The following is a 492,533-nucleotide window of genomic DNA, read 5'->3' as shown; positions in this document are numbered from 1 at the left end:
GGAGATGTGAGAGTCTTGGAATTGTTTCCTTGGGATGGATTTGTGCTTTGATCCTCAGATCTCAGCCTCCTGAGCAGTTAGGATTGCAGATGTGAGCTTTTAATAATTTGCTGTCATAAATATTATTGCTCTTGGCTAGGGAACTGGTTCAAATGACAAAGTGTTTGCCTAACAAGAGTAAGGTCCTATGTTCAAAAATAAGTCCTATGTGAAAACATGAAAACAAACAAATATCATTGTTATGATGATCGTTACTTCTAAATCTCAGTCCAAAATTCTTCAGAATTTTGATGCTGAAAATTTTCATGCCCAATTTGTTGTAAACACTAGAGGGCTCCAGAGAGTCCTTGGAAACAAAGGTCTATTTCTGTGCCCTGGTGAAGAATGAAAAGAACCTGCCAGGACTGGCAGAAATATTGAAAGCATTTGAGGGTTTCCCTCCACTGCGGAGAACGCTATGCCTGACCTCATAATAAAACAATGGTACATTCTCTTCCCAGGCTTGGTTCCATCTTGGGTTGGGAGCAGAGTACGACTTGTTACTCTGAAGACGAGTGTGCTCATGAATCTTTAGATCTGTGGCTAACCACTGGGGTGACCACGAAGACCACGCTCAGTTAATGAAGAAAGTCAATGTGAGGAGGCTCTGAAAGAAGGCCCTACCCCAGCCCCCGAGGAACCACAGTCCCTGAGTGTGTTGCCAGAGCCGCAGGCTGGACCTGATTGTAGAACTCGTTGTACAAGTTCTCAGCAGCTGCTTGAGAGACTGTAGTAGGTAATTGTCCTCAACCAAAGCTCAGGGTCACCAGCAAATGAGTGGGTGGCAAATATGTGAGTGGGGGAGGGAGAGGGGAGGGAGGAAGAAGAGGAGGAGGCAAAGATCTGTACCTCTGAGCCTGAAATCCTTCTCTGAGTTCCTTTCCAGAAGGTTCTGCCCAAGAGAAAGCCTGTCATAGTCCATGATTACATGTAGCCAACAGCAGCTGGGCTAGCACAGCTGAGGAGAGGGGGAAAGCCCTCAGCAAAAACCTGCAATATGAGATGCTGGCATGTCAACTCTGCGTCTCCATGGATGAAGAGGGCACCACCATCCCCACCCCACAGGAGCTAAGCATTTTGTCCCTTTCTCCTGGGGCACACTTAGGGAGATTTCAATCCATGATCGATGGGCCACATTGCTTTGACCTGTAGTGCACATCAAGGACAGATTGGATGTCAGGGCAAAACCATTCACCTCAAGACTAGAGTACAAATGAGAGGAGAAAGGGGCTGGAGTCTCTCTATTCCCTTTCAAGGTCGTGTCTCCGGTTACTAGAAAATCTCCCATGAGACCCTACCTCTTTAAATGTCCACCCCTTCCCAATACTGCTAGGCTGAGGACTAAACCTTTAACAGACAAAGCCTGAAAGGGACATTTAAGATTCAAGGCAAGTACAGTGGTACAGGTCTGACATCCCAGCTTTTCTAGAGGCTGGGCATGAGGTTTGAATTCAAGAGTTCAAGACTAGCCTCAGCAACATGGTAAGACCCTGCTTTAAAAAAGAAAGGAAGGAAAGAAGGGAGAAAGAAGGAAGGAAGGAAGGAAAAGAAAAAGACTGGCCTAGCCTTTGAACTATAAGACTATAGCAGGTCTATACATTCAAATGTTAAAAGCAACCAGTTTGGGGCTAGGGCATAGCTCAAGAGGAAGAACACTTCCGTGACCAACATGAAACCCTGAGTTCAATCCCTATTACCACCACACAAAAACAGAAAGAAAAGAAAAAGTAACCCAGATGAGAGTAAGACAAGACTTTCCCTTTATACCCACAGCTCTCAATCTTAATTGTGTGTGAAGTCATTAGGGTTTAATTTTTTAATTAATCCCAAATCCAAGGCAGTCACATCGGCATCTCTGGGGATGGGATCCAGACTTCAGTGTCTTTTGGAGCTTTCCAGGTGATCCCAGCATGTAGTTAAGGTCAAGAACCACTGGCTTTAATGGGCTAATGAAAAAAGGCTGAGAGTTTTAATGCATTGACAGCCATATAAATGTAGAGCTTAAAGTCTGCACTTAGGCATTTTACTTCGTTAAGTCTTGCTTTATACTACATGCTGGCCTCCATTTGCAAAGTCAGTTTCAGATCTACATATCACTTACAATTTCTGAGCTTAAATTTAATGAGAAAAGCCATTTCTTGTGTCATCTGTGTTCTGTTGAGTTATTTATTACTGGCTGGCAAAACCAAGGCTACCTTTTTTTTTTTTTCCACTGAGCAGGCAGAATGACCTGGAAGAATGGGAGGAAAGGTCAGAGTTCACTGAAGCAAATATTGAAAGATAGTAGATGGAGATTCAGGAGGATCAGACACAAACTTGGGTGGGAAATTTTGCATTGTAAGTGCAGAGGCTCATTGGGGCCAGAAGAGTCAGTAACTTACCTGAGTGGCTCTCACATTTGAGGATTCTCTTTGACATGACTTTGATTTGCATCGTAGGCAGGAAAGCCAAGAGTCATCGAATTCCAGAGCCACAAAATTCAACCTTCTATTGTTTGCATCCTCATCTTTCTTCAACCTCAGCCTCCTTCCTCTATGGATTTTAGGGACTAGTGTTAGGGACTCAAAAAAAAAAAAAAAAAGCAGGATTACATAGGACATTCACAACCTAGCTCCATCACCTACTGGCTGTGTGATGATCACAAGAATTTTAATTTCTCAGCATTTTGTCTTATGCCCATGAACTGAGCCAGCGATCTGAGTACAGGGACTACTGCTGTGTAAATGTGACCTTACTTGTGGATTAAGATGGCCCCACCATTTCCCCTCAGATGAAGGACTTTGCCTCTTTCTCCTGGGTCCATCTTTCTGGGAGTGGCCTCTCCTGGCAACCATATTTGCTTAGCTCATTTGTCCTAGTCAAGAGATAAGGTCAGAGAGGGGGTCAGGGAGACATCTGGAATGAGGAAAGAGGGGGGTCCTCCTCTGAGCACTCACTCACTTGCTTTCTTTTGTTCTTTTTCCTTTTGTCTGTTGGGTGAGGAGTTGATAGCCAAAGACATCTGGAACATTGCTTCTTTTTTTAGGCCATACTACAATGGACAAGACCCTGAATTCCCTATATAGGATCCACCAGGTCTGGTCCTCAAATTCATTTTCTTAAGAATGGATTGCATTCTCTCTCCCGGACCCCAAAGGAAGTCAAGGGGAAAGAGGACAAAGGGGTGGAGGAAGGACATTCTGAAAGTGATTCACAATAGACTCAACTCAGAGAGGAGAAGGGAGCTGCTCTCCTAGCACGAGCATGGGAAAGCCTAAGAATTTTCGATCGATCTTGCTCTCCCATGTCCTTGTGAAGATATTTGGTAAGTTAATTAAGAGGACAGCAGGTGCCTCATTTAATACCTTGTTACTTACTTTTTTACCTTAAAAAAATGTCAAACCTATAGTACTTGGTCCTGCAGGTATCATAAGCAGGAACGGAGAAAAAAAATATGATCATTTAGGTGTGTGCAGCAATAAAAGTATGAATTCCTACAAAGTAGGTGCTCGGTAAGGATTGTTCTTTCCTTCTGGCTCTTCAGTATTATTTCTTAAAACATGGCACTGAAAAACAAAGAAGGAAAGAAACTAGCTAAATGTTCAGCTGCAAAAGAGACCATTTCTCTTCTTTGCTTTCCAGAGTGTAGCTGGGTCCTGTACTGACACACCCGGGGCTAGCCTGTCCTTCCTACTCAGATGCTGGTTCCTCAGCCAACTGTGACCAAACAAATGACTCCTGTGCCAAGCAGGAAAGGCCACGTTTCCTTCTGAAGCACCTCCTGGGGAAGTAGCCTTGGGGCTTAGCAAGACCTTGGGGAAGGTACACCGTCTCCACTTTGGGGATCCAGAGAGCTGTGTACAGAAGCACAAATGGTGCATGGCAACTGGTGATGGTCCATCAAGGACCACAGAAGTGGAGGTAGAGGAGTGGGGGTAGCCAGCCTATCAAGCCCAGAGGTCTAGCCTTTGGAGAAACCAGACTTCTCTGATAATTTGGAACCAGCAGAACTGGTTTCCTGTGCTCCGAAGTAATGCAGATTTGCTGCTATATCTCAATTGACTTTGTACTTTGAAAATCTGATTTCTGTATTTTAACCAGTAAGTAGGAGTATGCTAAGCAATGAGAAAACAGGGCTGGGTAAAGGAAGGCAGAGCAGGCAAGGAGCAGGCAAAGAGCTCCAAGGGTGGAGAAAGTGGTGGGGTCAAAAAAAAAAATGAAGTTTACAGCCCAAAGAGTGAGGAAGAGGCGGGAAAGGACAGAGGGCAGTTGGATATATAGACTTGGTCTTGATGTGTTCTGCTGTTGCGTCAAGGAGAAAACGTTGGCTTGAGGAGAAAATGCTCCTTAGATTCTGTAATAAGACTTGTTTTTTTTTTCTGTTATAAAGTGGAAGTTTTTAGGGAAAATTTTAAATTGCTATTTTTAAAGGTTAACTCATTATTTAACCCATTTATATATTGGACCTCTTGCTGATCAAGTTTTTATCTATGTACTTATCTATAACAGCTGTGTATTTTTAAACCACCTGAAATAGTTTTTACTTCAAAACAAACAAATTTTTTTTATAAATCATAGGAGTCCATTCAATAAGTTTATGTCCCATTTATCCCTAAGTTACAAACATCGCCCCCCACCAAAAATCACAATTAAATGAAATGTCCCAGAAAATTCAAGTACTCCAATAAACAAACAATATTACAAACACTTTCAACTTATTGAAATGCTGATGAGGTCTGCAACTTTCAGAAACAAGATACACTCAGAGCTGGGTGAACACAGGTGGCTCACGCCTGTAATCCTAGCTACAGGAGGTTGAGATCTGAAACCAGCCTAGGCAGGAAAGTCTGTGAGACATTTATCTCCAATTAACCAGCAAAAAGCCAAGGTGTGGTTTAAAATGGTAGAGTGCCAACACTAGATGTAAAGTGCTAAAGCATAGTGCCAAAGCCTTGGATTCAAGCCCCAGTGCCAGCACAATAACAAAAACAAGCAAACAAATAAACAAAAACACCAAAAAATCCATTTAGATCTGAGTCTTGTCCTCTAGAGTAACAATTGCCTTAAAGATCTGGAACCAATTGCACCGAGACAAAGCACAGACATGTTTTGATTTGTTCTATGCCAAATTTTATCGGAAGGACCTGGGGATTAGCCATGCAGTCAATTCACCTCCACACCCATCCGCACCAACACATCCTTTATTTTTACCTGTGTTGCCCCTTATGTTAAACCCAAGTTGGCTCATTTTGATGATGAAACACTGGTCTTTTATACTTGACGTTGGTATAAAAGCAACATTGTTTATTTGCCAAATCCCCAAGAGGCTAAGAACTAATTAATCTATTAAGACTTTTCTTGGAAAACAATCAAAAATGTTCATATGGGAAACCTGGACAGATCTCATCAAGGTGTTTTGCAACTGAGCTGGCCAGATTGCCCCAAATGATCCAGATGGCTCTGCTTAGTGCATGCCACCATTCATGCAAGCTGGGGATAACACTCTAGAAATAACACTCTAGAAATACAGAGGGGGGTGGGCTTTGTTTGGGACCTCACACTGGATGATGGCCTGCAGTGTTTACCAGGTCAGTGCCAATTATTCTCTGCAGTGGGACAACCACACTAATGCCTCCAAGCAGTGACTACAGGCAGGTGCAGCTGAACTTGAATAGCATGCCCTTGTAATCTTCCCAATGGATCTGAAGACTAAGGCTCAGCTCTGCTGAAGCTTCCTTTCTTCCTAGCTTTCGTTCATTCTTTCCTCTTCTTTTCTTTTCTTTCTCTTTTTCTTTTTTTGGTGCCAATATTAGGACTTGAACGCAGGGCCTAGATTTTGTCCTTAGCTTTTTAGCTTAAGGCTGGTGTTCTACCATTTGAGCCATACCTCCACTTCTGACTTTTGTTAATTAGGGATAAGAGTCTCTTGGACTTTTATTCCTCTGGCTGGCTTTGAATCTTAATCCTCAGATCTCAGCCTCCTTGAATAGCTAGGATTGTAAGTGTAAGCCATTGGTTCCCACAAGCATGACCAGCTCATCAAGATGAATATGATGATTATTATACTGGAAAAAGATGGAAAAGGAGAAACCAATGTATGCTGTCTCCCTACAGATGAAAAGAATGCCATGAGCATTCTCCACAACACCAAGGGGTGGTGGCTTCATGGAAGAATGGGAATGTCTTCTGAAGGTCTTCATGACACCATGGTGTGGGTCTGTTTAGATCTCCAAGCACAAATGCTGAACTACCCAGAGATTTCCAAACTAGCTTTTGGCAGCTGTACTCACAGGATGGTCACCACGTGTAACATGCAGCCTGGGAGGAGAGCCAGCAGGAAGAGAGCAAGGCTTACTCCAGAGGTCTCTCCAGCAGAATTTCCTGTGGTGCTGATGAGGTAGTTAGATACTGTCCTGCAGTATCTAACATGGCAATGCCCGACACATGTGGCTACTGAACACTGCTGAGGAACCAAGAATGGAAAATTTTAAGTTAAATAATGGCAGCACACCAGTCACCCCAGAACTTGGGAGGCCGAGTCAGGAGGATTGGGAGTTGGAGGCCAACTTAGACAACACAAAGAGATGCTTTCTCCAAGAAAATAATAAATGAGTAAATGAACGAATAAAGGAAAGATAGAAAGGAAGGAAGATGAAAGAGAGAAAAGGAAGGAAAAACAAAGCAAGTAAGCGAGAGAGAAAGAGAGAGGGAACTAGGTCCTGATGCCTCACACTTGTATTCCTAGATACTTAGGAGGCTGAGATTTGAGGATCACGGCTCAAAGCCAGCCTAGACAGAAAAGTCTCTCAATTAGGCACCAAATAATCCAGAAATGGAGGTGTGGCTCAAGTGGTAGCGTTCTAGCCTTGAGGGGGAAAAAAAATCTCAAGGAAAGTCCCTGGCCCTGGGTTCAAGTCCCAGGACTAGCACCAAAAAAGGAAGAAGAGGAAGAAAGAAATAAAGAAGAGAGAGAGAGAGAGAGAGAGAAAGAGAGAGAGAGAGAGAGAAAGGGAGGGAGGGAGAGGGAGGGAGGGAGGGAAAAGAAAGAAGGAAAGAAAGAAAAAGAATAGAAAAAAGAGAAGGAGGGAGGAAGGGAGGGAGAGAGGAAGAGAGAAAGAGAAGGAGGGAGGAAAAGGAAAGAAGGAAAGAGAGAGAGAAAGAGAAAAAGAAGAAAGAGGGAGGGAGGGAAAGGAAAGATGGAAAGAGAAAGAAAGAAAAAGAGAGAAAAAAGAAGAGGGAGGGAGGGAGGGAAAGGAAAGAAGAAAAGAGAAAGAAAGAGAAAAGAGAAAGAAAAGAAGAAAGAGAAAGGGGGAGGGAGGGAGGAAGGGGAGGGAAAAGAAAGAAGAGAGGGAAAGGAAGGGAAAGGAGAAAGAAAGAAAAACAGATAGCTAGTGACTATTACATTAGACAGCACAGCATCTGGCTGTGATGCTGGGAAGGACAGGCCTCCTGGCCTCTTCCTAGGCTCTTTCTTTTGCATCCTGGCCATTGGGACTTCTCCTTGTGCATCTATCTGGCAGCCCCATTGCCCAGGCCTCTCCTCAGCTAACCCTGGCCAGACTTCAGCAAGAAGAGACACTCCACTCTCTGCTTTGAAAGTCTGTACGCATATGACTTTCTCTGAGCAGGATGAGCTTGCCAAGGATTGCTGAAACTCAGTGTGATATTCCAAACTGCTAATTTGTAAAAATAATTTGGGAAAGTGCTACTTAAAACACTAACGGGAGTGAAAGCAATATTGCTGAAATTTGTGGGAGGCCAAAGTCCAGGCCGCTCGAGGTTATGTTTGCTAATTGTCTCAGTGGTTGCTTATTAAATGGCTATGGGATATTTATTTCTCTTCATCAGAATACTTGGCCCAAGAAGGCAGTCTTATTTGCTGAGATTTTCTATTACCATTCAAGCTGAAGATTCAGACTGGACCCAGGCATGGTGGTTCAGTTCTGTAATCCCAGCACTCAGGGAAGTTGAGTCAGAAGGACTACGAATTCAAGTTCAGCCCGCGCTACCTAGGAAGACCTGTCTCAAAAAATCAAATTAGCTTGATTTCTTGTCAGCTGGAAATTTGGAATCATAAAATTTGCTTCCCCCCAAACAAATTGTCCGTACACGGGCCCCAGGAAAAGATTCAAAGGAGCACTATGGCACTGCTCTGCTCAGTTACCTCTAGTTGATTGGGTCAGGGCTGGGCTTTGATTCTGAACAACCATCTTTATAGACTGCCCAATGACCTAGCACATATACACCTGCACATCCCTCATCCCAACCGTGTTTTTTCTCTCCAGAGGAAAAACTATGTTTTTATTGTAGACTATTGTGTTCGAGCTACCCTGTAGGTTATGTTTTTAAAAATGTTTGTACTATAGTTTTTTGTTTTACCTAAAGAGTACTGTTTTCATAAATAAATTATATATACATAAATGTCTGAAAAGATGCACAGTTGACCTCTATACCCCCAGGTTTTGAATGTAAGGATTTAATAAATTGCAGATCAAAATATATTCTGAAAGGAGCTAGGGGTGGAGTTCAGTGGTGGAATGTATACTTAATAAGAAGGCTCTGGGATCCATCCCAGCAACAACAACAAAAGAAAAACAATTATTTTTTGTTGTTGTTGGGTTTTGTTTTTTTTTTTTTTGGTCGTGGAGCTTGAACTCAAGGCCTGGGCACTGACTCTGAGCTCAACACTTACATTCTACTACTTTGAGCCACAGCTCCACTTCTGGTTTTCTGGTTTTTAATTGGAGATAGGAGTCTCACAGACTTTCCTGCCTGGGCTGGCTTTGAACTGCAATCCTCAGATGTCAGCCTCCTGAGTAGCTCAATTCTTTTAAAAATTATTGTGTTGTTGAGCATGTAGACTTCATACATAGGTATGTTTTTACATCTACATAGATACAGATATAACAACTATTTTCATGGCATTTACATTGCATTAGTTATTGTCTGCAATCTAGAGATGATTTTATGGTCTACAGAGGATAAGTGTTAGTTATATGTGAATACTATACCATTAAATTTTTTAGATGTTTTTTTATATTCCATTATGAATATTATATTCATTCATAGTCTACCAATAATAATCATATTCTTTTATTATTAATATTGTGAATCCCTTATTAGGTACATGGTTTGCAAACATTTCTCCAGTTCTCTGGGTTGCTTATGTGGTAGCATCCTTTGATGTACAGAAATTTTTGTCATTAAAATTATAAAATAGTGAAGTCCATTTTCTTTGCCTGCTCTTTTGGTGTCGTATCTAAGAAATCATTACCAAACATAATGCCATGAACATTTCTTCTAAGAGTATGGTCTATTTTGAATTAATTTTTGCATACTGTGTAAGGTAGCAATCTAGCTTCATTCTTTCGTAGATGGATATCCAGTTTTCCCAGCACTGTTTGTCACAAAGACTGTCCTTTTTCACACTGAATGATCTTGGTACCCTGGTTGGACCAGAGTTTCTGTTATGGCTCTGATGGGCTTTAGGTGGCCAGACATTTTTGTAGGAGAGTATACCGCCAAAGCAGCCTATGTCTCTCTCCTAGACCCAGAAGGGTTGCTATAGGCCAGGCCTCAGGAGACCCTCCCTTAGGAGACAGCACCTCCCAAGTAGGAGATGCCTTAGGCAGCACCCAAGGGAAGCGGTGCTAGCCAGGCTGCTCCCTCTGGATGCCGGCCCAACCAGCTGACACAGCCTGGCTCCAGAACTTCCCTGACCGGTTTGCAGGCTTTCTGTTCCCTACCCGGAGCTGATTCCCTGGTAGCAGCTTGCTTGGGTTCTCTCTCTCTCTCTCTCCCTTCCTCCCTCCCCCTTCCTCCTCCTTCATTCCCTCTCTCTTATTTTCCTTCCCCTAGCTGCATTTCTTCTTCATTTCCCTCTCTCCATTGCTTCTTCTCTCTCTCTTTCTCTTCTCCCCCCCCCCCCCATGCTTCTTGCCAACCCCACTAAGACCACAGGCTCTTAGTATCTGACCTCACAACTCCCCTGCCCAGGCTTGGGCCCTTCCGGCCCCTTGGCCCCTTGCCAGGCCAGTCAGCCTCTGATCTAGAAGGTCTCTGGGTTTTTAGTGGATATAAAATTATCGATAATAACATGACCAGTTGTGCTAACAATAACAATTCACATTTATTGGGCACTTATTCCACATAGTTTACATGCTTCACATTGTTTACCACCCCCATCCCCACCCACCCACAGCTGACCCGTGAGGTCAACACTATTACTATCATGCCCTGGTAACAGACTAGAAACTAAGGTGTGAGGGCTCAAATTCTGTGCCCAAGGCCACACAGCCAGTGAGTGGCACAGTCAGATTCAAATGCTACCTGCTAATAATGCTTCTGGACCTGCCAGTCTGATATCTACTCTCAATTTTTTTTTTGGGGGGGGGGGTCTGTGTGTGATTGCAGTCATTAAACTAACAGCTCCATGTGCCAGTGACACGATGTGTATAGTATAGGCATGCCTTTGTGTGTGTGTCTGTGCATGTCTGTGTGTGTACATGTGTGCATATGTGTATATGTAGGTGGGGGGGTAGGGTATGTGGAATAGGGACTTATACCAGGGAGAAGTGACAAGAAATGACAAGTTCAAGAGGTGATAAGCATGGGTAGTCTATAAAGTTTCCAAGATAGTTTCCAGCCCAGAACTTTCTAGTGCCCACAAGACATTGGCAACCTCTATTGGGCTAGGGGGGAGGTAAGATAGCAGGGCAGAGGCAGGCAGCCAGCAACCGAGGCTACTTGTAATGGAAGTTCTCTAGAACTTCTCAACACCCCCACTACTCATCAAGCTAAGCTGGAGTCTCTGCCTGTGGTCTCCCAGCCCCTTTGGCTGGACTCACTGATACTGTTCTCCTAGCAGGTTCAAGCCTGCCCCATTCTGAAGGAATTCCCTCAACCAGAGCTGTGCTTGGGAGCCAATAAAGTGGTAAACAAGATGTGCCCCTGCCTTCAAGGGGCTGGGAAGGAAGGGGACTGGCATTAGACAAGAGGCAAACAGGACACTGGCCTCCTATTACCAGCACACTACAGGGTGACCTCTTCTTCCCTCCATTTTCTCCCCTTCCATCTCTACACTAGCTCAAGCCTCATCCTTTGTGATTGCTGAACACTGTCACCTCTTAGCATAGAGAGGCTACCAGTGTATAGCAGAGGGAATGCATGTGTTCATGGTGCTGTGTGGAGAAAGTCAGAAAGGCCCTTACAGAGAAGGCCCACCTGGGTTCTGCAAGGTGAATACGAGTTTAACACTGAGAAGATGCGAAGATGTATTCAAGGAGACAGAGTATTTGAAGAGCAATATTTTAGGGTGACTAAAGACTAGTAACTTGGGATGGGGCTGCAGCAGCATGGCCAGACTGAGAAGGCCTTTTCCCTGCAAGCAATGGACCGGCACCAAGACAGGCCCACCAAAAGGGAGAGAGAGAGTTCTGGCTTAAACTGTGGTCAGTCTCTCCAGAAAAGCCAGGCCAACTTAAAAAAAAAATCTCTATGTGGCATTTGTCCAGACAGACAATAGAGACAGCCCATGGTCCCCTGCCAGACTCCTGCAACGCTGTTGTCTTTCCTGGTGTCCTCTGTCACCAGTCCCACTGGATGATCATAAATAGAACAACCTGGCCTGTTTCCCTCCAGAGGGGTTGCTCTAGGTGCTAGATAGGAGAGAATTCAGGGGGTGGGGGCGGGGGCAACAGAAGCAGTAGTCCAGGGGCTCAAGTAATGGCTATGGAAAAGCTGGGGATGGGGGTACTGATGTTGGAGAATGAGGAAGAAGAGGAAGTAGACGTTTGTAGCGTCAACCTTTGCTCAAGAAAGGCTCAACCCAACTCCCCACATCAGGAACATCAGCTGCCCACCTCTCAGCTCTCTGGCAAGGAAGGAGAGCACGTTAATCTGATGGGTCCCATTCCAGCACAAGGGTGAGGCCACGTTTTCTTGTGAGTAGGGTCACTGAGCGTAAAAACAAAACCAAACACAAAACAGTGGCACACAAGAATGTGGTTATTGGGTCCTTACACCCACACCTGAGTACATTTGCCTTTGCCACTCCAGGTAGCTACTGTCCTGAGGAGGAGAACAAGGATCCCAGGAAAGGCAGGCACTGAGAGGAAAAGAAAGGGCACTGGGCAGGCCTCGACAAACACTGTGGTGGGTCCATTCCTTGGGAATCCCAAGGGTAGAGCAGGGAGTGGCCACGCAGGGGTGTGCTGAAGATGGTCCTTACTTAGTATCATCTAAAACCACTTGCCTTTATTTCTAATGGCTTTTTCAAAGGGAAGTGCCAAATTGGAGGCTGGGCGGGTTTCAGAGCAGGGATGGAAAAGAGGGTGGTGTCTTACAGGCCAGAAACTGGCCCTGGGGAGCAAAGAAGGCCCCCCCTCCCCACCTCCCAGTGAGTCACTGCAGGTGGAGCTGGGTGTGGCCAAGGGAAGAGCCAGGTTTCAGTCTGGAGAGGGAGGGGATGAGGGAGGGGGTGAGGGAGGGGATGAGGGAGGACCAGCCAAGGGGTTGTGGAATCCGAGGTTTTCCATCCCAGTCACACTGCTGCTTGGCAGCTGTGTGACCCCGGCCTGTCTCACGGCTGCCCTGAGCCCCTGTTTCCTCAGCAGACACTGGAGACCTGAGCACTTCACAGATAGATAGGGGTGTTGAAAAGAATGATTACATGTAGTCATGTCGTGGTCAGCAGTTAATGTGTCTGCACAGGATTACAGGGGAGCCCTCCTTTTCTTTTTTGAATGATTCCCTTGGGAATGAAAAAAAAAATCAGGGTGCCTTTGTTAAGCGTTTGTCTGTCCCCAGTCCCCGTCACTGTCTCTGGCCAATTTGTCCCTCCAGCTTCACAAAACGTCATCAGTTCTATTCTCCAAGCACCACCATCCCCTTGGCTCTCCCTTCTCCCCTGGCCTCTTCCTCCCCCCCCCCCCCAATAGGTATCAGCTGCATCAGTATTAAAATCAAAATTCTGTCTCCCAAACCTTTTTCATGAGCACTAAACCCCAGCTCTCCTTGCTCCTTTTTCTGGGATGTTGCAGCTTATGACGCTCTGTTTGGTGATGAACTGAGGTTGATAGTGCTCCCATTTTATGTATGAGAGGAGGGAGTGTCAGCAGAAGCCTTACATTCTTTCTTTCAGCGAGACTTTGGCTTTATGATACAAAACTCTTTTTTTTTTTTTTGGCTGCGGAGCTTGAACTCAGGGCCTGGGCACTGTCCCTGAGCTTTTTTTTTTTTTTGCTCTACCACTTTCAGCCACAGTACAACTTCTGGTTTTCTGGTGGTTAATCAGAGATGAGAGTCTCATGCATGGCCTTTCCTGCCCAGGCTGGCTTGGAACCACAATCCTTAGATCTCAGTCTCCTGAGTAGCTAGATTACAGATGTGAGCCACTGGTGCCTTTTAAATGATTGATAGGGATTTGCTCTCTTGTTTCTGTTTTCTCTTAAGCTCATATAGTCCTTTCAATGTTCCTCTACTGTAATCAAATGAAGGCTGAGTACAGCATCTCTAGCTAGTCTAATTCAGAGGTCACTTCATAGGTGAATTCTGTTTTCATGCTTCACTAACATGCATCTGACTCTACCTATTTCCTTATTTTTCTTCATCCCTACTCTTGTCTTGAACCAGGACTTTTAGTGTACAATGGAGACAGAGTGAGAGGATTGCTTTTGTGCCAGCGATTTCTATTCTTTGGCTATGTTACTTGGCTCAGTTGAGTCTGGGGACTCTCACTTTGGAAGGTTGCTTCCATGGTGAGCTCTGACTTGTGACAGAATTTCTGTGTTTTTTTTTTGTTTGTTTTTTTTGGGGGGTCTGGTGGTGGGGCCTGAACTCTGGGTCTGGGCACTGTCCCTTAGCTCTTCAGATCAAGGCTAGTGCTCTACCACTTGAGCCACAGCGCCACTTCCGGCTTTTTTCTTTTTGCTTATGTGGTGCTGAGGAATCGAACCCAGGGCCTCAGGCATGCAAGGCACGCACTCTACCACTGAGCTACCTTCCCAGCCCCTTGTGACAGAATTTCTAAGTCACCATCTATAACCACCAGCAGTCTACTTGCTGAAGACTTTCCTGGAAAGAACAGTCATCTTGGTTTTGACCAAGTTGGCAGCATTAGTATATAAGATCTAATGGCAAATAGGATCAGAGCTATCATATCTTGTAATTTGCCACATATAGGAAGATTAATGTCAGCTAGTGCTCTGGGACACAGCAAAGAGGTCTCTACATGAAGCTAAATCCACACATTGGGAATGGAAAAAGGACAAGGGAGATGAATTTAGCCATAGGTGATGGGATTCCATATTCTTGCATTGTCCAATATGGTAGCCACCAGATTCACATGACTATGGAAATTTAAATAACTTATAATTAAGTATTTAATTCCTTGAGCATACTAGCTACCTTTTAAGTGCATTAAAAAATGGTAGCTAGTAGTCAAATGGCTGCCATATTGGATAGAATAGGTATGGAATGCTTCCGCTATGGTAGAAAGTTCTACTGGATTTCATTTTGTTTCATTGGATTTCTATTGGAATAGAAAAGATGGAAAAGTGAGAGTACAGGACAGAAGTTCATTAGGGAAGCCCAGTCAGAGGGAAGTTAGCATGGGTAACCCAAGGCATAGTTACATTAGCTGAAGGAAGTACCAGCTTCATCTAGACCTCTAGGCCTTTGAGTCAGGGTGCAGTGGTTCTGTAAATTAACTCAAACTCTGTAACCAAAAAAAAACAAAACAAAAACAGAGATCAACCTGGCAGAAACCAGAGCTACCTGCTGTGTGGTCTTTAATTAATGATAGTGGAAAGGTTAAGCTGGCATTTATTAAACAATTTCAACAAGGCTTTGCACCACACCATAAGTTCTGAACACATGTTATGGAAAGAACAAAATAACAAGGGAATAAGTGGAAATACACACTGAAGTGTAATCTTGTTCTGGAGGTGGGAAATGGAGCCCAATGGAATGTGAGCACAACTGTTTTGTTTCAGAAACAAGCCAGCAGAGAAGGACAGGGATAAATGGCACATTTCTATAAAGGAGCTCCTTAGAGACAGGCCCAAGGTCTATTTAATTAACATGTAAAACTACTGGGAAGAAAGAGACTACATAGGCACTCTCCAAGATTTATTAATGGCACACAATGCTTGACTGGTGATGGGAAAGATAATGGAAAGTTCTCATGAGCAGAGAAAGTAGCAGCTGAGTATTGAGGAAGTGGGTCAAGATACTGCTCATGACTTAGGAGAGAGGACCTAGGAGTTAGGACTGACTGTTTCCTGAAGGGTCAACCGAGATGGTTCCAGACAGAAAGGGAGGAAAAATCCTGGTGAGTTCTGGAGTTCCAGAGTTCTGGAGGCTGCAAACCTAAGATCAAGGTGCCAGCAGGTTAAGTGGCAATGTCTGTCTCCTGGTTCATAGACAGCACTATCTCATTGTATTTTTACATGGCCAAAGGGGCAAGGAAATCTCTGGAGTCTCTTTTATAGACACTGATATCTTGGGCTGCAAACATAGCTCAAGTAGTCGAGTACCTGTGTAGTAAGCTTGAGGCCCCAATTTCAAACCCTAGTATGGACAAATACAACAACCAAACTAACCAAGGACTGATCTCACTCATGAGGGCAGAGCTCTTCTGACCTAATCACCTATTAAAGACTCTACCTCCTAATTCTTTTCTTTGTGCATACGTGTGCCAATCCTGGGGCTTGAACTAAGGATGTGGGCACTGACCCTGAGCTGCTTTTGCTCCATGTATGTGCTCTGTGACTTGAGTCACAGCTCCACTTCTGGCTTTTTGGTATTTTATTACTCAGCTGTCTGAGTAGTCTATCTCCTAATTCTTGAGGGCTAAGATTGCAATATACATTTTTGGAGGGACACAAACATTCAGATCACAACACTGGAGGTTCCAAATAATAGTTTAAGATCTCTTAAAAAGTGATATATTGGTAAACAGGGCATATGTGTAGCTCTAGTCAATTCACTTTTGAAAGAGCTGATTTTTATATAGACGTTAGTTAACACAGTTAGGGCTTTAAGGTTTGAAAGGCATTCTAATGAGAATGGGGTAACATCCGTTTAGTGATAGTGCCTGACACATGTGAGGAAAGGTAAAACTGAAGCAATCAGGAGTCCCTATGCCATTCATGCAACATGGTACTGCCCACAGGATGTAAAAGCATGAGCCACTGAGTGAGGGGAATCCAGGCTCCATTTCAGTTGTCATTTTCCTATATCTAAACAGTAATAAGAAAACCTACCCCCAGAGGCATGATGAAGATGAAATGAGATCCTGCATTCATTCAACAAACACTCCATAAACACTGACTCTTACCAGTGGCAAGCTGGTAAGGAGGAGATGGCCATGTATAATCTCAAACTTGAATGATGGTTACCAGGAGAGATGTGGCACCATGAAGATTTCAAAGGAGGTCGTGGAGATGGAAAGGCTTTGGAACTTGTAACACTCTAAACTACTATATACTGCTCTTGCAACCATTTCTTATTGCTGCTAAAATGAACTGTCACAAATTCAGTATTATAGCTTTAAAACAACATACGTGTTTCAAAAAGTATAGGAAATGCAACGAGGTTTTTATTCTTTGTTGGTGATTTTGTTTTCCTTTCTTTTTGTCTTGTTCTTTCTTTTATTTGTCTTTGGGAGGGCAAGGGAGGCATAGAAATGGAGGGACAATGAGTAAGTGCAGCAGTGGTACTCACTAGACACTATGTGGGAAATGAACTATATAACTTATGGGTGGGAATGGGAGGGAAAAACTGAAAGAGAGAGAAGGAAGGGGTGACATTGTTCAAAAAATGTACTTTTTACCTGACTTACATAACTGTAATGCCTCTGCATATCACTTTTATAATAAGTGTATTGTCTTACTATATATATGACGTATGTATAATAAATATAAATGTATTATCTTACAATTTTGAAAGTCCTAAGTCCTAAATAGATCTTATAAGATATAGTCAAAGCTGAATTCTCCTAGGATCTCTTAAGAAATATTTCATCCTATACCTTTTCCAGCTTCTAGAGGCTGCTTACACCCCGTGGCTGTTGGATCCATCACTCTGGCACTTGGTGCCTTTGTCACATCGTTTTTTCTGACCCTGACCTTCTTGCCTTCCTCTAATAAGGTTTCTGTGATCACATGGATTACTACCAGGTTAATATCACCTCAGCCTCATTCATACTACAAAGTCTCTCTAGATATATATGGTGATATAGTTACAGGTTCCATTATTATGTGGACATCATTGAGTGACTGTTGTTTAGTCTGCTGAAGTACCCTTGGGCTAGATGGCAGGAAATAGGCTATCCTTAAAAACCAGTAAGCAGTTGGGTTATCTTTGAATGCCAACTTGCTGGTGGCATCTGTTACATCTAGTAACAAGGGGTGGGGAATAGAGCATCTGAGGGTTGACTGCAGATGGCCCCTTGGTGTACATGGGAGATTCCATCATAACAGGGAACACCAGGCAAGAAAGGAGGGTATTGGTTGCTGTCATCAGCATCTCTGAATCCCTCTAAATTCCAACGGGAATAAATAGCACTATCCCAACTGCATTCCTCCTTTGCTCTGTCTCTTTTGCTGAAGCCATAGCCTTCCCCAGGCTCTCAGAAACCTTCATTCACTAGCTTGGCAATCGTGCCACATGCTTTAGAATCTACGCTGAAGCTGGATAAAGAAGTCTTTGTTAGGCACAGACTATGCAGTTAGTCTCTGAAGTTTTCTAAGCCTCAGTTTCCTCTTCTGTCCAGTGGAGACAAGAATGTCTACTGAACCAGGCTGTAAGAAGGCTTAAGCAAGAAGCATAAGATTAGAAGCTACACAGTAGTGTTATTCTTCCCAAGAGGCCTGACCTCCTCTCAGCTCCCTCTTCCACATTCCTCACTTCGCAACACCCGACAATCCACTTGTCTCTGAAGCAGACCTTGAACCTGTGGGAGCATTGCTTGTAAATTGTGCCTGCTGTCTCCCATATTCCGATTTGTTCTATCCCTATTCACTCCCAGATCCCTAGTTCTACCTTGCTTCAGGGCAAAGTACCCATCTCAGGGATGCCTAAGAAGCAGAACTCTCCCTCAATCCTGGACAAGAGAGAGGTTCCCCCGAGGTAAGCAGTCTCTTCAGTTCACTGGAAAACCACTTCCCTCCGCTCGTTATCCGGAGTACATCTGTTGGACGGGAAAGCTCAAGCCGCGTCCAGCGCTGAGCTCTTCCACCGATGAGATTTAATTAAGTGGCAGGGTCCTTCTGGGTCCTTGTACCTCGTCCACCTCTTTGCTCTTCCAAAAGCAGCCACTTGCACGTTCATCTCTGGCCTCCGGGAGCGAACCCTCCGAGAGGGGCGGGCGGTCAGCGCGGCTTTCCTAACGACGCGAGGGGGGCCCTGGACATCTCCAGGGCTGGGGGCGCCGGAAACACGTGTGTGCTCACCTACGTGTACACACGTGAGCACACCTACAGCAGCAGGGGGCTCTGGGGCCGGCAGGGGGCAGCACACACCCGATTTGCAGCTGCCCGGCGCAGCCCCGAGGGAGGAGGGCGTGCTGCAGTCCCGGCGGCGGCGGCGGGCTGGAGGTGCAGCCCTCCCAGGTGGGAGGCGGGGGCTGCGGGCGGGCGCAGGAGAAAGGCGCCTGGCGAGCGGGACGCTCGGCGTGGGGGGAGCCTCCACCGGCCGGGGCGCGGCACGGCGAGACGCGGCGGCGGCGGCGGCGGCGGCGAGCGAGTTGGGAGCGAGCGCGCCGGGAACACGCAGGCGCTCTGCTCCGGCTGGCCCTCGGCCGGCGCGCGGCGCGGGAGCAGCCCGCAGCCCCCGCCCCCTGCGCCCCCCCTCCCACTGCGCCCTCCTGCCCTCCCCCACCTCCCCATCCCCCGGCGGCAGCGGCCGTTCCGCTGCCCGGGCCAGACCGCCTACCCCCGCGCACGCGGCGGCGGCGGCGGCGGGACGGCCCCCGGGGCTGTCCGAGCGCGCCCTCCTGCCCGCGGCCAGTCGTAGTCGGCGCTGGCCGGGCCGACGCACCCCGCGGGCGGCCGGAGCGCGGCCTCGGCCTCGGCTTGGGCGGGAGCGAGCCCCGGGCCGCGGCCCGCGGGAGGTGACGCGGGCGGCGGCGGGCACTCACGGCGTCGCGGGGCGCTCCCGGGCGGCGCAGCGGCGGCGGCGGCGGCGCAGGGGGCGGAGGCAGGGGGCGCCCCCAGCCAGGATGCTGCGGTTCCTGCGCCGGACCTTTGGCCGCCGCTCCATGCAGCGCTACGCGCGGGGCGCGGCGGGGCGCGGGGCCGCCGGGCTGGGGGACGAGCGTGATGGGGGGCTCCGGGGGGGCCCGGCTGTCGCCGTCGCCTCCTCGGCCCTGCCCGCTGCGCCCGGGGGCAGCGTGTTCCCGGCCGGTGGCGGGCCCCTGCTCACCGGCGGCGCGGCCGTGCACATCTCCGCCGCCGGCGCGGCCAAGGCCACCCTCTACTGCCGCGTCTTCCTGCTCGACGGGACCGAAGTGAGCGTGGACCTGCCGGTGAGTGCCGGGGAGGGTCCGGGCCACTGACACCCGACGGCCCGCGGGGCAGCCCCCCCTACCCCCGCCCCCAGGGCTTCTCTCCGGGACGCTCCCCTAGCTCCTTTCCGGGGATCCCCTCCCCCCATCGCCGCCTGCCAGTCCTCCTTAGCCTGGCACCCTCGGGACCGCGGATTCGGGGCTCCTCCAGGGCCTGGTCTTTGGCCCCGCTTGCCCCCACCCCCCTGGCTTGGCACGTTGGGCCGCAGGCTGCGTCTTCTTCAGCGCCCACCTAGTCTCTGCGGCCTCGCCCCCTGCCCGGCGCGCAGCGTCCCCGCCCCTTGGCTCGGGGTGGCTGCCGTTCCCGCCAGGATTGCCCCCCACAGACAGGGGCCTTCCCGAGGCTGGGATTATCATTTCAAAGCCATGCGGGGCTGCCACGGGGCGTCCCGCACCCGCCCGCAGGCCTCTGAGAGAACGTGGAAAGAAGCTTCGCCTGCTACCCAGCAGGTGCCCCCGAGATAGTGGGAGGGGACTGTGGGGACGGGGGGGGGGGGTACAGTTTCTCCTCGCCGCGGATTCCCTCCTGGTGGTCCCCGTTCCTATTCTAGAGAGTCCCCCTTCCCGGACGTCGCTAGGAATGGAGCTACTTGAGACCTAACTCTGGTTAACTTTGCTCTGATCGAGACCTTGGGGTGCTTGGGAGTTGGCCTGGGGCTCCCGCGGGCCTGGCTCACTCGACTCCTCCCCACTCCCAGCAGCGTGCGTGGGGCCCCGGGCACCAGAGGACGGCAGTGCCCGGGCCTGTGTCCCCGACAGCCGCCCACAGGTGGTTGCACCCGGGCCGGTCTCTCCAGCAGAGAGCTAGGCCGGCGCTGCTATCCCCGGCAGGGCGTCCAGCCACCACCGTCTTTCTGGCCCAAGGGGCCAGTCCGATCCAATCAAGCCCACACTTCAGCCGGGCGCCTACTGTCACCCGGGCGCTGCGGCAGACGGCGCCTTCGGGACTCTCTGGGCAGGACTGAGGACACCGCAGTAACTGAGCTTTCCATGAGTTAACAGATCATCCCGAGGGGTGCACGGGAAGGAATAACATACCCCGACTTGCAAAGAAAGCATGGAGGCCTTTCCTGGGCGGCAGGAGTTCTTTGTGGAGTTCAGGAGAGAGCTGGGTATCAGATGAGAAAATGATAGCTGGCCTGGCCTGGGGCTGAATGCTGCCCTGTGTAGGTTTAATTTTGAGACCGTTTCGATTTATGGCGTTTTTTAAATTTATTTTTGTACTTTCCTGTGCGCCCCATGGATATAATTTCGTTATGCAAACACTCTTTTCAGGGCCTTTCTATTCATGGGAAAGGAGCCAACATCTTCATGCTTGGAGATGTGGTCTTTAAAATAGCATTAAACTGATAACTGCTTTTCCAGCACTGACACTATCAAGCTTCTCCTCCCCCGCGGACCCCCTCCCCCTTCCCCTTCCCCTCCCCCTCCCCACCAAGCTGGTAGAGGAGGCTGCTGAGAAGGAGAGAAGAGAAGAGGTGAGCAGGCTGTCTCCAGAGTGGGCAGCTTGGGTTTGGAGAGAATGTGGCGTAGTTTGTATCTGGGAAAGGAAAGCTATCCTTGGGAAGTTTGACAGTGCTCCTTGCCAGTGGTTTTGTTGTCTGTTCCCCAGGGGATAATTCGTTGATAAAATGTATTGCTACTGTCAGGTTTGTGAGACAGGCTTAAGTGATGTTTCGGAGATGAAAAATGCAAACGGAGTAAAAGTGCATGCGTGGTAAATAGACCCAAACAGGTAGGCAGAGAACAGACTGAGATGGGAATGCTGGTTTACTGCAGCTGGTAGAACCCTGGCAGGGAGCAACGCGGGTGGGGGGGAGGATTTGCATCCTCAAAAGCTACAGAGGAATGCATCCATCCTAGGTTTTCTTGTGATAGCAGATTTTTGGATGCCTTTAAGATGTGATTTAGTGAACCCCAGAGTTTTATTTATATACACAGGCATATGTCTGTGCACCTTGTCCAAAGGCAAATAGAAAGCAAATGCTGGCTTTTGTCATGTGAGCTCTCTGGGAGGATAGATGAAGAAAAATTACCAGTGAACACGGCTCATCGATTTAAAGATTTATTAGATATTAGAACTGCATTGCTCAGTCTCCTCCACTAATCTTGCCAGATCAGAGTGTTAGTTCCTGTAATTAATTCTCCCAGTTACGAGTGTGACCGCCAGGCAGCCTACCCTGGGGAATCTGTAGCGTTTGTGCAGTTCCTCTGACGCACTCTCCTGTGTCCCTTCTTACGCTGTCTTTTCAGGCATATAGTCTCACTTGTCTGTAGTTTTTGACCCCCCGCCCTCCCCCCTTCCTGGGGTCTGGCATTGCCTAGGTGCTTGTCACTCAGATAGGATTTACCTTTGACCTCCATACTCCTAAGCTTCTTTTACTGACCTGACCATGTCCATAGGCATCCATGGGCCTGGCCATGCTGACTGTGGCTCTTTTGTAATTTAAAATACAGAACAAAAAAACCCTCTGTGGCATTAGCCTCAAGAATACATTTACTCAACATACAAAAGTGGTAATGTGTTGTCATAAACCTTTTTATTAGCCTAGGTCAGGACACTTGGGTCCTGCAATTGCCTGGTACACAATAACTCCCTCAGTGTGACTGCTCTGTGGCACCTCCGTCCAGTTAGTCATCATTCATTGGGTGTCTTTAATGTGTCAGACTCCGCTGGGGACACCAGGCTGAGTGAGACATGGCCTGGAGGCTTCTAAGGAGACACAGGTGGATACATGGTTTTTTCTTCTTCTGAGAGGTGCTAAGTTGACTAGACCTGGTGCCAAGGATGGATGGTATGGGGTAAATAGGCCCTTCTGGAGTTTTTGACCCTTGAAATGATATCAATTCCAGTGTCCCTTGGCAAGCCATGGTCCAGTTATTATGTGTAACAAGGAAGAAGCCGTTGTTCTCCAGCAAGCCTGCGCTGACAGGCTTGGAGCCCTAGCACTCCCGGGTGTCCTTAACCTTTGCAGTGGGCAGTCACTGTTTCCTCAGTTTGATAAAGTGTGAATAAAAAGATCCTTCCTAAAGTGCACGTGTGGCATGCAGTTCAAAATGGGCTTGCTGTGGACTCAGCTCCCAGGTGTGTCCTTGGCTTACCTTGCAGAGAAGGGGGTGGGGGTGGGGAGTGCCACCCTGAGCCATTGCTCCTCAGAAAACTTGGTTCTGCCTTGGTGAGCCCCTTCTTCCTGTTAGCCCAGCCCAGCCATGCCCAGACTCAGGTGTGGTTCCTGTAGCCTCACCATGCCTAGCCCTCAGGGGTGGACCTGTGAGGGCAGGGCCTATGGAGAGAGCCAAGCACTTTCCTTCTATGAATGCGGCTGAAGACCCATTGGTGTGCTTTGGCAGCAGCACCCACTGTTGACTCGTATTAGCGCTCTGTTGACTAAATCCCTGGCATCGCTTGTGCTTGGGCGGCTGCAGCTCTGCCCCACCTCCATTGCCTGCGTGTGCATGCAACCCTCTAGTAGCAACTTGGGGGAAGCTGTTTGGATATGTGTCTTGCCGATTAGCATTTCTTGCCATGCCTTGCAGGGGACACCTGGTTGGCCAGCATAGCATCCGGTGTGATTGTTCTCACTGTGTCTGCCGCTCAGAATTCACTTACGATGCGGAGAGTCCCAACCTGCCTCTGCCACCTTGGGCAGCTTCAGCTCTCTGAGCATTGATTTCCCAGGCTTTCACACAGGAGGATTAAATGACAAAAAGGATATAAAAAGCCTTAAAAAATTAAAAAAGAAACAACAAACAAAAACAGCAAGCTGCAGGAGAGTTGTGAAGAGGTTTTAATTTTGTAAATGTGTGGTTCTTACTCTTTGGACTGTGGAAAGGGTTTGGGGAAAAAAATCTTCTAAGACTGAATATTATTAAAAGCAAAAAGTTGTGGCCAAGTGGGGTAGCCATTGCTTGGCTCTTCTTTAGTGGAAATTGAAAGTCAGATGCAGTAGGGATGCTTTAAAAAAAAAAATCTCACTTTGGATTAGAAAAGAATCTCCTGTTGGGGTTGTCAAATGAAGGGCAGGTTGATAGTAGCTACTCAGCCATTGTACGTATGGGACGCTGAGACCTGGGGCTTGGTGACTTCCTTTAGTCACTCTAGTGAAAGAGTTACAGTGGGTTACTTTAGTAACCCATTTAATAGCCTCGCAAAGGTCAGCTCTCCCTCGGAAGGGGAGGCATGTTCCTGTTGGAAGTAGGCTAGATCTTCCCAGTCAGTGGGAAACTATTGCAAAATGACGTTCTCACCTTAGTGTATATGGGCAGGGGCTTCCTGTGTTGTCCAGGCTAATCTACCTCGGTCACCCTAGTGCCATGACCACAGCTGTGTGCCACTGCATCCACACAGCTCATCTGTAACTTTTGCCCTTCCAATTAAGTTTTCCATGTTCATACCCTGCCCCCCCCCTCGTCCACCCAATTCCTGATCCAGTAGTTGAGGGATCTGGGCTTCTCCAAAATCCTCACTGAAGATGATTCTGGTACCAAGGGTTCCTTCACCCTGTACACTCTGGTTCTAGAACACTGAGGCCCAAACCAAGGGTGGCTGCACTGTCCGTTGAAAATTGCTGTTGAGTCTTTGAGCCCAGGATGGACTTGGTTTTGCCACAGTAGAGTAGAGGTTAGGTCAGAGATTCTGGTTGCCACAGGTACCTTGTTTATTCACAGCACCCCCCTGGGATCAGTATTGGCTAATGGTGGCCCCGTCCAGTCATGAATGTACTGTAGGGAGCCTTGGCTGTCCATAAGGATCATGAATTTGTATTACTTCTGCAAATAGCTTTCTGTGTTTTAAAGGGAAAGTTGGAGTGGATGATGAATGAACACCCTTCTCTCAAGGAGTATGCTAGAGCTCTAATTCTGGTTCATCCTTGCTGGACCACCAGTGTTAGTACAGGGAGAGGAGGTTAGTCTGCTTGGGGGGGGGGTGAGGTCTGTCCGGCCTGTCCAGGGCCAACATGACCCTACAGTGGTACAAGGCTCTGAACAAATATTAACCTGCTAAGCATTTCCACGTGCATAATCTCATTGAATTCTGTGCCTGCTTTTGAAATAGTAGAAGGCTATTGTGTATGGGGGTGGGGCCTTCTGTTAAATTCTTGCATGAAGATTTAGAAAATATTCACCCTAGTAACCACAGACAACCTTCACCAATACTTCTTTCTCCAGAGGTGGATTCCATCCATTCCCACTGCTGGGCCCTTTTGCCTGCTAGCTGTCAGCTCTCTGCTCTGCCAGACCCTGACTGTGCCTGTGGCCAGTGTCAGCTCCTGATGAATCTGTGTGCGCAGTCCATCCCCACCTTTATCTCACATTTAGGCTGGGTTCATGGCAGAAGGATTAGCATGTCCAGAGAGACAAGGGACATTAAAACAGCGTCTGAAATGCCATTAGTGGTTATAACTACTGGTAAAATTGTGTCCAGCTATACTTTCCTCCTGCTTTAGATACAAACATGTATTTCAAATGATGAATGTATGTGGGTTGCTCAAAGTCTCTCCTGGTTGAACAGGGACTGTAGATTGTTGATGTGTCTTTAGGGTGAGGCTGGTAACCCTCATCTTTGGCACGCCTGGGAGGTCCTGGTCATCTGAGCTGACTGCCTCTTCCTGCTCCTGCTGGGTGAGAAGCAGGCTCTGATCCCTTGAGACCTCTTCCTCAAGTCAGCTCCTCTTTCTGGGTGAACTGTGGGGTAGGTCGGAGGTGATTTGATGTCCAGATTGACTGGTGTTGTTTCAAAGGATGCATAAGAGGGCAGCTGTTAGATTTTGCCAGAAGGTATCTGGACAGCAGGTGCAAACATGGGGAGTGGGAGTCAGACAACCCACTCACTCCTTGGGCTCTGGGCTCCTGCGGAGGGGGGATTGTGGGTTCCAGCTGTGTCCTAGGGAGTTAGGGGTGTTGAGGAAGCAAATGAACGAGGAGGCTTTGAAGTGCAGTGAGCTATACTGGTCACTCTTACTGAGCATCTGCAGCAAGTCGGGCCTGGTACTGTGCTCAAGGCTTCCAGGATTATCTTGTTGAATGCTCACAAAGTCTGTGCTGGGCTTACTGTTGTCATCCCTGATTTGTAAAGGAGAGAGTCATGCTTAGACAGATCAAGAAACTCGCCAAAGCCTGTGGGGGCAGCTAGTGAAGTTGAATCCCGCTTCAGGCATCGTCTGGCTAGAGGAGATGTGTGGGCCAAGAAATAGATAACAGCTGGATGGGGACCCCTGAAGCTCAGAGCGATTTCAACCATTGCAGGGTCATCTGGGGTTTCCAGAGCCTGGATTTGCATCTTGATCAGACTGGTTGAATGCAGTTAACTCAAAAATGCGTTCTGGTTCAGTGGCTATAATTCTTCAACACCCAAGTTCTCAGAAATAGGCTGTTTTTGAAAAGTACTTAAGAGAACAACACTCAAATTATCATCAAGAAAAGCATTTTTTTCTGTATCCCTGCCAGATTCTATAGCAACTAGTGGTTTCACTTCGTTGCTTTCAGAATTGGAATACATGTTTTATAAGTATGGTGTATATCTGTGTGTGTGTGTGTGTGTGTGTGTGTGTACACTCTGGAGATCAAACCAAGGGCTTCATGCTAGGAAAGTGCTCTACCAATTGAACTTAACTCTGGTTCTACCCTTTTCTTTTTAAACTGCTCCCCCATCCCCAACACACACACTTTACAAACTTCCTCACACACTTCTCACCCATTTGGAACCATCTTTGCGCTTATTCTGGGAGACTTAAATCCAACTTGCCAACCTACTTTCTGTCTGTCTGTCTGTCTATCTCTCCTACGTCTCTGCCTGTGGCTTAGGAGTTGGAAGTGGGCAGTCATAGCATGTGGTCTTGCACCTACAACTGTTGGGCAACCCTTGACAGGCTTCCAGAATTCCTGTTGTTTCTTTTAACAGACAGTGCAGAGCAGGAGTTGTTGTCATCTCCTTGCAGGGGTCTCAGAGCCCGTGGCTGAAGTCCACACCTGATGAAGTGCAATAGAACAGATCCAGTCCAGGTGTCCTCGTTCATTTACAGTACTCCCCCACAGCCTAGGCTGAGCACACACAATTTCTCCTGTGTGGTCCTGGGATCTCCCTGCAGCCATCATAATTTTCTGCAGTGCTGTGGCTTTTCCCCATCTCTCCTGCACCATTTTGCCTTTCATTATTGGGCATTTAAGTTCTGTTTACCAAGTTCTTTTATTTATTTATTTATGTCAGTTTCTGCAGGTTCTTTTCTCCAAGGTCATACCTCCAAAAGTTGAATGCCCGGCTTTTCTTTCTTGCAGCTGAGAACTGGAGGGGTCCTCAGGTTTCTGTCCTACCATGGAATCATCTCGTTCCAGGATGGGGTTAGCTGTGAGAACAGCTGGTGGGCAGGTGCTGGAGCGTGGGCAGGTGCCTGGTGGGTGGGTCTCTCTTGGCTCCAGATGCAGATATGTTTCTTATCTGATCTGAATGTCATTCTTCATACCCTGACATTCAGTGACAATTAAGTGACATCAACTATATTTACTTTGTGCAAAACCCAACCTTTACCACCATCCATCTCCAGAACTTTCTCACCCTGTTCTCAAGCTGTCCCTATTAAACACTAACTCTGCATCTTCCCTCTCCTGGGTTCCTGTAACGTGCCATTCTACATTTTGTCCCCATGAAGTGACTTTTCTAGGTTCTCATGTAAGTACAATCCTAGAGTATGTGTTCTTTCTGTCTGGCTTCTATCATTTAGTATATTGTCCTCAAAGCTTATATGTATGCGTTATAATGTACCAGAACTTCATTCTTATTTGCATATATTTTTTATTATAAAAATACTGTACAGAAGGGTTACAGTTACATGAATAAGGTAATGAGTACATTTCCTATTGAGCATTGTTACCTCCTCCTTTGTTTTTCCCCTGCCATCCCTTTCCTCCACACCCCTCCAACTTCTTCCTTTATACCCCGCCCCCCACGTTGTAAAGTTCACTTTCAACATAGTCTTGTACATCTCATTGTTACAGTGGGTCAACCTGTATCCTTATTTCAGCATTTTGTTATTTTCTTTCTCCTCCCCAAATTAGAAAAGTGTATATACAAGATGCAGGGCACCAGAATCAAATATAGTGAAAACAGGGTTTATACCATGGAGGAAGAACCTACAAAAGAAACAAAAACATCTCATGGTACATTATAAGTACATTAAAAGTAATAGCAAGAAAGATAAAACCACTTGTGTCTCTATCTTGGGGTTCATTTTGCTTGACATCATCTTATATGGTCATATATATATATACAAAGCTTTTGAGCTTTTCTGCTTGTCCTAGACATATACTAGTTATTATAAATAAGAGACACCATGGGACCTATGTGTCTTTGGACCTGGCTTACTTCACTTAATATAATTTTTTTTCCAATTCTTTCCATTTCTTAATAAATGGAGCAGTGTCATTCTTTCTGATGGAGACATAGAATTCCATTGTATAAATATACCACATTTTCTTGATCCATTTATCTACTGAAGGGCATCTGGGTTGGTTCCATATCTTAGCTATGGTTAATAATGCTGCAATAAACATAGTTGTGCTGGTAGCTTTAGTATAGCCTTGTTTGTGATCATTTGGGTAAATGCCCAAAAGTGGGATTGCTGGGTCATAGGGGAGCTCTATGTGACTTCATTCTTCTTTAAGGCTTCATTCTTCTTTAAGTCCCATTGCCTGTGTATGTCATATTGTTTGTTCATTCATCTGAATTAGGGAGTGGATGAGGTCTAGACCTTGTTAATCGAGTCCTGTCCATTTCTTAGTGGAGATGTGGACATTCCTGGCCCCCACCTCCTTCTGTTATTCTTGGGATTCTGGCACCTCTCCCCAGGGACTTTGTTGGTACTGAGCATCCTCTGGGACTATCTGGTCTCAATTTGGAAGCATGTGATGGGCAAGTTTTCTTTTCCCCCTTACTTTTTTGTCCAAGTTTCTCAGTGTAACCAAGTTCTCTATACATAAAAAGTATATATATTAAAAAAGTATAATAATGCTAAGCCAGAAACCCATGGCTCATGCCTATAATGTCAGGGGACTGAGATCTGAAGGACTGAGGTTTGAGGTCAACTTAGGCCAAACCTGGCTCCAGTCATAGAGTGCCAGCTTAGCAAGCACAAATCCCTGAGTTCAAATCTCAGTATGATAAATAATATAAATATTGATGATGAAATATAAATACAAAAGGTTTTCCAACATGAATAGTTAAAAGAAGACAACGCAGTGAGCTTCCAAAGCCTCCAGATGGTTCTCCACAATTACCTTCCCTCTCCCTCCTGTCTGAAGCTCATCTTCATCCTTCATGGTTTTTCCTCAATGACATTGTTAATTTTGCACATTTTAAAGTATTTTTTTATTCAGCATTGTGATTGTGAGGTTCACCCTTGTTAATAAAGTAACTATAGTGTGCACTGCTCTGTAGGTAATCAGATGCAGTGAGGTCCTAGAATTCATCTGGTTGTTCCTGGACATTTGGGCTATTTCCCAGTTTGGGCCTATTTGGAAAAAAAAAAGTGTTGTTTTGAATTTTTTGCAGTTGATTGCTTGGTATACATGTGCAGACAAGGGTGTACCCAGGAGGAGGGGCGGGCAGGGCCTCTTACCATCATATAGCAAGATAGTTTTTCAGGGACCCTGCAGCATGGGAGAGACTCAGTCCATTCCACAACACTTGGTAGCATGCCACTTCTTTGCTTTATTTTAGCAGTCTAGCAGGAGTGGCACTTGCTGTCTTTGCCTCATTATTGGTAGGGTTGAGCATTTCACAGGCCTGCCGGTGTATTTCTGCCTGGAACGCTTGCTTCTGTGAACTTTGCCTTGATTGCACACACATACACACATACATACATATACACACGCATGTGCATGTGTGCGTATGTATGCATAGATATGTACCTCTCTTCCTCCTCCTGATGGCCTCAGTGGAGTAAATAAGAGACCACTTGAAGCCCTCAGGCTTCCTGGCCAGCATGTCCTCATTAAGTAGGCACTTACTTACACTATGAGGGTGAGCAGCTGCTGGTGGCTTTGTCTGAGAAATAGCGGATAGTCTATACTCTTCATTTTGTCCTGCCCACTTAAAAAAAAATATCTCCATTGAGAAAACTTTCAAACATACTTAGAAGTAGAAAGAGCTGTACAGTGAACCACAAGTACTCATTGTCGGTCTGCATTATTTACCAGGCTGTCGCTACTCATTCAGACCCTCACCTTTGGCCCCTCTCCAATTGTATTAAAATAAATTCCACACATGTAATTTCAAACATGTACTGCAAGTTTGTGTCTCTACAAAAGTAAAAGCTGGTGGCTCACCTCTGTAATTTTACTACTCAGAAGGTTGATATCTGAGGATCATGGTTCAAAGCCAGCCCAGGCAGGGAAGTCCATGAGACCCTTCTCTCCAACAAACTACTTAGAAGAAAGCTAGAAGTGGTACTGTGGCTCAAGTGGTAGAGCACTATCCTTAAGCACAGAGAACTCAGAGACAGAGGCCAGGCCCTGTGTTCAAGCCTCAGGACTGGCAAAATAAAATAATAAAAAAAAAAAGGTAAAAGCTGCATTTTATATATTTATTTTTAATTATATGCATATATTCTTTTTTTGATAATAACACTTGAATTCAGTCACATGCTTGTTAGGTAGGTGCTCTATTACTTGAGCCACATCTCTACCCCCTTTTTGTTTTAGTTCTTATTCCAGTAGAGTCTCATATTTTTGCTTGGGGCTAGCCTGGACCATGATCCTTCTATCTACACCTCCACATAGCTGGGACTACTGGTGTGTGGCACTGGTTATTGATTGAGATGGGCTCTTGGTAAAAACTTTTTGTCTCAGCTCATCTTAAACTGTCTTCCTGCTGATCTTTATTTACCTCATGAGCTCAGATTGTAGGCATGAGTCTTCATGCCAGGGCTAGGGTTGTATTTTTTTTTAATCCACAATACTATTAAAACATCTAAAAAAAATAATACAACCATTTTTTCTGGTACCAAATATTTAGTCAGTGTCCAGATTTTTCTCTCTGGTTTTCAGCAAGGTGGGTACCTAACATTGTGTTGATAGTCTAAGTAAAGCTCAATCTGCAGCCCTTCTTCAATCTTGGCTTCTTTGTTTATTGCAATTTACCTGTTGAAGAATTATAGCTATTTTGTCCTGTATAGTTTCCTGCTTTTTGTTGTCCTAAGGAAGGACACATAGATCATTTTTCCTTTCCATTTTTTTTAGGGGGGAGGTGTATAAGTTCCTTGTCCTCAGGCAGATTCCGTGGAGATAAACACACTTGGTCTGAAAAATGGCACTAAGTACTTTAAAGAAGCTCAGAAGAAGACGTAAACTGGAGGCAAAGAAAAGGGGAGATGACACCAGGATGAATAACCTGGAACATATAAGAGAGAAACTGTAGGCTCTGAGGGTCAGTTGAAGAACAGCCTTCTGGATAGGAAGAAAAGTACATAGAAAGGCACTGTGGCTTGAAATACCCCACTCAAGATTCCTGCTCCTTGCTCAGCACCTGCAAGTAAGCCTGACCAGTCTCTATCTTTTCCTACTGATATTACTTCTTTGAAGAGGTCCAAATTGGGAAGTTTTCAGTAGACTTGTTCCTTCTGTATCTACCTTCTGTTTCTTGAGCTCCTTGACACTAGTTTTGACCTTGGGTTTCTTCTTTGTCTAGCCTAGTTCTGTTTGGGTACTGTTTGTACTTGCAGGAGACCCCTAGTACAATGAGAGTGTTTCCATCTCTTCTGGTTGGAGACACCAATGAGACTTTAGGGAACACCAAGTAGGTGTTCCCTATAAAAGGAAACAGGTCAACTGTGGGACTGCAGGAATGACTGAGTGTGATCCCCGAGGAACCTCCATAAAGACCACCCTTTCCTGGCTGCGTTGGAATGCTCATCAGTTCCTGCGTACATGAGTGATAATGAGGTTGTAGTGAGTGCAGCTTTCTGGGCGTAGCCAGGCCTGGCTCCTAGGTTCCTCCCCCAGCACTTGGTGGGGGTTCTTCTGCCTGGGAACTGGATGTGGTATTCATCCTGGAATGCCTGATAAGCCACAAAGGCTCAGGAAGGTTAGTGATTAACACCTAGTGCACTCTCAACTGCTTGTCCACTGACTCCAGTCCTTTTATTGGTCCTGCTGGCTTGGGCCTGAGAGGAAGGCCCAACCACTTGCTCAGTCAGTTGCAATCTATGTACAGCGGCCTTAGCGCCACTTTGATGACAACAAGAGTGGTTGGGCAAAGTCCAGGGAGGGGCACTGACTAGCTGGGAACTGGTCCAGGCCGATACTGGAGCCACCCGTGGTAGATCCAGTGGGATGTTCAAGGGTGACGGCTGCAGAAGAAGATGCATATTGTGGTAGGGCACAGTGAATCCGTGGTGTTTGTTTAGGACACCTCTGTATTCTAGAGCTTATGGTTTGATTTTGCATTGCGTTGGCAGTGAAATGCTTTATGAAAGCCTGGGCCCTCTGGAGAAGGGAGAGACTACCATCTCTCCTTATTTACTTTAGAGCAAAATGAATGCATAGTCTCTTCATGAAAAAGACTGCTGGAGAAAATGGGAAAGATTCTGTGTTGTCTTTTAAAAGAAGAAGGATTGCCCGCTCTAGAGGTGCAGTCGCGTGTCACCTGGCTTTAACTCACCTTAGGGATTGAGCCCTTCACTTCCCAGAGAGCTCGTTGGTTCTGTTTACAGAGCAGACCTGCTTTAGTCCAGCAATTTCACATTGGTGGTATATGCAGACAAGAAAACCATAGAATATCCAGTTTACGAGGGATAGGAGATGCTAAAAACAAAAATGTGGGCCCTGAAAGGAGTCATTTAGGTGGGGCATGGACAATATTTTAATAAAGAAAAGAAAGGAGGGCGGGGAACAACCAAACATGGGTTGGAGGCATGACTCAGTTGGTAGCCAGTGAGCAAAAGCATCAGATACCAAGTTCAAGTCCTGACCTTGGACCTCCCCCCCCCCCCAAAAAAAAAATAAAAGAATAGGTGGGGCATAGAATTGGACTTGATAAGCACGGCATATCTACAGAGGACAATGAAGCCCTTGACCTTGGTAGCCCAGGTAAGCCTGGCACATGCTCATCCCTGACCTGATCTGCAGGACTCCAGTTCTTTGTTCAGACGTTGCAGTGCTCAGCCATGAATCTTGTCCCTTTTCGGTGGCTTCAGGCTTCTGATAGTCTTGGTCTTCAGGTTGACTCTGGGTCATTTGCCAGCTTTATTCAAAGCATCAGTGTTTTATTCCCTGGCTTTGCTGGAGCTGACTAAGGAGTTACAGTAGTCATTTTTCAAGGTTTATTGTGGTCTAGAGTATTCTAGGGGACTTTTCAAAGTCCAGCTTCTAAGGCACACCCCACACTACTATCCTCAGGGTTACTAGGTGTGGGAGGTTGGACCCAGTCACATCGAATGATTTCCAAATGATTCTTGGACACAACCATGTTTGAGAACAAGTGTTTGACGGAGTCACATCCCTCACAATCATCCTTTTATCTTTCTTGTACCTCGGAGGGAGAGTAGTGGATGTTCTGATATTATAGAGCACTCAGTGGTTTTATTCCCAGTGTCCTACAGCTAGTACCTGGCAGAGTTAGACTTGAAGCCACTTCTTAGGTTTCTCCACAGTTCATTCTTCTTTGGGACTGTCACTCAAGCATCTTCAGGCAGGTCCCTCATTCTCACCGGTACCTTGGCTTGTGTTGTTTTCTTCATTTTTGATTGATTCTTTTTATGCTTCAGGGCTGGTCTCATACACCACTATATTTATTCACTTTATTCCAAACCACCCATCCCACCCGATTCCAAATTCCCTGGGAACTCCAAGGGCACTTTGCCTCAGTGGATCCTGGTGCTTTTCTACTACTTCTAGGTTTCTTCCTCCTCTTCCTCCTCCTCCTCCTCCCTTTCCTCCTCCTCTTCCTTCTTGTCAGTTGTGGGATTTGAACTCTGGGCTTGGGCGCTGTCCCTGAGCACTTAAGCTCAAGGTAAGCGCTCTACCATTTGAGCCACAGTACCACTTCCGGTTTTCTGGTGATTTCATTGGAGATAAGTGTCTAATGGACTTTCCTGCCCAGGCTGGCTTTGAACCGTGATCTTCAGATCTCAGCCTCCTGAGTAACTAGGATTACAGATGTGAGCCACCAGCACCTGGCTCTTCTTTTCTTTTTTCTTTTCCTTTCCCCCTCTTTCCTTTTGTGCTGGTACTGGGGCTTGAATTCAGGGCCTTTTTTTACGCTACACTTTTTTTTTACGAGCCACACTTCTACTTCAGGCTTTTTGCTGGTGAGTTGGAGATGAGAGTCTCATGGGCTTTTCTGTCCAGCTGGTTTCAAACTGTGATGCTCAGATCTCAATTCCTGAGTAGCTAGGATTACAGGTGTGAGCCATCAGTGCCTGGCTCTAAGGTTATTTCAAATAATGTACAACGGTGTTGACTTTTCTTGGGAAATAATTTTTTATATATGTGGTCAAATATGATGTGAAGTTTACCATTAATAACATTTATTTGTATTCACATTGCTGCACACCCATTACCACTGTCTAGCTTCAGAGCATTTTTATCACCTGAAACAGGAACCTTGCTTCCATTAACCTTGCTTCCCCACCTCTTCCCTGCTCCTGGCACAGCTAATCTCTGTCCACCTTTCCACACAGTAGAATCATGTAGCACATGACATTTTCTAGGTGGCTCTTTTCGCTTCACATAATGCTTTCAAGGAGTGCTGACCACTTACATTGTTCAAAGCCCCTTGTGTGCCTGGGTTTGCTTCTCACAGCCCTGTAAGGCAGATAGCTCCTAGCAGCATCATTGTTATACAGATGAGTAGACTGAAGTCCAGAGAGGCTGAGCACCCACAGATCACACAGAGCACATAAATGTCTTGGCCCCTACACTGTCTGGCTATTACCTGTTATTCACCTGACCTTCACAGATGGGGCCAGCCTGGATACTACTAATGTGAAGGGCAAGGAGGAAAACTTCACGAGAGAATTGGTCTATAGCATAAGAACATTATATGCTCCATACAGCTTCAGGCCCAGAAATCACCCAGAGGTATCCCTTGGGGTACTGCAGGACAGAATTCCTATGAAGTTCTTGGCTGAATTGAATGGGTTCAGTTCTGTGGTAAGTTTCCCACCAATGTTAAACGCCCAGCATAGAGCTGTGCACCCAATGTCAGGAACCATTTGACCTTCCAGGATCCCCACATGCAGTCTGGGAGCTCACTCTGAGTTTACATAAAGCCTTTTCAAGGTAGCCTTTGCTGTGACGTATGGAAACAGATACAAAACAGGTAACTTGTCTTATCTGAAGTTTGTCTTGGAACTACCATTGTGTGGACCCAGGAAGCCTGACTTCAACCTTCATGTGCTTCATCATTTTTCTTTATTTTTTATTTTTTAATTATTGTCTAGGTATAGATGAGAGGATGGCAGTTTGAGGCTAACCAGGACAAAAGTGAATGAGACTCTAGTTCAAAAACAAGCCAGGTATGGCGTACAGACCTGTGGTCACAGGTCCGGAGGAGGTGGAGGTAGAATGATCATGGTCTGAAGCCAGCTCCAGGCAAGACTGCAAGAACCAACCTGAAAAATAAACTAAAAGCAAAAGAACCACAGGTGTGGCTCAAGTGGTAGCACATTTGCTTAGCAAGCTGAAGACTCAGTTATAGCTTTGGTGGTGGTGTCAAAAGAGTAGCCATAAATATTTAATTTTCTGTTTTTTGGAATATAACATAACTTTCCAGAGGCAATGAGGAGAAAGCATCCTGGCTACTAGACTAGGAAGAAAAAAAGAGAAAAAAATAATGGGGAAATACTGGTTTTATTTAAGAAAGAAACAAATGAACGAAAGAAAGAAAGAAAGGTTATCCTGTCGAGTTAGTTCTGGGTTTTTAAGTCTATAGGAAAAAGTATTTTTCCACAATTAAAAAATGAGATCATACTATGTAAACCTTTAAATAAGAAACTTGTGGTAAACATTTTCATAAGATACTGTTTCATATGTGTATGTACGTTGTATGTACACATGTATATATGTATGGGGGAGTTGAACTTGGGGTTCTGAGCTTACTAGATTAGCATCTGCTGCCTGAGCCACTCCACCAGTCTTGAGTTTTGCTGGTTATTTTGGAGATAGAATTTTGCAAACTTACACCTGGGCTAGCCTCAAACTCCAGTCCTCTATTTCTCAGCCTCTTTAATAGCTAGGGCTACAGGAATGAGCCACTAGTATCAGCTCATCTCTTACAGTTGAAGAAAAGCTTATGGAGACCTGATCCTTATTGAAAGAATTTTTAACAGCCAACGAGGTAGCCATACCATAGTTTATAAGGACCCCAAATGACCTTGGTAGAAAAAGTGCTTTGGGGGCCTTTATGACTTAAATAGGACAGAACTTGGCCCACTGGTTATAAAGACCTATTAGATCTTTCTGTCCTTTTTTTTTTTTTTTGCTGCCAATCCTGGGGCTTGAACTCAGGGCCTGGGTGCTGTGCTGTCCTTGAGCTTCTTTGGCTCAAGGCTACCACTTGAGTCACTGTCATTTCTGGCCTTTTCTGAATAGTTTTTTGGAGATAAGAGTCTCACAGACTTTCCTGCCCAGGCTGGCTTCAAACCATGATCCCCATATCTCAGCCTTCTGAGTAGGTAGGAGTACAGGCATGAACCACCAGCACCTGGCCTCCTATTGAATCTTCTTGTGTGTTCCAGTTCATCTCAATAGCCCTCTGAGGTCAGGTCAGCAGAGCGGCTACTGTTATTTCCATTTGGCTGAGGAGATCACTGCCATGAGTGAATTATGTTATCTGTCTCCCCCAAATTCACACATTGAAGTCCTAGAAATGTGACTGTATTTGGGGATAGGGTCCTTCAAAAGGTGACTAAGGCTAGGCACCGGTATGACTCAGCCTGTAGTCCTAGTTACTTGAGAGTCTGAGTTGGGAGGCTAGAGTTTGAGGCCAGCTGGAACAGAACAGATTGAGAAACCCGCTTTCAATCAATAGCTAAGCACCGTTGCTCGAGCCTGCTGTCCTAGCTATAATAAATAGGACGCCTAAAAATAGGTGGATGGTGGTCTTAGCATGCACTTTTGAGATAGGAATTGAGACCCCCTCTCCACTCCTCCCCCCCCCTTTTTTTTTGTCAGTCATGGGGCTTGAACTCAGGGCCTGGGTTCTGTCCCTGAGCTCTTTCTCTCAAGGCTAGTGCTCTACCACTTTGAGCCACAGTGCCACTTCTAGTTTTTGAGTGGTTAATTAGAGATAAGAGTCTCATGAGGACTTTTCTGCCCTGGCTGGCTTCAAACCATGATCCCTGGGTCTCAGCCTCCTGAATAGCTAGGATTACAAGTGTGAGCCACCAGCACCTGGCTTGAGACCCTATTTCTTTTTTAAGGGGCTAGAAGTATGGCTCAGTGGTAAAACACCTACCTAGCAATCACAATGCCCTGAGTTCAATCCCAGTACTGCCACAAACAAAAAAGGTGATTAAATTAAAATGAAGCCATGGAGGAAGTCTTTGATCTCATCTGAGTGGTCTCCTTCTAAGGAGAGCTTGTGACACACAAACACAAAGACTAACCATGTGAGCACACAGAGTAATGGCCATCTAGAAGACAGGGAGAGGCTGCAGAAGAAACCATTGCTGCTGCCCATACCTTGACTGTAGATTGCCAGCCTCCAGAATTGGAGGAAAATAATTTTCTGTCCTTTAAGACATTCAGCTTTGTGATATTTTATTATGGAAACCCTGGCCAATGAATGCAATAGCAAGGCCCAGATTCTGTTTGTGTTTTGACTCGTGTTCTTTGCTGCTTTCCTATGCTTCTTAGGTCACCATAGTTTGAGGCAGGGTGATGTAAACACTGTCCTTGCTGGACAAATGTTGCTGGCTGGGTTTGTTGACGTGGAGGAGGTGGAGTTTGGGGATGGCTTAGAGGAGGTGTTCTAGGCTGGCTTGGATCCCAAGCAGTGGAGAACTGGCAGTCCAGGTGGAAGAGCAAGTAAACAGACTCCTTGAGGAGGGCCCTTGGAGGATACTTCTGTTTGGGAAACAGAGTGGGAAGTTGGGATGCTGAGGTGATGGAAAGGAAGGCTAAGGCCATTCCTTGTGGTTTGGAGCAGTGGCTTGCAGAGTGCTTGAAGATGAGCAGTCAGGGGCGACTAGCTGTGGTAGCTCTCAGTCTGGTGCTTGTCCTGGACTGGTGCATGTGCAGCAGAGTTTGAAGATTCCAAATGCAGTGGATTTGGAGGCTGGATTTGGGAGTGGGATTGATGGTAAAGGATGGTTATGGCCCCCACGTTTTGTATTTAGCAGGTTGGTGAGATGGAGAACCCATGGGTGGAACAGCCTAAGGAGGAACCCTACCACTGTGTTCCCTGGGTCTGTGTGTAAAGGTAATAGATGTGACATACTTTTATATTTTCTCTCTTTCTAAGATAATCTCCCCTTCCACCACCCGGGTTTATTTCTGGTTAGTTTAGATGAGGCTGGAATGAGAGGCCAGCAGGTCAGACATATGGAGAGGGGTCTGTTCCTGGCAGGGACAGTGTAGGAAAGGCAAACAGAGCGTAGTTGTGGCTGACTTTGAATGCTCTCTCCCTGCCAGGCTGAGTGAACTCTGAGCTTGCCAAGTCTTTACAGGTAGGTGAGGGTGCTACTGTTGCTAGCTAGTGCAGGCCAGGGCAGTGGCTTGCTCTCTGCTCTGTGGTTGCCTTCCACCTGGGAGGAGTCACTATTTGCAAGAAGAGAGAATAACAAAGAGTCGGACGTTTAATGAGAGCCTGCTGTGTACACAGAACCAAGCCAGGTGCCAGGCAGATTCAAGGCTGAGTCAAAGATTCCTCTCTTCTCCCATGTCACTGCCAGCATGATGAGATGTGGCCTTGGTACATGCGGAACATTGGAAGTGTTACCTGCCTTTACCCAGTTGTCTTGCTCAAAGTGGGGAAAGAACTAGGGTATGACTCAAGAAAACAGATAACAGTGGTTCGCTTTGTTTCTCTGAGGATGCTAGAACCTGCTCTCCTCAGAGCTCTGCGGGGTAGTTGTTTCCGCAGTTGTTTAGGCACAGAAACTGGTGTCTTCCCCTGAGGAAGAAAGCAGAACATGAGCAGTTCATTTGCCGATTGTGTCCCTGAAGCCCAGGGATTATTTTTTATCTGAACTGCTTATCCCAAGGATTTACAGGTTATCACAGAGATGGATGGGAAGGATGATATAGACGTGTGCATATCAGATTGGCTCAAATGGAATTGTGTGTTTATTTGTTTATTAGACACACCGTCTTGCTATGTTGCCCCAGTTGGCCAGTCCTCTCGGGGCTTCAGAGATCTTCCTGCCTCAGTCTCCCCAGCCAGCATCCCATGTGCCACCATGCCATCGAACCGAATTTTGAAAGCTCATTTTTGTATTCATACTCTGTATGCTGAGTGAAATTAACCTCAATGGGAAAGGGTAGCCTCTGATTCCATTTATACACAGTTCTGGAGCGGCAGAACTAATCTGAGGAGGAAGCAAATCAGAATCGCTATTGCCTCTGGGTAGGAAGGGGCTGTGGGTTACACAGATGTTTCCATTTGTCAAGCTGGAACAGCTCAGATTTGTGCATTTCAATATCAGTACCCTTTCTACCCTCCTCTGAAAAGAAGTATAAAAAAATACGAATGGAGGGTTAGGGGAATGGAGAGAATAGAGAACAGACGATACAGAATGTTGATCATTGCCAAAGCTGAGTGACAGGTGTTGACTATTCTTTTTTGGTTTCATTTATTTGAGCAATAAGCAGGGCATTTAGTTCTGTTTGTTGATTCTTCCTTCCTGGTATCTACCTGCTGTCCCTGGGGTGAGTCAGGGTCTCAGACACTGGGCTTGGGCCCAGCCTAAGGTTTGCCTCTTGGTGTCCATGACCTTTGGCTTCCTCTTCCTGGCACCTGCCACCCCCATCCTATGCTGTCCCTTTCATCAGGGAGCAAACCCTCCTGCTGACTTTGACCTCCCCAGCCCCACCCACCACCTAGCCTCTTCTTATCTCTGACTCCTCCCTCCCTGTGTGGTTCCAGGTCTTCCTCTGTTGTGGTAGCAGAACGCACAAAAGGTGAATTCCCTGGCTCTCATTTCCCTTCCATTTAGAATTGTAAAGTGCCACCTGTGTGCCTTTGTTCATGGTTACTGGCTCTGCTGGGAGTGGAAGGGGCACCTTCCTGACGCTCACAAGATACCTGCTGTGTGACTCCACTGGTAGACTTTACAAACAGGGCAGAACAAGCCTGGCGCTCGGGAAGAAAGGGGACATGGAAACTGGGAAACAGCGGAAGGGGCTTTAGGAGCTGGGAAGTTTTGTTGGTGGTGGTTGCCAGGCTTTGGGGAACTCTTGAGTAGTTTATGGCTGGCCTGTGCATGTACGCTATGCTTCAATTTAATAATAATAATAATAAGAGGAAGAAGTAGTAGTAGTAGTAGTAGTTCTGGGGTATTGGGATCCTGTGTTAAGGCTTTCAAAATGAATTAGTTCTACATCACCTGAGGAAAATAAAGTTTAGCTTATGACCAATCCATGGCAGTAACTGCATTTGTTCACAACTGCATTGTGGTTCACAAATAAGTTCCTATTTGTGCATTCTATTTTAAAGGAACCTTTCCTTAATAGTTCCTAGTTAATGCTTATGCCCTGTGTGGCATTCATTAATTGCTTTGCCCAATGCACATAAATGCAAAAACACATTGGGAAGTGTCTTCCTTACTTGATGGGTAAGGAAAGGCTAACCAGCCACGATTCTAATCAGTAGCCACTTGCTACAGGAAAATGATCTAGATAGTGAAATTCTTAGAAACCAAAACCAAACTAAAGGGAAGGCTACATGCCTCACACCTTGCTTTTCTCCATCTGATGTGTGTGTGTGTGTGTGTGTGTGTGTGTGTGTGTGTGTGTGTTACATCTGCATGTTTAAACACTCTGGGGATGCTGAGCAAACTGTACCACTGAGCTGCAGCCCCAGCTCCTCTTTGCCTTCTTGCAGGGAGGCAGTGACTTTTTTTTTTAAGACTACTGACTCACCACTACCCCCCATAAACAAAAGGGAAAAAAATCAAAGGCAACCTATAAAGAGACAACTTTATTTGAGTACCCCTTCATCAGATGAATGGATAATGGTGCCTCAGTTGTAGTTTTATGACCCTAATAGCCCAGCTCAACCACAGACAGGATTAAATGGAGAAAAGTTTATGGGCTTTTCCACTCATTAACCTTTTTTGAGAATCTTGATGAACATGCAGAGCCAAGTAAATCACCCTCTGTGTCACAGCAGTTTGGGTGATTGTTGGAAGGCAAAAATCCTCTCTGTGTTCACTGGCCACCTTGATGCCAGCCATGGTGGGACTCAAGAAGCCCGGGGGTCTAGACTATATTGTGGCCTAGGGAACTTTCCAGGCTCCCCTTTAGTACTGGGAACACCTTGTAAGTGGCCAAGGGATGTTGTGGGAAATCCTAGGATGAGAAGTAAAGTCCTGGGAATACACCTCAAGTCTCCAGATGGCCAGCTGCAACCGTGCTCAAGGGATCCTTGTGCTCACACCCTCATTGTGCCCTCTTGTCACTCGGCAGCTGGTTTCGTCTCTGCTTTCAGTCCGGAACCTTGAAGGGGCTGAGTCAGGGTCCTAGCTAGCTGCAGGTGCACCTGCTCCCTTATACATGAAGGCTGTTTCTCCCTCTTGTTATTTCTCCCTCTTGGCCAGAGCTGCCCTAACAAAGTGCCACAGACTGGCGCTGTAAACAACAGCAGTCTGTTCTCAGTGCTGGAGGCCAGAGGGCTAAGATCAAGGTGCCAGCTGGGTTGGTTTCCTTTGAGGCCTCTTTCTCCTGGGCTTATGGATGGCCACCTTGCTGCCCTTTACCCTCCGTCTTCACATGCGTGGTCTGATCCTGGTCAGACTGGATTAAGGCTCATCCTAACAGCCTTACTTTGCTGTTATTACCTCTTTAAAAGACCTCCTTTGGAAGTGGTGCTGTGGCTCAAGTGGTAGAGTGCTAGCCTTGAACTGAAGAGCTGAGGGACAGTGCCCAGGCCCAGAGTTCAGGCCTCACGACTGAGAAAAAAAGAAAAAGAAAAGAAAAGACTAAAGACCTCCCTTGACACTCTTCGGGGAGGAACATGGAGGTGCAATGCTGCTGTACCTCTGATCATATAAAAATAATGTTTATTGGAATGAACTCCATGCAATGGAAATAAGAGTTTTCTTTTTCTTTTTTGTCTTGTTTGTTTGTTCTTCTGTCTTGGAAAGGGAGGGACATAGGGTGAACAAATGCAGCAGTGGTATTCAGTAGAAATTATATTGAAAATAAACTATACAACTTGTGGGTGGGGATGGGAGGGAAAAACAGAGAGCACAAAGGAAGGGGTAGCATTATCCAAAAAGAAATGTACCCATTATCTGATATACAAAATGGTAAACCCTCTGTACATCACTTTTATAATAACAATTAAAAAGAATAAAAGACCTCCTTCCAAATATGGTCGTATTTTGAGATATTGGGCCAATATTAGGGCTTCCACATAAGAATTTGGAGGGGTCAGGATGAAGCACCCTGTCCTGATACAATGCTGTCCTGATACCTAGTCTAATTAAAGCCCATCTCTCCCTTCTGCCAAGAGACAGCTACCTAGAATGAGGCCTTCTCCATCACTGGGTGTGTCATGGGAGCAAACCCTGAGTCACACCTTGTTAAACTCATCATCTCACTTGGTATAATCTTTAAAAATATTCCTGGGGCTGGGAAGGTGGCTCAGCGGTAGAGTGCTTGCCTTGCATGCATGAGGCCCTGGGTTCGATTCCTCAGCACCACATAAGCAAAAAGAAAAAAGCCGGAAGTGGCGCTGTGGCTCAAGTGGTAGAGTGCTAGCCTTGAGCTGAAGAGCTGAGGGACAGTGCCCAGGCCCAGAGTTCAGGCCCCACGACCGGGACCCAAAAAAAAAAAAAAAAAATATTCCTGACTGGGAGCTGGTGGCTCATGTCAGTAACCCTAACTACTCAGGAGACTGAGATCTGAAAATCATGGTTGGAAGCCAGCCCTGGGCAGGAAAAGTCTTTACAACTCTTATCTCCAATTAACAGCAAAAAGCTGAAGGTGAAGCTGTTGCTCAAGTGGTAGAATGCCAGCCTTGAGTGAAAAAGCTGAGGACAGAATGAAGGCCTTAAGTTCAAGCCCCAATACTAGCATAAAACAAAACTCTACTTGAGCTGAGTAATAAGCTAGGATTTAAACCCTGTCAGGAAACCCATGTCCTGCACCCACAGATCCCAGACTCTTCTCCCAGAGCGAAAGGGTTGTACAGGTTCCATGGGGACAGTCCCTACAGCACTGGAAGTATAGGTAGGCTTTGGTGCCAAGGCGGCCATTAACATACCTCACTTTTCAAATTTAGTCTCCATTCCTGAGCTGCAGCATGGGTGAAAGCAATCATCCACCCAAATTTAGTTCTTTCTGTTCACGTCTCTTGGCTGGGTTTCCTGGGAATTTGTTTCCTATTTATTGGTGTAGAGTTATTTGCTTTCAGAATTGCATGGGGGTGGGGTGGGGATGTGCAGTCTGGCAGCAGAAAGTCATTTGGCAATTTATTTCCAGGGCTGCCCTTCTTCCAGTAGCTTGTTTCAGACTCAACCTCTGGCACAAAGACATCCATCATTTTAATTGCATGTTACTGTTTAGTCAGGCACAAATTTGTTTCTTTCTCTTTTTCCTTTTTCCTGTGGTGGGAGATTATTTTGTGTCCCCACCCCCACTCCCTGCCTTGGTTCACCACAAGAAAAGGAAAAAAAAGAAGCCCAAAATACTTTTTTACCAACCAAGCACTTTTTATAGGCAAGGAGTTTTTAGCACAGAGGTGTCTCGCTTTTTTGGTGTTGCCTATTTGGTTCTTAACCTTTCAGGTGCAGAAAGGCAAAGCATGACTTTTCCTTTCCTGTTCAGGTAGCAACCACAGGCAATCAGCTTGAGATAGTCCTAGGAAAGAAAAATGCTTTGGTCTCAGGATCAGAAGGCTCACAGTCTATTCCTGGCTTTGCAGTGGCTACCTTGCACTGTGACCTGCCTTGTACCTTGTTTTTCCCATCTGTAAAATGAAGGACTTGACTCTGCAGATTTCCAGAATGTTCCTGTGTTTTTATCTAGTATCTTGGATAATAGTGGCCAGGCCTGGTGACTGTGGTTTATCCAAGGATGTCTACTGAGGAGTTTGCCCTGTTCCACATCATGATGTCTGATTGTTGAGGATTGTGATGCTTTAGTTCAAGGCCAGAGAAATCAATCCTATATTCCTTAAAAGATCTTTGAAGGATAAAGATGTTTCCATGAAATTAGATTAGATGTAACGTTAACTTTGGTGTGCCCCAAGCTAAAAGTTTAGCTTTTATTGTGTAATACTTTGATTCTTTCTGTTAGTGTTATTTGTGTCTATTGAATTAAATACTATGTACATGGTGCAGCCTGTAAGATGCACCAGGATTGGGGGTAGGGGGCAGTGGATGAAATATAACCTGACATCATAGAGGGGCTGGGTACTGCATTTCATCTTCACGATGTATAGGAAAATCAATTGCCATAGCTTGGAGTCATTTTTCACCAGTCTGTATCCTGAGGTGTGTTCACTCTCACTGTGGGCATAGGTGGGCTCCTCTTCCCAGCCAGAGTCCCTGCACTCCCAGGCAGGAGGCAGGCCACTGAGGGTCCCCCATTCTTTGCATGTTTTAAGGCTTTGTTTACATTTTTATTATGGGAAATTTCAAATAAAGTTGAGAGACTAGTATGATGATGAAACTCTCAAGGGTACAATGCCCATTTTTATTTTCTGGGATATTTTACTTTTGGGTTTTTTTTTTGGTACTTGGGGAAGAGAACTCAAAACCAGGGCCTTGTGCATGGTAGGCAAGTATTCTACAACTGAGCTACCTCCCTAGACCAATACTTTAGTATTTTTAAACAATCGTAGACAAGGAATTTAACTGGTTCACAGAGCTACACACACACACACACACACACACACACACGCACGCACGCACGCACGCACGCACGCACGCACGCACACACACACACACACACACACTATTATATGGAGCTACAATGTCATCCTGCTAAAAAAAAAAAATGCAGTGATTCCTTAAGGTCATCTATTCCTATGTCCGTGACTGGTTTTGAGTTCATTGCCAATATCTTTTACTAGTGTGTTTGAATTAGGAGCAACTGAAGAGTGCATATTGCATTTGACAATTATGTTTAATCTACTTCCCTCCCCTGATACATACACCAGGGATTGAACAATCCATGACCTCACATAGTTACATGTGTTGACAGGTATTCTACCAAAGGCCCATCCTCAGCCCCACAGATACTTTCATCAGTCTGGACAGCTTTCCTTCACCCCTTTTTCTGCAATTTACTGAGTTCTTATTTGTAGTTGGAGCATGGTGTGGGCAGCCTTTGTTTTGTGCCTTTCTCCAAAGAATAGCCTTCAAAAACAATTGTTAGTACACACACACACACACACACACACACACACACACACACACACACACACACACACACACACACACACAAGGAAATAGGCAGGCTCCACTGATGATGTATGGAAGGGAGGGCTAATGAGGGGACATATAAGAGGATGAATCCAGTCAATCGTTTGTTTGCGGTGTGAAAATAGACCAGTGAAATCTGTTGAAGGTATTTTGGGAAGCAAGGAGAGGGTTAAGACAAGAATAGACCTGATGTGATTATTATATTATATTCATGTGTAAAAAGTTTACAGTGGAACCCCCTTTTACAACTAATATATTCTAAAACAGTTGTTTATCTTTTTTTTAAATTCTCCTTTCTTATTTCTAAGCAGGTGATACCTAAATTAGCATTATAGTATGGAGACTTCCTAAGAAACATGTTTCAAAGTTTTGGAAGACTGTATGCATATTAAATCTTTATGTATACACATATGTGATGCACATTTGCAGTGTCTGTGTGTATGCAAGATTTCACATGAGTTATATGTTATTCTGTAATAAACTTACCTAGTGTTTAGTGGCTGGGGAACAGCCACCATTTATCTTGGTTCCAGGATTGTGTTGGTCAAGAATTTGGACAGGGCTCAGCTAGAAAATGAAGGTGACTCAGGGGTACTGGGCTATAGGGTCCAACATGTGTACACATGTGTCTGGCACTTTAGCAGGAATGGTTGCAAGGCTGGCCTAGCTGGACAGTTACTTAGAACATCTGTTTATAGTTTGGCAAACATGTCAACCTTGTGTATTTGTCATGCTGCCTGGTTCTTTCCCCATAGCTAGCATTCCAAGAAAACCATCACCATCCCTTGAATATCACAAAACATGTCCAATACCGTATTTGTTTTGGTTGAAACCATACCAAGTCCTTCCAGATTCAAGGGAAAAGGACAAAGGTAAAATAGGAGCCTACTCAGTAAGGTATGCTTGTGAATACCATGAAAAAAAAAAAGTTACATAAAAACCAACATAACACCTTAGTATTTGCCACCTGCTGGTTTTTAAGTCATCATGTACTTGCTCCTCTTTTGAGGTAAGGTGGAAGCCGCTGGTGTGGAAGCGTCTACTTTAAAGGCCACTCAGGGTATCACTTGTCTCACTCCCTGTGTTCCTGTTCACTAGGAGCTGAGAGGACTTATTTGGACAGGAACGTGGTGACAGGTCTCAGCACACCTGATAGTAAAGACAACTGGAGCTGACTCCAGTCCAGAACCTCAACAGTTCTAAGGGACTTCGGTATTAGGAATAGTGCTGGATACTTCATACATGTCGCTGTCAGTGGGGACAATATATAAAGTAAGGTACTGGATGGTTGTGTCACCAAAAATTTGACAGTCCTCACTTAGATCAGGAAGACACAGTATTTGAAGTATTGGCCGAAGCCAGTTTTTAGGGCAGCCAAAATCAAGTAGCCTTTTGTGGCCTTGACTTCCTTCAGCATCTTGAGGAATCCCTGAGACTGACTCATGAATAATGGGAATGAGCATATTTACACAGAGGTATAGGTAGACAGAGCTTGAGGGCACTAGCCGATGTAGGTTTTTCTGGTTGGTTGAAAGGTTCAAAGTGCACAGGATGTAGCTCAGTGGCAGAGCACAGGCCTAGATTCAGTGAATCCTTGGGTCCCATCCCAAGCATTGAAAACATAAAGAAGGAGGACACTAGGAAGAGAATTAATGAGGTAGAGTAGGAGGAAGAAGAAGAACAAATAGGAGGGGAAGGAGGTTATTTGTAGGGCTGTGGTCATGTGCTCCTTATAGCAGGCTGTGAGGAAGGTAGAAGAAATGAGAGCCTTGAATCTCTGCTGAGATCTGAATAGAGCTAGACCCAACAATAGTTTATCAGCCTAGATCAGAAGCTGGAGGACTAATCAATAGTTAATCAACAATGCAGCACAAAGTCTTAGTGTTTTCCATTGATCTATGCATTAGTTAAGTTAGTGTGACTGTGGGTATAGCAGTTACATCTCGATACCCATCTCACATTGAGGAGTCCTGGCCTGTGGAGGGCATTATTTGTCCATGGAACTTACCAGCACTGACTCCCATACCAAGATGTCAGTCACCTTTTAAAAATGGTCCTTACTTCCCTGTTGATCAAAATGAAGAGCAATTGTTTATGTTATTTCCTCTGATTTCTAGGAGGTTGTTAGCCAGGCAAGCCAGGAAATTAATAACACGTGCTCTGTTTTACCGGAATTGAATTTCCGGGAGCTACCCAGACTGTTGCTGTCTCCTCACTATAGCGTCTTGGCTTTGGTGTCAGTTTGTGAGCAAATAATCTACTTTGCACACGGCTTTGATTTCCCTGCCCTCCAGACAAAGCAGGAATTGCCTTCCCACCATGATCTCTGTTGGATGGAACCTGGGTCTTGTAAGCCAGCTGCAGACAAACCCAGGCATACAACAGGCTTGTGTATTTGTGCTTGTGTATTGGGCTCTACAAATATTTCTTGTTTGCAGGGTACAGTGTATGTGTAGCTAAAGAATGGAAGAGATGATCAGGGAAGCCAGTGGAAGTGGGGAAAAACTGTGTCCTAAAACTCAGGGTGCTTGGGGCCCCTTACTAGTTCTGTCACTTAGAAGCAGTAAGAACTTACAAAATTTCTTGTGGGCTCCGTCTCCCTTTGCCTTTGCAAGATGGGCATATAGAACCTTGTAACCATCAAAGCACTCTTCAACCTGCCGGTGGAGTTTATCAGCTTGGTGGCCGCAAGTCTAGCAGGCTGTGGACACTTCTGTCCAGTCTTTGCATTACTACACTCCAGTTTTGAGTCACCAAATTTTGCTGATGGCTGAGATGGTATTGGTCTCATGATAAAATGTCAAAGTGACTTATTTGGTAATTTGTTTGTATTTACTATATTCTGGAGTAAACTGTTTACATTTGTTCATGACGATTTAACCATATTGGTGACAGTCCTCTATTCGATATCATGACATTGCTATAACAAAATACCTGAAGCAATAAACTTAGAACAGGTTTGTTTTAGCTCCATAGCAAAATCATGGCCTGTTGGCTTGGGCATGTGGCAAGGATGGCATATCATTGTGGGATTGTCTAGCAGACTAGTTGCTTCATGAACCAGGAAAGAAACCACCAGGAGGTGGCCTGGGCCCCCCAAGAACATGCACCTAATGACCCAAAGACTTCCCACTGGGCCCCACCTCCTAAATGACCATATCACCTCCCCATAGTGCCATCCTGTGGACCAAATATTTAGTGCTTGGCTCTTCAAGTGTTACTCAATGAAACCATAAGCAGGGATTGACTCCTAGGCCACTTGAGAGAGGGAAGAGGCAATGTCTTGTTTCCTACTGAGGCTCCTAGAAACCTGGCAAGTTCTAGTAGGAGAGGGACAGAACTGGTAACTAAGCATGAAATTGGCGCTTCTTAGAAACAGCTGGAACAAACCTGAAGGCAGGTGCCTTCTGGGAACCCTGGTGTAGGAAGCCAACTTAGCTCACACGTGGAGTTCTGAGACAGGTTTAAACTTTAAGGAAGGAGTTGATCTTTAGGGATCTAGATGAGTCTACAAAGGTCCCCAAACCAGACTAACCTCAAGTTTTCTTTTAATGGGATTATTAGACCTCACGAACTTGATTTTTATTAAGTGTCTGACAAATGGCAAATAGTGTTATTTCTATGGGACGTCTGAAGTTTGGGGTGAAAGTGTTCATTCCTTTGCTGGTATAGCATCCACAGTTTATGGTGCACACTTATTTGCATTCTTGCTTTTTATTGGCAGTACTGGGGTTTGAATCCAGGGCCTCACATGTGCTAAGCAGGTACTCTACAACGCGAACCAGGCCTCTAGCTCTTTTGCTTTGGCTGTTTTTCAGATACAATCTTGCTTTTTGTCTCTACTGGCCTGAACCAAGATCTGCTTATTTATTTACACTTCCTGTGTAGTTGAGAAGACAAGCATGAGGCACCGAACCCAGCTTTTTACTAGTTGAGGTAGGGTCTCCAAAACTATTTTGTCCAGGCTGACACCAAACCTCAGTCCTCCTGATCTCAGCCTCTTAAGTATCTAGGATTACAGGTATGAATCACTGCACCTGACTTGCTTTTTAATTATTTCAAAAAATGAATATAATAATCTGCAAGTTTAACAGAGCAAATGAAAGTATTCCAGTTTTTCAGATGAAGAAACCTAGACTCTCAGGTACCAAGCTCATCATGGTCATGTTGCTAGAAAGTGGGAGAACTGGGTTTCTAGTTGAGCATTTCTGCCTGTGAGGGTCCTAGGGTACAGCCCCATGTGTAATTCATAACACAGCTGCCCTTCTTGAGGAACCTCAGAGGCCAAGGAAACACCACCAACAGCACCATACCCTACTCAGGACTATCTGTGACTGTCCCCAAGACAGACTCATAACAGGAGAGATCATAGGCCACTTTCAGGACGATGAAATTTTAGTGTATTGTCTGTCTGTCTCTCTGTCTCTCTGTCTCTGTCTCTCTTTCTCTTTCTCCTTCTCCTCTCCTTTCCTTAGTTTTAGGGTTTGAACTTCAGGCCTTTGCTTGCTAGCCAGGTTCTCTATTGCTTGGGCCATGCCTCCAACCCAGGAACATGAAATGTTCCTAACCTTAAGGTTAGAAACTATTGCCATTCAGGCTAGGGATGTACCTTGAGTTGCTCCAAGTACATGCTTATGGTGATTTGATGAACAACACTGCTAAAATTTCTTTGGTTATGTTCTTTTAAACTCTTGAGTAAGAATTCAGAACTTGTTAACATTTTTATGCGAAAAAGGCATGACCTTACCTAGCGTCTCTGAGATAGTTGTAAGGAATGAATGGGTGGCCTTGCATTTTCATTAGCCATTGGATAAGCCAACATGGGGTGTGGTTTCTATGACTCCAGCATTCTAGAGTGCATCTGGAGCAGACATGGGCGTCTAGAAGAGATAGATACTAGTATCAGAGTTCTGCACCCAGGTCTTGACCAGCTACAGAGAATTCACATCAGAATTGAAACAGAAAGATCAGATTTCTCAACCATGGATGGTTTGAAGACCTTTTTGGGAACTGATGATTCTTCATAATCTATACCAGTGTTTGTGTTTGTTTCAGCCTCCAGAAGTCAGGTGGCAGAGGAGCAAATAATGGACAGGGTAGGATGCTGTCAACAAGAAGTCGACTAATGAAGATTGTTACTTAGAATTGGCCCTGGAGATTGGCTTGCTGCAGGTATAGAATGGGATAGAATGGTCCAGGAGAAGGCATCCCTGGCAAAGGAAGGATACAAACCAAGCTGGAGAGATGGGCCCTGCTATGTAAGGTGGGGTGAACCACCATGTTTCACAGCTTGACTGAAGCCTAGGGTATACAAGGACTCAGAGGAAAGGTAAAACTCATAGGTTGGCAACAGTGATTGTGCAGAGTCCCAGGTACCAGGCTAAGGTTCCCTACCGGATACTGGAGCAGAGAAATGACTGAGATGAGTGCTGTGTTGTGTAAGGAATATCCTTTGGAAACACAGGGGAGATGGGTGATAGTTGGTGGACACCAGAGGTAGCAGTACCGCTTGGGGCTGTTCCTGTGGTACAGGCAGGCGATGCTGTGGTCTGAGCCATGCTGGAACTGGAAAGAGAGGCATTCCTGGAGGTAGGCTCAATAGGACAAGCCATCTGATGTGGTGGGCAGGTAGATGGGGGAGAGCTGTGTGTACCTGCAAAAGAGGCTCAGGCAGTCACATTCACTGCCCAGATGCTATGTTTTTCCAATTTAGATTGCAGCTAGAATGTGAAACACCCCAAGCACACACAGATTACTTCTCCCATTCAAATCTACTTGGGTTGCCTGCATTTTATGCTTTTGAGACTAAATGAGATTTGGAAGGGTAGGCTTCTATTTTCTTTGTTCTCCTAGGACTAGACTTGGATGTTAGTGTTATAGCCAGGCCAGGGTGTAATAGTATGATGGTGCCAGCAGCATCTTATCAAAGGTCATGTATTTACTTACTGGGGAAGGGACAGCTAGGATATCAGCTGTCCAGTAGTTTCCCTTACCAGGAACATGGCTGGGAACCAGTAAGCCAGCAAAACAGCCGCCCCTGACCGAGCAGCAGAAGAGGGCAGTGTCCGTGCCTTTGTAGTGGTTGCCTCCGCCCAATGTCCATTGGCCACTGTGGGCTCTTACTTCCCACGTGGTTCTAATGAGTATAGTATTTTCAGGCTATAGTCAGATCAGGAGTCGCTGCAGAGAAACATTTGGACCCAAAACCACAGGTTGCTGGTCCTTGGGGAAAGGGATGGCTTCAGATAAGAGGCAGAAAAAGTAGGAAACATGAGTGTGAGAATTCAGGGGTACAGCTTACTAGAGCCTGCCATGTTTATGGGAAATAAAAACACCATCATTGGATTCCATAAAGGCAACCCTGGCTGAGAGGGCCTTATATGCAGTTGAGGCTGTAACAGAAAGCAGGGGCAAATTCTGTTGATACCTGTGAATTTGAGTCTCAAACTGAGATGAATGATTTGGGTACCCCAGGAAGTACTCGCTCACTAAGAAGAATTTAGTATAGCAAGAGGAGAATTGCTACCTCCCTTCTAAACTTTCTAAATCCCCCCTCCCCGACCCCATATTTCCCAGTACCTGTAGTGGTGTTTGTTAACTGATAGTTGGCAAATATTTGTTAAATGAGTGAATGAATGAATCTATCACAGAGGAGGGGACTGAGATAATGCTAATGCCAGAAGGAATGGCTTTCCAGCCTTTGTCACATTAACTTATCTCCTACTGTAACCACTGAATAGCACTTCACATAATAATAACAAAATTGTGTTAGGTAAATGGCCTTGGAAGTTCAGTATTGTTCTCTAGGCGCTTGTTCATGGAATACTTAATGTGAAGATATTTTAATGAGCATGTTTTCATGTTTAGGCCTGCGGCGGGTGAAGTCTCATTAGTCACTTGTGGGTGCTTTACCATGGCCCATCTGGAGCATCACTTTGTCTTGGCCCCAGACCACATCACCTATCCTCCTGCTGTCCATTCATGCAACAGAGTGCCCACTGTGTGCCAAACAGGGGCTGTGCTTTGGGGAGAAAGGGACAGAGATGTAGGCATTCAGGTAAGCCTAGCTGACCCTGCCCTCAAGGAATACTCAATCCAGAGGAAGGCTCTGGGTCACTGATGTGGCAGTACAAGGTGATCCTGTCAAAGCACGGGGGATGGAATGTTGTCACATGCCTGGAAGAGGGAAGGTTTGGGTTAAGCTTCTAAGCATTGCTCCAGAAGTGAGATGTCTGGATCCAAAGTGAGGGTGAACTGAGTTATCTGAGTCTCTATAGGTTTGAGAGTGGGCACTGCAGGCTGGGAGGAAGGAGGGGTACAGGAGCAGCAGCCTTGATCCTCCCATCTTCATCCTGCTCAGTAACCTACTGAGGCCTCTGGGTTTTTGAGCTCTTACAATTTTAGCAGATTCCTTTGGGAGCTGGCAAGAGCCAATGGGAATGTGCTTTTCCAACAGAGGATATGAAACAGGGGGTCACTTGGGATGTGAGTGTGATGTGCTTAGAAATATATGGAAAACTACCAGCAGGAGTAGGAATGCTATTTCCTGTCTACCAGACCCTGTATCTCCCAAGTCCAGTGTGTGTGAGGGTCTGGCAATGCCAGAAGAACTCCTTTCCTCAGCCTTCATCGGGAGCTCTGCTGACTTTACGAGCCATGTTAGGAAGACAAGAAGGTGCCAGTTGGAATGGCTAGACATGCTTGTGCTGACCACTGCCTTTGTATAGAAGTAGAACTGTGATTTTAATTTAAAATTTTTATTTTATTTTATTTAGCATTGTATAAGTAATGAAATCATACCCAGATGGTAAGTCCTGAACTCAAATAGAGATGCAATGGGGAGCAGATTGGCTTTGGGGCCAGGTGAGTTTTGTGGCCCTGTTTATGCAGGGCACCGCACCAGCAGCTGGCCATGGGACAAGCCTGGGCTGGTGGTAAGGGATTTGGGGAAATTATGAATTGCTTAAGGTCACACAGTTGGTGGCTTATTTGGGTCCAGAGTACAGGTGTTTTGCTCTTCCCAGCCTGGTTCTTTCTGCTTTCCTGCTGCTAAAGCTTTATTTAACTAGTTCTGTCCCATCAGGGAAGCCATTAATAAAGCATTGGTGCCACAATAATAGGTGTTGCTTAGGGTGGAGAGGAAGAGGAAAGATATCCAGAAGATCCCTTGTTAGGGGCAAGAAGGAAGTGTGCCAGAATACTATTATTGCTGTTGTTTTAAAAAATGTATTTGTTGTTTGACAACTGCCAAAAAATCAGTGTTAAAGAAAAGTTGGACTGAGCACCAGTAGCTCACACCTTTATTCCTAGCTACTCAGGAGGCTGCTCCCTTTTTACTTTCCTTTGTTTTTCAGAAGATCTTTTGCTTTTGCCTATCCAGCCTGGAGTTGTGATCCTTCAATCTCTGTCTCTAGAGTAGCTGGGATCACAGACACAAACTATCACTCTTGGTCCTTTTTCAAATCTGATTTAATTTAATGATGCCCAGCCCCTTTCCTCACCTTTCCCCACACCTACTTCATCTCTACTCTTCCCTTTATTCTATTCGTTGAAGTAAGAAACTAGATTCTTCGCCCCAGGGAGTTTGTAGACTTTCTCTCTGAGAGGACATTGTGGAGCAAGTGTGACTTGGGTGCTGGGAGTTCTGCATCAGGGGACACACAAAAGCTAGCTGCCTCTCACATTTTCTGGGTTGTGAGTATTCTTTGGTTCTGAGCTTGGAGTAACAAAATGTTGACATTGCATCTGTCTTATCCAATGATTTGTTGGCATATTTCAGTATTCCTCACTTGTTCCAATTATTTGTTAGACTATTTCAATAAAGAAGAATGCCACCCATCCATGTGTGTGTATGCATGTGTGTATGTACGTGTGTGTGTGTGTGTGTGTGTGTGTGTGTATAGTGTGTGCATGTGAATGTGTGAGTGTATGCCAGTCCTAAGACTTAAACTCAGGGTCTGGGTACTATCCCTGAGCTTTTTTGCTCAAGGCTAGTTAGTGCTCTACCACTTAAGCCATAGCTCTATTTCTGGCTTTTTTGATAGTTTTTAATTAGAGATAAGAGTTTCATGTACTTTCCTGCGTAGGCTAGCTTGGAACAGTGATCCTCAGATCTCAGTCTTCTAAGTTGTAAGGATTATAGTCATGAGCCACTGGCTCATCTACTATTTTTAATAGCTTCGCTGAAAATCATATCATCATTTACTTCACCTGTCTGGAGTGTACTGAATTCAGTGGCTTTTAGTGCATTAGCAGAGTTGTACATCTGTCACCATAAGCAATTATAGGACATTTTATTGGCAAAAACCCCACTCTCACTGTAACCATCTTCCCCCAGCTCCCAGTTCAGAGCAGCCACTAATCTAATTTCTGTATGTTTGGGTTTTCCAACTCTGGGCATTTCTCACAGTGGAATCATACAATGTGTGGCAATTTGTAGCTGGCTTCTTTCACCAAAGCATAGCATTTTCCAGGTCCGTCTATGTGATATCTAAGTGCTTCATTTCTTTTTTTTTCTGGACAAATAATACTCTGTTAAGTGCATATATTGTGTGTGGTTTATTCTTCAGTTGACAGACATTCTGGTTGTCTCTGCTTTTTGGAGATCATGAATAATGGCTGTTAAGAAAATCCATACAGATGTTCTTTCATGAACTTAACATTTTTAAAATTTCTCTTGGATATATACCTAGGAGTGGTACTGTTTAATCACTTGAAAACTGCTGGGGTGCTTCCTCACATATTGTGGTTGCACACTTTTTTACTGCCATAAGCACTATATGAAGATTCCAGTTTCTCTAGCATGTGTCTATATATATATATATATATTTAGTCTTCCCTTTTTATCCCATCAGGTATAAAGTGGTCTCTGATTGTGGTTTTTATTTGTATTTCCCTAGTAACTAAAGATGTGGAGCATCTTTTCCTGTGTCTATTGGCCGTTTGCATATCTTTGGAGAACTACCTACCCATAACCTATGGCCGTTTGTGGGTGTGGGTGTAGGTGCCCATGTGCGTGTATGCGCATGCGTGTATGGGCACACACATGTGCGCACGCACATGCACATCAATTCTTGAATTCAAGACTTGGGCACTGTCCCTTGAGCCACACCTCCATTTCCCACTTTTTGGCAGTCACTTGGAAATAAAAGTTTCATAGACTTTCCTGTCCAGGCTGGCTTCCAACCACCATGCCTCCTAAGTAGCTAGGATTATAAATGTGAACCACTGATGCCTGATTCCCTATGGCCATTCTTAATTGGGTATTTGTTAAGTTTTGAAATACAGTTATTTCTATTCTAGATAATATTGCCAATCAGATATACTTGAACCTCTATATCCGCGTAGTCAAATGACTGTGGATCCAAACTATTAGAAATATTTGTATCTCCATTGAACATACACACACTTTTTTTGTCATTGCTCTCCAAACAGTATAACAACTATATACCTAGTATTTATATTGTATTATGTTGTATTAGGTGTTAAGTAACATAGGGATAATTTAAAGCATATGGGAGGATATGCCTGTGCAAATATGCTATTTATAGAAGGGACTTTTTTGTTGTTGTTGTTGGTCATGAGGCTTGAACTCTGGGCCCAGGCACTGTCCCTCAGCTCTTCAGCTCAAGGCTAGCACTTTACTGCTTGAGCCACAGCACCACTTCCAGTTTTCTGAGTGGTTTATTGGAGATAAGAGTCTCTAGGACCTTCCTGTCTGGGCTGGTTTTGAACTGTGATCCTCAGATCTCAACCTCCTGAGTAGCTAGGATTACAGGCATGAGCACCCGGCTAGAAGGGACTTTTGAGCATCCAAGTATTTGGATATTCTTGGATTGTCCTGTAAAAACAATCTCCCTCAGATATAGAGAGAACAACTGTATATGCTTGACAATAATTTTCTGCTAATCTAGGTTGTCTACACATTTTTGACACTTTTTATCCCATGAAGTGTGAAAGTTTTACCTCTGATGATTGTTTTTTGCTTGTACTTTGGTGCATATTGATAGGGTAAATTAGACTTTGCCAGAGAACCACGCAGACATCCAGGTACAGAGAACAAAGAAAGGTTTATTGCCGGGAAAGGGGCCGGCAAGACCCCTTCTCACAAGGGAGAAGTGAGACGAAGCACCAGCTATTGTCTGAGGTGACCTATAGAACCTAGGAGGTTTAGGAGGGGCTAGAAAGGGTTAAGAGGCAGAGACCCTGGTGTGGATGTGTGGGCCAGGGGCTTCATCATGGCAGACTAGGATTTATGGCTGCTGTCCAAATAGTAGATAAGGGCCCTGCAACTGCCCAGACCTGAAGGTCACTCTAAGGGACCTCTGTTGCCTTATATGGTGGTAGCTGCCCCAGAGGAGTGCCATCCCAAGGTAGAGGGGGCCAGAGATTGATTATTTACTGCCTTTACTAAGTGGGCCTAGTGTTGCCTAGGAAGGGAGCATGCTAAGCTGTGGAGAGGGGCAGGAGTATACCAAACTATGGGAAGGGAACTCATTTCACCAACACATGTCTTACAGGTCATGAAGCATTGTGCCTATGTTGAGCATATTTTCTTGTGTTTATTGGCTGTTTCTGTATCTTTGGAGAACTATGTATACATGTTCTATGATCGTTTTAAAATTTGGTATTTATTGTTGAATTAGAATAATCTGGTTTTAGTTGTTTGTTTGAGACAGCATCTCACTCTATAGCCCAGACTGGCCTTGAACTGACAATCCTGCTACCGCCTCCAGAGATCTGGGATTATAGGCATATACCATTATGCCTGGTAGGGCCTGTTTCGTTCTGAGAGTTTTATATTCTCAGAATGTGGGAGTTTTTAACTCTCACAGTTAGGCCTGTGATCCATTTTTAGTTAACCTCTGTATATGCTGCTGCTACATTTTTGGTTCCCCATGCTTCAATTAAAGGTCATGTCAGTGCTGGGTGCTTTCACATACCAGGTTTTATAATAAAGACTTGGTTCTCTAGTCAGTGAATGAAGTTATTGTTTATTTTCTTTGATACTAAGATTTTAGCATATTTGCAATGATATGCTTACTTTTTCTCTGAGTCTTATGCCTGTGTTCTGCTTGAGTGAGTACTAATAAGCCTTTTGTGTGTCAGAGACTTTAGTCTTCCTGGAGTGGCTCTCATTTGAGATCTTCTTAATCTTCCCAAGGAACAGGAGGAGGCCAGGAAGAGAAGCAGTAGGAGAAATACCTGTTCCAGGTCACACCTGCTAAAAGCGGCAGGTGCAGCCTCTGTGTCTGGACTCTTCTTTTGTGCTCACATCTCATTTAGTCAGAACCTTGCAGTGTACTTGGAATTTGGAGTTGACTTCCAGCTCTCTGAACTGTGATCTATAGTGGTCTTTTGTTTTCTACTTGCTCTGTGGGGCCACAGGCCAGAAAGAGCCAATTCATCAGGAGTAGCAGATTGCCTGAGGCCTCCTCACTGGGAGGTGGTGGGGATTCTGCTGTGCTGGAGCGGAGCCCTGCATACCTCTCCTCAGAATTGCCTGACGTAGGCTTTCTCCCAAAAAGCTTTTTTTTCTGGTAGGGAGAGGAGAGACTAGCAAGGCTTAACAGTGCTTATCTGGGTATTTAACATCATACTGTTACACCGCATTTGAATTTCTCTTATTAGGTGTTTGTGTTTCATCTAAATAAGGCCAGTTAATTTTTTTCAATTGTGCACATGTATGCAATTTATAGAGAGAAGTGGTGTTTTAAAAAAATGTTTTAGTTACTAATCCAGCCGTCATATTCTAAAATTGTCATCTCTCCATTTGTCTTGCAGAAACATGCCAAAGGCCAGGATTTGTTTGATCAGATCGTGTACCACTTGGACCTTGTGGAAACAGATTACTTTGGCCTCCAGTTCCTCGACTCGGCCCAGGTTGCGGTATGTTTTGCTTCGATTCATTTCAGGACAGATTGGCTTTTCATGTTAATTGCAGATCCACAGTTGCTGGAAATTGGTGGAGAAAAATAGGAATGAAACTGTGATATTGTTCTAGTAATGAGCATTGGCAGGTGGTGATGGTGCTCCAGTGAAATGCATCTGTGGTGCTTGTTGGATCTCCCCATCCTTGAAGTGGCCAAAAACCAGGGGAATTGGTGCGTAGTGTATAGCAGGAAACATTGCTAAGCATAGGGTTGCATTATGGGCACATTTCTAGAGTAGGTAGGAAGAGGAAGACATACCATTATAGAAATTCTCCATGGTGCTGCTTTTAGTTTTAATCAGCAGAAGAGACTGTGTTACCATCTTCTTGTGGAGTTTGACTGGGTAGGGAGCAAGTGATGTGAATGCAATTGAGTCCCAAGCAGGTGGCAGGGATGGGGAGCAATCAGAATAGGCCGCAGCATTGCATAAGAACCAGCTTGCAGGCTCTCATCAGCCTGGATGTCCCTTGTTTTCCAAGAGGCAAAGCTACTCCTGATGGAGATTCAGGGATGAGTGTCCCCCACAAAGATTAGAACTCCTGTTTTGAAAGCAAGAATGACTTCATAGTTTCCCTTCCCAACAAGATATCCCAAAGTGATTTATTCAACAGTCTTAAAGTTAGTTCATTGAACGCCTATTGTAATCTGTACCCTCTTCTGTGCCTTGTAGATAAAGAAGTGAATGTAGATGGTATGAGTACCATGACAGGTGGCAGTTAGAGTTGAGAATAATTAAAGGCCAGGCACTGGTGGCTGATGCCTATCATCCTAGTTACCCAGAAGGCTGAGATATGAGGATTGTGTAGTTCAAAGCTAGCCTGAGTGGACAAATCCTAAGACTCTTATCTCTACTTAACCTGTAAAAAGCTGGAACTGGAGATTAACTCAAGTGATAGAGCAACAGCCGTTAGTGAATGAGAGTGGTAGGTCCTGAATTCAAGCTCTTGTAGTAGCACCAAAAATAAAATAGTAATAATAGTTAAGCAGAGGAAGGTAAGAAAAGACAAAAGACAGAAAAGGATGCTTGGTTAGACAGTGTCTTGAAAGTTGGGGTCCTGGAGTTTGAGCTAGAGACTTGAGCTCTTTATGCCTGAAAGATGCTTACCAGATACTTCCTGGGGACTCCAAGTGACAGCTGTAAGATAAAGCTGCTCAAAATTGGTTTCTGGGAATTGAGTCTGCTGGAGAATGTCAGTGGGAGGATGGGCCCTGAGGTGACAGAACTTAATCTGGATGTAAATGCTCCTGGCTACAATGCCTCCTAAGGGAACCCTCCATAGGTGTATGCATCCTCTCAACACCAGCCACTTCCTCTGTACCCTCAGGACTTCCTCTCTGTGCTCAGCAGATTCCCTCTACCCCCTTGCCCCCCATAAACATAGTTATTGCATCCTTGATTGGCTGGTCCTGATTTCTTTTCTGTTTGTTAGTTGGAGATGCTCTGTAGCCTACTAGGCCCTGGGGAGGCACATCCCTGCTGCCTTCTTACCCAGTCCTGCTTCCTGGAAGTTGAGCTGCTTCTCCTGCTCTTCCTCTCAGCAACCTCAGGATTCAAGTGCCTAACCTTTCTGATTATTTATTCCAGACTCTTTCCTTTCAGCTTCATTTGAGCAAACCTCAAGCAGATTCCCTTTGGTCCTGTTACCCCTCACCATCCTAGAATCTGTCATTCCCTGTTACAGGACAACTTTCCTTGATTTCATTCTTCTGGCCCCTCTCTTGGCCTCGGTCCTTACAGGCCCCTCCCATCTTACCCCCTCTCCTACTGTCTTCCTTGCCTTCCTCCCCACCCACTCCAAGCCTCAGCCACCTAACATGTATCCCACCCAGCTTTTGGTTCTACTGCCCTGTTCTCTTGCTTCCTCTAAGATGCAGGCTCATGGATTTCCTCTGTGGCTTTTCCCAGGCTCTTGGAGAAAGGCACAGATCAGATCACAATTTCAGTCAACTGGAAACCCCCAAACTGCACCTTGAAGCCTTTTGGTCTCTAATTAATGCCTTGATACCAATGGTTTTCTTTCTGATTCATGACCAAGACCTCTAGGCTAGTCTTTACAAAGGCTGTCTAGTAGCTGGCTTCATCTACTGAAAAGGCTGAAGTCACTAACAAGAACACCTTGAGCTGTCTTGCTCTGTACTTCCAGGTTTCCCTTTCTTCTCCCTGTCTGTCCTGTCTCTGTCTTAAGAGAGAGGACTCTGCCTACTTCTATGTTTCCTTTCTACACCTGTACCCACCTGTTCTCCACCTCCTCCTCCCCATCCTCAATGTCTTATGGCTGTGTCTCTGATACTCTTCAGCCCTCTGCCTTCCCGAAACTCCCTCCATTCTGCCTTCTGTGTTCTGTCAACTCTGTGGTGGGTTTTGTGTTAGGATATCTACGACCCAGAGTCATCCCTGGACCCTATTCCTGACTCTGCCTCTTACCAATCTTATGAACCACCTTTTCCCTTTGCCCTCTGTTGCCTTGTGTATAAATTAGAGTTCTTAAGCCTGAACTCCAAGTCTTCTTCCAATTCTGGCCCATAACTGAGTTTGAAGAAGAAGGTGTGCCTGTACCCAAGTCTCCTACAGTTAGAAAGAATGTCTCCACCATTTCTGCCATTAGAACCAAGTGCCTGTTGTTTTGCTGGCATGTCCTCCTCCTCAGGTGACTCTCAGTCACTCAGCCTCCCTCATATTCATGGATATGAGTCCATTACAAAAATCTTGGTTGTGAGCCTCCTCTGATTTGGCCAGCAGGCCTTCCTACCTGCCAGTGCCCTGCCATGGTACAGCAGGAGGGATGTTCACAGCAGGACCCAGGCATCCTTCCCAGGGCAGACACCTGCACGTACTCAGACTCAGTGGGTCCTCAAGACTTTCCAGCACCTCCCTCTAGGGGGGTGAACTATTTTTCCTCCTTGTACAGACCTATGTGGGGGTCCTAGCCTGCCCTTAAGTTAGAAGATGTGCGGCAGTGGCAGCACACCCAGAACCCATCCTTCCTCCCAGTGTTTGATTTCTTAGCTGCATCTTACTGATGCTTGCTCTTATCTATGGCGTTGTGTGTGCTGATCCTCCCTTTGAAAGGCCCTTTTTACTCTGCTTATGTATCTGTCCATACTTCCAAGATAATCTCGCACCCTCTCTGCCCCCCACCCCAGCAATTACAAAGCATGCCCTGAGTTCCCAAAGCATTTTTTCTCTAGGCAGCCTTCAGACCCTATTTCCTTTTTTTGGCAGTTTGTTCACATGGCATCAAGTTCCTTGTTTGCCTATATAAAACAGAACTTGATCCTAGATCCTATACTACATCCTAAGACTTCAGACTTCTTCCTTTTCATAACTCTTGGGGGCAAGGCACACAACCTGGCACATTTTTATTTAGCCTCACAAGGAACCTTAGGAGATACAATTATCAGATCTTTCCATCTGTTAGATCTTGGCAAGTCTCTTAGTGAGTAGCATAGGTTAGACTCCTACTGAGGCAATTCCAGGTGTACGTGCTTGTCCTACTACACTAGGTCCTTGAGTTCAAGGTTCCTAAGTATAAAGTGGAGTAGTAACGTCTATTTTACCAGGAAATTGAAGAGAGTTAGTGGAATTGGAAAGGTTTTATAGTCTGGAACATGAATTGTGAGTCTTTGTCTTAATCAATTTTGTGGCAATAACCAAGTACCTTACTTTATATAGGTTTATATAGGTTTATATAGCTCATAGTTTTAGAAGATACAGGTCCAATATCCTGTGGCCCCAGTTGGTCAGCTTTTGAACTGCATGGTAACATGACGGAAAGAAAAGGAAAAAGTTGCATGCAGAAGGGGCCACACATGGGGATGGCCTAGCTTTAGAATAGCCTACTCACTTGAGATGGAACCCAATCTCTATGGACCTGACCATTCCCCCAAGACAGGCATGATGAGGGTGAAGCCTCCATAACCTAATTTCCTTCCACTAGACCACCTGTTAAAGTTTCTCAGCACCACCAACCTCGGTGTAAGCTTCCAGCTTACTCCCCTTGAGGGACAAACCATAGCCAGACAATAGTCTCCTCTCCTTAGCTGGGCAAACTGAGGGAAAAACAAAGTCATTAAGGTAAGCCCCCTGAGAAGGGGAGGAAAACTTTAGCAGATTTAAACTCGAGCCCTTTGGGAGTATCTGCTGAGGTGGCTGCTGATTTCATTGATTTGGGCAGTATCTGCAAAGTGATTGGGTATCAGAGGAAGGATTTGTAAGGAGATTGGGGTCAACTGGAAACCCAGAGTAGTTCACTTGGCCATTGGCTTATGGCTCCATAATTGAGGCTCCTCCAAAAATCCATCCCAGCTCTGATGTGAGAATCAGAGGACTGGCAGTGCCAGAGCTCTTGGCATGACTCTCTGTATGCCTAGCTTATAGCTCCAGCTCCCTGAAAATAGCCAGGCCTGGTTTCCATAGTGTCTTGCCCAGCCCTGAAGCAACTGTCAAAGCCTGTTGGCATCACCTATTTTTAGCAGTTGGAGCTGGGACCTCCTGTTTCCCTTTCCCGTATCCAAGAGAAAGGCCACCCTGGGACCCACTCTGCAGATTTCACTTTGGTAGAGCTCAGAGCACAGATTGGAAGCCTGATCTTAACACATTCAAGCTTCTGAGAGCAAAGGGCTTTGGCCTCTCAACTTTCCTACTGCCTAGTCCTGATAGCTGCTGTTTACTGAATTCTGCTGTAAGCCAGGCGTTAAGCTTAAGGGCTTTGTATAGCTCTTGTTAACGTTTGTCCTTGATCTATAAAGCTGGCTATAAAACAGATCCATTTTATAGGTGACTGAGCCTGAGGCTCAGAGACATTAGGAACCTCTTAAAGGTTAAAGTAAGGACAGAGCCTGGCTTTACAACTTGGTCTCATTCCAGAGCCCAGCTTTTTCTACTAGACTACACAGGTTCTGTTCCACACATGGTGTATGCATGCACACACACCTGCACACAGACATGGGAGGGAGAGAGGAGACACAGAGAGACAGAGAGAGAGAGAGAGAGAGAGAGAGAGAGAGAGAGAGAATATATTTGTCTACTTTGATACTCAATGCTGAGTTCTTTGGCTGCAGACCTGAGCTGGACACCATCTGAGCTGGGGGTGGGGGAATGACAGACAAGTAGTCGTATGGAGAACAGTGTGGTCAGTCTTCTCACAGGGTGTCCAGGCCCCTATGAGCCAGAGGAAGGAGTGTATGAGTATCTTGGATAAAATGAACAAGGCACAAGAGGAAGGGTGAATGCTGATGTGATCCACAGAGGGAGAGAAGCACTTGCCATGTGGAGGATGGGCAAGGACTGGGGAGGACAACAGTCCCACGACCAGGAGCCATCCCCTTCTCTCTGGGGCAGGTATTTTGAAGTGGGGATTTGGCCACCTTCCCAAGCTACTTCCCAGCCCCAGTAGGGAGCTTTTGTATGGAAGTATATTTTGCAGCAAAGAATCTAGAAGAGACAATTTTTGTCTTTTGTCTCAAGATTTGTCATGTGCTTTGCAGCATAGAATCTGACAGTATGAGACTCAGAATGCATAGTGAGGTTAACACCCAGATGTGGTGGCTAAAGGCAGGGCTCTGTGGATGCTGAAGAGCCTCTGTGCTCCTTGGGTTCATACTACTGATAACTTGGAAGGTCACATTTACTACCTGAGCAGTGCCTGGCTATTTCACATGTAGTTGTAAGAAGAAAAGGGATATAGGGGATGTAGTTCAGGTAGAGTGCTTATCTAGCATATGCAAGGCCCTGGGTTCAATCCTTGGTGCCGTGGGGTAAAATAACCTCTCAATACAGGTAGAGGGGGAGTAGAATGTAAATGCTAGATTTGGCATTTGTGTTTCAGCTGAAGAGAATCAGACAAAGCCTCTTCTGTTTATCCATCTGTTGAGTGGTTCTGTAGTTTCTCTGGATTTCAGTTGAACCTTCAGACAATGTATTAGGAGACTCAGGAATAGGGGCTGTGCTCATGGCCAGACACTGATGAGTAGCAGAACTGGGACTTGAACTCTGATCCTCTACTTCCTTCAGTAGTAGAACAGAGGGTTATCACTTGGGCTCAGGAAGTAGCCCAGGTCTCCCGCAGCACATCTTTGAATGCTGGCAGCAGGAGGCCAATGAATGTTTTCCTGCTCATGTGCTAAATGGAAAGTTAATAAAGGGGGTTCTGTAGTTGATTTAAACAAATCCACAAGGATACCTCAGATAGTTGCTATGAGGAGGAACCTTTCCAGCCAGTGGAGATGGTGTTTCAAACCTATTTAAGGTGTAGAAACCTTGACTGACAGATCCTGATACCCATGGAGTTTGAATACTGCTGACCCTCTTTTTTAAAAATTTATATTTAAGTGCTGGGAAGGTGGCTCAGTGGTAGAGCGCTTGCCTTGCATGCATGAGGCTCTGGGTTCGATTCCTCAGCACCACATAAGCAGAAAAAGCCAAAGTGGTGCTGTGGCTCAAGTGGTAGAGCACTAGCCTTGAGTTGAAGAGCTGAGGGACAGTGCTCAGGCCCAGAGTTCAGGTCCCATGACCAAACAAATATATATAATTTTAAGTAGCTATACAAAGTGGTTACCATTCAGTAACAGGCCAGTTTGTAAGTATAGTGCATCTTGATTGATATTACCCCTTCCATCATTCTCCCCCATCCCTCCAAACCCTTCCTGCCCCTCAGAATATTCCTTCCTTTCCTTTTCCCTTCATCTAGTGATTGTAATTATCTCTTCAGTTTCCTACCAGCTCTAATGGAAATGAAAATCTATAGGTATTAGAAACCCCATTATGAATTCCCTCACTCAGGCTTAATGGCAAGGGCTCCAGGTAGGTTCAGACAAATGATTTTAGACCCTTTTTAACCTCTAGCGTTTCCAGGGCATTGTGGTCCAGTGCTTCCATGTGAGTTTTAGACCATTAAATCCTATAGCCAGCCTATGAATGTCATTTTCAAAACTAACGTACTGTCAGGACAGATGGTTTTTTCCAGGGCCTTCTCATACATCTTGATCTATGGCAAGGGTTTTGCCAGGTGGACCTGGATAACAAATTCAGATCAGAAACTACCTTGCCTAACACCCACTAGAGTACGAGTGAAATATCTTGCCATTTGAACTCAGAAATGCATCTGTCTGGCTGCAGTGACTGGTTTAATGGTCTGTTGAGAGGACTACAGCCATTCACCTTAGCCTTTACTGACAGGCAGCCTGACTATATTTAGCTAGGGACACCGGTGAACATCCCTGACAGGTCCTGCTGCTGCTGAAGGCAGTGTTCAAAGCTGCTCAGGGAATACAACTTACTAAATGTCACATTGGGCTTTTAGTGCCTTCAGTACTCAAGTCACAGGGGGGGTCTTGTGGGATAAAATATGAGTTATCAGACCCCCAGTAAGCTCCTGCAGCTGTTGAGAAAGTCCAGGGCATTTTGAGGTGGTTGGATATATGATACAGTTTTATTGTCTTTCATGTTAGGATTGTGACTGGATTTCTTATGATCTTTGCTGTAGCCAATAGAAACAGATTTGAAAACCCCCAAGAGTCAAGGGACTTTCAAAATAATGAAGCTATTTCTCATTCCCTGCTCAGATTAGCAAGTCCAACTTTTCATAGGCCTTCATCCTGGCAAGTCCTGCTTCAGGCAGAAAAGATGGAGCCCAGCCTGGCAGGATGAGGAAGCTCCATTAGTCGTGTAGCCCCAGGGCAAATCAAGTCTGCTGCCCTGCCTGTAGGAGCATCTGGTCAGAGCATCTGGCAACATATGCCTGTGTGAACCCTAGCCACAGACATTTGACCATTTCACCTCTTGCTGTGGCCCATAAACCCTGAAGTTGCATGAAGTTTTATAGAACTCAGTAGTCCCATTTTCAGAGGGGTTATGGATGACTGGAGATTTTCAGGGCTTCTTCCTGGGTAGAAAAGGATGTTAAAGACCTCTATATTAAATAAGAAGCCAGTCACACCGGAAGCACTGATTCTTCCAGACTCTTTAATGGATTTTGATGCACAGCCAAGGTGGAAAACCTAGGCCAAGGAAGCTACACAAGTTGAATGTGGTTGGAGATGAGAATGTGACACAGTACAGAGTGAGGAAAGGTGGACTTAAACTCAAATCTCTTCAGAATAATGGTAAGGACTTGAGAAAAGAGATAAGCTTCTTTAAGCTCCTTAGACTACGAGGCTGGTTGCAGCGAGAACTTTCTATGCATGGGTGAATTTAAGGACAGACTTAGTCATAGCCTTTAGCATGATATTTGACATGGGAGTAAATATGCTAACACCCAATCTGTAAAGCTCTCCCAGGTCTAGGTTACAGGATTTGCAGCTTGGTTGAGGGCAATAGTGATTTTTAATTCTTAGGGTACAAACTCAGTCAAAGCCTACGTGACAGCAAATGATGAATAAATATGAAAGTGACAGCCCAACTCATTCACCCTCACAAATAATAACTTCCTTAAAATAAACATGTTATCAGAATAGCTGGGCTTAGTGATGTATAACCTGTAATCCCAGAACTTGGGAGGCTGACACCGGAGGATCTCAAGTTCAAGACCAGCTGGGGCTAAATAATGAGACCTTGTTTAAAACAAAAGAAAAATTTATACATAAAAGCAAAAACAAAAAGGAAATGGCCTTCTTTAGCTGATAGTAAACATAGCCTTACCATCCAGAAATAACCCTTACAAATCTTTCTGAACATATCTTGATAGAAAACAATAATTTTCCATTAATGGGATCCTGCCTGCTTTTTCTCCTCCTCTGATATTGGGCTATGGCTCTTTCTTGTCACATCAATAAGTATGGGCCTACATCTGTTTAAAATAGTATTTCATTATATGGATGAGCCATTTAAAAATCTCTTTGTTGATGGGCATTCAGGTCATCTTCAATCAAAGCTATTAACAATGAGGTAAAGCACCCTGCACATGTGCCTTTGAGATAGGCACCCTGCAGTGGCGATCTGCTGCTTTTATTACACTGGCCTAGCCTGGAGTGGAGATGACAAAAGCCCAGGGTCCCATCCTGCTGCCACAAGCTTATTGTATTATAATTCATCTGTTATTTGCTTTTGTTTCCTCATCTCCCCCCACTCTCCCACACAATCATCATGGGCTCTGTGGTTAGGTGTGGAGTACACTGTGCTCATTTGGCCCCACCCTTTCTCATTATTAGTGTGTGCAGAGTTTAGATTGCTTCTGAAAAATCCCTGGCAATCAGCAGAACAGCCTCTGGTTGGGAACAGCTGGTGAGAAACCCACTCAGGCTGTGGCATTCCAACTGTTTTTCTAACGGTGAAGTTCCAGCATGCATTGGGGTTTATTTATTGTGATGGGCAATGTCTCTATCTTGCCTCCTTTAAAAAAAATCATACTTAACATTTATTTATCTCCCAATCTAATAAAGGCCTGCTGAGGACCACATTGTGTGCCTGTCACAGGACACACAGTAAAGAAAAGACACAGACTCTGGCCACACAGGGGCTCATAGTACACCCAGTCCCTGACTTGTGATGGTCTCATTTTATGATGGTTTATAAATGATAGATGTTCAGTAGAAACTGTACTTTGAATTTTCAGTTTTGATCTTTTTGGGCTAGTGATACTCGATACAATCTAGAGATTCTTCAGCTCCTGGGCTATGGCAACTAGCCTTAGTTCCCACCTAGGTCACTACCCAATCACAAGGGTAAATAGCCAGCACTCTACCAAATGTGCTTATGGCTAAGCAAGGATGGGCAAGGTTAGGTGTGTTACATGTGTTTTCAACTTATGATAGATGAAAAAAAATTTTTCTCCTCCATCTCTCCCAGCTCCACCCACCCCCTCAATTTTTCTAGTTTCATTTTTACATATGTAAATTTATGATAGGTTTATCTGGACTTAGCCTTGTGGTAAGTCCAGGAACATCTGTATGATGTTCCTAAATGTTGCTTTCTGTAGAAGTCAGGCTGCCAAGCCTCCTCAGAACTTTGGCATTCTAAAGAAACTTTTATTTAAGGGAAATGATTTTATAATCTCCTTAGTTGAAATGCCTACATTGACCACAGCAAAATCATGTCGGGCAGATCCTTGCCTGCTTTCCATCCAAATGTGGGTCATTTTCTTGGCAGAAGAATAAAGGGACCATGAATTTGCTTTATAATTTCAGAGTTAGTGTGTCAGAATGACAAAAAACTGATGTAAGCTGAGAGAGTCTGGACATTCTAGCTTATACTTTTTGCTAGATTAATGGAGACTTGGAATTAATTGGGGACGGTCAGCTGTCATGTGAGGAGCTCAGGGGTTGGCAGTGGCTCTCTTGACTTGAAGGGACTTCACAGCCTTGGTAAGGGAGTTTAAGTGCTTTGGGGACCCCATCTCAGAAATGCGCTTATCTACATAGACGAGGATTTTTAATATGGGAACAAGCAGTTTGAAGATCCCCAGTGAAGAACTCATGACCTGATCCAGTCCCTGGATTTAGCAGGTAGAATTACCGAGGCTTGTGACAGAAGATAACCATAGGCTCTTACTATCCTGATACTCCTAAAGAAGCATTTTTCTTTCTTTCAGCACTGGCTGGATCATTCCAAACCCATAAAGAAGCAGATGAAAAGTAAGTAAAGAGAGTCTAGTCTACTCATTTATTTCTTTTATCTAAGTAAACTCCTTTGCCAAGGTTTTAGAGTTTTATGTTTTCACTAGAACTTGAAAGTATTTTTTAAAATAGACTCAACCTTAATTGGTTGATTTTTAATTTCTTAATGCTGGCCAAAAGTTAGAGTTTAAATTTTTACTGTTTTTATAAGATATTAAAAATCCAACTATGCTCTCATTTGAAATTCAACACATCTGGGCTGGGAAGGTGGCTCAGTGGTAGAGCGCTTGCCTTGCATGCATGAGGCCCCGGGTTCGATTCCTCAGCATCACATAAACAGAAGAAAAAAAACCGGAAGTGGCGCTGTGGCTCAAGTAGAAGAATGCTAGCCTTGAGCTGAAGAGCTGAAGGACAGCACCCAGGTCCAGAGTTCAGGCCCCACGACAGGACCGCCCCCCCCCAAAAAAAAAGAAGTTCAACACATCTGCCAATGAGATTTACATATACTCTTCACTTCCAAATAATTTACAAAGTAGACTCAGACAGTAAGAAAGGAATGGGGTTCTTCAATGGTATGGTCCTATTCACTCCTTTAAACAAGTGTGTAATCCCATTTTTCTAATGCTGTTTATGCTTGGGTTATAAATAATACATTCTCTTAGAAGTATATTAAGGCTAGATGCTGGTGGCTCATGCCTAATACATACATACATACACACATATTCATTTCTAACTACTCAGGAGGCTGAGATCTGAGGATCATAGTTCAAGTTCAACCCAGACAAGAAAGTTTGTGCAACTTTTATCTCCAACTAATAAGCAAAAAGCTGGGAATAGAGGTGTGATTCAAGTATGGTGGAGCACCAGCCTTATGAGAAAAAGCTAAGCAAGAGAGAGAGCCCCCTCAAAAAAAAAATACTAGCTCAATACCAGTACACACACGTACTCTCTCTGTCTCTGTCTCTCTCTGTCTCTCTCTTTCTCTTTCTTCCTCCTGCTCTCTCTCTCTCTCTCTCTCTCTCTCTCTGACATACATCACACACACACACACACACACACACACACACACAAGTATATTAAGGTATTGTAGCTTTAGGCAGCAAATCACTTTGCTATTTATGTACACTTTCCTTTAGCCCATCTCATACTTCGTAAAATGTAGGTATCAATTTAGAGTATCTTGGGATCAGAGGGGAAAGTATATGGTAAATGCCAGCTCTTAGTTAATCATCTGTCAGAATTAAGTTCCCAGGTAAGCCATCTTAGTCAACAACAACAACAACAAAAAGCCCATTTTCGTTTCTAAGCTAGCATGAAGAGAATGTACTAACTTTGCAAGTTATGTCTTGCAAATGGATCAGTGGCTATGCTATAGATTTAATGTGTTTTTCCTTTTGTCCATTCTGTGATCTTCAAACTGGGGGAAAAATTCTTCAACTTACCTTCTCTTTATGTTTAGTTGGACCTGCATATGCTTTGCACTTTCGAGTTAAATATTATTCTTCAGAACCGAACAACCTTCGAGAAGAGTTTACAAGGTAGGACATCATACACACACACACACACACACACACACAACACACACATACACACACACACACACACACACACAACACACACACACACACACACACACACACACACACACACACTGCCTCAAAGCACTTGGCTTACATAAGATATATGCGTTTTCTACATCATGGATTTTTGCTACGCTTTCTTACATGGTCTATGTTTCAGAGGAAGGGTAACTATCATTCTTTCTGTGTTTCTTATTCTCTTGTAAATCCAAACCTTTGCTTGGTTTTTCTTAGGAAATAGAATTTAGATTTATTTTCTTTTTCGGTTTCTGTTTTCTTGGAAGTTGGGTAAATTGGTTGGTTGTTCTGTGTTCTGTGTTCTATTTTTGTCTCAGTTGTAATAATGAAAAACAGAGATCTTGGTGCAGAATTGCTATCTTATTTTTATAAGAGGTGGTAGAACATCCCCCTAATTGTTGCAGTAGAAGGTATCCCCTTTATAGACAAACCACACTAGTTACAACAAAGTTATTAAAATACTGTTATTTTGCTTTCCAGCCCCACTGCAGTTCTTTTTTTTTTCTTTTTGCACCAATACTGGGGCTTGAACTTGGGGACTAGCACTCTATTACATCAGTCACAGCTCCACTTCTGTATTTGTTTGTTGCTTAATTGGAGATAAGAATCACAGACTTTTCTGCCCAGGCTGGCTTCAAACTGTGATCCTCAGATCTCAGCTTCCTTAGTAGGATTACAGATGTGAGCTGCAAGTGCTGAACCCCCCCCCCCCCCCACTGAATAATTTTATGCTGTTCTGTATTTTTTGTCTCTTGGATTTCAGAAATAGTGTACAAGAAAAAGAGAACTTTAAATAGCATTTCTTCTGTCCACATCAGCGTTGTGTGACATTTGATTTGTACACACAGGTCAGTGTCCTACGTTTCAGAAGTGGAGTTCAATTATTCCAGTGTTCCTCTTCAGGAACATGCTGCTCCTAGCTGTCACCAAAGCCAATGGTTTTTAAGATGGATTATGTGAATCAGAAACACCTGGGAAGCTTTTGAACAAGTCAAATTCCTGGGGGCTACTCTTGCATGTGGGATTAGTTCTAGGCATGGAGTAGAGTGTGGGCAGTTTGGTTCGTACAAAGCACTGTAAGTGGTGCCCACATCCTCCTGCTAATAAAACTTGAAGTGAAGGCATTTGTTTGTTTATTTATAAGTAAACCCTGCTTGTGCAATTTGCTGCCTTTTTCTGTTTGTTTTTTTAATAACTCCTATAGCCTATAACAATCCCTTTTCAGGATTTTCTTGTGTGTGTGTGTGTGTGCGTGTGTGTGTGTTGTGTGTACACAGGTACATTTATATTATTGGATACTTCTTTTACAAAAAGGAAAATAAAGAAAAGGAAAAAGGACAAGAGTCTACAGTTAGACTGTACCAGAAAGAAAAGCTTCAAGCTGTTGCTGGCAGACTCCAGTCAGCTATAAACTTTTTGATAGGATTCTGAAATCTGCCAGGGAGAATTGGCTGAGGGCAAATCTAGTGGTTCTACCTTGCGCATTTTCTTGGATACATTGCATGCTTCTGTGCTAAGATCTATGTATCTGATCTGTCTGGCTTGCTTCTCAAACACCAGAGGGGTCATAGAGGCTGTCATTGGACTACTAGGTGTTCCTTATTCCATCCTACAAGTATCTCGGGAACTCCCTAGGTATACTTACCTGCCTAGCAAGGCCCAAAAGGAGGTACTTCACTCATGTTCTCATTTGCTTTGGACTCCCTTTTGACAATGCAGAATTCTAGACTGTGTGCAGAGTGGTCCTTTTTTGGGAAGTTTGGGATTGGAGGTGGTTGGGAAAGGGGTTTAACCTCTGTTGACTTTTGTATATGTTTGTCAGGTACCTGTTTGTTTTACAACTCAGGCATGACATTCTTTCTGGAAAGTAAGTACGTTTTTGTTCTAACTCTTAACCCAACATAGATCATAGTTTACATCAAAACAATTCACTGTTTTAACTCTTTTACCCTTGTTCCCTTTTCAAAATTCAAAAAAAAAGTGCACCAGGCATTGTAAAGTGAGTCTTTATACTTGTATCACTGTCATTATCATTCTATTTTAAATGATTATTATATGGCTTGAAGCATTTCCAAGAGCATTTAATATCTTAAGTGATGTGTATTGGGGAATAATTCTCTTCCTGATCACATCACTGCCCCATTCATAATGGCTTTTGTTGTATTTGCAAGCAAGATGCATTATTAGTATGTATACACGTACAAGTATTTGGACAGTCCAAAAGTCTCATTCATCACCATCTATATTGGAGGAATGTAAAGGGGCTATGTTCTGACTCTGCTAGAAAGAGGTTTAGCTATCATCTCATTTCCTTTCCCTTCTGAAAAATGATTTCTTAGACTTCTGTCTACAAACAGTGATTATTGAGCACGAGAAGCAGTATCACCAAAGTGGTTGATTTCTTTGCATGCAACATTAATTTATTTTAAAGATAGAGATTTCAGCAGTCTTAGTAGCTTTTACGATTGCATCATTTTCCAGCATAGGTATTAAGTATTTTGTTATGTGAAGAAGAAAGGCTATATCAAGTCTAAGAAGTAATACCTGATGCTATTGTCAAGAATGCATTCTGATTTTGAATGTAATCTGAAGAAAACTTAAAATGTAATTTCCGAATTTGCAAACTCTCAATAGAATTATGTGCAACAATAATTTCAGTAGAATAATGCTCTCTAGAATGAGTGGATTGTACAGTGTATACATTTGCCCTATTCAGCCATGCAATACAGACCTTTGGTTGGTGTGTGTATTATGAGTGTGTGTATTTTTATCTTTCCATAATGTGCTCCTCATATGAAAGGCCTTGTAACTGTAGAAATTGTCTTCAGATTGGAAAAAATACTAATGGCAATATTTTGCATTTGTACAGCACTTTGCAGTTTATGTCCACTTCCTCATGATTTGCTATACTTCAAAGCAGAATGGCATAGTAGGCCCAGCACTGCCTGTTATCAGCTAGATGACCTTGGGCAAGACCCCTGAATACTCTCTACCTCATTTGTGAAGTGGGAGATTGGGGGACATTGGCCACACCCTCCTGAGGGGTCTACAGACTCCAGGCACTGACCAAATTGGATAATACACCCTAAAGGCTTTGGAACTCTGAAGTGCTATACCAGTGCATGTCATTATTATTTTTCTGCCTTTGGAACTTTAAGTATGAATGAGATCACTAGATTTGCAGTAGTACTCCCCTGTGCTATGCCTCAGTTACACTTACTACAATGCTGAGTGCATCCAGCTGTCCTGGTGGTGTTAGACCTTGTGTCTATGTGTTTATTTTTAACACGATGACCTTGTTTCAAGAAAGATTTTAGGCAGCTTGAAAAGATGCATGTACTGTCTCAAGATAAAATAAATTTTTTACAAGTTTTAAAACAAGGCAAAGGGATGCCTTTTCATTCTGTTTTGGAAATTTCTCTTCTTGCCAAATTCAGTTAAAAAAACAGCCACATGGTTGACAGAAAGTGTATTTATATTGAATCATTTTGCTATATAATGAAAACTGACTTTGGAAATTTATAGTGTAAGTCAGTTTGCATGCATCCTTTAATGTAGACCATTAAATGTGTAGATCAAAAATTTGAGCCACTAAAAACCAAGTCATTGTTTAGCTATCCCTATCTTTTGAAGAATGATTTTTATGGACACTTTGAAATCTCATGAGTATGTGGCCTCAGATTGAGAAGTACTTTCTTTTCTTCTTTTCTTTTTCAAGATTGAAGTGCCCCTATGAAACAGCTGTGGAACTAGCTGCTCTCTGTCTGCAAGGTACATTCTCATGCTCAGCAGTAATTTGTGTTTTAAAGACATTATTTTAATTTCAACAAGTGTGTATGTGCTGAGGTTCAAGCTCCATGCTCTTTTTTGGCACAGGATAGAAATAAATAGAATAATGGTTTCTATGCCCAGCAGCTTGTGATCGAGTGAAGGAAAGCAGATTCAGATGCAGTTCCTCCAGCAGTGAAGACAAAGGTGCCTTGGAAGAGGCAGGTCTGGGTTGGAGGGAGGAAGACAGGCTGCAGAGAAGAAACTAAATCAAGGAACCGAGGCACAAAACAAATATGCAGAGCAGGGATGGAGGGTAGCTCAATGGTAGAGAGAATTTTCCTAGTCTGCATAAGGTTCTGGGTTCAATACCCAATATCTCAAAACAACAGCAAATCCACACATAGTTCAGAGAAGTAGCAACAGTTGAGTGGCAAATGTCACAGAGTAAAGTTTGGGAAACTAGATAGGTGAATGGTTTCAGGCCCTATTGGAAGGTATGAACTTCTTGTAGTCCTCAACAGTGCCTTTGTTGGCTCTTGAGGAGGCAGAATGCATATTTGGAAAAGCCAAGCTGACAGTAAAGGGAAAAGAGGCTGGCACACGTGTAGCAAGTGTAGGAATTGGTGAAGGGTGCTGCTGTAATAGAGGTAATAGGAAACAGCAGGGCAAATGATCATGCACATGCCAAATCAGTGCAGGGAGCAGAACTTGAGTGTTGAGGTTTGGGTGTGAGAGACAAGTCAGAGATGACTCAGGCTGCTTGTGAGGGTGGATGATGACAAGGGAGAGAGATTAAGAGAGTTGGGCTCTGGTGCAGAATCACTGTGTGGTCCTCTGAGCTGAGAGGTGTCAAAATGGCAGCCACTTCTCTGGTGTGTATGAGAATGGTTCATCCCAAAGTCAGGCTACAAGCAGTGCTGTTGGGGTCACCAGGCTATGGGTGGGAACTGAGTAGCAAGAGGTTTGCCTGCAGGATCGTCCATGGTGCCTGTTCATCCATAGGAGACTCCAGTGGATCATCACTTAAAATGCACTAGGAGCATTGGCTGGAGTCTTCTGCATTAATTAAGAGAATTCTAATGTGTAGCTGCATATACAAGAGATTTCATTAGCATGCAGATAGACATATGTTGTAGATTCACTTAGCTTCTATTGGTTTATGAATTAGGATGTAATCATTTACAATTTGCACTGTAAATATCATAAGATTTAGCTTCTCACTTTTGTATTTCACCAACTTTTAAAATGATGAGCTGGGGTGTTTTTTGTTTTGTTTTTTTAGTGACAAAATTGGTACACACTAACATAGGAGGATCATGACATTAAAACGGGGCAAATCAAAGGAAAGGAGTGATCACTGTCCTGCAAGCAGTTTCTATTTATGAGTTTTCAATGGATTTTTTGAGAACTGTAGATCTGATCAGAGTTACATACAATTTTTTTTTTTTGTCGGTCATGGAGCTTGAACTCTGGGCCTGAGCGCTGTCCCTCAGCTCTTCAGCTCAAGGCTAGCACTCTACTACTTGAGCTACAGCGCCATTTCTGGTTTTCTCGTTTATTAGATATAACAGTTTCATGGACTTTCTTGCCCGGGCTGGCTTTGAACCGTGATCCTCATATCTCAGCCTCCTGAATAGCTAGGATTACAAGTGTGAACCACCAGTGCCAGGCTACATACAATTTTTTGTATACTTTTTTTTACCTTGGTGCTTTTAGTAAATGTACACTCATAAAGATGGCTTTGTATGTGTGTGCCTACATTCAGGCCTGAACTCGGGGTTTAAGGCACCATCCCTTAGCTTGTTTGCTCAAGTCTCTCTATCACTTGAGTCACAGCTCTACTTCTGACTTTTTTGTGGTTAATCAGAGATAAAAGTTTTATGGGCTTTTCCTGCCCAGGCTGGCTTCTAACCACAATCCTCAGATCTCAGCCTCCTGAGTAGCTAGAATTACTGGCATGAGCCACCAGCACCCAGCCTTAAATGGCTTTTTTTTGGGGGGGGGCGGGGTGGATGCTGGTACAGGGGCTTGAGCTTGAGGCCTGATGCTGTTCCTGAGTTTTTTTGCTCAAGGCTAGTGCTCTACCACTTGAGCCAAAGCTCCACTTTTGGTCTTTTGGTGGTTAACTGGATATAAGAGCCATGACTTTTTCTGCCTAAGCTGACTTTGAACTGTAATCCTCAGATCCCAGCCTCCTGAGTAGCTAGGATTACAGGTATGAGCCACCAGTGCCCGGCATCAAAGATGGCCTTAAACAATTACATGATGCTCCTATTTCTGGATACTTTATTCCTCATTGAGTATCCTTTATGCCCTGTTATCTACCACTTGGGCTTGCTGTATTGTAGATGATCAATAAATGCAATGGAGGAATGTGGCTGGAGATACACTAAGGGACCTTGGCCAAATACAGTGCTTAGTGCTTCCTACCCATATATGGCAGGCCATACTCATCTGTGGCAGACCTTGTGGTACACCTGCACCTGCAGAACTGAGGACAAGGCAGCAACCTTTCCTGTGACCAGGTACAGATTTTCTCAGTGTAGCTGCAGGCCTTCATCTACCCTGGAGCTCCAGAGATGCTGGAGTCCTTGCCACTATTACGCTTAGCAGCCCTCAGGAGATGTCAGGGTTTTCAATATAATAAAAGCACCCATGTCAGGCCTGGGGCCATTAGTCACTGGAAAGGTTTTCTCCTAAGGCCATTGGAACAATATTGCAAGCTTGTTATGCTGAATGATTAGAGGATGACACGCACACATCACTACACTCCTGCTCCCTGTGTGATGGAGGGCCATACCACACTCATAACATCCAGCTCTAGTTGAACTGTGTGTCTTGCCAAGATTAGAGCAGCTGAGAACAAGGTCAGCTTTCTGTTGGCCTTTCTTGGATAAATTAGTCATTTGAGTTAGAACTCTATCATTAGTGTAATTTAATATGTAATCAATATGTCAGGTACAAATAAAAAGACTTTGAAGACTTAAGCATAGATAGGAAGAAACCTTGTCACATTGTCCCTCCATGTTTCCTCCCACCCATCTCCTGGGTCAGTGCTCCAGCCTGCTCTCTGCCTCAGCCCAGCTGACCTGCTTGCTCTGGGCACTGAAAATCACTGGAGCAGCTCTGTGGTGTGAATAAAATAAAGAGTTGTGCTTTTTCCCCATGCATGAGCTTTGAAGATATGTCTTGCTGTGGATATCCTTGAGTTAATGGTGCTTCCTGAGTTATGATACAGTGGCCCAGCATGGAGGCTGTGCTCTTTGGGAAATACTTTTGTGGTACTTTGAAAATTCATTCAAGCAAAAGGGGGAAAGGAAAAAGGGAGGAGGAAGAATGAGAGTGAGTTGTCAAATGTCATGTGGTCTCATTTCATCCTCATACCAAGATAGGGAGCAGAAAGATCCAGAGTGGTTAAGGTACTTGCCTACAGTCACACAGATAGCATATAGTATAGGTGGGATTCAAGCTGGCCTGTATCTGAGCTGTTCACAACATCCCTCCACAGCCTCCCAGGAGCTGGAGGTTTGCTTCAGAGGGGGTGGGCTAGTCAAGTGTCGGGTCCTTCCCACAGATTCTTGGAAGGCAGAGTAGTGTCTCTGGATCACTGGGGCTTGTTTCAGTACAGTACAGGTGAAATTGATTCTGGCCCTTTACCCAATGTGAACACACCTGTCCTTCTTGCTTTGCTTGATGATGGCAGTAGTCTGGTTAATCCTGCTCATCCAGATATACCACTAAACACAAGAACCTGAGACCTCCCTTAGTCTCACTTAGTGGGTATAGGGGTTCATATTATGAACTCTCTAGCCTTTTCTAGTTCCAAAGTGACCCACTTGGTAGCCTCTTGTCTGGAGAAACCAGACCTAGTTTTTCTGGACATACACTTTTTTCCAGAGTGTCTTCATTTTTGCCTTTACTAGGCCAATGTAAGCCTTGACATAGACTCTAAGTGTGCAGCTGAGGGTCCACAGCCAAGTGGGGAGGTACTCACAGTGTCCCATCATTACACAAGCAGCTCACTGTCTCCCTGGGTTAGATTTTACTGTTTCAATCAAATGCATAGACAAGGACTTTTTCCCCCTTTGAGACAATGTCTCACTATGTAGCCTAGGCCTCCAGAGTGCTGGTGTTACATGCATGTATTTTCATGCCTATTACAAAGACATTTTATCTACTTTGGCAAGCTAACTGGAGCCCTTTTTTTTCCTGAACAATGGGCTGTGAGATTGGGACTCTCAGAAGACCTGTGCTGGCTGGGTTTACCTTAATGGAGCAATATAGTCAGCTGCCACTCTCTGCCAGTAGGTAGGCAGGCAGGCAGGCAGGCAGGCGTGGTCTGGTGTGGACTCGATGTGTGAAGCAAAGATTCTCCAAAAGATGCTTCCCAGGTTGTCCACATCAGCATTGCTGGAAGATTTTGTTAGAAATGCATAGTCTGGCCTTATTCCATATCTGAATCAGAAACTCTGTGTATAGAGTCCAGGTCGTGGTGGGAAGGAGGGGGTGTCCATGCTGCAGATCTTTACAAGGACTACACCTTGTAAACCAGTTGTTAGAGGAAATTGGAGAATTTGTTTTCATTCTGGGGTCTTCAGAAGTGGAGTGTGGAGAACAGATATTTTTCACTCATACCCTGCAGGGCTGGGGCCACCTGTGTCCTCAGGTAATCCATTCTGTCGGGTAACTTAGCAAGACTAGGCAGCACATTTCAGGCTTTGTCCTTATCACTGCTTTCCTTCTGCACAGCTGTGTCCCTCCCAGGCTCTTCCTGACATTCCGCAGTCTCTCCTGCAGCCTGCTCACCCCGCCTCTCTCCTCTCCTCTCCCTCCCTCCCTCCTCCCATCTTGCATGTACCAAATTCTTGGTCCAGCCTCCCCAGTACTGCAGACCCTGAAGCATTGCTGATCCAGACTTAATGAGGCCCGTACAGTGGGTGTTTCTGGGCAGATCCTCATTCCCTGCAATTGCCTTTTATTGCAAATCCCCACTTCTCAGGGGAATGTAATCAGGGCCTCCCTGGCTGGGAGGAGAAACAGCAGGGAGGAAGAACATGATGGTGTGCCACCTGACAGGAAGGACATTAGAATGGTGGTTGGGGATTCTGAGCAAATAGATGGCTACCGGTGAGAGTACAGTCTTCCTGAAAGGAGAGTGGTAGAGCACTCAAGGGGTACCTGTGTTTTATAATTATGCAAAATGCCTTTGGACTCAGTGGCAGCAATAACCATAAGTGTTCTGTGTCTCCTGTTTTTCTCCCTTTTATGAACTGCAGCAGAGCTTGGGGAGTGCGAGCTTCCAGAACACACACCAGAGCTTGTGTCTGAGTTTCGGTTCATTCCAAATCAGACAGAAGCGATGGAATTTGATATCTTCCAAAGATGGAAAGAGTGCAGGTACCTTGATGCAACTGTCTCACCTTCTGACGTATTTATTTTGTCCTATGTGTTTGTTGAGCTCCTGTCTACCATCGAATTATCAGCTGATGACTAAAATAGTTTCTCCAGTAGTAACTTGTCTTGTTTGCCTCTCTTCTGTTTACCCACACCTAACTTCACAGGACAGGTCACCGTCAAAATTCAGGGACAGCAGGGAATAATACATTAAATTGCTTTCAAGCTTTGTGTATAAGGAATATATGAAGCATCAGTAGCTTTCAGGGTTAGATTCTACTCTTACCCACAAGTCGTCTCTCTTATCTAAAATCTGAAAAAGGCTGAAATCATAAACTGCTGGTCCCAAACATTTTGGAAAAGGGGGACCCCCACTGTGTAGAAACACAGTTGAGGCCATATACTATATGGCATTATATTCCAGGAAATGTGGGCATCACACCAAAAAACAAACAAACAAAAACCCAGCCATGTTATTTATCTCTACGGGTACCTCCTGTGGCCACCATCCCGATGCAACACTTTTGCCCCAGGGTCGACACTGCCTCTCTCTTAGTTTCCTAGGGGGTCACCTTTTCTCTTTCCTTTCCCTAAATACCATCTACTCCTCACCCAGACCCAGAAATTGGTGTGGCCTTTGACTCTCCCTCAGTCTTTTTGAAGGACCAATGACTTTTTTTTTTTTTTAATGGAGTTCAGTTTAAAATGGAGACAGAACATGAGTTCTTACTGTCTAATATTGAAACAAGAAACAAGTGTGTGGAGACAGAGTTGTTCCAACAACTTCACAAACACACAGCTTCCTTCCTTCCCACAGGGCAAAGTCTGTTGGGTCTTTCCAGCCTTTTCCTTCGTATTTTTTTTTCAATTGTGAAAATACTGTACAGAGGGGTTACAATTACATGGGCAAGATTCCTTCATATTTTTGTATACTTGTCTATACATAAAAGCACCAGTTTATTTTCTTAAATGATTCTACTATAGACACTGTTATGGGATTGTCCCATTCAATTACCAGTGTGTTCCTGGAAATCTTTTCCTGGTACTTCTCTTTGTTGAAATTGCTGCATGACCTTCCCTAGTGTGTATGATCTGCCCCTCAAACTCCTGTGGTTGTATTCATCCCAGTTTACCTGTGTTTCCATTGGTCTTTCTAAGGGGAAAGAGCCCTGCCCAGGCGGAACTCTCCTATCTGAATAAAGCGAAGTGGCTGGAAATGTATGGGGTAGACATGCACGTTGTCAGGGTAAGAACTGTGTACATTTGAGTGATTTCCTTTTGCTGTTACTGAACAGTATGTAGTGGGCCAACAAAGTAACTTGTGGTGAGGAAATTGTTTTTGCATTCTGCTCTGTGACGACCTGTTGGAACCCTCTACCGATTGTCACTTCGTTTGTTTGTAGGGAAGAGATGGCTGTGAATATTCTCTTGGACTGACCCCGACAGGCATATTAATCTTTGAAGGAGCTAACAAAATAGGCTTATTCTTTTGGTAATTTAGTTTTGTCTAATATTAAAAATGTCTTTTCCTATTTTGTGGTGGAAATCTATGTGATGGATGATTACTGAGGGGTATTGGCGACACCCAGATTCATCTTAAAAATCTCACCATCCTTTTGTTTGTGGGTGTTTGGCAATTGCCCTTACACTTCTGGATAATCACATTTAAATGAATGAGTGATTCTTTTTTTTTCTTAGCCAATCTAAGCTTTAAAAAAAAATGTAGAAAGGAAACTGCTGTTTGATGTGTGGTTTTACTGCAGATTATGCTTTTTAAAGTGCTTTCTCTCTGACCAGGCCTAAGATTACCAAAATGGATTTTAAAAAGAGCAAACTAACACTCGTGGTGGTGGAGGACGATGATCAGGTAGGTCTTGCTACCATTTCTCTTCTTTTCTGTGAAGAACCCTACATCCATGTGACATATTTCCACTTTGCTTCCTTCCAGGGTCGTGAGCAGGAGCACACCTTTGTGTTCCGGTTGGACAGCGCCCGTACCTGCAAGCACCTGTGGAAGTGTGCGGTAGAGCACCATGCTTTCTTCCGCCTGCGCACACCTGGGAATGGCAAGTCCAACAGATCTGACTTCATCCGGCTGGGCTCCCGCTTCCGGTTTAGGTGGGTGGCTACTTGTTTTTTGAATGGAGGGATGGGTTTGAATCTCAAGATTTGAGTCTCCTCCTCACTCACACACATACACATACACCTCAACTTCTTTCTTTAGAGTCTGACTTAGAGGAGACACACAAGTTTTTATGGCCTTCATATCCTCTTTGACAAAATGCAACTAATACACATTAAGGATCTCTTATCTGAACTGCTTGGGACCCAAAGAAGTGTTAACAGATTTCAGAGTCCTTTGGATTTTGGAATACTTGATATTTGATACTGCAAATTTCTAATGATTGGGCTCCAAAAGTCTTGGATTGGGAAACAGACTTTGTAATTTTGAATTAAGGATGCTCAGCCTATAACAGCACAATTGTTACTAGCTGACATGTCTAGAGTTATGCTATCTAATACATGCATATTTATTGAGTTTTAAGATGTAGTCTCTCTTTGGCCACATTTCAAGTATTCAGTAGCCAGCCACAGGAGGCTAGTGGCTACCTATTAAGCAGGTAAGACATAGGGGATAGCATTAGAGTAGCACATACAACCAGTAAGTAATAGTACAGAGGTGGAGATTCAACCCCAGACTGTCTGACTCTTGTATTTCTTTTTCTGTTGTTGTATTATTGAGACAGGCTCTCACTACGTAGCCCAGATTGGCCTTAAACTCTCCATCTTCCTTTTTTCCTACTTCCCAAGTGCTGGTATGATAAGCATGTGCCACAATACCCAGCTTTGGTTCTTATGTATCTAACTACTACCTATATCTCCTTTTCTATCCCAATGTCAAGAAATTTGGTAATGATTAAGAATGACAGCAGGTGTGTATGTGTTCTGTCTATCTGTCCCAGGGTAGTCTCAGTAAATATTTCAACCTGAAAGTAACCCTAAAGAAATAATAAGCTTATTCTGATACAGTTTTGTTTGTGAATCTAAGATCCAGGTCTTTTAGGTACAGGCAAATTCCTTGGGTATTTGTTAAAACTCAGATGTGTGGCTTCATCCAGTGCCTTGGTCATCAATGTCTGTGAGTGTACACATGCATGTGTAAACTGTGGCAATATGCATTTTATATGCACATGTACAGGTCTGAGAATCTTGATTACAAGATACAGAACTTCACTTGGTTTCATAACCTCTACCCACACATGGCATGTCCCTGAACTCTTTTTAAAATGCCAAGAGACGGGCTCATTTCAGATTTCATCTACTGTGCAAGGAAATGGCTGTGCACTCTGCTTAAAGAATTATTTTGTTTGAATATATTTTTAAATGTACCAAGGACGGGGAAAAAGTACCAAGTCTTTTCTAAGGAAGAATTAAAATCACAGGGCTGGGGATGGAAATGTTAGTGCCACAGAGGTTTAAGAAGCTATTCATGGTCGGCTGATGTCCTTGCCAGCTAGAAAAGAGGAGAAGACAGTAAGGGTGATTGCAAAAGCAGGCTTTGCTTTCCAGGGGCAAAATGTCCTTGGTTTCGGCTTTGGCCTAGTCTCTGCTGCTCTTTAAGGAGAAGTGTAAAAGGAAGGGGGTGTAGAGATAAGATTGCCTCTTAGACGCAGGGGAAGGTAGAAAATGGCTCCTTTCCTTCTGATAAAGTAAGCATGCCTGGATTGGCACAGTGATGAATAGATCAGCAAAGAACAGTATCCCTACCCAGGTGTGGTGGCTCGTACTTGTAATCCCTAAGTTTGAAGCTCACCTGGGTAAAGTTAGCATAACTGTATCTCAAAAATCAAACAAGACCAAAAGAAAAATACAAATAGAATGGCTGAGGAAAGTGTTAGAATATTTGCCTACCATGTGCAAGGTCCTGGGTTTAATCCCCAGTACTGCAAAAATAAATAAGTAAAAAAGAGCAGTGTCCGACCTGTCGTCAAAGCTGGATGTCAGTCACAGTGGCTGAGTCCCAGTGTCCCAGCAAGCCTGGGTGAAGTAAATAATGTTTCTCTTGGCATAGCAAAGTAATCCAGGGTTTAGTTAAGGGGCCATTGGTAACAGCCTCAAAGATGGGTTAAGTGTCTCTACGCACTGTGCTCCATGAAAGGATATTTGTGTGCTAATCCATGTTCTAGTTAAGTGTTCCAAGTTCTTGGACCTGCTTGGATTTGTGCGGCTGAGTGGCTGGTACTTAAATTGCAGGTTTTACTCTTCAGTGGAAATCCTTATCCCTGTTTGGCAAAGATTTTATTTCCAAACAGAAACCTTAAACTTAATGTCCAAGCTAAGTGGAAATGTACACAGCCTTTGAAAATAAAAATTCACTTCCCAATAGGTATGATGTGCTGAGATTCTGATATTGGTAACATGCAATCAAATATTTCCTTCCCAGCGGGCGGACAGAATATCAAGCTACACATGGCGCCAGGCTGCGAAGGACCAGCACCTTTGAGAGGAAGCCTAGCAAACGTTACCCATCCCGGAGACATTCCACGTTCAAAGGTTGTGTGGTGCTCTTTCTGTTGATCAAGCAGCGTGTGAAGGAGCTTGCTGCAGTTCACTAATTTGTCATCCAGAGGCAATCTTGTGATGGGGCTTAGGCCTCTTCTCCTATCCCCCAGTTGTTAATCTTCCTCTTTTGGATGTTTTGTCTGCTTTCCCCCTCATCCATCACTCTTTTCCTATGCCTCTTTGCTTTTTGTGGACCTGGGGAACCTCAGCAATACTATAAATGAACACCTTCTTCTGTAACCCTTTCCACCATTTTGGTAGGGACATTCTCTCATGCTTATCTAGAATTCTGACCACATAAAGAGTAGATGCAGAGCCAGGCTCATGCCTATAATCCTACTCAGGAGGCTGAGCCTGCGCAGACAATTCCAAGCCAGTTAATGTGCATGAACATGAAGAGATTTGGCTCAGGTCTCCCCAGTCAGCCCAGACATACCCATCCTTGAATGTAGCCTTGTGGAGGACTGCTACCCTTCCCACTACTTGGATTCTCCTGAAATGTATCTGTCCCTCACTGCAGTGACTCATATCTAAGTGAGGCCTGGAACTAGGGCATGCTCAGTGAAGGAGCAAATCAAACTCAGCTCATTTCTGCGTAAACCCAGCCTTCACATCCCATCCCTTTGCTCTTTTTTCTCCACATTGAATGGCTCCTCCATTCAGCACATCCAGGTTAGCACTAAATTGTTGCCCTTTTATACCACTGCTCTGCACACAGTCCTCCTCAGCCCTCCTGTCCTTTCCTTGTGACCATTCTATATGTTTTTTCTTGCATAGCTCAGGACTTAATGGGTCTCTGTGGAACCTAGTTCCTCTATTTGTGCCTTCCTAGAGTCTTTAACCTTTGTCCCCTCATTCCCTTCCTTTATAAACTAGCAGCACAGTAGTGTGGCATCCAGAAAGTCTTAGTCATTCTCAACTGCTTTAGTGGAAGAAAAAATACCCAGAGCCCAGAAAACATGGCCCCACTTTCAAAAAAGGCTAGAGGATAGGAGCAAGTCCACAAAAGGGTGATGGACAATGAGCCATTACAGCTATTGTAGAGGGCACTGGCAGGGACAAGAGCCCTCTCTAGTCTGAGGACTATTAACCTCCCATAAGCAAGATCGTGCCTCTGTGTATGTAGTCCAGTAGATTGTAGACATCCAGAGATACAGTTATGTATAGGGAAGAATATTTCAAACATAAAAGGCATCCTGTCCCTACCAGGAGGAAGGAGCTGTCCCACAGGGGATGGGCAACCTATAGCCTGACTCCACCAGATGGCTTGAGTGTTTCTAGACTTCTGGTCAGAACCAGGAGTTATAGAAACTCCCTCTTGCTCCTTCCTGTTCTCTAGCCCCTTTTTCTCCTCCCTCATTGTATATTAAACTTTTTTTTCTACCTAGAGGTCTACCATCTTTTAATGAAGCTTTTAAAGATTTTTCCTACCTTACCCTTTTTAAACAAAATAAAGGCTGGAGATGTACTGTATAGACAACTTGCATTGCAGATCCAAGGCTGTGGACTCTATCCCCAGCACTACTGAAAAAAAGGAGAAGAAAATTAAATTTGAAAATGGAGGTAGATGAGCCTGGTGCTGTTGTTTCATGCCTATAATCCTAGCTACTCAGGAAATGGAGAGCTGAGGATCAAGGTTTAGAGACAGACAAATCTGAGGGACTCCTGTCTCTAATTAACCAGCAAAAGGCTGGAAGTGGAGCTGTGGCTCCAATGGTGGAGTGCCAGCCTTGAGCAGAAGAACTAAACAAGACTGAGTGGCCTTGAGTTCAAACCCCAGTACTGGCACCATCAATATCCCCCCCCCACACACACTCCCTACCCTACCCCTGCAAAAAAAAATAGAGGTAGATGAAGAAACACCATCTCTTCCTCTGCCCTCTTAAAAATGTCTGGCTCAAGTTCTTCAGCATAGACTGCTGGTATTTCATCCTTTATCACCTTAAACTATTTTTACTTCTCCTTACTTCTCATCTTCATCTCAAGACCATGAGATCCTGGAGAACAGTGGGTCTCTCTCTTGTGGTCACATCCCAGCATGTCTGCATTCCAGCCCGCCCTACCTGGGCAGAGCATTGGAGGGGTGAACAGAGTGAGGGATGAACAGAAGAAGGCATGGTTCACAGCCTTAGGAAATCAGCGGCCACAGTGCAGATCTGCCTGGGCTGAGGGGGAAGATTATTCCGTGATCAGAGAAGTCCCTTCTCAATCTGCATGGTGAAAATTATAAAATTTCCTAGGTAGCGACTTTCTGTTTTTTCCTTTACAGCAAGCAACCCAGTGATAGCTGCTCAGCTCTGGTAAGTACTTCCCCCACCCCCTAGACACTGGAGTATAGCTCTCCTCTCATTATTGTTTATTTGCTATGTTGATTTTTTTCCTTAATACAATTAAGTCAGAGTGACTCACCTGAGAAATTTGTTTTTCCTTTTTCTGCTGCCTGACTACACTATCCTCCTTTCAATACCTTTCAATAAGTACACAACAGAATGTTCCAAGGCAGCTTGTTTTGCTGGGAGACACAGTTGCTCTGGTTGAGTAGTATAGTGCTTTGTTGTAAGGCAAGGGAGGATGTTAGACGCTAGGCAGTGTGCAGCCCCCTGTACTACTGGCATGGCAGGCAGTGGTGCGAAGAGAGGCAGGCCCTTGAGCAAGGGCTCCTGAGCACTTGCTGGTTTTCCCATTCACCCATAGAGCCACTAGAATTCCTGCAGGAAAAGAACTTACCTCCAGACAGAAAAATCTCCTGCCCAGGACTCAGCAAATGTTCTCTAAAGGGTCAGAGAAGAAATATTTTGGGCTCTGGGCTGTGACGTCTCTTTTGTGACTATTCATTCAGCAGCTGTGGACAATATGTAAATGAAGGCGCATAGCTGTGTTCTAATAAAATCTTCATCACAAATACAAGGAGTCACATTTGGCCCATGGTTTTGCCTGCGCATTGATATCATCTGTGAGCTCTGAAACAGCCCCCGGTCCCCCTAACTCCCTGCTGGCCAAGCCAGGCCCTGGGTAAAGAGAATCACCTGTACTCAGGTGTGGGCCCAGGCACCCTTCTTCAGAGCTCCCTAGGTGAGTCTAGTTGTGAGCCACTCATCTGCCTGGTGTCTCCCCTCTCTCTCCCACTGAAACAGCTGTGCTTCCTAGTTGAGTTTGCGTGGCCGGGTGGATAACTGTCCTGTGAGTGGACTAGACTCCAATTGTTGGGCCCTTGGTCTGAACTCCAGGCCCAGCCCTCAAAGCTGCCAAGGAGGGTAGCCACTGAGATGGGCCCAGCTAGGCTGTGCTACTCACTCAGCCAGGACAGCTGGCCAACAGGGCACATGGTAGGGCGGGCTGCCATTGCTCTGGCTAATGACCAGAGCCCTGGCAGAGGCCTCAGAGCCCTCTCTGCTGGCATCAGTTTTTGCTAACCCACCCTGAAGCCTTAGGCCTTCCCATTTCTTGGCCTCCTTCTTTCTCATTTGCAAATGAGGAGGTTGGAATAGATGACTGTTTTCCCAACATTTTTTAAACCTCAGAGTTTCACACATATGCACACCTCTGACACACACACACACACACACACACACACACACACACACAGCCTGACAAAGCTCAACAGACAAAAGCCAAGCTACTCTGGAGGAAGGCAAAAGGGTCATGGGCTCCTCTGGTTCCTCCACCTCCTCCAGGCAGCTCTGAAGTACCTTCACAAACCCCAGGTGTGGGGAGCAGAATCAGCCCCTCCAGCCATACAGCTGCGAATTCAGCCTTTGCCTCTGGCTCTGAGCTGTGCCAGCAGTGCTACTGTGCCTCTCCTCTGGATTCAGCTCTCTGCATGCGGACTCTCCAACCTCCTAGCCCTCACCTGGTTGTTGTAGGACTGTGGCTATGCCCTGTGTCTAGGATCCTACAGCCTTTCTTCACCTGTCAGGTGTCTTGCTTTTAATTCTCAGGACTGTAAGCTACAACATTTCTTACCTTTGCTCTCTAAGATGATTGTTTTGGTTGTTTTTTCCTGATAAAATGACTTTTTCCTTTAGCATCTAGTGGAGATTATATATTGGGAATGAAAACAAACTTTAAAACAAAAAAAGCCCCAGTAAATATACCCTTTAGGAACAAATGAGCTAATAACTGCTGCTTGCAGCTGTTGAATTGCTCTTTGTAACCTGTGGGATCCCAGGGTGAGGAGAATTGCTGTGGGAGCCATGGATGAAATTGTGCCCTGGGCCACAGAGGTGCCACTAGAAAAACAGCACCTTACAGAACACTTAACCTACCTGCTGAAATTCAGCCTAGGCAGCCTGGCCTTGAGCCTAGCTCCACTTACTAGCTGCCTCTGAAAAATGGAAGGTAGAGCCAGTTAGACCCTAGGTCAGACTCATACAAGGATGGCTCCCTCTCATTGTTGCAGAAGCAATAAACCTTGATTCTAAGCAAACCACCCTAGCAACAGCACTGATAATTTGGCCAGTTTGTGGGTTTTTCTGGCAGATACTGAGTGTGCATTTTAAACATTGCATTTTATACCAACCACCTCTCTAATTTACTTATTTTTTTTTTGGCCAGAGTAGTTCTATTAAAGCTTCTATCAAAACAGCATCATACATTAGGAGCGCTGAAAATTCCTTTTGGCTCTCTGAGACCCTAGCATACTATAGTGGAAAGATGACAGATAGGCTTTGGGATTGTGCAGGTATTGAATTAGCCCTGTTTCTGCCATTGACTGGCAGGCAGCTTTTCTAGTTCCTTATTAGGCACTGGCCCTTGAACTCTAAAGTGAGGTGATAGGAAACCTTGCTGTCTTGAGATGAGAAATAAATAGTATCAGATGTGAAGCTCCCAGGACAGATGTCTGGGTGGAATGCCCAGGCACAGTGGTGATCAGGTGAACAGCAGCATTAAGAACAAAGGATCACAGGGGCTCCCACTGCAGACTCAGGGGTAGATGTCGAATAGTAGCCTGTCCATCACTGGAACTCCCTAGTGTGCTCATTGTGGAACTACCCACAATGCCATGCAGTGCCCACAATGGGAGTTGAAATAACTGTGTTTGCTCAATGGAAAGGAACCTTTCTGCCACCAAAATCTGGCATCACCTCTGCATTGTTCAGTAGTACCTGTGAGTGTAAATTTGTAGGTTTTTAAGTGAAAACTGCAAGTTGCTGTTGTAGTTTCTCTAGCTATATGTTCATATAGGTATCCAGTAGCCAAAAAAGAAATAGTGTATTCCTAATGGAATAAGTGGTACATAGGATTTGTTTATGATTGCTTCAAAAAATCCATAGCAATGCCACTTAACCTGTAAAATTGTAACTGTTCTTTTTCTGTTTTCTTTTTAGCGCTAAAACAAATCCTGAGGTTCACAATTATCAGGTGAGACACTGATTTTCTTTTTAAATTATCTTTAAGTAGTTGTACAAGGTCAGCATGAGTACAATGCATCTTGATCAACATCACTCTTCCAACATATATATTTATTTATATTTATTAAATATATTTTAAATATATTATTATTAAATATGTTTATATATTTGTTTGGTTCGTATGTTAGAGCTTGAACTCAGGGCCTGGGCACTGTCCCTTAGTTTTTTCTACTCAAGGCTGGTACTCTGGTACTCTACCACTTGAGACACAGCCCCACTTCTGGCTTTTTTGCTAGTTAATTGGGAATGAAAGTCTCATGGTCTTTTCTTGCCGGAGCTGACTTTGAATTGTGATCCTCAGATCTCAGCCTCCTGAGTAACTAGGGTTACAGGCATGCATCACTAGTCATACTAGTTTTAAATATTTTTTTAAAGCTTCTAAATTTTCACAATAAGCAGTCATTATGCTTAACATCAGATTTCCAAAAAACATCAATGCATGTTTTTTGGGACTTTTGCTTCCTCTGATTTCTGCTTCCTCTTAGTCATCCAAACTTCCTGTTTCTCCTAACCTTGTCAACTGGCAAGTGACATGTGTCTTAAGTTTCTAGGTGGTCAAACACAACCCCTTAGCAGTATTCAAGTGAGACAGCTTTTTGTCAAAGTGTGTTGCAGGCCTAGGGAACACAAGTCCCTTGAGATGTGCCTCTAGCTCTTTGGAAACCATATCCTTCATTCCCTTCCTTAGACTTTACAGTGCCCATTGGGAGCTAAAAGTACTGAGAAACCTTGCAAGAAAACTGTTTTTAATCCAGTGTTTCCCAAAAAAAGATAACCTTACTCCACTTTCCACAGTGAACTTACATAATACTGATGGGTCAGTGATGGCTGGGTTGCACTGCGTAGAGCACTGTTAGACTCCTTGTCTAGGGAAGGTATGATTCCATGGATGGTATGCTGCTCTTTCACAGGCTGGCCAGCCAGCCAGAGTCTACCTGCCTACCCACCTACACACTCACTAGTGCCAAAGCCTTGGGTAGCCCAGCCTCCGCAAGCCAGCACCTACCCCTCCGTCCATCCAGAGCCTTCTATGACCTGCCTCTGATTTTTCCACATTTATTTCCTACCAGTCTTCATCCTATACCCATTGTTCAGCTCACAGAACAATTGCATAATTCCTGCCTTCGAATTTCTTCTCACTGTTTCTTTGTTCATGCTCATATGTGTAGATCCTCTGACTACTAAAATACTCTCCAAAGACCAACTCAGAAGCTCCCCTTCCTCATGATTATCTCTGAAAGCCCTCAGCTTCAGTGGCTCTCAACTCTACTGAGCAATAAAAACACCCAGGTAGCATTAAAAAAAAAAAGCAGCTAGCACTTGGGTCTCATCCTAGAAGCTTCGACAGAAACTTGAAGGATAGGAACTGGGCATCAGTAGAGCTTTAGGGGATGGTTCTAACAAGCTAGGCAGGCAGGAGCTCTGCATGGATGATATGCACCTTGCTTTCCAAGGTGGTACTTTGTTTCTGCTATGTGGCTCAAACTTCCAACTTGGGGGTCATGTATTAGTCTTTTTTTTTCTATTGCTTGTAACAAGATATCTGATGCTGATTACTTTATAAAGGAAAAGCAGTGCATTTAGCTCATGGTTTCGGAGGTTCAAGAGCATGGCCTCTGCTCTCCTGAGGGTCATTCAGTGGATGGCATCACAATGGTAGGAACATGAGTGGAGGACAAGATCACATGATGAGCCAGGGCAAGAGAAGGGTTGGGCTTGCTCTTTTCTAACAAGTCACTCTTTACTCACAAGGGTCCTACAAGAAATAGCTTCATCATTTGCAGTGGCAGAGCCCTCAGAGACCTAATCTAGACTTTCTGCTAGATCCTGCCGCACTTCACACAGCCTCTCTCTGGGACCAGTCCTCCAGTCCTTGGAGAACAGATGATATTCAGACTGTCACAGGCCAAGTCTCTTGTCCTGGGCAGGTATAGGTGTTTCAAGGCTGCTGCTCTCCCGGGTGTCTGCTCTGCTGTCTGTCCGTGAATGTCACAAGTAACAAAGCTCTTTCTTAAGCGATGTCACTTTGAAGCCTTATTCTAATTGTTCCCTTTCCTGGTCTTTGCTTAATGTAGATACTAATTCTTTAGATGGCACAGGGTCTCAATGTGTATTATCCCTTTGAGGTTTCCAAAGAATTTGGTGGCGATTGGCTTACACACATGAAGTCATATTCCCAAGTGTGCAAAATCTGGAAATAACTACCAAGTTATAGGAACAAGTAAAAAAAAAAATCCATATCCCTTTCTCCTTTCCTTCATTGGCTTCTTGCAGCTTCTTATTCACAGACTGTTTAGGTTAAGGAATTTTTGAGTGTAACGGGAATGCAATAGGGAAAGGGGAAATTGTTGAAAAGTGATCAGTACTAGGAGGAAAGGAAAAAAACTGAGAGTAAATAAAGCAAAGCTGTGTCTGTCTTCTTCCGCCTCCTCCCTGGGTGTGTCTACCCCAGCCTTTTCTACTTGCAGTGAACATCCAGTGTTTGTTGAAATCGGATCTTCAGAAACTTTTTTAGCCATTGTTTTCCCCACATGGTTGGCAGCCTCTGGCCCTTTGCACCTGGTCAGTTCCAGCAGTCCTGTGTTGTTCTAGCAAAGTTTGGGGGGTAAATTGACCGGGAAGAGGACGTCCTGAGAAGTGGCCTGATGGCATCAGAATTCTGTGGAGGGCTTTCAGGAGGATGGTGTTACAGCATTTTAGCTTGTTCCCAGCAGAGCAAGGTCAGCCAACCGCAAAGGATGGATGGCTGTGTTCTCGATGAGGACACTATTGGCATTTGAAGAGGGACACTCCTTCATTGTGTAGGACTGTCCCCAGAATTGTAGGACATTTAGCTTCCCTTTTCTCTGTCACTGTGACAACCAAAAAGGCACACAAGCATTTTCAGTTGTCTCCAGACAGACATGACTGCCCCAGTTAAAACAACCACCTGGGTTGAAATAAAAATCCTCCTTGACAGCTCAGAATGTGAATAAATTGCTGGAAGAGACTGAGGAAGGTTCTGGAGTTTCCTTTTCTCAAGACTGTGATTGAGGTTCTCAGATCTCTCTGAGCTGATTGTATTTAAAGACAGAAAAGACTGGAGAATCCCATTGCAGGTTAGTCATCCTTGTTGACGTCTAAAGGTGTTGAATCTCATTTGGGGCTTGGCTGTGTAGCCAAATCATCTGGAGCCATTTGGCTTTAGACAGATCCTCTGAACTTGGTGGGTTTCTATGTCCCTTGAGAGAGCAAGATATGAGGAGGTTTTCTCAAGGAGACTCTGAAGTCATGGTCAGCACTCAGATTCTCCTGCTAAGATGTTTTTCTCCAGATTTATTTTCCCTGCAGCATGTCTTGGGGGCTGCAGCCTCAGCCTGCTGACAGCCCTCTTTGAAGGAGGAAAGAAAACCAACTGGAATACAGAATAGACTATGAGGGCATCTCAGGTCCATGAAAATTAGATGAACAGAACTGCTGAGAATTTTCTGACACAGAGAGAAAACTACTGCATATTAACCAAAGCAGCAGGAGAAAGAGAAAGAAAGGAAAAAATAATTATGAGATTAATGGTCCCGAGACTGTAGTGGCTTTAATGTCGAGAGGGCCTCATTTACCTCATAGCAAGTTCAGCCTTGAGAAGACTCTTGACTTTTCCAATGTCTAGGACTGCTGCCCTCTGCAGGCTACAAGTGGGTAAGCAGCCTGCTACCTAGCCAGGTCCATCTGGGCTTCACCCTTGCTCACTGGTCAGGAGCTGTTTTCTTATCTTGCAGTGAATAGGTCCCTTCCTTCTTCCCTCTCTCCCTCCCTTCTTTCTTCCCTCCCTCCCTTCCTACCTCTCTTCCTCCCTTCCCCAGCTTCCTACCACAGGATAAAAAGCACTCTGGGTGGTTTTTTGTTGGTTTTATATTGCATTTTGGAAAAATATTTGCATTGTTTATACCAGAGCAAAAGAAACAAGATTTACCCACAGCTCTGCTACTTTACTTAGCATCTCTGTCTAATCCTATGTGTGAACATAACTATTCTGCATAGCTGTCATCATCTCAGCAATGACAAAAAAATATTGTTCTTGAAGACAAAAATCCACTCGTCCTCTGGCATCTGTTTCTTGAGAGAGATGAGTATTGCCTTTCCTAGGCACACTGGATGACCCTTGCTTCCGGAGTCAGCCTCTCAGACGCTTCTCAGGGGGCCATCAATGGAAATAATGCTTTCAGAGACAGGGTTGGCTTCCAGCCCCACCAGTCATTGTCAGTAAGGAATATGATCACCTTGGGAAAGGTCCATGCCCAGCCCAGCTAGGGCTCAGTTACCAATTTTCTATTCATAGCCCCTTTGCCCCTGAGGTAGGTGCTACTGGAAGAGAAAGTAAATGAGACCATTGAAATCCGAAGGCCACTGAGTAACCAAGCTTGGTGTTTTATTTCTAGCCTCCGTACCATCCTAATGTCCACTCCAGCCAACCCCGGTGGCACCCTCACTCTCCAAATGTCAGGTAAGTGCTTTGAAAACTTCTCCTTTCTCAGGAAGTTCCCATTCCACTTGAGTATGCCTTGGAAGTCCGTTTCAAAGACAAGCCTAAGAGTAGCATGGCTGTGATCAAAATGAATCATTTGCAAAGCAAAGGAAGCCACAATCCAGTCTTGGTGAAATAAAAGTGAATTGGTTTTCTTAACATCATCCTAACCTCAAATATTTGGGGGTTGGCTTTATATCAGAGATGTCACTTGAATTTTCTGAGTAACATTTTTCTGTTCTGAAAATTTATTTACTTTGAACATGATTAAAGCTTGAGGCTTATTGTTATGGGGTTTTGTTTCTTAAAGGATCCCCCCCCCCCCTCCAGGGATGGGGCAGCATTTACTTTGGTTGGCAATAGGTCTTTCTTCCTAAATCTGGGGTCAGAAAACTGGTGGTCCCTTTCACAACCACTCAGAGTAGTTTCCCTCTGAGGTGTGACTAGCATTGTTGTCTGAAAACAGCTACAGATAATACATCTGTACAAGGACATGACCGTGTTCCAGTGAAACTTAGAAAAATGGTAATACCTGAAGCCAGGTGCCAGTAACTCAGAACTATAATCTTTAACTACTCAGGAAGCTGAGATTCAGAGGACAGTGGTTCAAGGCCAACCCAGGCAGAAAAGTCCATGAGATTCCCATTTACAAAATAATTAGAAAAAAAGCCAGTTTAGAGACTTGTCTCAAGTGGTAGAGTATGAGCTAAGCAAGTAAGGTGAATGAGAGCATGAGGTACAGGGGTTTGAATTCAAACCAAGTAAATAAAGGTGGGATTTGATGCCAGGCTTCTCATTGATTGTCATTGGCTGTCATGGCCCTCCCAGATGAGCTAGCACCAGCTATGCTGTGTTTATAGTTGGCTAGAAAGTTCCTTAAAGGCTAGCTTTGTGTGAGCAATCCTACCTTTACAGTTTGCATGTTTAGATCAGTCTTAACTGGTATTTATATGCAAAGCTATTTCAGAAACATAGCTGATGAACTCAGTGTGCATAAAGGTGAGGTTTCTACCCTCGTTCCCTGAGGAAGAACAGAGAACCAAGTGGTAGAAATAAGTAAGTCTACCAACAACAAATTAAGTGGTAGTTTATTTGGGACTTTGTAGTGTTATTTTGTTACTATAAACACTTGGATGTTTGTGTCACTCTTTAAAGCAAATCAGACTATTGGAGTGATCATTGTAAATCTTTCTGTATTTCAGTGGTGTTTCTTTTCCAGACATGAGAAACACAGGAGGTTTATAGGAATGTTATTTTATTAACACTTCTTTTGCCAAGCATCATACTTTAGTATTGCCTATTTTATCAGAGTAATTTCCTTCTGAGCATGACCTAGGCCCGCTTTTCACAGGGATTCATTCAACAGTCCCCTCAGTGCCCTACCAAGTAGTATTAATGGGTCCCCAGGGACCCATTGGAAAGGTCACTTCTCAACTCCACCCTATGCTGCATCAGAATCCCTGAGGCATCGTGCAAATTAGCAAGCTCTTCAGCGATACCCCATGAGAAGAGAGTTTATTGATGTAATACTTCTGACAAATGCTATGTAAGATCTGCTCGCTGTGCACACCAGCTTGGTAAAGGAACTTCTCCCCTTCACCCGGTTTTCCCAGACTGACTTGACCACACGATCCCCTTTCAGAATGACTCAGCCTTTCCTTGAGTTGGGATGTGATAGATGATCCTCATTGACATTGTTAAGCTATGAAAGTAGTGAGCCATTCATGTCCATGTGTAAGCCATCCCCGCTCATTGTTTCCCGACCCATTTCCTTTGTGTGTGTGTGTGTGTGTGTGTGTTGTCTTGCTCTCATTCTCACTTGTCTTCCATTTTCCCACTAATCATTCACTCTGCAAACACAACAGGCCACCTTTTCAGGATGACAGGTTGCACTGGAAATCATCGCCCAGTGGAGATGACAGCCATTTTGACTATGTCCACGACCAGAACCAGAAGAACTTGGGAGGGGTGCATGGTGTGACATATCGGGACAAACTCATGACTGCACTTTGAGAGACAGAAGCGTCTTCCTTCCAGTCATCACCATAGATTCACTGCATTCCTTGAGAAGTGTCTTGGCCACCTGGGGATATCCTAAAGGAGTGGTTCCGAGGGGTGTTTGCAGTGTCTGTGTAAATATTTGAAGATAACCATGATAGTCATGCTCTACTTGACTGCATTCTCAATAAAATGAAGGGAGTTAAAGGCTCAGGAATCATTTTAATATTCTGATCTTAAAATTGGAGTAAAAGTCTGTGCTTCTCATCTCACTGCATACCTGATATTATTTTGTTATTAAATAATGAGACCAAATAAAGCCAAAAAAGCTTGGGGAAATTGGTTGGCATCCGCTGTTGTGGTAGGGTTGAGATTGCTCACATCCATCCTCTACCACTGTATGACCTTGGGTGGGTCATGCTATGACCTTTGTTGGCCTCATTTCCCCACCTGAAAATAATGGGTTAGACTAAGATATCCCCAAGGTTCTTTCTGACTTAAGATTTTGTGATCTGTTGAAATTTAATCACTTATTTCAACTGAGGACTAACTTTCCAACTAAACTTCACATAAGGAAAACTGCGATAATCCCCTTCTGCAGCAGAAACTCAATAAAGTATATTAACTTATTCAATGTTATATGAAAACAGGGAGACCCGGAATTTTCTGTCTTAAAGCCATTCAGCCACTTTGAATTTCAGCCTTGATACTAATCATAAATCACATAAATCGCATCTGTTTTGATAGAATTTGCTGCTCAAGTATATGAATAATTTTTCATGTCTTAGTGATGGTGCTGCTCACTTGCATGATTTCAGAAAACATCATCATGAATACACGCTATTGGAGTGAATGGTTGGTTTTTTACTCGTGACTTCACTCCTTCAAAGGAGTGATGCACTTGGGGCTCAAATGAAAGCCTGTGAGGTATAGGGGTTGTGCCAAAGCACTATGTATCGTAGGATGGGCCATGACCTCGACTTTTTGTAGAACCAGAAAACAATGTGTTGTCTTTTAGAATGAAATGTGTACAAAAATATTTATTTCCCCCATTTCAAGTCATGAGGCAAGCTTTTTTTCCCTCTCAATAGATAGATCTGAGATACATTTTGACTAGCGTTTTTGTACAATTGGTTAATTATTGTGCAATATATATATATTGCAATTTGGCCCCTTTTTTTGCCCTTAAAAATGTATTGAAGCCAGGCATTGGTGGCTTACCTGTAGTCCTAGTTATTCAGGAGGCTGAGATTTGAGAAACACAGTTTGAAGCCAGGCCAGGCAGCAAAGTCTAAGATTTTATCTTCAGTTCACCACCAAAAAGCCAGAAGTACAGCTGTGGCTCAAGTGGTAGAGTGCTAGCTTTGAACACAAAAAAACACAGGGACAATGACTGGGCCCGGAGTTAAACCCTTCAGATCAGCACACATACCCCCAAAAATGTATTAACATCCTTTGAAGCATTTCCATGCTCAAATCTGATCTCTTTTGATTACCTCAAAAGTGTATTCAGGAGGAGGGAGTCAGCTGCATGTGTTGCATGGTGAAATCAGCCTCCCATCAACTCTTCCCGAGACATTTGTTTACAGGTGTGTTTCATTTTAGCAGATGTGTTTACCCTCAGTATGTGCTACATCCATACAAATGTGTTCTGAATCTTTTCATCTCTCTGATAACATTTTTACCAATGTGTTTCCAAGGAATAAAGATTATTCTTGCTTTTATTTGACTCCATCTTCATTTCATCAATTCTTTTACGCACAAATATCATCTTTGCACAATCTGTTAATGGGAAATTGGCATCTCTGAAGGTGAGCATTCAGTTAACAACAAGCAGCAGGAGCAGCCTAGAATGAGACCACTCTTGATGAGAGTGGCTCTTCTTGTAGACAGAGTGGCTGAGACACTTCTTCACCCGGGGAAGCAGGTGAAAGTTGTAGTACCCCATCACAAATGCTGAGAGGAATGAAGTGGTAGTAGGGGGCCTATTCCCCAATAACAGTTCTACGCTGAGGGTGGTGTTTGCCTCAGCTACTTTTCCCTACCTGGCTGAAGACATCCAAACTTCTGTGTGCAGTCTTCTGGAGTCTGTAGACCTTGCCCCATCCCCTCTAATAAATACTTTTCTGCTGAAAGTCACTTGAGTGGATTCAGTCATCTGTAAGCAAGAAGACTGCAATGTGTGCGCTTATGACTTAATGAGGTGTGTTCTTTGCACTCCTCAATCGTTCTTTCTCTTCGGCATTTGACAGCTTTCTTCTTACTAGCCTCCTCTCTTCTGTCATCCTGTCTTGGTGTCTTCCCAGGGTCTTTCCTCTGCTTACTGCTCTTCTTGCTGATCTACTTGGATCTTCTCATCCTGTCGTGACTTAGGTGCTCTTGATTTGGAAGCCATCATCTTTAATACATACTGTTCCTGTGAGATTTTAGACCGATGTGTCAAACTAGACATCTCATTTTCATGTTAAACTCCACATATTTAGACATCCTCTTTTACTAGGCTTCTAACCCTCAACTTTTTTTCTGTTTTTCTCATAGTAAAAACGTATATACCATCCCCAACTCCCTCTTGCCACCATCTCCAGGTGGTCCATGCTGCCTCCTTGTATTTAGCCTTCCTTTCGCTTTTTCCTAATACTGATCTTGCAGATGGCTCTTTCTTCTTGCTCAGAAGGCCCACACTGAACTCCTTGACTCCTGACAAATTTCCCTCACAGCCACTAGCATAATCTTTGTAATACCCCACTGACCACCACTCTGATGCTGGCCCTCAGCCAGGGCTCTTCATCACCTGTATGATGAAGTCCCAGGCCCTCTCCATGGGTCTCCCCCTGGCTTCATTTGTCCCATTCTTCAGCATTCCCACTCCCTAGTTCTCACTCTCCTGTGTAGAAGCCGAGAGTACTGAACTGCTGCAGTTCCCAGCATACGCCGCACCCTGCTGTTAACTCACATCTGTGCCTTTGCAAGTGCTACTCCTTCCACCTAGAGTTCTGCCACTCCTACCCTTTTCCCCCAACTCCTGTTCATCCGTCAGCCTCCGCTCAGACGTCATCTTCTCCAAGGACTCTCTTGACAGCCCCCACCTCTGCAAATTGGGTTAATTTCTATGTTCTGTGTTCCACTACCACCTCCCTCTTCCACCCCCAAATACAAGAACATTGTACTCACAGCTTTGTGTTTAAACAGCCTCTTTTGTTCATCTCCTCCTGGAGCCTGTATGCTCCTCAAGTATGAGCTTTGTGTCTGACTTGTCTTTGTTCCCAGTGCCTGACAGATAGAAGGTACTCAATGAATGTCTGGCCAGTGAATGGATTCGTTCTAAATGGAATGTCTAACCAAGCAACTGGCTGTGATATGTCATCTCCGGGGTGGTCTGAAGGCATCTGATCAACCTTCCCTAGCCTGGGCCCATTGCATTTTGTATAGGACATGGACCCACGTTATTTGTAACTATTACTCAGTGTCAGCTATGTTCTCATTTGAGGCATTGCAAGAACATTGAGCAGGGCAGGAGGCTGATGTTGGAAACCCTGGCAGGTTGCCGCTGGTGCACAGTGATATACAGGGGTTTATAACCAAGGGCTGTGCATCAGACTCTACATGTATAACTTCACTCGATCTATTGACTACTCACCAAGGTATGTGCTATTGTTTTGTCACAGGTAGGAGCTTAAACCCAGGTGCCAGCCAAGCACTGTGTACATGTCATATCATAACTCAGAACCTTGGCTCCATCGCCTAGATTATCAGCCTCTGAGCTCAGTGCCTTACCACCAATCATTCAACCATCACAATTCTCTTTGATCCATACCTCATCAACAACATCAGATGATAGTGCAGTTTACTACACTGAAGATTGAGTCACTAGGGAAGCTACCCCTCAACATCAGCTATCTAGTACCCCTATCTACTACCACCATTAGGAGAGGTCTGGTAACTGTCCATATTCACACACACACTCACACACACACACACATCAGTGGTCCAGTAACCCTCTCTGCACTTTACCATGATCCACAAGTCTAATAATCCAGCCACATAGTTTTGTTTTCAACAGAGTAGAGATAAGGTGTAGCTCTTAGTGAACCATACCTTATTTGAGATGTTCCACTTCTTTCTGTCCAAGAACTCAAAAGATAACTTCTTTTGGAAGTATCTTTAGCTGCCAGCAAAATCAAGCTCAGTATCCAACAACTAATGGAATTAATGTTTTACATTTTTGAAACTTATGCCCTTACCTGGTCTTCTATCACCCAGGACATCTGACATGTAACTGACAGTGTCATTGGATTGATGTAATTCATGTGGGCCAGAAATCTTGAAAGCCTGCCAGGTAATTATCTTGGCCTTCAAAACCTTCTGGCCTTGTTTCAGTGCTTGGTCAACCATTTCCATTGAAAATGGTCCTTCTTAACAGCAAAGATGGAATAAGGACAATATGAGAATTCTTTTTTTTTTCTTCCCTGTTAAAACCATCCACCATCTTTCCAGGTCAGTGACTCTAGCCTCCTGGGTCTTTCTCTGAACACAACTAATGACAGAGCCTTCAGTTGCCCTTGACTCTGTGGCTTTTAACTAGTCTTTTCAAATCCAAGCTCATCAAAGAACTCCCTGGGCAGCCATATCGATCCCTTCGGATCAATAGTTCTCAAACTAAGCTCTAAGTCAATCCTTTGACTGACCAAGTCTTCCAAATGTTCCAGGTAGGTGCCCTAAATTGGCATAGGATGCTTTACTTCTGCCATCTCCCACCAGGAGGCCTTGAGCAAATACAGAGGTGAGGCCTAAGGACAAAGATAGAGAAAAGGCAGACTGCTATTAAAGGAAAGTCCCCAAAGGGAAAACTGGCACATTTTGAGAAGCCCCAGGGGTATCTAAAAGGCAAACAAAGCTGAAGTTGGCATTTAGCTGAGCCTCTGCAAAAGAAATCAATAAGTCTACAAGTAGGCCCGTTTCCCCCAAAATTACCAAGCCAAACAATGGCTTAGACAGCTTGATTTAAAATGTCGATTGCTGGACTCTCTTGAAGTGCTTGGGGTGAGACCCGAGAACTCTTTTAACAATTACTCCAAGGGAACCCAAGATGGGCAAGGGCCTGACCTCCCGTTGGAAAAGCACAGCTGCTTGCCTTCCTTGTTTCTACAGCTCATTTTTAACTTTTACTGAAGGCATACCTATTTTTCAGTAGGTATAATGTTAAAAATCAAATGGGTGGATAGATGATGAATTGTCCCATCTGTCTGTACAAAGTAGGTTTGTCCTTCTTTGGTGAAGAGAAGAATCTTTTAGGGGGTTAATGGCCCCTTATATGGGGTTAATTTCAATACTGTCACCCTCCCCTCAGTCTATCAAATGTTCCTCACCCCTGAGAGAATTCCAGCTGGTGGACAAGGATATGGGTATGTGCACATACCTGTCTAAGGACCTGTGCCAAGACTAGAGCTCATTGTGGGGAAACAGGAGTTTGCAGAAACAAGGTGGCAGGTCACTGCCAATTAGTAAGCCAAGTGAAGGAAGGAAGGACTAATGGCCCTACATGCTGGTTGTATTCAGGGTAAGAACCTCAGGGTTCAGTGAGTAGATAAGATGTTTCAGCCTCAGCTTTGCTACTTACTAACCATTGTAGTCTTTGGCTGATTTTTCCTTGTTTCACTCATTTCCTCATCTCCAAAGAGAATGTCACTATATTTTATTGTTAGGAGAATGAAATGCCTTATTTCTGTAAAGTACTGTACAGTTTTTGATTGCTAGTTGGTAGCAGGTTTTAGTGGGCTTGGGGATGCAAGACTTTAGGAGTCCATCGGAACAAAACAGGCAAGGAGGGTCATCTAGTTTAAGGGCTGTCTGTGTCTCTCAGGCTGGTGAATAGAGAGGTGTAGGCTAAGTTTAACAGTAGAGATGAGTATCTATTTCCAAAGGATAGAAAGATCCGGTGCATGAGGAGGGCAGGGGTGCAGTACAGAAAGATACTTTCTGAAACTGATGGGCTAAGAGCAGAAACACCCTGCGGCTCTTTTGAGAGGGAACAAAAGGAGAACTAGAAATGATATTTCTGTCTGAGAATCCTCTGAAATAACTGTCTGGGCACAAAGTAGACAATGGTTTCCCACCTTTAAATGGCAAAGTTGACATCAGGTGAGGAATCCATTCTGCTGGTCCAGTGGGAACTCCAAGAGTTTGGAGGATTGAAACAGATCATCTGCTCAGCTCCTAATTTATCTAAGTTGGGAATTCATCTCACACAAAGCAGAGGAAACTTTGACTTGTTAAGAGACTGAGCAGAAAGTAATAAAGGAAACCATTGTACTAGGATGTAGTTGTGCTTTCTAAACAAAACAAAACAAAACACAAGAACAGGCAATACAGGCAGTGATAAAAATTCAAACAAATTATTTTTCTACCATTCCCTGCTTCTCAGAGGTAAACATTGTTAGCATTTTTTCTTGTCAGTCTCAAGCTAGTTTACATATAAACAAGCATATATATATATATATATATATATATATATATATATATATCCACTGATCAATATTGATAGACACAGTTGCACCAACTCCCTAATAGTACATTACATGCCATTCATGTGCATTCTGTTTGTGTGCGCTTGAAAGAATGAATTTAGAGAATAACATCTGAGCAGTAGCATCAGGGGTACAAAGGCATGTGTGTATCTACTTTGGATATTGCCTTACGGAATTTCTCTCCAAAGATATCCTGTGTGTCTACATCCTACATGCACACCAGCATGATACTGATGCTGTGATGAACCCACAGGAAGCCAGCTCATGCCCTTAGCCAACTTTTTCAAAACTTTCTTATTCTGATGGCAAAGCCAGATTTTCTGTTTTTGTTACACTTCTCAATGGCAAGGTTGCACACCTTTTCTCCTGCTTGAATGCCGTTTGTTACTTGTTTTCTGTGAACCATTGGGTCCTCTTTTCCTGAGTCACACCTGTTTATAAAGATTGGGTTGCCAAGATACCATTAATCATGTCATCTTAGTATCTATGATAATGAAGAAAGAGAAGGCTAAAGGAGTTGATTGTTACTGGACACTTTTTGAAAGCTGATTTATTCAAGTTCAGATAACAAACAGCATGATAATACCCTGGAGAACCCAAGAGAACCTAGGCAACATAAAAACATCCAAAGCAAAGGGACTGATTTCTGATACCTCTTCCTGTTTGAGAATGTATTGAGAGCTTTCTACTTGGTCAACTTAAATAACCAACTCAGACATCCTAAATTCTCTTGTGCATTTGATCAAGGAAGGTAAAATTTAGCTACCAGTACCTTTCTAATATATTTGGTTTAAAATCCTAAATGCATCCCAAGACCAGCCAGTGGTTTTATTAGAGGAATGGCTGCAGAATTTAACATACCAAAATGGTTGTAGTCTAGGCAATCCAATAAAGAGGGTGAGAATAATTAGAGGACCATCCCCGCAGGCTCATGTTATAAGAAACCCATAGAAACCTACCTAATCATTCCCCACTGAATGGTGAATGGTTTAAATGACCTCTTTCTTCAGCAAAGACCTCAGAAGCAAGAGGCGTTGCTAGGCTAACCACCCAACCAGCCTTATTCCCAGGCTAAATAAGGGGCATTGTACCTGTATTAAAGGCAATTAAGCCAATAAGTCCTGAAAAATCACCCGATGTATGTCTGGCCTCAGAGACAAAGGATGTTTATAACATGCTTCTGAAATGCCTACAAAAGTTGGGGAACTGAGAAGACGTTTGAAGAGATTTTTAAAGCACTAATGAATTCCAAAATAGATGAATCCTTACTTTTGACACTTCAGAAGCATGTACCTTGTCTTGAGCTCAGACTCCAGTTCACAAAGGTATCTTGTGTAATTAAAATGTCTAAAATCTACCCTCTACAGGGTAAGTTTTGAATTTTCACTCAGCTAACTTGGACTTGAACGTTTTCATTTCACTTCGTGAAGTGGGTGGTATTAGGAAGTGGAGGAAAAAAACCTCACTCCCCTCCTTCATGCCTGAGTCTCCCTCTGGTGCACAGGCTGGTAAACTGGCCATTTCGATGTTATTTTACCTTCTAGCAGCCAGTTTTTATGACAAGGATTATTTTGTCTTGCAGTCCCTTGAGGTTCCTGTATAATATAGTTTGGGGACATGCTTAAAGCAGCCATTAAGGACAGGCATGTGCATGACACTCTTTCTCTAGAAGAAAACAATATTCATTTAAAGCAAAGTGCAGGCACTGGAATGCAGATTTAAGAAGCACAGAAACCTGTTATAAACCAAGAGGAAAAGCATTGTGAGACTTAGCAGAAGTGAATGTTGCAAAGGAAAACAATATATTTGTATCTGTTTTTTTCAAGGCAAGAAAATATTGATTAAAACTCTTAGATAAGAGCCCTTGAGCAAAAATGAGCTGTAGACATAGTGATTCTCTAGACTCAAATCCTGAATTTATCAGAAATTGCCAACATCCTTGGTCTTACCATAATCATTCAGAGCCTTCCCTGCCTTTTATTGGCACATATGTGAATGCACATGTATGCACACACACACACATACACACACACACACACACACACACACACACACACACACACACACAGAGGCAATGAGAAAGCCATTGAAAAATGTAGCAAAGATCATACCAAGATAAAATTTTCTGGCAGAGAATTTTCAGGACTTGCTTAGCTATTTATTGCCATTCATTAAAATAAGGTAATAACAGTAACTCCAAAGGAAATTTGTAGATTCAACTCAAAGATGAAGGCACTTACTCTACTCTGACACATATACAGGAGAGCCAAGTGCCATTGAGCTTTTAACAGCTCTTCCTATGATGTGCAATAGTTTACATGCAGTTTGCAGGGATTAAATTTGTCACTAAGGACTAATGGGAATATATAACTGAAGTGAAGCTTTTACAGGTAGATCTTTGATAATTACCATGGGAAGTATAAATTTTAATGATTAAAACTAACTCATTGGCCAGGACTGGTGGCTCATCTCTGTAATCCTAGTTACTCAGGAAGCTGAGATCTGGAAAAAAAAAAAATCACAGTTTGAAGTCAGCTCTGACAGGAAGTCTGGGACACTCTTAGCTACAATTAACCATTTGAGTAAAAAAAATAACCACTTGAGTAAAAATATTAAGGGAACCTGGGCGCCGGTGGCTCACGCCTATAATCCTAGCTGCTCAGTAAGCTGAGATCTGAGGATCATGGTTCAAAGCCAGCCCAGGCAGGAAAATCCATGAGACTCTTATCTCCAATAAACCACTAGAAAACCAGAAGTGGCGCTGTGGCTCAAGAAGTAGAGCTCTCGCCTTGAGTTGAAGAGCTGAGGGACAGCATCCAAGCCTAGAGTTCAAGACCCACAACCGACCTAAAATATGTATATATAAAGGGATAGTGCCAAGGCCCAGGACAGGACACACACACACACACACACACACACAAGGTATCTAAACGAAATCAAAAAATGTAGCTGGGAGGGGTTTTCTGGAAATGGAACACAGGGTCTTGAGCGTGGTGAGCACAAAGAAAAAGATAATTTTGATCTTTTTAGAAGAAAAAGATGAGGCCGAGTCATCTTTCTCTGTAGTCATTTTTCTAAATGAAACTAAATTATTACAAGAACTCATTTCTAATTAACAGAATTAACATTTGTAATGTGTCACATTTCTAAGATGTTAATACAATTTTCTTCATTATGGGAAAAGTAGTTTTTCAAATATATATTCTACTTAGCTGCTAAAGAGCACTCTTGTTCTCCGTTCAGTAAGAACTTGTAACAATATGTTGGCCTGTTTAGTATCTACTAGAATAAAAGTGAGATCATGACAGATATTGTGGAAGCTAGAATGAGCAAATGTATTTCCTGTCATCTTTCAGTCAGATCAGAGATCGAGTTCGTGTAAAAAAAGGGAAAAAAAGCTTAATGTCTCAAAGTGCTGTGTCTTAGATCACAGCAAGTGAACTGTGTCTCCTGAGGCTACAGCCAAACAACAGCAAAGCCAAAGCTACGTACTAGACAGCACTCTTCTGTCATTATCAGACTTGTCCTGTCATCCAGATGACAAGCGATTGCCACTCATTTCTAAAGAAAGCTGGGTGTGTTGGCTATGCTTGAAATCCTAGCTACTTGGGAGTTGAATGATGGATGGATTGTGGTTCAAGGCCAGCTTGGGCAAAAAGTTAGCAAGACTCCCATCTCAACCAATAAAAGCTGCATGTGTTTTTCTGTGCCTGTCACTCCAACTACATGGTAAGCATAAGTAGAATCATGGTCCAGGTCAGCCTTGGGGAATAAATTTGGGATTCTATCCCAAAAAAATGCAAAAAAAAAAAAAAAAGACTAGTTAGAGTACCTGCCTAGCAAGTACAAGTCCCTGAATTTAAAACCCAGTACCACTGAGAAAGAGAAAGAATGAATAGGGCTCTACAGTGAAGTTGCCTAAGTTCAAACCTAGCTCTGCCATTTACTAGCCGTGTGACTTTGTGCTCTTGTATCCTTACCTATAAATAAGGATAGTAAGTCTTTTTTTTCATGGTTGTGGGAGATTACATAAATTAATGGCACAGGGCTGAGTACTCAAAATGTTAGTTTTTTTTCCCTCTCCATGAGTATTTAAAGAGCATGATTAATGCAGTAGTGTTTGGTCAGCCTGATGCCATCTGTTATAAGAACACAGTACTTGGGTGGGTTCTTTCATGGAGATTCCCAATTGGAGAACTACAGATCTGGACCAGGGGACTGAATATGGACTAGAGATAGTGTTTCCCAACTGTTTTTTAGGTCTTGGACACATATGGGAAGTGACATGTTTGTAGTGCGCACTGGGGTGAGTAGATGAGGCTGCTTGCAGCTGCAGACTTCCTAGGTCTAGCTACTTCCTCCAAGGATTGGGAGGTTAAAAGTTGGCTATATTTGCAGCCTGTCTGAGCCTGTCTCTCCTGGGATATTTGTCAGACTCTCTCTGGTGTTTTAGCTGCAATGGGGCATGTGGAATTGTCCTCACATGGGCTAAAAGTAAAGCAAGAGCCAGTTAGTTCCAACCAGGCTTCTCTGAAAAAGGTTTGGAGAGCTGGGTGCTGCTGGGTGGGTTGTACAGACCCTGATTATGTCTTTAAGACCCCCTTACCACAGAAATGAGTCACACCAGGAGTAGGTGAAAGAGGAGCTCCAAGTATAGGCAGCGTGGTCCATGTGCTGTGAGTAATCCAGGCAAGAAGCCAGGGACTTTGAATAAAAGACATTTACCAGGTTTACCCAGGGAAAGAAGATGTTACAAACCTTTAGGGACATGTTAGCCACCCATACATTGGCATTCTGTTAAAAAGCAGAGCATCTTTTGACTGCTTGGCCTACCTGCCTGCCGATTTAGTTATTTAGAAGGCAGAAGACATAGGGCAGGGATTAGTCAGTTCTGATCAGCAAGGAAGACTTAGGTTAAAATATGCATCCACTGACAACTGCCTTGGAAGACAGTCATATTCTCTCCCTGGTAGGAAATCAGATTTCAAAATGTCAAAGACTGGATCCACCTAAATGGGAGTAGTCATCACATAGACCAAAATATAACAAATAACCTGAAACACCAAGGTTTGCAGGGGCCTTTCAGAACAATTAAAAATTTAAGACAGAATTAGAAGAGAAGGAAGATGGAACACATGACCAAAAATAAAAACACAGCTTTTCTGAAAGGAACTTTCAAGTTTTATACATGCACACTTGGTTAGAGCAAAAAAGATGAGCAGTGCAATGTCAGCCATTGTTGAAGCTGGCACATGAGATCAACAGGGCAGAAAATGAGTCCAACCTCAACCTCTATTATTTTCCTTTTTCAATAAGGAATATACCAGAAGGAAAAGAGAACAGAGAAAGAAATTGAGTCCAAGGAGGGGGAGGGTTCAGGACATACCTGCTTGCTTTGTGATTAGTTCTTTAGGCTCAGAAAAATTCTCCCCACCCTCCCTGCCCAGTTCCAGGAAATTTTCACTTATCATTGCTGAGTTAGCACTGGGCACCCTTGAAAACCCACAGTCTTGGGGAAGTGCCAGAAGAGTAAAAAGGAAAATATCATATGGTTTCTTGGAAAATGAATTCCAAAAACTGGACTGGTAAGCTTGATGGTGACACTGGCTGAGGACAGAGTCTTCAAGAACCTAGTGAAAAAGGAGTGTAAACGAGGGAACAGCACATCCACTTAGGCTGGATTGAGCTCACCTTTAGAAAGTTGAAAGTATCTAACAAGGTAAATGGGGTTTGTCAGGAGCCACACTTAATATTGAAACACTTGACAGTTCTTAAATTTCAAAGCTAAAGATGACTGCATGCACATATTCAGAATTGTTCTAGAGGCATTATGAATTCAAGAAGTCAAGAAAACAAACTAGAAATAAATACTGGAAAGGAAGAACAAAACTCAATGATTGAGCTAGGGACGTAGCTCAGTGGCAGAGCACTTACCTAACACACTCAGGGTTCTGGGTTAAACCCAGTGCTGAAAAAAATTACATGATTATCTTAAAATTCAGGTGAATTCCTTCTACTAAGAGAGCTCAGCAAAGTAACTACAAACAGAAATATCCTAAATTCAAGGCAGTTTGTATATCTAATCATTAAAAATTAGGAGTACAATAGTGAATCTCATTTTGAAGTGTGACAAAACTATAAAGTACCTAGGAACTAGGTTAGTAAGATACCTTCCATGCCTTCATCAAAAAATTAAAAATGCTTACTGTATGACATTTTCTAAAAATCTGAATAAAGGGAGAGAAATATATTTTTATGAAAGAGATAGTCTTTCAAATCCATAATATTTAATGTTCCAAATCATAACTCCAGTGGGATTGTTTTGGTAGTAGACTCGAATTCTAAAGTATCCTGGAAGATGCAGTACATGATTACAGCCAACCGAAGGAGAAAATATGATGTGGGAAAGAGAATAGCATTTTGTGATCACACATTTCTCAAAACACAAAAATAATTAAGGTATGCAATTCTGGTTTAACAAAAGATAAGACAGATTATTATGAATGCAAAGCATCCAAAGCCAGAAATTAGTTGATACCATGCATCAGTAGTCATGAACACTGAATCAGGAAAACTGAAGGCATTTCTTACAGAGGGAACTTAACGTAAGGAATTGGTTATACCAAGGGTAAGAGAAACTAACAAGCTAAATTAGACAGTGAAGCAATCCAGAAATGAAAAACCAGAATCTTCTTATAACTTTCAGGCTAGAGGAACAAAAGGACAAAGGGAGATGACAATGAGATGCTGATGGCTCATATCTGTAGACCTAGATACTCAGGGAAAAAGTTCATGAGACTCCAAAACTTAACCAAACTCCAACTTAACCAAAATCTGGACATAGTGTTGTGTGTCTCTAATCTTTACAGAAGACTGTGATCAGGAAGATTATGAGTCTAGTACAACCCAGCCTCCCCCCCCCCCACACACACACACACAAAAAATATCCATGAGACTATCTCAGATAAAGAAGCTTGCCAAGGTGGCATTTTCTTGTCCTAGCTACCATGGGAAGCCTGAGATAGGAGGATCCTTGTACAGGTTGGACCCTCTTTCAAAATAAACAGTTCAGGAAAGGGCTGGAAGCCTGGCTCACCAGTAGAGCATCTGTCTAGCAAGAGCAAGGTTATAAGTTCAAACTCCAGTACCACCACCCCCCCAAAAAAAGGAGGAGGGGTGGATAGAGAGATTAGCAATGTTTTAGTACCCAGGAAGCTGGGGACACAGGAAACCAGTGAAGTGGGAGCAAGAGCCATAGAGAACTCATGGCTGTTTCTGGAAGCATCCTAGAGACGCAAGGAGATGGAGGAGAAATGTCCCTGTTCTCCTACTCAGGCGATCCCATTAGGCTAATCCTGTGCAGAAACTGGAAGGGCAGGAAGTCCAGTCAGACTTGTTGAGAGTGTGGTCAGTCAGGAGCAGCTGAGAAAGGGGCACTCTGCAATGTGTCCCGCACAGTGAAGTTGGCATTTCCAGTTTACGAAACAAGAATAAATTGTTCATTGGGGTCTGTTGAAACCACTGGAGCTTCATTTCAGGAAAAAAAAAAAAAGTTAGAACATTTTCTCACAATCGATGGATAAATCCCCAGTGAGCTCGAAGTTCCAAATATAAAAAAAAAAAAAAATGCTGATAGCAGGAAGCTTGGTCTTGTGTCCATAGTGAACTCTGCTATATCCTTCAACATCTAGGGTTAGCACTGCCTGAGCATGTCAACTTGTATCACTACACCCTGGAGCTGCTTCTTCTCCAACTCTTCAGGCTATACTGAGTGTCCCTCCCATGCTCACCTTAGGTAATGCAGCAGTGAACTCCTTAAGGGCAAAGTCAAGGTCAAGAACAGTGGTACTTACCCTCCTGACTAGCACTGAGGTGTTTATCCAGTGCCCTAAGATTTCATCCTGCTGTTAGTCTGGCCTGTATTAGTTAAGTGCCTGCTATGTGCTCAGCATATTTCTTAGCAGGGAACCAAATGCACGTGGAAGTCTCTGTTCCTACAGTGCTTCCTGCATGGCTGGGAAGCCAAGATGTGTGGTTGGGCATACAAGGATGTCACAGCCTGGAGGTTCTAAGGAGGACTTGGATTTTCCTGACAAATGCATTTTGCTGCCTTAAATAGAAGCAAGGACAGATGGAAAGATGTAGCAGATGGACAGCACTTAGGGTGGCGGGCAGGGAGGAGGGAGTCCTGGACTGTGTCCCAGGCTCAGCTAGTTTCTGACAGCATGACCTGTTCACCTCACTTCCGATAGTGGGACTATGTGCAAGATGAGAAGGGCAGACATTCTCAGCTCTGGCCACAGGTTGGCTTTAGAGATGGATGACAATATTATTGGTGCAGAGTAGGGCCTGCATGGATACTTCCCAAAATCTCCCCTAGGGTTTTAAAAATCAGCTCTATTTTGACCTATTTCCTGTGCCATACAATTCACCAAATTGCACAACTTGATGTTTTCTAGTATTTTCACAACCATGGCTACAGTCTGATTGTGGAACATTTTCATTCCTCCTCAAAGAGGCTTAGTACTAGTATTAGCAGTCAGTCAGTCACTCATTTCCTCACATCCTCTCCAGTCCTTCATAACCACTAATCAAGTCTGTCTCAAACATTTCACGTACAAGGAATCATATAACACGTGAACTCTGGTGTCTGGCTTCTTCCAGGGAATAGTCATGATCTCAGAGTTCGTGCAGGGTATCATAGCTACATAATTTTTCACAGTATGGATGTCCCACATTTTATGTATTTGTCAGTTGATGGACTTTTCGATTGGTTCTACCTTTGGCTGATCATGAATAATTCTGCTATGCGTATCCATGTACAGATTTTTATATGAATGTACTTCCACTTAGTTCTCTTGAGTAATACTTATTTCTAAGAGCAAAATTGTGTTAGGTCCTATGTGATTCTGCTTTTAAGTTTCAGAGAACCTTCAGGCTGTTTTCCAAACTGGCTAAGCCATTTTTTTCCATTCTTCCAGCAGAGTCCATGGGTTTGCCTAGTGATTTTGATATTCATCCATAGTTTAAAACTACTGAGTCAGAGGATATCTGAAGGGCTTGATTTCTAAATTTCTGCAACTTATTATCCAGGATTAGATCCTCAGGGCTGCTCTCCCAATCCCAGGTTGCTGGAAAGGTAGCTGGACTCTAGAGCACATGATTGGCTCCTCAGAGCACTCTGGTCACTTGGCCTGGTTTTTGAGAGACAGCCTGGGTTCTAGTTTGGCTCCCTCCTCCATCCTTGTCCAGCACTGATGGTTGATGCTGAAGGCTGCTGGACCAAGCCTACATCCCACGTTTATGGGGAGCCATGCATTTGACAGGCTGGGATCCTGGGTCAATGAGATTGGAGGCTCTGGCTTGGAATGTGTGTGGAATGAGGCACGAAGGAAGGAGCCCCCAACCATGGGTATTCTGGACAGCTCACCCACCTCTAATTCAGTCAGTGAAGGCTCTAGCACACAGGTCCGGTGGGAGCATGGCTTCTTCAGAGCTGAAGGCAGAAAGGGAGCTGGTCTTTCCCTGAGAAAAGGGAAAGGGAGACTTGGAGATCTGATTCAAGTCTCTCTTTGCATTCATTGCCTAACAGGGGACATTACTCATCCTCTCTGATCCTCAGTGTCACACAAGGCATCAGCAGCAGCCGGGCAAGAAAGTGGTGACAGCTAAACATTAAAGGGCCACCCACCACGCTGGGCACATGGCAGCCTCTTCATTCATGTCAGGTTCTTTCTTATTTGTTACTCATGAGAGAAAAGACTAAAGCCTGCACAGTCCTCCTTTAACACCCACTCTGAAACAAGTATTTGCGTCTTCTTTCCAGAATACCAGACACCTCCAGAGCATGAATCTCCAAAGACAGTGAGCACAGATCTGTCATGGTCTCCAATGTCCCTGAGGCCCGGGGGTGGAGCTGGAGGGGGATGCTGTGTGCACTCAGCTCTTCTGTGGTGGGCTGCGCCTTCTCTGAGGTCAGCAGGACGGATGCTGTTGACAGCGCAGCTCGTAAGAGTGGCAGTTCCTGGTATTCTGCAGGGAACTCTCTGTGAGGCCATGATCACAACCCCACAAAACTCCATGGTAGGACCTTCAGGATGTAGGAGCAAGTAAAGACTTCCAGATCATTCCATTGTCCACTTAGGAACCTTTACTCATTCAGAGACATTTAATCCAGCAGATTCCTGAGTCCAGCCCCAGGCATCTTCTCTGACCTTCATCGATTTCTCTTTTCACCCTCCCCCTTGGGGTAGTAGATGAAAATCACACACACATGGGATGGGGAGCCAGGGTGGGAGGGGGAGAGGGAGGGGGATGGGCAGTGTGAACTCAGGGCCTGGGCAATGTTTCTTTACTTTTTTTGCTTGAGGCTGGCAGTTCTTGAGCCAAATCTCCACTTTTGGCTTTTTAGTGGTTAAATGGAGATAAGTGTCTCGTGGACTTAACTGCCCAGGCTGGCTTCAAGCCAACATCCTCATATATTGAGTAGCTACGATCATAGGTATAAGCCACTAGCGCCCAACCCACACACATATATTTTCACTGTGTGCTATTCACTCTTTGCCTTTCCTTAAAATACAAAAAAACACACACTCTTAACTTACAAAGACAAGTATGTGATACATACCTCTGTACTCTCCCACGTCCATGGCAGGCATTACTAATCAAACAGCACTCTCTCCCTGAGCTGGGTGCCGTGCTCCATCTTGTGCTCCAGGCATGGAGTAAGGATCGATTAGTGCTGGCATCAGCTACGGTGTCTATTTGTTATCCTTCAGAAACTCCTACTTAAAGCTTCCAACTCCACTTGTCGTCCTAAATGGATGCCAGATCTTTGTTCCAAGATGTCTTTCTTTGGCTGTTCAGCCCATTTGAAGTTCAAGCATGTCAAAGAAGGCCTCATTCTCCACAGCCTTTCTCCTGTTAATGACATACCATTTGCCTGGTCCTCCAGTCCAAGAAACATAGTTTCCTGCTCCCTTCCTGTCTCCATGTTCTTTCCTTCTCCAATCCAGCCAGTCACCTACCTGTCACTCTCTTCTTTTCAGTGCCCCTCTGGTCTGTCTCTCCAGCCTAGGCAGTCCCACTGCCCATGCAGGTCTTTAGCAGGCATGAGACGGTGAGCCTTAAGCTCACAGCCTCTTCAGTCCTCCAAGCAGAGGACATCTTCCCTCTTCTGAGCTGCCCACCTTTGTACCTCTGTACAGCAAATAATGCTAACACAAGTCCCCAGTGACAGCTCCAAACCCACTAGTCCATTTTCCCTTGCTTCCCTCCCACATTTTCCCCTTTTATCCCTCCCTCTTCCTCCCATTCTTCCTCCTTTCTCTCTTCTACCTGTCTTCCCTCCCTCCCTCCTTCCCTCCCTCCTTCCCTCCCTCCCTCCCTCTCTCCCTCCCTCCCTCCCTGCCTTCCTGCCTTCCTTTCTTCCTTCCTTCCTTCCCAGTTAAAGAACACAAATCTCTTCATTACAAAATCAGATCACTTCGGTATTATAGCTGGCACTGTTGGGAGAAAGGATGATTCTCAGATCTGAAATACACCTGCCAATCACCTCGCTGATGGCATGCTGCAGAGGAGGGGACAGAGCAACTGTCCAAGGTCCTGCTGCAAGGGTCAGGGACAGGGCTCAACCTAGAGCCCAGCATTCACTTCCAACTCAGTGCACTTTCTGCTACTCCTGTGGGGAGGGAGGATACCCTGGTTATTTCAAGGTGGAGAGGTGAAGGTAGAGCAAGTCTCTGTCACAAGCCAACGTCATGCCTTCTTCCTTTTTTTTGAGGGGAGGGGTCCTAGGGTTTGAATTTTTTGGTTGAAGAAAACATTTTAACATACTATATCAATGTAATCACTTTTTATATAGACATTGTCATGAAATACAATTTCAAATTGTTTCTTATAAAGAAGGGATGAGTCAGGTGCTGGTGGCTCACACCTGCAATTCTAGCTACTTAGATAACTGAGAACTGGAGGAGTACAGTTTGAAACCTGCCCAGGCAGAAAAGTCCTTGAATTGCTTTCCCCAACTGATCAGTAAAAAGCAAGAGCCGGAAGAATGGTTCAAATGGTAGTGACAGCCATGAGCACAAGTTCCTGAGTTTAAGCCCCGATCATATGAGATGAAAGCAAAAGATAGTTTCAGCCCTCAAAAGTCGTGAAAAAGATCCTGCCACAACCTTTGTTCTGGTTTTCAAGTATTCAATCTGAGGGACACCTCTGAGTCTGTGACTGGACCACAACGCAGAATAAATCAGTCTTACTGCAGATGGAGGGTTCTTCCTCCCCAGGCTGGAGTCTCAGCCCAGCTAAAACCATTGCAACAGTCATGGAACTGTGCTAGGATATGCAGTAAGGAACTTCTAGTTTGTAGCCTAGTCTTACCAGAGAATATCTGAAAGATTACCACTTACTGTTGTTTCTATTTCTCCCTCCCATTTAGAGAATGCCTCCTTAAAAAAATAAATCTTTCTATTCCATTTCAAAGTTAAGATTTTTTAGGGTACAAGCTGTCAGGTTTCTGAGATAGATAGATAGATAGATAGATAGATAGATAGATAGATAGATAGATAGATAGATAGATAGATAGATAGATAGATAGAGATATAGATATATTTCTCCTTTATTGTTTTCCTTCAGATATCAAGTGGCAAAATCCATTTTAAGAGAGATTTATTTGTTGAATCTGTTTCTCTTGGTTTTTGATCCATACCTAGAAAGTGTCTTTGAACATCCATAGAGGACTTTTACTAAATCCTACTTTTCCTCAGCTGCAGTGTTGTAAGTCTATGATCCCAACACTTGTGAGATTGAGGCAGGAGGATCGCGGGTTCAAGACCAGCCTTGGTTACACAGTGAGACCCTGACTCAAATATCAATCTATCAGTTAATCATTGACAACAACAAAAACCTTCCTTTTCTAATGCCTGCTCTTGTCATCCCCACAGCTACCCGCTCCCCTCCCCTTTGCTCAGTCCCTCGGACCGGCTGCCCTTTGGCATTGAGGAGAACGGGGGTACACCATTCCCTCCAAAAGCTTCTGGAAGACATCACCACCAGCACCAGCATCATTCCAACTATGGCCTCTCACTGACCCTGGAGAACAAAGAGGGGCCATTAAGGTCCCCAAACTCCAGCAGCAAGTCCCTTACCAGTGAGTGGGGGCGAGGGGCAGGGGTTCAGAGCTGGGGGTTCAGGAGAGAAGAGTAGGGCTGGACCTGAGTTCCCAAAGCCCAGGGCAGGTCCTTGCCCATACCCACGCAGCAGGAGGGCTGGTAGTGTTATGCTAGTGGCCAGGTCTGGACAAATCAGACTAAAGTCTGAGCAACTTAGGGAAGGCAATCTAGAGAGAATGAGGGCTCCAGCTCAATCACAGGGTACAGATCTGTGCAAAAGAGGAAGGTCAGAGGGAGGTGGTGGCTGGCTTTCCACTAGCCTGATTTCAGGAAAAGCCATTCTGACACCCCTCTTCTGAGAGCAAGGTGGGGTCAGGTGGATCCACAGGGTCTACCTGTAATGCCAGCTCTAAAAGGGAAAATCACAGAAATAGAGCCAGCAGTGAGAAACACGGTTCGCAGCAGTAGAAAGTGAGTTAACCTCTGTTAGACTTCATAAAAACTGGGCTTGGGCTGTGATCAGTGGCTAATGCCTGTAATCCTAGCTACTCAGGAGGCAGAGGTTGGGAGGATTGCAGTTCTAGGCCCACCTGGGCAAAAAACCCCCGAGACTCCATCTCTATGAATAAGTGGGTACTGTTGTGTGCTGCTGTCATCCCAGCTACATGGGAAGGGCAAATGGGATTTATGCACTTCCCAGAACTCTGCACCCTCATGTCTGCCCACACTGCCCTTGTCTGAGGAAGATCCCAGGCTCATCCTTTTGCACCTGGGTAACTGCCACAGCCTCCTAATGCAGCTCTCCCACTGCCAAGTCAGCATTTAACAGAGAACATGACCAAAGACTCAAGACCTTGCCCTCCTCTTCCCCTATCATAGCATAAAGGCCTCATTTTTGAACATGGCCACAGGCAGACCTGCATAGCCTGGTCTCTCCCAGCATCCCCACCTCCTCTTCCCAGCACACTCCAGCTACACAGAACTACTCTCTCCTTTCTCCAAAGCCTGTGCCAGTATGAGCCCTATCCATCACATACCTGCTGTTCCCTCTTCTGGATCGCTTTTCTGTGCCCTAGTGAACTCTTACACATCCCTCAGGAGCCAGCATAAATGCTAACAGTAAAATATTCTCTGTCATCCATCCACTCTTGCCAGCTTTCGAGTGCTTTGTCTCTTGCTCCTATAGAAACTAATTAAACCCTTTATTACTTTTATTTCGAGTGCTCTATATGTTCTAGTCTCAGAATTGTGTCTCATTTGCCTCTTTATTTCAGCTCCCTAGGTCTCAATTGATAACAATACTTAGCACAAGTTTTACTAGGTAATGAATATTTAAATTCAATGAATAGTTAATAGAGGGGAAGGAACGATGACACACAAATTCAAAGTAGTACGAAAGGCAAAATGAATTGGTTTTATATATGCAATATAGTGTGTGTATGTGTGTGTGCAAGCGCATACACGCATGTGAACACATGTGCACCAGTCCTGAAGCTTGAACTTAAGGCCTGTGCACTGTCCCTGAACTTTTGCACTCAAGGCTAATGCCCTACCACTTGAGCCACAGCTCCACTTCCAGCTTTTTAGTAGTTAATTGGAAAAAGGGCACATTTATACATCTATCAGCCTGAACACTAATCTTTCCAGTTCATGTGGTGATTTTCCATTTTTAAAGCATCTGTGCATACATCAATCTTACTTAATACTCACAGCAGCCCTGCAAGATAAGACATTCTGTTTTCATTTTTCAGAGGCTCAGAGAGGTACAACAACTTACCCAGTCCCACCTAGCATCTCTGTAGAAGAGTAAGAGTGGGCTTCAGAAACTCCTCCCATTAGGCTGGGAGGAGAAAGAGGAGGAGGAGAAGGAGGAGGAGGAGGAGGAGGAGGAGGAGGAGGAGGAGGAGGAGCAAGAGGAGGAGGAGACGTGGCAGAAAGGGTGGGCATCTGGCTGTGGCAAGTGTTCCCAGCCCCCACTATGTCTACCTGTCATGTCACCCTGTCCTGATTCATTCTCCCTGGCTATTTTGCAGAACTGAGTCCAGGAGCACCTGCCCTGTTCAGCGAAGCTGCTGCCCATCTGAAGAAGCTGGAACTGGAGACAGTGAAGGCTGCTGGGCCGTGGCCTGCTCTGCATATCAACATCAATAAGGTGTGGCCAGGCCTCTGCCTGGAGTATAGACAGGGTGCTCATGTCCAACCTATGACTCCCGCTTCCTAGATTATGTGCCTGGGCTGGAAGGGATTTCTGCCCTGTCTTGTTTGAACATTCACTGCTCAGGTGCTATTAGAGCAAAAGCACTCACCTTCCTGTTGGGTTAATTGCAATGTTAAGCATTACCTACCCCAGCATTGGCTTGCTTTTTCTTAGTCTTTTGGTTTTCGACTTTTCTTCCACATGGCCCATGATAACTGATTTTAAAGCCTTTTACCCAGCGTTTGACACTGTCCTAAGCTGTTTTGCAAGGAAATATAGCATATTGTGGCACAGAGCGCTCCCAGGCTCAGTAGTGATGCGTGGTTGCCATGACTACTAGTGGGAAGCTAAGGGGAGCTGCTTGCACAGGGGAAGGCAAACCTCACAGGCCTGTGGGTTATATAGCAGGTCCTGGAGTTCAAACTAAAACTTCCCTCCTTTCTCCCTCACCCAAAGGAGTACATAAGGGGTTGAACTTACAGGTCAGTGGTAGAGCACCTGCTTGGGCCCTGGGTTGAATCCTCAGCATCACAACAAACAGTAAAAATCAGCAAGTAAGGTAGAGTGATATGATTATCCACCACACATGAGCAAAGCATATTACTTCATGCTGGTTCTGTCATTAATAATCATATCTTTACCCCAGAGCTCTCTTGTTGCCATGACACCACGATTGGGGACCATTGGCTTGGATGGCTTTTAAAAGGTGTTGTTTCCACCTGCTCCCCTGCTTCCCCTCCCAGCCTTAGGGACCAAGCATATTCAGATTCTCTAAGGTTTTGATATTCTCCTGCTCTTAATTTATTAATGAAAAGCCCTTTTCACTACCCAGTTCTAAAGTGGTACCCAAATTCATCACAGGAATTTAAATTGTAATGGATTTCAAGTGTGTAAAAATTCATCGCAGTGGTCATTTCTTTACCCCCAAATGACATTCTCAGATGGCCTCATTTTAAATATAATGCTAACACCCAATTCTCATTCATTTGTATGGGTTTTGTTGTTCTTGTTGTTGTTGGAATTTTAGATATTTTGAGACCAGGTCTTACTACCTATATAAGGCTGGATTGGATATATATTAATGCATGGTTCTATGTACTGAGAAATGGCCTCAAAAGGGTGATTCTCTGCTTCCAAGTACTGGGAGCACAGTGTACATCACCATCTCTGGCTCATACTTGCATGATTTGAAACCTGCTTTCCCACAATGAGTAATGAACTTTCTTTTGACAGTTCAAATTGAATATAAAAGATAAAAGATGGTCTGTTAAAAAACAGAAAGCACGATATTCTTGGGCCTTCTTTGGAGCTGAAATTGGGGTCTTGTAATCTCCCACAGAAATATGCTTCTTTTTTTGCTGGTCCTGGGGCTTGAACTCTGGCCTGGGCACTGTCCCTGAACTTCATTTTGCTCAAGGCAGGCATTACCACTTGAGCCACAGCGCCACTTTTGACTTTTTTGATTAGTTTATTGGAGACAAGAGCCTCATGGAGTTTCCTGCCTGGGCTGGCTTCAAACCACGATCCTCAGATCTCAGCCTCCTGAGTAGCTAGGATTACTGTATGAGCTACTGGTGCCCAGCTCAGAGATGCATTTTTAAAGGGAAAAAAAAAAAACACATCACACATCGAAATAAAAGTCCATTCTCAATATTCAAACAAACAAAAAAATGCACAAGGATACACGCATTTTTAAAATTTTAAATTGGCCGTTTCCTGAGTCTATGCAGAGCAGATTCCTTGCTCTTTCCAGATGAATAGCAACAGATCAGCTTGAACTTTATGTCCAAAAAAGCTGTTTAGAATTACTCAGATTCAAGGAGGAAATCAGTGCTGAGTTGCCATTCTTTTCTTATTTTAGCAGCATTTTTTTTTTTTTTTGGTCCAGTCGTGAGGCCTGAACTCTGGGCCTGGGCACTGTCCCTCAGCTCTTCAGCTCAAGGCTAGCACTCTACCACTTGAGCCACAACACCACTTCCAGCTTTTTTCTTTTTGCTTATGTGTTGGTGAGGAATCGAACCCAGGACCTCAGGCATGCAAGGCAAGCGCTCTACCACTGAGCCACCTTCCCAGCCCCAGCAGCATTTTTTTTTTTGAAGTAGGTTTTCAGTCATTACTGTCAGTATAACCACATTCCCTTAAGCAACTGTCAAAACCCTCAAAGGAACTTTATAACTAATTTAATTCCTGTATCCCAGCATGACTTTCCCCCAAATTAAGCTCTAATTAAAAATTAACTCTTCATATATCAATGAAAACATCCATCTCCATCTCAGTGTGAAACAAATATCTTAATATAACTGCATTTATTTACAAACACAAAACCAATTCTCCAAAGCCTACACTGTAAACCTCACCTTTCAGAATAAGTAAGTTATAAATAAGTTACCTATTTGCCTAAAGACCCCTAGGGTAATGAATTCAGTCAAATGAGCCAATTTTCCAAGTCCTGCTCCACTGTTTAGGGTCAGTGTTCTTCTCCTATGGTAACCATTTTTCTTTATTTCTTCCTTCCCTCCTTCCCTCTTTCCCTCTTTCCCTTCCTCCCTCCCTTCCTTCCTTCTTTTTTTCCTTCTTTTTTTTCAATTTTCTCCATCTCTCCATATCTTTCTACCCACTTTCTACCCACTCCTCACCCCTCTCCTCCTTTTCTCTCCCCTCCCCTCCTCTCTTCTCTCTTTCATCTTTGGGATTGAACTTAGTTAAGCAGGCACCACTTGATGTAACCTTCAGCCCTTTTTGCTTCATTATTTTAGGTATGATTTCACACTTTTTACTTGGTTAGCCTTGGACTGTAATTTTCCCTACTACACATCCTGCATAGCTGGGCTTACAAGAATATGCCACCACACCTGGCTCTGTAATTTTTTTGGGGGGGGTCTGGTCTTGAGGCCTGAACTCTGGGCCTGGGCGCTGTCCCTCAGCTCTTCAGTTCAAGGCTAGCGCTCTACCACTTGAGCCACAGCACCACTTCCGGCTTTTTTCTTTTTGCTTATGTGGTGCTGAGGAATCGAACCCAGGGCCTCTGGCATGCAAGGCATGCGCTCTACCACTGAGCCACCTTCCCAGCCCTGGCTCTGTAATTTTTTTAATCAAAGCATCTAGCCTGAAAGTGTCATTCATATTTTTTTTTCCTCATTTGAACATCCTAAAAAGTATATAATCAGTCAGGTGCCAGTGGCTCATACTTGTAAACATAGCTACTCAGGAAACTGAGATCTGAAGATCACAGTTTGAAGCTAACCCAAGTAGAAACGTCTGTGAGCCTATTCTCTCCAATTAACCACCAAAAAGCTGGAACTGGAGGTGTGGATCAAGTGGTAGAGTGCCAGCACTGAGAGAAAAAGCAAAGTTAGAGTGCAAGGCCTTCTGTGAAAGCCTCAGTGCTGGCACATATACAAAGAAATCTAATAAAGGGGAAAAACTGAAATAGACAGGTTAAGGGAAACTGGCATGGTAAAGCTAATGTTAAGTTAGGTTGAATGAGCTCTGGTTGAAGGCTCTGGCTTTAGAGTCAAGCAAAGTCACCATTCCTGGGTGAGCATCTCGTGACTTTACACTGCTCTGCTTCCTTTTTCTCATGTACAAAATGAGGTTAATACTCTTCTGATTTTTCTTCAGATCACATGAGACTTTTACCTTTTACTAAAACAGATATGATCATAGTACCTACCTCCAAACAAGATGGAAAATGAGACCACTCAGTGAGGTGTATCTGTGAATATATAATGAGAGTTGGGTGTCATGCCACACACCTTGTAATCCCAGACCCTGAAGGAGAGGGAAGAGACAAGAGGATCTCAAGTTTGAGGCCAGTTCAGAGAAAGTTAGCAAGATCCTTTCTCAAAATAAAAAATAGATGAAAGTGCTCAACTGTTAGCTTGCTTGTCTAGCAAGCACAGAACCCTGGGTTCAACCCCCAGTACTGAAATATATAGGATAAAATAATAATAATACCCTCTTAGTAATATTAGTTATTGGCATTACTTTTATCGTCATCGTCATCTATTTTTTGATGAGGCTAACAGGGAAAAAAACTGACGCTCAAATCCAGAGCTTCTACCCTGGCCTGCCTTAGTATTAAATGAAATGGTTGAACTGGGCTTGCTGGACCAGATGCTCTTCTCTGTGTTTGATGTCATCATTGGGAAACTGTGTTCTGTGTCTCCTTATCTTTATTAAATGATGCTCCATGCTTCCTCGATGGTTTTCATAAGATTCCCACAATGGGTACCAAGTTGCTCAGTAGGATTGCTGCTATCATGAATAATGTCAATTTCTGAACTTGAAGAACTTCAGTACGATTTCTTCTTGCTCTGGTTCCTTGTGGTTGACATGCCACATTTGGTTTTGATGGTACTGACATGACTACTTATGGCACTGAGGTTTGAATTCAGGGCTTTGTGCTTGTTAGGCAAATACTCTACCATTTGGGCAATATCTCCAGCCTATTTTGCATTGGTCATTTTCCAGATAGGGTCTTGCTTAATGTCTAGCCAGCCTGAGCTGTGATCCTCCTATTTAGGTTTCTGTGTGTTGCTGGGGTGACAGGTATGTGTCGCCATGCCCAACCATTGGTTGAGATGGAGTTTTCTTTTCTTTTTTGCTGAGGCTGGCCTTAAGCTATATCCACCAATTGCTACCTCTCAAGTAGCTAGGATTATAGGCTTGAGCCTCTGTGCCTAGCCTTAAATGACTTCTAGGATCATATGCTCATATGACTTTCGATCTCTTCTGAAAATAAATGCCTAACATAATTGTCTTCAGTAGGTATTGATTGGAAGCCTATTTGGCTTTAAACATTGTGTTGCACTGGGATACATAATAACCTCAATAGGTATGATGAGCAATAAGAAATTATTTCCCAGAAGTGGTGTGTGTACCATTAAAGATTATTTCAGGCTGCATGCATGGATGAGTACTTTTTATTTTAATAGTTATGTAAATATCACCATGTCTATTATAATAAATATAATAGTTATAAAGCCTCTGATTTCAAAGGTATTATTGCTTCGAACATGATCAGATATGACTATGTAGTCTTTGGGTAATCCTCTTTCACCGAGTCACATGAATTAGGTCCACATTTGACACATGGGGAGTTGACACCAATAGCAAAGGTAATCCAAATTCCAGAACTCCACGGCGTCCTACACTAATGTAACATAGGGACTGCAGGGGTGTCGTGTGCCTGAGGGGTGGATGAGTGCTTAGCGTGTAACCAGGAGCTGGGTTTACATCAAGATGAAAAAGGAAAGCTGGGCACTGGTGGCTCATGCCTGTAATCCTAGCTACTCAGGAGGCTGAGATCTGAAGATTGTGGTTTGAAGCCAACATGGACAAGAAAGTCTGTGGACTCATCTCCAATTAATTACTAGAAAGCTGGAAGTGGCACTGTGGCTCAAAGTGGTAGAGCACTAGCCTTGAGCAAAAAGAGCTCAGAGACAGCACCCAAGTCCTGAGTTCAAGCCACACGACTGACCCAAAAAAAAGACAGTATCAATACAAATACCTTGTTGAGTACCATATTTACCAGCAAGATTAATTATAAAAAATATCAACAAGTGCTTTTCACTTTTCCCTTGACCCTACAAATCACACCATTGTGTCTTTCTATGTCAGAAGTAGTAGCTATGGGAAATATAACACCTTACTGGGCGTAGGGAAGTTGAGTCCTGGTGCATGACTCTGAACCTTCATTCACACTCCTGACAGGTCCTCTCACTACCTCACAAGAGAATGGGAATCCTCTTTACAGTAAAAGGGCACAAACACAGTTGCTGGGGATGAGGGAGAGCATAAGCTGGCTGGAGGAGCCAGTCCCTTCCTGCTAGTGCCTCTCTTGGCAGAGCAGAATGAATAGGCTTGTTCTCTGGTCCAGTTCCTCAGGCAGAAGGAAGAAGAAATGATAATTGAATAACTGCCCTTACCTAGATATCTAGTTCTGTGTCATTTGAAGTGTAATTGTTGGGAATTTTTAATGTGCATCTTCTACCCCTTTTTATAAACTGTCCCTCCATATTTTTCTTTGTTTCAGGCTGAAGAGAAGAAAGTTTCTGAGAAGACTCTGCAGACCCCACTGCTGCCTTCCCCCGTGGCTGAGCATGTTAAGTGCAACATCCTGAAGGCACAGTTGGAGAATGCTTCCAGGGTGAATGCTCAGGTATGTGGCCATGCATTTCTTTGCTTTCATGTCACAGGATTTCCTTGATGGAACAGAGAGGACTGCTCCATGTTGTCAGCAATATGAATAATTCAGATTATTCTATGAGAAACAACAGAAAAACCTTACAAAAATAGAAAAAAAGCTGGACCACTGGTGGCTCACTCCTACAATCCTAGCTACAAATGAGACTCAGATCTGAGGGTCAATGTTCAAAGCCAACCTGGGTGGGAAAGTCCATGAGACTCTTATCTCCAACTAACAACCAAAAAGCCAGAAGTGGAGCTGTGGCTCAAGTGGTAGATCACTGGCCTTGAGTTCAAGCCCCAGGACTGGCTCAAAAACAAAAACCAGCTAGAAACAGGAAGCAGTAAGGTCTATAATAAAATCTTGAAAGTCAGATGGCCAGAGTTTGAGTTTACCTACCATTTCTCAAATGTGCCATCTTAAACTTGCTTGTCAATCTTCCTGAGCCTCTATTTCCCCTTATGTAAATTTAGAGATTACAGTATCTACCCTTAAGTGATTGTGAAGATTAAATGAGAGAACCCGTGTAGAGAGTAACTGGCACAGTACCTGTGCTCCATGTGGAGATATTGTCAATCACAAATGAAATGGTAGGAGTTCTGATGGTCTGCATGTAAGAATGGTTGTTACTGTGACTTGAACGTAGGGCCTCACACTCACAGCTCTACTGCTTGAGTTATGCTTCCAACCTGGCTTTTTACTAGTTAATTAGAGATTTAGAGTCCCTCAGCCTTTTCTGCTCAAGCCAACCTTGAGCCACAGTCCTCTGGGTCTCAGCCTCTTGAGTAGTTAAAGGTGAGCCCCTGAACCCTAGCACAGAAGCTCTTTGTATAGCATGGGCAGGCCGACTCTCGCCTCACACTCAGTTATATCAGAGGGACAATCACAAATCCTCCTTGTCCTGATTCTACCACTTTCATTGTTTTAAAATATGTCATTTTATATGCTCATACTAAAAATTAAAGTGACATACACATCACAGTTTACCAGGCTGCTATTACATATGTTAGAATGTTCTTATGTGTATCACTTGTGGTGGACCCTTGGCTTCTGCACCAGTGAAGAAGCACAGAGTATCAGAAATGCTGCCTTTTGGAAAAGGTGAGAGACACACACAAAGAAAAGAAAATGTCCTGGCCAAGCAATCAAACACAGAATGGCCTAAAGGCAGGAAAGAAAGGAAGAGAGAGAGAGAGAGAGAGAGAGAGAGAGAGAGAGAGAAGTGAAGGTCAGTGCTTTTAGAGCAGTATTATTGGGAGCACTGTCACCAGTCATTCTGAGAAATGCCACCCACCAGACTCCCTAAAATGGTCCAAATGCACACTAGTACCTTCAAGACTCAGAGAAGTCCTACATCAAAAGAAAATTCATTTTGCTTTCCTTCATACCTAATGGCTACAGAACACTTTGTGAAATAGCTTCCACTGTCATCTGCCAAACTTGTGTTCCTGGGAACACAAGAACCTGCTTTGGAGATCCCTGGGTTAGCATGCTTTGAAGGGCTGTGTGGAAAGGCATGGGTGCATAGTCAGACATACCACCCAGGGCATCATGTCAATTCCTGTGGGCATCAATGCAGGACAAGGATATAAGAAAAGGAAGCAGAAGCCCAACAGGCCAGCCGTGCTATGTGTCCTTGGAAGCATCACCCCACACGTACTCAGGCCAGAGGCCAACCTCTACAGGTTGTGATGAGTGGCAAGGACCATGGGCTGCTTTATCTTTCATCCATCAGCAGTGTGGGGCACTCTACTGGCCTGGCTGGCTAAGGAGGTATCTCTTCTTCCTCTTCCATTCTTTGGACCCACCAAAAGGAGGGAGACCAGGCTTCTATCCAAATCCAAAGAAGAAATTCCTCTTTGGCTTGCTATGCTGATGTGAAAGATAGATTCCAAATGCCTCTCTGTAGACTGTAAGTGCTATGTGAGTATTGAGCTCATTATGATTCATATCTCAACCCTGAGCCTTGGCTTTTCCCACACCATCCTTTCTCATTCAGAGAGCAGGCTCGATAAATGTATGAATACAAGAATTGAATGCATCTAAATGATTGCATCTTAATCCTCATAGTGAGGATGGATGACTCAAGAGAAGTGTTTTTTGTTCTCTTATATAAACACCAGAACAAGTTGGCTCCTTGATTAATTACCTTTTGGGTCCAGCTTTACTCATCTATAACCCTTTGAGTGTAGGAAATATGAAAAAAAGAAATTTAGAAAATACTCATTTTTGACTAACCTGACTATTTTCTTTAACAGATTGGAAAAGAGGAACCAACGTTTGTAAATATCAGTAAGAAATCCAGTCTTCAGGATACGAACGTGAGGTCTGTTACTTTTGGTTTGAATGGGCATGGGATACTCTGTGTTGTCAATAATATCCTGGGAACACTGTTCATAGGACAGCTGGTGGACAGAATCAGAGAAGAAAAGTTAAACTGAGAGCTACACACACACACACACCAAAAAAAACTTTAAAACTTCCTTTAAGCCATGTTCCCTATGAAGTCTTATAAAAAGCTTTGCCCTTAGAGTGGTGACAGGCCGCTTTAACACAGTGCGGGAGGCTTTACCTTCTTGTTTCTTTAAAGTCCCAGGCTATAGCTTCCATCTCATCAAAACTGGAAGAAACCCTCTTTCCCCAGAAGGCTCAGACTGAGGAAGCAGGACTCTCTTCAGTTGAGTAACAGCAGCTCCATTGCCCCCACGGTAGTCTACCACCACTTTCAGAGGCTCTGTGTTAGTTACTTTTGTCATCATTATAAAAAACTACCTGATGGAAACAACTTAGAGAAGTAAATATCCATATGGCTCATGAATTCAGATTTCAACCCATAGTCCTTGGATCAGAGCGTCAGGGCCTGAGAGAGAGCATGTGGAAGAATCTCTTCATCTCATGGTATACAGGAAGCAGAGAGCAAGGATAGCTCTAAAGACCAGCTGTCACCTTCAAAGACACACCCCTTCAAGACTTACCTCCTCCATCTTGGTCTCACTTCCTAAATTTGGTAGAATCTCCCAAAATGGCATTATAGCTGGGACCCAGCCAGTAACACATGAGCCTTTGAGGGGAAGCAGAGGAGAATAATCATGACCAAACTGTAACAGACTCTCTTTGATAGTTTCCTCAAATGGGTCCAGAGACCACTACACAAATCTCTCATTCAAAACATTTTTTTTTCTTTTTGTTTGGCAATACTGAGGATTAAACCCAGTGCTTTCTGTGTGCTAGACAAATGTTCTGCCACGAGTCACATCCCCAGCCTTAAAATTAGACTTTTAAGTTCTACTTGACTTTACAGATTGTGTGTGTTTGTGTGTATGTGTGTGTATGTGTAGTGGAGTGTACTGATTTCTGTGGGGACAGAAATCAGTATATTAAGTGATAGAGAATTCCCTAGGGAATTCTTAGACTTGATGACCAAAATAAAGGTTAACATTTTCTGTGTTCTCTTAAAATTCCAGATCTACATTGGTTATAAATTTGTCTTCCAGATCTATATTGGTTATAAATTTGTCTTCTTCCAGGGACACATACCCTCTCTCGGAATTTTCAGGGACTTAATTTGGGTCAGGGTGCTCATTGGTAGAACATTTGCCTAGCATGTCTAAGACCCTGGATTGTATCTCCAGCATGCAAACGAACATACAACATATTAAATCATCTCTCCCACCTTTCCTTGTTTTCTGATCTTAGTAAATGGTATCATTACCTTCTTACCAATCTTGAAATCAGAAAGTCCTTGATTCCTCCAGCCTCATCCCCTCACCTAACAAGTCTGTTCGTCAATTTGACTTTCGTGCTATCCCCCCATTCCCACCTTCCCTGAGTTAGTATTGTAACAGTTAGCCATGCTCTCATCATTCTCTGAAAACCTTTCTAATATGCCAAGTCTCACGATACTACTCCCCTGCCTTAATCCTTTAGAGATAGCCATTGCTTTCCTTTGGGTGCAAACTGCTCAGCCAGAGGCTCCTCATGACCTGGCCCTGCTTTCCATCTAGCTTCATCCCTTGCTTTCTACTGGGATCTACTTCTCAGCAGTCTGGTGCCCTGTGTTCAGCTAGGCTTCTACTCTGTCTCCCACCTTGGTAGCTTCCTCCATTAAGCTGAGTGAAGCTTTTTGCAGGTAAACAGCCATTGCACGTAGGCAAGATGATATGTCTCCTAGGAGACAGTCCTTCAAGGAACAATATTCAGTATTCTAAGGTCTCAGCCTGAGTAAAGCGTGAAGGTAGCAGAGGTTGATTCCCACTCCTTATTTGCTCTTCCTATATTCAACAATAATTTATTTGGTACTAATCACATACTTATCATATAATTGCATACTGAATAGAAGAGAAAATGGAGCCCCAGAGGTGTTAATTGACTTGTAAGGGCCTCAACTTATTCTGATTCCCTTTTGGAGCTAGAAGGTAATTACTAACTTTTAAAAGAATGCAATCAGTCATGATCACTACAAAAATATGTTAAAGTTTTTCCTTAAAATCATTATTCTGAGTAAGGCCCATCTACTCTCTGGCATAAATGACTGATGAAATGTAAGGATAAAGAACTTAATTTTTAACAAGCACATGTTAAATGTACATAAAATGGAAATGTTTCAGAGTAAATTCTAAAGATCTTTTGACTGTTTTTTGCATAAAATAGATTGGGTTATTTATTTTATATTTTTACAGGCTCTGAAGCTTGAATTTAGGCCCTTAAATTCTTACTTAGCTTTATTGTGCAAGGCTGGTATTCTACCATGTGAGCAACATCTCCACTTCTGACGTTTTACTAGTTAATTTGGAGATAATAATCTCTATCAAATTTGTCTGCCTGATCTGGCTTGCAACTGTGATCCTCAGATCTTAGCCTCTTGAGTATTTGTATTATAGGTGTGAGCCACTGGCTAGATTATTCTTCTTCCTTCTTTCCTTTCTTCTTTCCTTCCTTCCTTCCTTCCTTCCTTCCTTCCTTCCTTCCTTCCTTCCTTCCTTCCTTCCTTCTTTCCTTCCTTCCTTCCTTCCTTCCTTCCTTCCTTCCTTCCTTCCTTCCTTCCTTCCTTCCTTTTCTTTCTCCCTTTCTCCCTTCCTTTCTTTCCTTTCCTTCCCTTCTTCTCTTCTCTTCTCTTCTCTTTGTATGTATGCCAGTACTGGGGCTTGACCTCAAGGTCTGGGTGCTATCCTTTAGCTTTTTCTGCTCAAGGCTTGCACTCCACCACTTGGACCATAGCTTCATTTCTGGCTTTTTGGTGGTTACTTGGAGATGAGAATCTCAAGCTGGCTCAGCCCAAGCTGCCTGCAAACTATGATTCTCATCTCTCAGCCACCAGCACTATTGAGCCAGCAGCACTTATGCCAGTTCTTTATTTTTTTAAATAAGTATTCTATGCTAGATTTAGAATAGTATAGCTAGGGATTATTGGTTAGTAAAACTGAGTTGCCCATAAGTTCCTCTTCATGTATTTTACTGCCAAAACCTGGTTATGAACCAAACCCTTGTCTGAGAATGGTTGGGCTGGTGGTTGGGACCAGGCAGTTTTGTTTGGCAACTCAGTGATATTTCATTTCCAACTTGCTATATTTTCTTCCCTATGATTTTTTTTAGGGATTTTTGAGGGGAGATGTAAATAATTAGGAAGATGGAGGGAGCCGGGCACCACTGGCTCACGCTGTAATCCTAGCTACTCAGGAGGCTGCGATCTGAGGATCGCTGTTCGATGCTAGCCCGGGCAGGAAAGTCCATGAGACTCTTATTTCTAACTAACCACCCGAAAACTGGAAGTGGCACTGTGGCTCAAGTGATAGAACACTAGCCTTGAGCTGAAGAGCCAAGGGACAGCGCACAGGACCACAGTTCAAGTCCCACAACCGACAAAAAAAAAAAAAAAAGAAGATGGAAGGAAATAGATTTCTTGACTATCAATGTTATTAAGGTGTAAATTAGCTAAAGAAGTCTGCATGGTCAAAATAAGATCATAAACTTTTTCTGTTGATGTTGTTCTCATTCCCACCCTCCCTTCCTCCACCCCCCCCCACCCTTACCCCTCCCTCCCTGCCCTGGCATATCTCTAGAAGTCCTATCCCAATACGTGTGGAAACTGCCCAACCAGCTGTGGAAAAACCAGAAATCAAGCCTCCCCGCGTGAGGAAGTTAACGAGACAATATAGTTTGTGAGTTCTGTACTTCAAGTTTTCCCATTGTAACAGCTGTTATGATGCTAAGTGATTGGATGTAAATGCTTCTGAGCCCTTCAGTTAAGTTCTCAGAGGGCATCTCCCAAACCAGTTGAAGTCATAATGGGACCATACCTTTCTCTTTGAAAAAAAATTTTTCAAGCAGTGCGTGGAAGCATGGCTACTAGGAGAGGGATCACTGGAAGCCTTAGAGAAGCTACTTCTCACACATAATAAGTAAAGGGAAGCATGGTTGGTAACTAAGGTATCTGTGATACCCATGAAAGGAGCCACATCCTACCACCAGGGCCCATCCATTCTATTCACCTTAGCTTAACAGAAGTCTCCTAGCTATGGTGTTCACTAGACTGTTCCAGGCATTGTCAAGGGATAGCAAAATGACTTTGACAGTTCCCATCCAGGGAGTCACAATGTATTGGAGGTGAAATCATTATAACCCAAAGGAGATAGGAACGTGCTATAGTAAGGGGCGGTGGTGGTGTTAGTCCTGGTTAGCTCAGGCACTGTGCCTAAATGTGTAGTTGGTCAGAGAACTGCAGGGAGCTGTTAATAAACAATGGAAAGCATAGGGATTGTGGAGCTGGGAAGCCTCTTGTTAGAGCCTAGATGCGTTTACTGCTATACATGCTTGAAAAATTTACATTTTGGGCTGCTCTTTCTATTTCTGTAAAGTGGGTCAGCTACCCCTGAGGATTCTTGTGAAGGTTAACATATAGCAATGTGAATAAAGCCCCTAGCATGGGGCCTGGCCACAAGATGTACTCCCCTAGGACCTGCAAGCTTCTAAGAAAAGGTAGAGCATATAGAAATTCCCCAAGGAACAAAGTATAGGAAGGGGAGTGTAATAGCCAATGCAGTCCTCAAATAGCCACCTTAGATCTGCCATTTGTACCTTGCAAAGGAGAAAGAGTCATACAGTTACCAGCAGCTGGGGGCAGACACATCTCACCTTGTTAGCCTTATTAGAAACTTCTGTCGTATTGCAAGTCCGTTTCCTAGGAAAGTCAAAATGAATAGGGCTCAAGTAATTAACATTCTCTCTGGAGGACAAATTAAACCACAAAACTTCTTCCCCCAAGGACAAAGGCTGGCAGGATTTGCCTTTCCCTTTACATTTGGAAACTCAAAATGTTATTATCACCCATTTGGGATATGTAATTATGTCTGAAATAATAACCAACTGATCAGTGGTCTGGAAGGAAAGAAAATTTTACTTATTCACCAAACTGACTCTTTTAATGAAACCCTTTTCAAACAACTAACCTAAATATGTATTTCTTAACATGGCCCAAAATGTTCTGCTTTGAAAATCAAAGAATGACATTATTTCCTTATTCGTAAAATACAGCAAAATTAACGGATGGAATTTTCCCAGTGTTAATTTTTGTCCCAGGAATAGTTCTTGAATCATTGACACTGATTACTGTTCACTGTTTATCTCTTATACTTATAAATATTGATGAAGTTCATTAAAAACTTAGTCAAGAACATGGATGGAAAACTCAGCTTTCTGATTCTCTGGAACTGTTCATTGCATCATTATTTTAGAGATAGAGATGTGTGTATATGTCATTGTATTCCTAGTTCCTATGCCTGTGTTCTGTGTATTTAGATTTTAGTTGCTCTATGAAAAGCAGGTACATTGAAAAAGTTTATCAACCTAATTCTTTTAAGGATGTAAAGAAAGATGTTCATCATGTTCTTTCCTGGAAATCTGACAGGGAGGGGAAAAGCAGTAATGACTTTGTGTAGAGGAGGGAGGGGAAGCAAAAGAAAGCTACACAGTTTGAGGCAAGTAAAATATCTTTTTTATATTGATAGCTAGTGTATTTAGAAAATGGTGCGCAAGGGGGGCTGGGAAGGTGGCTCAGTGGTAGAGTGCTTGCCTTGCCTGCATGAGGCCCTGGGTTCAATTCCTCACACCACATAAGAAGAAAAAGCCAGAAGTGGCGCTGTGGCGCAAGTGGTAGAGCGCTAGTCTTGAGCTGAAGAGCTCAGGGTCAGTGCCCAGGCCCAGAGTTCAGGCCCCATGACTGACAAAAAGAAAGAAAGAAAGAGAGAGAGAGAGAGAGAGAGAGAGGAAGGAAGGAAGAAAGAAAGAAAGAAAGAAAGAAAGAAAGAAAGAAAGAAAGAAAGAAAGAAAGAAAGAAAGAAAGAAAGAAAGAAAGAAAGAAAGAAAGAAAGAAAGAAAGAAAGAAAGAAAGAAAGAAAGAAAGAAGGAAAGAAAGAAAGGAAGGAAGAAAATGGTGAGCAAGCCAGATATAGTGGTACCTGCCTATAGTCCTAGCCGCTTAAGAGGCTGAGGTAGGAAGATCACTTGAGTTTGAGGCCAGTCTGTGCAACATAATGAAATTTTATCTCCCAGAGAAAGAAATTGATGAACAGCTATATTATTTTCCAAAAAATATAACCTTATTGTGTATTTAAACACAGGATCTCAAAAAATTCAACAGGCAAGATCTAGAGGCATGGTTCAAGTGGTAGAATGTTTACAAACATTAGGTCCTGAGTTAAAACAATAATAATAAGCAACACAGAAAAGTTCAGCAAAGGGGGGATTGGGTGGGGGGGTGGGGGGGAGGTTGGGAAGGGATGTGAAGGGGAAACAAAGGAGGAGGCTGCAATGCTTGATAAGAAATGTACTCATTATCTTGCCCATGTAATTGTAATCCCTCTGTACAGTATGTTCACAAAAAATAAAAAAAAGAAAAGTTCAGCAAAAAAATAACCAATTCCTCAGAATTATATCATCAAAAACAACCAGGTGGCCCATGCGCTGGTGGCTCACGCCTGTAATCCTAGCTACTTAGGAGGCTGAGATCTGAGGATCACAGTTCAAAGCCAGCCTCAGCAGAAAAGTCTGTGAGACTCTTATCTCCAATTCACCACAGAAAAAGCCAGAAGTGGCACTGTGGTGCAAGTGGTAGAGTGATAGCCCTGAGCAAAAGAGCTCAGGGACAGTGTCCAGGCCCAAAGTCTGAGCCCCAGGACCAGCAAATGAACAAACAGTTGGGGCTGTGAGTATAGCTCAGTAGTAAAGTCTGGGAAGCATTCACAAGGCCTTGTGCAAGAACTCCACTGAACTCTTGGGTGGATCAGACAGACAAAGATTCATTCCCCAAGTGTTAATGTGTGACACAAAGTACCAGGGGTTTTACTGGGCACTGGTCACAAAGACATGGAACCCATACAACTAGCTTAAACTACTCAGTCTCTAGCACTGCCTTCCAGAGCTCAGACTTATGGGTATGACCCCAAAAGTCAGGCATATAAGATCAAATGTTTCACTGTAAGTCACAGTGATAGCATAAAATGCATGGCATGGTTAAGGTCTAAGGTGCCCATATATTCTCTTCCTTAGGCAAGATGCTCCAAAGGCCCAAATGTTATCTCCCACAATCTCAGTAATGCTTGTGGTTTCTTTCCAGTGTGCTGGCTTTGAGCACCCACCATCAGCTGAATGATTCCTTTATTATGCAGGCAACATCTAGTTGGCCTTGGGAGACTTGTCTGAATTTCTGGAAGCTTGGGAATATACTGTCCAAGCTAAGGATGAATAATGTCACCAGGCTAGCACTTGTTCAAGAATGACCAGGTCCAAAGAGGTTTCTGGCCATGGCACACTCACCCTGTGAGAGCTCAAACCTTTTGTCCTAAACCCAAACCCTGGAGACTAGCCCATAATGCCAGGCCACAATTCTCCCTCATGGTGACTTCCTAGCTAGTGTCATTTTCTTCCTGAATCATCTTCTTTCGGTAGAGAAGTTCTCAGAACAGAGCTCAGAAGCAAATTTGCCCAGCTCCTTTCTTGTAATCAGTTTGTTAGAGCAGTCAGTGGCTCAGGGCAGCCCCTGTATTTGCTGGCCTGAGGCAAGCCACTCAGAATACTGTCCCATGATTTGATGATCCCTCAAAACATTGGACAAAGAACTGTCATATAACTCAGCAACTTCACTCCTAAGTGAAATGCCAGCCCAAAGGAATTGAGAACAGGGAGTCAAACAGATGTTTGTACATCCATGTTTAGAGTAGCATTGTTGCAAGAGCCAAAAGGTAGAAACAACTGAGTTCTGGCTACACGATGGATAAGAATATGTAGCATATCTATACAGTAGAATATTTTTCACCATAAGAAGGAATCAAATTGTAATATAAACCACATATTGGACCTTGAAAACATCTTGGTGAGCAAAATAAGCCAGACCCCCAAAGGATATATATTGTATTATTCCATTTATATTACCAGAGGCTATGGGGAGGTGATCATGGGGTATCATTGTTCAATAGCTACACAGAGTTTGCATTGGTAGATGAAGAGGCTTGGGGAATAGTGGGTATGTTTGTACAACTTTGTGAATGTATTTAATACTACTGAATTGCTCACTTATAATGGTCAAAGTAGTTAAAATAGAAAAATACATATTTTGCTACAATTCAACACACACACACACACACACACACAGATTGAGATAGAGGCAAGTAATCAAAACTCCAGCCCAAATATGCTTTGTTAAAAGTCATTGTATTTGATCATGTAAGCTAGACATTTGGGGACATTTATTTGGGGAGCCTCAGCGCTTACCCATGGCCTGCTATCCCTCCCCAGCCTCCCTGAGCGCCCCACAGCCTGTGTATTATTGTAATGAGCAGAGCTTCATGTGCTTTTAGTAACCGCAGTGATGAAGACGACCTCCCTCCAGACCTGGCTGAGGCTGTAGGAGCCACGACCACAAATACCACAACTGCCACCACGCAAATCTCAGTGCCGCTGGCATCCCCCAAGGTCCAGAAAGTCACCTCACCTCAGAAGTCAGAAGGCAAGAACCCACTGTCCCCAGGGGCCAAGGTATGGGAAAGAGCCAATGCTGAGCATTCAGTGTCCTTGAATGGCTGTGGATGTGTACATTTAAGTTATATGTAGTCAATTGTGAGCACTCATTTAAAAATAAATGGATATTCTGGGTTTGGTGGCTCTAGCCTGTAACCTTAAACTACTTAGGAAGATTGGGGATCATGGTTTGAGGCCAGCCTAGGCATGAAAGTTTGCAAGATCCTTGTTGTAACATGATTGTGGGAAGTATAAAATAATAGAATTGTGGTCCAGGCTGGCCTGGGCAAAAAGAGAGATCCTATCTCAAAAATAAGCAAAGAGAGCAAAAAGGGCTAGAGGCATGATTCTTAGAGTCCTGCCTAGCAAAAAGAACACTCTGAGTTCAAATGATAGGCCCTCCCCTCCCCCCCCAAAGAAAACAAACAGAACATGTTTTCATATATTCAACTCTAAAATATAAGCCAATTATTTCTAAGAGACATGGTATGCTTAAAAAAAAAAAAAGTTCATTGTTCTGTCGGAGCAGTTTAAAGAATTCTTGAAGGCAATTTTCATTTAGAATGGTATCCTTCATAAACTATCCCTGCCTGTATAGTGGACAATTTGAAGAAATAGGAAATAGGAATGAGCCCATCACATACCTTAGATAGGATAAGCTATGCTGATGGTCTGAAAATAGGAAATTTTTATTCTATTTGTTCAGTTTGAAGTTTCAAGACAGACATTACCAGAGATGTGAAAGGCAGTGACAAAGGTCAAACACAAAACATTTCTGAGTGACTCTAGCTCTAGTCATTCTTTGGCAATCGGTCCAAATATGGTCAAGGCTATTGCCACCCATGTGGATGCTATCATGGTAGCTTTGGCCCATGCAACCACATGAAGAAAGATATGGGACAATAAGTCCAAAGCCAAGGCCTTTACTGTACTAGCCTTGCAGGCACCTCCATTCACACAATTGTGACAGCCCAAAAGGCACCGTTACTTTTATACCCCTGACTTCTCCAAGCCTTAGCTTTTTTTTCCTAAAAATGGTATCTGTTATCTTGCCCCGCTCAGTGGCTGAGATCCAACAAATGTTCCAATGATTAGGCAAACGAGGTGCCCGAGGTTTCTGCAGCTTCCATGCTCACAGTTCTTAGCAACATCAAAGAGCAATGGTGCAGACCACAGCCTAAGTGACCAAGGCCAAGTGTTTCCTAATCCCTTACCCAGGTACCTAGAACAGAACAATACGGCTGGATACCTTAGCTAGTCGCTAGCCCAGACCGAGGCCCTGCTGTTCTGTAGCTCATCTCCTGGCACCTTTAATTTAATTCTCCTGATCTTCAGCATGGTGTGGACATGGGCTCCTGTCATGTTTCCCACAGCTGGTTAAATCCAGGCTGAAGCAGGGCCAAACAGAAGGGAGTGGTAGTAGTGCACAACATCTTCTCAAAGGCGATAGGGCTCCCTCTCCTGGCCATCTCTCTCTTTAAGCCCTTGCTTGTGTAAAGTTGACAAGCTGCGATTTTATTCCTTCCTCCAAGGGCTTCCACCCATGCAGCTATGGTATAAAAGACACAATGTTCTCTAAACCCAAGAAGCACCAACTTCAGAGATGCCTCTCAACTACCATGAGCATCTTCCCAATGATTGTGTAAATCAGTTTTGTTTCTGGGATCAGCTGATCCACCTAACACAGTCTTTATTCTCTCTTCATTTTTTATGTATTTGTTTACTTGTTTATTTATCTATTTTTTGCTGGTATTAGGATTTGAACTCAGGACTTTGTGCTCAAAGGGTTTGCTTGCTCGTGGCTGATGCTTTACTACTTGAGTCATGCCTCCGGCCCAACATTTTACTGGTTAATTGGAGATGGAGTCTCGAAGATTTTTCTGCCCAGCCTGGTTTCAAACCACAATCTTCAGATCTCCAGTCTCTTGAGTAGCTAGGATTACAGGAGTGAGCCATTGGTGCCTGGCCTCTTCGTTTCATATATTCAAAAGACTCTTTGGAATGTTTCCCTAAAAGACCAGTCATAGAACACTCAAGGCACTTAAGAAAAGTTGTTTGCAGCATTGAAGAGGACAGTGTTGCCCCCCATCCCCAGGCCTCACTTCTACCCATGAAGATTTCTGAATGAACCTGGACATTTTGAACCTTACTGAGCAAAGGAAGTATGAAGGGAGAAACAGGATAGAGGAGAAATGGGAAGGCTCCATCTTCTCTGGTGATTTCCAGCCAGTCCAGAGCTATCACTAACCAGGGATCTTTCTGTCTGCTTTCTCAGAGCCCCTGTGACCGAGCAGGCGCCTTCACTTTGGAGCCTGGTGACCTTCTGATGGATTTCACAGAAGCGACACCTCTGGTAAAGTTCCTAATTTACTTAATTCCGAGAATCTGCAGGCCATAGAAATGGCTTAGTGGTGGGTCGATGGTGAGGCAGCCGCTGCTCCAGAGGGGGTGTCCTCTTGTCCCCAAGGCTCAGGGATCTGCTCTCATGGAGGGTGTGGCACTGTGGCTCTCCCCTACCTTTCAGTGCTAGTGAGGGAGGGCCGCTCCCCCGCCCTCCCCCCATCTGAGGTTAGATGCAGGGGTTCTGCCTGTGCCTGTCTGCCGCTCCTCCAATGTTGCAGGGCTCCTTCGTACTTGGGTGTCAGCTGCCTTGGCTGCCTGTGCTGTTCCGTGCATGACCACACATCTCTTGCTGTTGCTTCTAACAATCAGTGTGGTCTGAAACATTGTCTGGAGCCAGGTCCTGGCTTTCCTGGGCCTCATACCTTCTGACTGTTGTCCATTCTCACATGGGTCTGCCTGGGGGATAGTGGCCCTTGTGGGTTTTCTGCACGAGAGAAATCCTATTTGGAGGTCACATCACTGAATCAGGAGTCGTCAGACAGACAAGTCTGTCAGTCTCTGCTTTGCTTGTTAACGATCCTCATCACTGGAGTGTTACCACTCCATCTTCTGTAAAACACAGATGTCATTGGATGATGTTTAGAGGGGAAAGACAGAGAGACAGAGACAGAGACAGAGGAAAGATAGAGAGGCAGAGACAGAGAAAGAACAGAAAACACCACAAAATAGGCTGGATGTGTAGCTCAGTGGCAGAGCACTTCCCTAACATTCATGTACAAGGTTTTTGATTCTATCCCCATCAGTGAAGATCAAAAACAAAAACCAACCACCACCACATATGTAAGGTGTTCCTGTTATTAGACAATCCAGGTAAATTTGGATGTACCTTTAGCTGGTCTAAGCCTAATACCTGAGTATACTTGAACATGATCTACTTGGGGCTAGACATAAATCAACACTGAAGCTTTGAATCAAAATGTGAGCCACGTAAGAGAGTCCAGGAGAAAGATGACTCAGGTCTGGGCTGGGAAATATGCTTGTCATCAGGCTGACAGGCACCAGTGTCATTTGTAACTGTGCCACATCTGTACATCTGTGTCCTGGACTGGATGAGACAAGCGCTGCAGAAGGACTTCTTTACCCACTGCAGAGTTCCAGAAGTAGAGGGAAGCAAGAGTGGCCCTCTGCCTGACTTGTGCCTAGGAGTTCCTCAGTCACTGTGTCTAGCCATTTGGTGGCCATAATACCGTGGGACCATCTCATCCTCTCCCTCCCCTACAGATAAGGAAATCAAGACCAAGACAGGGCTGAAATATATCCTAGATCACACAAACAGTCTGCATCAAGGCTAGGACTAGAACCCAGACCCTGGACTACGGTCCCAGCAGTATTGCCAGTGGCAGGTAGCCTAAACCAGGCCATGTTTCTGTTTCCCCTTTAGCTAGTCTCTGTCCCATAAAGTTTCTCAGACCCTCTGGCCTTACCCTTACCCTCTACAGTCCAGGCTTGGGGAAAGCTCACTCTGGGATTATATCTAAGCCACCTGTCCAGGTTTGGTCCCCAGAATTTCTGAGTGGGAAATACGGGAAGCCCAGTGTGGTGGTTCAAGAACTCGGCTAAGATAAGGTATGGTTGCTTGACTGCCAGCTCTGTGTCTTCAGCCCCTGGCTGCATTCTGGGAATTCTTGGCTACATTCCCTTCAGAAGAAGAAGTAACATCTGTGATACTCATCACAGAAGCAATGTCCTGTCTTCTTTGGGAATACTTTTTCTGGACAGTCACCTTCCAAACTCACAACCTGTGTCTAACTACTTCCTGTAGACTCCCCCCCACCTCCATAATCCTCAGTCCAACCCTAGAAGGACAAGGGACTAGAGAAAGAAAAAAAAGGCCCAGATGCTCTTGCCTTCATTCTGGAATGTTCCTCCGAGGTGCCATGAAAACCCTTATAACTCTCTACCTTCATGGTCTAGTCTGTGGAATGGTTTTCAGAGGCACAGTCCAAAGCGCCAACAGTAATAAAAGGTTTCACCCTGACCTGGCATTTCTCAAACACACACACACACACACACACACACACACACACACACACACACACACACACACACACACACACACACACCAAAACAAACCCTACAGGAAGAATAAATACCCTCTGGTACTGTCTTCCTCATTTTCTCGTATCCTGCCCAGCTCTGTGGACTGTCTCAAAGAATCACTTACCAGTCTCACTGTCGCAGCATTCTCCCTTCCTTCTCTGCTCTGTTCTAACCTCTGATTCTTGTATTACATAAGTCAGTTTAGCACCTGAAGCCTTATAGTCTTGCAGCCAGTTTGAGACCTACCCAATGCTAGATCCTGCATCTCCAGTTCACAACACATGTGAATTTGTGCCTGGTCAAACAGGTAGGACCTGCAAACAGGAAGTGAGAATGCAAGTGAAGTCAAGACAGCATCTCTCCATGCAGAATTCTCTTGGGGTGTATATGAATTCACCCCAAGAGGAGGGCTGGTGTCCACTGAAAGGGGGATGGTGGCGAGAAAAGTACCCCGGGAATAAAGAGTCCTGTCCCCTCTCCCTATTTTCTGCCCAGCTGTCTCCTCCAGGTAACAGAGAGATCATCAACACTAATGTCTTCTGTGTTCTTGGCTCTTTCCCTTTGGGGCCCATTCCCTTCTGAGCTTGGTGATTTGTAAACCAGTCACCTGACTGCAAAGCAGAGCCTATAAGAACCCCTGGTCCCCTCCTCGCACATTGTGTGTTAGTGAAGAGTGTGGGGAGAGTGTTGACATAGGGCCAGGAGGACCCACCTTCTGGGCTATGTGTCACAGGTGGGTTTCCATCAGGCTCAACATCTTAGTGTCTGTTCCAAACTTCATTCTTCCAGGAAGGCTAAAACTGAATCTGAAATCCAATTGAGTGTTCTTTTTGTCTCTCTGAAGCTTCATCTGGGTTCCACAGGAAGGATAAGGTATGAGAGAGAGGTAAAGGAGGACTGGAATGTGACAGCAAATCTATTTAGTCTATTGTGTCATCATTTACTGAGTTATCTGGGACACTGTGTGGCAGCTCTTTGGGGTGCATAGAAATCATTGTCCTGCACCCTCATCCTCACCAGAATGAGCTGTTGTATCTCTGTTGGACACATGACACTCTTCAGGGCCAGGATGTGGACACCAGTATCCGAAAGTGTGGAGTCTTCTCTCATGGTGTCTTCCAACCAAGCAGTTCCTGTTTCTGAACCCAGATAACAACCTGCTGTACACCAGTCTGTCCTAAGGCCATTTTGTTCTGGGACCTGCTGTTTTACCTGCTCTAACTGAACTGAGGGCTGCTTTTCAGTCCTTGTTGGCAATCTCAGCCTATGGGTGAGGGGGAACAGGGGCACTTAGCTGCTTGGCCCAGGATTCACTGATATCTGCCCTTACTCTCTTTGCCTGACATGTCTCTCCAGTTCTCAAACTAGCCATCTCGTTGATGTATGTACACATCATCATTTATGTATGCTAAGAATGTATATTGCCCTCAGAGTCAGATTTTAAAGCTCAAAAGCCAATTATCTGTAGAAAAATGTGGCAACCTGAATGTGGAAAAGCCCAAGATAGAAAAGAAATACCGGGGGCGGGGGGGGGGGGGGGGAACAGAAGATGGTATTTTTAAACAGCATCTTCCTTCTTAAATTTCTTGTCTTATCTTCTCCTCATTTACTGAATTAAGCATGCGGATTTTTTAAATATTTATTATTTATTTATTTTGTCAGCTGTGGGGCCTGAACTCTGGGCCTGGGCACTGTCCCTCAGCTCTTCAGCTCAAGGCTAGCACTCTACCACTTGCCACAGAACCACTTCCGGCTTTTTCTGCTTGTATGGTGCTGAGGAATTGAACCCAGGGCCTCATTCATGTAAGGCAAGCACTCTACCACTGAGCCAAAAACATGTGGATTTATTAAGAGTCCAGGTATATTTTTCTGTTTAAATCCACTCAATGCTTACTTAGAAAGGTCAGAAACACTTGTGTGATTGTGAGCATTTACCAAACAACTGCAATGCTGGGCAAACCATAAATCATTCACTATAATCCACAGCACACAACCTCTAGTCAAAATGGTCGTGTTTCCCCATCATTTTTGTCAGCTTCTATTTCCTTTGGAGAACAAACATTGGGTGTCTGCTGGTATCAGCAGAAACAAAGGCCCAGTGGCAGAGGTGGGAAGCCTCTGATATAGTTGGTTCTGTCTAAAGCATCAGTGAACACATTCAGTAGTGGGAACTAGCCATCCATCCACTAGGACAGGTGGGAACTAGCCTTACACAGGCTTCTACACCATTCTAGGCAGATGGGATTTCTCCGGTGGACTAAAGAGAACATTGAAAGAGTTTGAAGGAGGCTGGCAAACCTTAACCACATGTGACTAATACAAATTCATTTAGCTCTAAAGAAAGGATTTAGAAACAAGCAATGAAAAGCTCTAGAAATGGGATTGAGCCTTTTTGCATCTCCCCAATGTGAATAATAAAATAAGGCTGTTGTGAAGGGCACTGTGAGAAAATGACTGTAAAAGCCCTTTGGAAATTATCCAGCATTGCACAATTGTCAGGAGGACAGAGTAAGATCCATTTGGAGAAGAAAAAGAGGCCAGCAATTTTCTTGATCACTTTTTCAATAAAACTTACCCAGCGGCTATATTTTATTCCTCACAACTGAATAATACTAAATATTTAAGAAAAAAATCTTGAATTAAATCAGAGATGCATGCATTGGTTCACTGAAGGAAATGATTCCTCCTTGAAACCTAAACTAACGCCATAGTACCCTGCTCTAATATCAGGCATTCTCTATTGGCCATCTTCATCCCTACCTGTAATAAGCTATTAGATCTCTGCTGGTTTTATCCTACTCTTCAGGGACAGAGAGGGAAAGCCAGTATCCCAGGGCTTAATGTCTTCCAGCTAAGCAACAAGGTGCTACACTGCCAGTGTAAGATACCAAGGCTTATGAGCATAGAGGATGGGTCAGGATTGTGACAAATGAAATCCTGAACTCTGTGTCTTCTGGGCATATAGTACTTTCTTGGTATCCCTTTCTGGGTATCCACTCCCTTGCACACCACCATGGCTGTCCTTCTTTAACAGAGAGAGGGCCCAGGCATGGAAGGCAGATGCTCTCAAGTGTGTGGCCAGTCTGCATATTGCTCCCATGGCTGATATTGCTAATTCATGGCACTCCTTCTAGCTTGGCCGGGGCAATGCTTTTGAACCCTGACAGTATGCTAGGGGACTGACTCCAGTCCTAGACAGCTAGAACAGGAGACAGTCTCTCCCTGCCAGCCATGGGAAGGGGGTTTGTTATGTCATTCTCCTCACATAGTGAAGAAGAGAGACGAGGGCCAGACAGAGGAGAGGTGAGGAGAGAGGAGGGTGGTGGGAGGGACCAGCTGCCAGCCAGCCAGAGGCTGGAAGAAGGCTTCTAGCCCAGCTAGCTGGAGTTGCCAGATCCGTCTTGCACTGTGCTATCTTTCTCTCCTCTCCCTTCCCTTATCTCCTCTCTCTCCGCCCCTGTCTCACCTCCTCCTCCTCCCCTTCTCTTCTCTCCTCTCCTCGTGAGCAGGCAGAGCCCGCCAGCAACCCCCACTGTGCCCACCCTCGCTGCTCTCCTCCACTCTCTCTCCCCATGAAGGAAGAGACCACTGGAGTTTGCATGTATCCTCCAATCAAAACGAGGCTGGTAGGTACCCTGGCAGGGAGGGGCCTGCCAGGACAGGTGAGGTGGAAGGAGCTCCAGGTGAGGCAGAGGCTGGATGGGCACACAGGAGCACCAGACCTCCAAAGAGCCTACTGTCAGGTACTCTCTCTCCAGGATGGATGAGAAGCTTGAGTTTCAACTGGCCCTGGTCAAACAGACTCATAGCTGTGATCCCAACCCCTTCAGCTATAGCTCTCATGAACCAAGAAGTTTGTTTGCTTAGAATTTTAATGAGGACAAATTTCCCAAAGAGAAATTCACATTCTGGTAGATAGATCCTTAAGTGTTATTTCTATTGATAATAAAAAAAAATCACTTTTTCTTTCCTCTGCTACTTATTAATAATAGAAGAATCACCCTTAATCCTAATCTAGCATTATACTTTCCATTTTTTTCATTTCCGTCTATTTATCCACTTCCATTCATAAGTTTGCATCATAAATTAAAGTAGCTATATCATTTTATGTTTTTCTCTTTTCACTCGGTGTCTTGTTTCTGTCTTGTTCTTGTTGCCACCTTCAACATGAAAACCTATACTCCATTCAGCGAATGGTCCAGCATTACTTAACCAGTCCCTCGCTGAGGGCATGGGCTTCATACTGTCACTGTTCAAGGGAACACATGTAGCTTTTCACATTGGAGATTTTATAGGCTCTGTGGGGTAATGTCGTGTGACTGGTTTTTGCCCAATGGAGTGATTAGGTTGACTGACAGAGCTATCTGAAAATAGTGAATGTGATCTGCCACAGGGTCAACGATAGAGTGGAATCTTGGGGATCTAGTTGTTTTATTTACAGCTGGTGTAAATGATTCTTTGTGGTTGCTAATTTTCCCATCTCTTAATAGTCCATAAGAAAGCACTTCCCTGTACCTCCTAATGTCCCAGGGTGGTGTACCTGCAAGTTGCTTTTTGTTATGACATTGTTTTTAGAACACTGTGTTTGTCCCATTAGGCAGGACTAGAAGCAAGTATTGCAAAGCTTCACCCTGAGAATCTTTTATGATTCGGAGCCCATTCTGGGAATCTTGAGATATTTAAAGAGAACAAAAAAGATGTGGAGGAATAGGAGCAAGGTTGGACTGGACATCTCCGTACACATTGCAACAATGTTGTCCCTACATTGGTTGAGACCTCCTCTACCCATTCAGAAAAACCACAGCCTAGATCTAGTCTGCTGTGCATCTGTTCATCCTTCCCTTACTCCCACCCATTAGAGTGGGGGAAAGTGCCACAGGCATGACCCCACGAGACATGAGGCTCCTGTCACTAAGCAGAGGTAGCCTGGGTGTTTTGGCTGTACCCCTGACTTCAGGTGATCCAGTCCACATCCACCATAGACAGTCTTTCCAGGCACTGCTGGTGCCAGAATCACCAAGTCCTTCCCTGACCTGCTGGTGTACCAGCTTGAAGGAAGAAACCCTCCCATTCCACAAGGCCTCCAGGAAGCCAAAGGCAAAATAACCAAAGTAAAAGAAATGGAAGCCTAGAGTCTTCGGGGCCATCACTACTTGACCAGACTGGGGCATCCAGCCTCCTTCAGACCAGCTCTACTCAGTAGTTGTCCCCAACACTGGGTACTTACTTTGAGCACCATGCCTTCTGTTTTCAGAGTCCTGAAAACAGGACTCTGGCATGCTTTCCTGGGTTCCCTTGAAGTTTCCCTCTATTGCCCAAATGCACAGGCAGTCCAGCAATGAGTCATTAGAGAGAGATAGACTACTTTCTGACTTAATTATCCTAGGCCCCTGGTACCTGCCTGCTGTGATATGGTGTCCTGCATGGACCTCCAAAGAACCTCCTGCCATACCCCACAACTGTGGAGACACCTTCAGCGGTCACCCTTGGCACCTCAGGCTTGCATCATTATCACTTTGAATCAGGCCTGGACCCGGCATGCCTGGTTGACCCAGACCAACCCCAGTGAAAGGAGCTCAAGGTGAAGCAAGCATGAGGTGCTGGACAAATGAGACAGCAGCCTCGCAGTTGAACACCAGACACAGATAGAACTGTGTCCCAACTCCTGAAGAATAGAGGTCCCACGAAGCTGCCCCTGTGTTCAATCGTAAGGGTACGCTGCCAGAGGTGATAAAACTTTATTTCTTAAGTGGATGCTAATCCTCTTGTCTTTCTCTTTTTTGAAGATAAAAACATTCCCAGCTGACCCACTGAGCCCGTTTCCTGATCCTTTTACTACGGGGCCACCGTTTACCGTAAGTAGACCCAGAAAGGAGACCTGCCTGCATTTTGAATGTTCCCACATGGTGTTTTAACAGTGAGCTGCTTTTGCTCTCTGATGAACTACATGAGCTTGAGAAGAGCTGGGATTCCGGGTCTGCCTATTCAATTTAGCTACTTTATTTTATTGATGTGCGATTCCTATGAAATTTACCATCTTAAACTGACAGCTTTTTATTAATTTATTATTATTTTTAAATTTTTCATTTTTGTGGATCATGAGCCTTGAACTCAGTGCTGGGCACTGTTACTGGGCTTCCTCACTCAAAGCTAATGCTCTACCAGTTTAAGCCACAGCGCCACTTCGGGTTTTCTGGTGGTTAATTGTACTCATCACCTTGCTCATGTAACTGGAACCCCTCTGTACAGTATTTTTACAATAAAAAAGTATATTAAAAAAAAGAGTCTCACGGACTTTCCTACCCGGGCTGGCTTTGAACTGTGATCCTCAAATCTTAGCCTCCTGAGTAGCTAGGATTACAGGCATGAACCACTGACACCTGGCTTAAACTGACAATTCAGTAGAATTTAGGACATTTACAATGTTGTGTAGTGACCACTTCTAATTCCAACACATCTTACCACCCCAGAGAAAACTCCACACTGGTTAAGCAGTCACTTTCCAATTTCCCATTGCCTTGGCTCTGACACCTCTAACCTATACTTAGTCTCTGTGGATTTACCATGTGTACACATTCCTATTCATGGAATCATACTGCATGGCATGTGCAGTGTTGGCTATTTTTACTTACTGTCATGTTTTGGAGGTTTATCTGTGTTGAATGTGTGGACACTTCATTTCTTCTTATGGTGGAATAATATCCCATTGTATGGATATAATGCAAGTTTTTCCACACATTTATTCGTAGGGATTTGTGGGGTGTTTTTTTCACCTTTTGGCTATCATAAATCATGTTGTTATGAACACGTATGCACAAGCACTTGTTTGAACATTTATCTTCAGTTTGAGTGGGTTGGATCTACCATCTTGATGATGGTATGAGAACTTCTGTAAGTCACTTGACCAATCTGAGCCCCCAACCTCCATTTACTTAAAATGGGGTAATAGTAGGAATATCCTCCTTGCATTCAATAAGGTAAGGATCACAAATAACTAGGAGCTGGAAAGTGCTTCCTAACCATAGACTGTCCCCCAATTGGCAGTGCTAATGGATGTCTATGGAGCCACAGAAGCAGGTGGTACAAAGAACTCTAGAACAGGTAGTCCTGGCAACGGCCTCCTGTTACCACCTCTCACCACTGCTGTCATTGCTGGGCGGTTTGTTTTAACTCTGCAAAACATTTTTAAATATTTAAATGTTGTAGTTTCCCATAGAATCTACAGATGGAGAACGATTCAGCAATCCTCATGCTTCTTTCCAGCTACTCAATTCATTCTTACTGAAATTTTCTACAGAAGTTCATTCTATAGTGAGCACAAGTAGGAGAGCAGGGTCCTTTCCTCCTCTCTTCCTCCCAGGAATCAAAATGTGTGATTCTACAACCTGTATGACCCCTGGGGCCCCCTCCCAGTGGTTTCTGTCTTATCTAGAGGCTCTGTGAGGTGGCCTAGGGTGAGCCCTAAAGCCCAATTTGTGACTCCAATCTCTACCTGAGGTGGCTTCTGCCACATGAGCAGGGAAGAGAGGGAGCAGTGGCTGATGGTTTTGGAAAATGAATGGAGGTGGGAAGATGTCCAGCAGTTCGGGCAGAGAGAAAAGCAGGTTCCTAGAACAATCCATTTCTAGAGCTTGTAGTTCCTGCCCTTTAATGAGAGGGCAGAGCCACAGAGCCGTGCCAGAGTTCCGTGCCATTGCCCAGGTCCTCATTCAGCCCCCTGCAGTTTTGCTGGACAAGACACCCCAGCTGGAAACTCCACTCCACTTCCCTCCATTGGCCATAGTGGGGCGCCATGGCATCCTGCCCAGCCTTGGCAGTGCTGTGAGATGCTCAGGGAAGCCCTTCTTGAATGCTGAGGGCCCAGATGGTACAGGAAGCCAATGTCAGACATCATGCTGAGACTTTTAAGAACTGGGCAAGAGTGGCTCCAAGGCAGCTGGAGCCGACAGAGGGAGAGGCCATCACACATTGAAAGGATTGTAGAGAAGGCCAAAAGACCAAAATTCACAGAGCAAGGGCCTAGAGTGTGAGGGGAGGAAGGGACATAGGCTGTGTGGGCCACATGGGGATTTTCATCCTTATCCCAAAAGCAATAGAAAGTCTTCAAAGAACTGGATCCCTGTGGTCACAGTAGGGGAAACATTTAAGTCCAGATATAGAGTGGGTTTAGAACAATAGTCTAGAAATCTGGAACAGTGGCTGAAGGGAAAGGAATGCACTGATTTGCCCCAGAGCAGTTTTGCTGGCTGGTAAGATTCAAGACTTGGATGAAGGAGAGAGTTACAGGTAGTTCAGATGAACGGTGAATCAACTCACAGAGAAAAGAGCATGAGTTAGCTTTCTTCTTTCTATGACAGTATACCTGAGAGAAACAACATGTAGGGGAAAAGGTTTATTTTTACTTAGAATTTCAGAAGTTTGAATCCACAGTTGGCTTGTTCCATTGTTTTTAAATCTGAGATAAGACAGAAACATGGTGGAAGGTGCAGGGTGAAGGAAAGCTACTCACTTCATGGTGAAGCAGAGAAGCAAGGGGAGGTCAGAGACCAGATACACACTCTTCAAAGACACGCCTCCAATGACCAGCTTCCTCCAACTAGGTCCCGCCTCCTAATAGCCCATTCACCTATAAACTCACCATGAATTAATCCATTGATGAACTTAACATCTTATCGTCCAATCATCTTTCAATAGTTCCACCAGCTGGGGACCAATCTTTCAACCGCTTCCTATCCAAACCATAACAGAAAGTAAACCTGGAAGAAGCCTGGCTTGAGAGAGACAATGAATTTGTCTTTTGCCGTGATAGTTTTGCCTTTAAAACATCCATCTGAAGTAAGGAATGGACAGTTGTATGCCCCACTCAGTAAACTTAGGAGAAGGGAGTAGACAAGAGGGCAAGGGGCATAAGTGGGGAGAGACTATGCTGAAAGTAGCATATTGGTAGCAGAAGCCAAATTTGTAAGTCTCAGCCTTCCAGTTTTCTCACCCCTACATATTATGTTCTCTTCTTCTCACTAAGGTCAAGACACTTGAATTTCCTGTGGGTATGGCTTCTCTACAGGCCTCCAGGCCTATCCTGGCTATAGTTATGGAGGGAGTTTAGCAGCTCTGGGGAACTCTGTACCGAGTCTGTCATTTGATCCAGCATGTGTCTTGAGCATGGCTTCAACCACTAGGTTTGGTTCTGAGTCTAGTTCTTACTTCATACTCAAGACTGTTACCTGGGCCTCTGCTGGTACTCAGTATGTTGGCCCCTACCAACCAAACAGCCTTCCTTCAGTCTTAGATTTTCAGGCTCCTGGCCTAACCCCATTCTGTTTAGCCCCAAATATTCTCTCACTCTAATCACAGCCAGGACCCCTGTCTGGCTCTGGCCAGATTCTGGTCCCATGCTCTTTTTTTCTAATTGTCTCTGTCCTTCTGTTTCATTCATTCATTTATCTCCTCATGGAACCAAATACCAAAAAGATAATTACTTAGGGTTGAGATTTAATAAGTAATTTTTACTGCTTCTTCAAGGTCATTCTTTAAAAAAAATATTTTTTTCAGGTCTTAGGGCTTGAACTCAGGGCCTGGGCACTGCCCCAGAGCTTCTTTTTTGCTCAAAGCTAGCACACTCTACCACTTAAGCCACATCACCACTTCTAGCTTTTTCTGTTTATGTGATACTGAGGAATCGAACCCAGTGATTCATGCATGTGAGGCAATCACTGTACCACTAAACCACATTCCCAGCCCTCCAGGTCATTCTTTTTTTTTTTTTTTTTTGTCGGTCGTGGGGCTTGAACTCTGGGCCTGGGCGCTGTCCCTCAGCTCTTCAGCTCAAGGCGAGCGCTCTACCACTTGAGCTACAGCGCCACTTCCGGTTTTCTGGTGGTTTATTGGAGATAGGAGTCTCACGGTCTCTCCTGCCCGGGCTGGCTTTGAACCGCGATCCTCAGATCTCAGCCTCCTGAGTAGCTAGGATTACAGGCGTGAGCCACCAGCGCCCGGCTCCTCCAGGTCATTCTTAAGTAAAGCTGGCTTCCCACCATTCAATTAGTGAAGAATGCAAGGACTGCCACAACCACTCATGTTTGTACTTAGGCCCCAGCACTTTTACCCAGCTCTGGCTTTCATCATCAATGCCAGTGTCCCAACAATGATATCAGAAGCCTGCCGCCGTACTCCATTTACTATTTACTAATGCAGAGAGGGGTGTTACCCCAGCTGCTTTATCAGCCAGGATAGGCTAACCCTTTTTGTGCTTTGAAACAACATCCTGAATTTCCTCCTCACAACACATACTACATCATGGTAGATCAAGGACTCTGTTCTTCTTGGAGCTCAAGGTAATGAATCAGTTGCCTAACAAGTAGTACAACAAAATCAACAAAAAGAAAAAGAAAAAAAAAAGAGAAAAAGGAAAGATGACAAATCACACACTGGTCCTTAATCTTTTAATGGCATGAAACTCAGTACCAACTCACTTTTTATTGGACAAAGCAAGGCACGTGGTCATGTCTAATTTCAATGGAGCAATGAAATGTACTGCTACCATGTGCCTGGAAAGTAGTAAGCCAGAGGAGTCTGCTGGCCAGCTCAAAAGACTGCTGCCATGAAAGACAAATGTGTAATTTTTTGTATGTATGGCTTACTGACATGAATTCACATAAAGAATCAAGTTACAAAAATCTACAGATGTCTTTTTCAAAAGGATACAAAAACAAAAACACCCCATGTAGGAAATATGAGGAAATTTACTAATGACAATAGTAAAGAATTTCTTCATGTATTTGCTTTTATATATTGTCTAACTTTTCTGGCCTTTAACTCATGATCCTTCTACCTCAGTCTCCCTAGTGCTGGAATAATATATCCATAAGCCACCATGCCTAGATACTACCCTCTAAGATTTCTATAAAAGAAGTAATAAGCATATTTTGCTTACAATGAAAATGACAGAAATTCCACTCTCCATGCTACTCTGTGTGCTCTAGAATGAAATTTTGGTGCATGCGAATCATCTGGAGAGAAGGAGAGGGTTTTATTACAATATGTGTTTGGGATTGATCCACACACTTCCCAATTCCAAAGTCTCGGATGAGACCTGAACATTAGACCTTTTACCAAGTTTCAAGATCATACAGATATTTCTTTGAGGCCATATTTTAGATCACCTAAGTATGAAACTATACTGGTGAAAACCAATTATGGAGTCAGAAATACTGTTCTTTATACTTTCTTAGCCTCTCTGAGCCCCATGTTTCTTTCTCATAACATCAGTTCTAAGATGTATGTTTGTTCATCTTTTTAACATCTCTGAAATCAGGATGTCTTCTACATTATACAACATGATCAAACCTGAATGCCACGTTTTCCTTTCTCTGTGGCACGTGTAAAATGATGCATCTTACAACTGATGGTGCCAAAGATGTGCTGAAATATGAGCTCTACTTTAAGAGGTTGTCAAGTTGTAATGTATGGGAAGTGCTTAGCATAGTGTCTGGCACATAGTAAAATCACTTAAAATGACAATTGATTTTAGCTATTATTAAAAAATAACGGGAACTGTACAGTCAGGCTTAGAGAGTAGCTGACAGTGTGAAAATGGAACTGAAATTGAGATTGATCTGCTCTTTTCTGTTTCTTTTCCAGGCAGACTTTAGAGACAGTAAATTACAATGCTGTCCTGGCCAGTCTTCCCCACTGATTCCAGCAGCGACCCTGAGGCCTTTGACAGAGACCGTGTCCACAGTGCAGACCATCTATACCACCCGGAAGCCTGTCTCCCTGGCAGCCAGGTAAGTTAGATTGGCAGAAGACAGCAGCTAACCCTGGAGCCTGGGATCCAGGCACAGACTTGAGGTTAAATGTATTGTGACATCTTCACCCTGCCATTCACTCTCTCATTCATTTATCCTGCAAGTATTTAATGAAATATATGGAAGGAGAAGGCTGTATTCTAGGTACTGGGGATGATAGTGAACAGAATAGATAAAGGCCTATGATTATGACGTTTATCATCTCATGTGCTAAACTGCATGGGAGAGATGGAGGCAGGACAACAAATAAATGTGGACATCTGTGTGCATATAATACTGACAAGTGCTAAAGAGGGAAATAAATGCAAGAAAGGCAAATAGAAAGGCTGGGATGGCCTCACTGAGGTGGAATGTAAGCAGAGACCTGAAGGTGGAACAGGATCTAGCTATCTAAGAAAGAGTACATTTAAAGCAGGGAACCGCCATTGTTAAGGTTCCAGAGGTGGATCTCGCCCGACATGATTAAGGAAGATTAAAGAGCCGTTGTGAGCCGAGCACTATGACATACCCTTGTAATTCCAGCTACTCAGGAGGTAGAGGAAGGAGGATTCTGAGATAAGCAGAAATTTTTAAATAAAAACAAAAGGTTTTGAGGTGTAAGTCAAGTGGCAGAGTGCTTGCCTAGTGTGTATGAGGCCCAGGATTCAAACCCCAGTACCACAAAGAAAGGTGGGTATGGGTGCAATGTGGCTAGGCCAGGTCCGGTTCTTCTGCTGCTTGATGAAACCATTGACTCAAGAGACTGCCGTTGACTCAATGGCAGTGGAATGGAGAAGTGGAATCTTGACTGGGTAAATCAGTCTCTTATTCTACAGAGATGAGAGGTTACAGATCTAGGAAAAGAATAGGAAGGGAGAGGGGGCTAATACAGAGGAGGAACATTGGTGTCCTTTCTAGTTATAGACTGAGGTCTTCCAGGAACTCAGGTTCTATCTCTTCTCGCTCCTTTTATTGTCTGGTATTTCCCATCATGGGAGCTAGTAGGCATCTCTGGCCTTAAGAGAAGAAGGGGTAGAGAAAAGGAAAGCAAATCTAGATCGTGTATTAAAGAAAACAGACACAATGTGATGCCAAGCCTTTTTATCCCATGCCAGTCACCCAGCCAGGTCTGTAGGCCCTAGTGAAGAGCCAGCATTTCCAAGCAAAAGTGTCCCTCAAGTCTCTGAAGAGTCACCTAGGCAACGATTATCATCATAGCCCACACAGCAGAGGTGTTATCTATACAACAGAGTCAGGGAGAAATTAGTAGTGGACTGCTCAGCTCTGTAACCTCCAAAATTACTGACGTTTAATTCCACTAGCAATATGTAAAATAAGAGGTTTATTTAGACTTTTCTTCCTAATAGCTAAGGAGGCTTGGGATGTCATAGGTTGGGGATTGTGTGTGTGTGTGTGTGTGTGTGTGTGTCACAGCAGAAATGTACTCTTACCCTGAGTGAAAGTATTCAACTTAGTCTGTGCCTTTATAGATATATATCTTAGGCCCTGTAAGGTGGCATATACCTGTAGTCCCAGTTACTTGGAAGTCTGAGATAGGAGGATCATTTGAGCCAAGAACAACTTTGAGACCAGCCTCTGTAAGATCACATCACAAAGAACAAAACGAAACATAGAGGGGAGAGGGGAGATCATTTCATTGATGAGGCAGATGAATGAAAATACATGTCTTCTTAGTGGTAGCTTGCTTGCATTGCATGCAGAAGCCCCTGGGATTCAGCCCTGGCACCACCAAACAAAACAAAACAAAACATCTTTATGTAATTGACTGAAGGCCAAGAAATGGGAAACAGCCCCTTACACAGCCATTTTTGGCTCAGTCAATATTTCTTTTTAAATTTTTATTCCTTTTACTTGAAAGAAGGTCTTGCTATGTAGCCTAGGCTGGCCTTGAATTCAGGATCCTTCTGCCTGAGGCTTCTAAGAACTGGGATTACAGGTGTCTACCACCACAGCCTGCTTGCTTGCTTGCTTCCTTCCTTCCTTCCTTCCTTCCTTCCTTCCTTTCACTGGGGATTGAACTCTAGACCTCTCTTGTGCTAGGTAAGTGCTCCACCATTGAGTTATATCCCTAGGCCAAATTTATTGCATTTTAGTCATTAAACAAAATGCATGGAAGACATTACCTCGGACATTAATCAATTAAGACTCTGTGACAAATGCATGTGGAGTGAATTGAAAGAATTATTTAAGGAAATCTAGACATCTCATTCACTGTAGAGACTTTTAACGAGTGGCTGCTCAATCTTGTGCTAGGATCTGGAATTTTAAAGATGAATGATATGAAATGAGTCCCCCGAGGGATCCCCAGGCTAGTGTGGAAACCACTAGTAGTCAGTAGCCACTGACTAGTAGTCAGTCCACAACTAGCCAAATAATTTCACACCACTATAAGCTAGTCAATGTCCTTAGGAGTCTGAAAATGCAAGTCAAGAACCAAGCTCCAGAAACAACCCTGGAGAAGGGAGTGACATTTAAGCTGTACGGGTGTCCACAAGTTTTGAGAGTTTGTCTCACTGTTTTGTTAATTGCTCTTTTTCAGTGCTGAGACACTCCGACAGGAACTGGAGAGAGAGAAAATGATGAAAAGACTGCTGATGACTGAACTGTGACACTCCTCTTGTCGCCTGGAAGATGGCACCGTGCCTTCTGTCCATTTCCTTTCTCGGGGCCCTGTGTGCTCACTGGAGCACAGCACACAGTGTGTGCTGTGTTCGCCCAGGTCTCCATGGCTAGCTAGCTAGCAGAAGCCCAGTGGGGGCAAAACTTTGTTGGAAAAGTTATTTTATGTCTCCTGAGCATTAGATGTTTGCTACTGCTCAATATAATGGAGACAGGATTTGGTAAGTCTAGGAGTAGCCAGAGGGGAAAGCAGAAATTCCTACTCAGAAGTATCTGGGAGCATCTGTCAATAACCACAGGGGTTAACAGATGGAATCTTTGGCTAACAATCTCAACCATGTGATTTTGTCTGATTGACACTTGCACCAAGCTTTGTTTGTTAAAAGGATCATTTGTACTGAGAGAATAATTCTTTACTGATGGCTTTTCTCATTTACACTGATAAATACCCAGATCTTATAAAGCCTTTTCTTTTCATTCAGACTTGAGTAGATGAACTAAAGAAAGGAAGTTTCATATTACCACAACAGGAAAGTCCTTCCACTTAATCTGAAAAAAGAATGTATGAACTTGTTAAAGAAATAGAATTTACCATTGGACCCCAAGTCAGAAATTCTAGCTTACTTTATTTAAAATTTTCTTACAAGATTAGGAGGATTTGATATCAAGAAGATTCCTTTGGATTTTCCAGAAAGGAAAATTGATCAATTCCTGTCCTATTGCTAGAAACCTGACCAGAAGAAACTTTACTCCTTTTTTTATATAGTTTCAAGAGATGTGTTTTTAAATTTTTATTATGCATTTGAACAACTTTGCAGGAATAAAGGAACCCCCAGCCACAAACTTAACTCTAAATTACTCCCCTAGCTTTCTCAGTGAATATGCACACTTTTTACATAGCTTTGATCAGTGCATACATTCTCTTTGTTCTTCCCTACCTAACACTTAGCTCCTTAACAGATCCTACTCTTACCAACTTAAATGTCTTTATACCCATGGAATATGACTAATCTCACTTTTCCTCATTACTAGATATTTGAGTTATATCCATTTTTTTCACTCTTATAAATAGTGCTGCTATGAATGTCTTTGTAAAAAAAAAAAAGATAATCTGCTCCTTCCTTTGGATTATTCTCTTTGGGAATATATTCAAAGAAGGATTATAAGGTCAAAGAGCATGAAATATTTTATAGCTCTTGTTTTATATTGCCAGAATGCTTTCTAGAAAGAACCAATCTTTGGGTTGGAAGGACCTTAAAGGTCATCTAGTTTAACCCCTTACCACCCTGAATGCTTGAATCCCCACTACAATTTATGATGCCACCAGCAATGTATAAGCATTTGTATTTACCAATAGCTCTGCCAGTGTTGGGTTTTGCCATTTTAATTTATTTTTTGCTAGTTTAATATATATGTATAGTTCTTGAGACTTTTTTTTTATTTCATTAATTGCTAGCAAGGCTCAGCACTTTTCCATGTGATGATTTACTAGTTGTATTTCCTTGTGTGTAAACCATCCATTCATTTCTTATGATGGCTTGTTAAGTGGAATTGATCTCATACATTTGTACCAGAACTGTATTTTTATGTTGTTTTATATAGTTTGCTCTCCTGTCCCTTTCCTTATAAATGAATGGTGCCAATAATTTGATACTAATGACTATAAAAAAAAAAGCAATGCTTCATTTACTAGCTTTGCTGTAAGTGAGGTGTATAGCAAATATTCAGATAACCAAGGAGTAACCCTTTAAGTGCTGACTCTTTAAAATTTTAATATTTTTTTGAGGGAAATCTTTCTAAGGTGTATTACACAATTGCCTGCCTTAGTAACTAGTATACTGGAGAGTATTTAACCTTTTCTTGGTGAACCATGGTCATCATTATAGACACGAGCCCTTTTTGTACCTTGGTATGGTTCAGTGATGTCACCAGGCACTATCAAGAAGTATGGGGCTTAGCTTGGCCTTTGATAGGCTATGATGCTCTTTCCACTCATGGCTTTTTACTGCTGTCGGCTCTATCAGTGGAACTATTTGAGGCAATTGTACTTTGGGGAGGTCTTTACCCCCCTTCCCTGGCACACTCCCAGCTGTACTTGTAAAATGGCGTCAGCTAGCCTTTCTTTCATGTTTCCAACACAAAATGTGTTCCTGTAGAACATGAGGCTGTCACCTCCTAGCAATCCATCAGCCTCTTCCCCTTCCACACTGCTTTGTGAGGTGTGTACTTCCCACCTCCTGCTCTATAGTGGAAACCTCCAAGAGACACTGAAGTCTCCTGGGGAGCCAGGAAACACATATTTTGTATTTCATCGTCATCAGGTTTGCTTTTGCTTCTGAGGAGGGATGCATGAACTTCTTGGCTGCTGTTTTCCCAGGAGCTCTGAGTCTCCTGCTTTGTCCTCACTTCCCCCTGGGTTCACAGGTGTTTCAGAAGTGTGATGTCACTGGAAGTCTGAGCACAAATAAGTTGGCTGTTACTGTATATGAAAACCCAGTACCTGTGGCAGCTCACCTCTGACCAGTAAAATCTCGAGGATTCCATTGTTGAAGCTATTTGTCCTGGTTATTTGCTTACTTCCAATGAATGATGGGTGCCTAGCATTGTTACCTGGGTAGGAAACTCTGTACTGGGTCAATACACAGCGACTAAAAGCAATTGTACAATTGCTTCACCAGTTTCATGTACTTGAAACCAAAACAACAGCACCATAATGTCACAACAACACACATTTTAGGTTCAGGAGAAAACCTCCTGAACTCAGATAATCATTCTGAAGCTGAGTCCAACTTGTGGCTACCGATTCCTGGTGGGGGTGATGGGTTACTGCAAGAGTCTGGGCGTCCTCTACCTCAGGGCTTACGGATTGTGAACTGCATAGAAGATACTCAGGCTTGAAATGTTTGAAAAGGAAGTCCTTGAGCATTCAGAAGATCCCACCAGGATGCATTGAGAATTTTATATTCCCCAAATAGTACAGGGATATTTTGATGTCATTGTTCTTTTCTTTCACCATCTCAAAGATCACAGCTTTTTAAAATAATCAAATAAAATTCACCATTTTGATCATCTTACTGAGTACAATTCAGTGTTTTTTCATGGACTCACAATGCTGTGCAAACACCACCACTGTCTAATTCCTCCCCCGCCGGCCTCCAGTTGTGGGCCACCACTAATCAACTTTCTGTCTGTGGATTTCTTTCTATGGATTTGTTTTTGTAGCCATTTCATGTTACCAGAATCATATAATATGTGGTCTTTTATGATTATCTTCTTTTGCTAAATGTGTTTCCAAGGTTCATCCATGCTATGACATGTATCAGGACTTCATTTCTTTTTTATGATTAAATAGTATACCATTATATGGATATACCATGCTTTGTCCCTTCATCAAGTGATAGCTCTTAGCTTCCTCCTATTTTTTGGTTATTATGAATAGTGTTATCATAATCATTTATGTGCAAGTTTTGTGGGAACATAGGTTTTTTTAGTTTTCTTAGATTGCCAGATTATATGACCACTCCTGTTTAATGAGCCACCAAGATCATAGCTTTTATTTCTTATAAAATCCAAGGTGAAAAATGACCTACATCAGGTAGTCAGAGGCAGGACACATCTGTTATTGGTCAGACACTGAGATGCAGCCTGATTTGGGTTAGTAAGAAAAAAAAAACATTTTTACCATTATGAAATGTTATTTGTATTGTTTTCTTTGTTATGCAGTTTTATTTTATTGTAAAGGTGATGTACAGAGAGGTTACAGTTGTATAAGTCAGATAAAGAGTACAATTCCTTTTGAACAGTGTTAACTTCCCTCACTCTCTCCTAGTTTTCCTTCCTGCCCCTACCCACAAGTTGTATGATTCATTTTCAATATAGTGTCCAGTGAGTATCACTACGGCATTTTTTCACCCTTTGTCCCACCATTTCTGTGTCCCCCTTACCCTCAGGCAGGTAAATGAACTAACAAGACAGAGGGAAAAGAAAACCGCAACAAAAGCAAAAAAAAAACAAACACTTATTTCCATTTCTTTTAAAAAGAGAAATGACTGTTGGCTTAGGCGTGTGATCCTAACTACTCAGGGAGGCTGAGATCTGAGGATCACAGTTCAAAACTAGCCTGGGCAGCAAAGTTCATAAGACTCTTATCTCCAATTAACCACTAGAAAACTAGAAATAGAGCTGTGGCTCAAAGTGATGGAGTGCTAGCCTTGAGTAAAAGAGCTCAGGGACAGTACCCAGGCCCTGAGTTCAAATTCCACAATCGACACAGAGACAGAGACAGAAAGAGAGGAAGAGAGGGAGAGAGATTCTGAGAAGACAAAGACAAAATAGAAGTACCTACTTTCTTTTAAAGTTTAAAATAAACTCTGGCTCATTTCTAAGTTCTTGTTAGGATAGCTGGCTCTTTTGTTTGACCAGTCATCTCAGAATGTACAGGAAAAACAATAGTTCCTTGCCATGGAAGAGATTCATATTGGTGGGGAACAGGGGATCTCTACAGACCTAGGATACAGCTAGATGAGGAATGTGTGTTGTACTCATGGCAGGTTTCCATGAATAGTGCCTTGATTCAGCTGTCAAGGATTACTTCTGCACTCTTAATTGGGCAATCTTCCATCAACTGTCCAATAGCAGAGCCCTGGCCTTTGAGCTTCTCAATGAACCTCCCTTTCCAACAGTGGTCCACCTCTCACCCAGCCAACTGGGCCATGAAAGGTTGAGGTTCACTGTTTCCTTTTGCATATTAATGTTTTATAATTCTATGCATTCATTTATGCTGTTGATTGCATTGGATTCTATTGCTCTTTACCTCAACTGTCTTAATCTTCATGGAGATTATTCATGGGTGATTACTGATCACCACTCAAGCCACACACTCAATCCTTTGGGCTTGTTATTTTAAGAGTAGAGTCCCACTTTTTGCCCAGGCAGGTCTGGACTCTGATCTTCCAATTATTTATTTATATACTATGATTTGAACTCAGGACCTCACACTTGCTAGGCAGGAATTCTATAGCTGAACTACTCCCCTAGCAATCCTGTTTGTTTCCCACATAGCTGGGATGACAGGATGGTGATGATGACAGCTGGGATGGAGCTTTAGCTTTTTAGTGCTTGAGATGGAGTCGGTTCAAACCTTTTGCCCTGGCTGGCCTTGAACTGGGATCTTCCTAATCTCTCAAGTAGCTAGGATTATAGGCATAATCAGCCACTCTCTCTGGCCATAGTTAAAAAAAAAAAAAGTAACAGGAAAATCAGATTCAAGTGTTGGCTCTACAGTATCAGCATAAAAAGAATTGTGTCCTCATCCCTTAACAGTTTATCTGTTCCCACTCCATCAGAAGAGAACCCTAGGGCCCAGTGTCCAGTTGTGCCTGGTGTCAAAAAATGGATGGCTGAGTAAATAAAGTGAATTGTAAGTGGCAACACTGAATTTGCAAGCGTGGAGAATTCAGCGTGGTCATCAACATGGGAAGGCCGGTCAAGGCCTGCACTTGCTTGTTGCTGGGGAAACAAAGTGAGGTAGTTGCCCGGTTTCAAGGGTAGAGATTACGATTAGGCAAAAGCGGCCTTTACTGATAACACACTCCAAGAGCAGAATCCTAATTTTCTCTTTAGCTCTGACCACCTCAATTTACCTATCTATAAAGCGGGAGATTGTGATGACAAGTCTCTTTTCTTTGTGGTGGTCCCAAGAATTAATAGGCTTAGTTAGTAGTGCTTTATTTCAACCAAAAAGTCCAAGTTCAAGGTGAAGGAGACAACAATTCTGGCCAGGTGTGTCCAGAGTAAATTCTGGAGGGGCCTTTCTGAAATTGGGTGTCGTACAAGCCAGACAGCAGTGGCTCACATCTGTAAACCCCAGCTAAGCTACGCAGGAGGCTGAGGATCTGAGGATCTCGGTTCAAAGTCAGGCTGGGAAAAGGAAGTTTGAGAGACTTTTATCTGTAATGAACCAAAGCTGGAAGAGGAGGTGTGGCTCGAGTGTAGAGCATCAGTCATGACCAGAAAACAACCACAACCACAAACTTCAGGGACAGCGCCCAGGCCCTGAGTTCAAGCCCCACTTGGCGGTGTTTGGAGTGGGTGCCTTTGATTCGCCGGCCCCTTGTAGGTAATGGGGACGAGAAGGGCCCAACCTGAGTAGAGAGAGAGAAGGGGCTGGGACGGAGGATCGGGACGCGGTGCGGGAAGCGGCTGGGAAGGAGGGAGGCTGAGAGGACCCGGGCTGGGGCCGGGCTGCAGGGAGGCTGCGCAGACCGCGGCGAGGCGGCGGCGGCGGCGGCGGCGGCGGCGGCGCTCCGCGGCTGCGCGGGCGCGTGCAGGCGGCGGCGGCGGCGGCTCGGTCCCGGCCCGCGCCCGCGCCCGCGGCGCCCCCCGCTGCGGCCCTGAGCGGCGGCCTGGCTGCGGGATCCGTGCGCAGCCCGCGATGGCGCAGCCGGCCCGGCGATGCCCGGGCGCCTGGGCACTGCTGCTGTCGCTGCTGTTGGCGGGCTCAGCCTCCTGCATCGCCAGCCCGGCGGATGACGGCGCGGGCCCGGGGGGTCGGGGTCCCCGGGGCCGGGTGCGGGGGGACTCGGGCGCCGACGAAGCGGTGCCGCGCCACGACTCCTCCTACGGCACCTTCGCGGGGGAGTTCTACGACCTGCGCTACCTGTCGGAGGAGGGTGAGGCTGCGGGATGGGAGATCCGGGGTGCGGAGGCCGGGGTGGGGTTGGTTAAGGGTGCACTGCCAGGGCCGGGCTGGGGAGCGCACTGCTCCCGTCCTCGCCGCGGGGAGGCGAGGGCTTGGAGCAGCTGTCGGTCCTTGCTGCCCGCTTCCCACGTGGGGGTGGGGGTAGGGGATAGGGGGTGGGGGGAAGGGGTAGGGAGGAGGTAGGGAGTGGGGGGTGAGGGGGGGGAGACTGACTCCGGGGGAAAGCCAGCGGCCACCCAGATCTCTGTGGACGAGGGGTGGTGTTGGAGCTAGGACTCCCACCCCCCCATTTCTCAGCGTTTGGCTTCCACCGTCCCTGCCAGGGTGGTGGGGTGGGGGGCACCATCTGTCCGGGATGGGGGGGGCGGTGCGTGAGCTCAGGGAAGCTTGCACCGAGAAGAAACCTCAACTTAGACCAGCGATGTTGCCCAGTTTCCTCGCCGTCTGGAGTGACCTAATTTGCAGTAACCGGCGTCCCATCCCGATGGTGCTGACAGCGCCGGCACCAGAGCTGGGTCACATCTCCCTTCCTCCATCACTTCTGTTCACCGTGCTTTTAGGGTTCCCTGGTGTGAGCCACCATTGTTGGGACCATCTGGGCCCAGCGACTGGAGGCTTGTCAGCCACCAGCTTCCCCGCCGAGCTGCTTCAATGAGCACAGAAGGCAAACGGATGATTCCGTGCAGGAAGATGGGAACGGGTCTCCTCTGTCTGAAACTTGGAGAAGTCGTGGGTTTCCTTCACTTCTGTTAAGCAGGATGAGCCAAGAATCTAACTGGACTTTGAAATGTGGTTCTCGGTTCATGGATGTATCTGTTAGAATTAGGTTTAGTCATATGCAACCGATGAATGTTAATAGTTCAGGAAGATAGGACTTTCTCATTTCTTAAAAAATACGTATCTAGCAGTAGACGATCTAGAATTGATGGCAGCTTCCTGGTCTTTCAGGGACTCTTGAGTTCCACTCTTCTGCTCCATTTTTAGCATGTAATTTCATGGTCCCAAATATCACTTGAATTCTAGCCAAAGTTCTTTCATTCAAGACCATGGAAATGAAGAAGTGGGAAGAAGATGGTCACTAGCTGCCTTCTAAAGAGATAATTCTGTTAGAAGTTCCATCTAACAGTTCTTACTTGGTCCTGTGGTCACACACACAAAGTGAAAAGGAGTTTACAAAGGATTGCCTTTTAGCCAAGACGTGATAGACTCAATTGAATATTGAAAGTATTAGAGTAAAGAAGGAATGAAGGAAGGATTGTGGGAAATTTATTTGGCGGATAGAAGTTTAACCCCAAACCCCAGTGAAATGGACACTCCATCATATAGGAGCTTATGAGGGGTTTTGTGTTGTTTTTCTTTGCATTTCATCAGGTTAGAGTCTGGTTGATCTGGGGTGGGTGAGACACTGTCCCACGGTGTCATTCAAGGACCTAGTTTCCTCCCATTTTTTCCACTATTTCCTAAGACTTGATTCTCATCTGTGTGGTGTAAGATGAAGATGGTTGGTTTGCATATTGCTGTTCAAGACTAGGGGAAGAAAATAAAAAGAAGCTCAGGGTAAGTATTAGCTTTTAGGCTGGTTGTGCAAAACACTGCTGTTCATCTTCCTTGGCATATGAACCAGCTGCAAAGGAATGTAGGAAATACTATCTTCTAGCCAGGCAACTCTGGGAGAAAGGAATAAATGGAGGGAGGAGGGCAGACTCCATCCACCCTAAAAAGTAATAAGTATTCAAACATCTATCTGTTTCTGAAAGTAGCTAATATATATTTATTCTGCACACATCCAGCCTCGTATGCCGGATGACTTGCATGTGGCATACAAGAGTATCTTCTCTGATTGGGCACGGGTACTTAAATGAAAAACAAGCCAGGTTCTATAGTCAGTCTGTGCATCCAGAGAGAATGAACTGCCAGTTGTATAGTTTTATGAACTCTGACATCAGGTGGAGAATAGCAACCAAGAACAACTTCATTTAATCATCTGGGCTGTATGAAAGCCTTTGGTGAGATGGAAGAGGAAGAACTTTAGGGGAGATGACCTCATTGTGGGCGTCAGGGCCTGCCATGTGTGTATGCAACCTGGTTTGTCTGCTTGCTTTTCCTACTTGTTCTGTACATACCCTGGCTTCCCCTTTCTAAATCCAACCTATAATCCTGTTGGTGTTGTGCCCAAACATCTATCATGGATACAGCAAGCATCAGCACCCTTGGCTGGAAGACTTCCTTTCACCACTGTCTCTCACCCTTCCCTTCCCTGCCCTCCACTCTACATTCTTCTCTCCTCTCTGACAGTTCCACTTCCTTTCTGATCCTGTTACCATCTGGTAGGTGCTGGTTGGGATGCCTGAGGTTGGGCAGCACCCGTGCTTGTCTACCCTATCCCTGAGCTTCTGTCATGAGTCCTGAATAAAGACTTTCCCAAGATCTCTTAAAGTCACCACTGTCAGTCTCTTAAAAAGGGATGAAAAAGAACTGGAGAGGAAGAAAATGAACTAGGTGTGAAAGGTGTTCAGAAGCCAAAAGAAAAGTTGTCAGCATCTGGGCACTGGTGGCTCACACCTGTATTCCTAGATACTCAAGAGACTGAGATCTGAGGATCACTGTTTGAAGCCAGCCCTGGCAGGAAAATCTGTGAGACTCTTATTAAACTACTCAGAAAAAGTTGGAAGTGGCACTGTGACTCAAGTGGTAGAACATTAGCCTTGAGCACAAAGAGGCTCAGGGACAGCGCCCAAGCTGTGAGTTCAAGCCCCTAAAGTCAGCAAAAGAATAGAAAAGAAAAGGAATGTGTCTGGAAACAGTACCCTATACTACAGTGAAGCCCAGTAGCATGAAGACTCAAAGTCGTGGATGGACTTGCAGGATGACAGGCAATGGTAGTCTTCCTAGGATGGATTCAATGGACACAAGGTGATTGGTGTTGGAGCAAGTGGGCAGGTGAAAAGGTGGAAATTGTACCTTTAAACTAGTCTATCAGTGAAGATGAGTGTGTCCCCTTCTAGTGATGGTCTCCTTGCTTACTCAAGGTAGATTTCCAGTAGCCAACAAACTTTACTTTCCCTTGACAAGCTGTCCTAGTAGTATGAAACAAGAAAAAGAGGATGTGCATAGTAGAGGTGGGGGTCGGAATTTCAAGCCTTCAAATTTTGGGGCTAAGCATTGGCTGGTTTGGTGTCTCTCAGCCCCACATGGTCATTATTAGAGCTGCTTTCACTAAGCTAGTCTTCAGGATTCTTGGGTTCTCCACTGTCTTAGCCTATATTACTCATCCCTGAAGTTCCAGCTCAAATGCCACTTCGTTCAGGAGGCCTTCTCTGGTTTTTCTCCTCCTCCTTTCATGGGTCTCCAGGAAAAGATATTCTTCCGTAGCACATTGCTTAACCCCATCATGCTTGCTTTGTTCTCTGTGGTCAAGGGTTTGGATCTCAAATGCTCTTAGTGCTCAAATGTTATACTCCTGTGGCTTTCTGTGAGGACCTCACATGATCAGACTATCAGACTATCTTAGATTCTCTGGGAAAAACAAACAGGTGAATAGGATGTTGGCTTAGGGTTGGGTCCCAAGCAAAACCTCCTGATCACTGCCCCTGTTGCTAAGATGGCCAGGTTTGAGGATCTTGAGTTTGAGTTCAGTTAGCCACATGGATGATGGTGACTAGCTTACCCTTGGGGACATAACTGTCCTGGAAGAAGAGCCATTTATGATTGTTTATCTTTAAAGCATAGTGATCTGATCTTTTGTAAAATATGGTTCTGTCAGTGAGTTTCTCACCATTGAGCTCAGACTAGATCAGAGTTTTTCCTATCTGGAGAAAAAGCAGGGTAAGAGGCAGAGAGGACAAAAACATAGGGAGAGGGTAAAGGTCCTTCTTCTGCCTGTGTCCTTCCTGTGTCTACCATGTGCTATGTGTGATACATCGTTCATTGTCCTCTAACTTGAGAAGTTCTTCAAGGCAATAAGGTGCATCTAAGGTTATCTCTATACCCTGCATGGCTCTAGTCTGCTAGTAATAGTCATTAGAGCTAATGTTTAATAAGTGCTTGCTCTAAAGTTCTAAGTCTTTATCCACATTAACTTTAATCCTGGACCTTGTGTTTTAGATACTGCTTTTATACTTACTTATAAAGTTAAGGGAACCGATTCACAGAAAATTTATCATAGCTAAAGTCACATAGCTAGAAAATAGCAGCCGGGCATCAGTGGCTCATGACTGTAATCCTAACTATTCAGGAGGCTGAGATCTGAGGATCACAGTTCAAAGCCAGCCTAGGCAGGAAAGTCCATGAGACTTTCAACCAGAAAACTGGAAGTGGCACAGTGGCTCATTCACCTTGAGCTGAAGAGCTCAGCGACAGCACCCAGGTCCAGAGTTCAAGCCCCATGACTGACCAAAAAAAGAAAATAGCAGCAGACTGTAGGGATTTGTTGGTTGACTCTAAGGAAAGTTTTTATTGAAATTTAATTGGACAGGAAATGGGGTTGGATAGGTGGAACTGGATTTTATTTTGTTGGGTTTTGTTTTTGGAGCGGGGAGAATAAACTGCGGAAGAGGGTTTTAGACTTAGTATAACAGGAAGTATAGAAACTACAGGTTCCTAAGCAGTGGAATCACAAGAAAGCCACATTCACATTGTGTGGGACTTCACACTTCAGTGTCCCTTGCCATTTTCCTTTTCTGGAACATCTGACAAGTAGAAACAGTGATTTGTGCTGAAGTAGTCATTTTCAGAGCTGAGAGTGAATGGTATGGCCAGGCAATTTGTGGCTAAAACTTCAAGGAATCAGGTACTAAATTAATACCTGAAGGCTGTGATCCAAGCAGTTAATTAGAAGCAATAAATAGCAAACCAGAGGCTATTAACCACTCGGTAGAGTATGGCAAACCAGGCTCTGGGGATTGCAGAAACGTATTAGATAATGGATATAAATTAGAGAAGGATATAAACCACAGAACCTCAAAAATCTATCAAGGGCTGGATGAGGAGCTCAGTGGAGCACTTGCCTAGCCCTGGGTTTGATCCCTAATATCACCCCCTCCCCACACACACACCACTTAATAAAATTCTTTAAAAACAATGCAGAAAGTATTAGGAATGTATTACAAATAGCTGAGAGGAGAAAAAATAGGGGTAAGTGGATTGTTCTAATTACATTCCCTAACAGAACATTATAGGGCTGGAAATGTGGCTTGAGTGATAAGAGCACTCATTTGGCAAGTATCAGACTCTGAATTCAAAACTTCAGGATTACCACAAAATAGTTGTAAGTTATTAAGTTTATAGAGTCCATATGAAATAAATCAAGAAAAGGAAACAGAAGACTTTTTTATAAAAATTTTTAAAAGCCAAACTAATATAATTCATTCAGATTTTCTTTTTTTTTTTTTTTTTTGGGTCCGGTCGTGGGGCCTGAACTCTGGGCCTGGGTGCTGTTTCTCAGCTCTTCAGCTGTAGACTAGCACTCTACCACTTGAGCCACAGCGCCACTTCCGGCTTTTTTTCTTTTTGCTTATGTGGTGCTGAGAAATCAAATCCAGGGCCTCAGGCATGCAAGGCAAGTGCTCTACCACTGAGCCACCTGCCCAGCCCCAGGATAAATCTTTAAGCAATGAAACAACAGGGTCGGATACCAATTGTAGAAAGATGGCTTATGGGGTAGGGGTGTAGTTTAGTGGTAGTGCACTTGCCTAGCATGTGTGATGCCCTGGGCCCCATCCTATCACGGAAAAAATAATAATAAAAGTATATGGTGGAAGTTGAGGAACCAGATGAGTGAATGATAGCCAAAAGGCAGGCTCAGGTGTGTAAGGTAGGAATAACTGGAAGTGATACTTGAATAAACATACTATGTGACAGAGGGGAGGGGAAAAGTCTGGGACTGAGGCTTCCAAATTGGGAGACTGAGGGGCTGGGAAGGTGGCTCAGTGGTAGAGTGCTTGCCTTGAATGCATGAGGCCCTCAGTTCCATTCTTCAGCACCACAGAAGCAGAAAAAGCCAGAAGTGGGGCTGAGGCTCAAGTGGTAGAGTGCTAGTCTACAGCTGAAGAGCTGAGAAACAGCACCCAGGCCCAGAGTTCAGGCTCCATGACCAACAACAACAACACAAAAAAGAAACCAAATTGGGAGACTGAGTGTAAGATAGCAGGCATACAAGGAGGAACATTGGGAGGATGGAGGAACCTGGCGTTGACACCTAGAATGATTGTGCTTGTGGAATGAATACTCAGGAAGACCCCACTGTAGGGATAGTTGGGCTTAAGCTGTTGGGCTGTTGGGCTTAAGCACTGACGTAAGAAAAGAGGAAGAGTGAAAATCAGGAAGTCAGAGAAAGAAGAGTTTATAGAAAGTAGTAGGAAGCAGATACTAAAATAATACAGGCATAGAAGAATTAATGAAGCAGAAATTGAATGAATCATCAGTGAAGTCTTCCAAAAGTGATTGTAAGTAGTAAGTTAGATAAGTTTGTTAGTTATGGTCCTGCAGAGAAATAAAGCCAAGAAGATATATAAATTGACAATGGATGGATGGATGGATGGATAATGGCATAGGATGGGATGGGATTTATCTTAAGTGTTGGCTCATATAACTGTGGAGGCTGGCAAAGTCCAAAATATGCAGAAAGGGCCAGTATCCTGGAGAGCCAGTGGTGTACCAAAGGTACAAACGTCAAAGGTAGCAACATCTACATTGCTCAGAGGAGGTCACTTATTGTGTTCTATAATTTACTAGATGAGGCCCATCCACATTAAAGGGGGGAAATCTGATTTCCTCACAGTAAATATTAATCCTCCCCCCCCAAAAAAAAACCATCCTTCATAGAAACATCCAGTATAATGTTTGACTACATATCTAGGGACTTGGTAAGACTGGTCAAGAAAAAAAAAGAAGGAAAGAAGACAAACAAAATTAGGAATAAAAATGGAAAATTTAGCAGAGATTTGAAAGCCAGATAAGTTTTAATGAAATGATGAAATGCAGTTCACCCAATTTAAAAATGGGAAAAGGCTTTAGAAAGTTATTTATTTCAAACAAGATATACAAGTAGTCAAGAAGCACATGGAAAGATGATCTTCACTGGGTCTTAAAATAAATCCAAATCACAATGAGGTTCTATTTCACTCCTAGTAGGATGGTCTTAATTTTACAAATAAATAAATAGGAAAATTGCAAGTGTGGGCACGATGTGAAAGAAGCCAGATACATAAGATCACATATTGTATGATTCTACTGATAGGAAATGTACAATTCATAAAAACAAAGTAAATTAGTGACTGTCAGAGGCTGAAAGAAAAAGGAGTCAGGAGTGACTTCTCACTTGTCTATGTTTCTTTCCTTAGAACCAAGAAATTTGGAGAATTATAGTAGTGATGGCTGCATGCACATGAATGAATAAATAACAAAATAAAGTATCTTTCAAGGCTTAAGTGAATTATAGGGAAACTGAGGTGACAATAACATCAAACAAAATCTAGCTGAAGACAAAGTAAAAGGGACAAATAATGTCATATACTGATAAAAGAAACAATAAATCAGGACCATATTCCTGTAACAATGTAGCTTCCAGGATAGGGGGTCTACTCTGTGGTAGAGCACTTGACCAGTATGCTGGAAACCCTGGTTTCTTCCCCAGCGATGCAAAATCATTGTACATTTATGTAGTTTCTAAAGCAATAACTGCTATAAATTTATAGAGAAATAGACTGACATTTCTAATTAGAAATACCACTACTGGCATTGAGACTTTAAATTTTTTTAACTAACAGGTATAGATGATTTGAATTATAAATGCAATAAGTTTAATCAAATGCACACATAGAATCCACAAATATAATACAAAAAAGTATATGCTATTTGAGCACACAAAAGATCCGTGATAACATGCTGTATACAGAATATAAGGAAGTCAGTAAATTAAAAAAATATACATCAGACGGATGTCTTCTAAGGGTGCTGGAGGTATAGATCAATGACAGTGTCTGCCAACATGTGCAGGTCCCTGGATAAAAAAGTATAGGGGAGGAAGAACCATCTATAATATAATATTAACCTGTGTGCTGAAGAGGAAATCATAAGGGAAAACCAAGATACATTTCCAATGATCATGAAAGCATTATATGTCAAAATGTTAGCCCTGATTCTGAAATGGAGCTGAATTAGGAAGAATTTTAGTTTTGAATCCGGTACACTTCAGGAAGTAAGATTGAAAACTAGCAAGCTAAGCATTCTACTCTAAATGGAATAAGGATGACACAATACAGATTTGAGGATAAGTAGTAAAATAGTGAAATGCACACATATATACATGAGCCCAAAAGCTCACTCTTTGAAAGTCTTACAAGATAGCAAAAACTTTTGGTACATTTACAGATAGATAGAGATAGATAAATAGAGAGAAAGAGACAGACAGACAACAATATGGACTAAGGGACTACTTAAGAGATGGAGGAGAAGGGAAAAGAGAAAGAGAGTGAATAATTTTGAAATACATATTGAAAGAGGATAAATATGGTTGGAGTAGATTATCTGTGATTGTAAAGCCTGTTGATATTGTTTGGAAGGGAGAAGAGAATGACAGAGAGGGTGAGATTGTTTGGGACATTTGTAAACGTGTGTGGAAATGGAACCATTAAATCCCTTTTGTGTAATTAATGTAAGCCAATAAGAGGCTAAAAAATGATTTGAGTCAAAGAAAGAATACAAACAAACACAGAGGGGGAAAAACACAAGTGGTGGCAAACTGGGGGAAAAAATATCAACATCTGAAAACAGCAGTTATTCAAAATCTGCACAGACTTCAATGATAAAATCCAAAAGCCGAGTAATGAAGGGAGTGAAGAAAATAGCCACATCACAGGAGAAATCCAAATGGTTAACACAGATTGGAAAGTGAGTTCAACCCAACAGTCCTTAGGGAAATCCAGATGAAAATCGTGAGAATGGCAGGCAACACAAAGACAGCCAAGGAAATGGAGAGACTGGGCTGGTCTTGCACCACTGACAGAACTGCAGGTGGTGCTGTCATCCTGAATACTGAATGCGTCACACCTGGTACAGTTAACGAAGTGATCCTGCAAGTCCTCTCCTGGGCTTCTTAAAAACAAAAGTCTCTAAGCCAGCACTGGTGGTGGCGTGATCACACCTGTAATCCTAGCTACTCAGGAGGCTGGGATCTGAGGATCACGGTTTGAAGCCAGACTAGGCAGAAAAGTCTGAGACTCTCATGTCCAATTAATCACAGAAAAAGCTGGAAATGGTTGAAGTGGTAGAACACTTGAGCAGAAGGAGCTCAGGGACAGTGCCCAGGCCCAGAATTCAAGCCCCAGACTGGCAGAAAAAAAAAAAAAAAAAAAAGCCAGAGCCTCTGGCGCATGCCTACATGAACACAGGTAATGACATTCATCTCTTCAACCTCTGTCCATGCCTGGAAGGAGACAAGAAAATGTGGTGATATGTACATTTCATCTCTTAGCACAAACTCAGATGACCCCTAAGGGATCACAAAGTTATTGCTATTATTTGGAAAAATTTTTAACCATTAATTTTGTATTTATAGTTAAGTAGTTATGAAAAGAAGATGCCATTTAACAAAGTAGTTTATGAATACAATGCATCTTGATCCTTTCAAGTCATCCCTCCTAACCTACCCCTTCCCTCACTCACTCTTCTTACTCGTACAATTAATTTATGCTAATCATTTTTTAATGTTACTGTTATTATAAAGCTGATGACAGAGGGATTGCAGTTACATAAATCAGGTAAAGAATACATTTTTTTTGGACAATGTCATCCCTTCCCTCATGCTCTCTGTTTTTCCCTCCCATCCCCACCCACAAGTTGTCTAGTGAGTACTACTGCTGCATTTGCTCACCTTTTGTCCCTCCATTTCTGTACCCCCAAATCAGCGAAATGAATAAAACAAGACAAAAAGAAAACAAAAACAGCAACGAGGAGAAAAACCTCTTTTCTCCATTTCCTGGAGTTTATTTCGATAAATTTTATTTTATATGATCAGAAGCATATAGGCATTATGCCTTTGTGTTTCTCTCCTGATACTTGGCAACATTTAAGGACTTAGAGTTACCCTCCCAGCAACCTGGTGGGGTAGAGGGGAATGGAGTTAATTCTCTATTTTTCAACTGCTTGCAAAACAAGGTAAGTTATTTCGTGGTACAGTGTATGCCAAGTGCCTAACACTGGGGAAAAAATATCGTGAATTTGACCCAGTTACTTAGCAGCAGTGAAAAGTTAGGGCTGTATGCATCATGTGCTCGAGCTCTAGGGCAGAAGAAATAGATTATCCCCAGCACAGGCATGTGCCAGAAAAGCAGAGCCTGGAGGCTTTCTAAAAACTATAGCAGGGCTGGGAAGGTGGCTCAGTGGTAGAGCGCTTGCCTTGCATGCTCAAGGCCCTGGGTTCGATTCCTCAGCACCACATAAGCAAAAAGAAAAAAGCCGGAAGTGGCGCTGTGGCTCAAGTGGTAGAGCGCTAACCTTGAGCTATAGAGCTGAGGGACAGAGCCCAGGCCCAGAGTTCAGGCCCCACGACCGGACCCAAAAAAAAAAACAAAACAAAAAAACTATAGCAAACGTAATGGAATAAAACCCTCTCATTGCAAAGAGCACCACAAATCACAAAGACACGACTTTAAATAATAAGGAAAAGTAACTTTTGAACAATTTATTTATATTACCTAATGTCTATGAATGATGATATCTCATCATTTGATAGTCATTTACCCTGTGTCCACTGCCTGACTCACTGGGCAAGATAACACAGGGTGAACTGAATCACATTGGTTCCTGTGTCTGTAGAGCCAACAGCCTAGATGAGCAAGATTTCCATTAGAATCAGATGCAACCTTATCCTTCAATGCAGCTTTATAGTAAGCAGTCTGCTAAGGAAGATACACAACTGTCAGAAACTGTGTGTTTAAAAGACGTAGTGTCATATGAAAACATTACATGCAGTGTCAAGCAAAAGGACTGTTCAGAAAAATGGAATGGAATAGATGCTGTTGTGTTAATATGTAGAAAAATTATCTCCTACCAAGTATGTAAGTGTATCAGTGCCAATGTCTTTTCTTTTAAAGCATGTATATTTTATTAAAATGTGACTTTCAAACTCCCAGGGAACAATGCTAAGCAGTGGTTATATAGAATTGTGTTCTGCTCAGGGTTTCATTTCCTAAAAATGAGAAGAAGATTTTAAAAAGCAACTCATTCCCAGATCCCACATAAAGATAGGTTTAGAGCTGGGAAGGTGGCTCAGTGGTAGAGTGCTTGCCTCGCATGCATGAAGCCCTGAGTTCAATTCCTCAGTACCACATAAGCAGAAAAAGCCAGAAGTGGCACTGTGACTCAAGTGGTAGCGCACTAACCCTGAGCTGAAGAGTTGAAGGACAGTGCCTAGGCCCAGAGTTCAGGCCCCATGACCAACAAAAAAATTAAAATAAAGATAGGTTCAAAGGTATATGCCCAGTGTCCTGTCCTCAGGAATACAATATTTGGGCTTAATCAAAGCCTTTTGTGGAGTCCCTAAACATAGGTATGTGGGGTAGAAAATTTATTTAAAATTTTAAAAATTTAAAAAAATCCCTTTGGAAAGTGGTCACTGGATTTTCTAACCATTATCTTTTCTCACTACCAGGTTACCCTTTCCCTACCGCCCCTCCTGTGGATCCATTTGCCAAGATCAAAGTGGAAGACTGTGGAAAAACCAAGGGCTGCTTTAGGTGAGTAGAAGTGTAAGGACACCTTTAAGGAAAAGAAAAAGTTTCCTTTACTTCTGAAGGCAGTACTTACATTGTATGCAGGACATTCTAACCCCAGACCTGTTTCCCTGTCAACTTCTGCAGGGTAATGGAGCTTTCTAATGGTCATGTTCAGTCATAAAAGCTTCAGCAGGCACTCAACACTGGACAGTCTCAGGTTCTACATTTCAGTTTGTACTGCCCTTGACCCAGATGTTTATTCCTTACCAACTAGATGTATGAAGAAATTCATGTGACAGAAAATAGATCTGTGCTTATTCAGCTGGGGCTGTGGGAAGACCTGCCAATGATAGACATGTCAAATACCCAATTCCTTGCAGATTCTATATGATACTAAGTACTCATTAAGCACTGATGATTATACTTTCTTAGCTCAGGAGTGCTCAGTCCATACATAATTATTTATAGTATTCCATAAGGACATAATGGGCTGGGTAGAAAACAGTATGATTGGAACTTCCCTTGAGCAAGGTTGTGATGGCCCTGAACTAAAGTTTCTGGTTTGCTGGTATTCAGAGCTCAATATTAAAGGAAAACCTTTAATATTGGTCCTTGAGCTTTCTTTGGACTAAAAGCATTTTGAAGGCTACTATTATTATGTTTTTCTTGGTGACAGTCCTAGGGCTTCAACTCAGGACCTGGGTACTATCTCTAAGCTTTTTCACACAAGGCTGGAATTCTACTATTTGAGCCACAGTTCTATTTTGGGCTTTTGTGGTTAATTGGAGATAAGAGTCTTACAGACTTTTCTGTCTGGACTGGCTTCAAACTACTCAGGAGGCTAAGATCTGAGGATCATAGCTCCAAGCCAGCCTAGGTAGCAAAGTCCATGAGACTCTTATCTCCAAATAACCATCTACAAGTGGGCCTGTGGCTCAAATGGTAGAGTGCTAGCCTTGAGCAGAAAAAACTAAGGGATAGTGCCTTGGCCCTCAGTTCAAAAAAAAGGATATACATATAAGTCCTTTGTAAGAAAATTGAAATTTGTGTTTCCATCTCAAAGATGCCCTTTAAAATACGGAATGTGTGCATGATCTGAATGTTCAGATGACCACATTATACTGCTACATGCCTGATTTTTAATTGAGTTAGCACCAGTTAGCCCACAGAACAAAGGTAAATTTTTACAAATAAGTGATGCACTTATGCTTAATGTGTACCAGATAAGCTATTCATATGACAGTTTTGCAGCAGCTCCATCTGATGAGCAGTTGAACTGCTAGATGCTGGTCAGCAGTAAGAAAAACGCTTGAATCAAAACACTTGCCTGGTACAATCAGCCATACCATATGTACAATAGCAGAAATTTACTTTCAGTAAGATTGCATCAGCCATTACATGAATGCCATGAATTTCAGAGTTCCTGGGTTTTGGTTTTGATTTATACTTAATTTATAAGTCTTCATTCTTTCAACTGAGAATTTGTAAGTAAAAAATCCTAGTGTATATTTAATTGACAAAAATGATTTAAATTATTAAACTGTAGAATCTTTTTCCTCCAAAGAGATCCAGAAATAATTTGATAATAGGTAAGATTTACAAAACTCTAATGCACAGAACATTGGTGGGGAGTTTAGAGACCCTGGTTCAAGTCCTGTTACTAACATTGATTTTCCTCTCTGGACCTTAGTTTATACATGAATAAAGTGAAGAATATCTCTTAAGGTCCCTCCTAGCCAAGTGAAGCTGTGTTTTTGAGATCCCAGGAAGCAAAGATCTAATTTACTTAACATCCTGTCTGAGATATGGTAGATGTTCTCCTTTTGTAGTTGGAGAAGAAGCAATCATCTCTTTGGATTTGTCCTCCAGATATGGCAAGCCAGGCTGTAATGCTGAGACCTGTGACTATTTCCTTAGTTACCGGATAATAGGAGCTGATGTGGAATTTGAACTAAGTGCAGACACAGATGGTTGGGTAGCAGTTGGGTTCTCTTCAGACAAGAAAATGGTAAGACACAAATTATGATAGAATTTGCTTTCTTTTTTAATTTATGTTGCTTACGATTTTAGGAACAAATAAGTTGATCAATGCAGTGCAACTATTATGCTAGCTACAGCTCTCTAATTGCAAATTAAAAATAAAATTCAAATGCCCTTAAGTATTGAGTTGACATATATCTTTTTTAATTTTGAAATAGTTTCTAAATCTTAAAAAAAGTCAATTAATTAGGAGTTGGAGGCGTGGCTCAGTTGGTAGAGTGCTAGCCAATGAGCAAAATTAGGTATTGAGTCCAAGTTCCAGTCTCAGACCTATAAGCAAAAGCAAAAGAAAAATCACTTTTGTTATTTTTAATGATCTTTCATAATGTTGACCCTTTTGAAGATTACAAGGTAGTTTTTAAAATTATAAATGATCTTTCAGTAGGGTCTGTCTGCTTGCTTTCTCTTGGATAGGTTAATTCATGTGGTCTTGACATTAATCGATGTCAGGGAAAACTTGATGCCAATTATTCTGATGCTAACATTGCTCACTTGATTAAGACTTTTCAGTGTCTTTTAAAGTAATTCTGGTGAGATTTCAAAGTACAGAGGAGATGGGTCATCCCATCTCCTTTCTGAGTGGAAAGTTTGCAAGAGACAGACCTTTGACTTTGCTTAATCATTTTTCCTGTAGGGGGGTGATGATGTCATGGCATGCGTCCATGATGACAACGGCAGGGTCCGAATACAGCACTTCTACAATGTAGGTCAGTGGGCAAAGGAGATTCAGAGGAATCCTGCCCGAGATGAAGAAGGCGTATTTGAGAACAACAGAGTCACCTGCAGATTTAAACGCCCCGTGAACGTTCCCAGAGATGAGACAATCGTCGACCTGCATTTGAGTTGGTATTATCTGTTTGCTTGGGGCCCAGCCATTCAGGGTAAGCTTCTAGTTCAGCATTTTCTGTAAACACCCCTCACCATTGTACTTGTAGGCATCATTCATTGAAGTCACCCTGTGTATATAAGAGAGCACTGTAAACATTATTTTTTTTAAAAAGAGAGACATGACCCTTTCCATAAGCATGGAGAAGCAAATGAATACAGGCTAAGCTAGAGCACTGGGAAATAGCATAGGACCAAGAGTGATGTGTTTGATGAAACACATCCTATATTGTTGGATGGACTGTTTAATGATCACAGTTCCAGCCGGGCGCTGGTGGCTCACGCCTGTAATCCTAGCTACTCAGGAGGCTGAGATCTGAGGATCTCGGTTCAAAGCCAGCCCGGGCAGGAGAGACCTTGAGACTCCTATCTCCAATAAACCACCAGAAAACCGGAAGTGGCGCTGTAGCTCAAGTGGTAGAGCACTCGCCTTGAGCTGAAGAGCTGAGGGACAGCTCCCAGGCCCAGAGTTCAAGCCCCACGACCGACAAAAAAAAAAAAAAAAAAAAATGATCACAGTTCCATTTACTCCTCACACATTTTGCAGAAGTCTAGAATTATCCTTATCTTAGATTAAGAAACTTTCTTACAGATGTACAACTAATTAGTTGAAGAAGTAAAATTCAGTGTATGCCTGCTGGACTCAAAAGTCCATGAACACTCTTAAGTCCAGGAAAAGGTTGCTGGAGATTGCTCTAGAGCTTGACAGCAGGTATTGCATTAATGCTCATCTGATGGTTATTCTTGTGGTCATGAATCAACCAAATGATGTTAGAATTTAGCCCACTAGTCCTTCCGTGTTAAAGTGAGTCTGAATTCCCTGGCAGTATTGTTAAAACTGCTGTATTAAGCAGTTTTCTCTATGTGTGGGTGGACCTAAGATTCTGCATTTCTAACTAGTTCCCTAGTGACACAGGTCCACGAATAACTTCAGCTTGGGTGCAAAGGCTCTTCTGTAAAAACTCAAGGACATCATAAGGCCTTTTTAGAGACCTTTAAAAATCAAGTCACAAAGCTGGCACAGTTGCCTCATGCCTGTAATCCTAGCTACTCAGGAGGCTGAGATCTGAGGATCAGCATGGGGAGACAATCCAGGTAAGAAAGGCCAATAAGACTCTCACCTCCAATTAAGCCCCCAAAAAGCCAGAAGTGGAACTGTGATTCAAGTGGTAGAGCACTAGCCTTGAGTACAAAAGCTCAGTGCCCAGGCCCTGAATTCAAGCTCCAGGTCCGGGGAACAGGGAGGAAGAATAAAGTCACATTATATCTTGAGTACTCCTTCTGGTTGATTCATTTAGTAGCATGAACCAAGATGGAAGTAAGTTTAGTCAATAGTGTGGAGAATACATTCTAGCTACTGGGTAACTTTTTTTCCTATTTTCCCTCCCTCCCTCCCTCTCTCCCTCTCTTCCTTCCTTAGTTCCTTCCTTCTATCCTTTTGTTCTTTCATCTCCTTCCCCTTTGACTCCTTTCTCTTCCTCTCCCTTTCTTCCTTTCCTCCCTTTTTGGTCCCCACTTCTTCCGTTCCTCCTTTCTCCTCTTTCCCTCTCCACTCCCCTTCTCCCTTCACTCCACTCCTTTCTTTTTCCTCTGGTCAAGTATCTCACTGGCTCAATATCTCCCTGCCTCACTCCCCTGAGTAGCTGTGTACCATCACCCCCATTCACAGTCTCTTTACTGTGTTCACTTGTTATCTGATCTCATTTTCCCCCTTTGCTCCTGCTGGTCAGTGTAGAAAAGGTATAAGCTACCTTTTTTTTTTTTTTTGCCTGTTGTTAGTTGGGGAAATAGTTGGATGCCTCCAGGTTTGTGACACTTTTTTTCAGTTGCTGGCTTCCTAGATTAGCCACAGTGGATCTGCAATGATATTTTTAAGTACTTTCAATACCCTGGGAAATAAATTGTATCTCAGCTCAGAGATACGAACTCATTTTAAAAATGAGATTTGGAGGCTAAAAGTTTGAATTTGAGTATTGGTTCTGCCTCTTGGCAGCTGCATAATATTTATCCAGATACCTAAAATCTGAGCTTCATTTCTTTATATCTAAAGTGGGAATAATAATACCTTCTATATAGGATTATTGAAGTATCAAATGAAAGTGAGTATTTGAAAATGCTTTAACAAATTGAAAAGGTTTTATGTAATAGTCCCTCCTTATCTATGGTGATGTGCTCCAAGCCCCCTAGTGGGCATGAAACCCTACGTCTATCATGGTTTCTCCTACATGCAGTTTATAAACTAGGCACAGTATGATAGTAGCAACAACAACAATAATAAAATAGGACAATTATGACAACACAATGTAATAAGTTAGGTATGTGTGACTGATGTAGGATGGATGAATTCTTCTTCTCTAGAGTAGCATAGAAATAAAGTAACCATGGGAACTAGACTAAGGAAAGTTTATTACAAAAGTAGGCCACTCAGGAGAGCAAGCAGAAGACAGGAAACCGATTGTCCATTTAGGCTGTTGGTGTAGGGGAATGTCTCCTCTCTTCCCTCTTCCCTGGGTTTGAGTCAGGGACTCACATTTTGGCAGGCTTACAGACAAAGACTTATTGGTCCATTTGAATTAGGGGCAAGAATTTTTTTTTTTTTGGCAGGCTCCACAGAAGAAACACTAGGTGGGAATCATTTTTTGGTGGTAAGATTCCAGAAAGACTGGTTGTGACAGTAATCAGGAAGACTGATCAGGCCCCTAGGGGAATGCTGCAGCATGAATGTTGTCCAAAGATTGCAGTTTTTCCATCATGATTATTTACTTTCTGAATCCATTCTTGTACTCTAGTTTCAGACCCTGGTTAGCTGTGGTAACTAAAATTACAAAGAGGGACACACACACACACACACACACACACACACACACACACACACACACACACACACACACACACACACACACACACAGAGGCATCCTGGCCTAACAGGCATCTTCTATAAACATGTCTGGCTTTAGCTGATAAGCTGGCTCAAGTCTTTCATTCTTTTCACCTTCTCCATGCAAAACAGGCACATTCTTCCCAAGTAGAGGCCTGTGCCTTTCTTGTTTCCTGAGCATCCTCCTAAAGTATCTGTGTCAGTTAAATTCTTGTTTCCCTGTATATCTCTTAGAAGAGATTAACTTGGAGCTAAGGCTTGCAAGGGGTACTGACTTGATTTTCCCCAAGGAAAATACTGGTTCAATCCAGAAGCCCAGGTACGTAGCCAATGAGGCCAGGGTAGGTAGAGGCATACATGATTGACACTGTGGAGAGAACTCCCATGCCAAGCAGAAGAGTTTGTGCTAGCAGGAGCCAGCCGTAGAGAGGAGGCTTAGCATGACAAATCTGGCAAAGCTTCCCTAGATACAGAACCTTAAAAACCTTCGCTCTGCCCTAGTCATAAGGAAGCCTTTGCACTGAATTCTTAGGTCTCAGTTTCCTAAACCAATTTTCATATGTGTTTTCAGCTCAGATACTTCTAATCAATGTCAGCTTATTATATATCTGTTTGACTATTGTCTGTGTGTATATGTGTGTACCAGCCCTGGGGCTAAAACTCAAGGCCAGGGCATTGTCCCTTAGTTTTTTTTTTGTTTTTTTTTTAAGGTTAGAACTCTACCACTTGGGTCACAGTAGCTCTCGTTCCAGCTATTTGGAGGTTAATTGGAAATAAGAGTCTTACAGAGCTGGGCGCCGGTGGCTCATGCCTGTAATCCTAGCTACTCAGGAGGCTGAGATATGAGGATCATGGTTCAAAGCCAACCCGGGCAGGAAAGTCCATGAAACTCTTAACTCCGATAAAGCACCAGAAAACCGGAAGTGGTGCTATAGCTCAAGTGGTAGAGCGCTCGCCTTGAGCTGAAGAGCTGAGGGACAGCACTCAGGCCCAGAGTTCAAGCCCCACGACCGACAAAAAAAAAAAAGAGAGAGAGAGAGTGAGAGAGAGTCTTACAGACTTTCCTACCTATGGTGGCTTTGAACCTTAATCCTCAGATCTCAGCTGCTTGAGTAGCTAGGATTACAGGCTTGAGCCACATGTACCTCACTGTTTGTTGTCTTTTAAAGAAGAGTTGGTGTCTTGCGATGTTTTTCAGTCTGTTCTCAAATTCCTGGACTCAACCAGTTCCCTTCCTAAGCAGGAATATGAAAATTGGAGTGCCATGAAGAGAACATTAGCTTTGTCCACACTGGAGGGGTGTGTGGGGGGGGGGGGGGGGAGGTAATTGCAGATGAATGGATACATGTAGAGAATTGCTGTTTTTTTCTACTGAATGTACAATTAAAGCTAATTCTGCCACTAACTCTAATTAATACCTGATTCCGGAACTGATTCCTGATTTTGCTGTGCGCTAAAAAAAAGACTTCTCTCCAGTTTTTCTGTTGTTTGCCTGTGCCATTTCACATCTCTACTTTTAACAATGGTTCTTCCCCTTCTGTCTCTTTCCTAAAGGCTCCATCACCCGACATGATATAGACTCTCCACCAACTTCAGAGCGCGTGGTCAGTATTTACAAATATGAAGATATTTTTATGCCATCAGCTGCCTATCAGACCTTCTCATCACCATTTTGTTTGCTTCTCATTGTCGCCCTGACCTTCTACTTATTAATGGGAACCCCTTAGCCACAGCTGCGAGGCTAACTCACTAAATGGACTGGAAAGCCTTTACTATCTCTCTTTTTTCCCCTGAAGAATATCCAGGACAATTTTAGCTTCTGTTATATAAAGACAACTCATGACTTCAGCTTTTTTTTTTTTGGAAGAAAGAATAAGCTTCTTTTCTAGTCAAAGATGATTGTTTCATAGTGATCCTCTTTTTAGGGGGACATACTTAAAACTTTTGTAAGCACTTTCAACTGCGTTTTCTTATGTGAGCTTCACAATATCTCTATGTTGGCTTTAATGAAATTATAATTACTATCTTAGTAAGTGGGTCTTGAGACCCAGGAAGGCTGTCTTTTGATGAGATGTGTGTCAAGTAGCCTTTGCTATTTGGTTATATACTAATCAGAAGATAAAGAACAAATGCAGAAACCATGTCTAAACAGTCTTTACTGAGTTCAGTAGCATGAGAGCTGCTTTGTGTAGTGCTAGGGAGAACTTCACTGAATTTCACCATTCCACAGTCAGCCTCTTAAATGTATGCAGGGCATCAGTGCTTTTGGATAGTTACACCATTGGAGTTGAATGTGAGGGAGATTACAATCATATGAAATTGGTACCTATTCGTCTGAAGTTCCTTCTCAACTAGTGAGTAGCTTTGAAAAAAAATTTTTATATGGCTGTTTGCAAAGGCTGGAAACATAACTATGACTGTCCCTAAAGATACAAATTTATTTTACCGGTAAGACAAAAAAGGAGCTGAATACTGACAGCTCACACAAATAATTTTAGCTATTCAGGAGGCTGAGGATTTAGTTTATCCAATAGCTTATCTGCAGATAGTCAATTCTGTTGTCAAGTTGGCATACATTAAGTATGATTAAATATATGTTACAACAGACAAATCACCTTAAAAAACTTAAGGAGTTTCAATCATACATTAACATTTAGAGGTGATTATAGAGATTTGAGCAAAAATATATTTTTATTCTGAGGGTTTTTATTTTTTTTTTTTACTTAGAAAATGGGAAAATGGCCCATAAAATACTCACAGAGAGTACTCATTCAAAATGTTCTGACTTGTAAATTGGCTAGTCAGCATCATTCATAATAATTCCTGCATTTAGTATATTTTCTTTTTCAAAGGAACCCAGATCCTTCTTTATTCCAGTTGTCTGAGCCAACAGTATTGTCAAGGGGAGGAGTCTATGTGTATAGTCAAGCTTGAGATAAGTCCCTTGTGATATTCTAGACTTTTCAGACTTGCTTCCATTGCTTTAAGACTGACTCCAAGTTTGTGATTAAACAACCTTGCGACAGATTTTTAGAGCCATCTTCAAGATTCATGTCTTTGAGAAATCTACCGGTGGAGAGAGCTTTCATTTCTTCTAGACTTGAGCCAAAATAAGGAAACCATAGATGCTCTGTGATGTTGCCAGTTACTAATGCTTCTAGGGATGTAGGAGAAAGACTCCTCATTGCTGAGAGATTAAATAACATCAAATGGACCGTGGAACTGGTCCACTTCCAAAGTCCAAGTTCAAATTCATGGCTCCACCCAACTACCATTGCCTCTTCAGCTGAGCCTGGCCTGTATATTTCTGTTTCAACTACGGTGGTTGGTTTGGGAGTCAAGATATGAATATGCAGACACTCACATTGTAAATAAGAAAGCAAATATTTTTGTATTTTACTCTATTATGCGTGTAATAGTTAAACTATAAATAAGTTAAAACAAAAGATATCCTTCTGTTAGTAGCAAGCAGGGCAGAAGTTTCCTGTTACTAAATGGAGTATCCTCCCCCATCTCCATTTCAAGGCAAGATATTTTTTTGTGTGGGGGGGTCCAGTCGTGGGGCCTGAACTCTGGGCCTGGGCCCTGTCCCTCAGCTCTTCAGCTCAAGGCTAGCACTCTACCACTTGAGCCACAGTGCTACTTCCAGCTTTTTTCTTTTTGCTTATGTGGTGCTGAGGAATCGAACCCAGGGCCTCAGGCATGCAAGGCAAGCACTCTACCACTGAGTCACCTTCCCTGCCCTCAAGGCAAGATACTGATTTCACTTCTTGCCTCTGCTTTGATGACCAGAGTTACTTATTGATGCCTACCTAGTATGTTCAGTGATTTCTCATTGCCCTTAAGAAAGAATGCAAACTATTTGGTAAGTTCTAGGATCTTCTGCTGCTGCTCTGCCCATTGTTGTGCCCCATACTTGTTCCCTCACACTTGTCATCTGTTCTTTGTGCACAGACTTTATCTCCATTTTGTGCTTTGTGAAAAGGCTACTCATCTTTGAGGTCACAATTGTTTCTTCTTCTCATTCCCTGGACCCAATACTCCTATACCATACAGGGCATTCTCATAATGCTGGTCATACTTAATTATAATTGCCTGTTAACTCCCTAATGCAGGAACCATTTCTTTATACTAATCATTGTAGAACACACTACTCCATAGGAGGGACTCAGCAAACATTTGTGGAATAAATACACATATGCAATTTTATTGGATGGTAAGTTTGGTTCAGAAGCATGTATTTCATATACCTAACTAGACTAGCCAATCTTCCTTATGTTCTTCACCTGTGATCAAATTGTAAACTAATTTTTGTTTCTGGGCTTTTGAGATAGGCTCTTGCCCTGTACCTCAGGTCTGGGAGTCAAAATCTTCTTTCCTCTGCTTCCTGAGGGCTGGGAATATAGATGTTCACTACCAAGCTGGGCGCTATATTCTTTTTACTAAATACTTGGTCTTTTGAAACGTAAGTCAAAGAATCTTTTCTAAAACTATTATTTTGCTTGGCAGTGGACATTAGTTGACATTTTAAGACAATAATCATTGTTTAGAACTAACAATTCACACACTAAGGATACAATTGGCATTTGTAGATCCTTTCAGAAAACTATCAATGATAGATATGCTGAAGTTAAACCTCTCTAGACTTCAATGCCATTCATTCTTACCTAATGTAAGAGAACTTGTACTTTAATCCCTATATTTCTATATTTTCTAATACAGTATATGTCATAGGGGAGCTGCCCAACCAGTGATTTTTGTAAAATGTCTGTGTGGAATAATAATCATGCTAGCTAAGTGTATTTAGTGCTTTCAAGCACTTCATGTGGATTAACTCATTTAATCCTCACAACCATAGGAAGATTCTATTGTTAATCCAGTTTTTACAGATAAAAAACCTGAGGCTAGTCATTTGGCATAAATTGCCACTGTTGACAAGCTCTTTAGAGACTATTTCATCCAATGCACTTACTTTTCAAGGGCACAGTAGTGGCCTAGGAAGGTGATATGATTTCCTACACATCTGTGCACTTTCCTGTGGATTCTTTGAAACATTCATTGAATAGAACCTGCTATAGTAAATTTCTCCCCTTTAGTAATTTACAATGAATAGGAGGATTTCTTACTTGAGGAAAAAGAGAGCCCACTTTACTTTGTATTAACTTTGTTTTGGGCTTAAAAGCATTTTGATTACTTTATCATTTTTTAGTGTTTTAAATAAAGTTTTGGGGTTAAAAAATAATATACAGACTGGGAAGGATTTCAAGAATGAGGTAGTTGAGATAGGGCATGCCTGTAATCCCAATGATTTGGGAGGAAGAGGCAGGAAAATCATGAATTTGAAACCAGCTCAAGCAAAGTTGGTGAGACCCTGTCTCAAAAACAAAATACAAATGAAAGGGATAGGGGCACGGCTCAAGTAGTAGACAAGGTCAAGGCTCTGGGTTCAATTCCTATTAGGAAAGATAAAAGAAACAAAAAGAGAAAGAAAAAGTGAAACATGTATTAGAATTAGGTTATTAAAAAAAAACACTTACTTAAAATCTGGATCTATCCTCTGACTTGGGACCAAATTCCCTTTTATTGTTCCACTCTAATCTGAAAGATAAATGTACAAATATGAGTATAGACAAAATGCAGGAGTTTTATTTGGTTATTTTGGGTTTCTTTGTCCTTCAAGAAATTAAAGTGTCAGATGTGGTGATACAAGCCTGCATCTCAGCTATTTTGGAAGGCAAAGTAGGAGGATCACAGTCCAGGCCAGCTGGGGCAAAAACATGAGACCCCCCCATCCGGAAAACACTAAAGCGGACAGTGCTGGGCTTCAAGTGGTAGACTGCTTCCTTAGCATGACCAAGGCCCTAAGTTCAAACCCCAGTATGGCAAGAAATCAGAAACTTTGAACAACATGGGAAGGACTTCCTTCCCAGGTGGTATTCACTACTATTGCTTTTTTAAAATTATTATTAATTTTAAGTAGTTGTACAAAGGAGTTGTCATTCAACAATGCAATTTATGAATATAATGGATCTTGATCATTGTTATTCCTTTCAACATTCTCACCCCATCACTCTACTACTTCTGTAAGTTTTACTGCCTGTGTTCAGGATTTTGTCTTAAGAGATATTGCTATGATATTATGCCTCATTCTTTGTTCTAGCCTAAGGGTCAGTAAATTTTCTCTGTAAAGGGCCAGATTGTAGATAGTTTTGACTTTGTGATTTGCATGGGCTGAAGTTGTTTCACATTGCCACAGACATACAAAATGAATTTGCATGGTTATGCTCCAACAAAAATTAATCAACACTGAAATGTGAATTTCATGTTATTTTCATATGCTACCGGTATTCCTTTGATGGTTGAAAGCTATTTAAAATTTCAAGACCTATTCTTAGCTTGCAGGCTGAACAAAAACAGGAAGCAAGCCAAGTTTGGCTTAAATAGACTGTGGATTTCCAACAATTGCTGTTGAGCAGGAACATACTAGTCTGTCATTAGCAGTTGTAAATTGTACTGCCAGTAACAAATATCAAAGTTCATGAATAATTTGTTTCTTTAAATTATAGTTGGCTTATTGTTATAAACAAATGGTGTAATGATATTCTTAGGCATTATTTTCCAAAGTTGATATGAAGGAGGCAGCAATAGAGTACAAAGCTGGGTACATTCCACTTTTATTTTGCCTAAGGTACAGTTTTTATAGGCAGCTTTTACTGTTGAGTGGCTGAGGACTTCTGTGTCTTATAGTAATTTGGTTTCCTGTAGAAATTTTTGTATGTTTTACATACAAATGTGCTACACCCACAGGAGAGTTTTACACATGTGTCATGCATCTTAGGTAAAACTGTTGGAAAAACTAATGCATTAGGTGAAGTGCTGAGATATGTGCACTTTGTTGATGTAAAATATCCTTGGTCTCTAAACACAATAGTTATGTTTAGTGAACAGTTCAGCTGTTTCAGTGTGTTCGTATATATTTGTACATACATGAAGGGAGGTGGGTGTGTTATACACAAATGCATACACATACGCTAATAAGCATACACTAAGTCTCTGTTAAGTTTGTTTAAGTTGCTGACCTTTTCCTCTTTTTCTTTTATTTGGGGGGGAGGGTGCCAGTATGGGGCTTGAACTGAGAGTCTTAGTGTTGAGTCACTTTGTTTTTTTGCTCAACGTTGGTGCTCTACTGGAGTTACAGCCCCATTTCTGGCTTTTTGAATGGTTAACTAGAGTTATAACCCCACTTCTGGCTTTTTGATGGTTAAATGGGAGATAAGAGTCTCACAGAATTTCCTCCCCAGGTTGGAAGTATTGCCTGGCACCCAGCAACTCTTGGGTTTTAAAGTATTTAAAAGATCAGAAACAGAAGCCAGACACTGGTGGCTCATACCTGTAATCCTAGCTACTCATGAGGCTAGGATCTGAAGATAGTGGTTCAAAGCTAGCCTGGGGAAAAAAAAAACTTCTTGAGACTTTTTATCTTCCATTAGCCACCAAAAAGCCTGAAGTAGAGGTGTGGCTCAAGTGGTAGAGTGCTAGCCTTGAGCACAAAAGTTCAAGGACAGCACCTGGGCTCAGAGTTCAAGCACCAAGACCAGCACAAACAGTCAATCCCAAGAGTTAAAACATTGTGTGTACTAGGGGCATTCTTACTGTTGAGTTTATAGTCACTTAGTTTGTAGAAAAGATTTCTGGATCTTAAGCCTTGCCTCCTCTATTCAACGTTACATAGGTTGTCAAGAAAGCATAAAGTGTCATCATTGAATTTGATTTTTCTAGGCCATGAGTTAAAAAACAAGACTAGTGTTCACTGAGTAACTGGCATGTTGATGCCACCTGTTGACATTTCATATTTAGGATTCCTTATTCAGTTACCCGATTTGGAAATTATCTAGTTTTAAGTTGGACTTCTCTGCATATTTAATAGCTAACTTGCCTCTCAATTTCTTTTCATGAAAATAGTGGCTAAATTAGTTCAATATTTAATATCTGGGGATAGAACATTTATGTGAATCAAGCTCTTTGGCATTTTTTTTTCACTTATAAAACCCTGCTGCTTTGTTAATGTTTGCAATTTTCTCCTCAATCTTGGCTATCAGGTTGAGTAGCCAATCGTTTGATTCTTCTGGAGAGTAATGAATTCTTGAAGGATATGGGGTACTCAAGTGTGTGTGGCATTCACCCAGGTCACTAGAGTCCTTACTGCTCTATCATCTATAATGTCCCTGGTCACCTGGAAAAGTGGACTCAGCTTCTCCACATGCCTTATCCCTCTGACATGCTGATATGCTGGAATAATCTGGCTCCAGGAGTATTAATATACTTTTATGAGACTGTGTACAAAATGCTATTTTGTAAAAACTATGCCTTTAAATAGACAATGATGGGTAATAATTGTTTTATAATAAATTGTGTATTTAATGCTTAATTGTGATTGATTTTGAGATTATATATAAAATGTATATTTATAAACCCGTCCTGTGAATTTCTACTCTTAAGATGTGTGGTATATCACTAATCAAGACATGAATTTCTATTTATGTAATGTAATTGTAGCAATATTCCTAAATGCTACCTAAATAATTGCTCTGTCCATTTGCCATCATGAATACTTTTATCTTTTGGAGGATTAAGTGATAGTCATCAGAATATATTAACTAGATTTGAACTTTAAAATATAAATTCTTAGTTTGAAATTCTTCCTGTTGATGCAATTAAAATTACTTTATAATTCCTTATTGCTCTGCTCTAGTGCATCTTTGTGTTGTTGTGTTGTTGTTTTTCCTTTGATTTAAATCATTTCATGGTAAAATCTTCCTCAATTCTCCCAGAATCTATAGACCTTCAAGAAGATAATAAGCTGTCTGATGAAAAGGAAAATCATGTTGTTGTATTCAGGTCAAAATCCCTGCAGAGAAGCAATATGCAAAATCAAATTGTGTTTATAGCTTCAATTTAATATCTTAGGACGTAGTAAATGGAGGTCTGTAATCTCATTTCAAGTATATCAGTTGGCTAATTGCATGTAGCTACCTCTACGAGTATCAGTTAGAAGCCTTATTGGTAGCAAAATCATCTTAAGAATAGATGTTAGTTCAGAATCTAGTGAATCATCAAAGAGGTATGGGAAATGTAAAATGTGGTAAAATGTTTCTATTGGGACCAGGTTGTGATTATAGAGTGGTGGGTTATAAAATAAAATAGAAAAAAAGTAAGAAACAGGTACTATTACAGTCTACATTATAGGCCCCAACCCTCACCAAAAATACCTCAAACATTTTGTCCTTGTTTATAATTACAGTAGTTGTCTCTGAAGGTATGTATTTATTGCCAGTCCTGGGTCTTTGACTTTGGGCCTGGGCACTGTCCCTGAGCTTCTTTTTTGCTCAAGGCTAGCACTCTACCACTTGAGCCACAGCTCCACTTCTGGCTTTTTGTGTTTATATGGTACTGAGGAATCAAACCCAGGGCTTCATGCATGCAAAGCAAGCACTCTACCACTAAGCTACATTCCCAGACCTGAAGGTATTTATTTGTGGTATCTTCAGAGATAGCCAAGTTATCAGGCCAAATCCTGGCTCCTGTTGCTCTTGGAGACTTTTTAGGGCTGAGTGCAAGTACAAGGTCTAAGCGACAAGTTTGAACAGGAGAACTGGTGGGGGAGGGGGGGGAAGCTGAGTAATAAGAAAGTCACCTGAATCCAGAAACTTCATTTAATAATTATGTATTGAGGACTTATGTACCAATCCCTGTACTAGACACTACACATAATGCTAAGAAAGACAACTCTTGATTTCTGCTTCAAAGGGGTTTGAAGCCTAGCTGGGGCAGCAGACACATACATCACAGCAGTATCTTGTGCTAAGATGTAATGGTAAGGAAAGACTAATGTTCAGTGCAAAACTAGGGGTCCTCTCTTAGCCAGGGGTAAAGAAGAAAGCAGAAGATGACACTGAAGTTGAGTCCTGAGGAAGAATGTTATGGATGAAATGTTTGGTTCTCTCAATATTCCTGTGGTGATACTCTCTTGTGGTGGCATCTGGAGATGGGGGCCACTAGAAGTAATCAGGTCACAAGAGTGACCAATCCTTTCTCATCTCCATCATGTGAAGACACAGAAGTCTGCCAGCTTTAACAGGAAGAGGACCCTTTCCAGAGCTCAACCATGCTGGCACCCTAGTATCAGACTTCCTAGCCTCTACAACTATCAGCACAAACCAGTGTCTGGGGAAGGATGTCACTCATTCATCTTTTAACTCAGCATACACTCACCACGCTCCTACTCTGTTGCTATGAATGTCTTCTGCTGTACCAGGTACTGGGGACACAAAACTAAAACAATTCCTAGTCTTCATTCTCTAGAATTCTGTGAGGAGATTCAGTACATCATGGACTTGGGCCACAGTATTGTCCACTCACACACTGTGAGCAGAGCCCTTCAGGAACCCAGTCTATGGTAGACCAGGAAAACACTATTCTATGTAGTTTGTAATGTTTCAGCTTTCATTTCTGTTAACAGTTCCATTTCTGTCTAGAAATTTTATCTGACACCTGTCAGATCTATTACTCTGCTCCGAGAAGATTGGGGAATGTTCAATAATTTTGCTTTTCATGGAGACTTGGAAATGAAGTATCATGACTGAGCACTTTTGATTTGTGGACCCAAGGTCCCAACAACTTACCTAACATTAATAGTCTTTGCACATCCTCTTCATTTGCATCCATGGATGTATGCTTTTATTATGTAATCTGAGAACTCTCTTGTTCTAACCAGAGGAGACATCTTTGATTGGAGAAAGATTAAAGGAGAGGGATTGCTCTTTCCTTGGACATTTGTATGGATTTTAAGCCCAGTTCTTAAAGGACAGGATGCTAGACTTAGAAGGAACTGTTTATGAGAGAAGGCATAATACATTGGCTATAAGTAACCTGGTTTGAGCTTGATTGATAAAGAGCACCCATCAATGAGTCAGGGAGAAAGATATCTTTCTGAATTCTGAATAGAACTCAACTCCATTGGCACCCTAAGGATTGATTAGAAATGTAGACAAAGTGACTCAGTAGCTGGCAATCTGCAGTGGTCACTAAACTTAGACTCACTGAGCTCTTGTAGGCAGCAGGTAACATAAATGGTTGGTGGTTGACTCATGTCTCCTAGTACAAGTGAGGCACTCCCATTGGGACCTTCTGGCACTACAAATGACTGAGGACTTTTTGAGGCCTTGTTATATAAATAGTAGCTGAATCAGTAAAAATCAACACTGAAAGCAAATGTGGCCACAATTTGCCAGCAAATCTTAGAAGTCCTAGTGAAACAAGAAGCAGAGCAAGATGTAGGAAAAACAGAAGGGAAAACATTTACCATGTCAAACTCCAGACCATCTTGAAACAGTGACCTGAATCTCTTTGTCTCCAAGACTTGCTAAACAACAGTTTCTTCATCTGAAAACTATACTGTTTACTTCAGAAGATAAACAAAAATTATATGACGACTTGTAGTATTCCCATACACACACATTGAGTACTCAGTAAAGACTTCCACAATTTTAAAAAATAAAATTACCATTGGGATTATTTATGAGTACCAATATTTTTTTCCCCATCAAGAGAAGCAGCAGCATTACCTAGAGCTTTTTTTTTTTTTTTTTAAATTAAGAACTTCTTTTTACAATCACTTGGAGCCAAGGACTTGGATTATTATCATTTTCATGTGACAGGGGGCATTGCTAGCTTATTTATCTGCCATGACCACACCTGGCCTAAAATAAAATAGCAATGTTAAGACTCTGATTTAGGGCTTTGGGAAGAGTTCTGATTTCAACTAATAGTGACAAATCCTTACAAATGGTGATAACAGCTGTACCTTACAGTTCTCTGAAGGGCTCTAAAAAGATACCCAAGAATCCTCTGGCTAGATCAGTTAGGATTAAAGGTGAGTTCAGGGTTTGAACGCTGCCTCTGCCCCTTGGTGGCTGTGTGAACATGACCTGGTGTTTAACCTCGACAGTTTTTGTTTGTAAAGCGAAGCTAACACCTTTGTAAGGTTGTTCTTAGGAGTTGGATACTTAGAACAGAGACTGTTCACTCTGAACCACCCAGTTATCACAACTTAAAATCCTGCCAATATGACAAAATAAAGTAAAATAAAATAAAATTAGCTAGTTGCTTGTAGTTCATGCCTGTCATTGCAGCCATTCGAGAGGTAAAGAATGGGAAGATTCAAGTTTTATGTCAGCCTATGGGGGAAATGCAAGAACCCCCAACACAACCGACAAAGCTGGGCTTAGCGATCTGCACTCAGCTACAGCCAAAGCAGTAAATAGGGGATCACGATCCATGCTGGCCTAGAAATAAATGAGATTCTATTTCAAAAATAATCCAAGCAAAAAGGGCCAGGGATATGGCTCAAGAGGTAGAGAGCCAATCAAGGAAGCACCAAAGTAGAGTCTGAATCCAGACTCTAGTTCTTCCAAAAAAGAAAATGGAATAAAAATGTCCTGCCAAATGCACTAGGACAAACACTTGGACGTGTTTATTGAATCAGTCAACCAGAATCTGGGCATCAGTCTTTTGAAAGTACTCTCCCACGGCACTTCCAATTTGCAGCCTTGGTTTTCGCATGACTGAAAAGTAGTGTCTCTTGAAAGTAGATTCTCTTTTGGGGTCCTGCCCGACGGAAGAAGTTGGTCTTAAAAGGAGAGTATTTAATTAATTTACTTCGGACTCTCGAAAACTTGGGACTTGCGGCGACCAATGGGCGAAGGGAGCCCGGGGGAGGACGGAGCGTGCACTCAGCCTCCTGGGAATTGTAGTTTCTCCGCGGCGTCTCTCGAGCGCTCGGAGGCCAGCCGCAAACTACAAAGCCCATCAGGCAGCGCGGCTCCGCCCGCCTTTCGTCCGCGCGCCTCGAGAGCTCGCCGCACCTCCTCCTCTTGGGGGCGGCGGCGGCCGAGGCGGGAGAGGCGCGATGGCCGACCGAGGCGTCCCCGCTGAAGTGTCCGGCCCTCGGGGTTCTCCGCGGCAGGAAGCCCGGCACCCGCGTGCAGCCGGGCCGGGCAGCGGTGAGACCCCACGCACGGCGGCGCTGGCGCTGCGTTTTGACAAGCCCATCAAGCAGGCCTTCTACAACACGGGGGCCGTGCTGTTCGTGTGCCTGTGCTGCGGCGCGGCGGTGCTCGTGTACTTCATCCTCGAGGCCTTCCTGCGGCCCCTGCTCTGGGCGGTGCTGTGCGGCACCTTCCTGCACCCCTTCAAGAGCTCGCTGACGCGCCTGGGCCGCCACTGGCTGCAGCGCCTGCACCGCGCGCACACGCCCATCGTGCTGGCCGCGCTGCTGCTGCCGCTCTGCTTCGCCGACTACGGCGTGGAGGCCCTGGGCGAGCAGGTGCTGCGCCGCCGCCGCCTGCTGCTGCTGCTGGGCGCGGGCGGCCCGCTGCTCTACGGCCTCTACTGCCTCGGCAGCTACCTGGGCGTGCAGGTGCTGCTGGCGCACGCGGGCGCGCTCATCTGCCGGGGGCTGGACTATTTCAGCAGCCTGTGGGTAAGTGAGCGAGTGAACGGGAGGCGATCCAGACTCCCCGATGGGTACGCCCTGCCCCTCCCCGGCACCCCAAGACCTCTGGGGCAAGTCCGCATCTGGACTGCTGTGAGAGCCCACGTTCTCCTGCCTTCCTGAGAGAGGCAGTGTGATTTGAAGCAGCCCTGCTTGTCCTTAGGGTGGGCCTGTTCCCTGGTTGAGAAGTAGGGTTCCATTCTGTGGGGGAGACAAGTCTTAGGTTTACACCTCTGGTTGGGAAGTTAAAGGGGTGCCCCGGCTACCCACATCTGGGCGGCGGAGTTGGAAGGAATCCTAGTGATTCCAGACCTACTTTGCCTAACTACAGATAAGAGAGGTGACTTCTTACTCCAGGGCAAAGGTTAATTAGGGACAAAAAGAGACTGATTGACCTTAGATTTTTTTTTTTTCCTTTGCTGGTCGAGGCTGCCTCTCAGTTCAGGTCTTTTTTTAGTTTGTGCAGAGCACGGGGTGCTGAGCGGGCCTTTCCCTCAGCACACCCCATTCTTTACCATTCCCTAGGACCTACCCTCCCCCCCCCCCCATGGATTACCAAGGCAGATTGGGTGAAAAAGAGGTAAATCTCTGTGTGATGTTGGGGTTCCTCTTGTTTCTTCTTATAAACTTAGGGAGCTTTTAGTTTTGAAAGGAATTTCAAAGATAACTGAGTAACACATTACCTGGCTCACTCTATCCAGTTTATCCACATATTTACAGTGGATGGCTAAAAGCAAGTGGATATTTAATGCTTAAGAATGTTAAGAATGTTGGTTAAGAAACAGTGCTATTAGGACTGGGGATGTAGCTCAGTGACAAAATGTGCCTAGCATGCATGAAGCTCTAGGTTCAGTGCCCAACACCACACACCAAAAAGTGCTGTCTAAAATTAATTTATTAACCTCTTTCGTCAGTGAGATGTTCAATGTATCTCAACATCTACTAAAGTTTGTTGGTGGATTGATAATTGATTCCAGAACTCCTGTGTTCTCTTGTTTAATCAATAACCACCTTTCAGTTCAAGTTAAAAGTTGATTGTTTTGTTAGGTAATGAGCTTTGTGAGATACTTAAAAAGGGGCTGAAAGCTGGGTGCTGGTGGCTCACACCTGTAAATTCTAGTTACCCAGGAGGCTGAGATCTGAGGATCATGGTTTGAAGCCAGCTGGGTCAGGAAAGTCCATGAGACTTAAAAAAAAAATCTTTATTTTCTTGTTAAGATGCTGTATAGAGGGGGTACAGTTACATGAATAAGGTAATGAGTACATTTCTTGTCGAGCATTCTTACCCCCTCCTTTGTTTTTCTTTTTTTTTTTCTTTTCTTTTTTTTGGGTCTGGTCGTGAGGCCTGAACTCTGGGCCTGGGCGCTGTCCCTCACCTCTTCAGCTCAAGGCTAGAGCTCTACCACTTGAGCCACAGTGCCACTTCCGGCTTTTTTCTTTTTGCTTATGTGGTGCTGAGGAATGGGACCAAGGGCCTCATGCATGCAAGGCAAGCGCTCTACCACTGAGCCACCTTCCCCCCTCCTTTGTTTTTCTACTATCCCTTCCATCTTCCACCTCCCTCCATCCCCCCCAATGTTGTAAAGTTCATTTCCAACATAGTGGCTTGTATCATTGTTGTAGTCATCCTGTGTCCTTTTTTAAGCATTTTGTTATTCCCATTCCCCCACCAAATTGGATAAATGTATATACAAGATGCAGGGTACCAAGATCAAATACAGTGACAACAGGGATATACCATAGGAGGAAGAACATACATAAGAAACAAACAAAAATCACATAGTACATTAATGATAACAACAAAGAAAAACCTCATTTCCATATCTTGGGGTTCATTTTGCTTAGCATCATCTTATATGGTCATACGTACATAGATTTTGAGCTTTTCTGCTCATCTGATAAGATTATCTGAGACATATACTAATTATTACAAATAAGTGAAACCACGGGACCTATATTCCTTTGGGTCTGGCTTACTTAATATAATTTTTTCCAAGTCTGAAGAAGAAGTAAAAATGGCTAATAGACACATGAAGAAATGCTCAACTTCTCTAGCCATAAAAGAAATGCAAATCAAAACAACATTGAGATTCTACTTCAACCCAGTTAGAATGGCTATCTATATTCGAGAATTTAATAACAACAGATGCTGGAGTGGATGTGGCCAAAAGGGAACCCTACTGCACTGTTGGTGCGAGTGTAACTTGTTCAACCAGTCTGGAAAATTATGGAGGTTCTTCCAAAGACTACACTTAGAGCTCCTCGCACTTCTGGACATTTACCCAAATGATCACACTAAAGCTACCAGCACAACTATGTTTAAAGCAGCCTTATTCACTTTAGCTAAGATATGGAACCAACCCGATGCCCCTCAGTAGATGAATGGATCAAGAAAATGTGACATATATCTCTGTCAGTCAGTCTGTCTGTCTGTCTGTCTGTCTGTCTGTCTGTCTGTCTGTCTATCTATCTATCATGGAATTCTATGCCTCCATCAGAAAGAATGACACCTCCCCATTTTGTTAGGAAATGGAAAGACTTCCATGAGGCTCTTATCGCCAATAAATCACAGAGAAAGACTTCCATGAGGCTCTTATTGCCAATAAATCACAGAGAAAGCCGGAAATGGAGCTGTGGCTCAAATGGTAGTGCTAAAGACACTCGGGTAGCTGCAAGCCCTGAGTTCAAGCCCCAGGACTAGCAAAAAAAAAAAAACCGTGGGGGCCAAGAAGAGAGATGCAATATCTGTCTTCAAAGTCTATATAACCATAAGTGACTTGTTTTGGGTGCTGGGCATTGAACCCAGAGCTGCTTGCTAAGCCTGTTCTCCAATGTGGATTTATGCCCCCAACCTGAGACATGAGCATATTCTAGTGGAGCTGATGGTCACGTAGGTAATGTTCATTACTCACCAGTTAGCCCTCTGGGCTCTGTGAATGTGACTGCCCTAGAGTCCCATGGCTGTGGTTCACTCTTTTTTTAAAAAAAATCTGTGAAGAGATCAAGCCTAAGGGCTTCCTGGCTATTGGGCAAGTGCTCTAGAACCTCTGAGCCATTCCTCCTGCCCTACAGTTCATTTTAATGGAGCCTACTTCACCTACTTCAGTGCTCTTTTACCTCATTACACAACTTTTTTTTTTAGTTAAGTAGAGTGAAGGCAGATCACCACACACTGTTAAGAAATGTGGTTTGAGCAAGACTGCCATGGCTGACGCCTGTAATCCTAACTACTCAGAGGGCTGAGATCTGAGGGTCTCTGGTAGAAACCAGCCTGGGCAGGAAACTGTGAGACACCTCCAGATAACCACCAAAAAGCAGGAAAGAGGAGCTGTGGCTCAAGTAGTAAGAGTGCCACCCTTGAGAGAAAAAGCTAAAGGACTATGCACAGGCCTAGGGTTCAAGCCCCACGACTGGCACAAATAAAAAAGCATAGACAAAAGAGAAGAGTATGGCTTTACAATAAAATAAAATGGCATATCCTTCAGAAATTCAGTCTAGTCAATGTCAAAGACAGACTTGCAGATTCTGCTAAGATTCTGACAGTTGATACTACTCATACTGTAGGAAATTTAAAATGAAAGACCTGCCATTAATGAATAGCATGTTTAGCTGCAGTAAGAAGTTGAGTGCAAAGTTAAATTGGCCATGCTTAGGGGAGATGAGGGATTTCTGCTTGTCCCTCACAGATACTCAGTAGAAAGTAAGTGAATATGTGGGAAAAAGTATCTGTAGCTTAGTGTACGTAGTGTTGAATATCTTTTTATTGAAGATAAACTTTCAGATTTACATTTATGTGCTTAGATTGTGGATGATGAGTGGAAGAGCCAAAATTGATTAGATTGGGGGTTGGATTGAGAAAATCAAGCCAATTAATGAAATTTATTTTTGGTACTGGTGAGAATTGAACCTAGGGCCTTATGCATGCTAACTAAACATGTACTCTACCTCTGAGCTGCATCCCCCAGTGAATGATTTTAGAAGGGCTTGTAACTTCGCCCTTTGCCCACAGTGATGGGGACAAAGGAGAAGAGAAGGGAATTAAAATACAACAAACTATTATAAAAAGAGATGGTATGAATTAGAAGTGAACAGGATAGTCCTAGAAGGACTGAATTTTGAAAGTGTAGCTTGAGAAGCAAGTGTTGAGTTTTGCTGGAGCAGTTGAGTGGGTATGGTGTGCTTAGGAAACTTGGGAGTTTTCAGCCAGACTTGCTGATGAAGGCCTGACTTCACTGGGTCTTTTATCTCATCATCTACAGCATTTAGCTTGTGAACCCAAGCAGGGCTCCCTGGCCACAAAACAATGGTCTTTTAAAATTTATTTTTGTTTGTAGAGACGGGATCTCACACTGTAGCTCAAGCCTCAACTGTGTGATCCTCCTATATTAACCACCTGAGCGCTGAGATTATAAGTATGTGCCTCTGTGCCTGGCTAGAGCAGTATGGTGTGTTAAACTTTCTAGATAACTCGTAAATGTGATCCTGCTGCTGAAGTGCCTTGTAGAGGAGAAATGAAGAGGGAAAAGTTACATTTAATTAAACCAGCAGTTTGGTGAAGGGACAATTCATTTAAAACCTAAGTTTTGAACATGTGCTAGGCACTGGACAAGGTACCAACACAGATGCACTTTTATTTTCAAGCAGTCTTTTGGAGTAAGAAGAAGGGCTTTCCTATCTGAGAAAACTAATTTAGTGACCTGTTCATGCTGTTGCTAAGTAGTATTCACTATCAGCAGGTAAAGTTCTGCTTTCAGGAGAGCTCTGTGGTAACTTTTGATGAATTTAAAATGTCTCTCCAACCTATGTGTGCCAAAGAGTTTAGTGTAATTTTTTAAAAATTAAAATTGTATATATTGATTTTAGTAATCAGAAGAAAATGTAAAAGAATGTTAGGATTAGATGAACCACAGTGTTCCCCCTGGATTTTACTTATCTAGAAACCGTAGGCATTTTGGTCTCTCCTTTATATATGCAGAGCCCCATTCAGTTTTACTGTACCTGAGTTTTCCTTTGTTACCTCTTACCTCTCAGATTTGGTCTGCTTTATCTCTCTTTGGATTACTTCAGCTTGACTTCACTATTCTACTTCTAAATGAAAGGCTAATCCTTTGTGGTATAATTCTATTCCAACAGTTTCAAATGAATGAGAATATTTTCTTGTCTTAGTAATTAGTGAAGTCTGTGGCCTAAACCTGAGGTACGAAGTTGTACAAGAAACTTCTGAAAAGCTGACATCCTCTTTTACTATCTTCTTCTGATTCCCCCACCCCTTAGTTCAGATGTGTTAGAAAAATTGAAAACCACTTACAGTTTTTGTAGTAGTGATGGTTTTGTTTTCTCCTTGGTCTCTGATCCGTTGCTGCTACCCTTATAAAGAAACTTGAGGTAGAAAGAACAGTGGCTTAAAAGATCAAAGATCTTAAGTTAGAAACTTGGTCGTGGGCTGGGAAGGTGGCTCAGTGGTAGAGCGCTTGCCTTGCATGCCTCTGAGGCCCTGGGTTCGATTCCTCAGCACCACATAAGCAAAAAGAAAAAAGCTGGAAGTGGCTCTGTGACTCAAGTGGTAGAGCGCTAGCCTTGAGCTGAAGAGCTCAGGGACAGCCCCCAGGCCCAGAGTTCAGGCCCCATGACCAGAACCAAAAAAAAAAAAAAAAAAAAGAAACTTGGTCGTGATCTGGAACAGATTGGAGCCCTACTCTACCACTCCACCCAGCTGTATAAAGTGAGGGTTGATTTGGGTGATTTTCCTGCTTACAGATCGTGAGAAGCCATTAAGAAATTCATGCTGGGCCGCCTTTGGCCTACTTCATTCCACTTTTAAACCCTTGGGTTTGTTGCTTATTATCTGGAGGCAGTGAAGAGGAGGTTTCCTGAGATTAGTTCTTCTACTTAAAAATTCTTGACTAACTTGCCATATGATAAAAACTGTTTCCAAATTAAAATGAAGCTCTTTTAAAGGATAACCAAATACTTGAAATAATTGCTATGTCTAGCAATGATTTGTTCTTCATAACTTGGGAGTAAGTCTGTATTATTCTTTGAAAGAAAAAAAAGTATTCTGCAAAAATACACAACCAAAGCAAGATGTCTAGATGACAGTCTGCTAACATTTTATGTATGTAGTAATATCAGACCAGGAAAGTAGATCAGGTGGTTTAACATATTGAATGAAAGGAAAATGTGATCATCCACTTGCCATATGTGGAGTGCTTAATAAATTATGCCAAATTTCAGTAGTCTTGTGTAGTGTCTAGCTTATTGTATTCTAAAATGACTGGAGAGTATCCATTTTGGAAAGAACACATTGTATTTTAAGTACTTGAATTAGGGAAAGTATGCTCTCTTACCTAACAGTAGCTCCGTGATTTATGCCTGGAAAAAATTGACTCATGAGCAGTTTTGCTAGGATTGATTGATTTACCTCAGGATTCTTTTTTAGGGAAGGCTTAAGAGTAAAATGAGTTTGCTGGGCATGGTGGTACTTGCCTGTAATCATCGCACTCTGGAGGCAGAAGCTAGAGCATTGCAAGTTTGAGACCAGCTTGCCTACATAGGTGAATTTAAGACCCTGTCTCAAAACAGATCTCTTAAGTGGTCTGAGAGTAGAAATTGCCCATGGGGCTAGGGGTGTAGATCAGTGATCGAGCCCTTGCCTACTAGGTGTGAGGTCTTGGGTGCTAGAGAGCACCAAACACAAAAAAAATGCTCATAAAACAAAATGGCAGGGCTGGGAAGGTGGCTCAGTGGTAGAGTGCTTGCCTTGCATGTATGAGGCCCTGGGTTCGATTCCTCAGCACCACATAAGCAAAAAAAGAAAAAAGCCGGAAGTGGGCTGTGGATCAAGTGGTAAAGCACTAGCCTTGAGCTGAAGAGCTGAGGGATAGCGCCCAGGCCCAGAGTTAAGGCCCCATGACTGGAACCAAAAAAAAAAAAAAACGAAAAACGAAACAAAATGGCGTATTGAACGTGAATGCACAAATACTTACTTTCACTTGAGTTATCTTAAAAAGTAGTGCTTTAAAAGCTGACACAAGGGGCTGGGAAGGTGGCTCAGTGGTAGAGCGCTTGCCTTGCATGCCTGAGGCCCTGGATTCGATTCCTCAGCACCACATAAGCAAAAAGAAAAAAAAGCCGCAAGTGACGCTGTGGCTCAAGTGGTAGAGCGCTAGCCTTGAGCTGAAGAGCTGAGGGACAGCGCCCAGGCCCAGAGTTCAGGCCCCACGACTGGATTCCCCCCCCCCCAAAAAAAAATAAAAACTGACACAAGTAAAACGTGTGTTACATGAAACAGTGGAACATTGAAACTTACATGATGAATGTCCCTTATCACTGGCTATTCTTGTTGCACAGATGTTACTGTAGTTGATGGTTTGGTGTATGGCTTTTTGAATTTATTTCTAATCCTATGTGAACCTTTAAAATAAATGTTTTTTGTGTTTTTTTTTTTTTTTAAACTAAAATGGGGGGCTGGGAAGGTGGCTCAGTGGTAGAGCGCTAGCCTTGAGCTGAAGAGCTGAGGGACAGTGCCCAGGCCCAGAGTTCAGGCCCCACGACCGGACCAAAAAAAAAAACAAACTAAAATGGATACCCACTGGTACTCAGTAGACACTGTGTTGAAAATGAACTATACAACTTACGGGAGGAGAAAACTAGGGGAGAGGGAAGGAAGGGGTGACGTTGTCCCAAAAGAAATTTACTTGTTATATGACTTAAGAAACACCCCTCTGGGGCTGGGAAGTTGGCTCAGTGGTAGACTGCTTGCCTTGCATGCATGAGGCCCTGGGTTCAATTTCTCAGCACCACATAAACAGAAAAAAGCTGGAAGTGGCGCTGTGGCTCAAGTGGTAGAGCGCTAGCCTTGAGTTGAAGAGCTGAGGGATAGCACCCAGGCCCAGAGTTCAGGCCCCATGACTGACAAGACAAAACAAAACAAAACAAAAAAAATTCCACCTCTCTGTATATCATCTTAATAGTAACAATTAAAAACATTTAAATGAGATACTATTTACCACGTATGTATAGTTAGAACATATAACTCTGCACATTGCTCTTTCATTTATCCTTGTATTGTGTACCTCTTGTTGGAACTAGAGATTATGCTTTTTATTTTATTCATAGATGATACTGTATTTTAGTTAGAACAATCTTCTCTATTGCTATTTCTCCTTTATATTTATTTAAAAATTTTGCATGTTCATATATTGTGTTTTACTTAGAACAATTACCTCTTGCTCTCCTTTCCCTCCCTTCTCTTTTTCCTCTCTCTTCTTCCTTCTCCCCTCCCTCTCTCCCTTCCTCTTAGGGCCTTGTACTTCCTAGGCTGGCACTCTACTACTTGACCCATACATCCAGCTTTGTTTTTTGCTGGTTATTTTAGAGGTAGGTCTTGAGAACTTTATGCTGTCCTGGTTAGATTTGAATCGCGATCCTTCTACTCTTAGCCTCCCTAGTAGCTAGGATTACAAGTGTGAATCACAGGTGCCTGGCTTTGCTTCTGATATTGCTATAGTATAAATACTAGGCACCCCCCCCCCCCAATAAAATAAGATGATGGATTTTTTTCTTAGCTTTGAATTTATATTAGAATACTATAATAAACAGTTTTAGCCTCTGGTAATTGTGTAATCATATTTACTCTATTCTATACACTACTTTTACAAATGGCTATGTCAACTAAATAAATATATTTCTGTGACTTTTCTCTGAGGAAACACTTCAAAATATTTTTTTAAAGAATTCACACCTGTTATCCTGGCTTCTTAGAAAGCTGAGATCTGAGGATCATTGTTCAAAGCCACCATGGTCAGGAAAGTCCATGAGATTTGTATATTCAGTTAATCACAAAAAGCCGGAAGTGAAGCTGTGGCTCAAGTGGTAGATTTCTAATCTTTAGCAAAAAATCCCAGGACAGTATCCAGGCTGAGTTCCAGCATGCACATGCGTGCACGCGCACATGTGCACACACACACATACACACACTTCCAGCCCCAGGACTGGTGCTCATGTGTACACACACATACACTTCCAGCCCCAGGACTGGGGCACATGTGTACACACACACACACACACACACACACACACACACACCCAGGACTGGTGCGCATGTGTACACACACACACACACACTTCCAGCCCCAGGACTGGTGCTCATGTGTACACACACACACACACACACACACACACACACACACACACACACACACACTTCCAGCCCCAGGACTGGTGCTCATGTGTACACACACACACACTTCCAGCCCCAGGACTGGGGCACATGTGTACACAAACACACACACACACACACACCCACACCCAGGACTGGTGCGCATGTGTACACACACACACACACACACACTTCCAGCCCCAGGACTGGTGCTCATGTGTATACACACACACACACACACACTTCCAGCCCCAGGACTAGTGCGCATGTGTACATACACACACTTCCAGCCCCAGGACTGGTGCACATGTGTACACACACACACACACACACACACACACACACACACACACACACACACACACACACACACACACACACACACACACACACACACACCCAGTCCATAATACTGAAAGAGGATCCCTTCCTCTCCACCCCCTATTTGTAGGCCTACCATTTGAGCTACATCTCTAGCCACTAAGACTTAGCATTTCTCTTTATTAAAGCCTAATCTTATTTGAATTAGCCTATTGGTCCAGTTGTAAGGTATATTTTTGAATCATTGTAGATCATCTCACTTTTTATTGACTGTTTTGTGTAATCTGTGAGTTTGATTAGTATGCGTTCTAGTCTTCTAAGTAACTGATTAATGTGTATGAGCTGGTCACCTGTATGTCACATACTGATCCTTTTACTGAGGCTCACTTTTGATTTTCACAGTTTAGAGTTGCAATTGGCCAAATTTTTCCCTATAAAAATTGAAGCAGCCTTTGCTTTTATTTTTTCTAGCACTACACTTTCTATCCTTATGGTTCAGAAAGCAGACTTTGGAGCCAGAGTTTTAGATTCTAATTCAGGCCCTGTCACTTACCAGCTGTGTAATGGTAGTCAAGTCATTTCTTTGAAATCTCAGATCTTTAATCTGTGGAATGTACATATTTCGTGGGTATAGGAGGATTAAATTAGTTCCCTGGCACATAGTATTATTGTACTCACTGCTTGTTTTGAGCTTAACAATCAAATACTGAGTTCTTTGAATTTCTGAGGTTAATTTGCTTGATCTTACACTTCTAGGATATTAACTCAGGACCTTGAGCTTAAACTCCATGTCCTTTATATAGATTTGAGCTGAAGTGTGCTTCAGTGTTCTACCCTCAAGTGGTAGAACACCTCCTTAGCAAGTGCAAATTTCTGAATTTAAACCTTAGTACCAAAAAAAGAGCTTCTTTAATATTTTACCTGGTAGAGTTAATTTTTAATGTTTCACCTGATAGAACTGATGGAAGAAAAGTATTGTAGTCTTCTTTTCATTATAAAAGAGCTAGTACTTGAGAAAGGCAATTAGGAAGAAAACAGAAAAGTGAAAGGATCAATTTGTGGTTGAGCACATGGTTTTTGTCAGCTTGAGGCCTAGGGTTCAAGTACTGAGGGTGGGAGAAGAAAATACTCAGCCTCTAATACAACTACTACTTTTTCATTTCCCTTCCTCCACCATTTGGTAGTTGTGGTTATGTCATTTGTGGCTTTGTTGTATGTATATTTTATTTTTGGGGTTATATCATATTAGGAATTTTAAAACTATATATTCTTTGTTTAAAAAACAGTTTCAGTGGTTGTATAACATCGATAGTTAATTATTTTCCAGATGCCCATCTTTTAGGAAATTACCTCTCTACTATACTTGATCACACTCTGATTAGCCCCTTTTTAGTAAAAGCTTTTCCAAAGGCTATCGTTTTTGTAAGGATAAAGTCCAAAGCTAAATTCTTAGGACAGAAACTATGAACGTTTCCAACACCTATGAGTTATTTTATTGAAGATGTGACTAAAACTCCCATCTTTGTAGTAATGCCAACAGTTTTTCCCCACCACCATGCTCAGAATTAAGTCCTAATTTTTTTTGGTTTTAATTTGCTTTTCCCCTAAGGCTCATGTCAACCTTGAATTTTATATTCTCAGGCTTACTTTAATAAGTTCTTGGTGCTCAAGTTATTCTTTTGTAAATGTTCTGTTAAAACAAAGTTTATGTGGTATGTAGGCTACACTAGGTGATATTTCTTTTCTTTTGCGGTTTTTAATTTTTTTGTTTTTATTAAGTAGTTGTGTGAATTGGTTACAATTCCCTAAGTCAGTTTATGAATACAATGCTTCTTGGTCAATGTGGATGATGCTTAAGTGCTGGTAGGTATTTAGTTCTAGGGAGAATAGAAGAGGAGATTGGCTGGTAAAATTTTCAGGCATCCATTCTTCAACTGGTACCTGAACCTCAACGTAGATTCTAACTACCTGTTACCTGGCAGAGTCACACTTCAGGTAGCTGCCTTCTTTTTACTTTTAAGAAATGATGCGTTCATAGTAACAAACAGGCTAAAATGGCAATTTAATCTATTTGGAAAGCTTGCTTTCCTCCTCTCCCCCTTTAGTCATTAATTGGCAGAGAAAATTTTAGGAATTCCACAAGATGGAACTCATGCCTAGCTTATATATTGAATATTTTAACTTTTTAAGTGTTTCTGGGTATTTTTGTTAAACATTTAAATATTTAAGTGTTACTGTATGAGATCAAGTGCCTGTTCATTTCAGAATAAACGGGAGAAAGAATCAAGTATGTTCCTTTAATACCACCGACCACCTTCATCTTTCCAGTGTTATGTCTAGAGCACTCAGGGGATGTAGATGCTTGCAAATGTTGTATAATTGAATGTTCATCTTCATGTTTGCATATATATTTATTTATAACTATGTCCATGTTTCATTTATTTAAGATCTGGACTTTGGTAGTTGGCTATGTGTTGGCCGTTTCATTCAAGTGGAATGCCAGCACTGAACGCTATCTGAGAGCAGTTTCAATTCCTGTCTGGATTATCTTGCTTTTTCATTTAGGTGGGTTCTTCTTCCTCCTTATTTTTTTAAGTCCAGTTTAATATTAGCAGATGCTCATTATATAAGGGATAGTTCTTTGTAGTGTTACATTTAAAATTAAAATGTAAAGTGAGTTCTCTGTAATGTTACATGTAAAATGTTATGTGTAAAATTTTTTAAAAAGGGAAATGTTATGTGTTACTCCCATTAATTTTTAATGAAAAATCATATGTTTTAAAATGTTGATCTTTTGGGAAGACTGAATGTCTTCTGGCTCTGACAGACTCCTAATTCATGCTCAAGTCTTTGCTCAATTAAAGTGTACTTTTTTTAAATGTCAAGCCTTGAATTACATTACATATCCTATTTCAACAAAGCCCTTTAAAAGTAAGTATATAGTAAGTAGAGCACACTTAACTGTCACAGTCATTTTTCATATGTCAGTGTTATAGAATATACAGATAAGTAGTCAAGGATTAGAGGTGCTTCTGTGTATTAAGTAGTCAAAGGGACCAGAGATGGTTACCTTGAGTAAGAGCCAGGGACTAAGACAGGAGTGAGAGAGCACATGGAAATGAGGATATAAAATATAAAGGCCTGTATCTCATATTTAAAGGACTGTGTCCTGTGAAAGAGTGCTTTAAGCAGATCTCTGTAACCGTGAGGAGTAGCTGTCAGATCTGAATAGCGTTACAAAAGACAAATCCCTAGTCAACAGGAGTAGTAGTTGATGTCTAAGTTGCTGAGTGAGTTCCTTCTTACACGAAACCCTTCATTGTTAGCTCTGTGGCTACTGCGATGTTGTAGAATGATGGTCTTAGCATGATACATGATGTATGGTTGTTCTCAATATTTCAATGGCTGAGCTGATGAAAATACTAAGTTCTAATTTTAAAAGAAAATTTAGTTATCCAGTAGGTAGTCTAAGATATTTTTTAGAACAAAACCGTTACAAATAAAAAGTTGATTGAAATGGTTTTTTGATTAGACTTTGATTTAACAAAATATTATTGGAGGGCTGGGAAGGGGGCTCAGTGGTAGAGTGCTTGCCTTGCATGCATGAGGCCCTGGGTTCGATTCCTCAGCACCACATAAGCAGAAAAAGCCAGAAGTGACACTGTGGCTCAAGTGGTAGAGCGCTAGTCTTGAGCTGAAGAGCTGAGGAACAGCACCCAGACCTAGAGTTCAGGCCCCATGCCTGGCAAAAAAAAAAATATATATATATATATATATTATTGGAATACTAATTTGACTTGTTTTATGTTTGAGGAAGGTAGAAAAGGGAAGCAGGCAGGTATGTCTGTCTGTAAGGTAGTAGATGGAACTCAAGGACATATAAGTGGTTAGATGTAGAGACCTCACCCTTGGAGACTTGTTCACATTTTTTTCTTGACTTTCTGAGGAGGATACGTGCTCTTGAGGGCTCTTTGATCTTTTTTTTTGAAAGAATTCATGCCTAGTGATAGTTTTGAAAAGTCAGATCAGACTTCATGACTTGAAGATCTATGCCTGATTCTGTTCATTTGGGCTCACATGTGGGGTTTGAATTTGGGGTGGTCTTAAACTGAATGTGCTTTAGGAGGGACTAAATCCCATCGGTGACACAAGCCCCTGAAGCATGGGCTGCTGGTACATACTTAAGACCAGAGAGCATGGATAACCTAGAAGAATTCCTGGATTGAGATTTGTCTAATTAATGGCCTTTCAAAATATGTTCATAGTGAAATAACTTAATAAGTATATGCAACAAATTGTTCTGTAAGTCTTCAAAACTGATTATTTAAAGAAAGTTCTAGGTGTTTATTTCATTAAAAATATTCTTAATAATTTTCAGCATCATTGGCTGGCTCATGGAGAATTCCAGTATTCCTGGTTATTGTTTTCCTGATGTCTGTGGGCACCCTCTATGAAAAGCAGAATGGGAAAGAGTCTGCTGGTAAGAAATACAGTATTCTGTAAATATTGTCATTAAGAGTATTTTGAAGAATAGTTTTTTTGAATGATGCCACGATCAAATCTCTGAGTCTATATAACAGTCTTTAGTAGTTTCTAAATAGAAAATAAGTTTATTTAAAATATCTTAGGTTTAGAAAAAAAGACAAGAAAAGACAGGAAGAAAAAAATACAATAAAATACCTTAGATTTTTAGACCATTTTTTAAAAAATATTTTTTGATATTTATTAGTTGAGGTATAGTTCATATGAAATTAACCATCACTCACTTAGAATATTTATTTAGTATATTTATAGTATTATGCAGCCATTAGCTTCATCTAGTTCTAAGACATTTTCATTATCCCAAAAGGAAAGTGTACGGGTACCAATAGTTTATTACTTTGTGGCCGAATATGCTACCATATGTATATGTTGAGTTTTAGGAGTCCTTTAAGTTTTGTTACATATGTGAATACTTAGCAGATATATTGTTTGTAAGTATCTTCTGCCATTACGTAGTTTGTCTTTTCTTGATGGCCTTGTTTGATGTACAGAAAGCTTTAGTTTTTTTTTTTTTTGGGTCCTGTCTGGGGCCTGAACTCTGGGCCTGGGCGCTGTACCTCAGCTCTTCAGCTCAAGGCTAGCGTTCTACCACTTGAGCCGCAGTGCCACTTTCGGCTTTTTTCTTTTTGCTTATGTGTTGCTGAGGAATTAACCCAGGGCCTCAGGCATGCAAGGCAAGCGCTCTACCACTGAGCCACCTTCCCAGCCCAAGCTTTAGTTTTGAAGTCTAATTTTCCTATTTTTTCTTTCATTACTTATGCACTTGGTATCATAGCTAACAAACTATTACCAAATCCTATACAATGAATATTTACTCCTATACTTTCCTCTGAGAACTTTTTTTTTTTTTTTTTTTTTATTTGCCAGTCCTGGGGCTTGAACTGTAGGCCTGGGCACTTTCCCTGGCCAGCCGCCTTTTGTGCAAGTCTGGCACTCTACCACTTAAGCCACAGTGCCACTTGGCTCTATCTGTGATTAATTGGAGATAAGAGTCTCACAGACTTTCCTGCCCCAGAATGTCTTCAAACCATGATCCTCAGATTTCATCCCTCCTGAGTAGCTAGGATTACAGGCATGAATGAGCCACTGGCACTTGGCTTAAACTTTATGTTTTTTATCTATTTCATTTAGGTCATTGACTCATTTGAGTTAATTTTTATATATAGTGGAGGTAAGGGATCAACTTTTTTTTTTTGGCAAGTAAAAATATAGTTCTAGCATAGTGTTTTTTTTTCCCCCTTGGTACTCTTTTTAAAAAAAAATCAGTCAAGCATAGATAATAGATTTGTTTCTGGACATTCCATTCCATTTTTTTCCATTTCTAGTATTCCCACTCCCATTTCATTCCATTTCCATTCTATTGATTTGTGTGTTTGTCCTTATGCCAGTACCACAGTGTTCTGATGACTATAATTTGTAGTAGGTTTTGAAGTTGAGTTGTGTTTTTTTACCTTTGTTCTTTTTCAAGATTGTCTTGGTTATTTGAGATCCTTGAATTTCCATGTCTATTTTAGCATCATCTTCAATACTTTTGCAAAAATGTCTGTCTTTGTGTGTGTGTGTGTGTGTGTGTGTGTGTGTGTGTGTGTGTGTGTGTGTGTGTGTGTGTGTGTGTGTGTGTGTGTGTGTGTGTGTGTGTGTGTGTGTGTGTGTGTGTGTGTGTGTGTGTGTGTGTGTGTGTGTGTGTGCCAATCCCAGAAAATGAATTTAGGGCCTTGTACTCTGGCTTGGCTTTTTTTTGGTCATGGCTGGTGCTCTGCCACTGTGCCACACCTCCAGCCTGGCATTTTTGCTGGTTAACTGGCAATAGAGTATTGAGGGATCTTCTGCCTAGCCTGTCTTCAAACCTTGATCTTCTAGGTTTCAGCCTTCTGAGGAGCTAGGATTATAGGCCTGGCCACCAGCACCTGACCTATAATGGTTTTTGATAAGGACTGTGTCAAATCTACGACCACTTGGGGGATTACTGACATCTTTACACTATCACAACAAAAAAAACCCTTCCAGATAAAGGACATAAGATGTATTTCCAATAATTTAGTTGTTCTCTAATTTCTTCCACAGTGTTCCACAGTTTTTAGTGTACGAATGTTATACTTGGTTTAATTTACTCCTTAGTTTCTAAAAAAATTATAAATGAAATGTTTTCTTAATTTTTTTCTTGGATGGTTCATTGCCAGTGCATAGTTAGAAATAAAACTGATATTTATGATCTTGAATCTAACTTCGTAGAATTTGTTAGTTTCAGTTTTTGGTTTTATTTATTTATTTTTTTTTTTGGTAGGGATTGAACTCTGGGCTTGGGTGCTGTCCCTGCGTTCTTCAGCTCAAGGTGAATGCTCTACCGCTTGAGCCACAGTGCCACTTCTGGTTTTCTAGTGGTTTATTAGAGATAAGAGTCTCACGGATTTCCTGCCCGGGCTGGCTTTGAACCGCGATCCTCAGATCTCAGCCTCCTGAGTAGCTAGGATGACAGGCGTAAGCCACCTACGCCCAGCTTTTAGTTTCAGTTTTTTAGTTAAATTTTTAGGATCTGCTAAGGAATGGTTTATATGTCTTAAGTCTTTTTTTTTTTTTCTTCCTGTACATGGGGCTTGAATTAAGGGCCTGGGTGCTGTCCCTGAGCTCTTTTGTTAAAGGCTAGTGCCCTACCACTTTTAGCCCCAACTCCACTCAGTTTTCTGGTGGTTAATTGGAGATAAGGGTCTGGTGGACTTTTCTGCCCAGGCTGAATTAGAACTGTGATCCTCAGATCTCAGCCTCCTGAGTAGCTAGGATTACAAGTGTGAGTCACAAGCATCTGGCTTTTTTTTTTAAGCACAAAAAAGTGGGTCATAGGGAACATTCTCTTTTGGAATATGCATTTTAAACTTAATTATGTCATGAGCACATTTCTGTGTTAACATTCTTCTACAGCATTATTTTTAGCATCTTCATTTTATTCTAGTTACAAGGCTATTTATATCACTTGATATATTTGTATAGCTATCTTATAAATTGTTTTTTTAAAAGTGAATTGTTGGGCTGGGAAGGTGGCTTAGTGGTAGAGAGCTTTCCTTGCATGCATGAGGCTCTGGGTTCAATTACGCAGTACCACATAAGCAGAAAATAAAAGCTGGAAGTGGCGCCCTGGCTCAGGTGGTAGAGCGCAAGCCTTGAGCTGAAGAGCTTAGGCATGGCGCCCAGGCCCAGAGTTCAGGCCCCACGACCAGCAAAAAAAAAAAAAAAAAAAACTAACCAAAGAGAAGTTTTACCTTGTTTTTCTTCCTGTTCTCTAGTTGTAGGTGATTCAGATCGCTCTGCTTATTACCCTCACTGTAGTTTGGCTTTCCCTTTGGGTTGCTTTTGTCCTGAGTTATGTACTGTCAGCTACACGTATCTGTTCAACCAACTGAAGCTGGAAAATATTTCGAAAAAAATTATATCTGATTTCATTAGAAATCAAAAGGTGAGTTTGTTCCCTAGGTTTAGAAAACTTCTGGATCATTATTGAGTTAGTTTTAGCATCTTCTAAATCCAGGGAACTTGGTTACTTTCTCTTTGATCTGGGGAGCTCTTATAAGCATATCTGGAAAGTCCAATATCAAGTGTAGGGGGGAAAAAAGCCATTTAAATGCTTTAATGCCTACCATTTGCTAAGAACTTCCTTTCAAAATTTAAGTAATTGGGGCTGGGAAGGTGGCTCAGTGGTAGAGCGCTTGCCTTGCATGCCTGAGGCCCTGGGTTCAATTCCTCAGCACCACATAAGCAAAAAGAAAAAGCCGGAAGTGGCACTGTGGCTCAAGTGGTAGAGCGCTAGCCTTGAGCTGAAGAGCTGAGGGACAGTGCCCAGGCCCAGAGTTCAGGCCCCACGACCGGACCCAAAAAAAAAAAAAAAATTTAAGTAATTATATGACAATTCAAAAATGGGTTTTTAAGTATGATACATTTCGATCAGTATCATCCCTTCTATTCTCCCCAATTTTTCTAACACTACTCATACCTTCAAGTTACCTTGCTTCATTTTCACATTTGTACATTGAATATAATAACTATATTCTCCTTCTCTTTCTCTCTGTATTCATTTATTCCTTCTCCTCTTGACCCCTCCCTACCCCCCAAAAAAACAAACGAACAAGCAGACATGTTTCAGATTTCTGGTTAGGAACTTTTATATGCTTGGTAATGGGGCATGCCTGTAGTCCCAGCAGTTGGGAGGCTGAGACAGGAGTGTTTTGAGTTGAGGACAGCCTAGGTTAGACAGGGAGATTATCTGAAAAATCAATACTGCCAAGAAGTGCTATCTTTTGAAATCTTAAAAAAAAAAAAAACCTTAACTACACACACACACTCAGACAAATAAATCAAAAGTAGCTTTGTAAAATAGATGACAGATCTGTTTGCAGATGTAGGAATTTAGTTCAGATGACTTGTCTACAGTTACACAGGTGGAGCTAAGATTTAACCTAAGGTCTTTGACCTTTAGCTCAGTGTTCTTTCCCTTTGAATAATCATGAATGACCTTCCTGACATTGGTAATTATAAGGGGACCTGAAATTCCTTTGCAGGGAATAGTTGGGATCACATGTAATATGAATAAACACATGTGATCCAATTAAGTTCAAATAGGAAAAGTAGAGAAGTGGACTAAACTTACTACTTACCTCTTACTCCATATTTATGGTGCTATCAGGTAAGTAGTCCTAGAAGAACTCCTGGTCCATATCTAGGGCCTCCTGAGTGACACTTGAAGCAGTTGAAAGAAGATATATTTTCCACATTAGTAGTAGAAACAGGTTTCTTCAAAGGAAACCTTGCAAGCTGGGTATGCTTTAGTTGATAGGTATTCAGTGCCTCCATCTAGCAGGCATCTTTGCAGGCATTTTTGCCAACTGCCACTATTACTGGGAAAATGAAGTAGACTAGGAAGTAGCCTTTTATTTAGAATGTTTCCAGAATATATCTTCTCATGATTATTAAAAAGTTAGTCTGCTTGTTGTTATATTCGTTGTATTACCAGATTTTAATCTGAACGTGTACTCTCTTTCTCTGTGCTAGTCTGAATTTCTGTCCTGGTCAGTGGCCTTCTTCCTTGAACCTGTGACTCAATTCATACTACCTCTGTCCCTGGGGAAATTCATACTTGAAGCTTTAGATACTCTTTCCTTTTTTTTTTTTTCTTCTGTGCTTGGGTCTCAAGATAGAGTCCCTTGTTTTTAACTTTTTTTTTAAACTGAGTACCATGACCTTGTCTAGAGTTTAGCCTTGGCATTCTTCTGTTCAGATCCTTAGGGTTTTGAAATGCTGAAGGACACCACTGTGGGAGAACTCATTAAAATGCTTGTTTGATAAGAGCCTTTGCCCAAGTACTCTTCATTGATTTTCTCTGTGTGCTATGCCTTTCATATTTTTGTGAAATTCAAGATAGTCTAAAAATTGCTGAATCTTTTGTATATTACCTAGAAGAGCTTGCATGGGTTTATTGATGTTAGCAAAAATTGTTGAATATGTACTGTATATTCGCTGTTAGTTCTTATTAGAGTTAGTTCTTAAGCCATTGCCTTGAAGATTCAATATATTGATTTTAGTTTACTCTATACAGAGGGGAGATGGAAAAATATCTACTAAGGGCAATAAGACTTAAGCAAATAGATATATTGTTAAGTAAAAGGGATAGGCTGTACAGAGAAATATCTTGGTCCTGGTGGCTTATGCTTATAGTTCATTCTATTAAAACCAATAGTTTTGGCTACGATTTATTGAGTGCTTTTGCATACTATACATTATCATGGGAATTTTATATGTGCCGAAATAAGAATTTACAACAGCCCCATTTTGCCCATATTGAAAAAAAGATGTAGGCATTAATAACTCGTCTGTGGTCATCTACATAGTAAGGATTGGGCCTGGGATTTGAACTTGGGTAGTCTTGTTTTCTCACATATACTGCATCTCTGAATTGTCCTTCCTCTGAGCACAGGAACTCCTGAGACTTTCCATTCTCTGGTCTCTGTTTTCCATGTACCCGTCCACCCTTCTAATTATACCCTGTGGTTTGGAGTACTTTGTAAGAGGACACTGCTCTTTCTCTTTCTCTGCCTGTCTTGGAACATGTTTGCATCCCTATCTTCTAAGGAACCAGCCTCTCTCAGTCCTTCTCCAGAGTAGATTTGTTCTATTTTTTTTATCTGGTTAGTGTTTGCGAAAGTGGATTTAGAGGGTGGCATAATTGAATATTCTTGGAAATAGCTCCTTTGGAAACCTTCTCTGATCTCCCAGCATGGATTAGGTTTCCATCCTGTAGCCCCACACACTTCCTATGTTACAGTGGTGTCCTATCTGAGGATTATATTGTTAGGCTGACCTTGAGGCTGGTGTCTTGGTTTCTTATCTCAGTTTAATGGCCCAGTCACCTCTTCAGTGAGTGAATACTTGGTGGGGGGGTGGTGACATTTAGCAATGTACGTTAAAGTGAGGCTGAATGAAAGTACATATTTGAGGAGATCTAAGATGATTTTGTAATCTTGGAGCTACATAAAAGACACCAAGAAACTTACTTCGATGTGCCTCAAAAGTGAGCCACCCTCTTATTCAAGGACAAGCTTTGTGTATTTTGTTAGAATGACATCTATTATCTTTGAAGCTTTCAACAACATTTTTACAATCTTAAGTGATTTAGATTGATGTTACCTGCTGTATTATGTTGCTTTTCTAGTGTATTCATATTTGTAGAGCTTAAAAAGTACATAATGAACATTAGTGAGACTGCTGTGGAAATTCTTAGGTCTCCCCTGGCATTGATCAACTGTTTTGTTTAGTATGGTAAAGCTTTCTTCCAGATAAAACCTGTCTTTGGCCCTGGAAGTCGGGGGGGGGGGGGGGGGGGGAGTGAGTCTCCACTTAATTGAATTGCTTGTGTACAAGTGTATTTAGTAATTTAGGACCTTTGACTAGTTGTCCATTTTGTAAATCAGAACAATACTACTTTTTAGCATTTTGACTGGAAGGCTCCTCTCCTCCCCCCAATCTTTTCTATTTCTACCTTACTGTCTTGAGACAGATAGAATAATAATAACAAATTTTGTTATTGAGTGGATTCTAAGACATCTCCTTTGGGCCTGCTTCTAAGAAACTAATCCTGTCCTGTCTCTGGTGCCCTTAGTCTCTTTGTGAAACTTATGTCTAGAATTCTTAACAGACTTTTAGCATCATTATCTGATTCCTCATTTATTGTTTTAATTGTAATCTGGAAACCTACACACCTGTACCTTTGATTTCTATAGTTAGTCACTGAGAATGGTCTACTTTGACTTCTCCCTGCCTGTTGAGTCTAGTCACTTCTACTTTTCCTTTTGCCACTGTGAACTGTACTGTTACTACATCTTGGCTATAATACCATAGTAGCTCCCTGAGGTCTCTTTAGGTCTTCTGTTTTTCTTCAAACAAGCAAGAATGATCTTTACATTTCAAACCTAGTCATTTATTTACAAGGTAGAAGGGGGGTGAATACAATTACAAAAGGCAAGGGATAAGATCCTTGTAGTGAGGATACTGTTTTGTATCTTGTATTCCTACTGAAAGCCTCCAGTTCTGCAAGACATTTACATTGGGGAAAACTGGGCAAAGGGTAACACAGAGATTCTAATTCTCTTCTTTTTTGGGGGGAGGGTAGATGGAGGGGGGTTGGTTGTGGGCTTGAACTCAGGTCCTAGGCACTGTCCCTGAGCTTTTTTGCTCAAGCCTAGACTACCACTTTGAGCCAAGGTGCCCAGTTTTTCCAGTTTTCTGGTGATGAATTGGAAATAAGAGTCTTACAGACTTTCCTGCCCCAGCTGGCTTTGAACCATGAATTTTGGAAAGACTAGTCATCTAAGCTTAGCTCGTATATAGGTAGAATCAGCACAACCAGAAGAAAAGCTCTTGGACACTAAAGGACTATTTGGTTATTTTCACCAGCCAAGAGTCAGACATCACAAACTTCTGTTGAGTTGCCACAGTAAAACTATATGTCTCCATGGCTGCTTGACATGAGAACTGTGCCCCTTCCAAATGATACTATGATATTCTTGTCTTACACATAGATGCTCTTGCTTGGTAAAAATTGCATTACATGTGATCTGCTTTGCTGCAAAAGAGTAAGAAATACAGTCCTTACTTTCCAGCCTCTGTTGTGTAAGAAACTATACTAGAACATAATATTGTGTGAGCTAGTCTGCATCATATGCTGTGGTAGCTTAAAAAGTGACCATTTCAAATAGACCTTACTTGCTAGTAACTGTTTTATTTGAATCCAGTGCAGATGATTCAACTTGGCACTACCTATTAGAAACTTAACATGGAAATGTATAATGATGTTTTTTCCAAGTAGTGGATTTTGCCTCCAGTGGATTATTTACTTGTGGATCTATATGGTTTTGCACAATATCTATGCATTTACATGTTTATCGAATGTTATTACTGAGAATATCAAATATGGATTCTCTGATACTGTACTAGAAACTAGTAATACAAAGTAGAGTAAGACAGTTTAATCCAAAGAGCTTTCAAACTTGCTTTGGGTATGCTTTTCAGTAGAAGTGTGCATTACAGTCAACTGCAGCACAGTGGCTCATGCCTCTAATCATAGTAACTCGGGGGAATGGAGTGGGGTGGGGGTGGGGGGTAGAAATTGGCAGAATTTTGATTTGAGGCCAGACTGTGTAAAAGTAAGTGAAACCTATCTCAGTAAGGCAGGCATAGTAATCTATAATTCCAGCTAGATAGGAAATACAAGTTGGAGGATTGCAATCTGAGGCCAGCTCAGGCAAAAATGTGAGAGACCCTATCTGAAAAACAGCCAAAATAAAGGACTGGAAGTATGGTTCAAATTCCAGTACTGGTGGGATGGCATGGTAGGGAGGAGGTTTTCTTGTGAAGTTAAAAAAAATTATAAGCCTAGTATTTCAGATATACATCTGTTATCCACACCAGATTCCCAAATACACAGAAAGTTCTAAGACTTAAATGTTGCTGATTTTTGAGCATTCTTCTACATGGAAAAATAGTCCAGTGGATCAGAAATAACTATTTTATTTCATTTCTGGTGAAAATTTTGCATTATTGTTAAACTATGTATTTCCTGTTTTGTTCATTTGCTTTAAAACTTTTTTTTTTTTTTTTTTACAGGGGCAGAATTACCAGGGCAAGTTATCTCCATGGCAGCTTCTACTCTAGCAAATCTGGCCATCTCTATCACAGGGTATGAGTCAAGCAGTGAGGACCAGCCCTCCACTCTGCCTGCAGGTGACTGAAAGCATTCAAGGGTTTTCAGAAAAATGTGATGTACTAGCATCATACCATGCTACTTAGGCTTTCTGAGTACTATTCCTGAGTACTATTTTTATGCCTTTTCACTCTTACCTTATTACTTTTCATGAACTTAATTATTTACACACTTGGGGTTCCTAGCTTGGCTTTTTCCCTACTTTTTAAAAAAAGGCTTTTCTCAGCCAGGCACCAGTGGCTCAGGCCTGTAATTCTAGCAACTCAGGAGACTGAGATCTGAGGATCATGGTTTGAAGCCAGCCAGGATAGAAAAGTTCCTTATGAGACACTTACCTCCAATTAACCACTCAAAAACTAGAAGTGGCACTGTGGCTCAAGTGGTGGAGTCCTAGCCTTGAACACAAAGAGGCTCAGGGACAGTGCTCAGGCCTGAGTTCAAGCCCCACAACTGACAAAAACAAACAAACAAAAAAGGCTTTTCTCATTTTTCTTTTATTCTTTAGCATTCATTCCCTCCCCCTGTCCCCCAGAGTCCTATTTACCTTTGAAACAGTTCTTCCCCACTTTCTGATTCTCTTATTTTCTATTTCATTTTCTACAACTGTCAGTTCTCTTTGTTTTATTTTGATCTTTATTCTGTTGCTTTCTTTTCTTTCTTCTACCCATTTCACTTGCTTGTGCTCTCTCCCCTTCTTCCTTATATGAACCTCTCAGGAGGGAGAAGGAAATATGGCTTTTATTTTCTTTGTCCTAGTTAACCATTTCTTTGTCATTCTAAAGGTTAGATTTTCATGCCTCATGCTGTCCTCTTTAAAACATGTCCTCTTTAAAACATGTTTTTCTGGCTTCTGGCATTGCAGGCTCCTGAAAGATATAGCTGGTAGATTTATACCAGATTTGGAAGCAGCATACTGCTTTCACAGACTTCAGGAATGTGGAAGACCATCCGGTTTATGTTGACTTGACATGTCTGATAGTGGCAAAGATATTTGGAATTAGGGGAAGTTTGTAGTGCACTCTTGAAGAACGAAATCAGACCTGTCTTAAAGGAAGCAATCAGCTAAGAGAAAGGCATTCAGTGTTAGAAGACACATTTTCCACATTGAATCATGTTTCCAAAGTAAACAGAGGATAGTATTTTTTTTTTTTTGTCAGTCATGGGGCTTGAACTCTGGGCTTGGGTGCTGTCCTTGCGCTCTTCAGCTCAAGGCGAGTGCACTCTACTGCTTGAGCCACAGCACCACTTCCAGTTTTCTAGTGGTTTATAGGAGATAAGAGTCTCACGGACTTTCCTGCCTGGGCTGGCTTTGAACTGGGATGCTCAGATCTCAGCCTCCTGAGTATAGCTAGGATTACAGGCGTGAGCCACCGGCGCCCTGCGAGGATGGTATTTTTTTTATTATGGAACTATCATTTTTCCAAATAACAGACACACTCACCAACTTGTAACTTTCATATTGGAAAGATACTTAGCAAAGCCAAACAGAAGTATAATGTAACTGGCCTGCTTGTCAGGGTACCAAGTGCAGTCCTAGTGAGGTGAGCTGACTGACTTATATCATAGTGCATGTTATCTTTTTTTTTTTGGGGGTGGGAGGTCCGGTCATGGGGCCTGAACTCTGGGCCTGGGTGCTGTCCCTCAGCTCTTCAGCTTAAGGCTAGCGCTCTACCACTTGAGTCACAGTGCCACTTCCGGCTTTTTTTCCTGCTTACGTGGTGCTGAGGAATCGAACCCAGGTCCTCAGGCATGCAAGGCAAGCGCTCTACCACTGAGCCACCTTCCCAGCCTGTGCATGTTATCTTGACTATAAAATTTAAAGTTAAACATTTAACATGAAAAGAAACACTAAGGAAATTATGATGCCAATACTTAGTGTGCTAATTGTATATCAGGGACAATTCTATGTATTAGCAATTCAGTGGGGAGAATAAAGGAGATCAGATCTTAGTCATTCAGCTCACTTGAGCTGAGAATGTGGAAAGGATAAAATATAAAAATTTTTAAAGATTTGGACAAATAGTAGGGGGTTGAGATTATGGGTATTGTTTCTTTTCTGTTTTCTAGACTTTCTGAAATATGATATTCCTTTTCTGTTCTCCATTTTCCTAACATGATATTCTTTCATAATTAACGATTTTTAAATGAAAGGTAAAAATCCGAAGTTTTATGATTTTGATAGTTCTGTCATCATGTGTATTGAATAATATTGCCTTGAGAGCTATATGACATTTGATGTATATGATGTGTCTCATCAAAACAAGAAAGCAGAATATACCCCATAGTGAAATCTAAAATTGTGTTAAAAGAGAAAGATGGCTGGGATTGTAGCTCAGAGTTAGAGCTCTTGCCTGATATTCATGAGGCCCCTGGTCCCATCCTTAATACTACAAATGTAGTAAACAGGGAGAAATTTTTAGAGAGGTTGTAGTATATATATTTGTGCTTTATTTGGTCATATACTTTCAATGAATAAGTACAATTTTCAGCTACTTTGTTATATACTTTTCTCTTATTGTCTTTGAGTTAAATATATATGCTTATATATATATATATATTTTTTTTAAACCTGGAACAGTATAAAGTAAAAAGTAAAATAATCCAAGTGGGTGCCAGTGGCTCATGCCAGTTATCCTAGCCACTCAGAAGGCTGAGATCTGAGGATTGTGGTTCAAAGCCTGCCCCAGCAGTAAAGTCAATGAGCCTCTTTTAACCATTGAAAAGCTCAAAGTGGAGATGTGGCTGAAGTGGTAGAGCCCTAGCCTTGAGCACAAAAGCTCAGGAACATCTCCTATGCCCTGAGTTCAAGCCTTAGGACCAACACACACACACATACATTAAGATATTCTTTGTTTCCCAAATCTACTTCCCAACAAATTTCCTTTCCCTAAATTCCAACTGTGTCAGCAGCATAATTCTCCACCAGTTTTTCAGTGCACATGCAAATCTTTTTGACTAATTTAATATAATACTGAATAGTATTGAAATGTATTTTGAAGGCTTGCAGTAGGCTTGTCTAACAAATTACTTTGTGTTGTTTCCCAATGTGAATGAAATAGCACATTATTTTTTTTTCACCATTCTCTTTTCAGAATCAATGGACAAGGAAGGCGAGCCTCCTCCAACATTGTCTGCTGCTGCTCCTCCTTCTTCTTCTTCTTCCCCTTCTTCCCCTTCTTGTCCTTCCTCCCCTTCACCCACTCTGGGCAGACAAAGGCCTGAGATTGGAACATTTCTCAGAAAGAAGAAAACTAGTGACATTTACTTTGTGTCTCTTGGCTGGGCCATCATAGTTGTCCAGCTCTGGCTGAACTTGTGGATTGTGCAGTTGCTGCCAGTGCCCATTGCAGGTCATTGTCTGGTTAAGTATGATCTTGCTTGTCTCTGATAACCTTTTTCTTTTTTATTGTTGGATTTTGATGTTTGAGATAATTTCACTATTATTTAAAATAAAACAGTTATATGTTTGTACTTAAGTCATGAGCAAACATTCTGGAATTTTATTACTTTGATACTTCTTTAATATTTCACTTTTAAATTCTAAATACATTCATTAGCCTCTTATATTTTATGTGGTACTTAAGGCAGTTAAATCCATGTAGAACATTGGCCATTCAGCTGCTCATAATTCTGTAGAAGAGAATGTTAATGATATAATCTGTGGATTTGTAGTTGAAATTTGAGCATTGCATTTTAGTTTTTATAGTGTAGCTTTTTTTTTTTTTTTGTCAGTCATGGGGCTTGAACCCTCAGCCTGGACCCTGTCCCTGAGCTCTTCAGCTCACTCATCTTCATGAGTGCTCTACCATTTGAGCCATAGCACCACTTCCGGTTTTCTGGTAGTTAATTGGAGATAAGAGTCTCATGGATATTCCTGCTGATGCTGGCTTTGAACTGTAATCCTCATATCTCAGCCTCTTGAGTGACTAGGATTACAGGTGTGAGCCACCAGTGCCCAGCTTCATGCTTTTTTTTTTTTTTATTGCTATCATAAAGGTGATGTACAGAGGGTTTGCAGTTATATATGTCAAATAAAGCATTTTTTTTTAACAGTGTCAACCCTTCCCTCGTTTTCTCCCAGTTTTGCCCTCCCTTTTCCACCCACAACTTTTTTCTTTTTTTGGTTCCAGTCGTGGGGCCTGAACTCTGGGCCTGGGTGCTGTCCCTCAGCTCTTCAGCTCAAGGCTAGCTCTCTAACACTTGAGCCACAGCGCCACTTCCGGCTTTTTTCTTTTTGCTTATGTGGTGCTGGGGAATTGAACCCAGGGCCTCAGGCTTGCAAGGCAAGCGCTCTACCACTGAGCCACCTTCCCAGACCCCATTTTCAACATAGCATCTAGTGAGTACCACTGTTGCATTAATTTATCCTTTGTCCTACCATTTGTGTAATAATCTCTTACCCTCCTGTTTTATTTTATTTTCCTTTTGTCTGTTTGTTCATTAATAGTATGCATTTAATCTAAAGAAAATATAGGCTTATGTATATGTCTACAGATGGACTTATAAAAATTATGTGTGTGCATGTGTGTTTTGAATATATATATATATATATATACACATATATATGTACACACATGTAGCTGTATTAAAAAGAAATCTTACGCTTTTTTTCACCTCATTAAATCAGGTACTTTAGTACTGTACTGTGGTCATTTGAGGTTTACCTAAATTGGGCTTATTTTTGTGAAAGCTGTTTTTCTGAAGACTGACGAGAGTAAGGAAAAAGTTTTCTCTGACTCAGGTATATCTGAGAACTTTTTTGATACATCTCTGATTATTTACTTTCTTCTTATTATAAGTCCTCAATGGACGCTGTGAATTCTACTATCTAGGTTTCTCCTGCATTTCACTAGTCTTCATCTTCCAGATCAAGATTCTTCATTGATTAAAACATGATTTTTGGGAGCCTGTACAATGGCCCTAAAGTCTAAACTTACTTGCCTATTTACCTTCTAGTTAGTTAGTTTTTACCCTGCATTGTTCTCATTCAATTGGCTAGGTAATTAAATAGCTAACCATTATTTTAAACATTTGTTTTGACCAGAGCAGTATATAGTGCCTGTATTTAGGGAATTGTCAATGTCAATAGTTTAAGTTTGCTTCTACTTCTTATGTCCTTATATTTGGAACATGACAATTAATAACAAGATGCAATTATAATTAAAGTCATAGTGAACATACTATTGCCATGTATTCTGTTAAGAAATTTGTAGATATGCTTACTGAAATGTAATTTAAATTGCTCTTCTAGATGTCTTTTTTTTTTTCCCAAGATGATTTCTTTATGTTGGCAAATCATGTATGGATGCAGATTGGATCCCCTTTTCCTTAAAGTTTGTTGGCAGGGGTTAGGTTTACCTGTTAAGTTTCATATCTGAACATTCTGATTATCAGAAGAATTTATTATGAACATAGATTCAATAAGGTGGCCCAGGGAAGATTTTCCACAGTCTCTAATATAATAGTCAATAGTGATTTAAAAATGCTAATGAAGAAATTGTTGAACTGGTATGTAATGAGCTCATGGCTTAAAATATTAAACTGAACCTTCTGGAATTAAGGATGAACTTAAGAAATTGAATCCTTGGCATTAGGGAAATGATACTAGAGAGGAACAGTTATCCAGGTTCAAACTTGAAGTGAAATCTCAGGGATCAGGAACACTTCTTCTGGCCCCTCAACCTTCTTAGTTGGCTTTAACAGAAATTCAACAGGAATTTCCCTCTGCCTTGAACTCCAGTCTTCTCTAGTTACCTGACAGAGCTTATTGAATATTTGCCATTACAGTACTGGATATCCTAATAGCACCACAAACTCATCTCCTTGTGCAAAACCTCAGGGCCACTTGCAGCAGCAGCCCTGCATGCACTTGGTACCTTCCACTGTAGAGCCTTGTCTGTTTAGAGCATCAAGTAAGGAAAGAAGTCACAGTGGGAAACTGTGCCCGGCAGTGGAATAGAGTTCTAATTCCATGGATGTGGTATACCTTATATAGTCACTGAATACCAGGACATTTAAGAACAAAATTTGGGAAGAGTGCTATAATAACCACGGAGATTGAGAAATGTCAGGAGTTAGTTTTCTTTACTTGTTTTAAAAAGGGGAGGTGTGGGAGCCATTTACTATCTGCCATTTTCGTGATAAGAGCTTACATTGATGTGGGCTATAGAATAATCCCTGATTCTCCCAGGGGTTCAGGCTTCACAGATTTCACAGAACATGGTGTATGGGTAGAGAGAGTTTTAGTTACTTTGCCAATCCTTGAACTCCCCCACCCTCCTTTTTGAATGTTTATCTTTATTTTAATACTATTTTACTGTTGCATAAACCTTTTCATGTTCTAACTTTCTAATCTATAATTTGTCTACATATGCTTTTTTTTTTGTCCTTTTAGTCTGGATAATCAAAAAGCTTGTCATTCACTTTGGAGTTGTGGACTTCCTGGAGAAACGGTGCCGGGTATGGTGGCAGGTTGTTGAAGGCTTCCTGAAGGAGCGACAGGAGGCTTTAGCCCCATGGCCAATTATTGGGCTTGGAAAATTTCTGTTAAAAGTTGATAGCAAGGTATGTTAAGAACTGGGGCTGTTTTAATGGAGTTTTTATATTTCATGGTTTGAAATAATTCCATTTTATGAAATAGCATGTTTATTTTGTGAATACTGATGAAACATTTAATATGATACAATCTTATAGCTTTGAATGAGTCACAATAAAGATGGAATGGTTAATAAGTTAGAATAGGTATTGCATGCTTTTTCCTCTTAAGAATGGGAGAAAATGATTTTACAGAAGACTGACTTCAACTCCTTGGCTTAGGACCACATTAAAATCCAGAGAAGTTAAGTGATTTGCTGAAAATTAGGTAATTTGCTAGGGGCTTAGTCTGGTGAATACTTTTGGAGTGATTCCTGTTTGTCAGATAGTATGCTGAGTTCCAGACAAAATCAGATGCGTCTTGGAAAACCAAGTAAAGCTTATTAGAGGAAAGAGACAGCAATTTAGGAAAACTCAAAGGCTTAGTTTGTAAAGAGTATGGATTCATCAGGCTCTGGTGGCTCACACCTGTAATCCTAGCTAGTCAGGGGCTGAGGTCTGAGGATCATGGTTTGAAGTCAGCCTGTAAGACTCTTATCTCCAATTAACCATTCAAAAACTGGAAGTAGTGCTATGGCTCAAGTGGTAGAGTACTAGCCTTGATTGCAAAGAGGCTCAGGAACGGTACATAGGCCCTGAGTTCAAGCCCCACAATCAATGGAAAAAAAGAAAGTATGGATTCTAAATCCAAACTCTGGTTTCAGATCTCACTTGTGTTACTACCCTGGTGACCTTGGACATGTTTCTTAACTTTTCTGTGCCTTGGTTTCGTAATCAACAAAATAAGTATAATAGTACCCACCTTGTAGAATGGTTGGGAGAATTAAGTGATCTAATACATATATAAGATCCCTCTATCTGTGGCTGGTGGATTCAGTAAGCTATTTTAGGTGTTAGATATTGTTATAATTTGCATTGGAAAAGAATGTATGGGATGCATATATTTGAGCCAGAATTGCCTTATGTTGGTGATGGTGGAAAGGGAAGCCTTGTTGAGGGAATAATGTCAGCCAATTTTTAAGCATAAATTGGAATTTATTAGAGACATGTCAGGTAAAAGCTGGGCGATGGAGCAGTGAAAAAGATGAAACACTGAGCTTGCAAGCATTCAGGTTATTTTCCACATTTTTAATTGTTGGATTGTCAACAGAATTTGTGGTTATCATTTCAGTCATTGTTTATCTTAAACAATCATTATTTATTTACATTCTCTTGATTAAAACTTTGGTAATGCATTTCCTTTACCCCTGTTTTTCCTGACAATTTCCTCCTCATCCTCTCAGTGACTGTCTTTTCTTTTCATACTATTATTGCATTCTCTAATGATATGCCACTGTTCTTATCTTCTCTTTCGTACCTTATCCCCTGTCCTCAAGCTCTGGCACTGGCTAAATAAGAAGGTAAATGAACACATGGATGTCGATTTTCACTATTGAATTCTGTAACCCTGTCTTCCCTCTAGTATCTCCTTTCTCACTTGTGTTTCTGTCCATATGTCAAACTAAGCTTTTATTTTAAAAATTCTAATTATAAGCTATGGAAGGTCATGAGGCATGAGTACTGTCACAGTGAAATTTGCTAAACAAAGGTTTTTAGGTACCTGTTTCCAAGGTTGGTAAGAAATTCTCTATTGTAGTCCATATGTCCACTGTAAATAATGTCCGTATCTTTTTTCTATAATGTGGCTACTCTGATGTATTTTTATCTATTTTTCTTTTTTAAAACAATATCTTGTATATATTTTGAACATGCCATCCTCCTGCCTCAGCCTCCCAAGTGCTGAGATTAAAGGCACGTACTATGATGCCTTGTTTGTTTTCCTTTGTTGTATGAAAAGACATCAGGCAATAGTTACTGGAAAGCAAAGAAAATTCTGTTGCTTTTTCTTCTACAAATAATGCAAATTAAAAAAAAAACCCTGACAAGTCTGAAGTATTTCTACTATCTGTTGTTCTCTTTTTTTAAAAAAAAGTCGTTTCCATAATTTTATTTTTAACTTAAGATAGCTTGTAGTTAGGGCCTGTAATGGTTAATTTTGTGTTTCCAGAGACTTGAGGTTTTATCTGTGTTAGCTCCTTTTCATGGTTGGCATGGAATAGTAGCTACATTTCAAAAAACTTCAGTAATAGTAATCCAAATATATATTAGGAATGCCTTGAACAGATAGCAAGTGGAAATAGTGCTTACATGTATTCTATTTAAACATATGACTCAAAAGTCTTTAGTGAAAACACATCCTACTATAAGGGTATTTCTTGAAAATAGATTACATTTATTCTTAATTAATTTTTGTATTATTGGATATCAAACTTAAGGTTTCTTTCATGGTAGGCAAGTATGCTACCACTGACCTACACTCCCAGACCCAAATCAGACTTTGGAATATGGAGATTATAGTTCCTTTTTCTTTTTCTCCCCCTTATTCCTCTCTCCCCCTCCAGTTGAAATGGAGGTATGGAGAAATTTGATGACACCTGAAATTTTAAATTTAAATGGAAAATCAGCAGTGTGCAAAGTATACTCATTCTCTACTGCTCCTATATCACCTATACATGGTTGAATACAACTCTCTTCCCTATAAATAAATACGTTTAGTTCTTTGGAAATGATATGCAAAGTCACATTTTACTACCAAAATAGGTGATTTTGTATGTTTTTGTAATTTGTTTATATGGAACTGAAATTATCCTCAAGATAAAGAATAGCTATGTTAATTAGATACAATTTGATCCACCCTCAGTGAACTAAATGACTTAACCTAACTTACAAACCTCTGGTCAATAGCTGAATTATTTAGTTCAAAAAGATTCCTAAGAAACCAACTATTTATGTATGTATGTATGTATTTAACTAGTCCTGAGCCTTGTACCCTAGCCTTGGTGCTGCTCTGAACTTCTGTGCTCAAGGCTAGGTCTTGAACCACAGTCCAGTTGCAGCTTTTTTGGTACATAAATTGGAGATAAGAGTCTGAAGGACTTTACTTCCCAGTCCTCAGCCTCCATTGTAGCTAGGATTACATGCCTAAGCTACCACGCATATATGGCAACAATTATATTTATTTTCGTGATTACAGAAGCATACATAAAACATTCCTGTGGAATTGAAGTACAACTCCTTGACATCCTGAGTGAATGTTTCAGGAAAGCAAAATAAGTTCAGGCTTATTTCATAGGACAATTCTAGATTACAAAACATCTAGGGGCTGGGAAGGTGGCTCAGTGGTAGAGCACTTGCCTTGCATCCATGAGGCCCTGGGTTCGATTCCTCAGCACCACATAAGCAAAAAGAAAAAAAGCCGGAAGTGGCACTGTGGCTCAAGTGGTAGAGCTCTAGCCTTGAGCTGAAGAGCTGAGGGACAGCACCCAGGCCCAGAGTTCAGGTCCCACGACCGGACCCCCCCCCCCCCCAAAAAAAAAAAATCTAAGGTCAGAAAATTGCAATATTGGGTAATTTTGGTATACAAAATACCTAAGTAGAATGAATGGGAAATCAATTAAAAAGAAGTGGGACATTGGTGGCTCATACCTAGCTACTCTGGAGGCTGAGATCTGAGGATTGTGATTCAAACCCAGCCCAGGCAAGAAGGCCCATGAGACTCATCTCTAGTTACCAAAAAGGCAGATGTAGGTCTGTAGCTCAGGTCACTGTGGCTCAAGACTTGATCAGGGAAAATGTCCAGGTTCTGTTTTCAAGCCTCAGGACTGGCACCAAAAAAAAAAAAAAAAAAAGAAGTTAGATACTCCTAGCTTACACCTGTTATCCTAACTATTCAAGAGGCTGAGATTTCAGGTTCTAGACTCAAAGTCAGCATGGGCAGATAAATCTTCAAGACACATCTTTATTTGACCAGCAAAAGGAAGTAAAGACAGAGTGCCAGCTGTGAGTGAAAAAGCTAAGCTAGCATGCAGATCCTGAATTCAAGCTCTAGTGGCAAAAAAATAAAACAAAGAAAATAAAAGAGAAAGTTTAAGTGTTCCCTTATTTCCTTGAGCTTAATTATTTATTGTAGTATATATTTACAGTAAGGCTCAATTACAGTTTGGTTAAAAATGAAGGAAAACAAAGTTCAGAAAAAATAGAAGAGAAACAGCAATGGAATGATACTTTTTTTTTCAGATATTGCTATTTTTTAGGTTGTTCAAAGGAATTTTATTGTGATATTTCTATCCATGAAAATAATGTGCTTTAGCCAGGCTCCGGTGGCTCACGCCTGTAATCCTCGCTTATTCAGGAGGCTGAGATCTGAGGATCGGAGGTTCAAAGCCAGCCCAGGCAGGAAAGTCCGTGAGACTCTTATCTCCAATAAACCACTAGAAAACTGGAAGTGGTGCTGTGGCTCAAGGGGTAGAGCGCTTGCCTTGAGCTGAAGAGTGCAGGGACAGTGCCCAAGCCCAGAGTTCAAGCCCCACAACCGACCAAAAAAAAAAAAAGAAAATAATGTGCTTTGACCAATTGACACCTCCAATGCTTTTCCTTGTTCCCACACCTCAGAATAATACTTTTCCTAATACCTTGATGAATAATTTTAGTTTTAAATAAACAAGTTTTAGTTCTAAGTAAATACTTTGTACTTTATTCCTGACAAAGTTGGAATTGAGAAAATCATATTCTCTTAACCAAACAAAGTTAGATTTTGTAATGTCAATATAAATGTTTATGAGTGTTCCCCCCCTCCTCACCCCCCCCCTCAGGGCCGGGGCACTATCTCTGAGCTCTTTTGCTCAAGGCTAATGCTCTACCACTTTGCGTCATAGCACCACTTCTGGTTTTTGAGTGATTTATTGGAGATAAGAATCTCATGGACTTTCCTGCCTAGCTGGTTTCAAACCAAGATCCTAAGATCTTCTGAGTAGATATGATTACAGGCATGAGCCACCAGTGCCTGGCGTGTTCCTTGTTTTATATGTTAATCCAACCTAGATATAAAGTTAGATTTTTAATTTCTAAATAGTATCTTTTTCACTTAAAAACACATTTCACAATATGACTTTCCTAAAAATATCAGCTTCTATGTTATTTTCAAGTTATTGTTATTTGTGGATACAAATCTAGTTGTATGTCAGAAATTTCCTTATGCTACCTGTTCTAGTTTGTATTAATTGAGTACATACTGCATGCTAGAAGTGCTAGGTTTTCCAGCTACAAAAAGGAAACCTCTTCCTCTGGAAGCTTTCTTAGGTACTAAGTGTTTAGCTGGTTTCTGATTGTGAAACTTCTCATCTAGCTGATTTTGTAACTTAACCTTCAGAATCAGGCACCTGACCTTCCATATCTTTGAAAACTGTTAACTGTTTTTTTTTTTTTTTTGTTTGCTTGTTTAAAATACTGCATTGTCTTTGATGCTTTTGAAGTTGAATGCTTTGATAGCATGCACTGAAACATACATAACTTTTCTTTTAGAAGCTCTGATTGTGAAAACTACTCATTAACTTTCTGTCTTTTGAGTTCAGTATAACATTATCTTAGTGACTGTGCTTCTTGAAAGACAAAGATAAGGGGAACAACAAACTTATAAGCATCTAGTAGAAAAATGGTTTAGATCTTAAGATGGCTTTTTAACATTGTTTGCTTTTAGTATTTAACTCACTGGAAAGTATAATTCAACTTTAACTTAAGTTAGCATTGCTATCGCTTATGTTGGTATTGAGGGATGCAGTGTTGTGTCTTAACATCTAAAATTGCATGTAGATATGAAATTAAATGATAGTTTGCATAGCAGGAACTGTATAAATCAATCATCATTGTTATATATATCATATATTCTGAAAACCAAAGTTATTTAAAATGTAGAATTACTTATGAAAGATGAAGGGAAGTTATAGTCAAAACAATATTAAATAGCATTTAGAAAGCTTAATTTTAATAAGGAGCAACCACTACATTGATCATTAATGAACATTTGATTAATTATGATTATGCCATAAAGCGTGTTTTCAACATAGTAGAAACTTGAAGTGGAATTTTACAAACTTTTAAAATTTAAAATTGTTTTAAATTTAATTTTTAAATTTAAAATACTTATAAATTTAAAAAGGATTAAGGAATGCCTGTTGACTACCCTCCAGTTTGATAAAACTAAATAATTAGCTGTGCATTCTCCTTCCAACCCCTCATGCCCCAAAGAACTATTATCAGGAATTTGTTATACACCATTGCCTTCACATTAATTTTTATTATTATATTTATAATCCTAATGAAGTCAAAAGGAAACATCTTGAGTGTAATTGCTATTTTAATTTGCTTCTAATGTATCTGTGTAGTTTAGGACACACCTCTGAATTATAAGGAGCATACTTTTTCTAAATTCATCTATATTTACTAACTGACAGTATACCTTCACGAGATTTAGGTTAACTAATTATCATTATTTAGAATACTTACTAGGTTATGAATTATAGTTTGCATTGTATATGTATCATAGCATGAAAATTCAAACATGGGTATAGATTATATTCTAATTGACTAGCTTGTTAGATAATAATGAATTATACATAATAACAATATTTAATATTGTTTGATAATATTCTAAACTTGCTTATAGCCTTTATTGCTTTAATCAGTATGCTATAGTTTGCTTTGCAGTGCTGAATATTCTAATTAGTCTTAATGATATTTGAATAGGTATTTTCTTTTTTAAGTTTTTAAAGACAAGTAATTCTGTTTTTCATTTCTGTACAGATGATCATCTGGTTGGAGAAGATGTTAGATAAAATAATTAGCATTTTTATCATATTTTTGCTAGTAATAGGAACACTTCTTTTAGCCCTTCTCCTGACTGCAAAGGTAAATTGCTATAATTACTGTTTCCATTAATAAACTTGTAATTGTTAGAATTGTAGTATGGATAAACAGTTAGTGGCATGAAAAATGTTTAGCTTATAAATACATATAAGCATTGACATGTATTTATGATTTGTACATTATTAATTGTGTAACATATTTGCCTAATTTTCTTTTTAAATCTCTTTACACTCATTTCTATTTTGTTATCAAAGTTCTTGGGGCAAACAGATTTTAAAAAATGAGATACTGAGAAACAAGTGACTTTTTAGAAGTAGGATTATGAATGGGCTGGGAAGGTGGCTCAGTGGTAGAGCGCTTGCTTTGCATGCCTGAAGCCCTGGGTTTGATTCCTCAGCACCACATAAGCAAAAAAAAAAAAAAAAAAAAAGGAGTAGGATTATGAACTGGTTTTTCAAATCTTAATGTATATGGGGAGTATCCTGTTTATTAGATGAGAATTTTTGCCTGCCTCTATGCTTCCCTCTCTCCCTCTGTCCTTCTTTCCCTTTCTTTTATCTCCTCCTCCACCCCCCTCTTCCCCAATTTGCCTTGGCTGACCTAAACTCTTGGACTCACACTATCTTCCTGCCATAATAGGTAGCTACTACTTCTCTCAGATGTGAGAATTTCTCCATTAGTGCCTTCTTTTCCTGTCTTCCTGTGATATTCTGCTCATGTGCTGAAGGATCTTTATTTCTTGTTTTTCAAGTCCTTCCAGTTTACCTTTCCTAACTTTATTTCCATCTAATTAAAAAAAATTTCCAAAAGCAAAGCTAAGGTTTTATCTCTGCATTAATAGTGAAAATAACTTCTACAAATATTAGGCTTTTTGTTTTTTTTCCCTTCCTCTATGGTGCATTTTCATCTTTTATCTGAACTTTAAACTCTCAGATTTAGTGTATTATTTTCAAGGGATTATGAAGCTTACATGAAATCATAGATATCACAGTTTTTCTTATGTCTTACAGAAATGTTAGTAACTTATTGATAGATAATTTAATCTGTAGCAGTTTGTAAGCCATTGCATTGTTTGTCTGATATCTCCACTTAGAAGTCCTCCTTTTCATCTATTTCAGTCTCATTTTGTCCTCAAATTTATTTTAGTATTTGTTCTTAATAGCCTGCCCTTCTCATATTTTAGTATTTGTTCCTAAGAGCCTGCTCTTCTAGTACTCCAATTCAGTCTTATTCAGTTCCATTGTATTCCTTGGCTGTCAGTCATGAATAGTGACTTATGTTACTGTACAGACTTTAGAGACCTTTCTTTGTATTTGTCATCTTTTGTCCAAAACTGCTATTATGCAGTCTTCCATTCTAGTTCTTAGAGAAACCTTTTATTAGTAAAATATCTTCTTTTCTCCTTTTGCCTGCTCTTTTGTTCTATTTACTTCTCTTTGTCTTTTAACCCATAGAGTCTTTTTGTGTACCATCTCAATTATGTTCAGCTTTCAGGTCTTTGTTTTGTTCAACCTCTGCTTCACTGAACTTTTGTTACTCTGAACTTTGATAATGGCTATTATGAACAATTTTTTCTTGTTTAGGACTTACACATACTCATCTTTTGAGAGAACCTTACTGATGACCTAGTTTATTCTCGTCAGTAAATATGACACTATCCACTTGAATGTCTATTGGGTATCTCAGATGTAAAAACTGAATTATAGACCCTTTTTCTCAGCCATCTGTTCTCCATAGTCTTCTCATTTTAGTAAGTAGAAACTCTACTCTTTTATTTGCTTAGGTGAAAAGCCTCAGGACCTCCCTTGACTATTCTTTTTGTGTTTTAGCTACCTCTTGTTTGTCAGAAAACCCTTTTAAGGCTCAACCTTGCTAAAGTGGGATGTCACATAATTCTTTTCCATGAAAAGAGTAAAACAGTATGAAATGCTTAACAACATCATTTAAAAGAACTGAAAAATGATAAATTCACAGAAATTTTTTTTTGTTGTTGTGTTCTGATTTTTGCCAGTCCTGGGGCTTGAATGCCTGGCTTTTTCTGTTCTTGTGGTACTGAGGAGTTGAACCCAGGGCTTCATGCATACTAAGCAAGCACTCTACCACTAAGCCACATTCGCATCCTGAAATCAAGAATTTTATATTTCAATGCAACTGTTCTTTAAAAATAAAAGCAGTTGGACACTTGTGTCTCCCACCTGTAATCCTCGCTCTTCAGGAGGCTGAGGATCATAGTACAAAGCCAACCTGGGCAGGAAAGTCTGAGGATCATAGTTCAGAGCGAACCTGGGTAGAAAAGTCTGTGAGACCCTTCCCTTCAATTAATTACCAACAAGCCAGAAGAGGAGCTGTGGCTAAAGTGGTAGGGTGCTATCCTTGAACACAAAAAGTTAATGTCTAGTCCTGGAGGTCAAGCCCCAGGATCAGCCCAAAAAAATGAAATTAAATTAAAAAAGTAAAACTAAAGGCAAGCTGGGCACTGGTAGTCCACACCTGCAAGCCTAGCTACTCAGGAGGTTGAGATCTGAGGAATGTGGTTCAAAGCCAGCCTGGATGCTAAAGACTATGAGATTGATCTCCAGTGAACCTCTAAAAAGCTGGAAGTGGAGCTGTGGTTCAAGCTTTAGAGTTCTAGCCTTGAACAAAAAAGAATTCAAGGATAGCACCTATGCCCTGAGTTTAAACCTTTGGACTGGCACAAAAACATGATCAAAAATGTCCCTAAAAATAAAGGCAAAGGAAAGGGGCTGGAAATGTCCCTCTGTTGTAAAGGGAGTGCCTAGCACACAGGTGGCTCTGGGTTTAATCCGCAGCATAACTGAAATTAAAAAAGAAAAGCAAAACAAAAACATTTTTAGATAGACTAAAGCCTTATTTGATAGTGCCATCTACACTGTAAGGAATACTAAAAGAAATTTTTCCTACTTGTGAACACCTGTAATCATAGCTCTTGAGAGGCTGAGGCAGAAGGATTGCAAATTCAAGTCCTCACTTATATTGAGATTATGTTTCAGGGCTTTTTTTGGGGGGGGGGGTCCAGTTGTGGGGCCTGAACTCTGGGCCTGGGTGCTGTCCCTCAGGTCTTCAGCTCAAGGCTAGCGCTCTACCACTTGAGCCATAGCGCCACTACTGGCTTTTTTTCTTTTGCTTATGTGGTGCTGAGGAATCGAACCCAGGGCCTCATGCATGCAAGGCAAGCGCTCTACCACTAGGCCACCTTCCCAGCCCCAGTGTTTCAGGGCATTTTGTTTTTACAAAAATGCCTTTTAACTGGAGACAAATAACTTGGCAAATATGTGAGTAAATACAGGTGAGATTTACCTCTCTTCATTTAATTTGTTAAAGTGAGAATTTAAAGAAGAATTTTAAATCTGTTGTAGACTTCATAATATGTATGTGAGTTATTTATGTATTGCATTTATGTGTAGTACACCATAGCACAAACAAGAAGGCTGGAAAACAAATCTATACTGGTGTTACTACAGTTTTTTTTTTTTTTTTTGGATGCACTATGAACTGGAAGATTGTGGTAAATTAAAGATGTTTAGGTAAGTTAGATGGCAGCCATTAAAGAGCATGAAATTTAGCGGATCTAAAATGATAAACTAAAAAATATTTGCTGGACACAGAAGAGTACAGAGCAAATGAACACTAGAAATGGGACAGACAGAAAGCAAAAAACAAAATGACAGACCTAGACCCAGTCACAGCAATAGATTTATACATGTGAAACAACTAGACATTCTAATCCAAATGCAGAAATTGTCAGGCTGATATAAAAAGCAAGTTGTAAACTAAATGGTATCTGTAAGAGAAATACCTAAAATTCAAAGTAGCCAAAAAAGCAAAAGTAATGACAACAGTGACTCCTGCCCCCTAAATTACAAACTTGATAGTGAGAAAATAAAGGTAAATCTTGCAAACCAAAAACAAAAGTTGGACAAAGTCTATTAAACAAGTATTATTAGAGAAAAATAAGCACTTTACGCAATGAATTAGTACTGTAGTAAGATAAGATTTATAAAAGTATAGACTTTTATATTTCAAGTGTCCTGAGTTCAGAAAAGACAAATTTATGATTATAGTTCGAGTCAATATTTCTTGTCGTAACTGAGAAAAGAAGATAGAACACAGTAAATCAGTACGAATATTTAGGTGTCTCTTTAATATACTGTCACTAACTTTATATAATTGATTTTTTTTTTTTTTTTTGGTCAGTCGTGGGGCTTGAACTCTGGGCTTGGGCGCTGTCCCTGTGCTCTTCAGCTCAATGCAAGCACTCTACCACTTGAGCCACAGTGCCACTTCCAGTTTTCCAGTGGTTTATTGGAGTTAAGAGTCTCACATACTTTCCTGCCCAGGCTGGCTTTGGACCAAGATGCTCAGATCTCAGCCTCCTTAGTAGCTAGGATTACAGGCATGAGCCACTGGCGCCCGGCTTATATAATTGATGATTAAGAACTACATTCTTAATGTGCTGGTGGCTCATGCCTGTAATCCTAGCCATTCAGGAGGCTGAGATACAAAAGATTGAAGTTTATTACCAGGCCCTGAAGAAAAACCTGTGAGACTCCATTTTTAAAATAAGCAGCACAAAGCTATGCTGAAAGCATGGCTCAAGTGGTAGAATACCAGCTGAGCAAACAAGAGGCCTTGAGTTCAAGCCTTAATACCACCCCAAACAATATACAAGAGAGTGGAGGAGGGGGAGAGAGGGAGAGAGAGAATGAATTCTTAGCTTGGGACCAGTGCCTCATGCCTCTAATTCTAGCTTTTTTGAAGCTGAGGTTGAGAGAATAGTGGTTTGAGATCAGCCCAGTTACAAAAGTCCCTAAAACCTTCTCAATGGAGAGCTAGGTGCATTGTTGTGCAGTTATTATTCTAGCTCCAATGAGAAGCCTAATGGGCTGACTGTGTCCAGGTATGCACGCCCAGGCAGGCGGTGAGACCTTATCTAGAAAATTACCAGTGCAGCAAAGAGCTAGTGGCATCGTTTAGTGGTAAACATGGAGCATTCGTTATGATAAGCAGTATGCTCAATACATTTTGAAGTATTAAAACCATAGAACAGATTCTCTGACGACAGAATTAAATAAAAAATTAGTAAAAAACAAAAAGCAAAGAAGCTAAAATATCCCCAGATATTTAGAAATGAAGCAATATGATAATCTGCCAATTCATGTATATCATAGGACAGTATGTATAGCAGACTTTTCAGCACATGTTTCTAAGTCAAGTAAAGCTAAGATGCATATGTGTTTGATTCTAAATGCATTGTTTTAGTAATAGAGTTAAAGGAAATTTTAAAAATTATCATTAATTGAGTTTTTTCCCCCTTTATCCCTAATACAGGTACATCAAGAGAGTGTACATATGATTGAAGTCACAAGTAATTTGATTAATGAAACTGTAGCAAATCACCCTGAGTGGGCAAAGTAAGAATATTGTTCTGAAAAAGAATAGAGATGGATGGCCTAGTTTCTGTATCTGTTTGCATGAGATGAACTTTAGTGATAAAGCTACATTGGAATATGAAAGATGGGGTTTGCCAAAGTTATGACAAGTAATGTAAATTTTCTTTTGTAGAAGAGTGACATATAACAATACCTGGGAGGTAGAGGGGTGCATTTAACTCTTAGAAAATTCTGAATGGAAAAATTGTACCTCGTGTTCAAGTGCCAGTTTGTAGTTTATAGCAGGTTTGTAATTTGACCTTCCTTATGTTGTTTGATCCTCATGGTTACCCAGGTGGATTGAAGACATTGTCTCCACTTCATGGGGTGAGGAAGCAGGATTGTACATGTGTATAGTTGAGATGATAATCTCCTAGTGGCGGAGTCAGCACTCAGCCCTGTGATTTCATCCTCATGAGGGGAATTTTATAATTTGTGTCTTCTTGACTTTCTGTTTAATTCTTCACATTTTCATTTAGTATTATTTGAGCAATAGTGGGTTATTTGTGGCCCAGGGCCAAATGCAGCTACCTCTTTTTAATCAAGTTTTATTGAAGTGCAGTTATGCCCATTCATTTACTTACTATCTAAAGTAAGGCAGACAGGATTAAGTAGTTATGAATAATGTTCTACAAAGCCTAAAGGAATCTGAGGCAGAAGGATCACAAGTTTGAAGTTAGCCTGGGCTGTGTAGTAAGACTATCTCAAAAAACAAAAATCAAACCAAAACACCTCACAGCAACAACAAAAAGATTAAAACCATTACTGATTTGACATTCCACTTTTTAATTTATTGAAAATATATTTTCCTATTTACAGATCATTACTTCCCTAGGTATTGTGATTTTTATGGTTATCAGTGGCAGTTTGCTTTTTCTTCCTAACATTTTACATACCTCCCATCCCCTCCTCTTCCCGCCCCCCCCCCCCCCCCCCCACCACCACTGTGAAGCTCCTAAGAGTTTAGATTGTTGCATATTTGACTTGCTTCTGACTAGCTGGCTCTTTCCCATATATCAGCTTTGTGACTGGTGTCATATTGTCACATTTGGGTTTTATAAATGAATACTTATTCCTGGCCTTTTGGCATGACTCATGAACAGTTTAAAGTAAAATTATTAAATTTATGAATGTCAGTATCTAATGTATTGCATTATAGTGAGCAATGTGGAGAATATAGAAAATATTTTCTCTTTTGAGAAAGCTTTGGCCTTGTGGGAAGGATTCTTGTTAAAATGTCTTACACAGCCTGCTTAGTTACAGGAATGCAGGAAGCCTCACTAAAACAAAGCTGTAGAGTGAAATTCTTACATAGCTGGAATTTGCTGTAACAGTTTATCACATCTTCAAAAAGATTTTTCAGTGGATAAAAACTGAAAATGAAGTATTTCACCCTTTTAATCTTCTGGTTTCTTCCATAGTTCTTTGATCAATGAATCTTGAACTTTAGCAAGTATCGGACTCCTGCAGGAATTAGGGTGTGGGTGCTGGGCCTATATCTGGAGTTAAGCCTAGTAGAGTTTCTTTGAGGCAAAGGCAGTGAACACCCAGGCATATTTATCTCTGAGTACATTTTCCTTCCTTCCTTCCTTCCTTCCTTCCTTCCTTCCTTCCTTCCTTCCTTCCTTCCTTCCTTCCTTCCTTCCTTCCTTCCTTCCTTCCTTCCTTCCTTCCTTCCTTCCTTCCTTCCTTCCTTCCTCCTTTTTTTTCTTTCCCTCCCTCTCTCCTCTACTTCCTCTCTTCCTCTATCCTCTCTTCCTCGCTCTCCCTCTCCCTCTCCCTCTTCCCATCATTTCTTCTCTCCCTCCCACCTTCCCTCTCTCCTTCCCTTTTCCTTCCTTCCCTCTCTCCTTCCCTTTTCCTTCCTTCCTTCCTTCCTTCCTTCCTTCCTTCCTTCCTTCCTTCCTTCCTTCCTTCCTTCCTTCCTTCCTTCCTTCCTTCCTTCCTTCCTTCCTTCTTTCCTTCTTAACTTCGTCCTCCCCCTGTCTCTTTCTTTTTCTTTCTGGCTGGTCCTGGGGCCTGAACTTAGGGCTTAGGTGCTGCCCCTTGGCTTCTTTTGCTCCAGGCTAATTCTCTATTACTTGAGCCACAACTCCACTTCCAGCTTTTTGATGGTTAATTGGAGATAAAAGTCTCATGGACTTTTCTACCTCAGCTGCTTTTGAACCACAGTCCTCAGATGTCAGTCTCCTGAGTAGTGGGTTTATAGGCATGAACCATGGACACCTAGCTCTACTAAGCAATTCTGGCTACTGGTCAGTGTACTGACTTTGGAGACCATATCCAAGATACTAAATGCCCTAGACCAGTTCTGGTAGTGGGAAATTAGGCAGATGACCCAGAACAGGCAGGACAGATGAAAAAGAAAGTTGAGCGGACTGAGAGATGCTAACTCTGAAATTCCAAGAGTTAAAATTGGTCCAGTTAGGTCGGACATCAGAAACTCCTTCCTGTTCTGGGTGCCAGTACTCAGGATGCTAAGTTAATCTGAGGTAGCAGTTCAAAGCCAGCTTGTTCAGGAAAGACTGTGAAACTCATATCTCCAATTAATCACACATACACACACACATACACACAGAGCAGAGGGACAGCACCCAGGTCCTAAGTTCAAGCCCCGCAAATAAAATAAAGGAAAAAAATTCTTGTCTGTGAAGGGTATGTTTGTTTCTGTGTGTTAGTGAATGATCCGCTATGGTATTGTTCACTTAAGTACATCATGTTAAGAATACTGTTAGAAGGGTACCCTAACAATAGTCTTTTTCTTTTTTCTTTATTTTAAATCAGTTGGCTTCCTGAGGCTCAGGTGGTCCAAAGAGCTCTGAATTCTGCAGCTAACAATGTGTATCAGTATGGAAGAGAATGGATAACCCACAAGGTAAGAGAAGGATCTTTCCAGTGGCTTTCTTGTTGCAGTCTTTATAGGTAGTGACTTCCTACCTTGGAGAAAGCAAAAATGGAGATTTCATTTGAAATGATTTCCATATTTGAGATAGTCATAAGTCTACAGGTAGGCAAGCAGCATACAGTAAAATTAAACCTTTAGGATAATCATATTAATTAGTTCTGGTTACCCAAACAGTCTTAAGACATTGCAACTTAATTTTTTTTCCTAAGATATATCTGATTCATTATTTTGCTGATTCATTATATGACAGAGTTGTCACTAAACTTGGGGGATAAATAACTCTGTGGATAAAAAGGTTAAATTGCTTTTCAGGAGGATAATATCTGAGGATCATGATTTGAGCCAGCCTGGGCAAGAAAGTCTTATCTACTCTTAAATACCAAAACGCTGGAAGTGAAACTACCTTTGAGCTGGAAAAACTCAGGGACAGGGTCCAGGTTTTGAGTTCAAGCCCCAGGACAGGCGTGTGCGCAAGCAAACACATACACACACACACACACAGGACAGGCGTGTGCGCAAGCAAACACACACACACACACACACACACACACACACACAGGACAGGCGTGTGCGCAATCAAACACATATACACACACACACACAGGACAGGCGTGTGCGCAAGCAAACACACACACACACACACACACACAGGACAGGCGTGTGCGCAAGCAAACACACACACACACACACAGGACAGGCGTGTGCGCAAGCAAACACACACACACATACACACACAGGGCAGGCGTGTGCGCAAGCAAACACACACACACACACACACAGGACAGGCGTGTGCGCAAGCAAACACATACACACACACACACACACACAGGACAGGCGTGTGCGCAAGCAAACACACACACACACACACACACACAGGACAGGCGTGTGCGCAAGCAAACACATACACACACACACACACAGGACAGGCGTGTGCGCAAGCAAACACACACACACACACAGGACAGGCGTGTGCACAAGCAAACACATACACACACACACACACACACAGGACAGGCGTGTGCGCAAGCAAACACACACACACACACACACACAGGACAGGCGTGTGCGCAAGCAAACACACACACACACACACACAGGACAGGCGTGTGCGCAAGCAAACACACACACACACACACACACACACACACACACACACACCAGGCTCTGACGCACACACGCGCACACACATACCAGGCTGTGAGTTCAAGCCCCAGGGCAGGCGTGTGCGCAAGCAAACACACACACACACACACACACACACACCAGGCTCTGAGTTCAAGCCCCAGGGCAGGTGAGTGCGCAAGCAAACACACACATACACACACCAGGCTCTGAGTTCAAGCCCCAGGGCAGGCGAGTGCGCAAGCAAACACATACACACACACCAGGCTCTGAGTTCAAGCCCCAGGACAGGCGTGTGCGTAAGCAAACATACACACACAGTATTAAGTCCTCCTACCCACTGTTGCTCCTGCTGTGGCAGTTTTTAGTTACATTGAAACTTTGGAAGGAACCTGTGAACTGTTTTGCCACTTTACAGATGAGGACACAGACTTAGCAAGGCTCAGTAGCTCCTCGGTGATGTTGAAGTATAGTGGTTTTAAACTGATGACTAACTCCAGATTCCTCTTCTTTTTGAATGGTTCCTGGTAGTGCATCTGCGGAACTGGAATGAGGGCTTTCAGGGAACACTTCAGATAAACTTGGAAGAAATAGCAGATAAAGAAGAGTATGGGAAGTGGCACTGTGGCTCAATGTGGTAGAGTTCTAGCCTTGAGCAAAAGAGTTCAGAGGCAGTGCCCAGGCCCTGAGTTTAAGCCCCATGACTGACCAAAAAAAAAAGAAAAGAAAAGAAGAGTGTATTTTAAGGTTATTTATGTGTCAGAAGGGAGAGAGCTTTATGAAGGGCTCCTGAGTGATAAAGGAAAAGACACAATGCAGTTTATATTAGCCTCTGCAAGATCTACTTGGAATCCTTTCCTAGTATTAATCATGGGAGTAAAGGTAATTTACAATATTAATATCCCAAAGGAATTAGGATCATGTGGTGATTGATAAAACTTGTTTCAGTGAAGTTGTTGCCCAGAAAATGTTTCTTGTTGAAAATTCAAAACCAAAATCTCTCCCTGCCTTAATTACAGAAGGTATGCTATATACCCATATGTATGTTTATCTGCCAACCTAAAGATGGAACTGTAGTCAAGTTAAAAGTTAAGAGCTTCGGGGCTGGGAAGGAGGCTCAGTGGTAGGGTGCTTGCCTTGCATGCATGAGGCCCTAGGTTCGATTCCTCACCACATAAGCAAAAAAAAAAAAAGCCGGAAGTGGCGCTGTGGCTCAAGTGGTAGAGCTCTAGCCTTGAGCTGAAGAGCTGAGGGACAGCGTCCAGGCCCAGAGTTCAGGCCCCATGACCAGACCTCCCCGCCAAAAAAAAAAAAAAAAAGTTAAGAGCTTCTCTTGAGTCTCTCCCAGATACCAAATAGCATATGTCAGATCTTTTAATAAAGAAATTTATTGAACAATGAGATATAGATTACTATAGATATAGTTCCCTGAATGTTAGAGGAGCAAAAGCCATGCATTGCAGAGGCTTATCCCTCTGTTAATATGTTGTTTTGCTGACGGTGCAGCATTTTATTCTGATTTATATATTTGAAAGAAATTTCTGTTTGGGATGTTGTTAAGTTTGGAGAATAAGTATAACGAAAGGGAATTTGGGGTAGCTGAAACAATGTGTCTTAGATTTTTAAAGAAGTAAATTTCAAATTACAGAAAAGAAGTAAGTTTGAAATTTTTTGTTCATGATTCTAAAAGTAAAAATGGCTGAAGGGGAATAGACATTGATAACAAAAATCACAAAAATACATGTAGTCCTGATTTAGAAGACAGAGGGATAATAGCTGAAAACCATTGAAGGTACATTTAACTGGCTGAAGTTCTTAAAAAATGACCCATTTTGAAACTGGAGATACAGTTTCCGACATCTTATCTAGCTAACCTATTAGCTTCACTTTAGAGAGGCCTGAAGCTAGAGGGGAAGATGTCTTTAGGGAATAAAATATTCATTAATATATAATCTTTAATAAATAGTTTTTAATGTATGTGTTTGGGTGTGTGTGTGAGCCTAAGGATTGAACCCAGAAAACTTGCATATGTTAGGCAAGTTCTCAATCAAAGTAATTTCAATAAAATAAGTAGGATAAGATTTTATAATAAGTATGAGTTATGTTGTCTCGGTTTAGTTACATCCCACAAGCCCAGAAATCAATCACTTTAGCCACAGTTATCCGGAGTCCGATTATCTTTCTGTGAACAACCTAAGGGAAAGATTTGTGTTTATAGCTAAGGTCCTAAATTTCTTCTAAAGTTCTCATAAAAAATAAAAAAGGCACATGTAATATGAAACTTGTATAATGGATAGGCACCCAAAGGCAAAACTTCTTTGTGGGTAGATAAAGTCAAATAGGTCAATAAGCATGGCTTCATTTGCACCATCTCTGATAACCTGAATTAGCTCTCTTAGAGACCTGAGAATAGAAGAAAGAAAAAGCCAGAAGATGAGAGAGAGAGAGAGAGACAGACAGACAGACAGAGAGAGAGAGAGAGAGAAAGAGGGAAAAAAATTTACTGGGAACCTAGGGGAATAGTAACAAAGTAACATAATATGGCTAGAAATAAAGTCTAGAACATTTTAGTTTGATTGGAGCAAATGAATAGAAAAATAGCATGTATTAGCAAATTGTTGCCTAAAATACTAAATATTAAAATATTTGTATTTTTTTCCAGCTGCATAAAATTTTAGGAGATAAGATGAATAATACTGCTGTAATTGAGAAGCAAGTACTAGAACTCTGGGATAGACTATATCATTCTTGGTTTGTAAAGGTAAGTTATTTTACCTAAGGATTTCTGTTGTAAACTAATAGTCTTTTTAATTCATCTAATAGTCTTTTTAATTCATATAATAATTGACTGAATAGGATTGTGTTAGTACTGGAATTTCATTTATTGAAAAATTTAAACAGCAAGATCCTAAGTGTTATGTTACTAAAATTGAACTTGTTTCATTTATTGGTCTCCATAGCAAGACCTGTTAATCTCTCTGGTGTATCAGTATTCCATCAAACTCTGCACATATCATATACATGTTGTTCCACTAGAGAGGTCCTGTGCAGTAGAAATGTAGTGCATGGTACATTGTCTTTTTTCCCAGTGCTGGAGATTGGACCCAGGGTTTGTGTATGTTAAGCTTGAGCTCTACAACTGCGCTACATACACCATTCAGCCCCTGCAGGATACATATATGATGTTTCTACTAGCTATATTAAATAACTAAAACAGATGTGATTAATTTTAATAAAATGTATTTATTGATAGATTTTATATCCTTCTACAAAATCTTCCAAATTTAATGTGCATTTAACACCAGTGGCACACATCTCAGGTTTTGTGCTAGTAGTCCCATGATGCTAGTTGCTATTGTTTTGGGTAATACAGTTCCACACATTAAGACTTTTTAAGGAGATACTAAAAAGTGTTAGAAAACGTGTAAGTTAACCTTGTATGCCATTTATGCTTATGTACTCTTTATTTCAAAATTTGTGCCGGGGCATAACACAATCTTTCTCTGAGTATAAAAATGATTATTTTGAAAACATACAGTTCTGCTGAGCCATGCTCTATCATATGTTTTGTGGGCCATCAAGAGCTATGCCGTGTATGAGTGTGGCAGAAGTGGTGATCTTTTCTCTAGGGTTGATAGAGACGAGGTAAAAATCTCATTTGGCATGGAAGATTATGGGGCTGACTTTCTCTTCCATGAATTTCACTGTTCCATAAATAGTGATGTGATTCAGATTGTGTAGTTTGGCTGTGGGATGAGTTGAGTGAATAATGTTGGTTTTTGTGAATTTCAAAGAAGGTGAAATAAAACAGCTAAGGGTGTGTTAGATAGAGTACTCATGTATCGATTCTATCTGCTGAGAAACTAGGTAATTCATAAGGTTATATTTATTTTCTTTTACTAATTTTGGGTTGTGTATGTGAGAGTATGAGTATGTAAGTGGTGATACTGGGCCTTGACCTCGGCCTTGCATGCAATCTCAGCTTTTTGACTCATAATTGGCACTATACTATTTGAGCCACACTTCCAATAAGGGCTTCTTAATACACAGCTACTCTTATCCCTCATCCCTTTTTTTTTTGTTGTTGTTGTTGTTGAACTCTGGGCCTGGGAGCTGTCCCTCATGCTCTACCACTTGAGCCACAGCGCCACTTCTGGTTTTCTTGTAGTTTATTGGAGATAAGAATTTCACAGACTGGAAGTGGTGCTGTGGCTCAAGTGGTAGAGCGCTCGCCTTGAGCTGAAGAGCTGAGGGACAGGGCCCAGGCCCAGAGTTCAAGCCCCACGACCGACAAAAAAAAAAAAAAAAAAAAAAGAATTTCACAGACATCTCCTGCATGGGCTGGCTTTGAACCACAATTCTCAGATCTTAGCCTCTTGCTTAGCTAGGATTACAGGCATGAGCCACTGGTGCTAGGCTCCCTCATCTCTTTTGAGCCTCTTTTGATGATGTAGGGAGGATCAGTCTTAAGCCCAGATCTGCAGGTGGTTAAGTTTAGGGTAGAGTCTGCTTTTTGTCTTTTTGCAAAAGTGAGGGGATTAGCATCACTGTTTGAAAAGATGGGAGAGCAGAAGCATATACAAAACGTTAAGAACTTACAAGCTAAGCTTTAACCTCACCACTGTGTTTATTTGTACATCTTTCAAATTGGTTATTTCTACACCCCCGCCCATGATCTCTCTTCTGGATAGGTGAATTACCTTTCCTTTTTTATTGTTGGTTCTTCACCATCTTGTGTAGGGGATTAGTAAAGGAGATGGGAGAAGAGGGAAGAAACCATAAACGGGATACCAAGAAAAAGGTAGAATAGCTAAAAAAAAAAAAAAAGACAAGGTGATAGCTCATGCTGTGTTAGCATATTGTTGTATATATTAAGAAAAAGTATGTTCTAACACATAGTTATGAGAGAAGCACTTGAGTCCATCTTAGCGCTGGTACCTAAAATGTAAGTAAAAAATTTGTATTTCAGTTCTTGCAGTGAAGCCTTAATTGATTTCTTAATACAGAGTTTTTCTTCTTTGAGTGCTTGCCTAAGTGTGGAAGTGGACCTAAAACCAAATGAGTTATTTATATTTGTATTTTTTAGGTTAAGATGGAAATTTCATGTCTGAACTGTTTTATTCCATAGAATGTAACACATTCTGGAAGGCATAAAGGGCACAAGATGCATATAAGTCGTCAGAACAGCTGGCTGGGAGACATTCTGGACTGGCAGGATATTGCCTCTTTTGTTCACGAGAACATTGAGACATTTCTTTCGGTAAGATGTATTTATAACTAAGTTGGACTTAGAAATAAAAAAAGAAACTCATTGCAGGTTGTCTTTACACACATTGAAGCCTTTCAGTTACTCTGTGTTTAAATACTTTGACATTTGTAGATTTTGAGAACTCTAGATGCACTTTAGAAAGGTGTCTAAAAGCAAGTCTTCAGGTGTGGCTCTCCTGGTACTTGCTCAGTTAAAGCATATGCTGAATTTTGAATCATCTAAGCAATGCTGTGGGCTGTCAGATTCTTGATGTCTCCCACCTCAGGCTCACCAGAATGTTCTCAGTCAAATCATTAGTGAATAACCCACTTTTCTAGCAAGTCCCTTGACTTGGAAATACAGTTCTAGGTATATTAGAGAGACTGAACATGTGAAAGTTTGGATTTATAGCTTCCTACCTACTTTCCCACCATTTACTTACCACCTCTAGTCTTACAGCATTGCTGAGTGTTATTACCATTCATCTAAGAGCCGACTTGGGCATATATTGGTGGGTGATAGAGATGAGAAGAATTTTCTTGTGAATAAACATGTGACTTTCACCCAGTTAACAAAAGTTGAGGTTTGCAATGCTACCTTCTTAAGACACTTAAGTTTTATCAGATAACTCATAGCTGAAAGTCAACTGTTTAGAATTTTTTTTTTACTTAAAAAAAAAAATGTTGTAATTTGTGCTTTCCTGTATCATTCTCTAGGAATAAACTATCAGTTCCAGTTCTCCAGTGTTTCTCTGGATTTCTAATACTTTAGACATTATTATGTTCACATTCTCTTTCTTGTTTTGCCATTTTAGATATTATCTTTTGGCTTCCAAATATGGAAGATGAAGGTAAAGATGTGACATTCTTTCAAGTCCTTCAATGCTTTCTCCTTTGGGACTTTTTTTTTTTTTTTTTTTGCGGTGCTGGGGATCAAATCCCTTGGGACTTTTTTTATTGTGTGTGTGTGGTGTTAGGGGTCAATCCCTTGGGGCTTTCTTAAAAATTCCTTCAGCCCTACCACCCTGCACTCACATTCTTCCTTTCTTCCCACTTACCTGGCACAACTGACAATTTGGAATTAGATTTAGAAGTTCACGCCCTTCAGTTTTTTTATTTTGTTAGGATTTCATTTCATTTCATTTAATTGATTTTCATTTAAATTTTCTTGGCAGGACTGGGGATTGATCTTGGGAACTCACACAGTGCTCTACCACTTGAGTCACACCTCTAACCTTTTATTTTAATTTGGTTTTTAGTAGAGTCTCTTTCTTTTGCCCAGCTTACTTGGGTTCTGATTCTTTTATCTCTACCTCCTTATTGCCTGAAAATTACCCCAATACCCAGTCTTGATTTTCTTTTTCAGTTTAGAGACAGGGACTCTCTATGTTGCCCAGACTGGCTACAAGCTTCTGGCCTCAAGTGATCCTCCTGTTTTAGCCTCCCAAGTAGCTGGGACTGTAGGTTCACAACATTATCTAGGGGTAATGTACCCAGTTATTTTATATTTTTGATAATCCCTTACCTCTGATTTCTCTAATCCAAAAGTTTTTAGTTACAGTTACAAATACTTTAATAAAGTATTTGTAAAAAATACTTTCTTAAAATAAAAAATGATTTATTGAGAAAAATGGCCTTCTTGCAAATCTGTATACATCTTCAAAATAGTGATGTTTTGTTGTATTTACAGGTCACATTCTTTAAGGTTACCTTTTTTAAAAATAAAAACTTAGAAAGCTGTGAAGGTCACATTAACTGATATATTTCCAAAATGAATGATTTCAAAATTTTATTGTTGACAGCAAATCACTTCAGTGGTTTTCCTTGAAGTGACACATTATGCATTTTTGAGAAAAATTCTACCTTCTGTGAGGTTTCCCAGGTGTTCTTTTATGTGGGAATGGTGGTCAATGGAAAAATTTGCTTGTTCAACTTCTAGCTCATTCAGACTTGTGCCCTTCCTTCTAGGGCTATCAACTCTTGGATATGCAGCAGGAGTGCTTCTTGTTTACCTCCCATTTTTTCACATAGAATATTAAAAAGATGGCAGTGGGGGGTTGGCAGACTATAGCTTAAGTGATAGAGCATATACCTAGCAAGCCATGAAGCCCTGAGTTCTGAGTTCAAATCCCCATATGCCAAGAAATAAAATTACGATCAATGTGGTGGCTCACACTTGTAATCCTAGCTAATTGAGAAGCTGATACTGAGAAGGTCTCAGTTTGAGGCCAGCCCAGGCTCCTTTTTCCCATCTAAAAAGGAACAGAAAAGTTCCTGAGATCCCATTTCAAATAATACAAGTTGAGCATGGTGACTTGTGCCTGTCATTCTAGTTGCATGGAAAGCTGAATTAAGTACATTGCCCAGCCTAGCCTAGACATTAATGTGAGATGCTAGTTACTAGGGTCTAAAATGTGCTGCTCGAGGTTGATAGTAAATACTATGAAAAATTTTACTGATGCATGAAGAACTTCTTAAATGAAGCTGATGCTGAATATATGGTAGTGAAGAATACAGTAGGGACTGAAACATGTACCACCTCCCTGATTCATGCCAGGACCCAGTAGCTTTACCTGGTGTTGATTGTCTACACACTATCAGTGCAGATGCCAGTATGAGCAAGAGCAAATGTTTGAGTACTCCTCAAAAATATTTTGACCTCCCAGACCCTCGAAAGTGTCTTGGGTCTCCTGTTGACCTGGGGCCATACTTTGAAAACCACGTATCTGACTGTCTAACATTGGGCCTATCCTGGCATGGATTCTGTAATTTTTGAAACATAAATGTTTTTAATTTTTATATTGTTATTATAAAGGAGATGTACAGAGGGGTACAGTTATATGTCCGGTAAAGAACACATTTCTTTTTGGACAATATCACCCATTTCCTTGCTGTCTCCCAGTTTTTCCTTTTCATCCCCATTCATAAGATGTACAGTTCATTTTCAACATAGTATTCAGCCAGTACCATTGTTGTATTTATTTACCCTTTGTCCCTCCATTTCTATGCCTCCCCTTACTCTTCCAAAGACATATAAATGAACAAACAACAAAAAGGATAGAAAACAAACACAGCAAAAAGGAAAAATGTCTCGTTTTCATTTCAATAAATATTATTTTGTATGATCAGATGCACATAGATATTACACCTTTCTGTGAAACATATTTTTTTTTTTTACTTCTTTTTTTGCCTCTGATACAGCCTCAACTTTCTGTGATTTCATTTATTTTGTAGTGCTTAGACTGAACCCAGGGTCTTGCCTGTGCTAGTAACATAAGAACTCTACCACTAAACTATATCCACAGACAGCCCCCCATCCCCTATTTTTGTAGGCAAGGGGGCCACCAGATGTCATCCAGACTGTCTTTGAATTCCTGTCTCAGCCTTTCAAGTGTTAGGATTACAAGTGTTCACCTCCATGTTTGGCCCTTTAACTGTGTTTTTGAAACCTTGATTGAACTGATTACATCTTCTACCAAATTTGTTATATCCAATGGCTCTTTCTTACATTCAGAATCTTTTTTTTTTTAATCTTTGAGGATATTACTAATAAAATGTTTTAAATGTCTTCTGCTTCTGTTTGCTCTGAATTCTTTGAAGTTTGCTTTAATCTTTGTTTCATCTTTGAGCCTGTCTTCAAATGTTTGGTGACCCTTGGCAGTCAGTCTGTTTCTTTTTAAGAGTGAAACACTTAACAGCCAGCTGGAGCTTCAGCTTTTAAATGCTAATACATATGCAAGGTAGTATATGTTTGATAATATATGAATGTTTGTTTTCCCCTAATTAAAGGAATGTTCAATAATAAAAATTACTAAACACTCTTGTTTTGAACCTTTAAAAGTGAATTTTAAAGGTTCTGATGTTGACCATGAAATGACATTGAATCAGATAAAGATAGATGCAGAAAATGTATTTAAATTTTATAAATTTTTATGGTAAGAGTTAAAGTATAGACAGTTTTAGAAACTAAAACAATTGAACCATACAGTCACACAAAAATAAGAAAACAGATGTCAGTACTAGGGCTTAAACTCAGGGCTTTGCCCTCTGACTTGACTTTTTCCACTTAGGATTGATGCTTTACTTCCATTTCTGTTTTTTACTGGTTAATTTTATTGTTTATACCTACTTTCTTCACTAGATTTTTAAGTACTTGGGGCAGAAAGACTGTCATTTATCACTACCTTAGAATTTAGAATGGTAGTGTGGTTTCAATTAAACTAAGAGAGGCACATTACAGTTTGAATAGTAATTATTTTTGTATTTAGCAGCACAGTGGCGCATTTGAAATGGTGTTTTGAGATCACCCAGCTCAACTTCCTTATTGTATAGCTAGATAAGGAAGAAAGGAACCAAAGGACAGTGGAGGTCACATAGCCCACAGCTCCAAATTCCTTCCAGACTCAAGAAGGCAGACAGATAGCTGAGCCACTAGAAGTCATTTTCTCTTAGTTTAATGACTGGACCTCTGCAGGGTTCTGTTCTTCTGTTTTCCTAACGTGCTTCCTTTTGGATCTTTAGTTCTATAGAACCAAAGGCTGAAGGGTCTAGAAAAGATCCTGGGAATCCAGAGTAGTAATCTAAAGTTTAGTTGGCATAGTAGACTCAAAGTGTAGGGGTACAGAAAAGCGTGAAATTAGTGAAGCTCCTTGGTTATGTTTTGCAACTACACTGCTTGAAGGCTTAGATGAATCTCCAGGCTTCTCTTTCATGTCCAGTCTATTCTTGACATTGTTAGAGTTCTGTTACTAATGTTGATTAAATATACACCAAACCTGGCTCATGTTTTCTGTATTTTTTAAATTTAATTTTCTGAGTTTCAGAGCCTTCTTACTCTTACTGTCTTTACTATTTTCCTTCTTTCTAAGCCTGGCATATAAACTAAAAATACTGTAAGGATTTAGTTAATATTCCAGAAATCTCCCTTTTTCCATTTTCTTCAGCTGATCCCTCATTTTGTTTCAAGGTTAAAAGGTTGTTGAATTGGAAACTACCAACATATAATTAATTTATTCTTAAGAATTTTAACACAGTATTTCATGTCATTATGACTTAGAAACTATTTAAAAAATTTTTGATAAAAATTCAAGAATGGCTTAAGCCCCCAAAAGAATGCTTGTCAAAAAAAATCACAAATAAAGGCATTGTTTCTTGGAACCAGCTGCATTATTCATTCATTCTTTATTTCACAAAGTCAAACAGTCAGTTGTTGCATATTTTTGTAGGCATATTGAAACATTTTCAGGACTATATGTAAGGAGCTCTTGTAACTGAAACCAGCCTGCTGCTAAAGTTCTATTATGAAGACGCAGCTGAGGTTTGCAAGAAATGGCTGGGACAACAAAATATGCCTTTATAATGATACATTTCAGGTAGGAAGGGTATGGACAGGCCTTTCAAAGAATAGGTGATTAAATGAATATATGACAAAAAATAGAACTGTTTCAGAAAGGGCAGCAAAATAAAAATCAGACATTAAAGAGTTCTGGTTCCATTTCTGTTGCTACTTTTTAGCTTGTCCTTGGGCAAACATATTAAAACATGAGCTTTAGCTTATATAGCTACCAAATAGAGGTGATATCTACATTGCTTCCATCACAGCACTTTTATGAAGTTTGTGGAAGTATTTTATTTTATTTTATTTTTTTATTTCTTTTTTTTTTTTTTATTGTAAAGCTACTATACAGAGGGTTACAGTTACATGAGTGAGGTTATGAGTACACTTCCTCTTGAACATTGTTACCCCCTCCATTGTTTTCCCCCTACCATCCCCTCCCTCCCTTGTGGAAGTATTTTAAAAATAGTCATGGAAGATGTTTTCCTTATCATTTTGCTTCCATATCTTATTAACAGGAATTATAATCTCAGGCAGAGTAGAAAGACATCAGACATACTCCATGACTACGGAGGAATTTAAGTTGATAAAAGGATAGGAAATAAAAACACTCGGGAGCACTATACTCTCCATTTTTAGTCATATTTAATGTGTATATAACCATGTTGATATCTGGTTCTGTTGGATTCACTAATCAACTGAAGTCAGTAGGTTATAATCGACTAGTCATTGTCTATCTCAGGAAAGAGATAGTCTATTAGGAAAGACAATAGTCTATCTTATTTTCATTGTGATTTTATTTGTCACAGAAGTAATGCTTTTTATATTTATAGCTGGTTCTAAGCTGGAGATGGCTAAGGTAGAGTATAGGCAGCAGCCAACACAATAAATGCTTGAACTTATCACCACAGAATGTATTTATTGACATGTTTTCCTATATGCACTTTTACATACATTCTATTTTTAGTAATAATCATGAACTATATAAAAATTTTTATCTTGTTGAAGTTAGCATTACATAATAAAACATTTCTTTTTTTATAATAGATATTTCTGAAATCTGCCTAGTACTGTTTGAAGAAATACACCATATTACTACTACTACTACTGCTAATACTATTTTTCTTTTGGCTCTTGAACACAGTTGTTTTCACACTCTCCCAATCCCCTCCCCCCATTATTTAAAATAGTCCTCAGTTCTCATCTTTTTCAGTTATGGTAGTAAGGCTTTATTGAAAGCACACTAGATGGCTGTAGCAGTTCCTTTCACAAGAATTACTTCTGACATCAGCTTTTTTCCTTGTCAGATCTTGGAGTCCTTGTGGATTGTTATGAGCCGGAATGTGAGCCTGCTATTTACTACAGTTACCACGCTGCTGACTATCCTCTTCTATAGTGGCACTGCCCTTCTTAATTTTGTACTCTCCCTGGTATGTATATCTAGATAAGCACACTTCAAGTACATCTCCCTCATTAAAGCATTTTCCTGGTTCTATTTGTATTTGCAGATGGCTGTCTTCCTGTAGTTTCCCAAATATGATTTTTTAGGAAACGCTGTCCTTTGTTTTGCAGATAATTTTCCTGACCACACTGTTTTATCTATTAAGTTCCAGTGATGAGTACTACAAGCCAGTGAAGTGGGTGATAAGCCTGACACCACTATCTCAGCCAGGTCCTTCCTCTAATATTATTGGCCAGTCTGTGGAAGAAGCCATCAGGTAGGGATAAGATTCTTTTTTCTTCTTTCTCCTTCCTTCCTTCCTTCCTTCCTTCCTTCCTTCCTTCCTTCCTTCCTTCCTTCCTTCCTTCCTTCCTTCCTTCCTTCCTTCCTTCCTTCCTTCCTTCCTTCCTTCCTTCCTTCCTTCCTTCCTTCCTTCCTTCCTTCCTTCCTTCCTTCCTTCCTTCCTTCCTTCCTTCCTTCCTTCCTTCCTTCCTTCCTTCCTTCCTTCCTTCCTTCCTTCCTTCCTTCCTTCCTTCCTTCCTTCCTTCCTTCCTTCCTTCCTTCCTTCCTTCCTTCCTTCCTTCCTTCCTTCCTTCCTTCCTTCCTTCCTTCCTTTCGCCATTTTTGGAACTTGAACTCAGGGCTTATGCACTGTCCCTGAGCTTTTGTGCTTAAGGCTAATGCTCTACCACTTAAGCCACATCTGTACCTCTAGTTTTTTGGTGGTTAATTGGAGAAAAGAGTCTCAAGAGTTTTTTGCCTGGGCTTGCTTTGAACCTCAATCCTCAGATCTCAGCCTCCTGAGTAGCTATGGCTATGAGCCACCTGCACTTGGTAAAATTTATGTTATTCTTATTTTTCTCACCATCTATATTCATGAAAAGTATGTGAGCCTGCTATTTACTACAGCTTAAACTCCTGGTAACATATTTAGTGCTAAATTAGTTAAGGATTCTGGTATTCTTAGGATTTTTATTTCCTTTTGAGAGGTGCAATGCACATGTGTTTGCTTTTTGTTTCTTTTGAGACATTGTCTCACTATGTATCCCAGGCTGGCCTGGAACTCTTTGTAGTCTAGGTTGTCCTCAAACTCACAGTACTGTTCCCTCTGTCTCCTGATTGCACCTAGCTAGTGCATATGTTAATAAGGAAAAATATTCAGACAGGTTGTTATATTATGCTTTGGCCTGGGATTTACAACTGTGTGATGTGCCTCTTAACAGCTTTCTGTAAGCAGGAAGGTTTGCATTTGTTGCCATGTTACTTGTTCTGGAGAAGCGCCCTCTGCTTCCACTTCAGCCTCATCTTCTCAGGAATCCTAGCTCAGATCCGGGAGGAGAATATTTTACCTCTAAGCAGCTAGTCTGTGCCCTCTGAAGGAATAGTTTGGATAGGGGAAATGCAGTTTTTTGTTACCTCCCAGTCATGGGCTCTGCACGCTTTATAGACTGGCAGAAACTTCCATCATTCCTTTGGAGTCTGTATTAGACACTTCTGAGTGAGATTCTTTAGTACCTTAATACCCTATAGGCTTTATAACAGTCCTTCCTGGCCCCCATTTCTTTCTTCATGTCTGGTTGGGAGATACCATTTGCAGTTCTGACCTTTCAGCTCCTCCTTAAAGCCTGTTGCTCATTGCTTATTAACATGACTCTTTATAAAACCTTTTGTACGTAACTACTCAAACCTCATATCAGCCATTAGAATTCCTCTTCCTAATAAGCTGTTAGCCACATGATCTTAATACCTTAAAAGTTTGTCAAATAGTAAATCTTTGACTGGTGTTTCTGTTTCCACATACTTTTTAAAATATACCACTGTTTGAAACTTGGCATTACTGACAAGATTTGATTTGACCTCATCATCCTGTCTGACTGTTTTTGGCTTGCCTTTTTTTCACTGTGTTCATGTAACAGCTGGGGAGAGTAGCACTTTGATCTCTGGAAACCCTTCATTACATTCCTGTATAATTGAAACGTAGACCATCTCTAGGGAATTTAGGTTTTCTTCCTTCTTTTCTTTTAGCAAATTATGGGTAAAATCTTCATAGGTACTTGACTTCTTTGATTGGATTGGAAGTCAAGTGGGACTTTAAAAGGAAAATTCATTTAGTGCTTGTTTGATACCCCCTGAGAGCCACATGAAGCCACCCATATAGTGATTGGACCCAGGCTGGGGATGGGTGGTGGTAGAAAAAAGAGATACCAAGCTGGAAATACGTTATCTTAAATAATAGCCCTCAAAATGACTCTGTCTTCAAAGAAGTATTAATTTTAGCATCCCTTCTATGATCTATGACCTTTGGTTATAATCCTTATTGGGAAAATTGCAAAACTCCAGTAATAAGATTATCATTTGTGGGGCTCGGAAGGTGGCTCAGTGGTAGAGTGCTTGCCTTGCATGCTCGAGGCCCTGGGTTCGATTCCTCAGCACCATATAAGCAAAAAGAAAAAAGCCGGAAGTGGCGCTGTGGCTCAAGTGGTAGAGCGCTAGCCTTGAGCTGAAGAGCTGAGGGACAGTGCCCAGGCCCAGAGTTCAGGCCCCACGACCGGACCCAAAAAAAAAAAAGATTATCATTTGCTTATCTAACTGATATAATTCTGACTTAAAAAGCATACAAGGCCTAGCGCTGATAGCTCATGCCTGTAATCCTACCTATTCGGGAGGCTGATATTTGAGGATCGTGGTTCAAAGCCAACCAAGGCAGGAAAGTCCGTGAGACTCTTATCTCTAATGAAGCACTCAGAATATCGGAAGTGGTGCTGTGGCTCAAGTGGTAGAGTACTAGCCTTGAGCTGAAGAGCTGGGGGAAAGTGCCCAGGCCCAGAGTTCAAGCCCCACAACCAAAAAAAAAAAAAAAAAAAAAAGCAAGCATACAAATACTCTCCCCTAAGTGAAAAATAATTTTTTTTTTCTAATGGTATTGGGATCTGAACTTAGGGCCTTATGATTTCTAGACTGTCATTTTACCACCTGAGCCATACCTCACCCATGCTTTTTTTTTTTTTTTTGCTAGTCTTGTTGACTTTTCTGCCTGGGTTGGTTTTGAACTTCAACCTTCTATAATTCAGCCTTTTGTGTAGCTAGGATTATAGTGGTGCCAGTGGAAAAATCATTTACCTCTTCCCAGTGGGATAAAACTATTGGAACAGTTAGAGGGTTGGAATCCTCTAATCAGTGTGTATAGAAAAATACTTACCTTGTTCATAAAGAACTTTTAAAGAAATTTGATACTTTATTTTCCTTAAAGTACCTTTCATTAACACTGGTCTCACATGTTTTGAAATCAGAGTTCTTAAAATTGCTTATAGTAAATGGTTTGCTGACAGCTTATAAAATGTCTTATTGAGTTGCTTATTTGTATCACGCATGTCATCTTTTTTTTCTCTTTATTTTGGTAATACTAGCTATGGTTGAACTTGGCATCACACTTGCTAAGCAGCCATTCTTTCTGCTGAGACAAACCTCTTACCCTGAGTTCTCTATTATTATTATTACTTTTTTGCTCTTTCTTTTTTTTTACCAGTCTTGGGCTTGAGCTCAGGGCCTATGCACTGACCCTGAGCTGCTTTTGAGTTATAGTGCCACATCCAACTTTTTCTACATAGTTTATTGAAGATAAACTTTCCTCCCCAGGAATCCTCAGATTTCATCCTCAGATTTCAGCCTCCTGAGTAGCTAAGATTAAGGCACGAGCCACTAGTGCCTGACTTAAATTTTTCATTCTGAAGGATTATGTTCCAAAAGGAATATGTTTCTTTATGGAGAAAAATTATTATTAATTATCATTGTTTTATTGTACTCTGGTTTGAAATCAGAGTTTGCCCTTGTTAAGTGGCTGCTCTATCACTTGAACCACTCTTTAGTTCCTTTTTGCATTGGTTATTTTCAAAATATGGTCTTGCTTTATGTCCAGACTAGCCTGGGCTGCTGTCCTATTTTTACTTCCATTTGTTGCTGGGATGATAGGTGAATGGCATTGCATCCAGCCATTGAGTGAGATGGAGTCTCATGAACTTTTGTGATTGGGATGTCCTAGAACCACAGTCCGCTGATTTTTACCTCCCAAGTAGCTAAGGATAACAGGCTTGAGCCACCATATCTACCTGAGAAAGATTTTTTAAGGGAAAAAATATTTATATAGATGATTATAAAAATATTGTAATGTCCATAAAGTATAGTTTGGTCTGTAAATTATCATCAGTAAAACAGTAATCATTCATCATCATCATCAGTGTTTGTAGTTAAGTAAAAATCATTATGCCCATTTTGTTTGGTCTATTAATCATTACAAGTGGAGTGAAATTGGGCGAACTGCATGGCTGGATAGAGAAGTGTCTGTTGTGTTCCCGGAGCTTTGCCATCTGAAATATGTGTTTCTCCTTTACATCATGTGTCATCAAAGTTTTGAACCTTAATGATTACTTTAATTCTGAATCACTTTTAAATTGAATGCATTTGTGAGCTGGTTATCATTTCATGAGATTTTGAGTTAGTAGCATGCATCCTGTATCCCCAAACCATTTTCCTCCCTTCAGCAGCATGTTGTCTCCTGAATGTATACATCACACCCTTTCCCCGGTGCTCTCATTCTGCTTGCTCTGGTGGAGATATTGCACATTACTAAGTTGCATGTTGTCACGGCCTCAATGCAATTTAGTGTGTGTGATATTTTCACATGAGTGCATGCACAAGGGTATGGCTCTTGCTTGCTGGGATTATAGCTTTTCAGTGCTGGTGGGTGGAAACCCTTTGGACAAAGCGTTAGATAGGAGACTCTGTGTATGTACCACTTTAATCTGAACATGTTTCCCCTCTCTGCACACTTAATTGTGAAGAATTAAAAGTTTTGATTATTAAAAGGTTGACGTGATCCTTTAGTAAATCAAAGTTTTCTGTTTGACTTTAAGCATATTAAGTTTTCTTGGAAAGAAATTCTCGTGGATTTAAGGGTCCAAACTATTTAAATGAAAATGTATAAGGAAGAGTTTAAAACTATATTTTCATTTATTTGCAATATTAACTTTGAAATAGAGACAGAATTTCATGCATATTTGAAAATAATCACTTAGCTGAAGTTCTTAAATAATAATTAAGACATTAAGTATATGCCTTTTAGTTCTTTGATTAAAGATTGGTATCATGTACCTGAAGCTGTATTTTATTGTTTCCGAAGAAATGGCCTTAAAACAATATGGTTTCTATGTAGATTCTCATTGTGATGCTTTAAAAATTGCTACATTCATTTTCATAGGCTAGTAGTAGAAACTTGTTTTGAGATACAAATGTTTACTAATTATCTTTGTAATTGAAACAGCCCTTGTTATTTTTTAGCATTAATCATCCATGATCAGGAGGCATTGTCAAGGACATAAATTGTGTATTAATGATATGAAAATATGGAATTAATTGTATACTACCAGCATATCCAGATGATCTCCAGTGTTGTGTGCATCTGTAACAATGCATAGCTGTTTTCAGTGGAGGTAGAAGGTTTTTATGCAAGCACTTCTTCCCTGTATCCCTCCCACAGCTTCTGGGTACCTCCTACACAGACCTCATGCCGGAGGTCTACTGTTGACCAGATTTCTATACATTGTCCTATGGAGCTAAGTCTCTAGGAGAAAGGAGAGAAAAAAGTTTAATTTAAAGAGAGGTTAGGTATACAGGCAAATGTCAAAAACTCTTGCTACTTGTTTAGGTAAACCATTATAATAAAGACAGGTTTGCTATATCTTTTTAAAAATTCCATCCCTTAATTTAAAAAAAGTTGTTGAAAATGTGCTAATGATCATCTGAGCTACTGGAAAAATGAATCTGGTAGACTTGTGTCATGAAATATACATAGTCCTTCAATTTGTTAAAAAGAACACTTTTTTTTCTTCATATTATCTGTGAAGCACGTTGTAGGAAATTGGAATAAACATAGTATGCCTATGATCAAGGGAGCTAGAGGTACTTTGTCCAACTGTAATTTTATATGCTCTGTGTTTAGAAGCTCGGTGTCACTGTCCAATAGCTCACCTTCTACTTGAGGGAAACTATAGTGCAGTAGGAAAAGAATACTTAAAACAGGTGAAAGCTCTTGTTTCCTGGGGATTTGATGGTCTGGTGGTATTCCTATTAGACTTTTAGAAAGAAACACAATGGGACTAGTGTGCAGACATATTTTAGAGAAGGTAAAATACGATTTGGACTCCTCCTTTTTTCTTGCGCATGTGCTTTCTACTTGGTCATAATCTGTATATTCTGAGTATGTGGAGATTCTTGACTCTTACTTATCATTCTTTACACCTTTGCTCAGTTGCTCTAAGTCTCATTCCATAAAAAGCAGGTCATAGGCCGAGCACTGGGCTCATGCTTGTAATCCTAGCTACTCAGGAGGCTGAGATCTGAGGATCACAGTTCAAAGCCAGCCTGGGCAGGAAAGTCCATGAGATTCTTTCTACAATTAACCACCAGAAAACCAGAAGTGGCGCTGTAGCTCAAAGTGGTAGAGCACTAGCCATGAGCTAAAGAGCTGAGGGGCAGTGCTCAGGCCCAGAGGTTAAGCCCCATGACCCCAACAACAACAACAACAAACAGGTCATAGCTGGGCGCCGGTGGCTCATGCCTGTAATTCTCGTTACTAAGGCAGCTGAGATCTGAGGATCATTGAAGCCAGCCCAGGTAGGAAAAAGTCTGTGAGACTCATCTCCAGTGAATCACCAGAAGCTAGAATTGGCATCATGACTCAGAGTGGTAGAACGCTAGCCTTGAGTGAAAAAGCCCGGGGAGAGCAGAGCATCCAGGCTCTGAGCTCAAGCCCATAAATAACTAACATAAAAAGCAGGCCATCTCATCAGTGGGCGTAAATGAGGCACGGACATGCATACCTTTAAAGCTACATAGCAGAAATAGTAAGATTTGTTGGGAAAAGCATATAACTTTTTTTCTACTGAAAGGTTTTCTTAGGGTGGGGCAGTCACTTAATTGGAGCACTATGTTTCCTTCCAATAAAGAAGCGCCCTACTCAGTAATGGTCTACATGTGGTGTAAGCCAGGGGCACATGTGTAAGTTGTAATAATGGCAAGTCTGCAAGTGAGGAAATACTGAAAAAGTGCCTGCAGTTCAATTTCTTCTTCCACTGAAGTAAGTCCTGCTGAGAAAAGGTGCCTGCAGTTCAATTTCTTCTTCCACTGAAGTAAGTCCTGCTGAGCTACTAAAAGGGGAAGAATCACTACAAAGAAGGTTCATAGGCAAATCATATTTCAGTAGGAGGAAAGAGTTGAGGGTAAAGATAGCATATTACATAAACAGTGGTGAAGCTGATTTAGGTTTTCTGTCAGCTTCTATAATAGGTGCTTGGTAAATAGATTGATTACAGCTGGATGGACCATGGATTGATACAGCATAAGTTATACACTTGTATCCTTAGAACATGGTACAAGTCTCAGGCTATTTTGAATTTTTTAGAGACTTGAAGTGTATCATAATACTTACATTTTCCTGGATAGCAAGGCAGGGAGGTGCTCACTGAATTTCAATATTTAAAAGTTTTGGTTAATTGATACTGATGAATGAATGAAATGACATTTCCTTTCTATGATTGAACGGAGTATTCTTGCATTGATTGAACTAGTGATTTCTAGTAACCCATTGAAATATTGGATATATGCTAAAGTTTTATTTCACTATGAAAGTAAAGTTTTACATGGAGACTTGGTTTTCTTCGCTTTTCTTTCGTGTGTGTGTGTGTGTGTGTGTGTGTGTGTGTTGTTTGAGATTGAAACACCTGCTAGGCAACACTTTTCCAATGAGTTACATTCCCAGATCTTAAAAATCTTTCTTTGCACTTTTTGTTTGAAATGCATGATTTATTATATAATTAATGTGTTTTGTTTTACTTCTGATTTTGTATTGTGTTTTACCAGAGTGTTTGCTTATTCACTGGTGAGTACCACATTGCTTTAAATACAGATAAATTAAATTTGTTTTGCTTTGTAATGCTGGAGATTGAACTCAGGGCCTCTGATGTTAGGCAAGCCCTCTGCTGCTGAGCTACATCCCATCTTATACTCTGAATTTTAGTCTCAGATGCTGATAGATGACTGATTATGTGCTCAGTTTTAGACTGTTGCTTGTTTGATATATACTTTGTAGTTTGAAGTAAATGTTTGAAGTAAAGTATGCCATTTGAAGTTTGCCATTTGAAGTAAAGTATGCCATTTGAAGTTTGAAGTAAAGTATGCCATTTGAATATACAAAGTATATAACCCAGTGGTTGGCACACAACAGGCTGTATTTGTTTCCTCTTGTTGTAAAAAATTGCTATAAACTTGTAACTTCAGCAACATGTTTCTTTTTTGGTTGGTCATGGGGCTACAACTGTGTTATGAGTCCCTCAGCTCTTCAGCTCAAGGCTAGCGGTCTACCACTTGAGCCACAGTGCCACTTCCCTTTTCTGATGGTTTATTGGAGATAAGAGTTTCACAGCTTTACCTGCCCAGCCTGGCTTTGAACTGAGATGCTCAGATCTCAGCCTCCTTAGTAGCTAGGATTACAGGTGTAAGCCACCAGCACCCGGCTACCTGTTTCATTTTCTAGTCAGGGAGGTTAGAAGTCCTCCAAAAAAGATATTATCTGGGCTATGTTCTTCCTGGAGGATGTGAAGGACACTTCTTTTTGTCTTTTCAGTTTCTACTGACTCCCACTTTTTTAAAAGAAAATTCACTACTTTATTCATATTATTCAGTAGTTTTTAGTGTAGTGTGCATCCAGCACCACTAATTCTAGGAACTCCATCTCTCGTGATGTTTATATTTTAAACACACAGACACACACATATGCATGTGTGTATTTTATGTTGTGTGTATTTTATGTATACAGTGTGATGTTTTGATATATACATTGTAAAATTATTAAAATGACCTAGGTAATATATTCATTTTCGCATGTACTATTTTTGTTGTAATAACATTTAAGATCTAGGGGCTGGGAAGGTGGCTCAGTGGTAGAGCGCTTGCCTTGCATGCATGAGGCCCTGGGTTTGATTCCTCAGCACCACATAAGCAAAAAGAAAAAAGCTGGAAGTGGCGTTCTGGCTCAAGTGGTAGAGCACTAGCCTTGAGCTGAAGAGCTGAGGGACAGCACCCAGGCCTAGAGTTCAGGCCCCACGACCGGACGCAAAAAAAAAAAAAAAACATTTAAGATCTACTTAGTTGGTTTCTCCAGCTATAGACACCAATGTTGCACAGCCGATCTCCCGAACATACTCATTTTGTAACTAAAAAGTTATATCCTTTGACAGTCTCCTCAATCTCCTATTTTCTGGTAATCACCAGTCTATTCTATGTTACTTTAAGTTCAGTTCTTAGATTTCACCTGTGATTCAGAACTGCTATTCTGAGCCTGTAATGTCTTTCAGGTTTGACTGTTGTTGCAAATGCAGACTTCCATTTTTTTAGAATAAATAGTTTTCCTTTGTATGTATATACAACCACATTTTCTTTATCAAATTATCTATCAACTTAGACTGATTTCATATCTGTCCTATTGCCAGTTAGTGCTGCAATAAACATGGAATACATGAGTATTCTGTATTTGGCATACTGTTTTAAGTTCCTTTGGATATATGTAGAAGTGGGATTGCTAGATCATGTAGTAATTGTGTTTGCAGATATTTACTAAAGAAGAATAGAGGCATCCATTTGAATGCTTGTAGCAGCAGTACTTATAATGGCAGTAAAACTGGAAATAGTCCAAATACCCATCAGCTGATGAGTCAGTAAATGAATTGTAGTGTACTCATGTAATGGAGCACTACTCTGAGTCAAAAGGAACAATGTAGTCATACAGTATGTACACCGGTGTGGGTGAAACATTGTACTGCAAGAAGACTGAGCACCTAAAGTTACAAAATCTCAGTGGGATTTATGTAACATTACTGAACTGTACACTAGAATGATTACATGCTAAATGTCACTGATTTTTTCTTGATTTTTAAAAAAGCTGATATATGATATTCTAGAAAAGGAAAATTTAAATGAAACACCCAGAGGTTGTGAAGTCAAACACCCAGAGGTTGTCGGTTTTCAAAGAGAACTTAAAAGAATGTACAGAAACTTTTAGGGTGATGGAAACGTTCTAAATGTAGTGATAATTATGTCATAGGTTAAATTTATTAATTCACACTCTTAATTTTGGTGAGTTTTATTTATATAAAGCTGATATATGAAACCAAGAGAAAAATGTGAGGAACTTGATGCTAAAAAAAAAAAATCTAGCCAGGCTGGGTGTCTGTGGCTTACACCTTTAATCCTAGCCACTCAGGAGGCTGAGATCTTGAGGATCGTGGTTCAAAGCCGGTCCAGGCAGGAAAGTCTGTGAATCTATCTCCAATGAACCACCAGAAAACCAGAAGTGAAGCTGTGGCTCAAAGTGGTGTAGCATTAGCCTTGTGCAGAAAAGTGCAGGGACAGTGCCCAGGCCCCGAGTTCAAATACCACAAATGACCAAAGGTGGGGAGATCTACCTGGGCATGGTGACTCAAGTCGTTAATCCTAGCTATTTGGGAGGTGGAGATTGGGGAATTGTGCCTAGAGGCCAGTTTAGGCTTAAAAACTTGTGAGGCTCCATTTCAGCCAGTGGCTGGGTGTGGTGGTATGTGACGGCTATCCAAGCTGTGAGGACAGTAGTTTTTGTGCGGTGGCACCTACCTAACATCTCTAAGGGCAGTGGGAAGCAGGAGTAAGGGATCATAGGCCATGTTGGCCTGGACATAAATGAAACAGACTTCTTAAAAATAACCAATGCATAAAGGGTCTGAGTTGAATCCTTGATACAGCAAAAGAGAGAGGGAGGGAAGGAGGGAGGGAGGGAGAGATGGAGGGAAGGAGGCAGGCAGGCAGGCAAGAAGGCAAAAATTACTCTAGTAGATTCACAGAGAGAGGATTTTTCTCTGCCGTGGTATAAATCTTGGACGCCAGTTCATAACTCATTAGAGAGGAATACATTATCTTTCCAACCCTAATTAGGTTGCATAAACATACCTACTGTCTACACACAATACACAGTGCATTTAATGTCCACAAAATTAATTGAAATTTGTCTTAATGAGACATTATAACCCTATTCCCAGAGGCAGAAAAAAGACTGGGCTGTTAATTGCCATACAGTTGCATATTTGATAGCACTTATTTTTGCTATAAGAATTTCTAAGTAAGGATAGTACAAGTGCCACATCTGTATCTTTGCATTATGGCCTCTCCCTAATTCTAGACAGATCCATGGCAACACTTGTCTCAAGTAGTTGACATTATTATTACCTGTTTCTCAGCAATTTCTCCTTTGGACTCTGTTTTCTTGATTTTCCTCCTTCCACAGACATGATTTCATTCCATCTGAGGCTGATCTATCTTTGTTCTTAGTCCCTTATCAGACACAGCCTATTGTCCTTCAAGGATATCTTACCTTTTCTATACTTAATTCATTCTGATGCATTTCACATCTTTTGTTTTGAGTTTTCTGTTAAGGCTTGTCTCTGGTTTCAGCTTTTTCTGGGATGTTCTCATCACTCCTGTTGACAGATTTCTTCCTCTTCCATTTGAGCCTTTCTCCCCTTCTCAGTCTTTGAATTTGTTCTGCCATTGTTTTCTTATCAGAGTTAACGCTTGAAGTTCTGTCATTCCGCCCGCGAGGGAGAGGCCCCCCCTGTTTAATTGCTTGGAGGACCTTTTTTGTTTTGTTTTGTTTTCCAGTCATGGGGCCTGAACTCTGGGCCTGGGCGCTGTCCCTCAGCTCTTCAGCTCAAGGCTAGCGCTCTACCACTTGAGCCACAGAACCACTTCCCTTTTTTGTTTTCTGTGATAGCTCCTTCTGTCTTTTTATACTACTTCAGTCTTGTTGGAAGGCATCTCATGGCATATAAAACATTCTTGAGTGAAAAAGCTGTTGGTCAGGATGGCCATTCAGGGAGGCCTTGGACTCCGAATGCATGCCTCAGGGTCTGACCACAGCGCTTGAATGCTCTTAGAGCATACTTCTAGAGATTTTGTTTGCCTCCTTGTATGTGTTAGATGTCACCTTTGCTGCCACATTCTCTGCTTTTTCAACTTCAGCTTTGCCTTGTCCTGCAGTTATAATACTTGGTTATAATACTTTGGAGTTACTTAAGCTTTGACCCTTATGTCTACTTATTCATCATGCTAATTAATTTCTATACTGAAGAGCAAAAATAAAGTGCCTGTTACAGAACTTAGGTGTCGAATTCCTGTATTGAAAACTGAATATGTTTGTTTTTGAGTTAAAAAAATATGTTATTGTTCTTATCTTTTAAATCATGAATTACCCCTAGTGACCTGTGCTGTTAGTATCTATTGTGGGAGAAGTTACTTTGTAGGCTTAATTGCAGAGTTAAATAAATGTATAAATTTTGTTAATCAGAGAGATTGATGAAATATAAGTTACTTACTTACCCTGCTCTCCCCCTATTTCCTTTCTCCCTCCTTTCTGAGGGTTGAGCCTAGGACTGCTTCCATGTTAAGCTACACCACAATCTCCCTTGTTCCTTCTGAATTGAATTCTTTATTAGAATTGAATTCTCTTTGAACATCCTATTTATACTCATGAAATATGGTCATAACAGGTGAAATATCTGCCTCAGAAGTGGGTAGGGTATTTAAGGTATTTCAATTGTCTTTTCATCAGTGAAAAATTTATTAAAGACATCTTAGTGAACATTTCATGAATTTAAAATAAGCTCTTATTTTCCTTTAATAAAGTTGAAATAATGTTCTCAGACCCATAAAAGAATTAAAGCTATTGCCAGGTTTGGAATGAAGAGGCCAGAATTAGAAGTATTGATATTTCTGAATCATAATATAATGCCAAATTTATTTACATTTTCTTTTGTCTTTGGCCTTCTAGAGGGGTGTTTGATGCTTCCCTCAAAATGGCGGGCTTCTATGGATTGTACACCTGGCTGACTCATACTATATTTGGCATCAACATTGTCTTCATTCCATCAGGTAACAATGGTAACTTCATTGTCCTTTATTTAAATTAGGCCATTTTATGTTAGGAAATGCCAGCTTCCTCAAATATAGTCTAGATATTTAGTCTAGATTAGGAGTAGAAATAGTTTTTACTATATTCTTGGTAGCTGGAACCAGACCAGGTACAAGAAAGCAATGCTAGTGTATTTGTTAAATGAATGCTCTAGAATTTGGCACATAATTGGCCCAGGGTAAATGAATTGGAAAGGGAACAGTGTGTTGCCAAAATACCTTTTATCACATAAGAGATAGTATCCCAGGGGTAATATGTTGTGTGTGAAAGCAGTAAGCTGAACATATATACCCAAACCTGCTATGATCTGCTTTCATAGTGATATCCCCATTCCATAAGACCAGTTGGTAAATAAATATCTTGCTTTTTTTTTTTAATGTTGTCCACCTTTTCTTCCTTTTGTTCTGTTGCTTGTTTTTCTAAATATCTCTGCCTTCCATTTACCTTTACCATCACTCATCTACTTTTATCTTTTCCTCCTTCTTATTTCCTTTTTCTTTTTGATGGCTCTGTGGTTTGAACTAAGGGTCTCATACTGCTCACTCATAGTGTTTCTTCCACATGAGCCATGACCCCAGCCTTTTTTGCTTTGGTTACTTTTGAGATAGGTTCTCACATTTTTGTCTAGGCTGACTTGTCTTTGCCTCCTGCGTAGATGAAGTGACAGGCATGCAACCCACCATGCTTGGCTTGCTCTTTTTTTTTTTTTTTTTTGGAGATGGAGTCTTAATATATGCCTGAGTTGGCCTTGAGTCCTAATCCTCCTGATGTCTGCTTCCTTAATAGTGGGGATTACAGGCTTGAGCCACTGTGCCTGGCTTCCTCTTCTTTATGTTCCCAAATGCATTCATATTCTTTCCCACTTTAGTTGTTCATTCACCTAACCTCTGACATGAAAGCCCCTGGAAAACATGTGAAGGTTATTTTGTTTTTGGAAAGCAACTTTAATTATGATAGTAAAACCACTGTTTTGTCTTTCTTTTTTAATTATTGTAATGGTGATGTACAGAGGGATTACAGTGTCACCCTTTCCCTTGCTCTCTCTCAGTTTTTTCCTCCTGTCCCACGCACAAGTTGTATAGTTCCTTTTCAACATAGTATCTAGTGAGTATCACTATTCCATTTGTTCACCCTTTATTCTACCATTTCTATGCCACCTCTTTCCCTCCCAAAGACAGATAAATTTACAAAAGGAAAAGAAAACAAAAACAGCAACAAAGAAAAAAAACCTTCTTGTTTCCATTTCTTGGAATTCACTCCAATATATATTATTTTATTATATGATCAGATGCACCTAGCTATTGTACCTCTTTGATCCTCTCCTAAGAATATCTGTGGCGGTTATTTTAGAACTTTCTGTGAACTGGCAACAGGATAGTATAGTTCTTGTTGTATAGATGAGAATCCAAACATTTCCAAGGTCATACACATGGTTAATATTTGGACCAGACCTAAGTTCATGCCTGCTTGACTTTCAATCTGGAGGGAAACCAGATAGATCAAGGGGAGGGTGGCGGGAGGAGAAAACACTTGGGTGTTCATTGCTGAAAGCTTTTTTTGTTTTTGTTTGTTTATTTTTGTCATTTACTAGAAACAAAGTATAAATTCATCTCTGAGGTTTAGAAACTAATTTTTGGTTTGGCCTTGGAATCAGTACAGTTTTAGACATGCTGTATTACTATAAGACTATTATTAACTAATCATTGATTCAGAAAAATAGCTGCAGGACACTAAGATATTATTACATAAGAACAGATTCATAAAATAGATATACATGTGAGAAGGATTTCTGATAAAAAGTTGTAAAGTTTTAGACCTTCATTTGACCAGAACCCAGCTAGAAAGGGTATATCATTCTTCTGAAAATAGAGTCTGTGAATATTTAATTGTTTGGGAGGATATTTTTTAAGAGGGAGCAGATAGTGCTTAGATTTTGCTGTTGTCTTCCTGTTTTGACGACAATGTGAAGTTGCCTTTTCTTGTAATTCTTTTAGCTTTGGCTGCAATTCTTGGAGCTGTGCCTTTTCTGGGAACGTACTGGGCGGCGATTCCTGCAGTTTTAGACTTGTGGCTCACCCAGGGTTTAGGCTGCAAGGCCATCTTGCTGTTGGTTTTTCATCTCTTGCCAACATACTTTGTAGATACTGCAATCTATTCTGATATATCAGGGTAAGTTTCTGAAGTTACGGGTGACTCATCCACACATTTGTATTGCTTGTTAAAGGTTCCTTCCTTCCTTCCTTCCTTCCTTCCTTCCTTCCTTCCTTCCTTCCTTCCTTCCTTCCTTCCTTCCTTCCTCCCTCCCTCCCTTCCTCCCTCCCTCCTTCACTCCCTCCCTCCCTTTCTCCTTCCCACCTTTTTTTTTTGTGGGAGGTGGGATGAGTAGAGTTGGGGGAAAGAACTGGGTGGTAGGATTTTCCAGTAAAGTAGCTTCTTTAATTCTTTCTCAGATAATGAAATTTTAAACTAAAACAATGTACAAAGTGTATTTTATTATTGTATATTATTTATGATATATCAAACCCTGAGTCAAAACAAAATTTTGAATAATTTTTCTTGGTTTTTTTGTGGCATTTAACCTAGGAAAGAAATACCACATACATAAAATACTTGTAATTACAGTAAAGAGTTAGTAGTTATTTCTTGCCTTTAAAGAAATAAGATTGAGAATATGGGTCTGAGAAGTTTCATGTAAAACCAAATCTCACTAAATTAATGCATGACAAGCAGAGCGCCTTTCTGAAATAACACAGTTAAAATTTTAGTGAGAATTAAAATTGGACCATAAAATAATTTTTGTATATTTTGATCACTTTTAGGAACTAGTAAATCAGGTCATTTCTGAATTAGTTATATACTCAGATTCACATTGCTTATTAGAGTTAATTTGTAACAAAGTGTTGCATTTTGATCTGCTACTTAAATTTAGAATATGACCTATTGAAACTGTGAAAATAGTTAATAAACTCAGCTTTTACTTTTTAAATATTTCAGTTTTTATTTTTCCTCTCCATTTTTCCTTCTCTTCCCTTTTCCTTTTTTCCTTTACCCATTTTCTTTTCCCTTTGCCCTTTCCCTGCTTTTTCCTTTTGAGACAGTCCTGTATAGCCCAGCATTAAACCCTCCGTTCTCCTGTGTCAGCCTCTTAAGTGTGCATCACCATGTCAGCCTCATTCTTTAAGTAAAATTAAAGGTAGAGTAGGCTGGGATGCTTGCCTAGTATGTAGGAAGCCCTGGGTTTGATTCCTCAGTACCACCTGAACAGAAAAAGCCAGAAGTGGTGCAGTGGCTCACATGGTAGAGTGTTAGCCTTGAGCACAGGTATAGTGCTCAGGTACAGTGCCAAGGTCCTGAGTTTAAGCCCCAAGACTGGCAAAACAAAAACTAGAGTAGACGAGGTTAAAATTTATAGAGTAGTACTCTTGATAATTTAAATTATTGTAAAGCTATTAGTGTACCTAGTTTTCTCTCTTGTGGATTATATAGAAAATAACTGATTTTAGAACAACTAAGCCCCAAAGTTGCAGGGCAAAAAGAAATAAGCAGCTCCCCGAGCTAGTCATATGGAAAATTGTATGCTAAAACTTGAGAGAGAACCTTAGAATTAAATGGGGAAAACTAGGGTTAAGTATGGTGGTATGCACCTGTAATTCAAGACAGGAAGGTATTGCATTCAAAGCTAGCCTGGGCTACATAGTGACCTAGTGTCAAAGGAGAGAAGGAAGGAAGAAGAGAGAAAAGTAGGCACCAGTGTGATTTACTGATGTTTAATTGTTTAAAATTTAATAGGAGAAATGCATATATACTTTATACTTAGTATCTTTTGCATAAACTTTGCTAAAGTTTATAGCTAGAATTAATAAAATAATAAGAGTCATTATGAAAAGTTTAGGCACTGGTGGCTCATGCCTGTAGTAGTTAATCTTAACTACTCAGGAGGCTGAGATCTGAGGATAGAAGTTTAAAGCCAGCTGGGGCAGGAAAGTTCATGAGATTCTTCTCTCCAATTAACCACTAGAAAACTGGAAGTGGAGCTGTGTCTCAAAATGGTAGAGTGCTAGCCTTGAGCAAAAGAGCTCAGGGACTGGATTCAAGCCCCATGACTGACAAAAAAAAGAAAAAGAAAAGTTTAGTTTCAACTTTTTGTTTTTTATTTTATTTTCAATATATTAAAACGTATTTTTATACTAAATATTTAAAAGCTCCCATACTTTTTTTTTTTTTTTAAAGCTTTAAGCATTTTTGATAATTTTCCTGAAGTATACTATTTAGGGAAAATGTTTACAAACCAAATATAGAGTGCTGACTTAAATCCTTTTTTGTAATGAGAAAACAAATTATGAACAGAATATATTTGTTTCCTGAAGACCGGCTCAACTCAGTGTTACTCATTAAACTATAATACAGTATCATACATCCTTCCTGAGTATTTGGTTATTTGTTCTTCATTAAGTTGTTCCAGTCATCTGTGTCATTTAAAAACTAGTAACAAACAGAACATGGCTTATTTCCTAGTCCTTCTTACGTCAGTGGGGTTTGTGTCTTACCAGTATGTCCTTCTTCATAATGTATTTTATCTCATTCCGGTTATGTAAGTGGTACTGTGATAAGCTACAGGGCAATTATGACTCTTTTATGAAATAAAAACCTCAGGCTTTATTGACAACTGTCTCCCTCTTGAGATTTTTTATCATTGCCTGTGCTGAAAACTATAATTTTAGAAGGTTGCCAGAAGTCTAAACAATGAATAACAAGAATGTTGCTGTGGTTATTATCTTGTTTTAAAAAAAAACATAATTAACTGAATTACATACTAAATTGTGTCCACTTAATTATCTTTGATGGAGATAAACCCAACAGGTAACTTATGTAACTAGTCTTTAGCAGCATTAATTTTCCTCAGGAAACTATGTGCAGTAGGTATAGAGCCCACTTTATTCTTTTAGTTGTTAGACTTATGAGGAGAGATGGATATTACACATTGGTACACAGGCAAGAAAAATCATTCGATCTCAAAATTATTAGAATATTTTGTCATCTGTACTGAGGTAATCTAAAGAAAGATAAAGGCTCGAAAGGTGGCTCAGTGGTAGAGTGCTTGCCTTGCATGCATGAAGCCCTGGGTTCGATTCTTCAGCACCACATAAGCAGTAAAAGCTGGAAGTGGCGCTGTGGCTCAAGTGGTAGAGTTCTAGCCTTGAGCTGAAGAGCTGAGGGACAGCGTCCATGCCATGCCCAGAGTTCAGGCACCACTATCAACCAAAAAAAAAAAGACAATAATGGAACTGGGGTGGGTGAGGGAGGGAGGGGTTGGGGACCACGGTGTATTAGAAAGTTATTTCAGATTTTCTCTAGTGACTATATTTAAAAGTGTCCTTTTTATTCCAGAGGTGGCCATCCTTACCTGACAGGCTTGGCAGTGGCTGGAGGAGCATACTACCTAGGCCTGGAGGGAGCCATCATTGGGCCTATACTTCTCTGCATACTAGTAGTTGCTTCCAATATCTACAGTGCCATGCTAGTTAGTCCTACAAATTCAGTGCCCACACCAAACCAGACTCCATGGTCTGCTCAGACTCAGCGGTGAGTTCAAACAGAATGATTATAAACCATATGTAATACTCTGTTTGTTAAAGTAAATATCTTCATCTAGATTTGTCATGATAGTGATATTTGATTATTAATGCTGTGTAGAAGATACTGAATAAATAGAAATTGTTTACAGACACTTACCAGGAAAAATTTAAAATTGTATTGAGTGGTTTTAGTATCATATGATATTTGGCCCTTGGACCACCTGCCCCCTGGTCTTAAAGAGGCCTTCTAGATCAGTCCTCAGAGGATCCCTAGACAGGCTGCTTCTGAATTGATACCCTTAAATCAGCAGAAAGTAGCAAGATAGATTGTCACCCATGTTCCTTAACCAGCAGTTAGGGTTACCTCTACAGAGTGGGTATTCTGTTACACCATGACCATCTCTAGCAACAGTGATGCGGGGTTAGTAGAAAGGCAAACAGGGAATTGTGACTTAGACAACTTGCAAGCAGTAGGTTAAACTAATAAACTAAAACCTGCCTGACAATGACATGGGGACAGGCGGCTGCAAAAGGGACAAGGACATGTGGAACAAGGACAAAAGAATGGAAAAAGTGAAAACAGGTGGTCAGGGAATTTATGGCCCATGGCAGAATAAACAAACCTTCCTGTCAAGAACAAAATGGGGGCAGGTGGCCACAACCTTGTAGGAACAGAAAGGAGGCCACCAATCAGAAAACCATCTAATCCTCACTATTAAACCTGGGCCAAACTCTGAAACAAAAGAAATGGTGGAAGATAGCCAAGAAGGCAGATGAACCATGTACTCTCTCTTCTAATAACCATTCTTAACACCTTTAAAACATAAAAATAAGAGAGATTAGAAAACACCAGGTTCCTTCCTTTCCAGTGAAATTGAAGTCATTGACAAGTTCTCACCAGATATTTAATGAAACTACTTTATGTTTTTGCTTAAAATTCATTAAAAACATGACTGCTTATCTTATTTTAGATATACAGTTTGTAAAGAGAGACATCTTTTAACTTAGAACAAATCAAATAGTTTCTGAGAACAGATGAAGAACATAGGTAATTTTGAGAAAGGCTGCCATTTGGAGGGTGTAGTACTAGGATATTCTTTCTTGCCTTTGAAGTATTTCACCACATAAGTCCTTGAACTTAGTGTATATACAGCCCAGGCTGGCTCTGAATGCTAGGATTATAGGTGTATGTTACTATGCCTACTTTGTCTTTCCCTCTTTGATAAAGGCAGGTGGTTGAGTCCCTAATTAGCTAAAGGACAGTTATTTCAAAGCAATAGAGAATGTGTGGTAACGATGTCTTTTTTTCCATGGCTTACCAAATAAGAAGAAAAAATTGGTTAATGTTTTGTTATTTTAGGGAGAATAAACTTTGAATGATTCTAAGTTAGAAATTTTTGTCAGAAACCAGTGGCTCAAGCCAGGTGCTGGTGGCTCAAGCCTGTTATCCTAGCTACTCAGGAAGCTGACATCTGAGGACCATGGTTCAAAGCTAGCCCCAGCAGGAAAATCCGTGAAACTCTCCCCTCCCCCCCTCCCCCATGAGACTCTTACCTCCAATGAAAACCGGAAGTGGCACTGTGGCTCAAGTGGTAGAGCACTAGCCTCCCAGGCTCAGAGTTCAAGATGCATGCCTGACCCTCCTCCCCCTGCCCCCTCCCCTCAAAAAAAAAGAAACCAGTGGTTCATCTGTATAATCTGAGCAATTTGGGAGGTGAAGATTTGGAAGATTATGTTCAAGGCCAATCTGGGCAAAAGAAGTTAGCAAGACCCCGTCTTAACAGAAAAAGCTGGCTTGATAATACACACTTGCCATCCCAGCTGAGTGAAAGTGTAAATAGGAAGATTATATCTGGCCAGCTGCAGCAAAAAGCCAGAATCTCTCTCAAAAATAACTGGAAGAAAAAGATTTGGAGGCACTAACTTAAGTGGTAGATTGCCTGTCCATCACACACCATGCCTTGAGTTCAAATCCTAGTGCCTTCCCCACCAAAAAAGTTAGTCTTTAAGATGAAACAAAAGAAGTGAATATAAATTCTCTGAAGGGCGAAAGACCTCATTTCCTTTTCTCCATTCTAAAAATATATAATCAGGTGGTGTGGGGGTCGGGAAAAGATATTATGAGAAACAAGGCCCCCTCTTTGGAGGCTATGTGGTTGAAAAAATACAAAGTTTCTACATTGTGGAAATTTTCTGTGAAAAATAAGTTTTTCCCCCTTTCCCTTTTCTTTTCTTTTTTGGGTCCGGTCGTGGGGCCTGAACTCTGGGCCTGGGCACTGTCCCTCAACTCTTCAGCTCAAGGCTAGCGCTCTACCACTTGAGCCACAGTGCCACTTCCGGCTTTTTTCTTTTTGCTTATGTGGTGCTGAGGATTCAAACCCAGGGCCGCATGCATGCAAGGCAAGCGCTCTACCACTGAGCCACCTTCCCAGCCACCTTCCCAGTCCCTCCCTTTCCCTTTTCTAAGAGAAAACTCATCTGACAAATATTTTGGCACTCACCTTCATATCTTGATACAATGTGGAATGTCTGCATTATCATCATGAGTAGAAGTCATCTTTTGAGTTCCTACTTGAAAGATGAGCCAGCTTTCACTGCTTTTTTTTTTCTTTTTCATTCTATGGTCTGTGGAATACTGTGGATCAGTACTGAGTTAGATGATGTTTATATTTGAGTCTTCTTGTGTGCTGCTTCCATCTTTTATTTTTTGTTGGGGGGGGCAATACTGGAGTTTGAACTTAGGGTCATGAACTTGCTGAGCAGGCATTGTCACTTGAACACTCTATCACTTAGGTACTACTTAGTTGGGTCCTTTGATTAGGATCTGAAAAGGCTTCAGTCAAGATGTTAGTCTCTCTTGTTGATAAAATTAATTTTAGACCTGAGGCTCACATCTCCTAGCATATGCCTTCCTTCATAGCAGTTCATGATTTTTTTTTTCTCTTCAAAGTGAAAATGTATTTTTCTAATTTCTGTATCTGATTTCTACTTTTTTTTTTTAAATAAAGAACTTGGCCTACCTTGCACAATCTCTCCTTTTTTGGCTCGAGACTACTGATTCATCAGGAGTGTTTATTATACCTACAAAATCTTTTCTCCTATGCCATTTAACAAAATCATAAAATCACGAGTAGTGGCTCAAGTTGTAGAGTGAGTGCTTGCCAATGACCTGTCTTGGACAACAAAAAATAATCATGAACTAACATAATTATGAAATCAGATGGTGAAGAATTTTAGTTCTTGGCTCCTGTTAAGATTAAGATATGGGGCTGGGAAGGTGGCTCAGTGGTAGAGCGCTTGCCTTGCATGCTTGAGGCCCTGGGTTCGATTCCTCAGCACTACATAAGCAGAAAATAAAAAGCCAGGGGCTGGGAAGGTGGCTCAGTGGTAGAGCGCTTGCCTTGCATGCATGAGGCCCTGGGTTCGATTCCCCAGCACCACATAAGCAAAAAGAAAAAAAAAAGCCGGAAGTGGCACTGTGGCTCAAGTGGTAGAGAGCTAGCCTTGAGCTGAAGAGCTGAGGGAGAGCGCCCAGGCCAGAGTTCAGGCCCCACGACCGACAAAAAAAAGAAAAAGCCAGAAGTGGTGCTGTGGCTCAAGTGGTAGAGTGCTAGCTTTGATCTGAAGAGCTGAGGGACAGCGCCCAGGCTCAGAGTTCAGACCCACGACTGGATCCCCTCCCCCTCCAAAAAAAAAAAAGAGTAAGATATGCAGAAGTTGTAGGTGGGTTGTATGTAACTCTAATAGAATCTGTCAGGACCATTGCTTCTTGTAGTTCTGATGTCAGTGATGTTTAGTCCTCTTTGAGGCTGGTAGTTGCTCACAGAAAAGACCTAATCTCCAGACTAGAGCTTGAAAACCTGGGTGCACTTATCAGGGACCCAGGAGGGAGAGGGATGGGGCTGATTGTATACAACATATATAAATGTTCCCTTACTCTTCCTGTGTCAGCCTGTCTCCACGCACCCTCCCCTCCCCCCAATCTCCTATTGATGTTCCCTAGTCCAGAGAGTTTTGCTTTCACCTTCTCTAAAGAGAAGACTAGTTTTCTGTCACAGTGCGGAGAAGGGACACTGCTTATCTGGCAGAAGTGATGAGGCAGGGGAAAGGTGATGTGTTATGCTTTGCAAGCAGACTGTAAAAAGCAGTCCTCTGTTTAGTCCACTTTCAGACTTACTTCCTGTCACTAGTTCCCAAACTTCTTAGGAATTTTGCTGATTAGATCAGACTGTGTTTAGGCTTTTCTCACCATTTGGTTTAGGATTGAGCTTTTATAGATAGGCAAAATCATAGCATTTGTCTGTGTAAAAGTTCGTTGCTCTTGCCTGTTGTTTAGGTCCACCCTCTCCTAGCTGTATACGTACGCTTTTAAAAAATACTTTTACTGGCATTCTAATGGTGTTTTCAAAGGGCCTAAAGGAAATGTGTGTTCGGTGCATCACTCTTTAATGGAAGATTTGGATGAACTCTAAGTTAAATAAACACAACCCTTTTAACCTTTATTGGGAGTAACTGTATGCTAAGTCTTATGATAAAACTTTACGTGTTGTTTTACTTAATCTATCCAATGTTTTTGCAGAAGGGTGGGAACTGTTGTTTCCCCTGGTGTTTACATGAGAAAATGGAGGCCTCGCCATCTTGCCCATAATCACATAACTGAAAAGCTCACAGGCTCATGTGTTTCATCTAATGTTCTCTCTCTGTTTTTGTCTTTGAACTATCTACCCAGAGAAAATCATTTTCTTCAGCATTCCTCCTGCTCACTGTGGCAGTCTGGCTGTGCTTGTTACTTCCCAAGTCCTCGTTCACCATCTTTATTCAGTGCTGCCAGTTTGACCTCACTGCTGTCCTTGCCTGTTTACTGCCAGTGCCACCCAGGGTCTGAGCCAGCCAAGTCTCTGGCACTTCTCATGGGACTGTTGTAGTCACCCGAGTCTTCTGGCTGTCCCTCAGCCCCGTCTCCCTCTGTTGTCCAGTCCATTCTCTACCCTGAGGCTCATGTGGGCTTCTCAGAATTCAAGCTTATCTGATTGTGACACTCTCCTAGCAAAAATAGCCCCATTGCTTTTTGGAGGAAGGTAACCTCCTTGATGAGACTATGGGAGCCACCAAGTATGAACTGGCCTATGCTGCCACATCCTTCCTGTAGCGTGTCTTGCTTTTCTGTCTGAGCTGCAGCCATGCTAGCTGATTATCAGGGCCACCAGACTCATTCTCCTCTGGGCTTCCATACATACTTCTTTCTCTCTCTGGACACCCCTATCCTTCCTTCTTAATTAACTCCTAATCATTCTTCAAATCTCAGCTCAGATGTCAGTTCACCAGAGAAGCTTGCCCTATCCCCTGCCCCCAAGATTTGGTTTCATCCTTCATGCTACTTTAATGCTGTCATAGATTGCATCTTGTACTTTTCCTTTGTAGTCCAGTTTTCATTTATACACTTGATCATCTGTCTTTCCTTTCCTACTTAAATGTAGTTGCTGTTATTGCAGGGACCCTGCCTGTTTTAGTTACATGTGTATCTAAAACATCTGTCAACACAGTTTTGTCCTTGTACCTACCTGAAGGAATGAATGGGCTGTGGGAGTAGTACTGGGGCATGAACTTCAAAACTGCTTGGTGCTAGGAACTCTTACGTTGTTGTCCCGTGACAGTAGGGAGTGCATATTTGTGCTGCGTTAGGCAGACACGTCTTAATTACAGAAGCAATTGCTGGCCTTAGGCTGAAAAAAACATGCGTATTAGATTATTTCCTTGTCCTCCTTTTGTCTTCAGCCAGACGGGCAACTTTATTCACCATAGGAGAGACTGGGGTAGAGGGCCCTTTCTCTGCATCTGACTGTTGAGAGAGATGATCCAGTATTTGGACAGTGGTGACTGTTGTAGATAAAGCACAGCATTGAGGTTGAAACTGTCTTAGCCTTGAATCAGTAATGGTAACTCTCACCTTTTCGGTTCTTTGTTATACTTGGACTCTTTGTAGGGAAGGGCAGAAACATTTTTGTAATTATCCATCTTAGAGATTTTTTTTTTTTTTGGTCAGGATAAGAAGACATGATATGAGAATATTTACTTTTCTCCTACTGAAAACTCTTAAAAAAGCGGAAGGCAACCTGAAAGCAGCAAGAGTCTATCCCATACCCTCTTCCAGGAGGGCTCCTCTCCTAAGTAATGGTTCCCTTTGTTCTCTGTCACACTTGATAGCACTGAAGGTGACAACTGGAATGATCCTGGAGGAACTCATCTTTTCTTTCTGAGTTATTAGTAACTCATTGCTGGTTTTTAGAAGGGTTATCTTAATCTAACTGAATACATTTCACAATTAAATGCTGGAGTTTAATCAAAAATGTTCTTTGTAAAATAAATAACTTATTAATGAAGCCATGGCATATCATGTTCTTTGAGGGTGTATGATATAAGGTAAGAGAGAGAGAGAGAGAGAGATTTGGGAAGGATGTGTATGGATTCACTGTCTGTAGGACTAAAAATTCTGTTAAACACTTCCAGACCCTGGCCCTCTTTATCCTCTGTACTATGACCCATGCTGGGATTTCTTCAGCAGCTTCTTCTCTTCTTGGCTCCTCCCCTATTTAGTCTTGCTTCCCCCCAACCTATTCTCTACAGCGCAGCCTCTCTGGTTGTCCTGGAGCATAAATATTATGTTCTCCTGCTGCTTAAAATTCCCACAGTGACTTCGCATGACCTTCAAGATAAAGTTGGAAACTTTGCTTTAGCCCATTCCATGCCTTCTTTCTGTCTGTTTCTCCAGATTCGTGTCTTTGTACTGCCTGCCTGGCATTTTATTTCTGCCAGGAATTGGTTTTGGTTGATTTAAAGCAGAACATGGTTTAATTCCCTGAAGACAATGTGACTGTTGCACAAGTTGTCCACTCTGTAGTTATCACCCCCTTTCTAATTTAAACTAGTTTTGTGGAATATAATGAAAATATTCTTCTGAGAAACATTGCTGAAGCTCTCTGGAGTAGCTGGAAGCCCTTTCTGAGTATCCACATAGAATGTTAACACTCTCCAGTTCAAACTAATATATATATATGTATATATATTTAATATATATATATTATCAGTGCATGTTTAGTTTCCTTTTGTTCCCACTAATGGAGAAGCTCCCAGGAATTAGGAACTTTGTTTCACTTGTTTTGTATTGCTGTGTCATCCCTCAGTGGTGTTTGGTGTACAGAAAATCTGATGGGTATATAGCTTAGTAAAACCAAAAGTGGGTCAGGTGAAAAAAAAAAATAAGATTTTGCAATATACCCTTGAGGCTAATTTTTTAAAAGGTTCGAGTCTTAGAACTTCATTCTAGACTTGTTGGAAAGAAGAGATGTACCTAGCCAGTCATAGCAAGTGCTCTCTCACCAGAGTTTATACCTGTGTGCAGTGCAAGGCTAAGAAATGCATGCTCAGCCGTGCATAACTAACTAGGTGAGTTAAATTAGTCTGCTATTTCCTTTGCATCTCTGTGAAGCTGGGACTCCACGAATCATAAATTGTTAAATTAGAAAATACTTAAACATCCACATAAAGGAAGGAGATGGGAATAAAATGAATTTGGAAAAGTCTCGTAACTTTGGAGGAATCAGATGCCGTGACATTTTCAAGGAACAAAGGATAGAAGATCCCTGTTGATCTTTGAGGATGTAAGAAATATGAACAATGATCTTCTTTTCAGGCCCCCCCCCCCATACATATGGTTCTATTCCATACTTCTTGTTCTCCTGTAGCTCTTAGTACCATAATAATAATCTTTATGGTTTGGGAACAAATACTGTAATTAAATGGACTCTGTAGGATATTAAATACTTTGGAACCAGTGATAATCTATTTGTTTCTTCCAAATCCAGAGTGTTTTATGAGCCTTGTTGACCAGTTAGAGCTATGCTTCTTGAATAGGCCCGAAACAAATCATTTCTGTACTTCTAGATCATGAAATTTGTTTTCAGAAGGTTTCAACTCCTCCCTACCGCTATATGCACATTGACATATCACCACCACCACCACCACCACCACCACCACGGTACCCAGGCAACTAGAAATAGCATGAGAAGGAAAATTCTTAGTAACTGGTTTTTTAAAGTGTGTTTCACTTTATTTTCTTTCTCCTAAAAATTTCCAGGCTTTCTTGGCCTAGAGCAATATTGAACAGTAGATTTGAATTTCAGAGTTACAGCTAAGCTTACTTGTCAACAGAAAGCAGTCACTAAGTTCACTACAGTCAACCACAGTGTTAATCTTATTTCATGCATCTTTGCTCTGGGACAGAATATTCATTCATAATTTAGAGGAGATGAGTATAGACTGAAGCTTGTAAGTACCTTAGAAATTTAAAAAGATGTAAAAGGATAAGTTAGGAAATATACTTTGTAGATTGGACAATTTGGGGTTATGGATTATATTAATTTTTCAAGAACTTTCAGAATTGAGTGCGACCTGAAATTCATATTGTTGGAGAGAGGTTGTGGCCAGATTGTAAACAGATGTAAAAATGGAAACTTGGATGAGCCTGTGAAAAATACATAAATGCATATCTAGGGAAATGGTTTTGGCAGTGATAGAAGTGCTGATTCTTCCTCCTCCTTCCCCTCCCTCCCCTCATCCCCCCCAGATACTTGGTCATGTCTAGGTACATCAAAACTCTGTTGCATAAAGGCCTTGTAGGCTGCAGAATATCTTCAAGTATACTAAAATGTCAATTATGCTATTATTGAGAAATGGTTGGTAGCTAGACATACATACACATATATACCACACATGCAACACACACACACATCTTTATTTTGGATTTTTTTTTTCCGCAGAACATAAAGATAATTAAGAAAACAACATTCATTCCAATTCTTAAACCAGTCAGCACATTTTTAAACCAGGTGAGTTTAGTAATATCCTACCTTTGAAAGGGCTTATACTTTTTCAGTTTTATTCCATAGATAATAACTGTCTAATTCTTAGAGTTGTTCCTTGGAGAGTAGAGCTGTGCTAGTCTTGTGCAGAGACACAAGGGGCTTAGGATACCGTCTCCAAAGAAGCTTTTGAGACAATTGAGCATCTATGAAGGAAATCTGTTACATTTTATCTGTATTCTACTACAAAGATGATGCACAGAGAGATTATAGTTACATAAGTCAGGTAATGAGTACATTTCTTTTTGGACAATGTACTTGTGTTCCTTTTGACCTTGAGTACTTTCTACATTGTGCTAAAAGGTTAGACTTTTAACTTGTCAATGTCCTATCTAACCTGTGTAAGCGTGTACCTAATCCAGACTCTGCCATCTTGTTTTTTGCCACTATAAAGTGTTTTCTGAAGTTTTAGAACTCTTACCTTATATTATGCTTTAATTCTATTTCTCATGAAAAATATAAGCAATTTGTTTACCATTACCATTATTTGTTATTGATATGAAAACAAAATGTACTGTATTTAGCTATGAGAAAAAAATATATAAGGTACAACATACTGTGGTAATATGACCACAAACTAATGTAATTTGAAGACTTGAAAATTAATTATCTTGATAAAAGTGTTTCAGGGTGTTTTAGATAATTTGTGCATTCTTTCATTTTTGTTTTTTTTGTTTTTTGTTGGTCATGGAGCCTGAACTCTGGGCCTGGGCATTGTCCCTTGGCTCTTCAGATCAAGGCTAGTGCTCCACCACTTTTTCTGCTTTTGTAGTACTGAGGAATCGAACCCAGGGCTTCATGCATGCAAGCCAAGCACTCTACCACTGAGCCACCTTCCCAGGCCCAGTTTAACTTTTACTTAAGGAATGGTAATAAACTCCTTCATTTTATCATTTGAAATATGATTGGCTGTAAATAACCAAAAAACAAACCCCAAACCTACTATCTGGAACTCCAAACAATTGTGGAATAAAGTCAAGAAGTTTATTTCTCGTGTGGATAAAATAAGTCACGGGGTAGTTCAAGGCTAGTATGACTGTTCCAAACTCCAAGCCCTGGGCCCACCCTTTCTCCAGCCTTATGTACTCCAGCCCTGATGCACTCCAGCCCTGATGCACTGCTCTTTCCCTTAAGATGAATGTTGGAACTTATGTTCAGTGATAAATTCTGGGTTGTCTACTTGACTACCAATTCAGTTTTAAGCTGGCTATGACATTGCAGTTCAGGAATGTAAAATTATGTTTTGGAGACAGGTTAGTTACCTCTGGCCTGAGCTAGGCACCTTGTAGTGTGCAGCAGACTGCCCTATCAGTCAAGATACTACCTGCCAATTAGCAATTTGTCTCACATGAGGCAGAAACAGGACAAGTCATTTGGCAAAAGATCTACCTACTTCATTTCTGCTGCCTGGCCCCCATTCTTCAGTTTAGACTCTGCTGGTTAACATTTCTGTTTTGTTAATAAAACTTATGGACTCACTCTTATCCAAGGTGTTTTTGTCATATAACCATAACTACTTTCTAGCCAGTAATATGGCAGAAGAGACAAGGAGTATTGCCCTTCTCTTTAAGGAGCTGCCCTGAAGTTGCACAATGCTTCTACTTAAATCTCCTTAGCCAGCACTTAGTTACATGCTCAAGTATGGTTTCAAAGTAGCTGGCATGTATTCTTGCATGGGAGATAATGGACTCAGCAAAAAGCTGGGATTCTTGCTACTAAAGAATGAGAGGCAGCTAGCAGACTTGGGTAAGAAAATAGTGACCGTATGTATAATCTCTTCAAGCTCTCAAAGATAGTAAAAAATTGTATGTTAATAGTACATTCTTGCCCTTTCCACTCTCCCTCTTTCCTGACTCCCTCTGTGCTTTATTGCCCCTTCTCTTCCCCTGCTCCCAATACAAAACTAATCACATGTCTTTCGTTCTTTTAGGACTTTCCGTGATATCTCTGAAGATCTGAAATCTTCAGCAGATTGATGGGCTTCACAGTATTTGCTCCCTGGGAAGTTCCACCTCGACAGTGAGTTGCCCTCTGAGGAGGCCTCTTGTCAGCTGGGCCTGACTGTACCCAGGAAAGAAGCAGAAGCTTCCTGGCCTTCAGGCAGAGCACCTGAACAAGAGACAACTTGCTTTGGGCTGCTTTGCATTTTAAAACACAACTTAAGGGTTCAGAAATGTGGTTTTGCACACTTAAGCAAGCTAGGATGACTTGAAAATTTTAAGTTTATACACTGGTACCATGGCTTGAAATTTTTTTGCTTTATCTCTATTACGATAATATGTATTTATAAAGTTATTTCAAGAACTCTAAACTATCTGTTGTTAAAAGTATATTTAGTATAATTTTCTCCTGTTTAAGAGGTCTGTTCTTAAACTTTTCTATGACAGTCACTCTTCAATGAAGAGGGCTTTCAGTTTTGACTATGTAGTTGTTTAATAATGACACGGATAATGTGTCTTCCCCTCTTTGAGGAAGAACACATCTTAGGTGGACAGATGGGATGGCTTATTTGTGTATCAGCTGTGTGCTGCAACCAGAGGAAACAAAGAGATCAGAGCACTCCCTCTCCTTCCTTCCTACCTTCCTTCCTTCCTTCCTTCCTCCCTCCCTTCCTTCCTTCCTTCCTTCCTTCCTTCCTTCCTTCCTTCCTTCCTTCCTTCCTTCCTTCCTTCCTTCCTTCCTTCCCTTCCTTTCTTCCTTTCTTCTTTCCTCATGTCACTCATTATAATATTGCCAAAAGTCTAAACATGACTAACCATGCTGAATTAAAATATTTATTAAGCTGCTAGGAAAAATAACAATATGATAAAATTCATGCAGTAATTAAGTTTCCTCTGACATCACAATAACCAGCACTTTGTATAGCCCCTTGGCACAATGTCTTCCTATCAGCTTTCAGACCACATTTTATAATTTTACAACAGTTTCACGTAGCTGGGAAAATAAGGTTCAGAAAAGTGAGCAATGCAAAGTTGGACTACTAAGCTCTTGTCTCAGATCTTTCTAACATCATAGTTTACCAACATGAAGCATTTCTTTTAATGTTTTTGGCAGTTTCTCCAGTACTATGATCTAGAATATTTGTTGCTATCCATTTGTTATGAATAAAGACTCGTTCTGCAGCTAATGCTAGGGCTGGAACTAGAGTCTTGTCTCCTTGTGCTGAGGCCTCTCCATTTTTAAAATACATTCTTTTCCTGTGCTCCCCAGGGAATATGGAGTACAAGGGATTTGTGTCCAAGAATTGCTTTCCAGAAAATGTTTAAAAGTTGATTTTTTCTCCCTAAAACATCTCACTAGGAAATTAATAATAATCAAACTTGAACTACTTAAGAAAAACTCCATGAGTCTTACTTAAGAAAAGGCTGCATGATTCCTTTGGGCCGTTATTATATAGTGTACTACATGAAGTTTTCTTACTTGTGTTCAGAATTTACAACCTGCTCTTTTCAAGTATGAGGTACAACCATTCAGTAACTCTACTCTTGATCTATTTGTTCATTAACACATTTCTTGCGAGTTTGCTAAACTGTGGGCAGGGCACCATGCCAGGAAGTATTTAGGAGATCATTCTCAAGGACCTCTGTCAGCTCATATATTAGCCACATCATGTGCAATGCTAAATTTAAAAAAGATTTCTATTAAAAGCGTTAAGAAATCAAGGTAGTTGTTTTTTTTTTTAAAAAAAAAACTACACTGGTAAGTTTACAGCTGTTGCCAGCACACACTCTCATAAGAGGAAAATACTATGAGTTAGTCTGCATATACAAATTACTTTCCACTCAAATGCTTTTTAAAGTAATACTGCAAAAAATTAAATTTTGAGCTAATGGGTGACTGTGGGTGGGAAAATTATTTGTATTAATACCAAATTTTTTGAGCGGAACTCTGCTGTAAGAGAGTACTTTAGTGCTGCTTAAATTAGCAGCAGTGATGTCATCCTACCCTGAAATACTAGGAGCAGAGGTGCCTCAGTCCTGATCAGGAAACTTGAACTGTTTTGCTGTTGCTGTGAAGCCTAAAGACTAGGATGTCTACCATCCTGGAAGTTGAGAATTGGGGGGCCGGCCAGCATGTATCCTCAGGTACAGCATGGTCGTTCATAGTGTTTTCGTGTATAAAAAAGCAGGCTCATAAGCTCAAGTTTCAAAGATATTTTCCCTGAAGAGATTCCATCAGAATTTGAATCAGAAAGAGGAAGTTTCCTTAGAAACAGATAATGAGTTTATGAAATAAGAGTAGCTTCAATAAAAACCGGAGTACAGAAATATGTCACAGAAGATTGGTGTTTTACAGATTCATTAAAGATTAGTTTCAAGACGGCATTCAGTATTCAGTCGTAAACAAAGGGAGTGGTGTTAGGGAAAGATAAAAGCGAAGCACACTTCAGGATTCTCTCTTGTCTAAAAGAAAACAAGATGTCTGACCTTCAGGTTCCCTATTGTGTAAGTCCTGTTTGAATTCTATCTGCTGTTCCTGAAGGTGACCGCTCTAAGGGTGCCTTCAATGCCAATCTCAGATATTGTTAAAATTGTAAGGTTTCCTGGCCCTTCTGTCCACTAGAGGTTGTTAGCTGCTCTCTCCTCTTGGCTGCTGAGCCTAGTGGAGCTAGTTCTTGGTTCTGGGGAGATAGCGCATGTTACGTGGAGACCTGGTATTTTAGCAAACTGAAGCTCTGGAAGTGGTGAAGGGCTTGCAGATGAAATCTTGGGCCAGGGCTAAAGGTGCCCTTATCATGAACCCATATCAGGTCGTCCTTGTCCTTGTAGTTCCCACTTTGGTTACATGTGTTCTGGTAGAATCAGTGCTGGGATGAAATACAAATCCAAGCTCTAAAAATCCAATGAGAACAAATTAATTTAGGTGCACTATCTAGACCATGAGACCTTAGAATTTATGGGAAACAAAACATCGGAATCTGATCTTACAGCCTCTTTTGAAGGTCTTTAAAGGCCCTCCCAACAGTTCTGTGGAAGGACTCTGAGTACCTTTTTTGCAGTGGGATCACTCTGGCAATGTGCTCCCAAATGCTAGCTCCTGCCAAGAACACATGTTTTTTATTTATTTTCGTAATGTCTTGTCTACATATTTTTCCCTGAAAGCATTTTTATTTCATTAACTTATGGAGAGACTGCAAAAAAAAAAAAAGAGACATAACTGAAAACTCTGTATAGTTTTCTGAAAGTTTGAAAGTAATCAAGAGAATTTTAAATTGGGATGTTCTTTCTACAAGAGTCATAGAAGTTCTGTGTTAGAATGGGCCTTACGTAATTAGGTGATCATATCATTTTCTAGAGAAGAAAACAAACTGATAGGTTCAAGTAGTGTGTCAAATACTTAGGGCTAGTTAACCCACAGAACTCAACGTGGATTCATTTTCTCTAAGCCCATGTTCTAACTTCTTTCCCTTTTCCTTACAGTTGAGCAGCTTTTGACAAGATTTATTTCTTAGGGCAGTAGTTCCAAGAGTCATTAATAGATGTTGTAAGAGAAACAAAATGTGTATGAGAAGAAACTCCATGGTCAATTAAAGTTGAGGAATGCTGAGTTTACTTCCTTTCTCCATACTTACAAGAGAGTTTATTTATTTATTTTTTTTGCCATGCTATGATAAGTTGTGAGTTTATAAGAGAGACAAGGACTTTTTGACCTTAGATTGTACTCTATTCCTTTTTTCAAACATCTCATGGGACGGTGATCCTTTGGGAAATAATAGGTTAATAAGTTTGCATAGTGGAGGTACCAGACGGTGAGTTTATTACTGTGATACTGTGTGATCTGTAATAAATCCCAACAGATTAGTAAGATACTAGACAGAAAGCTTGCTGTCCCAGCTATATTTAGTGTATAAAGGTTCTTTTCCACCAATGGTGTGTAAAATCAGTATTTGTGCTTAACTTTGCAAGGTCTTCAAGGATGAAGTAATATGCAAATACAGTGGTGATATAGTGACATTACATTTAATAATGCTTTTGTATGGCACTTTATAGCTTTCAGACACCTTTGGGAATGGCCCTGTGAGGTAGGCAGTATTAGTCATTGCACAGCACTGAAAATACTTTTATTTTGTTCTTTTTGCCCCCTTTTATTTCATTTTGTTCCCTCCTTTCCCCTTGTATTTTTTTTTCTTCCTCTCTATTGGCCCCCATCTCACTCTTCTCTTTTCTTTACTCTCATGATTTCTTCCCCTAAGTTCATGCCACAAAAGGATGGAGCCAGAATTCAGTTACAGAACTTCTGACTCCAAGTCCAAAGTTCTTTATACGTGGTCTTCTCTTCCACTTTTGTATATTACAAGGAAAGGTGTGGAAAGTAAATCTTCAATGTTGTTTTGGTTTATTGTGAAATGGGATTTTGTATTGTAGTGACCCACAATTGTAACTTTTATTGTAGCTGTCTCAGAGGAAACCCTTCCCTGTCCTTTGCAGTGCCACTAATGCAGGTGACTGGAGTGCATTTCAAATACAACTTGATGGTGAAACACAGATTGGATATAGAGTTGTAATTATTGAACTTGTTGAAAATGTATCTTCTCTGCATCCTCTGGCAACGGAAGGATGGCTTGAAAGTGAAAAAGAACATTTGGATATGGCAATAAATAGTCTTTATTCTACACAAATGCTGTTTCTTAGCTTTAACTTGATTTGACAACCTTCTGATGTAACTTCTTTGTAAAATGCAAAATATTTATATTTTGAAATAAAATTGCTAGCATTGAATGTATCAAGTGGTGAACTCAGCCTCTTGTTTCTTGAGAATTTTTTTTTGTGTGGAGGGGGAGGGTTACTAGAATTTGGGCTCAGAAACTTACACTTGTTGACTTCTATCTTCTTTGTTGTAGGCTTTTTTTTTTTTTTTTTAGATAGGATCTTGTTTTTTGCCCAGAGGCCAGCCTTAGGACTACAGTGTTTCTACCTCTATCTCTTGTTTAACTGGAATTACAGGCTTGCACCTCCACACCTAGCTTGTTCGTTGTGTGAGGTCTCACTTTTTGTCTGGTCCAGCTTTGAATGACAACCATCCTGATCTGGGAGTACATAAATGAGCCGCAAAGCCTGTACAAGAAATCCAGTCTTCAGCCATACATCCATCTGTCTCTCAGGTCTGATATGCTGCAGGAGGTCTGATATATGTGCAGGAGGGTATATCTAGGGAGGGGATGCTGGGTACCAGAGGCTCTGTGATGGAGGCTGGAACAATGGGGAAGGAGACCTTGTGGTCCATTGGAAGCATAAAGTGAGTGGCTGAGTAGTAAAAATTGGAAGAGTACAATTTCAAGAAGGTCATGTCCAATGAAGGAAACAAGCCTCAGCTGGCCATCTTGTGTGCCAGTGTATCTCTGAACTGATTAGCGAAAGCCCTGGAAAGCACATTTCAACGGCACCTGGGAGAGAGCTCTCAAAATCAAAGTCTGGTGTGATCCTGTAAGATGTGAGGACGGACTAAGCAGCTACCCTGATAGATTCTCCTTGGCAGGGAGTACTTCACAAAATATTTCTGCATGAATCTAGACCTCCTTCACAGGGCGCAAGTCCTGACAGCCTTCTTGTGGCTTTGCTTTGGAACCTGAGGGTAAGGAGCGCTGGCAGTCTCTCACATCACAGACTCTCTATGAGTTCAGGCCACTCCAGTCAGAAATATACACTGATCTTCTCATTCAGTGAACTCTTACTAAAAAACTCCTGTGCCCCACACTAGAAAGTAACTTTAGAAGTAGTTTTAAAAGGTCATGGTTTTGGGCATTTGGCAAAGCGTTTTCAGCTTTAATTTCCTTTTGGAGAAAAATGGGAAAACAGTCTGAAATATGCGCTGCTTTTTTGCTGAGTGTCTAGATATTTAGTACATGATTATCAAATGCTCCCTTTTCAGTTCAATTCAGCCCCAGGAAAAGGATTACAGGTTGAATTCCCAGCCCTGGATAGAGGTCCCACCCCCACAGACTTGACTCAGGTTCTGCTCTACCAGTTTCAACCCTAGCACCACTTCTGGAAAAATCTTTGCAGGCACTTGGAATTGACAAGTCACCTTTCTTCCGCGCCCCGCCCCCCCCCCCCCCCCCCCCCCCCCGAGGATTGGAATCCTTGCTGGAGACCATTGTCTTCTTGTTAGAGGACAGGTGACCCTGATAGACCCTCAATTGTTTTTCCCTAAAGGCCAGGTGAGGTGCTTCCGACCTAGGACAGAGAGGGGTGAGGTGTGCCAACGAGTTTGGCCAGGGGAGGGGGGGGGCGGGGGAGGGGGTCTTCGGGGAGTGGACCCCAAGCAGGAGCTGGCAGGGCGGGGCCCACGGCGGTGCCACGGGGGGCGGGGCTGGCCGGGGGCGGGGCCTTCCCTCCGCGGGGCGGGGCCTCGGCTGCGCGGTGCCGAGCGGCCTCGGCAGACCCGCGGGCTGGTTGGCGGGCACGCGGTGGTGGTGCGGAGCGCTGGCGGAGCTGCGGGCGGAGGACCATGGCCGCCGGTCCCTGCCCGGCTAGCGGTGGCGGTGCGGGAGGACTCCACAACTCTCGCGTTTCAGGCTTCTCCTTCGACTCGGGACTCGAGATCAAAACGCGCTCGGTAGAGCAGACGCTGCTCCCGCTGGTGTCTCAGGTAAAAAGGGGCGCCCCGCGCGGTCCCTCCGCCGCCTCCCGCGCGGCCCGCGATGGCGGCGACCCCGGCGGGCCCGGCGGGGCGGGGGAGGGTGGGACCGGCCGGGGTGGCGGGAGGCTGGACCCCCGCACCCGGCGGGGAGCCCAGCAGGTGTCCCGCCCCGGCTGGGCTGGGCTTCCCCCCGACCCCGGCCCCGGCGGCGGCGGGCAGGGAGGACCCCCGGGGTGCCCGCGGCCCCCCAGCCAGCGCCCTGCAGCGCCTGCTTGCATCCCGGGCCGACCCCGGCGCCGGGCTCTGCTGGGACCGTCCTGCTGGCCTCCTGGTGCGGCTTTTGTCCCCTGCTCTTGACCCTGTGCGGACTCCACCCGACCTCCCTGCCCGGTGCCAGTGCCGGCCCCCTGCCCGTCCTCCTCCCAGCCGGCCCGGGAAGGACCGCCCTAGGACTAAGTTGCATGCACACTTTATTTTATTTTTTTTGCCAAGTCCTAGTCGGGATTTGTGCCTTAATGATAGTTGTCGGTCACGGAAGAAGTCTGGAATCAGTCTACTAATGTGCTTGGGTTGGGAAGCAAAAAAAGTTATTGTTGCTGTGAGCTGCGGAATACATAACCCGAGGGCCAGAATTCCTCACCTCCATCTGTGGTGGTGTGCCAGACTCTGCCAGGAGTGAAGAAGCCATGCCTCTGGCAGAGCCTGCGTGCGTGACTCACACTTACGTTTTAACATCTTGGTGACTCATGCCAGGATTATCAAGATTTTAGAGGGAGAAGGAATCTTAAGTTTAAAAAATTCTTTCTTACTGACACCTAGCCACCCATGCCTCCCTACACGGTCCTGAGGCTTGAACTCCGCGCTGGGCGCTGTCCCTGAACTTTTTGCTCAAGGCTAGTGCTCTACCACTTGAGCCACAGCTCCATTTCTGGCTTTTTTGTGTGTGTGTGCTTGACTGGAGATAAGAATCCCTCGTGGGCTTTCCTATTTGGGCTGGCTTTGAACCAAGATCCTCAGATCTCAGCCTTCTGAGTAGCTAGGATTACATGAGCAACCAGTTGCCTGGTTGATCCATAAACTTAAATGCTTCTTTAAAAAATATTTGTAATTAAAAAAAATTCATGTCCAGTTTAGGCAGCCTTGAAATTATTTGAAAACAGCACCACATATACCCCCAGATTCCTGCTATTCTGATTACATTGCCAGTTCTTGTTTGTGTGTTTCACATGAGCTGTGAAGAATGCGAGACACTCTCCCATGCTCTTCTCCTAACTCTTCCCCTCTGTCTAATGACCAGCGGGATGCAGTGCCGAGATCCTTTACTCTGTTCTGCCTTTCTTCCTCCAGAGGAGCACTTAACGGTAACAGTACAAACCCAAATGAGAAATACTGCAGCACAGCACATTTATGCTAGAGTGATTGACTTTTTTCTTTTTGCTTATGTGGTGCGGAGGAATCGAACTCAGGGCCTCATGAATGCAAGGCAAGCACGCTACCACTGAGCCACCTTCTCAGCCCCGAGACATGTTTATTCTCATGATATAAATAAGGAAACTGAGGGCTAGTGAGATCAAGTAACTCGTCATTAGTTGTGTACCTCTTAAGTGCCAAGCTGGGATTTGAATCCAGATATCCTGGCTCCAGAATCTGTGTTTTTAGCTACTACAGTAGACTGTGTCTCCTCTAGAGATGAGAGGCAGTGATGAAGTCAGCTCCTAGAAGGTATAGAAAAGCTCCACAATGGAGAAGTAGGCAGGCTCTAATTTGGACAAGTTGTAACATTTCATAGTATTTCTGCTACAAATGTATCTCTACTACCCAGGATTACTTTAGAATTTTGGAGTGAAAAGATAAGGTGATTACCTCCCTCCCCTGCTTTCTGTCTTTCTTATTAATGCCTTGTTCAGTGTCACAGTTTAGGTCTGCTACAATTGTATCTACATTCCCTGCATTGTATCTCTGTCATAATTCCATACTCATATTCCTAACAACAGAGTTAAGTTTTACTAATGTCAAGAAATGCATAAAGTATGATTAAAATACTGTTAACAGGCCGGGCGCCAGTGGCTCACGCCTGTAATCCTAGCTACTCAGGAAGCTGAGATCTGAGGATCGTGGTTCAAAGCCAGCCCTGGCAGGAAAGTCCGTGAAACTCTTATCTCCAATAAACCACCAGAAAACTGGAAGTGGCACTGTAGCTCAAGTGGTAGAGCACTATCCTTGAGCTGAAGAGCTGAGGGACAGCACTCAGGCCCAGAGTTCAAGCCCCATGACCAACCCCCCCCCCCAAAAAAATACTGTTAACAGGGCAGACAAATGTGGAGTATAATTTAGAATGACTGTACAGTGTTAGTGAACAAAGAGTTAAACTTTGGCTCTCTAGAAAAGGTATGTCCAGATGTCTCTTTTTCTAAGCATGATGCATTACTATTCAACAATTTTTTTTTTTAGTTTCATCCACAAGGATATTTTAAGTACTTCAAGGAAGGATTTATTGTGTGTTTGTTAGTTGCTATTTTTTTTTAAGTGCATATATTCTAAATGGTAGATGGGCTATGTATAGTAAAGCACTTGTCAGCTATTAAAGGAATACTATCAGTAGTGTCTGGTTTGAGAGCTCGGAAAGTAATGGATGAACTCAGAATTATACCATGGGGAATCTTGAGGTAAACAGTAAGAGGGATATTATGCAGATTAAAGTAGATAGCTCTTACTTTGCTGTCAATTCACTTCTGATTTGCCACGTGAAAAGTTCTGAGTCTATGGCCTGAGTCCATCAGAGCTCTGAGAAGTCCTGAGTTGTAAGTTTTATCTTAGGATATATAAGATGGTTTCAGTGTTTGAAAGCAGTATAATTTACCAGCTTGATAAACTAGAAAATGTGTATGTTTTTAACAATGGATATGGAAAAAAAAATTCAATTGCATTCAGCTTATTCTAATAGTGACAAAAGGCACTCAGTTAACTAGTAACGGGAACATTCTTTCTTGTTGGGGAATTAGCTCATTGGAACAGTGCTTGACTAGCATGTGTGAAACCTTGGGTTAAAAAATAAATAAAGGGGCTGGGAATGTGGCTTAGTGGTAGAGTGCTTGCTTAGCATATATGAAGCCTCAGGTTTGATTTCTCAGTACTACATAAACCGAAAAGGCTGGAAGTGGTCTTGTGGCTCAAGTGGTAGAGAGCTAACCTTGAGCAAAGGAAGCTCAGAGACATTGACCAGGCCCTGAATTCAAGCCCCAGGACTGGCAAATAAATAAATAAGAAAGAATCTCCAGCACTGGAAAAACAATTTGTAGGAAAAGTCTTTATTCTGATAAGGTATCTGCATGAAACTAAAGGCAGAAATCAGAAAGATTCCCGCTATCTCATGTTCTAGTTGACTGTGCTAAAAAGAAATCCCAGCCAATGTAATAAGATGAGAAGAAATAAGACAAGGTATAGAGACAGGAAAAGAAAAGCCAAAAGTCTCATTGTGATAAAAAAAATTTTTTTTGCTATAGAGTAATGCAGTAATGCATTTTACTCTGTCCATTAATAACTCATTTTAAAACATTTCCATTATTATAATTGAACTTAATATGAGATCAATTTTCATTTTTCAAAATGAGGTATAACTAAGACAGTTAATAGAATCATGACCAAAATATTCCAAAATGTGTACACAAAAGCTTGGTTTCAGTGTGCTTACACATGACTCAGGTTTTGGTGTACAATTCTTTGGCTGAAAGGAAGAACCTTTGGTTTACTTCACTACTAGGAATGTCTCAATGCTGGGATGGCCTCTTCTTGGTATTTCTTCTGCTGTTGGTTCTTAGCATAGTTATCTGTGATTGTATGAGTGGAGTTGAGTGGAGAGGTGCTCATCATGTTAATTCCAAATAAGAGTAGATAACCAATCACTATAGTTATCAGGAGGTAGACAAGTAATGCCTCTGCCCCATTTTGAAACCAAATTGGGAACTCAGGAAAAAAACAAAGCCACAGATCGCTCTTTCTGGCAATGGCGACGGTGAATTTCCCACCGTTTTCCCGGTGGCTTTAGACAGATTCGAGGCGGGGGGAAGCGAAGAGACCCTCGATCTTGGGCCTCTCAAGTAAGCCCACTCAGCCCCCTCCTGGCCCACCCTGCCGCCTCTGCGCTGAGTCTTCTGCGCAAGCGCTGACCAGACAGCCGCAGTGGGGTCAGAGAAAAAAAAAAGTACCGAGAAGGCGCCTCTCACCCCGGGCGCAGGCGCACGAAGACCCTCCGTGATAAAAAATTTTTATGTAGAAAAAGAGTCTGAGAATAAAAATTTAAAACTAGGAATGTTTAGGAACCTCAGAAAAAATAAGTGCATTTTTCTAAATTAATAACAAATTAATTATAAAAAAATGGAACTTAGTTATAACAAAACAGCATAAGATGAGGTTCCTACAAATGTGTGTGTGTGTGAGAGAGAGAGAGATAGAGAGAGAGAGAGAAAGAGAGAGAGAGATACCAAACTTTATGGAAAGTTTTTTTCTTGAAAGCCAAAATAGATCTAAACAAATGAGATATTGGTCACTATGTTCATGCCTAGATTGATATAATATTGTAAGCATATTTCAACTTTTTCTGTCGATCTAAAGCTTGATATCATCCCAATGAAAATGTCAGCAGGAGTTTTAGGTAGAATTTGATTAAAGTACTTCTAAAATTTTATTTGAAAGAACAAAGGGTGAAGAATAGCCAGAGGGAAATAAGGTGGGTGGACTTGCTCTGCCAGATTTCAAGACTTACTGTAAAGCTCTAATGTGGAAATAAGAGCAAGGGGAGCAAAATAGACTAGCAAAACACAATGGAAAGACCTGGAACAGATCCATTCATACATGGAAACTTGGACAAATGACAGTTGACATTACTGGTCAGTGGGGAAAGGAAGAACTTTTTTTACAAAACAAGGCAAGGACAATTTGATATCTAAACATAAATACATGAAATTGGACCTCTGTCCTAAACTATTCTAAAAAACATCCTAAAAAAAAACAAAACAAAACAAAACAAAAAAAAACAGAACAAATATGTCAAGTGCCGGTGGCTCATGCCTGTAATCCTAGCTACTCAAGAGGCTGAGATCTGAGGATCACAGTTCAAAGTCGGGCAGGGGAGGGAAAAGTCCATGAGACTTATCTCCAATTAACCACCAGAAAACCAGAAGTGGCCTTGAGGCTCAAGTGGTAGAGCACTTGCCTTGAGCTGAAGAGCTGAGGGACAGCGCCCAGGCCCCCAGAATTCAAGCCCCATGACTGATCAAAAAAAAAACAAAAACCACCCAAAACAGAACAAATAAATATAAAGAAAAACAGCTCTTTTTTCAGACCCACAGTGCTGGCAAGATGGACAAGTATCATGGTCTTCATACTGCCTTCTAAGAAGCTCCATAGTCACAGGCTGGAAGTGACGTGATAATATAAAAAAGACCATTTGGGCACCGCCCTGTTTGCCAACCCATTTGGAAGCACTGCCTATGAGAAAGGAATTACAGTATGCTGGAAAAAGTAAGGGTTGAAGGCCAACAGCCAAATTGTGCAGCTGATCAAGAATGGCAAGAAAATCATAGATTTTATGTACCGAGTGATGACTGCTTGAACTTTATTGATGAAAATGATGAAGTTCTACTTGCTGGATTTGGCCCAAAATGCCATGCTGTTGGTGATATTCCTGGAGTCTGCTTTAAGGCCATTGAAGTGGCCAATGTGTCTCTTTTAGCCTTTTACAAAGGCAAAAAAGAAAGACGAAGATCATAAATTTGTATGATGAAAACACAGTGGTAATAAATTTTCATACTCAAAAAAGAAAAAATAGAAGAAATAAAACACCATACAAACACACACACATACACACAAATTAATTCCGGATGGGTTAAATATATAAATATGAACTGAAAACCTTTATGAGAAAAATGGGCAATATTTTCATGACTTTTTTGTGGAAAAGGATTTATTATACCAAAGTACGAATTCTAAGCAAAGAATGTTATATCTGATCTATTAGCATGAAGAACCTATCCAAACATAGTAGTCAATGCCAGTAATCTCAGCACTTGGGAGGCAAGAGGAACACAAGTTCAAGGCCAGCCTGGGCTTTATATATAGCAAGATCCTATCAGAAAATGAAACAAATCATCTTAGCCTAGTGCCAGCAGCTCATGCATGTAACCCTATCTCCTTGGGAAGCTGAGACTGGGAGGATGGTGTTTTGAGGCCAGGCCATGAATATACTGGAGAATCCTCAGCCAGTACCTGGGCATGTGCCTCTCACCCAGCTACATGAGAGACTGAGATGGAGAAGATGGTGGCTCTGTTAGCTCAGGTGACAATGTGCTCAATCTCAAACACCCAATCTCAAAACATGAAACTTGGCATGTTGGTAGATACTTGTCATCACAGCTACTTTCAGAAGTGTGAAATAGGCAGATGGAGACTTAGGCATGGGCCTTGACATGAAGGGAGACTCTTATCTCAAAAACAGGCAGGGCAAAAAAGTATTAGAGATGTGACTTATTACTACACAGAGCACCTTGCTCCACAAGTAAAGGCCACAATTCAAACCCCAATACCATTAAAAATTTTTTTTAAAGGTGTAGGAAGCCATAAAGTGGGAGAATATGGTTGTCTCTAATAATCAAGAAATGATTGATAGTATCCAGGATAAATAAAATTCTTAAATGAACCAAACTTTAAAGAGATTAACCATTAAAAGCCAATAAGAGTAGTAATCATCTTACAGAAGAAGAAGCAAACAGCCAAAAAAGGAAAAGATGTTCAGCTTCATTAGAAACCCAATTTAAAACCACAGTGAAATGTGAGAAGTGTGGAGATGTTGGGAAAGTTGCTCAGCCATATTGGGAAACAGTTTGATTATAGTCTAATTTAAAAATGGTGGCTTGGGTTGTAGCTCTGGTAGAACTGCAGACTAAGAAAGTCCATTTCTGTCAAGATTTGATCTCTAGCACTGCAAGAAAGAAAAGAAAGAAGGAAAGAAAGGAAGAAAGAAAAGAAGAAAGGAAGGAAGGAAAGAAGGAAGGAGGAAGGAAAGAAGGAAGGAAAGAAGGAAGGAAGGGAGGAAGGAAGGAAGGAAGGAAGGAACTTAAAGTAGAAAGTAGGGCTGGACATGGTAATCCTAGCACATGGGAGGCTAAGTCAGGAAGATTGTGAGTTTGAGGCTAGCCTGGACCCAGTGAGACTCTGTCTAAAAAAAATGTAATAGTGCAACAAAAGCAAAGTTGAAGGTGGGTATTACCCATGGATCGTAATTCTTCAAGTTCTATACCACAGAGAAGCCTTGCAACACATATTTGAGGAATGTAGGTAGCACTTTATTTCTACTAGTTCCAAACTGGAAACCACCAAAATGATTTTTTTAAGCAGGATATTTAAACAAATTTGAGTGTTCATTCATTGAGATAATATGTTAGTAACATGAACATGAGTGAGCCACAGCTATAATTATCAATATGGAAGAATCTCAAAACATATTAAGTGAAAAACATACTAAGTTTGAAGACAGGTGCAATTAACCTGTACATGATTTAGGATTACACCATACGTGCAGCAGGAAGGATAAGCACAAAATCAGTACTGTGATATATTATGGGGGAGAGAAGTAGGTACTACTCATGGAGCAGCCAGCAAGATATGTGGGCTGTCAGGTTTTGACTTGTTCTCCTGAGCTTGGTGGTGGGGCTTATATATTCCTGTTGTTTCTTTAAAAGTTCTCTTTCTCTGTCTCTGTCTCTTTCTTTCTTTCTCTATGATCTCATATGTTGCCTATTTTACAATTTCATTTTTTGAAAATCCCTGGGCTAAGAACCAAGTATATTTCCTGTAGAACAACTTTCCACCTCCTTTAATAATCTTTAGTCTTCCTGTCAAAACTCCCACTCAGGTCCTACAATGTTTTTATCTAAGGAAGGGAAGAAGGTTATCTGCCCCTGGAGCTCCGCCCTTGTGTGGAATGTTTTTCTATTGCCTAGGAGTCTTTCCCTGTCTGGTAGGTTTCCTTCATTCACCATTGCCTGACTTCTTACATTCCTTACTTCATTTTCCTATTTCTCTTTGCATTGCCCTGGAAGTTTTTAGAACCTTTTTTCAGTAAGTTGTAGATAACGAGATTAAAGGCCTTCTCTACTCTTGGCTGATTTGTACATATTAATACAAGTATGTTTTAATTGCAAAGATAAAATTCAATGATTAAAACAGGTGTACATGAGTGAAAATATCCACCTTCTGATCTTCTGAAAGCAACCTCTTATGATTAGGGTGCTGACTTCCATTTTGTTTTCTATAGCTCATTAGCTGATTTCACATCTTCATAATTCTGAGAAATTGCTGATGAATTAAAGATGAACAACTCTGTTTCAAGCAGGCTTATAGATTATTCTTCATGTCCTAGGCAACTAGGCTTTGTACTTATCTTCCTTCTGGCTTTCTTTACTTGCTTCCTTGCCTTTCCACGATGTAGATGAATACACTAAAAAAAATCCATTTCTGTCAAGGATTTGCTGTCAGTCATTCTACAAAATAAGAGTACCACAAGCGCAAGGAGAGAACAAAGCTCCTAGAAACCTTCTGTATCCTCAAAAATCATGGAGTGCAGATTACATAAGAGACACTGTTCTAAGCCCAGCATTTTGTATTTGTTCATTTGCTTGTTCCCAACAGTAACTTGATGTGATGGGGATTATTATGGTCCCCATGTGCACAGATGAGAATTGGCACAGGAAGGCTGACAAACCGCTCCATGTCGTATATCACAGATGGGTTTCCATACTCAGGTCTGTGCTTCTAACTGCTGTGACAGTCTGTGGTGTGCTTGTGCTTTATGACACCCTTTGTTGGATGGTAACAGCAAGCCCTAGTTGTTATCCTTTCATTTCATACCAGTTCTTAAGTACATCAGATCATCCTGCTTCCCCAAGGAATGCCTGCTCTGTTCACTTTTCAAGCTCATCTGAGCTGCTCTAGAATATTCTCTAGAACTGTCTGCCAGAGCAACTCTAAGTTGTGATTTTTCTATTTAATATGTGTCCTATTCCTTTTTTTCAGAAAATAGTAGTTGAAATCTTATTTGGTTTATTGCAGTGTACCAAGCACTTGCACATGCTGTGTTTTCTTTAATCCTTGCATTTGATTCTAGAAGATAAAAGTGGCATCATAGTCATTAAGATTGTAGGCTGCCTCCTGGTGGTATCACCTCGGGCAAATACTTTTTTTCCCTGCTTCTCTTCTCTCCCTCCCTGCCTGCCTGCCTGCCTTCCTCCCTGCCTCCCTCCCTTCCTGCCTGCCTGCCTGCCTGCCTCCCTCCCTCCCTCCCTCCCTCCCTCCCTCCCTCCCTCCCTCCCTCCCTCCCTCCCTCCCTCCCTCCCTTCCTTCCTTCCTTCCTTCCTTCCTTCCTTCCTTCCTTCCTTCCTTCCCTCCCTCCCTCCCTTCTCTCTCCTCTCTCTCTCTCTCTTTATGTCAGTAATGACAACTTTGTTGGGCAAATGCTCTACTGCTTGAACCATGCTCCCATGCTCTTTCACTTTAGTATTTTTTAGATAAGAGTCTTGCTCAGACTGGCCTTCTAGTACAATCTTCCTGCCTACCCCTTCTGCACAGCTAGGATTACAGAAGTGTGCCACCATGACTAGTTTGTTCTTTGAGACAGGTTCTTGATAACTTTTCCCCCTGGATTGGTATCAGACATGATCCTCCTACTTCTGCCTCCCAAATAGCCGGGGATACTGGCATGAGCCACTGCATTCATCCCCAAATTCTTATCTTTTCAAACTTTTTGTTGTTGTTGTTGTTGGTTGTGGGTCTTGAACTCTGGGTCTGGATGCTGTCCCTGAATTCTACAGCTCAAAGAGAGTGATCTACCACTTGAGCCACAGTGCCACTTCTGGTTTTCTGGTGGTTAATTGGAGATAAGAGTTTCATGGTCTTTCCTGCCTGGGCTAGCTTTGAACTGTGATCCTCAGATCTCAGCCTCCTGAGTAGCTAGGGTTATAGGCATGAGCCACAGGTGTCCACCGAGATCTTTTCTTTATGAATGAATATTTTAACTATTGTGTAAGTGAAGGATTTAATGAACATCACTGCCTTACTCTGTGCTATCTATTATAACAAAAATACCATGGTAGAACAGTTGCCTAGCCCATGGTAGTTCAATCCTCACCACCACAAACAACAGAAATGTATTACTCATAGATAGTTCTGGAGGCTGGGAGATCTAAGATCAAGGTGCCAATGCATTCAAGTGCCTGTGAGGCTTGTTTTCCAGATCTGAGATGGATGTCTTTTTTTTTTTTTTTTTTTTTTTGGTCGGTCGTGGGGCTTGAACTGAGCACTGACCCTCAGCTCTTCGGCTCAAGGCTAGTGCTCTACCACTTGAGCCACAGCACCACTTCCAGTTTTCTGAGTGGTTTATTGGAACTAAGAGTCTCACGGACTTTCCTGCCTGGGCTGGTTTTGAACTGCAGTCCTTAGATCTCAGCCTCCTGAGTAGCTAGGATTACAGGTGTGAGCCACCAGCACCCGGCTGGATGTCTTCTTACTGTCCTCTTGTGTTGGAAAAGGGATAAGGATCTGTTTGGGAACTTTTAATATAGGCACACTAATCCTGTTCAAGAAGGCTCCACACTTACAACCTAATCACTGCCCAAATACCCCGATCTCGAATGCCATCACATTGGGGGGTAGGACTTCAATATATGAATTTGCAGTGTGGACAAATGTATGAATTTCAATCTAGGAACACACCTCCTGACCTTAGCCTCCTAAGTAACTAGGATTACAAGCATGAGCCACCATGCCCAGCTTCATTCAAGTTCTTTTAATTAGAAATTTAGGAATGTTTCTGGAACATTCTAGTCCTTCGGCTGGTAGGAGGTCTCATTATCTTGCTAGATATTGGTCAGAGTCTTAGTTACTCCTCACACAAGCCTTTCCAGGGGTTGGTCATATGTCTTTATGATATTGCGGCTGGCTTCCTCTACAGAGAATATTAGAGAATAAGAGATAAGTTACTACAGTGACTTCCTGACTTCTCCTTCAGTACAGCACAGCCACTTTTGCTTCATCTAGTTGGAAGTGAGTGACTCCAATGAGACTGACACTCTGCTTCTTGAAGGGAAGAATAGCAAAATCTACCATACTCCATCCGGTCTTTGGTTACAAATGGTTTAACCTCCTTCCCAATGGCCTCTCCTAAAGCCTTGACATTAGCTCCAAATTCAGGATGCTGGCCTCAATCTAGTGTAGATGATCTTTTTTCCCATGTAGTTGTTTCCTAAGTGTAACTCTTCCTTAGCTGTAAGATAACACTTCCACTAAAAGAAAAGTGGAGAGGATAGGAAATACAGAATAAATTGCTATATACTTACGTTAAAAACATAGGAAAATATGAGTCACTGTTTTATACCCATTTGCAATCTACCAGAGCACAGGTTGGCAGTTTCTTGATTAAAAATTATCATGGGAATAATTCTCAGGCCCCCTTAGGAATAGTCTTGAGTTGTCCTTTTTTTTATTAAATGGAGCCCTTGTTTGTAGCTGTGTAGTAAAAACCTCCCTTTCATTTTGTTTCATCTATTGCTTCCAACCCAAATTGGTGAGTTTTCTGCCAACACAATTGTCTTCATTTTGTTGATTTCCTTTGAGTTGTATCAAACTCAGTGTACTAGGCAAAAGCCATTCATACAGGTCTTCAGGCTTTTCCCTAACTTGGGCTTCTGCTGGGACTGCAGAAGGACATCGCTAGGCTTCTTAAGGAAACTTGTTCAACTGAATAGTTGTCTGGAGCTCCACCTTCCATCTTTCTGAGATCCTCACATAAGATTTTATGGTCACCCCCTTAGCTTCAACTTCAGATCATGATTTCTTGATAGTGCCCTGGATTTCATCTTTGCCTGGGAGCCACTCTTTCTTTTTGTCAGGTGTGCCATCGGGTTAGGAATTTTCAAAACAGCAAGTTCTGGTTTGTTTTTATTTAAGTGTTTTGTCCTCCTAACTTCTCTCTATTCTGACATTCTTCTGTAAGCAGCAGGAACAAACCAGGTGGAACCTTTAACTCTCCTTAGCTGGATCACCCACTTCATTAGGTGTACTTTCTCTCTCCTTCTCATAGTACTAAATGATATTCTATAGCTAGAAAATAAGGACTTTTTTTTTTTTTAAGATCTTAGACTTGGGGGCTGGGAAGGTGGCTCAGTGGTAGAGTGCTTGCCTTGCATGCATGAGGCCCTGGGTTCGATTCATCAGCACCATATAAGCAAAAAGAAAAAAGCCGGAAGTGGCTCAAGTGGTAGAGTGCTAGCCTTGAGCTGAAGAGCTGAGGGACAGTGCCCAGGCCCAGAGTTCAGGTCCCACGACTGGACCACCCCCCCCCAAAAAAAAAAAAAAGATCTTAGACTGGGATTCAAACTCAGTACTTGCCACTTTAGCTCATTGGCTAGCACTCTACCAATGAAGCCCTGCCTCCAGCCTTAGGACCATTTTTTCCCTCCAGTTTCTGGTGATATTTTTCTCACATTCTTTTAAGCTTTTTTAACCCATATTTTATCCTGTGTTCAGAATATTGGTGTTTTTCCACAATCCATAAAATCTTATTCCCATGGTAATATTAACTAGCAGCTTTGGCTTTGGGGAGGTAATTAGATCACAAATACTAATGTTAAAAGAGGCTGAAAATTCTGTTTGTTCTTTTCTGCCAAATGGAGATCCAGAATTTACCAGACACTGAGTTTAATCCAGTCTAGATCTGATACTTCCTAGCCTCCCAAACTGTAAGCAATATGTTTCTCTTGCTTTTACACGGTTTCAGGTATTCTGTTGTGGCTGTAAAAACTGACAAGACAGCTTCCCCCAAGTCATCAAGTTTCTCCAACACTCCCATTGCTTTTACTTACTCCTCAAAGACCACACACCTTTCAAAGCCTGGTTTCAAGCCACTTTTCCTATTTTAGGTTTTGTTACAGAATCACTGCAGATCCAGGTGTCCAAGTCTGTATTAGTTACCTATTAAAATAGAAACAGTTACCCCAAATTCAGTGTCCTCAATCAGCAAATGTTATTTTATAGTTTTCTGGGACAAGGATTCTGGAGTGGTTTGCCTGGAAATTGTGGATTCAGATCTGTCATGAAGTAGTACATAGAATTCACTGGGGTTAGAGACTTTAATCCTAAGTTAAGCCATCTGCTGTTGGCAAGAGACTTCCTCTCTTGATTATCTGTTATCCACAGGACTCACTTTCTTACTTCGTATTGCTTGAGTGCCCTCTATGACATGGTAGCTGGCTTTTTGCCCCTGTGATTGATCCCAGAGAGAGAGCAAATGTGAAGGAAGTCATGATGTGTTCTAAGACCTATCCTAGGAAGTACTTCAGGACTTTTACTTTAGTCTGTATACTGGAAATGAGTCCAGCCCACACTAAACAGAAGGAATATGAATATAGTTTTAAATTACTACAGAAATTATGTTAGACCCTGCTTGAAAACTTTTTGGGGACTTTCTGTAATTGGAATAAAAACAAATGCTTTTTTTTTTTTTTTTTTTTTTGAGCAGTGTCTCACTAGGTGACCCAGGCTGGCCTTGAACTCATAATTCTGCTACTCAGCCTCCTAAGTATTGGGATTGCAGGTTTGCACCACCATACCTGTCTACAACATTCTTCGATAAATATTTTTATATGTTAATACAGTTTGTGTACTAGTTTTCTATGATTAGTTTTTCTTTTATATTTGCTTCAATGAGCTAAATTTGTCATCTTTTATGTTTTATTTGAGTGCCTAAAACCAAGTGCTCAAATAACTCTTGGTACTCCACTTCCTCTGAGGTTGGCACAGTAAAGCTTGCGGATGTAGAAAACATAGTTTACACTGGTAATTCTCAAGCATGCTGTTAATCCAGGAAACATATATGACCCAAGTACTACTTTGTACAACCCACATGCCATGGGAGGCAATGGAGTAGAATCCAGTGGAAAAAAGTTGCCCTCACAGCAGCTCAAGTAAAAGCATTGGAAAATAGAGTTCAAGTACTTTGGTTTTCCTTGAGTTCTATGAGGGTTTAAGTACTTTGGTTTTCCTTGAGTTCTATGAGTGTAATGATCTGCCTTCTTACTTTTCTCACATCTTTAAGATTTGTTGGAAGGTATGGAGCATCTCTGCAACTCCATGTCTCAGATGACTGCCCTGAGGTGAAGTTGGAATTGTAATTAAAAGTATTGTCCTGAAGAATGAAGCAAGATACTTAACTAGTTTTTCTGAGATGACACATACAAAATTCTTGATTTATCATTTTTGAGATAGTCCAATGTACTCGGCTTAATTTTCTTTATGGTACAACTTTTTTTTTCTTTTTAAAAGGATATTGAAGTAAAATTTAAGTAAGTTGCTTTTATCTTTTATTTTTAGATTACCACACTTATTAATCATAAAGATAATACCAAAAAGTCTGATAAAACTCTGCAAGCAATTCAGCGTGTAGGACAAGCGGTCAACTTGGCTGTTGGAAGATTTGTTAAAGTAGGAGAAGCTATAGCCAATGAAAACAGGGATTTGAAAGAAGAAATAAATATTGCCTGTATTGAAGCTAAACAAGCAGGTATGTGGATAGTATTTCAAAGAGATTATTCCAATTTTATTGCTTTGGATACAATAATGAATTATTTTTGCTGTTATTTTGAGTAAAAGATCTGTACTATATGTTAGCCTTTGACACTGGATGCCTAGAACATTACAGGCCTTGATTGAGCCTTCCCTTGGCTCAAGTACCAAATCTGAAACAGAGGACTCTTTCACTGGTCTGAGTAATAGTGTAGTGACATCAACCATTGAGATGGGAGACACTGAGAGGTGTGAGGCCTGGCCTCTGCCCTTGAGAAGTATGCTAGCCTACTTCCTACCATGGCGGAAGTAGAAATAAAATTTGGTGTGCACTTGTACTTTTTAGCAGACAAATCACCATGACTTCAAGTTTATGATGCTACAGATGAGTGGAGGTACTTTCTCAACTTGGACTCTATGACATTTTGGGGGGAATAATTCTTTGCTGTGAAGGGTTGCATTGCACATTGTAATGATCAACAGCATCCCTAGCTTCTACCTGATAAATGCCAGTGGATCCTCTTTCCCACATGTGACAAACCATAATATCTTCAGACATATTTAATGTCCCTAGATGAATCAAAATGGCTCCCAATTGAGAACAATTGCCCTAGAAGGAGTTAGTTCTATTGAGAAAAGAATATTGGAACAGAGACTGCAAACAAATGAGGGGCCTACCTATGTGGTCAAGGGCCATTCCTGGCAAGAGAAGTGAGAATAGGTATCTGTGTTTCAGGCAATGAATGACAGGAACTTTGGATGTGTTCTAAATGTAAAAGGAGGAGTCTAGTGAGAGATTTTGTGCAGGTCAGTGACATAATCTCATTTATATTTTAAAAGATAACTGGTGGTTCTTTTTAAACTAGTAGTAGATTTTAGAAGATGTGCAGATGGGGTCAGAGAAGCCAGATAGGAGCCTGTTACAGTGGTCCACGTGATAGACAGTAGTGACCTAGGAGAGGTGATACCACTTGAGGTGCTACAAGGCAGTTGCATTTGGATACATTGTCAAGGTGGATCTGAGAGGGTTGCTGATGATTTGGATGGAATATGTGACCAAAAGAGGAATAGTGAATAATTCCAAGGTTGGAGGTCCAGATAGTTGAGTAAAACAATGGTGCCATTTTCTGACATGAGCAGGTATCTTGGGAGGGTCTTCAGGGAGAAAAAAAATGGGTGGAACGTGGCTGAGTAAATATAGTAGCACTGTCCAGATCATAGAGTTCCATATGTTACATGAATGACTTCACATATCAATCCATCAGTTATACACTGTTTTGTATTAGAAAAATCTTTTTAACAGTACAGAAGAGACATGAATGAATGAATGAAAGCAGGTTGAGAGAGGGTTGAGAATGAAGGCAGGGAGATTAACATGAAGCTTTTGCAATAAAAACTGCTAGACCAAGGCAATAGGGTTATAAGGAGCAGGAAGAATGCACAACATACTCATTAGGTGGTTGAATAGATAGAACACGATTGTTAATTAAAAATAATAAGAGGAGGACATGGGGTTGGCCCTTGGGATTTCAGCCATTTGCTGGATTAGAGAGTAGGTTTTATGTGGGAACTAAGGAGATAGCTTTATTATATTTATAATTTATGTTTTTCCTACTTTTAAACAGGCTATGGAATTATTTGTAATAAAAAGACATGCTCAATGAACCCATTAAAATAAGAGATGAAAGTAAATGTACTAGATGCTTGGGCAAACATGATTATCTTAATTAGGCATGAAATTTATCTTTGTACTTCCTGGAAGGCAAGACAAAAATGTGAGAAACAAAGGGTTATATAATTCTCATTGTTTGCTGAAAGGAAACAGACCAGCTAGTAGGAGGAGAGAGTCTTTTTTCCTGGCCCCAAACTATTACGTGGGCACTTATAAAACAGGCATTCTAAAAGGCAATGGAGGGCTGGGAAGGTGGCTCAGTGGTAGAGAGCTTGCCTTGCATGCATGAGGCCCTGGGTTTGATTCCTCAGTACCACATAAGCAGAAAAACCCAGAAGGGGCACTATGGCTCAAAGTGGTAGAATGCTGAAGAGCTGAGGAACAGCACCCAGGCCCAGAGTTAAGGCCCTATGACCAAAACAAAAAAACAAAAAAAAAAAACAATGGACAATGTCAAAAATACAGAAATATTTTTTGTGTTATGAGTATGAAACGTAGAAGGTGAGGATTGGAAGCAGAAGTAGAGGATTCCAGAAGATGAGGACTGAACGCAGAAGTAGAGGATTCCAAATGAAGGGCAGCACAGGTTCTATGCGCTCTGTTGGCTTTGTAGTACATCACTGTGCTCAGCCCAGGGGTAGGAGGAACATGAGTACACTGGCAGCAGAGAGCTGGGCCCAGCATACTTGGGGTCTTCTGGAAGCCACTAGGTGTCATTGGTCCACATGTCATCTCTTCTCATTTAGGATGCCTTTCCCTTCATGAGATCTGCCTCCTAAAGTTACTCAAAGAAGAAAAAGACAACAGTGGCTTCTGGAGGCACAGATCTCTAATAGGGATGCACCCCTCCAGTTCTTCCTTAAGTATGTACAGATTTAAGTTGATGTAAATCCCTCCTAAAATATTCCTGGCCAGGCAACCCTTACTAAACATTTTTTCCCTCTGGGCAGTTTACATTCATTTGAGAATACAAAGTAGTGTTAAGAGCTAGAGCTTACCCCAAACAGGTAGCTCACACCTGTTATCCTATCTACTCCAGAGGCTGAAATCTGAGGGTCATGATTTGAGCCAACTAGGGCAGATAAATCTAAGACACTCTTATTTCCAATTAACCTTAAAACAAACAAACAAACAAAAAAACAGAGGTGGAGCTATGGATCTAGTGGTAGAGTACCAGTCTTGAATGAAGAAGCTAAGGGACAATACTCAGGACCTTAGTTCAAACCCCAGTGCCAGCAAACAAACAAACAAAACAGAACTAGAGCTTTTGGACCAGATTACTTGGATTTCAATACCACTTTCTTCATGTTGTTAATATCAGAGAGACTCTGGGAAAACTATTACACTTTTCAAAATTTGTATTCTTGAGGCTGGGAAGGTGGCTCAGTGGTAGAGCGCTTGCCTTGCATGCCTGAGGCCCTGGGTTCGATTCCTCAGCACCACATAAGCAAAAAAAAAAAAGCCGGAAGTGGCGCTGTGGCTCAAGTGGTAGAGCACTAGCCTTAAGCTGAAGAGCTGAGGGACAGCACCCAGGCCCAGAGTTCAGGCTCCACGACTGGACCCCCCCCCCAAAAAAAAAAAAATTTGTATTCTTATCTATAAAGTGGGGAATTAGTGTTTGTAGAAATACTTTGAGGGGCTGGGAAGGTGGCTCAGTGGTAGAGCACTTGCCTTGCATGCCTGGGGCCCTGGGTTCGATTCCTCAGCACCACATATGCAGAAAAAAAATGCCGGAAGTGGTGCTATGGCTTAAGTGGTAGTGCGCTAGCCTTGAGCTGAAGAGCTGAGGGACAGCACCCAGGCCCAGAGCTCAGGCCCCATAACCGGACCCCTCCCCCCCAAAAAAGAAAGAAATACCTTGAATAATGCACATATTCATTTGTCACATAAAACAAATATTATGGTCATTATAATTATTTTTATTTATTTATTTACTTACTCGTTTTTGTTGGTCCTGAGGCTTGAACTCTGGGCCTGGGCGCTGTCTCTTAGCTCTTCAGCTCAAGGCTAGCACTCTACCACTGGAGCACAGCGCCACTTCTGGTTTTCTGAGTTGTTTATTGGAGGTAAGAGTCTCATAGACTTTCATGTCTGGGCTGGCTTTGAACTGTGACCCTCAGATCTCAGCCTCCTGAGTGGCTAGGATTACAGTCATGAGCCACCAGTGCTTGGCTTTATAATTAATTTTTATTCTTTTCTTGCATGAATCCTTGCATTGTTTTTACTTTTTTGATTTTACTAGCAGAAAATGTTTATATTTTTAAAAAGCTCAATAAATATTTGTGTTTGAGTATCTTTGAATTTTTATTTTAGGAAAGAATATTGATTAGTTGTTTATGATAAATTAGAAGTGACAACCATAAAGTTATGACAACTTTTCACTTGCTTAGAGAACTAGTTTCTTAACAAACTGTTCCCTGAACAACATTATAATATTAAGAAAGCATTTGACCATTGTTGGCAGAGCTGGCCCAATGTCACCATCCACATACTTAAGAGTAAAATGTCTGATTCATTTAGAAAAAAGAAAATTAATGCCATATATGCAGGCCCCTATGTAATATCTTTGGTGATTGAGAACTATAAGAAAAATTTAAACACATCCCAGTGAAACAGAGGAAATATTTATTCTTTCAGCTATTGCGACACATACTTTTCTTCCTGCCCCTTTCTGTGTATATTAAGTTTTAGTTCTAACTACTTGAGTTTTTGTATGTTTTGCCATAAAAACTGTAATATAGAACTTTGTATTGTTGCATAACAGTCTGACCCTAGTTTAGTAACATAAGATCCCAGAGGTCTATTTGCAGTTTCTGAGTGTCAGGAATTGGAGAGCTTTCCTTGGGTAGTTCTGGGTCACAGCATCCTCTGACTGTGCCAGTTGGGACTCAGTTATCTGAAGGCTTCAGGGGACTGTGGGAACTCTTTCAAAACTCCTTCCCATAGTGCGGGCAAGGCTTTACTTCCTTGATGGCTGTTCCTCACCGTATCAGCCTGTCTGTAGTAAGGGCTTCCTGTGGCCTGGCAGTTGACTTTCTTTCAGAAGCAGAGAGAGAACAAGGTGGCTGCCTCAGGATTTTATAACTTAGTCTTGGAAATGACATACCAGCCCTACTATTACGTAGGAGGGAACAGCCCAGGATGTGAATACCAGTAGGTGGAGCTCTTTTGGAAGGATCATGGAGACAATCACACACTTTCATCTTGGTAAAGTTTAGCTATTGCTAGTATACACACAATGTCCAAATCTGCACCACTGGTCCATATTTAGTGGCTTATGTGTTCTGGATTCCTGTGCTATTTAAAATTCCTGTAGTCTGACATTAAGTACATCATTTCCTCCCTGTGCCCTTACGATTGGGTTAAAGTGACTTAGGTTTACAATGGTGAAGCTGCTTTTTAGTCTTCTTATCACTGGTTACATACTCAGTTTTTTAAAATGTTTTCTTTGCACAGTTTCTCCCAAATAATATTCCTTATATTCTAATGGCTACCATCCTCAAAGTCCTTAGTATGTCACATCCATGACTGAAATAGAAACCTGGCTTTAAGTCCATCCTTTCCAGTAGTCCATTCTACATATTTCCACCAAACTATCTTTTTAAATACTAACTCTAGTTGTTTCAGATCCTGTAGTCTGTCCATTAAAACACGAATACTTTTACTTGAGATCTTTTCCCTAATGGCTAAGACATTATGTATACAATAAATCTGAGTTTTTTGTGATAAAAGCAATCATTACTTACAGTTTTATTTAGGAATTAAACATTCTATTGAATACTAAAATATTATTATTCATTTTGTATTAACTGGAACAGTAAGCAGCATTGGGGAAGCTTCTAGCCTGGTTTTATCTTTTAGGAAAGCAAACATTTGTTTTACTTTTTGATGAATAATTGCTGCTGTAGAAATCAAAAGGTTTCCAACAGAGAAGGAGAGTTTACCAGGGTTGGGAGTTCATTTTGTAGAATACTGTGTCTTGGGTCTGAGGGAGGATCAGCCCCAGATTTGAATGCTCAGGGGTACGTTTTTGTTTTATTTACTTCCCTCATCCTAAGTCCAGGATTTTGCTCATTGTCTGTGCCTCCTTCCATCCCTGACTCCTCATTGAAAATACCCCTGGGCCCAAAGCCTCATCTTTGTGTTCTCTTTGGATATCTCTATACCCAAGCATCTTTAGGTTGTAGCAATTGATAATGACCTCTTCCTAACTACCTCAGCCCAGCCCAGCCCAAGCCTTAGCTCCTTGCTACTGCTTCCTTTGAGATTTTTTGGTGGTCTTTGACTCCTAGGATGTGTCTTATTGTATTGCAGAGCAGGAGAGTTTTAGATTTTGTGTTGGTTGGCCATGCCCCTGGAAATGAAAACTATATTTTTCAAACTGGGTGGAAGCAACCATTTGTCATAATTCTCAAGTGTGTGCTCTTACTTTGTTATTTGCAAATGTCATATGAATCTTTAAGGAGAAAGAAATTCGACTTCAGATCTTTTTCTTGATCATGTATGTTATAGTCAAGATCAGAAAAAAGTCTTCTTTTTAAGTGGATTTCCCCCTCTGCCCCATTTTAACTTTTCCCTTTCTTGTTAGGAGAAACAATTGCAGCACTTACTGATGTATCCAACATGAATTCAGAATCTGCTGGCCAGGTCACAATTTTTACAGACAAAACAGGAGTCATAAAGGCTGCAAGACTACTTCTTTCTTCAGTGACAAAGGTGTTGTTGTTGGCAGACCGAGTAGTCATTAAACAAATAATAACATCACGCAGTAAGGTACTTTCTTTGTTGATGTTGCTTGCTATATTTTTGTCTTTCAGAATTGTTCAAAGTGCTTTGTATATTGATTCCAGATAATTTGGCAGTGTGTGTCTGGTATAATTGTTTATAATGATTATCGTCGATAGTGCTTCATCTATGCTTGTTATTCTTAATTTATGTGTATACAAGGTCTAAACTTTCGAAGGCAAATAATATTTTTCAGAAAAGTATTATCTACTTGCTCTTATTTATTTTTATTAATAAATGTGTACATTTGGGAAGAACTAGCACCATTTTAATGTGTGTAGTAGAATCTAGTAGATAAAAGTGCTGAGTTCTTTGTACTTTCTTTTCTAAGTCAGAGAACAACAATGTATATGCTTAAGACTAAAACAAATCATCTGACATTATAATATGACCAGCTACAAAATTTCTATATGTAGAATGTCCTAAATATTTCTGCATTATTGCAGAAGTCTAAGATGCATTATAGTCTTACAGGTGATGATCCTGATCCATGATCATCTAGGAGTGGATTTTCTTCCTTCCTTCCGCTGTGGACCGGGTTCTGTCGGGACGACGGAGGACACCTAAGGGAGGAACCTGGAATAGGATGGGGAGATGGCAAACAGACAACTCACACACATTAGGAGTGGATGCTGAGTGCTGAGTGCAATTTAATGCAGAGGATAACAAACTTTTATAGCAAAAGTCTCCATAAGAAAGGGCAAAAGGTTACATAATCTTGCTGCAGGGCTTCATTCTTGGGCTGTCACCAGCTGGTCGCCTGAAAGGGCAAAAGGTTACACAACCTTGCTGTAGGGCTTCTTTCTTGGGTGGTCACCAGCTGGTCGCCTGAAAGGCACTTGTTTCCGGCTTATCTCTAAGAAATATAATGGGTTTCGATGTTTTGTCATCAACTAACCATTACCTTATTTCTATAGAGGCCTTAACTGTCCCATAAGATCTTTCCTGTTCCTTCTTTTTTTTTTTTTGGTCCGGTCGTGGGGCCTGAACTCTGGGCCTGGGTGCTGTCCCTCAGCTCTTCAGCTCAAGGCTAGCACGCTACCACTTGAGCCACAGCGCCACTTCCAGCTTTTTTCTTTTTGCTTATGTGGTGCTGAGGAATCGAACCCAGGGCCTCAGGCATGCAAGGCAAGCGCTCTACCACTGAGCCACCTTCCCAGCCCTCCTGTTCCTTCTTTAACAGCAAGGTCGCGGAGTCCTAGATCTAGCAAGTCTCTTAGTAAATGAAAGAGAGTAACAGGAAGTTCTTTCTCCTAAGTAGTTATCTCCGCAATTGCCATATATTCTTTCTGTTCTAGCCGCGCCTACAGCTTCTTGTAAATCTCTTACAAACAATTCCTTCTGCTGAAATGACATCGTGAACCCCCAATACTTTTATATTTACTTATAACTTGTCTACTAGCCTCCATAAGAGGGGTTTCAGGGTAGCACTTAACTCTGGTGAGTTAGTCATATTTTTTAAGACACTCATCAGATATTGGAGTCGTCAACACTCTTAAGAAAGAACTTTGAATAAGGGAACGTTGACAATGAGTAAGTACAATGAACAGCAGAAACAGTAAAAGATTAATAGGCACTCTTATGAGGAAAAGAAAGGCAGAAACACATCTTTCCCAGGGGGTTGCCAGCCTTTTTCCAGGAGTAGGCCTCTTAGAAGCCCTATTCTCCAAGGTAGACTTCGGTGAAGTCCCAAAACTTGGAGATAGGTTTCTGTAAAGCCCCATTCTCTGAGGTAGACTTCGGTGAAGTCCCAAAACTCAGAGATAGGTCTCTGAAGCCCCTATCTTGGTCTGATAGATGGTTTCCCATGCTAAGCAGACTCCACTGGAGTCGGCGTGGCATCCTTCCTTCTTTTCTTCCTTCCTTCCTTCCTTTCTTTCTTTCTTTCTTTCTTTCTTTCTTTCTTTCTTTTTCTTTCCTTTTCTTTCCTTCCTTCCTTCCTTCCTTCCTTCCTTCCTTCCTTCCTTCCTTCCTTCCTTCCTTCCTTCCTTCCTTCCTTCCTTCCTTTCTTTCTTTCTTTCTTTTTGTGCCAATACTAGGGGTAAACTAAGGGCCTCATGCTCTCACTTTTTCATTCAAGGCTGGCAATCTACCACTTGAGCCATACTTCCATTTCTGGCTTTTAGCTGGTTAATTGGAGATGAGAGTCTCACTGACTTTCCTGCCTGGGCTCGCTTTGAATGTCACTCCTCAGATCTTAGCCTCCTAAATAGCTAGGATTACAGGCATGAGCCACTAGCACCTGCCCCTACATTTCCCTAAATGATTCCTCTGGCTAGAGGTGGACAGTCAGCCAATGAAGGAATAGGACTCCAGGACAGAACTACCTGGTGAATATTGGCTGAATCAAAAAGATATGTTTAAAGAGAAACAGTAATTGGAGCAATGGATCAGGTAATGCCAAAGGAAAGAAACAAACTTCCTCTTTTTGCAAAGTGATGACTCAGCTCAGTAAGGCACTCTGCCTTATCTGTGTTAATTGCCTGTGCTTCCTGAGCTGCCAGGGCAGGTTAATATGCCAAATATCCATCATTTCCTCATTAAACACAGGATATCTGTGTTTTTTTTAAACCTTTCTGTTTTACTTAATACATACAGTACTGTATTAATTTTAGAGAAAAGTATTTGAAAATGTTTCATGCCTATTTATTTTTTTATGTCAAGTAAATACAAAATTACTCTTGTACAGATTCATACCCTATCCAACTCCTACTGTCTGGAGCTTCTTGGTAATTAGTTTACTGAACATAGGCAGTCCCTGACTGATTCAAAATGTTTTCCTGTTTTTAAATTGTAAACTTCCATTTTCACTCCTCATTCTTTGGGTGACCTTCCTCCCATTTTCCTCAGAAGATTCCGATTCTTTCCTTTGATCCTGGGTCTTTGAAGTGTGTGTGTGTGTGTGTGTGTGTGTGTGTGTGTGTGTGTGTGTGTGTGATCCTGGGTCTTTGAAGTGTGTGTGTGTGTGTGTGTGTGTGTGTGTGTGTGTGTGTATCCCCTCTCTGCCTTCTTAGTCAGTGTAGATTTAATTGCTTTTTCCTCAGAAGATTCCGATTCTTTCCTTTGATCCTGGGTCTTTGAAGTGTGTGTGTGTGTGTGTGTGTGTGTGTGTGTGTGTGTGTGTGTGTGTGTGTGTGTGTGTGTGTGTTTATCCCCTCTCTGCCTTCTTAGTCAGTGTAGATTTAATTGCTACATTATCCAGTCTTCTGTTTCTGTAACAAAATTCCTAAGGCTAGGTACTTATAAAGGAGATACTTCTTTAGTTTACTTTTAGAGGCTGACTTTCCAAGATTAGGCACCCTCATCTGCTCAGCCTCTAGCAGGAGCTTTATGGTAGATGATATCACCATGATAATACAAGGGAGAAAGATCACATGATAAGACCAAAAGCCTTGCAGGGCGGGTGCTGGTGGCTCATGCCTGTAATCCTAGCTACTCAGGAGGCTGAGATCTGAGGATCACAGTTCAAAGCCATCCTGGACAGGAAAGTCCGTGAAACTCTTATCTCCAATAAACCACCAAAAAACCAGAAGTGGCACCGTAGCTCAAGTGGTAGAGTGCTAGCCTTGAGCTGAAGAGCTGAGGGACAGTGCTCAGGCCCAGAGTTCAAGCCCCATGACCAACCAAAAAAAGAAAACAGCCAGAGAATGTAGAAGGGCCAGTATGGTCTTTAATAACAGTCCACTGTCAAGGGGTTGCACGAGGACTACATTAATTCTTCTCAAAGCAATACCTCCAGTAACTTAACCACCTTTTAGCAGGCCCCCCCACTCCTCACATCAACATGAGGGACCAAGCTTCCAGGACAAGAATCTGTGGGGACGCACTCAGATCATATCCAACCATAGCATGGCCTACACATTCCCTCCTTCTTTAGACTTGACTGCAAAAATGATCCTAATTTTGAATCATTTTGATCATTTATTGAATCATTTTGAAATTTTTTTCTTTTAATTTTCAAGTAAGCTTAACCTTCCTAACCCTAAATCAAATCAATCCTTTAATATTTTAAATCTTTGAACCAGATTCCACTTCTCTGGCCCTCTCCTGCGTCTTTTCTGTCTCCTCTTCAGCTTTCCTTCAGCTTTTAGAATTTCCCCTTTTCATTCATTCTACTCAGGCTTGAAAGTCTCAGTCTCTTTCCTCTCTGCCACCTAATAATAAGATATCCTGTGTTTTGCAGGTTCTCGCAACGATGGAAAGACTAGAAAAAGTAAATAGCTTTCAAGAGTTTGTCCAAATTTTCAGTCAGTTTGGCAATGAGATGGTGGAGTTTGCACATCTAACTGGAGATAGACAGAATGTATGTATCTTCCACATTGTAAAACCTTTACATAAATTCATACTCTAGTTTGGATGAAGGTGTGATTATTTTTCCAATCACTTGGTTTGGGTATTTTGCTTATAACCTTGGTCTTACAAGCCAGCGTACAGACTAATAGGTCTTTTTTTTTTTTTTTTGGTCCACATGTAACACTTAAATATGCTTCCAGTGGGAATACTTGTCTGGAAAGCCCAATTCAAGTCCTTTCTCTTTTATAAACCTTTCCATTTGACTTTACCAGGGTTCAGCTAAATGAACTAAATTAACATAGCATTCTTAGAATATAGATATCTTAGAATTTAGGTATCATTACGTAAATTGAAGCAGTGACAGTGTCTAAAACTATCCCATGTTCTTTTTTATCTTCATTTAAGAGTGTTTCTAAATTTTGGGGTATTGTTAATGAATAAATTTGATTTTTCAAAGAATAGGGTTGCTTATGTGATCATAGACTACTCAATCATTTTATTTTATTTAAAGGATTTGAAAGATGAAAAGAGAAAAGCAAGAATGGCAGCAGCTAGGGCAGTTCTTGAAAAGGGTACAATGATGCTTCTAACTGCTTCAAAGGTAAGAAGGGTTCTGTTTTACTGTGTTGTAAATTGATGATTAGAGGACCTGATCAAAAGCATCTAGTTTATGCACTTTACATTTTTAAAGAGATTAAAGTAGTAACTAAGAGCCTAGGCCTAAAGAGTCAAACCTCAGTTATTTGCAAGAATGCTAAACTTTCTTCCCTAGTTTTACACAATAATGAGTCTACGAGGAACTTTGATTTAGCATCTAGGCAGACAGGGTAAAGCAGGTGCTGTGAGGACATATCTATCAGTCTTGGTCACTCCCTGTAGGCTTTGCTAATTCCCCCAAGGAGCTAGTGTACTTTCACTAGAAAGAGCTGGGTAAGTTAGGATTAGCTAAATTAACTGTGGGGTGTGCATTTCGGTCAATAAATTCTAACCTCTAGTTTCGTTTTCTATTTTTACAAAATTATTAATCAAGAGCTTATATTTTCAAACAGCTGTTGGTCAGCAAATTTATACAATTCAAGAATGAATTAGTAAATGTGTCACTAGCCATTTGTTTAGAACATTTACCTGAGATCATTTACTTCTCTGCTAGAATCAATGCATCCATAAAAGCAGAGACTTCATAGAAACCCGTGTTTCTATGTAGTCCATTGGATAGTTTTGAGTGGTTTTTATTTTAACTCAAAGGTGCAGCAGTCATAATTATATATCATCTTGTGCACTTTTTCCTTCTTCTTTTAAACTTTATACATGTATGAGGCATGCCAGGCACTAGTGGCTCCCCTTTGTAATTCTAGCTGTTCAGAAGGCTGCAATTTCAAGGATGGCAGTTCAGGGCCAGCCTGAACCAAAAAAAAAAAAAAAAATCCACTAGCCTTCATTTCCAAACAGCACAAAGAGCTGGGCTGGAGGCATGACTCAAGTGACAGAGTTCTAGCCAAACAAGCATGAGGCCCTGAGTTCAATCCACAGTCCCTAAATAAATAATTAATTAATTTTAGCCATGCTGAATAGTCATGTTTACATAAACGTAATATTATACTATACAGATACGGTTTTGCTCTGCGTTTTTTCACTTAACCTTGCTATCGCTTTTTACTCATCCTGCTTCCGCTTTAGTGAGGAGAGGCAGCTGGGGGAGCCAGGGATCCAGGAGATTTGGGTAAAGAACCATTTTTATTAGCATGACATGTTCTCTGTAAGATTTTATGTAATGCTATATGGGTCAAATACTAAAATTCAAAAAAAAACCCCTCAATTGTTTTGAAGACGTGTCTCAGGCATCCCAACTGTGAATCAGCCCATAAAAACAAAGAAGGAGTGTTTGACCGAATGAAAGTGGCGTTGGATAAGGTCATTGAGATTGTGACTGACAGTAAGCCAAGTGGAGAGATGGATATATCATCAATCAGTATATTTACTGGCATTAGAGAGTTCAAGGTAAGGATTGAATATATTTTGATGCTTTTCTTGCCATTTTAAGGGAGTGTTATTATATGGAGTGTCCATATTTTTGTATAATGATGAAGAATGATGCTTCACAAAAACCGATAAATCTCTTAAAAGCAATGCCACACTATAAACAAACATAATGTTCAGTAATTTTGACTTAGTGTTATATTCATAAAGAATACTAGTCTTTGCTAATAGTAGCTACTCTGGCTCTTTTGACTCTATGGTTTGTTTGTAGCCTCCTGTCTAGAAGAATGTTTCCTTCTCATGTTATTGAATAGTGCCATATAAGCAGTAAATCATTTCTTTTAGAATTCCTGCTCTGGCTTGTAGTAGAGGGGTGATAGTTGGAGACTGTAGCAATAATAATAGCATAAACAACAATTACAACTTAAAAATAAAAAGGCTAGTGCTCTACTACTTTGAACTACATCTCCACTTGGTTTTTTTTGGTGCTTTATTGGAGATAAAAGTCTCAGACTTTCCTGCCTGACCTGGCTTCAAACCATGATCCTCAGAGTTTAGCCTCATGATTGTCTAGGATTAGAGGTATGAGCCACCAGCTCAATGTTAGCCACACTAACATTTTTGAGTCCTTACTCTGTGCCCTCCCTGATCTGAGTACTTTGAACACGTGAGCTCATATAACCCTCATAAGAACTACTGTGCTGTTGAGGTGACTGAGAGACAGAGTTGAAAGTAGCTTTCTGGCTAAGAAATGGTTGGGGTTTGACTCCAGTCAGAAATTTGAGGGAAGGGCTGGGAAGTTGGCTCAGTGGTAGAGCGCTTGCCTTGCATGCCTAAGGCCCTGGGTTCTATTCCTCAGCACCACATAAGCAGGGAAAAAAAAGCCAGAAGTGGCATTGTGGCTCAAGTGGTAGAGCGCTAGCCTTGAGCTGAAGAGCTGAGGGACAGCGCCCAGGCCCAGAGTTCAGGCCCCACGACCAGACCCAAAAAAAAAGAAAAAAAAAAAAGAAAAATTTGAGGGAAGATCCTAGGAAATCATCTATTATAATACCATCATTTAATAGATGGGAAAGCCAAGGCCCTGGAGAGTTATCTAATATGCTAAACAATACCCAACTCTAGCAAGCAGGGCTGAGACAAGATGGTTTTCTTTCTATCCTCCTGACTACACATTGACTTCTAATTGTATGAAGAAGGTTAAAGGTGGAACTGGGTAAATAATGGAAACAATATTTTTAGGTCTATGCCCTTAATGAATTTAATATCTTGTTTAAAGCCTAACTGTCCTTTTAGGTGAACATAATTATTTGCATTTTGTAAGGACAAAAGACAATGGGTTGTAAATTGGGCTTTTGGTTCCTGTCCATTTATTCTGATTATGAAATTTCAGCTATGCCTCTGAATAAACGAGCAAAACTTATGAAAGCATAAGTGAATAGTTCTTAAAAAGACCCACAATATTCTTCTTGGTTGCTGTTTGAAAATATGCATATGTTCTCTCTAAAAGGAAAATAAAAAACAAGCAAAAAAGCCTAAAAAGAATAAGTGGTGATGTGAGATCCACATAACTAACTTTTCTATAGTTCCATTATGTAAGTTCTTGAATTTTCAGATTCTCATTGTCCGTTCCATAGCTATCATCCACATTTATTCTTAGCTCAGAAAACATTCTGAGTACTTAGAATGGAGAGATGATTGGACGCAACCTAGGCCAAGAGAAGTGGTGGCAGACTTCTCTAGATGGCCTTTGCAAACTTTGGTGTTTTCATGGTTCATGTTGAAACAGGTCATACGTAAACTTGAAAAATTTGTGACAGTACTTTAACGTGCAAACAAAATGTAAGCTATCCTTGTCAGACCATTCATTGTGAGCTTTTTGCCTCTTGATCCAACTTCCCTGGGTCACATATTTCATGGACTAGAGGTTAAAGTTGAAACAGTGAAGCAGATCTTTGAAAGCTGAGAGAGAAAGAGTACATAAGTGGTCATGTTTATTACATTTTTGTGGAACTCTAAACACTGACTGAAGCAAAAGGTTGCATTGGAGCTCATGAGGTAAGATAGACTGACCTAGATATTGTGTGTGTGTGTGTGTATGTGTGTGTGTGTGTGTGTTTGTGCGCATGCACGAATGATTTTGTGCTAGAAGTTAAGGCTTTATTCTTTAGATGGGGAAGACTTAAGTATAGATTATGGGGCAGAATCAAAGTTATGTAGGTCTTCTGGTAGAGGATGTTTAGATCAGTGAGGTGCTGTTGGGAACATAAAAAAAATGTAAGGAGATTAATCAGGTGACTTGAACAGTTTTTGTTGAAATAGTTGAGTCAAAGTAGATGTATTTCCTAGTCCGTTTTACCTATCACACCTTCCACCCTCACTCCCACCAGCTTTCAGCACACATTGTATTTGGGTATAACATACCTTTCAGGACTTTGCCTAGCTATTTTCTCAGGTCCAGATCATCTACCTGGAGGCTGGTTTGTTTTTCCTTCCAGTTCTGTGTGGTGGTTCTCTCTCTGTCTTGGTATTCACTGTTCTCCTGGAAAATGCCATTATATTAACAACTGTGGACTGAAACTTTGTATTGCCGTTGATGACTCTTGAGCATTGTTCTCCTAGGTTACTGTAGAAGGCAGTTATCATTGAAGGCTGTATTTTCTGTCAACCTGGGAGAGAAATTGCTATGGTTTCCTGGGGTTTGTTAGCCTGTTTTGGTTAGGTAAGAGTACTCATGTGGACGTATGTCCTTTTCGTTCTCAGATGAATATTGATGCTCTTCGGGAGAATCCTTATTTTCATTCCCAAGAAAATCTTTCTGGGACCTTGGAAATCATTTTGGAACGTACAGAGGACTTCACTGATTCTGCCTATACCAGCCATGAGCACAGGGAACGCATCTTGGAATTGTCAACTCAGGCGAGAACAGAACTGCAGCAATTCATTTCTGTGTGGATCCCAGCTGTAAGAAATGTTTTTGTCAAAATAAATCTTGACACAGCTCACCAGGAGTATGAATTTGGCCAGCATGGGACAAGAATACATCATCCCTTCTCTTCCTTCCAATTGACCAAAATATCTTCACTGTACCTGACCTTTCTAGCACTATTGATTCTTCTTATGATCCGGCTGGATTATGTGTTACGATATCACTCTTTTGTCCCCATTCTAACACCAAACTCACTTCTGAAAGATTCCTCTCTAAAATGCTTCTTCAGAGTAAAGAGCAGAGAAGTAGATCTGTATTAGAAGCTCTCATGATCTGAATCTTACTACCATTCAGATGTGAATAGTTTTTAACTCTGAAGACAGCTAATTTAGTGCTTTAAAACATTTATTCAGGTCTAGATGTAACAAAGACAAGGTGAAAGATACTTATCCTTTACACAGATTCCCAGTCTAAACTGATGAAGTCACTTCTTGAGCCTAAAATGGGGTTCATCTGGGAAACTATTTGGGCAGGACTGGTAAATGATGATGGGAAGCATGTTCTGGGATCTCACAGCAGTAGTACATAAACAGGAGACAGCCTGAAACATGTCTCTGGCACCTTTTACTGCTTTGACCTAGGCTATGCCAGAAAAGTATTTCACATGGCTTACAGTACACAGCAGGGGTAGAAAAAAAATCTGAACGTGTTTGTGGTTGAAGTTTTGAAGAGGGAAGCAGCAGTTTACTTCCTGGTAACTAACCTGATATCAATGAGGAATAGATATGAATCATAGATGTCTCAGATATTGTAATGACATTAGAACAGGGCAAGTGCTCATTCTGATGGGGAATCTTGCCCTAGGGGAGAGTGGTATAAAAGAACTGTGCATAATTTGCATTATCTGTGTGATAGTATGTCTGAAGAATAAATTGGCTCAGTGTTAAATTTTAAGCTAACATTGAGTATTGAGTTCCTTATGATGGAGTGTTATGTTGGGAGTCTGATTCTATCAGTACTTCAACTTGCAACACCATCCTTCACAAGCACTCAAATCTCGAGTTCTGTTTGCCAAATGGACTTTTCATCCACTTTTCCCCCAACAGTTGATACTGAGTATCTTTTATATGCCAGGCCCTAGAAATATAAAGCTGAATCAGATAAAAAGTCATTCCCTTGAATTATTTTACAATGTAGAAAAGTCTACGTAGAGGTGAGACATGGGGGTGGGAGACAGAGAGGGAAAGAGAGAGGGAGAGAGAGAAGGAGAGAAGGGGGAAGGAAGGAAAAGACAGGAAGAAAGGAAAGAAAAAAGGGAAGGAAGGAGAAAGAAAGGAAAGAAGGAAGGAAAGAAGGAAGGAAGGAAAGAAGGAAAGGAGATAAGGTGTAGGTCATGTGTTGAGAGAGTTTGAAAGTGGGGACACATTTAGAGCGAGGAATCAAGTATACTTCATAAAGTTCTGGCATTTCACTTTGATTTACTCACACAGAGAACTGAATACTTGCTACCTGCTGCATTCTATGCCATGCACTATATGGATTCAAGTGGAGCAAATCAGATGTAACCCCAATATTCACGGGCCACCCATATGTCTAACAGGGAAGGCAGCTTGAAACAGACAAAAAGTAAAAATTCAAAAATGAATATGCAATAGCAAACTTGGATGGTTACTTAGAGAAAAAAAATTGAGTGGATTAAGAGAGGATTTAACTTAGATTAAGTGATCTGAGCTGGCCTTTGTGAGAAACAGACATTTATGTAATGTCCTAATGACAAATGGAATTTTGTGTTTTAACTGTGTTAATAGTGAAGGGATGAACAGTCCAGACAGAAAATAAAAGAGATAAATTTCAGACATGATTAACTTACTTTAAAAAAATAGGTTTTAAAAATTCATCTGTTTAGTTGAGGCTTATCCCAATAGACAGTTTATAGCCATACATTATTGGATGCAGCTCATACAATCATTGTGGTTTATTTTATTCATAAGACTATGCCTTAGATCTGTGGGAAGCAACTACAAGACAGTTTATGTAATAGAAAGACCTATGAATGCTTTTGTATCTTAGGTATTGGCATATCCCATAATTCTCTATTATTTCTGAGTGTGGTGGGGATGAATACATTCTGAACTCATCCATATTTACAGAAGAGGGCCATCATTGGTTGAGAACCAGGCAGATGTATCTACCCTGTGTGTGATCCTGACATAAACTGCTTAAAGAAATTAGATTCCAGAGATCTCAGATGTAGATCTTTGAAGTTGTCATCAATGTATCTATAATTCAAATGGAGATAGAAGAAGCCCAAATAAAATAATTCTGGGCTGAAAAAGCCGGGCGCTGGTGGCTCACGCCTGTAATCCTAGCTACCTAGGAGGCTGAGATCTGAGGATCTCAGTTCAAAGCCAGCCCGGGCAGGAGAGACAGTGAGACTCCTATCTCCAATAAACCACCAGAAAACCGGAAGTGGCACTGTAGCTCAAGTGGTAGAGTGCTTGCCTTGAGCTGAAGAGCTGAGGGACAGCGCCCAGGCCCAGAGTTCAAGCCCCACGACCGACCAAAAAAAAAAAAAAATTCTGGGCTGAATTAAGTAACAATTATTTTAAAGACAGACTTAAGGAGAAATCTTGAACTTCAGCTTTAGAGGAACTATGAACAGAGAAAGAAGCACAACGTGAAATTCCTTACATAAAAATGTATTGATTAAAATTAAATCAACTTGCCGGGCACTGGTCACTCACACCTGTAATCGTAGCTACTCAGGAGGCTGAGAACTGAGGATCACGGTTCAAAGCCAGCCCGGGCAGGAGAGACCGTGAGACTCCTATCTCCAATAAATCACCAGAAAACCAGAAGTGGTGCTGTAGCTCAAGTGGTAGAGTGCTCGCCTTGAGCTGAAGAGCTGAGGGACAGCGCCCAGGCCCAGAGTTCAAGCCCCATGGCCGACAAAAAAAAAAAAAAATTAAATCAACTTTTTACAGTTTGGGAAGGTGCAATGATTAACCAGAATCCTATTTTCTACTCTTTACTTTAAAAAGCAGTTATGTTACTAAAGTTTATTATAATTTATAGTTTATGTAAAATTAGAATAACATTTAAGAGATAAGTTAACCCTAAATATATACCATTTAAAATTTTTTAGCAAAGCAAGAAAACAAAAAGCATTGCTGAAGAACTGGAACTCAGTATTTTGAAAATAAGTCACAGTCTCAATGAACTTAAGAAAGAAGTAAGTATGTTGTGAAATCCAGCCTCAGACAATTCATTTCTAATTTTCATGTTATGTGAAATGTGTGAAATAGATGGATGTTAGCCTGTCCCTGAGCCTAGAAAATGGTTTAAAAGGTTCCTTCTGGCATTGTTAGTTGAAGCTAAGTATTTTAGTTGCTGAATTCTTAAAGCTTATACTTTCTTTCTCTTTCTCTCTTTCTCTCTCTCTCAGTTTTATTATAACAGCTAATATCTGGAAGCAATTTAAGTTTAATCAAGAGGAATATTGATAAATGGCTTTGGAATAACTACCAAATACTATTTAGCAGTAAAAAGGGACAGTATTAATATATTTGACAATATGGATGAATCACTGAAAACATTAAGCTGAAAGAAAAGCCAGGCACAAAAATATGTGTCTGTCTGCCTGTCTGTCTGTCTACCTACCTACCTATTTATATTATGTCCATTTAGAAAAATTCTGGACAAGTCAAAACAAATTCAATGCCACAAATCATATCTGTGGTTTCTAGGGGGCAGAAATGAGTGGATTTTTACTTCAGAGAGGGTGTGGAGGTTTGGGGAAATAATAGAAAAGTTCAAAATATTGATTGTAAGCTAGACACAAGAGATACATACCTTTAATTCTAGCCAGTTATTTGGGAGTCTGAGATTGGAAAGATTGTGTGGTTCAAGGCCAACCCATACAGACAAATTTGAGAGACCCTTCCTTAATCCATAGCCAAGTGCAGTGGTTTATGCCTATCATCTCAAGATATGTGGAAGGGTCATATTAGGAGGATCAGCACAGTCTGAGACTCTCCCTCCACAGAAGGAAGCAGGGCATGCTGTGTGAAACTATGGGGAGCCTAAAGTAGGCAAATTATCCTTGAGATGTGTGCCAAATAAAAAGTGAGACCCTATCCAAAATTAACTAGTGAAAACTAAGGCAGGAGCTATTGCTTAGTAGTAGCTCCAGCCTAGCAAGTACAAGGCCATGCAGAGAATTGAAAGTCATATAGGGGTTTATTTATATATAATCAGTGGACTCTTCTCATAAGTAGTGTTTTGGAACACATCTTGCCCATATATGTATATATTGTGTCCTGTTTGCTGTCTGTAACATAGTTAGCTGGTTGTAGTGGAGCCCGTGTAGCTTGCAAAGCCTGAAATACTTGCTTTCTTGGCTCTTTAGAGGAAATGCTCACCAATCCCTTCTTTCAGTCATAAAACACAATCTCAGTACAGAAATCAGAGTGTTCACTGCAAATGTACTCATCAGTATATCTTACCTCATTCAGTTGTAGGACTTGACTATTTCCTTCTCTCCAGCCCCACCTAGAACTTTTAGGGTGATGTGGTCTCTTTCTTTTTAACCCTTCATCTCCCATGATATAGCTGCTATTATTTATTTTTGCCAGGTTGTAACACAGGAAGAAGATAGAAAATTGGAGGGGGAGGGGCGGAGTTCTTGGTGACTGGTGCCCTTGTAAAGTGGCTTTGGGCTCAATAGTCATTTAAGGCTTTCTCTCTCACAGATGCTTTAGTGTGTTTGTCAGAGGTTCCCATGTGTCTTTTGGCCCCAATAATAACATTGTCATGTCATATTGCTCCCTCCACCTTGGGGGGCAGGGGAGGTTCCTGATGAGCTCCCGTCGGCTCTCTAGACAGATCCTTACAATAACCTCTCTTCTCTTATATCTCTAATTTAATGATTCTTTGATATTTGTGAAGTGTGTCATGACCCAACAGAATGAAAGGTCTTGGATATTTCTTTTATATATTATATACTTGGTAATCTGTTTTACATCTTAACTTGGAGCTGACACCTCTGTTGAAACCTCAATTTTTTTTAATTTAATTTAATTTTATTTGTGAACAGACTGTACAGAGGGGTTACAATTACATGGGCAGGATAATGCGTACATTTCTTACCAAGCATTGCAGCCTCCTCCTTTGGTTTACCCTTCACATCCCTTCCCAGCCTCCCCCCTCCCCCCCAATCCCAATCCTTCTCCTTCCCTCCCCTTCCCTCCCCCCCCACCCCCGCACCAACGTTGTAAAGCTCGTTTTGGACATGACAACTTGTACTTCTCATTGTTGCAACAGGTCCACCTGTATCCCTAAACAACTGGTTTTTCTCCATCTCCTCCCCAAGTTATACTGACATCAAATATAGTGAAAGCAGGAAACCTCAATTTTTAAACATCCTGTTATATATAAAATATGGCTTTCTCTGCTCTGAAAACAAGCCTACCCATTTTATTTCATCCTATTCAGTTTTTACTAACCAGGTGGAAATCCTCTAGATCCAGTGACTTCCATGAGCTTCATTTTCTTAGCTCTTATATGGGTATAGCCATGTCATCCTTGAAGAGTTTTTATAAGGGTTAAGTGAGATGATACATGTAAAGCTGCTGTCAGGACGTTGTACAGAGCAGAAGCATCGTGTTTGCTCTCTGCTTCTCTCACAATTCTTTTTTTTTTTGGGGGGGGGGGGGTCCAGTTGTGGGGCCTGAACTCTGGGCCTGGGCGCTGTCCCTCAGCTCTTCAGCTCAAGGCCAGCGCTCTACCACTTGAGCCATAGCACCACTTCCGGCTTTTTTCTTTTTGCTTATGTGGTACTGAGGAATCAAGCCCAGGGCCTCATGTATGCAAGGCAAGCGCTCTACCACTGAGCCACCTTCCCAGCCCTTCTCTCACAATTATTAACAAGCTATCCCAGAACCATTTGAAGAGTTACATGACTTTGGCAATGCACTCAGTCCCTATAGAACTGTATCATAGGCACAAATAAAGAGGTGACTGATGGTAGGTACTCTCTAAGGCCCTGCTGGTTAAACAAAATCTTTTTCAATTCTTATATGGTATTTAGTGTCTAAAGGAAAGTGAGTTTCAGTGCCTTTGTTTCTGTCTGTAATTATTACCACTTGTTTGCATGAATGCAGACAACCTTATTGTTAATTTTGTAGAAAATCCTATAATTTGAATTGACATTTGATTGCTTCCAGGAAAAAAGAAATTGCTTCATTCAAATAGGCTTAATTCACATTTTTTTCTTAAAACATTTTTGTTTTTAAAGCGATCTTTTTTCTAGGTAACTGTCACATCATTAGATAAAATAAATACAACAAAAGATTTAGAGATGAATAACCCCCAAAGATATTGAATGAGAGTGAATGTTTAAGATCTATTCCTCTCAACATGAAATAAAACCTTGGATACCCTTTTAACTGTTGTTTCTGCTGAGACCTAACTTGTTTTAGAGAGTAGAGTTCTGGATAGCAACTGTAGGTAGACAGATTATAATTCCCTGAAGCCAGGGATTGTAACCAACCTGTTTTGTATATCTAGATTCTAGTACAGTATCTGCCATGATGTAGATATTTAGTATCCTCTTATTGAATATCCAATTAACCAAGTCTCATAGTGATACCTCTTCAAACTTATACTAAAGACATCTTTTGCTTTTGTATATGGCCAGTACTGGGGCTTGAACTCCGGCTCTGATATATGTGCCAGTACTGGGGCTTGAACTCTGGCCCTGGGTATTGTCCCCCAACTTTTTTGTGCAAAGCTAGTGCTCTTCCAATTTTTGGAAGCACTTCCAGGTTTTTGGTAGTGAATTAGAGATAGAGTTACATGGATTTTTCTGCCCAGGCTGGTTTTGACTCATGATCCTCAGTCTCTTGAGTAGTTAGGATTATAGGTGGGAGCCACTGATATCTAGCTTAAAACCTCTTAATGATCAGAAATGTCAATATCACTTTCCTTTTAGTGATCTGAATATTGTACTCTTAATATTGTTCCATTCCCCACCAAATTTACGAGTAGCAGAAACATTCTTAACTAAGAGAGAAGCTATGTGGGAAAGAGCTTGATGACTAGGTCATCTATACACAGCAGTACTGCTGGTTCCAGGGGATTCAGAGATGAATAGACATGGCCCTGCCCTTGGGAGGACTGATAGGGTTGTCAGTACTACACAGTTTTAACCAGGGGAGAGGTTATAGCTGATCAAGTGGGGCTGCTTTGGCGACTTCCATTCTATAGTTCTTAATACAGCTTTTCATGTGCTTGGCCACAAAATCTTATTTTTTTTTTTCTGTCTTCCATCACCCTTCACCCCCAATCTGCAGCTTCATAGTACAGCCATGCAGCTGGCAGCGGATCTATTAAAATACCATGCTGATCATGTGGTCTTAAAAGAATTAAAACTTACTGGAGTAGAAGGAAATTTAGAGGCTTTGGCTGAATATGCGAGTAAACTCTCTGAACAGAAAGAACAGCTCATTGAGGTGAGTAATATGATTGCTTGCTAAAGAAATTGTAGTTCATAATAAAGTATCATGAGGGACTGTTAGGACAAGGCAGTTTTTGGTTAATTTATCTAAACATTTTTCTCTCTCCTTTGCTATTTTAAAGAGATAGTATAGGGGAAAAACAAAGGAGGAGGTAACAATGCTTGATAGGAAATGTACTCATTACCTTACTCACATAACTGTAACCCCTCTGTACACTATATTTACAATAAAAAACTTATTTAAAAAAGTGTATGATTTAACCACACAACAATTTGTGTGATTTAAACACAACAATAACACAGTGTTAGAACCCACAAATGCATTTCTTAATCTTTATCCTCATTGAAAGACTAGACTTTGGGGTAAAACAGTGGAGGTACATTGTATCAGTTTGTTTCTGCCTGGATCTGTTCAGACAGAAAAGGTACTCACATTAGAATGATCTGAAGAAGGTATAGTAAGTGAATGGGTCACAACTACCTAAAGAGAATGTGGGAAAACATTGAGTAACATGCAGTAGTTGGGGCTAATGATAACATAGCTGTGTCCAAATTAACAGAGGAGTTAAGACCTGGAAATCTGTTTGAGAATTCCCTTAAGAGGCTGTGGATCTGGGCCTGGGCACACAGAGAGCCTAAGGTGACCCTGCAGGGAAAGAACAAGGAATAAAGGCCCCTTCCCTCCTCACTTCTCTCCTCTGAGGTCAAACTTCAGCAGAGTTTGGACTTACGTCCTTGTGATGTGTAAAACATAGGTCAGTCTCCCAGGTCAAAAAGTGTTTTTGAGAAGGGAGGAAATTGGATAAGGAAGAAAGGAAAGAAGGAAGGAGGAAAGGAAGGAAGGAAAGAAGGGAGGGAGGAAGGTAGACTCTAGCCCACCATTTCTTCTTTGCTCCAATCTGTTTTGTATTACCTGTGTTCCAGCTGTCACTTTCTTTGTAAATTCAGTTTGCCTTGTTGGTGTTCTGAGTTTGCTGCCTAATGAAAATCCTGGATGTCTTCTAGTTTTGAGAAACTAACCATAAGCCATGTATACTTGTGTATGTATAAGGTATCCCTAGCCAACGCATGTGCAAGCTCACACATACTCTTTAGATCATTAGGACTAGCTTGTTATCCTTTACTTGTTACATAGCAGCCTAGAAAGTCTGAAAAACATTCTTTTTAAAAATCATTTTTAAAATTTTTATTTACTTATTTAGTCAGTTGTGGGGGCTGAACTCTGGGTCTGGGTGCTGTCCCTCAGTTCTTCAGCTCAAGGATAGCGCCCTATCACTTGAGCCATAGCACCACTTCCAGCTTTTCTCTGCTTATGTGGTACTGAGGAATCGAACTCAAGGCCTCATGCATGCGAGGCAAGCACTCTACCACTGAGCCAACTTCTCAGCCCCTGAAGAACATTCCTTAAGTGACTGTAGGCATGGTTCTGTTGAAAGATTTTATCTTATTACATGCATAAGCCAAATATTATGACTGTAGGGAAACTTGCTAATTTTAGGAATTCTGTAGAAATTCTCTTTTAATAGTAAAACAAGATTTTAAAATGTTTTCATATTCAGCTTCAGGGTTTTCAATAATTTCCTGTGTTGGAGGCTTTTTTTCTTATTATCCCACTCTTTCTAGCCCATTGTTAACTCTTAAGAATAGAAGTGTGTTTAACTGATCATGATGGGAAGTATTACTTGTTGATAAAAAGGTTGTGTAAGTTACAGTAACTTAGCTATATTAGTGGCTTTTCTGAGCCAGATTTCTTCATACAGACTTCATGCATACCACTCAGTCCTTTAAAAATTCCTTTTGGTCTTGAATTGGTTGCTCATGCTTGTAATCCTAGCTACACAGAAGGCTGAGATCTGAAGATCGTGGTTCGAAGCCAGCCTGGACAGGAAACTCCATGAGATTCTTATCTCCAATAAAATACTCACAAAACCGGGAAGTGGAGCTGTGGCTCAAGTGTAGAGACTCGCCTTGAGCAAAAAAAGCTCAACACTGGGCTCCAGTGGCTCACACCTGTAATCCTAACTACTCAGGAGGCTGAGATCTGAGGATTGCGGTTCAAAGCCAGCCCGGGTAGGAGAGACCGTGAGACTCCTATCTCCAATAAACCACTAGAAAACTGGAAGTGGAACTGTAGCTCAAGTGGTAGAACGCTCGCCTTGAGCTGAAGAGCTGAGGGACAGTGCCCAGGCCCAGAGTTCAAGCCTCAGGACCAGGAAAAAAAAAAATTCCTGCTGGTGCTAATTAACTTTCTGTAACCACTTTGCTGTGATCAAATAGGAAATAAAAGCAATATCCTATACTTTTTTTGGGGGGGGGGAGGGTCCGGTCGTGGGGCCTGAACTCTGGGCCTGGGCGCTGTCCCTCAGCTCTTCAGCTCAAGGCTAGCGCTCTACCACTTGAGCCACAGCGCCTCTTCCGGCTTTTTTCTTTTTGCTTATGTGGTGCTGAGGAATCGAACCCAGGGCCTTGAGCATGCAAGGCAAGCACTCTACCACTGAGCCACCTTCCCAGCCCTACCCTATACTTTTATTTCTGCTTTTTATCATAAAAATATTTTATGGCAATGCAGTATACTAATCATGTAGTATACAAATCCAATCAATTTTACTACATTTTATTTGTAGAATGTAAATTTATTTTAAATTATGAAGTGATCCTATGTACTCTGAAAGACGAGAGTGTACAAATTAAACTATATATATGCTTTTTTTGTAGACCTGCCGATTATTAAGACATGTATCTGGGACAGAACCTCTTGAAATAACATGTTTACATGCGGAAGAGACATTTCAAGTAACTGGCCAACAGGTATGATGATGGCAGGTTATTCCTCTATATTATTTCTTATTTGACAGTCATCATAGATGGTGAGGGAGGAAGTTAGGGTTCTGCATAACAAAGTTAAATCTACTGAGAAGAAAGATAATAGTATTTTTGTTAGTAATATGCTGGCACATGACTGACATTCCCTGGCATTATCTAGTTTTCTGCCAGACTAGAGATTGGTCCATCTAGAACATCTTAGGTTTATATCTATTCGAAACAAAGCTCTTTAAAATGAAATTGTAGTGTGTTTGAAAATAAAGTATCATTATGTAACAAGCCATAAAAATATTCACATATTTCTGACCTAATAATTCCTAAGGACAGAAGAATATTAAAAAATAAAATAATGTCGTGACATTTTCTTAAATTAGGCAAATTATGATAACTAGAATTATAGGTGTTGATAATGTTGTTAAAATGTTAAGTAAAACAAGCAGCATACAGATTTGTGTATATACTAGAATTGCTACCCTACAAGGTGATTATATGGGAATATGCAGAAATAAAAATTGTTTCCTTAGTTGATAAAGATTTTTTTCCCCTGAATTTTCTGTAGTATTACTTTGTCTCTGTAATTTTCACAAGCCTTTTAAAACTGATGTCCTGTTGAATACTAGCCTTGACAAATATAATTTAAGGGAAAAAGTGAAGAACATATTGTCCTTTCTGTTTTAGATCTTAAGCTCTGAAGTGCGTCTCTCCAGCGTTCTTGTTGTATTTATTATGGCCAACCAAAAGGACTGTTTTTAAGTTTCAATTTTATTCTTATGATAGAGGTTGCACCTTTGGATCCCTGGTGTACAGTTGACCTCACAGAAAGGAAACTAGACACTATGGAAGCAGGAGCTGTGTTAGAGAACTTGTATAGTGATAATCTGCAGAGGATCTCTGTTTACTAGGAGCAGCCAAGGCTTCAGCATTGGCCTGTCCACTTGCCTCCGGTACACACTTACTTCAGAAACACTGTATTTGAGTCTTATGCCATATGCCAAGAGCTTTCCCTAGATTTCCTCCTAACTTAAAATTCTGTGAATACTGCCATCCTTCTTACCCTTATTTGTATGCACATCATTTCTTCCTTTCAAAATTATCTTATGTTCCAATTATATATTGTTTATTTGTGTATGTATATATATATATGTAAGTATTCTTTCTTTGTTTCTTTCTTTATTGAACTCAGGGCCTAGGCAATATCACCCACTTTTTGTGCTTGAGGCTAGCATTCTACCACTGGATTATTATTATTATTGTTGTTGTTGTTGTTATTTTACCACTTTCCTCTTTTTTTTTTTTTCCAGTTGTGGGGCTTGAACTCTGGGCCTGGGCTGTCCCTCAGCTTTTCAGCTCAAGGCTAGCCCTCTACCACTTGAGCCACAGTGCCACTTCTGGTTTTTGGAGTGGGTTATTGGATATAAAAGTCTCATAGACTTTCCTGCCTGGGATGGCTTTGAACCATGATCCTCAGATCTCAGCCTCCTGAGGCATGAGCCACCAGCAGCTGGCTCACCATTTCCATCTTTTAAGGTGGTTAATTTGAGATAAGATGCCCCATTGACTTCCCTGCGCAGGCGGGCTTCAAATCTCACCCTCCTGAGTAGTTAGGATTACAGGTGTGAGTAACCAGTACTCAGCATAATTATATATTTTAAAATTGTTGGTCTCCCTTTATTATAAAGTGAGCCTCATGAAAACAGTCATTTATCTGTCTCATTCACAGCTGTTTCCCCAGCCCCAGGAACATGGGTGAATGACTATATATTTACCACTTGCAAACATGCATATTTATGTGAGTGTGAGTACTCCTATATAATAGAGACATTCCATCACCCATTAGTAATGCTGCTACATCTATATTGCACTGTCATATTAATTTCCCTCATAGCACTACCATCTTTTACAGTTACTTTACTTGTATACTTTGTATTGTTCTAAACTCCTACTAGAGTGTTAGTGGGATTCTCTCTCTCTCTCTCATTACCACCTAAAGTGATTTTGTGAATATTTATCGACACATGCTTGATATAATTAATAGCCCTGTCTATAAACCTCACAACCAGACACAATCAGAGTCTGTCATGAATGGGGGTGAAAGCAGTGGGAGGGAAAGGAGCTGCTACTCACATGCCCAGATGAGGTCCTGAGTTTTAACTAGCATATCTTTGTGCTAAAACCTGAAGCCTGTAAATCTCAGTGACTTAATCCAATAGCAAGTGATTTCATTTATATGAAGTCCTAGTTGGTGACAATGGATTTCTCATTTATTTGAAGTCTGGTGTCATGACTTCCTTCATCTTGGTGATCCAGGCTCCTCCCATCTTGTGGCTTGCCAGTTCCCTAGAACTTGAGAATCCCTGTTGAATCCTATGCATGGAATTGGGGGGGAACACTGAGGAGGAGCATGAGGGAGGTGTGCATGGAAGTGATGGCCCACAGTCAAATGGACAGAACTCAGTCACACAGCCATACCCCGCTTCTCAGGAGGCTGGGGAATACAATCTTGCTGTGTGTCCAGGAAGACTAAACAGATTTTGATGAAAACATAGCAGTCCCTTGCCACAATTCTTTCAGTTTATTCAGTGTATCTATTTAGCCTATCTGGTAAATATCTGGTGATATTTACAAGCGTCAGGATGATTACTTCACGTGTACTATGTGAGAGTCAATGTGACATGGTAAAGAGTATAGACTCTCAGCTGGGTAGATCTGAGTTTAGATGCCAGCTTTGCATATACTACTTATCCAAGTATCTTGGGCAAGCTCCTTAGCATTTCTGAGATTCAGTTTTGGCAGGTGCAAAATGAGAATAGTACTTATTTGAGAAGCTAGCATTTTTTGCACTTCTCTCTTCTTGTTCTTGTTCTTCTTGTTCTTCTTCTTGTTCTTCTCCTTGTTCTTGTTCTTCTCTCTCTCTGTCTCTCTCTGTCTCTGTCTCCTCTGTCCTGGGCCTGAACTGAGGGCCTGGGTGCTGTCTCTGAGCTTTTTCACCCAAGGCTAATAGCACTCTACCACCACTTCCGATTTTCTGGTTGTTAATTAGAGATAAGAGTCTCATGAACTTTCCTGCCCAGGCTGGCTTTGAACCATGATCTTCATTTCTTAGCCTCCTGAGTAGCTAAGCTTATAGGCATGAGCCACTGGCACCCAGCTTTATTGCTGTTTTTGAGAATTATTTTCTATCAAGCATTTGACATGGTATCTCAAGCATATATCTACCATGTTCTTATAGTTATGAAACATTATTACTACTTTTACTGCTATCTGCCATTCATTACTACTTCCACTACTACCCTTACTACAACCTCTTCTACTGTTTATAGGCTGAGGATGAATTATGCTGTGGAAATAACTAGTGAAACTGTGTTTTCCTTGAATAAAGTGCTTGAATGAAGATTTATATAACACACACCTGTTATAGGTCAGATTATAAGGAATATAGATTTTGTTCTGTGTCTCCATGTTACCCAACATGGGACTTCAGTGTGGAAATCACTTCTTGATTGTTATTTTTTTAATTGAATGCAACACTGCAGACTTAAGTTTTGTCTCTACTGTGATTCTGAGGACTGTGTGTTTTATATTTATATGTGTGTTTTAGATAATTTCTGCTGCTGAGACATTGACATTGCATCTGTCTAGCAAAATTGCTAAGGAGAACCTAGACGTATTTTGTGAAGCTTGGGAATCTCAAATTAGTGACATGTCAACACTGCTGAGAGAAATCAATGATGTGTTTGAAGGAAGACGAGGTGAGAAACTGTCTACCCATATTTATATATTAGTATTATTTTAATGTAACTATGAAGATTGTAATGTTAAGCCTTAGGTATAATGAATTATCTTGTTAATATAACCTACTTGAGTTGTGTTTAGACTAAAGTAGCTGCTACAGAAAAATGAGAAAAAATAGTATTTTAGCATTTATATAAGATTTGTTATATGATTTCTCTAAATTTACATTTTAGTTTTTTGGTTGAAATTAAACCATTTCATTTCTCCTATACTTCAAGAAAAATGTTATTACATAACATTTCTATAATACAGAAATTCTCTGATTTAATTGTCCTAAATTTATTCTAAATGAATGTAGTTATTTGATTTCTGAATTGCTTTCCTTCCACTTGGATGGAATCTCTTTCCTTGATGACTACATAAACTTGGACTATTGCCTGTGGTGGATCAGTCCATTGGCATTTCTACAACATGTAGCACCATACAATGGATACAAATGCCTCATTTTTACTTTTTATTTATTTATCCATTGTGGGGCTTGAACTGGGCCTGGACGCTGTCCCTCAGTTCTTCAGCTCAAGGCAACAACTCTACCACTTGAGCCACAGGGCCACTTCTGGCTTTTTCTGTTTATGAGGTGCTGAGGAATCGAACCCAGGGCCTCATACATACAAGGCAAACACTCTACCATTGAGCCACCTTCCTAGCCCCTACTTTTTATTTTAATATGAAGGAGTTTTGTTTATATCCATGTGTCTTGTTATTTATGTTTATATAATTTTATATGTTTGTATCAAAATATGATTAAAAAATAAATTGCCATTTAAAATCATACCACCAAGACATGTATTTGTTATTTTATTGAATATATTTAAATACTTCATATTTTTATAATACCTTCATAAGATACATGTTGATTTGCTGAAAACTTAGGGAGTACAAGACTTTGTAGCTATAACATAATCTGTAAAGTATAATAAAAATTACTATGCAAAATCTTTATATTTAAAAACTGTGAGCCACGCGCTTGTGGCTCATGCCTGTAATCATGGCTACTCAGGAGGCTGAGATCTGACAATTGTGGTTTGAAGCCAATCTGGGCAGAAAAGTCTGTAAGACTGTTATCTTCAATAAACTACTCAGAATATGCCCGAGGTGGTGCCGTGGCTCAAGTGGTAGAGCATTAGCCTTGAGCTAATAGTGCCCATAGCCTTGGATAGTGCTCAGGCCCTGAGTTCTCACCCCAGGACCAATGAAAAAACAAACAACAACAACAATTATGTAGTAGCTACTCTAAATGGCAGTATGTCATTTTAATACTTTCATGGGGTATTTACAGTGACATGGATTTTGATATGAGGCAGGTTTCATATATTAAAAGCTACGGTTAGGTATAGTTGATCCACATTTAAGGAGGAACGGTCACTTTGCTGAAGCAATCTCTTCATTAGGAAAGGAAGAGAAGTGACTTGAGAAGCCAGAGCACCTGCCAGTCCAGCTGTTCTCTTATTCCTATGGGCCAGCCCTCCTTGCCCTAGGCCTCAGTGTCTATGGCTCCAGTCATGAAGGCCTCAGGCTGGGTGCTCTCCAAGGCCGTGCTTAGTCCTTTGTGAGCACTATCCGAAGTTGGGCTATTTTGGAGCACTGAGCATGAAAGTACATCTTTGCTTCTATCCCCCAAGCCTCTCTGTAAAAGAGGAAATTTTCTTCTGAAACTTTTGTCATATCACTTCCAATACTGGGTAAGTTTTTGCTTTTGCTCATTAAAAATGGGACGTAGTTGAATTCCGATCACTTGCACTCTTTTTGTGTCCCTGGGCCAGCTAGATCTGAATTCCTCTGTTCTAGTCCCATGACCAAATGCCTAAGGTGCCTTTCTCTTTGTGTCTGGGATCCTCACTGTTTCTAAGCCAGGTCATTCGACTACCATTTTAGTCTTTTGATTCCTAAGAACAAAAGATTTATAATAGGTTCCTTCCCAGCCCTCCTAGTTTGTTAATCCTGAGTCAAGTTCTGAGTAGCAATTAGAATAGTAAATAGAAACCAATAACTTGAGGGATTGTCTTCTTATAAATATTAATTTCTTTCTGCCAAAAATCAAATAAACTCAAGTTGTATTTCTCCTTGAGGGATTGCTTCCTTTTTTTGGGATCTGAGTGATAATCACACTCTGGAGGACAGAACTAGATAGAAGTTGAAAACCAGTTTCTGAACTGCCTGGGTTCCCACACTGCCTGTGCTACTCATTAACTTAATCATTCTGTGCTTCAATTTTTTGCATATGGAAAATGGGATAATTGGGACATAAATACCTCATACCTCATGCAGTAGGTTAAAGATTAAGAAGTGCATTTGTAGCATGTTCTCAACACATGCTACTTCTTTTCTTATTGTGACTGCCAGTACATTGCAGTATGGACAATTTATGAAAAACAGTCTGTCCAGCTTTCCCCCTTACTCCCAATCTTTCCCACTTTCTGACACGCAGCTCTCCCTGTGTCCTTTCCCTCTGTTGAGGCTTTCGGCTTTTGGTCTCTCACCCTGTGCCCTGTGGAAGAGAGTCTACATTCGCTTTCTGTGCACACAAAGCTTTGCCCTTCTCTAAAAGTCTCTCTCAGTTCACATCTACTACAACATTTGTTCCTTTTTTTTTTCTTCTTTTTCTTGGATTCATCTTTTTTCCTACCACAGTTAACCTTTTTACAAAATCAACAAGGGAGATTCAGTGAAAAATAAAAACCTCAGACTACTAGTATCTGTATGGGTAAAATTATCAGTGTGATCAGTCAGAAAAGTATACAGCCATACAAATAACAGTGACTGCCATCTATTGGGAGTTTACTCTGTTTACTTTGATAAGTACTAGCTGTGCATTTTATTACATTTAAGCCTCTTAGTAACCCTGCCAGACAGGTAATATTTCCATATTTTATTTATAACTAAACTGATGTTTAAAGAACTTAATATGCCAGGGTCCCACAGTGAGTGAGTAACAGAACTGGGGTCTTATTGAATCTGAGTGATGCCAAAGATGAAATTTTTATCAACCACTGAAATGTACTCAAGCAGTTAAACTCCAGTCCATCCCTAAAGCAGTCTAAAGAGAATGAACTAATTCCATGAAAAATGCTTACCACTACAGCTCTGAGTCTTGCCCGCCTCCCTCCCACTCCATTCTAGACATGACAAGGAGATCCTAATCTAGGAAGTTCAGGAAGTATGGAGCAAGAACAAGTGATTGAGGGCCAAGAAACTGTCCTCTTGTTTGGGTCTATGGCTCATTAGCTGAGGATGGGGCTGGCTAAATTATAGAAGAGATAATTGGGTGTAAAAGTCTATTAATAATGGGGGCCTATGCATATTACCTGGGCTTTGAGCAGTTTCTTTGTGTACACAAGATAATTTGTCATAATGCTTACAATGTAGCAAAATGATATCATTTATTTTTATTACTTTGTATTTTTATCATCGTGTGACCTTGAAAATCCTGGAACGTCTATACTTTGTGTTTCCGTATTTAAAGCAAGAGAATTAGATTGGAACAGAGAAGGTAAATGTGTTTGGTATGAGTGATAACATTCCTCATCCTGGCTCCAAGACAGAAGTTGATGATTGATCCTAATATTTTTCACACACTGAGCTCACAAATGGCCTTCCAGCCCTCAGCAGAATATTCTGCCACCCACAGCGGACAGGCCAGAATTGAAATAGGAAAATCCTGTACTTGCTTTTCATTTACACAGCTCTTTGGTTTGTTCCCTTTTGTTGTTGTTGTTTTGTTTCGTTAGTTGTGGGGCTTGAACTCAGGACCTGAGTGCTGTCGCTGAATTCTTTTTGCAAGGCTAGCATTCTACCACTTTGAGCCATAGCTCTACTTCCTGGTATCTGGTTGGTTAATTGGAAATAAAGAGTCTCCTGGACTTTTTCCTGCCCAAGCTGGTTTTGAATCCCCATCCTCAGATCTCAGGCTCCTGGGTAGCGAGGGTTACAGTGCCCATCTTGTTACTTTTAAGTTGGATGGGAATAGACAGCAAAACAAGCAAATTCTTAAAAGAGGACTACAGGAAATTGAACTACCAGTGACAAATACTGCTAGGTGGATAGTAACGGTGGCAAACTAGATTATATAAAAGCTCTTTATTTCTCTCTACATTCTAGTTTCTTCAGCTTTGCTGTATCTTAGAAATGTGTTCCTGTCACCCTTCTTGGAGAGTAAATGTGAGCATTTCAGGGTTACTGGCTCTATGTAGGATCCCTAGGTTAGATAATGCAAGGTTACTTGCTGGTATTTAAGTAGTGTGCCTCTCTAAAGAGCATATGAAGACAACTTTTTACAGATATTATGGACAGGATTCAGACTCTGAATTAGACCATTGGTAAATTTTGACATTGAAGTAACCCAAGTAAATCAGGCTCTTTATGTATGAGAAGATTGGAGATGGGGAATGAAAATGCCTTTAAACTCGTTTTTCAAAATCTTACAATTTTGTTATCACAATTAAATCCCCTACCACTTCTGATATGACAAAGAAATGATTTTAATCATTAACTACTTCTAAAGGTTGATACTTAGCAATAATTCATCTTATAGATTAGTAATGTCCAACAGAAGTAGATTACAGAGTCAATATATGATGTAAAATTTTCTAGTAGAAATAAGAAAAATCAAAAATTAATAGTGATATTTGTTTTAATAATGTTTTTATTTAATCCCTGTTAATTGTTTTGTTTCATCTTACTATTCTTGGGGGCTGTCCTCTTCCCTAATGAGAATACTTATGAGGTTAGTTGTAAATGATTTGGTACTTGGAGAAAAGAAACTCCAGCATTGGTACTGATAAAAGAGGAATCTAGTTTCAATAGGAACATAAAGAACATTAAATGAAGTTAATTTTGAAGACATTTTGATTTTCTACCATTAGACTGGTAGAGACTGCCACCACAGGTGTACTGGAAATGCAGGTATTTACAGTCTTCATGTTTGCCAAGGAAGATAGGATTTTATTTTTGAATCACATGTATTTAAGAGACTAAATTATTAGAACTAAGGCATTAACATTCCTGTTTAATAATATTTTAACAGGTAAATGTGAATAATAGAAATACATTAATAAAAAGTGTTGTTATATATGTTATTTGTAGGAGAGAAGTATGGCTACCTTTCACTACCAAAGCCAATGGTAAGTAGAATTACATACATTTCAGAACGTTTTTATTTAGAATTTTAACTTTCTAGCATTTAAAATTTAAATGGTAGCTTACTGCTACCATTCTGTCCCTACATAGAAAAAAAAACGTTCAATGCATACTGTTCAGAGCTGTTACTCTGGGTAGCAAGCTACATGTGGTTCATATCGTGAATATTTGTTGGAAGTGGAGATTTGAGAGAATCAGTAACAGAAATGATGGTGACTAAGGCATAGTCTGATGCTACATATGGTTTTATTCTTCATGTCTTGGGTCTGTTTAGCAAGATTATGTTGGAATCATTTTCTGTAGACTAAGAATTGTTATATGCTTTCTACCTAGAGGAAAGCATGCTATATACATGGGGTGGAGGGAAGACAAAGATAAATTAGCTCAACTTTGGTCCTGGGATCCTTTTTAGGAAGTAAAATCCCATCTCTGACTGATAACCATGTGCTCTCAATCTTGTTACCCAGATGACACTTTGGTGATCCTAGCAATTCATTTGTAGACATCATTCTATGTGACTTATAGTTACTAATAACATGCAATAAAAATAGGAAGCAGAAGCCGAGTGCCAGTGTCTCATGCCTGTAATCTTAGCTACTGAGGAGGCTGTGATCTGAGGATCATTGTTCAGTTAGCCCAGGAAGGAAAGTCCTTGAGACTCATCTCCAGTTTTCCACCAAACACAAATGAAGTTTCTGGCTTTTTGCTTAGAGCTAGTGCCTAAACAAAAAAGCTCAGGCACAGTAACCAGGCCCTGAGTTCAAGCCTCTGTATCAGCAGCGCGCGCGTGCGCACACACACACACACACACACACACACACACACACACACGCACACGCGCACGCGCAGAAATTATAGCTAAAATAAAAAGAATCCATTATCAAAAAGGACTAGTCTTCTAAAACCATCAAGCCTAATAAGTCTTTTTTTTTTTTGTCAGTCATGGGATTTGAACTCTGGGCCTGGGTGCTGTCCCTCAGCTCTTTAGCTCAAGGCTAGCACTCTGCCACTTGAGCCACCGTGCCACTTCCATTTTTTTGCTGGTTCATTGGAGATAAGAGTCTCACAGACTTTCCTCCCTGGGCTGGCTTTGAACTCAGATCCTCAAGTAGCTAGGATTACAGGCATGAGCCACCAGCACTCAGTCCTAATAAGTCTTATATCAGAAGCTGAGGAAAAACAATGGACTGTGTAGAAGTAGCTTCTGGGAAAGAAGAAATTATGATGGTTAATGAGATAACAAAAGACTTATAAATTATATTTCATAAAACTATAACAAGCTCTCAATTGTCAAAGGAAGAGCACTTTGATGACTCATTTTTAAGATATCAAACATTTTATATGACAGGCAAAAACCAATTTGTTCGTCATTTAATCATTGACTATTTCTACAACTTGCTAGGCACTAGAATAGAAATGTTGCAAAAGATACCAGAGGATGAATTCTACAGGTGGGGATTAGAAAAAATATTTTACTTACTATGGTACTTCTGTTGTCTTGAACTGTCTGACATTCATTTGATATTTAGAAAATAATTTGATAATTTGTTGAGTCAATGAAAATTTGCTGGTCGCTGACGGCCTCGTCTGGACTATCTAACAGTTGAAATACAATCCAAGGCACATACATAGTTCAAATTTTTATAGAAGCTGTATTAAAAAATATTTCATAATATACTGTATTTCCAGAATATTCCAAATAGTATCACTTCAGTGTCACCAACATAAAACTATGGAAAACTTTTTTTTTGTCTTCTTAAGTCTTCAAAATCCAGTGTGTATTTTACAGAGATACCATATATTTTTTTAAGTAGAGAGGGGTTACAGTTACATAAGATATTGAGTACTTTTCTTATCGAACTTGTTATCCCCTCCCTCATTTTTCTCCCTTTTTCACTTCCCCCTATACTCCCACCAAGTTGTACAGATCATTTCCAACATAGTGTCTTGTGAGTATCACTGTTGCATTGGCTTCCCCTTTGTCCTTTGTCTCACCATTTTTTTGTTTCCTTTCCCTTCCCTAATTCACATGCACATATATAATACCCAGAGTACCAAAATCAAATACACTGGCAATGGGATAAACCATAGTGGGGGAAACACAAAAGAAAAAAAGAAATCAGGGGGTAATAATGCTCAATAGGAAATGTACTCATTACCCTACTCATGTAACTGTAACCCTTCTGTGCAGTATCTTTACAATAAAAATATATATTAAAATAACAACAAAGAAACAACAACAACAAAGAAAAATCTCTTGTGTTCATGTCTTGGAGTGCATTTCACTTAGCATCATCCTGTGTGGTCATATGTACATAGCTATTGAGCTATTCTGCTATTACAAATAAGGAAAACCATGAGACCTGTTTCTTTTGTTCTGACTTACTTCACTTAATATGACTTTTTCCAAGTCCTTTCATTTCCTTACAAATGGGGCAGTGTCATTCTTTCTGATGGAAGTATAGGAGATACCACATTTTATGACTGGCAATGTTTCAAGTGTTCACTTGTGATTAATAGCAACTATATTGAACAGTGCAAGTATAAACTCCTATAAAAAGAAAATGAATACAGAGAAGGGAGAACTGTTGACATTTAGCAGTGATGAAAAACAGATGGTGAATATCAGAGAACAGGCCCAAAGAGACACAAAGTAAAACTCCTGGGCCAGAGACAGTGACTCATACTTATAATCCTGTCTACATGGGAGGTAGAGATAGGAAGGTGGTGGGTCTGAGACTAATTTTGGGCAAAAGCACAAGACCCTATCTGAAAAATAGCTAAGGCAAAAAGGGCTGAAAGACTTGGCTCAAGTTGTGGAGTACTTGCTAGGCTCTGGGTTGAAATTCCAGCCTGGCTTAGATACAAAAGGAACAATGATGATGGGGGAAGGGAGGAGGAGGAAGGGGAGAGAAAAACGGAGGAAGAAGAGGAGAAAGAGGAACAACTACATCTGAGGACAAAGAAATGATAGCAGGAATGGGTAACTGTCTAGGCGATGAATACATGATAAAGCCAGTGCTCGTATTTTCAAAAAGGCATATTAGTAACTAGTGCATTTTTTTGAAGAGAGAATGTTATTTAATACTGACATGTCATTAGAAATTTTAATATAGCCAGTGAAAAGGAAGTCATAACACTACAAAGTGATTTTGTGGGTTTTTTTTTTTTTGAAAACTACTTCTAAGCCTTAAGCTATTCTCAGAACAGTTTGAAAAGTATAGACATAAATTCATCTATTTTTCTTTAAATCAAGTCAAAGAGATGACATTATAATAAGATTTTACTGTTCATAAGCAGATAAGGACAGGTTGGCTTTTTTTAATTGACATTTTTATTAGCATATGTTTGTATATAAGGGTGTTTCACTGTGACATTTACATATATACATACAAACGCACCAGTCAAACTCACTCCATAGGTCTTTCTGACTCTCCCCAGGTGTTTCATGAAACAATTTCAGCAAGTTTCATTATTCTCTTATATACGTTTATAAAGTACTTCTGTTCATTGTCATTCACCGTAACCTCAGCACTGGTAGGCTGAGGCAGAAAGAAGGATCATGAGGTCAGCATGAGCTACATGGAGACTCTGTCTCAAAGAACAGAGAGAGACAGAGACAGAGACAAAGACAGAGAAAGAAACAAAGAATTAGAAGAAAAAAAAGAAAGCTGGAGCTATAGCTTAGTGGTAGAGCTCTTGTCCAGCATGTGGAGACCCCGGATTTGATCCCTATCACAGAGAAAATGAAATCAAAACAAGCAAAAACACCACATAGTTGAATGGAACAAAAATGTTGTTGCACTGAGTAATGATGGAGCTCCTTAGCAATAAAGAATCTAAAATCAAGAATCATTTCATTAGTTGACAACAGCATAGCTAATATTTTAGAAATATTTTAGGAAGGACTGGGAAGGTGGCTCAGTGGTAGAGCGCTTGCCTTGCATGCATGAGGCCCTGGGTTCCATTCCTCAGCACCACATAAGCAAAAAGAAAAAAGCCGGAAGTGGTGCTGTGACTCAAGTGGTAGAGCGCTAGCCTTGAGCTGAAGAGCTGAGACAGCGCCCAGGCCCAGAGTTCAGGCCCCACGACCGGACCAAAAAAAAAAAAAAAAAGAAATTTTTTAGGAAGTAGATTTGGAGTATAAGTCTGAGTGTATTTCAAAATAGTGTCCACTAGGTGGCAAGCTTGATCACCTTATTAAATTGGCTTAACTTTTTAGGCAATCCCTTTATCCTTCATTAAACACTTTCATAAAATAACATAATTAAAACAACTAATTTAGTCGGGTGCCAGTGTCTCATGCCTGTAGTCCTAGTTACTCAGGAGGCTGAGATCTGAGGTTCATGGCTTGAAGCCAGGCAGGAAAGCCTATGAGACTCTTAACCTCCAGTTAATGAGAGAAAAAGCTAGAAGTGGTGCTGTGGCTCAAGTGGAAGAGCACTAACTTTGATTAAGAGGCAAAGCTCAGGGACAGTGCCCAAGCCCAGAGTCTGAGCCATAGGACTGGCAAAAAAAAAGCAACAAATTCGTGTGAATAAAATTTTATTACCAGTACTTAGACTATTGTTGTGTTTCCTTACAATTAAATTATCTTATTCTTTTTTAATTGTTATAGAAGAATAGTGCAAACCTGAAGTCATTGAAGCAAGACAAGCCTGACTCTGAGGTAAGACCTTTCCTTTTGTAACTGTGTTACATCTAATCTTTCTTTTATATAAGAAATGACAATGTTGTTGTAATTAAAATGTGTATTTGTAGGAGCAAGCCAAGATAGCAAAGCTTGGACTTAAGCTGGGTTTGCTCAGCTCCGATGCCGACTGTGAAATTGAGAAGTGGGAGGATCAAGACAATGAGATAGTTCGGTATGGTCGAAACATGTCCAGGATGGCCTATTCTCTGTATTTATTTACTAGGTAATGTGCTTACATTTTGGTCTTTTTGAATCAGTATATGAATATTCAGTATAAAGAGAAGTTGCTATGATAGGTTAAGGTCAATAGTTTTAGTATATGGCAAAAGAGTAGAAGTAGTTAAAGCAATTTGTTTTAATGTAACAAGAAGACCAATTTCCCTAACTTTAATATTCTCTTGTTTATATTAAAAGACACTTGATTAAATACTTCATTGAAGTCAGTGATAATCACATTGTTCAGTCTTAGACTTTAAGTATTTTCTAGATATTCCGCGCGCGCGCGCGCGCGCGCGCGCGTGTGTGTGTGTGTGTGTGTTGCACTGTCCCTGAGCTTTTTTGATTAAGGCTAATGCTCTACCACTTAAGGCACAGCTCTACTTCTGGTTTTTTTTTTTCTTTGGTGATTATTTTGAGAAAAGAGACTCGCATACTTTCCTACTTAGGCTGGCTTTGAACTGTGATCCTCAGATCTTAGTCTTCTGAGTAGGATTAAAGGTGTGAACCAGGAGCACCTGGATCATTTTGGTTTTGAGAGGATTAATAAACTAATACTGAAGAGTGTTTGTATCTACAGACAAGCAGGTTTTTACAAAATGTTCTTTGGAATGAAGAAATCTTCCTTCATAGGGACAGACTATAAAACACGTGAGAACCTCTCAGAGGCAGCTCTACTTCCAAAATACACGAGGGAAGAGAAGTGACTACAGTATGCAGTTAGTTTCTGCAAAGACATCAGAAAGAGAAGATCACGGTTCTTTATAGGCTAGAATGTGTGAGGCAGGATAGAAGGGAGCGATGCTACGTTTGTAGTGATTCCATGGTGTGAAGGAAAGATGAGGAAGAAGCATTCTGTAGCTAAGAGGCTTTTTTGGTGTCTTCTGCCTTTTTTAAGAGGGTAAGGAAGAAGTGATGAGTTGATAATTTTGACATTGTTTTATCATCTGTTAGTACCTTACCACATTTTTGTTGTTGTTCATGGGGCTTGAATTCTGGGCTTGGGCTCTGTCCCTGCACTTTTCAGCTCAAGGCCATGCTCTACCGCTTGAGGCACAGCACCACTTCTGATTTTCTAATGGTTTATTGGAGATAATAGTTTCACGGACTTTCCTGCCCGGGCTGGCTTTGAACGGTGATCCTCAGATCTCAGCCTCCTGAGTAGCTAGAATTACATGCGTGAGCCACGGGCGCCCGGCTTCACTAGACTCTTATCTCTGATTATCTATCAAAAGTTGGAAGTAAAGCTGTGTCTCAAGTAGTAGAGCATTAATTTTGAGCAAAAAATCTCAGAGACAGTGCCTAGGCCCATAGTTCAAGCCCCAGGACTCGCACAATACTACTCTATTACTACTTCTACTAATCATAGGGTTATCAAGATCAGCCTGCCGTAGCTGGGCTTACAGGTATATGCCACCATGCCCAGCATAACTACCTCTTTGATTAGTTCTTATTTAGAATAATTCAAGATAGTATATTTTGTTTCAAATTCAGAATACTGAATTTTGATAAAGACTTAGAAGACTAGGGCTGGGAAGGTGGCTCAATGGTAGAGCACTTGCCTTGCATGCCTGAGGCCCTGGGTTCGATTCCACAGCACCACATAAGCAAAAAGAAAAAAGCCAGAAGTGGCACTGTGGCTCAAGTGGTAGAGCGCCAGCCTTGAGCTGAAGAGCTGAGGGACAGCGCCCAGGCCCAGAGTTCAGGCCCCACGACCAGACACCCCCCCATTCCCCCCCCCCCAAAAAAAAAGACTTAGAAGACTAAAGGGCTGCCCCATGGAGGAGGGGTAGGGATTGCTAAAGCTCTGTGGAGCCAGAGCATGGTTATTGGACAGGAATAATGAAACAGGAAAGGAAAATGGATTTTCTGTTAACACATAAATGTCTTGTTTCATTTATATGTCTTTTAATGATGTAATTACCTCTCTGTGGTCAAGTCTCAAGTTGTTTTTTTCCTGACCCACACTGTTTTTGTCTTCCCCCATAGTCTTTTACATTTTCCTTTACCCACCAGCCTCATTTAGGTACTTAATTCCAAGACTAGTTATTCCTGGCAACTTTATAACCTTTCCTCAGGCAATTGCTTAAGGTCATTGTAATAATGCAATATGTAATAATGTAAAATGTGGTTTTAAACAATTACTAATGTTTAAGCTCTTCTAGTGCATTGTGGTTAAAAAAATCAAACCTATCAGTGTCATATTGTCTTCAATATGATTTTTGTTTCCTGAGATCATTTGATCCTCTTGATAGTTTATCAAAGAACAGGAATGATTCCTTCATGTCTCATAGCTATTAAGGGGAAGACCTATCTGCTACTTGAGTACACATCTTCTGACTTAGGTCTGCTCTATTGCTCTTGTTAATGAATTCTCCTATTTTACTTTGCATTTTTTAGAGTTCTTAATTCATCTTGGTAGTTTTTAATCTAGTATCTCCCAATCTCCTAATTTGACTGGTACAAAAAATTTATTATTATTTACATTAAAATTAAAACTTAAATAGTATGTCTATATAAAGCTGAACTGCTTAGTTCCTGCCAGAGTTGAAATTAGAATTAAAGGTGAGAATTTCCTCACTTTTGGTCTGATCTGTTTGCAGGACAAATAGAACTTTAATATAGCTTGTCAGTTTAAAATTTCTTTTCATTATAAATGAACATGAGCTTTTTTGGGGGGTCACAGTACCAGGGCTTGAATTCAGGACCTCACTCCCTTTGTTCATTAGTACTTTATCAGTTGAGTCCCTGTCCAGTCCCACAGTTTGCTGGTTAATTGAAGAGTTTCTTAGACTTTTCTGCCCAGGCTGGCTTTATACCTTGATCCTCTAAATCTTACCTTCTGAGTAGCTAAGATTATAGGCATGAGCCACTAGTGCCTGGCTTAAACTTTAAGCTTGGAAAATAATAGGTAGCTACTATAACTCATATAAGAATATATCACAATAATATTAGTCTTATTCATATTACTCATCATAATTTGGGCTCTGTTAATAAACAAAATGCTCTAGTTTTTGTTAAGCAACGAATTTCTAGGTAATAACTTTTTTAACATTCTTAATAATTCATTTTATTTTAGAGGGGAGGGGCCACTGAAAACTTCCCGTGATTTAGTTCATCACCTAGAGGTATGTTTTTGTTTTCATTGTATGCCAGTACTTTGTGAACTGTAAGGGAGTTATAAATGCCTCTTTTTGAGGCATTTCAGACTGAACCCAGGGCTTCATACACTGAACTTTATCTCCTACCCTTTTTCATTTTTGTTTATACTTATTTTTTTGTGCTGTTCCTGGGACTTAAACTCAGGGCCTGGGCACTGTCCCTAAGCTTTTGTGCTCAAGGCTAGTGTTTTACCTCTTTGAGCCACATCTGGGTTTTGGGAGCTCAATTGGAGATAAGAGTCTCATGGGCTTTCTTTCCTGGGCTGGATTCCAACTACTATCCTCAGATCTTAGCCTCCTGAGTAGCTAGGATCACAGGTATGAGCCACTAGTGCCCAGCTTCATTTTAATTTTGACAGATTTTGCTAAATTGCCTAGGCTGGGCTAGAACTGGTTATCTTTCTACCTGAGACTCCTAAGTAGCTGGGATTGTAAGTATGCATCATCATACCTATTCTTGTTATTCTAAGTGATTTATTCTATTATACATGTATGCTTGCTGTGTACACACTGGAGTGTAATACAGAGTACTGAAAATTAAAATTTAAAGGGCTTGCACTAATATTTTGGTTATCTTGCCAGAAAGAAATTTAAATATTATTGGGGCAATGCAGAATAGGCTAATAGACACAATAGTACGTTTTACGTTTTTCCAAGTAGGTGAAAATTTCCTGTAGACAGATACAAATCCCTTACATCTTCTAGAGTTCTAGTAAGACTTTCTGACCTCTTCACTGAATTGAATGGTATCAATTAAATGAGATGATACATAAGCTTCTGTCGCATGCTAATGGATGATATTCAGTTATTCCTTCTTTCCATCCACATTCATGATGACTCAGAACATGGAGGGAAAGACAGACATGTTACTTTTTGTCCTGTACGTTTAGTGGAACTCCATGTAGCCTATCTCTAGAAGATGAGTTCACATTCTAGATAGAGACTTTAGATTGGCAAATGGGTCACAAAACTCCTTCCCTATTTTGTCCCGTGTTAGTCTGTTTTCCTGCATTTGAAATTTAGGAGTTTGTATCACTTGATCACTCTTATTTAGTCCTCTTTGGCATTCCTGTATGCTTCTGTAAGAACTGCTTCAGGACAAGGATTTCAACTGAAAGGAATAGCTGTCAAAATAGGATTACCGAAAGTGTTTTCGCAAGCTTTTCTATAAATGAGCTAATTCACTTAAATTCACCTATTCCACTCACTTTATTCCATGTGAGCTTATTCATCAAACTTACACCATTCCTGGGCTTTGAACTCAGGGTTCTGTGCTTGCCAGGCAGTTGCTCTACTACTTGATCTCTATAACAGCCCTTTTTTGTTTTTCAAATATTTACTTATTTCACGTTTATTTTTTCAAAATATTTATTTTTCTCAGACTTATGCCTGGCCTGCCTGGACTGTGACCCCTTGATTTTATGTTTCCTGTGTAGATGGGATAAGGGGATGTCAGTTTCATTCCACTATGCCCAGTCCGAATTTGTTTTTTAATTGCTTAAGATGAGGTCACACAGACTTTTTGCCTGAACTGCTATTGAACCATGATCCTTCCAGTGTCTTTAAATAGCTAGGAATTTAGACACAGTTCCACCCCCCACACTGAATTTACATGTACATTTAAATACAATGTCCTGAATATTTGTATCTGTTCAGTTTTCACTATTTAAGTGCATGGTGAACGGTGAAAATCAATATGAAAACAAGAAGAAATAAGCTAATCCTCTCAAACTGCTTATGGAATGTGTATTCTTAGATGGGATTAGCAATGTTCTAACCTTTTGGACCTCATGTTCCAAGTTTCAGTCTTCCTTTTATAAATGGAAATTTTGGGTCTGGGAATGTGGCTCAGTGATAGAGTGCTTGTCTAGCATGCATGAAGCCCTGAGTTCGACTCCTCAGTACCACATAAACATAAAAAGCCAGAAGTGGTGCTGTGGTACTAGTTTGAGCTGAAGAGCTCGGGAACAGCACCCAGGCCAAGTTAATGCCCCATGACTGGCAAAATAAAATAAACATAATAGTGAATTTTATGAGATCCCTGGAGAAACCCACACACAATGAGTGGCTGAGTATCACAGGTCTGTATGACTCTTCAGAATAATTGGAGGTTTCCAATATAGAGGAGCCTTCCTAGTCTGGAAAATACCTCTGAATCCAGTTAATCTCTTATGTTTACTTGCATACAACAAATCTTTAGGGGCTGGGAAGGTGGCTTAGTGGTAGAGTGCTTGCCTTGCATGCATGAGGTCCTGGGTTCGATTCCTCAGCACCACATAAGCAAAAAGAAAAAAGCTGGAAGTGGCGCTGTGGCTCAAGTGGTAGAGCGCTAGCCTTGAGCTGAAGAGCTGAGGGACAGTGTTCAGGCCCCACGACTGGACCCCCCAAAAAAAAATCTTTAGAAGTTCTATAGGATTTTAGTGTTCCATTATATGTTTTAAAGTATATAAAATTATTAACAAGTATATTCCTTGCTAATTATCCACTAAACATCAGTCTAAAACAGTGACATTCTCCTTTGCCAGGATTTTGCCACTGAGGGATTGAAGGTTACTGCAAGTGCACAAGCCTTTTCAAAACAGGTAATTTTGTCCACTTCCGTGGTCTTGTGGTGATGCCTTGTATACCCACTTTGGGACTATATTATTAAGAGTTAAAGGACTTCAGATTTAAAAGATGGAATGTTGATGAAGTAGTTACAACTTCCTAAATTGCATTTCAGCTGAAAGATGATGACAAGCTTATGCTTCTCCTGGAAATAAACAAGCTAATTCCCCTGTGCCACCAGCTTCAGACAATGACTAAGACATCTGTGCAGAATAAAGTGTTTTTAAAGGTAAAAGATGGGGTGGATTATTTAGGTAAACATTTATAATACTAGTACACTCACTTTTTTTTTAAGTGTTAATAATTATGGCATGTTGATTTTCATGATGACTGAATTATCCATGATTATCTTTTTTTTGGGGGGGGGGGGTCCGGTCCTGGGGCCTGAACTCTGGGCCTGGGGTGCTGTCCCTCAGCTCTTCAGCTCAAGGCTAGCGCTGTACCACTTGAGCCACAGTGCCACTTCCGGCTTTTTTCTTTTTGCTTATGTGGTGCTGAGGAATGGAACCCAGGGCCTCAGACATACAAGGCAACGCTCTACCACTGAGCCACCTTCCCAGCCCTGATTATCTTCTGGTATAACTGACCTCAGGAAGCAGCAGGTTCAGCAAATAAATGAGCCTGGTCATAGGTTAATCCATAGTGCCATAGAGCCACTTTTAAGTCCTCACTTGTGAGTGGCACAGACCCCTCTTGAGTCTAGTTTCCTACAATTTAACTGAGGAAATGTGAGCTTATGCCAACGAGGCAGAGTGCTAAAATGGCACAGAGGCAGATTCAATGCCAGTATTTAGTGTTTGAAAATCTCCTAGCTAGTTGTAGTAGTTGCTTTTCCTCTTATTTTTCCTGGGGTTCCATAAAAAAGGCACGAGACCTGGATCGACAGTCCTGTTGTGAGGTTTGCAATCAGCTTATGTCTTCTAATGTATGCCTTTCAAGACTTCTTAGAGTTCCACAATGGGGAAATTTTATCATGTTAAAACTAACTGATAGGGCTGGGAAGGTGGCTCAGTGGTAGAGCGCTTGCCTTGCATGTATGAGGCCCTGGGCTTGATTCCTCAGCACCACATAAGCAAAAAGAAAAAAGCCAGAAGTGGTGCTGTGGCTCAAGTGGTAGAATGCTAGCCTTAAGCTGAATAGCTGAGGGACAGCGCCCAGGCCCAGAGTTCAAGCCCCACGACTGGACCCAAAAAACAAAAACTGATAATATTTTATGAAGGAATCGGTTTTAGAATGTGATTCTCATGTTTTTTGTCACTGTAGGTTGATAAATGTATTACAAAGACAAGATTTATGATGGCTCTCTTGGTCCAACTTCTCTCACTTTGCTATAAGCTGCTAAAGAAGGTGAGGTCATTTTCTATTTTCAACTGGCTTTTTAAAATATTAAAACTTTGGGCTGAAGGCATGGCTCAGTTAATACAGTGCCTGACTACAAAAGGCAATACTGCTACCAGAAAAAGAAAAGAAAAATAATTAAGAAAAATATACTAAGTGAAGTAAGCAAGGCCCAAAGAATCATAGGTCCCATCGTTTCCCTTATTTGCAATAACTAGTGCATGTCTAGGACAAGCAAAAAAAGTCAACAGCTATGTACATATGACCTTATAAGATAATGTTAAGCGAAATGAACCCCAAGACAGGGACACAAGTGGTTTTTTCTTTCTTGCTATTGTTTTTAAGGTACTTATAATGTATTATGTGTTTCTTTTGTATGTTCTTCCCCCATGGTATAACCCCTATTTTCACTGTTTCTTATTCTGATGTCCTGCATCTTGTATATACATTTTATAATTTGGAGAGGGGAAGGGAAATAACAAAATGCTTAAATAAGGATACAGGTTGACCTGTTGTAACAATGAGATGTACAAGACACTATGTTGAAAACGAACTTTAAAATTTGGGGAGGGGGAGGAGTAAGGGAGGTGGGAAGGGCAAGGATGGCAGGGGAAAACAAAGGAGGAGACAACAATGCTCGATAGGAAATGTACTCATTACCTTACCATGTAACTGTAACCTCTTTGCACAGTATTTTTACAATAAAAAAAATGGAAAAAAAATTAAAACTTTGGGCTGAAGGTATGTCTCAGTTAGTACACTACCTGACTACAAAAGGCAATACTGCTATCAGCAAAAAAAAAATAAGGAAAATAATAGTTGAGCAAAGGTGGCATATGCTGGTAATTCTCACTACTTGGGAGGCTGAGATCTAAGGACTGCAGTTCAAAGCCAGACCAGGCAGAAGTTCATGATTCTTATCTCCAGCAAAAAGCCAGAACTGGAGGTATGGCTCAAATGGTAGAATGCCAGTCCTGAGCGGAAAAGCTAGCAAGAGTTCAAGGTCTTGAATTCAAGCTCCAGAATTGGCACAAAAAAGAAAAGAAAGAAATGGATAGTATTTAATCTCTTCCCCCCCCCTTTTTTTCCTTTAAAGTAAATAATTATCTCAATTCTTTCCAGTTTCAGGTTGAAAATAACAATTGGGTCTCGGTGACCAATAAAGATGCCATGGACAGTAAAACTTGAGACAACTTTTGGTCCAGATTCCTGGGATTCTATGTGGCAAAGATGAAATGTCTAAAAAAGGAAATGTTCCTTTATACTTTCAGAAATTCATCCTTCCTATAAAGAAAATACTGGAATCTTTTATTTTTTGGTCTTCAGATTGTGATGCTTTCTGACAACTAATTAGTGCCAAGGTGTTTGCTAGAATTCTAACTGCAATGCAATTTTAAAATGGGGCTTTGCACTAATAATGTTCTTTAAAAGTTAAACCAAATATTCCTACTGTCTTAATGACATTTGAATCCAAAGAAGCTATTTTGAATATATGCTGAACTTTGACATTTATGCTTTGTTTTCTTTATTTAAGCTTATCATCTAGAACACTATTTCATCAGAAAATGTACAGTGGTCTGGGGGAACGCAGGGTTTTTTCATCCCTCAGAGGATGCCCTGTCACAGACCATCCATGGTAATAGCAAGGCTGTTTTCTAACATGTGTCACATAAAAGGATCATCTGTACATCCCTCCTCTACTCTCAATAACAAGTTAATGGAACTCCACAGAATCTTCGGCAAACTTCTGGAAGTAACTGTCTTTGGGTTCTAGTATAGCTGGCCAATCTGCCCTAATAGGGCTTCCTACTGGCTTAAAAAGGTTGTGAACCATCCTTAGAATGGCAGGTTAAAAAGGAAGAACTTTGGAGCTGAGGCACTGTTTATTCTGTATACTCATACACTGTATTTTATATATATGGCATTGCAATGTGCATAACAAATAAACATCTTTGGTATTTTTAATTTTAGCATTTAAAGTTGTTCTGTTTGTGGAATAGACTGAAGGATCTGGCTCTGAGGTTTTCTCATGATTTAGTATGGCTATCTTTGTTGTGGAGTAGTGTCATATTAGTGTCAGTATCCCAATATTTTGAAAACAGTTGCTAAGTAGGTAAGATGTTCTGATGACCTTTATATGGGTAAGCCAACATAAAATGTTCACACAAAATCCTGAAGGAACGATTACTGATTAGTCAAGAACTAAAGTATAATTAGCCAATATTTCACTGAAGAAAATTTTTGCTGTAGCCCTTAGTGTACTCAGCTTGATAGCCTTTAAAAAGTACTTCTAATTCCAGAGACCCATGGCTCATCCCTGTAATCTAACCTACTCAGAAAGCTGAGACCTAGAGGATCATGGTTTGAAACCACCCTGGGCAAGAAAAGTCTCTCCATATCCACTCAATTAATGAACAAAATGCCAGATTGGAGATGTGGCTCAGGTTGCAGAAGTGTCAGCTATGAGTAGGAAAGAAAGAAAATGGAGCAAATGGGCAGCTCTGAGACCAGGCCTCAGTACTGGCATAAGAACACAAAACAAACCCAAAAATCTCTTTTATTAAGTCATTAAGAATGTATTTTTATTTTGTGAAACTGAAGTAGTCTTATAAATCATCGCTATGGTAGTGGAAGTATATTTAAAATACATATGTAGTTTTAATAGCTTTAGTATCATCACTGTATTAAGTCTTTTTTTTCTCCTTTTAAAAATTTTTGCTGGTATCAAGGCTTGAAGTCAGGGCCTTGTTTCGGGGATGGGAGTCTCACTGACAGACTAACTTTGACTCCTGATTGTTTAACTCTCAGCATCTGAGTAGCTAGTGGCTCACCAGTGTGAGCCACTGGTGCCTGGCTTGTATGAAGTCTCTAAGAAACCCTGTGCTGCTCTTAGTGAGAAGCTACAGCTGTGTGATTTTATTTCTAGTATAGCACTATCATTGTAGAGACCCATAGTTATCTTCTACATCATGTCCTGAAAATTACAAAGTTGTCGGGAACTACAAATAATTATTTACAAAACACTCTTTTTATACACCTAAAAAGAATAGTGTCAGTGGCGCTGTAGCTCAAGTGGTAGAGCGCTCGCCTTGAGTTGAAGAGCTGAGGGACCACGCCCAGGCCCAGAGTTCGAGCCCCACGACCGACAAAAAAAAAAAAAACTATATAGAGCACTCAAAAAGAATAGTGTCTTATAAATGCAAATGGGGGTAGGAAGGGATAACATGACTTCAACAACATGAGGAAAAAGAACCAAAGAAATTTATATATCAAGTGATTTCTTTTGCACCAAACTATTTTCAGTTAAAAACAGGGATAACTAAATCTTTGTGTGGGTTGTAACCCTTAAGAAAACGTAAGAGTAAAGTCCTCCTATTTGAAATTCAGTGTAAACTGAGTATTTAATGTTAGGCCAAAAATTCAGTTTTTCCTAAATTTAATGATGTGAATGTCTTTGTTCAATTCCACCCCTCTGAATAAAATGTTCCCAGTGAAGTCTTTATTAGATATATCTAAAGATAACTGAAACTAAAAGATATGAGACTAGTGATTGCAATGTATTTGCAAGAACCTGTTCAATAGTGCATTCTAACAGTTCTACTTGCTAGCAAAGTCCTTTGTAATTTTCAAAGCCTTTTCTTGTCTCTCTAAGTCAGAGGAAGGCCATTTCACTGGAGTAAGGAGAGTACATTTGCTTAAGAAAGTACATCTGCTTCTTCCTTCCAACCTAAAAGAAGAAGGAAAAGTGGTGAGACAAGAGTTTTCAGTAGTGTCACAAGCAGATGAAGTAAGAAAAGCCAAAACATCAAACTGATGGAAAACTGACTCTAACACAGTAAGTGGCCAGGCACCAATGGCTTATGCCTATAGTTCTAGCTACTCAGGAGGCTGAGATCTGAGGATTGCAATTCAAGGTCAGCCCAGTCAGGAAAGTCTTATCCAATTAAGTAGGAAGTAGAGCTGTGGCTCTGGGGTAAAGTGCTAGCCTTGAGCAAAACTTCAGGGACAGCATCCAGGCCCTGAGCTTACACCCCAAGATGGACACATGGAAGGATGGATGGACACACAGACGGACACACCCACACTACCACCACCACCATCAACAACAAAAATAGTATGTCAAAATGTAGTATTTACTTCCAGAGTATAAATATGATGGGTAAATTATTCTTTCTTGGCTACTTAAACTTTTCTGTCAAAGAGTTTAGTTTGGTTTTAATTTTTTAAAAAGTCCTTGTTTACCAGTTACTAGAACCAAGAAAACAGAGAGAGTAGATAAGGATGGCAGATTTGGGAGCTTGGAGACCAAAGAGATGCAAGGCTTGTTATGTGTAATCAAAGGAGGAAGACAAAGTTAACTGAAGGATTAGCCTTGGAGCATGTCTCACAGTTACTGCTTCTCCTTCAGTGCACTGATAAGGTTGGCCAGGTAAGGTTATGAATCTTCCATCACTTCTACTCCATTTCAGTCCTCAAGATGTAGCTGTTGTGGCATCCATTCGTTTTCCCACAATTTCATCATACTGTTTTTGTGTCAATAAACCTTCTGTTATGCTTTTACTTTCTTCAAATTTGGGCAATACAACTGCAATGTAGCCTTCAGTGGAAGGCTGGAAAGAAAACAGAATATCTAGCACTGTCAAATGATTTTTTAAAAATATTTTTTAAAAAGTAGGGATCATGCACTCCTTTTTACCTTTTCTTGAAGAATAGATGGCTTATGGAGAATGTTTTCATTTACTTCCATCAAACGTCCTCTAATACAGCTGTTTAAAACAATTTTTTTTGAGAAAAGAATAACAATGTTTCCCAGGAAGTTTTCCCGGAAAAAACCATAGTGAACATAGATATCTTAAGTTAAGGCACAATTACTCACCTAGATATGGTATATTCTTCTCCATCTGAGCAGTAAATTTTACACAGAGGTGCAAGTTCTGTTAAAAACTGTGCTCCCTAGGCGATGAAAAGAGAGATGTTAATTAAACAATGTATGTTCCTACTTCCTTTGACAGGCACTCCTAAGACTTAAAAGAGGATGTATTTCTGGAACTGCTGGTTTTTGTTTTTGTTAGTTTTGTCAGTTGTGGGGCTTGAACTCTGAGCCTGGGTGCTGTCCCTCAGCTCTTCAGCTCAAGGCTAGCAATCTACCACTTGAGTCACAATGCCACTTCCAGTTTTCGTGGTTTATTAGAGATAAGAGTCTCACGGAATTTCCTGCCTGGGCTGGCTTTGAACTGTGATCCTCAGATCTCAGCCTCTTGAGTAGCTAGGATTATGGGTGTGAGCCACCAGCTTACTATAATACCTTTTTAGAACTTGAGTTAGTGGTTTAGTAAATCCAGAACAAATGAGCGACAGAGTTGTCCTTTCAAAGGCTTACCTTCTACCTCCTCTATTCTGGGGATAACAGGAATGGCAGTATAGAACCTAATATAATAGACATTATACCTAATGAAAGACTTTCTTTTTCCTGTGAGAACTTCTGTTAAATATACTTAAATCAGCACCTTAAACTTCCAGAGAAGGTATGCTGACCATACATTTACTGGACCCCAAGGCTGACTAGTTCTACCATATCACCACAGAATTACAGGAACATACCCGCTTGAATTTCCCAGAAACCTTGTTCTGAAGTCTGCTACAGTTGGTACTGATCTGATAGGAAATACTTTGTATTGTTTTTCCACTTTGAAGAACTGGATGAGAAGCAGCCAATGTGATGACACATATTCTACAAGGAGAAAACATTGATTCTGTATTACTGTTTGTAATAACTCTTTCTCCTATTAGAATTCCTATTGGTACTGAACTGGTACTTGTTTTGTCAGCTATCATCTCTTTGTTTGGCTAATATTGGAGCCTAATAGTAATATAAGGAATGTAATCTTAGAAGAGGAGAAAGATTGAAGTTTCAAGAAAAGGGAAGAGTAACAGAAGTCTTTTTTTTGGGGGGGGGGGGGGTCAGTTGTGTGGCCTGAACTCTGGGCCTGGGCACTGTCCCTCAGCTCTTCAGCTTAAGGCTAGTGCTCTATCACTTGAGCTACAGCGCCACTTCCGGCTTTTTTCTTTTTGCTTATGTGGTGCTGAGGAATGGAACCCAGGGCCTCATGCATGCAAGGCAAGAGCTCTACCACTGAGCCACCTTCCCAGCCCAACAGAAGTCTTCAGGTAGCACTGAAGTGGAAGAGAGTGAAGTAAGGCATGTCTATATATAGGAAACTATGACCCTTTCCCTGGGTGAGCTCTGGCAGTTCAGTTGTTAGGCACAGGTTAACTACATTAGGTAGCAGGTTAACTGAGGATATGGTCCTCTACTTAGATTTTTTTTTTTGAGTGACTAGGCCCTGGAAGACTCAGTTCTGCCAACAAACTATTATAATAATAACACTATTTAGCACAGTGAAGATCATATGCATGTATATGCACTCATATATACAGGGCCAGAAAAATGCTCTACCATTGGAGCCACATCCCCCACATGTTTTGCTTTGTTTTTCTGCCTGTCCTGGACTTGAACTCAGGGTCTTGGCTCTGTCCTTGACCTTCTTGCTCAAGGCTCATGCTGTACCACTTGAGTCACAGAAGTCACTTCTGGATTATTCTGAGTATATTATTGGAGATAAGAGTCTCATGGAGGTTTCTACCTGCCTGGATCAGCTTCTGAAATGTGATCCTCAGAGCTCAGGCTCCTGAGTAGCCCAGCTTATTCTCCCCACCCCCTATCCCCCAGTACACACAAGGTCTTATGCTTTGGGCTGGGCTGGCCTCAGACCATGTAGTTCCTACCTCAGTCTCCCAAGTAGCTGGGATTACAGACCTGTGTCAGCATGCCCAACCAGCAGTGGCAAATAATATAATGTTTTATCTAATAAGTTTTTGTTCAACTTAGAACTCAGGGTGTAAGAAGAAAGAAGTTTTTGGTAATTAAAAATATTTGGTTACCTACCGGTTAGAGTGCTGTAGGATACAGTGGTCTTCACAGGGTTTTCCTTTGACATCTTTACGAAGAATAAATAGATTATTGGCTGAGGAATCAGTTTTTATTACTATTTGGTACTTTCTGGGGCTCATGGGGATAATTATGAAGATGAGATTCAGGCTCATCATTGGTGTCCCTTTTTTTACAAATATGTAAAGGCTTCTGATAAAGCATTTCAATGGAACTGACCCAGACAGATTAATTCAATGGTAAGGTGATCAAGCACTTGCTCCAACGTGCTTTATCTTCACTTTAAGACCACATTCTTTAAAATATAGTAGCATACTTTTGATAGGTGGCTTCCAGAACAGTCCTGATGTTAGCACGGTAAAAGTACCACGTTCCAGAAAACCCGTCCTGCGTGAACCAGGGCAGATGGTTATCCTAAATCAGGCCCACAGCAAATATGGTTGTATGTGTGCGTGCGTGCGTGCATGCGTGTGGGTTACACTGAACAAATGGGAGGAAGTGGAGGTTAGAGTCCCTAAAGATGTCCTTGTCACTAGTATTTACTGAGTACACGAAACAATACATGCACAAGGCAGACAACAGCCTGTGGATTTTTCCTTAAGCAGAACTCCGTGCCGTCTATCCTGCTGCCTCTTCCGGCTCCGATCACTTTTAGTAATTGGCCATTCTTCAGCCCGGAGCCCTCGAACCCCTCCAGGCCCTCAAGGTCCTTAGCCATCTGGCCCCAGCTATCCTACCTCGGGGCTTCGATTTAGCCTACTCGTTTTCCCGCACGCAACCCGCACCGTGCTGTCTATGCGCAGAATGTGCCCTGCTGCAGGTCTGCCTTTCCACTCCACAGATGTCATTCCCACCCCTCCACATCCGGGTTCTTCTGAGGTGGGGCGGGGGGAGGTAAGCGCCGGAGAGCGCGCTCCGTGGCTGGCGTACGGTCAAACTCGGCAGGGATGGCCGACACGGCACACTCACCGGCTTTGTACCAGCGAGTGAAGTAACGATCCACCAGCGACGGTATCTCAGGCTCAGCGGTCACCGGCTCGGTAGCCATGGCGACCGCCCCGGGGACCCAAGCACTTCCGTCCGCAGGCCCAGACCAGACCACGTCCTTCCGGCGCGCTCGGTAGGGTGATGCGCACGCGCGCGCTGCCCCTGGCTCCGCCCACCTCTGCCTAATTACAGGGCGGGCAATCTGAAGTCAAATTGGGTATCCATAGGGTCTCCAGAAGGACGGAGAGACAGAGCAGGGCAGTTAACTCAGCCCTTCTACCGCGCTTTTGCTGAGACTGCCAACAAGGCCATAACCGAGTGACGCAGGGGCCGCCCCTTCCTCTCGCCGCCCCCGCCAGGGCACGCCCCTTACGCGGCATGACGTCACGCTCGCGCCGCCCGGCCCGTGCGTCGCCGCCGCGCCGTCTGCTTGCGGAGCTGCTCTCCAGCCTCGGGCCTTCGCGTCTCTACCCCTGAGGCCCCGGCGCAGGTACCGAGGGACCTGGGTGCCATCGGGGCTGGGGTCTGGAGGCCGGTGGAGCGAAGCGGGAGCGGCGAGGGCGTACGCGTCGCATTCGGGGGAGCCTCAGCTCAGAGCGCCGCGCAGGTGAGCACGCGAGGGCCGCCGGACTTGTGGCGCTGGACGCCGGCCCAGCTCGGCCCGCCGCGGGTGCGGGGTCCGAGGCGGGGTGGGGACCTCCTCTTCCTTGGAGCCTTCGCCTCTTCGGTCACCGGTCGCTGTGTGGTCCGTGCTGCTCCCGGGAAATCGCTTGCAGTCGGTGCGATAACCGCGGAGAGAGACTCCGCCTCGGGGGAAGAGGTGGTGGTTTAGGTGCTCTCGTGCATCCGGGGAAGTTTTCCCGGAGACGGTGATGTCTCCTGTGTTTCACCCCGTGTGTGGTGTTAACGTCGCTTTCTCTCCTGGCTGTGATTAGATGGACAGAAGTCATAGACTGGATCCCAGGGTAAGTAAGGTATTCGGTGGAAGGACTCAGCTTTTACACTGACCCTAACTCAGGTCACCTTGAATTTTTCCACATGAGAGAGTGAGCGCGAAAAAGGAGGCAAAAAGGGTTTTTAGCTTGGAACAGAGGGTAATGATACCAAGTCTTTAAAAAAAAAATAGGATACACTGCCGTTTTTGTAGAAGAGCAGCAAGCTTTTCGTTTTTCAAGTTGCATTTCATGTGCATTTGATGTGCCTGTGAAACGTGTTCGTGAGGTTAACTCGGCAGGTTGACAATGTGGATTTAGCGTCCAGTTGGATTGGGGTAGCGCTAGACCTACAGGCTGGAAGTGAGGCTAGGTATTAGTGGTCTGCCTGGTACTTGTAGTCAGGTATGATGAATAGTCCAGAGATAAATAGAAGCCTTCATCTACCCAGAACGAAAATTCTGAAGCTGTTAGAAAGTCAAAATTGAGTCAGAGTTGACCAGTGGCGGTGTGGCGGGATTTTTAGCACATTAACAAAGGAGGGGGTAACAATGCTCTACAAGAAATGTACTCATTACCTTACTCATGTAATTGTAACGTCCCAGATTCTGGAAGTGTTTGGAGAACACTTTTTCCCAGGCTTTGGATGGATTGGACACATATTTTTCATTGAGAAGTTAAGGAGTAAGGATGATGGGTGTGAAAAATAAGTTTGTTTTTATGCTGAAAGAATTGGGGTATGGGGCTGGGAAGGTGTCTCAGTGGTAGAGCGCTTGCCTTGCATGCTCAAGGCCCTGGGTTCGATTCCTCAGCACCACATAAGCAAAAAGAAAAAAGTCGGAAGTGGCGCTGTGGCTCAAGTGGTAGAGCACTAGCCTTGAGTTGAAGATCTGAGGGACAGCGCCCAGGCCCAGAGTTCAGCCCCACAACCGGACCCCCCCCCCCCCCAAAAAAAAAAAAAGAATTGGGGTAGGAGGGAGATTAACCAGTTTACCTTGGTTGTCCTTGCACTTACCAGGTAGGCTCTGTCCTGCATGAGCTACACATGAGTGCACACCACTGCTTCCTGCTTTTTATTGTTTTTATTTCCGTTTTTATGAATGCATTTGTTAATATGTTTATTAGTACATACTATTGAAGTTATCTTATTGCAGATTCCTGTCTGCTGTCAATATATCTGCAGTAGACCCTTCCTTGACAGCTGCAGATCTATGGTTCCAAGGAGCATACTGTTGAGGAAAACTGCAAATGCTTAGGATGTAAAGTTCCGCTGCAAATACTGATTCATTTTTCCCAAAATGCCCTTCAACTTTCTCTAAAAGCATGCTACCTTTGAACAGATCTAATAAAATTTTCACTGTATTACTTAAGATCAGCACATTAGCTTTGACAGTGGAGCTGTGACTCAAGTTTAGAGCACTAGCCTGAGTGTAAAAGCTAAGCAAGAACTTAGTTCCCTAAGCTGAAGCCCAGCACCAGCACAAAGCAAACAAATAGTAACAACAACAACAAAAAGCACAATAGCTTTTACTTTAGTTTTAGAGTACCATTTGTTTTGGAGGAGGCAGATTTTCACAAAATTAAGAGTAGGATACTTAGCATCTCACACAGCTATTTAAAATAGTACTGGACTAAAAGCGCCAAATGAACTGAGCTATATGATGGATGTGTGAGAATGTAAAATTTTTGTTTTTGAAATTTCTTTGGATTGCCTGTTAATGTTATATGCTTAGTTATTTATTTGTGCCAGGAATGGGGCTTAAACTCAAGGCCTAGGTGCTGTCCTTCGCATTTTTGCTCAAAGTGGTGCTTCACCACTTAAGCCCTAGCTTCACTTCTGGCTTCACTTTCTGCTCTGGTGACTTCGAACTACTGTCCTCACGTCTCAGTCACCTGAGCCACCAGCACCTGGTTTCTTTTTAAATTGTTTAGACTGTACTTGGTATAGTCTGTGAATGAAATGGAATTACTATATGTAGATTTATTTGTTCTTTTTTTTTTTTGGTTGTACGAGACTTGAAACTTGGTGAGTGCTTGCTAGATGGGCACTTTACAACTCGTCATGCCCCCATCTCTTTGCTTTCATGCTTTCTTGTATGGTGTCTATTTATGCCTGAGCTATTCTAGCCCCTGATCCTGCTATTTATACTTCTTGTAAGGCTAGGGTGACTGGCACATGCCACTTCACCCAACTTTTTATTAGTTGAGATGAGTTCTTGCAAACTTTTGGCCCAGGCTTACTTCAAATTGTATATCCTCTGATATTAGAGTCTGAGTGGCTTGATTATAGACGTTAACCACCATACCTGGCAAGTGCATGGATTTTTATATAATTCTGTCTAGTCTTTTCCTTATGATTTTTATAAATCTTCTGTGTTAAAGGTATTGTAATATGAAAATAAAATGTTTTCCCATTTGTTGTGCTCTTTCCAACTTTACTGAGGAATAACAAATGCTAAGTCATTGTGAAGGAAAAACTCATAGTTTGTAGTCTATAGCTAAATGTTGCAATGCTGCCACACATCTATACATGGGTGTGTGTTCAAATCATAGGGTTCCTTTTTCCCCCTTGGTTATTCTATTCACTTCTCTACCACTCAGTTGTTACAGCTGATATGAGTGTGGCCATGTCTCCAGTAAGCTATTTCTTTCTCTTCTAGATTGATTTGTCATTACTGTTTTGTCAAGGGAGATTTATATTTTTTTCCCTTAGATATTGCTTCATCATGCGGAATCTAAAGTTATTTCAGACCCTGGCGTTCAGGGACATTCAGGCACCTGGAAAACCTCAGTGCTTCTCTCTTCGAACCGAGCAGGGAACTGTGATCATTGGCTCAGAACATGGACTAACAGAAGTAGATCCTGTCACAAGAGAAGTAAGTTACTGATGGACATGTGTGAACTTGATATGGCCCTTTGACTTATTGTCTTCCTTCTCCCAAGTTGTCTTCTTTTGTGACTTAATGAAGTTGTGCCTTACTGAATAGAATATCTCTTTGTTTTATATGATGATGTACTAGGTAAAGATTATATAGTATCATACTTTACACTCTGCTACTATTTTAAGCTAAGGTGACAAAGCTCTGACCTTATATTTTGTGTGAGTACCCTATGTGTTAACCCTTTCTTCCATGTTAGTGCTATTTGTAATGGTGGTTCTCAGCTAAGAAGCACATAAAAATTGCCATTGGAGTTTATTTTATTTTATGGTACTTGAACCCAGGGCTTCATGTGTGCTAAGCATCTTAAAGTTCTACTGCTGAGCTCTGCCTTCAGCCCCTTCCCATATAGTTTTGTGAAAATAAATCATGATCGTTAGTGCTGGATCTGACCATATATATTTCTAAAGGTTATATGGGTCAATTTTGTTATTATCCCCTCAGTTATATTTACTGCTAATGTATTTTAAGTTATTTCATTTTACTACCTTTCCTCGTATTAAAGAAGTCTTAGAAAACTATTGTCATGGGGACGGTTGTAATTCAGTATGTGTCAGAACATGAGTTTGATTCATAACATCGCAAAACAAAGCAGAATAAAAGTCACAGTCATTAGCTCCATTTTATTATTGAACCTTTGTCAAGAGACCATACTTGTTTTGACTTTATTTAGCAAAAGGGTCACCTTACTTATCTATTTTTATTGTTTAAAAGGATATAGTTGTACTGCTTTTCAAATCAAACTTTCAATTTTAATTCAGATAAAAACATTTTGAGGGGCTGGGAAGGTGGCTCAGTGGTAGAGTGCTTGCCTTGCATGCATGAGGCCCTGGGTTCGATTACCCAGCACCACATAAGCAAAAAGAAAAAAAAGCCGGAAGTGGTGCTGTGGCTCAAGTGGTAGAGCACTAGCCTTGAGCTGAAGAACTGAGGCATAGCGCCCAGGCCCAAAGCTCAGGCCCCACAACCGGACCCAAAAAAAGAAAACAAAACAAAAAAAACCACATTTTGAATTTTATAAAAGAAGTCTTATAAGTGATTTCATTTCTGGAAATACATTTGTTCTTGAAAGTGAATTAGGTCCATTCCTTATGTGTTTGCTTTGGTGAAAGGTGAAAAATGAAATTCCTTTGGTGGCAGAAGGCTTTCTTCCAGAGGATGGAAGCGGCTGCATTGTTGGTATTCAGGACTTGCTGGATCAGGAGTCTGTATGTGTGGCTACAGCCTCTGGAGACGTCCTACTCTGCAATCTCAAAACACACCAAGTAAGTAAAAACTACGGGAAGGAGAGGAGGATCTCTCAGATATTCTCGGACTCTTATCTCCAGATAATCACCAAAAAAGCCAAAAGTGGAGCTGTGGCTCAAGTGGTAGAGCTCTAGCATTGAGCAGAAAGCTCAGGGACAGTGCCCAAGCTGTAAGTTCAAGCCCCAGGACCAGGAACACACATTAAATAAATAAATAATGAAAAAAAGGAAGGAAAAAATTGACCATCCAGAAGGAGGTGTAAATGTGTGTGTGAGAGAGAGTTATTGAAGTACATTATATATGTATGAAAATAATGTAATGAAACTAAAAACTGTTGAGAGAGATGGTGCTTAGAATAAAATGGATGGTTTGATCATAATACATCATATATGTATATATATATATATATATATATATATATATATATTCATGTACATATCAGAATGAAACCCCTTTATATAATTAATTAAATAAGTAATTTAAAAAGGGAGCAAACCCTAAAATGGTGGTAGACAAAGATTACCTACCTTTAATTCTGAAATTAATTTATAGAAGAAAAATACATTTGAACAAAACAAAGTACAATAGAACATATTTAGAATAAGTCCTATAAAATAAACTTGATAACCTCCTAAAAACAAAACCAAAACAAATGCCCTAAAAGTCTGACCATTTTTGTGTAGTATATATTACTTCTACAGAATTCTATCCTGAGATATAGTCCCAGTCAATTTAGGAAGTCTTTGAGATTCTTATTTGGCTTGTGTTTTTTGTCAGAAATGCTGATTGAATAATTGTAGTCTCTGAAAATAAAAGCACTGAAGTAAGACTTGTCAGTACATGCATATTTTGAGATCAACTATGGAGATTTCAATAATTAGCTACTTTTTTCTACACTAACATAAGTATGAATTTCTAGATTTCCATCTTTACCTTTTTTTTTTTTTTTTAAATTTTGCCAGTCGTGGGACTTGGCGCCTAGGCACTGTCCCTGAGCTCTTTCAGCTCAAGGTGAAGCGCTCTACCACTTCAGCCATAGTGCCACTTCTGGTTTTCTGGTGGTTTATTGGAGATAAAGAATCTCACTGAGTTTCCTGCCCAGGCTGGCTTTGAACTGTGATCCTCAGATCTCAGCCTCCTGAGTAGCTAGGATTACAGGCATGAGCCACCGGCACCGGCTCTCCATCTTCATCTTTTTTTTTTTTTTTTTGGTCCAGTTGTGGGGCTTGAACTCTGGGCCTGGGCGCTGTCCCTCAGCTCTTCAGCTCAAGGCTAGCACTCTACCACTCAAGCCACAGCGCCACTTCCGGCTTTTTTCTTTTTGCTTATGTGGTGCTGAGGAATCGAACCCAGGGCCTCATGCATGTAAGGCAAGCACTCTACCACTGAGCCACCTTCCCAGCCCTCCATCTTCATCTTTTTAAATGTAATAATTTAAATTAGAGTTGGTTGGTCCTTTTAAAATCTTTTTAAATTACTCTATTAGTTGTGAACTCTTTAACATTGACTGTGTCATAGGAATTTTATTACTAAAAGTGGGATGGTAATTGCAGCTAATATTATCATCGGTTTACAATGTGCCAGGAACATTTTCAAAGGTTTTTCCATGCAAATTTTTGTTTATTTTTTAATATGACCTTAGGAGTTAGATTGTTTTTCCCATTCTTTAGAAGTGGAGACAGAGGCCTGAAGGCTTGAAATAACTAGGCCAAAGTCACACAGTTAGCTAGAGTTTAAACCTTCTCATTCTAAATATGGTACATTCACTGCTAACCATTCCATTTGATAAATTAACAAACCTTATTTTCCATCACAGTGAAAAACATTACAAGCTATCACATAACAATTTAATTAGTATTGTCCATATTTAAAGGTAGGTGTTTACTTTTAAAGCATTACATCCGATTACTGAGTTCTTTCATTTATTTTCATTTATGGTGCTGTTCCTTCTTTCTGCCTTCTCAGTTGTGTGCAAGACAGTCCATGTGTCTTTGTTCTGTAGAAGACATTTCAGTTAACATTTCCTGTTAACTCCATCCCCATTGTTCCTCATACCTGAGTCTCTTAGTGTAGCCTCTTTGCTCTTAATACAACAGCACTGTTTTTCTTCCTAAACTTGCTTTCTTCTGACCTAGTTTTATTCTGTGAAACACCTTTACACAAACTTACCTGAACCATTCCCTTCCTTGTTTTTTGGTTGTCATTTTTGTTTTTGTTTTTTTGGTTGGTCGTGGGGCTAGAACTCTGGGCCTGGGCGCTGTCCTTTGCTCTTCAGCTCAAGGTGAGCGCTCTACCGCTTGAGCCACAGTGCCACTTCCGGTTTTCTAGTGGTTTATTGGAGAGAAGAGTCTCACGGCCTTTCCTGTCTGGGCTGTCTTTGAACCGCGATCCTCAGATCTCAGCCTGCTGAGTAGCTAGGATTACAGGCATGAGCCACCAATGCCCGGCATTTGGTTGTCATTTTTAAAATGAGTTCTTGCATCCTACCTGGGCATGTGCCTGAGCCATGATCTATTTACTTTTTGGCTTTCTTACTTTCTTGGTCACTAGGATCACAGACCAGATTCACTCTGTTGTGATGGAATCTTGCAGACTTCCCTGCCCATGTTGGCCTGGTATACAAATCCTCTCAATCTGAGCCTCCCAATTAGTTTGGGATGACAGGCCCATATCACTACTCCTAGGTATTGATTCATAAGGGGTCTTGTGAGCTTTTCTGGTCCAGTTGGTCTTGAACCATGACCCTCTAGATTTTACCTTCCCAAGGAGCTTGCAATGAATGAACCACTGGTGCCAAGCTGTTCCTGAAAACATGTCTTTTGGAATAATTCACCTTTGTGTGTTTATATCTGATTGTTTTGATTGAGGATATAATCTTACCAAGTTAATCTTATCAAGACACTTACGTTCTAAAGTTCCTTTTTCATTTTTCTTGGTCACAGCTGGAATGTGTTGGGAGTGTGGCCAGTGGTATTTCTGTTATGAGCTGGAGTCCTGACCAAGAGCTGGTGCTTCTTGCCACAGGTAAACTAAACTTATGAAACTTCAAGTGTATTATCTTACAGAGTGCTCAGATTTCAAAAACTTCTTTGAAAAATTGTAATATAGAACGGCTATATTTCCTGTAAGTTACATTTTACCTGTATATATTGTCATAGAAAGTTGTTAGTTCATGCCTATAAATGTAGTTATTCAGGAGGCTGATATGTGGAAGGTAGAGGTTCCAAGCCGGCCTAGATAGAAAAGTCAGCAAGTCTCCATCTCTAACTAGCAAAATACCAGACTTAAGGTATGGTTCAAGTGGTAGAGCACCAGGTAGGAATAAAAGAGTGTGAGGCCCTGAGTTCAAGCCCTAATGCCTGCACAGAAAAAAAAAAGTTTTATATAACTTTTTTAGTATATGGAAATGGGAAAGAAGTTATAAAACAAGGAATGGTTGCTAAGTCCACAATTGCAGTTAAAACTGTCACAGTAGTTATTTTAATCTACAAGCAAGAATTGGTATCAGTAGGTTCTAATACCTGTCTTGCGTTTTGTTTTTTCCTCTCTCTCTCTCTCTTTGAGTCTCTTTATTCTCAGTGAGTTCAAAAAGCTAATACCATTGCTGTGGTTTATGTCTGAAGAATTGCCTGGGAAACTAGGAGTATTGGTGTTAGTGGAGGAAGGTTATCTGGATATTTACACTTAGAAGTATACACATGGCTGAAAATAAGCACCTGGTGACTAATTACACATTTCATAGCTTTCTTCTTTTGGTGTGGGAGGAAGTTCTGGTGTCTTTTTTTGTTTTTTTTTTTTTTTTTTGGGGGGGGGGGGGGTCCGGTCGTGGGGCCTGAACTCTGGGCCTGGGCACTGTCCCTCAGCTCTTCAGCTCAAGGCTAGTGCTCTACCACTTGAGCCACAGCACCACTTCCGGCTTTTTTCTTTTTGCTTATGTGGTGCTGGGGAATCGAACCCAGGGCCTCAGGCATGCAAGGCAAGCGCTCTACCACTGAGCCACCTTCCCAGCCCCGAAGTTCTGGTGTTTGAACTTGGAACGTCACACTTGCTGAGAGGGTGCACTTTGTCTCCTGAACCATGCCCTATTTAAAAACAAATTAAAGCCTTTTATATGCATTCTGTTTGCCCTATTCTGTCTGTAACAGCCTCTTGCTGGATCTGTTGCTACATTTAGGTTGACAAGCTTGTTACAGGAGAACAAAATCATCCTTATTTGTTCTCCTCCAAGGTCAACAGACCCTGATTATGATGACAAGAGACTTTGACCCAATCATGGAGCAGCAAATCCACCAAGACGATTTTGGCGAAAGTAAGTACAGTTACGAAACATTTAGTGACCTGAATTTCTTTCTCAGACTGGATCATTTTCTTTTACACCAGTTGTCACATCATAGGTGTAGAGAACTGTGAAAAAGGCTATGCCTTGTTCCTACCAACTAGATCTGAGTCTGTTTTTCATACAACAATCAAATTGCTTTCTTTTATTAGTGACTCGTGAATCCAGGGCTTGTGTTCTCACTATGCTGATACTTGATGACTTGAACCATATCTCCTGTCCTCAGCTTGTTTTCTTGCTTAGATCTAGCCAGGGTTACTCAGACATTGAGAGTGTGAGAGTGTTGAAGGGTAAGAGAGGAAATACCGACTATAAGAAGCTCTTACTGGTAGAAAAGCACTACTAGGTAGTTGGTCTAATTGAAGAGAGGAATTGGGGAGAAGCTATTTCTGTTAAGTTCTAATAACCTCATGCCTACTCAACAAACTAACTCTGAGAAGTCATTTAGAAAGCTGTTACTTATTTAGTCATTCAGAAATTACTTTTGAGTAGGTAGTATGAATCCAGTAGTATGTTCGGCATAATTTAAAGAAATTAGACACAGCCCTGCTTCATTAGAATCAGAATCAGTGGCGGAAGGGAAGTAGTTAGTCCTGCATCTGGATGATGCTTTTAGGACTCTAATCTTTATGCTACCTCTTGTAGGTAGACATGATGATCTAACCTCAAGAAACATAGAGGCTGCATTGTTTCAGCAACTCTGACTTTATATTTATGTAAGAGAAGCATTATTTACAAAGTACCCAGCATGCAAAGCAGAATTCCTGTGCTAGGATTTTGAGCTCTGCACCAAGAGAATCAGTCTCCAGGTCTACATGATGAGACAGATTTGATCATCTATGGTCCCTCCAACCAGTAGCAGAAAAACTAGATATATTTGGCTAATTTAAAGCTGAAAAACAGAATTTATTTTAGTTCTTGTCTTGAGTGTGTTGTCATTTGTGCATATACTATAGAACTTCTTCATGTTTCATTCTTGTTGTAACATGGGTACGATTTCTGACATATTAAGGGAGCTTAGAATGCATATGATGGCAATAAAATGCTTTCCAGAATAAGGAGATATCATACTCCTCCATCTCATAGCTGTCTGTAATCTAGAATGTAGATTTTTACAATATTGACTTGTTGAGAGGTCTTAGAGAACCCAAATAGTTGTCAGTGACGACGTTGTGAGGAATGAAACTGCTTTTATGTGATTTCCTGTGGCTTATAATTTGTCTTACATGCTCTCCATAAATTGTTTTTTAGGCAAATTTATTACTGTTGGATGGGGCAAAAAGGAGACCCAGTTCCATGGTTCAGAAGGCAGGCAAGCAGCTTTTCAGATGCAAATGGTAAGGTTGTTTTGACGGGTAAAGAATCTTGATGGCATAAGATGTACAAGTCGTTATGTCGAAAAACAAACTTTACAACTTTGGTGGGGGGGATGAGAGGGAGGATATGAAGGAATGAGAAGGGGAAACAAAGGAGGAGTCTACAATGCTTGATAAGAAATGTGCTCATTATTTTACCCATGTAATTGTAACCCCTCTGTATAGTATTTTCACAATAAAAAAAAAAGAAAAAAAATCTTGATGGCAACAAATGGAGGTTCTACTAGAATCATAGGTAACCATTTAAAGGCTAATAATGGACAGATCTTTTCTGCTTTAATGAAACAGAAGCTGTTCATAGTCCTTGAGGAAATGAAACACCCCATGAAGATTCAGAGTTTTTTTTGTTTTTTGTTTTTTATTTTTTTTCTGGTCCTGAGGCTTGAACTCAGAGCTTGGGCACTGTCCCTGAGCTTCTTTTGATCAAGGCTAGCACTCTACCACTTGAGCCACAGTGCCACTTCTGGCTTTTTCTGAATAGTATATTATAAGTCCCACGGACTTTCCTGCCCAGGCTGGATTCAAACCGTGATCCTCAGATCTCAGCCTCCTGAGTAGTTAGGAGTACAGATGTGAGCCATTAGAGGTGCAAGATTCAGTTTTTATTGCTAAATTGCTTTGATTGTGTGTGTGTGTGTGTGTGTGTGTGTGTGCAGAGAATAATTATAACCAGTATTTATCACTCAAGCAAATATTATGGATAGAAATGAAGTACCGCATATATAGCCCTTCTAATGTCTTCTCTTTTCTTTTCTGAAAATGATTGATGCCCTGCATTCACTGCTTATTATTCATATGCCTGTTTTCAAATTTTTACTCCACATACAGATTTTTCAGTATTTTTTCTGAGTTTTCCTTTTGGATAAAATTCTTTATTTTCCTTCTTTCTGTTTTAGAAAGTTCTACAGATCACCTATTAGTATCTTTTTAAAAAAATTTTTCAGATCTGAGGACCGAACTCTGGGCCTTGCAATTGCAGACAAGTGCTCTTCTACTAAGCTAAATCTCCAACCCCATATTAATGTCTTAATGATCTAAGTCAATGCTTTGCAATATTATAAGCTAGAAGACAGGGAAATATGAGCACAATCTCATGCTTGGGGTGTCCAGGGAAGTAGCTCTGTGTCTCCTATCGAGTTAAAATGTTAAACTCTTACATTTTAATTTGTTTTAATATGAATATTTTTTAAAGAAATTGATTAAAAAAATGAATAAAATTAGTGCCCCAGTTCAAAGAAGTACAGATTATATTACCATCTTGACATTTATTAGCCAGGTGACATTGGGAAGTTTTCTAACACTTCTCAGCATCATTATTTCTGTCTGTGAAGTAGGCAGGATGATGTCTCCCTTATCAGAGTTCAGAGTCAAAAGCAATGGTATATGAAATGAAAGCGCTACTAGAGCAACAGCACAGAGGATACAATCAGATGGTGGTGGTTGCTCTTACAACATAAGAAATTATAAAATCTGGTTGTATTTCTAAGTAAAATGTGCATATTGCATCTACTTCGGCACTTTGAAAACTGTTGGTCCACTAGACTCAGTAACAGACTGCCCGGGGCCAGGGAAATGGAGTAGATACTCCCCTTACAAGCTTGCCATAATTTGATAGTTGTTCCAATTAGGAAAACTGGTTTTTATGTTGCTCTCGATTTTTTTTTTTTTGTTTTAATTATGATTTTACTACAGAGTAACCACAAAAGTGAAGGGTGGTAGGAAAGGTATTTGACCAAGTAAATCGTTTTTTGCACATTAGTATTTTTTTTACTTAATGAGCAAGTAAAATTAGACTTCATAATATCTAAATTATATCCTAATAAGGTATTAAAAAGGGAATCTATAGTAGTATTCAGAACAAGACAAATTTCTCAACTCTGATAAGCTCTAGGGTAGGGTAGACATTTTACTCCTGTACCCCCTAGATTAAGAAGTATCTAATATTGTCCAAATTAGGTTTTATTAATGACAAAATGATTCAGATAATGGGGAGAAATGCAAATCACATTCTAATATGTAATGTACTATTCATTAGACTGCCCTAGCTCTTGTTGTGAATATTTTCTAAAGGATCTAGGGCTTTGTCTTGGTTTGAAAATTTAGTTGCCCTTTATAAAACAAAAATATATGGGTTAGTAAGAAGCAGCATATTCATGGGAATGTCCTGGTGTTTTTTTTTATGGATATTAGCTTCTTTTTTTATAATTTTTTAATTGTGAAAATACTGTACAGAGGGGTTACAATTACATGGGCAAGATAATGAGTACATTTCTTATCAAGCATTGTTGCCTCCTCCTTTGTTCCCCTTCCCATCCCTTCCCATCCTTCCCCCCCACCTCCTCCATGTCCTGGTTTTTAAGTTATATTGTTCTCTTAGGTTAATGCCTGCCTGGCTATTGTTCAGGTGCTTAGTAACACTGATTCAGGAGGTTGCAATGTGTCTTGTTTTCCTATTCTCTTAGATAATTGATTTTTCATTCATTAAAAAAGTACTGTAGCTAGGTGCTGGTAGATCACATCTGTAATCCTAACTACTCAGGAGGCTGAGATCTGAGGATTGAGGTTCAAAGCCAGAAAAGTCCTCATGAGACTCTTAACTCCAATTAACCACTCAAAAGCTGAAGTGGAGCCATGGTTCAAAGTGGCAGAGTGTTAGCCTTGAGCAGTATTGTTCAGGGGTAGCACCAGGTTCTGAATTCAAGTCCTACAATTGGCAAAAAAAAAAAGTGCTGTAATGCCCATACACTATTTTTACTACTCAAGACTTTTAGTTTTAATTTCTTTGTTCTTGATTTCTGGGTGTAAGAGCCCTTCTAGAAGTATTCCTTAAGATCCTTTGGAGCTGGTTTTCTAGATCACTTCATGTATAAGATAAATACTTAATGGCTGAAGCTTGTTTGATTCTGGACCATTTCAAGACCTTCAGTAGTACTGATATTTATTCCTCTCTTTAGCATGAGTCTGCTTTACCCTGGGATGATCACAGACCACACGTTACCTGGCGTGGAGATGGACAGTTTTTTGCTGTGAGTGTTGTTTGCCCAGAAACAGGTATGGAAATAACTTGTTAGGGCAAAACATGTTTTACCTCATTGAGGTTTAGGAAAATTTTCTTCTATTTGCTTTTAGTTGTTTATTACGTTAAAAAAAAAAAAAAGGAAAAGATGTGCTACTTTAGATATTAAGAATTTGGCGACCATTGAGACTTCTTATACAGCTTCCTACAGCCTGTCAGCTGGTGGCTACAGACTTACAAAGAAATCTTCTGGAAAGCTGTGACCTGGTGACCTTTATCATATGTGTTTAGTTTGTTTATATGGCTCCATCTTTTGTGCAGGAGCTCGAAAGGTCAGAGTGTGGAACCGTGAGTTTGCTTTGCAGTCAACTAGTGAACCTGTGGCAGGACTGGGACCTGTGCTGGCTTGGAAGTAAGTGGGAGAAGAAATCCTGAGACACCTTGTCAGCTTCTTTGAGCCAGGATAGGGGTGGTAGTGCCCATTTCATGTAGGTTTTTAATGCAACATAATCTGTGTCTCTTCATTTGTCTGTGAGCCTGTATCAGTCTTCTTACTTTCTCCTGCCTTCCCCTGCAAGATATATTCATTTTGAATAGTAGATTCTGGGCCCCTTCACAGATCCTCTCATGCACACGATCCCACACATTTTGCATCTCTTATTCTTAAAAGGTTGTTGTTATAGATAGCACATGTTTGAAGCCCCTGTAGAAAACAGAAAATGCTGCTTTGAAGAGAAGTCCTTTCTGCAAGACTCTGTGGGGTACATGGTACCTTCTCAGAGAACTAGGAAAAGACTCCTTTGAAAATTTCTACAGCAGGTCATCTACTTTCCAGAGAGCCTGAGGTCTTGGTCTGAGCTCCCTCCTTCTTCTCATGTCCTTCGACCAGTGCCCTTGTGCAGGTTATAATTTGCTTGTCATGTTGGCTGCATATAGATTATAGGTAGAAAAAAATGCCTTTTATTTAAGTAACATCTATAACATGCAAAACCAGAAAGAGTCTTGATTTGAGACATCTTGTTTTCCCATAATATGTGAGGGGTATTAGGTGATAGAGCAAGAGAAAAACATACCTAATAAAATGTTGGAAACCAAGATGAATGAGAATACAGGATGGAGATGATTTCAATTCATAGAGAAGGTTAGAAAAATACCTTTTTTAGCATGGACTACTTGCTGAAGTAATTTAATTGAAGAAGAATATAACTATTAGGATGTATTGGAATGGCTTTGTAAAATTTTTTTTGATTGGTCATGGGTCTTGAACTCTGGGCCTGGGTGCTGTCCCTGAGATCTTCACCTCAAGGCTAGCACTCTACCACTAAAACCAGAGTGCCACTTCTGGTTTTCTGAATGGTTTATTGGAGAAAAGAGTTTCTCGGACATTCCTGCTCGGGCTGGCTTTGAACCATGATCCTCAAATCTCAGCCTCCTGTGTGGCTAGGATTACAGGTGTGGGCCACCGGTGGCCATCTAAAATTTGTTATTTTTAAAAAATGATTCAAATACAGTTCAATTCTGTGAGACTGTGAGCATATTGGGCCCACATTCTTTTTTCTGGGCCAGTGCTTCTAAGGGTGAAATACCTTGGATGAACATTTCACTTCATATTTCTTCTGAAAAATAATCACTGAATTTCTTTTTATTCTTAAGTCAGCTAGTTGAGCTTTTGGATATTATAATGGTGTATTTGTTTTAAGACCCTCAGGGAGTTTGATTGCATCTACACAAGATAAACCCAACCAGCAGGACGTTGTGTTTTTTGAAAAAAATGGCCTTCTTCATGGACAATTTACACTTCCTTTGCTCAAAGATGAGGTTAAGGTAGGTATCTGAGTTATTTGCCATCAAATATGAAGGATTCTTCCCAGTGAAAGAGGAGGTTGATACCTGATATGGATTGTAAATGGAAGCTCCAGAGAAAGAGCCATAAAAATGGTGGCTTCTCTAATTGGTATTTTTTTATGTAAAAAGAATTGTTTTTCTTTTTTTCTTTCTTTCTTTTTTTTTTTTTTGAGGTGGGGGGTCCGGTCATTGGGCCTGAACTCTGGGTCTGGGCACTGTCCCTCAGCTCTTCAGCTCAACCTAGCGCGCTACCACTTGAGCCATAGCACCACTTCTAGCTTTTTTTTTGTCCTGCTTATGTGGTGTTGAGGAATCGAACCCAGGGCCTCATGTATGCAAGGCAAGCACTCTACCACTGAGCCACCTTCCCAGCCCAAAGAGTTGTTTTTCTAAAACAGTTTTTTGCCAAAAAAAAAAACACTCCCTATATCAAATATAGAAAGGAAATAAAAATGCTAGGTTATTTTGTGTGTATGTGTTTATGTAGGTACTGGAGCTTAAAATTGGGACCCAGATCTCTCCTTTGTTTTTGTTTTTCCTCAAAGTCAGCACTGTGTTATTTGAGCTATATACCTCCACTTCCCAATATTTTGCTGGTTATTTGGACAGAGAAAAGTCTCAAATTTGTCTTTCTGGGCTGACTTTCAGCTTTGATTCTCACCTTTCAACTTCCTGAGTAGCAAGGATTACAGATACGAACCACCACTACCTGGATGAAATGTTAGTTTTTATTATTTGAAAAGCCATAATTTTTTTCAGTAGTTTTTTTTTTCCAATTGTTTGAGTAGGGATTTAACTCATGACCACAGCCCTTTTAAAAAATGTTTTTAAATTTTGTTGTTGTTGTTGATCATGGAGCTTGAACTCAGGGCCTGGGGTGCCATCCCTGAGCTATTTTGCACAAGGCTAGTGCTTTGGCCACTTTGAGCCACAGTGCCACTTCCAGTTTTCTGGTGGTTAATTGAAGATAAAAGTCTTGCAGACTTTTCTGCCCGAGCTGGCTCTGAACCATGATCCTCACATCTCAGTCTCCTGAGTGAGTATTACAGGTGTGAGCCATAGGTGCCTGGCTATTAATTTCTTCTAATCTTTAAACATAATTCATTTATTTTTAAGTCCAATTATGTTGGACAGATTTGTTTAACAACTGTAGGTTAATAATTTACAGGTAGGGATCAGCCCAAGGAGGGTGAGATTATTTGGTTTCTGAGAGTAGGAAATTGGGCTGTTTAGATTTTAAAATAAATGTATTGCTAAAGGTTGCTGATCTTTTTTTTTCCTTACTAGGTTAATGAATTGTTGTGGAATGCAGATTCCTCTGTGCTTGCTGTTTGGCTAGAAGACCTTCAGAGGGAAGACAGTTCCACTCTGAAATCCTATGGTGAGACACCTTGGCCTATGCCTTGTAAATTACAGTCTTTTAGTGGAATCAGAGTTGTGAAAGTAGATAGAAGCAGATGGTGTGAAGTTTTTTTGATTATTTTTGTATTGCAGTTGTATATTATATATTAATCCGCATCTTAGCTTGAGTGTTTCAGCACAATCATGAGCCATGTAATGATATTTTAGTAAAAAATAGACTATTAGCTGGTGGTCCTGTAAGATTATATTAGCTAATGACATTGAGTTTAATGCTCAACCAGTGACAATATCCTCTAATAACTCATTTCTCTTAATATGTCCTTGTTATTCAGTGACACATGGCTGTACTTAGAGTCCGATTGCCAAATTGTCTTCTTCCCAACTTCTTGTGAGGGAAACTCACCTAAATGCTACTTTTTCTAGTAGCTGTCTTTCATGATCATAAAATTTAAAGGTCTAGGTAAAAGTAAATTTGTGTATTTCTGACTTCATTGATGCTTGACATATTGTCTTTGCAGATAACTACTTTTTACTAATTATTATTATTTTAGTGAAGAGGATAGAGTTACTTCAAAAATTGCCCCTGTTCTCTAAAAGTATGAAGTCTGCTGTTCTCTTCCCTGAAAGTTTTCCTTCCATTTTTCCTGCAGTTCAGCTCTGGACTGTTGGAAACTATCACTGGTATCTCAAACAAAGCCTACCCTTCAGCACCAGTGGGAAAAGCAAGATTGTGTCCTTGATGTGGGACCTGGTAACTCCATACCGGCTACATGTTCTATGTCAGGGCTGGCATTACCTCTGCTATGACTGGCACTGGACAACTGATCGGAGCTCAGGAGATAATTCGAGTGACTTGGCAAATGTGGCTGTCATTGATGGAAGTAAGCAGCTGGGCAATGTGTTTATGCACCTACAGGAGACCAAGACTAGGGCCTGCAGATATGGTAGCTTGACTAGAGCAGTAGGGTTGTTTGGTTTGTTTTTTACACCTCTCTCTCTCTATATATATATGTATATATTATATATTTCTCTCTCTATATATATTTATTATATATATAATATGTATATTTATTATATTTTATTATTTATTATATATTATACTATTTACTTATATATATTATGTATATTATATATATATATATATATATATATATATATATATATATATATATATATATATATATATATATACATTTATGGATGGGATTACTATTAAATGGAGTATATATTATCCTGGAAAATTATTCTCTCCTTGTTCTATTTCCCTATTTTCTTGTGTCTATGGCCTGTACATATTTATTTGTCTGGTCTTTGAAGACTTTGCAGATTTTAACCCTTTCTCGAGAAAATAACAGTAGGGCCATATGGGAGTGGGTGTGCTTGCCTTTTCTTTTTGCCCTAATATGACTTATATTGACCCTTGCATTGCTGTACTTGTGTTGCTTTGTTTCCTGATAGAAACACTTGGATGTTTTTTGTATGTTTTGTTCAAGTCCTATAAATGAGGATTGGGTTCATGTTTTATAACTACATGGAAAGGTTTGGGAAGGACTGACTTGACTAGTGAAGTGGTCACCTTAATAGTTGACGTATTGCTGACAACATAAGCTCTTGATTATAAGATTTTTCATGTGAGTTGATGTACCAAGTCATATAATGGTTATTATAATGATTTTATTAATTACATGTTTTGTATAGAGAACTTAGTTTTACCTTATTTCAAAATCCATACCTAGAAAAGTGCTTTATGCATTTTGAAGTATTGATAACCCTGGTTTGGACTGGTTTGGTTACAGGCTCAGGTTTAAAGTTAGAATTCAAACCTCTTGGCATATTTCTGTAGACTCTGGCACCTCAAGCTTAAAAGTCTAGTCTTGGTCTAGAGGCAACAATAGCTGATGTAAGTGGCATCTGCCACACAATTTTCCTATTTCCAAAATATTTTTAAACTTATCCATGAGGAAAATTATTTTCAAAAATTGTTATGTGCTCTCCTCAGTGATGCTGAGGCACCTTTTTTTAGAGGTTGAATCTGTCCATATGTCTAATATTTCTTTTTCTCTTGTAGACAGAGTATTGGTGACAGTCTTCCGGCAGACTGTGATTCCACCTCCCATGAGCACCTACAGACTGCTGCTCCCACACCCAGTTAATCAGGTCACATTCTCTGCAAACCCTGAGAAGAGTAACAACATTGCTGTCCTAGATGCCAGTAACCAGATTTCTGTTTATAAGTGTGGTATGTTAACAAGATGTTTTGAATTAAGCCCCTCCTACTCAAAAGCAAATTGTAATGTGGTGCTTAGCTACAGTGTTTCTAAGACTTTTAAAGTGTCTAATTGAATTTGTTAGGATTAGAATACTTAATATGCCTGCATTTGCATCCCTGGCTTATAAGAGCACTTCCTTTTACCTTATAGAACTTGAAGAGTCAGTTAATAGCATTCAAGCCTCTAAATAATGTGGCATCTTATTGCATCTTTAAAGGTTTTACTGTTCTCACTGCCTATGTATATAGTTTCAATTGATCTCACCTCTCCCAGGGATTACATCAGAAATGGCTTTTCCTGCTTTATAGTTGAGGGTACATAGGGTCATAGATCTTTTAATTTTCATGACCAAGAACCAGAAAAGATCTCAGCACAGGTATAACTTACTACAATGATCCTATCATAATTTCCTGTTGCTTTCTTGACCTATTGGCAAACCGGAAATTTGTTTTTATTTGATAGTTTTGTGGTCATGTCACAGAGTAAGCTGGCATATGGCAGTGGGAGACTTGTTTCAAATACCTTTTAAATTCCCCAGTGAGAAAAGTCTAGAAAGCTGTAGTGACAATTCCCATATGAGAATTACCCACTTCACACTGGCTTTTTTATTTAAAAAAAAATGCTGTGAAATTCTATTACAGTTCATGAACTTTTTTTTTTTTTGTCAGTCTTGGGGTTTGAACTCTAGGTCTGGGCACTGTCTCTCAGCTCTTCAGCTCAAGGCTAGCACTCTGCCACTTGAGCTACAGTGCCACTCTGTCTCACAGATGTTCTTGACTAGGCTGGCTTTAAACCGTGATCCTCAGATCTCAGCCTCCTGAATAGTTAGGATTACAGGCCTAGCCATGAACTTTTAAAAATCGCTTTAAAAAAAAAAAATATGTTCATTATCAGGGCAATATATACCCTATCAGATGGCGAGTGTTATAGAAAAAATTAAGCAATATAGGGGTATGGAGAAAGTACAGGAGTATGGGCTTAGGGCAAGATAGCTTTGTATTTTGGACGATGGGGAAGGACTCTGTACAGGTAAGCTTTAGCAGAGACCTGAGAATCAAGAGTGGAAGCCAGGCAAACATGAAAGGCAAACAGTGAAAAAGCAATGGCAAAGATGTTCGTGTGTAAATACGGGAAACCAGGGTGGCTGCAAGTGAGGGGAGAGTGGCGAGTGGGATCATAGACATGATGATGGAGCAACTCCTGTAGAACCTTGAGGCTTGTACTCAGCGTACACTAAGAGCACTAGAAGGCTTGAGGTGAGGAGTACAGTGTCCTGATTAAGCTAGATACTAAGAATGGATATTATCTTACAAGCAAGTGCTGAGCAGTTCAGAGAGTGAGGTTACTGTGAGATGGTTGAGGACAAGGGAGAGAATAGTGCTAGGGGGAGAAGCAGTCCCTCTCCTTCCTCTTACTGCAGTGTTGCCTGTATTGGTGCAGGCTGTGGCTGACACGTTATTAAAGAAGGTTTTGGGTAAGCTAAAAGTTAGGCAGAAATTTAAGAAAGAAATTGAGATGTGATTATTTTCTTGATTGCTTTATTTATCTTGTAGAATTCATTAATTGCCCTTAGTGTTAGGAGAACTATTTATAGCTTCTAATGATAGTATTTGTGTTTTTTATTTTTTAGGTGATAGTCCAAGTGTGGATCCCACAGTGAAGCTGGGAGCTGTGGGTGGAAATGGATTTAAAGTTCCCCTCAGAACACCTCATCTGGAAAAGAGATACATGTAGGTTCTTAATTATCTTAGGTCTGTAGGAACAGAATCAGTAGGCATTTCATCCTGAATTCAGTTAGCCGTTAACTCTTTGCATGTCTCTGAGTGGAACAGGAAGTAGATAACAACAGCCAGACCTGTTTTTACAGCCTGCTTGGGGAAGCCAGTCACTTAATTTATCTGAATGTCATATATTCCAGTGGGTGTCAAGGAACTTGGAGTTGTAAGACAGCTGAGGCTTCCCAGAATAGCCCTGCGTTCTCCAGGGAAATTCACATGGGAAAGATGAAGGTAAAGATGGTAAGACAGAGTTGAATTCTCTTACATAACAGTTTATACAGGTTTTGACATATGGGCAACCAAATTTGGCTTGTGTGTTTGCCTCATCCTAGATTTTAGAACTGGCTGTTGTATTTTGAGTTTCTCAGGTTGAGATTAGAATGCTTTTCACATTGAAACAGCATTGCAATTAGGTATAATTGGGAATCTCAGGTCCACTATAGGCATTTGCAAAATGATCTAGAAATCAAATTCTAATGCTACTTCTGTGAGAAATTGTTTTTACAAATAGTTCCTATTGGTTATTTCCTTACAGATAAGAAAGTGAAAGTAAAGGATAGGTAACTAGCCCAGGGTCATGAAGTTGGTCACTAAAAATCCAGGGTTTAATTCTATAAGTCTATGTCTTAATTACTGACCTATTATATTAATTAATTGTAAAATCAGTAGAAATGATTGGGTATAGCAAAGAACAAAATTTAATACATAATATGTCTTAAATATGTCATATACAAAAATGTTTTTATATGTATGATTTTGGGATTGTATAATGTTTTTAAAGAACACTGACATACATATTTTATTTATAGTGTGTTAATCAGCTTTCCATGACAACATATCTGTGAAAAATGAACTTAAAAAAGAGATGTACTTTGACAGATTAGAAGGTTTTAGTCTGTGACTAATTAGCCCCATTACCTGTGGAGACATAATAGTACATCGTGGTGGTAGTTATGGAGAAGACTTAATTACCTCATGAGCAGATGTGAAAAAGAACAAAGAAACCAGACTCATAGTCCCTTTAAAGGATTGAAAACCTTGTACTAAGCTCTGTTTCTTTCTTCTTACTTCCCTCCCTCCCTCTACCCCTCTCTTTTCCTTCCTTCCTTCCTTCCTTCCTTCCCATTCCTCCCTCCTTCCCTCTCTCCCTCCCTTCCCTCCCCTTCCTTCTTTCCTCTTTTCCTCCTCCTCCTTCCTTCCTTCCTTCTTTTCTTCCTTTCTTTGTTTTTCTTTGTTTCTTTCTTTTTCTTTTTTTCTCTTTCTTTCTCTTTCTCTTTTTCTCCCTTCCTTCCTTCCTTTCTCTTTCTTTGTTTCTTTGTTTCTTTCTTTTTCTCTCTTTCCCTTCTTTCCTTCCTTTCTTTCTTTCTTTCTTTCTTTCTCTTTCTTTTTCTCCCTTCCTTCCTTCCTTCCTTCCTTCCTTCCTTCCTTCCTTCCTTCCTTCCTTCCTTCCTTCCTTCCTTCCTTCCTTCCTTCCTTCCTAACTATGCCAGTCCTAGGGTTTAAACTGTGGGCCTAGGCACTGTCCCTGAGCTTTTTTCCTCAAGGCCAGTACTCTACCACTTGAGCCATAGCCCTACTTTTGGCTTTTTGCTGGTTAATTAAGAGTCTCGTGGGCTTTCATGCCCCAGCTGGCTTTAAACCTCCTTCCTCAGATCTCAGCCTCCTGAGTAGGTAGGATTACAAGCATGAGCCACCAGCTCCTGGCTCTTTTTGTAGAGTTGAAAGTAGTACTGGAATTTGTACTCAGGATCTCATGCTTGCTAGACAAATGTTCTACCTCTTGAGGTGATACTCCCTGCTCTTTGTTTTGTACTTTGGCCATTTTTTGTACTTTTTTTTTTACTTTAGTTTTTGTACTTTAGCCATTTTTTCAGGTAGAGTCTTGCATCTTTTGACAGGGATGACTGAGTAATGTCACCACATCAAGATTTGTGTTGATGAAATTTTACTAGCTTTTGCCTAGACTGGCCTCAAACTGCAATCCTGTGAGCTACTGTGCCCAGCTAGGCAGGCTCTTTCTAATAGCGTAAAGCTTTTGTGGAAACATTCCAGATCTAAACTTTAGCACACAGATTGAAACTGTTAGAGATATGAAGCAAATTACAAAGAGTAAAACAATTTATAATATAGTTTTTTTTTTTTAAGAATGGATAGACACCAGTGGCTCACGCCTATAATCCTAGCTACTTAGGAGACTGAGATCTGAGGATCGCAGTTCAAAGCCAGCCTGGGCAGGAAAGTCTGTGAGACTCTTATCTCCAATAAAGCACTAGGAAACGGGAAGTGGTGCTGTGGCTCAAGCCGTAGAGTGCTGGCCTTGAGCTGAAGAGTGCAGGGACAGTGCCCAGGCCCAGAGTTCAAGCCCCAAGACCAACCAAAAAAAAAAAAAAAACAGGATAGAATGATAAAGCCAAGTCATTCGGATTAGTTTGGGATAGACAGAGAACTGGGAAAGTGTCAGTGAGAACCAGAGATGGCAATGATCATGAGTTCCGGATGAGCAGACTTGAATTAGTGGGAGCTGAGGATCTAAAAGGCAGGAAGTCACCTTTATAGGTACCTACATGAAGTGACAAAAACTGCCCCAATCAGGTGAATAAATGCTCTAAAGGAATGGATTAAGGCATAAAAGCCGTCTCTGAAATTAGTCACAGCCCCCAGGATAGGGTTTGTTCTACTGAAGGTCAAATTTATCTGCTGACATTTGGTCTGAGTGCTGGTATTTGGTGTCAGTAGAAAGATACTGGGCTTCATTAGTATAGGTAGTAGAACAGATAATTTTATTGGCTAGTCAGTTTCTTGGAATGTTCTCTTCAAATCTAAAAATGTCAGAATTTGAAAAACAATTTAAATACAAAAATGTGTTCGTAAGCCAAACTTTTATGTTTTTTAGTATTTGTTAATAGCTCAGGTTTGTTTCTCTGTGTAATTAGGAGTTGACTGTATTTGTGATAGATCATTTTTTTATTCAAGAAAGATATTAAAGATTCAGTGATTTTTGTTTGTAAATCAGATATTCTTGAATATTTCAAACAGAATTCAGCTTGAGAATAATGAAGATCAAGAAGTAAACCCACTGAAACTCAGCCTTCTTACCTGGATTGAAGAAGATACATTTCTGGGTGTTAGCCACAGTCAGTCTAGCCCACAGTCTGTCCTTCACCACTTGACTATAGCCCCTTCCGAGGAGGATAAGGAGCAAGGACAACTCAATGTCAGGTATTACCTTTATTCCTGTATTATGAACAATGGAGTTATGCTTTTGATTTTAGTAGCATAGGGTGCTTTTAGACTACTAGTCAATGAAATTGAGAACTAGTGTCCTTGTTGGACATTTAGCGAGAAGGCTGTCTTTTGAATTGGGGCTAAATAACAAACCAAATTCTATCAGTAATGATTATATGAAAAAGTTGGGCAGGTACCAATAGATGAAGTAAAACATTTTAGACTGTATTAAACGATTTATTATCCACCCACATGTCTGTAATTATTAGATCTTATGATTGATTTTTAGTACCTGTCAAGAATTATGAGAATGGCTAATTCTCATGAATTTGTAAATATATGTGCATGTTTATAGTACTGTCTATATATGTGTTGTATTGAAATAATGTATTACTAAAGGGACATGGCTTTTTTTTTGTGCAAAATCAGTGAGAATTCTTCACCTTTAAAAATAATTGTCTCTTTAACCATCCTCCCCGTACACACACTTTTTTCTTTTTTTTTTTACTTTTTTCAGTTCATCTGTGATTGTGGATGGGGTCATAATTAGTCTGTGTTGCAGTTCCAAGACCAAGTCTTTAGCATTACAGCTGGCTGATGGCCAAGTATTTAAATATCTTTGGGGTAAGTATCACAATTAGGAGAATTTGTTTATGGCATGTATCAATGTTTACTTCTTGAGAAGATACCCTTATGAGTTACTTTGTCAATTTTTTTTGTCAGTTTGTCGGTTTTTGTTGTTGTTATTAATTGCTTTTTTTTTTTTAATGATGGTGAGGATTAAAATTTGGGCTTCGTACAAGAAACCGTTGTAAAAAAGGCAAACTCTTTACTATTGCTATTGAACTGTAGCCTAAGCCCAGTTAGATCTTTTTAACTATCCTAGAAAACTAAGCTGTAGTATAGAATTGACAGGTATATTCTACTCTTGTTTTCTCTTTCAGTGAATAATATATCCTCCTAATGATTTTCCAGAAGTACATTTGGAAAGTAATCCAAATTTCATGTTGTGTTTTATTGAGCATTTATACTGATTTTTCTTTTTTACAAAAGACTTGATCAGCTATTTGTAAACTAAATCTGGCATTCTTGCAGAGTCACCTTCTTTGGTTGTTGAACCATGGAAGAACTCTGGAGGACTTCCTGTTCGATTTCCTTATCCATGTACACAAACTGAATTGGCCATGATTGGAGGAGAGGTAAATAAACACAGTGGGAAAATTTACCACCTAAAATACCCAGCAAACAAAATATTGGATGGAAAACATGGGCTTTAGAGTTGGACCTGCGTCTCCTGTAAATCCCTCTGCAGCAATGGGAAGTTACCTCATTTTTCTGAGCCACACTTTATAAAATGAGAAAATTAGTCCTTTTAAAATTCAGGGAAGCCAGGCATTGGTGGCTCATGCCTATAATCCTTGCTACTCGGGAGGCTGAGATCTGAGGATCGTGGTTCAAAGCCAGCCCAGGAAGCAAAGTCTGTGAGACTTTTATCTCCAATAAACCACTAGAAAAGGGTAAGTGGCACTGTGGCTCAAGTGGTAGAGCACTTGCCTTGAGCTGAAGAGCTGAGGGACAATGCCCAGGCCCAGAGTTCAAGCCCCATGACCAAAAAAAAAAAAAATTCCGGGAAGAATTTAAATATACATAGGGCAAATTTTGTTCCTAGTTTACGGAGTATTCAAAGTTGCTTAAATATCTTTGAGAGAAAGAGAAATTTAATAAGTTACATTGTAATGAATTGTCATTAAATATTAGAATATCTATAATTGAGTGAGTTGTAGGATGTAGTGGTTACAAACAAAATCCAATTGATTTCTGATTTTCTGTCACTATATATTCACTTATTCCCACTGATGGGAGAGTAAAGGAAATAAGCAGAGGGGTAATTAGGATAGTAGCTATGATAATGAGAGATCCAGGAAAACTGTTGAGCTATGAGGTGATAATGTGTATACTGAGCTATGAAAAAGGAAGCTCTCCCTAGAAAGAAAAGTGTGCCTGAGAGAAGGAAAAAGAAACTTCCTGAACTTGGAAAGAACTCATCTTAATGAAGAAACTGAAAGCAGAGAGTGTGGCTAGAGCTCAATGACAGACCAGAGGAGTTTGAATTTTCTTCCTTTTTTTTTTGTTTTTTTGGTGGTGGTACTGAATTAACTCAGTGAAATTAGTGTGGATATCTTGCTTACTAGGCAACTGTTCTACCAGTGAGCCACCCGTCTACATGGTTTTTGGCTGGTTATTTTTGAAATAGGGTTTTGCTTCCTGCCCAGGCATGTGCCTGGGCCCCAGTCTGCCTATTTTAGACTTCTTATTGTTCCTGGAATAACAGGCATGTACCATCTACCAGTTTCTTTTGTTGAGATGTGGAGTCTCAGTCTTTTCTGACTAGACTGACCTAGATCCAAGATCCTCTTAATTTCATCCTCCCATGTTGTTTAGGATGATATGCATTTGGCACTGTACCTGTGTCTAGCTATAGATTGAGAAGGGGTTTCTCAAAACTGCCTGGATGGCCTCTATAATTATTCCAATTTCAGTCTCCCAAGTAGCGAGGGTTAAAAGCATGAGCCACAGATTCCTGGCGAGTTTGAGTTTTTTATTTAATGAGTATTGGGAAGCCATTGATGATTTTTAATTATCCTTTCTGTCTGACTAGAGGCATAGGTTAGAGAGGGATAAGAATAGAATAGGGAAACAACATAGAGACTGTTGGGCTGGACATAGTGAGATGGGAAAGGAGATGTCTAAGATAAGCAGAGGAGATAGAAACCACAGAGCTTGCCATTGAATAGGAGGGTATCATATTTCACTTTGCTTTGAACCTGTCACACACTGGATATCTTAAATCCAGTCTTGATTATAAAGACTTACATGTAAAATCATTGGGCAATAGAACTATAATGAAATTACTTTTACTTTTAACAGGTTGGAAACAGTGTTGCTTATAATTTCAACTTTATTTCTTTGCAGGAATGTGTCCTTGGTCTGACTGACAAGTGTCGTTTTTTCATCAATGACATTGAGGTATCAAGGCTTGGCTTTATATTGGGTCCTTTTCATAGCATTGTCTCCTTGTAAAACACCTAACGTTTACTTGGATGGACTCTCTTTCCTTGTTCCAGGTTGCATCAAATATCACATCATTTGCAGTGTATGATGAATTTTTATTGTTGACAACCCATTCCCATACCTGCCAGTGTTTTCCCCTGAGGGATGCTTCATTTAAAAGTGAGTTTTCAGTGTACAAAATGAAGAGAGTCTCTGTTCCAAAATCTTTTGTCTTCACTTAAATTCTTTACCTGCTTTGGCATTTTGGCATGGAGTCATAGAGAAACCTTTAGAGTTTCATTACATATCCTCTATCTTCAACATGATATCTTAAGTCAAAAATCATTCTATACCAGTTTACAAAACTGTATGTTTTCTTTATTCTTTTTTTTTGGGGGGGGGGTGTCAGTCATGGGACTTGAACTCTGGGCTTGGGCTCTGTTTTTGTGCTCTTCATTCAAGGCGAGCGCTCTACCACTTGAGCCACAGCACCACTTCCAGTTGTCTGGTGGTTTATTGGAGATAAGAGTCTCACTGACTTTTTTTTTTTTTTTTTTTTGGGTCCGGTCGTGGGGCCTGAACTCTGGGCCTGGGCGCTGTCCCCCAGCTCTTCAGCTCAAGGCTAGCACTCTACCACTTGAGCCACAGCGCCACTTCCGGCTTTTTTTTCTTTTTGCTTATGTGGTGCTGAGGAATCGAACCCAGGGCCTCAGGCATGCAAGGCAAGCTCTCTACCACTGAGCCACCTTCCCAGCCCCTCTCACTGACTTTTGTGCCTGGACTGGCTTTGAATCGCGATCCTCAGATCTCAGCCTTCTGAGTAGCTAGGATTATAGGCGTGAGCCACCGACGCCTGGCTATGTTTTCTTTATTCTAAAATGTCCATTTAATTTCACTACTGCTAACTTGGACACTGGTACTGTTTCTTCCATTGATAAGATTATTGTATAAAAAAGCTAGAGACTAACATCTCCCCATGTATTTTCTATATTTCTTGAGAAGTTAACATATGTGAATGTGCATGTAAGTGAGGGCAAGTTCCAGGAATGAGATTGTTTATCAGACGTCTAATAAGCTTGGGGTTGAGAAGCGCAAAGGAACTTGATTTGTTTTATATATTGTGTGTAGTTTGTGTGCAGTTAATAGAGAAGTCAAGTCATAATTCTTTAGGCTTAGCCAGTGATATTTTTAGTGTTGCAGGGAGGTTTGTGCAGCAGTCATGTAGCTAATGGGGAAATTCTGCGGAAGGTGGAGAGGGGCTCACGGATTGTCACAGTTGTGCCCCAGGACACAAAACTTATACTACAGGTAAGCTGATATTTAAGCTTTCTGATTGTCATTCAGTTTATACTAAACAGAATTTTTACAGGTTATATTTTAGGCTTTATTTTTTTAATTTTCAATCATTTATTATAAACCTTGGTTGCTATATCTCTTTTTAGCTTTAGATAAAGAAATGTTGGCACAATCTCTCACCCAAACACGTAAAGGGAAGCTTTTCTCAAAGTGAGAGTGGCTCAAATCAAAGAATGTTTGCCTCGTACGTGCAAGGTTGTGAGTTCCAATAGCAGTACTTACCCCACACACGTACAATAAAGAGAGGCTATTCTTGAAAGTCAAGATAAATGCTGAGCACAACTAGATTCTTCTATCAGCTTGCTCATTTTATAGCATTATGTTAGTTTTTTAAGAAGATTTAGATAAAATTATATATTCTAGCAGCTTAAATTTTTTTCTACACAACAGTGTTACTGTTTTCTGAGAGCATGACTCAAGTGGTAGAATGCCTGTGTTCAAATCCCAGTACTAAAAAAGGGTTACCTTTTTTATTTGTTTTATTTTAAGATGCCAAGGGGGAACTTGGAAGTTGTTCATCATCGAGCCCTCGTTTTAGCTCAGATTCGGAAGTGGCTGGACAAGTAAGTGCTGTGTACGTGACTAGTTTGCTTGCTGTGATTGATAGTAAAGACAGTAAATATGTCCAGAAAATCCTTCATTCTAGGTGTCTTCAGTTACATTTTAAAACCATAAATAGAATTATAATGGTTAAATAGATAATTAAAATGAAATTGAAAAAAGTCCAAGGCTTTTAAAATTCACAGAGGGACCTTTGGTACCCAGGAAAGCCTCCACTATCATGAAAAGAGTGATCAAATCTCTGAGAAATCTATTTGGACTAAAGTTTTTATTGCAAAGGTCTATAGTATGGTTTAAAACAAAAACAAAAACGAAACAGTAGATATCAATTCTCTGATGGCTTTCTGCTGGGTAGCTATAGGGAGGCTTAGTCTTCCAACTGCCATGGTGACCAAATCACATCTTTAAGATGGTAAATAATGTGGCACCTGTTTTTTTCATTCCATAATTTCAGTAGTAATCCAGCAGTAATTGTTTGGCATTTGAACTGTAATCTGATTATAACTGGCTTATATCATGACTATAAGCTGGGCCAGGGGCTTTGTTTTTATGCAATATCTTTGTCCATCTCTGTATCCTCCAGACTTATGTTTAAAGAAGCATTTGAATGCATGAGAAAACTGAGAATTAATCTCAATCTGATTCATGATCATAATCCAAAGGTAAATGTCTACACCTGCCATTTTTTTCTGACTTACTTTTCACTTAAGGTAGTCTGAATTAAAACTGTTTTTTTTTTTCCTTTTGGTAGGTGTTCCTTGAAAATGTGGAAACCTTCATAAGACAGATAGATTCTGTAAATCATATCAATTTGTTTTTCACAGAACTAAAGTAAGTATTTTGATAATTCTTAAGCATCATGTTCATAATTGTCACTCTTTTTAAGGAAATCAAACCTAATAATAAAGACAACTGCTCATTTTTAACTGTCACCATAGTTGTTAGATCCTAGGTTTTTTGCCATTTTCTTTTGAAAACTGCCTATCTATGACTAAAACTTATCATTCAGAGTTTATATTTGATTTGATTTTTAGGTATATATGTAAAACCTTTTTCTGTAAGATTCAAGTCAAATGGAGTCTTCGTTTGCAATGGCTTATAGTCTATGCTGGCCTCAAACTAATAAATGTGTGGCAACAAGTTCAACTACTACCTTTTTAATAAAACATTTTAGAAATGGAAAAGTTGAGAGAATTTTCCTATACTGCCACCTACATTCTCAAGTGTATGTTTTCCTATGTGTACTTTATCACTATGTATAGTCTATCCGTTCTTCATTTATCTTGTTTTAGAAAAAATATCAAGGTAACTTGTAGACAGCATTCCATGTCTCGGTATGTTACCTTCTGTAGCATTAACTAGAGTATATTCTTTTTTTTTTTTTTTTTTTGTCGGTCTTGGGGCTTGAACTCTGGGCCTGGGCGCTGTCCCTCAGCTCAAGGCGAGCGTTCTACCACTTGAGCTACAGCGCCACTTCTGGTTTTCTGGTGGTTTATTGGAGATAGGAGTCTCACGGTCTCTCCTGCCTTTGAACCGCGATCCTCAGATCTCTAGGATTACAGGCGTGAGCCACCAGCGCCCGGCTTAGAGTATATTCTTTATGTACTGCTACTTTGGCTTTTTAATCAAATTTGTCTGTAGTGAAATGCACAGTGTATCATCCACTGAGTGAGAGCAAATGTATGCTTCATGTAACCCTGAAACCCTCTCAAGCTAAAGAGCATTCCATTCTTAGAGAATTCCCACACATTCTCAAGCAGTTCCTTTTCTCCCATCCCTTAAACAATTACTGGTAGGGGTTGGTCACCATGGGTCAGTTTTCTGTGTTTAAAAACTTGATTTTGAGGTTGTGTGGGTTTTCTTTTTTTTCATGTATCACTAGTTTATTTTGTTTTACTACTCAGTGGTATACCCTTATGTAAATATGTGACCATCTATTTATATATTCCTCTGATTTTGGACACCTTGATTTGTTCCTGTTTGAGGGTAATAGGAATATAGCATCTACCAACATCATGATACAAGTCTTTCGTGGAATGTTTCATTTCTCAATATTTAAAATTTTTTTCAAGGCCTTTTTAATTATCTCATAAGTTTGCTGGTTGTATGTAAGTAGTTTGATCATGAAGCCACCTGTCAGTTACTGACCTGTGTATACACACTTGTTCTTAGAGAAGAAGATGTCACAAAGACCATGTACCCTCCACCAGTTACCAGCAATCTTCATCTGTCCAGAGATCCTGATGGGAAAAAACTTGACCTTATCTGTGATGCCATGAGGGCAGCCATGGAAAACATCAATCCCCACAAGTATGGAGCTGTTACTATTGTCATCTTTGGGACAGCAGGAGTACATGGTTGTTCTTGTCCAGTTTATTCATCCTTCTCATTGTGGTGTTCTTCACCTGTTACCTCAGGTACTGCCTGTCAATACTCACATCCCATGTGAAGAAGACGACCCCAGAGCTGGAACTTGTGCTGCAGAAAGTGCACAAGCTTCAAGGTAGAGATCCTCTCTATAGTTAGATGTTTAATTGGTCCTGAAGGTCATTGCTCTTTCCAGATGGTCGTTACCATGTCATTGTAACTACAGAGTTAACATGTGACTCTTTGGTCACCAGTTTGAGATCTTGTCATGCTTTTGAGTGCTGCCCTCCAAAGCATGTGTGAATGAGTCAAAAGTTCTATTTGGTCCAGTTTTCTCAGGAAAATGTATTACTCTGTCTTTTTGGTTATGTTGCTAGATTGATGGATTTTTTTTCCCCCAAATGGTTCTGTTTTCTTGGACATCAACAGAAAATGCACCAGGAGTTCCTGATGCTGTAAGTGCAGAAGAGGCCTTGAAATATCTGCTGCTTCTGGTAGACGTTAATGAATTATATGATCATTCTCTTGGGACCTATGACTTTGATTTAGTTCTCATGGTGGCTGAGAAGTCACAGAAGGTATGTAGAGTTATTATGTTTGTACTGTTTGGAGTCTTTTTTATATAATCATAGTGTGTGAACCCCCATTTTTGAGAGTGCAGTATTTTGTCTGGTGTCATTGTGAATATGGATTGGAAGTAGATCTGTGAGTCTCCAGAGCCTGCATTCCTAGGCTTCATTCTGTATTAGTTCTGTGCTTATCAGAATATTGATTGCCAGGTTGAGCAGGCAAAATAAAATTGTCTTGTTTCTAAGTTTGTAGGCATTCATATGACCTGTTCTCTTATAAGAGAAATTGATCAAGTAATCCTTGTTCTTCTCAGTTCTGTATCACAAAGTCCTTTTTTCCAGCGGCCATTTTTGTCCCCTTGGTGTATATGCTACAATCAAAATATTTGATCAACACAGATCTGTGTTTATTTTACTTTGTTTCCAGTCTCATTCTGTTTCCCGATTAGTTCTTTTTTCATTGTTGCTAAAACTGATCTTTTCCATAAGGAAAATTAAATCTTCACTCCCATGCTTAAAATTCTTCATGAGCTCATTGTTGCCCATGGGATAAAGTTCAGAGTCATAATATTACTTACACACTTTATATGATTTGGCCTCTACATCTTTCAGTTCTCATCATTTGGCACATGTTTTTCTCTCTGCTCATGGAGGGTGGGCAGTATGTTTGTTTCTCTTTCATCACTCCTTACCACCACCAACCTCCATATGCCTTTGTAGATAATGCGATATCTGCCTCTTATGGACCCACAGGGCTTCCTCTGCCCCCACCATTACCATTTGCCTGGCTAATTTTCACTCATCCAGATTGAAGGATGCCAAGATGGCATCTTCCCAGTGGCATCTTCCTAGTGAACTACTCTTGCCTTCTTCAGGGCCTGGAGAAGCTCTCATGGCTTCTGTTGCTGTGAGGGCTGCCTGCCCTCACATATTAGAATCTGCCTCCATCTACAATTAAGTTTTCTGAGTTGAAAGGTTGTGTTGCATTCCTTGTACTTATTTGGATGTTTAACAGGTTTTCTTGATTGAATATTCTGAGCATTTAATTATTTACTATTTTGGGGTTTTCCATACATGGGAAATTGCATTAAGAATAGGGAGTGGGATTGTAGGCTTAGCACAGTGAAAGAACACTTGCCTAGCACGTGCAAAGTTTGGTCCTCAGCTCTGTGGGGAAGAAAGCTGAAAAGAAGAGGAAGCATCTCTTTTTAGGAAGTAAAAAATAAAACAGAGCCTGGTTGCCAGTGACTCATGTCTATAATCCTAGCTGCTAAGGAGACTGAGATCTGAGGATAGCAGTTCAAAGCCAGCCCAGACAGAAAAGTCCATGAGACTCTTATCTCCAATTTCCTACCAGAAGTGGAACTGTGGCTCCAAGTGGTAAAGCGCTATTCTTGAGCAAAAAAGCTCAGGGACAGTGCTTAGGCCCTGAGTTCAAGCCCCACAACTACCACCACCAACAACAAAGTAAAACAGTTTACGGGATGTAGCACAGAGCTGGTGATGGTAGTGCCAATAAATACTAGGCTGACAGGGCCTCTGAGTTTTGTGTCCAACTGAGCATATTGATATCTTTGTTTTAACTCACATTATTTGTAAGTGGAGGTTGAGGAATGTCATAAAAACAGCACAAAGAGCAGTGTATTGTTGTGTTAGGAAAAACTTGGGTTCATTGGATCTCTACCTTTTAAATTACTGCACTCTTTCTAACGAAAGAGTGCAGTAATTTATGTCTATGAAAGCTATTATAAGTCTTCAAGATTAGTCACTATTTTATTCTAGCTACAAACATCCATGGAAGCATTTTTACCAAAACTTGTTTGATTTTGTATATTACATGACATATAAGCAATATATAATAAGCATTTAAAATTACATTGTTCTGGATTTATTGCTATAATCATAGTACACCTTTTATGTACACCGTTTTTATGTACACAGTTTGTGTACACAGTTTGATGTACACATACATACATATATATTTGCTTGTAAGTATCACAAGTAATAAAGATTTCCATTCTTCTTTTTTCTAGGATCCCAAAGAGTATCTTCCATTTCTTAATACACTTAAGAAAATGGAAACTAATTACCAGCGGTTCACTATAGACAAATACTTGAAGCGATATGAAAGAGCCATTGGCCACCTCAGCAAATGTGGTAAGTGTGAGGTTAGTGTGTATATTACTGCTTCAGACCTTTGAGCCAGGCAATAAAAGTTTATTTTTGACAGAGTAAGTTTCCACTGCTGCAAACTTAACAGTGCTGTTGTGTGTTCACTTTACTTTGTCATATGCTAAGGTGACTTCAGTGCCTCTGGGTTAAGTCTAGTTGATAGTCACCTAACATGTAAGTGCAACTTCAGTTTGTCTGGAGTGGGTGACCCAGCCTCGCACAGGCTCTGAAAGATACCATTTGAATTGGTAATGATGGAGTAGAACTGGAGCACTGGGATGGTATTCATGGTCTCTTTCACCCCATGTTCCTCCTATCCTATTCTGGAGCAGTTGCAATTCTTAATGAGGGCTGGTACAGACTTACTTGAATTTGATTCATCTGGACTGAGGGAGAACTGAAGCAAGTGTTTGATCAGATCCCCAGGGAATTCCCATGAAGGAGCCTGAGAAAACATGGAATAGAAGTATTAGCAATAATGCACTGTCCCAGACTGTGTTTTTCCTGCCTCAGACTCTGCAGCAATTCTTGCTAAAAATTCAGATTCTTGCAGTCTTTTGCAAGACATTAGGGAAAAAGATCGCATGGTAATTTTGTTTGGGACCACTGCTATAAATGAAGTCCATTATGCTTTTAAAGTATTAAGCATATGTTTGCACGCATCTTCTTTCTGCAGGACCAGAGTACTTCTCAGAATGCCTAAATTTAATAAAAGATAAAAACTTGTATAAAGAAGCTCTGAAGTTATATCCACCAAACTCACAGCAGTACAAGGTGAGTGATGTATGAAGTGAAGCTGTCCTGATTTGATTTGCATTTTACAGATGAGGACAACTTGCTTCTGAATGGCGCAAAAGGAAGAGATGGTATCTCATCTGCTTCTTGACAGGGATGATTTCCATAGAGTCCCCTGACACTTCACATGGCCTCTTCATAGCCCTCAGAGGCCATTTTTTTCTTTCCATTATGTGAAGTCCATTCTCTTCTTTCCATAAGGACAAAAAAACTGATGATGGTTCTTGTTTGGATTTATTTATTTATTTATATTTAATATTTGTTTGCCAATCCTGGGGCTTGAACTCTGGGCCTGGGCACTGTCCTGAGTTCCTTTTGTTCAAGGCTAAAGCACTCTACCACTTGAACCACAGTGCCACTTCTGGCTTTTTCTGTGATTAATTGGAGATAAAAGTCTTAACAGACTTTCCTGCCTGGGCTGGCTTTGAACCATGATCCTCAAATCTCATCCTCCTGAGGAGCTAGAATTGTAGGCATGAGCCTGGCTGGATTTATTTTTGGCATTGTTATATTATTTCCACTGTCTAAGATAGTGCCTATGGCCGGGTGCCAGTGGCTCACGCCTATAAGCCTAGCTACTCAGGAGGCTGAGATCTGAGGATCACAGTTCAAAGCCAGCCCAGGCAGGAAAGTCCATGAGACTCTTATCTCCAATAAACCACTAGAAAACCAGAAGTGGCACTGTGGCTGAAGTGGTAGAGCGCTTGCCTTGAGCTAAGAGCGCAGGGATAGCGCCCAGGCCTAGAGTTCAAGCCCACGACCGACAAAAAAAAAAGATAGTGTCTATGTAGGAACTTATTAATCGTTTGTTGAATGACTAAATAATATATCCCAGTAAGCTTTTAAATGTCAAAATAATTGACTGGGTTGATCAACCATAGAATTTTTACAAGTAATTCAAGAAATTCTCAAGTATAGTAACTAAAGTAGCTTAGAGCTTTAAAGAAATAATTACCCTGTTTTCTCATTCATCTTGAATATCTTTTCATCCCAGGCTATCAGCATTGCGTATGGGGAGCACCTGATACAAGAGAACCTGCATGAACCAGCAGGGCTTGTGTTTGCCCGCTGTGGTGCCCATGAGGAGGCTCTCTCTGCCTTTCTGACTTGTGGCAGTTGGCAGCAAGCGCTCTGCATGGCAGTTCAGCTTCACTTTTCTAAAGACCAGTTGGCTGGTCTCGGGAGAACTCTGGCAGGTAAGCCAGACCATTTTTTTGTCTGCTTACTGGCTTGGTTATTTCATTTGTTTGGTAATTGCACAAATCAGTTTAGAGCATCATACTTTAAAAGTCTTACACTGGTAAAAGTTACAAACAAAAACTAATATTAGGGCTGGGAATATGGCTTAGTGGTAGAGTGCTTTCCTAGCATGCATGAAACCCTGGGTTCGATTACTCAGTACCACATAAACAGAAAATGCCAGGAGTGGAGCTGTGTCTCAAGTGGTAGAGTGCTAGCCTTGAGCAAAAGAAGCTCAGGGACAGTGCCCAAGCCCTGAGTTCAAGTCCCAGGGCTGGCAAAAAAAAAAAAATTAAAAAGCATATTAAACACTATAAAGTTTGAGTATTACAAGAATACCTAAATGCAGTAGCATAATAAAGAAAGCAGTTTATTTCTGTCAGATCAGGACTGATGAATTCTGATGAGTTCTTCCATTGTGTGGTTCTGTAGTCCTTTGGGCAGCTGGTTGGAACTTAGTTATCTCTGCATCTGGGAAAGATGGAAAGCCAGAATGATAGCTGGAAAGCATTTACCTTTAAGTTGGCAGTATGATAATACTACCATATCTGCTCTTATCTTGTTTCTGGCAACTTGTATCTAAGAGTAGAAGAAGTTAATTGTCAATTTGGAGATGGAGCCATTGTATATAGACAGTAAGTGGATTGTTAGAAACCATAATAGCAGTTGCCAGAAATGGAGTGGAAGGAAAGGCTCAATGTAAAAGCAATCTGAAAGCACAGATAATTTCGCAATTCAGGGTCAAGGGCCCTGAGCCAGAGGTGAGACTACTCTCAAGAGTCTGACATTTTAGCTTGGAGGAAAGGAGGTAAAAGACTCCTGTGAACAGATGCAAGTAAGGCTCAGCTGTGCTTGAAGCAAAAAAGGAATGATTGATAAACTTTTCCTATCTTCTTGTCCTAGTCATTTTTCTGTTGATAATGATATAATACTAGACAGATAAGTTACAAAGAAAAGATGCTTACTTTGGCTCACAGTTCTGGCCCATAGTTGAATGCCATCGTCTGGTGATGGCCTTGTTGGCAGAGTCCTGAGGTGGTACAGGGCATCTGTCACATGTTAGAGATGGGGTTTGCATGTGCTATTGTGCTTTGGTCTCCTTTTTATAAAGCACTGGTATTAACTGGACATGATGGCCTATGCCATCTGGCATCCCAGCCCTTGGGAGTCTGAGGCAGGAGTAATAGGAGTTCAGATACGTCTGTGGCTATGTAGTCTCAAAACACAATATTAAGTCATGGGAGCCCCACTAAGCACCGTGGTTGAATTAAATTTCTACCCTCTTAACAGCTTACAGTGGGGATTAAACCCCAACAAGAGTTTCAGAAAAGGGAAAAACCATTCTAATTGTAACATTCTTTTTTAAAGTCTTATAAATATTGTCATGGTCTCCAAAGAAAAGCAATCCTGAAAAATTTCTAGATTGTAGCTTGCTAATATCTCATGTACGCTTTACAACTCCTCACTTGCTGTTTACCATGTCTTGTGATAGTGGATATCTTATGCTGTAGTAAGGATACCTAGTTGTCTCAGATTATTCACTTAAAGCATGTAGGGAGGGTAGAGATCAAAGATTTTTGAGCACTGTTATGCAATATAGTTATTTTGTGTGTGCGTTTAACTTAGGCAGTTTACACAAGCCAACAAAAGAAAGAAAAGATAACTATTTGGATGGTGGTGGTTAATCTGCCTACTTTTACTCAGTAATAAATAGTGTGACCTAAAGGGAGTGTGAGGTGGGAGACGAGACTGTGCTTGCCACTTGTTAACACTGGGTTTTATGGACCACTTTATCTCAGCTGGCTGAGAGTGACTTAGTTGCTAAGAATGATATGACTTGAAACACAGGCCAACCACTTCCACCCAGTGCACAGCCAAAGAATCACTGGTAGGTGGTCTCTTCCTATTAAAGGAAATCAATGGATTAGTGCCCATATTCTTGCCTTTGAAAGCTTTTTTAAAAGCTAATTTTGACCATTCATGATTTTCAAATCCTGTGCTAACTCTAGATTCTGTCATTTTAAAATTCCCTCATGGAAACTGACATGTCACATACATAGTATGATATACACTAAAGATAGAAAACCTACTTAATGTCATTGCCAAATGTTCAATTACAGGGAAGCTAGTGGAGCAGAGGAAGCTCAGAGAAGCAGCCGTAGTTCTGGAACAGTATGCCCAGGTGAGCTCTCCTCACCCCCTCTTGTACCTCAAATCTGGAACTTTGTGAGTGCTGATAGGATGCCACAGGCATAAAATTATACTTCTAATCTCATATAATAGGGTGCAGTCAAAATGCAGGTACATTACAATTTTACATAAAACTAACTTCAACCTATGTGATGATTCATATGCAACATAATTTCTTGTTGAGACTTAAGTTCTTTTTTTAAAAATTTTATTGTAAAGGTGATTTACAGAGGGGTTACAGTTACATAAGTCAGGTAATGAGTACATTTCCTTTTGAACAGTGTCATCTACTCTGTTGATCTCTCCGTTTTTTCCCTCCTGTCTCCCCTCACCTCCAAGTTGTATAACTCATTTCCAACATAATGTCTAGTGAATATCAACAGAACTACAAGCACTGAAAATTGATCAACAATCTAAAGGCTAGAATTAAAGATGTTTCAGGAGAACACATAGAGTTAAATCCATATCTCCTTGAATTTAGTAAGAGTTAATATCAAAAGCACAAGTAACCAAAAAACAATCCAAATTTTGAACTTCACAAAAATGAAGCATTTTGTTATCAAGAAGATAAGAAGCTTGGCAGTCTGATGCCTATAATCTTAGTTATTTTGGCAGTCAGAATTTGGAGAAACTTGCATGCAATTTGCCCAGTAAAAACATGAAAATGGGACCCCGTGCTGGGAAATATGGCTTAGTGGTAGAGTGTGTGCCTTATATGAATGAAGTCCTGTGTTTGATTCCTCAGTACCACATAGACAGAAAAGGGCAGAAGTGGTGCTGTGGCTCAAGTGGTAGAGTAATAGCTTTGAGCAAAAGAAGCCCAGGGATAGTGCCTGGGCCAGGAGTTCAAGCCCCAGGACTGGCAAAAAAAAAATGGAATCCCATCTTAACTAACAGCTGGATGCATTAGCACACCTATCTTACTAGCTAGGTTGTAGTCTGAGAGTTAGAGGATAATGATTCCAGTACAGTCAAGGCTTAAATGCAGTATTCCATCTCAATAAGCCAATTCTATGACATATACATATCATCCTAGCTCCATGGGAAGCATATATAGGTTAGATCTAGGTCAGCCTAAGTATGCACAGAAGACCCTATCCAAAAAGACTAATAGACACTAAAAGGACTGAGTGGTCAAGTAGAATGCCTTCCTAGCAACTGTTCAATTTCTTAGTACCACCAAAACAATGTAAAGAACTAATAGAATAGAAAAAAAAAATGCAAATCTGATATATCTGGTAAGAGTTTAAAATCCAGAATATTTGAAGAATTGTTTTAACTCTACAAAAATTAAGGCCATTTAAAAATGAACATAGATCTTCTCCAAAGAAGAAACATAAAAATGAAACTTGGGGGAAAATTGCAAATAAAGAAAGCTTATAGTACTGTTGTAGTCTGTTAACATTTTTCAGCATGGTCTTGTGCACAGTTATGGAGTCCACCTAATCTTACTGATTCAAGCTTGGTGGTGACACTGGGGAAACAAGCATTTCTTATGTGACTGGTGATACTGCTTTCCAGTGCTGTAAAAGGATCATACCTTCTGTTTTGTCATCATTTCCAGAAGATACCACTCCTTTGTTTTACCTCAGTGTTTATGGAGGTTGATACTGTGAATGTATTGAGCCTGGCATGATGCTGAGAGCTGTGGCTGTAAGGGATAAGGCTGGCTGGGGAGGTGGAGGCAGCTCTGTTACAGTTGCTTATGGTGATGTGAGATGCTTGCCTCATTCACCTGTTGTCTTCCTTGCTGTTTCCTGTCAGGATTATGAAGAAGCTGTGCTCTTGCTTTTAGAAGGAGTTGCCTGGGAAGAAGCCTTGAGACTGGTAAGAAATTTTTTAAAATTCTCTATTGGGTGCTAAGCAGAGAATGAGACCAAAGAGACGTTATCAGTTGGAATTACGTGATATATCTGTGTAATTAAAGAGAAATGGCTGAGACTCCTAGTCTAAGGATAAGCAGTATTTTTTTTTAAGCATTTAAAAAATTTAACCTTAATAATGTTTGGAATTTATTTTTCTGATTGTGATGTACTCTTTTCTCTTAGTGTTGTTTGCCTTTTTTTTTTTTTTTTTTTAATGCTGAAATGAGTGGAAATTACTTGGCTACCCAATAGGAAGCTTGGCTCCTCAGAAGAGTATCTTGAACATTGCTGAAAGGGACCCATGATTTGATTTTCCTAGTATCTTAACTCTTAGTAACTAAGAGTTTTCTCCTACCTGTAACTGTTGTATTTTTTCCTTTTTAGGTATACAAGTATAATAGATTGGATATTATAGAAACCAACATAAAGCCTTCCATCATAGAAGGTGAGGCTTACATTTTAGTAATGTGCCTATTTTAGAAGATCAGAGAAGGGGAGAAGAAAGATATGAGAGCACCCTGTGTTATTGCACTTTTAATAGGTAGACTCAACCAGAACTTCAAGAAATATGCTGAGCCTTTAAATTGTGACATATAAGAGATCTCAATGTTAGAAACTTCCATTAAGAATCTTGGTTGGGCTGGGAAGATGGCTCAGTGGTAGAGTGCTTGCCTTGCATGCATGAGGCCCTGGGTTCGATTCCTCAGCACCACATAAACACAAAAGGCCGGAAGTGGCACTGTGGCTCAGTAGAATGCTAGTCTTGAGCTGAAGAGCCCAGGGGTAGCACCCAGGCCTAGAGTTCAAGGCTCATGACCAACCAAAAAAAAGAATCTTGTTTGGAAATGGAGCTGTGGCTCAAAGTTATAGAATACTACATTAGCTGAAAAAGCTCAAGCATTTACGTTCTGAGTTCAAGTCCCGTGACTAACAAAAAAAAAGCATCTTGATAAATAGGTTTGGTTTTAGGGCAAGCCTGTCTGCTTGGGTCTCTCCTATATCCCAAACCAGATCAAACCAAATTCTAGCCCCTCTGGACTCTGTGCCAGTTGACTGCTGGCACTGAGGTGGGTTGTACAGTGTGGACGAAAAAGAAGTATTTGTGTTAATATTTGAGAATAACTGGTAAATTTGAATACAAGCAACAGTATTACATCAATTATATTTCCTCCATCTAATGATTGTGTTATGGCTATGTGAGACAATATTCTTACATTATTGTTTTAGAGATAAGTGCTAAGAGTATTTAAGAATGAAAGATTACATTTACAACTTAATTTCAAAAGATTCCATAAAAGTAACAATGTGTGTGTGCTTGTGTGTGTGTTTGTGTGCGCTGGCACGCACGCGCATGTGCAGGTATATACATGTTACACATATGCACAGAGTTACAGCAAATAAAAAATGGCAGAATATTAACGATGAATAAATCTTAAGTGAAGGGTACTGGTGTTCGTTGAACTGTGACAACTCCTATGTAGGCTTGGAAAATCTTTGCAAGTAAGGTTCATTGCTTGTTACCTGTTTCCATTGCCCGTTTCCCTGGCATACTTTTTGAACTGTTTGCTTCAGTTATCACTAACTAGGTATGGAAAGTGTTCTTTTTGGCCTAGTAATTATCTTTTAGCTAATTCTTGGATTTTCACCATTAATGAGAACCTAAAAAAAATGTTATTAACTCATCTACATATACCTAACACCTATAAATAAAATGTCCCTAGATATAATACCATTTTGAGGTTTTCATATATTCTTTTTCTCTCAGCTATTTTCAGAAATCATTAAAAGACATGTATTCTAAACTTGTGAGCATTTCAATGAAAGGTTTAGGAAGAAATGTTTAGTAACTTTTTTTTGATAACAGCTTTCTGTTACACTCTTATTTGCACACTTATTTGCATTCTTTTTTGCCTATCTTTTCTTAAGTTAGCTACCAAGTCTTCATTCAGGTGATTTTGCAAATTTAGTGATAGAAAGTATTTTGGGGTAATGTTGATGACCCAATGGATTCACCATTTCGAGTTTATTAAAGGGAGGAAAAAAATCTTGTTTGGAAGGCTTACTTACCTTTTTCTTTTTGTTGAATTTTAATCCTTTTTCAGTCTCTCCCTAATTTTTTTTCTTTTTGCTTAAATATCACACTCAAATTATTTTCCATTCTGCATCCCTAGCTCAGAAAAATTACATGATGTTTCTGGACTCTCAGACATCTGCATTTACTCGTCATAAAAAACGCTTACTAGTAGTTCGAGAGCTCAAAGAGCAGTCTCAGCAGGGGAATGTGGGTGAGTACCTTTGTGAAGCCTAGAGATACTTGTAATAGTGATATTTGCTGCTCTAACAATACCCGAGAGTTGTAACTTATAAAGAAAAAGTGTTTGACATATGGTTCTGGACATATAAAAGCATGTGCTTTTAGTGAGTGCTTCATGACAGAAAGGCAGATGGATAAATGCAGACATACATGTATAAAAGAATAAGGAGAGGGACCAGGAGTGTTTACAACAATTCCAGTAAGTGCAGCAAGCAGTCTAATTCTGCAGGAGTCAGAACTCAATCCTATGAGAAATATCACTCCTCTTGACCTCAGCACCATTAAAGGTCCTAGGTCTCAACACTTGCTCTGAGGATGAAATGTCAGTATATCTTATTGAGTGGGACTGTCTGTTCAAATCAGAGTAGTGTCCTCCTTGCAGTTTTATTTCTGTACCATGACAAAGTTTGAGATCCCTTAGGGACTGTATATGTCTTGTTTGTATGTTGGAGAAGAGCTTTGAGTCTGCGCCAAGTATAAAATCAAGGTGCTCTTCCAGATGAACCTGCCTGCTCCCCATTAAACCTGAGCACCATCTACTTCTGGGTTTCACAAAATGAATTTCCTCATTCCCCCTTCCCCCCCTCCCCTCCAATAAAACAGACAAAGAAAAAGTTTGGTTATCTACTGACTTAGCATATTAATAACTGGATTTATTCTGATTTTGAGCTCAACTTTGTAACTTTCATTGATCCTTCAATATGTGTGACTGACTATACTAGCAGTCGATCCACTTTAGCAGGGAATGTCTTCATCCACATCTGGTTCTTTTCTAGATGATGATGTGCATCATGGTCAAGAGTCAGACCTCTTCTCAGAAACCAGCAGTGTTGTGAGTGGCAGTGAGATGAGTGGCAAATACTCCCATAGTAACTCCAGGATATCAGCGTATGTATCCATCCAGTCAGTACATTGAACTTCCTCTGGGCGAAAGGAGATTGTGGAAGCACATAGGTTGCATTTGTACTAGGACAATGCAGTGGGCAGGAAAGACATTCTTCTAGGCCTGAAGGAGGTAGTGCAAGGACTGTCCCAGAATACCAGAATACCTTTCCTTTAAATTTATTTAGTGTGTTCTTACGGAATTCAAGTTGTTTTTCATTGTTCCAAGATAGTATCAGTTCTAACTTCATCTTACTCTATTTCAATCAAAACCTCAACATTTAGTCTTTAGAGTTTTCTTTACTTCTTGGTTATAAGACTTACACTGTCTCCCATGTTACATTTTATATGTATGTAAAGACACTTCTTTATAATCCCCCCTAAATATAAATGCAATCTGTGGACTTTGATTTCCCAGCAAGTGTTGGCCAACAAGTACATTTTGGTCTGTTTATTCCACAGAGAGCCTCCTTTTAAATAAACTTCTGTATAATTTCTGATAGGCGATCATCTAAGAATCGCCGTAAAGCAGAACGAAAAAAGCACAGCCTCAAAGAAGGGAGTCCCCTGGAGGATCTGGCCCTTTTGGAGGCACTGAATGAAGTGGTACAAAGCATTGAAAAATTGAAAGGTGTGTTCTTGGTGGTGGTGCTGGTGGTGATGATACTGATGAGATTTTGAAGGGCATTGGGAAGGAGGTGGTTTAGTTTTGTTTTGTTGAGACAGGATCTAGTATATATATAGCCTAAGCTAGCTTTGAACTATTTTTAAAAATATTATTATCTTTAAGTAGTTGTGCAAAGGAGTAACCTTTCATTAAATCAGTTTATGAATACAATGAGTCTTTATTTCTTTTCTTTTCTTTTTTTTGTCAGTCGTGGGGCCTGAACTCTGGGCCTGGGCGCCATCCGTCAGCCTACAACGAGTCTTGATCATACTTTTTAGAAAAATGGTGTCACTTGGTATATGCATGCTAGGTGTATACTTAACTGATTGAGCCATATTCCCTAGCCCTGGTCTAGAACTATTGATCCTCTATACCACCAACCTAGTTCATCTAATGATAATACAAAAAGTAGTAATGACTAGGCATAGTTCAGTAGATAATTAAGGTATAATTTTCCCAATTTGAGGGAAGGTGAACATTTTTACCAGAAATGGTCATTTTGGTATTCACTCATAAACCCAGCCCTTCTCAGCTGGTAACCTAGAAGCCTTCCAATTTAGCATCCACCTAACTGAACTGAAAGGTTAGCACTTAAGGCCAGGGTAAAGGATTATGTGACACTGCTTCCTGCTTGTTCATAGTGGGTTTGTGTTTTCTTTTGTATTCCTATGTTGAGATACTGTAGCATTAGGAAAGAACAAAATGAAAGACAGCAACTATAGTGTGATGTTAAAAATTTTTTTGCTTGCAAATGAAACTATGGTATTACTCTAACAACAGAGTTGGGTATACAACGTACACTCTCAAATTTCTTTCCAGATGAAGTACACAGTATTTTAAAGGTACTCTTTCTCTTTGAGTTTGATGAGCAAGGAAAGGAATTACAGAAGGCCTTTGAGGGTACTCTGCAGTTGATGGAAAGATCACTCCCAGAAATTTGGACTCTTGCCTACCAGCAGACGTCAGCTATGCCTGTAAGTTTTTTTCAAAGGCAGTGTGTGGTTGGTTTTTCATCATTTTCACAGGTTATTGTAGTCATGTAATCACTAAAAAGTCAAAGCAAAAAACTTTCCTACTCTTAAAACATCATATGCTATAATTGAGTAGGTTTGTGTTTAAACTGTAAGATTTCCTGTTTGCCTTTTTCATATTTATTAGTATACCTTGGCAGGAGTATTTCTTCTTTCCAGATAAAGGAAAGCTGTCATGAGAATATGGGGAAGTCTTAGAGTATGGCTAGCATCAGAGTTGACTTCTCATCTCCTAGTTGGGAAGTTGTGGGGGGTACTAAACAGTTTTGTGTCCAACCAAGAATTCTCATGTTTTACCAGCAGTTTATTGTGTCTACCTCTGTTTATTCTTTCTTCCCTCAAGTCTGTTGTGGAGAATTTTGATGTGGATTCAGAATGGCTGGTTATTAGTTAGGGTCCAGTAAGGAAAATGAAAACCACACCTCCTACTTTCTCAGAGTTAAATATATGGTTTGATTAAAAAAGCATTGGTGGGCTGAAAAAGTAAAAGGGAAACACAGGAGGGAGGCTCGGTGTTATATTGTGAGTAACTGAAGGAAGCAGCTCATGGAACAAAGGGAAGAGTTGGGAGATTTTTGCAATTCAGAGCAGTGTTCTTGGATCTCTGAGAATACAAAGCTGGCCAGCCGGTCCTGATACTTCTGGGGGCATGCTGGAGCTAGTTCTAAGTGTACAGAGATAAATGAAAACTGAAGTGAGCAATTGCTATTGGAGTAAAGGAAAGCCAATCCCTTCTTCCTTCAACCTTGTATTTTCCCCTGGGCATCCTGGTGGAGTGTTACAGGGAGCCAGCTGATGAAGAGGAGTGGTCAGGCCTCAGAGGCTCTCAGCCCCAAGCTGTGTATGCAGGGCATGATGATTAGAGATAAGACGCTGTAATCATCTCACTGGTTAGAAACACACTGGCTTAGTGAGTTGATTTCATCTATTAGAAGTGGGGATACTTCCCCTGGATATGTTTTTAAGGTTTGACAGGAGTGTGGATATGGAAACACTTTATAAACCATAAAAGTAAAAGCAACTAAAAATTAGGACCCCCACAAATGCTTGGATTTGCTATAATATTTCCTAGAAGGAAAAATCATCATCATCTTTAAAGCTGTGATGATTTAGATGAACAGTTTTGAATGTCTGATCCCTTTGTCTGCTCAGACAACATTTGATTCTAAGGCATCAGCTACATAAATCTTGCAGGGAAAATGATAAGGAATTTTTAAAATTTTTTAGTGCTCGTCCTGGGGCTTGAATGCAGGGCTTGGGCACTGTCCCTGAGATTCTCTCTCTCAAGGCTAGCATTCTACCACTTGAGCCACAGCTCCACTTCTGGCTTTTTTTTTTTTTATAGTTTTTAGTGCATAGAAGGGTCTCACATTTTCCTGCCCAGGCTGGCTTTGAGCAGTGATCCTCAGATCTGAGACTCCTGAGTAGCTAGGATTACAGGAATGAGCCACCCGTACTTGGCTGCCCCGTTTTGCTTCATGATGTATGGGAATGGATGTTCAGGATACCATGAGTCACTTGAAATGCTGTTGAGCTCATGGCATTACTCCTGAGAATATGCTGCTAAGTAATGCATGTAGAGATGAATGAGGACAAATCAGCGGGCTGGTGTCTACCATCTATCTGCCTGGAGGCTTGCTGCAGGCATGGATTTCTGTGAAGTCTTGTGCAGAGTTTGTGTTATACATGTAAGATGCTTACCTTTTAATACAAAAAAAAATGTTTCCCACAAGGTTTTGAGTATAGTAGATAACTCATGTTCTATAGTCTCTTGTATTTTTTCCCCTCATTAGGATATGACTTGCTTATTTGTAAAAGGTAAATTATATGCTATTGTAGAGTGCTACTTTACCTTGCCTCTGTCATTACCTTGTTCTTCTGAGAGAAAAGTGACTTAAGAGATTTGAGTTGAAAGTGGAGCTGACTAAGTAAGCTCACATATGAAATGACAATTACCACGTTGATACCATAATAAAGAAAATATCAGGCTGCTTACTGCTGGTAGAAGTTTGGCTTTTGGTTTTTAAATCATCAGAAGTGTTAAGATAATCTTTGGTGATCTAGTCTATTTTCTGTTTAGGTTCTAGGTCCAAATTCTACTGCAAACAGCATCATGGCCTCTTATCAACAGCAGAAGACTTCAGTTCCTGTTCTTGGTTAGTATTCCTTTTCTATCGGGGTATTAGGTAGCTGTTGAGATCAGCTGTACAAAGTGATACTGGATATTGACTATGATTCCTCCTCAACTTTGAGATTACATCCTTAATAGATCAATTTAAATCTCTACTAGTAGTGTCCTGGTGGGGGCAAGGATCCAATATAACATTAAATATATAATTTAATAACATTTTTTAGTGACATTGACATACACTTGTCATATACATCATAGTTGCAGTTTGAGTTCAAACTGTCTCTATGTACATACACATTTGAAAAATTGTTCTGAACCATCAGATTTTGGTTTTATAGATGCACATTACATCTTAGAGACATTTTCATGATTTTTCTAAGAACTAGAAGAACTGGGCCGTTTTATTACCGGTATGATTGATAATATAATTTTAAAACAAGTCCAAAAAGTTAATATTTTATCTTTATTTTCTGTTATACCTCAAATATTTTGTTCGCTGGGAAGAGATGGTTCTCACATAAATACTTATTACTAGACATTGCAAGCCCATAAAGCTTTATTTTAAAAGTTGGCTAGAAAATTGTAACAGATAGATTTGTCACTTGCATATTTGCTTTTCAGGTGGATTACTCAAACATCCCAGTCTTTCTTGGTTTTAAAAAATCGTGGTGTGTTCTAAAATAATTGGCCTTCTTTTTTTTTCCGGTCGTTGGGCTTGAACTCTGGCCCTGGGTGCTGTCCCTCAGCTCTTCAGCTCAAGGCAAGCGCTGTACCGCTTGAGCCACAGTGCCACTTCCGGTTTTCTAGTGGTTTTATTCAAGATAAGAGTCTCACGGACTTTCCTGCTCAGACTGGCTTTGAACCTTCATGCTCAGATCTCAGCCTCCTGAGTAGCTAGGATTACAGGCGTGAGCCACCAAGTGAGCCACTGACGCCTGGCTAATTGGCCTTCTTTTAATGCTCTTGTTTTCATCTTTCAACACTTTTTTCATCTGGCAACACTTTTAATTTTTTTTATTTAAATGCTGTGCTATGGTAGCATTTAGATGACATTTGGAGTAGCCCCTGGGGATTATAATTGTCTACTAGCATGTGTTGCCTGCCTTCACCTCAACTGAACTGCGTCTGTACAGTAACTACTAGTGTCTTAGTTTCCTTCTCTTCTGGAGTCTGGCAACCTGCTTTTTGGTGAGAATTCAACACATACACTTATTTCTGAGATGCTAGAAATTAACTTTAGACCTGAGGCCATTTGGCAATTATTTATTTGTCCTACCCTTTGCTGCTGGCCTGATGATAGTCTTGAGGACAGGCTCAGTCACACAACCCCTGGGTGTTCTAGTCAGCTTCCCCACTTCAAAGAGTACTTCTGCTTCCTACTGAGCCATAAATACTAAGATACTGACAGCTTCTCTTCTGAGTGTTAGTTATCAGTGTACTGTGGTTGCAAGGTTGTGTAAGAAAAGGGAGGTTCTTACAACAATAGTATTTGATAAGCTACTCACACAATCAGTCCCCGTCAAGTCTGCCTTAGCTGCCTTGGATAGTGTCATTTGTTCTCCCCTTACCCCAGAGTAGTATTAGCAACTTTTGATGGATCATTTTCTTCAATTGCTTCATTAAGTGGATTAGATTAAGTGATTTTAGAAAAGGGCTTGCATCATAGCTTGAGTTGAATTTGTTTTATTACATTTTTTAAAATAAGTGAGAACAATTTGACTATAAAAAGGACTGAGATCTTTGGAAAAATTGAAGTTTTTAAAAGTATTTTTGTAAACTGACTTTTTGTACCATGAAATTCAAACATGGAAATGTGAAAGCGCTCACATCCTGCTGTCACACAGTTTGTCAGAATCCATTCCTTCTGGAAAGCCAGCACTTGGTATTTATTCTTAGTTAAGTCTAGACTTGTTTCATTTTCAAAATAAGATAGGATATTTTTATAACATTTCTTAAAATAGACTCAAACTTCATTCACTGTGAAATTATGGATCTGGTTGGCAATTTACCTGTGAATCAGTATTAATATTGTTATATAACTGAAAGCTCTGGTTGGCTTTTGCCTGTCAGGTGGAGTTGACTGGTAGTTAAGTATTATGTGTAAGTACAGAACTCCACAGTAGTGGAGAGTCTGAATTATAAAATATGTCAACCTACCAAAATTTCACCGTTTTTCGTCATAGGATATGTTTATGTAAATTGAGAAAACCATGATTATTTTAACATCTTTATCTTGAGCATTTTTTTTTTCTGTCAGTCATGAGACTTGAACTCTGGGCCTGGGTACTGTCTTTGAGCTCTTCAGCTCAAGGTGAGTAGTCTACCACTTGAGCCACAGTGCCACTTCTGGTTTTCTGGTGGTTTATTGGAGATAAGAGTCTCACTGACTTTCCTGCCCGGGGTTGCTTTGAACTGTGATCCTCAGATCTCAGCCTCTTGAATAGCTAGGATTACAGGCATGAGTCACTGGTGCCCAGCAAGCATTTTCTTATATTGTTAAATATTCCTTGAAAACATATGTTGATATATGTATGTATAGGTGTACTGCTAGAATTTAATCATAAATTTGAAGAAAGAATATTATCCTTGTGTGCATTATTTTCCACAGCTCTTGTTTCCTGTCTGGTTCCTAATTAGATAAGAAGCTCCACAAATCTCCCTGCAAGAGTGTTTGAAAGTTTTAGTTTGCAGTTCCCCCCCAAAAAAGCGCACTTTTTAAAATAGGGCTTTTGTTTTTGGCATTAGAGTTGGAACTCAATGCCTCACACTTGATAGTGAAACACCCTTCGCCACCCATACTTCCAGCTTTTTTGAGATGGTTTCACCACTGTTTCTGCATCCTGGAAAACTGGGATGACATGCACGTGCCCACCTTTTTACTGACTAATTTGGGATCTTGCTAACTGTCTGCCCAAATTGGCCTTGAATCTCAGTCCTTCAATCTTTACCTCATGAGTAGCTAGGAAGCAAGGGTATATTTATTTATTATCATCAAGTACTTAACTCTGTCCATGGACTTTTCCTGCTATGTACATTCCACTTTGTTTACTATTATTAACTGGAAACAGGTGTTACATATGATAAACCTCACAGATCTTAGGTTTATAATTTAACTTTTAATAAATCTGTACTACAGCTGTGTAATCACCTCCTCTCATAAAATGCAGAAGCTTCTACTTTGAATCACTTGCCTAAAGTTAAGTATGGACGTTTTCCTCAGGTCAGGGCCACTAGGCTATGTTTGGCTGTGTTTACTCTGACTGGAGATTCAAGAACAGGCATAGTAACTCTGGCCATGATGTTTGTCTTGGAGCTGTAAAACCTAATCACCTACTTTGACATAGAATTACTACCTCAGCTCCCCCCAGCCTGAGTAGGTTTGACTATAACTCTTTTCTTCCTTTACAGATGCTGAGATTTTTATACCACCAAAGATTGACAGAAGAAATCAGTGGAAACTGAGCCTACTAGAGTGATCTACCCCAGTTAGGAAGGCACCAACAGAGACAAGTTCCCACTTACTCCATGTCCCTCCAGCCAGCTCTTCCTTGCTCCTCTAGACGCCCAGCATTGAGACCTGGGAAGTACAGTGGTAGGAAGTACAGTGCCGAGAGTTGCTATCTGCACCAGACCTCAGCATAGAGCAGTTCTCTTTTTTTAATTTGAGTGTACATAGTAATCACTAGCAAAACTTTTAGTAAAAGTTTCAGCCAGTATGTCATATTTTTTTTTTAAGAATTGCTGTTCTTGTATTTAGTGCTGTTTAAGAGCATGATTATTTATGGTAATCATGAGATAGGTCTCATTCCCAGTTACAGATCTGATTTGTACTGCAGCCTTGGCAAATCACGTAATGACTAGTACCTCAGTTCTTGTTAATGGGGAATGGTATTTCATGGCGTCTACCTCAAAAATACGAAGACAAGTAAAATAATGTTTTGGACTTTTTGTTTGTTTGGTTTTTGTTTTTGAGATAGGATCTCACTGTGTAGGCCAGGCTAGCCTCAAATTCATGATCCTCCTGCCTCAGCCTCCCAAGTGCAGGGGTTGATTATATAAGGCCCAGTGTAACGTAATGTTTCTGAGTAGTTTTAAGTTGCTAAAATAGAGCATTTGTATGTAAACAGCTGACAAAATTTAGCAAGACATAATCATTTAACTGATTTTGTTCACTTTAAAGTAGAATAAAAAGATGTTTCATGTTATTAGGTCATGTGCTTCCCATTTACTTGGGTTGAGCTTCCCTTCCTATAGTTAAACCATTATTATAGAGACTATTTATTGCTAGAGATTCAGCAGCCTTAGAACAGGTTAGAATTTCAGAGCTTGGTAAGCAGTGAGGGGTATTGGTGTGCATGGTTGGAATGCTTTGTTCTACAAATTCTGCTTTAAACAAAATGTTTTCATCTGTGTCTAGGCCATCTAATTTACTTTTCTTTCTGACCCCTGTTTTCTTTCTGACCTCTGTTTCATTCAGTTTCCAAAAGAACTTTGTTATTTTCTTTGGAAAAATTGAGAATGTTTTCTCCTTTTTGGCAAGTCTAGAAAAAGCTCAGTTTATTTTGACAAGAATTCTGTGGCTGATCCTTGGGTAAAGTTAAATTTCTCCCAGACTTTTAATATCAGAACCTTAATTGCTGTTTGCTAAGGAAATGGTGCTTTTGATCCTCAGAGTGTACAGTATATACTATAGAGTAGTGTTACCTGAAATAAAATTAACTATTACTATAGTTAATTTTTTAATTCTTTTTGCTGGTTGTTTTTGTTAGTTGATTGATTTGGTTTGAACACAGAGCTTTACCACTTGTCATATCCGCAGCTCTTTTTTTAGTTATTTTTCCAATGGGGTCTTAGCTTTTTTTTCCTGGGGCCAGCTTCAGACTGTGTTCTTCCTGCGTATGCCTCTTTAGTTTAGCAGGGATGACCATATGTACCACCATGCCTGGCCTACTTTTCCCCAGGCTAGCTTCAAACCACAATTCTCCCATGTCTGCCACCTGAGTAGCTAGAATTTCAGGAGGAAGCCCCTGTACCTGGCTAGTAAAAAGTTAGGTATAGAGTATAGGGCTATTCACTATGTGTAATTTGAAAGTTTTCACACAACAGTAATAGAAAAAAAGATGTGTATTGTACCTTGGGAGAAGTCTACTTTTGGATTCATGCCCATAATAGATTTGCAGTAATTAGATGCTCAACTTCTGAAAGGCTATAAAGACTTGGCAAGTATAAGTGAATATAATAACTTCAGAGCATTTTTTTCATTTGCTGTAGTGTATTTTAATAGGAAAGGAACTCAGGCTGAAGGACTGGATGTAGAAGTAAATGTGTCTTAATAATGGTGTGGATTTTCAGTTTCCTTAAAGTAGTGAGTTATAGCAGTAAGAATTAATTTGTTTGCATCATGCAGACGACTGTCAATTACTGTCTCATGGAGCAGGAATGAACTTTGTTCACTTCAAAAAGAAGTTTACCTGATATGAAAGGAGAAATCTGTATAAATTCTTGTTCTCTGAGGAGCTACCTCTGTAAGTATCTTGCTTATGACATGATACTCTTTGTCTTCCATTCACCATGATGGCTTAAGAAGAATTGCTATTGCGATATAAGTGACTGCGAGTTAGGAAAAGGCACAGTTAGAAGTCAGACCTCTTCGTTAACAATGTCCAGGCTGTCAGAATGGCTGGTGAGGTAGGAAGTGTGACCTGCAGCTTTGTGTGTTGAACTTTCTTCCTGTTGGTGTTTGTGGAAAGGAAGCTTATCCCTGCAGCACTTAGCCTAGTCTGCATTTCCTTTCCAAGCTGTTGTAATAAAGTAGTTCCTAAAGGGGAATGCATACAATAAAGGACGGTAATTTTAGGGGAGGTCTCTCCCCAAATTAAGTGTGGTTCATCCTCCCCACCACCACCTCTCCACTTTTAGCAAATGCTAATTTAAAAGAGGCTGCATAAGTTAGGAAATAGACACACTGAGGAGGGAACATGAGGGGTGTTTAATGCTATAGGAAAGTATGTATCAGATCAGCTCCCTGTGTGTGGAATAGGTGCTCTCCAGGGTGGCAAGCACACTGCCACAGTGGCTCTACCTATTCAGTTCAGAAGCACCTTCTGTAAAGGAAGAAAGGCCCATGTTCCTCATATTCGAAGCGGTGGACCCACAGTGGTTGGAAACCCTGAAGTGAGGCCAGGATAGAGCCCCCAGTCCACACTGCAGTGTCTCTCTCCGGCAACACATTTACCTGTGGGTTGTCATTGGGGCACATGCTGCTCAGCTCCTTCTGCAGGCGGTTAGGGAAACCACTGAGCATAGTGCTACCCCCGCAGAGCAGGATGTTCCCCATGAGGTCTCGTTTGAGGGCGATGTCACACTTGTTCAGGCAGGACACAGTCTGGGTGTGGAGCCCCAGTTGCATAGACTTGATCAGAGATGGCTTGAAGAACATTTCTGAGCAAAGGAACCTCTCTTGGCCCAGGTGGATCTCTTTCCCATCAGGTAGAGTATACTGAATTTCATGATCAGTGCGTGCTACCTTCTTCTCTTCAATAGGGTCTAGGGCCACAAAGCAGCATTTCTTCTTGATGTCCTCCACAATGCTCATCTGTTCCTCAGTAAATTGTTTTCCTGTGTCATTCATCAGGTTCTTGAGGTAGGCTGTCAAGTCATAGCCTGCATAATCCAGCCTTCCAGTGATGCTGGGCAAAGGGTAGCCCTCATAGATTGGGACTACATAGGAGACTCCATGGCCGACCTCCACCACCAGGCCTGAGGTTCTCCCATAGGAGTACATGGACAGGCGGGACTGGTAGGCGATATGCATTGCAGGTGTGTTGAAAGTTTCAAACAGCATCTCAGCGTACTTCTCTCGGTTGGTGTGGGGACTCAGGGGAGGATCTGAAACCAAGACTGCATGCTCTTCTGAGGCGATCTTCATTTCTTGTTGGAAGAGATATTCCCAGATGTCCTGCACTGTATCCCAGTCCACAATGATGCCATGTCTCAGAGGATTAATCAGCTTGAGACGAACTTCTGGATTGAGGAGTTCCTGCCCCACAAACGTCTCCTTGCGATTATCCCCAGTCTTGGCAGTCTCCATGTAGGGCTTGCCCACTGTTGTTGAGATCTTGTGAGTTGGCTTGGGTAGGCCAGCAAAGCCACATTTACAGTAGCCAGTGCCAAGGTCCACTACCACTGCTTTGGTCACCTCTATTTTGCCCCTGTCCTTAGATGTTGATTGCATAGCTTCCTGTGACTCAGAACTGCTTCGGCGAACCCACACTGCCCGCTTCGCAGGGCCTTCCTTCACAGATGCAGTCTGGAGGAGCTGTGTCTGTAAAGAGGCCTGTTCACCCACCTTCTTGGCAGGTCCATCCCCTATGCTTACTGTCTGTGGAGCCCATATACTTTCAAGAGCCATACTGCTCCCAGAAAGTTCCTCAGTCCCACTGGCTTCAAGGCCTTGAAAGGCCTATATCAGAAGAGAGTAAGAGAATTTTCCCAACAATGACATCACTGATTGTGACAGAAGCCAGTAACCTGGGCCTTTCTAGGTACTGAGAATCTTTGGACATTACTTTTTGTAGTAGGTCTTTTTTGTTGTTGTTGTTGGTAATAAAAGTGATGCACTCATTGGATTAATACTTATCGAATGTCATGATGTGCAAGGTAGGTTAGACTATAGCAATAAACTACCAAAATCAGCCTTGGCCGGCTAGGTGACCGAAGCCTGTAATCCTAGCTACTTGGGAGGCAGTGATAGATTTGTTCATGACCCTCCTTAAAAAGCTTCCTGGTATAGCTGGGATGCCACATGAGCTATGGAAGAGAAATAATTTTTGGACATACATTTGTGCTTTTCATCAGTTACAGTGTAGGCAGTGAAGTTAGACCCCTAATAAGAACATTGGCTCCTCCAAGAATATTCAGCCAGAGTGGGCACCCCTCCTATCTTGGTGGTTTCCTCTTTGGTATATGTGAACTCTCACCTTGGTGAGACCTAATATGCAGAGGGGGCCTGGTTAGCCCACTGTCAGGACAACCACTGTGGGTTGAGGTCAGACACATTAGTGCCAAGACCTGCCTCATTCCAGAATTCTGCCTTTAGTTGTGCCAGCACCTTATACTTCACCCCAGCCCTGTTCTCTTCATTAGAGGCTTTTGCTACAATGACGACTTCCTCCTTTAAGGAGGGCAGTGCTCCTGGCCTTGTGGAATATGAAAGAAGAAGAAGGCCAAAGGTTCATGAGCTTCGTAACTGCTGGAAACAGCCACAATGGGAGGAAAGTATGCTTAGGTCCCTCAACCTCTAAGGAAGCTTTGGTGTGCTGGAGTTGGATGAGTAATCACTGTTAAGAGCCGTTTCCTCTTGGACAAGTCATTTGGATTCTGATCCTTAGCCCTGCCTACTTCCAGGATTCTGCAAAATACTTTAGGTGGCTGGTAGGGCACCAAATTTATTATAGCAGCTCAAACATGAGCAGCAGTGGGGTGCGGTCCGTGAACAAGGCAGGAGGTTGGAGGTAAAACCTCTAAGACCCCGAGTGCTTGGATTTCTAAGCCGGCTGGCCAGTCCTGGAACAAGCCAATTAAGGGGTATGGGGGGGGGGATTGAGCCACCCCTCTCTGGATGGGCCAGCCCCGTAACGTCAGCGTCACAATTCTAAGTGGTTACCAAGGCGCAGCTGGAGGTGGACCCCCACTTCTCCCCACGGAGCTTCCGGAGGCAGACCTGAGACAGGTGAGAGAGGAAGGCAGATGGCGACCCGAAACAGCCCCAGCCCCGTTCCCCTGGGCGCGGCGCAGGGCGACCCCGGAGAGGCGGGCACGGGGCCGGGGCCCGAGACGGGCGCCCGGGACGCGATTTCCACCTCTCCGCTGAAGGGGAAGCCCAAGAAAGTCCGGAAGATCAAGGCGCTCATCATTGACCTGGGCTCCCAGTACTGCAAGTGCGGCTACGCGGGCGAGCCGAGGCCCACCTACTTCATCTCCTCCACCGTGGGCAAGCGCAGCCCGGAGCTGGCGGCCGACGCGGGCGACACCCGCAAGGAGACCTACGTGGGCCACGAGCTGCTCAACACGGAGGCGTCGCTGAAGCTGGTGAACCCGCTGAAGCACGGCGTGGTGGTGGACTGGGACTGCGTGCAGAACATCTGGGAGTACATCTTCCACACGGCCATGAAGATCCTGCCCGAGGAGCACGCCGTGCTGGTGTCCGACCCCCCGCTCAGCCCCGCGGGCAACCGCGAGAAGTACGCCGAGCTCATGTTCGAGACCTTCCGGGTGCCCGCCATGCACGTGACCTCGCAGGCGCTGCTGTCCATCTACTCGTACGGCAAGACCTCGGGGCTGGTGGTGGAGAGCGGCCACGGCGTCTCGCACGTGGTGCCCATCTCCGAGGGCGACGTGCTGCCGGGCCTGGCGGGCCGCGCCACCTACGCGGGCGGCGACCTCACCAACTACCTGCTGCAGCTGCTCAACGAGGCCGGCCAGAAGTTCACGGACGACCACCTGCACATCATCGAGCACATCAAGAAGAAGTGCTGCTACGCCGCGCTGCTGCCCGAGGAGGAGCAGGGCCTGGGCCTGGAGGAGCTGCGCGTGGACTACGAGCTCCCGGACGGCAAGGTCATCACCATCGGCCAGGAGCGCTTCCGCTGCTCGGAGATGCTCTTCAAGCCCTCCCTGGCGGGCTGCAACCAGCCCAGCCTCCCCGAGCTCACGGCCGCCTGCCTGGCCCGCTGCCAGGACACCGGCTTCAAGGAGGAGATGGCCGCCAGCGTGCTGCTGTGCGGCGGCTGCACCATGCTGGACGGCTTCCCCGAGCGCTTCCAGAGGGAGCTGAGCCGCCTCTGCCCCGAGGACAGCCCCACCGTGGTGGCGGCTCCCGAGAGGAAGACCTCCGTGTGGACCGGCGGCTCCATCCTGGCCTCGCTGCAGGCCTTCCAGCAGCTCTGGGTCAGCAAGGAAGAGTTCGAGGAGCGGGGCAGCGCGGCCATCTACAGCAAGTGCTGAGGGGGCGGGCCCCACTGGCAGGGCCCTGGGGCTGCGGCCGAGGGCCATCTAAAACATTTAACAGAATTTCACATTAAAGTTTCATATGCAGAAGTGCTGGGCTTCTTGATTGCCGGGACCGGCTTAGACGTGTCGGCACTTGTGGCTCCCTGACAGGAGGATGGGGGGGGGGGCAGGTGGCCACCAGGGGAAGGGAACATTCCCCGCACACACCTCCACCCCGGGCCCAGTGCACCGGGCCATCGTCCCCCTGCCCGCCTCATGAGAGTGACATCAAACCACAGCCAAGGGAGAATTGCTCCAGTTAAGGGATCACTCTGCCTGGTTCATTGGTGGATTGGAGGACATTCAGAGAAAAAAAAAAAATGTCTCACGGCCATCTTCAGCTTGAGTGGGGGCCCATGGGGGGGGGGGGTGCATGGGGTTGTGGTTATTTTTGACTTGGGAAAGAATCGGGTCAAGTCATTTCTTAAGGCCTTGCTCATTAAGTCCTCTCCTGTTGCCCAGAAGGAGGCATCCTGCATGGAGTTCAAGGGCCTGTGGCCCACCAGGTCTTGGTGCCAGGCACAGATTCCTGACCCTTTTCTATAGATGGAGGTTGCAGTAATTCTTTGGTGAGGTCTATATTCTGCTAGTTGTCAAATTCCCTGCCACACACATTTTTGCTTGATTAGCCTTAGTTTCAGTTGCTTGCAACCCCAAAACCTTTGACTGCTGCTAACCATAGAACCTCTCTTCTCTACAGAGAGGGAAGCATGTTAATGGAGGGGAAAGTGATTTACAGTGATAAGCAAGTGTTGTGAGAACTCTCTTCTGTGTGCTGGTCTTAGAGATTTCCTGAAACCATGTGTGTATCTAAGTTCATTCTTCCCTATTTTCTCCTCCCTCCCCAGCTACTTCTGCTCGGTCTACTCGCAGATTCTGTCCCCTCACCCAGCTCTTGGACATCTCTGAAACCATGTCTGTGTGGCAGGAGCTGTTAAAGTACTACACAAACCTCAACATGAATTTATTTAAGTCAGTCACAAGAGACAACTTTGGTGAAATGAGTTAGTGACATGCAGATTAAGATGACTAAATGGCTGTGTGTTTATCTCTTCTGAGATTCCACTGAAATAATGGTAGAGAATAGAAATGTGTAATCCCACTGTAAGTGAGGAAGATATCAGGGATGCCTAAGGAAGTTAGAGATTTACTGCCTGATTCTGGAGAAAGAGTAACTCCAGGAAAGGAGCAAGGCAAGAAGACTACAGCCTAGACTGTGCAGGGTGCTTCCTGTGGCAAAGGTGACTTCCTGTTCTACAGAGTGAGCATGAGTTTGAGGTAGGTACCAAGTGAAAAGGGTCATGGGAGTGAAATGTCTGGGTGGAAAACAGCCCTGTGTGGGAACACAGGCACTCCCCCATTCCTACGGTATCAGCATCTATAAAGATGTTTCTCAAGGGAAAAGTTGAATTCTGCCCCTAAAGGTGGTGCTAGTACAAGGAAGAAGAAGGAGGCAGTATGTGAGGTACAGAGTGTGATCCTGTCTGCACCCCATGCCCCTCTTCCAATCTGTAAGTCATACTCAAATCTAGCTAACATTCCTAGGGTAGAATAGTGATGCCTTCATTTTCCTTTTCTTTCTAACAATTCAGTTTCCACATGAGCAGCTGATGTGGCCCAGAGCCAACTTTCCAACTCTTTAAGAGCAGGGCATATGGTTCTGACAAAGCCAATCAGAACCAGCTATCTCCCTGTCCATAATGTCTGGCTCCAGAGTGAACGTGTGACTCAGTCCAGCTGCGTAGACTTTTGCTTGGGAGGCTGGTTGTGAGATAGGGCTGTGTTCTCAAACTGCTGGTTCAATGTTGGTTCCTGAGCCGGCTTCATATACAGTACTATATGGAAGCTACCCTATATAGGACTCTGGAGCTCTGGGAAATCCCAGCAAAACAGGACTGGTCCTCTGGTGAAAGGGAACCTCTGAGTTAAACCAGAATGCTCTGCTGCCACATCTTTAAGGTCCCTGAGCCGATGCATCTAACTTCTTTCATGGCAGCCAGAGTTGCATCTGTCTGTCCCTTGCAGAAGTAAGTATTCTAGCTGCTTCCATTTTCCTTAAGAACAAGAACATTCCTCTAGAGCACGTTGTATAGAGGAGTGGTTAGGGTAGAAACAGCCTCTTACAGTTAAAATATTATTAAGACCGACACTTCATTTTTTTTTCCTAACAAAAATCGGTATGACATATAATTTTTATCAAGGTATTAGAGAATCTCACATAACACACTAACACATTCAGGGACTCATGCTAATTCACAGTTTAGTGATGATTCAAAACTGCCCTTTTTCCTACCATTTTGTGAACTACCTATCTCTTTTCCAAGAAAAAAAATGCATTAAAATTACTTTTGAAGCCAAACACTGGTGGCTCATGCCTATAATCCTAAGTACTCAGGAGGCTGAGATCCGAGGATCACAGTTCAAAACCAGCCCAGGCAGAAAGTCCCCGTGAGACTCTCCTCCAAATAACTGAAAAACTGGAAGTGGTGCTGTGGCTCAAAGGTGGTAGAGTGCTAGCCTCAGAGACAGCACCCAGGCCCTGAGTTCAAGCCCCACTACTTTTGCTGCCATGTAGAGGACGTGGATGGAGAAGCTTTCCCAATGGCCCAGGTTTCTCATCCTTATCGAGAGGGACCTGTGCACCAGGAGCAGAAAGGAGCAGGCCCAGCTGAGGGTCTGGCCACCTGGCTCTCGGACTGTCTTTTTCTCCCTTCCTGGAATGGAACCAAGGCAAGCAATAAAGGGAATTAAATAGCACATGGAGATCTGGTGTCTGAGCTGCGTCTTGGATTTAAAACCATCATTACAGGCCTATTATGCCCTTGTAGGAGAATTTATCAGCATGAGGAAGTTTTCTCACAAGCAAGTAGCTGATGGTCAGCCTCATAACAGAAGCCTTATCCAGATGTGAGCTCATGTTATGAGGAAGTGGCAGCTGATGAGCAAGCTCATAAAATACTTTAGACTCTTCACTTCGCCAAGGTCTGGCTGCATCTCTGGACTTCTCTTTGGGGCATTCAGAACTTATCCTAATTAACAAAAGAAGAAAACATAGGAAGAAAAGGCCAAAAAATGTAGATAAGTTAATTTGCCTTCGTTTGAATAAAATTATGTGTTTGTGCTTACTATAGGACCACAAAATGTCATGTAGTTTAAATATATGATATTTGACTAGAAGATGACTATACACAAGATAGTTATACAGCCGGGTGCTGGTGGCTCACGCCTGTAATCCTAGCTACTCAGGAGGCTGAGATCTAAGGATTGAGGTTCAAAGCCAGCCCGGGCAGGAGAGACCGTGAGACTCCTATCTCCAATAAACCACCAGAAAACTGGAAGTGGCGCTGTAGCTCAAGTGGTAGAGCGCTCGCCTTGAGCTGAAGAGCTGAGGGACAGCGCCCAGGCCCAGAGTTCAAGCCCTATGACTGACAAAAAAAAAAGATAGTTATACAAATTTTGGATTACTGCAGACATAAAGGACATTCACAAGAGGTCTACAATCTAGCTTTAAACCTGTCCAAAGCAATTTGTTCCTCTTTCCTGGCATGTCAAATTGGCAAAGATGCTTTTATTTATTTTAGTTCAAAACTTAAAATAGAGCTGGACATCAGTGTCTCATGCCTGTAATCCTAGCTATCCAGGAGGCTGAGATCTGAGAATCAAGGTTCGAAGCCAGCCCAGGCAGAAAAGTCCCTGCGAGACTCTTTTCTCCACTTAACCACTCAAAAACCAGAAGTGGGGCTGTGACTCAAAGTGGTAGATCACTAGCCTTGAGTAAAAGAGCTCAGGGACAGCAGGCGCTGAGTTCAAGCCTCACATCCACCACCAACAAAAATAGCCCTTAAAAGTAACTGGTATATCCAAGACTGCATCTTATAGTCACTCAAAAGCAGTCTCAGTTGGAAAAGCCATAATTAAGGTTAGGTAATGTACAACTTAATGTTGTACTTAACAACGAGAACAGGAAATGTTGTGAAGTCAGAACAGTAATAACCACACACCTTTGTTTTTGTTCTAGTTGACACATGGTTTCCCTAAGATCCTAGGCTAGCCTCAAACAGTCATTCGGCCTCAGCCACCCAAGTGCTTGGATTAGAAGTGTGCAACACAATGCCTGGCCTTACACATTGGTATTTGTTTCCTCGACCAAAATGTTTTCCACCCTCTGTCCCTTAACCACACAAGCAATATTGACCATAACCTACAGGTATTTATACTAGTGGCTTATAAGAAGCCATTGTTGTCTATCTTCTTTAGCTATCTTTTTATTTGTTAGTGGCGTAATAGGTGCCAAACAAGTACAGCAAGAAATAAAGCAATCTGGTTAAATGGCCATAAATGAAATGGACAGGTTAGCAAGAAATATCTGTCAATACAATAATGATATGTTTTATTAACCATTTTTGGCAGTACTGACTGATCCCTAAGCCTGGCATGTTAGGACAGCATTCAGTCACTTGAGCTATATTCTCTGTCCCTCAGGGCCTCTTGTTTGATAGGCAGATGCTCCACTAAGAAGCCACATCTTCAGCCCTCCCCCCACCTTTTTTTGCATTAGTTGTTTCAAAATAAAATCTTTTTGTCTTGGCCCACACCTGTACTGTGATCTGCTTATTTTACACTTTCCGTTACATTATTAGCTGCAATGATAAGGGCATACCCATCATGCCCATCTTCTACTGAGATGGGAGTCCTGAGCTTTTCTGCCCAAGCTGAAACTGCTATCTTCCCAGTTATTTAGGAATATAGACATGAGCCACTGGCACCCAATCTGTACTTTCGTCTTTGAGACAAAGTCTCTTACCTTTAACCTGGGCTGGTCATGAACTTGCTATTCTCCTGATTATGCTTCCCAAGTAGCTGTATACTGGTACATCTTTAGGAAATTTTTCCAAGAATAAAATCAGATTTTCACAAAAAATACTTTTGAATAACAGACAACAAATATCATGTAATATCATAGTTACCCTGAGATTCCAAAGGTAACAATGCCAATATTTTAGCAAAGGAATGCTATGAACAATTTTGACCTAAATCTCAAATCTGGAGGACGAAGGGACAAGCAGGTCCCTCTGGGAAGGATAATGACGGCTAAAGAATCCTTGACGTCAGCCCAGTACAATGAACTCCATTATTGGGGAGGTTTATTGACTTTTTGTTTAGTCATGATTAATTAAATCATTGATCATTGATGATTAGTTCCATCTCCAGCCCTACTCCCCTCCTTGGAGGTCTGAGAGTGGAGGAGAAAAGTAGAATTTTCCAACTTCTAATCATGCCTTGGTCTATCTGCCACACAGTCCCCATCCTGAAGCTATCTAGATACTCTCTCCCATACATACACATCATTCATTCATTTCATTAGTTATGCAAAAGTTATTATTTGTTTTTGTGGGTTGTGGGGCTTGAACTCTGGGCCTGGGCACTGTACCTCAGCACTTCAGCTCAAGGTGAGTGTTCTTCTATTTGAGTCATAGCACTACTTCTGGTTTTCTGGTGGTTTATCGGAGATAGGAGTCTCATGGACTTTCCTGCCTGGGCTGGCTTTGAACTGTGATCCTCAGATCTCAACCTCCTGAGTAGCTAGAATTACAGGCATGAGCTACCTGTGCCCGGCTACATAAGTTGTTCTTATTGCTCCAGAGATTCCAAGGGTTTTAGGAACTTGGGACAAACCCCAAATGTTTGTCTGTCTGTTTATTGGCAGTACAGAAATCAGGTACTCTCCTTTGCTAGGCAGGTGCTTTACTGCACAAGCCATGCTCCCAGTCCTTTTTTGTACCACTTATTTTTGAAGTAAGGTCTCCATGAACCCTTCCCATTTAGGCTTTCCTCCTGTAGCTAGGATGACAAGCTTGTATCACTACACGTAGCTTCTTCCACTGAGATGGCATCTCAAGGACTTCCTGCCTAGGCTGGCAGATTCCTGGATCTCAGCCCCTCACTAACTATGATGGCAGATATGTTAGACTGCACTCAGCTTGTAGCTGTGAAAGGGTTTCTCAAACTTCTTCCCTAGATATTCTCAATTTTTTTTTTTTTTGCCAATCCTGGGGCTTGAACTCAGGGCCTGAGCATTGTCCCTGAGCCTCTCTGTGCTCAAGGCTAGCACTCTACCCTTTGAGCCATAGAGCCACTTCTGGCTTTTTCTGTTTATGTGGTACTAGGAATTGAACCCAGGGTTTCATGCATGCTAGACAAGCACTCTACCACTCAGCCACATTCCCAGACCAGGCAGGTATTCTCAAATCTTTATCCCTGCATGAGCCACTTGTCCCCAGCTCCAAATATTTACTTATTTATTTTTACTATATCACATTGCATAACTGGGAAATTGAAACAGGGAGTCTTTGACATAATCTCAGCATATCTAGATCTCAAAATGTGACCCTATTTTGGACCCTATTAGATGTTTCTTTAAAATATTGATTATAAAATCACTAGGGTGGATCCTAATGACTTAGCATATGATAGTGGTATCCTATTTAAAAAGACAAATTTGGACACAGAGGGAAGAGGATGTATAGATACAAGGCTCAGACAGTCACAAGTAAGCCATGAACTGCCTGGGCTGCCAGAATCTAAAATAGGCAAAGAAAGATCCTTCTACAGTTTTCAAAGGGAACAGCGTGGACCTGTCAACACCTTGATCTGAGACCCAGAACTGTGAAATAATATATATCTAAAGTTCCAAACAAGTAACAGTAAGAATAATCTGGTCAATTTTTTTTAAAAAAAAACAACTGAAGAGATTACTGAATTAAGCTCAGTTAGTGAGAGATTATTAAACAACACACATATACACACATAAATTTTTAGATGAGAAGATAGTAATCTAGGCTTGGGCAATGACTTTTCCAAGTTCACAGAGCTGGCAAATGGAGGATCTGAGACCATAATTAAGATTTATGGTAATGATCTTGTTTATTTATGGTGTCTGGCCTTCTCTACAACGTTGAGCCTTTCATTCAGCTACTTGCAATTCAGAACAACGAAGCCTTTGAGTTGAGTGCTGTGTAATCCTTTAAGAATTACTTATAGGTAACAGATTTGTCTGTTGGTGTCAGTGTCCTGGCAGGAGCACACTCTTTGTAGGAAAATTGAGATTATACTCCATGTACAAAGAGTAGGTATGACTCACCTGCACAAATAGTCAAACCAGGATATCTCACAATGCTGAGGGGAAGGTTCCACATATCAAAACCACCTTTTTAGAAAACAATTATATTTAAGCTGATCCCTTTGCCAGAGTAGCAAGCAATCTCTCTTTGGGCCTCAGCTTTTCCTTCAGTGGTACCCAAAGGCCCCAAGGAGGTCTAATGGCAGCCAATCAGTGAATGATGAAAGTGCATAATTAGACACAGAGCAAGTTAAAAAAAATACATATGAAGCAAGAGAAAGGCTGTGTCAGAGACCAGTACTTGTTTAGCAGAACTTTCCCCATCTTCATAGAAGTGGATTTATAGCTGGACAGATGGCTGCTCACTTGGCTGTGTTTACCAGCATCCCTTGCAGCTATGTATAGATACAGGATAAGTTCAGGTGAAGAATGATATGTGTGTGGAAAGTGCTATGTGCAGCTTCTGGGTCATCTTAAAGATAAGAAGAGATCCTTTCCCGAAAAACTCCCTCTTTCCTTGAGCTGGAACATGAATGTGCCTGCAATCAGCCTTGACCTTACAGACAAGGATACTGGCCTTGGTGATAGGAATAAGAATAGAAGGAGTCTGGGTTCCTTAATAACTGTGGAGAAAAACAGCAACCTAGGCTTCAGGACCATTAATAACAGAGAAACAAACCATCTTCTTTAAACTATTTGGGGGAGATCTTTGAGATATAGAAGTGTGTCTTTTGCTCTGACTTACCATGTGAGAATACAATAGGAAATGAATGGTATTTTTAGCACAGCATCAAAGAACCCAAGCAAGTGTGGGTAGAAGTCCCTTAAGTTTTTCCCCTTCCCCTCCACAAATTATGTCGACATCAAATACAGTGAAAGCAGGGGTTATACTGTGGGGGAGGGACATACAAAGCAACAAAGAAATAATCTTATAACTGTGTTAGAAACAATCCCATGAAAGAAAAAAAAAAACATTTGAATATATGTCTTAGGGTTCATTTTCCTAACATCACCTTATCTGACCTTTTCTGCTTGACTCATAAATAAGGATACAGGTGGACCCGTTGCAACAATGAGAAGTACAAGTTGTCATGTCGAAAACGAACTTTACAACTTTTGTGGGGGGTGGGGGTGGGGGGAGGGTGGGAAGGGATGGGAAGGGGAAACAAAGGAGGAGGCTACAATGCTTGATAAGAAATGTACTCATTATCTCGCCCATGTAATTGTAACCCCTCTGTACAGTATTTTCACAATAAAAAATAAATAAAAACTTTAAAAAAAAGAAAACTTTGAAAAAAAAATTACCTTCTGTTTGGTAAATTACTAGACTGGGGGCTAAGTGTCTTTGTAAAACTCTTCTCTGTCCTTTGTTCTCCTCTGACAAGAGAAGACAAGGAAAGAAGCAAACAAATTGACTTTTTAAAATATAACCCTTTTAAAAATATAAAGCCTCATAATAAAACAGGGCTTTCCAATAACAAGAAATAGAATTGCTGGTGGTAGAATTACTTCTTTTTTTTTTTTTTTTGGTCTGGTCGTGGGGCCTGAACTCTGGGCCTGGGCGCTGTCCCTCAGCTCTTCAGCTCAAGGCTAGCACTCTACCACTTGAGCCACAGGGCCACTTCCGGCTTTTTTTCTTTTTGCTTATGTGGTGCTGAGGAATCGAACCCAGGGCCTCATGCATGCAAGGCCAGCGCTCTACCACTGAGCCACCTTCCCAGCCCCTAGAATTGCTTCTTCTGGTACCATTCACTAGTGAGAAATCTACAGAAATGGCTGAAAGAAATGCAATAGAAGATTTAAAAAACTCTTCTATTACCAATTTAGCTACATAATATATTATTCTTTTATACCCTGAAAAAAAAACACAGGGATTTCTCCTATTTTTAAGGTTTGGAAACCTGAGAGTTAGAATAAAGGAGACTGATCCCACATCACACAGCTAGTAAATAGCAGGCTCATGATCTGAACTTGGGTCTCTGTGAGTCTAGACCCTCACTCTGGCTCTGCAGCCGATGCCATAAAAACAGGCGCTGACAATACCATGGTGCTTTTAAATATCATGAGTTTTTTAAGCTCCCAAATAAAAGAAAATAGGCTGTTTCATACAAGCAGAGGCTGGCAGAGAGTTGTTGCTTTAAACTCTACCCAGTTTATAAATGACCGGTGATTTGACAGTTAACTTATGTTCCTGTTTAGGACTCAGGCCCTGTTTTTCTACGGAGTTAATATGATTCATAGTGACACATGTCCAGGCTAGTTCCCAGACAATTGTATTAAGTCACAGACTGAAGCCTGAGCATAGGGAATGAGGAAAACAAGTCACAGTAGAGATCATAATCCTCCAATGACCTTGGAGGTCTTGTGCCTAGTCTGCTCCATGCTGCCACACTGTCACACTTGCAGTTGTTTGGCATTTCAACCAAGTCCTCCAGCTTCACAGTCTAGCTCATTTCACGGGGGAATCAATAAGAAAGCAATCTTGTTGAACTGATTTATACTCATATGATTCTTATCCAAGAAATTCTATGCCATTCGCTTATCATATCAGTTATATTGTAGCTGTAGCTTCCATATATGAGAGAAAACATGTGTCATTTATCTCTTACCTTACTTAGCATGATTTGTTCTAGGTCTATCCATTTCCTCACAAATGATATAATCTTATTCTTCCTAATGGATGAGTAAAATTCCATTGTGTATACGTACCACTTTGTATTAATCCACTCATTTGTTGTAGGGCATCTGGGCTGTTTCCATAACTTGGTAGTGCAGCCATGAACATGGATACAGTTACATGTGGCTACTGGCTACTTCACTGTGGCTCTAGCAGGAGGGTAAGATGGAGAGTGAGTGAGTCACTCCATACTGTTCCTTCACAGTGATTATAGTGCTTGGGAATTGCTGTGGAGGATAATCTCATTGCCTAACCATAAGGATGACTACCTCAGAGGAAACTGCCACAATGAAGCAGTTTATGGCTAGTAATGACTTTAGGACCATAATTACAAAGGGCCTGGGGTTAAGATGTGGTGGAAAGGATTAACCCAAAGAATAAAGATTAATACATATGAAGCTAAGGTCTGGTACCTTAAAAAGCATGTCTTTATAAGAAGAGAGCTATTGATATGTGCTTTGCTGATCTCGACTTCTTTCCAACCAAGCCTGGCTTCTCTCTTCTGAGCTACATATCCACACATGTCTCTACTAGATGGCTTCATTTTGAGATCAATACTCCCCTGAAATGGGAGTCACCTACCTCTCTATTCATCCACCTTCACTTACCCATCCATCCATCCATCCATCCATCCATCCAACCAACCAATTAAACATCCACAAATATGTATGACTATACCATATGCTAGGAACTGGGTGTGTAGTACTGAATATAGATAATACGTCTCTCTATGAGCTTACAGTTGAATGGGAAATACAGAGAAGTAACAGGCTAGTGGAGTAAGTACAAACACAGAGCACAATGGGAATTCATTGAAGGAGCATCAGACTGCTATCTGGACCCCAGAAGGTGTCAGAGGAGACTCCTGAAGGAGGAGAGAGGCAAAGCCTAATTGGGTGCCATAGGCCATGGCTGTTTCCAGTCTGGAAACAACTCACTGCTGAATTCAGCATTTAGGGATTTTACAGTTTGTTTGCTAGCCTTCTTTACCACTCTTTTGGGATCTTTTTATAGAGGATACATTGCTCACTAGTGCTTTTATGAGGAAGCGGATTCCCTTGGGTAAATGTGAAGTTGGGGTTGTGTCCTTTCTCTGGGTTGAGGCAAAGTTGGAATCTAGACTTAAGGACAAAAAAATCCTGAAGATATAAATCCCTGGGAATTAGCAACAATCCCTGGGAGAACACTGGACTTTTTAGAAGCTAAATGAGAGGTAGGGGCAGAGCTGAGATGACCAAGAGGGTACATGACAGCCTAATGAATTCCTGGGTTGTAGGCAGGATAAAAATTTATGGCTTGATAAAATTGGAAAATAGATCTAGAGAAGGATGGAAGGATCTAGAAGGTCTAAGAAGGGTTGCAGGATCTGCTAGACTAGGAATTGATTTCTCTTTATGGGCCTCCTGTCACCCTCAGGTATATGATGGGGGTTTAGAACTTTGGTACACACTGAAATGAGGCAATTGCACACTTCAAATTCTGCTGGGATCAATCTCAGCAATTTTTGCGGTCACAAGTTCCACTGATTGTTTTTGTGTAGTGCATAGGGGCTCCTTTGGTTGCTCTTCTAGCATGTACAGAGGAACCAAAACAGAACCTACACTTGGAAGAATGGACACATCATTCTGGCAAGGGAGACCTTGGCAGAGACTGACCTTTTCCTTCGCCTCTTCCTCCTTCTCTGATATCAATGGTATTGACACAAGGGCCCCCTGAGGTGCAAACTCTCAGGAAAGATTAGCACACTATCTATGCCTCCATCAGAAAGAAGGGCATTGCCCCATTCATAAGAAAATGGAATTATATTAAGCATAGTAAGCTAGACACAAAGAAACAAAGGTTGTATGGTTTCTCTCACTTGTAGTAATTAAAATGTGCCTATAAATCTACAAGTAAACCCAATGGATAGTAAAAGATAAAAAATTAGACTTGGAAATTACAAATTAAACAGGACTCTAAACATTCACACAATGAGACCAAAGGAGGATATTCTTAGGAAAGGATCACAAGGGCTCAATAGCTATATGCATATGATCATATAAAATGATGCTTACCGAAATGAACTCCAAGAAATAGAAACAAGAGATTTTTTTTATTGTGCTATTTGTGATTCTTTTTTTCCTTTTTTGTTGCTGTTTTTGAGTTCTGCTCCCTTTCTACAGAAACAGTGGGACAAGGTGGGTGAACTAGTTCAGCAGCAATACTCACTACACACTATGTTGGAAATGACCTATGCAACTTAGGGGAGAGGTGTGTTGAGAGGGAAAAAACTGGTAGAAAATGAGGGAGAGGGTGACACTGTTCAAAAAGAAATGCACTCATTACCTGACGTATGTAACTGTAATCCCTCTGTACATCACCTTCACAATTAAAATATTAAAAAAAGGCTAGCACATTATAAAGGGGAATAAGGGAGAGGACAGAAATGGGTCCTGGTGATTTTATCTGAGGCTCACAGACCTTCCACTTGGGTGTGGCACAGGACTCTAATCACAAGGATTCACTGGTCATGCACTAGACATAGAAAATTTAGGATACCTAAGGAGAAGAGTCCTTCATTTCTTGTTCATCATTCATAGTCCCATCATGATGTCTTTAGGCCAAGCCTTTGTGCTCCTTGTGTTAGGGCTGGTAGGGAGAGCAGTGTCTTGAGCCTTTGACAGCCTCAAATCAGAGACCAGGCCAAGTCTTGTCACAGGGCCAAAATCTATAAAATGGGGTACACAAGCTCTTGGTGTTCTGGGAATCTGAGCCCTTTATCAGAGGAAGGTAGGGACAACCAGAAAACCTACCTTGAAATCCTCAAAGTAGGAGTGATAGAAAGTATTTTGTCTACTCTAAAGTTTTGCAGGGTAGAACACAGAAATTTATTCATTCAAGATAGAAAGTTCGACTGACCAGGAATAACTACAAGTTTCCTTAGAGGAGAATGGGAATTTGGTCCCAGCCACTCAGTTTAGTTTCACGATCAGTGCAAAGGCCAGAAGTAGTGGCTCATGCCTATGATCCCAGCTACTAGGAGTAGTAGGGGTGGGGGTGGGGCAGAGATTGGAAGGGCTGCAGTTCACAGTAGATTTGGGGGGGGGGGTTGGAAACAACAGTGAGATTCTGGGGGTTGGAAACAACAGTGAGATTCTATCTCAACTAATAAAGTTTAGTATGGGGAAATGTGCCTGTGATTCCAGGTACACTGAAGGTATAGATAGGAGAGTCAAAGTCTGAGATGAGCTCTGGGCCTAAAAATAAACAGTAAAAAAAGGATGAGGGTGTGGCTCAAGTGGTAGAGTTCTTGCCTAGCAAAGTATAGGCTCTGAGTCCAAAGCTTAGTTTGAGCTAGTCAATGTTGGGCTTTCCGGGAGCTAATCTTGACCTCATCTTCCCATGAAGGTCAAAGTATCCAATATCTGCGAACATTAGTTCTTAGAGCAAGTCCTTCTTAGAGACAGCTGTCAGAAGAGCCTATAGGAAGCTTTCTCTGCCCATCCATCTAAACAGAGATGGCAAGCTCCACCATGAGGATCAGCCATTTGAAGAGTATGGAGGGAGACATATCGGAACCACTGTTGGTTTGGGAGGCAGAATTTCCAGGTCTTCTTCTTTTTTTTCTTTGTACAAGCTGTTTGATTTCTTCAAAGTTCAGGTTTCTCCTCTGGGGTAATTCCTGGGCTCCATACCTCACAGGGTTGTTGCGGGGGAGGGTGACATGAGATAATGTCTGTGGTAGGTGTTGCTGTTGTGGGTCATGGACCATTTCGTCTTGCAAGGAGATCTTGGTGCTTTCTGACCTAGTCTTCCAAGATTCTCCCATAAAGCGTTATCCCATGGAATCTGTAACATATCAAAAGTGGTATGTATAACTCACTTAGGTTCTTGTTTTCTAACTAGAGAGGTTGATTGAAAAGCATTCAAGGTGGCAAGGGACACGTTTTTTTTTTTTAAATCAATCGTGGGGCTTGAACTCAGCTCTTCAGCTCAAGGCTAGCTCTCTACCACTTGAGCTACAGCACCTCTTCTGGTTTTCTGGTGGTTTATTGGACATAAGAGTTTCACAGACTTTCCTGCCCGGGCTGGCATTGAACCACGATCCTCAGATCTCAGCCTCCTGAGTAGCTAGGATTACAGGCATGAGCCACCGGTGCCCGGCTAGGGACAAGCTTTTATGATACACAGGCTATTAATACTTCTCCTCTTCCTGTATCGATTTCCTTAGGCTGGCTATGTAATTTCATGGACCAGTGTATTCTGGAGATGATCTTGAAGGGGCAAGTCAGAGGCACTGATTTACTGCTATATTATTAGTTGTTAGTGGTGTTTGGTAAAGTCCTTACCCTGAAGGTTAGTTCAACAGTGTTCTTCCTCTGAAGAATGATGTCTGAAGGGTTAAAGTCTTGAGGCAGTGACCACTTGTTGCTTGTTTAAGATCAGCAAATTCTGTCTAGAGAGCAACACGTGGTGGTAATCCAAACACCTGGTTGGTTGTGTGCCTTTATAAGCCCTGCAAATGTTTAGCTTGGGGCTCTCTTCCTAGGCTCCGCTGTGTCGGAGTGTAGGACGAGACCTGAGCTGCAGCCCATCTAAATAAAACCTTAAAACAGCTGTAAAGTCTGACTCTCGGTGGTCTTCTTGGTGGGGGTCCTGCGACCTGGGCACAACAATGTTATCTGAAGTTGATGTCTTAAAAAAAGAGAAATTTGTGTTCAAATTATTAGAAACAGCAAAGGACTTGTTCTTTTCTCAGCCCTGATGCCTGGAAGTTGTAAAGTGTGGGTTTTGAAATTTAAGAGGAGAAAGTCAAGAAGAAAAGATCATGCCTGCAACTCCCCTCCTCCTTATCCAATTCTGTGATGGCTTTAGTGTTGTCGCTTGCTATTGAGTACAGCTGTGTAGCCCTACAACCCTTCTGAAGAAATGGAGGTCAACCTTCACAGTAGCTCCTTAAGAGCATTCAAGGCCCATTGCTGGGTCTTCTCATAGCTGGGTTTTCTCAGTCTTTCCCTGTCTGCACAGGGAGTTCCTGCTGGCTTCTCTCCTGTTCTATACTAGCCATATCCATCATCTTGGTAGCCATCTTAACTATCTTAGATAGTCCCACTGCTCTTTCTCTTAGTCTCTGTCTTCTCTTTCCCAAATCTAAATGCAGCTAATGAACATCCTACCATTTCCTTAGATTCAGTCCTTGCCTCCACCTTTAAAGGGTCCGGCCTAGTCCAAGTTTCAGAGGGGAGTGCAGTAGCACACCAAAGAAAGACAGCATCTTTTTCACAGAGTTTTCCACATAGTGATACAATGAGGGAAAAGAATTTGAGAGTGAATTCAGGGGCTTAACAGTCCAAATAGAGATTCAAAGCCAAGGAATTCCCCAAGCCTAGAACATTCTGAGTTAGCAGAGACTCTGTGGATCTGAATTTCAAATCGCAAGAAAAATTTCAGAATGAGAATGTAGCATAGAGGACAAGAGGGCCTTGGGTGAAACAGAAGACAGCTGTTTCAAAGAGAGTCGGATGAGGGATCTTCAAGGCCAGTCATTCTCCAGGCCAGGACTTCCCTGATACTCCAATAAACCCCAATATATAAAACCTTCTAGCTTTTGTCAGATGGAAGAAACATCAACAAAAGTAACTTGTGGGAAAAGGACGAGATACTTGTTTTTTGTTTGGGTCCGGTCGTGGGGCTTGAACTCTGGGCCTGGGCGCTGTCCCTCTGCTCTTCAGCTCAAGGCTAGCACTCTACCACTCAGGCCACAGCGCCACTTCCGGCTTTTTTCTTTTTGCTTATGTGGTGCTGAGGAACTGAACCCAGGGCCTCAGGCATGCAAGGCAAGCGCTCTACCACTGAGCCACCTTCCCAGCCCAAGGGTGAGATACTTGTATCAATGGTTTTGTTCCAGGACACACAGTTAAAGACAAGAAGGCACTGGGGGAAAAAATGAAGTCAGGATAGGTTGGGAGGAATGGGGGAAAATGGGGAAAGGGGTGATGTTGATCAAGATGCATTGTACTCATAAACTGACATGTTGAATTGCAACCTTTTTGTATAACTACTTAAAGATAATAAAAATATAAGGTTTAGGGGGGAGGCTGGGAAGGGATGTGAAGGGTAAACAAAGGAGGAGGCTGCAATGCTTGGTAAGAAATGTACGCATTATCCTGCCCATGTAACTGTAACTCCTCTGTACAGTATGTTCACAAATAAAATTAAATTAAATTAAAAAAAATATATAAGGTTTAGCAAAGATCTGAACAAACAAGAAAACCGATGGTTAGCATTCCACATTCCTCCGAAAGCAGGGGAATCTTTGGGTGAAATAAGCTAATCATTATTCTAAGCACTTGTAACGAATCGGTCAGGAGGACAAAGCTCCTGGGTCTTGTGACACACCTATCATAGCCCCTCAGCCATCTTTCATCCTGACCCACAAAGCTACCAAACTGTCTTCAGGTTTCAAAAGCATATGCTTTTGCATCCCCCAACAGGTTGGTCTTATTGCTTATGCCAGAAAGGAGCCACATATCTTCTGTTAGGGATTTTTTTTTTAATCATTCAATCACAAAACCTGTTGTATTCCCCCTTGTTCTCCCATTCTGGAAGGCAACGGCTTCATCGACCATGCCAGGGAGAGATTGTAACCCTTGCTTTCCCTACCAAACTCTTATTGCATAGCAGTGTTAGGTTACTTATCTAGCTTCTCAGAACATAGGAACTCTTGGCCCAGTGCATCACACCTAATTACTCACCAATAACCATTGGGGCAACTAACAATTGTGCAAAGTGGGGTCAGGCAGAATCTCCAGTGAGAGGCTCTATCCAGTATCCTGTGGGGGTGGGGCTGAGGCCTGGGGGAGGGACTATATCCAGGGAATCACCAGAGCAATCTGTCAGTCAGCGGCCAGGAGTAAGGTATCTCCTGAGAAGGCAGGAATTGACCCTCGTCCTGGTTGGCAGACCCCAGGGTGCCATCACTAGAGGTGAGTACTCCATGATGATGTTGTTGGGCCCCAAAAAGACTTTTTTTGGTTTTCTTTTATTGGTTTTCTTTTACTCTGTTGGTCCTGTGGTCAGAACTCTAAGTATGATGGTCTTCACTAGAAGTGGAAGGAAATAGTGCAATTGTATTTTTTAAAGAAACTTTTCTTCCTCTTGTGTTTTTTTTTTTTTTGGGTCCGGTCGTAGGGCTTGAACTCTGGGCCTGGGCACTGTCCCTCAGTTCTTCAGCTCAAGGCTAGCGCTCTACCCCTTGAGCCACAGCACCACTTCTGGCTTTTTTCTTTTTGCTTATGTGGTGCTGAGGAATCGAACCCAGGGCCTCAGGCATGCAAGGCAAGCGCTCTACCACTGAGCCATTTTCCCAGCCCTCCTCTTGTGTTTTATATAGCAATTTTTACAAAAAATGCTTTCCAAATATCTGACAGGTAGGTATTCCGGTAGTAGAGGAAAGCTGGACGGAGTCTTCTAACTGCCAAAAATCCACTTATTTCTAACACTTGGCTTTTCCCCTCCGACTTTGCTGTATGCATCCTAATATTTACATAATATGTATACAATGAAAAGGCAAAGGTAGTTTCTGGGAATGTAACTCAGTAGAAGAGTTCTTGCCCAGCATGGGCAACACCTGAGTTTGATTCTCAGCACCAAGGAGAATTAAAAAAAACAAAGCTTATAAGCAAAAGTGATGTGTGATAAAGTGTGATAAAGATAGAAAAATATTTAATTTTTTAAAATAAGTTTTTTATTGTGAAAATACTGTACAGAGGGGTTACAACCACATGAGCACATTCAATGATTTAATGTTTTTATCATGACCACTTCCTACATTATTTTATACTCTCCCTAAACATAATTTTCAGTGTCTACAATGTTAACCATTCATTTTTCCTTTGGGATTTAGGCTGTTTCAAAGTCTTTTCTATTGTGGCATGTTGCTTAAAATCTTTGTGCATGTTGTAACTGCTTCTGAACAGTATTATTCCAAATAATAATTTGTCCTAAATGTGAGGCCTGGGATTATACCAATGGGCCACTTCTTTCTCCGTAGTCTTTTCAGGTGAGATAATCTACTTACCAGGTGAGTTGTTTTAGATCTGATGCCTCTCCTTTGCTTCAGGTGTCCATATTTAAGGAGGATTTCTTCAGATACTATAACATCTTGCTTTTTAACATTCTGACAAGATGTCTTTTTTATTGGGGGTGTGTAGGCCTGTTACATTGTTATTATAGATGTAGTTTTACACCCCCCCACACACACATACCCTATTTACTGGTTGTGGGGCTTGTACTCAGGGAATGGGTGCTGTCCTTGAGCCTTTTCACTCAAGCTAGTGACTCTACCACTTTGAGCCACAGCTCTACTTCTGGTTTTCTGGTGGTTGATTGAAGATTAGCCTTTTCCCACAGGATAGCTTTGAACCAAGATCCTCAGATCTTAGCATCCTGAGTAGCTAGGATGACAGGCATGAGCTACTGGCGCCCAGCATTCAAACCTTTGAAATGATCATCTTCAAATAATAATGTATAATAGGATTATTTCCCTTCCTCTTCCTTTGTATTATTATTATTATTATTTTGTCGGTCGTGGGGCCTGAACTCTGGGCCTGATGCTATCCCTTCAGCTCTTCAGGTCAAGGCTGGTGCTCTACCACTTGAGCCATGTGCCACTTCTGGGTTTTCTGCTTATGTGGTGCTGAGGAATTGAACCCAGGGCCTCATGCATGCAAGGCAAGCACTTTATCATTGAGCCACCTTCCCAGCCCCTTTTTGTATTATTGTCATATACTAAGGGGCTGTATTTTTCAAAATCTTTTAAAATGTCTTAAGTGGACTGGGAAGATGGCTCAGTGGTATAGTGTTTGCCTCATATGCACGAGGCCCTGGATTTGATTCCTTAGTACCATATAAGCAGAAAGAAAGCCGGAAGTGGCACTGTGGCTCAAGTGGTAGGGTGCTAGCCGCTAGCCTTGAGCTGGAGAGCGGAGGGATAGCACCCAGGCCCAGGGTTCAGTGTCCATCACTGACAAAAAAAATGTCTTAAGTAATATATGATTATTAATATATTTAAGTAATAATTAAATAATATATTTTTTAGTTGATCATAAAATATTTAATATAATCTAAAGTTCCCTCAATCATCCCCTTCCTTGGAAGTAAACAATGTTCTATCAGTTTGGTTTACATCCTTGCACGTGATTTTATATTATGCTGCTTTTATTCAACAATACATCTCATCAGGCTACCAAAGGAGTAGGTGTATGTTGCCTCTTACTTTTGAGCTTCTGTATGGTATTCCATTCAGTGGACTTCCAAGTATTTTTTTTTATTTTTTATTATCTTTAAGTAGTTGTACAAAGAGGTTCCCATTCTACAAAACAGTATATGAATACAAAGTGTCTGATAACATTGCCACCCATCGCTCCTAACCCACCCCTTCTTAGATGAACATTTGTTTCTTCTTATTCAGTTCCCCTTCCAACTAAGGCATTTTTCGGTGTGAATTACTGTAGACATTTGCAGTGCTTTTCTAGAGAGTGTTCTCAGGAGCAGACCCCTGTCCTCATGGCTCCCTTCAGGAAGACTTACAGGCAACAGGGAAGATATAAGGTAAACCTAGAATGTTCTAAGGTTCTAGTTCAATTGAGACTTAGTGAGTAGTGGTAGAGAAGGTAGTTGGTGTAAGAGGAATGTAAGAGGATGTAAAGCTTTGGAAAGATTCTGAAGACTCTTGTATTCATCTTTGGAATGTAGAGACTTTGGGGGGGAGAATGAGAGTTATAATTTTCATGTTAATTCCAAGAGAAACTCACTCCATCAAGAAAGAAACAGGAATAGTGTAAATCCTTTCAATGGTCTGTCATAAGAGAGATTAAATAACTTGCTTAAAGTCATATGATTAGAAAGGGTTTGTGTTTTTTGTTACTGCACTGTGAAATGAAGGAAAATCCAGTGGGATTATGAAAATAATTAGCTTTACAGACCATCTGGTTAACACCTTCACTGTTCTATTTTTTTTTTTTTTTGCCAGTCCTGGGGCTTGAACTCAGGGCCTGGACACTGTCCCTGAGCTTCTTTTGCTCACTACTGTCTGGCTTTTTCTGTTTATGTGGTACTGAGGAATTGAACCCAGGGCTTCATGCATGCTAGGCAAGCACTCTACCACTGAGCCACATTCCTAGCCCCACCTTCACTGTTCTCATGAAAGCAAGACTTAGAGAAGGAGAGAAACTCACTCAGGGTTCTGTCTCCAGTTCACAGGAAAGCTGGACTCCCAGCATTTAGGGCTAGAAAAGCAGAAACAGGAAGGAAACAGTGTGGTCTGGCTAAGGGAAGAGGTTGTGGAGGCCAAGAGCCAGAGAATCAGACCACGTGGGCACCTCCTCCGCCTCCCGCAGCCCACTTTCTTCCTTTCCCCAGATTCCTGTGGACTTCTTTCTTCAGCAGCATCAAAGAAGTCAAAAAAGGAAAACTAAACAATTCAAATTACAGGATAGAGAAAAAGGCCCATTTCCATATAAATGTTACCATTCTGTAGCCAAACAAAGACAGTGGAAATAACCATGGTGCTTCTGTCTGGATCAGCTATGTGCATGAGGGACATGCTTATAAATAGTCTCTAAGCCAACAAGCAGTCATTCCCCCTGGGAGGGCAGATGATGGGGGATGGGCACATTACCCATGTGCATCTATTCAAAAAGGGATCTGGGCTCCCAGATCTCAAAGGATCAGGGAGAGGGGAGGTGGGTCATTAAAACAAAAAGGCATTCATCCTGGCACTCGTGACTCCTGCTTGAAATCCTAGCTAGTGAGGAGGCTGAGATCTAAGGATCTAAGCCTGGTTCAAATCTAGCCCATGCAGAAAAGTCTGTGAGACTTTTATCTCCAATTAACCAGCAAAAACCCAGAAAGGGAGGTGTGGCTTAGCTGGTAGAGTGCCAGTTTTGAGTAAAGAAGCCAACCAAGAGGGTAAGACCCAGTACTGGCACAAAACAAAAGCTGAGAAATCAGGTGGGATTTGAACTGTCCCTCCAGACTCTTACCCACTTCTATAGTGGAAGTCTTCATAGTGGCCAGCCTGAGTGTCCCGTCTTGTGAGGAATCAAACTTACATCTAAGGGATTCTCCACTGAAGCAATATTTTACAACTTCCCTGCATTGACATTACTTGACATGGCTCTTAAAAAAGCAAATTCTTGAACTACCCCATTCAAATTCCAGGATGAAATAAGCATTTTGGGGGAACTTGCACATTCAAAGTTCCTTCAGATGACTCCTGTGTCTGTCTGCCAATATTGGGCCCGAACTCTACAGTGGTAATAGAACTGTCTTACTGAATAAATGAGATTGACTTCTATCAACTTGCTGTTTTGATCTTTATTTCTGTGTAAGTCAAAATAGTAATTTCACATGGTACAATCCAGTACCTTTGTTTTCTTTAAATTTCAATACAAATTGCTTTGAATTCTCCAAGGTGTGAACATTCATGGACAAATGATTGAGGGTAGAGGTTTCCTTATTTTTAAGTGTGGAAATGATTTCAGGAGGCACCTTGGAATTCTTGTTTCTGTTTGGAGTCATGAAGTTCAGATATATACTTAAAGAGGAGGGCTTTAGGTTTTTGTTTTTAGGACTAAGTCTGGAACTCAAACTTGGCACCTTCTACTTTTGTTCATTGGCTAGCTCTCTACCAACTGAGTCATGTTTCCAACTCCTAGGGCTTTAGGTTTTTAAAGATAATTGTATTAATAGTTATGCTTTTTGAATTACCTTTTTATAGGGGAAGATGTGTCTCACCAGACTTCAGGAAAGAAGTTATGGCAGCCATGGTATCTTTGAGAATCAGATAAAGACAGTTTCTTGGTTTGTTTTATGATCTATAACAGAATCTCTGCGAAGTTTATTAAGAAAAGTTTATTTGGCTCACAGTTTTGCAGTCTGGGAAATTTGAGAGCATCTGGCTTCTGGTGAGGTCTGGTGCTGTGTTAAACATGGAAGAAAAGCTGGAAGGCAAGTGGGGTCATCCAGTAGATACAGTATAAGAAGCTGAGCTTGCCGGGCTCCGGTGGCTCATGCCTGTAATCATAGCTTCTCAGGAGGCTGAGATCTGAGGATCCCAGTTCAAAGCCAGCCCGGGCAGGAAAGTCCATGAGACTCTGATCTCTAATAAACCACCAAAAAACTGGAAGTGGTGCTGTGACTCAAGTGGTAGAGCACTAGCCTTAAGCTGAAGAGCTCAGGGAGACAGAGCCCAGGCCCAGAGTTCAAGCCCAATGACCAACCAAAAACAAACAAACAAAAAAAAAGAAGCTCTTCTCCAGGTAACTAGTCTAGTCCAGCCCTTCAGAAGTACATTAATCTTTCCTCTTCCTCCTCTACCCTCTCCTACTTCTTGTACTGGGGTTTGAACTTAGAACCTGAGCACTGTGTCTTAGCTTTTTTGCTCAAGGCTGATTCTCTGTCATATGAGCCATAGCTCCACTTCTGATGGTTTGGTGATTAATTGGAGGTAAGAGTCCCATGGACTTTCTTGCCTGGGCAGTCTCTGAACCCTGATCCTCAAATCTCTGCCTCTTGATTAGCTAGGGTTTACAGGTATGAGCCACCAGCGCCCAACAATGAAGATGATTTCTCCTCCTCTTCCTCTTCTTCCTTCTTCTATACATTATCTCTAAGCAGTTGTATAAAGGGGTTCCGATTCAACATGCCCATTTGTGTGTGCAGTACATCTTGATCAATGTCACCCCTTCCATCATTATCCTCTCCCATTCCAACCGCCCCATCTTCTCAAATTTCCTGACCTCAGCACCAACTTTCCCACATATGAATTCTTCAGGCACATCCAAGCTAGAGTCATCATTAATCCATCAATCAATCAGAACCCAATTACCAGTAGGCTCCAGATCATGGATACAGCAAACAGAAGAATTAGACTTTGAATTTAAAAACTGCTACTGTAAAAAAAAATAGTATGGGTTCCATTGAATTTGGTCCCAAATGAATTCCCTAATCATGGTCAGGTCAAGTTATTTCCAAGGTGTGTACTGATTTTGGGAAAAGTGCTATACATGCCCATAGGTGGTGCTTGGTAGTTATTACTAGAGAGTTCTAGAGAATTCTAGGCTGAAGGGTTTTCCAAAGATGTTCAGCAGCATCTTAGGTAACAAAAGAAGCTTATCACTCCTCCACTCTCCTTGAACTACCTGGATAAAGTGAAGCCAAACATAGAACTCCAGGGTGAAGTGAAGCTGGACAGCTGTCACGTTCACCATGGGCACCAGCAGGTGCCAGCACAGGCTAAGCGTTGGGAAGTGCTGGCTGCTTTGAATTTTTGCATTCTTCTGTCCCTCAGTGTGACTCATAAAACCCAGACTTCCTTTCCTTTCATCTGGAGTGATTTCTATGTCCCATAGCCTTTCTTGCTTTCTGCTTTGAGCCTGGGGAAAGAAAAAAAAAAAAAAAAAAGGAACCAAATCTGTCTCAAGTATCAATGAAGAAAGACCTCCTGTTTAGGCAATCTTGCAACTAACATAATAAACATCAGTAGCCACATCTGGGCAGCGCTTTAGAATTTGCGAAGTCTAGCTCATTTGACATTTGTTAAATCCTGGCAAGGCAGTGTGATGGCTAAGGACTGGGCTCTGGGGTCTGCAGGTGGCTCTCCAATTCCCATCTCTACCTCTTCCTGGTGGAATTATCTTGAGGGGAGCAACTTATATCCTAGAACTTCAGATTTAAGTTGCAAGTTCTTACACTGTAAAAAAAAAAAAGAACTCAATGAAAATCACCACCTCCCTCATGCCCATTTAACCAAGAAACTCTGTTTCTATCCTATGTGATGCACACAAATAGATCAAGACGCGCTTCATTTGCCATTACCCTTTCTTCCTTTCCTCACTGTGCTCAGCTACTTTCCTACACATGGCTTCTACGGAGCTCACTCATTCCTATTTCTTTCCGGCTGTCCCAAGGATTTGCCCACACTATCCTCTATAGCTCCCTGCTTTCTGAATGCTGGTAATTACCTACCCATCCTTCCGGTTGACCAACTGCTGCTTCCAGTCCCCATGCTTCCAGTAGCTGGGTTTCTGTACCGGGATTGCAACAGTAACATGAACTGAGATGTCTCCCTTTCAGTTGTTTCTTCAGACTGAGGACTCTCTGTGACCAGGGGCTATAGCTTGTCATTCACATAATCCCTGTGAGGTATTAAATATGTGGTTTGAATGTATGTTGTAGAATTTGTAAGTACAGCTAAGCTGACCTTAGGCAAGAATTCAAGTGATTGACTCAGAGGCTGTGGGGAACCCAGAGTTCTAGCCCTGCTCCCCACATTCTCTGGGACCTCTCGAGGGTATCCCTGAATATAGCCATCAGACAGTGCTGAGTAATTTTTTTTAAAAGCTGGACACAGAAAGATAAAAACGAAGGATATGAAAGCTCCAGCCTTTATATTTACAGCCCCAGTTGAGGTTGCCAATGATGCCAAGCAGCTAGTGTGCAAAGGCCTGTTTTTAATGTATCAGAAAAGACAAAATTATAGTATGACTGCCTTTGATGTCTCGTCTTTCTGAATAAAAGGGAAACTCTGGCTCCAGGCTGATTTTCAATTGCAAAAAATAGACTGAATTCCAACCCTTAAATTATCAAGCTTGCCACATATTTGACAAGCAGCTAAGCAGTGAGCAGACACTATGAAGTTAGTAATTAAACAGAACTTTAGTCAAATGAACAGAGACCAGCATTCTTGTTGAGCAGTCAGAACAGAGTCCCAGATCTGGCCTTGGTTTCCGTATGTGCCAGACTGAAGTCCCGATGTGCAGTGGCAGTGGCCCAGGAGAGACCTCCTAGGTCCCTGCACCCTGTCTGTCTAGGAAAGTCTCCCAGGATGAACAGAAAGAGGGTGGGTACAAAAGCAGTAAGGAAGAAATTAGATTGAGGGTTGGGAAGCCTGGCTCCTCTCCTTTTCAGAATTTGATTTCAGCTGTTGTAAGGGACACAGAAGGCCTAAGCCAATTGGAGCCTAGGGGTTCTTACAAGCATTGCAGTACACATTATTCTTCATAACTGGGTGTGGGTGGTTCCTGTACTCCTAGCTACTCAGGAGGCTGAGATCTGAGGATCGAAGTTCAAAGCCAGCCTGGGCAGGAAAGTCCGTGAGACTCCTATCTCCAATTAACCACCAAAAAACGGAAAGTGGCACTGTGGCTCAAGTGGTAGAGTGCTCACCTTGAGCTGAAGAGCTGAGGAACAACACCCAGGCCCAGAGTTCAAGCCACACGACCGACAAAACCAAAACCAAAATATCCTAACAATATCCTGGTATAACATCATTGTGGTAGAATGTAACTCAATGTGGAAGAGAATAGGAAGAGAATAAAGAGACAGAGAAGGCGAGGACACACATGAAGAAAGGGCAGAAATGGAGTGATCACCATGTCTGTCCTCTCTACTATTGGTTCCATGGATGTCTTATATAAGGCCTAAGTGGTGTGTCCATGTCAGAAAACACCAAATGCTGCTCCAACTGCAGGAAGCTGGAAGGGGCTGGTAGGCTCCTCACTACCCTGCATGCCTCAGAGAGTACTAGCAGCTGCCACCTTTGCTTCAGATCCATAGGAGACAGCCATCTTGTTGTTAACCGAAGCTAGTACTTCCTCTCATGGTGGTATTAGAACATGTTGGGTTAAAAAGTTTTTTTTTCAATCATCTCTGCCTGCATCACATTCTAGCTTCACTATTCAAGTGTCTTGACTTATCCTCTAAGTATTCTCAAATTGGAATTAGATTTTTTTTCCATTGGTTATGCTATTTGAGCTCAGGGCCTGGGCTTTGTCCTTGAGTTCTTTTGCTCAAGGCTAGCACTCTACCACCTTGAGCCACAGCTCCACTTCTGGTTTTTGAAGGATTACTTGAAGATAGTCTCATGGGGACCTTTCTGCTGGGGCTGGCTTTGAACTTTGATCCTTAGATCTCAGCCTCCTGAGTAGTTAGAATTATTGGCGCCCAGCTAAGTGTTTAGATCTTTTTACCTGTGTCCAAGGCTGATATTACCTGATTCTATGTATGTCTAGTTTCCATGCTCCTGGGCCAGTGTCCATCTACTCTGTGTTGCTTGGCTGCCTCCTTAGAGTATCTCACTGTGCAGGATAATATTAGACACAACTATGAGTAAGGCTAGATTGCAGATAATCCTGTATTTTCCTACATTGCCCACATTCCTGCAAGCTGGTGTGAAAGGTGAGCATATTCAAGTATAGCAACACAAGCTATAAGAGTTGAAACCCAACAGCTGAAAAATATCATCTTAGATACCTTACTTAGTCACATTTTTGGTTTTATCTTTGTAACTATTTCATGTATAGTTTTTAAGCTTGTTACTATATTTACAGTGAGAAAACAAAATCAAATGAATTAGTAAGGTTTAAAATGGCCACTTTTTTACATCTATTATATGTATTTTTCTTAAATATATTGTTCTTCAATCCCCTATTCATTCACATCAATAGTATTCATATTTTTATTTTTCATTATTCTTTAAAAATAATAAGGGTAAAGAAAACAATGCTTTAAAAGTATTAGGCTCTTTGCGTGTGTGTGTGTGTGTGTGTGTGTGTGTGTGTGTGTGTGTGTGTGTGTGTGGTACTGGGGCTCAAACTTAAGGGCCTATGTGCTGTCCCTCAGCTTTTTTGCTCAAAGCTGCTGCTTTATCATTTGAGTCACAGATTACTTGGAAATGAAAGTCTTAAGGAAATTTTCTGCCTGGGTTGGCTTCAAACTCGGATCCTCAGATCTTAGCATCCTAGTATTTAGAATTATAAGAGTGTCACAGGTCCCCAACTTCCATTTAAAATTTTAAAGAAAATTTATTTCTTTGTTACTATTTTTCTGCTAGCATGTTTTATTTATTTTATTATTCTAGGAAAAGCTTTAAAGAGATCAGTAAAATTCAGGCAATTTCCAAAGACTTTTTTTTTTTTTTTACAGGAAATGTAAAAGCACACATTGAATTTTAGCTCATTTGGAAGTGTTTCAGGAAAACTGATTAATGTGGAAATAGGTAAGAGTGTATAAACAAGTAAATAAAAGCACATTCCTTTAAAAGTTCAGGAAATGAGTAACTTCGTGTGATTTCTCTGAAATGCAATTAGTACGAATGGTGCTGCCATTGTTTGAAGTTCTGACTGCCAGAATTGCTGGTGAGGCCGGTGTGTAGGGCAGGGCTGTGGCATTGGCTCTATCTTGGTCCTTTTGGTGACCAGCAGTGAGGTAAGCTCAATCAACCTAGCATGTGTTAGAATGAGTGATATCAACAGCACAAAGAGTTCCATTAGTCACTCTAACTGATTCCTATGTTGAAATTGTAAGAGAACATTATGGCCTTCTGGCCATTCTGTATCTGTATATGTGTGTGTGTGTGAGCACACGTGTGTGCTCATATTTGTATATGTATGATGGTGGGGAGAGCCATTTGCAGGTCAGTTCATTAGAATCTCACATGGTTTTGTGTTCAAATGTAATTGTTCATGAGCTTTACACAGATGACTTGGCTCTGAGAGAGTCAGTGCCCACAGATGAATGGACATGTTTGACTTTTCTGTAGTATATGTATCTCTCTCATGTATGTTATAGCAGGACTCAAGCTTAATAAATTATGTTGACCTAGACACTTGTAAGGAATTCTTAACCTAAACCTGGATCTACACATTTTCCCACAATGGTGGTACAAATAGAATTTTGAATTCATTCCTTGACAAACTGAGTCACTTACCTCATGTCAGTTCTAGGAGCCTCTGGTGTAACCTGTTGACTCTTCAATTTAAAAATACCAGCATTTAGGAAGACCTTGCAAAAGCCCTTCTTATGGGTTTTATGCTAGAAACATCTGGATATGTAGCTTGATTTGCTGCCTATCTGAAAACCTTTCAATAAAGCAAAGTGTACATTCGGAGGAATACAATACTGCTTGAATTTTCACAAAGGTAAGCCACCTATGTCATGAGGCCTGAGATTGAGAAACAGAAGCACCGCCAGGCCTAGCCTTGTTGTTCAATTGATGCACAAGTGCCACACACACTAGTTCTTTGCATAGGAGGAAGGATGTCCTTCATTACTTCCATGTATCTTTAATATCATCCCAAAGTAAATGACTTCTAGCAAAGTCAAAGCCATGCCCAGAAGTATTCTTATAGCAATAATAAGAGTGATAATAACCTGTGTAAAGGTTTTCTACTGCAGTTACATTACTTTGAAAGCAGTAGAACATTTATTTTCTCATTGAATTCTTACAGTCACCACTGTCACTGATGTGGTGACTAATTTTGCTCCCTAATACACAAAGAATGGAGGCTGAGGAAAGTCACAGGCTCAACTCACCCAGCTGGTTTCATACTCAGGGCTGCTGCCCTATGAATGGCAGAGATGGGCAATCCTTCCCTGATGAATGAATATAATGGGGCCTCAGAGATCCTGAGAATCCTCCACTTTTAATTTTTCTTTCTGAGTAACTGGAGAAAATAGTTTCTGTTCCAGCAGGCTTTGAACTGAGATCCTTAGATCTCAGCTTCCAGAGCAGCTAGAATTACAGGTATGAACCACTGGTACCTGGCCGTGGCCAAGTCCTTCATCAAGACAGATGAGGCCCTTCCTGATCTCAGTGTCCCTGACTTGTCCTATCATGATGTATTTAAGTCACAGCTGTCCTCTCCAAGTCCTCTTGATGTGGTCTTGTGCCTTTCCTCATGCTCTTTCTCCTGGATCCAGCTTTCCCTGCTTTCCCCCTATCGCTCCCCCAGCCAGTTCATTCCTCCAGACCTCCAGCTTGGTTAGCATCAAAATCAATTTTAGTTCTTCTCAGGTCACTCTTGTCCCATGGTGCTTTTCCACAGGGCACAGGTTTTCTTTCTCTTGTATGGTTGTTGAAGCACATCTTTTCTTCTTGTCTGATTCCTGAAGACCAGTGTGCTACCTGTTGGCACATCATGGGACTTGCCTGGTTATGTGAGATCATGAGGCTCCTTAATCCTCCTATGTTGCTCGAGTTTGTAGACTATGCGGTGTGGCCAGAGGCTTCCCAAGGGTCTTACTTCAAAATAACGGAGAGAATACTAACCATCCACAAGAGTATGTATGTATGTATGTATGTATTTATTGCCAGTCCTGGGTCTTGAACTCAGGTACCACTTAGCTCTTCCACTTGAGGCTGACACTCTACCACTTTTGCCACTGCTCCTCTTCTTGTGTTTTGGTAGTTAATTGGGGATAAGAGACTCACAGACTTGTCTGCCTGCCTAGCTTCAAACCATAATTCTCAGATCTCAACCTCCTGGGTAGGTTGGATTACAGATGTGAGCCACTTGTGCCCGGTTATCAATTTATTTTTGTAACATTTTACTAGAATTACATGGAGGGAAGAGGTTGGAGAGAAAACAAAAACAAAGCAAAACAAAAAGCAAAACAATTCTTCCAAAATCATGAAGCAAAGATTGCAGACCAAAAGCATTGAGTTTGCCAGGGCTCTCTGCCTCTCAAAAGGGGGAAATTGCAAAGCAGTCACACAAGCTCTCTTCCTCAGTGGAGAGAAGACTGCCATTGGGGAAGGTCCATTATCAGTAGAGTCTATTAAACAAGACCTAAGCAATGGTCACTTACTTGTTATAAAAGAAGCAAGTGAAAGCCAGGCTCTTGTCTGCAATTCTAGCTACTCAGGAGGCTGAGATCTGAGGACTGCAGTTCTAAGCCAGACCAGGCAAGAAAGTCTTGGAAACTCTCCCTTCCAATTAACCCCCAAAAGGTGAAAGTAGAGGTGTGACTCAATCATACATGGTAGAGCATCAGCCTTAGGCAATATAGCTAAGGGATAGTATCCTAGCTCTGAATTCTAAGCCTAGTACTGGCACAAAAAAAGAAAAAGAAAATTAAAAAAAAAGAAGCAAGAGGCAACAGCTTCTGAAAGTGTCAGGGAGGTAGGCCAGGGTGATGGGTAAGGGGTTGGAGGATTAAAATCTTTGAAAGGCAAAATGGAGGCACTTAGAAGAAGGCAGAGTCCTGACTTGTATTATTCATGACTCTCCTCTGCTCAAAGCCTTTGGTGCTAGCCTTTTATAGCCACCGCCACTTCCAACCTCCCCTTCCAGACTCCTTGGCAAGCCATGAATCTGTTTTCATCTCTATAATTTTGTCATTCCAACAGTGTTATATAATGGGATCATCCAGCATGCAACTTATCAGAATGTCCTTAAGATTCATCTTAAGTTCCTTCATAGGTCCAAAGTTTGTTCTCTTTTGTGGCTGAATAGTCATCTATGCTCTAGATGTACAGCCATTAAACAATTCTATAAAATAGATTCTATAAAATATATAGGATGGAATGGTCCTATATTGCTATCATTTGGAATAGTTGATGTTAAAGGCTTGATCCCCATCTCATGGTGTTATCAGGAGGCAGTGGAGCCCTTAAGAGAGAGAGCCTACTGAGAAATCATTGGATTCCCACTCTTGAAGGGGACTGTGGGACTCTGGTTTCTTCTTCTTCTCATAGCTCATCATGTGCTCCTGCCACAATGTGCTGGTCTGCCATTGGCCCAAAGCAATGTGGTCAGTCATGGACTGAAACCTTCAAAACCCAGGTGCTATGATTCATCACAGCTGTTTGTTACAGAAATGGAGAACTAGTGCACATGTATCTTGATGGGTGATAGATGCATGAATCTATATTTGTGATAAACTGTGAGAAACGAGTATATTCACATGTGTGAGTGAAGGAACATAAACCTGGTGAAATTTGAAATAAGGTGGACAGCTTGTATCAATGTCAATTTTCCAGTTTTGATATGAGTAATGCATAGGTCTATAGAGTATCAACCTGTGAGAAACTGGATAGAGGATTTCTTGTTACTATTTCTTATATGGACTAACATATAATAATAAGAAGAATTTTCAAAAAGCTTCTGTTGACACTCCTTTGCTTATGGAACAAAGGTACCTCTTGACCTGGGACTCCAGGCCCATCCATACAGAGTCTCCACGTCATCCACCTTCAGTCTTCTTTTTCATTACTTGGCTGATTGGTTCAAAATTTCCAATCATACACTGTACCATTTCCTTAAAGGAAACTCCTTTTTGGGGGGAGGGGAGTTATTTTAATTCTTTATTCATTTGTCTGCATTAGGAACTGTTCTTTTTAATTCAAGTAAAACAACCAAGTAGAAAAGGGCTCAAGCCATAGAGACACAGCTTGACAAATTTCTACTGTGTGAACTAGATCATGAAGTAGGGCATTGCCAGGGCCTGAATATCCCTTCCTCTCTTACCTCCAGCCTTCCAAACGCTAACAGTTGTCTGGCTTGTGTGTGTGAGTGTGAGTTCTGGGTGCTGTTCATGTGTTTCTTTTGCTCAAGGCTAGTGCTGTATCACTTGTGTCATTTCCATTTGTTGTTGTTTTCCTTTGTGGTTAATTAGAGATAGAGTCTCATGGATTTTCCTGCTCAGGCTGGCTTTGAACTGTGATCCTCAGAGCTCAACCTCCTGAGTAGATAGGATTATAGGCATGAACTACTGGTGCCCAGCTCACCTGTTTTTTGAACTTCATAGAAATAAATTCATAGGTTTTTAAGAAAAAAAAACGGCTTTAGTTTACTTTTGAGAAAGGCTCTCACACTTTTCCTTGGGGCAGCCTTGGATCAAGATCCTCCTACCTTTGCCTCCCTCATAGCTGAAATTATAGGTATGTGCCACTATACCTGGCCCTCACAGGGTTCATTTTTTTTTTTTTTTTTTGGGAGGGGGGTCCGGTCGTGGGGCCTGAACTCTGGGTCTGGGCGCTGTCCCTCAGCTCTTCAGCTCAAGGCTAGTGCTCTACCACTTGGGCCACAGCGCCACTTCCGGCTTTTTTTTTTTTTTACTTTTTGCTTATGTGGTGCTGAGGAATCGAACCCAGGGCCTCATGCATGCAAGGCAAGCGCTCTACCACTGAGCCACCTTCCCAGCCCCCCTCACTGGGTTCTTAACTGCGATATGAACCTATACTTGGCTTTTAACTTGTTATAATTTTGAGTCTTCTTATCTTCTTTTATGCAGCTGTCTCATCTCCAGCAAAAGTGGAAGAGTTTCATGCGTCCTCTTTCTGCCAAGGGGATTGTCACTTTGGAGTTAGTTCCAGTTGCCTGTGACCTTAGTTTACTGGCGCGCACAAAGGAAGTTATGGTTTTGTCAACTGTCTGGCTTTTTCTCTTTGTTGACTTTTTTACCCCTCATTGTGGCTTTTCATTTGAATTTCTCCCACAACTGATGAGCTCAAATACCTTGAAATGTAACTAACCCTCTTGCATCTCTGTATTCCATGCCTGACTCCCTTTAAAAAATTCTGTTTATTTCTTCCAGCATCAGTTCAAGGGCCCTTTTGTCCATGTTGTAGCCTCCCAGTATTTTGTGGTATTTGGATCAGGTGATTGGGAGTCCGAGAAGGAGACTTTCCTCTGCATTTCATGAGTTTTCTTTACGGTATCAACGGGAGGAAGCAGAGTAGGTGGCAAAGGCATTGTGCAGGTAAGGACTGGAGGCCCCTGGAGCTTGGGAACACGGAGATAACCTCTTCCAAAAGCTAAGATCGCTTGAGGTCCTGTGGCTTGATTGGTTTCTTAAGTCAGTTTGTTGGAACAGGCAGAAAAATGCTCTGCTTTACCCAAGATTTTGAGATTCCCCCTCCCAGGTTAGTTTACTGGGAGGGTGATCTGCTTTGAGAATCACAAAAGAGGGGGATGCAGTGATGAGGCTAGGTTCTGGGTAGAGTTGAGGCCTTTCAACAAACAATAGCTTTTCCCTGGGGCTATTTTGTGAAAAAAACTCACAGCACCCAGCCTGGAGCCATTCTCAGGGTTTCTGTTTTTCAATTGATTGTGGAGGCTGCTAGAGGGAGGGGCAGCCTCTGGCTCTGGTTACCCGGTGAGGAAAGCCACTCCAATGGCTGGCGCCTGAGCTGGGTGACTTTTCCCTGGATGGAACTGAGTCTGTGAGGTCACTTCGCCGTTAAGTTCTTGTGACCTGCTAAATGACTAGTTTTATTCCAAGGCCTGAGCTAGAGCTAGGCGCTCCTCCGAGCTTTGTCGGTATCCAAGATGGAGATCACCGGTGCTGGCGGGGGGAGGGGTGGCCTTCCCTCCTCTGCTCCCAGAGAAGGAGTGAGGAAGTGGGGCTTCTACTCACACCGAGTCTTGGATCCTGGGTCGTCTCTGGTCTGCAAAGTGCAGGATGAAGTTGTCTGCTCCTTGTCGGTTCTTGCTGGTGTTGAGTAGAATCCTCTCGCCCGCTGCGTCTGGCTCCTTCGTCCTGGACTCTCTGTGTGAGCGCTCAGGTATGGCCGCGGCTGCGGTCGCCGCTGCGACCCTGCCGCCGCAGCGGCAGCTGCTGGCAAGCACTCAGATGTGTCTCCTTGTCTTGGCTTCCCCTCTCTTGACTAACTCTCTGTCCTGTGATGGCACACTTGGTGTGATTCTCTGGCTTGGGACTGTTCACTGGAACTCTGAAACTGTTTTCTATGCAAGAGCTTGTTCAGATTCCAGCTTCTCCTCCGCCATCTTCCCGGAACTATTTTTCCAAAGGCAAAGGGCATTGTTGCTTGGGATCCAATGGCTATTCCTGGTTTGCATTGTTTCTTTGTTCCTCACCAGGCCTTTCTCCTGCCTCGTTGAACCTAAATTGCTGAAACCAACGTTTCTCAGGGATATTCTCCTCCTGCTGGGTATCAGCTTTCCCTAAAACCCAAACTGCTGTGTTAGTCTACACCTGCACATTTATCGTTCTATTTTCGGAGAAATCCAAAGTCCACACCAGTGCTGAAGTGGCTGCCGCTCCTCCCAGCATCTGTGCGTCCCCTTGCAGCTGGGCAGCATCTGTCCTGGTGCCTTAGGAGTGGACCTCCGCTGCTATGCTACTGGATATGTTTCAGACATAAAAAGGGAAGCCTGAGAGCTGAGGGTGGTCACCAGGGATCACCTGCCGATTAGGCTATGTCTAGGTGTAGCCCGGCTGCCTGTCATTTGTCTGCCTTTTCTTCTAATTTCACAGGCTGCATTTTTCCCTCTGTGTCCGACTTTCCTGCCTGGATTTCCTGGCTGAATGAGAAGCGCCTTAGTTTTCTGTGATCATCTCCCAAGGTAGCCTCAGGAAGTGAAGTGCTGCTAAGTGGTTGATGCCTGGCTCGCTAGGAAAAGGTACAGTATTTGCATGCTCACCCATTATTGTAGTGTAAAAACTTCTGCCACAGCTGTTCTAAGCTATTAATATGTTATAGCAATGTGGAGACTGGAAGAGAAACAGAGTGTCCACAATTACACAGTCTTTTATATCTTACAGAGAAATACACACCAATAATCCTAAGAAATAATTCATTTCTTGCAGATTATGGCTTCCAGGTTGAATCTGACTCATCATCTGTTTGTTTTTGTTTTTGGTCAGTTGTGGGGCCTGAACTCTGGGCCTGGGTGCTGTCTCTCAGCTCTTCAGCTCAAGGCTAGTGCTCTACCACTAGAGCCACAGGGCCACTTCCGGCTTTTTCTGCTTATGTGGTGCTGAGGAATTGAACCCAGGGCCTCATGCATGTGAGGCAAGCATTCTACCACTGAGCCACTTTCCCAGCCCCTCATCATCTGTTTTTATTTTTATTTTTTTTGTGCAACCTATGAAGTAGGAATTAGCTTTTGCATTTTGAAAAAGATTGTAAAGCAAACACACAAAAACCAAACAAAAAGAAGAATGTGACAGAGACTCTCAGTGGCCTTCAAAGCCTAAAATAATACCTGGTCCTGTACAGAATAAGTTTACTGACTCTGCCATTAATAATGGTAGCAATGTAGCAATAACTAGGAAGTGGGAAACTCGAATATTTTTACTATTCATTTTAGTAGGATTTATCTAATTGTCAATGTACATAATTAACCTTTCTCTGATGGCTGTGCTTAGGAGGAAACTCATAAAAATTCTCTCTAACCTAGCCATTGGTTATCACAGCCAATGGGAATGGATTTCAAACACACACTTCTGTCTGGGCTATCACTGGAACGACTTCTAGGGTTCTTCCCTCTAATATCTTCACATTACAAAGGGAGAAACTGAGGCCCAAAGGGGAGTGCACTATTTACTCAGTGTTATTTGGAAAATTAGTGGTAGAGCTGGTTTCTTAGCCTGCGATCCTGCTATTCTTGCTCCTTTAATTATTGTCCAGTAAATACCCACAGCTCTGGACTCCATAATTTTTCTGCATGACTGAGTTAGCCAAGTTAGCATATGATAAGAACTCTCGGGGCTGGGAAGTTGGCTCAGTGGTGGAGTTCTTGCCTTGCATGCCTAAGACCCTGGGTTCGATTCCTCAGCACCACATAAGCAAAAAGAATAAAAGCCGGAAGTGGCGCTGTGGCTCAAGTGGTAGAGCGCTAGCCTTGAGCTGAAGAGCTGAGGGACAGCGCCCAGGCCCAGAGTTCAGGCCCCACGACTGGACCCAAAAAAAAAAAAAAAAAAGAACTCTCGTCATTGACGTGTGATGACATGTTAGCTTACAGCCTTGTCCATTTCTCTGCTTATCTTGACAATAAACATTTGCTTACTCTGGTTCATTGCCCTGGGTATTGGATTTGCCCTTGGCTGATTTTTTTTGGCTTCTTTGGACAGGATGAGTGTTTTGGGTTGACCTTCACCTTCTCTTCCACTTTGGGTTTTCCACCAACCACTCGCCATGCTTGTTTTCCATTAGACTTGGATCCATTTATTGTGATAGAACTTGTGATTTCTAATGGTGTGAGGTGAGGTGTGGAGGGAGCAGAAGCAGCTGGAGTGGAAGGGAGAGAAGTAGCTGACCTGGAGCCAGGAACACGCTAGTGTCAAGGTCTTAGGGAAGAGCTGTGTCCTCTGTGAGATGTTCATGAGGGATAAGGTCCAGGGAAGAGAGGAGAGGGGAGAGCCTAACCTTCGGTTTCATGGCTTTGCAGTCTACAAAGGCCAAGCTGAACTTCCTATGCTTTGGGAGTGTTTCTACAGTCAGTTCCTACATATCCTGAGTGAGTTAAGTGGACTCCTCCCAGATGGAAGAATCTCTGATTGAACGGTCCTAATAGATTGGGAGAAAGTGGCCTTGTGGGCTTTCCTGAGTCCAGCTGGTGCAAACTGCCAAGTCTCTTCTCCACCCTGCCTTCTCCTTTCCTAAGAAGGCTGAGACTAGATATTAGGATAATGAGATCCCAGCAGTCAGAATTCAGGGGCAATTACAGATACTGGCCTGTTTTGGGTGGATTCTAAAATCCCAAAAGAGAAAGTACAAACTGACAAAAGATCTCACATGTAATATGAAATTATTTTGTTAATGTTGTTGATTTTTTTTTTTTGGCGTGGGTCCTGAGGCTTGAACTCAGGACCTGGGGTGCTGTCCCTGAACTTTTTGCTCAAGGCTAATGTTCTACCCTTGAGCCACAGCTCTACTTCTGGGTTTTTGATAGATAATTGGAGATAAGAGTCTCACAGACTTTTCTACCTGGGATGGCTTTGAACCTCAACCCTCACCTCTCAGCCTCCCGAATAGCTACAATTACAGGCATGAGCTGCCATAAGTTTTCATTTTAGGATGCTTGAAGTTTACTTATTATGACATTAACATGAACTTATAAAGAAACAGATACCCAGAAGTATTCTTTTCCCGTAAAGGGCTTTCCTTAATATGGTGTGCTCTCTGTCCCTGCTCATGCTTTTATACTATTATATAGTTCATAAAGTACATATGGAGTTTTTAGTTATAAAAAGTTTCTATGTTATAATTACATTTATTTACTTATTTATTTTTTTTTAAAGTTTCTTTTTCTTTGTTTATTTGGCCATTCTGAAGCTTGAATTCTGGAACTTACATTGGCTAGGCAGGTGCTTGGTCACTTGAGCCACACCTGGATTCCTTACATACATTTTATTTTCTAATTGAATAATACTGTTTGTCATGGATTTGCCAGTTTGCTTCAAGATACTTTTCATTTTGATTTTAAAATTAAAGAGTAGCCTGGCGCTGGTGGCTCATGCCTATAATCCTAGCTACTCAGGAGGCTGAGATCTGAGGATCGCAGTTCAAAGCCAGCCTGGGCAGGAGAGACCATGAGACTCCTATCTCCAATAAACCACCAGAAAACTGGAAGTAGCGCTGTGGCTCAAGTGGTAGAGTGCTTGCCTTGAGCTGAAGAGCTGAGGGACAGCGCCCAGGCCCAGAGTTCAAGCCCCACGACCGACCAAAAAAAAAAAAATTAAAGAGTAAAATTCAGTCTGAATTCCCAAGAGTGGGGTGCTGAGGGGCCCTGGACACAGAGTCAGAGGATCTGGGCTGAATCTCTGTCTGATCCCAGCTGTGTGAGTTTGGGAAGGGTACAATCATCAACAAATTTGTTTTCCCATCGGTAAACTTGATTTGTGTTATGTCCTACCTCTTAGAATTTTAGTGCGAACAGATGAACTGAGTACTGGCATACAGCATGCTCTGATGAGTTATTTCAGCAGAAGGAGGGGGTAGACATTTTATTCTTGCTCTATTCCATCCAATTCCTATTCAGAGCTAGAACCACCAGCAATCTAATGAGTGGTGGAGATGCAAACTTATCAGCATGGAGGCTTATGAGTTTTAAAGGTCAAGGGAAAAATGGAAAGTATGAAAAATAAATGCTTAGATAGCCAAAAAGAAACAAGAAAAGAGAAAAGAAAAAGAAAAATACTTACCAAAGCAGCACAAAGCACAGCATGGTAGGAAGAGGCTGAAATAAGAGAAAGAATCAAAGAGCTGGGGCTGGGCAAGGGCGTGCTGAGGAAGGAGTGGTACCTTTCCCTAACCTTCCTCAAACCTTTGCCAGGCTGCGGAGGAGAGATGAGCGCCCCCACGGGACCTCAATGTTTCTCTTTCTCTGGCCTCCAGCTCCCAGCTTTCTCTCTGGGCCCTGGCAGATGCTGCCTGTCTCAGTTCTCCTCTGTCTTCCACCCTAAGGGGGAACAGATGTAATGCAGGGAGGCTACAATGTCTGCATTGTAAACCTAGCTGTCCCACAGAACTCCCTGCCCCCTCTGCCCCTCCCCACCCAGTGGCTGCCCCCCATCCCCTAATGCCAGAGCCTCCAGCCCCCTCTCTGCCCACTCAGCCTCAGCCCTGCCAGACAGGGGTAGGGAGGAGCCACACAATGCCTGGCTGTTTTTCTTCTCCATGGGGGCTGCTCACTTCCCTTTGGCCCATCTCTGCTTCATGAAGGTGGGGCTCACTCTGCACAGCTGTCATTGGCACTGGAAGAAGGGACAGCCACCCAAGGTCCAGGGGACCTTGGACCTTTCTGTTCATGAGGCTTCGGTGGCCTTGACTATGAAATGAAGGGGAAGTGTCAGAACAGCTCTGGTGAGTGCCAAGGCTGCATAATGACTCTGATGACATCGATGGAATCAACAATGGAAGTCCTTACCAAGTACCCACATTGTGGCAGTTGATTAAAACCAAGTACAAAACCCTTCTCAGGTCGAGAGAGGATTTCTTGTACTTCAGCAGTGCTCGGTACCCTATAAAGCCCTAGAAAAAAGAGAGGGCTGTAAGTGGAGAAACTGAGGCCCAGGGACGGAAGGAGAGGAGTTATACATATGGGAACTGGGACTTTGGAATCCAGGCCATTGATCTCTTGGGCAGAAAAGTGTTCTTGTCACCCTACCATGCTGCGTTCTGTAAGGAGCATGGGATGGGGCAGGAGGGATGAGTCAGGGGATGAGCCTGCAGGGCTTCTGCAAGCAGCAAGTGACCACAGCAAAGGCCTATAGAATAACAGCCATGCAGGAACATCAGGTTTCTGCTACATTGGTTTCTACCAGAGCTCATTTTCTACTTCTTGTGGTACTCTAGCATCCTGGGGTTCAATGGCTTATAGTTCTTAGCATGAGCATGTGTGTGTATATGTGGGAGGGGAGGGGGTTGCCCTGAACTCAACTCGCCTAGCAACATGGCAGGTGAGTCTATGCAAGAAGCTGTGCAGAGCTGGACCCCAGGTCCCTTCTCTGTATTCCCACAGTACATGTTTCTCCCTCTTGTGGGATCCCCAGTGCCTTTCCTGAATTTTCCCTTCCTCTGTCAAGGAGGACATTGTCAAAAGGGAAATGTTAGCCAGGGGCTGGTGGCTCATACCTGTAATCCCTGCTATTCAGGAGGATGAGCTCTGAGGATCACAATTTGAAGCCAGCCCAGGCAGGAAAGTCTGTGAGACTCTTATCTCCATTAAACTACAACACACAAACAATAAAACTTCCAACGCTGTGGAAAAAGAAGTGGAATTAGGAGCTCAAGTGCTAGAACTCTAGCCTTGAGCAAAAGAAGCTCAGGGTCAGCACCCAGCTCTGAGTTCAAGTTCCAGGGCCAGCAAAAAGAAAAAAGATTGCAAAAAGAAATGTTTTTGCTCAATGACTGTCTAGGGCAACCCCTTTTGTAAGAATTTCAGGCCTATGAGCTGATGTACAGGGCCAAGGCCTTTCCCTACCTGTGGTGGGTCCCGGCACCTCCTGATCCCTACCCTGCCTGGTCCTGGGTTCCCATTCTGCTCCTTAGCAACTGGCACTGAGAATCCAGTCAGGTTCTGCCAGGGATGCTTTGTGAGGTCTCCTCGGTGCTGGCGCTCAGCCTCGGTGCTTACTTCTTATATGTCTGCAGAGCTCACAACCATTTGTATTTTTGTTGTTGTTGTTGTTGAGGCTCAGGCCTAACATTTTCCCTTGGCATAGTGTCCTCTAATCCCCTCTGGTCTGTTACCACTGACCCAATGAAAGGGCGATGGCCTTGCCTCTCTCCCTTGAGACACAGGGCTCTTGGACGACATGGGTTAGGTCTGCTCGTTTCGATGTCCTTGACACCAAGCAGGGGTTGGAAGGCTTGCTGAATGACTGGTTGGGTAGGCCATGTTCTCTGGGCTGCTGGCCCGTGTGGCCCTCCTGCTGGGCCCACTCCATCTCCACAGGAGCTAGCATGTTCTTCTAAACACAAGCGTGCTGTGTTGCTCATGTGCCTAAACTTCTTGTTGGCTGCCACTTGCACTAGAGAGAAAAATCTTTACTGGTGATTCTCCACACCTCAGAGTGCACTGTATTTATGTACTTGCACTGGCCCTTTGGCCTCTTGAATGTTCTTCCTTCCTCTGTCCCTCCTTTTTTCTCTCTCTCTTCCTTCCTTTCTTCTTCCTTTGTCTTGTTCTCTCAGTCTCTTTCTCTCTCTCTCCCTCTCCCTCCTTTTCTCTCTCTCCCTCTCTCTCTTTGAGACTAGGACTTGTACTCAGTAACTGCTGCTTTCCCTCATTGGCTACTGCTCTTCCAACTGAGCCACAGCTCTAACCTCCTTCTGTCTTAAGACCTGCCGGACTATCTCTTCTCCCGTAAGTGTTTACCTCTCACTCTTGGTATGAAAAAGCCCTCTTTGGCTACTGTTCAGTATTCCTAGCCTATAAGTAGCAAACCCTGGGCTTGGATGAATGAGTTCTTCTAGTGTTGGAGCTAAACTTACGACCTCAAGCTTGACAGGAAAGTACTCTTTGCTTTAGTTTATTTTTCAGATAGGATTTCCTGCTTCTGGCAGAGGCGAGTCTCAGACCTCAATCCTCCTATCTCCACCTCATGAATAGCTGTGATTACAGGTTTATGCCATCATACTGGCCTGGACTATATAGCTCTTTTTTCCCCCCTAAGGCTTGCCCCTGTTTGCCATGTTCTTCATTGGTAATTATAAAAATGAAACAACTGGATGCCAGTGGCGCACACCTGTAATTCTAGCTACTCAGGTGGCTGAGATTTGAGGATCATGGTCCAAAGCTAGCCTAGCTAGGAAAGTCTGTGAGACACTTATCTCCAATTAATTACCAAAAAAAAAAAAAGCCTGAAGTAGAGCTGTGGTGTAAGTGGTAGAGCACTAGCCTTGAACACAGAAGCTCAGGGAGAGTGCCTAGAATCTTAATTTAAAGCCCCAGGACTGGCACAAAAAAGAAGGAAGGAAGGAAGGAAAGTTGGAAGGAAGGAAGGTAGGTAAGGGAGGGAGGGAGGGAGGCAGCTAGGCAGGCTCAATTGGTAGAATGCCTGCTTAGCAAACTCAACTCCCTGAGATCAAACTCCAGTATCATTGAAACAAACAACAAAGGACAAAAAGGAGGGGAACACATGCTAAGATTCTGAGATTGAATAGGCAGAGGAAACAAGAGAAAGAAAGAAAAGAATCAGCACTTGCCAGATAGACCTTCACTCAAATTCTGCCCCAGCACTGGTTTTAGCACTGTAGGTAAGTTACTGGATCTCTCACCTGCTTTCTGATTTGTGAAATGGTGTTAATGAAGGTTCCTGCCTCATTGTGTCATCAGGGATTGGAGTTAATGTCTGTGATGCAGATCAGCGTGGTGCCTACCACGAAGCACTCACTTCCAATCGTTATTAATCTATTATAAAAACCACAGCACATGTAAATACATGAATGAACAATTGCTTAAAGTCCCTTCAGAATCTTTCCTTCATCCTTCACGCTCTTTTATCTTCCTCCTCACCTTTTGTTTCTTTTTTGCTTCTTTCTTTCTCTTTCCTTCCTTCCTTCCTTCCTTCCTTCCTTCCTTCCTTCCTTCCTTCCTTCCTTCCTTCCTTCCTTCCTTCCTTCCTTCCTTCCTTCCTTCCTTCCTTCCTCCCTCCCTCCCTCCCTCCCTTTCTCCCTCTCTCCCTCTCTTTTTCTCTCTCTCTTTCTTTCCCTTCTTTTCTTTCTTGCATTTGATAAACTTAATTGGGCATCTACTGTGTGCCAGGCCATATCTCAGAGTCTGGGAAAAGATTTTTACTGAAAAGAATGTGTGTTTTGTTGTCTTTGCTTGCCTATGTCCCTGGGTGAACTTTGAGTTTGTCTATATGACATGGTCTCAAATGACAAACCCAGCAGATCCTGGGAGTTGGGGGGTGGGGTGGGGGATGAATAGGGCTTCACATGGGGCCCAGCCTTCCCTGATGGAGGGCAGCCCACCCACGGACCAGCAGGAAGTCTCCACTTGGGCTATGAAAATGTGCTTTCTGCACTAGCCCTTAAAGCTCAGATGGTGGTAACTGGGGTCACTTAATTTTAGGAACTGGGGAGTATTTTGCCAAGTTATGATCCCTCTAGACCTCAAACAGTCTGAACTTGGAATAAAGTCTCAACTCTAAAGTCCTGAGTTCTTGGGGGGAGGGGGAAATGAAACAAGTGATTTCCAGGTTCAAAGCAGGAGTTTGTTCCAAATAGGATCCTCCAAAAATAATATTCTAGAGGTTTCTTTTAGGAAAAGAAGATTCCCATGGGTGGAATTTTCCTTTGTAAGACATAAAAGGGTAAAGGTGATGTGGGGTAATAGGTCTCCTTCCCACCCATGAAATTCAGAGTTGCTTTGTGATGTCAAGTGCTCAGAGAAGATGAAATGCTTTTTAATTTTTCTTTGTGATTGGGAAAGATCTATGGTGAATTTACAAGTTGGAATCTCCAGTTAAATTGCTTACGTTTTAAAGATGCATTTCACAAGGATCACAGTTCAAAGCAGATTTGGGAGATCATAAAAGACTGGGATTCTGAAGGGTAGTTTTGCTGCTATAACATTTACTTCCCATCCTTCAGACTGTGTGCTTCTGTCTAGGGGCCATCATTCTTCTTCCCCTCAGCCTGGAGTCCCTCATCTTTGGCCTGTTTCCCTCTAGAGTTATACTTCTTGGATGCAGGGAGTACTCTATAAATGAAGGCCATGATTCATGCTTTAATTTCAATCATGGCGGCCTCAACAGTTGGTCCCATGGACCTACCTCAACAGGACTGAAGAAGCCCCTGGAAAAGTAGAAACTAAACATTGCAGGCCTGAAGGCTTAGCCTGGGAGAAGCTCATATCCCTTATGGCAGGACCTGTGTGCTTCAAGACTGAGGATTCTAAGACCTCCATAAGTTCCATCATAGGCACATCTTCCTCCAGTGGAGCCGAGAGATGGGTTTCCTGCAGAGGAGGAACGCACACTTTCTAAGTCAGAGGAGCAGCTTCAGGAAAGGACTCTAAGAGGGAGGGCTTTATGGTAGCACCCAACTGTGTCTTTAACACAAGTGTGTCCTTTCTTTAACACTCTATCCACCCAGAGAAAGTAGGGAACTTGAGTCTATTTCTCTCATTGAACTGAGACTGGCCTTGGGTGATTCACAGATCATGAAATGTGGCAGAAGGAATGCTGAATGACTTTGGAGACAAGGTCCGAAAAGGAGACAAAAACTTCTAGTTAGCTCTTTCTTGGGATGTTCAACCTTGGAACCCAAGCCATGACATTGCTAGGAAGTCCAGTCCTCCAAGGAGAAGTTAAGCTCCAGTTGACACCAGCGGAGACTCAGCAGCCGGCTAGCCTCGGTGGCCAGATGTTAGTGAGATCCTCATGACAATTCTAATCCCTGGTCTCCACTCAACACTACGGATGCCAAGTGGAAAAGAGACAGAGTCCTAGCCCCGCCCTGACATAATTTCCCAAATTACAAATTGCAGACTGAAACGCGGAAGTATTTTAAGTTGGTGGGGTTATTTATATAGCCATAGGGACCTAGAATCATAGTCCATCATTCCCCATCTTACCTTGTTTCTTTGACACATAGGTTTGTCATCTCCAGTCTCTCAGCAGCAGAATGGCTCAGTAAGTTACAGCACACCCAAAGTGCAGACCATTAGGCAGCCATTAAAAGGCTGTTTTTTTGAGTAATGTCTAATGACTTCAGAAAAAGTTTTATATTGATTGCATTGACTTAATAAATAAAAAATTTTAAATAAGAGCCTCCAAAATTTGTTTTAAAAGTATATTCAAGCAGGGCACTCGTGGCTCATGCTTATAATCCTACCTACTGAAGAGTCTGAGAGCTAAGGATGGTGGTTTGAAGCCAGCTGGGGCAGGGAAGTCCATGAGACTCTTATGTCCATGAAAACTACCAAAAAAGCTGGAATTGGAGCCGTAGCTCGAGTAGCAGAGCACTAGCCTTGAGCACAAAAGCTCAGGGATAGTGCCCAGGCCCAGAGTTCAAGCCCCAGGACTGGCAAACAAACAACAAACAAACAACCATGTTCACAGGGAAAGAATCAGAGGAAACATGGCTACAGAAAAGGTTTTTTAAAAAATAATTCTGTCCCCCAATCCAAATTTTGTATGAGTATGTGGTATTTTTTTATAGTGAGAAATATGCCATCGAGTAAGAATAGATGAAGATCATAGATTCATTTTGCTTTCCTCACACATTATCATGTCGTGCTTAGTTTCTTTCTGAGAAGCAGAAGTGGAGATTTTATATTCACTTTAAGGAAGAGCTGGATACTGTACCTTAAATCCCAACTGCCTCAAGACTAATGAGGGATCCAAAGTTTTCAGAAGTCTCTTCAGTCCTTCTTTCTCCTCTCCTTATTACAGTTTGATCCTGAACCTGTTTTTCATTTCATGACTAAAAATTCAGGCTTTCTGGAACATTCTTCCAGAGTCACCTCCTTGTCTTGTTCTGGTTCTCATTCCCACATTTGATTTATTTTCTCCCTTAGGATGAAGAACTGTCTCTAAACAGGGCCAACATACTATGCTAAATCAGCCTTCAGACCAAAGCTCTCCCTCTTTCTTCCCTCCCTCCCTCTCTTTCTCTCAGTCTCTATCTCTATCTCTGTTTCTCTGTCTGTCTGTCTGTCTGTCTGTCTGTCTCTCAGTTTCCGGCCCTAACTCAGCCTTGTAATCCAGGAGATAGCAACTGCAACATAAGAAATGTCAGATTTAGAAGAAACTCAATGGATTATCTAATTCCATCCCTTTTTTCAAAGAGAAGGAGGCAGTAGAGAGAGCAACTGTGCTGGAACCAGACACTCTTGAATTCAAGTCTCTGCTCTGACTATAAAGTTGAGCAAACATATTTCATCTCGCCCAGCCTCAGTTTCCCCATCTACAGAATGAGAAAAGAAGCATTGCTGCTATATTAAAAGTATTATACACTTCATCTCCCTTGTAGATGATCAAAGAAGAAGTTATTATTGTTAGGTTTTATTTGAACACATAAATGGATCCAAGGAGACTACTGTAGACTATTGTACTCCAAGGAACAAACAGGGATTTTCAAGGTCCACAGCTGTAAACACCAGCATTAATGACTATCCTTCCTGGGTTAATACTACCCTGACAACATTGCTGTCTCCTACCTGGTAGGTTGTATTGGTGCCTCTATTTCCCTTGAGCCCTGTGGGTAACTACCTTTTTCCCTTCCCACTGTCTGTGATTGACTTTATTTCTGAGCTGTCTTTTAAAACAATTCCTTCCTTCTTGTTCATTTCTGACACATAAAAATACCTCAAAAATCTCTTTTCTTTTAAATTTCTCCATAAATTTGAAAATTTCCTAAGTCTTCGATTGACATATAGCATGATACTTAAGGCCTATATTTACCTTTTTTTTTTTTTTTTTTGCTGGTCATGGGGCTTGAACTCAGGGCATGGGTGCTGTCCCTGAGCCTCTTTGTACTCAAGGCTTGAGCATAGCACCACCTCTGGCTTTTTCTGAGTAGTTTATTGGAGATAAGAGTCTCATGAACTGTTCTTCCCAGGCTGGCTTCAAACTGTGATCCTCAGATCTCAGCCTCTTGAATAGCTAGGATTACAGGCGTGAGCCACCAGTGCCCAACTTACTGTGTGTGTGTGTGTGTGTGTGTGTGTGTGTGTGTGTGTGTGTGTGTGTGTTATGAAGATGTTATAAAACAGCGTGATTGAAAGTAAATGACATTTTTTCACCCAATAGTCAAGAAAAACAGACATAATATTCAGTACTGACAAAGATGAGGGGAAATTCATACTGTTAACACATGTTGGTGAAGGTGATTATTGGTATAGCCTTTTTGGAGAATATTAGGTTTGTAGGACAAAGTTATGTGAAAGGAACAAATGGATGGAGAAAATGTGTAATATAATAGCATTGTTATGTTTTGAATCTGAAATGTCCCCCAATAGCTTAGTGTTGAGAGCATGGTCCCCAGCAGGTGGCGCCGTTGAGAGTAGCTGACTTCACAGTCAAAGGTTAAGGAATTCTTGAGTTCATTGGATGGGCTGTTAGGATGGGGGTGGAGCTGGAGGAAGCTGGTCACTGCCCTGTGGCTATGAAGGGTATAAATTTTGGCCCTGGCCATTCCCCTTTCCATGGTGTTTTTTGGTAGTTTAGCGGAGATAAGAGTCTCACAGACTTTCCTGCCTGGACTGATTTTGAACCACAATCCTCAGATCTCAGCTTTCTGAGTAGCTAGTATTACAGGTGTGAGCGCCCAATTCCATGTTGCTTTGTTCTCCTTGCAGGTTTGGAAACCTTACTTTCTAATTTATTTATGTCCTGGCTTTGAGGGGCCTCTCAAAGGCTGTGACCAACGGGTTGGCTGAGACTGTGGTCTCATCTCAAGACTTAGCCAGGGAAGATGTGCTTCTAAGCTCACTTGCATTGTTGTTGGAAGGGCTTTTGGTACCGTGTAGGCTGGGAGCCTAATGACTGTTGACCGACTGGCCTCTGTTCTTTGCCAAGTAGACATTTCTAACATGGTGGTTTGGTTCACTGAAGCGTGTGAGCACAGAGGACAATGGAAAACACCAGCAAGAGGGAGGCTCTAGTCCACGGGCCAGCTGCTCTCCATTCCCCATGGTCTCTCATGTGGAAACTAGTCTGGGCTTCCGCAGTTCCAGCCTGTAGCTAGAAAAGGAGGGGTCCTCTACATGATGCCTGCTTCACTGGGCGCCGCTCCTGTGCATTACTGCCGCAGCGTCCGACAGCTGTCAAGATCTGTAGCTTCCATATTCTTTACTGTTTTGTTCATCAGCCACAAAATAGTGGAAATCTTGTCAAGTTGTAAAAGATTAGTTTCATGTGTGCGTCTTATGGGAGGGTACAACCCTGAAGGACAGAAATAGTCCTTGTCCAGAAAGCTAGGCCACAACTGTTGGTTGAGGAAGTGAATCTGGTTGATATCTTTTATTGATAGTTATCTCTGTTCTCTGAGAGCTCATTAGCAATGAAGACCAATCAGCAGTTGCATACCTGGCAAACATACATACATACATGCACACATACATACTTACAGGGTACCAACCCAGCCACTTCCAAGACTGAAGCATCACTGCGTAACAGCTCCATAGCACCCCTTAACTTTCAATTCATGGCCATATGAATAAGAACTATGGGGAGATATCTCTATCCCTGTAGTAAAATCAAAGTGGAGGTTATTATTGGAATGATCTTCATAGTCTTCCATGTAAAGTACTAAGTGATCAATTCATTCTAGAATTTAATATCAGGAAAACTCTTATGTCACCTGACAAAGGTACCAGTTCTTCTTTTATAAGGACATAGAAAGTCTTTCACTCCATTTTATTTCCTCTTTCACCTTTAGAAGCCAGGAACAACAAAGTAAGATTCAACATGTTCTTATGGAAATTCAGTTTGCCCTATTAGCTCTGGCTTTTGGACCTCTCTTTTTCTTTCTCTCAGGTGATTCTGTTTATATGATCTTAACTTTTAAGATGTGTCAGGGAAGGTTAAGATTATAAGCACATGAACAAAGACATTCAGTGGTTCTATTTCTGCTGTGGAGTTGCATAATCATAAAATATTTTTCCTGTATACCTAATATGTTGGGCTCAGATTGCACAAAGTGATATTTAATGTCTCATCACAATCAGTGACTCTAAATCTGTGGCTGTGCCTTCCTCATGCATACATTTTGTACTGTCTGAGCGACTCGAGCAATTAAATATCTTGAATGGCTTAGTAGAAAAAGAGATTAAGCCCAGACTTGATTCAGAGTGGCTGAATGAAGGCTTTTTCTAATGTGTTGCATTTGGTAACATGTGATAGACCCATGTGAGACTTTGCCCTATTTCTGAAACCCAGCGGTCCAGCTTTTTGCAAGGAAACGTAAGGCACATCCTATCCACATTCAGCAGCACTTCCCAGTGCTCCTGTCAAATCATCCCTTTCACACCCAAGAAACTCGAGGTCCTGACATAGAGACCATTAAGCCAGGTGCTGGTAGCTCAGCCTGTAATCTTGGCTACACAGGAGGCTGGGATCTGAGGATCATGGTTTGAAGCCAGCTTGCAGAAAAGACTAAGACTCTCTAATGAACCTGCCAAAAGCCAGAGGTGGAGCTGTGGCTCAAGTGGTAGAGCACCAGCCTTGAGAGAAAAAACTAAGAACAGGAGGCCTGAGTTCAAGCCCTAGGACTAGCACAAAACAACAAGCACAACAACAAGCAGAACAAAACAAACAAGACTTTTAAAATAACCTAGATACCAAAAGTGACCCCAAAGCAGCCACTGACTGCCAAGTGTTTTCAAATGCAGCCATTTTCCTTGTGATAATTAGGGGTTGTAGCTTTTATACACCATTCTGAAATTCCATTGTTTAGATTGGAATTGTTGCTAAGAAAGCTTGTGAAAGGGACTTTGGATTGGAATTTCCTCTGAAAGCCTGCTGCAAAATATAGAGCCCATAAGAGTTATCTCTCTACTATTTGCCATTGTGAACTGTGGATGCATAAGGCTCTGAAGGAGATACACGATAATGGTTCAGGGATTAGCTATGGATAACAAACCCTAGCACTATCCTGGTCTCTGTGTGATCCTGGCACTTCTCTAAGACGGGGCTTCTGAATTTTTAAGGGGTAGTAAGTAATAAGCATGCCTATGAGCTGGATGGACTTGGCATTGCTGTTATTTTAATTGCTGTCCATGAGAATGAAATAATTTCAAGTGTAGAATGAGCCAGAAGAACTGAGCTTACATCTGGATTTCTGCATTTCCCAGATGAGTTATCTTGAGCAATTGTTTTTCAATACTACAAACTCTTCCTCTCCCCCCTCCTCCTCCTCCCTTTCTTTTGGTGATACTGGGAATTGAAACCGGGGTCTCAGCTTGCTGGGCAAGTGCTCTACCACTTAAGCTATGTCCCCAGACCTTTTAGATTATTCTTATTATTCTTAGGTCGGTCGTGGGGACTGAACTCTGGGCCTGGGAGCTGTCCTTCAACTCTTCAGCTCAAGCCTAGCACTCTACAGCTTGAGCCACAGTGCCACTTCCAGATTTTTTCTGCTTATGTGGTGCTGAGGAATCGAACCCAGGGCCTCATGTATGAGAGGCAAGAACTTTACCACTGAGCCAACTTCCTAGCCCTAGTTTATTTTTCAAATAGAGTCTTATGTAACTTTGCCTGGGTTGGCCTTGAACCTTGATCCTCTTGTCTCTACCTCCTAAGTACCGAGATGTAGCTAAGTACTGAGTTAACTACTGACAAGTAGCTGACAGGTGAATGTCAAGCTTTTTTTCCCTCCCAGTACCAGGATCCCCTCCCCCTCTCCCCCCCCCCCCCCCCCGAACCCAGCCTTCCCCCTTCCCCCCCCCCCCCCCCCCCCCGTCCCGCAATACCCAGGGCCTCTTGTTCACTAGCCTGGAGCCCTTAGATTTGAGCCATGCATCTAGCCCTGCTTTGGGCTGATTATTTTGGAGATGGAGTCTAGCAAACTTTCCTGCTTAAATGGGCTTCGAACAGTGCTCCTATAGATCTCAACATCCTGAAGTAGCTCAGAGTACAGTAGCATGACATCTCTTCCTGCTCACAGGGATGGGAGAGAAAACACAGTTGTCTGAATTTAATCAGCAACACAGTGAGGCAGACATTTTTGAATTTTTTAATTGTTATTATAAAGGTACATAAATCAGGTAAAGAGTACCTTTCTTTGTGGACAGTGTCACTCCAGCCAGTGTTTTCATGGCTCTTGTGGAGACCTCAGCCAGGAGCTATACTTGGAATAAGTTTGAGATGGCTAGGGATGGGGGTGGGGGTGGGAGTGGAGGGTAGACATCAACTCACAGGTGGGAGGCAGGATTCTAGTTGCCTTAGAGTGCGTGAGCCAGTCTTGTACAATACAGAATGATCATTATTTACCTAAGGTAAATAACATTCACCTTAGGAAATACGGGATTAGAAGGATGAGAGGAGGGCCTCTGGTTTGGAGTCACAAGGTTTCATCCTGGAAGATGGTGCTACCCCCTAAGAGACCAGGCTGCTGTTGGTTTGAGGTTCCTGGATAGTTTTATTACAGACACGACCCTGTCTGAGACCTCGGTGCTGTGCAGTGCTCAGCATCGTGCCTACAGCCCCACACAGCAGTCCCTGGCCTCCTTGCTCTTTCCTGAACATGCTGGTTGTGTTCCTTCCTCTGGGCTTTTGCAATGGCTGCAACTCTGGTGGGACTCTCTCCCTATGCAGCTCCTCATACTCTCTCTCAAAGACATACTCACCACATACTCACTGACAATACCATGAAAAAATTCAGCCCTCCCCCACCACCTTGGAATCCCAGCACCTTGTCTTTCTTAACATTTTGTAGAGTGGTATATTATTTACAGACTGATTGTGCTTATTATTTATTTTTTTATCCCTCCCCTACTCCACAAAGCAGGTGTATATAAGTGTGTGTGTATGTTATATTTATGGACAAAGTAGATGCTTCATTGATAATGAATGAATGAATGAATACTGGCAAAAAGAGCTAGAAAGTATAGTAGGGATTGGAGGTCTCAAACATAATAGCAATAGGATTTCCTTTCTTTTTATTATGCTCTTTAATTGGTTGTACAAAGGAGTTGCCATTTAACAAAGCAGTTTATAAATACAGTATTTCTTTATCGATGTTACCCCTTACAACATTCTTACCTATCCCTTCCCTACCCACCCTTTCCTTCTCTCTTCTTAATTTTGTAGGATATACATTGGATTCGTGTCTGAATTTTCCCCTTCTTCTTCTCTTCGTTCCTTTCACCCTTTCCCCTTAACTCCACCCCACCCCTTTCGAGTACTGCTTCCTGGTGTTTTATTTTGCTGAACTTTGATTTTTGCTTTTCTAAGGAATTATACTATTTGAGTTCTCCCTTGTATCTACTGTATTTTAGTTAATACATTTGTATACACTTGCATACCACCCAACATATTTACCTATGAGTTTACAAGCTAAGTCTAGCTTCCGCATACAAGGGAAAACACGGATCCTTGGTCTCACTGGACCTGACTTAATTTGTTTAACATTTTTTTCCCTCAACACTTTCTATATCTTTAGAAATGGTATGATATCATTCTTTTCTAACACATGCTGGATAAGATCCAGCCAGAGGGGAACCCTAATGCATGCTGGTGGGAATGCAGACTTGTTCGACCACTGCAGAAAGCAACGTGGAGGTTCCTCGAACAAATGGTCTGGCAATCTACATGCGAAATAGGCAGGCATGTGTGATGCTGAAACTTGATAAGTTATAGAGAGACAGGGGAAGAGAGCAGAGGGAATGATGAGATACTCAGAGACTCCTTGATTACAATCTAAAAAAGCCAAACCCCACAGGACCATGTGCTGGGGCATAGCTCTGTGTATAGCACTTTCCCAGCATGCATCAGACCTCTGGTCTCCAACAGAGAGGGAAAAAAAGTCATAACTTTCATAAAGTTGCTATAAAAATTCTTATAGCTTTTCCAAACGTGACAAAAAAAATGGTTCTCACATTCTTTGGGGAAAATAAATGTGAGAAGAGCTAAGAAATATATCAAAAGGAGGTTATGAGGAAAATCTCATCCCAGCTTGACTGAAACCAGTTATAAAACTAGGACAGTGAAACAGTGTCTCTCTGGTGCAAGCAGCCAGGGGACAGAATGGCGCCTCAGACAATGGTGCAGATAACCGCAGATCTAGAGTGTAAGGATGGTTTGAGCACCTAGGGAAGAGACCTGATAACTCATGTGTACCTTTCAGCTGCTTCTTACAGCAGCCCCAGGAAGCCCTGAGCATCATTTCTTGTCCGACACAAACAATGGAATGAAGCTCAGTGCTGTCACCAGTCAGTCTAAAGGCACTCGGGGTGTTGTAGAATCACAATATAAAAAAAAAAAAGAATTGGAACTCAGGTCTAACACTCAAGTTCATTCCCATGACTCTACATTTATAATTCACACTCATAGTGCTACATTATTGGAGCGAAAGATGGAGAACTCCTGGCTAAATAAATATTTGGAAAGTATGTCCCATATTGACTTCAGTGGAAGAAATGAAAATGTACCAAGCCCCCCCCCCCCCCCTTCAACTTTTAGGAGAGTTCTTTTTTTTTTTTTGGAGGCTTCTGGAGTGTGAACTCATGGCTTCGAGATTGCTTGGTAGGTGCTTCACCACTTAGGCCACACATTTTTGCTTTTTAAATTTTCATTTAAATAGTATTTATGCCCTGGTGGCCTGGATCAAGATCCTACTTATACTTAAGTTGTGATGACAGTTGTATGTGCTACCACTTCCAGCGATTTATTTCCCCCACATTTCATTAGCATCAAAGAGGTCTCGTTTTGACATGTCCATATATGGTGTATCTTGCTCAGATGCACTTGTTCCACCCTTCTCTCTCACCCCTTGCCCCTACTTTCCAGATACACCCAACTTTATTTGTTTCTGTTTTTGTTTCTTTGGCCAGTCTTGGAGTTTGAGCCCTTTTTGCTCAAAGCTACTGCTCTGCCAGTTGAGCCACAGTACCACTTCCAGATTTTTTTTTTGGTGGTTAATTGGTGATAAGTCTTACAGACTTTTCTACCCAGCTGGCTTTGAACTGCCATCCTCAGATCTCTGTCTTCTGAATAGCTAGGATGATAGGCATGAGCCACTGGGGCCTGCCCACCCCCAGCTTTTATTGTTTAAGATGGGGAGTGGGCTAATGGGTTAGTCTTTTTTTTAATTTTAAAATTTTATTGTGAAGGTGATGTACCGAAGGATTACAATTTCTTGATTCAGGTAAATAAATGAGTACATTTCCTTTTGAACAGTGTTAACCCTCCCTCATTCTCTCCCAGATTTTCCCTTCCTGACTTCCCTCCCCCCAAGTTGTATAGTTCATTTCCAACATAGCTTCTAGTGGGTTTCATTGGTGAATTAGCTCACCCTTTGTCCCACCATTTCTGTGCTTCCCCTCCCCCTCCCCAAATCAGATAAACTTATATACCAGATAAAGGATACAGAAATAAAAAAGTGACTGAAGGAAATAAACCAAAGTAGAAAGGAAAAAAAGTAGAACTACAAACAGTACAATAAAAAAACCTCTTGCTTCCATTTCTTGGAGTTCATTTTGATAAGCATCATTTTATATGTGCATACACACATATAAATAAATAGCTATTGAATGGACTAGTCTTGAATCTCAGCCCTCCCAAACTCAGTCTCCAGAGTAGCTAGGATGAAGGCATGAGCCACAGTGCCCAGCCAGATTTAAGGAGTTTTACAAAAATTTTTATAATTAAAAACTTTGAAGCCACAAAACGAGTTTCACTTTTCATGTCTGAATGACTATTCACTACAAAATGAGATAATTCTACAAGTTGGAAATCTAAACAACTATTAAAAAATGACCTAGAGGAATATTGAAGTAATTGGAAAAAGTTATTCATAGTGTAGGTGAAAAGGAAATTTGCAAACCAGCATGTAGTATGTGACATTATTTCTATAAAACTGTATATGTATATATGTATGTATATATATATATACACACACACACACACACACACACACACACACACACACACACACACACATACACACACACACACACACACACACACACATATGTGTGTGTGTATCCAGGAAAAAAATATATATCCAGGAAGAAGAAAGCCATCACAAGTGCCATGTAAGTGAAGGAAAACGTCCATAAGAGGAAATCTGACTGTCTGTCATGGGATGGTTTGTCACCTAGCTGTCCATGTCTTCTTTGGCTAGAATCGCCTTTTAATTGATCACTTCTATCAGCAACCAAAATAACAGCCTGGCTTTCTTTCCACAGAATCCCATATCTTCTTTGACCTGACACATCAAATCCCATAAAACACAAATTGAGGAACCTTGTTAACTCTCTTTGGACTTTGCCTTGACTTGGAGTGTTTGAAGGTCGAGGCTGGTGAATGGTGTCTGCTTTGACAACTATTCAACCCGGAGCCTCGTTTCTTACCTAGATGTTGGACTGTAGGGAGGCAGTTATCTGCGCCATCTTCATTAATGATGGCTGGCCTGGTCCAAACACAAGCTCCTGCTCTCTAGGACCTGGGGCACTGGCCAAGGATGGTGGGGATGGGGTGCTGGGTCCTGAGTATATTAATTAAACTTGCTTCTTATTCCTGGCAGAATCTGGCATGCTGCACGCTGATCATTTCATAGGAGTCTGCCTGTCCAGTTAAAATGCATGAAGGCAGTAAAGATCAAACAGCAGCTGTCAGCTCTGGGTCCTCAGAACTTTCCACTTAGCATGGTGTTGGAGGAAGGAGGGCCGGATTGGGGATTCCCCAAGTCTTGGCTTGGTAACTCTGGACATGTGATGTAAGTTTTTAAGCGTCTCTTTCATCATCTATAGAATGGGTCTAATGAGAGGCACGTAATGCGAGTGGTAACGAGATTAAATATATGATGGCGTGCAGCCCAGAGCCTGTTTCATGGATGCCGACTGACTTGTTGCAGTGAGCTTTGAGCACCGGGCCAACAGCTTTTCCTGGTGGAGACCTCCCTGTAGTAATCAATGGTTACCACTAGGGGGCGAGCAAGCTCCACCGTTGATTGCTTTCTTCTCCATCTTGGAAGCCAATCTAAGCAATTCCATCTTTGCAAATTCACCTTTAGTTTATTATTTAACACTGAAAGAATGCCCTGTTTCTGCATTTCTTCTCTATTCAAATCATTGGTATTAAAATGAAGGCAAAGTAGCTAGCTGCTCAAACATCAGCACCTTTTAATTTGTTTCTTGCTGAACTCCTTTTGGCAGGGCTTACCTTCCTACCTGCCCTGTTTTACTTGTTGTAGCTCCAGCTTCCCCTTCACTAAACACCCTTGACTGACAGCTTGCATCTTGGTCTGAAGGTCTGTATTATTTGTGAGAAGAGAAGTAAAACCAGTCGGGATCCATTATCTTTTATGCAACCACGAAAAGGCCAGATGTGGCCTCAAATGAGCTATGCCTCTGTCGCAGAAGTGGCTACATCCTTGTTTATTCTTTCTAACACATTCCTTGAGCTCTAGAAGCAGACATCCCATTCTAAAAGCTGGAGTTGTTGCTAGGTATTGATGGCTCACGACTATAATCCTAGCGTCTGAGGAGTCTGAGAGCTGAGGATGGCAGTTTGAAGCCAACCCAGGCAGGAAAGTCCATGAGACTCTTAGTTCCAATTAATTACCACAGCAGAGCTGTGGCTCAAGTGGTAGAACATCGGCACCAGCCTTGAGTATAAAAGCTAAGGGATAGCACCTAAGTCCTGAGCAAGGTATTGGCACTAACATAAAAATAGCTGTTGCTGAGCCTCTCTGTGAGTCCTCTTAGCTTCAAAGGTGTCTAAACCAGAAAGAACCTTCAGGAAGGAGTGTGAAAACGTGGTCTGTAGGTGCCGGACTGAAAATATAGGCCCCCGGGTTTCATCTTCCTAGTGGACAAAACCACAGAATTGGGCTGGGCATTTTCCAAGGCCCTTCAGGTGCTGATAGTTTTCTACTTTTCAAATCCGCATACCAAGCTCCCAAGCCCTGTTCTCCAGCTCACCGGAGTCGTGTGGATTCCGATGCTGGGCAGGAGATGGAGGTGTGGTGAGCCGAGCGTCCCTGTGATTTATGAGTGTTGTGGCAACAGAACCCTGGGAGCCACCTTGGAGTTTTCTCATAGCAGGCCTTCAGCCTTGGAACAAGCTGTTCTGAGGAGCGGCCTGCAGACCCATCAAAGATTCCAGAGTTCTTGCGTGGCTTCTGGGGCCGGTGACTACCCAAGAGTCTTCCTGGTTGCTGGGATGCTGTTAGCATTTACTTCCAGCTGCTAGGATGGGACAGAAGCTATGAGAAGGTAGTGGTTAATCCGTGTGGCATGGGAACCAGCGACCCAGCTAAGAGGAGACCAAGGCTCCTGGCTCCTGTCAGGTGTCTGGTGTTGATTGCAATGAGAGAACTTAGGAACAAGCCAGTGGCCTTAACCGAGCATAGTAGGAGTGAAGCTGCCCTGCCTGGCTAGCTGTGTGATTTCAGGCAGGGAGTTTAACTTCTCTGAGACTCACTTCCCTCCCTGTGAAATGTAATAATAGTAATAATAATACTGTCCACTGCGCAGAGTTGTTTTGGAGGACTAAGAAGATGGTATTAGTGATGGGAAGATGCTCATAAAAGATAGGATGGTTTCTTTCATTCTGATGAATGAACTCACTAAGGAAAGATGCTTTCTGCTGGTGAAGCAGGGGCTCAGGCACACCGGATCACAATTAGGTGAGAATCTGAAGACTTTAGGGAACCTCGTAGAACATGAATTAAGGCTATCTTAATGTAGGAGTGATTAGGATTAAGTGAGAAAAGCATGAAAGATCCCGCTGTTGTCCCTGAACTTCTGAAGGAAGGGAAACCTGCACTCTTGTGCTCCCCAGAGATTCTTGAGTTCCAGCTCGCCAAGGATCACTTTAGGCTCGTGATTTTGACTTATCTTCTGCTACCTTCTTTTCCAACTTCTGCCTCATCAGGCCCAGCAAACCTGTGTTGAGCACCTGTCCTGAGCCAGGCAGGTATCGTTGGCCAAGGGCAGGTTTTGGCCTTCATGGTCTGATGAAAAGAAGTTCTACTGTGATGGCAGATTCATTAGCTCTATCGCCTCGTCAAGGCAGGCCCCAGAGGGGAGGGAGGTGTGGGGGATCCTGCAGGAAGGGCCTGTTCCAGGAAGAAGTCTGTCTGGCGGTGCTGCTGAGGGTGGGGGGGGGGGGGTGAGGGAGATAAGTATGGAGAGGCCGTCAGCCCAGAAGGACAGTATGCTGCCCTCAGAGTAAGCGCGAGGGTGGGTTCCTGCTGCTTCTCCTTTCTCTCCAACAGAAGCTAGCTTAATATCGCTCCACCCTTCTGCTGCCCTTAGCCCTGAAAACCTATGCAGATCCACTTGTGTTCTAGTTTAATGTAACATCCATCACCAAGTGCTTCACCATAAGCACTTTTTTTGTTAGTTGCCCATACTGGAGCTTGAACTCAGAGCCTTATGCTCTTGCTTGGCTTTTTTTGCTCAAAGCTGGTACTCTACCATTTGAGCCACACCTCCACATCTGGCTTTTGGCTGGTTAGTAGGAGATGAGAGTCTCATAGACTTTTCTGATCGGGCTGGCCTTGAGCTGTGATCCTCAGATCTCAGCCTTCTGAGTAGCTAGGATTATAGGTGTGAGCCATCAGTGTCTGTACCACAAGTACTACTTCTTATAGTTCTAGAGGCTGTGAGGTGGGATCAGGGTGCTAGCTGATCCAGTGTCTGGTGAGGGCTGCTTTCTGGTACCAGATGGCCTTCTTGTAATACTCTCATGGAAAAGAGAGAGAGAGAGAGAGAGACAGAGAGAGACAGAGACAGAGACAGAGACGGAGAGACAGAGAGAGACAGAGACAAAGATACAGAGAGACAGAGAGACAGAGAGAGACAGAGAGAGAGACAGACAGAGACAGAGACAGACAGAGAGAGAGACAGAGAGTCTTGTGCCTTTATGGGGAGGAGAACGATTTTCCTCATGGAAGTGCCATCCCACCTCTTCTAATCCCATCACAACATTAGGAGTTCATATCCCAACCTATTTGGGAAAGACACTCAGTCCATAATCAAGTCATCTTAAACACTAAAGGAGGGCTCTGCAAGAAAAATTCGAATCCTAGGGAACATGCACAGTCAAGCCTATAGCTTGTTTTTTGGGATGATTCAATTTGCAAACAATTGAAAAAGATGTTAACACTCAAGTCCGATGACTGTCTGGTGCAAACACCACCTACCTGACCTTGCTCGCATGGAGGTTGGCACAGTGACTTAGGAGGACAGTACAGCCTCCTGGTGGCGATGGTCAGATCTCGGGCATCAATCACACGGAACAGGACACAGGTGGCGTTGCCTGGTGTCCCATGTAGCCACCGTGTGGAAAGCAGGGACTTTGGGTTTCTGCTCTTAGATTCCCAGGAGCCCAGAATCGCATGCTGTATGTGATCAGCACTTTTTGGCTCATGGGGGCATGCATAAGTACTAGGTCAACTTATGAGTCCATTGCTCAGAAGTTTCCAGTGATCCTCATGAGGATAATGAATGAACTCATGTAGGCTGCAATTTTAATCAGGAACAAAGTAAGACTTAAATATCGCTTCCATTGTATAATGAGCAACCGTGCAACCTTACGTACAAAAATGAAAACAGGCCTGTAACACAGGGGGCAAAAATGAACACTATCAGGTTCATGTGTTGGGATTATACATGCCACGCTGCACAGTGTTAAAATGTTTACAGGACACAGTTGAGTCAGAGATTTTTTTTTTTGGACCACATTGACCTTTGATTTAAAATAAGGCAAGGCAGTACTAACAATAGAACTGGATTATTATTATTATAATTATTATTATTTAGTGGTGCTGGGGATGGAACCCAGGGCCCACATACACGCTAAGCCAGAGCTATGCCACTGATGGGCACTCCCGCTGCAGAATAAGATTTTAATCACTTTATTTTATAACAATCCTGCCTCCTGCCACCCCCGCTGTCCCCCCCGGGGGGCCCCCCCCCCCCCCGTCCCCCCCCCCCAGGTTAACCCCCCCAGGAGTTCACAAATGGCCTTCAAGCATCTGTAATCCATGCTTTGAAGCCCCAAAGCAACTGGAATACTTAAAAGCAAATAGACTGCCAAGATGGAGACTGAGAGGAACTTTTTGATTACCCCACATTCAGAGAATGCACACAAATGAACCCAAGACCCTCAGAGAAGAAAGCTAGCCCTGCTTTCTGCCCCGAGATAGAAATCCCATAGAGAACAAGAGGGTGAGCGGTTTGCCCTACACCGCTTCCTCAGACACGCCTGGCTTTGCCATATGCCATCCCAACTTGCCTGGGTTAGGTCCAGCCTCCAATTCCTTCTCATTGTGAAGGATGACGCCTTCCTAATGGGAGAAGTGGAGCCTGGAGTGGCTCCTGGCGGGGTTCGACTTCCCCCATTCCGCATAGCGCTCTCTGTCCTCTTCCCAGCCGTGGGTTGGCTGTGTGTCGTCTCCCAAGAGAGCTAGCAGGCCTGGTTCTGCCTGGGGCTGGTGTGGCTTGAGAGGGCGGAGCAGCTGCTAGCTGGGGCTCACGTTCTGTGGGGCCACTGGTGTGCAGGCTTTCCTTGTGGTCCCCAGATGGGCTCTTTGGGGAGATCAGCTCCCCTTCTGAGCTTGCAAGTCACGGCCCAACCGTGAAGTGAGCCCCGTTCATTTCTTGAGAGGCACAGAGTATGAGAGGCAAGTGCTTTCGCGCTAGACCCCGGCTCACATCGCTGCTCTGGACTTTTCTCTGTCCTCCATCTCAGGGTCTGGGATCTCTGTCCACACTGGGGCTGATTTGCATGCCTGGCACATTAGATCTAGTGAGGCAGTCTTGGGGAAATACCTAGAACAGTATCTGGCTGCCTCAATAAATAGTGGCTCTTGGTGGAATTCCTTCTGGGATTCCATGAATTCTTTTTGAGCATCTCCAGACACATCCATAAAACCAGAGCAGGTGGATGGAACTAAATGCCTGACAGGGAAGGAAAACGAGAAGGAACTCTTATCATTCAATAGATTATGATGGATCTGTTATCCTGTTTTGTGTGCTGTATGAAGGTAAATGTTTTCCGTTCTCTTCTCCCCTGGCCTATCTGACTCTAGCCTCCTCTAGTCTACTCATCAAAGTCTGGAGTTCCTAAGTTGCCATGTGTTATACCAAGTCTTTTCTGTCTCAAAGGAGAAACAGCTGGAGAAAAATGTCAAAAGATGGAGAGCTTGAATCAGGATGAGTACGAGGCATGATCTCCCAGTTGTGTGACTTCAGGCAGATTGTTTTAGTTCTCTGGTCTTCAGGATTCTCATTTGCCAACTGGGGAGAGTAATGCAAAGAATACTGGGAGGATAGGTACGTGGCTTCCTGGACTGAGTAGAAATACATGGTGAAGACTGTGATGGAAATGGATGGATGGAGATGGATGGTTGGATGGATGGATAGAAATTCGACGGCTGGGTGGAGATTGATAGGTAGGTGGAGACTCAGGAGACTCTGATAGACAAGGGGTTGTGATGGCTGGCTGGAGATTGTTGTGGATGGATTGAATCTGTGATGGATGGACAGGAAGCCGCAATGGATGCCATCTGTAGAACAGACCGTGGCTCCTGAAGGAGCAGAGTGGAACTGAGGCATTCCTTATAGGGTAGAACCCGGAGCCTGTTATTTTATTGAAGGGATGATGAGAAACCAGGTATGTTATGAGCCAGGGAATCACCCACACCAGATTCCTTGACTCATGTGTTTTAATCTTAAGGTACTTACTTTAGGTAAGGAAAGTATTTATGTTTAGCATGTAAAATAAGACTATGAAGATAATAGTCACTGAGTATAGCACACAGAGCAGGAGGTTTAGAATCCTTCCTTCTTCCCTTTGTCCTCCTTTTCCTCACACTCGTCCCCACTCCTCCTGGCCTTCTTATCTTCTTTGTTCCCTCACCCTACTTTTTTTTCTTCCTTTTCTTTTGGTTGGGTCCTGGGGCTTGAACTCAGGGTTCAGGTACTGTCTCTGAGCTTCTTTACCACTTGAGCCACAGTGCAACCCTGGATTTTTTTTTTTTTTTGTAGTGGAGATGAGTCTCATAGACTTTCCTGCCTGGATTGGCTTTAGAACCATGAACCTGATCATCAAAGCTCAGCTTCCTGGGTAGCTAGGATTATAGGCCTGAACCACTGGCACCTGGCTCATTCTTCCTTTTTTTGAGACAGAGTTTAGCTATGTCACTCAGGATAGCTTTAAGTTCAAAAGTCTCCTGCTTTAGGCTCACAAATTCTGAGATTAGAACCATGCCTGGCTCCATATGCTTCTAATCCTCAGCCTATTGCAAACTTATTGAACACTTACTAGATACCAGTCCCTGTGTTTTAAAGGACAATTAACTTTTTTTTAAACCATCTATCTATGAGGTAGGTGTCAATATAATTGTCTTGGTGCTCAGGCCAAGAATTGAGTCATAAAAGGGTTTGTGACTTGCACCTGACCTGATGTTCAATGAACAGGATAGAGGGCCCTGATACACAGCCATCTAACTCCACCCCAGAAAATGTTGGCATTTTCCTTCTGCAGATGATGGGCTGGGACTCACAGTTAGGCAATGGCAGCTGTGGGCACCTGCTCTGGGATTCCCAGCCCGAGGCCATTATTCAGTTCCTTGAACCCATCCAGATTTGAACTCTTTGCCTTGCACTTGCTAGTTAGGTACTCTGCCCCTTAAGCCATCCCTCAGCCCCTTGTTGCCTTTTTGCCGTCGTTATTCTTTGAGTAAAGTCTTATCTTTTTACCTGTCTGGCGTGAACCATGATCTTTCTCTTTCAGGCTCCATAAGTGGAATGACAGGTGAATTCCACTGCGACCAGTTTATTGATGGAGATGGGGTTTTTCTAATTTCAGGCTGGCCTTGAATTATGATCTTCATGATCTCCACTTCCCAAGCATCATGCACTATGGTGCCTCCTCTTAATCTCTCTCTCTCTCTTTTCTTCCTCTCATTCTTCCTTCTCTTCTTTCTTCCTTTCCTTCTTTCTTTCTGTACTGGGATTTGAACTCAGGGTCTCATATTGCATATTTTTCTTTACCTGGCCCCTTCCAGTTGTTCCTTAGCTACAAGCTCTCTTTTGTAGGAGCCTCTCCCTGCTTCTCTATCTGAGGAGGCTTCCACCTTCAACTCCCCTCATCATCAGTCCCCATGCATGTTTCCTTCTTATCCCATGTCACTGTTTATAATGATGGAATGGCTTCTTTTCTATTGCCTCGTGCTCTTTTTTTTTGGTCGGTCATGGGGCTTGAACTCTGGGCCTGGGCTCTGTCCCTCAGCTCTTCAGCTCAAGGCTAGCACTCTACCACATCAGCTACAGCACTACTTCTGGTTTTCTGGTGATTTATTGGAGATAAGAGTTTCACGGACTTTCCTGCCCAGGCTGGCTTTGAACCACCATCCTCAGACCTCAGCCTCCTGAGTAGCTAGGATTACAGGCGTGAGCCACTGGCACTCGGCTTGCCTCTTGTTCTTACTGGACTATGGGCTTCAAAGTCAGGGGTGGTAGGGTTATTTTATCTGGGAATCCCCTGCCTTGTCAGCATTTGCACAGATGGATGAGAAGTGAATGAATGTGTGAGTGAATGAATGAATGCAGCTGTTCCACAGGGCGTGGTTTCCATCCTTGTTGCCACTGAGTGATTGGGGTCACCGAGAGCCTCTGTTTCCTGAGCTGTAAACATGAGTCTCACCCCACAGGGATGTGGTGAGGATGAAATCAAAGCACACATATGAAAGCACTTTGCGATGGATTCTGTTACGCCATGTACACATGAGGGAGAGGAAACACTTCGCTTTCAGTGGGGAACTTTGATGAATGTCCAAGTCTGCCTGCGCCCCACCTGCTGGAATCTCTCTCTCTCTCTCTCTCTCTCTCTCTGCACTCTGGTGACACACGTTCCTTGGCAATGGGAGAAAAGCTTCAGGCCACTTCAATCACAATAAAGTAAAAGTGCATGAAACACTAAAAGAAGTCCTTCCTGTTATCATTGGAGGTACTTGATCAGTTGTGTGTGTGTGTGTGTGTGTGTGCGCGCACACGCATGTGCCCGTGCCCAATTCTAGGGCTTAAATGGAGGATGTCATACGTTTGTCTGGCTTCCTTCTGTCAAAATCACCTCTGTACTACTTGAGCCACACCTCTAGCCTGGTATTTTGCTGTCCCCTTCATTGGAAATGGAATCTTGCAGACTTTTCTACCTACACTGGTTTTGAATCAAGAACTTCCAGGACTTAGACTTCTGAGTAGCTAGGAGTACAGGTGTGAGCTGCTGGCCCTTTAGTCAACAGACTTTGGGCAAATCTCTACTTCAATGCAGTGTCAATGTCAGAGCTGGGAAGTTAGAGATCCTATAGTCAAGAAAGATAAACATTGACTGTGTGGCCCAAATCTGGACCAGCACGTGTTTTTGTAAGTAAAGTTTTATTGACTTGGCTATTCTCATTTACTTATATAATGCCGGCAGCTACTAACTTGCTACCAATGACTGAGATGTCACAGAGATGCTATGGATTGTGCATCTGAAGCCCTTTAGAGACAAAATATGTGACTCTTACTTCAGTCCAGGAATCCTTCCCTGTCCATAACCTACCACCTCACCCCACTTTTTTTTTTTTTTTGAGACAGGTCTCACTTTGTAGCCCAAATGGCCTGGAACTTGAGACCCTTCTGCCTCAGCCACTCTAGTGCTGGGATTGAAGGTGTGCACTTTCATTCCCATCACCCTTTTCAATGTAGAAAATTAATTTTAGAAAGAGAAAGAAACTTTCTCAAGCATCATGCAATCAATAAGCTAAAGGAAAAAGTTGAGATTGTGCAAGAGAAGACACTGCCAGTTATTGGTGGCTCATGCCCATAATGGTAGCTACTCAGGAGGCTGAGGTTTGAGGATTACAGTCCGAAGCCAGCTTGGGCAGGAAAGTCCACACGACTTTTGTCTCTTAGTTAACCAGTAAAAAAGCTGGAAGTAAAACTGTGGCTCCAATGGTAGAGTGTCGATCTTGTGGAAAAAGCTAAGGGACAGCACACAGGCCCACAGTTCAAGCCCCAGGACTGACACCACTACCACCACAACTACCAACACAACACCACAAAGGTTGGTAAATAAATATTCTCCTCGAAGTCTAGAGGCTTGGACATGTCAATTAGTCGTGGGTCATTTGGAGATGTTCAAGGGATATTCCCTGCTCTGCAACTTGTGGAATCAGGATAAATCATCACATTTAAATAAGTTCAAGGAAAGGAGTTCCTTGGAGAGTTCTATTGTGGTATGAAGTTAACAAACACAGTGAAAACATACACACAAAACATCCATTGGCATCTTGTTTCTGGAACTATCTCCCTGCTGCCATGATTTAGCTAAACCCCACTAATTTTGGAGTTGTGTTATTTCGACAATACAGGTTTCTATTGATTTTACCTTTGCACACTGTCTGACCGAAAGCTTTATGAAGAAGCTGATAGTGTAGACATGACTCTAGAAGCATGCTATTTAAGTTTCTCAGTGGATGGTACTGCTAGATCACTTAGCATTTATTTGATCACTTAACATTTATTTAAATGATGGCCACACCAGTTACAAATCATTTTGATCTACTTATTAATTAATATATGCCCAAGGACCTTCTCATTGGAAAATGTGCAAACTCTTTCATTTTGGATATTGAAAACCTATATTTTCCCCCCTCAGAATAGTCTACAGGTCAGCTTTTCTACTAGCTATTATCAACCTTCTTCTACACTAGAGCCCATATGGAATATCAGTGTAGGAGAAGATTATGAAAATGATCCCTTGTGTCCTAGACAATAGTAGTATTGAGATAACATAAGCCATGGAGGTAGAACATTAGTACTGAGTCAAGCAATGAGAAGCCAGTCTCCTTTAAGTTCCCTTTCAATCTTTTTTGATTAATCAAGGAGAAAAGTCCCAGGTGGATACCGGATTATCCTCTTCAGTTCAATGCCATTTGCAGAAAGGGAGAGAGAAAGAGAAAGAGGGAGAGAGGGAAAGAGAAAGAGAGAGGGGGAAGGAACACAGCCAGGTTAGGGCAGACAGCCCTTTGCAGAGATAATGACAAGCATGGTGCTGCTTTCAGTGTGTTGACTTGAACAGCTATTTCCCTTCTGATTTGGCATGTGTGAGTGGTTTCGTTCCCCTAATGCTAATTCTCTCAAGTTTCTTTTAAAAACCAATTTCAAGGGGGAAAAAGTAAAGAATGGAGGCAACTTTAACCGAAAATATTGTATGCACAGTGCTGATGATATGTAGCTGATGACCAGACTAAATGTGGGGAAAAAGCAATCGAGTTCACTTGCCTTACTTCATAGTGATAGAACTGATTTCCAGAGAGGGCTAGAGACAGGCGACAGCCATACAGCCTTGGTGTAGAGCCCGGGTTAAGAGAAGGCTCACAGTTTATCTCCCAAATGATTCTACTTTGCATTTATTTTAATGTTCCTGTCCACACGTAAGTGAAAAATTTTCACTCTGGGTTTGCTCGCTACCTGTGAAATTCTTTTTGTCATGTGACCCTGCCTCAATATGCTTACTGTGCCTGATTCTCGGTCTGGCCACATGGCCTGTTCCATTCATGGTAGTGACTGCAGGTTGGAGGGTCATTCACTGCACTTGGGAAGCATTGGACTCAGCTACGTGGGCCCTGGTTTGCACTGCAGTGTGGGGCCAACAGAGACTTGCAGAAACTCTGTGAATGGTGGGAGCTGCTGTTTCTAGGTTATATTGAGCCAGGGACTAGGTAACAAAGGCTGTCTCTTTTGTCTTGTAACCACACAGTTGCCCTACCACAGGTGGCTTCTTGCTGGGTGCTAGAGCTCATACCTATAATCCTAGCTACTCAGGAGGCTGAGATCCAGAGGACTGCAAATTGAAGCCAGCCTGAGCATCAAACTCTGCAAGAATCCTTCTGAAATAAACTAGCAAAATGCCAGACTGGAGGTGTAATGCGAATGGTAGAGCAAACTGAGCAAGATTGTGAGGCCCTGAGTTTAAGCTTCAATAACAACAACAGAACCAGAGGAAGTCTAGGTTAGAGTCAGTTCTCAGGTCTACTTATTCAATCTCTCTCATTTTCGTTTCAAAAACGCATCTCAGCCTATTTCAAAAACTGCTAATTACCAGGATGTGAGTTGTTTTTCTGATCTCTACAGTGACGTTCCCTTCCCCCGTCACTGGAGTGTCACTAAACACCAAGTCATTGGAAATGCTCATACATCTATGATTATTTTTCCATCTTTATAGTACCCGTGCTTATATTCTTTGTTTTTCTGCTTGCTTTCAATACTAGTCTTTACTAGGTAAGCATTCTAGTTGAGCCATGTTTCCAATGGCTTTGTGTTTTGTTTCTGAGACCAGAGCTCTTTTCTAATTCAAGATCCTCCTGCCTCTGCTTCCCGAGTAACTGGGCTTACATGCATCTGCTATCACTTCTTGCTCTGGCTTTTATTTTTTTTAAATGTTCTTTTCTTTCCAAGAGTGATAGGGTATCAAATGATGTTCTCAAAAATGTTCTTTTTGGCTGGATGTTGGTGACTCATGCCTGTAATCCCAGCTACCCGGGAGGCTGAGATCTGAGGATCATAGTTTGAAGCCAGCCCAGGTAGAAATGTCTGTGAGACTCTTATCTCCAATTAACTACCAGAAAACCAGAAGTGAAGTTGTGGCTCAAAGTAGTAGAGCAAAAGGCTTGAATTTATTTTTTTTTCCTTCACTGAGGAATAACATATATATTGTGAAGTTGTGAAGTGCATTCGTGGTACAGACCTTCCATGTTTAGCTGAGGAACTTTGACCTAGGTATAGGTTCATGGCCCTCCTCAATACATAGAGCATGCCAGAAGGTTCTTTTTTTTTTTTTGTCGGTGGTGGGGCCTGAACTCTGGGCCTGGGCACTGTCCTTCAGCTCTTCAGCTCAAGGCTAGCGCTCTACCACTTGAGCCACAGTGCCACTTCTGGCTTTTTTTCTTTTTGCTTATGTGGTGCTGAGGAATCGAACCCAGGGCCTCAGGCATGCAAGGCAAGCGCTCTACCACTGAGCCACCTTCCCAGCCCAACCAGAAGGTTCTTAAAGTTGCTTTCTGTCAGTCACCCTTCTTGTCTTTGTGACAAATACCTGAAAGGAGCAATTACAAAGGAAGAAAGTTATCATGGCTCACAATTATCAGAGGTTTCAGACCAAGTTCAGCTTTGGGCCATCGGGCCATTGCTTTGGGCCGGAGGTTAGGCTGAGCGCCATGATGCAGAGAGTGCACGGCAGAGGCTGCTCACCTCATGGGAGAGAGAGAGAAGAGTGACAGGTGACAGCCTTCAAAGGCCTACCCCCAATGATCTCCATTGTCCCAGCAAGGCCCCATCCCCCCAAATTCCACGACTTCCTCACTTCCTTGCTTGGTACCTGTTGGTGACCTTTCAGATTCAAATCATAACAGGCTCTGCAGATGGGAGGAGAGGTGGCTTGTAGATCTCTCCCTGGAGTCTCAGGGAGACTTGGGAAAGGCTGCACAGTGGTCCAGGTAAGGGACAAGGAAGCTCACCTGGATGTTTGGTGAGATGTGAGATATTTCCTCAACAGGACTTTGGGGAATGATTAGAAAAGAGGCATAAAAAGGCTAGCCTATGGCTCTGGGACTCCAGATGTTGATTGCTTAGAGCTAAACTGGTAGCAAGGTTGAGATCCACACAAAAGTAGGGGCCCAGGCTCTAGGGCCCTCTTGGTTTGTGTCTACTCTCAGCAGGCCTGGAGTGGTCTTTTCAGGGTATCTGGGTAAATGTCTGTCCTGGCTCACCCACATTCCTGGCCTCAGAGTGCAGTGGAGACACCAGGCCTTCCCATGCTTGGGCTCCGCCCAGCGGCACGTCCCTCTGGCATCCCAGGCATGTGGAACATGGACAGATGTCAGCTGCTTGCTTTGCAAGTCAGGCAGCCGAGGGAACACAGGCTGGCTTCTCAGGGGATCATGCCAGCATCCATACTTCCTGTGCATTTTTCAGATGCCTCCTGGCTCCACCTGAACCAATTATGGTCCCCGAATTGTATGCCAACTCTCATGGCACGTGGAGACACCTGTTTTCAGCAGTCACCCTTCAAATGACAGGGATGATTGTCCAAGCAGGGGAGGAAAGGGGCAGCATGGAAGCTGCCTGGGGTTGCTGTCTCCCTTCACTCTTGATGGGAGAATCCCTGCAGCGGGGCCTAAGTAATGGCAACACACATCACTCTATTTATTGAGCATCTACTTTGGGCATTCTATTTTTCTCATCTCATTTAATTCTTTCAAACGTGTGTGTGTGTGTGTGTGTGGGTATGTGTGTATCAGAACTGTTAGAACTCAATACCTCATGTTGTGGTTTGGATTTTTCACTGATGGTTGGTGCTCTACCCTTTCTGTCTCCACTTCTGTTTTTTTTTTTTTTTTTTTAAGCTGGTTAGTTGGTGATGACGTATCTCACAGATTTGTCTGCCCAGGCTAGCTTTGGACCATCATCCTCAGATCTCAGCCTCCTGAGTAGCTAGAATGGTAAGCATATGCCATCAGTTCCCAGCTCTCTCACTTTTCTGGGTAGATATTAGAGTTCCTAATGTTGAGATGAGAAAATGAGGTTCATGAAGATTATATTGTTCCTAAGGTAAACTGCCAGCCAGAGACAGAGCTGCGGTCCAACTCTAGGTCTTTCTGACACTGGAGTCCATGGTTGATCAAGCTGCGTTAAACTTCCCAAAAGCTGTGCACCTGAGGGAGAGTATTCAGAAGAAAAGCCTATGAGGAAGCCATAGAAACACAGGGGTGAAAGCCGAACCTAATATGGCTGAGATTTGCCCCAGCCTACTTCCACAGGGGCCCTGTGGGTGCTCCCTGGGAGCAGGGAGGCCTACCTTTTTTATTCTGAATGAGCCAAGGATTGACTGAGGCCGTTGAATTTGAGGGGGGCACAGTCAGGCCAGATGGTTTCTATCTGTTGTACATCATTCTCTGGACAAGGGTGTGTCTGTGAGCCCTCAGCTGCCAACACATCAGGGCCATCCAGAGAAGAGCACCATCTATTACCAAGACCTGGCTCAAGGGTCAGGTTCTGTGGTTTACCAGGGCAGGGTTTAAACATGCACTGCTTTTCACCTAGACCCATGACTTGATTGTTCAACCTATGAGCTACTTGCCAGTAATAGGATACACAGAGGCTTGGCAGTTATAACACCATCCAGATTCAAGGACAGGGTGCCACCTTTGGTACTGGCACATTGTTTTCCTCTCTGAGCTCATTCCTCCCTCCCTTTCCTCCCCTGCTCCTTCCTCCCCTCCCCTCCCTGGGATTGTTGCAGTCCCACGTGAGTTTCAGAAGCACGGCTCCCACCTTGCAGGACTCTCCACAGAGTAGTCACAATCCATCAACGAGCCAATTTGCAATGAGATTTATCCTCACAGAGAGGCTTCAATGCTACCCTATGACCCCTATCCTCTAGGACACACAGGAAGCTGTGGAAGCCAGAGATCTAATGACTTTAAGAAAGAAGTGGTTAGAAAACCAGGCAGGGACTCATCAAAGAAAGAGAACTATAGACCCATTTCTTTGATGAACATTGATGCAAAACTTCTCAACAAAGTTTTGGCCAATTGACTTCAACAATTCATACAAAAAAATCATACACCACGATCAAACAGGATTCATTTCAGGGATGCAAAGCTGGTTCAATATACGTAACTCAATTAATATAATTCATCACATCAGCAAGAGCAAAGATAAGAACCACATGGTTACCTCAAAAGATGCAGAAAAAGCATTTGACAAAATCCAACACCCCTTTATGATGAAGGTTCTGGAAAAATTAGGAATCCATGGAACATTCCTCAATACAATAAAGGCTGTATATGACAAACCTACAGCCAGCATTATACTTAATGGTGAAAAACTAAAGCCATTTCCTCTTAACTCAGGAACAAGACAAGGATGTCCACTCTCTCCACTTCTCTTCAATCTAGTATTAGAATGCCTAGCTACAGCAATAAGACAAGATGCAAACATAAAGGGGAGCCAAATAGGGAAAGAAGAGGTAAAACTCTCCCTCTTTGCAGATGACATGATCTTGTATGATATGATCTTGTATTTAAAGAATCCCACAGACTCCACTCCCAAATTACTCAAGCTGATTCAAAACTTTGGCAAAGTAGCAGGGTATAAAATTAACCCTCAAAAATCAATGGCTTTTTTTGTATGCCAACATTGAGAAAAGTGTGGCTGAAATTAGGAAAGCAACTCCATTTGTAATAGCCCCACAAAAAATAAAATACCTAGGAATTAACTTAACCAAAGAAGTGAAGGACCTCTATGATGAAAACTTTAAAAACTTGAAAAAGGAAATCAAAACGGAATTTAGAAAGTGGCAAAAACTCCCATGCTCCTGGATTGGAAAGATCAACATCGTGAAAATGGCAATACTTCCCAAGGCTATCTACAAATTCAATTTGATACCTATCAAAATTCCAACCTCATTCTTCAAGGAAATAGAAGAGGCAATCCAAAAATTCATATGGAACAATAAAAGACCCCGAATAGCAAAAACGATCCTCAACAGAAAGAACACTGCTGGAGGAATATCAATTTCAAACTCTACTATAAAGCCATAGTAATCAAAACAGCTTGGTACTGGCACAAGAACAGACCTCAGGACCAATGGAATAGGATTGAAAACCCAGAAATGAACCTACAGAACTATAGCCATCTAATCTTCAATAAGGGAGCTAAAAAAATAGAATGGAAGAAAGATAGCCTCTTCAGTAAATGGTGCTGGCAAAATTGGTTAACTACATGTAGAAAACTAAAGCTAGATCCTTATATATCACCCTGCACCAGAATCAACTCCAAATGGATCAAAGACCTAGGAGTCAAAGCGGACACTCTGAAAACATTATAGGATGGAATAGGAGAAACCCTAGGTCTCCTTGGCACAGGTCGAAATTTTCTTAATAGAGACCCAGAAACACAACAAATCAAAGAAAGTTTGGACAAATGGGATTGCATGAAATTGCAGAGCTTCTGCAGGGCAAAGGACATAGCTAGCAAGATCAATAGAAAGCCTACGGATTGAGAGAAGATCTTCACTAGCCATACAACAGACAAGGGTCTCATATCTAAAATATACCAGGAACTCAAAAAATTAAATCCCTCAACAACAAATCTTCAAAGAAACAACTGCCCAATAAATAAGTGGGCTAAAGACTTAAAGAGAAACTTCTCTGAAGAAGAAAGAAGGATGGCCAATAGACACATGAAGAAATGCTCAACCTCCCTAGCCATAAAAGAAATGCAAATCAAAACAACATTGAGATACCACCTCACTCCAGTTAGAATGGCCAAAATCAAGAACTCTAATAACAACAGATGCTGGAGGGGATGTGGACAGAAGGGAACCTTACTTCATTGTTGGTGGGAGTGTAAACTTGTTCAACCACTTTGGAAAGCAGTATGGAGGTTCCTCAAAAGACTCCACATAGAGCTCCCCTATGACCCAGCAATCTCACTTTTGGGCATTTACCCAAATGTTCACAAACAAGACCACACTAAAGCTACCAGCATGACTATGTTTATTGCAGCATTATTTACTATAGTTAAGATATAGAACCAACCCAGATGCCCTTCAGTAGATGAATGGATCAAGAAAATGTGGTATATATACACAATGGAATTCTATGCCTCCATCAGAAAGAATGACATTGCCCCATTTGTTAGGAAATGGAAAGGCTTGGAAAAAATTATAAGTAAAGTAAACCAGGCCCAAAGAAACAGAGGTCCCATGGTTTCCCTTATCTGCAATATCTAGTATATGTCTGAGTCAAGCAGAAAAAGTCAGATAAGGTGATGTTAGGGAAATGAACCCTAAGATACGTATTCAAATGTTTTTTTTCTTTCATGCGATTGTTTCTAACACATTTATAAGATTATTTCTTTGTTGCTTTGTATGTTCCTCCCCCATAGTATAACCCCTGCTTTCACTGTATTTGATGTCAGTATAATTTGTGCAGGGGAAGGGCAAAAACAAATCGTTTAAATAGGGATACAGGTGGACCCATTGCAACAATGAGATGTACAAGTTGTTATGTTGAAAACAAACTTCACAACTTTGGTGCGTGGTTGGAGGGGCTGGGGGGAGCGGGGAGGATTGGGTGGGGGGTCGGGGGGGAGGATGGGAAGGGATGGGAAGGGGAAACAAAGGAGGAGGCTACAATGCTTGATAAGAAATGTAGTCATTATCTTGCCCGTGTAATTGTAACCCCTCTGTACAGTATTTTCACAATAAAAAAAATATGTTAGAAACAAAAAAAAAAAGAAAAGAGAAAGAAGTGGTTAGTAAGATTCAGGCCTTTTGGAGGGACCCCCCCCCCCCACCAACCCCCACAGCCAGGATTAGAGCAAGTGTTCTCTTCTGTGTTTTATTTTTCCTATGCAGTGAGCCTTCTTTTAGGCAATGAGACATTCCCCTGGTGATCGTGAGATCAGAGTCATATTTTCTTTTTCTGACTGCGAAGGCAGGTTGAAAATAGAATTAATAAAAAGCTAAAAGCATATGGAGGATGGTGGAAAGATGAGCGGCTACCAGGGGCTGATGAAGGGGAAAGTCTGACCAAGTAGAACCATGAGGTTTCAGACAGTGAAACTACACAGAGATCCCTGTCATGATGCATCTGTCAGAATGTACCCTACCCAGAATGAACCCTGCCAAGGATGAACCATACCGAGAATGAGCCCTAGTGCACAGCGGGGAGCTGGCGGTGATGAGGATGGGGTCAGCCGTGGCTTCGTGGCTTCGTTGGTTGTGACCATGCCCCACTGTGGGAGGCAGAGGCGGAGGCTGTGATGTGGGGATGGGAGGTATCCAGGAAGTCTCTCTCTGTACTTTCTGAGCCCCCAAAGTGCTCTAAAAAGAAAGTTACTCAAACACTAAGACTCATATTTTGGGAGTATCATCTATAGGGAACCAGCACTTGTGGGGAAGTGCTCATGTCCCTATGTACGTTAAATATCGATACTCGGGGGGCGGGGGGGAATTTCACCTCCAATGAATAGATGAGGAAGTAAGTAGCTGGTCAGTAGTATCCGCCATCCTGCTCACCAGCCTCCTCCTCCCAGAGAAGCCACCTTCTGGAAGGGAGTGGCTAGATCTGACACAGGCCACCTCCTTCCTTGGTGAGTCTCCAGCTCTGTCTAGTGTCGCTGTAGAGGGTCATTTTTATTGTGGTGGACACAGGGCTAGACTTTTCCCAGGCTAGTGCCATCGGCCGGCCCAGTGTACACTGGAGGCTCTTTCTGGCACGTGACAACCCTGGCCATATTCCTTGTACTACTCAAAGTTATCCATGTGTGGCCCATATGTGTGCACGTGCCCAGGCCCTGGGCTCAGACTGTCAGCGTGCTTTGTAGAAAAGAGGCTGGCATGGCTGTCCCAAGTTCTGTCCACAAATATCTCTGTGTATACTTGGGGCTTTGCTGCTCCTTCTGTGGGCACTGAGAGGAAGCTGCAGTATTAGTTCCTTCCCTTGCTTCTTCCTTCCCTCCCTCTCCACTCCTCCCTCCCTCTCTACTTCTCTTTCTCTCTTTCCCTCCCTCCCTCCTTCATAAGACTATTGACTTGTTGGGAAGGTGAATACTACTTGAGCCATACCTCTTGCCCAGGTTTTTGCTGGTTATTTTGGAAATGGAGTCTCATGGATCTTTCTACTTAGCCTAGCTATAAACCATAATTCCCTGGATCTTAGCTAGGATGACACATGTGAGCCACTGTCTTATTTTCTTTTCTTACTAGCACATATTCATTATACAAAGAAGTTCCATTGTGATATTTCCATACGTGTATACAACAAACTTTGAGCAAATCCACATCCTCTATTAGTCTATCTCCTCCCTCCTCATTTCACTTTTAAACATGTTATTTATTTATTTATTTATTCATCTATTTATCTATTGGCTTATCTAGGGCCAGAGCTGGGGCTTAAACTCAGGGCCTGGGCACTGTCCCTGTGGTCCCTGAGCATTTTTGCTCAAGCCTGGTACTCTACCACTAGAGCTGCAACTCCAGTTCCAGCTTTTTTGGTGCTTAATTGGCGATGAGTCTCATGGGCTTTCCTGCTCAGGCTAGCTTTGAGCCTCAAATCTCAGATCTCAACTTCCTGAGTAGCTGGGATTACAGGCATGAGCCATCAGTGCCTGGATACTTTTAAATACTTTAATGGGTTTTACTATTATTGTCTACATATGTACAAAGAACTTGGATCATATTCACCTCTTTCACATTCTCCTTTTTCTTCCTCTTTACCACCGGGACACCTCCTCATCTGTCTCCCTGTTCATACTCAAGTCACGTACTTTTGTTTTCCAGGTCTGATTTCCGCATATAAGAGGGCATGTGATCTTTGCCATGGTCAGTGAGTGGCCTGTTTGTGACCCCCTCCCCGCTTGGCTGTCTGGCTTACCCCTGGCCTTTGGCATCCTGGCCCCATGTACTCCGTGAAGGCCTGTGGGAATGTTGATTGGTGATGACTGACAATCTGGGGGTCAGATCTGTCCCTCTTCCCCACACTCAAGCGTTAAGCCAAGCTGGTTTCTTTTCCCATCTCTGCTGGGACCATATGGACTTTTTTTTGTTTTTTCGAGACAGAATGAAAACTTATAGCCTGTGTCACACCCCACCCAGAACTTGTTACAGCGGTGAATGTTTATTGACCAGAGCATTTTTCTGGTTATTGTTCTGTTTCAACGTGCAGGTGGGTCACAGTCCATGTGGGTAACACAGGAATAATGAAAGCTTTCCTTTAGGGCTGAGGTAATGGTTCAGACATGGGCGTCATGTAATAAATCCTTAATGAATTCAACCACTTACTACCTTTAGCTGGGAGAAAGGGGCTCAAATCTGAAGGCGAGCTTCATGTTCTTATACAGATGCTGTATGGGACTATTCTATATTTGTGTAGAAGCTTACTCAGTATAAACCTTGGCTCACACCTGCAATCCTAGCTACTCAGGAGACTGAGATCTTAGGGTCATGATTCAAAGCCATCCCAGGCAGGAAAGCCATGGAGACTTATCTCCAGTTTACTACAAAAGAAGTGATAAGTAGAGTTGTGGCTCAAAGTGATGGAGTGCTAGCCTTGAGAAACAAGACTCAGGGTTAGTGCCTAGATCCTGAGGTCAAGCCCCAGGACTGGCATAATGGAAAAAAGTAAAGTAAACCTATTCCACTGGGTAATGACCTGGAAAGATGCTGGTGGCTAGAGCCAACTGCATCTATTTCTGTCACCCCTATGGAGCCTCCTTTAAAAAATGCATCTTAAAAGGAGTTAAGGGCATTAACTTGGTCCCTAACAAACTCCCAAGTCTCCAGGGCAGAGGTCACTCTGGTTTGCCTCTTTTGTAGATTTCTTCTGGGCTCCAGAGCTTGGGATCTTGTGTGTCTTTGTATTGAGAACAGAAAGAAGTATGGTTACAAAAGTTCTTTTGCTGCTCCTCTAAAAGTATTGTGTAGTACAGAGTCTCCCATTTCGTCTTCTCTAGTCCAGGCAACCACCAGTCTATTTCTGTTATTTTAGTTTCTTTGCTTTTTCTTTTTTTGGAGTCATGGTCTCACTATGCTACCCAGGCTGACCTGGAACTCACTATGTAGCCCAGACTGGTCTTGAACTGGAGATCCTCCCGCCTCAGCCTCCTTAGTGCTGAGATTACCAATATATGACACCAGACCTGGATCTGCTTTTTCTTATAAGAGCACTTATCATTGGATTTTGAAACCTTCCTGATATTCCAGGATGATTATATCTTAAGGTTATTAGATAATTTAGACCTATACAGTTTCTTTCTCCTCCTCCTCCTCCTCTTCTTCTTCCTCCTCCTCCTTCCTCTTCTTCCTCTTCCTCCTCCTCCTCTTCTTCTTCTTCTCCTGCTCCTCCTCCTCCTCCTCCCCCCTCCTCCTTCTCCTCTTCCTCCTCCTCCTCCTCTTCCTCTTCCTCCTCCTCTTCCTCCTCCTCCTCCTCCTCCTCCTCCTCCTCCTTCTTCCTCTTCTTTTCTTCTTCTTCTGTTGGTTGTGGGACTTGAACTCTGGGCCTGGGCACTGTCCCTCAGCTCTTCAGCTCAAGGCTAGCACTCTACTACTTGAGCCACAGTGCCTCTTCTGTTTTTTTCTGCTTATGTGATGCTGAGGAATTGAGCCCAGGGCCTCATACATGCAAGGCAAGCACTCTACTATGGAGCCACCTTCCCAGCCCCAACAGTTTCTTTTTTTCTTTTTTAAATAAGACATGCTTACAGTTTCCAGGGATTTGATGTATACATACCTTTTGGGAGGTCACTATCTAACCATGAGCATAGGCTAAAGGTCTAATGGGTAGGTGATTGGGGTGAGCTGGAGAACGTGTCAGTGTGATTATGACTCTTTTTTACCTTATGCTGTTATGTATGGTCTTGAACACCGTCCCTTGCCTAGAACTTAGATGATGAAGCCCTTCCTTAGCCTTGTTCCCTTGCACAAAAGCCACCTTCTAAATAAGATTTTCTTATACAGTGCTCACTTTCTGCTTTTCATGCCACTTAAGGCTCCTTCTTACTTGATAACGACTAATAATGTGTCTCTGGGTCTTTGATAGTAGTGTGACTGTGTGTGTGTGTGTGTGTGTGTGTGTGTGTGTGTGTGTGTGTGTGTGTGTGTGTGTGTGTGTGTGTGTGTGTGTGTGTGTGTGTGTGTGTGTGTGTGTGTGTGTGTGTGCTGGTATTAGAGCTTGAACTAGGACCTAGATGCTGTTCTTTAGCTTTTTCACTCAAGGCTAGAACTCTACCACTTGAGCTCTACGTCTAGCTTTTTGGTGGTTAATTGGAGATATGAGTCTCATTGACTTTCCTGACTGGGCTGAACTTCAAACTTTGATTCTCAAATCTCAGCTTCCTGAGTAGGTAGGATTATAGGCATGAGTCACTGGCATCTGGCCTGGAAGCAAATGACTTGGGGTACCAGCACCTTCTTCCTGTCTGTGGGCTCTCTGGCATTCCCTGCCCCACTGTGTGTCAGTATCATCTGGTAACATTTGCCTTGTTGAGCCTGGACTTAGGAACATCTGATGGTAGAAGGGAAAGAGAAAAGCTCTAGACTCAGTCTTGGATTGACTGGTGGCTGAGTCACTTGGTTCTGTTGTGGGACTCTGGGCATGTTCTTGGTTGCTGTGATTTAAAGGTATCCTCCTGAGGTCATGTGTAAAAGTGAACCTCTCACCAACAGTGTGAGGCAGCAGGGTCTAATAAGTGAATATGTCTTAAACGCTCTTCCATCATAGATGGATGAATGCTGCTATTACAGGAACAGTTACTGATAAAACAGTGAAGTTGGCTCCTCTTCTCTCTTCTATTTACGCTCTCTTGCCTCGCTACCTTCAGCTGTGGAATGATGTAGCAAGAAGGCCCTGGCCAGATATAAACATTTGATGATAGACTTCCCAGCTTTCAGAACCATAAGAAATAAATCTCTAATTTTCTGATTAACTGCCCACTTTCAGGTACTCTATGATGGCAGCAGGAAATCGACAAAGACACTGACCCTCCATCTCCTTGTCTGGAGATGGGGGGTGGGAGTTGTTAATAATTCTCACTAACAGGATTGTGCTGGGGATGAAAAGAAAGAATGCCCCCGGTGAGCTCCCTTTATCCTTTACTTCCTCTGCATTTAGGTGTCTTGAGAAACCACCTTCCTGTTCCCTGTGCCCCCCCCCCACCCCCAATATGTAACTCACCGCTAGTACTTTCGCTCTGAAGACAAACACACAAATTGTTCAGCAGCGACCAATTTTGCACCATGGCAACCTGCTGTTTTTAATTATCTGCTTGTTCCCTGAAACAGCTGTGGCGCGCTCAGCCTGGCCAAGTGGAATTGCAGGCTTGTGACGTGCTCCAGATGTGGAGGTATTCTGCCAGGTGTTTATTTGGAGTGTATAATGTGGCATTTTAGCACACTCAGCCTTTCTTTCATTCCCTACTTTCCAACCAAATGTGTTTTTTGTCTTTCAGGAAAGTACTGGATTAGGCTTCCAGTGCTAGGCCTGAGTCGTAGAGCTTTACAGCAGTATAGGTTTGGAGCCTTTTATCTGGATTTCCCACCTCTTCTGGGATTCCCTGTCTCCCTGACGCATCCTCTGTTAATTAGGAGAATGTCTGACACAATCTGGAGAAGGGGTCGCAGTACCTTAGCCCCTTCCACCTTTGTCAGTGGTCTTAGTCAAGCCTTCTGGCTTTCACTTGGCTGGCCTAAGTCCTTTGTTTGGTGGCTTCCCTTTCTAAGCACAGGCTTTTCTTCCTATGAAAGAGACTGTAATCCCCTTTTGGAATGAGGGTTCACAATTAAAAAATGGATCGCAAGTATTTAGAGTCCTCAAGGCCAGCCTCGAATCCAATTACATTGAGAATGCCAGACCAAAGGTATGAGCTTTCTCACACCGAAGGGCCCTGAACCCTGGCTGGACCAGAGGGCTGGCTGCTACTGAGTGAAACGCAGGCAGGCCTTGTGGAAGTATTGCCTTTGGGAGTGGACATGTGTTTATAGGTTGTTGTTGTTTTGTTCCTTTCTGTAAAGTGTAAATTTGGGATGAGGCTTTGATGTTACTCAAGTTTCTCTCTCTTCATTCCTGATGTTCTTTGTATTTGGTTAAAACATTTAGAGTACTTTGTTGAAGGTACTGACTGAGCAAATTTGGTTGATGGTCATTGGGATGAGATTGGGCATGGGTTATTAACTCAGTGTCACTTTTAGGCCAATCCAGTCCACTCCACTCATATTCAGTCAACAAACATTTGGACACACACCATATACTAGACAGCCTTCTAAACATCAGCAAAGCAAACTTGCTAGCTTCTCTTTTCATGAAGCTTATCATCTAGCAGGGAGCAAAAAAAGAATGACCAACTAAAATGAATATATTGTATGTTCCCAAACAGCCATGTGTTGAGCTTGGCCAGCAGTCTGTGGTGTTCCTGGAATGTGGTAAAACTTTTAGGAGGCTAGGACCAATGGAAGGAAGCTAGATCATAGAGGCTAGATCACTGAGACCCTAGACCCTCCTCTTCCTCTCGCTGTCTCCATTTCCTGGCTGCCATGAGATAAGTAGTTTCCTTCCCTATCAGCTCCCAGCCATGGTATGCTGTGTCACCACGGGCCCAAAAACAATATGGCTAAGTGAAACTTCTGAAACAGTGACACCAAATAAATACTTTCTCCTTATTAGTTGACTATCCCAAGTGTTTTGTCAGAGCAACAGAAACCTGACTAACACATGTACTATATGTTATGTGCTAAATAAAAATAAACTAGAACAAGAAGATGGCCTTGTAATATGATGGCATTATTGGGAGGTGGTAGAGAGTCTAGTTAGAAGAAGCAGGATACTGGGAATGAGTCCTGGAAGGATGCACATTGTCCCTGGCTCCCTTCCTTGCTCTCTGCGTTCTGGCCACTATGAAGTGGGCAGCTTTCCTCCCGTGCTTTTATGCCATAATGTATCTGTCTTGCTATGAGTTTAAAAGCAGTGGAGTCAGCTCACTGTAGACCAGAAACTGTGAAATTATGAGCCAATATAATCTTTTGCACAATTTTTTCACAGGTGTTTGACATAGGGATGAAAAGCGAATTAGAAGACTGGAAATGAACTCTGGACATAGACACCTCTCTTGGTGGTTACACACTTGCTTTCCCCATTCTTTTTCCTATACCTGCCTGGACACTATGGGAATTTGAGCTTGCAATTCTTGGTTTAAAGGGAAAGGGACAAATAGACAATGAGAATAAATAGGATAAATAATAGATAGGATAAATAAATAAGATAAATAAATTGAACAAATAAAAGAGGACAATGAGAACAGTTACTAAGTAAACTTTGACACGTTCTCCATGATTATGGAAAAAGATGGTTTCTCCTTTGCTGGAGTATGTCTGGGTTTGTGTTTAGAGGGATTCAGGGGGTTCTTGCGCAGTGTGTGTGTGTGTGTGTGTGTGTGTGTGAAAAACAAACCTAGCCATAGGAAATTCAGAGAAAGAGGAGGTGAAGGGTTGGGAACCTGAAGGGCCAGAGTAGGTACAACACAAATGATATACATATGAATATATATAGTTATAATATATTATATAATATAATATATAGTCATATAATATAATATGTAATAAATAATACATAATATATTATGCACATTATAATATCTATTGTATACATTATAA

At 41.7% G+C, this 492,533-nt stretch overlaps 8 protein-coding genes and 1 pseudogene across 12 annotated transcripts; 6 read left to right on the top strand and 3 right to left on the bottom strand.

The window, feature by feature from the left end:
- Positions 1 to 19,237: 19,237 nt before the first annotated feature.
- On the top strand, positions 19,238 to 156,866 carry Epb41l4b (erythrocyte membrane protein band 4.1 like 4B). 3 transcript variants are annotated; one of them, XM_042697407.1, is made up of 25 exons: positions 19,238 to 19,546; positions 57,955 to 58,059; positions 68,630 to 68,672; positions 70,114 to 70,192; positions 72,075 to 72,119; positions 73,971 to 74,023; positions 79,300 to 79,420; positions 80,576 to 80,663; positions 80,821 to 80,909; positions 81,215 to 81,284; positions 81,366 to 81,535; positions 83,862 to 83,971; positions 86,250 to 86,280; positions 89,308 to 89,341; positions 93,807 to 93,871; positions 115,359 to 115,564; positions 117,560 to 117,678; positions 123,761 to 123,886; positions 126,172 to 126,239; positions 129,973 to 130,071; positions 134,773 to 134,941; positions 137,199 to 137,276; positions 145,153 to 145,221; positions 151,007 to 151,152; positions 153,713 to 156,866. In XM_042697407.1, exons 1-25 carry the CDS (start codon positions 19,241 to 19,243, stop codon positions 153,780 to 153,782), a joined length of 2,559 nt encoding a protein of 852 aa, XP_042553341.1. In that variant the 5' UTR covers positions 19,238 to 19,240; the 3' UTR covers positions 153,783 to 156,866. The 3 variants fall into 3 exon arrangements, with proteins under 3 accessions (XP_042553341.1, XP_042553334.1, XP_042553350.1); XM_042697400.1 differs by having other exon boundaries at positions 134,764 to 134,941; XM_042697416.1 differs by lacking the exons at positions 115,359 to 115,564; positions 117,560 to 117,678; positions 123,761 to 123,886; ... (5 more) ...; positions 151,007 to 151,152; positions 153,713 to 156,866 and adding an exon at positions 95,758 to 97,092.
- A 3,344-nt stretch (positions 156,867 to 160,210) lies between these two features.
- On the top strand, positions 160,211 to 179,736 carry Frrs1l (ferric chelate reductase 1 like). Its single transcript, XM_042698117.1, has 5 exons — positions 160,211 to 160,463; positions 172,143 to 172,227; positions 174,076 to 174,214; positions 174,881 to 175,127; positions 179,564 to 179,736. Exons 1-5 carry the CDS (start codon positions 160,226 to 160,228, stop codon positions 179,734 to 179,736), a joined length of 882 nt encoding a protein of 293 aa, XP_042554051.1. The 5' UTR covers positions 160,211 to 160,225.
- Positions 179,737 to 190,949: 11,213 nt separating this feature from the next.
- On the top strand, positions 190,950 to 279,819 carry Tmem245 (transmembrane protein 245). Of its 2 annotated transcripts, XM_042694986.1 has the most exons (18): positions 190,950 to 191,549; positions 203,490 to 203,607; positions 205,421 to 205,522; positions 214,729 to 214,845; positions 217,918 to 218,175; positions 221,220 to 221,389; positions 228,098 to 228,202; positions 233,510 to 233,592; positions 236,395 to 236,485; positions 240,300 to 240,398; positions 242,766 to 242,897; positions 243,700 to 243,735; positions 249,527 to 249,649; positions 249,792 to 249,937; positions 262,568 to 262,668; positions 264,703 to 264,877; positions 268,097 to 268,291; positions 279,133 to 279,819. In XM_042694986.1, the coding sequence occupies exons 1-18, from the start codon at positions 190,977 to 190,979 to the stop codon at positions 279,176 to 279,178; spliced, it is 2,670 nt and encodes an 889-aa protein (XP_042550920.1). In that variant the 5' UTR covers positions 190,950 to 190,976; the 3' UTR covers positions 279,179 to 279,819. The 2 variants fall into 2 exon arrangements, with proteins under 2 accessions (XP_042550920.1, XP_042550929.1); XM_042694995.1 differs by lacking the exon at positions 243,700 to 243,735 and having other exon boundaries at positions 279,133 to 279,818.
- A 5,765-nt stretch (positions 279,820 to 285,584) lies between these two features.
- Positions 285,585 to 349,292, top strand: Ctnnal1 (catenin alpha like 1). Its single transcript, XM_042695003.1, has 19 exons — positions 285,585 to 285,791; positions 300,201 to 300,390; positions 306,653 to 306,837; positions 311,033 to 311,152; positions 311,654 to 311,743; positions 312,970 to 313,140; positions 315,880 to 316,080; positions 319,191 to 319,277; positions 323,398 to 323,556; positions 326,277 to 326,369; positions 329,983 to 330,133; positions 335,259 to 335,296; positions 339,931 to 339,981; positions 340,074 to 340,228; positions 343,301 to 343,349; positions 345,908 to 345,964; positions 346,105 to 346,218; positions 347,253 to 347,336; positions 348,450 to 349,292. Exons 1-19 carry the CDS (start codon positions 285,651 to 285,653, stop codon positions 348,513 to 348,515), a joined length of 2,202 nt encoding a protein of 733 aa, XP_042550937.1. The 5' UTR covers positions 285,585 to 285,650; the 3' UTR covers positions 348,516 to 349,292.
- Positions 289,357 to 291,164, bottom strand: LOC122123884 (annotated as a pseudogene).
- A 596-nt stretch (positions 349,293 to 349,888) lies between the features above and the next one.
- Abitram (actin binding transcription modulator) lies at positions 349,889 to 355,526 on the bottom strand. Of its 2 annotated transcripts, XR_006150086.1 has the most exons (7): positions 355,246 to 355,526; positions 354,274 to 354,325; positions 352,929 to 353,058; positions 352,204 to 352,280; positions 352,024 to 352,093; positions 351,716 to 351,937; positions 349,889 to 351,054 (listed from the first exon to the last, which is right to left on the bottom strand). XR_006150086.1 is itself a non-coding variant. In XM_042696191.1 (6 exons), exons 1-6 carry the CDS (start codon positions 355,322 to 355,324, stop codon positions 351,800 to 351,802), a joined length of 546 nt encoding a protein of 181 aa, XP_042552125.1. In that variant the 5' UTR covers positions 355,325 to 355,526; the 3' UTR covers positions 351,443 to 351,799. The 2 variants fall into 2 exon arrangements, 1 of the variants encoding a protein (XP_042552125.1); XM_042696191.1 differs by lacking the exon at positions 349,889 to 351,054 and having other exon boundaries at positions 351,443 to 351,937.
- Positions 355,527 to 355,687: 161 nt separating this feature from the next.
- Elp1 (elongator acetyltransferase complex subunit 1) lies at positions 355,688 to 406,723 on the top strand. Its single transcript, XM_042695568.1, has 37 exons — positions 355,688 to 355,870; positions 358,909 to 359,071; positions 360,247 to 360,399; positions 363,325 to 363,406; positions 364,611 to 364,691; positions 365,970 to 366,055; positions 369,049 to 369,145; positions 369,432 to 369,522; positions 370,811 to 370,934; positions 372,243 to 372,336; positions 372,968 to 373,198; positions 374,386 to 374,556; positions 376,218 to 376,317; positions 379,402 to 379,584; positions 380,108 to 380,214; positions 380,686 to 380,789; positions 382,564 to 382,617; positions 382,716 to 382,821; positions 383,834 to 383,949; positions 384,487 to 384,560; positions 385,142 to 385,220; positions 385,310 to 385,389; positions 386,731 to 386,868; positions 386,976 to 387,061; positions 387,355 to 387,503; positions 389,528 to 389,651; positions 390,343 to 390,440; positions 391,456 to 391,657; positions 393,821 to 393,882; positions 395,655 to 395,717; positions 396,140 to 396,200; positions 397,927 to 398,040; positions 398,846 to 398,957; positions 399,455 to 399,582; positions 400,438 to 400,592; positions 402,730 to 402,805; positions 406,189 to 406,723. Exons 2-37 carry the CDS (start codon positions 358,922 to 358,924, stop codon positions 406,254 to 406,256), a joined length of 3,999 nt encoding a protein of 1,332 aa, XP_042551502.1. The 5' UTR covers positions 355,688 to 355,870; positions 358,909 to 358,921; the 3' UTR covers positions 406,257 to 406,723.
- Actl7a (actin like 7A) lies at positions 406,520 to 411,437 on the bottom strand. The gene has a single exon (XM_042695584.1). The coding sequence runs from the start codon at positions 410,189 to 410,191 to the stop codon at positions 408,872 to 408,874; it is 1,320 nt and encodes a 439-aa protein (XP_042551518.1). The 5' UTR covers positions 410,192 to 411,437; the 3' UTR covers positions 406,520 to 408,871.
- Positions 411,438 to 411,439: 2 nt separating this feature from the next.
- On the top strand, positions 411,440 to 412,826 carry Actl7b (actin like 7B). The gene has a single exon (XM_042695600.1). The coding sequence runs from the start codon at positions 411,529 to 411,531 to the stop codon at positions 412,783 to 412,785; it is 1,257 nt and encodes a 418-aa protein (XP_042551534.1). The 5' UTR covers positions 411,440 to 411,528; the 3' UTR covers positions 412,786 to 412,826.
- Positions 412,827 to 492,533: the final 79,707 nt, after the last annotated feature.

Source organism: Dipodomys spectabilis, unplaced genomic scaffold (genome assembly GCF_019054845.1).
Source record: "Dipodomys spectabilis isolate Male_0828 unplaced genomic scaffold, ASM1905484v1 ptg000006l, whole genome shotgun sequence".
NCBI classification, from domain to species: Eukaryota; Metazoa; Chordata; class Mammalia; order Rodentia; family Heteromyidae; genus Dipodomys; species Dipodomys spectabilis.
Note: the sequence above shows the minus strand (reverse complement) of the source record. Positions and strands in the feature narration are given on the sequence as shown.

What these genes read in the sequence shown, in the direction of transcription:
- Epb41l4b (XM_042697400.1), top strand. Translation starts at nt 19,241, where the DNA reads ATGCTGCGGTTCCTGCGCCGGACCTTTGGCCGCCGCTCCATGCAGCGC. An exon ending in GTGATAGCTGCTCAGCTCTG is followed by an intron (nt 86,281 to 89,307) that starts GTAAGTACTTCC and finishes TTTTCTTTTTAG; the next exon opens with CGCTAAAACAAATCCTGAGG. An exon ending in TCACAGAAGCGACACCTCTG is followed by an intron (nt 137,277 to 145,152) that starts GTAAAGTTCCTA and finishes TCTTTTTTGAAG; the next exon opens with ATAAAAACATTCCCAGCTGA.
- Frrs1l (XM_042698117.1), top strand. Translation starts at nt 160,226, where the DNA reads ATGGCGCAGCCGGCCCGGCGATGCCCGGGCGCCTGGGCACTGCTGCTG. An exon ending in GCGCTACCTGTCGGAGGAGG is followed by an intron (nt 160,464 to 172,142) that starts GTGAGGCTGCGG and finishes TCTCACTACCAG; the next exon opens with GTTACCCTTTCCCTACCGCC. An exon ending in AAAACCAAGGGCTGCTTTAG is followed by an intron (nt 172,228 to 174,075) that starts GTGAGTAGAAGT and finishes TTTGTCCTCCAG; the next exon opens with ATATGGCAAGCCAGGCTGTA.
- Tmem245 (XM_042694986.1), top strand. Translation starts at nt 190,977, where the DNA reads ATGGCCGACCGAGGCGTCCCCGCTGAAGTGTCCGGCCCTCGGGGTTCT. An exon ending in ACTATTTCAGCAGCCTGTGG is followed by an intron (nt 191,550 to 203,489) that starts GTAAGTGAGCGA and finishes CATTTATTTAAG; the next exon opens with ATCTGGACTTTGGTAGTTGG. An exon ending in TATCTTGCTTTTTCATTTAG is followed by an intron (nt 203,608 to 205,420) that starts GTGGGTTCTTCT and finishes AATAATTTTCAG; the next exon opens with CATCATTGGCTGGCTCATGG.
- Ctnnal1 (XM_042695003.1), top strand. Translation starts at nt 285,651, where the DNA reads ATGGCCGCCGGTCCCTGCCCGGCTAGCGGTGGCGGTGCGGGAGGACTC. An exon ending in CACAAGCCTTTTCAAAACAG is followed by an intron (nt 345,965 to 346,104) that starts GTAATTTTGTCC and finishes ATTGCATTTCAG; the next exon opens with CTGAAAGATGATGACAAGCT. An exon ending in GCTATAAGCTGCTAAAGAAG is followed by an intron (nt 347,337 to 348,449) that starts GTGAGGTCATTT and finishes AATTCTTTCCAG; the next exon opens with TTTCAGGTTGAAAATAACAA.
- Abitram (XM_042696191.1), bottom strand. Translation starts at nt 355,324, where the DNA reads ATGGCTACCGAGCCGGTGACCGCTGAGCCTGAGATACCGTCGCTGGTG. An exon ending in ATCCTACAGCACTCTAACCG is followed by an intron (nt 353,059 to 354,273) that starts GTAGGTAACCAA and finishes TTCTCCTTGTAG; the next exon opens with AATATGTGTCATCACATTGG. An exon ending in CATCTATTCTTCAAGAAAAG is followed by an intron (nt 351,938 to 352,023) that starts GTAAAAAGGAGT and finishes TTTTCTTTCCAG; the next exon opens with CCTTCCACTGAAGGCTACAT.
- Elp1 (XM_042695568.1), top strand. Translation starts at nt 358,922, where the DNA reads ATGCGGAATCTAAAGTTATTTCAGACCCTGGCGTTCAGGGACATTCAG. An exon ending in TGGCTGAGAAGTCACAGAAG is followed by an intron (nt 387,504 to 389,527) that starts GTATGTAGAGTT and finishes TCTTTTTTCTAG; the next exon opens with GATCCCAAAGAGTATCTTCC. An exon ending in GACTTCAGTTCCTGTTCTTG is followed by an intron (nt 402,806 to 406,188) that starts GTTAGTATTCCT and finishes CTTCCTTTACAG; the next exon opens with ATGCTGAGATTTTTATACCA.
- Actl7a (XM_042695584.1), bottom strand. Translation starts at nt 410,191, where the DNA reads ATGGCTCTTGAAAGTATATGGGCTCCACAGACAGTAAGCATAGGGGAT.
- Actl7b (XM_042695600.1), top strand. Translation starts at nt 411,529, where the DNA reads ATGGCGACCCGAAACAGCCCCAGCCCCGTTCCCCTGGGCGCGGCGCAG.